This window comes from Ictalurus punctatus, chromosome 16 (assembly GCF_001660625.3).
Source record: "Ictalurus punctatus breed USDA103 chromosome 16, Coco_2.0, whole genome shotgun sequence".
Lineage (NCBI taxonomy): Eukaryota > Metazoa > Chordata > Actinopteri > Siluriformes > Ictaluridae > Ictalurus > Ictalurus punctatus.
This window is the reverse complement of record NC_030431.2, coordinates 14,453,083-14,962,386: the sequence shown is the minus strand read 5'-3', so window position 1 is coordinate 14,962,386 and position 509,304 is coordinate 14,453,083. Positions and strand designations below refer to the sequence as shown.

Sequence of the window (509,304 nt, the reverse complement as noted above, 5' to 3'; positions counted from 1 at the left end):
ACCTTAAATGGGGAAGAGAATACGACAACATTTTATACAGTCAGTGAAAAAAGTGTCAACCTTACAGATGCTACATTACATTTATAGATTGCACACTTGTACAACAAAGTTCTTGAATAAACACCAACAGTAATCAGTGAACAGCTGCAGTGTTGAAGGCTCTCTTACAATCTTCATTTGTATCCACCTGGACGGATTTATAATACTGTGCATCATGAATCAATAATGCTTATTTTTCAGTAAAAAAAAAAAAAAAAAAAAAGACATCAAATGATTGCATGCACAAAAAGAACATAAATAAATAATAAATAATAAGCATCCTTGAACTCTGGAAAGGTGCTATACAAATTAAACATATTATTCTTGTTGGTTTTATTATTATTATTATTATTATTATTATTATTATTATTATTATATTACTTGTGGGTTATACAGGACAAAGAGAATCACTGGTGAACATAACGTTTAGCATAGTAATTTATAGACACACCCATGTACTCAGCCATGGCCAGAAATGCAAATGCAAAGAAGCCTGGGGAAGAAAGCACAACAAAGTGAGTGCTTGTATTTATTATTATTATTATTATTATTATTATTATTATTATTATTATTATTATTTATTATTATTTATTATTATTATTATTATTATTATTATTATTATTATTATTATTATTATTATTATAAAGACCACATTAAATTTACACTAGTAAGAAAATTATGTGTGCAGATGTTACAGAAAGATTTTACAATTCACTAAAAGAGAAATGAGATTCAAAATTACAGCAAAGGTTTAATCAAACCCACTGAATGAGGACTGGTGAATTAAAACTATAATACACAGGAAGATGCCAGATGCTAAGAAGTAAGATAATAAATCCTTCTGTTGCACTGCAGTGTACTGAAGACACACAGAGGTCAGGATATGTCAGTGCCAATCACTCACAGCAGGTCAGTCTAAATTTTTAGTCCAGGTTTTCCAGTATTTTGTATCAGATATTGTTTAAATCTCTACACTGTTTTCTGAAGACATTATAAATACTATGACAACAAATATTCACACTCATGAATATTTTCTGTGCTGGAATTTAGAGGAAAATATGAAAATATTCTGAACGCATTTGTGTTATTCAGTTACAGCTTATACAATGATTATTCCTGTAATGAATCAATTAACATGTGAATATTGTTCTCAAATGAACAACCACTAGGAGTGGAACACAATTTGTTAATGGAGAAAAATTGTGAAATGCCGCTACAAGTATATGTGGGACTATCAGTCTAAAAAGTGAAGTGCAATAGAATGTTTGTTTGAGAAACATGCAACTACCGGTACTTCAGCTTTGATATTTCCAAAGAAAACTAAAATTTCATGTTAATTATGTTCTAGAGTAATTTGTTATACCTGCATCATTTTTTGGTATATTTTTCTAAATTGTTACTCTGTTGGGTAAATGAAGTTTTTAAGCGCACCGGTGTTGTCCACGTGTGTGTGTGTGTGTGTGTGTGTGTGTGTGTGTGTGTGTGTGTGTGTGTGTGTGTGTGTGTGTGTGTGTTTGAGGCATTTCCCAAGTGTGTAGTATCTCCACAGACCCTGGTGCATATAGTTGCTTGAGTGATGGTACTGCATCCAATAATCTGTTGCTGTGGAAACGATCAGGAGTATATTCCTCACTCTGGCACAGAAAAGCCCTCCCATATAACTCTACACACACACACACACACACACACACACACACACACACACACACACACACACACACACACACGGGTTATGTTAGCATCAAGGGCCAGCATTGGTTCCTCTCAGCAGCTCAGCTCTTTACTCTGAGGGGCCTAAGTGTCTGTAATTGCATTGTAATGAACACATTATTTCCACAGAGTGAACTGAGAGGTCACAATCATGAAATCTCATCTCATCACACCACCTCTTTCTGTCTCTGTGTCCATATTTTTGCCTCTCTTATAAAATTAGTCTGCACGGGATGGATAAACATAGAGCACATATAGCCTATTACCCATTAGCAGCCATCAGATTTATGAAAACATAGGGGAAAATTATATCAATTTTAAATATTTTACAAACCTATTTTACAGAGCACGAAGCAGATTCATTTTCACCTCCAAATTATGATGTGTTACTCTTCTTAAATCTAGACTTCTTACACTGTTACATGCAATCAGCACTGTCACACATTTCTCAAACATAAGGCAGAAGAAAGTCTGAACCTTGTAGTCAATTGCCAGGAGAGGGCATCCCAGCGTTCACCTGACACACTCAAGTAAGTGTCTGTGATGCTAATATACATGCTGCTATTAATATTAATTAATATTAATTTGGTTTAGAGGTACATTTCCACAAAAATGGATCCTCTCTAATCCAGTACATTTGATTAGACAAAAGCATAAACTAGTTTCTTAGTTATTAATTAAGCAATTCTGAATTTGTGTAGACAAACATCCAAACAGGTCTTGCTCAGCACTACAACATGATTTCATAATTAATCAGAGCATTTATATTAATCTGGGTATCACAGATTTGTAGCCTATAACAGTATATTTTGAATTGCGGTTTGAATTGCACTGCTTTTTCCTTAATAACAATTTTAAAATGTGGGCATATTATATTTTATATCTGTTCCACTCCTGATATATGTTGTTACTTAAATGCAAATCAATCCAAAACAGTTTTATGTATGTAACTGAATCCACACAGCAAGTTCACAACCAGTTTTCCCAACAACATATGCAAAGTAACTACAAATTATTTATTAATAATACACAATATTGCAGAAATGATCAGATTTACCTTTATTCATGACATTTTCCAACTCTGTGCTAAAAGAGAATGTGTGGTTCATTTGTCAAACACCATCAACGATTAGTAATGGTAGTGCCAGTGGTGATCCAGCATCTGTTTACCACAAGTGATTAGTCGCTCAATAGGGAAGAGCAGTAACAAGTACAAATACAGTGCAGCAACAAAGGCATAGCCTTTCATAGCCAATCAGCTCGGGCTAATTTTGTGATTTTGGAATCTTGCTGAAATAACATGGGCAGCCTGTACTGATCCTGATGAATGCATGCTTTCCACCAAGTGACCACAGCTCAACTACCTATAAACAAAAAATAAATCTGGACATCGATGACTGGCAGTTGTATTGGTAATAAATATTGAAATTCAGTATTATTGATGTTATTTCTAGTTCTGTGTCATTTGTGCATGAAATTGTGTAAAATGAAGTATTTGGATAATAAGTAAAAGTAAAAGTAATCCAAAAATCATTACAAAAAACAACAACAAGATTTAAAAGACAAATTCAGTGAAATGAGTGTATTGATCACACTTACATTTATAAACAAATGTGAAAAATGCTTTACAATAAATAAATATTCGCTATATACAGTAGGTGTGGCAAATTGAAGAAGATAGAAGGAACAAAAGACAAACAAGGGGAGTTAAGATTGAAAAATATAGAAATAGTACACACGTCAGTGTTGTCTCCTTTTATCTGGAAGCATTGTCAATATACTCAACCCTGAGCACACCACATCCAGCCTACAACAAACCACTGCATAACGAACCATTGTAGTAGATAATGCAGAGTACAGTAAAATGCCTCTCATTTATTAGACACTGGATAGTAAATCAGCTTCCATGAAAACTGGCCTCTTCAAGGGAGTTCAGCTATGCTTGGTTTAGCTCTTATGTGTGTTACAGACTGTGTGTTAGTGGGGTGGGGTGGGCTGGGGGAGTCTGTCCTCTCTTCTGCTCACAGGGTCTGAAGATGAAAGCACCTCAGTGGCTCCATTACCTGCATTAGAGCAAGTTTCTCGGACCAATTGACGACTACAAAATGCAACAGGAAAGGCTCTTTTTTCTCTTCCAGGGACGTGAGTGGCGTACTTGTGTCTAACTTCATTTTTATAGACCACCGCCTATTTTGTTCCATTTCCACTGAGCTGGCAGAGGGGCATTTGATATCATCCCGAACTATCAAAGTGGCCAATATGTCTTGACTAGAGAGAGGAGCAATTCTTCCCTCAATACAGCTGGCTTTTCAAAGATGAATTTGTTATGGTGCATGTGTATTAAAGCACGTTAATGGAAAAAAAGAGAACCACATGCACATGCTGAAAGATCACGTCCAGAGAGGTTTAGGGAAGGATTTTTACTTTCTTCATTATTGTTAACCATTACAAAATAATTGCACAGTGAGGTTATTTTCAGCATTTTTGCACTCTAATTCCCACAGTTAAGAATATTCACTGAAAAATCCTCAAGAGCAATACAACCTGCAGTTTTATATGAAAAATGCTTATTTTACACAGCAAAATCCCCAGGGCAGAATAAAAGTGCTGAATTCATTCCTACATTCTAAAAAACACTAGGTTAAAAACAACCCAAATTTGGTTATTTTTAACCCAATGACTGGGCACATATGACAAACACATTTTCAAGTTGGATTGTTCATTTTAACCCAACAAATGGGTTGGTTTTCAACCCAAAGGACAGTTTCATTTTTACAAAAAACACCGGGTTAATTTTATTTCATAAATGGGTTAATATTTTCAGGGTTATTTTTACCCTTTGAAAATCTCAAATATACCACATTATAAATAAATACGTGAACATGGTATCTCCTTTATTTATACACAAGAAGGTGTTCAGAAATGTATTGCTAGAGCTGAAAAGGTGGTGTTTATATGTAGACTCAAAAAAAGTAATATATTTAAGATGAAAACATCAGATTTTGATCAAAGGAGACATTTAAAACATCCAAAAACTGAGTAACCAACTTATGATCCTGTGGGCATTACAAACAAGTAAGCCAAAACTAACGAAGATAACTGTGTATTTAATGTCATGTAAACTGGACTGTTATTGCACATTTTTGCTTTTTCTAGTGTACAGTAATGGCTTTATGGATAAATATGTTGATATGAACCTTCACTCAATCATGTGTTAATTTTTAATACACCTCATTGTCTAGTTAAGGACAACACATTTTGTGTTGCTTTGAATCCAATCAGTGTATTAGTACATTTAACACGTGCTGTGCATTAAACATTTCCACACAAAGATGCGTTAAATATAACACACAAATAACACAGAGATGTGTTTATATTTTTCCCCTAAAATTATCCTAAAATGCAATTTGTTGGTATATCACAATTATACTAAAAGGCTCATAAAATAAACAAACAATTGCATGTAATTCCGGTGACATTCATTAAAATCATTGAAACATTTGACAGTTATAAGAATTGGAGTTGATGCATCTTCTTACTTCTCCTGTCATCTGGGAAGAGAGGAGTCCCACTCCCTTCCATTTGAAAACCTTTAAAAGAGCAAAAAGTGTGTTGGTTAGTTGTTAGCAACAAAATATGGACAAATGCCTTTGGGCTTTAACTGAGAAATTGTGTTACAGAATCCCAAATTGTGTAACCTCCAACCTCTCTTTTTGTCATGTGAACCTTGTGAACTTTGGCCTCAACATTACTGAACTAGCTAAGTTTCTTTAGCCACTGACTGTCTGCACCTGTTACCAGCATTAACATTCACAGAATACATGAAGAAACATGGACCTAACCGATCCTCATGCTAATTACTACAGCTTGCCTGGTCCAAAAACTTGCTAAATGTATGTAACGTTAACCCACTCTCTGTATTACATCATGGTGAACAGCTGTAATGCTAGGTTATCATTAACTTTCAAAAAGGTAATGGGAATGTCTAACATTACTGCAAACTGTAGGCTAAAGTCATGTTATTAACTCAGGGTTAGCATCACTTATCCCTACTGGTGACAGCATCCAGCTAGCTAACCCTAACTCGGAGCTTCAGATAAGATACAGACCCAGAGAATTATATAATAACCTCAGTCCATATTTCACAGCCAACATAAACATAACACTAGTAGCGTAATGCCAACACTCAGGAAGCAGTACATGATATTCACTTTTGAAGCCGTTGCGATAGGTAAAGTTAATTATCACTCGTGTTACTGTTTTACAATGTATACATTTTCGAGAGCTCCCTGCCTAAATATCACAAACTCAGCCAGGCATTTTCAGCAGTATTAACGCTAAATAGTGATGAATGCTAACTTACCTGTGTTCATTTCGTTTCCTCGCTTCTAAATCCATTACCTCCACCTGAGGCAAATACAAACAGTCCACGCTGAGTTGATTTGACCCAAGGAGTTGGGTTGATGCGTTGGGGTGGGAGAGCGGTACATTGATTCACCTGTCAGTGAAAATGACCAAGCAAATAATCCAATGGTTGGGTTACACAAAACTAACTAAAAACTGGGTAGAGACTGAGAAAATAACCCAATAAATTGACCCAAAAGGCTTAACCCAATATTTGGGTAGAATAAACAACCCAAAATATTTGGAATTATATTACAATATTGAATTAATTTGTAAATTCTTAATTTGTAAGTAAAATGTATTTATAAAGCACACTTAAAATAACATACTGACATGTTCAGAGTTTAGTACTACTCATCTGTACTGCAGATTGTGCACACTGTAGAATTGTCCTCACATATCTATCTATGCAAAAGTCCAAGACCATTAGTAAATATGCTTCTGTTTTGAAGCATACAATTTACAGCAACGGTTTGAATGAAAACTAGACTCTTCGAAATATTTATCCGAATATCAGAGTTTCTTAGTATTTGGTACATCTCCTTTGTGCTTGACAGCGACAGAAAGCACTCAAGCTGACACAGGCGTCACAAGTTTGTGTAAAACTTGATGATCCATGTTAGATCAAATCCATGTCATCAGAACATGTGGATCAATAGAAGAAAATTTGGTTAAATTTACATAGTGACTTTGACAAATAGTACAGAAAATATTGAACATTTCCGTTCGTAGTTGCTTTTTTTTTAGTTAATATTTTTTTCAAAATCCTTCAAAATTTAAATAAAAATCCCAAACTTCTAACGTGGTCTCAGACCTTTGGACCCCACTGTATACATTCATATCTTATATTCTTTTTAAACCTTTTTTTTTAAAATACTTTTTCCATTTATCTAATTTACAGCTTTCGGTTTAGTCTGTATTAATGGACCAATTGCCATATCCAATTCCTTATAAGTGAAACCTTACTTGGGCAATAATTTTCCTGACTCTGATTGTGCATAGAATGAAACAGAAAAAATTAAATGAGAGAAACATAACCTAAAACATTTATAACATCAAATGTAAAATGGAAACAAATACAATCTCCTATTGAGCCCATTTAAAAGTAAGTTGTAAGAACAGGTTTGGAAATGGAAATAGAGGGCACTTGGCTAATAGTAGTCAATATGGAGATGTAGCGCCAAAAGAATCATCATCCCTAAACTTCAACCATGATCTTGGCAAACAGGTTCTATGACTAATCAAACATGTAGGATTCTCAGCAATTTAAGAAGTGACCAATGTATTAAGACATTCAAATACAAATAAATGCACTGTAAAATTAACCCTAAAACAAACTGGGAGCCAGTGAAGTGACAAGAACTGATCTCTTGTTATCTTGTACTTTATCTTGGTAGACATTCTGTATATAAACACTGGGATTTGCTGAGAGTAGGATTGAAGACTGTAGAAGACATTGAAATGGCTAATAATTAAAACGCTCTACACTTTTGAAAACAATCTTTATTCATAGCTGCCAATGTCAAAACAAGACAAACTTTCCAACATTATTTGCCAAACATAATTAACTGAGGCTATTTTTTTTTTTTAGATAGAAATAATTATCATTTACTGACATCTAGTCTACCCCCCCCTTTTCAGATTGCCTTACTATCCTTAGCTAACATGTCTACAAGTTTCCCAAAAGGTCAGAATGGATATCAGACTGATTGTTGTGTTTTATTTTGTGTGCCCCTTTCAGTACCACTCTCATTAGTGCACACAATAAAAACCTGTTTCCAGGCCCTGACCTCTTAAACATAATGCATGCAGCCTCAAAAATGTATTTGAGGCCTTTAAGTTGCCAGCCGCATCCCTCCTAAATGCCTAAATCAACTCTTTAGAATTTCATTTCGCATCCATCGGTTGGCTAATTTGTACAGCAAGTGCTTTCAGCATTTTCCCAGCATTTAAGCAGCGGCCTTAATCAAAAGAGCATGCAGCCGATTCCCCCTCTCGTCGCTGCCAGACAGCGCTGTGGATGTGGAATAAAACCCTTCCACTTAACCACTTAGATGAATATATCAAGAAACTCATTTGTCATTTTAATTGCATGATTTGAGGAGGTGCTGCCTTCCTTTGCCTCTTCCATTTTGGTTCATTTCCAATGTGAGCACACATTAGATTGATCTATGAAAGACTGCAGAAATCACAACACTTAAGTCTTTTCATTTCACCGTAATTAGATAATTGAAATTCCTGTCACTGTCTCTACACTTTAGCAAAACACAAACATTAGCCACACCAGAGATGGACGGGATTGCCTTTTACTCTCTCTACTTTTTTTTTTTTTTTTTAAAGTTGCTTTTATGTCTTGTTTTATTTTATTTTTTTTAAATACAGTTGCCAAAGCTTTATTCCATCTTCCAAAGCCAGAAATAGTGCAGTGCCTGTCCATTTTGCTGAGATTTAGCAGGCCCATTAAGTGATTGCTAGCTGAAATGACAGGGCACATTTCTCCTGATACACTCTGAGAAATACGGCTGCGACGCATTAAGGGCGCATTACTGAGGCCCATTCTCCAGCAGCTGCAAGGATATCCATTAAGGTGCCTCACAGCCCTAAATTTGTCCATTTTCTCTCTCACTAAACTTGACTTTGTGCATTATTCCCTCCTCTGTTTTGTAATTTGCAGCAACAAATTATATCAGGGGGGAAGCTATCTCTCTCTATGTGTTCCCTCTCGCTGTAGCTATTTTCTGTGACTGATTCTGAAGTGTCAAAATGGACACATCATTAGGAGATAACTAGGTCTGATGGACAGATGCTTAGGAGTTCTCTACAGTTAGAGAACTTTTCTGCTGCAGTCTGCAGTCTGTCTGGAAAGCAAGGCAGTCTGAGACTGTGCGTCATCGGTTTACATTGTGTAGTTTTAGGTATGGTTTAGAAAAAGTGGCGTGACCTTCATTTCAACTGTTCAAACTCCTGTCTTGGTGAATAACAGTGTTGTACAGTTTAATCTTTTTAATCTTTTTTGCTTAATGAATACAATCAGGTGTATTTAACACAGGAATGCATTTAACCATGTGGAGCTGTTATGCTACAGGATAAAATGATTCATTTTAATAAATATAAATATGATCTATTTAATGAAGGGATATAACACAATATGAATACATGATTTGGAATGAACAGATAACGTATCTAAACAGACACAAATACAGATGTGAATAGGAGGTGCACTATTTATGTATGTATGTATGGTTGTATTTATTTATTTAGTTAGGGGGCATTGTGGCTTAGTGGTTAGCACACCTCCAGGGTTGGGGGCTCCATTCCCGCCTCCGTACTGTGTGTGTGGATTTTGCATGTTTTCCCGTGCTTCAGGGGTCGCCTCAGGGTACTCTGGTTTCCTCCCCCAGTCCAAAGACATGCCTTGTTGGTTGATTGGCATTTCCAAATTGTCCATAGTGTATGAATGGGTGTGTGTGTGATTGTGCCCTGTGATGGGCTGGCCCCCTGTCCAGGGTGTCCACCACCTCGTGCCTAGAGTTCTCTGGGATAGGCTCCAGGCTCCTCGTGACCCTGTGTAGGATAAGCAGTACAGAAAATGGATGGATGGTTTATTTGTTTGTTTGTTTGTTTGTTTTTCTGTGATATATTCACAAGGCATCTGGTTGAGGCTAGAGGTGTGTATCAAGATCCTGCAACAAAAAATAGTCATGTGAGCAGGAGGTTTTTACTTGTAGCCAATTAAGCAATCAGATATGAAGCTTGCAGGAAATTTGAAGACCATGTTCATTAACATATGGTACATTTATAGTGTAGCTTCATTCATGTGCCTGGTCAGGGTTGAGGGACTTTACATTAGTCTAGTCTACTAGAAATTATTGCAAGCAAGTACAAAAAACTAAAAATAAATAACTGTGTGAGCACATCTCAAATTGAGACCAATTATGAATTATGGATTAGAGTGATCTAGTTGAGGTTGAGGAACTGTCAGAGCCAGAATGCTCAAAGGACTGGCATTTCTGTTTTTTCGGTGTTGTTGTTTTCTTCAGTGTTTTACATAGTGGCAAATTTATATACAGATAATGTCATTGTGTTACACCCTTTTCACTCATATTTGAAACAATTCTCAGTGTTAATGACAATTTCATATTCTCATAATACAGTGAAAAGGCAGACATTGAATTAAAAAAGCAACCTGCAATTAGAAAAATAAAACAGACTCACTTCAAAGTACACATAAACAGACGAGACCTTGTTCGAGTGCTGAGAAACACAAACCACCTCAGCAACAGCACTCTGTTCAACATTTGCCCCCTGCCATGGTGACATTCTCAATGCGCTTTACCCATTAATGCTACCATTGTTGATCCTGGGGACTCATGGGGTCCTACAAGAGACTCAATAAGCACTGCTTAAGCAGACATAAGCATTTCATTCACCAGCAGCAGTCAGAGTTGGAGTACAGCCAGTAGACCATAGAAACACTGCCCTGGTCGCATCTCCCTTTAAAAGTCAGTGTCATACACAATTAAGTAAATCTGGGCTCTGTGCAGCTCCAGGTCACGCGTGAAGGCAAACTAATGCCTCAACATGGACTCCTAGCAGGGGGAGACATGTTGCTAATTCTCACTGGTCAAATTGATCCCTCTAAGTGAGCAAGATAAAAAAAAAAGAGGCAACATCTGTTGATGTGGAGTTTGAGAAAGGACTTTCTCAGCCTGGCCCAGAGGAGCAGGTAATCCAGCAGGAAGCGGTGGGGAAACAAGGTTTAGAATCGCACCGGTGGGCCTTTCAGCAGGCCCCATGCAAAGCTGCATGACCTTTCTTTCAGCTAACTCCCCACGCCACGTCGAGTTATTGCTCTAAAAGCACTTTGTCACCAAGCAGAGCAGAAACGCATGGCGCAGGTTCTCATGCAGGCGCTTGCCTCATAAAACATTCAAACATTTATGGGGAGAATTACAGCACAGCAGACATCAATATTTTCATTCAGTGCATTGATTTTTTATTTTGTCCGAATGAATTGCCGCTTGATGAGAAACACTCCCCTTCATGGTTCCATAACATATACCATAGATTGTGAGGTAAAAGACAAACCTTGTTATGAAACTCAGACTCAGAGATTATTTAACCCAAGATATGATTTTAATTACAGAACAGTTCTCAATCTCCAATTTAAAATAATAGCATTCTAGCGATTTCTATTTCATATATTTGGGTTTATCAGTATTGCACAACCTCAAAGTGAGCACTCTCTTGGTTTATTCAGATTTGTCCTCTGTTCCCACTTTTATCTTTGTAAAAAAAAAAAAGAAAGAAAGAAAGAAAGAAAGGTCTTCACGGGTCACTGACTGTATCCACCCAACAGACTGTGGTTTTGTGCGAGCCCACTGCAGCCCATGTAGCACTCGCTCTCACGCTGTGCAGCATGTTCTCGCAGCCAGACACGCTGCACCTTGTCCCTGCACACTGAACTCTGGTGCAGCCTCACATTCAGACCATTGTTGAACAGTGGAAACGTCTAGTCACTGTTGCTCTTGCTTTTTTCCTACCAGTGCTTTAGTGCAGTGTCTCAATTACTGACCACGCTCTCCCTTTGCTGTTGCATTATTCAGTTTTACCAAGCTGTTTAAATCTGGCACGCCAAATTCAACTGGCTGTTATGGGCATATTGCAGTTAGCTGGCAAAAAAAATCCATCTTGTGCAGTACAGGTGCATCTCAAAAAATGTGATTATCGTGGAATTTTTTTCTTTAATTTAATTCAAAAAGGGGAACTTTCATATATTCTAGATTCATTACACATAAATGAAATATTTCAAGCCTTTTTTGTTTTAATCTTGATGATTATGGCTTACAGCTCATGGAAATCAAAAATCAAGTATCTCAAAATATTAGCATAAAGAATTTATAATACAGAAATGTCGCAGTGTCGCATTCCTAGTGTCAATCCACGCCTGATCCAGAGACAACGTCAGAAACATCTTAACTGGGCTAATGAGAAAAAGAACTGGACTGTTGCTTAGTGGTCCTCTTTTCATTTGGAAATCAAGGTCCCAGAGTCTGGAGGAAGAGTGGAGATGCACAGAATTCCACCCAGAAAGGCACAGAAGGTCCAGTGTGAAGTTTCCACAGTCAGTGATGATTTGGGGTGCCATGTCATCTGCTGGTGTTTGTTCACTGTGTTTTCTCAAGTCAAGAGTCAATTCAGTGTCTGCCAGGAGATTTTAGAGCACTTCATGCTTCCATCTGCTGACAAGTTTTTGGAGATGTTGATTTTCTATTCCAGCAGGACTTGGTACCTGCCCACAGTGCCAAAACTACTAGTAACTGGTTTGCTGACCATGGTATTACTGTGCTTGATTGGCCAGCCAGCTTGCCTGACCTGAACCCCATAGAGAATTTATGAGAGACACCAGACCCATCAATACTGAAGGCCGCTATCAAAGTAACCTGGGCTTCCAGAACACCTCAGCAGTGCCACAGGCTGATTTCCTCCATGCCATGCCACATTGATGCAGTAATTCATGCAAAAGGATTAAAGCCCCGAACAAGTATTGAGTGCATAAATTAACATACTTTTCAGAAGGTCGACATTTCTGTATTATACATCCTTTATTCTAATATTTTGAAACACTGGATTTTTGAGTTCCATGAGCTGTAAACCATAATCATTAAGATTAAAACAAAAAAAGGCTTGAAATATTTTACTTTATGTGTAATGAATCTAAAATATATCAAAGTTCCACTTTTTTAAATTAAATTATGGGAAAAAATGAACTTTTCCATGATATTAAAATTGACATATAATGAGTTTGTGCTTAAACATGTAGCGTTTGGACAAGCGTAAGGATCTGAATGACTTTGAAACGTTTGGTCTGATCCCACAGAAGTGGCTAAAGTTAATGCCGGCTATGATAGAAAGGTGTCAGAACACAGTGCATCACAGCTTGCTGCATATGGGGCTGCGTAGCTGCAGATCAGTCAGAGTGCCCATGCTGATCTCTGTCCACCAACAAAAGCTCCTACAATAGCCACGTGAGCATCAGAACTGGACTATGGAGCAATGGAAGATGGTGGCCTGGTCTGATGAATCATGTGTTCTTACATCATGTGGACGGCCGGGTGCATGCACTATGGGTAGAAGGCAAGCCAGTAGAGGCAGTGTGATGCTCGGGGAAATGTTCTGCTGGGAAACCTTGGGTCCTGGCTTTCATGCGTATGTTACTTTGATACATACCACCTACCTAAATATTGTTGCAGACCAATACACCCCTTCATGGAAATGGTATTCACTAATGACAGTCACCTCTTTCAGAAGAATAATGTACCCTGCCACACTGTAAAAATTGTTCTGGAATTGTTTGAGGAACATGACAAAAAGTTGAGGTGTTGACTTGGTCTCCAAATTCCCCAGATCTCAATCTGATCAAGCATTCACATCACATGTTCAGAGGTCTTGTGGAGTCAGAACTGTTTTGGTGGCACAAGGGGGACCTACACGATGTCGGGCAGTTGGTTTTAATGTTATGGCTGATTTGTGTGTGTATATATATATATATATATATATATATATATATATATATATATATATATATATATATATATATATATGTGTGTGTGTGTGTGTATGGAGGTATGGTGGTAACTGTTCCAGACTTTTGAAACTGTTACAGTGGTAATAGTTGTACTTAACAGTATAACTAACTGTTTATGTAGCTTTATATAGCCATTATATTCGGGTCAATAACCATATATTTATTATTTGTTGAAATCTTCTTAGTGTTTTCCATTGTGTTGTGAAAAAAAGTATTTTTATGTGTACAACCTCATATTTGGTCAAAGCCTACAATAGATTTAATAATATTTCAAGGGTAATTTGTTGGCATGTATTGTATATATTCTTTCCAGGTACATATGGTTTTGAAATAAAATACTTTTATTTAAAACAAGTTTCTCCAACTGTTGTGTATGGGCCTGTTCACACTGGGACGTTTTCGCAGCGCTTTGAATGGTCCGTTTTTCGCCGTGGTTTTTTGTGTTCAAACCCAGGCTTTAAACGCGGGCAACGTGCTGAATGAAAGTGCAAATTCACTCCCTGATAGTAGATGACAGTTATTGAAAAGCAGAAATACCCCGGTAAACAAGGTGGGGCTGCACAACTTTAGGTTTCTGACACCCGCTTATCACTGAGAAGAAGAAGAGAAGCAGTATTTACATCTTTAAGCCGGTCACACACTTTTTGCAAACTGGTTAAAGCGTGTATGTACTTTTGTGAAATATAAGATATTTGGTGATTTGGTCACTGCAACAAATACTTCTTTAAAGCAAAATCCTTAAAGTTCTCAATTTAAACAATATATTCTTTTTTAAATAAGTAATGATTTTAATTATATCAAAGTCATGGGAAGACCCAGATTCTTAAATTTTTTTAATAGCATTTTTTTTGGGAGGGAGTAGGTATAAGGCAACTATTGTTGTGGCCAAAAATGTTCATGTTACTGCAAACTGATGAAGTGTTGAATATGAATAGTTGTTCTTGTGGTCAATATGATAATACAACGACTCAGTAATGGGGCACTTAGCTATTTGAATAAGAGGTCAAGAATACATATACACATTTTATATATATATATATATATATATATATATATATATATATATATATATATATATATATATATATATATATATATATATATATATATATACACACACACACACACACACATGTCCAAAAAAAAAAAAAAGCCACAACATAATAAATACACTTGTATAGTATTTAGTGTGTAATTTCGAATCTGGTGCTTTCAAAGGACACCTTGTTTATGGGTGTAGGCAGAAGGATTTATTAGCAGTGAGCATTTTATTTATATGTAAGTTATGCATTCTCTTCTTCATGTTCTTTTTCGGCTTCTTTTTTGTCGGCAAGACAGTATTGTACTTGAGCCCCATCAAGTCGTACTTTTATGTAGCTTCAGCGGCTCCAGGCACGTGAACAAAAGTGTGAATCTCATTGGTCGCCCAGTTTTTGACGTGGCGCATCAAAAAAAAAACAACGAACCCCTTGACGCTAAAAAATTTGCCGCTTTGATGCCACGTGTTTTATGCCTGGATGAACACTCCCATTGACAGCCTTTGGGCATTAAACAGAACATTTTTCGTGCTGTGAAAATCGTCCCAGTGGGACGATTGCTTGTTCTCTTGAAGGATGTCAGTAATTCAAGGATCTTACTGGCACAGTTATGTCAGTAGTACAACACAGTATAAATAAAATACTATGCAATCAATATATGGGTAGAATTCTGTTTGATAAACATGCCTCATCTTTCATCAGTGCAGTTTTTTCCCTTCTATGGCATCAAATGGGAGTTTAACTGTCACTAAGTGATGGCCAACTTGTTCCTCATTTGTAAGTGTTACCTGCAGTTAGCACCTACTTGAGAGTACATTTCCCTCTGATCTGCAGTGCGTTCCTCTGTCAATCCTGAAATGGCGGCTGCTGAAGCACAAAAGCACCACTTTAGAGCCTGTCAGGGCCAGCAGCAGTTAATTAGCCTGTTCGTAAAACAGTCTGGTCTATTAGTCACCCCTCGCTGTTCATTGCATGGACTGCACTTTCTTATCACATGCCTATTGATTCTCAGTTTGATAGAAAAAATAGAGAATGCATCGTGCTTGATTCCTTAATGCACTCTAAGAGAGGACTCATTTACCAACATGAACTGCATTATTAAATTGAAGTGCTTGCCTGCAGGGTTAAATGTAAGTGAAAGTGCATTTTAACCTGTCATTTTGGACTTTTATTCACACTGCTTGTAGAAAGGCCATGCTGACTTTTACACTAATAAACCTTTTGGCTTCAACGCCATCATTTTAAAGCATGGAGTGCATTAGTCTACATAGCTACAATGTGTGTTATTACGCTGTTACAATACAGGTATAACAAATTTGCAGCTGATGTAAGGATGGTTCATAGAATAGGTTTAGATAAAACAGAAGATGACATACATTTCCTAAGCAGCTCTGCTGTAATGTATGCTAGATTGTGAAACTGCCCTTTTGCAAACTTAATAAAACACAACTGACAGCTCACTGAGGGTGACTGTGTGTAGCAAGTGAGCAAGAAATAACACAGATTCAGCACCATTGTTTTGGTAATGAGGTTCGGCACAATGACGTTGTGTCCATTTGTACTCTGAGCAATTGATTTATTTGACAAGCAGCAATGCTAATTAACAGATTACTCCTAATTTCCCCACACATGACAAATGTCCTACCCTTTTCATTTGTTTTCAAAAGATGCTGTTCATTTTAAATGAACAACTACACGATAAAGTATGTCTTGTACACAGATTGAAATGGTAAAGTTTGTACAATGTTAATACACCCTGCAAACCATGTGCACAAATCAAGAAGCAAAAACATAGATGTGCTAATTATTCCAAAGGTCCTGTTTACCATCCACCTAAACCAAAGAATTAGTATTATCGTGTGAATAGAAATATACCCATTCCTGTTATTGTGTCTGGCTAATTGACTACCTTCATTAACATGTACATTCATTTCTCAAAGTCTTTCCTACATGATAAATCCCACCAACCCCACTTCACCATACCCATTTATACTAAATCATTATTTAACATGAAAATGTTTAATAATCTGCATCCAAACAGTGGTAGGCAGCAGTAAATGTGTGAGGGTTTAAGTTTATTGCAGCCCTATTGAGCTGCACAGCATGGCACTAAAGGCAGATAATGAAGAAATGGAAAATGGAGCACAAATTGACCCTTTCACAGCGTGCCATGGGCGTTTGTATAGGTACCTGCCGCGACCATCCCACTTCCCATCAATAAAATAATTTAAGAACACATTATACTCCTTTAAAAGGTCCCATTTGTCGGACCAGGTGATTTTTAAAAGAGCTCTCGGATTAAAGACACCCTGCCTCAGGTACTTTTAAATCAGCCCAATCAATAAGACTTTGCTGGCGATTGTTTAAGAGAATATTAAAAAGGAAATACAAGTGATTCTGTGGATTTTTTTTTTTACTCTTTTGAATCGCAAGTCAATAAAAGTGTGTGAATGGATTTTTCAAAATATATTTCAACAGTGGATTGGTGCAGGGGTGCCATCTTGCACAAGCTGTTTAACAAGCAATATCCATCTTTTCTGCGGCACAGATTTATTCAACAAGATAAGACAAGAGAGAAAGAGTGCATATTTTGTTTTTCAAAAAACACTAGCACCACTAATCAGGAATGTGTAAAGCCATTGTTGTTAATCCCATAGTATGTTAATGCCATCTGTAGTTAAATTAGCAGCTTTTACCCAATACGTCTACTCTGAGGCAAATTCATTAAATAAACCCTAAACAAATCATTGCTTAGATTCTACTGTTTAAGAATGTACACAAGTACTTTGTATATTTTCTGCATTCGGAGGTCTGACCATAAATTCTTGGAGGATAACATGTCTCATTGATATTTAAAATTGGTGCAATCAGTGTGTTCTGAAATCTTAGTCTTAGACCAAGCAATGATATATAAAATATTATTCATGGAACGATATCTCAGTACTACCTGCCATAACATTCTTTCCCATTTAAAACAAGGTATTTGTTTTCTAGAACCCTCGTGTTAATCTTGAATTTCTCTGTGCTTCTTTTGCAGGTTCACAAGTTTGCAGGATCAAAAGAGAGCCCTAAATCTCAATTCAAACATAAGTAAATGAAATGACTGGACAGTAATAGCTTGTTTTCTATTCAGGTTGGCATTTTAGGCTTGAGACATGATTTGGCAAGTTGTGTATGCGTGTGACTGTGTGTGTGCAGGCATGTGTGTGTGTGTGTACAGCCCAGGACTCTGAGGCAGTGATTTGGCATGTTAGTGAGTGTGTCATGCTTAATCAGAGAGAGGGGCCTTGGTAATGGAGAGAATGTGACCAGAATCACACGAAGGCAGCATGCAGCAGGGCTGGCATAATGTGGCTAATTCCTGCTCCACGCAGCCCAAACTGGGGTCAAGGAAAGGTGCAGGCAGCTCCAAATGAACAGCTGTTTCCTGCTAACAACATGTAGTGAGCAGACATACACATGCCAGAGCTCTCACAGCATTCCCCTCCCTCTGACATCAATGCAAAAGTATGCATGTTCAACTGGGGGCAAGACCTCTGTATCTTCCATTCTATACGCTATTATTTCGAAAGCTTGCCCAGTCACCAGCTATGTATTTAGAAGTACTCAATATAGGAAGACAATGAGGCATACACCCACTCTAGGCAAATAGCCTTTCTTGGCTGCTGTTGTTTGTTTACTTGGATTTATAAGCAATTGCCTATTACACAGGCGGTCCTTGTAGGTAAATAAGGAACCTGTGTGTGCATCAGGCATTCTTAGGACAGGGATATGCTATCTAAACTTTAGCAATCATAAGATAGACATAGTTTAATGTAGTAATGAAAGTGTATTTGTGAGATTCTTGAAATGTGCGTAGTTCATCTCCTAGCTTGATTGAAGCTCATCACCCAGAATCCTCAGCTAGGTATTCTATATCTGTATTTTTGTATTGTGGAGGCCAAAGCCTGCTGCACTTTCTTATTGATGCTTTATATTCATACTGTATTTATGGAATATTGAAGTAGTGTTTGAAGCTGGAACAGACTAAATTGGTGTCCCTTGTGAATGTAAATACGACAATACATTTGGATAAGGCATATTTTATGCTCTGTGTTTACAGGTGGCTTTGGCTTTACGTCAGTCTGTCCAAAAATGGGATTTTTACATTTAATATCTACACCAGATTGTTTGAAAATTACTATATTTGATATTTATTTATGGTATGCCTGGGCATATCGGGTATGGCTATGCATATTTGTACAAGTACAAATATTGTCTGTCGAAAAAAAAAATCTATAGTTCCAACATGCTATAGCCAACTTTGACCCTTTCACTGGCAAATCAATTAGGTGTAGTCAGTCACTTAATGCTGTGACTCTGTCGTGGACTTTAGTTCTACACAGAGACTGAGGGAGAGAAGTGGAGAGTGCGGCGTTACATGTAAATGCTGTGTAAGACAGGGATGCATTAAGCCCTCCCCATCAGGCTCAATAATGGATTAAAGTCCGCAGTCACTCCACAGTTTGCCAGTCAATGTTCTTTATTTTCAGCATCACTCCAATTTTATCTCCTTCTTCTGGCTCTGGAACCAGTCGATTTGCCGTCAATTGACATCTCAGGCAGCAGCATTAATGTGCGCCCACAAAAGGATGACACACCGCATTATCACCTCACTAGCTTTCAAATTAGAGTGGACCGCTGCCTCTGCTCAGCTTGTGACTGGTTAACACTATCAGCTATTTGTTGTGATTGGCCCTAATTCATGGTGTCTAAAGATTTCATCAGGCATTTGATGAGTGAAATAAACCACTGCCCACAGGGAAATTGCTCTGATTAATAGAATTAGGCATTGGAGGGGAATCAATACGAGAGAGTTGGTCACGTGGGGATTGGCTGTGCTGCCCATCATTGCGTCCTGCGGCCTGAGGAGCTACGGACCGCCGACACTAGGCACATTCCTGTTAATAGGGTCTGGACTCCATGTGAGACTCAAAAAGCAAGGGATTAGCATTCAGTCTGTGCTACAGAAAGCGCCAATCTGTTCGGTTAAATGGCCGAACCATATGGGTCCACCTGATGTGGATTATTTCAATACAATGCAATCCATCTCTGGAGAAAATAGGAATACTGTAAAGCTTTTAAAGTAGGAGACCACAAAAACTCATGCCTATTACTAGTCTTTGTACTTGTTGCCTTTCTTTGCTGGTGTACTCCCACCCTTTTCCTCTCCTGTGCATTCTTAGCCAGTTAAGTGCCCTCTCAGAAAGCAACCCTCCCTCTAATGCACCTTTGCCCTGACCTGAACGCCCACTGACTCCCCCTTTCCCTTTCCTTTGCCGTCTTTGTGTGTAGTTCCACTCCTTTGCATTAACCACCACTCTGGACTGGTGACTGATGTGGTGTAGAGACTGGCATCATCCCTTCACCGTGTCCATATGATTCAGTCATTAGCCAACAACTATCAGCAACATCTAGTGTCCTTGTGAGAGCAAGGCAGAAATGAACCCAGGCTCCGTCCCTTTGAACACTCATAATGTGGCTATTCACGCTTTAATTCTCGTCCCATCTGTTTTCCCCAGATGCCTGTTGCCGGAATGGAACAGCTCATAAAAATGTAAATGAATTCAATTAGACTTAAGTGGTTGTTTGTAAATATATGCCTATTTAGCGTCAAGCTTCATTGGTGTCAGTCAGGCTGTGTGGTACATTGTTCCGTAGCAGTTGTTTTAAAACCAACAACACAATGGATACAATGCCAATTGTTCATTCATGTATTTATAGCGGTCAGTAATAGAGACTTCACACACAACAGATGATCTACTGATCATCTACTGATCACCTTTGAATAAATGTTTGAAAAAGATGGAGATATCTGTAGTGTGAATAATCCTGATCGACTCTGACCACTATTGCTTGTCGCAAAACCCAAGGTAATCAACAGTTTCTGTTCTGACACAACACTAACATGAACTGTTCTTAAATAGAAATATGATTACATTTGCTTTAACTGGAACCCAGTGGCTGAAACTGATGAAAAAAAGGAAGTGCAACACTTTTAATGAAAATTTAATCTAAGAAAATTAAATACATTGCATGGCATGCTTTCCCAAATTATATATAAACCAGGCCTGTTTTATACCCGATTGTGCACAGTGTAAAATAATACACCACGTGCTTTCATTTGCTCTCATTTTTGTTTAGTTTCACTGTCCAAAGGAGCTAAAAGGCAGGATCATGCGTCTCTATATAATAAACATAATAAGACTGCCCTCTGGTGTCAAAACACGGAAGTGCATCAGGATGTCCAATCAACATGGTCCTCAGCATTTGCAAAGTCAAATGACAGGTTATATGACAAGTGAAGGTGGAGGTCTGGAGAGAGGGGGGTGGGTTAGAATTGTCACCTTATCCTAATACTTCATTTGTGTGAAATTGGACAAAATGCAACCATATCACGCTTACTTTAATTTTTCTTTCTCATCGGTGTCATGTAATATGGGAAAAGGGACTAAAACTACGTTTCCCATCAGCCACTGCACCATGTTACATGTCTCTTTCACCAGATTCAGTTTGATTCATTAGCACTTATGTATAAATAGTTCTGCACTGAATGGGTTGGCTCGCGTTGTTTTGGTTTATCCGTTGGTCTTACGTTATTCTAGTCTTGGGTCTGTAAGGCTTGTTTAATATTTTGTTTGCACTTCATTAAAACGTTTGAACTTGGATTCTGCATTTGCATCCGTACTTACCTCCGTGACGTGACAATCAGATCATCCTTAAGGGACTACTTTATATTCTCCTCCCCTGGCTTACTGTCAGAATAATATTAATCCATAAACTTAAAAAAATGAAATAAAAAAAATCCACCCTGACACATAGTTTAGGTAAGTTTACATACACCTTGCAGAATCTGATAAATGTTAAATATAAATTATTTTATCTTTTGGTAAACATGTAAATTTCTTATGTAGCTTCTGAAGCACAATATTGAATGAAAAGAATAAGATCTTGAAACAAAATAACAATTTACACAGATCATCCTGTTCAAAAGTTTACACCCCCCTGGCTCTTAATGTATCGTGTTACCTTCTTGAGCATCAGTGAATGTTTGCACCTTTTGTAGTAGTTTTGTACGAGTAGTTTGTCCCTCAGTTGTCCTCAGTGTGAAAAGATGGATCTCAAAATCATATAGTCACTGTTGGAAAGGGGTCAAATATGCAGAAGATGCTGGAAAAGCAAAGAATGTGCAGGACCTGGAGGATTTTTCTGAAGAACAGTGGGCAGTTTAACTGCTCAGGACAAACAAGGGACTCATGAACAACTCAAACAAAACATAATAACAGTCGTTGATCATCCAGGTAACAACAGACAGTATTAATGATCAAGGGTACTGGCTCATTTGTGTAAATTCATTTATTATTGTGTCTTGTGGACTATATGTAAACATCTGTTCTTTGAACTAGCTTATTAGGGGTAGTACTAAATAAAAAACAAAATGCAATTTGATCCCTCTTCTTATTTTTTAATTGGTAACATTTTGTGCATTCTGCAAGGTGTATGTAAACTTATGACCTCAACTGTACTTAGTGAGTGTGGTACTAATTTGTTAGTTGGTGCTATATTTTCGTTATTCCCATGAGATGCTCACAGCTGTATCCCATGCTGATGAAACAGGGAGACACTGTTAATGCAGGTAAAATAGCATTTATTAGGAGAGAAAAAAAAATCAGTGATCTCAAACATAAGGGATAATGGTCAGGTTTTGCTGTTATCTCCCAAAAACAAAAGCTTCTTTTTCTGACTTACCATTTTCTAGAGCTGTTTACTGTCATTTAATGAGAAATCCAAATGCACATATGTATTGATGGCGATATTAAGAAATATGTTTGAGCAAAGTTTACAGATGAGGAGGTGAAAGAGCTGGACAGTCTTCTAAGGACTAAAGGGCTGCTGCATCACTCTGTTTAGGTAGAAATGAAGTGAGAGATAAATTGGGACAGTCGACTGTTTACCACTGTGTAACATCATCTTTTCTTTTAATAACACTTGTTAAGCGTTTGGGTACTGAAGACAGTTGGTTAAATTTAGGAAGGGGAATTTTCTCCCATTCATCCATTATGCATTTGTTCAGCTGCGCAGCTGTACAGGGCCTACCTTGCCTTATTTTGCAAGAATAAGCCCAGAGAAGTCGGTGGCACTTCTGGACAGTGTTGATGTATGGCTTCTGCTTTGCATAGTAAAGCCTTAACTTGCATCTGTGGATGCAGCGGTGAATGGTGTTGAGTGCGAAAGGTTTACCAAAGTATTCCTGAGCCCATGTCAGGATATCCATTACAGACTCATGACAATTTTTAAGACAGTGAGGTCTGAGGGATTCGAGATCACATGCATTCAGAAATGGTTTTTGGCCTTGCCCTTTACGCACCGAGATTTGACTGGATTCCTTTTAATTATATTGTGCACTGTAGAAGGTGAAATTCCCAAAATCCTATCGATTTGTCTTTGGGGAATGTTGTTCTCAAAGTGTTGGATTATACGCTGACTCATCTGTTGGCAGATTGGCGAGCCTCAACCCATGCTTACTCTTGAAGGACTAGGCCTTTTTTGGAGGCTCCTTATATACTATGATTAGATGATTGCCTCACTTGTTTCACATCACCTTCTTATTTCAACTTGTCACATCGCTATTAGTCCTAAATTGCCCCGTCCCAACTTTTTCGGAACATGTTGCATGCATCAATTTCAAAATAGGCGTTTACCTTCAAAAACTTGCAGTTGATTAGTGAAAACATCAAATACCTTGTGTTTTTTAGTTTTTTGTTTCAATACAAGTCAAAGTACATTTACAAATTACTCCTCTTTGTTTTTATTTGCATTTTCCATATTGTCCCAACTTTTTTCAGAATTGGGGTTGTACTTACGATCTATGGTAGAAGACAAAAGAAAGAAAGAAAGTAAACCAAAGTGTATGATCCCACTGGTTCAAGTATTTCCACCTCCCATTTGCTTAGTATTTCACAGGTGGAATAAATGTGATAACTTTATTGTGCACATCAATGTGACTGAAACAGTTACTGAGAACACACAAATACTGAGTACCAGATAAAAAAGAAAAACCTGTCAAAAAGATCTTATCATTTTGCTTGTCAGCAGGCTAGCTCTCATTGTGACTGCCAGATGAAAGAGCAGTTTCATCCCCATGCACAGTTGACCTGCTGCATTGGAACTCTGATCATAAACTCGACATAAACTACAGAGTGAACTGGTCCTACTTGTGCTGCTGTGTCAATTTGAATTACCCCTATGGGGGACCAATAAAGGTACATCTTATCTTATCTTAGTCACTGAATGTTAGTTAGCTAGCTAAAATATTTTTGGCGCTGCCTACACATTTGGGGGCTGATGATGCTGCTAGCTCACTAACTCTAACTAACAAGCTAAAATATAGTGTACATATAACAAAACTATAATGTCTGGTCATTCCCAATGTTTTTTTTTCCCATCTGATTTATGTTGTCTGTGTAGTTTATATTCTAATATGTGTACTTTGTTCTCTGGCCTGTTTAAAAACCCACACTAGAGTATAAAAAGACATCAATCACTGATTTTGACCAATGATAACAAAGTTGAAAAAATGCATTTGATGCACAACATGGATATATCATCTGACTATTATACATCATTCACTACCTTCCCACCAAATTAGAGAACAAATAGATATTGTTCCATGTTTGGCAGGAAAACAGCTAAAACCCCCTCAACTCTGAATTTCTTTCCTTTAATAATCTACTTAAACTCTGTCACTCTTTCTCTCACCTGTTTGACTCCTGTCTGTCATGTAGTCAGACTTCTTTCAAGCCGGAAGCTGGCACATGACGATGTTTGACATATGTGCAAAAATTACCTGCCAATTATGACCTGACACAATTACTACAGGAGTGTCAATTTTCTTCCCTGATTTAATGTTATTTTTTTTTGTTTTTTTTGTTTTTTAATTCCTATACACTATTGTTTTAACGGTATGATGGTGTTGTTTGAGGCATGGGTGTCATAGGCATGCAGTTTTTCTCTATGATAAACTACACTATGGTTAGGCTTCTCGTATTTGTTAAGAACATTAGCCTCATGGCTAAAGTGCAGGGGTAAAGAGCAAGCATGTTGAAGGTGATAAACAACATTTGGTGTAAGAGAAGTTTGTGTAACTGTAATTTTTTTTTAAAACTATAATATCAAGTAAAGTAGTATACTGATGTGCTGATTTCATTTTGGAAAGTCACTGCCCTCTAGCGGGCCTACCGAAAATATCTTCATATGTACTGTATAATTAAAACCACAAATCTTCCAAAACGTGAAAGTTCATGTGTGTGTGTGTGTGTGTGTGTGTGTGTGTGTGTGTGTGTGTGTGTGGGTGGGTGGGTGTGTGTGTGAGAGAGAGAGAGAGAGAGAGAGAGAGAGAGAGAGAGAGAGAGAGATTTTTCTTTGATGTGAACAAGTTGGACTCTCACCTCTAGCCATTTTTGTCATCTTCTCCAACACTCATCCTCTCTAATTTAATTTCTTTCTAATTCCACACTGACCTCTCACCTTCTGTCCCCTTCCCTATATCTTTCAACATACCCCTTAATACTGCTTTGTTTTGATTGTATTTATAGTTGAATTCGCCCCCTTATTCAAACTAATTCTGCATTAGGTTAGGGACCGCTAATCTTCTATATTTCCTTCATCTCTCCTCCTCCCTTGCTTATTCTCTCTCTCTCTCTCTCTCTCACTCTCACTCACACACACACACACACACTCACTCTCTCTCACTCTGACTCTAATGCTAATTCGCTCTGCATCCAAATCTTCCTGTAGGCATTAAGGATGGGGCCAAGAGTGCTCACCCCGGTTGCTCCCACAGTTAATCTGGAATTAATGGGCAGAATCTGAAGGGAGACATGGAGATGATCATGGGGTGCAGTGGTAGGTGCTTTGAAACAACTGTTTGGGGAGAAAAGATGTATGAGGTAATCACAGCAGATTTGTTCCTCTTGCTTTCATCCTGCGGTGGACTGGAGCCATATGGTCTAATGGTCTGAGCTGGTAATATACACAGCGACAACACACACAAACACACACATTCAAACCCTGTACCTTGCCCTTGAGCAACACCATATTACTGGCACTTAAAATAAATTAATAAGTAAAGCTGCAGTTTTTCATAAAAAAGCAGTCAAATGTCCCCACAAGATCAAAACCACCAGATATTCCTATCCTTGCTGGAAAATTCAGTGCCCATCCAGTTATAAAAACATACCTCCACACACTGAAGAGTACAATAGAAGTTTAGCTTGTGGTCTGCTGGTTTCTGTGATGAATTAAGAAGAGGAATATTCTTCCAGCTGAAATATTCAGTTAGGTCAGTCAGACGCGCAACTATCTACTCAGACAGGAACTGTAAAATATTTGAGGCAGGAAATATTTGAGTTATTCTATCCTGATTTTGAGAAGACATCGTTCTACTTTAATTTCTCCCAATGAAATAAACGCTTGTTCAGGGTGCCAGGTGAAGTTTTATCCCACATCTACAATTTTATATAACTGACTCCATTGTTCCCTTAATAAAGGCTGATTTTAAAATTCAGCATAGCCATTGTGACAGGCCTTTTCTGCATTTTTTTTTTCAATTACCCTACTGTAATGCTCTTTTTCTCTTGCTCTGAAAGGCACCCCACTGCCACTGAACAATGGTCTCAGTAGGATGTCCCTCAAACACCTACTTTAAAGAGCCCATACAGCACTCTCTTCGGATTCAATTCCGATGTCCAGCACTCTGGGTGTTCATATTCAGTTCATCTTTCTCATCCTTATAACCTTACTGTGCAGAGCTGGAAAATAATTCATTGTCCAGCCCAGCATTTTTATGCAGAAGAAGAAAATAAAGAAAAACCTTTATTTGAAAATATATTCCTCTTCCCCCACCTTTTCTGAACTGCTGAAGCATCATTATAATGTTTTTTGAAGTTACTCCCAAATTGTACATTATTAGAAATATTATATAATAATATAATAATAAATAATAAAGGCTGTGTCTGAGTTTGAGTACTTACACCGATCAGCCATAACATTACAACCACTGACAGGTGAAGTTAATAACATTGATTATCTCATTACAATGGTACCTGTCAAGGGGTGGGATATATTAGGCAGAAAGTGAACAGTCAGTTCTTGAAGTCAATGTGTTGGAAGAAGGAAAAATGGGCAAGCGTAAGGATCTGAGAGACTTTGATAAGGGCCAAATTGTGATGGCTGGACAACTGGGTCAGAGCATCGCCAAAAACAGTAGGTCTTGTTCCTGGTATGCACTGGTTAGTACCTAACAAAAGTGGTCCAAGGAAGGACAACCGGTGAACCAGCAACAGTGTCGTGGGTGCCCAAGGCTCCTCAAGGGCGAAGGCTAGCCCGTCTGCTTTGATCCCATAGAAGAACTGCTGTAGCACAAATTGCTGAATAAGTTTCTGTTGGCTATGATAGAAAGGTATCAGAACACACAGCGCATCACAGCTTGCTGCGTATGGGGCTTATGTTAGTTTCTGGTGTGCTGCTAGCTATGAATAAGATGCTGTTTAAATAGTATCTTTAATAGAGAGCATGAGGTTGGCCGACCTGCAGAGCAGTTTCAGCAAATGTGGTCATGAAAAATTAATGCAAGGTGCTTTGATTTGCATCTTGATCGGTATAGAGCCTAGTGAGCATGGGGAAATGAAGCACTCCTATGTCAGTGTGCAGTGTTTGCAGAACTGAATTGCTCTCACATGCTTTCTCTGCTTGCTCGCTTTACTGTTTTACACTCAGGAATACCTTTTATGTGTGGCACTTCATAACACTTTGCGTTCAGTTTTAATGCGAATAATTCTCTGTTGCACTCAGGTTGGCTATCCTTGCACTCTCTTGGAAGATGCTAGAAGTAGTTAGAAGATGTTAGAAGTTCCTCCTCTTCATATTTTCAAATTTTTGCTGTCATTTTGTGTCATCTGTTGAATGTGACACTAGGCTCACATCATGTAGGATCATATCCTGATAAGCATTTGTATAAGTACATGGACAGGCAAAGAAAACTTAAATGATCTAAATTTTCACACACTAAACAGTGTACTTGTTCTTCTGAAAAGATCAATTACTCCAGTGAAATGCTGGACGAAATGAAGCCAGGACTGAAGGCAGTGCAATTAGCATAGTGTTTGCAGAACTGAGTGAAGAAACTGTGAGTGGTGATGCTTACATGTGCATTATTCATTTGACAGATCCACAGTGACATGGTGGCAAGTGAGACAGAATACAATCCAATCATATAATGGGGAAATTGAGGATTAAGGGATTTACTCAAGAGGGCAACTGGCAGCCCTGATATGTGAACTCGCTCACTCGCTAGCACCTAAAACTTAACAGCTGAGCTAGCGTTTCTCATTGCTTGCCCTGCATCTGCAAAAAAGACTTCACTAAATTCTACTTTTTTACATCAACCTATAAAACTTATACAGTATAAAAAAAAGTTATGAACAATAAAGATTAAAATGAGGGTTGGGGTTAGTGATCATCCCTTTTCCTTTTTTTTTTTTTTTTTTTGATTCATAATAAAAATCTGTGAAATTTATTTGTTATCATTTCTATGTCTTTTCCACACTTTATGTGATTTGATTAGATAACTACTGCTAACTACTGTAGTTAAGTAAAATTCAAATACAGTGTGAAAAGAACACAAGGTTTTATTTTCTCAGTTTGAACATTACATGATATGATATTTATCTTGTCTACATAGTAATTAGGGCATGATGGGAATAAAATTGCAATATGATAACCACGCAGTCTATTATCGTGATGTTCAGTGTAGCACAGTACCTGCACCACTTCACATTTTTAAAAGGACTACATTAAACAATATTTAACACTGCTGTAGGCATTATGGAAGCTGCTATTACATATATTTATATATTTTAAATGTGATGAACATTTTAGCCCTTAGCAGCTTATAAATTAAATGAAAGGGAAGTTCTTTTGTTTTAATGATACAAGAGACAGACCTCACATGGAAATGTCAGTTTTAGTGACATTATTTACACTGATATTAACAGTATTACTCTTTAAGATTGATTTATAAAGACATACCATAATAGAGCATGTGTATGCTGTATAATTGTACACATAGTGTTAATAATCCATGCTGTTCTCACTGGATTTCAGTAGCCTTTAATAAAACAATTATGATTATTGTGCATATACACTCACTGGCCACTTTATTAGGAATGTCTCTACTACATATATGTGTTCATGCAATTATGTCAATCATGTTGTAGAAACATCATGCAGATACAGGTCAAGAGCTTCCATTAATTATCCCATCAAACATCAACATGTGAAAAAAAATTATGTCAGTGATTTTGGCAGTGGCATGGTCGTCAGTACCAGAACTGAGCATTTCGGATCTCCTGGGACTTTCACACATAACAGCCTCCTGGGTTTATACAGAATGGTGCAAAAAAGCAAAAAACATCTCGACTGCAGCAGTTCTGCAGCCAAAAAATGGCATATTGATGAAAAAGGTCTGAGGAGAATGGCCAGAGTGGTTTGAGTTGACATAAAATCTACAGTATTTCAAATAACCACTCTTTTTAGAACAGTGAGGAGCAGAAAACCATCTCAGATAGCCTCAGATTCCTGTTCTTGGCTCACAGGAGTGGAACATGATGTGGTCTTCTGCTGTTCTAGCCCACCCACCTCAAGGTAGTCCATGCACCTCATAGTGTTTGTGGATTCTGAGATGGTTTTCTGCTCACCACAGTTGTAAAGAGAGTGAATTTCAATTACTGTAGCCTTCTTGTCAACTCGAACCCGTCTGGCCATTCTCTTCTGACCTCTCTCATCAACCAGGTGTTTCTATCCATAGAACTCCCACTTGTGGGTTTTTTTGGTTTTTGCACCATTCTGTGTAAATTGAAAATGAACTGTCTGCATGTTTGTATGCAATTTGCTGCTGCCACATTATTGGCTGATTGGATAATTGTATGAATGTGCAGGGTGTCCTTAATAGAGTGAACAGTGAGTGTATAACAATTATTTGCAAAGGTTTGACTAATTTATTGTCAGTGTAATCAACATATTTTACATTTAAACATCCACAGTTTACATCCACTACATATCGACTCCCAGTTTTGAACAGCAGATTTGTCTAATTTAGATAGTAATTGAAATATATAAAAGCAAAATAGGGATTTACCTAAAAGAATAGTTTGGATGTCCTTGGTCTATTATGCTCTCTCTATGTGATGCAAACTTGTGATATTTTTTGCTGTAGCTTCCTAATTTGGCTATCTGTTTCCTGTAGAGGGAGCTACAGGATTACAAAAAATATAAAATCTGTTCAGAAAGTTCTCTATTCAAAATAACAGGCAGTATTTTATATGTAATGGATGTAAATAATCCAAGCAGATGGATGGAGGGGTAATGACATGTGAATGCCATAAAATTACAAGTATAATAGCACAGATTGCACTGATTTAGATTTGCCCACTTGGTTTGAAATAATTAGCCTATAATATGGTTGGGATTCCTTACGTCCTTTGGATTTAACACCCATTTTATTGCCTTATAATGCAGCCAAAGGCATTAGCATTGCTCACTGTTGTAGTGCCAATGCACAGAAAGACATCACTGTATGAACTCATCATGGAAAATTACAAAGGCTTTGAACCAAATCTAACACAGACCCTTTTAGAATGAGTCTCTTAGTCAAAAAGGCTGGTGGGGGCACGGTGATTAGCACATTTGTCTCACATCTCCAGGGCTCGGGGTTAAATTCCCACCTTTACTCTGTATGTGTGGAGTTTGCATGTTCTCTCTGTGCTTCAGGGGTTTCCTCTGGGTTTTCCTCCCCAAGTCCAAAGACATGCATTGTAAGCTGACTGGCATTTCCAAATTGTCCGTAGTGTGTGAATGGGTGTGTGAGTTTGTGCGCTATTGTGCCTAGTGATGGGTTGGCACCCCATCCAGAATGTCCCCTTCCTTGTGCCTCGAGTCCCCTGGGATAGGCTCTAGGCTCCCCACTACACGGTGATAAGCTGTACAGAAAATGGATGGATGGTAAAAGGGTGGCTGTGTTTTTGAGCCCAAGTTGGCCATGTCCTTTTATTGAGAGAAAGTGTGTCATATATCACTGATGTCCAACATTCCAACAGATTTTTGGCAGTTCCTCTGAAAGCATTTCTGACTCATTCCCCCTCTTTTCCCAAACTAATTGTGGTAGATATTGTTATTTCTCATGCAGTTTTTTTTTGTAGCCACTTCTTCTGTATGTTGCAGATATATTGTGTGAAACCTTTTTAGTAAATTTAGAACAACACTTCTGTGATAAAATGACTAATAAAAAGGTGAGTGCATGAGGTTTTCACTTCCAACACCTTTCTTAATGACTATCTGAAGTACTGAGTCATCTAATAAACCAGTGAGAAATAAAACAAAAACAAACTGACAGGGACGTGAATTTCACTGATTGATTTGAATAACACTGTGGTAAATACACAAGTTTTACATGATCAATTAATTGTGCACATAAGTCTTGTTTGAGTGGTAAACTTATCAAATGCAAGGTAAATAACCCCTAGAAATATGTTATATATGTTATGTATTTGATGTCTAATCCAACCAAAAGCCACTGCACTGCCTTGTGTTGCCTTTTCACGCAGTGACTTGAATTTTAATCTGACCTCTCTCTTTAGTTTCTTGCAGTCTTATGAGGGTGTTGCTGTAATATCCAGCCTTAATATATAACTGCCAATTATCGCACCAAAGTCCAGCGAAGAGAAACGTCGGAAATGTCACCCAAGCCATTTCTTTTTCCTATTTCAGCATTGCAGATTCATTTACCATAAAAATATTAAATCATGTCTAAGTCTCTCTAGAGGGGATACACATCACTCATCAATTCCCCAAACAAGTATGAAAGATTCAGAGCGAATGAAAAACTCCTCAACCACCCCTTTTTTCTCATTGAAGATGTGTTAGAGAGGTGGCTTTTGACACTATTCGGTATCACTGCATGTGAAGGTCTCATAGCTAAGAGGATAGAATTGAGAGGAGTTTACTTTTTAGCACATAGCGCCTAAGATAAAAATGCACAAAAATCTGATAGTGCATCAGCTCACCTGCTCTTGGATTCCTTGTGAACTCAGGAGGAGGAAGTCTGGCTTTCATACAATATGGCAGAGCAGCTGTTCTGAACCAGTGTCAGTTCTTCTCTTATCTTAATGAAGTGATTCATAGTCTCAGCTTGGAGCTGATTCACAATCGGGACATTTTTTCTTTGAGAAGAATCTCACTGATCCGGGGCTGCGATTCATAAAGCATGATACCTGTGGGTAAAGGCTGCCATTCTCATAGCAGCAGAGATGTGTCTTCACATGTAACTGTTTCATCTCCTTCCTGGGAAGCTGATAGAAAAGGGATATGTGAAATGCAAAGGAACAATGCTTGAAAGAAATCCTGTTGCATGCAGAATCCTGGACTAGGTAAAATGATGCAATAGATTGACATGTGTGGTACAGCTTCCAAAAAAAAAAAAATGGCGGGGCGGGGGGGGGGATGCTAGGGAAGATAATTTAAAATGATTTTTTCCCAGGTGTGCCCCAGACCGGACGTAATATAGCAGTGAATCATCAGAAATGCTAGATGGCACAGTGATAGATGAATTTTATATTTCAAAGTTCTCTTGAAGGAACAGTGGTAATCCAGTGTCTGTGTTTGTGAGTACAGCAGCAGACAAATGAGAGCTTTACTCACTGTAACAAGAGAAGATTTCTTTCTGTCTTTCTGTTTGTCTGTCTCTCTCTCTCTCTCTCTCTCTCTCTCGTTTATTATTATTATTTTTCACATTTTAAAAATGTTTATGGACAGCAGTTGCATTCAACATCAAGTACTTCTTTGGAGTTTCACATGTCTGTAAAAGATTTATACCTCATGCAATATAATCATGCAATAAATATAATCTCCTTAGTCAATAGAAAATCTGATCCTACATTAGCACTGTGAGCTTAGGAAAAAGTGCACAAATCCTGTGTTCCACATCTCTCCGTAGGTTCTGAATTATACTTCTACTACTTCTCGAGTTCTCCAGACAGAGGTTTTAATAATTCCCATACAGACCAACCCAAGAAAACTGGCACACACATTTAGATGTGGATTAATAGGACTCCGGTGCTTTTGAATGGTGTCCTACTGAGTAATATTGAATGCATTTGGTGTTATTAAATAGTCTCTCTCTCTCTCTCTCTCTCTCTCTCTCTCTCTCTCTCTCTCTCTCTCTCTTTGTAGTAACCCACAATATTTCATGGTTTGAGATCTAGTGTAATTTCAGGTATGCTAATGAGAACATCTTCAGTCCTGTATTCCGTCCATGGCTCATGAATACAAAATTACCTTACATTCAGTAGTCAGTAAGTGTGCTAGAGGTCCACTATGAAATATTGATGCAAATAAACATAAAGCAAAAATAAATAAATTATGGGAAAAACAATGATTGCTTTTCTGGATCTATAGTTGAATTTTCTATGCATAAAATTACTAAATATTAACTTTACAGCCCACTTGCAATATTTGACAGAATCAAAGTGCATCTATGTGCTTGTCAGTGCAAGAGGTTCTTCACCTCAAAGGCCAATTATTGAACATCCTCCACTATCACGATTGGCAGATAAAAACATACAATTGGACTGGTTGAACTGTACTACCTCTGAAATAAAAAGTTGCTGAGTAATGTGGCCCTCAGCCCTGCAAATTCTCTCAAGAGTGTCGGAGGACTGTGCTCAGGTCAGCAGTGACAGAAGTGATTTAACAGATCACTGAATGAACAAGGTGACCTTCTGAACACCAAGTGTCCCAGAACTGAACTCAAACAGTACACTTTTTCACAGCCAGCATTTATTTTTGCTTAGACAGAATAATTAAGTGTGTGCTGAGCTTTGTTTTAGCAGTTATTTAAGTTTTGGGAGTTGAACAGGCCAAATGTCTGTTTTCAATTCAGTTCAATTCAATTCATTTTATTCATTCATTCATTTATGCATCCTTAGTAACCTCTTTTATCCTAGTCAAAATTGTGGTGGTCCAGAGTCTATCCTGGAAATACTGGGCACAAGCTAGGAATACACCCTTTTCCTACCTATGGGAAATTTAGAGTTACCAATCCACTTACTGGCATGTTGTAGGGAGATGGAAGCAAACTGGAGAACTTTGTGGAAACTCAAACATGTGAGACAACACACAGATGGTAAACCGCGCTTAGGACTGAACTGGAGCCTGGAGCTGTGCCGCCCCAATTCAATCAGTTCAATTCAGTTTTATTTGCATAGTGCTTTTTAACAATGAACATTTTCGCAAAGCAGCTTTACAGAAAACCAGAAGTATATTTAGAGCCATAATGAGCAAGCCAGAGGCGACAATGGCAAGGAAAGCTACCTGAGATGACATGAGGAAGAAACCTTGAGCGGAAACAGACACAAAAGGGAAATAATTCTGTTCTGGGTGACAGCAGAAAGTGTAATTATAAATGGTCACTCTTCTACAACTAAATGCTATGAAGTCAGAGAGTAGCACATGTGTTGAAAGTCTAATGTTCAATATAAGCATGGGGTGAGAGAGTCATGGAATGAGCACAGGACAGTGTTTATGATTACAGAAGGTACAGATGAGTTTCAAGAAATACTATACAAATCTTTAGGGGATCTATGTGCAGCAGTAGCAGACAGTGTGTCTCACACACACTTTCAATGCTGCTTTCAGGCCTGGCACTCTGTTAGCAGACATACACACTCCATTACCACATATGCAGTCTCATTTAAGCAGCAGGAGACAGAGTGTCTAAGCTCATCTGACTGTCACCAACTTGCTGCATACACACTACAGCAATTATGTTACTAAAGAAGTGGTTGCAGCTACTAGAAGTGTTATTTATGTCTACTAAATTTGGCTGTTTCAATTGTCTGACATAGTTTTAATCAAAATTGTACTTATTCTAAAGTATAGGAGATACATGCTGTGGGATTTAGCTGGTGATCAGGCTCTGACTCAGTGCTCGCCTTCACTAAAATGACACTATTTCTGACTGAGTTTGCTGCTTCCAAGATATTTCCCCCAGTGACAGGGCCTCTCTGCTGGAGTCTGCCAGCTAAAGTCACCACTCGTTTCTACGGCTTTAGGCAAAGTATTTCTGCCGACAAGTTGTCAATGAATATAATCATCTTTATGGCCTGCTTTGACGTGCGCTGTTAAGCAAGATTGTCAAATAATCAATGTTCTCTGCATGGTTCATTTTCTGCAAAATGATTGGAGGTTTCTGCTGGGGTTTGTCTCAAACTTAATACCTCCAGAATTTTCTATTGACATTTGAGCTTTAGTCTCACATCAGTAATCTGCTTAGATTATCGCTTTATTATTATTATTATTATTCTGATTTATCTCTTGTATTCCTAATGAAACGACAGGGTGGAATGATGGCTAACCTCATTTATATTATTCCGACACCGTTTGTGTTCTTCTACACATCTTCATCCTTTGATGTGCTCATTCTAGTTTTCTCTGCGAGCACAACAGAAATTAATCAAAGTGCATTTTGAAGGTGCTCATGTTATGTTTTTAACTGACTCAAAAGCAAGTCATTAGAGTGCATCACTAATGCAGCTGATTAGCTGCATCCTTCGTGCGGCACTGTGCTGACATGTTAAGTGAGCATTCTGAAAGCATTGTATCATTTAAATGTCTGGAGAGCTGTTTGTTTAGTCGAGTCTGTAATTGGCTTAATATTCTTTAGACCCTAAGTATTCACTCACCCACAGCTGCTTCTAATGAAGAACCTTTTAACACAATGAAGATGTGGAGTAACTGACTTGGCAATCAGTCATATAACAAAGCAAGTATTCATTTATGAGCATATAACATATTTGGAAGATAAGCTTAATTAACACTGTTTTTTTTTTAAACTTAATTTAATTTAGGGTCTGCTATGGTGACACACCAGGGTCCTTGGTTTAATCCTGAGCTGAACAAGTTTCACACTTTATCCCAGTGTATGTGTTGGTTTTCTCTGGTTTTCTTCCACCTACCAAAAATATTGGTGTATTAGCCAGTCCCTAACGGATTTAGTCATTTTGCGATCGTTGAAATGAACGCAAAATCTCCACAATATTAGGAGGAGCTTATAATTTTTCAAAATTTTCCTTATCCTTCACAAGGTCGCAGGTGAGCCTGGAGACTATCCCAGGGAACTCGAGGCACATAGTGGGGGACACCCTGGATGGGCTGCCAACCCATTGCAAGGCACAATCGCACACCCATTCACATGCTATGGACAATTTGGAAATGCCAATCAGCCTACATTGCCTGTCTTTGGACTGCAGAAGGAAACCATTGTACTCAGAGGAAACCCTCGAAGCACAGGAAGCACTGCATAAATTATATTAACATTAATAATCCATCCATCAATATTCTATACTGCTTAACTTTCAGGGTTGCGGAGAACCTGGAGCCTATCTCAGGGAGCATCTGGCACAAAGCGGGGTTCACCCTGCCCAGGGTGCCAATCCATCACAGGGCACAACCACATAGACATTCACACACCCATTCATACAATACGGACACTTTGGATATGCCAATCAGCCTACCATGCATGTCTTTGGACTGAGGGAGGAAACCGAAGCACTCGGAGGAAACCAAGCACTGCATAAATGATATTAACATGAATAATATTGTAACGTAAATGCATGAAGCTAATTTCTTTGCAATAATGACACAACAATATAGACAGCATTAGGCCCCTCCCCTCCCCAGTTTTCTAACAAAGTAGCTACGTTTTATTTTGGTGTGTTTGTGTGTGTGTGTTGGTTTTAAAGTCTAATCAGTTCTTTGTTAAATAAGGTCATTGGCACTTAGTGCGCAAGACCATCTCGAATGCAAGCAGGCTCGCGCGCGCTTTGCAGCCAATCACGGAGCGAGTTTGTCGGCGCGCGCGCCTCTCTGTCCTCTTTCACAGTCAAAGCGAGCTGGGATTTTGCGCTGCGCTCCGCTCCACTCTTAGCAGGATTTTTGTTCCAGTTTTCGCAGATTAAAAAAATAATAAATCAAATAGATAGTGCATTTTTATTCCTGCCCTAAAGATCCGGTCTAAATCACCATGAAGAGTCCTGCGTACTGGGCGGTCCTGTTCGGAATGGCCATCGCTTTAATACAACGAGGTAAGGAATGGGTCGCGTGTGGGGATGACCGTTACTTAAGATAACCGTCACGTCAGAGTCTTGGCTGAGAAACTGTTCCGACTAACACATCATGAAGAGTGAGTGTGAACATCTCCTGTTTGACGCACTTACTAACTAAAGAGGCTGTTCAGATCAGCAGAGTGTCACTTCAAGGTGATGCGGCTTCACATGTCGGAAATGTATCTGCTCTGTGTGTGTGTGTGCGTGCGTGTGTGCTTGTGCTTGTGTGTGTATGTGTGCGCGCGCACTCCATAATGCAAGAAAAGTTTCACAAATGCTCCCAGAAAGTATCTATCCATCTTAGGACAGGACATCATTTACTTGTTGCTTTTATTTTACGACTTTTCGATACATTGTAAATAATAATCTTCTCCTCCGGAAAAACAAAAAACAAAACAAAACAAAACAAAACAAAAAAAACAGCACTAGATAATATAATGATGATGATAATAATAACATCCTACATTTAGGAGATAATCGCTTGTCAAAAATGATGTGACCCATATAAGATGTAAGGCAGGATGTGTGGCTGCGTCCCAAACCGCATAGCCTACTACAACACTTGGTAGTATGTCAAAAGAAGATGGCATCAAAAGTTCTCCTGAGAATATTACACATTTAACGCGCATCGTATTTCAGTTAGTGGACACTACGGTTATAGCTCTTCTTCACTATTGCATTAAAACTGATTTTTGGTTGTATTGTAATACATGGCAGCCTGTGTTATGGCTTTGGTATGACATTGTCCAATATGTGTCTCAAAGTATTGATGGTGTCATGTTTTCTTTGTAATCTCTTATTAATTAGCTTGTGATGTTGAGAACAGTGAATGGAGATCAGACATGTGGGTTTCTGCTGTTCTGGTCTGTCAACCCTTCTAAACATGGATGTGTGTGTGGGGGGGTGTTTGTGTTACTATATGATGAACACAGTTTGTCAAGTGTTCAGGCGTTTCTTAGATTTCATGGACATTTCATAAACTGTGAGTGAGAGAATTTAAGAGGAAGAATGAGAGAGAGAGAGATAGAGCGAAACCATTTGTGTAGTGTATGGGGAGGATGGGGATGATGGGGGGTAATTATGTTTTTATAAATTGATGTTTCCTTGATAGATCCACGTGAGGATATTTGGCTGGCCCGTTCAAGGAAATCTGCCTTAAAAAAGAATCTAAATATTTTTAAAAACTAAAATGCCTTTATTTAAAATAACAAAATAGCCTTTTTTTTGTTTAGTAAGGTTAAGGGTAGAGTTAGATTTCTGTGTCAGCGTAGAATGAATTAGCTGCATTAATAATTATGTCAGTGGAAGGGCTTCACAAAGATAGCAAGACAAACGTATGTGTGTGTGTGTGTGTGTGTGTGTGTGTGTGTGTGGCTGTGTCTGCGTTGCCAGGCTGCGGCACATCCACCTGCAACGCTCAAGCCAACATCCCTCTGGTCAAACTATCGTACCCTAAGACTTCCCTGAGCTAATGCAGGAACGATATGGGACTCCATGTCAACTTTGAGCCACAGCTGGTTTTCAGCTTCATACAAAGACCAGAGGAGAGTGTTTAATAGAGATGAAGACTTCTAGATTGTTCAGAATGATTCTGTGGAGGAAACACCTCATTCCTTTATTTAGAATCCATGCATTTCATTTGTGTGTCTTTCTCCAACATAGTAGTACAGTGACCTGCATGAAAATACATGCGATTTCTTTGTTTTCATGAGAAGCAAAGATTTACACAATTTCATACACCTGTCCTCACACTCGAATTGATCTCTGCAGAATATTTTACTTGAAGGCGTCTGCTTCTATTTTTTTCTGATAGTTCGCTTCTCTTTTTTCTGATTCTCTATCCTAGAGTGACACAGCGTGCCATGTTATTACAGAAATTAGGCCCATTAGGAGTAGAGGATGACTGTGACTAATTGACATCGGTATAAGCCCAGATGTGAAATAGCTACTTTCTCAATTTCATCAAAAGGATGAGAGAGTTCACTCATTTTCTCGAGTGGCCCAGTGGTGCGTTAGAGCTTGTTATGATATGCGCTCTAGAAAAACAAATACTCAGTGTTACTTGTGAAAAAAATAACTACACTAGTACACTCGTTATGCTGTTCGTGTTGGTTCAGTTACAACAGGATGTTTATAATTACATTTTTCAAGCCATTATCGCCTCCCTGAGTTAAGTACTTGCACAAGCATAGATTATGCAAGCAGGACTGCATGCAAGCACCCTTTACAGCTTTCTAGCTTTTCCAAGCAAGTCTTTACCTTGGGATAATAATATTTTCAATCGCATGTGAAAGGAAAAGATTAATCATCCAGGATAAGTTAATAAACTGACAGACATTTAATATGTACAGGGTATGTACATTTAGTATCTCCTGGTAAGAATTTATTTCAAACCCTAACTGGTATAGGCCCATATGATAGTGGCAGCATAGGTGTTAAGGAGTGAAGTTCAGTGCTAACTAACGTGAAATTCAAATTTCAAGTTTGAGTTCAAGCACCAGTGCTGCCAGACTATTACTGTTTGGTGCTTACCCCTTAACTGCTCCAGGTTTACCATATGATTCCTTATATTATACCATGTGCCAATATGGAATGTGATAAAGCATTTTCATTTACTCTCCACAGGTGTATATCTAATGACAATAAAGTTTATACATAAGAAATAAAACACAATGGGGTGTGCTGTAATTGGAAAATAACTGGTGTGAAGTGGAGAGCCACAAACTTGATTATTATCTTATAACAGCATACCTGAAGTGTTTTTGATACCATGGCAATTTGCCAACAATTCCAGTTCTTAAATAAATAATGAACGTCATACTTCCATTTAGTCTAATGACATGTGATACACATGACACATCATACATACCATTTATAATGTCCCTGAGACAAGTTAGTTACTGTTAGTTGTTAGAGCAGTTATAAACAGTTGTTTCTTCACCAGCCTCTCCTGAGTAGACAGGAAAATGCAGCTTGTCATGTTACAGAGGATGCACAAACTCCTCTGTCCTGAAGACTCTCCTGTGATGGAAGACTGTTACAAAGCACTGACACTTGAGACTCCTTTCCTAAATGTTAAATAAAAGAAAGCATCCGACTATCAAATATTATAATTTTTTTGTTTGTTTAATAACACATTTTTCAACCTAGTTATTGGATTATGTAGTGTCTTCCATACAAATCACCGTGCATGAGTTGTTACTATAGAAATGATAACAAGTGCATTAATATATAAACTGTGATTTGAATTACAGCTGGCACTATTGTCAGAGCTGTGCTGTACTAGAAAAATGAATCAACAACTTCTGACCAATCAGATTTGAGAATTCAACAGCACCATGTATAAACAGGATTATTCCACATATGCACCTCCTTACTTTCATGTGATGTATGAGGGAAACAGCACTCTTTCCCACACTGAAATGCTCTGAGGGATTTGGACCATTAGCTAGTCCACGACTGTGTTTAGTTAGACTTTAGCCTTGAATTCCCCTCAGTGGTCTCCATTAGAGATCCACCATTTCATGGGAAACATTCTTTTTTTTTGCAGTCTGTATCGATGAAAACAATGTAATAATGAGCTCATGTTAGTCAGATTCCACACTCATGCCTTTCAACTGATATAGAGCTGAAATTGAAACGAGACAGCACTCTTAACCCCACTGAAGGTTGTTATGCACTGTTTTGTATCTTAAGCACAGCACAGCAGAATATATGTTAAGTTGTGTCATGTCGAGTGACAGATTTGGTGACATCCCTTGTTCTTGTTTTTGCATCACATTCCATGTATACACACTGTGACCTTTAATCTGGTATGTGACTGTCCATTGGAGGAACTCTGCCCTCTTTGAAGATTACTGTGCAATCCTCTGTATCTATAGAGCCTGGGCTTTAAGATTTTCCTCTCTGTGGTTTCCTATAGAGAATTACATTATCGTGAGAAACATGTTTTTCAATGTGCACTGATCATAATAGCATAATTATAAGCCGTTGTTTATGGGTCAGATTGATACATAATAGAAACTTGCACTCAAAATTGTAATTAGTTTTGATCACGAACATCTGCCAGTCCCATTAAATGAAACTATGCTGACATTTCTGTGAAGTTTCACCAGACACTTTGAAAGCCGTCTGTACCATTGTGTGGTCAGTTGACAACTGTGGGTTAATAACACAGGGTTACAGCAATTGGAAGTGCAGCACAGACTCACAGAGAGCCATTCTTGAGTTGTCATGTTGAAGGAATGCAGACCTCATATGAGGTATTTGAGACAAACGTCTCTGTGTAATCGGTAACATCAAACAAAAGCCTTTTGGAAAACTTCGGCATGGCAAACACCCATTCAAGAATTAGAAGAAATCATTAAGAGACATGCAAAGTCCATATGAGTCCTTCATAAGTTAGGGGTGTTTGAACAAATGGTTGCCACTATTATAGGGGTTGATTTTTTTTTACATTGACAAGCACAACGAGTTCACATTTTGATCTTCATTAAGCTACTCTTTTACAAAGAGTTATTCTTCTGTCTCCAGGCTTGCTCTCTCAAGGAGCTCTTTTCCAAAAGCCAGCCTCATTATAGCGCATACTGAAAGCGTCTCTGTGGGACTCTAGGATACACCTTTTGAAAAAAGACAAGCTGATGGTACTCTTAAAAAACATGGTCTCTTTAAAGGCATGTTGTATTTTCACATCACCTTTAACAGAAAGGAGAGAATGTAAAGCATCTGTTTATCAAATGTCAAATTGTGAGTAAAGTTTAAGTTCAAGGTAAAGTATATTTTGTTTGAATCAAACTCGGTTGTTTTGCTTTTTAATAATCAGTCAAAAAAATAGACATGTTTATAAATAATTGTCCCTTGTAAATATGAAACAAAATGTGATATAAATTCCTGTCACGGTCCCTCCATCTCCAATGTTCTTTTCCTTGCATTGATTTTGCTTGTGTGTCATTGGGTCATTTCAATTTTTCTGTCCAGAATTTTACAAGACGTTCCTTTATGTGCTTGTTCACAGTTTTTCTAATGACCACTAGAACTTTAAAAAAAATCAGAATAATTTACTGAGACTGTAAATTGAGCAGATTGCAAGAAGGCAAAATAGGCATGCTTACTAATTATTGCTCTTTGTAAATATGAGACAAAATGTGTCATTAGTTCCCGTCACATTCCCTCCAGCTCTAATTTGCGCTCACACCTGTTCACACACACACACACCTGCCAACAGGAAGATCCCCCATGAGAAAAGGCTTTTGTAAAAAGTGAGCTAAACATATGATCTATTGAGATATATGAGAAAGGAAATACATTGCACAGTTTTGTAGCTAATGAGATGGATGACCTGGTGAAAAGTGCATCCATTCTAGTGAGCAGAACAAGTGGGTTAATTAATGACTCTTATTAATATAACGGCATAACGACCATATTATGACCTTAACGTAGTAACGAGTATCATTTTTCTTCATCATATGCTCTTTATTGGTCACATGAAAGTCATTTTTCATATGTTGCAGCATTGAGGAGTTTTTCCAGATGCATCTATTTCTAAACTTGCAGCATTTTTTTCCCCAGGGAATCTGCATACATTAAGCAGATAAGTTCACGTAAAGTGCATTTTGATAGCTGTAAACTCTACACTTCGCTGCATCAAGACATTCCACTTACTTTACAACTTGTCTCAAATGATTCATGACAGTAATTTCCTCACTGCGTCAAATGTTGACTGATAAAGTAAGCATCAATTTAGACACTTTGGTCATTGATGAATTGAACAGGAAAGAGCACCGAGGCTGAGGACATTTTATGTGAAGCTATTAGGCAGAGCTAAATGGATAATTTTATCTGTACATTCAAAATCACATCCTCATTCAGCAGTAATTTGGATTGTGTCTAAACACATCCATATAAGTTTCTATTTCTTTTCTTTGGTATGCTATATGGCCAAATATTTGTGGACAAATGACCATCACACCCATCTGAGCTTTTTGAGCACCCCATTCCAGATGTAGTCCCCCCTAGTTCTACTAGATTTTGTAGCATGTCTGTGGGGATTTTTCCATTCAGCCACAAGTGCATTAGTGAGGTCAGGCGCTGATATTGTGTGAGGAGGCCTCAGGTGCAGACTGTGTTCCAGTTCAGCTGTTCCAGTATAGTTGGGTTGAGGTAAGGCTCTGTGCGACCCACTCTAGTTCTTCCCCTCCAGCTTTGGCAAACCATGTGTTCATGCACCACACTTTTTGCACAGGGGCCTTGTCATGCTTGAACATGTTTTATCCCCTTAGTTCTAGTAAAGGGAAATTGTTATGCTACAGTATACAAATACATCCTATTCAATTTTGTGCTTCCAACTGTGTAGCAAGGCACATATGGGTGTGATGGTCAGGTGTCCACAAACTTTTGGCTGCATAGTGTATGTGAATGCTGTAGAGACACTGGGAACATTTTATGCTTGTCTGCTTTTAGCCCAATGAAGGACATTGAAAGAAAGGGAATGAGTTCTTTGTCTCTGTGTGATCATTTTAAAGGTTAATTGCTTTCTCATTTTTGTCTAAAATTATTCTCATTTGTAAAATGAATTTCCTGAAGTGCTTCTTACTTGATGCCCAAATCTTTTTTTAATGTAGCTTACAGGATATGATGCAGCCCATCCTAATCAGTATTTTTTTTCTCTTGCAGTACTAATTGTTGCAGCAGATAGGTCATTACTATGTGTCAGATTAATAAACACCCCCCCCACGGATTTCTGGATTTTTAGATTGCAGCATTTTCCCAGTGCATAATATTACACTAAAACTCATTCAAGTCTGAACGTCATGGTTGTTTAGCATCCTTCATGTCACAGCCCTTTGCTTTTTAGGTTAATCCTCACAGTGTTCACTTTAGAAGACTGGCTCTGTGTTGTTTTTCATGTAGCAGATGGCACAGAGAGCAGTTAAGCAGCACATGGTCATCTACTAATCCCCATGCTAGTGATTAGTGTGTGTGTGTGTGCCTTTACTTGCATATTAAGAGCCCTGCAAGTGGACTGTCTATAGAATTAATTGTATTTTGCCTTGAAATGCAAAAGCCTGGAGATAGGAACCACTAAATCTCAGGTTATATATGAAATTAAAAAGAGGAAATTAGCAGAAACGAATGAGATGCGGCAGTTGACTCAGCATCCCTGCTGAATTGGCCTGCTTCATTTTACAGTTGAGAGTCTGCATTGGTCATTGAATTTCAAGGAAGCTTATAGGGGATTCTCATAATTAATGCTAAACGCTTCGTTGACAATCTTAATGGCCTTTTTTGGTCAATGTAGAAAAGAATGTTTCTCATTAATCACTGGCACTTTGCTATCTGCTCTCTGTTCAAACAGTTACTTTACCTAAGCGAGAGCATAGTCCACTATATTTTCCAAAAGCTGCCCTGCAAATAATTGAAAATGGTTAATCTAGGAAGTATTAAACATTCTTCATTTGAAATTTTTATGAATCCTAGAAACTATCTAGTCACTGTGTACATTTTCCAGTGCTTCAACTGTTCCCTATGGAAGGAGCTCACGAAGAAGCATTTCAGTAGAATATACAGTTTACAAACTTTTAAACTCCTCCACAACATTCTGGGATGAAAAATATTTGAACAAGCAAGGTGGAAGGCCAGTGAAATTGTGACTTATTGTGACCTGCTGTTTTGCACATGACAGGACATGGATCTTTAATGTTCGAATATTTTTTCGTGAAATAAATCTCTGAGTAACTGAACACTCAATTCGATTGCAGGTCTTCCAGCACTTCATCTTGATTTAATTCTGGCCGGGGGAACTAGTAAACTCAACTGTCAGTCAAACTAGAGTAGCCAGGAATACTTCAGCAAGTTATTGATGTGTGTGTGCATTCCCTAAAGCGTTTTTATTTGAAATCAGAGTTTAGGGTGATAACCACTGGCCATAGGTTGTAATCATTCCTACTCTAAAAAATCCTTTCGGCACCAGTGTCAAGCACTCAGAGCATATAAATATAAATGCATAATTTACTCTTTGTTTCCCTAATTACATTTGTTTGGGCTGATAATAGCTCATCTCATTAAATTTTGACACTTAATCAAGCTAAATTTGCAATAGGTCATACGCGTGCCCTAGCAGAATATTTATCAGTTGTTGCATATTTATCAGAACTCCTTAATGAGCATGGTATATTTCCAGGGTTAAAAATAAACTAGGTTTCCATAAGTGAAAAAGGACCACGATGAGACTGATGACTGCAAGTGACATGGTAGTGGTATGGAAGTGTTTAAGGCATAGCAGTGTTGCTGGGGTTTGTTAACATCTTAGTGCTTTAGTGAGAGTTCATCAACCAAAAATATCCAACTAACAGCAGTGCTGTGGTCAGAAACAATCTGCCAATCATGTGAGAGCAGTGCAGTCCATAAAGTCATGCAAATACAGAATGATCAGACTGGTTCAAACTGATATGAAGTCTGCAGTAACCGAAACTGGAGAGTTGAAAAATGGAAAAACATTGCCTGGTCTTTTTCCAATTTTCCCAGTTTCACTGAACCTTTGCCTGATATAGCCTCAGACTCCTGTTCTAGGGTGACAGGAGTGGAACCCGATGTGGTCTTCTGTTGTTGTAGCACATTCGCCTCAAGCTTAAATGCTTTGCGCATTCTGAGATGCTTTTGTGCTGCCCATGGTTGTAAAAAGTGGTTATTTGAGTTACCGTAGCTGTCCTTTCAGCTCAAACCAGTCTGGCCATTGTCCTCTGACGTCTGTCTTCAACAACAACTAACAACCAGGCCAAAGTAACTGAGATCAAAACTTTTTCCCCATTCTGCTTTTTCTGAACATTAACTGAAGCGCTTGACCTGTATTTGCTTGATCTTGCACAGCTGCCATATGATTGGCTGATTTTAAAATGGCATGAGTGAGCAGGGGTACATGTGTTCCTATTAAAGTGGCCAGCAAGTGTATACGCGGGAGAAATCTAACTAATTGTAAAGTTAAACACTCATGTGAGTGTTCTGTGTAATTGAAATCTATACATAGCAGTACTGCTGCTCTGAGGCTCCCTGAGCCACTGCAGGTCTAATATGATAATCTTTCTTATCAGGAATTCACCTTGGTCCCAGGTTTAATATGTCAGCACAAGTCACAGAGATCAGTGCAGAGCACGATACAGAAAGATAAAATAATGACCATGTCAAAGCAGCTATGATAGTGTAATTTCAATGAGTCAACTGAATCTTCATAGAAGTGCCACTTACGAAGCTCATAGGTTAGATGATATTATAGTGGAACTGGAATGTCAGCTGCTAAGGCTCATTCTCCCTGTGGCCATAACTGCATCATAAATTAAAATATATCACTGTAAATGCCGAAGTAAAATTCTGTAATGAATGTTGTATGATTCACTGCCACCACAAAATAATTATACAATATAATAGTACTGTAACAGCAGATATGATATTGAGATCATTTTAAAAGGTATTTCTTCTGTTTTGTTGTATTTTATGAATTTGGTTGAAAATCAGAAAGGCAGTAACCCACTGTAGTGCCCCATGTCTGGCCCAGTTAATAAACTTTATACTACTGCACACAAATAACAATAGTTCAAGCCATAATTCAAATCACAGTTTTATATTACAATATGTTATTGTTGCCATAGTAACAGTTAATTCACAAGGACTTGTGTGGCAGATGCTGCACATGTTTGCCTCACATGTGGGGGTTTGAATCCTGCCTTCGCTCTGTGTGCATGGAGTTTGCATGTTCTCCCCGTGCTTCGGGGCTTTCCTCCAGGCACTCCGGTTTCCTCCCCCAGTCCAAAGACATGTGTTCTAGGTAGATTGGCACTTCCAAATTTGTCCGTACTGTAATTGTATGTGCTGTTGTGCCCTCGATGGGCTGGCACCCCATCCAGGGAGTCCCCTGCCCTGTGCCCCCTGAGTTCCCTGGGATAGGCTCCAGACTCCCCCTTTGTAGGAAGTGGTATGGAAAATGGATGGATGGATGGAATAAATGTGTTGTTGGCTAGATTGCAAGTTCAAATATTTGTGGCCAGGAGAGTAAAATTTGCCTTGCTCTCTGCATGGCATTGCGCTCACTTCCCTGTCAATCAGAACTAGCCAATCTGGGCATCTCTGAACTCATGTATGGAATAGCTGGTGTGTGGTGGGTGTTCTGATGCACTATGGCTACCCTCGCATCATCCTGGTGAATGCTACACACTGGTTTTTGTTGAGGAGATAACCCCCTTACAATGCGCTTTGATTGAGTGTTACACTGCCTTGAAAATATGTAAGCATGAGGTGAAGCTTTCTATATTGAGATGGTCAGTATGTTTTCTGCCATGGGAAAGTCTCCAGGTGTTTTTTCATCTTATTAACTTCAGGAGAGAGGAAAAGGGAGCGGATGTTTATAGATGCTATAACGTAAATGATAACAGCACGTTTTATGCACTTGTTTTATGGATATATAAATGCTTAAAAACTATGATGTGCTGTCCATTAATAAATTAAAATATAGCAATTGTTGGCAGATTGCTGTGGTATAAGGTTATTTCCACATTAATCCAGATACATTTCAAAATGCATCTTTATGTCTAAGTTTTGGACTTCTGTCTACACTGAGATGGCATTTTTGTCCAGCGAAAACTGAGCTTTTCGAAAACGCTCTTCCAAGTGGATAAATTTGAAAATGCTGCTTTCACGTTGTAGTGTGGACTGAAAAAATGGAGATATTTTTAATATAAACAATGCAGTATTTTTAATAGGTCTGTTGATTAACGCATTAATTTAGTGTGATTAATTATTGAAAGATATAATGCGTTAAAACGATTAACGCATTTAAAACACCCTGCCCCTTCCCCAGACCTGTATGTCATCTTACATTGCATGCAGTTACTTAGTGACAAGCATGATGCAAGGGGACAACCAAACTTTGCTTGACCCTCTGAAGGGAAATTTTAAATTCAAAACGCATCCAGATGGAAGCACTGATAAAACCAAAAGTCATTTACACTATCTGCAATAATAAGGAATTTTCATACCATCAAAGCAGTTCTAGCCTGAAATACCACCTGGACTCAAAGGCATGTTTTAGCGAGCTCTACAGTTAGCACAGCCCTAGCTGCTACAGACAATACGCTCCGCCAACTACACTGACCCAGAGCAGGTAGCACACAATTAGTAAGTCTACATCGGAAAAATTAACAAATGCGATAGCTAAATGGATAACTACGGAAGCCCTAAGCAGCCATGCATATACATTTTTTTCTTTTGTGTTTTCTCGTTCTTTTGACATATCAAAAGTTGTTTTCTTGTGATAATGACTATTTTTCTATGTACTCGATATACCATCATGTTTTCATTGCTCTGAAGGCAGCAAAAGCCTAACGCAATCCCACAGCGCCATGGATGACCAGATTAATTTTTACTTTGATCAGGGACTCACTCAGGCTGAAATAGCTCTATGTTCGTCAGTGAATGACAACCTCCATATTAGTGTCCGACACTTAAGAAGAGGACACCCCTCTCTCTTAATGTGGATATAAAGTCCATCTCTACAGCAGGTCATTATTACATTTATGATGGCAGTGGTGAAGACACCAACCTGCATGCAACACCAGTCCCATTCACAAGGCGCGAGAGTGTCTCGCGGGAAAATGACATCGTGAGTAAACAGCTTTTTGTTAAGTCAAGATCACAAGAAAATGAAGTCGAGATCACGAGAAAAAAATTTTGTTATGTTTTTGCTATGATGTTATCTCGAGATCATAAGAAAATTAAGTCGTGATTATGAGAAAACAAGAAAGAAAATAATAATAATAATAATAATAATAATAATAATAATAATAATAGTGCATGGCCGCTTAGGGCTGTTAATATGGTGGAAGACAAGGGGTTGATGGAAGCATTTCAAATTGCGTCCTCTGATACAACCTAAAAATTTATATATAATAAGTTTTATGTTGAATCAAATAGATTTTTTTTTTTGTTCTTTCTAAAGCTACTTTATGTAATGTCTATTCAATGCTTTTCTAATCTAACACAATAATAACTTTAAATGATCTTTTGGGGGTAAATACTAGCCAAAATTTATGTGTGATTAATTGCGATTAATTTGATTAATTAATCAGCACATCATGTAATTGAATTTGATTAAAAAAAAAAAAAAATTGACAGCCCTAATTTTTAGTCATGTAATGCAGTCATGTGACCCATTCAACTCAAAACAAACAAGATGGTGGACGACGCTGTGCTGCAGTTGTTGTGCCTGCAATCCAGTTTGATAGCTTTGTTAAAGATTAATGTCACTTTGTACAACCTTCAGATTGCATTTTAAATCAACACCTGACGGAAATGGTGCAGGCTGAAACTTCTTACGTTTTTACACATGTGCAGTATAGAGATGTAAGGGTTTTCAGATGTTTCAGTGTGGACGAGCAATTTTTAGAAAACGTTTGAAAACACCAGTGTAGACAGAGAGTGTTTTAAAATGAAAATGCAGTTTTCAGATCTATCCGGATTAATGTGGACATGGCCTAAGAGGAATAAAACACTTTTCGACGTGCTGCTATTGGAAAATAATCACCATGCTCTTGTTGATTATTTTCCTAAACCACTACTTCCCATCATGTTTTATTCCTTACATACATTATAGTTGCTTCTGCAGTGCAGCTGCAGTGCAGCTCTTTATAGCAAAGCAGATAATCTAAAGTCTTTGAATGTAAAGACTTTGATTTTAAATCTAGCGTTTATTCTACATTCTTGTGGTTGTGATGGAGTGGAATAATACACCTGTGAGTTCAGGTCTGCCTGCTACTTTACATCAAAACACATTAGTAAAAACAAAATATAGTTTTCCTGTTTACAGAGATCAGCTATTTTTTTCTGTCAGTGTTCACAGGAGTCCTAAGGCCATGTTTTGATGAAATGAAAACAGAAACCAACAACATTTATTCCTGTATAGACTTCTGAAAATCCTGAAGTAGGAGTCAGAGAAAGCACTTGTGTGCTACTCATTAACTTTGGAGAGAGTGGGAAGATTGTAGCTGATTATGTTTCTGGGATGCATGGAGCATCGTAAGATGTGAGAAGAGATCTCAGAAACACCTCAGGACTGTTTTCAGTCATGAAATGTATTCATAACACTCCTGTACACAGCAACCTCATTTGCGTAGTCAGTATACAAATTCTCATTGCCTGCTCATCTCCTTCTATATTGTTGGGAAAATAGCTTGTTAGCTGTGAGGAGAACTGGCAAAGAGAATGATGCCAGAGGGAATTTATGGGATGTATATTCGAATTCAGTAAGTGGCTTTTTGGTGTCACTGTTTCTCTGCTTTGTATTGTCCCCCATAGCATTATCTCAGAATAAGCTTAGGCCTGTGGTCTTATTATAAATGATGAAATAGTTCCTCATGAGGGTTATGCTGTCTCATAAAGCAAATGTGGCTCAGCATAGCATGTTCCACAGGAGAGGAACGCACACGGTAACATTAATCTCCTGCCGTGGAGTGGCACAGATATTAAACTAATACCTAAATCAGGAAATCATGGTAGAGGGAATCACTGTCTAGCCTGTTAGCTTATTTTCTCTGGAGTTTTGAAGGTACCACCTGTCTCTCCCTACCGATAGAGAAGTGACTTGTTTTTTGTCAGCATGTATTAAAACAACATATGTACAGCTAATATGAATGTTTTTTTAAGTGCTGTGAAATTTTTTTTTACGTTTGTGAATTTTTGTTTTTGCTAAAGTGGCTATTGCAGAGCTGTTTCTTATCAGAAAGTGTCAGTCAAGTCAAACAGATTTTGCCTATAAAAATAATAGAAAGTAAGTTTGAGGTCCAGGCCCTGAGCTGCTTAATGAATATAATGTTCTCTTTGTGATACTGTACTATACACTCTGAAACCAATGCATAAATATTAGGGCCATGCCAGTTTAAACAGATTGATTTTAGAGAAGAGCTTGTATACATTGGAAGGGGTATTGAGAAAACCACATTTAAATGCATTGCTTTCCATACAAATGCATGTTTCCACTTTCCAAATTCAACTGTGATTAATATTTTTTTTTCTAATATGAAGATTCTATTTGCAACATGCCAAGTGAAAATAAGTGAAAATCAATGAAGATTTCCCCTTCTGTGTCCTCTTCCACACCAGTAATTATGAAGTGGCGTATAAAGCAATTTGTTCAATTGCTTCAAGAACCCCTGTGTCTCTCCACATAACCCTGATTGATTTTTCACAACCTGTCCTTGAGTAGAGGTGGGCGATTATAACACAAGGATGACATTGTTTTCTTGTTGTCAGTCCTGGATTTGAGACTGACATGCGGCTTGGGCAAATCAGACTGATTTAATTACGGAATGTTCCTGCGTGAAAGGCTTCACAGAGATTACCAAGGGAAAACTGGTGAGAAGAGAAATCAAACAAGACTGGCTGAAAAAAGGGATGCGCCTCCAGAAGGGCAAAACAATTCTGCATGTCTCACGTTGAAGGAAATCACAACCGGGTTGCACACGATCAGATTAAAGAAAGTTGCACTTGTTTGTTTTTTTAGTATTCATGAAAAAATGGAAGCTGAGCTAAGCTTGAGATCCAAAAATCAGAATGAACAATACGGCAATATCCGTGAGCCTGGTGTATGACACAGAAAATAAATCTTTAACATTATAATAACTTGATGGCTCTATTGTTATACTCTGCCATAAAATATATTAGCTCTTCTTACAGGCAGTAGGACATCTAACTATGTTCAGCAGCTGACAGTGATATTGAACGGATAATGAGATTTCATGTAAATGAATTCAAGCGCTTGGCCATCAACCTGATGTAAAATGAACTAAATATTTTGGGCCAGTATTGAGAAGACAAAGAAATTTTTTTTTGCTGTGTTCTATTATCCTGCATGGCTTTCAGCTATTTTCCCTTGTTAACTCACTGAGAAGTTCACCAGCTGACTATCTCTATTCGACTAATCACATTCTTCTTTGCTCTGTCCATCCCAATGAACTCCAGAGCAACCATGTGTGAAACAAAGCATGGTATTGGAAAAATGCAGCACCCTTTCAAGACCTTTTAAACTAATACGTTGTTCTGATAGTCCTTGGATCTAGGAGTAACATTTTGGGAGTCTGACTCATCATAAATGCCCAAATATTAAGTTATTGATGTAGCCAGTGATGAGGTGATGTCTGAGGAATGCTGGCCTGTGAGGGTGTGCAGTTTTTGCCAAGGCTTTTGCTGCACACATACCGATGGGTAACAAATTAAATGATAAACGAAAACAAAAAACAAATACGACAACAACCAAATACTGGTGTGCATGTTTATGCTGTAGGCGGCATTTTGCTGGCATGGTTTGTGTCCACATGCCCCTTTTGAGAGCCATTGCAAATTGATCCAATAAGGAAATATTTCTATCCTGATGGGAGTGGTCTCTTCCATCTCCTCATTCACAAGGGCTCACTGAATGGTTTTATCAGTCTGAAAGTGATGTAAGTCTTATGCTATGTCTTTTGCAATCACCAGATGTCAAACCAACTGAACATCTATGGGAGATTTTTGGAGCGATATGTAAGACAGCACTAGCCACTACTATAATCAAAACACCTACTGATGGAATATCTTTTGCAAGAATGGTGTTCATTGCTAATGGAGTGTATGCCATGGTGCACTAAAGCATTGCTAACAGTTCGTGATGGCCCAACAACTTAGGGTGTACTCACACTGGGCGATCTGTACCATGCCCGGGCACGTTTGACCCCCAAAGTCCAATTTGTTTGATTAGTGTGATCATGGGCACAGTTCAGCGATCACACTAGTCAGTGATCATGGTACCATGCCCAGGCCCATTTGAAGAGGTGGGTTCGGGCACGGTTCAGTTGGACTCAACTAGTGTGGTTGCTAACCGTGGGCAAGCACGAAACTCGAAACATGACGTCAATGATATGACTGTCAGCTGTCTCCGTAAAATCTTCTGATATGTGCAGCATGATTAAGTCAAAATCTCTGTACTGCATAAGTGATAAATCTATTAGGCAATCCATTAGGCATGTGAGAGTGCCATGTGTCACTGTTCCCCAAACGACACCAAATAAGCCATAATAATAATGAACTTTATTTTACATAGCACCTTTAAAAGTAGATTATCAAGGCGCTTTACATAAAAAAAAATACCACAATCATGTATAGATACAAATCATAAAAAAGCATACATACCAACAGTAAAAAAAAAAAGATAAGTAACATTTCGATGATGGACTCCATTGTTCTGTGCGAGAGCAATTTTCTTCCTGTTTTCTTCAAAACAGAAAGTCACATTGTAATGTCGTAAGCATGCTCAGGCCCGGAACGATAAGTGCAAATGTGAGTGCAGGCCAGACAATCGTGCTTGGGCATAATACAAGGCAACCGGGCCTAGGGTGAGTAAGCACTTACAAAGTACGCTATGTTTTTTTTTTCTCCATTTGAACACAAGGAACATTAATCCATTAAACTGACCTGAACAAATTAATTCTTGTGAGGATGGTGATCAGAGGTTAGCTAATTGCTGATGATTGCTAATGGCGTGTAAGGACATGATAAAATTTATTAGCCTGACGTCAGTTGCGGCATGTAATTTCAATGTGAGAGCTGGACAACAAAATGAATTCACAGGCGTGATCTGTTCCTTCCTTAACTGAAAATAACTTTCTAATAGTGTTTTTCTAATAGTCAGACATTGCCTGAAATTAGTGGGTCAGAATTGCTGTGTCTTTTTAAATTATTGCTCCTAATTTGCCACTGTTAATGTCTATTGCAAAAAGTAATGAGTTCTTCTGATGAAACCCCTTCCTCAGTAAAGTCATCAGTGACTTTATGGAAGACCCCAGAAAGAGTCACCTAATGGCCTGCCTTTTTATGATAATATTACAATACAGTAATCAGCATTGGTATTTAATAATAAAAATGTTACTGTGTAAGTGTGGCTGCTTAAAGACTACTATACAGTTGCAAAACCTAATGCAACTTGTAATTGGATCTTACTTAAACTTATTAAATGAAATTGATTTGTTGTTTTGCTATTGATTTTAGTAGTATATTATTGGATTGAATTTTGGCATTATGTCACTTACTTAAGCTGGCATCTTCATATTTTTTTTACCTTCAAGATCAAAAGGCCTTCTCATTTAAAGGGCAGGCACTTCATTTTGAGCCAAGGGATGCAGTTAGACTGTCAATAATCAATTAGCCTGCTGCCTATATATAGCCCAGGAACCTGAAGGAGTGAGGAGGAACTTGCATTCACCTTACCTCTTGTTCATGAGCTACTATTTTCAACCTACCTATGGCTGTCCTTATTAGATAAGCACAAGAACTGCAACTTGAAATCTCTATGTATTTTATTCCGAGGCCAAGGCGTAGTTGTTTCTTAGGCTTATAATCAGATTTAAAGGCACAATCCTGTTGTTTCAGTTGGGTATACTTTTTGAAATTACAAAGATCCAATCTGTCATAATGCATTGACATTGTTTTTTTCAGACCATGTATGAGTACTTTTTTTGGGACTCATCGATACTGATACCTACAGAAGCCCTAAGAAACCATGCATTATTATTTGGTTTTCTCGTGATCATAATTTAATTTTCTCGTGATCTCTAGCTGCTAGTAACAAACTCCTTGTGTAATAGACATTACTGGCACCCGTATTAAAGCATATGAGAAAAATATATTTGAAGAATATTCCCATCGATATTTTACATTTCTTAGTACACTTGGGTGACTAGGAACAGGAAAGATTGTGCAATAATGTTAGTAATGTTAGTGCAAATAATTCTTCAGGTTGTACTCCATTGTCTGCTCAGCTTTGGCTTTCCTCTGCTCATCCCCCAAACATCTCCCTCCCAGTGCAATCCCATGCTAAACCATGACCCCACTTGCTACAATACATTGGCCAGACATTTCTAAAAGCTTTACCAAACCAATTACTGTTGTCTATAGGGTGTCTGTGTATTTAAGAGACATAGGATGAGGCTTCAGTAGAGTAAATGCACTTATCTAATATTGAGCCTGTATCTTGTAAGTCAGCACGTGTGCCCTCCAGACCAACCTCACACGGATTTGGAGAAAGTGATTAGGAACAATAAAGCTTTAGATAGTGTATTCATATCTACTTGTCAGGACTACAAAAAGCATTCATTTTAGAGAGACTTTTCAAGCAGAATTAATGGAGCGCTGATAAGAGACGTTTGTAATCCTCTGTGTGGCTGACCTGCGGGATAGGAAAGCAACTAAAAATAGTCTGAGAATTAGCTTCTTTTTCGAAAGTGCCAGGAAAAACAGCACCCTGTCATCTTGCATAGGGCTCTTTTTTGCTACCCTGACAAAATTCAGAAATAGCAACAAACCTGTCGAGGAATGTATTGTTCAGTGTCCTAAGGGTTTGGTTGGAGTTGTTTGAAAGGTCATCTGAATAAAGAATCAGTTATACAGGAACCAGTAGCAAAAATAGGATGGAATATCTGTAGTCTAGCTTTTATAACTTGAGATATAACTTGAGAGTAGTATTTGAATCGTAGTCATGATGTAGACCCTTACATCAATGCTCATGTTGAACTGTGTTACACTGTAACAAATTTACCAGTAAGGCATCACAACCTTCTGTTGAACTTCATTTTAGGTGAAGCACTTGCACTTCCGACGGCCTCCATTTTTTGAATACAAATCACATCGAATGTAGAACCTAGTTTCATCAGGGTAAGGGGAAAAAAGACTAGCAAAAAGAAACAGGTCCCTTGAAAAGCATGATGATAAAAAGAGCTCAAAAGATAAGAAAAGTATGATAAGAACAAGGCAGAAGGGAAAATAAAGAGCAGAGAATGTAAAGAATATTCTGTGTCAACAGATGAGAAGCCAGTATTGGAGCAGGAAACTTATCTGATAGAATTGTAGCTGTGTGTAGGAGATGAAGAAAAGCTACTCAGTGGTGCGGTTTTTTGTTGTTGTTTTTTCCCCCTCATCTCTTGGCTGCATATCTGAGCTGTGTGCTCTGTGGCCTGATTTCAATGATTCAGTCTCTCCAGCTGGAGTCACACACCCATGAGAACATCAGGATCTGGATGTTTACAGATAAACTATTTCTGCTGCAGTTTTGATATACAGTAGACAGGGCAACATAGACATGTAAAATGATAACTGATACCTATCTAGGCATGATGTGCATGTTCAGTAAATACTGACATCCTTGGAATTGCCAGTTGAGGTGGCTGTGTGCTTTCAAGCATCCCAGGCTTCTGAATTTACTGAATGACTACAGACTTTGAAGCACTCTTACTAGAGCTCTGAGCTGGATTTGATGTTGTTGATCTCTGTGTAAATGTGTGTGTTGTATGTGTATGTGTGTGTGTGTGTGTGTGCGGCTTGATGTGTGTGCTTTCACTACTCTATACTATGCACAGGATTTAACACAAATTCTCAATGTATCTAGGACTGTTTGTTTTTAAATACTTAAGATAGCTTATCACTTGATTAACAGGAAGATATGATCAGATTTTTTGATATATATGACTATATATGTTGGAGTACTGTGTGCATCTTTGCACCAGCTATAGCAACTGCTCCGTAGTCAGCTTGGTGGCTGATCACTGCCTCTAAATGATCTGACTTGACTTGAAAGGTGTAAAGCATCTCCTCATTATAATTACTCCAGGGTCCGTGATCATGCATGCATTTTGGCAACAAATAACATGACAGATTTTGGATCTTGTGGCATCACAATCCTCAGGTCTCCAGCACAAACATTTCTAAATAAGGTTAAAGAAGGCTGGCTGGCATAACTGGTCTCTCACTCAATGGATTTCTCATATAGTTCTATTATCGAATTAGATTTTAGATCATGTATATTGCAATTTACCAGTTCAGTGGTATGAGTCCTGAGCACTTACTTCGTTACTGAGATTTGTTCTAGCTTTTATTTCTTGCTTTTTCCCCCAATGGGAAACTCATACAGTGAGGGAAAAAAGTATTTGATCCCCTGCTGATTTTGTACGTTTGCCCACTGACAAAGAAATGATCAGTCTATAATTTTAACGGTAGTTGTATTTGAACAGTGAGAGACAGAATAACAAAAAAAAAATCCAGAAAAACGCATGTCAAAAATTTTATAAATTAATTTGCATTTTAATGAGGGAAATAAGTATTTGACCCCCTCTCAATCAGAAAGATTTCTGGCTCCCAGGTGTCTTTTATACAGGTAACGAGCTGAGATTAGGAGCACACTCTTAAAGGGAGTGCTCCTAATATCAGTTTGTTACCTGTATAAAAGACACCTGTCCACAGAAGCAATCAATCAATCAGATTCCAAACTCTCCACCATGGCCAAGACCAAAGAGCTCTCCAAGGATGTCAGGGACAAGATTGTAGACCTACACAAGTCTGGAATGGGCTACAAGACCATTGCCAAGCAGCTTGGTGAGAAGGGGACAACAGTTGGTGCGATTATTCGCAAATGGAAGAAGCACAAAAGAACTGTCAGTCTCCCTCGGCCTGGGGCTCCATGCAAGATCTCACCTCGTGGAGTTGCATTGATCATGAGAACAGTGAGGAATCAGCCCAGAACTACACGGGAGGATCTTGTCAATGATCTCAAGGCAGCTGGGACCATAGTCACCAAGAAAACAATTGGTAACACACTACGCCGTGAAGGACTGAAATCCTGCAGCGCGCGCAAGGTCCGCTGCTCAAGAAAGCACATATACATGCCCGTCTGAAGTTTGCCAATGAACATCTGAATGATTCAGAGGACAACTGGGTGAAAGTGTTGAGGTCAGATGAGACCAAAATGGAGCTCTTTGGCATCAACTCAACTCGCCGTGTTTGGAGGAGGAGGAATGCTGCCTATGACCCCTGGAACACCATCCCCACCGTCAAACATGGAGGTGGAAACATTATGCTTTGGGGTTTTTTTTCTGCTAAGGGGACAGGACAACTTCACCGCATCAAAGGGACGATGGACGGGGCCATGTACCGTCAAATCTTGGGTGAAAACCTCCTTCCCTCAGACAGGGCATTGAAAATGGGTCGTGGATGGATATTCCAGCATGACAATGACCCAAAACACACGGCCAAGGCAACAAAGGAGTGGCTCAAGAAGAAGCACATTAAGGTCCTGGAGTGACCTAGGCAGTCTCCAGTCCTAAATCCCATAGAAAATCTGTGGAGAGAGCTGAAGGTTCGAGTTGCCAAACGTCAGCCTCGAAACCTTAATGATTTGGAGAAGATCTGCAAAGAGGAGTGGGACAAAATCCCTCCTGAGATGTGTGCAAACCTGGTGGCCAACTACAAGAAACATCTGACCTCTGTGATTGCCAACAAGGGTTTTTAAACCAAGTACTAAGTCATGTTTTGCAGAGGGGTCAAATACTTATTTCCCTCATTAAAATGCAAATCAATTTATAACATTTTTGACGTGCGTTTTTCTGGATTTTTTTGTTGTTATTCTGTCTCTCACTGTTCAAATAAATCTACCATTAAAATTATAGACTGATCATTTCTTTGTCAGTGGGCAAACGTACAAAATCAGCAGGGGATCAAATACTTTTTTCCCTCACTGTATGGTTGTAAGCATGACATGCTCATGTCGCTTGTTGATGGTTGTGTTTTTAGGGCGGGGGAATAATCACTTACATTTTAATCTTTATATGCTTAAAACAGATGCAAAGGAGCTCATTCCTGTTTTTAGAGAAGAGCAAGGTTACAAAGAAAAGATGGCTCTTCTCAGACAGTTCTTCTATCTTTATAACTTTATAATAATCACAAGTGCCAGGTTAAATACAGCTAGTTTTTGACTTTATGCTTTTTAAGCTTGTGAATTCTGTATCTACAGTGTTACCTGTACAACACTAACTATGTTGGAAGGTAAAGTAATTGGAAGCTTATTGGAAGGTAACGGTTTCTAGAAAGCATTTAAGTCTCCGGTTGATAAATGGACTAAACCTTGTCCTGTACTTTAATATCCAGTCAGTGCTGCAAAGTATTCATTATGCAAGTCTTAATTCATTATGAAAGTCCTAATGTAGCATTATGTTCATTGCACCTTTGTGCAACATTGATTTACCTTGCTATCATTTCATTAAGGGATCTGTTCGGTCCTAATGTGCCCAGTCAGCATTCGCATGGTGATCACTTCTTAATGAGTGCCTTCACACTGAATGAACTCAGCCTATATTCCTCACATTATTTGCACTATATAGCAGTAAGCAGACCAGCTGACACTGACGTGATGCACTGTTTATTCCTTCTGACGTGAATTGATTAGTTAAAATTCTACTGCATGCTCTGTTAAAGCTTTGCAAATGAGTTAGCGCAGTTTGCGTTGGTGGCTGTTTAATCTAGTTATTAGATGCATGCAGCAGCAGATGACTGTCACATTAATTTAATCTGGGCTGGCTCTGGGAGGAAGAACTTTCCCCTTTTTGTGTCCGGCGGATCAGGTGAGCATTTGGTTTGAGGTCTGAATTCTGAAAAATTACGACACTGGAGAGACACTGGAGCGAGGGATCTGGGATTGCATGAGCTTGCCTGATTTGTTCATTAGAAAGTTTAATAGCTTTATGGATGACCGCAGAAAGGTTCCTTCAGAAGAATATGAAACAATGTGTTATTTGATGCATGCTATTTTTGGTAATACTTGATTTCAAGAACCCTACAGAAGAAAATGTTTAGCTGCTTCCCATCGTGACCATGCAAGGCCAAGCTAGTTTACAAGCAGAAAGCAGCTTTAGACATTAAGGTTACTTACATATTAAGGTTAGGTATTGCTAGTTAGACCAGCATTAACCAGTAAATGAGTTAATGAGCTCTAAGTTCAGAGGGGAAGAGAGGAAAAAAAAGTTATTTGCATTCAGACCTGTAGTAAGCTGAGGTGCTAAACTTCAGACTATTGAAATTAAGTGTGTGCGATTCTTCGAAATTGCCTGGTTTATCTTCTATTATTTTGTCTGGAATGAGTTTTTTCAGTTGCATCCAAACCACCCCTAAAACAAACAACTTTTATTTAGGCCAAAAAGAAAACTAGGTGTTAGAAAATGAGGACTGATAAAGCAGACCAATTTTTGTGTAAACAAAAGAAAAGAAAAAAAAAGAAAAGAAAGAAAAAGAAAAAAAGAAATGATTTGCTTCCTTATTTTGGCCTGCTTCTCCATTCTTGTTAGGGTCTGCTGTATCTCATCCTGTTTCACATGTTAGCAGCCAAATAATGATTCCGTTGTAGATTGTAGGACACATTTGGAAAGATGGCAAATGAACCTGATTCTCATTTCTAGGACTATTCATGGACTTAGTCAATTAGATGTCAATTAGTCTGAGCTTTTTAGTTACATTTTTTTTAAAATTTTTTTTTTACATGTCTCTTACTTTTATGCTGCATCACATTGCAATTGATAACATTGCACTACAACAAGTGCAGTGGCAGTCTGTTTGCAGTTTCTAAGTTCTCGCTGTGTACAGTATGTGTCAGTGCTCCAACTTCCCAAAAACATACTGGTAGGTGGACTGGCTGCAGTAAAATGCCTCTAGGTGTGACTAAGTGCGATATTGTATACAGGGCCCTCAACTAATATTGGCACCTTTAGTAAATATGAGCAAAGAAGAAAAATTGTCTTTATTGTTTAACCTTTTGAGCTTTTGTTAATAAAATGCATAAAAATACTCTGCTCTCATGGATATCAAACAATTGCAAACAGAACACAGGTTTATCAAAAAATATACATATCTTTGTTAAGTCCATGCTTGTGGACTCTCCTTTTCAGTTCACCCCACAGGTTTTCCATGGTTTTGAAGTCAGGGGACTGGGATGGCCATGGCAGGACCTTGATTTTGTGGTCAGTAAACCATTTTTGTGTTGATTTTGATGTATGTTTTGGATCATTGTCCTGCTGGAAGATCCAACCATGGTCCATTTGAAGCTTTCTGGCAGAGGCAGTCAGGTTTTCATTTAATATCCATTGATATTTGATAGAGCCCATGCTGCCATGTATCCTAACAAAATGTCCAGGCCCTCTGGCAGAAAAACATCTTCAAAACATTGAAGAGCCACCAACATATTTAACCGTGGGCATGAGGTACTTTTCCATATGGCTGCCTCTCTGTGTGTGCCAAAACCACCTCTGGTGTTTATTGCCAAAAAGCTCTATTTTGGTTTCATCTGACCATAGAACCCAATCCCATTTGAGGTTCCAGTAGTGTCTGGCAAACTGAAGACGTTTGAGTTTGTTTTTTGGATGAGAGTAGAGGCTTTTTACTTGAAACCCTTCCAAAAAACTTGTGGTGATGTAGGTGACTTCAGATTGTAGTTTTGGAGAATTTCTGACCCCAAGATGCAACTAACTTCTGCAATTCTCCAGCTGTGATCTTTGGAGGTTTTTGGCCACTTGAACCATCTTTACAATGCGTTGAGACAATATAGACGCACGTCCTCTTCCAGGTTGATTCATAACATTTCCAGTTGACTGGAACTTCTTAATTATTGCCCTGATGGTGGAAATGGGCATTTTCAATGCTTGTGCTATTTTCTTATAGCCACGTCCCATTTTGTGTAGCTCAACAACCTTTTGCTGCACATCAAAGCTATATTTCTTAGTCTTACCCATTGTTATGAATGACTAAAGGAATTTGGCAAATGTTTTACTTCATATTTATACCCCTGTGAAACAGGAAGTCATGGTTGAACAATTTCCTGTTCAAAGTCACTCAGATGTACTAAGAAATGTAAAATATCAATGGGAATACAGTTCAAGTATATTTTTCTCATATGATTTCATATGGGTGCCAATAATTGTTGCACACGTATATTTAACAAAGCTATTTTTTTTTGTATAAATCTGTGTTGTGTTTGCAATTGTTTTATATCCACGAGAGCAGAATATTTTTATGAATTTTGTGAACAAAATATCAAAAGGTTAAACAATAAAGACAATTTTTCCCAGCCCTCTTTGCTCATATTTACCAAGGGTGCCAATATTAGTGGAGGGCACTGTGTGTGTGTGTGTGTGTGTGTGTGTGTGTGTGTGTGAGAGAGAGAGAGAGAGAGAGAGAGAGAGAGAGAGAGAGAGAGAGAGAGAATGTGTGTACATGTATGGTGCTTTGTGATGGTTTACCATCCCATCCAAGCATTGTTCCTGCCTCAAATAAAAATGTTCCATGGATAGGTGCTAGATCCACTGCAACCCTGACCAGCATAAAGCACTTACTGAAAGTGAGTAGGGCGGGAACTCTCTAGTGAGATCTCCAGTAAATGCATGGAACTGTTAACAAAAGCAGCAGAAAATGTGACTGCAAAACTGTGACAACAAAACTGCACTGAAGAGACCACAAACAGAATTTTTTTAAAAACTTGCCTCTACAATGTACTAGGGATGTCACAAGAGCTGATACTTCCGTACCAAGTCGGTACCAACATTCTTAAAACGTGACGGTACTTGTTTTTCTGCAGTAGCATTAGTATCGTTGGTTATGAAGGTACTGAGGTTGCAATTCTTCCGGAACTGAAGGGGGCAGCAAATACGCGCAGGTGTTTTAGTCGGTCCACAAGTGGTGAAGAAGAAGAAAACCGCCTACAAGCACACGGGAAAAGCTACAGAAAATGCGACGATTTTAGCTCCGCCCCGACTTGTTAAGAGGCAGAGAGAGGAAAGCTCGTTGAGAGGAAAGGTAGCATCGGTTGCCTGTGTGCAGCCGATGCTATCGTTCATTTCAAACAAAGCGAGGAAACGCCTGGAATTTGGCGAAGCACCTGAAAGACGGTCCTATATTATGTTTGTTTGAGGCAACTGGCATTGTGGCCGTGAAACCAGCTAACGTTATGCTCCATGTAATGTTTGTGATAGCCAGTTATTTGCTAACGGCGCTAAGGCATTGCAATGTTATAAACTACCTCCTAATGGGCCACCATGCATCGCCATTCAGCCCGTGTCCTGTCAGCTAAATGTAGCCTAATGTCACAAATAATTATTGAAATGTTAATGGTTTTAATAAATCTTTTTGGCCTGCCACCATATCAGTGAATTTAAACTAATGCTTGCATTCAGAGTATAAGGGGTGTGTGTGTGTGTGTGTGTGTGTGCGCGCGTTTAGGAGTGCACCTTAGCACTTATTAGCAAACCACCCCCCCCTTCTCTCTCTCTTTTTGCCAGTATTAGCCAGAGGAGGATGTCCTCCAGTGGTTTTTAAACTTTATTTGAATTTTTTAATTATTTTTTTTTATACCACACCGGTATCGGCTTTGGTATCGAGTATCATGTACTTTTGCTGGTATCGGTACCGACTACTAGATTTTTGGTATCGTGACATCCCTACAATGTACTAAATTATGTGCAAAAATGTATTTTAATGGCATCTTCAGGACTTCTTAGAAATGTGGGATTCAAATGATTTGTTGTCAGTTTAATATATTTAATATTGTTCTCAAAACATACAATATATCTAATATTACCATAGTTTTGTAGTATTTGCGTTGCCTAAAACATGAATTTAGAATTTCAAATAGTCAGACATTCTAAATTATGAAAAGACCAATAAAACCTCCCCTGAAAAGTGTGACCATATTAGATGCACTTTTTCTATTCCAAATTGTGGTTTAAATCCCACTACAGTTCACCTAAAATATTATTTTGACAAATCACAACAAATGCCATACTTTTTGAAGGTGAAATAGACCAGTTGCAGAAGATTCTTTATAATCTGCCTAGGGCTGTGACGATGGCCATGACAACCACACCTGCATAGTGGTAGTTTGCCATCGCGGTGGTGGAGTGCCACCTGTGGTGGTGTCACATTTCACACCATGTTAATGTTTCTGCTTTAGTGGGCACTATGACAAGTACAAAGTACAACGTTTTGTATACAAGTATAATAATAATAATAATAATAATAATAATAATAATAATAACAGTTGCTATATGAATACCATATAGCAGGAAATTTTATATTAATACCCACATTATGTAATCATAATCAAACGCCTTATATGATGTCTGTTAGTTTGGTGCGGGTTTGTTTGAGCGTGGCAAAATCTAGTCAGGCGAATTCTTCTATTTCTCTTCCGGTTCTGCCGCTGCGATTGATCTTGCTGGGAAACCAAATGTTACATCGGCGATCTGGGAACATTTTATATTCGTGCTTAACAAGATCGAAACGTACAACTGTCCACCTCACCACGTCCTCCTTCCACTTCTTCTCCTTCTCCCTGGGTCAATTACAATGCCATATTCCACAGTGCCCTCGGGCTGTTTCTCATTTCAACAACACGAAACAACAATGCATTATTGAGTTGTTTTACTGACGGAAGTGCTAAAATAAAGCCTCATTTAATTTTTTTTATATTTAAGTTTTTCTTTAATTAAAGCCTATATAATTATATATTATTATATTAAGTTATATTATATTATAGTATATAGTGATATAAAATTAAATATAAATTTCAGTACCCCGCCACCCCCCGTCGCCCCGACACCCCCCACCACTCACCACAGTGGTTTGGTCATTAACCACCACGGTCATAAAAATCTGCTACTGTCACAGTCCTAAATCTGTCAACATGGTCAAGGATGAAGCAAATTACCTGAGCTTTTTCCAAACACCGAACTGAGAGATTGTCAATAATCTTTCTGTCATCATAAGTACCAATTAAATTCTTTAGCAAAGAAACACAATACCAAGATGTCACATACATACATACATATATACATATATATTAGTAAATTATGGGTAATTTTTTTTTACTTGGATAAGTCAATATTCATTCAGCTGCTGAGTGTATTCAGGTGTGTCTTGTCTGGCTAAACAAAGCTCCCAAAAAGGTAAGCTATGCCAGTTAAGTTAGAGTTATCAGATATCTCCCTTTTTCCTTGAGGTCTTCTTTTTAGGGTCTAAAATATCTGCATTTTACACTTACATTTCGTCATTTAGCAAACAGTGCTCGAAACAACTAACTAAAAGCACTAAAAGCTGAAGGTGATACAATGTACTTAAAAAGAAGATTGTATAATCTTAAAAAGCAGAGACTAATGCTGCTTCATGCAAATGCTAGAGTGTAGTCTGTACTTGAGGAGATAAACGTAAATGAATTAATTAAACAATCGTTCAAAATAAACTTCCCAAAACAAGATCTTGTGGTTTTAAAATGCTCAGAATGCGCTGAAGGTATTGTCTTAGTATATAGTTAACCTTGGTGCATAGATATTGTGGTGCAGAGCTCTTTAAGGGCTGGAATGCAAGACAAGCATTTTGAATTTGATTTTTGCTATAACACAGAGCCAGTTGAGTGACCTCAATAGGGGAGTGATATGAGAAAATTTGTAGAGGTTATGAACCAGGTGAGCAGCAGCATTCTGAGTGCTCTGTTGAGGAGATATAGCTTATGAAGCGAGAACAGCAAGTAGAATTGCAGCAATCAAGTCTGGAAATAACTAGATTTTACAGCATATGAGAATTTGAATGAATTCTGGTTGTCAGGAAAGTTTGTATGATGTAAAGAAGAAATCAGGTGTAAACAATGATCCGGTAATGAGATTTTGTTCTGTGACTATTTTTATGTTTTACCATTCAAAGAGGCAGCCTAGTGCATACTGTGCATACAGGACCTGTGAGTGAAAAGTTTCAAAGACAGATTGCTATAGCGATTGATATGGTTTGTAGCTTATATTCCCTTTCAAAGGGAACTAGGACTTCAACTAATGATTATTTTCATAATCAATTAGTTGGCCAATTGTTTTTTCGATTAATCAATTAATCTGATGGGGGGGGGGCAATCTTTCAGTACTATTTTGTCATTTATTTAAAGTAAAATATGTGTTACAAATATAAACTTCAGACTAAACTTTTACACAACTGGTTGTCCAATTATATAAGACTGAAAAGAACCCAATACACACAAACACACAAGAATAAATATTATTAATTTAGTACTGTAGTTTAATTCAGTGCTTTTGTGCATCCATAAAAAATAATGCATAAATATTTATGTATTATATAAATGAGAATATATATATATATATATATATATATATATATATATATATATATATAATATATATATATAGTTTATATTATATAATAGTATTTATGCATTACTTTCTATGGATGCACAGAAAGCACTGAATTAAACTACAGTCCTAAATTAATAATAAAAACTCACTTTCACTGCACCTCGTGGTTTCTGTTACTCATTGGCTTTAGGCATATTGTTTTACTTGTGTTTACTTTTGATCATAGTGTTTTAATTAGACATTACAGATCTTACTTGCACTCCCACTGTTTATCACCGCTTCTACACCATGAGTAAGGAGCAACGCTGCCTCGTTACTAATAGATCACTTACATTATAATAAACGACATAAGTTACACTGCAAGCGTGCAAATACAGCATATAATGACAATAAACCTTTTAAGCAGCTTGCACCACTTTCCACAACCCCTTGCACACAGTGGAGCATTTTGGATGCAACCACAAGTTTGTGCTCATGCATCACTGCCGTGTGTCATTGCTACATAAGCTCTGCTTTGTAAAGTTTGATCTTATCTGCGGTGTTTAATATAAAATGCCCCCCTGCCTTAGAGGACCTGGAGGTCACACACTTTCTTCCTCAGTCACTTGATGATTACGCCTCCGTCTGATGGTGACTGAGGTCATGTGGGGCATAAAAGGTAACGTTGACCTAAACAGTAAAATGAAGAAAGTCATTGTCGTTGACTGGGTATCTGCTAAAGCAAGTGGCATCACATTATGTGCATATGACATCATGTGCCACTAACTGGGAAACCTACTTATACTTCTGGTTTGTAAAAAAACGCTAGTGTTCCATTTAAGACGATACTTTTCTAAAATCCATACAATAGACGATAGAGTATACAATGCATAGTGTAAGTGTATAGTACGTCATTTGGGACACAACTTTAGTATTTACTCCCCGAAGCATATTTTTGGAAAAGAAGTAACGTAGTGAGTAAATGTACCCCATGCAGGGCGCAGACCAACTAATCGATAATGAGATTCTTTGAGAACGATTTTCATAATCGATTATTATTGATTCGTTGTTGTAGCTCTAAAGGGTACTCAATGTTGCGTGAGCTTCATGCTGTGGGAAGTGCCCTCGCACGTGACCGGCATCTGAAGCTTGTGTAACATCACCTGCTGTGATCAGGTCACATGGCAATTAAGCACGTTGCATGATATATTACCTGTGAACTGTGCCATCAGCCTTATTATCTTCAGCGAGACTGCATGTTGGTCATTTGTGTAATGCTTGCAAAAAGACTCTTCATTTCTACTCTATCTTTTCAAAAAGAGAAAGAAAAATTGCTTTACTTTTCTGTCCCTTAAAAAAAGAGAAAAAAAGTATAGAAAAAAGAGAGAGAATTCAGGAAGTGTGTCACGCCTTGCTCCCGTTTCTTCACAGGGAATGGACACACATTCTGTGTGAAGTGTCTAGTGGTGGAGCATGACAGGGCAGCCCTGAAGGGGTGCATTGTGAATGCCTTACAATCAGGCAGCTCCGCTTGTTGCTTGCTCTCTTCTTGGTTAAAGGGAGTTGGGTCTCAGAGCCTCATGGATCTTGGGGATCCTGGGGATCTCATATGGACCTGGAAGAGGAGACGGAGATGAGCCCCAAGCTCCTCATGTGGGCAATAACAACATTTCAGTGTTGAAGCACCAGTTCCCTGGATCATGCTACAATTAACCAGTCATTTGAGCCTTAGAGTCAGCCTCAGAGAAGCTTCTGACATTAAAGGTAGCTCTTCTGCTGGCCCTGACATCTCTCATGTGAGCAGGAGATCTACAAGCTCTCTCTGTTGCCCTTTCCTGCCTTGACTTTGCCCCTGGATTAGCCAAGGCCTTCCTATATCCTAGGCCGGATTATATTCCTAAAGTGCCTATGTCTGCTGATGTTGTAGGCTTTCTGCCTTCCACACTGGAACAAGAGAAATTGCACCTATTGTGTCCAGTAAGGGCTCGCTGCACTTACATCCACCGCTTCGGCCAGTGGTGTAAGTCGGAGGAGATGCTGGTCTGATTTGGCGACAACAGTAGAGGTGAAGCTATGTCGAAGCAGCGCATCTCTAATTGGATAGTTTAAGCATTCTCTATTGTTTATGAGGTGCGCGGTCTCTCTATGCCTGTGGGCATAAGGGCTCATTCCACTAGGGAGGGTTGCTTCCTCAAAGGCTTTGTCTGAAGGTCTACCCTTACAGAATGTGTGCGTTGCAGCGGGTTGGTCTATGCTGCACACACTCATTTGATATTACAGCCTGGATATACATTCCACCCCAGGCTCGAGTGTCTTACGGTGACCCTTGGGCTCGGATCTTTTGAACAGGCTATACCCTCAGTATGAGGGAGTGGGTGTTCTTGTTCCCACAGAGTGAAGCTCATGCAATGTAGAGTTCCCTTTGAAAGGGTTATGCACATAACCCTGTTCAATTTCAATTCAATTCAATTTTATTTTTATAGCGCTTTTTACAATGGTTATTGTCTCAAAGCAGCTTTACAGAAACATATAAACGGGATACAGATTTTAAATGTGTGAATTTATCCCAATTGAGCAAGCCGGTGGCAAGGAAAAACTCCCTAAGATGTTAAGAGGAAGGAACCTTGACAGGAACCACACTCAGAAGGGAACCCATCCTCATCTGGGTAACAACGGATAGTGTAAAAGTAAAAAAAAATTCATTATGGTTTTATATGAAGTCTGTTTGTTTGAACTAGTCCACTGTTCAAAGGAGTGCAAAACTGCATGTTGTAATTGCAGTCCCGGGGCCTTAGAAGCAACCATAGTCCCAGCAACCACAGCAACCCTGTTTCCTGTTCCCGTAGCTTTGTCATACTGGGGCATGTCCCTGAATTGCGTCTTCACTTCAGATAATAGAGGCTGATGGCGCGGTTCACAGATGCTGTTTTTATATCAAGCGACGCGCTTAATTTCCACATCACCTGATCACAGCAGGCCTATAAATAGGCATGATGTTACACAAGCTTCAGATGCTGGTCACGCGCGAGGGCACGTCCCACAGCACGAAGCTCACGCAGCGTTGATTTCCCTTCTCAGGGAACAGGGTTATGTGTGTAACCCAGATGTTTTATAGAAAGAGATAATGTGTTTTCCTATGATTTACTCATTCACTGTTTATATTGGTTAGTTCAGTATGTTGTGATGAATCTGTTTTATGCCTCACAGCAAAGCCATCACCTTTCTGATTAGTCCACTTTGGCCTTTTAGCGATAATGCATCAGCTATTGAGAGTAATGGTTTTACATAAGCACCATCTCTCCACGCTCATATCTGACCTTTTGTGGGTTGACATTTTATTGTCAGTCCTTTCGCTCAAACCTGCTCTCAAATGCTGTCTGACGGTGGAACTGCTGTAATGTTCACTTTATCGAAATGAACACTTCCAAGACAATCTGCTTGAGTGACAAAATGATTAACAACACCACGTACGCTGCATCCTAATACCTTGTTTACCTGCATGCGTCAGTGTGGGTGTCTTACAGTGATTGTGTTTTTTTTGTTCACATGTTTATAGTGCATATGGATTCTGGTACAACACAGAGCTGGAAAACAGAGCAGTGAAGAGATAACTGACTCGCTGCGATAACACTGCTGGGAGAGCAGATCTGTGCCTAGAGCGATGTTGGAGGCTGTCTGTGTGTGGGGGTGAGAGGGGGCTTGGAAAACGAAATTCTTACTGCTTGTTTTCTACTTTCACATTGGTGCCATGCTTATGATACCATCTCGATGTAGCGCACTGTGAGGATACATACATATTAAGGTCACTCTGGACAGGTGTGATTTGTTAAATAAATACAGAGAGAGAGAGAGAGAGAGTGTTCTTGAAAGACTGACTCTAAAGTCCCTGGAGTCCATACCATTCTTTTCCCTTTCAGATGATTCAACATAAAGCAGATGACGTAAGGTGAAAACATCCTTAGTAATATAGGGGTTCTTGGGCTCAATAGTACCAATTCTCTGACTGTTTAAACTTAGTGATGGGTGAAAAACATTTTTTTGTTTGAAGCATCTGTTCTTTCATTTCAGTGTGAAAATCAGTGTGACTCAGAAGAGCCAAAAGATAATAAAAAAGTGGTACCAGGTGGATGTAATTGCAGGGTTCTTTATTAAGAAATGCAAATCTCATAAACACATGCAGGGCAAACAAACTCATAAACAGGAATTAAGGTGGTAGTCATTCATTCATTCATCTTAAGTAACCAACAGTGTATCCGGAGCCAATCCCGGGAACACTGGATGTTAGTGGGAGAATTCATCCTGGGTGGGATGCCAGTCCATTGGAGGTAACTGCACACACACACACACACACACACACACACACACACACACACACACACACACACACACACACACACACACACACATATTTGCAGACTCATTTACATCTAGGGGCAATTTAGCTTAGCCAACCCTTCTAGCTGAACAGTTTTGGACAGTGGCAGGACACTGAAGACCACTTAGGAGACCAATGCGAACATGGTTAGAACATGCAAAATTACACACAGACAGTAACCCGAGCTAAGGATTGAACTGGGAAACCTGGAACTGTGAGGTGGCAGCACTACCTTGTCCCACTAAGGTGGAAGACAAAGAACAGAAAATCCTATGCAGGGAAAGTGGCCAAACCTTGCACAGAGGTGAAGTGAGTTGATTCAGATATGACAGAGAGTCTGCATTACCAAGCTACCATTCATGATGTAAATGTAATTCTGGATGCGTAAGTCTATGTACTTCTGGATGCGTAAGTATTTTGAATCTTAGATAAAGCTTTAGAGTCCACTGAAAGCTTTCTGATATTCCCACACATATAATTCACTCTAATTATCATTATCGTGCACCCTTGTGATATGGTAATTATTATGTGATGATAACACTTGGGCTAATCAATTAGTGACGGTATTGTGGATACATTTGAGTAGCATTGCACAAATTCTATTGTCTGCTACAGATGGGTGACAAAGAAAAAAAACTCACATAAATTGTCTTACTAAGGTGTTGGGTCACCACAAGATGCCAGAACAGTGTACCTTGGCATTGTTTCCACAAGTCTCTGGAACTGTACAGGAGGGATGAACACCATTCTTCCAAAACTTATTCTTTCGATTGGTGTTTTGTTGATAGTGGTGGAGAGTGCTGTCTAACACACCACTCCAAGTGTTCATTTGGGTTGCGATCTGGTGACTGTGAAGGGCAGAGCATATGATTTACATTATTTTCATACTCATTAAACCATTCAGTGAGCCATTGTACCCTGTGGAAATTTTATTTTAATTTGTCCTCCATCTGTATATTCTTCTGTAGTCATGCCAAAACTGTTGAATCAAGTAAATATTGCATGGAGAGTACTCTGTGCACAAGTTGTTTTTAGTCTGAGGTATACATTTTAAGATTCCTTTGCCCTCAGACGTTAGAATGGTGTGCATTTGAACTAGAGATGCAGGGGTATGAAAAATTCATGGTATGATAACTATACAAGTTCAATATCAATAAATCATGCTTTTACTTTGCCCTTTGGAGCAGGATGGCATTAAATGATATAGCACACTATAGCAACAATGTGAGTATTAAATGATTTGGTTAGGGAAACTGCTAGAATATTGTTGAAGGCATATTTGTTGTGGATTGCTTGCTCCTTGTTGACTGTTATGGACACCTTGAAATCTCAAAGTGCTATATTGACAGTGTTTGCAGCTTTTGATATGGTAAATCAGATTCTCCTGACTACCCTTTTCAATATCACTAGTCATGTCTCTCCCCATTGCACCTCTCTTCACTTCCCTGGCTCCAAGTCATCTGGCTCCAAGTCTTGTTTCTTGCCTACAAGTTCAAGTATTTGATGCTTGCCTACAGAATAACCAGTGAAACTTCCCCTATTTGGAGTGTCATGAGCTAAAGGCTAGATGCACACAAAACACTCTGACTCAACCAACTGTGAACTCCTGGAGGGATATTTTTATAAACTGCAGGAAAAAAGGTCAGGAGATGAAGTTTCATCAAAATGTTGGTGAACTGACAAGGATAGTACTTCAGAGCATTGGACACTGAGGGCTGGCATCTGACTGCCGGGTTTCCTCTGGTAAATCTTTGCAGTAGAGAGAGAAGACTTCATTCACACTTCTTTTCTTTCTTTGATGGTAGTAGGAGTGTAATGCTACATTTTGTATCTGTCTCCAAATATCTATATCTGTATCTGTATTCAGATTTATAGCCAAAGTGGGCTTCGCCTAAAGCAGAAAGTTTGTTTTTCTTTCTTTTTTACAAAAAGTATAAATCATACTACGATGACCCCAGCAACACAGAGGTAGAAATGCCAGCGCTGCCAGCATGTTGTGTGAATTCTTACTCTGACAGTTCATCAACCTCTGCTATGCCACGTCATTCATGTTAATGAACGTAGTCTTTGTCCCACAAACTTCATATCTGAGCGTTCGCTCACTCTCACACGAAAGTATAAACCTGTTGCTTGCTTGATTTTTTTTCTTTGTGTCCGATGGGATCTGAGTGAATCTTTATGGCAAGTTTCTAAAACATAATCTGTTTAGAACACATAATCTGTTCCTTCCAAATATTGTATGTATATTCGGTTGCAGTTCGGCTGCATTCCTCTCTGGATGAGTTTCCAGCCCATGGGTTTACATCCAGTTGCGGGTGTTTCAGTCTAACCATGCTTTATGTTAAGTTGGGTTGCTGTCTGTGCTGTTGATTTGTTTTACCCGTGCTTTGGGAGTGGTAGATCCAGCATAACACATTGTAGAAATATTTAATTTTCTCCTGGTATGTTGGTCAGGGTTGCAGCGGATCCAGAGTCTATCCTCAGGACACCGGTGAGAAATGGGATTACACCTTGGAAGGGATGCCAGTCCATTGCAGGGAACAATGCATGCACACATTCACATACAATTTAGAGTAGCCAGTCCGCATATTTGCATGTTGCATATTTTGGGAGGTAGGAGGGAACCAGATAATCCAGATTTCTTCTTTAACATTATTTTGTAGTCATTATTGTACCTCATGCTCATTTTTAACGTGATCGACACTGGAGCCAACACAACCCTGACCAGAATAAAGTGGTTACTGAAAGTAAGGGAGCGAGTGAGACAGTGACTACGTTTGCATGGACAGCAGTAATCTAACTTATTGACCTTACTCTGAGTAAGACAATATTATGATTAAGGTGTTTACATGAGTTGCTTTTAGAATACTCCTCTCATGTACCCGTTTTACATGTTCTAGAACATAGTTCAATTAACAGAACACGTCATTACTTCACAGTGCCACGCCGTCTGACGTCCCTTCAGAATTTCACGTATCAACATACAGTTCGTCTTCGTTATGGTACCATATACAGTTTTGGGTGTTTTTTAAAAATTTTTTACGAACACTTCAAGTGTGGTTAATTATTTGTCATGCTGTACGTGCAAATAGACAACTGTTTGAAGCCGTGGGCTGCGTCAGAAACCGCATACTTACCGTCTATATAGTAGCCAAGATGTATTTCTCCTACTACAGGCCTATAATAGGCAAGTACGCGGTTTGGGACATAGCCGTGCTCTCTTTGTTGCCGTAAAACGGTTGAGCACTGCCGTGTGTGATCATGTCCTGTCGCAAAATGCGGTGAAAACTCTCACACGACGTTAATAGTGTGATTAAGGTGTTTACATGTATGTAATACAAGTCGATAATGCGACTAAAACAGGAGTACTCCACATGTTTTAATTCAGTTTATGTTTACTTCGAGTATGACCTTAATCAGATTAAGGTAATTAAAAATTGCTGTTTACATGGTAGTTTCTTAATCACAGTATTGTCTTAATCGGGTTAATAGTGGATTATTGTTGTCCATGTAAACGCACTGAATATTGCGATATTGACTTCTGCAGTAATTTTACAGAAGCCAGCAGTATTCAAATGAACATTCCAGATCACTGCATTTTTATGCTTAGCACCCTGATTAACACCAAATGTTTTAGAAGGGTTTTGATGAATCACATCATTTACATCATGAGCTAACAAACAGAAATTATTTTGGTCTAAACAGTACAGGCCAGTATTTTTGATGTAACACTGAGGCTTCACGTGTGTTTTGTAATTTGTTGCAAACTAAGTTCCAATTGCAATATGTATATAAAAAAAAGTGTTTTCCACAGATTTTGCAGTCCTGCACTTTATGAGAGAGATGAGAGTTTGTATTTTATTCAGTGAACTTCGCAGCATGAAGTAATGACAGAGTTTTGCCATTTGCAATATAAATATTGGCAAAATGCCCAGTGGCCAAGTTTTAATAACTTTATCAAAGCTTGCCCATCACATAAAAAAAATTATATTTTGTGCTTATTTGCTTAGTGTGATTTATGTCAGATGTGAAGTGTTCTTGCTTGTTTTTCTTTACTGATATGGTTTGAGTTCTTAATGGTGTGCATTATACAAACCCATTCATTTCACCATCCATCCACCCATGTCCCACTAAAGTCAAACAGTTCTTTTCATTGGGAGGCCTAACCTAGATTGTTATATTTACTGTAGCAGGACTGAACAAGTAAACCAGCCCAATCTCATAACATTTTTGCAAGGATTCCAACACTAGAATAGTCCATAGAAATTCTATTAAAACTCCAAATCCAACTCATGTAACCTTATATATCAATAAGTAAAGTTTTAGAAATATATATTAAAAACATATCAATTATGTTTAAATATTAATTAATATGTTTTTAACAAGTTGCCTCATGGTTTGCAGTTGTAAACTGAACTGAAAGTCAATTCCAAATTTGTCACCTTTTAAATAATTTGAATATATAATTCCAGAAAATTTGATCTGTACTCAGTGGGAGGATATATTCCTAAACTAATTTGGACTTCATGTTTTACCATATATATTGTGTATTATACACTATATTTCCAAAGGTTTGTGTACACCTGACCAATCACATCCATATGTGCTTATTGAACATCCCATTCCAGATTTAGTCCCCCTTTGCTGTTATAATAACCTCCACACTTCCGTGAAGTGTGGTTCCACTAGATTTTGGAGTGTGGCTTTGAGAATTTGTGCCCATTCAGACACAAAAGTGTTGGTGAGGTCAGGCACGGTTGATGGACAAGGAGGCCTGGGGTGCATTCACTGTTTCAGCGCATCCCAAAGGCCACAGTATTCCTCTCTGCATTCCACCATTGGACTGCTGTGATATGACACACATGGCTTGGAGTTGTGTTAATGTTTGAATGGAACTACTGGAAGTCTAGGTTTGTTCTTCTGGGTATATCGCTAGACCAGGGGTTATATAATGAAAGTACATACTCAGTTGTGATAGAATTTTTGTCAACACATTTGGAACCCACATAAGATACAGTGTGGCTTTCATTCTGTTGTGAAGATCTGCTGGGACTTTCATTATAGAATTTGATTGTGATACCTGGAAACATCATTGTTAATTGTGTTTGCGACAAGCTAGTGACTTGTTTCATGAATAAAAACCTGGTAGAGATACTGTTGACCAGCATTTATTTTATATCACAAACTTGTAAGTTAAAAAATACTGTAAAATTACGATGTGCCTAATTTCTTTAAAGCAAATTAAAGAAATAATTTTGTTTAATTAAAGTTAAAGTTAATTAAAGTTATCTTCAGTCAAATGATTTGAATAGAATGTTTTTCCCTTTCTGTTGCAGGGAATCAACTTTTTTTTTCCATGCTGCTAATTTTTTTTTTAATCTTTATTTTTTTTTTTTTACTGTGGTCATGCCCTCTGTTCTCAGGAGGACACCACTTTTCTGCTGGAAACTTATTTCTCTCCTGGTTACTATGACCCACAGTTTTCATCTCCATAAATAGAATGCAAAAACAATTATGATTCCTCCCATCAGTGTGCTTTCCCCCGTCACTCTTGGATCCTGCTGCCAGTCAATGGTCTTTGAAAAAGCATGGCATGTAGTACACAGCGCGTGCCATGCTGCTAAATGTGTGCTAAAGGACATGCCCGGGGTTTGGAGCCATGCCGTGGCCATGTCCCAGAGCTGTTGTTGGAGAGAAACACTCCATAATGCTCTTGTGCTGTGATGAGGTCTGCTGAGTATTAGGCATGTGCTGATATTCGATAATATAATGCACAACTTTTACTTTCACTGTATGGTTTACATGGATATTTCAAATTATTATTACTATACCTGTATATATACACTATACAGACAGTTAACAATTTATGCTTTTGGGAGCATCTAGCATGGTTTGATTCCACTTCTCTCCGTAGAGGGTCACTGCAAATCAATACTAATTTATTACGATGAAACATTTTTATCCTGTTGGGAATGGTCTGACCCTACCCTATCCACTGAATGGTTTGATGAGTGTTAAAATTATGTAAATCATATACTATGGCCACCAGATCTCAATCCTACTGAACACAGATCTTAGACCACCACTGTAATCAAAAACCCAGTTGAGAGAATATATTTTGACAGAAAGGTATAACTGTTTGTGTAATAGGAACACCTGTACACCTACACATCTATGCAGTGATCCAAATCAGCCAATCATGCGACATCAGCAAAATGCATAAAATCATGCAGATACAGGTCAAGAGGTTCATTTAATGTTTACATTAAACATCATAATGGGGAAAAAGTGTGATCTCTGTGACTTTAACCGTGGCATGGTTGTTGGTGCCAGATGGGATAGTTTGAGTATTTCAGAAACTACTGATCTCCTGAGATTTTCTTTTTACACACAACAGTCTCTAAAGTTTACACAGAATGGCATGAAAAACAAAAAACATTGAGTGAGCGACAGTATATACATAGCCATAACATTAAAACCACTGACAGCTGAAGTGAATAACATTGATTATCTCATTACAATGGCACTTGTCAAGGGGTGGGATATATTCAGTTCTTGAAGTTGATTGGTTGGAAGCAGGAAAAATGGCAAGCACAAGGATCTGAGAGACTTTGAAAAGGGCCAAATTGGGATTGTGACTGGGTCAGAGCATCTCCAAAATGGCAGGTCTTGTGGGGTGTTCCCAGTATGCAGTATTTAGTACCTATCAAAAGTGGTCTAATGAAGGACAGCTGGTGAACTGGTGACATGGTCATGGCCAACCAAGGCTCGCTAATGCATGTAGGGAGGGAAGGCTGTGTTATTCACTTGACCTGTCAGTGGTTTTAATGTTATGGCTTATAATTTTTTTAATGTTATATATTAAAAAAACAAAACAAAAAAATCTATGACAGACTTTTAATTGGATTTAGTTTATTTAAAGTCTACTGAAACGTAATTGCTAATGTATCTTATATATACATATATACAGTGGGGAAAATAAGTATTGAATGCGTCAGCATTTTGTTCAGTAAATATATTTCCAATGAGGCTATTTACATGAAATTTTCACCAGACTTTGGTATTAACCCAAGAAACCCACACATATAAAGAAATCCAAACATTAAAGTCCATAAATGAAGTTATGTACAATAAAGCAGAATATGACACAGGAAAAAAGTATTGAACACACTAACTGAAATTTATTTAATACTTAGTGGAGAAGCCTTTGTTTGTAATGACTGCTTCAACACGCTTCCTATATGAAGAAATTAATCGGCTGAAGTATTCAGGTGTGATTTTGGCCCATTCTTCTAAACATATTGTCTTTAAATCTTTTTCAATTGGATTCAAGTCAGGTGATTGACTGAGCCTTTCTAACTGCTTGATTTTTTTTCTGAAACCAATTGAGAGTTTCCTTTGCTGTATGCTTTGGATCATTGTCCTGCTGGAAGGTCCACCCACGTCTCATCTTCATCATCCCGGAGGATGGCAACAGATTCTGCTCAAGAATCTTCCGGTAAAGGGCTCCATTCATCTTTCCTTCAATTATATGAAGTCTGCCAGTACCATGCGATGAAAAACAGACCCACACCATGATGCTTCCACCTCCAAACTTTACTGTTGGTATAGTGTTTTAAGGGTGATGTGCAGGGCCATTTCTTCTCCAAACATGGTGTGCAACAATAAGGTTCCAAAGGTTTTGGGAGAGCTCTTTGCTTTTACCCATCATGAGATGTTTCTTTTGTGACACCTTGGTAACGAAAAGCCTTTTTATAGATCATCAATTTACTAACCCAGCTGATATTAATTTGCACAGATAGGAGGTACAATTACTTACAGATTTCAGTTGGTTCTTTGGCTTACCTTGACTTGGAGAAGTGCTTTGGCTTAGCATGTTCAATACTTTTTTCCTGTCATTCCACTTTGATTTATTACACATAACTTTATTTATGGACTGTAGTGTTGTGAATTCTTTATATTTTCAGATTTCTTGAGTTAATACTGTTTAATACTGAAAATTTCATGTGAATAGCCTCATTAGAAATATATTTACTGAAAAAATGTTGACGCGTTCAATACTTATTTCCCCCACTGTAGATGCATGGACGGATGAATAGATACATGGATGGATGCTTGGATTGATGTATAGATAGATAGGTTTCGCATAGTGTTGTTGCAGCCTTCAGTTCATTAGCACCCAGGGCTAAGAATCTCTTTTCAGTACATATCCACAATCAATACTTTGCATATGGTCCTGTACCCAGTATTAAATTTGACATTCTCTGCCGATTGCCTACAGTGCATGTAAAATTTGCCTGAATATGTGAGCTGTCAAGTTAGATTTTCCTGTCTCTATATCTCTGTCTTGCATTGTCTGTCTCTCTCTGTCTATAGCAGTCATCAGCAATGCTCCCCTCTATTCCCATGGTTTCGATTGCAGGAGTAGGGCTAATTTTCTCCCTTAGCTTTTCATTCTTTGAAAGGTGTTATTCTTAAAAATGGCTGGCCTGCCTCCTCTCCATGTGTCATTAACACAAAGGTCAGCACAGATTGGGAGGGCGAGCAGTTAGAGGGAAAAGCGGCATATTCGCCATAGTTCATACAGATAAAAGTCAGAGATGAAAGACTAACTGTCTCTCTAGATCCTCAGTAAGCACTACACAGTCTCACGTTTGTGAAAAGAAATGCAATCAAGAACAAGACTGTCCTATTTTTTTTAGACAGTCTATGGTCAGAGCAGATTCAGGTACATTTATTCTCATTTCTCAGCTCATATGTCTCTGAGCTAGATTTGACCCTAAACATAGATAGCATTGATATTACTCATTTGCTGAATAATACTGAGATCTCAGCTGGTGAAGAGCACATTTAATTTGTCTGAATTCCTTTTTCTTTGATGTCCATCTAAATTGAGGTCAATGAAAGATGCATAATTAATTACATTATTTAGCCAATACTCTGAGGCACTGAGGACAATGAAAGAATGAATAGAGCTTCAATCAATTGGATTTTCTAATGCTATTAGGAGCATAGTATTCCTATCCATCCCATTTACTTATTCCTGTTATCTAATCGTTACTCATCAGTTTTATTTCAAAATGCATTTAAAAGGTATAAACTTTCTAATTCAACAGAAGAATCAATTAAAACCCACAATTTATGCAGTTCATGTCTTATATTAGTATTTCTGTTGGATTGTACACCATCATTTCTAATCAGAAATGCTGCTGCATATTAAATGAGTCTTAGGAACTTTTATAGTTTAAACATTGACCAACCTTGCTCTGATATTAATTTGGGTGTTCTGTGGGTCAGATGCACAAGAATTCGCTTTGCATATAGTAAAAACAAAACAAAAAAACCCCCAGTAAAAACGAGTCTTATGAGTCAATGACTCATACTGTATGTTACCCATATAAATATTAGTAGGAAATCAGATAATGCAAAATACTGCGGATTTATTAATACTAGCACTGGAATGGAGTGGATGTCAGTATACCTAATGTGTATGGCAATATCTTTCGGAATTTTTTATAAAGTATATAGTATCAAGTTTTTTCAAGTATATAATGCTTAATTTATATAACCTGAGATACCGGAACACCAAGCAAGAGATCCAGAAAGTAGACAGGAAGGGAAAAGTTTCCAGAATATGTAGACACAGCAGTGCTCCACGCACTTCATGTAATACAGTAGTGTTGAGCTCTGTCATATACCTAGAGCTAATTGCGTAGGCATGATGACCACTGTACAACAAGGGATTGCAACCATTACATTTCAGTGATGCTGTGGGTGGAATGGAGGAGTCAAGTGCATATTTCCTATGTGCTCAACCTCACAACAAACAGAACATTGGGTCTTACAAAGGCACATCATGCCCTTTAAATGACAACACGGATATAACAACAGGAATGTTGATAACAATGAACAGAAAGACTTTCTTAGCTTGCCTAATTATCCAAATTACTCCACAATGCAGTACAGTCACCTCCTGATGTGATTTGATGTCATGATTTGCTCTGCTTGTGGGTGCCAGTTCGATTTAGATACCCAAAAATGCACATATGGCACAGTGTGAAATTTTGAAACAGAAACGTCATCTCTCTTGCTTTTTTTATCTTCTTGTTGTGGCCCATCAGTGTTAGTTACTTTTATAAGAAATGACAAGTCTGTCTTTTTTCACCATATGTATGATGCATGAGCACATGTGACTGATAACTTGAGTACTCTAGTTACCAATTGGTCATCATGGAAATTGTATTTCTGGAAGAGGGGTTACTTATAAAGAATGCTGAATTGTTAAAACGATATTTTTTAAATTTAATTAGATTTTTTATTTATATTTTATTTAACTACAGATCCTGTTCCGGCACAATCTCGTACAAATGAAGAGCTGGTTATATAGTGCAATGGTTCTCAAAGTGGGGTATGGGGAGTATGTGATCCATAACCAAGGTGTCCATGAGTTTTTTTTTTCCCGTTACAGTGGTGGAAACCACAACCCACCATTATCAAAGTTATTACATTTAATATCAGACATTCAATAATATCAAATTGGACCTAATGTGCCCTGGAAGTGGAAAGTTCATGAAATAAAAAGCTGTATTGATCTAATAAATAGCCATAATATTATTATGTAGATTTAAATAATGTTGATGATAAATCTTTACTGAGGGGGGTCTGTGGAATTTATTTGACAGTTAAAGGACTCCCTAGCTATGAAAAGTTTGGGAACTACATGTATAGTGCACACCGGTTACATTAGGGAGATAATTTTTAAACGTTTAATGTTGAAGATTGATTTTTAAAGCCTACATTTGTGTTTATGTAAAATGTGTAAAAGGTCTGACCCTGTCTTAATGTGGTACTTGGAACTCTGATGTGAGCATGTGACAAACCACAAATTGTGGGGAAGAGTTGAGAGCATTTTGGAACAGACAGTAGAGCTGGAGTGCAGAGATGCAGGATCAGTTTGGCTTTGATCAGTGGAGTTTATGCTAATGGATGTTGAAGGCCTGCTGACAGCATTGTGCTTACATCTACAGTATTAGTGTCAAGGTGCATGAATCATGCCTTGCTCCCTGAGTGCTTTGCTGGCTTGATTTTAATTTCAACCATGATGTCCCAAAATGCTGCAAATAGCTCTTAAGTCTAGAGTACTTTTGATGTTACCTTGATTTTGTTGCATTGCATGACCTGGGAATTCTTAAAACAAAAAGTCAATATCAATATCTGACTCATGCAGTGAGATATCCCTCAGTGGGCTGAATTAATAATCAGCTTAGTTATGCAGATTATCCCTCTTTACAGTAGGTGCATACTTTAAAGCATGACCTTTTAAGTGATTGCCCACCTCTGAAGCCTAAATGCTTAACAGTCTGGTCAAGTATAAAAGTCATAACTTTGCACCATATTGGAGACTATTCCTGATTAATCTCACTCTGTAGCAATGATGAAGAGCAAGTCATTTTGTCGTGGGACGTGTGATAAATGTCGCTCTAATCCACTGGCCAGAGAACACCACAGGGATCCTCAGTGTTATATTACATTGTAGGATGTGCTACCATTAACACTGATCTAATAACCCATGGGGTCCTGTAGTTATAGCCTTTACTGGGGGCGATTTATCTAGATATGCAGACATATCCACTGCAACACACACAAACACTTACCTTTAGGCAATTTATCTAAATAGGATGAGTATATGCCATAAAGGTATGTGGTGTAAAGATATATGTTTCCATTTTTATAAATTTTACACGATGGTACCATTGCATACACTGCGCAAGCATCAGATTGCTGCAATGAATTTGGAATCTAGATTAAGATCAGTGTTAGTAATTATACACAAGCATTTAACATTAATCTTGAACAGCCCTGCAAAGCTCCATGTTGTTTAAAAGAATTCGTACTGTGGGAATGCACAAATGAAGCCTGAAGTCGGAGGAAGTGAACTGTCCCGCTGTGTCTGTACATTAGCTTTCCGCGTTTTCACTCAGCATCCCGTCTGTTGGCAGACTCTGGAAGTTTTGGCTGCCAAGAAAACACATTAACAAAATAATTCTGGGTTAATTGTCATGCACGGTGGCTCTTAGGGCCATTTTCTGTGTGGGGGAGAGAGTCTCACACACACACAGTGCATTATCACACTGCAGTTCAGGAGAAACTTCTCTGCGAACCGAAACAAGAATTTTGTGAACTTTAAATAATATGACTTTAGAAGCAGAGGAGCAGCCTTTTCCCCCTGCAGTTTGATTAGATGTGCTTATTCAATATTTTGTAGATTTTTTTTTGTGAAAACTTTAAATTGGTAATATATCCATGGGTAATGTGGAAACGCTTCCCTTAATTGTCATCCATTGTGCCCTAGTTATGTGCGCAACATCATTTTTGTTGTTGGTTGATAAAATATATTTTAGCTTTTGGTCTAATTTTGCCAAACTCGAACTGTAATTGGGTCTGCCTACTCAGTGGAGGCTGGGGACTCCGGTAATTTGCAGTGGTTTAATACTGACAATATTACACATTTAAAATGTGAAATGGTTTTCATTTACTGAAATAATTCAACTTGATGTCCTAATGAGACTGTAATCACCTAAAATATTCTGCATGTTTCTGTTTGCCAGGTTTTGCAGGCTAGAACTATATGAGGGGAGAATGGGGTCAGTTGTAACAGGGGCCACTTGTAACACTCCAGTCAACAACAAGATTCAGTGATGACACTCACTCTGCACATGCACAGTAGCGTCCTCTTCCTGCCTGCAAAGAATTTATTCTCAAACGTCAGATTTTGAGATATGAAAGACAGTTTTCTTATCTGGAGCACATCTTAGTATGGTGACAGTGCTAAGCTGGTTAATTAGCATATCAGATTTCAACATGGCTGACAGTGTTACCAATAAAAGTAAGATATTTAATCAATCAAACCAAGCACATAAGAAATGGTTTCCTTCTTGGAAAACTTTGTGGCACATGGATGACGATATCAGCTGAACATATCAGCTGTTATTCATGTGATTGTTATATTTGTGTGCCATGTGCTGCCCAATATTTATGAACCCACTTTACAATATTCCTTAGCAAACTATACGAGTTCTTTACTGCTTGATAAAATAAATAACCTAAATATACTTTTATCACTCATGAACTTTATGAATTACGATGTAATGTTTTTTGGTGGTAAAAATAGTATTTGTTTATTATGAACAGTTAACAGACAAATGTACCTATCAGGTTTCAAAATTCGACTTTTAGAATTTTTTACTTATATGATTTACAAAAAAAGTGCTACAGCTTAACCACACTCTTTCTCCATATGAGCTTGGCTTTAATCAAGAGATGCCTCAGCAGGTGTGTGACATGTACAGTAGTCATTGAAAAAGGGAATAACCTCTATTATAACTATTGTGTAATAATCACAAAAACTGTTCAACTCATGCAACAATACATAAAAGTCGGCTTGTCCATTCTGTTGGCTGTGCGTGTTCAGATAAAGAGCGTGTGTTTTTGTGGGTCAAAGCACAACATCTTTTTTTTCTCCCGCTAGAGAAAAGGTTCATTGTTCACACTTGGTCTTTCACCTCTTTCAATGTATTTGCTCATTAATTATTCATACTCAAAGCTACTGTATGCCAAGCTAAAATATTCTGGCAACATTAACAGCATCTCTCTTTAAGCAACAAAGAAAAAGCTGTGAATGAGTTATAGGGGGAAGGAAACCAACATGATATTCTACATAAGTATACATTTCTTTATGAAAGAACATCAACATCAAAGGCAGAATGATAAATTATAAGCATTAGTGTGTTTTCAAACTTGTTTATCCCTAGGTCGATGATAAACCCTTCCTAAATCTATCTGCCCCTGTCCACAGCTCAAAGCACGAATAGGTTTTTTTTGGATGTTGCCAGGATGTCAGGAGACATCATAAAAAACTGAAGCAGTTATTTCTGCAACACTACCATCTAAAGTGAATCAAATCTAGCTGCTCAAAAATGATATTAGCTTATTAAGATGAGGTGCTGTTGCCCTGACAGTCTAAATGGCATCCGTTTCTCAGTTCTCTGCAGTGAAAGCTAACGTGTTTGTTCACAGACTTTGAGAGCGTTAGACATCAGGTGTCAGTCATGGCTCAGGCAAAGTAAGGGATGTGTCAAGGATGCTGCTGCTCTCTAATTCAGAGATACGGCTTCAGATCCCTCTCGATGAATCCCAATCATGAAATCCATCTCAGGATAAGAACCCTTAAGGGATCGACGTGGAAAAACTGACTGCTTTCCGTTGGCTGTAATTGATAATATGTTGGAGGATAGAGTTGATCTGTGTCAGATTCATCTGAAGGCTGTGAAACACCTGAGCGGAACCGTTCAGCAGATTTATGCTGCGTGTTGAATAATGCATGTATACGCCCCTCTAGCATTATATACACCCAGCTTGGTGGCATTGACATTATCAGACTGCGATGTCAGTGGAAAAGCAGATGCAGCACGTAACACAGCACTGAAGTGAGAAACACCTGCTGTTCAGGTATCCGTCAGCACTGCATGATTTAGAACACTAGTCATGGCTCCCTGGGAGGATTAGCCTTCCTTGCTCCACCACTGACCTTGTAGAAATTGGTGGCCAGCACCCTTGGGGACTTTGTACCTTCAGCTAGCTCTGTATAGTGCATTGTCTCTCTTTGCTTCTCATTCTTTTCTAGACTCTGTCATTTGCTGTCTGTCCTGTGTAGGCAATTTTGTACTCCACACCTCATCTTGTGTAAGTGAGTAGACAGCTCGAGCAGTCAGTTCAATTGCTCTTCATACGTACGTAGCAGCTTTCGCTGCGAAAACACTGTAACCTTGTGAGATGAGAGATTTGGGGCTGATATATATATGTGTGTAGAATGTGTTCTGTTTGGCACAGGTACATTGTGCCACTCTCTCTAAGTGTGTGTGTGTGTGTGTGTGTGTGTGTGTGTGTGTGTGTGTGTGTGTGTTCGTATATTAAGGAACAGTGAGATATTTCACAGTGTTGAATGGGAAGATGAGAATCTCGTTTATGAACTGGTGTGTTAAGCGTAAGCCTGTAATCCGTATAGAGTGACCTTGGAGCTCTGAATAAGCGACTGGTGGATATAAAGTTATTGACAGTGGCGGGCCACTTGCCTGTTCTTCATTCTCACACCATAATTAGTACAAAGAGGAGCACGCACCAAGACTCTGCTGAGGAGAGAAAGTCTGAATGCTCTTTTGTTCTCTGTTTGGGGTTATATCACTTTTGCCTCAATGCCCTTTAATTTGAAGTGGCATTAAAAGAAATTACAGAGACAATTGTAAAGCCTCTGCTTGTGACCTGTATAAATAAAAGGCTAGTTTTACATCAGGTGGTGAGTGAGAGGTTATTGTTACATTATTGTCGGAATTTGTATCAGAGATTAATGTTTTACAGGAAAAAGGTCAGCTATTAGTCATATGTTAGTTTAAAAAAAAAAAAAAAATGGCACATATGGCATTTCATTTAAAATTCCAATCAAAATTCCTCTAATTATTAGTTCCTGTCTTATTTCTCTGTCAGCCCCCTCTTGCAATTCAAACTGAAGATAATTTTTCATGTATCACAGTTGATAAGCATGTCTTGATTGTAGCTCAGATATTGTATTCAGCGGGGCATGCCAGCAGTCTATAGAGAATAAAACAAGAAAATAGCCGACTCAATACTGAAAAAAAATCTGACTTGATATATGAGCTCGATTATAAGTGATAGCTGCAACATCTGTTAAAAAAGATAACATCCTAAGTATTGTATTAATTAATTAGTATTAATCTTACTGTTATATACTGTATGTATCAGTAACTTAGATCAGTGCGTTAATTTATACCACAATGTGGTTGAGTGCTCGAATCTGATTAGTCAGAAAATTTCCCTCATTTTATGCAGATGTGATTTTAAGACCAGGCAAGACTATTTTGTCCAAAATTGTTTGCTGTCTTTAGGTATGATTGTTTCCTCACACAAGTCTGCAGATTATGTGCATAAAATACTTTTTTTGACATTCTAAAGCTACAGTCATTTCATCTGCCATGATTGCTCAGTTGTACAGTGTCAACCCACTGAAAGTATATATTCTGAGCACACCATTAACTACCACGTAATTAGGATATAAAGGACTTACAGTACACCGTAGAACCCGGCGTGTATGAGTGGAACACTTGGGAGGCGGCATTTCAACCAGAAATGGGTTCACTTTTATTTCTTAGCAGTGCTTTTCAACGCGCTTTCAATAACTGCAAAAAACAACACCTAAACTAACAGAAATGAAACGCTATCACTAGCTCGTGGGCTTTCGCCGTGTTCAAGCCCAAGATCACGCTTGTTATGCCAGTTATGCCACTCTCTCTCTGGCTCACAGCAATCTTTGAAAGCACAAAGAAACGCACATAAGTACTCTAGAACCATCACACGTTACCTGCCATTTCGACCTGCCTCCAGTCCTTCCGCAACTGACGCCTATTCATGTCCCCGCTGCCACATACAACTACACCACGCTATTGCCCTTTAAAAACTCTGCCACTTAATTATATAGGCCTGTTGATTTATGTGTCTCTAAGACTTTTGGAAGATTATGGAAATGCCAGAATAGATGAGTATGCAATAAAATATCTGTGGGTGTGGTATTTGAAGCATTTGGCTGTATTTGAAATATCTCGATGGTATATAGAAATATATATATGTATGTATATAGAAATATATATGTATATTCTTACGCACTCACCGGCAGATGGCACTGCGGCGCGGCTGTAGAGAGCGTGCGTGCACGAGACGGAACTGTTTCATATGGACACGTGCCTTTGTTTTGGTTTTGGTTCTCCTCCTGTTTAAGCATTGGTTGATGTTCGAGGGTGTGTCGTGATTTGCCCCAGCTGTCTGTGTTCTAGTTTGATTGTGTTTGCTATTTAAAGCCCTCATGTTATGTTGTACTTCACGCAGTATTATTTGAACCATTGAATGTAATGGTGAATGCGTTACGCATGCTAAGCGGTCTTATTTTCATGTCCTGCTCTCGTTCCATGCCTCAACTTTAGTTCTATGTTTAACCTCGTTGATCTTGTCCAGTGTTGACTGCGTTTCCTGTGATTGACTGCTGTTTGGAAATAAAGACGTTGATCTGCGCTTGCTTCTTCCTCACCTCCCGTTTCTTAACACACACATATATATATATATATATAGAAATATATAGAGATATATATGTGTATAGAAATATAACTATGGTATTTGCATGCATGCATTACATGAAATATTAGAAATACACTACAAGATTTCCTGAGAATAAAAAAATTTTCAGCATGCATTCCATTTGTTGACATTCTCTCTGTCTCTCTCTCTCTCTCTCTCTCTCTCTCTCACATACACATACACACACACACAAACACACGGCATAAAGTGTTATATAGTACACCAATCAAAAAGTTATTGTCACCTCACGTGGATCAGAGTATTCAATTGTGTTTTAGGTGCATTCTGTGGCTTTAGCTCAAACCACATATACCATACTAAATAATATGTCAACTTAGTACACCACCAATGGCAAGATTAATATTTTGAACATACTATTTAGAACAGTATTGGATTAGATACAGGTTGTGTGACATAGCAAAGTTAGGCTGCATCATGGCATCATGGAGTTCAGGATGAAACGGTAAGTGAACTGCTGGTTTCTTAATTATAGCTCCTTTCAAAAAGCAATTATTTATGCATCAGTTATCCGTCAGAAGACAGTGAATTAAGAATGGGTTGTTTTCTCATGGTTATATTTGCATTACACACTGCCAGATAGTAGGCAGGAACTTAGGCCATTTGTTTAACCTATAATGTTCATTATAGAAAATATTAAGAAACATATTTTCTATGTATTGAACTGCTAAAAAAACACATCAGAAAAGATAGCATGGGTCTGTGATGGGGCTGCAATGTTCCCGGCTTGTCTGGTCCATCCTGATCTATTGATTTTATCCATTATTATCTAGCTGTCTTTGTTTGGCCATGTTCTCTGACATTTGTACATTACAGTCTAGCTTTTGGGACTCTTTTCTAAAATTGGACACCTAATTTTGCTTGAGGATATATCATTCCATGATATATTGCTGTGGGATGTTGGGAATCTTTTAACTTTTCACAATAACGTTTCATGTTAAATCTAAAGCTTAAAGTTTGCCCAGTCAGAAAGTTACTACTGGTTTTCTTATTTTTATTTTTTATTAATTTTTTTTACTGCTAATAAAACAAATTTGCAAAACCATGTACGTGGAATTTGCAGGATAGCTTTTACAAGTTAGCAGAGAATGTAGTTTGTACATGTGCATTGGGAAAGGTCAAATAAAACATTAAGCATTTTTGACATGGAAAATACAGAGTAAATATAACACTAGATAATGCATTTATAAGAAGCTAACTACCAGGGATGCTAATTATTAATCGCAGATTGATTAACTGCCGTTAATAATTTAATAAATAAAACTTATCGATGATCAATTAAGCAAGGCCATCATTAGAGTGTGTACTTTTGAGTTGCGTGCCGGCTCATGTGCAAAACACGTGCAGTAGACACACAAGGAAAAGTGAATCAAGCGTGCCGTAGTTATGTTTGGGATCATTTAATTTAAATGGCGATAATGTTAATCGCAAACATTGTGATTATGTTTTAAAATACAATTCAAGAACGAGCACCATGATATACCATTTGAAAAGGTGCATCCAGGAGCCTCCGTGACAGGATATGAAACTACACAACTAACAATATCCTCCATTTTATCTGGGGTAAATAATTGGAGCTCAAAAGGCAGAAGGAACTGAATGACTGTGTGAAATGATAATGCAATATATAAATAATGAAATGTTGTCCATGTGAGGTATGTAAGTCTCATCTTCAAGCAGGACTGCCAAAGTAACAACTAGGCTGGTGTAGGCCTGGAACACGCTACGGACATTCAAGAGTAAAAGTACGCTTTTTCGTATTCTCCGATTTCTTTCATAATATGCACAGTAATATTATTATAATTTTATATATATATAGTTGCAATCAGAATTGTTCAACCCCTAGTGCAAATCAGGTTTATTGTCAAAATTGACAGACTTTCAGCTGTTTGCAATGAACAAGTAAAACAAAATCAATTGAAATAGTTAAACACAAACGATGCTTCAAGTGGTTTCCCCAAATTCAACTGAAAATGCAACTAATGATTTCTCCAGTTTCAAAATTATTCAACACCTTCATGGCAAGCATCTTTAGTACTTAGTAGAACACCCTTTTGCTGTTATGACCTGCTGCAAATGAGATGCATAGCCAGACACCAGCTTCTGGGAGCGTTCTTGAGGAATCTTAGCCCATTCCTCTTGAGCAATGGCCTCCAGTTCAGTAATGTTCCTGGGTTTGCGTGTTGCAACCGCCTTCTTCAAATCCCAGCAGAGATTTTCAATGGGGTTCAAGTCAGGTGACTGTGATGGCCCTGTATAATCTTCCAGGATTTGAGGTATGCTTGGGATCATTGTCCTGTTGGACGGTCCAATGACACCCAAGCTTCAGCTTCCTCACGGACGGCATGACGTTTTCTCCTAGAATTTCCTGATTCTTCAATTCTTCATTCTTCTTCCTCAATTTCGCTGATCCATTGTTGTTTCATTGCTCCACAGAGCAGGATCCCAAAATTTCTGTGGCTTATTTATATGATTTTGAGCCGACTGTTCTTGTTCTTGTAGGTCAGTAGTGGTGTACATCTTTTAGCTCTGGCATGGAAACCTGTGTTTAGTACGCGCCTCACTGTGCTCACTGAAACCTCAGTGCCTGTTGCAACTAAGTCTTGCTGCAGGTCTTTTGCAGTCACTCGAGGGTTTTTCACAACCTGCCTTCTCAGAAATCTGGTTGCAGCCATTGATAGTTTCCTTTTTCTGCCCCATCCAGGTATTTCATGTATTTTATGCCCCTAACCAGTTCAGGTATTTCATGTGTTCCAGCTCAAGCACACCTGGTGCAATTAATGAAGCCCTTGATTAGTTGCACACCCTCATCAGGTGTGAGGGATTCTATTAAGGGGGTTGAATAATTTTAAAAATAGAGAAATCATTATAAGTTGCATTTTCAGTTGAATTTGGGGAAACCACTTGAAGCATTCATTGTGTTGAACTATTGCTTTTGTTTGATTTGTTCATTGCAAACTGCTGAAAGTCTGTTAATTTTGACAAGAAACCTGATTTGCAATGGGGGTTGAATCATTTTGATTGCAACTGTATATAATAATAATAATAATAATAATAACAAACCAACCTATTTGCTCACATGGACACAAACAATATGAATAGGCTCATATGCACTCTGTTACCAGAGCCTATTATATAGAGTAAAAACATCTTTTCATTTGGTGAGGAAACTGGTGTTTTGAGTGGGATTTTCACACCCAGTCATGCTGGTGGCTATATGGCACTGCAGTAGACACATTTTGCGGTATTAAGGTTAAGGTAATCGATTAATTGATCATTAATTTAAATGATGATCGATCATGGGAATTTGTATAAATTGACATCGCTACTAGCTAGCCTATGTCATATAATGGGGTTGGAGGCTCGGATGGATTCAAGTGCAGTTTGACCTTTTATTAAAGAGGCAGACAAATCCAAATCGTAAGACAAGTTCAGGGTCAAAACAAGTGAGTGGTCAGGCGATCGGCAAACAGGGTAAACTACATAGAACAAGAATCAGAAATGTGAGGATGAAAACAGGATCAAAAACCATGGAACGAGAAGCATAATGATCAAAGGCTTAGTACGGGTATGGCGGAAAACAGAAACACATAATACTTCGCCCTTAACAAAGACTCATTAGGAGACAACCAATAACATAACAGGTGTGGAGACAGGACAGAAACCAAAACAAAACACACGTGTAACAGTAAACAAAGTCAGTGTCAACCCGGAAGCATGGACTCTCATGCTTCGGGAAGTTCATTAGCATTAATGCCATCACTGTTTGCACTGTTAATTGTTGCTACATGAGCAGTGAAGAGAGCAAACAGAAAGTAAGAGAGATCATTTACACTTTCAGAACTTCAGAATGAACATGTCTTGACAACAGCTTAAAATCATAACTGATTTCTTCTTTTACAGCCTCAGAAGCACTTTGCTTGCACAACTGATGAAGGACATTTGTCTGAAATGTCCTGTTTCTCTGCAAACTTTGTGTACTGTGCTTTTACTACATCTACCTTTAATTCAGTAACATGTAGAACCACCTTTAGCAACAATAACTTGAAGTAAACATTGACGTGTGAAGGCTTTCTTTTATGCAGTTCATTCAAGGTGCAACAATGGTTAGTGATGAATTTGCTTAATACTGTTTCAGCTTGTTAAAAATCATATAAAGAATCTCACATAAAGAACACGTGAGCTGTAATTGGCTCTTTACACAAACACTTCCATGTTCTTCTTAGTACTGCTCCTCTTTTGTGGTTCTTTCATTATACTCACAATTGCTGCATTTTACAGTCAGTGTATACAAGAGCTCCTGGAGGGGAGTGTTCATCCGGTATGTTAGAATACTAGCAAAACCCTTCTCAAGCTGGTGAAAGGCATTAAACTACATGCTTTGTCATACATACAGAACTACAAATGTACAAAAAGACCTATTTTATGTATTACTCATATAAATACGTTATATATACACCTTATAAATATAAATATAGGAATAACTGTTAGAGAACCCTGAAGGACAAGTTGCTGACTCAATGTACTGACGTATGTCAACAATGCTGCCAGAGAGCCACAGTTTTCTCACTTCAAACAGAAATGCGTCATAACACTAGTGCATTTACTTAGATGACTTTGACCTGATCTTTTTTTGCTGTGTGAGCTTGTTGGAAACATAATTGATTTATAAACCACTGTATATATTTAAAGAAATGTTGGTAGATATGTCAATAGTATATTCTATACAGCCTGCATTACTTTGACAAAGAAAATGTACGTGATATTGCTAAACGGCTTTTATGTCTCTGTCAGAGGCAGTTCACAGTCAAGCAGTTGATTAGGCTGATTCTGCTCGTGTTATGTTGTGATTGTGTTTTTCCCTATGATTTACAGTGTATTTATTTTATTGCACTCTGCTTTGCCTTTCTGACTTCTTGTGTATTTGCACTTTAGTTTGTTGCACCATGGTTCTCTGTATTTGTGTACATGGATGGTCTGATAATTGGGCTCAGAACTGACTTGTATTAAATTGACTCAGAAGCTTTTGTAGGTCATTGGATTATTTGAAACACACATGTGATTCCAGTCAAGCATAATGTATTTCACAAAAGCGAATTGTTTTTTTTGTTTAGTCTTAGCGTCTCTGTGAGCTTTTTCTGTCAAGAAAGCACTATGAACACTTTCGGAGACAAGAGTGATGAGTTTAAAAAACCAAACAAAACAACAAAAAAAAAAAACTATGACGAGCGGAATATTAGCATGGTTGTAAATTGCCTTTTACTTTTCTTTGAGCACTGTTACTCCTTTACTGTTGAACAAAATTACTGCATCCCTTAGTGACTGTATCTCATATCACCTCATGTAACATTTTATTAATGAGAATTAAAAAAAACACAATTTAGGAATTGTTGCTTGTTTCAGTGCTCTCTGACCTCATAGGCTGACAGTAGGGCTGCACAATAGATTATTTGTAAGGACTGTTAAAGTAACATCCTCTGTAAAATGACCACAGAAATGTCAATGGTGTCCAATGTTCCCCTGCTTGTACAAATGCCAGGGTAGTGTGGGACAGCCCAACACGAAGCCACCCCAGAGTTAATTATTTTCCAGTAACAGAATGTCCTGAAATATTGCATTTCTCTTATACTTCAGCAGTACCATTCAACTCAATTCAGTTTAATTTGTGTAGCGCTTTTAGCAGTGGACATTGTCACAAAGCAGTTTTACAGAAATATATAAATTCAGGATATAAATTTTAAGGTAGCACAGACATGAGGGCACTCTGGGATATAAAGCAGCCAGCCACTCTACCGTCAACAAACCTGAGTGAATGCATCAGTGTGTGTGTGTGTGTGTTTGTGTGTGTGTGTGTGTGTGTGTGTGGTTGGGGGTGGGGAGGGGGAGGGGGAGGGTGGTGGGTTGGAGGCAGGACGACAGCATCCAAACATCCCAGTTCACCGCAACACTCTATTCCCTCCAATCCTCTTTGATCTGCTCCTTTACCTAAAAAAACTGTTCACAAAAGGCTTGACTAAAGAAATATGTTTTCAACCTAGACTTAAACACTGGGAATGTGTACTGAGTCGAGAACACTAATTGGAAGGCTGTTCCATAATTGTGGGGCTTTTAAAGGGAAAGCTCTGTCACTTACTGTCTTCACTATTCGATGTACTGACAAATAGCTTGCACATTTTGGTGGAAGTAGGCCTGGTGGATCATAAAAGATCAAAAGTTCGCTCACGTACTATGGCGCGAGACTATTCAGTGCTTTATAGTAGGGACGCTCTGATCAGGATTCTTGCAGCCGATACCGATTACCGATTTCTTGTCATCCTGATCGGCCGATATCGATCCTGATCGTTCAAGCTTTATATAAGTGATACGTGAGCTTTCTGCAGACCGTCACTGTTAACCTTTTTTTACAGATAAAGTAATACCACAGATGTTGCCTTAGTTATATTATTTACTGCAATGTTGTAGATTGTTGTTTTAATTGAGAATCAAATAAATAAGTGCAACAAATATTAATTTAACAATGAACATTTTAATAGGCCTTTTAATAGGAATTTTTCATTGTTTCTTGAGACCTCGTAATAACTGGTGATGACATGACTGCAGCGCTAAAGTTTAACATCATCAAGCGTTTTATGTCCTCACATGTTTTACGTCATCAAATTGCGATCGGTTTGTGAGATTGGCCAAATTTAGAGACTACCGATTGAATCATAGAATGTGATTATCGGCCGATACCGATTGGCGGCCGATCGATCGGAGCATCCCTATTTTATAGGTCAATAGTAGTATTTTATAATCAATGCAAAATTTGATTGGGAGCCAATGCAGTGTGTATAAGATAGTGGTGATGTGATCATATCTTCTAATAATACTCTCGCTGCTGCATTCTGGACTAACTGGAGCTTGTTTATGCACCTACTGAAACATGCAGACAGTAAGGCATTACAATAATGCTAGAGGTTGCAACCAAGAGGTAAGAAAACTGTGAACTATTTTTTCTGCATGATGTAGGGACATTATATTTCTAATGTTAGCAATATTTCAGCGATAAAAGAAGGATATTCTTGTAATAGTATCTACATGAGCTTCAAATGAAAGACTGGAGACAATGATCACACCAAGGTCTTTTGTTGCTGCACATGATGAAACAGAAATGCCGTCCAGAGTTACTATGTAATCAAAAAGCTTACTTCTAGCTGCATGTGGTCCTAGTACAAGTACTTCTGTATTGTCAGAATTAAGTAGAAGGAATTTAATAAGCATCCAGTGTTTAATGTCCTTTATACAATCCTTACCTTTAGTAAGCTGGTGTCGCTCATCTGGCTTTGCTAAAACATACAACTGTGTGTCATCAGCATAACAGTAGTTTTACCAATGATTGCAATTTTCAATGTATTAATGAACGACACATTTTTACTAATTATATTTACACGTAATATTGAGGAACATCTGTGTAACAAGTTAGTTCAGTATCTCTTATGTTATAGCAGCTATAAACAGTCATTCCATCACCAGTCTCTCTTTGTTCTTTTTCTTTTTTAAGTTAATAAGGCAAGCAAAATCTCAGCTTGTCTTGAAGCTGCACCAGAAAGTGCAAAGTCTTGAAAAACTTACTGCCCACAGCAAAGTGCTGACACCCCAGACTCCTTCCAAAATGTGAAATAAGCGTCTTTGATAAATAACATGTTTTTAATCTATTTATTATTATGCTTAGATTATGTGGAGTATCCACTATACAAGTCCATGAATGAACTGTAACTCTAGGAATGATAATGTATTAAAATGAGTGCATTAAAAAATGAGTTCTGTTATAAAAATTAATAACGGGAAGTGGTAACTCAGTGGTTAGGCCATTGGACTTCTGCTCGGAATGTCGTTAGTTCAAATCCCTGCACTGCCAAGCTGCCACTGCTGGGCCCTTGAGCAAGGATCTTAACCCTTGACTGCACACTTGTATAAAAAATTTTATAATTGTAAGTCACTCTGGATAAAGGTGTCTGCCAAATGCCGTAAATGTAAATGTAATCAACACCTTCTGAGCAGTCAGTCTGGTATAAATGTCAGCATCTCATTTCATCTATAACATTCAGTCTTATACAGCAGATATTAAAAATGGTTAGTTTGAAAAATGCAGCTGCACAATTTCTTTCCCCTTTCATTCATTCTTGCTAGGGAAAAAGGAAACATCAGTGTCCTAGAAATAAATTATATCAGTGGGAGGAGAAGCCCTCTGAGGAAGAATGTCATCTTGCTGGCATCACAGGGCAGGAGGTTCAGTCACTACTCTGAAACAAGTGTAATAGCCTACCATACAGGGAAAACACAATAATCATACTCAAATACTGGCCTTGTGTAAAGACAACCCTGCTTGAGTGATCTGTACTGAAAGAGATGACTTCTGGTGATGGGCTTTCCAATATTTGCTTTGTGTGTCCATATGCTGTGTTTCATGTGTGATGACTTTGATGAACACTGTGCACCATAATTTTCTGCTTTCATAAACATGTGTTTAAAGGCCATGCTGATTACCATCTGTAACTACGCAGAGTGTTCTGTATGAGCACATTTTGATTTGGCTTGCAAAGGACTGTCGGGCCATCCCCTCCCTCTTCTTGCCAGCGGCATCTGTGGCAGCTCGGATTCTTTCATATTTGATGCAGCATATGCAAGAAAAGTGAAATTATGCTCAATTGCACCTTCAAAGGCATGCCTGTAAATCTGTCCGCAGGATGAGCTGCAAGCTACAATGTTTTGTTTTTTTCCCCCAGAAAATGCATAATTTTAATACATTTGTATGAAAATTTACCCCCCACACATATCTAGCCAATGTCAGCAAAACATGTGCAAATGATGTTTCAACGATGGCATATATAGCTTAAAAGACTGTTAATGGATGGGCTTAACATTCCTCTTATATACCTTTAGACAGTAGTTATAGTTATACAATTTATAGTTATAATTATTGTCAGTCGTGTATGGCACTGGCAGCCAAAATAAGTCGTTTATATAGATTGATGCTGTGTGAAGGGAACTTAAGCTAAATCACAATCCGAGAGTGTGGAGATTGAATGAACCATCACCAAGAAGGGGTGCTGTTTTACAACACTAATCGCTTTTAATTACATGCTATATTCAAGGATGACTGAAAAATGATTAAAAAATATTATATTATGCCAAAGTTCTTCTCCATTTAGCAAACAAGTTCACTGAGATGTTGTTGAGACATAAATTGCATGTCATGCAGATGCTATGTATGTGCTATCTGGTTACTAATGGTTCATTTTGAGCAAACAAGAGGGGTAGCAGCATTAGCTTTTCCATAACTCACAAGTGAGTTAAGTTGTGTAGTTTATTTGAATTGAACTCTGATGGGGTTTTACCCCTCACTGCTGTGTGTTTAGGTGAGAGTGCAACAATAGCACTTGGTTGAAGACCTGAAGAACCAGACCAGGAAAGCCTGAGCGAGGTAGTCTCAATCTGGTTCCAGTGTAACTCTAGTGTGCTTTGATTACAGTGATAAAATGATTTCACCTTTAATCTTAACCTTGAGCTGCCATCAGCCACATTCATAAAACTCTTCAACCACTAAAATTTCTACAAGTTTTGCATCAGTTGCATCATTCAGCGGTTTGCATGATGGATGTGTTCTCTGTTGAGGTTTATTGTGTCTGTGCTAATTGATCAAAAGTCCCATTGTGTGTGGCAATTTGGCCTTACTGCTCCAAAAAAGGGCTGTATATATAAATGAATCTCTGCTGAACATTCTGCTTTGTTTTCATATTTAAAGCATCAGCACTTTTTAAGCACAGATGTATTCGAAGTGTCCATAACCAGACCTGTTGATTAATGACTCTCTACAGTGTTAAAAGTCTGGCCTCAGTTTCATCAGTGATCCATTTGTGTAAAGTATCACATCATACGCACAGCTTCTGTAACTTATTGTTTACCCAGACAATGTATTTCATTAACATTCAGACACAGTCATGAGTGATGGCATGCAGCTGTACCTTCTCCATCTGCTTGGTATTCCAATCATACACTCAGCGCCATGCACATGTTCATCTCGACAACTACAGCGTTAAACATTTTTTCATATCCTCAGATTTATTAGCACCTGTTGACTGCTTAGAAGCCTTTGTGCTCAAGAGCATTGTTTGCATGAAGACAATGTTGCATATGTGGTATGTTTTTAGCTGGAGCACACAATGATTTCTTAGAACTCGACATGGTAGACTCTTTGGTGGATAACTGTGCACTGCAGTGAGTTTCTCCTGGTCAGCAACTCTGTGATAGATTTGATTACATTTCTCTACATTTGAAATATGCAATTTGTAAATTATGTATGTAAGGATAGCTATGTCATACTGTGACATGCTGTAGCTATAATGACTTTTAAGCTAGTCAGTTTGACAATCATTTTTGTTAAAAAAAAAAACCTTAATGTCTTGTACTTTTTCAGTAAATATATACAGCCAAATATGTCCTACAGTGTTAATTACTCAAACAGAGTCCAATTGCAGGATTGAACAGGAATGAGGAAATAAATCCTGCAGTGTTCATTTTAGTTTGTACTTTTTGTATGCCATAGTCTTTCTGAACTGGTCATGGTTAGTTGCCACTTTAGAAAAATAACAGTGAAAGAGCTCAATGTAATATGTAATCATATGTCTGGGAACGCTTACTGGCATATTAAATCCATGAATCTTCATTACAAGCTTGAGGGTTCAAAGCGTCATTAATATTCTGGTAGTCTACAGTGGTGGTGTATGTCCATGTGGCTTCTTCCTATTGTTCCGAGTGTAACAAATGATCTGAATCAGGATGTTAAAAGCTTTCGAAATTAATACAAATTTAATGATACTAATCAGCAGTTCAGCAATCATTTAAATAGATTTAAATCATTTAAATAGACCCAAAGGCTTAAATTCCTGACGTTTGTTTCAGTAACAGCGTTTGTGATAAAAATCGCAAGAGCAATTTTTATTTGTACTGCTAGTCAGTAGAAACTTCACGGTTCACCATGGAGTCATAGACATTTAGGAGTTTAACTTGTTATCACACCCCGCTTTGCTGACAGCTTATTGGACTGGGGGATGGTATGAAGAATGATCTTTTAGTTTGGTAACAAGCTCACGTATCAGGAGAGTACGTATACTAGTGGTATAACGTAATATGAAAACGTAGTTTAGAGTAGACAGATATGTTCTAAATAGATACAAACACAGATAAGAATAAAAGGTGCACTGTTTTTTTTTTCTCTTTTTTTTTTGCTCCAGTAGCCCAGACAAAAACATTGATGTACTGAGCTGCAAAATAAAATCATATACCACTCCACATTTTCCATTACTCTATGGTCCAGTTATGATGCTCATGCGCCCATTGTAGGTGCTTTTGGCTGTAGACAGGGGTCAGCATGGGCACTCTAACTGGTCTGTAACTATACAGCCCCATACACAGCAAGCTGTGATGCAGTGTGTGTTCTGACACCTTTCTATCATAGCCAACATTAACCTTTTCAGCAATTTGTGCTACACTAGCTCTTCTGTGGGATCAGAGCAGATATACTAGCCTTCACTCCCCATGCGCCTCATTGAGCCTTGGGCGCCCATGACCCTGTCGCCAGTTCACCGGTTGTCCTTCCCTGGACTACTTTTGGTAGGTACTAACCACTGCATACCAGGAACATGCCACAAGACCTGCCTTTTTGGAGATGCTCTGACCCAGTCGTCTAGCCATCACAATTTGTCAAAGTCGCTCAGATCCTTATGCTTGCTCATATTTCCTGCTTCTGTCGTGGAAAAATCCCTCCAACCAAAGTCAAAAACTTGCAGAGTCAGGGGCTATGGATGTCAAAAGGACAAGGATTTATCAGGACAAGGTTTTCACTATGTCCCCAAATTCACCTTAATGATTTTCTGGCTTTAGTCCCAGCCTGGTACTCTTCATTCTGGAAGTCTTATCTTCTATTTGGCACTGGTTTGCATGCTTCAAAGTGTCTTGGTTGGAAACACAGTTCCAGTGAATGTCTAATGACTAATTTATTGCCATAGAGTGAAGCTGTTGTAGACAAAATACAGGGTTGTGCAGTGAAAATACAGGGTTATTCTGTTCACTTGCTGCCTAATATATCCCACCCCTTGACACATGCCGTTGAAATGAGAAAATCAATGTTGTACACTTCACCTGTCATTGTTTCTAATGGTTTGGCTTACCGGTGTATCTATGGAGAACGTGTTTCTTAAATGATCATTCTCCATTGGCATTAGAAGAAGATCTTCCCAGAAAATTATACAGACATTAAATGAAATGTTGATTCATAAATCTAGCACCACAAAAATTATTTAGAAATTGTGTTTATAAAAGCCTTCTTATTTCAGTTTATATTAAACTTGTGTTGGACTTGCCTGTGAAGGTCAGCCACAACAGAAGAGGCAGTTCAACGCTGTGATAAAACTCATATTAGGCTGATACGTCGACCTCATTTTGCTACAACGGAGGCCACTTGAAGATCAAAAAGATCTGAAAAATTGATTAACTTTCTGTCGATTCGCAATTTTCCACCCTTGTTTGCGATCTTTTTTTTCCATCTGCAGAAAAAACACTAACAAAAACTCATACTTTTCTACAGCTGCACTGCTTGTTCTTGGGCTTGAATGTGCAGTACATGGGATTTTAGCTGCATTGTTTGAGTCCCTAACTTGAGGCTTCATGTTGAAGGCTTGCATTTAAAGACAAGACATGAATATAACACATATTGAATGGTGTTGCTTTACATTTCAGCATTAAGATGTTAGTTTAGTGAATACTTTATGAATAAAGTTTTTCATTGTATTCAGCAAAATAATGCAACAATGTCATGTGCTAGCTCTTGTCCACAAGGTGTTCCCGGATCCTTAAAAAGTCTTTACATATCTTAAATTCCTTAATGTAAAAATAAGGCCTTAATTAGCATTAAAAGGTCTTAAATCCATCATTCTAAGGTCTTAAAAATGGCAACTGAACTGACACCAAAAAGAACTGACACCGTTTAGATTTTATTTTCTTTTGTTGCCTTTTGAAATGACTGTGTGTGCGACTCATCAGTGTTTTAGAGCGGCTCACTTCACAGTAAATGCCGCTCCACACCAACTTCATCTCTGTCTGTGCTGTGAGTTTGAGTCGCTTATAACGTGCATTTAGAGACAACATTTGCCAGATTCACTTTGGTTTTAAAAGTCAGAAATATATTACTATTGTTATATTACTATATATTACTAGTACTAGTAAACACTATTACTAGTACATGCAAAAAAGTCAGAAATATATTACAATAGTTATATTACTATATATTATTAGTACTAGTAAATACTGCAGCAAGGGGGTTTCTAATACAGCTGCTGAAGGAGTGATGGTAAATTTGACATCTTTTTCTTTAATGACTGATGTAATCCATCTATCTCTATATTTTTCCTTTTTTGGAAAGTCATGGAAAGGAAATACTGGATTCTTTCTACTTTTTGAGCAAATGGTAATGCAAAAAGAATATTTGCTATATATCTCCCGTATACCTCTATAGAATTTACTTAAACCCAGAAATGGATGTATTGTATATGCATGAACACAATCCATTATTACTGATGTATAATGATAATGATAATGAATCTTTATTGGTCACATATACAGGCCTTCCGATCAGTAACTCAGAGCCTTAACCACTAAGCCACCACTGCCCCCTATAGTGTAGCATTATTGAAATGACGTGTAGGTCTTACTTTTTTTTTTTTGGATATGTCTTGAATATGGTATTAAAAAGTATTACATTTGAAGTGCTGATACCTGCAGATACCCTGCATCCAATAAAAAAAAAATCAGACTTGGTGTTATCCCTAGATGCTCACTAACTTTGGTCTTTTCTATTAATCTGCTGAAAGAGAGCATACATGTTTCTCAAAGAAACCGGCCTTGATAATGAGCTCCCTATAGACGCTTTTAGTATTTATTATTAGACAGTGAATTAAAGAAAGCAAGTGCTTTACAAGAACACCACTTTTTTACAGCTCTTCTTAGCCTCTCAAGAAACCCAAAAATCGCTTCTCTTGAAAAATTAGCGGAGAAATGGACCTTATAGCGCACACTTACACCTTATTATAGAGTCCATGGATACCTTTCCTCTCAGTCTTATTTAATACTTTTGGCTGAACTAAATTGTCCTGCAGTATCCCTTGCCTGTAGAATATGCTGTGTTGTTTGTATATTGGTTTGATTTACAGTGTTGTTTATCTGGAGGCCTGTCTTATAAGTCCAGATGCAGATCTACAGAGATAACAGACCAAAAGAGAGAAATGAAACTATCGACATGTGACGAGAACGTCCTTGGCATTTCACTTGGTTTAGAAGTTGGCCTAATAAATATGCATTGAATGTCCGTCTGTGTGGCAGAATTCCTATGAGTTAATCTTAGGAATTGTACACTTTTTAAATGAAAGCTCCTTCTGCACTCAGATGCAATCAAATATTAGGCTTTGTGGGCTGGGGCTCTCTTAGCGAGTAGTTTTAATGGCTGAGAGAGCACCAGCCTGCCTGATTACCACTGATTTTCCCTGTGAACATTCCCTGACTCTCTGTTTGCTTTGAGAGTTGCAGTGGCTGAAAGCGCACGGGGAGATTGAAATTACATCTCCCACTGCGGGAGGCTTTGTTGGGAAGAGACGCCAGGGTGATGATAGAGAGACTATGCTACTACTCAGACACTTTTTTTGTGAGAGTACACCCTAGAGGCATGCATTATCAGACAGTTGACAGACCGTCCACATGTAAACAGATCTACTTTTTCTATACTAAGCAAATTTTTTCTTCTGTTGAATATTGGTTTCTTTTTACAAGGTATTTTAAAACTAAATAACTAGTTTTATATCTCAGAGTTATGAAATTAAATGTTGTACTAATCAATTGTTATTGAATGACCATTTCTATGGACATAGATTAAACTTAGCTTCAGGTTGAATTACACTGTGAATGCATTGGATTTATAAATGTCAATATATATTAGAACACGCTTGTTAAATGATGATGTAGTGTTTGTGCTTATTTTCTACCGTATGTGTGGTTGGAAAACTAGATATAGTTGAAATATGAAATTGGTGTACTGCAATATCTGCACATATGTCAGTTATTATTTTAAAGTCCAGTAGCCCTAAATGTGAAAAAATAGAAAATTGCATTTCAAGATTTCAGTCGAAATTTCACTGAAAGACAACCGAGCTAAGTCTACATTTATATAAAAAAACATTACTGCCAAAGTTTACACTTCTTACTTTGAATATCAGCCTCATCCACATCAGTCTCTGTCTCATCACCTGAAGTAAAAGTCACTTGCGGCATTCAAGCGCAAGCCTCTATCATCGTCTCTTCACTTGACTGATCACTGAAAATAATTCCTGATTTATTCAGTCAGTTCCATTGTGTTGACTTTTGTCTTGTTAGGTAATTTAAATTTTTTAAAAACTTTATCAGCTCTAATCAATAAAGAGTGTGTAAGTGTTGTCCTCTGTTTTGCTGGTCATGCAGTGCTTGTTAAAATGGCCTCTTACCCAATTTGATCTTTGGCAGAAAAATTCTTTGTCATTTTGAGCTATTTTCCAGAATTTAGCCACAATGGCATCTGACAGTTTTTCCCAAACCACCACATACACTCATCAGCCACTTTAATAATAACTGTACACCTGCTCATTCATGCAATTATCCAATCAGCCAGTCATGTGGCAACAGCACAACGCATTAAATTATACAGGAGTTTTAGTTAATGTTCACATCAAACATCAGAACGGGGAACTAACGTGATCTCAGTGACTTTGACCGTGGCATGGTTGTTAAAGGGCTGGTTTGAGTATTTCAGATCTCATGGAAATCATCAGAGCAGTTTTCACAGAATCATACGAAAAACAAAAAACATCCAGTGAGCACTAGTTCTGCAGATGGAAATGCCTTGTTGATGAGATGGGACAGAGGAGAATGGTCAGACTGTTTCTAGCTGACAGGAAGGATATGTTAACTCAAATTCAAAATTTATTGGTCACATACATAACCATGCTCAGTACGACATGCAGTGAAATTCTATTTTTATGTCACAAATAGGCAAAAAAAGTATGTTCATGACCCAGAGTTTACTTCTATACAGGTAGAAAAGGAAAGCTATAGAAATATTTTTTTTTAAATTATGTGAGATACAAAGAAACAGTATGAGTGTATTTTGAATAAGGTGCAGATATGTTCAGTTCTCTGTGCAGGACATGCTGTGCAACATCAGGCTGAGTTAGTGGGTGTTGTGCAAATAAGTCCAAGCTCTAGTACTATGTGTTATCCTGGTTGATGGCCTGATTGGCCTGTGGGAAGAAATTACTCCTCATGCTCTCTGTGTTGGCAATCAGGGAGGGAAAGCACTTCTCTGACCGCAACAGAAAGGAGTCCATTTACCAAATGGATTCTTCTCCATTTGAAGAAGAGTCAGTTTGGTAACTCAAATAACCAACAACTGTGGTGAGCAGAAAAGCATCTCAGAATACACAACATGTTGAACCTTGAGACAGATTTGCTACAACAGCAGAACGCATCAGGTTCCATACCTCTCAGCCAAGAACAGGAATCTGAGGCTACAGTGAGTTTCACTGAAACTGAATAGTTGTGGATTGGAAAAAGACCAGGCAATGTTTTCCAAGCCAGTCCATTACAGGGCACCATGCACACACACATTCACACCCAGTGGCAATTTAACAATTTTAATCCACCTATTGATATGTTTTTGGGAGGTGGGAAGAAACCGGAGATCCTCGATCGTGGGAACCCACTCAGACAGCCGCCATGTCGTGCATACAAATAGTTGCTCTCCTAAAATTTATGTACATATGTTTTAATGCTTTGCCACAGTTACCTATTGGTTGGTCTATAAATTCATACCACACTTCCTAAAACTCTCTGGATCACTGCATTTTTCTTGAATAAAACTATTATGTTTAGATCATCCAGATTATTTACTTTATTAGCATTAGGATTCTTTCTGTAATAGCACTCACTCATAATGAGTTCCATTGCAGAAAATGATTAAATGTGTTTGTAAATATTTTCACTTCTCTTATGAAACAAGACCAATATTAGTCACAGGATTTGAGAAGTCTGGAGGTATAGAATTCGCATCCATCTGTATATGGGTAAAAGAATTGCGGTCTGTAACAGTAGGGAATCCACTCTTGAAGGTTATGAATAAATCAGAACTATAATATTTCATTTTATATGTGAAGGCATGTTGCGTTCAGCTTGCTCGCCTTAATAACAGAATGTTGAAATGGTGTCTTTTGAATCTAGACCTCCTCGTTGCCTGGTCCTGTTAGTTAGATTTCACTTGTATGGTAGGGTGCCTAAGATATTGCTCAGGTCAGTGTTTGAAATTTCACAGCTCAGCACCCAGAGGGCAGGGTCCTGTGTTCTCCATCTGGAGATGTAGCTGAAACCACACTCCCGCTATGGAGTGATACTGGAGCAATTTCCTCTCTTCTGTCTCCATGGTGGGGCTCTTTGATGGATGGGTTTCTCCAGGGCTCTGGATTTTGATGACTTTTAGAAGCTTGACTAAAAACTTTTTTTTGGGAAAGAACAGGTAAGAAAAAGAAAAAAAAATTAGCCCCACCAAACATGGATGATAAATGACAAAAGTGCAGCACTGCTGCAGGTCCCTTTGGGATGAAACTTGCCTGTCTCCAGTCTTGAATTGGATCAGCAGCTCATAAAAAGCTATTGGATTGTTACAGTAACCTTTTGCTGGGACCATGAAGCATGTGCTTTTATATGTGCAAATGTCTATGCTAATGCACATAAACATTGTGCTAGTGCCATCAGGTCTGGGTTTTGAGAGTATTTTTGCTGATCCCCACAGAATATTTTGCATCTGCTTTAAGCAGTGGACAGCTTTTTTATTTATTTATTTATTTATGTTACAATTTCAGGAATGTGTTTAGAGTGACAAATGGCTTATTACATTAAGATGCAAGCTTAGATAGCACGTCAGCGACTAACTTGATAAAAAAAGAATAAATGACAATAAATAATTGAGTATAATTAATTTCTTTGCTTTACAAAATGATGTATATATTATTATATGACATTTTGAAAGTATTTAACTATTTAAAACCTATTTTTTTATACATTACTGTGCACATTCAGGCATAACAGTCAAGAATAGAAATAAATATGAGTCAACTTGAAAATTATCAGCACCCTTCATGAAAATGATGAAAGTTAATATATGAAATGAATGAAACATTCAATGAGTAATAGTTTCATCATATGAGGACACAGTGTAGTTTTATATTAATTCAATATTTTGTCAAGCAATGAAAGCTTTCTTTAGTAGTACAGTTTGTCCAACTTCATATTTAATATTTTCACCTTCATATTTAATGTTTAGAGAAACCTGTAGAGAATAACATCACAAGTCTCTTCCTCTAATGTCTGATATACATACTTGTAGCCGGATCTTGGACTCTCCTGTATGTCTCCTCCATTTCTAGCTCCTTTATATTCTAAGGTTCATATTCTCTGCTCATAGTATCTGCCCATAATGTGATTAAAGTTTAACACCATGTACTGCTGATAAGCATGATTTTCTATCAGATTTTGTCTGACAAGCTGGGGAATTCTTAATCCCATTGGTCTGGAATTAAGTAACCTTAATTTACAGATATAATTTAGTTCTGATGTAATTTGGCCACAATTTGAGATGATCCATTGTCTGCTGGAAAATCGTGACCTGAATGGACACACTCATCAAGCTCGAAACTGTAGTTTCTGTATAACCAAGTAAATGAAACAACTCTCATTACATTCAAAAACATGTATAATTATCACACAGAAACATGCATTAAATGGTCAAATAACACACCGCATAACATTGATCCAACTGTCAGTTACAAAGGATTTTGCCATTTATTTAACCACTTAATCTTGTGTGTGTTCTAAAAGGTTGGAGAAACAATTTTGATGTCTTCTTGTAGTTTTATCACTTCAACAACCAGAAGTTCAGAGCAACTTCATCAATGTCAAGGGCTGACCAAAAGAAATTAAAGTAGCACAATTCTACAATTGCCTTTTTATTTCTCTTGTCACACTGCAACACAAGAAGCACCAAGCAACAACCGACAAGGAGACATCATGACATTTTTGTTGGACAGACCCCACATTATCAGAAGGACAAGGAAGCAAATAAATAAATGAAGAAAGAAAGAAAGAAAGAAAGAAAGAAAGAAAGAAAGAGAAAATTAATTAATACAAAAATCAGTGATTAAGGAAACAAATACATTAGCAATGGAAGAAGTAACATTTATTAAATATATACATTTATGTCAAATATTAATATAGCCTAATCATCTGCTTATTTTCCTTTACATAATTTATTTTATTTTTTTTTACATTTATGCAATATGTAATATTTAATGATATTTTAGCAATTAATTTATTTTAGTACCACAGCACTGTTAAATTCTTGAATCTGATTGGTCAGAAGGTTTGGAATAATTTTCTTTAATAGCATGGCTCAGACATTATTTAATTGCATTCTCGCCCTGCATACAATATCCTGTACTATGTAAGATAAGTCACGGTTTTGTACTTAGTATTTATGCTGCTTGTGTGTGACCACTCCATGTTCTTTTGCACTGCACAGATAATTAATATTCTTGTCAGCAGAGCAGAAAGCTGTGAATTTGCTCTGCCTTCTGTTCAGTCATTTGTGTGAAATGTCATTTATGCGTGCAAGCTTTTGGAAGTTATCTGTTTCAAATGTAATTACCTGACATTGATTATCTCTTTGAAATGTACATTTAAATGCCATTGTCTGTAATAAATTACACAAAAGAAATTGGCTCTACAATCATGAGGGCTACACTGCCCAACAGGCCTATCACAAATAAAATCTTTAGGTATTTAATATACCCTTATTGATTTATGTCCATGCTGAGAATTCAGTCATATCAGATTTCTCATTCCACAAAACTCCAATCTCTATCTCTTTTCAATATCACTCTGTCTTTACTTGACTGTTCCGTCACAGGTTTGGCAGGGGTTCTCACACCTGGTACCATTAACTTTCTTTTCAGGAATTTTTTTTATTGATTTCAGAATTTTTCACAGAATATGCCACTCTGACTGGAACCTAATATAAATAGCCTCTCGACCTGAAATTATCCTGGCCTTTTCATTTTCACAGACTCGCTTTGGCATTTATATTATAGTAGAGGAGTAATTTCATATTACTGTTCTTTCCTTAAGGGAGCAAGGCTTGTGGTGTGATTACAACGTCATTACATCATGCTGATTAATACATATTATCCTTGCACTGATGTTTTATCTGCTGTAGATATTAACACACTGGTTTTCCTTAGTTTTTTTTCATAAACAGAATATCATGTTAAGCATGGCATTTTAAAAGTGTATGCGATAATCATGAACGGAATAGAGTAAAAAGCACTCACACTGCATATTTCATGACCCATCACTCGTCAGACTGCTTGGCTCGAACAGGGAGGCATTTTCTAAACAATATTGAGCTAATCCTCCTGTTTTCGTTTCTCATATCCAATATTTGGTGCTTGTTTAATGAGCAAGGCCATCTGCTTGTGCAGTAGTGTTATTGATAGCATGGTGCAGTACTTTCTCCTGAGTTCTATGTGGATCTCCCCTGACACACACTTCCTCCACTGTCCTGTTTCCACCGTCAGGCAATGCTTCGAGAACCGTATGGTCTGTTGCATTTCACATTGCAACGCAAACCCTTAAACTCATCTTTTATGTCTGTGAAGTGTCAATAGGCAATCCTGACACTTGTGAACATGGGAAATCTAGAGAAGGCAGGGCTGGTAATTATGAATTTAAGAGCACATGGCAACCCAATCCTGGATGCAAATTACTTCCATCGACTGAATAAATTGCTCAAAATCTAGAACGATTCCCAAACAGTACATGTTACTATGATAATATACACTCACTGGTCACTTTACGGGAACACCTGTACTCCTGCTCATTTATGCAGTTATCCAATCAGCCAATCATGTGGCAGCACTGCAATGCATAAAATCATGCAGATACAGGTCAAGAGCTTCAGTTAATGTTCACATCAAACATTAGAATGGGGAAAAAGTGTGATCTCTGTGACTTTAACTGAGACATGGTTGTTGTTGAGAGACAGATCACCAGATTGGTTTGAGCTGACAGGAAGGCTATAGTAACTCAAATAAGCACTCTTCACAACTGTGGTGAGCAGAAAAGCATCTCAGCATGCACAAAACATTGAAACCTGTGGTGGATGGGCTACAACAGCAGTAGACCACATAAGGTTCCACTCCACTCAGCCAAGTACAGAAATCTGAAGTTATCATGAAAGACTGGAATCAAAAGTCACCCCAAGGTCTTTTACTGCTGCAGAAAGCTTACTTCTAGCTGCTTGTGGTCCTAATAGAAGTACTTCTGTCTGGTCAGAATTAAGTAAAAGGGAGTTAATAAGCATTCAGTGCCTAATGTCCTTTACACATTCCTCAACTTTATTAAGCTGGTGTCTGTCATCTGGCTTTGCTGAAACATACAACTGTGTGTCATTAGCATAATAGTGGAAACTAAAGCCATGTTTACGAATAATTTTACCCAGAGGTAGCATATATAAGGTAAAGAGAAGTGGGCCTAAAACAGAACCTTATGGAACACCAAATTTATGCACAGAGAAGTCACTACAAACTGATAATGATCAGTCAAATATGACCTGAGCCAGGAGAGGGCCGGTCCCTTAATGCCAAGAACATTTTCTAGTCTACCAAGGAGAATACTATGATCAGTGGTATCAAAACCTGCACTATAAGGTCAAGCAACACAAGCAAGGAGACACAACCCTGATCAGAGGCCATTAGTAGGTTATTTACCACTTCAGCCAGCGCTGTCTCTGTGCTATTATGAAGCCTAAATCCTGACTAATACATTTCATGAATGTTATTCCTATGTAGGTACGAGCATAGCTGCTGTGCTACAACCTTTTCTAAGATTGTGGAGATAAGTTAGGCCAAATATGCATGCACCGCTCTTCTTGACCCCATCTCTCCAAGAAGCTGCAGGGATGTGAAAGGAAAGTGGATTTGAACATTAATCACATATTAATGTATGTTGTTTGCGTCACTGCACATTCTTGATTAGCAGCATGTGTAATGTTTCCAGAGGACACAACATCACCGTATTGAAATCCAACCATCCATCCATTTTCTGTATCACTTACACATGTCTTTGGACTCAGAGGAAAACGGAGTACCTGGAGGAAACCCTGACGCATGGGGAGAACATGCACACTCTGTGCACACAGGACAGAGACGGGAATTGAACCCCCAACCCCCTGAGGTTCAAAGCAAAGGTGCTAACGAGTAAGCCACCATATTGAAATAAAGAAACGAAAGTATTGAAAGTTCTGAAATAGAATGCTTTTTTATGTTTAGAATAAAAAATATTGCTGAAGTTTCAACGCATTGTGCAACCCTAGCTACAGAAATGTATTAGAACCAGCACATAAATATAAATCACGTATGTTACAGCAGAAACTAATATCAGAGTGGTGCTGTTATAGAAAACTAATCCACAGCTTCTGAAACAAGAGTTCAACAGTGTTATGGAGGAAAAAAAAAAAAAAGGTATGCAAGTCTGGATGGCCGATGTTTCATAAGTCCATTACTGCTCTATCTTTTTGGCTACTATACAGTATAGTCTTATACAACCCAGTGAGCACTTGAGCTTGATGTTGAACGTAACGCTGGTCTGACTGATTAATAACAAATAATGGCTAGGTTTTATAGGGCATTTCTCGTTCAAATAAGAATGCAGGAAGGGCCTCAGTACAGCTGAACATCCCTCCTCCTACCTTACTGATAGACTGAGTGAGTGACACTGCCCTGACATTTTCTCTACCTCTGTTCAAACCTCTTCCATTTACTCCACATCCTGCTGCTAAATGCTGTGTGCCACTGAGTGCGACATACTCAGGGAGTATTGCCTGCTGTTTTCCCATTTAATGGCAGTGAATGGCACTCCAATTGACCCCAGTCTGTTCTTTGCCTTAGAGCAAGGCAGTAAGGCACTTCCTGGTTCAGAATAAACATCCTGTCCTAGAGGAGTACATGCAATTTTTACTCTCCTTTTAGAAACTTGAGTTATTTTTTACGTCAAATACACATGGTGTGGATTCTTTATCAGCATTTTAATATTAAGCTGCTCAATATTTTGATATTGGTTATATTTTATCATAGACTTTCTCTATAACAAGTGGAATTTTTAGATCTAGCTACAATTTTAAATAGACCTTAAATAGTTTCTGCATACTTTTTCTGTGTGGTAGGATACTTGAAAGAAAATTACACACTCATCACGAACAGCCTGGAGTAACCTTTCCATCATGAAAGGAAGGAGAGACTAAAAATACTCTGTAATTAATACTTACCACAGTCCACCGGGGATTATTGACCTATAACCATGACCAGATATCTTTGGAGAACTTGCAGAACTGACGGGCGTATATGAAGATGCTTGAGAGAAAGATGTGCTTTAAAAAAATCATCCTTTAGCTTTCATCATCCTCTTGCTTTATGTATTACTCACAGCTCCTATGATCTGAAGGTTAATTACTTTGATGTCCTACAGTGCAAGTCTCTCAGTAAGTTATGGTAGTTTGCTTCAGTTTATGTTAAAAGAGATGACAAACCAGGGTGACCTGCTATGTTACGGCTAAACTCGTGCAGGACTGATTCTAGTTAACATAAATGTCCCCCCACTTTTACTAATCAGCCTTCAGCAATTTTTAGAATATGTTTTCAGTTTGTTCAACAGCCACTCTTTACATGGAGTACAGGCTAAAACTTGCCTCAGATGTCCCATATGTGCATGTGAATCAGTATTGTGTTACTCTGATACAATATTGTGTGAAGCCTCCTGGGATGGCCACATGCCAGCTTTTCCCGCTGAGAGCCATGAATCATGGGATTGCAGCTATCAGCACAGCAATCCGTTAGCACGGTGGTGAGAAGGTGCACCTGGCAAAACGGAAGTTGTAAATTCGTCCTCGACTCCTCTGGCTGCAACAACTCTTCCCACTTCTGCATTAATGTGTGTATATAGCCACACTCCGCAGATTGTAACAGATGAAGCAGCTCATGAGCCACACGCCGCGCCAGATGCATGGCTCAGGTTCCTCCATAAGAGGCCCATTAGCCTATGATTTAAGCTCTACCGCCCAATCTGTCATAAGCACCGGAGGTGTGGAGTTCCGGTCCCTGAATCACACCAGTGGAAGAGAATTAACATGCTTGCAGCAGATTCATCAGTCTCTGTTCAGAGAGTTTCAACTGTTGTTTTGGGATTTGTTGGGGGAAAAAAATGAGTCCTTCAGTATCACATTGTGACTTTAAGAACAGCCTGTAATAATCCTTCAATCACAAGGAAGCAAGACCCAACAATTAACTATGGTGCCCTCCACTAATCTTGGCACCCTTGGTTATTATGAGCAAAGAAGGTTGTGAAAAATTGTCTTTATTGTTTAACCTTTTGTTCTTTTTTTAAAAAAATACACAAAAATATTCTGCTCTCATGGATATCAAATAATTGCAAACAGAACACAGGTTTATAAAAAAATATACATATCTTTGTTAAATATAGGTGTGCAACAATTATTGGCACCCTTTTAATCAGTACTTTGTGCTACTTCCCTTTGCCAAGATAACAGCTCTGAGTCTTTTCCTATAATGCCTGATGAGGTTGGAGAATACATGGCAATGTATCTGAGATCATTCCTCTATACAGAATCTCTCCAGATCCTTCACATTTTGAGGTCCATGCTCCTCTTCAGTTTACCCCACGTTTTCTATGTGTTTCAAGTCAGGGGACTGGGATGGCCATGGCAGGACCTTTATTTTGTGGTCAGTAAACCATTTTTGTGTTGATATTGATGTATGTTTTGGATCACTGTCCTGCTGGAAGATCCAACCACGGCCCATTTTGTTTTCTGGCAGAAGCAGCCAGGTTTTCATTTCATGATGCCATGTATCCTAACAAAATGTCCAGGACCTCTGGCAGAAAAACATCCCCAAAACATTAAAGAGCCACCACCATATTTAACCGTGGGTATGAGGTACTTTTCCATATGGCTACCTCTCTGTGTGCACCAAAACCACCTCTGGTGTTTATTGCCAGAAAGCTCTATTTTGGTTTCATCTGACCATAGCACCCGATCCCATTTGAGGTTCCAGTAGTGTCTGGCAAACTGAAGATGCGTGAGTTTGTTTTTGGATGAGAGTGGATGCTTTTTTCTTGAAACCCTTCTAAACAATTTGTGGTGATGTAGGTGACTTCAGATTGTAGTTTTGGAGACTTTCTGACCCAAGATGCAACAGTGCAGCTGTGATCCTTGGAGATTTTTTGGCCACTCGAACCATCCTCTTCACAGTGCGTTGAGACAATATAGGCAAACGTCCTCTTCCAGGTTGATTCATAACATTTACAGTTGACTGGAACTTCTTAATTATTGCCCTGATGTTCGAAATGGGCATTTTTCATATTTGTGCTATTTTCGTATAGCCACTTCCCATTTCGTGAAGCTCAACAACCTTTTGCTGCACATCACAGCTATATTCCTTGGTCTTACCCATTGTTATGCATGACTAAGGGAATTTGGCCTGTGTGTTACCTCATATTTATACCCCTGTGAAACAATAAGTCATATTTGAACAATTTCCTGTTCCTAGTCACGCATGTGTACTAAAAAAAATGTAAATATCAATGGGAATATACTTCAAATATATTTTTCGCATATGAATTAATAAGGGTGCAAATAATTGTTGCACACGTATATTTAACAAAGATATTTGGATAAACCTGTATTTTGTTTGCAATTGTTTGATATCCATGAGAGCAGAGAATTTTTGTGTATTTGTTGAACACAATATCAAAAGGATAAACAATAAAGACAATTTTTCATTTTTCATATATATATATATATTTTTTACAAACCTGTGTTGTGTTTGCAGTTGTTTGATATCCATGAGAGCAGAGTATTTTTGTGAATTTTTGTAAACAAAAGCACAATTTTTCACAGCTTTCTTTGTTCATATTTACCAAGGGTGCCAATATTAGTGGAGGGCACTGTACATACCTCAGTCCTAGAAATATTAAGCTGCCCTCATGGTCATCTTGCAGTGTGTGACATTGACATATGCTGCCCTTTATTCACACAGACCGGAAAATATCCATTCCTGACACTTCTAAATGCTTCACTGCAGATGCAAATCATAGGCGAGATTACACACACACACACACACATGCACACACTGATAATAGAAGGGTCTCTATCAACCAACAGGGGTTGTGACAGGCTAGGTTGCTCCAGCCTTAAACAAAGCAGAAGGAACCATGCTGTGAGCCTCCTCAGACTGAGTTGTCACCACGATGATTGATTAGATCATAATCAGAGAGTAAAACAGACCTGCAGTCCACACCTGAGCAACAGCTGTGCTGAGGTGAGAAAGTGAAGTCTACAGTTTTAATTAAGGGCTATTTTGTACTTGTTCATCATCTCCTTTTCATGGCATGGCATTAAAATAATAAAAAGAGACAATTTTTCAAAGGACTTTAATATGCATATTGACTGAGCAGCTATGGTTCACGGACGGTGCGCTTCCACAATTTTCAACCATCCATCCATTTTTAGGATGAAATGTAATCTAGCGGGTTTGATCTTCAAACACTTTAGTGCATTGTGCCAGCCTGTGGTCCCTGTGTGTTGTCGCTGGCATAAGAAATTAAGGTGATTTTTCCTCCTCCGCAGTGATTTATTAGAAAAAAGCCTTTGGCTGCACTGAATATGGGCCTGCATGGTATTGAAGGTTCTCTCCACCCTCTCTCTTTCTCCCTCCTACTGCATTTCATTTGTCATGGCCCAAACTTATCTATGAGCAGCTGTGAAATGCACAGGGCTGTATGCCGATAACACTGTCAACAGTGGAGCACTGTAGCCAGCTCCCTACGGAGGAGAACCATCTGATACTTATTCCAACCTGCTTCTGCCCTGCTCTGCCATTATTAATCATATGCAGTACATAAATAAAAAACTTTAGATAAATAGCTCTGTTATTGAAAGAATTTTGGTTTAGCCTTAGCTCTAAATCCTGCTGGCTTTATTGTAAATACTGTGGAGCAGGTGCAGATTCAAGCGTTTGCAGTGCTTTCAGTAGGTTCGCTTGTCATTTCCTGGCAAGATACAGAGATAATTGCAAAACAAACAACTTACAACGGCTCTTGAACGTGTTACACATCCACCTCCACAATCTTACCTGTTTAAATACATGCAGTGTTAGGCATTTAATTGTTCAAGGGCTGGTTCTTAAAGCGCTAATCCAGAAAATATTCCCACTGATCATACCGTCAGAGTCACACTGAAGAACACTGAAAAAAAAATCAGCCTACTGGCTGTTTCAGCAGTCTAATCAGACATCCAAGAAACAGTTGGCAATTTGCATTACCTATTTTTATGTTAAGTGTGATTACTTTGATTTTCATTTTGAAAAAATGAAGAATTTACAAGCATATACCATTTTTAACCAAAGACCGGCTCCGAAGGCAAAGGACAGATTTGTAACATTGCTAATGACCAACACAGTGCAGCTCTTTTAACTTGTTTGAAGTTGAGTGTTGTTAATGTGAAGCTGCTGCAGTGCAGTACAGTCTGGCAGTACTTTCATTCAGTTGAATAAATACACTGCGAGACTACAAGCACTGCAGCAGCAGCGGTCTAGTTTGGCATAATTGTAGTGAATCAAAATAAACTTCATCTATAATTTTTCCCTGCCTGCGTTTTACTAAATCTTACCTCCTTTTCCCCAGCATCATTAAAAAAAAGTATAATTGCAGATAGATAGATCGGCCTGCACTGCCTAACCCTCTGACAGAATTTACTGTACAGAATGCTTTTGCAGTGTGCGCCCCTCAAAATGAGCTATTGTGTCGTTTCAGTGGATTTCTACTCCAGGTAGGTGCAGAGTTCACTGAGCGACTGTGGAAATGATGTGCCTTGTGGCTCTGCCATCACTCTTGCTCACATAACTGAATTAGATAGATTGAGCAATCCATCACCACACTCTCATTCCCATAACCAAAGTAATAAAGACATTTTTTAGACTAATTCTGGGAGATGGCAAGGCCATAATGTATTTGTTTTGACACATACATGCAGATTTTTCAGATTAGTTAAAACATTTGAATTGTCTGTAAGCATATGATGCCAATTAAACTGAAGTAGATTTTTCTCAAAGGACAGAAATATATGTTTATTTCTGATGCCATTTTATTTGCATTTCTTCATAGATATTCTGGCCTCATATTTTCAGAGTAATGCTAGGGTCTCTGCACTTGATAATTAATCACCACACTCTGAGTCTCTCTTTCCCCTTGACTCTAAACTTACTCCACCTCACTGGAATTATTAATCTCTGACTGTTTTGAACCAGAAAGGCCTCTCTTTCCAAAGGCCACAATGACTTTAGATGGGAAAAATTGCTGAGAGATTTTCTTGTTGTTTCTCATTCCCTTAGCTTGGGCACTTTGTCAAGTGTTACTTTAGTCCTCCTCCTCTCTTGTCGTTCAAGGTAATAAACACTTCATCTTTTCATCTTCTGAATAGTGCAGTCTCAATGACTCCTTTATTGGACCAAAACTAAAGCGCTACTTTGACATGGTTATATGAGTCCTGTCAAAGTGGATCTGAAAAATGTCATAACAATCAATAGTTTGGTTACCATTTACAATGACATACATGACATACAACTACCAGACTTATGAAATTAATCACATTTTGATGGTGCAGGACAACATTAAATAATGACATTGCTTCAAGCGAAATTACGTGAAGTGGCATGTATGGAGTTGTGAATGAGGACTTTATGTAAATGAGCATTTGTTAAATGGGTGGGCTCCATCCCACCTGCCCCTGTAGGTGAGCTGCTACTTGTGCAAAATGGTTTTTAGTGAAGTTTGTGAAGAGCAGTTGCTGAAGCTTTCTTATCAGATCAGTATGGATCAGACATCACTGTCAATCTATAATGAATACAAAGTTCTTTTCAACGAATATGCATTCGATGAAGTACCATCTGTTACCATCTGAAATAACACAAAATAATAACAGCTTTAAAAACATTGTGCTGGATATTGAATACCAAGTACGAGCATATATTTTTTTTCAACCTTTTAATGAGATTAAAGTTAGGGATAAAAAATACCATTGAATTGTAAGTCCTTTCAAAGGGATAGCACTACATAAGCGTGAATAATAATAATAATAATAATAATAAAAAAAGGGAAATAAAATTGTCAACTTTTACTAATATTAAATGTAATTTTAGCAACTGATGTGATTTTACAATAATGGCTTCAGAATGTTATTTTTCTTGTATTGTACTAAACTACATGAGACATTCTATATCTTTAGGAAAAGCAGATTATAAAGCAGAATGATGTTACAAATAGAAGCTTATCTGCATTTTGTCATTGAATTGTTCTCACCATGAATATAAGCTCCGTTGTTAAACAGCTTCTGACTGTCTGTGCATGTGCATGAGGCAGTACCTTTGTGCCATCTGTGCCAGCTCAGGACAGAAAGTGGTTTTGATTGATGTGCCAATATCCAGCAGGGTTATGGCTTCTGGTGATAGGGGCTTCAGTTAAATAACCAGCTAGTTGTTGTATATTTGCTGTGTGCTTGTTAGTGTGTGCTAATATCGAACAGTTTTATCACTTTTGGGATTGGGGACATTACAGTCCCTTGAACCTTTCCATTTTGTGATGTTACAACCTGGCACTGTAATGGACTTACTTGGAAAATTGTGTTATGAATCTACATAAATTTATATAAACTGGCTCATAATACTGAAGTGATAGGAAATCAACATAGTTTGTAAAATTATTTACAAATAAAAATGGAAAAATGTAATTGCATAAGTATTCACCCATAGTGCTGTGAAAGTCCTAAATTACTTATGGAACAACCAGTTACCAGAATTTACATAATTATTTCAGTGGTGTCTATGTGTGTGCAGTGAAAGTTTTATGTGATCTGAGACAAACTAGGCCTGTTCCTGAAAAGCTCCAGAGTTTAATAGAGAATATACCTAAACAAACAGCATCATGAGAAAGGTATCAGTCAGAGTTTGTGTCACGTTTCAAAGATGGTTTAGGCGGAAGCAATAGCAGATTTTCAGATAGTTTGTTAAACAAACAAACAAACAACAAAACAAAAACACTAAGACAACTTGGCATAATACTGTGGCAAAAACTAAACATAAACTAACAAGATCAATAAACATGGTAACATGGAACACAGTGGTCTAAGACAAATGAAAGACAGAGAAGCAGTGCAAACAATGGCTATATATAAGTGTGCTCGTTAATAGAAATGTGATTCAGGTGGTCATGTGACATGTTGTAGTACAGTGCAGTGGCTGATAGGGACTGAATTCCAGAGTTACCTCCTTGATATATGACAGTTTGGTTATAAATATATCCAAAACTTTGAACATCTCGAAGAGTACTATTAAAAATTACTATTATTAAATTTAGATGCCACTCTGCTTATAGGAGGCTGTCTGTGATCAACAACTCAAATGGGAGAAGTTGTTCACAAGACAACTTCAGACCAGACACACTACAAAGCTGGGCTTTATGAGTACTCATTATTAGGAAAAAAAACCAAACAAACAATAAAACCAACATGTTTTTGGTCTTGGAAAAAAGCACAACATTTAATTTAAACACACCACTGCTAATTACCTTGAGAATACCACATGAAGTGTGGTGGTGGTGGTTGCAGCATATTGTAGAGATGCATGAACTGGGAAACTGGTCAGGGTAACTGGTCAGGGTTGAGGCCAAGACAAATACTGGACAATTGTAGATGAAACCCTGTTATAGTCTGATTGGGAAGGATGTTCATCTTCCAAGAAGACAGTGACATACTGCCAAAGCTACACTGGAGCGGTTAAAAAGGAAAACTCTGATGTTTTAGGATGTCTGTCATGCCCAGACTTTCATCTTATTGAAAAGATCTGAAAATTTTTGTTTACCAACAGTCTCCATTCAGTCTGACAGAGATTAAGCAATGTTGCCAAGCAGAATGGGCAAAGAAATCAGGATCCAGAAGACTTTCTACTGTAATTCCAGCCAAACATTGTTCTACTATGGGGACGAATAGTTATGCAACCAGCAAGTGTCTGCTTTTGTGTTTGACTAACCTTTGTGTCAAATGTTAGATATATTCTTTGGAAATAAAAATGTTCAAAGGGGGTGAATACCCAGGTGAATGCACTGTAGCAGCCTACTCTTTCATCTGGTGCAGGTGAATGTATTGTAGCTTTTCAACTAAGCTGAATTTATGCCTGGTTTTTGCCTGGAATCTGGCTTGTCATTTGGCTTGTTTACTAGGTAGATCCTGTTTTATTTCAAATCAAGGTGGCTATTACAAGCAGACATGTGAACTCCAGAAATTTGTAGTCAGTCTGACAAAAATGGTTTTAATTTCTAAATAGGTAACCATCTTCACTGTGCAGTTTCAGCCTGTTTGTTTAATAGATACTTTAGTGACATTAATAAGGAGAAAACGTCTGCATTAGATGCATCAGATGAGCTTACATGCTTTGTGAATTTTCAAAGGGGATGAGAAGAGAAAGTACATTTTTAATTAATTTCCATTGACAGGCACTGAATGTGGAAAGCAGATCATAAGCCTCTGTAAACACAGCTAGAACTTTCTATTGCTTATATAAGCTTTCCAGCATTTCCAGATCCTTTGATTTTTGATAACTATCATCCCATCTCAAAACTACCATTTTTATCCAAAGTATTGGAAAAGTTGTCTTCGGTCAATTGTCTGTATTTCTAAGTGAAATTAACTAAATATGTTTCCGTCTGGTTTTAGCCAAAATCACAGTACAGAGTCAGCTTTGCTGAAGGTGTTGAATGATCTTTTGTTAGCTGTGGATTCAGTTAACTGTGGAATTCTGGTTCTTCTGGACCTCAGTGTAGCTTTTGACACCATTGACCATGCTATCTTGCTTGGACATTTGAGTAAGTGTGTAGGAATTCAAGGTACCACATTGAATTGGTTTAATTCTTATCTCTCTGATAGAACATTGTCGGTGGAGGTTTGGAGTTTTTCTTCCTCTACCATACCTTTAACGTGTGGTGTACCTCAGGGATCGATTTTGGGCCCACTGTTGTTTTCATTGTATTTGCTCCCTTTAGGATTGATTTTTCAGAAGCACAACATTTCTTATAATTTTTATGTGGATGATACCCAGGTTTACCTCCTTTTGAAACATGGGGAAAATTTTGACATGTCCTCTTTGTTGAACTGTCTTACGGAGGTAAGATGCTGGCTGGCAGCCAGTTTTCTAACACTGAACAAATCTAAAACTGAAATTGTAGTTTTTGGACCACCAGCTTCTATTACACAGATAAATAACAATCTGGGTCCTTTATCTGTGTATTCTCATGCTCATATTTTATAACGGCCTTAAATTCGGTAAATAAATCAATTCATCCATTGCGAAATTGAAAGTGTTTTTATCAGTAAAGGACTTGGAGATAGTAATTCATACTTTTATTTCCTCTAGGCTGGATTATTGTAACTCACTGTACCTTGATGTGGCTCAGTCCTCTTTATCCTGCCTTCAATTGATACAACATGCTGCTGCCAGCCTTCTTACTGGAACTAGAATGAGGGAACATAGTTTGCCTGTTCTGGCTTCACTTCACTGGATGCCGGTTGAATACCATGTTAAGTTTAAGGATTTATTGTATGTGTATTAGGGTTAAATGGCCAGGCTCCGCAATACATAACAGATTTTCTTCTCCACTGGAAATGTTCTAGGCCCTTAAGGTCTTCAAATAGGTTGAATCTGACCGTGCCAAGGTTTCGTTTGAAGTTAAAAGGTCGTGCCTTTTCTGTTGCTGCTCCGCATCTTGGAATGATTTGCCAGTATACATTAGGTTGTCTTCCGATGCTGATCGTTTCAAAACCTCACTGAAACAAATCTTTTTTCTCTAGCGTTTGGTTCAGTGTAATCTTATTAATTTGTGTGTTTTGTCAGTTTCTGTATTTTATTATTTTATTTTATTGTTAACAAATGCATATTTGGCACCTTTCTGAATTTTGTGTAGGAGCTTTGCATTTTAACATAACAGTATGTTGCTAGTATGTGTTATTACTCAATGCACCAAAAAGCAGTATTCTTTTTTTTCCTTGACAGATGAGCTAATTAACATATGAATCTGGAATGACTGACAGTTGCTCAGGTGTTTTGAGCCCTGTCCCTCTCGATCATGTCACATTAGTAAACTTTTGGCAGTGCTCTCATCTCTAAAGATGGGGTCTCACTTTCTATCATGGAAAATGGAAACTGTTTTGTGTTCATTAATGTGAAATGAAAATCTATCAATGTGCACTCACCACTCAAAGACACAGAGATCACATTTTTTCCCCCATTCTTATTTTTGATGTGTTCTGTGTCTGAATGATTGTTTGCTCTGCACTACTGCCACATGATTGGCTGATCAGATAAATGCATGAATGTGCAGGTGCACATGTGTTCCTAATAAAGTGGATGGTGAGTATACATTTAACTTGACTAATTAGACAAGTATGTAGTTAACATCAGTTATTTGTAGGGTGTAGTGATACATAGTGGCACAGTGCATCGCAGTGCATAAATTTGATGATTGTTGATTGTGCGATTCACATTGTGTATATCAGCATTGTATTAATTATGCATCTAATACAACTGCACTGTTTGAACACCAGAGGTCCTAATCTGCGCTACCCATAAAATATGTAGAGAGCATGCTGGCCAATTTTTGGTTAAATTGATGCCTCAGGCACTGATACAGAGCTCATTATGTTTCAGTCAATCATTTTTCCTAGGTCTGAGACTTTGTTTATTCAGTCAAATTGTTGGGAGAATTTATATATATATTTATTTATTTTTAAGATATGGTAAACCTGTAGTACATTTTGTTTACAATTAAACCTCTGTGTAGAACCCGGTGTGTGAGGGTGTAGAGGAAGACTTGTGAGGCAGGCAGAATTTTACCAGAGCTCCAGGCTCGTTTATTCAGTTTGTGCTTTTCAGCACACTTCCAAAAACTCAACAAAAAAGGAGAAATAAACAGAAAAGGGGTTGTGCAGCTTTCGTTCAAGTACATGCTCCTTAGCATGTCTATGTGTGTGTGTGTGTGTGTGTGTGTGTGTGTGTGTGTGTGTGTGTGTGTGTGTCTTGCAAGCTCTGCCAGCTATATCACTCTCTCTCTCTCTCTCTCTCGCTCTTGATTACGGGGTCACTGAAAGCACAAAGAGACACAAATAAGTAGACTGGCAGTAATAAGACACAGGTAAGAATCATCACGCACTACCTGCCAGTCATGAATCGTGATGCCAGTATTATGAATCGTTAATTGTGATATTTAAACCCAATATGTGTCGTGCAGCATGTGGGATTACCAGTACTGCACATTATAGCAGTGAGTTGCTTCACACCATGTGAAGTGCATTTTGTTTAAATATAATTCTACATAGAAAATAACTTTTGTTTTGATAAAGTCAATAGTAAGTAGCATTTTACTTTCTTTGGTTGTTGAAAGAGAGAAGGAAGAAAACCCAACTGAGCCTACCTGTCCAACAGGCAAGACCAGGTGATATATTTCCAATCTGTCCAGTTTTGGTGCGTATTTGCCCACTCTAGCAACAGATTCCTGTTCGTGGTTGACAGCTTTGGTACACGATGTGGTCTTCTGCTGTCCACTGCAATGTTCAGCATGTTGTAGGTTCTGTTCAACACGGTTATAAGGAGTTGTCATTTGAGTTACAGTAGCCTTAATGTCAGATTGAACCAGTCTGGCCATTCTTTTCTGATCACTTCTCTTACGTTTCCGCCCGCAGAACTGCTGCCCATTCTGTGTAAACCCTAGAGACTGTTGTGCAGGAAAATCCCAGTTTCTGCAATACTATTATTCTACAGCCTGTCTGGCACCAAGAACAAAATCGCTGATGTCAGATCTGACCTCAGATCTGCTGATGTTGGATGCGAACATCAAGTTCTTGACCTGTATTTGCATGATTTTCTGCATTGTGTTGTTGTCACATAATTGACTGGTTGGATAATTGCATGAATGAGCCCCCTGCTCATTCATGCAACAGGTGTTCCTATTAAAGTGGTTGGTGAATGTAATGCTAAAACTGTATTATTACCAGAAAATATAAACCACAATTGCAGTGGCATTTGTGGAAAAAAAACAACAGCAATGCTGAACAAGCTGTTCATTTCAAAATAATTTTTTTAAGACCAACAAAAGAATTTTGCTGTTTATTACCATGAAAATATGCTCTTATAGTACTCTTTAATAAGGTGTAATTCTGGGAGAATTTAACTGGGTGAATTCTTAGCTTTGCGGATGCTGGGAAAATTCAAATGAACAACTGCAAAACAGCATTGTGGGCTAAAAAACTCCTTATCTTTTCTCTGCTCTCCTGTCCTGTCATGTCCTATCCTGTTTTTTAAGGTGCCAAAAGCTTGTTTACTGAAATAAACTGATGAGCATGACAGGATTCACAAACTTACTGTGATGAGAGTGACAGGATTCAGGGCTTTTCAATGCCTTGCAATCTGCTATGTGATTTTGGCAGAAGGTAGTAAGAGCCAGATAATCACTAAGAACAAACAGCTGAATCAGCCGATTCCACCCCATCTGTTTAGACACCACAGCTGAAATGCCAGTTTGGTTATATGCTTCCGTTTGAGCAAAATTACATGGAACAAAACAGGACTAAATGTGTTGAAAGGATGTTCAGTATCAGAGTCCTGGGATGAGCACAATACAGTCTTTATTATCACAGCAACAGTTCTTAGGCACAGGTATAATATGCAGGTGAGATTATCCACTGGAGATAGAGTTTTGGGCTTAAATCGTTTTTGGGAATATCCATATAGGCTATTCATATAGGACCATCTACAGCAGGAGAAAGTGAGTCACAAGTGCAGGGGTTCCAAGCAGAAGTAGAGCATCAGGATGAATGAGCTGGGCAGGAGTCGCAACAGCAATAGAAGTGTGTCAAGATCTAGCACTTGCATCACATCAAGCAGAAAGAGTACATGAGCTTCTAAGAGACAGAAAGAATGTATTTAGGTATTTACTCTGCATAAAATGGGAATATTTGGTTTAATTTTGATCGATTCACACAGTACAGGTACTGTAATTATAGTATTTAAATTAACACGGGTAAAATGTGTGTGGTAGAGTAACACAGTGGTAATGTGGCTGTTGTTAAACGTCAGCAGCCGGGGTTCAATCTTCAGCTCAGGTGGAGTTTAATTTCATTCACTGCATTGAAAATATATGATCAAATCATGGTTGATGTATGAAAACAAATTATGTTAATGTAACTCAATTCAATGACATGGAACCGATGTACACATTTGAATTAACTAAATTTAATGAGGTTGTTTTTCAGTGTATGTTCACTTTAAACCAGCTTTTTTTTAAATAGTGAAACTTTAAAACTAAGAAAAGAACAAAAGTTTTCATTGGCAAGAAAGGAGAAAATGGAATTCATTCAATGCTATTTTGAGGAAGCTACACACAGAAATTGACATTCTACAGTGAAAAAAAAGTTCATTAAATGAACACTCTCAACTGGACTGAGGCTCAAATGCCGGTTGCTAGTATTCTACACAAAGGACATTACTGCTGTGCTATTCTTATAGCTCATACTATAGTTATTGTACCTGTACTATGTGACTCGCTCATGCTTCCTTTGTATAATTGAATCTTGTTATTAGAAACTTGTTTACATTAGGTTTAGCATAAGTTTTGATGAGAAATGTAATATTTTTATGTGAACCATACATAATATTTTTTCTTAAATCTAACCACACATAAATGTTTTTAGTAGTGTACTATGTGTTCAGCTACAGTATATTGTTCCATGCACCGCCTGGTGGTTATTGTTTGAAGCACAACAAATTCTATTCTATTCTAAATTCACAAACAAATTCTAAGAAGCCTGCCTGCAGGGTGCCGCGTGATCACATGTGATGAATCGCATGACACTGGATGAAAAAACATGCATTCTTAAAGGCCACATCTGTACAAATGTATTGTGGGGATAACGAATTACACCAGATCTACCAATCAAAATTTGCAGTTTTCAGGTTCTTCAAAATTCTCAAGTTTCTGTAATGCTGAAAAGTCAATGATATTCACTGCTGTCTTCTGTCTTGCTCTGTGTCTGCCTCCATACATAATGGTTCCTGCACCCATGAACATTTGTGCTGTTAAACTCAGCCTAGCATTGGGGCTAAAGTGGTAAAACCGAGAATTCAGGAGCAATCTGTTTTTTTTTAATAGTAAAATTGCTGGTTTTAGTAATTCCATTCATTTTGGCATTTATTAATTTCAGCTTAGACTGTGGCCACAGGTGGAGGGTTGCTGGAAGGGTTGTTTTTTCCATTGCCATTGTTCTGTTGTTCTCTATATTTTGATTGCTACAAGGTCATGAGGTTTATGATAATTGTAGCTGAGTAGTTCTTCGACATTCTTTCCCCTCAATAAAACCAATCAGAGTGTAATTAATTATTGCTTGTGATAAGGAAAATATGAAACATTTCCTTCCTTCTGACAATGTTGAAAATCATTGCTATTCACTTTTACAGAACAAGAACAGGGTATAAAATATCTGGCACAGGAGAGCTATGAAAACATTGTTACATATTCTGTCAAAATGTTTGCTGTTTTCAGTGATTTGTTTGTCTACAGTGTGAAATATTTATTGGCTTTAACATCCCTGTAACATCCCTAACACACTCAATATGGAGCTTGTTCAGTCCTTGAGTACTGGAGTAACTTTGATTAAAATCATTATTCTTGCAAGTCTGTTGTTACCAAGTGGAATAATAAACTGAATTAACAAGTTGCTTTGGTGATGAACCAGACACAGTAAAAGTGTCTCCATAAGGAGTTCAATAGCAAGGGCTGCTTTTGTAAAACTGAAAAGCAACATTCTCTATGCCCTGACCTCTTACTCTCAAAAAGATACATGCTTCATACACCACTTCTGTGTGACCCCTACTCATTAGCAAGCACAAGGCTGAATATGTGGGGAAAAAAGTAATAACTCCAAACCTTTGCACATGCACAGTTAATGAAAATGTTTAGAGATAAATGTTTGTCTTTGTCCTCTTTACACTGGAGGTCTGTCAGTGTAGTATATATTTTTAAAATACTGTGCAGACAGCTGTATGTAGAAATTTCTACAACTGTCATGAAATGTACTGAGCAAATCGCTGACATTTGGGAGTCTGAAACAACTAATACAAAAATTTGCTGAATCTTGAATCTTGGTACACAGGACTGTGTATTATAAACCACCTCAACTATTCAGCTGTCAGTTGAACAGATTATTAATGACTTTCCTTTTAGCCAGCTGTGTAGACCTTATTGCAGAGATGTGTGCAATAGTGCTAAATCGCGCCCAAGGCTCTGAATCGCAGCAGATTAGGAGTGAAGGCACAATGTCCCAGCAGGGCCCTGAGGGGATGTGACACCTGAAATATGTGAGAATGTCTGCACTAAGGCTCTATTTGCTCCCTGTGTCTGTGGGAGTTCTTCTGGCCTGGATCTGTACACCTACTATGCTTTACTCTCCTTCAGCCTAGCCAAACAAGATACATTATTGAAATAAAGTTTAACTGGCTCAGTTCTGCTTTAAATAATATCTATGAACAAAATTTTAACAAATGAAAACTAATACTATGCTATATCTGCTTATAGCTTCACATTTTTTAAACAGGGTCAATTTAGGTGACATATAACAGTGTAGAAACAGTAACAAATTATTTCTTTTTTTTTTAAAACTGAGTGATTAGGAGGATTGTTTTCTACCATATTTTCTCTGACTTTCACCTTTGTCTAATGGTTTTTAAAATGAAGCCTATAATTTTTATATCTTGCATTGGTATTGAAGGTTGATAGATGGTATTTTAACTATAGTTATTTAGTTCTGTTTCAAAGGGAACTCCATGTTATGTTTATCATAACACTATGGGAGCGCCCTCACACGCGTGACCGGCATCTGAAGCTTGTGTAAAATCATACCTATTTATAGGCCTGCCACGATCAGGTGATGTGGCAATTAAGCGCGTCACATGATATATATATGGCACCTGTGAACTGCACCGTCAGCCTTATTATCTTCAGCAAGACTGCATGTCGGTCGTTTGTGTGACAAAACAAAAAGGCGCCTCATTTCTCCTCTATATTTTCTCAAAATCTCTGAATTTTTTTATGCCTTTTAAAAAAAAAGAAAAGAAAAGAGAAAGAAAGAATGAGCGAGAGAGAATTCAGAAAGTGTGTTACGCCTTGCTCCCTTTTTGGGGAGACGGATACGCTTTCTGTGTGAAGTGTTTAGGGGTGGAGCATGCCACAGCAGCCCTCGAGCGGTCTGACTGTGAGCATTGTGAGCATTTTACGATTAGGCAGCTCCGCTCGTGACTCGTTCTCTTCTCATCCGAAGGGAGATGGGTTTCAGAGCCTCGTGGATCTAGGCCAGCCGCTGCCAAGGCAGCCAGCCAGCTCAGGTCCTGGGGATCTCGTATGGATCTGGAAGAGGAGCCGGAGACGAGTGCAGCTCTATCTCTTGCTCTGTCTTCCAGGTCGGGCTCTCCGCCTGACTTTGGAATTCACGTCGCGACTCCTCCTTCCCCTATGGAAATCCAAAACACCCTCGTTGACCCTGAGGAGTCGGTAAGGGGTGCCATTGCACCAAAAACCAAGAGCAGCTCTCAAGCATATAAAGAGCTGTTTGAGCTGAATACTAGGGCAGTTGAAAAGCTGAATATAGACTGGCCCGGGGAAGAGGAAGTGGCTCGTAGCAGGCTGGATGAGCGCTTCCTCTCCAGTGAAAATGAATATAAATCTCCCTCACACTGCAGAAAACTCCCCTTTTTTCCAGGAGCGCATGATGAGATATCATGCTTCTGGGGAAAACCATACACTAGCTGTGTTTATAACCGTGTGACATCTGATTACTCAGCCGTCATGGGGAGTGAGCAGCACGGCTATCTAGTGATGCCAAAGGTGAAGGAGGTGCTAGCGAGCCACCTCTCTCCATCAACGGCAGGTAATTTAAGGGGGCCGACTTTGCCTTCCAAGCCATGTAAGGCCACCTTGGTGTTGGTGGGCAAAGCCTATGCGGCAGCAGGTCTTGCTTGTTGGTCACTGCATACAATGCCAGTGTTGCAGGCCTATCAAGCGGACCTGCTGAGTGAGCTCGATACCGGGGAGGGAATTGGGCCCGAGGCAGTGGCAGAGCTGCGCCGTGCAACAGATTTGTCTCTCTGGCAACCAAGCAAATGGCTCGTCATATCAGCCGTTCAATGGGTAGCTTGGTTGTGGCAGAGAGGCACCTATGGGTCAACCTCTCAGGGATGGGGGACAAAGATAAGGTCTCCTTGCTGGATGCCCCTGTTAAACCTCCTGGCCTGTTTGGCGGCGTGGTTAATGCCATCGCCGACAGGTTTCGCGATGCATAACAGCAAACGGTGCTGTTCAGCCAGTTCCTCCCCTATTGTGTTGAGTTCGCCCGGGCATCCATGAGTGGAGCCCAGGCCAGCGCTAGTGTGAGGGAGGCACAGAAGGCGAGTGTGGCAGCCTGCCTCCCCCCGCGGAGAGCCAGGGGGACCAGGCAGCCACAGCCGCAGCCTGCTAACACGCCTGAGCTAAGAATGATAATAAAAGCAAAGCAGGCAAGGAAGGAACAGTCCTGATGGGCCACGGAGGGACATATCATGGGCCATGAGGTTGTTAAGGCAGATAGCCCCCAGTGCTACTGTAGGGCCTCCCCTAGCCAAGACTGTCCCAAGTTTTCATCGTTCTTTGGTCAGCGAGCTGTCACAGGGCAACGAAAATATGATGCTTTCCCTTCAACAGAATGTGGAAAAGCTAACGTCACTGAAAGACCATCTGGCAGCATGGAAACTACTGGCAAATGTGTCTCCATGGGTTCTGTCTACCATAGAAAAGGGTTACCGGGTCCCCCCCCCCGGTTCAGAGGTGTGCTCACCACAGAGCAGAACCCCTCGTTAGCGCAGGAAGTAAGAACCCTTTTGGACAAAGGGGACATAGAACATGTACCCCGTTCCCTAAGGAAGGGAGGTTTTTACAGACATTATTTCCTGGTCCGCAAAAAAGATGGGAGTATGTGACCAATTTTAGATCTGCGTAATCTGAACCGTACACTTCGGACATACAGGTTCAAGATGCTGATGCCCAAACTTATTGTGCCACATATTCAGTTCGAGGACTGGTTTGTGACAATAGATCTGAAAGATGCATATTTCTACATAGGAATATCGCCCAGTCACAGGAAGTTCCTGAGGTTTGCGTTTGGAGACAATGCATACAAATATCAGGTTCTTCCCTTCAGGCTAGCTTTATCCCCTCGCACCTTGACAAAGTGCATGGATGCTGCTCTGGTTCCCTTGCAACTCCAGGGCATCTGTGTACTAAACTACCTGGATGACTGGTTCATTCTAGCACGATGCAGGGAACTGGCGCTTCAACATTGAAATGTTGTTCTCGCCCACATGAGGAGCTTGGGGCTCTGGTTGAACCTCAAGAAAAGTATGCTTTCTCCAGTGCAGAGGACAACTTTTCTAGGGGTTCTATGGGATTCTACTAGAATGAGAGCGTTTCTATCCCCAACCCAAGGATCGATCCTATCAATATTGAGGAAGATAAAACTGGGTCTGGGCATCCCCTCCAGTCTCTACGAGAGACTGTTGGGCCTTATGGCAGCAGTAGCCAATGTCTACGTTTGCTGCTAGTAGTACCTTAATGGCCAGCTCAAATATGGTTCTCGGAGATATTATCCCTGCCAGATAGCACTCCTTGGGAGATCCGCAGGGATCTAGTGTCTCAAGCCTGAGGGATGATTTATCACCCTCAGCCGGAACTATGGAAACTGTGGATCTGGCCCCAGAGGGGCACCAGCTCATAGATTCTGGTCTCACAACTGAGGTTGTAGAGACAATGTTGAACACTAGAGCACCATCCACGAGGAAATTGAATGCGCTCAAGTGGCGGCTTTTTGTCTTGTGGTGTGAGGAACATCAGCTGGACCCAGTGAACTGTGCAATAGCTACAGTCCTGGAGTTCTTACAAGCACGTTTCACAGCGGGGTTGGCTACTTCTACAATCAAGGTTTACATGGCCACCATTTCAGCCAGCCACGCCCCTGTTGATGGAGCCTCTGTGGGGCAACATCCTCTAACTTCGACGTTTATGTGTGGTGTCAGGCGGCTGGGGCCCATCTGCAGGCCGCCCATACCTTCCTGGGACCACAGAAAGATCTGTCAGGGGCCCCATTTGAGCCCTTAGAGTCAGCCTCTGATAAGCTTCTGACTCTAAAAGTAGCTCTTCTGCTGGCCCTGACATCTCTCAAGCGAGTAGGAGATCTACAAGCTCTCTGTTGCCCCTTCCTTCCTTGACGTTGCCCCTGCATTAGCCAAGGCCTTCCTGTATCCTAGGCCTGATTATATTCCTAAGGTGCCTACATCTGCTGTCCAGCCGGTGGTGTTGCAGGCTTTCTGCCCTCCTCCATTCCTCACACCGGAACAAGAGAGGATGCACCTGCTGTGTCCAGTAAGGGCTCTCTGTACTTACGTCCACCGCTCCGGCCAGTGGCGTAAATCGGATCACCTGCTGGTCTGCTTTGGCGGTGACAGTAGAGGTGATGCTGTGTCAAAGCAGCACATCTCTAATTGGATAGTGGAAGCAATCTCTATCGCTTTTGAGGTGCATGGTCTCACTACGCCTCTGGGCATAAAGGCTCATTCCACTAGGGCAGTCGCCTCCTAGGCTCGAAGGCTTTGTCCAAAGGGGTATCCTTACAAGGTGTGTGTGCTGCTGCAGGGTGGTATATGCCACAAACATTCATTCAATATTACAGCCTGGATATTCATTCCGCCCCGGGCTTGAGTGTCTTGCAGTGACCATCGGGCTTGGGTCTTTTTGAACAGGCCGTACCCTCGGTATGACGGAGTGGGTATTCTCGTTCCCATAGTGTTATGCTAAACACAACGTGGAGTTCCCTTTGAAAGGGAACGTCTGGGTTACGCATGTACCCCTGTTCCCTGAGAAGGGAACAAGACGTTGCGTAGCATTGTCATACCAGGGCAGGCCTGTGAATTGCGTCTTCGCTTCAGATAATGGAGGCTGACGGCGCGTTAGGCTTGATTTTACACAAGCTTCAGATGCCGGTCGCGCGCGAGGGTGCTCCCATAGTGTTATGCTAAACACAACATCTCCTTCCCTTCACAGGGAACAGGGTTACATGTGTAACTCAGACGTTTTCCTTATCCTTATCACAGCTCTAATGTAACAAATAATATTTTGGTGATATTGTATGTTGGTATATTCATACCAGATAAGCTGCTTTGAATCAAATAAAATTGAATTAAATCAAATTGAATTTGACTGAATTAAATTAACCTGTATTAAATATAATGGAATTAGTTAGGAAGGAAGCATATTTTTGGCAGTGGTTCTTCATCATCTGTGCACTCTGGGCTTAAAATTTATTCCACAACCACCTAGAGATTTTTCTCCTTAGGTTTCTTAACTTTAATGCTACCAAGGAAACAAACATCAATGCTAATATATTTTTTAATTACATTTTTTTAATTTTATAATTATCATTTTACCTGAACCCTCTTAGTTGTCAAAGATGTTAATATAGTTGGGTCTTCAACTAAGCAGCAAAGTTTTTGTTGTCTGAATTAATGCTCATTCACATACTTATGGATCCTGCTGATGTGTATGTGTGTGTGTGTATGTGTGTGTGTGTGTGTACAAGTGTGAATGCTAATATGAGATAAGAGAATACTTTAAATACTTTTTCATATTCTTTATAGCAACTAAGACATGTAGTTTCATGTTGAAAAATAATTTCTAACATTGTTCCATCATTGTTTGGACATGGGCCATGTTGAACAGAACCTGCTCTCTGTAACATTCTCCCTGCTGTTCTGTAATTCTCTGTGTGGTTTGACTGGGCCTGTTGTTTTGAGCAGCTAACATATTACTACTAGATGCTATCACCATGCATCCCTCACACAAATATAGAGACATGAATACATGCACAAGCATATGCTTCCATACAACTATTAGGGGTGTAACGCAATGCCACTCTCTCTTTTTGTGTCTGTTTCATGCTCTAAATATTTGTAAATGTATCAGAATTTAAACCCGAAGTGGGATGAGTGTGAACTAAACTAGAAAGGTATTTTTCTTTTTTTTCCCATGCAGTTATAATTTTTGTTTGAACCGGCCATCAGCATTTTGTAATGTCTTTACTTGGTTCTTTTTCACAAATATAGGCCTATACAAAACAGTAGCCTAATTTAAACATCTGTAACTCTGGCAGAATGAATGAATCCTGAAATGACTGTAAATGCATTGTTCATGTTAATGAATGTGTCTTTCTCTGTTCCATAAGCTTCATACTTGACTTGTGCCCTCGAGCTTCATATGGGACCACTTGTGTGCATCAAAGTAAAAACCAACCTCCAGCTCATGTGAATTTGTAATTGTGACCTGCAGGATCCCAATACAGATGCCATGTGAACCTTTCTGGCAAGCTTTCTAAGCAACAACAAAAAAATTGTATTCGTATTCCTGTTCATATCTGGATTGTGTTCGTGTAGAACACGTTATATCTGTAATAATGTACATTCTGAATAATGTAGTCATCTTCTGTTACAGCCTGTATACACATATTCACAAATACACATTCATAAACCTTACGTCAGTCAGGTACTGTAAATGGCCTTGCACATATTTGGACCTCTGCCCATCCAGGCACATATCTATACACATGCAAATACTTGATGAATTATGATGCATACACTTAAAATATTCAGCTGCCTATGACATGGCAAGACTGATGGCTTCATTTATACCCCCCATTGATCTTGGCTTTCTGTGCTCCAGGACATTTCCAGTGAGAAAAAGAGATAGAGCGAGAGAGAGAGAGGGGCCTGACTTTTGTCATTATGGTACATTAGAGAAGATAACGGAGGTTGAACTTTATTGACTGCTGTGCTTGCATGGTAAGGCTAACTTTATCGATCTGCTTTCATTCATAACTCTATTGAAATGTCAAATATTGTCATCATTGATTGTCATCCTTCCAGAGCAATCTGGCGTTTCCAAGGCTTGAAAATATTTGCTAATAAATGTTTACAGACATTCCAGTTAAACAAGAAAAATGACCCTATATGCTATTTAGTTTGAACTAGGCCCCTGATAAGTCCTGATATTTTGTGTCAGTCATTCGGATAAACCGAAATCATTACCATCATGATTGGCAGCTCTCTCTCACTTGGTATTAGTCTGGAACGTTTTTGGAAGAGATATGTACATCAGTAAACAATATTTGGTGTGTTGCCATGAATGCTAATGGCTTGGTACTCACTTGTTCTCTATCTGTCACTCAGAAATTTGGATTTGGATATATTTAACAGCATAGTGGGTCGCCTGTCACTTATGTCACACTTAAATTTGCAAAGACGGTGCCATGGCAGTGTTGTAATATCAACATCCACAATCTTCTCATGCCCGGAAGCTTTACTGTTATGAGTCATTTTTGATGGTGCAGGCTCAGTAGGCACTAGATTGCCTGAAGTGCAATTTACCAGTAAGGTATCTTTGAACTTACTTTATGTAGGTCTGAAAATGAAACCCCTAATGTGTGCTGTAATCGCATCCCTGCTGAGCTCATACACAAGCTCTAAAATGTATGTGTTCTGTCATACATGCCATCCAATGTCAGTTATCTATTGCACTGCAGGATTGCTCCATGAGTACTACACTGTCACAACAAAGATACTCTCATGGTTGGCAGATTTTGTGAAGACAACACTTCTAAATCATATGGCACTTGAGAAAAAAACAATTGGCACTGATGTTGGGTGAGTAGGCCTGGAGTAGGGTCGGCATACCAATTCATCCCAAAGGTGTTCAATGGGGTTGAGAGCAGGACTTTGTGCAGGCCACTTTAGTTCTTTCACTCCAGCACTGGCAAATGTCTATATGTCCATATCTTCATGGACCTCGGTTTGTGCCCAGTGGTGTTGTCATGCTGGAACAGGTTTGGGCTCCTTAATGTAGGGCCCCTTAATGCAGGGAAATCTTAAATCTACAGCATACAAACACATCCAATGCATTGTTGTGTTTTCAAGTCTGTGAGAACAATTTGGGGAAGGACCACATATGGGTGTAATGGTATTTAGGCTTTTTACTAATTTCGTTACATAATAGTTTTCTTCTAAACTTTCTTCTAGACTCATTTTATCTTTGTACTAATCAATCTGCTAAGAAATATAACATGATGAAACAGGATACAGAGTTTTCACATTTAATCAGTCTTTTTTTTTTTTTTTTTAAATTAAAAAAATATTACATTTATATACAGTACTGTGAAAAAGTTTTAGGCACCCTATTTTTTTAGTACAAACTTTGTTATAGATTTTTTATTTTATAACTCCTATATTATCAAGTCAGTACAAAAAACATTTTAGATTCCCAAACATTATTTTTCAAGCACAACATTAAATGTTACAGTTGTTACAATGTTACAAATATCTTTGTATGTCATTAAAGAAAGCAGCGTATTCTGCAAGAGGCTCTTTTCAGACAAAAAAAACAATGAAGGCTGCTTGGTTTTGCTGCAAAAATAAGAAGCAAATGCGAAAGTCAAAGTCTCCAGAGGAACTGTGGCTGGTTCTGTAAAATGCTCAATAAAACTTACAACTCATTTCCTTATAAAACTGCACAAATTGTACCAGAGACTACTATTTTAATTTTTTTTTCATCAAATATTGACTTTGTTTCATTTACTACTGTTTACTGCTCTTTACTGTATTTTTTTTATGTAGAAAGAGTTCATATCATTATTTTGAATGCATCTTTGCTCTACAGCATTTCTTTGCATGTGCCTAAAACTTTTGCGCAGTACTGTATGTATGTACGTATGTACAGTGCCCTCCACTAATATTGGCACTCTTGGTAAATATGAGCAAAGAAGGCTGTAGACAGTCCCCAAATACAGGAGTGTATAGCATCATACCCAAGAAGACTTAGGGTTGCAATCATTGTCAGAACTTTGTCACAATGGGTTTCTGTGCAAGCATTATATTTGGATTTGGGCCCTTTCCAGATAAAGTATTTGCATGTGCATAATCCACACACTTAATATTTCATAAACAGTCATAATCTTGTAACCCTCTTATGGCCAGTAGCACTGTCTACACCTGCTTACCACCCAACACTATCATGGACAAGTAGAAAACAAGACATTTAGAGATGAAAATAAAAGCATTTATATCCAGTGCACTATTTTGGCACAACTGCCTCATATCATATCTTCATAAATCACAACACTATGTGCAAACACTGGCACATGACAAATAACAGCAAAGCCAGTTAGGTTACTCATTTACTTGATGGTCATTCAACAGGCTTTCCTTTCAGCAAATAGTAGCATTTAAATATGCTACAACAAGACAGAGCAGTATATCACAAATTATTATGGTTTACTTACAAGGTTACAGTATACTCATAACGAAAGACATTCTATTCTGACACTTTAATGATACCTAAAACAAGCAGATTGATGTACTGTAATTGAATCACCTCTTATTGACTTTGAAATGGCCTGATAAAATTAGATATATTCTATAATTTATAATGCAGATATCCCATACCTTCCAGATGTCTCTATAAAAGAAAACCATGGACTGTCTTTCAAATCCTAGTTTAGCACAAAATAATACGATATTTCATGAGGAAAATACTTAATCTAAAGTTCATTGTGTACTTCTAAAAGGTGGAAGGAACAAGCTAGGGTGATTAAATGGCATCATTTAACTGTTGGACTATGTTGTTATCCACAGTTTGGAGTAAGTGCTTGGGCCCCGGTTTCCACTGCACTAATTCTGCCCCTGGCTGTAATCACCACCAAGGGGCTGTACTGGATGGAACCTATTTGTGTCTTTTTGATTATTAAAGTAATAAATAAAGTAAAGTAATAAATAAGTGTTTTAGTTATTATATTGTCTAAAGGTCAACATCTTCTAATGTTATATTATATTGTTAAAAGGTCATGCAGACCCAATCAGTTAGTTGACCAATTTACTAAAAAATTGTTCTTAAAATGTAATTGCTGTTGCTGGTGACAGGCTTTTTGTAAATATTCAGTTGAAATGTGGAATTTTTGTATGTATTGTACCTTTTCCATTTCCATTCATATCTATATATGTAAAACTAATTAGCAACAGCTTACAGCCAGCTTGCTCTGAACAGGTCCAGCTTTTTTTGTTGTTGCTACATTTCTTTAGAAAGCCTATGGCTTTAGCTAGTGCTCAATGTCCTAAACATTAAAACCAACAATTGTTTCTGAAAAAGTGGTCACTGTTAGCCAAGCTTAGATCTCAGGATTTCACATCAGATAGTCACTTATTTCGTAAAGCTTATAAACACACTATGGAGCAGAACTGCATAGAGACAACATCGGAGACAACTTCAGTCTGAGACATGTTTTAGAAACAACCAAAATGGAGGTGACTGCAGTTTGTCAAAGCAAAATCAGATAATTTCAGTTAACAATAGTTAATGTTAGAATTTTGAAGGAACATGCAATGCATTCACACAGAATACTCTTAAAACCCTGTGCAGTCTCTGTCAGGTCTTTTTTCAGTCGAAATACAAGAGCCTTTAGAAATTCAAAATCAATATCACCGTTTCTCTGAAAATAGTTACGCATTCCACTTTCATGCTTGAATAGGTAAGTGTGGTCACAGATGTTTGTTCCAGTGTGCAGTCTTTCTTTGGCTAGACCTCAAACAGTTGGTCATGTGATGTGGCAGCAGTCTTCAATCCACACCAGCCATTTCTGTTTATTTAAAAAAGATATTTATTTTACAATTCAGTGAAGTAAATGGATTATTCATCTGATATTACTCCCCACAGGTGATGGTTAGATTTAAAAAATATGTAATTTTTTTTTCATTTTATTTTAAAAAACAATCAGAAAGTCCATGGTTACCATGGCTACTGGAGTAAAGGGCATTTCCCTAGCTATTTTCTTAATTGACTACCATATGCTTTCTCTTTTTATTATAGTGTTATCATCTTTCTCATACCAGTAAATAAAAATTATTCTTGCCAATATCTAGTGCTAAACAACACACAGTATTTTCTTTCCTTCAGGTTCAATGCTGCTTCTTAATATACAGTATATGACCTACAATAGTCATTTGTAGAAGAAACATCAATAGTTTAAATAATTTGGAATGGTCATAGTGATGCAGCGCTCAATGTGCAAATGACTGGGTAGTTATACAGGGCAGAGTAAATTATACTTTACTGGTCAAATGATACATTTGCCAATATAGGACCAGTCACATCCATCACAGGAAACATTGTTTCCATGACAGCACAATAAATTTTAAGTGCCAATCTTCAGTTTTGTGAATACCAGTGTGATGTAAAACTGTCTTCAAAAGTGTATGGGCCTTACTTCACCTCTCTTGTTCTCTTTCTCACTCTTAGCCTTTCTCGCTTCTGCTCCATCTTGGCCATAAAAAGGCTTTCAGAGCACAGCACAAGAGCCGTGAGAGTGGCACACTGAAATGGAGCAGCTCTTCCTTCAATACAGCCTTGCTCTTACCAATTGACAAGTTGAATGTGTGCTGAATTGGTTGATTCATCCAGCCAAGGCCAAATGTACTCAGAGTTTCAGGATCCTTTGAGAACTGTTCAATGCATTTTTTTTAAGTGAGTCACTGCAGGATTTGGCAATAATGATTATATGGGAATCATGTGAGGGATTTCACACATACATGTACTGTATGTCTACAAGATTGATCAGATTATTTCCATGCAGGCTGTATATCACAGATGTGAAATATGACACAGATGTATTCTTTACTGTGCATCAAAATAGAACCTGAAGATTGTACTATTGTACTGTTTTATGAGGTTTATGGAACAAAAGTTTTAATAATCACAATATTACTCCTTAAAGCAGATAACAGAATTGCTACTGTGAAAATTAAAATAAAAAATTATTAAATATTGTTGAATATTATTATAGGGGGCACAGTGGCTTAGTGGTCAGCACATTTGCTTGATTGTGACCTGCAATAGGTTGGCACCCCATCCAGGGTGTCCCCTGCTTCCTGCCCTGGGTCCCCTGGGATAGGCTCCAGGCTCACCACAACATTGTGTAGGATAAGCAGTACAGGAGATGGATGGATGGATGGATGAAATATTATTATATTTTTACACTTCAATTTTGTAAAGCTGTGCTCGGGATAACATAAAAACAAATAACCATATAATTATCATAATTATTTCTATAACTTCTATTTAAATCTTAATTCCCAACTGTGTTTTCCTTATGTATTTTATAATGGCTATGTTCTTGTTTCTGACGCTATCTGTGTTTTCTTGTGAGTCTGTGAAAAGCTCGTTCTTTTCCCTAAGCAGCCAGTTCCGTGTTCTCAGAGTGCAATATGCACCATGTGTATCTGTCAGCCACTGCTTATCAGAGTGCTGCACAGCTTGGCCTTGCCCAGAGGGGGGAGACTTCTGTTGCCGTCTGCACGTGCATTCTGTTGCCCTTTTTCACACCGTATTTCTCTCTCTCTCCCTGCCTGCAGTGGTCTGTGACACATAAGCTTCATCTTCACTCTCACAGGATTCATACGTACATCGTTAGCAGCGACAGAAAGCAAGCTTTTTCATAGAGGTGCCGTGTTTTGAGTTGTGCCTCGCTTCAGCGCTTGTTAATCGTCATTTAAAAGACATCCATAGGGAAAAAATATCTGTGGTTTGTTGATGTTCAGCTGCTTTATAATTCATTTGTGGCAGGTTTTTATTTTAGCTTACAAGCGGGCAAGGACACCTTAGTGAGAAATGAAGGTCTTGTTCCTGTATAATGAGCTGATGTGCCATCACTGTCAGGTGTGCTGATTCTATCTGTGTGGAGAGCAGAGACTCTGGCAGCTGGGGGAGATCAGTATCATGCCCCATAAAATTCCCTCTCTTTTGCTCTCTCTGTCTTTCTCTCTCTCTCTCGCTCTCACTCTCTCTCTCTGTCTCTCTCTCTTTCTCTCTCAGTCTTTGTAGGCGGGGTTATGCCTGAATATTTCATAAAAGTAATTTGGGCTTCTGAAAAGTAAATGCAACTTGTTTGTGTGTGTGTGTGTGTGTGTGTGTGTGTGTGTGTGTGTGTGTGTGTGTGTGTGTTTTGAACAACATGAACAACTAAATGATTATGTTAAGGTGGTGTTAATAGGGCTAAATGACCATATAAGAACCTTAATTTTCCTTACAATTAACGTAAACATTGACAGTGCAGGCAAATAAGCATTCGGACACTTCTGTTTTTGTTATTTAATTTTAATTTTAATTTTAATTTAATTTTGTTATACGTCCAGTGCAGATATCCTCTTAACATTTACAGACATAATGTTTATTGACTAATATGTATGTGTATAAAAAGTATCTATTCATAAGCATATAAAATATATGTTTAAAAAAATTAATTGATGGGGAAAAGGTTTTTTTTTTTTACATATTCAAATTCTGTTTTATATTTTTATTGTACAGCATATTGGTCAACTTTTGTTGTTTAAAATGTTCTTTATAAATTAAAGGTACTTACTTAATTACAACAAATCTGACATTTGTACTTTGTTGCAAAGCTTACAAATTACAGCTTTGAGTTATCTAAGGCTTGCAAAATTATGTTAATTGGGAAATGGAACAAAAATGGCCACTTGGGATTGATAACTAGATTTTGACAGTAAAAATCACTACACTGTATAAACACAGTTATAATAGTATTATATGTACATTTTATCTGGCTGTTAGGTGAGTTTTCCAGAGTATTCCTGGAGGTTTGCTTTTGATCTTTGACAACATCGCCACCATAATGTGACTGCAAAGTTAGTTGTCATGAGATTCTAATGTACGTTGGCTCAAAGTGCCATAACGCAGCCTTATGTCAACAAAAATCTGTCACTTGATTTAGAGATTTTGTCAGCTTGACATAAAAAAAATGAGAAAAGCAGTCTTTATTCCTGTTTAAGTAAGCATTTATGTAAAAAAGCTTATTCCAATTGGCATCAACTGTCATAAACACTGCTTCTGTCAAGTTAAGGGCTTATGTAGCTGTCATAGCTATGAACACTAAAAATATGAAATTTTACTGTAACTTATAGGCAGCTGGTAGTTTATAGTTATATTTGTTAGGTATCTTAATTTAAAAAAAAAAAACTGCATTCTGTCTAGTTTTGGTGAGTCTATGCACACTGTAGCCTTAGATTCTTGTTTTTGGCTGACAGTAGTGAAACCTGATGTGGTCCTTCTGCCTCAAGGTTTGAGGGGTTTCTGCTCACGATGGCCATAAAGTGTGGCTATTTGAGTTACTGTAGCCTTCCTGTTAGCTCAAACCAATCTGGCCAGTGTCCTGTGACTTCTCTCATAAAAAAGGCATTTCTGCCCACAGAACTGCCATTCTTTTTTTTGTTGTGTATGAAAATCCTGAGATGTTCCCATCTGGCAGTAACAACGATGCCATGGTAAAACACACGGACATCACATTTTCCCTCTATACTAATGTTTGATGTCAACATTAACTGAAGGTCTTAACCTGTATCTGCATGAGTTTTTGTGTGGCACTGCTGCCACAAGATTGGACGATTGGATAATTGCATGAATGTGGGAGTGTACAGGTGTTTCTATTAAAGTGGCTGGCGAATGTATATATAGATATAGCTAGACCTGTGGCCTGTGAGTTAGTGGCATCCAAACCAAGTCCAATGTGTCATCACACAGCCCACATATCTGTTCTGGAAAAAGGAACGGAGAGCATTTCTTCTTAATCTGGTCTTCAGATTAATGTCTGTAAGCCTGCATGCAGTGTCATATTCGACACATTTACTATATGCTATCTCTGCATAAGAAAAGTGTCAAATATGACAATAGGTCTCTCTGTTTTAGCATGATTTACCAAAGCTGCAGTGGCTTTGGAGGGGGGGAAAACAGAGCCACTGTCAAAGATATCAGAATTTCAAATTTAGTAGGTTTGATTGTGGTTGACAATCATTCATTGTACAGTATAGTTCTACACAACTGGTACAAATTAGGGATTTGTAAAAGAATGTAAGATTATTTAAACTTTATGTTGGACAGAAATTAAAATTTAGAAATTAATTAAATGTATACTAATATCTTTTGACAGCACAGAAATTTCTGTGTCAAGTTTGTCAGTACTGTTGTACTGATGTGCTATTTAGCATCTTTAAAGTGTGTGCAGATTTAATTCCAGCTGTGGTGACACTGAAACATGTACTTCCATGTTTATTCTATCTCTCCTTCTTTCTGTCTGCTTTGTGTTCTTTATTTATACATCAATTTTTCCTTGCATTGGTCTGTCACTTTGTGTCTCATTTTCTTTACTTTTATTTTTTTCTCTTCCTGATCGGTACAGTGATGTGCATTATGGTTAAGGTATTAAGAAAACCAAAATGATCATTGAAAGTGAAAAATCTCATTGCTTTCAGCCATAAGAACCTAGCAAAAACCCCAAAACCCCGGCCAGTGAGTTATTATGTAAATCCTGTATAGACACATGGGAAAAAGTAGAGTTGCTGTCACGATCTCGCCGGCAGATGGCACTGTGGCGACAACGTGCACGAGCGGCTTCAGAGCGCGCATGTGCACGTGCTTGAAGTGCGCATGGACGCTAAAACTATGTCAAGTGTTGCCAGCTGTCGGCAATTAAGAGAATGCTGACTGGTTATTTAAACCCTTCCTGTTGCTGCGCACGTCGCGCTGCATTAAAGTAAAGTAGAGAAAGGACTGATGGAGAAAGGACGTACAGAGAAGAAGATGGAATGAATAATGGTGCCAGGTTGTGATGTTGCCATGCTCTGTCTATTTTCCTGTTCCTTAGCTTATGCCTTGTTATGAGTGTTTACAGTGAGGGAAAGAAGTATTTGATCCCCTGCTGATTTTGTACATTTGCCCACTGACAAAGAAATTATCATTCTATAATTTTAATGGTAGATTTATTTGAACAGTGAGAGACAGAATAACAACAAAATAACCCAGAAAAATGCATGTCAAAAATGTTATAAATTGATTTGCATTTTAATGAGGGAAATAAGTATTTGACCCCTCTGCAAAACATGACTTAGTACTTGGTGGCAAAACCCTTGTTGGCAATCACAGAGGTCAGACGTTTCTTGTAGTTGGCCACCAGGTTTGCACACATCTCAGGAGGGATTTTGTCCCACTCCTCTTTGCAGATCTTCTCCAAGTCATTAAGGTTTTGAGGCTGACGTTTGGCAACTCGAACCTTCAGCTCCCTCCACAGATTTTCTATGGGATTAAGGTCTGGAGTGGCCTAGCCAGTCTCCAGGACCTTATTGTGCTTCTTCTTGAGCCACTCCTTTGTTGCCTCGGCCGTGTTTTTTGGGTCATTGTCATGCTGGAATACCCATCCACGACCCATTTTCAATGCCCTGGCTGAGGGAAGGAGGTTCTCACCCAAGATTTGACGGTACATGGCCCCGTCCATCGTCCCTTTGATGCGGTGAAGTTGTCCTGTCCCATTAGCAGAAAAACACCCCCAAAGCATAATGTTTCCACCTCCATGTTTGACAGTGGGGATGGTGTTCTTGGGGTCATAGGCAGCATTCCTCCTCCTCCAAACACGGCGAGTGGAGTTGATGCCAAAGAGCTCCATTTTGGTCTCATCTGACCACAACACTTTCACCCAGTTGTCCTCTGAATCATTCAGATGTTCACTGGCAAACTTCAGACGGGCATGTATATGTGCTTTCTTGAGCAGGGGGACCTTGCGGGCACTGCAAGATTTCAGTCCTTCCCGGCGTAGTGTGTTACCAATTGTTTTCTTGGTGACTATGGTCCCAGCTGCCTTGAGATCATTGACAAGATCCTCCCGTGAAGTTCTGGGCTGATTCCTCACTGTGCTCATGATCATTGCAGCTCCACGAGGTGAGATATGCATGGAGCCCCAGGGCGAGGGAGATTGACAGTTCTTTTGTGTTTCTTCCATTTGTGAATAATCGCACCAACTGTTGTCACCTTCTCACCAAGCTGCTTGGCAATGGTCTTGTAGAGCATTCCAGACTTGTGTAGGTCTACAATCTTGTCCCTGCCATCCTTGGAGAGCTCTTTGGTCTTGGCCATGGTGGAAAGTTTGGAATCTGATTGATTGATTGCTTCTGTAGACAGGTGTCTTTTATACAGGTAACAAGCTGAGATTAGGAGCATTCCCTTTAAGAGTGTGCTCCTAATCTCAGCTCGTTACCTGTATAAAAGACACCTGGGAGCCAGAAATCTTTCTGATTGAGAGGGGGTCAAATACTTATTTCCCTCATTAAAATGCAAATCAATTTATAACATTTTTGACATGCGTTTTTCTGGATTTTCTTGTTGTTATTCTGTCTCTCACTGTTCAAATAAATCTACCATTAAAATTATAGACTGATCATTTCTTTGTCAGTGGGCAAACGTACAAAATCAGCAGGGGATCAAATACTTCTTTCCCTCACTGTATGCCATGCCAGAGTTTAGAGTGTTTATGCCATGCCATAGTAAAGAGTGTTCCTGTCTTTGTTTAAGTATTCATGCCTAAGTTAAAGGAGTGTTCATGCTCTAGTTAGATGTGTTCATGCCTGAGTTAATTGAGTGTTTCATGTCAAGGTCTTGTTCGAAGTTTGGTGCTTCCCGCCTTATTTCTAGTTAAAGGAGAAATGTTTAAGTTAGTTAAATGTGGTAGAGTTTCCACGCCCTGTTTAAGTTTCCTGTTCTTTGCTTGAGTTCGAGTTTTATGTTTAGTTTTATGTTTCTTGTTTCCTGCCTCCTCGTGTGTTGACTTAAGTTGCAAATAAAGACTGTACTCATGCGCTCACTTCCTGTCTTGAGTCCTGTGTGTTAAACAGTTGCAAGGGCTTTGTGAACATTAAAGACATGGTCAGAATCTCCATATAAGCAGATTTATTGATATTGAAAATACTGCATTCATTAAAATGTATTTGATCTTGGACAGACAGTGCAGATATTATGCATTTTAAATTACTTTCCATTATGAATATTTGTAATATGATGTAACATTATGAAACTAACCTTAATACAGTATTAATGTGACATCTGGTATCAAGGTCAAAATCATGGTATCTAGTATACATACTGTCTAAGCCATGGCAAGCTTTGTACAAGTGTGTACCATCTCTTGTATATGCTTGGTTGATCTGGAATGATTCTTTAGTTTTAGAAATAGGCCAGGTTGCTGACTTGGGCCTGCTTCCTCATGCCATATTGATTGAGTGAGATGTGTTTTGCTATTTCTGTTGGTCTATCTCTTGACAGAGAAGATATCCTTTACTTATCCAGCATTAAGGGAGCATGCTGTAAAAAAAAAAAAAAAGCAGATGTTAAGACAGGATTAAGCCGACTAGATCACAAAAGTGATGAGGGCTCAGAGTAAGACAAGAGTGTGTAATGTTTGACTCAATGAGGGGCCATGCTACAGACATCTTCTGGGTTCATTTGTAGACTATAACTCTGTTTACTCTTTCAGCATATTTTGAAGAACACAGTCTGTTGTCAGCTGAGAGGAGTTAGAGTTGGGTGTGAAATTTTTGTAAACTGATACTGACATGTACTCGGTACCTGTACCATAGTGAACCTTTTTGATACCTCGTTCACCTGAGAAGTCTTTTAAATGCAATACAACATACATATGTAATGTTTGATGTCTAGAATATGAATACTTTTTTTCCTATTTTAAAAGGGTTGAGAATAAAAATAAAGTTGAAATGAGTTTGATTTATTTCTTTTAAAATTTTTCAAGTTGTGCTATTAATAATTAGGAAACTAAATAGAGTAACAGCCAAAACTTTTTTTTTTTAAAGTCATCATGGTGCAATGCTTGGCTCTGATCAGAACATTTCAAACTGAGTTTGCCGTATTAGAGTAACAATAGGGAGTCAGGATGCATGTGTAGAGTGTCTTTATTTGGGATTATCTAGGAATTGGCATCACTACAGGAAATGGAAGTCAAAAATCCGCAGTCAAGGAAATCATAGGATAATCCCTAATCATTAAACAAAAACAGTTCCACATGATTATAGACCAGAAAGAAACTACAGGAATGCACATTTGCAGTGGGGACAACTAGGGGGGAAAAAAGCTTAGAGATGAGCTACATATTGGCAAGATTTTACAAAGGTATGTGGTAAACAATGTGTTTCCCAGTAGGGTGCTCTCTTTGAGTTCCATGCGCTTTAATGATATGTACTTTTATTTGAATTTTGGTCCTGTCTCCATACGTGTCATGACACCCTAATGTGTTCACTTGTTCTATGTCTCATCTTGATTAGTTTGATTATTTCTGCCCTGTTTATGTTCCTCCTTGCAAAGTTATGCTTTTGTCCTCTTATGTCCTGTGGACCCTCGTCTGTTTTCATGTTTTGATTATGGCTTATCCTCATGTTAAGCACTTATTTCGTACTAACCAATTCAAGTAATGTCTGACCTTACTTTTTAAACTCTTTAATGAAAAAAACTTGGCAGTAGCTTCACCACTTCTGATGTTTACAGTGAGTATTCAGGGCAAGTGAAAGCAATATTGATTTTCATGCAGCCAAAAGCTAGATTCCATGATGGAGATTAATTCACTCTGTCATTATGTATGTCTTTAGGGTTGCTGTATTAACAGGCTTGACAGTTACATGGGTAAGTCATTCCTATTTTAAAAAGTAGAGTCAGATGATGGATCTTTGTTTGTGCACCTATCTCTCCTTGCACTGCTGTTGACATTTAAATGACAAGAGGTTTGTTAAAGTATTGCATAGAGCACTGGATTTGTTTTGATATTTGTAAGGTACGTTTTCTGTAAGCTAAGTATTTATCCAAGTGACTGTGTACAAGGTGCAGAATATGGACACTGTTTTTTATGCTTCAGTGATTGTGTCTGTTAGTGTTTTAGAGAGTTAAATCCAAGTACTCAGGCCCAGTATCTGGACATGATTCACTTACAAATGTCCTTGTTTCTACACCGATACTGCTGGCTCCCAGTTCTGCAACAGACCTGCTATTCATCACCACCCATCTCTTTCAGTGGTCTGTTTAGTTGGCCACTGGGTGAATCCCAAATTTGATTTGGAACTCACAGGAACAACTTGGTGCAGATCACTGAGTGGAACTGATATTTTGCTCTGCCTCTGCTTGTATTGATGTGTTTATAATCTTGCTGAAATACTTGATGGGTTTGATAAGTGGTGTATAGTATTTTCAGATCATTAGCCCTCTGTGGGATTTTGTCATTTATAAATGACATAAGGAAAAGCTCTTGTAAAAAAGCAACCACCAATAAATATCCTATGAAGGGTTAAACTAATTATTCGGTAATCTGTCAGATGGTCTCAGTTGGAGATCATTTAAGACACAAGACTGTACAGGTTTTTCAATATGATAAATTTTTGTACTTGTACATGATTCTTTCTCAAGTTTTGCAGTTAAGATCTAGAAGTTTCTTTTTTTCTGCTGACTTGCCTTGAAATATCTCCTTGTAAACAAGGTTGATATCCTTAATGCTCAAGATCAATAAGGAACAAAGAAAACAGTTCTTAAATATGCATATGAAATTCTTTATTTGTAATTTGTGAAAATAACCATTTACAAGCCTATTGAAAATCTATATTCAGTAGAGATTTACAATAGAGCTTGTTCAGTCCTAAATCTTGGTCAGTCCTTAATGTGGATACCACAGAGATCTGCAAGTTTCAGAAATCAGTAAATTAGTAAAAAAAAAAAAAAAGTCTTTTATTTATTCCTCCATCAATATGAAACCTATTGTTAGTCATCTTCGTCGTCTTCTCCTCTCCCTAAAGTGCCCAATAGCTCAAGAGATGAATGGTAAATTGTTTTGAAATTTGGCACATTGATACTACAGTCCCCGAGTAACTCCCACACCACAAATGAGCCTATAGGTGGCACTACAGGCCATGCCCAAAGTCTGTGTGATTTTTCCCTCCGCCCCATTCGTCCAAAATGTCTGATAATTGGTATACCTGCCTTATTTCTCATGGGGAACAAAAAAGTGATTGGGACCCATAAAGTCTGCCATGATAGATTTTCCAGTACATTAACAATTTGTCCAAAACTACAAAAATCCTCTCCTCATGAACCGTAGGTCCGATTGACTTGAACTGTGGTACATATGTGTGGGATACATGTCTTTCTATATGGTGATAAGCAATAAGGAATCAAATAAAAATTGGCTGAACTTTTTAAATATTGGTGAATGGATAACTGTTGCACATATTTCTTGTGTCCATAAATCAATGGAACATTAACCTATGGACTTGATCTGTGCCACACACAAAGAATACACTACAGTATGTTACCATGTGCGATGGCAACCTCATATCATCAAAAACAATGACATTAAAAGGAATAAAAACTTCTCACTAATGACAAAATAATGCTAGTCGTAAAACCGATATTCAGATTCAATCACCAGTTTATATGAAGACTGTTGACAATGTTGGGTCTGAGAAATTGGTGCATGTAAGATGAAAAATAGATTTATTGTGAATATCTGAAATATGCATGCATGGGCATAAAAGTTGACACATTCAAAATGATGGCATTTCGACCACGCCAGGCCAAAATGCCTTGTTGCTCATGGGGAACAAAAAGGTCTCATCATGTCACTAGTATACATATTGACTAAACCATGGCAACCTCTGTACAAGCATGTGTGTATTATCTCTTGTGTATGCTTGGTTGATCTGGAATGACTCTTTAGTTATTTTATAAATAGACCAGGTTGCTGGCTCATGCTTGCTTCCTCATGGTGTCCGCATGGTGGATTTTTCTCTACAATGATCATTTGTGGAAAACTACAAATGAACTTAAAATCTGCCATTGATCCAAATGCGTTGAAATGTTGTATGTGTGGGATATATTTCTCTACCTTGTCAATTTTGAAGTGGTCTGCAATCTTGAAGAGGAATCCGCCATTGCTGCTTGCAGCTATATTTAATATTGTAATTATGGTAATTATAGTTATAGTTCAGAAAATGAAACAATCCTCACAAATGGGTCAGTCAACTAAATTAGTTGTACTGAAATTGAATAGGTCTTTATTTTGGTGTTATTCCAAGGTTAAGACATTCGAAGGTAATGTTACCTGTCTGGGTCAGTATTTATGTTGAAGGGGGTGACAACAAGCAATAACAATATTTTAGATCTATGTTTTAAATCTCTCTTAAGTGTGCCTGGAAGATGTTAATGTTTCCAGATGGACAATTAGCTGAATTAGCTTATCTAGCTAGCTACAATATGAAGATCTCTGAATGAATAGGGAAACAAATGAGGAATGTATCCACTACATGGTGCAGAGATAGCTAACATTATTTCCACAAAACAGTTTTAGGATCAGTCTGAAAACTTTTGATGTGGCTTGGGATGGGGAAAATAATTGTCTGAATGAGCAGCCTGCTCTCTATGGTAACCATTGCCTCTTCTCAGTAGACAGATGTGCTAGTTCTCCTGTGAATGCCATGGTCAAAGAGGTGGTTTTCTGAACAGTAGTCTAATATTAGCACTTGCAATGATGCATTAGATAATACTGACTACCCTGCTTTGTGTAGTTATTAGATTACGTGTATTTTAACTTTATTTATTTATTTTATCTGACATAAACCTGCTCTAATTAGACTATATGGCCAAACGTTTGGGGACACCTGACCATCACACCATATGTGCTTTTTGAACAGCCAATTCCAAATTTAGTCCCCACTTTACTGTTATAATAACCTCCATCCTTCAGGAAAGACTTTTCACTTTTGGCTGTGGGGATTTGTCTATTCAGCCATAAGTTAGGTCAGGCACTAGCATTAGTGTATAGAGCATTAGTGAGGTCAGGCACTAATGGCAGGTGAGAAGGCCCTGGGCATTCCTTTTTATTCCAAAGGTGTTCAGTAGGGTTGACGTCAGGGCTCTGTGCAGGCCACTCGAGTTCTTCTACTCCAACCTTGGAAAACCATGTCTTCATGGACCTTGATTTGTTTCAATGATGTGAAATTGTAGTGCATACTATACAATCATGTGCTTCTGGCTTTGTGGCAACAGTTAGGGTAAGGCTCATATATGGTTGTGACTGTCATGTGTCCACAAATGTTTGCCTTATAGCATACAATACGTTCTGTAGCAGTGATGTAGCAAAGATGTAGCAGTGTCATATTACAATTAGAGGTAACTGCCATGACAGCTGCTATAATTTATGATTACTTTTGTCATTTGCTAAGTGTACTTGAGTAAACATAACCAACATTACTAACAAGCAAGTAATAACAAATCCTTCTTTTAATTGGTTACATGTTAGTGGTTCAAACCATTTCAAAACTTGGAATTAAAAGAATTGCTTTGAAAATGTATTGATTTTAAGATACTGGGGCATTTTTTTAAGCAGACACAATTTTGATTTGATTTGTAAACTTTTTTCATGTAATGAGTTTAGACAGATGGATGCAAATTATGCAGATAATGCTTTTAATTAAGAGAAGAGCAGATATATCCAAATCGTGAATCAATAGCGTGGTCAAAAACAGGCAAATGGTCAGGTGAATGACAAACAGGATAAACAAGGCTAAGACTGGAATCAATAAACGAGAACGAGAACAGGAGCAAAACCATGAAACAAAAACAAAGAGCAAAGGCTTGGTACTGTGTAGACTCACATAATACTTCGCACTGAACATAGACTACATTTACATGGACAACAATAATCTAATTATTGACCTTATTCTGAATAAGACAATATTGTGATTAAGGTGTTTACATGAGTTGCTTTTAGAATATTCCTTTCATGTTCCTGTTTTACATGTTATAGAACATAGATTGATTAATGGCACACGTCATTACGTCCCCATGCCACGCCGTCCGACGTCCCTCCAGAATTTCATGTATCAACATACAGTTCCTCTTCATTATGGTACCATATACAGTTTTGGGTGTTTCATTTTTAACTTTACGAAAGCTTCAAGTGCAGTTAACTTTTTGTCATGCTATACGTGCAAATAGGCGACTGCTTGAAGCCATGGGCTGCGTCTGGAACCGCGTACTTACCTTCTATGTATTAGCTGAAATAAATGTATCGCGCCTACTATATAGTACGTAAGTACGTGGTTTCGGATGCAGCCGTTCTCTCTTATTTGCCGTCAAACGGTTGAGCACTGCCGTGTGTATGAGTCCTGTCTCAAAATGCGGTGAAAACACCCACACAACGTTAATAGGTGTTTTAAGGTGTGTACATATCTGTAATGAGACTAAAATAGAAATACTCCACATGTCTTAATTCGATTTGTGTTTACTTCGAGTATGGTTTTAGTCGGATTAAGGTAATCAATAATCACTGTTTACATGCTAGTTTATTAATCAATTATTAATTGAGTATTGTTTTAATCGGGTTAATATCGGATTATTGTTGTCCATATAAACTTACAGATACACACGAGGGGTTTAAATACCAAACGTAATCAATTGGATAACACACAACAGCTGATTACAATGATGACACGTAAGAAAACTGGAAACAACCAATGACAATACAGGAGTGGAGACAGGACATAAACCATAACAAAACACATGTGTCAAAAGTAAACAAAGTCACCGTCACTGAAAAACCTGAGATTTGCGTTCTGCATGCTTCTCGCTCAACGTCAAGGGAAATCCTAACACTTTTAAGCAATATATTAACATAAACTGCGCATTTAGCCTCATATATATAAGTAACATATTTAGAATATTAACATATAACATTTTCCCAAAAAACCCTCAAATAGAGCCTCATAATTCAGGTCTAAAATTACAAGCAAAATTAAAATAACAAAGATACAGACTGTTCACAATGAATGATCACTGACTCCACCTTTAATGTCGACATTACATTGGTTTCACAATTTGACAATGATACTTTTGCAACATTATTCATCATGCTTTCTATTTAAAGTCAAAGAAGGAGAAAATTGAACTAAAAAGTCACTGTTTGCCTTTAGTTGTCAGATCAGCTGTGTCTCATGTAGTTAGTATAAGTATTAACATGAACAATGGTATAACAATGAACAACTCGGATTGTAACATATTAATGTTGATATAATATCAAATATCTGTTTAACATCTGACTGTATCATTTGTATTAATAAAGGATCTGAAGGAGTCAGGAAAATGTCAAAGCAATCATACAGCCAAAGGTAATTCATTTTTTTGCAGTGACGTACATTCTTCTTGGAGAGAGATAAGGAACTGGAGATAGGGATGATAATGAGAGCTGATGATGATAATAAATAAATAAATAAATAAATAAATAAATAAATAAATAAATAAATAAATAAAATTCGAACATAGAATAAGAGCAATTATAATTTGTTGCATACACATGAGGATAGATTGAAGCTTTTGCTCCAGACTCCAGGCGATCGATAGAAAAATATCTAATCTCTATAACCTTCTCTCTTCTGAATTTCAATTACAAATTTGCCCTGGATACGGCACTGCCTTCAGGTACATTCAGGTGTTTTATAGCAAAGATAAAGCAGAATTGTGCAGTGCTTTTGATCATAAGAACTAGGATTCAGAAGTCTGCTTTAACATATTGCCACCACAGAAGCACACACTGGCTCGTTTTGACATTCACATAAAGAGATGGGTCAGAGCAATGGATGAGCAATATCGCTGTATTAATATTGCTATATTACGTGGAGTGCTTTACTCAGGGCCACAGTGGGAGCACAGCACACTATTGAGTAGACTGCCATCAGCACAGGATACATATCTAGAGCTTAGGACAACTTCCTGGTGACAGAGTCAGGGTCTATATCTCTATACTTAATTGCAGGCTGAGTATTCATATCTCCTTTTTTTAAAAAGTAATTTTTTAATAGTGTAGTGTTGAACATTCATAGTAAACAAGATTTGGGCCAAAGCACTCCTGAAGTTATAAATGTAAAAAAAAAAAAAAAAGGCTCTAAAATTAAAGATAAAACTTAGATTTCAGTGTTTGCTGAAGTTCAAAAAAACCACATTATTTTTCACACACTGTAAATTATTGCAGTATCTCTATTCCCAGTCTGTCTTAAACGCTCTGAGTTCCTATTTCCCCAAAGCCCCGCCTTTAGAAAAGCCCAGAGTGCTGATTGGCCAACTGACACACTGCATTGTGATTGGCCAAAAACCTTGTCTGTGTCGGAAATGTAACGCCCCTTACCATAATCACGAGCTTCAACTTCCAAGGCTTCTAAAGCAATTATATACATAGTTAATAATGGTGTCGGTTTTACCGTATCAGTTCGAGGCTGAGTCAGATTCTGAAAATGTGAATGATCAAGCAAGATCAGTCAGAACCAACTTTGCAAGCACACAGTGGTAAGTTTTTATTTAGTAACTTTCTTACTTTTCAGATATGATTTTATAATGGTTTAATTTGTCTTCTTCACTGTAACCACGTTATGTCCTGAAGTGACAACATAAAATTCAGTTTTAAAAAAAATTCATTAAAATTTCAAAAGTTATGGTGGCATTATGCTGGTATTTCAAATTGTGACGTAGACGTTTGTGGAAGTAATATCTGGACTTCCGTGGAGGCATTTTAGGCAGGTCTGGAGCAGTGTTCTCTGTTAGATAGAATAAATCCCTTTATGGGAGACTATGAGCTTTGTAACTTTGCAGATCTTACACATACACAAACAGATATATTACACACTAAAGGAAACGGAAAACATTAAAACGCATCATATGACCTTTAAATTAAATTTCCTTTAAGGAAATTGCAGAATTTGTGTGGTTGCTGACTTGAGATTTAGGAAATTGGAATTCACATAGAGTAGTAGGGTTGTGACATCAGGGGTGGACGAATCACTAGTCTGGGTACCTGGCACAAGCAGATTATGTGCTCTTGCTATTAGGTTTTTCATTGAGTTTACCTCGCCTCACTACCAGGATCAACTCGATACCTTTTTTGTTCATGACAAGACCTTATCTAAAAATATCACACAGGAGTATTTGATATAAATCTCTTGTCATAGAGCCATTGTTCCCTCTCATCTTCTCGCCTTGTACGTGTGTGCACCTTGGTGCTCTCTGCATCACAGTTTGTGACTATGGTTGGAGCAAAAGGTAACCTGTCCTCCAAATCTGGTGATAGACTCATACCATCTACTTTCATCTCTTCATGGAGTATATTTCAAACTACTTGGAGCCATTCAGACTCCATTCCATCAAGTCAAGTCAAATCAATAAGCTTTATTGCCATTTCAGCTATATAAGGCTGATACAGTACACAGTGAAATGAAACAACATTCTTCCAGGATCATCGTGCTACATAATGCTAACTACATGAGATGACATAGAACTAAATAAGACCTACACATTTCTACATAAAGTGCACATGCAAACAACACAAGACAGTACAGTAACTACTAAAACAGGAACAATAGGCAATTAGGCACAGTAAGTGACAGTGTAGCGCCGACCAGTACACAGTTGTAGTATGGAGTGTCTGATATAACAGGTAGTGCAAAAAATAGGTGCAAAAGAGTAACAATTTAATAAAAAAATGCTGTGAATGTAAACATAACATGCTATGACTTTGTATTCAGCAGATAAGCTTATACCAAATATGGACAGTTAATTATTGCAAAATATTGCATATTGCAATGTATAATAGTAAAAGAAATTAAATGATGTTTTTATAAATACAGTAGCAGCAAAAAAAAAAAAACTAATACAGTCAATGTGCAAATATTGCATTGGGAGTGGGATGGTGTTCAGTTCAGAGTATGTGTGTGTGTGTGTGTGTGTGCGCGCCCATGTGTGGGTTCACTGTCTGAGTATTGAGGAGTCTGATGGCTTGGGGGAAGAATCTGTTACACATACTGGCTGTGAGGGCTTGAACACTTCAGTACTTTTTTCCAGACGGCAGGAGGAGTGTTTGTGTGTGGGGGGTGTGGGGTCATCCACAATGCTGGTGGCTTTGCGGATATAGCGTGTGGTGTTAATGTCTATGATGGAGGAAAGAGAGACCCCAATGCTCATCTCAGCTGTCCTCACTATCTGCTGCAGGGTCTTTGGATCCGCTACTGTTCAATTTCCAAACCAGGCAGTGATGCAGTTGCTCAGGATGCTCTCAATGGTTCTACCTCTGTAGAACATGGTGAGGATTAGGGGTGGGAGATGGGCTTTTTTCAGCCTTCTCAAAATGTAGAGGCGCTGCTGGGCTTTCTTGGTTATGGCACTCATGATGAGGGACCAGGTGAGGTTCGTCAGCTGAACCTCATTGCCTTATTATATATTATTGCCGTCTGCGAGCTAGATAAGAACTGTTCTGTTGCTTAATTTGAAAGTCACCTCTCAGTTCCTTCTGCAACTTCCCTCAGCACTTTTAATATTTTCACATCAACCGTCATCTGGCGACCTGCGGGATTGTGAATATGCGATGCTGTCCACACTAAGCTTGTGAAGTTGCATATGTGGGCTGCAGTTAGCCTTCCCTCCATTTCCCCGTATCTCCACCGAGTGCGGGTTTCCTTTGGCTGTTCGGCTCAGTACTGTTGAGGGTGTATGTATTGCATCACATCACCATGAATAGTGTCTCGCTGGGAGCTTATAAACTTGTTACAGCTCTTCTGAAGGGAGCTAGGTGGCTTTGTGCCTTGGGAAATTACACAAGCTAAATTATATTTTCTGCAACCTTTTTTAAGCCTATTATATTACATTTCCGGGTATCCAAAACATGGGACTGGAAAAGTACATTAAAGCTTTCACTTGCCATTGGGTAATTGAACAACATAGATAAAAGAGCTGGTTGTAGTGCTAGCTTAAGCCTAACCTCTGTGTTTGCTATAAAGGAAATGGTAGTATTTGAAGTAGCATTTGACTATATAAGACTATGGTGATATAACAGGACTGTCCATGTGGGGTGTCAGAGTACAGGCGGTTACTCTAGTGTTACCACTGTGTCCTGGACACTATACCAGACAAGCCCACCAAATCCTGTCCACCCTGTATTCACCCTCATCTCAAATCCACTAATTCACTTCCTGAAGTGATGACGGCTGCGATCGCCCTTTACTAGTTTATATTCAGCTCTCTGTATGGGCTGTTTTAAATCCCTGTCTAAATTCATCTCGTTATCATTTATGGTGCAGCTCTCACTGTTCACAATATTTCTTTTGCATTATAATACTTGCACTACCGGCTCTTTCAACTCAAAAGGTGTTCCAGGCATGATGCCGTTATCTGCCTTGACAGCTTGCCTTAGCATTGCCCAAGCTTCTGATATACTGCAGATAGCCCCATATCAATGTGTAGAGACTAGCTCATCCATCAAGCCTGGGCTATGATACCTTAGAACACCAGGACAGAATCAGAGTAAGGTTGTTCGGTTGGCTAAGCGTACTAGGAGACATTTTCTTAGACACAGAAAGGAATAGATTTTTTGTTTTTTCTCCAGATCACAGGTATGCACTTCATGTATCATTTAGCGGTTATTCACCTTGTCATGTGTGATTTCTTTCTTTCTTTCTTTTTAAAATTTTTTCTCTGACAGTAGCCAGAATCAGTTAATGCACAAGCCCTCAACAGAAAAGATGAACTGTAACTATTTCCATTTGGGAGCAAGTGAAGCTAATAGTATCACTTCTGGGTGGGCCGCTTGTGCAATGGATCTCACATACAGAGTATATGATGCAAAAAATGCTGTACTTATTGTAGTAGCTTGGTCACAATAGTATTCAACAAAACGCAAAGCCATTGTACTGTAACATCTAATTAAATATCTAATATACCACTATCAGTGATCTTCATCAGCACTGTCTTTGTGTCATTACTTATGTGCTATTGGAATAATGCTCACTGTAAAGCTATCGGGTGATGATTTTCAAGCATGTGAAATAAATGATTGAATGTCCAGTTTCTCTAGATGGGTCAGATAATAAGATGGTAATGGTTCTTAACTATCTTAATCATAGATGACTCAAAACAAAGTGAAAGCTGCTCTCAACTGGAACTCTTGCACTGCTAGAATAATTACATTTGAATTTTTTCCCCAAAATAATTTCAGTTACAGCTGAGGCTATGGGCTGAACAAGAGCAATTACGATAGGCATTTTTCAGCATTTGAATATTTTTCGCTATTATACAGGCTTTTATTAGCAAAAATATCAGTTATACTAGAACTAGGTAGTCCTGTATTTATAATCTACATAACAAACTAAGCAGTGGTGAATGGTCTCAGACTGTTCATTGCTTCCTAACCACTTTATTAGGTGTAGATATATTAATCATTAATCCAAGTGCAAAAAATCTCATTTGAATAGCCGCAGCACTCCCTGGATGTTCATTTTAATCCATGCAAATCAAAAAGCCAGTGGCAATTGAATTAACATAATTATTCATTAATATGCAAATGAGTACAGATGTTCAATGAGCAACAGATGTGCTCTTCATGTTGAACAACAAAACAATATGATAAACTGCAGAACGAGAGAAAGAGAGACAGAGGCAGAGAGTGTGGTGAGAGAGCAGACATCATTTGTTACAGTACGTCCTTCCATATGTATCTCCAGCTAGCACTCGGTGAAAAGCACATTACAATCAGAGGCATCCCAAATCAGAGTGACAGCACAGCACAAGGGCAGAACCTAACATAGACATAATGTGCCTTTTAAGTGGGAGTGCAAGAAAAAAGGTCCAAAACAATTACTTGAGCCAGAACTGCTTAATGAATCATGGCCCTGAAGCGACGGCTGTAGGATTAAAGAGGGTGACTCATATCGCTGTGAAAAAGCCTTGACATTCAGTTCTGACTGAGCTCAAACACACCCCTAGTGATCAAATGCTTAACCAGAAATTAAACAAGCTCTTGTTCAAGTGTGCAAAAATATTCTCATCAAAGAATTTATGTGCATTATAAGTGGCAAAGAGAAGGTTTTTTTTATTAAATTTGCACAAAAGAAGTCATTGATTCAAGTGGGAGGTGAAAGGTTAGTTGTAGTCATATACCTCAAGTCAAAAGTATTGAACACACTGTGTTTTAACCTTTCTGTTTAAATGATCTCATTTTAGATACTCTAACATGATAGTCTAGGCAAAGAATAGATAGAATTGAGTTAAGAAATGTTAGGAATGACAATTTTATTGAAACTATTTTGATGTAATCTAGTTGGAAAAGGTCAAAATCTTTATCACTCAATTAGGCACCATGTTTGAGCTTCTTATCTCTAGGCTTAATACCTTTAGTCTTCAAGTGCACTTTCATTTATGAAAGCACTCATTAGAGTCACACTAGAATCTGAAAGTGAGCATTTAGTAAGTTACACAAAGATTTAGCTTTTCTTTTTTTATTTGCTATTCTGCATCATTTTGTTTGGTCCATGGCATTAAAAGTAACTGAACTGTAATAGGCTTAAAACATAAGAAACTCCAAGCGTTCAGAGACATTTGACTGCTAGTGTATGTTGAGCTACTTTAGTCCCCCTGTTCCTTTCTTTTTTTAATATTATAGGTCAGTATGCCAAGATTTCCAAAATTAGGCTGGTATTATACTTTGGGCCATATTCTGAGTTGATTTAAGTGACGATAGTGAGTTAATATGGAAATGATTCACATTGGTATTCAGGCCTCGGAATTAAAGTGCCAAAAATAGAGGAATGTCTTAGTTATTCTGATACTGACTGTAAGCAATGTCCGACAATTTGTAGTAACTACATTATTTCCCATTCATATTTGAGCTATGTAAGTTAAATATGTCAACAAGCTGTGAATTGAACTCAAATTGTTAAGTGTGAGTATGCAAGTACTGCAGGCTTACTTGAGATCTCAGTGGGGAGACCTCTAGTTCATCATGTGAAAATCTGAGATTTCTTCCTTTGACTTGCTTCAATTATAATTTGGATCTAATGTACGTATACTATACTGTGGTAATTAAGTGCTATTTTACAGGCAAGCAACCAATTCTGCGAAAGGTTGCTTAGTTTAGACACGTTTTTGGCAAGCTAACATAATTATCAATACCAGAACTATTCATGATGAACAAACTCAATATATACAACCATCGTTAGATGTTTATTTGAAAATTGACCTTGTTTATTGCAATAAATGTTGATTTTAGGCTTTTGGTCAGCCCTGTAACTGTGCCTGACTTTGACGCTTACTTCATTTAAGACATACCAAAATCCTGGTTTCATAACCTAACACTTTATTTACTTACTCCAGTAGTTACAGTGGCTGTACATTTCACACCAAATCAATTAATTTAATATAACACATTAATATAAATATACTTCTGATCTATATGAAGAACTACCTGCCCTCTCCCATCTGATTTCCTGCAGCTCTTCACTCTAGCTAGCAATGTCTGGTCCAACAGTGCGAACAGCATGCTGGTGATGCCTTAGATCAAACTAAGTCCACAGTGGGGTTTTAAGTTTTAGAAATGTTATATTAATGGAATATATTACAGAGTTTTATAGTCCTGGATATCCCCCAAAAAAAGTCATGGAAAATTTTGTTTCATTTCCAGATCTGGTTAATAATCTTCATTAATAGTTAAAATGTAACAACATTTTTCATTATCCCCAGTATTGTCATCACATGATTAAGTAAACAAACAAACAAACACACAAAAATTCTTATTAAATCTAGTTTAATCTAGTTTAGAGGACAAATAAGCAGGCCTGGTGTCAGTGGAATGAATCAAAACCCACTGCTTTAAATTGTGCAGATGTCTTACACTTGCAGCATAATCTTTCAACCCCCAACCCGCCCAAATACTTGGATGACTGCATGAATGAATAAACTTGGTAAAACCACGTCGGAAACTTGATATTATTATTATTATTATTATTATTAGTAGTAGTAGTAGTAGTAGTAGTAGTATTGTATGAATATTATTTAAAGTATTTTGTTTAAAAAAACATTTTTATAGTCTTGTGCTTTTATGCTGCTTTGTATTTTATTTGATGTCATATTTTGTCCACCAATTGCAATCCGCTTTATCAGCCGTTCTTTTTTTGTTAACTCATTTTTTTGTGGCTTGTAAAGGCAAGTTCTTGTTTTAAAGTGAGTTATCTAGATACATAAAAAACTAATTTTCCAGGAACCCTACTCAACAAAAATAGGCAACATTGAATGTATACACTATGCAGGTCATTTCAGCAAATTGATTGGGTTACACACACCCACACACAATCCAAGTTAAGCATCCATACAGCACACAAGCAAATGGAGGTAGGTAATTGTGAATGATCTCTATTTGCTTCTCTTCAAAGAGTTCCGTCATTGTCATTGTTATTAGTGGTTATCCAGTCTGAGCACATCCAATGACTTTAATGGCTGCAGAATACACAGGGTAACAATCTTGCATACAAATAGACACACGATTTAGTACAACATCACATTTGTTTTTAGTTGGCTCCTTGAGCTTGCAGTGTGTACTACAGCCTTTGAGATGTCTGTGTCACCCAGCAACATTCTTGTTCATCAGTGTCTTGCTGTGTCTAAGTGCAACAGCTCATCTCCTCCAAAAAAGAGCTCAGCGGTGGTGTTTATCCATCTAAAGTACCTTCACACACCTATGGCAAAGTGTGATTTTCATAATAGCGACTAGGCAATGAGAACGCTCACTGTTTGTGTGGGCGGCCACTCAGTGCCAGCTCCTTTGGCAGAGACTCGTGGTTCCTGACGTGCCGTAATCTGTTTGGAGAGCGAGGAAGCTCAGCGGCAGTGGTATGGCAATGCGGTATGGCAGAAATGGTATAGCTACGGGGAAGAAAGGTAATTCTAAAATGAGAGCACATGCTGTGGCGGGGGCGGGGGGGTGTTTTTTCAAGACAAACGACCCGTTTCACAGTCATCATTCAGCACGCCTGACTGGAAAAGAAATATCAGTCATTTAAATGCCAGCAGGTGCCACGCCAGCCATGTCGAATACAATTCCATCTTCATGTCCTTCCTGTCGCTTTAAATCACTCACTTTATACAGGACCGATATCTCTTTAGTTGCAATGGATTACACTTATGAGAACAGATGTTTCGTTTTTATTATGTTTTAATTAAGTGCTTCACATTGTAGCAGGAGATTAAACTTTAAAGTCATGCCTGTTTTGACAGCTCATGCATTATACACATGAAATACTCATTTACTTTGCCACATATATTTTGCTCAGATATGGTACAAATATGACAAGCTGAAGATGTTGATGGTTGTGTATGTATTGACACCATTCTGTCTTTGTGCATACTCAAAACTCTATGTGGTCCATTGTGTCTGACTGGAGAACAGTGACCATCATGGCATACAGGGGCTTTTTGTTTCTTCTACGCCTGTGTGACCTTGCTGTATTTTGAGACCTTTGTCGCTCGAGTTGCCTTTGTTTTGTTCTTTCTGTCTAGTGCTTTCTCAGTCTTGCCTTTTCTGTCTCTGTATGCCGGCCTTTCTCACTACTACTGCAGAATACATGAGGTAACACATGGTCTCGTTTTGTATTTGGTACTGGTGGAGTCATTTTGCAAAGATCTTTATGTTGGTGTCTGTGGGTCAGGGTCAGACAGAGGATTCATGAGTTTGCTGGCTCTTGGGCAGGCTGTCCTTTGTGTGTGCAACTGATTACATAGAGTTTTGCCCCAGCTTAACACACTTTGTTGTGGATGTGGGATTAGTGTTGAGCCAAGTCAGATGTTCTGCTCTGGAGAAGATTAAAGAGGTTTTTACACACCCTTCAAAAGACAGACCTGTAGATTAAAAATGAATGTTCTACCACTGCATTAAGACCCATTTTTTTAATTCTGTTGTACTCCTTTAGTGATACTAAAGAATTGACAGAATGAGGTTTTTGATGTATATCTCTTTGGGCTGTAGCCACCAAATTTATAGCCTCCAGCTCCAGTTTTAATCTTTCAGTTCAGCTGTGATGGTGTGGTGCATTGATTTAGAATCTAGCTGGTTGTGAATATGTTGTGAAAGTCTGAAAAAGTCCAGTCTCACTGATGTTGGGGGTGTTGATAAAAATAAATGATCATTATGAAATTCATTTTATGATAAAGATAAGGGGCCTCATTTATCAACTTTTTAGTCAAATTGTGTGGCTGTTTTTTGTAGGCCACGCTGAACTAAAAAATTTCAGATCTCCAAATAAAAAAGCTCAAGTTTCAGTAATTCAGATTCTCTTTGTACTAATGTGCGTATGCTGATTAATACTAGTCGCACTTAAAGTGCAAATGTTGTCATGCTACAGCTCATTTGCATTTAGTGACGCACACAAACTCAAAAATAAAATAAAACGTAAAGCTCACAGGGAGCTGAGCAAATTTATGACAGAAAATGAATTTCTCAGAGGCAGAAGTTGACGTTATTTTGATGCATTGGTGTGTAAGAAATATTACTTAGTAGTGTAACAGGACATGAAAAGGTCAAAACCTGGAGACAAATTACAGGAAATATGAATTAGGTGTGAATTAATTGAGGTGAAAAGAAAATAGTTTGACCTGAAAACAAAGAAAAAAAGACATCTGCACTAAACCCAAATGATCAAGAACACCAAGCACATCAAGATACAACTAACAGGATTTTCTTGAATGCCAACTTTCTTGTGTAAATGTTCCAACAAATTATTCATGGATATTTGTTCATAGCCAGGCTTGATAAATGAGGCCCAATGATTGTGTTGAGTATTGAGAGCATGAGCGTGTTGGCTAGTCACATCAGGCATGAAATACAGCAATGGCTTCATCTGTCCACTGTTCCACTCTGTACATGGATGTAATTACCAACATTATCTGGATTGTAATTACTGGTCTTGCGCTGGTCTGCTCCTTTGCCCCAGGGAATTTTATTACACGCCATTCCTAATCAATCATGACCATCTCGCCTTCTGTAGCTCTCTCTGCGGACCCAGGCCGAACTGTCTTCGGAAGTGGATGAGGTCAGTGCCTGCCCCTGCACCGGAAATTGATTCCATTACAACCATATATTTCAAATGACTCTGCTGGAGTGTTTTAATGAATGAGATTCTGTGGAATGCTGTATCAAAGACTTTGGCTACATTTGCTAGTCTGGAAAGTGAAGACAGAAGGGAGGTGCACTGTCAGTTAGAGCTGGACTGCTAAGGCAATTGGCTGGCCTTTCTGGGATAATATTCCTAAAGTCACAATTTAAAGTCTGTTTTGTGCTTGAAAGGCCATTAAAGGGAAGTAAGCTGAACTTTGATTACATATACTGTTCTTACTTTAAAAATAGAAAACTATGATAAACTGTGGATACATAAAGGACTTGACATGTATAGGGTTTCTTTGTTTAGCATTTCATAAAATATAAAGATAAGGATGCAGACAGGATATTTTTATTATGAGACAAGTTTAAAAGAAGCCAACATGTTACTCAGTGTGATTGTGGCTCAGAGAGCTGCCAGGTTAGTGTGAAAATAAATAATAGAGTTTTCCTCTGTATTAGCTAACATCAGTGCAAAGGTTCAGAAGAGTGGGAACAATCATCATGCTGCTAGCCTTCCTGTTCAACCCAGTCTCAAAGAGGAAATGTTTATATGTAGCTTATCTGCATCACCTTCTCATCAACATTCTCAAGCAAGCATACTTTGCATTGCCACTTATCAAACTTTCATATGATTAGACCATGATTAAGCTTCTCCTCTTCTCTGCAAACACAACCGGGCTTATAAGTGATATGGTGACATGATACAGTAATGTGGGTATTTTCAAAATGGCAATCCTGTGAGTTCTTTTGGCTACTGAGAATGCAGAGACTTTGTGTTTCGAATACACTTGTTACCGTACTGCATTACTTACAAGTGCATTTGTGTTTCCAGAGAAGAGGAGCAGCTTATTTCATGGGCTCTGTAACTCTAATAATACAGTGCCCTCCACTAATATTGGCACCCTTGGTAAATATGAGCAAAGAAGGCTGTGAAAATGTGTTTTTATTGTTTAACCTTTTGATCTTTTAAGTTATGTTTGGGATCTTCCAGCAGAACAATGATCCAAAACATACATCAAAATCAACACAAAAATGGTTTACTGACCACAAAGTCAAGGTCCTGCCATTGGCATCCCAGTCCCCTGACTTGAACCCCATAGAAAACCTGTGGGGTGAACTGAAGAGGAGAGTCCACCAGCATAGACCTCAAAATTTGAGGGATCTGGAGAGATTCTGTATGAAGGGATGGTCTCAGATCCCTTGCCATGTATTCTCCAACCTCATCAGGCATTATAGAAGTCTCAGAGCTGTTATCTTGGCAAAGGGAGGTAGCACAAAGTATTGACTAAAAGGGTACCCATAATTGTTGCACACCTATATTTAACAAATATCTATTTTTTGGATAAACCTGTGTTTTGTTTGAAATTGTTTGATATCCATGAGAGCAGAGTATTTTAGTGATTTTTTTAAACAAAAGATCAAAAGGTTAAATAATAAGGATGGTTTTTCACAGCCTTCTTTGCTTATATTTACCAAGGGTGCCAATATTAGTAGAGGGCACTATAGCTATAATTTTTGCTCAGATTCAGTCAAATTCTGCAGAACTGATTGAAGGCACTTCACAGTACAGATGGATAATGACCCAAAACATACCACAAAAGCAACACAAGAGCTTCTTAAGGAATGGAATGTTCTTAAATGGCCAAGTCAGTCACCTGACCTCAACCTAATTGAGCATGCTTCACTTTCTGAAGACATAACTGAAGGCAGAAAGAGCTACAAACATGCAGCAACCGAAGGCAGCTACTGTAAAGGTCTGGCAAAACATCTAAAAGGAGGAAACGTTTTGGCATCTGGTGATGTCCATGGGTTCCAAAATTTAGGCAGTCATTGACTGCAAAGGATTTGTAAGATGTATTAAAAATAATAATAAAGACTAATTTTCATAGCCTTCTTTGCTCATATTTACCATTGATGCCAATATTCATGGAGGGCACTGTATATTAGATAATATCCAGACAAAATTTCAAGAAATTATTAAAAGTCATTACTGTTGGTAATGGAATGAATTGATGATTATGGGGATGCAGCAGTCATTAACGGTGCAGTGAGGGCAGGGCATAAAGTGTTGTAGCAACTACCAGTGAGTACATCTCAAACTATAATCAATGCTTACATGATTCCTTGTTCCTTAATCCTTAAAATGCAGAGGTATCCAGGAACAAGTAGATAGGAGGCCTCTAGATCTTGAATAACCAGGTGCTTCCTAATCAGAAGTATTTTTTATTTTTATTTATGGTTCATTTTTCAAAACCCAATCCCAGTAAATCATACAGTAATACAAAATTAATATTCTTCATTTAATAAATAGACATACACAAATAAAAAGTCCTTGGATAAGAGTTAATTAAAAGATGCCTTACTTTATGAAATATCAGGTGATGAGTAGAATCTTGATGATCAACATTTAAGTGTGTGATGTACACATGCAAATGTATTTTAAAATTAAGATTAATACAGCGTGTAGGCCAAATCACTCTTCTGCATAGGCAGATCCGTTACATAATTAGTACACCTGAGCAACATGTGATCAGTAAGTCGCTTTAAAGTGACACTTTGTACATTGTCCTTGATTCCTCCTCTCCTCGTATGTTTTCCTAGCTTCCTCTGAAAGCGAAGATAAGAAGTGAGAAAGGGAAACAAGGAAAGGAAACAAGGAGCCTCATTTCAAGAAATGGGAAGCATCGTAGATGAGAACTCTAATCGTAATTTTTGGTTCTTATCAGATATTCATTCTTAGTCAGAGCTTTTGAACCAGTTAGGGACACCCGTTGTGCTGTTACAGGACTGAAATAAAATTGCTTATAGAAAAAAGATCATGAAGAGTCAGGCACAAATTTAACTGTCAAACCAAGCTATAGAGCTTTTTATTCTGAAAAATTCCACTCACGGAGCACATCTGTATTAAAGTTGCCATTATATTTAAATCTATATTATTTATAAGTCTACTTGTTTTTGAGTTATCAAGGTTGGGATTAAACCCATTTAATTCAAGTGAGGCGTCAAGCACACTAATAAGACCTCTATAATAAATGTAATAACTTTGGTAATATTGGTTTATGGTTTCCACCAGTGTAACAAAACAAAAAACAATAACAGCTGTAAACAGTTATTCCCTCACCAACCTTTCATGTTTCTATCTCTTGAAGTTAATAAGATGAAAGTGAACCTTGTCATATTACCAAGAAATAATAAGCGCTCTGTTCTGAAGACTTTCCCATATCTGAAAACATAAAGTTGCACCTTTATACAGTGTTGCAGCAGTGATGGAGACTCCTTCCATAAATGTCAAATCTCCAAATGCCCATAACAAATACACACAGTTTAAAAATCCCTTTATGTGGAGTGTTCTCCATACAAGTCCCTGGGAATTAATTATTTCTATACAAACAATAATATATTATAACAAGTAAATTAATACAAACCTGTGATATTGCTGTATTGCAGCCAAACTTTGTTAGAGCCATGCTGTTATAGAAACTTAATCAGCACCTTCTGATGAATCAGATTTGAGAATTCAAAATCACTATGGTATAATATCGAATAAAACCAACTATATATATTCAATAATTACTTCTCAGGTTTATTACAGACTTACAGTATATAGGCAGTTTGATATTTTGTGGCTTATACATGGTGCACATTAACTTTTATGATATGCATTGAACAAAGCGTGTGAATGTGTTTACCCCGCTGATCAGCGTGAGAGAGGGAAGAGGGGGCGAGATTGCTTTTATGTACTGCTATTTTAATTTTTACCTTCCCAGGCAACACACCCACTCTTTAAAAATAAATGACCCTTGTGGCCTATTGGTGAATTACGTATGGCAGTCTTACATAACAAAAGAGAAAAAGAACATTTCCTGCAATGTTGCTACAGACATAACACCCATTGGAGGACAAATGTCACTTGGTGTTCCTAGAAACTCTTGCTGACAGCATAAGTTTTCACTTGAATTGAAAAAAAGACATGCCTGAAATGTCAGAAAAAAAGAAAAGAAGTACTGACATGGTGAGATGCTGGTACGGTACAGTTTAGACTATTTTCTGTAAGCACTCTACTGTAAGATATATGAGATTTCCACATATATACATTTTCCTGAAGAAAAAATAACGTGTTTTATGAGCTACTGTAATACTGGAACATTCATTTACTCCTTTATATCTTAATTACATCAAATTTCACCAAATTGTAATTAATACAGCAGGCAGCTGAATTTAAAATAAAGCAACTCTCTTGTTGAACTTTATCTCTCTATGGTACCATGTTGCCTTTAGGCAACATAAATAAATTCACTGTTTGATGTAACAAAAAGCAACAACAATTTTCCATTCTTGTGGTTTTAAAGTAAGTAAAGATCTTTTCTACACCTCCTTTGGCATTTAGGTGAGTATATATTGAAAGTATTGCATTTGTAAACAACATAGTTAAAATGATCTGAATATGAACTTCAGGGAAGTATGAAGCAGAGGTAGCACACCCAGTGGATAGTGAGGATAAGACAGCATTTAGAGATGAGAGAGATGATGAGATGGTAGCAACCCTACATGGAGAAAGTTAGAATAAGGTTGATGACAAGGGTCTAGATGGAGGTACAGGGATGGTATCAAGTCTACACAGAGAAAATGGAGAATGGATGAGGAAGATGATATTGATGATGAAGAATAAGGCGATAGAGTGGCGGGCATGATTAGAGCAGGATGAATTTTCTATGCATTTGATGTATGTGTGTGTGTGTATATATATATATATATATATATATATATATATATATATATATATATATAATTATGTATAAGCAAAGATTGAGCAGTGCACATAGCCTTAAATGAGTTCTTAGTCCTATGTAGCTGTTATTGAGGGACCGTGAGCCAAACTAGTGGAAAATAGGGAACAGGTTCTCAGGGTATGAGCAGCTGCTGCCACTAATGTCCTTCGTGTTTAGGGAAAACTCTTTAACCACTGTAGGTGAACATTAGTAGCTCTCATTATATGCTATTTAGGGAGAGGGAGAAATAATTTGATAGTGATATGCCTGCCTAACCTGTACAGTGCATTCTGTGGCGTAGGCTGGTACACATTTCTAACATATAGAGGTAGATCAATTTTTAAATTAAAGTAGTCAGTCTGAAAAGATAGTCTGAAAAGTCTCCTGTTGGGAGGAAGTGTGTGTTTGAAAATCAATAATGGATTAAGTGATGATGATGCTTGTTCCCTTCTCTGTCCACTTTGTAGACAATGTAGAAAAATGGATAAACACTTCAACGTTATAACCAAAATGCCACTTCTGCTTCTGGATTGTCTATTATAATGACCATGGTGCTGTTTTAGACCCGGTGTCTGCAGGAACTTTGGGAAATGAATGTCAACAAAGTTCATCATATATACTATATAAGAACACTTGCAAAGCTCTAAGCTGGAGAAAGGTGTCAGACTGTATGCTTTGTCATACATAGACAAATATGCAGGTAAAAAAAATGCACGCCCAGGCTAACATTAGCCCAACAATATAACTTTATTGTAAGACTGAAAAACAAAACAACTGTTAGATGTTGCTGTCTTGTTATACTGCTGAATGTAAACAATGCTACCATCAAAACAGAAATGCATAATAGCCCCAAGTGCAAGTAGCCAATTGCTATTTGTTACACCCTCAATACATTCTCTACATACAGTATCTCACAAAAGTGAGTACACCCCTCACATTGTTGTAAATATTTGATTATATCTTTTCATGTGACAACACTGAAGATATGACACTTTGCTACAATGTAAAGTAGTGAGTGTACAGCTTGTGTAACAGTGTAAATTTGCTGTCCCCTCAAAATAACTCAACACACAGCCATTAAAGTCTATACCGCTGGCAACAAAAGTGAGTACAAACCTAAGTGAAAATGTCCAAATTGAGCCCAATTAGCCATTTTCCCTCCCCGGTGTCATCTGACTTGTTAGTGTTACAAGGTCTCGGGTGTGAATGGGGAGCAGGTGTGTTCAATTTGGTGTCATCGCTCTCACACTCCCTCATACTGGTCACTGGAAGTTCAACATGGCACCTCATGGCAAAGAACTCTCTGAGGATCCGAAAAAAAGAATTGTTGCTCTACATAAAGATGGCCAAGGCTATAAGAAGATTGCCAAGACCCTGACACTGAGCTGCAGCATGGTGGCCAAGACCATACAGCGGTTTAACAGGACAGGTTCCACTCAGAACAGGCCTCGCCATGGTCGACCGAAGAAGTTGAGTGAACGTGCTCAGCGTCATATCCAGAGGTTGTCTTTGGGAAATAGAAATTTATGAGTGCTGCCAGCATTGTTGCAGAGGTTGAAACGGTGGGGGGTCAGCCTGTCAGTGCTCAGACCATACGCCGCATACTGCATCAAATTGGTCTGCATCGCTGTCGTCCCAGAAGGAAGACCCTTCTAAAGATGATGCACAAGTAAGCCCACAAACAGTTTGCTGAAGACAAGCAGACTAAGGACATGGATTACTGGAACCATGTCCTGTGGTCTGATGAGACCAAGATAAAGTTATTTGTTTCCGATGGTGTCAAGCGTGTGTGGCGGCAACCAGGTGAGGATTACAAAGACAAGTGTGTCTTGCCTACAGTCAAGCACGGTGGTTGGAGTGTCATGGTCTGGGGCTGCATGAGTGCTACCGGCACTGGGGAGATACAGTTCATTGAGGGAACCATGAATGCCAACATGTACTGTGACATACTGAAGCAGTGCATGATCAGTATGCAGCTTTCCAGCAGGATAACGACTCCCAAATACACCTCCAAGATGACCACTGCCTTGCTAAAGAAGCTGAGGGTGAAGGTGATGGACTGGCCAAGCATGTCTCCAGACCTAAACCCTATTGAGCATCTGTGGGGCATCCTTCAGCGGAAGGTGGAGGAGCACAAAGTCTCTAACATCCACCAGCTCCATGATGTCGTCATGGAGGAGTGGAAGAGGACTCCAGTGGTAACCTGTGAAGCTCTGGTGAACTCCATGCCCAAGAGGGTTAAGGCAGTGCTGGAAAATAATGGTGACCACACAAAATATTGACACTTTGGGCCCAATTTGGACATTTTCACTTAGAGGTGTACTCACTTTTGTTGCCAGCGGTTTAGACATTAATGGCTGTGTGTTGAGTTATTTTGAGGGGACAGCAAATTTACACTGTTACACAAGCTGTACACTCACTACTTTACATTGTAGCAAAGTGTCATTTCTTCAGTGTTGTCATATAAAAAGACAATCAAATATTTACAAAAATGTGAGGGGTGTACTCACTGTTGTGAGATACTATATATGTTTTATACCCAACGTTTATATCTTGCCTGAAAAAGCAAAGAACTTTGCACAGGCACATGTAGTAAGAAGAAATGTAGGGAGCAGGGTGGATCCAATTGTAGAATTCTATCTAGAGTTTTATCAGATTCATTCTTGATATCCTTGTTAGGGGTCCAAACACAAGCAGGCATGGAGCATTGCTGCAAATACATACACAAACCAGGGAAATATATATATAGTGAGCTGGGGATGGGACAAGAGGTTTAAAAAGCAGAGCATACAGGATTTTGCTGAGTTTTTTTTGTGATTGTTGTGGCCAAAAATGCTTGATTTTGCTGTGGCTTTTTTTAAAAAATTTGCAATGCAACTTCCACAGTTTTTTTTTGTGCTTATTTGTGGAAAATTACATAAATTGGCAAAATTGCAATTGCACAAAATGTTTTTTATGTTTTTCGCAGTGATGTTTATTGGTAAAGGAGAACTTTTAACTGTACTCATGTTCAGCGCACACGAATGGTAGAGCTTTGGCTGAATATGCGTTGTGATTGGCCAAAATCTGTGGTAATTTAGAAAAATTGAACGCTCCTCTAAATATTGCGAAGTTTGCTTGATTGTGCGTTAATTTTTGTGATCGTAAAATCACAAAATCTTGGAGGGAATAAGCAATGCAACCTCTGAAAGATTGTTTTTTTTGCCTTTTAAGCTTACAGTATTTATACAATTTTATCTTTGAATGTTTCCTTGAAATTCTGTACATTGTGCAATTAAGACATTAATTTTCTGGGTTTTGCAAAACACACAAGATTTATTTATTTGGCAGATGCTTATACCCAAAATGCTGTAAAATTGACACAGTTGAGCTTGACAGTGCTTTGCACAGTGCATTCAGCAAGTGCAAATCTAAAAAGCAGTCAGTGTGCATCCAATTTCAGCAGAAACACCAAGGCAGTATAAAAATAATATTGTCAGAGAACATCCCGAGGCTACGGTTCACAGTTTCCATGTCTTTGTTCAATACAAAGGCAGCAGTCAAATGTACAGAATACTTATTCAGCTGTGTTTTTTGCAGTAGCTTCTTACTGACATTGCCAGTAAATAGGAGCAGAATCAATTGCATGATCCAGCTACTGACTCATTGAGCTGCCTGTGACTCATTGAGTTTCCTGCACCTCTGTGGGTAGGGCTGCAGGGAACTCGCTCGCTTTGTGAAATGGCCACTGCACAAATGGACTCCAAACTGTACCCGTTTTTTTAGATGTAGTCTGTCCCATTCATACTGTCGAATAAGTGAGCGAGCATTCAGTGGCTTTGGGCCCAAGGAGAGCCGAAACAGAGCCTTTGCCCTATATTGCCAAGCCAGGCTGCCAGATAGTCACTGTCAGCATCCCGCTGAGTGAGGGAAGGACATTGTGTGTGAGTGTGTGTATGTGTGCATGCAAGGGCGAGAGAGAGAGCGAGAGCGAGAGAGAGAGAGACTTGCTATCCACAGTACTCCGGAAGATTGATTCCCTCTTCCCTCCTCCCCTCCCTGCACTTGGCCTTCTTCTCCTTCGTTACCCTCCAGACTGGGGTTGTTGCCACTTCATTAACCCTTTTCCCCCTTCTTACACCCCACGGAAGCTGTTGTGTCACTCAGCAGTTGATGTGTTTTAAGTTAGCAATGACGGAAGTCAGAAGCCCTTTTTCTGAATCACTCATTAAAAAAAGGCAGCACAAAGCACTTTTGTCTCACAAGGCAATTGGCACAGAGAGACACTTAGCATGGGCAGCATCCACACATCTGGGAGACAGGGATGAGGGGAAAAAGAGCGAAACAGATTAAAAATTAAGATATATACAATACAAATAGTGCAAGGAAATACAGCTAGAGAAAGACTAACATAAAGACATATTTACTAAAAGGAACACTAATTATAGACTGTTGAGTACCTATTGGTGCACCAGCAGTGGTCGATATAGAACAAGTGTGTATGTGAACACAGGAGCATCTTGCCTAATTAAAATATGCCTGGCACAACGCATGTTCTACATGTCCCCCTAGCAAATTGCTTTAACTCAGAGTATTTTACAATAATGTTTTTATTAGTGATTTTAATTAACACAGCATGTTCAATGCATTTTGAAACATGATCGTTTTTGGCTGATAGGATTAACTTCATATGAGCAAAAATTAGAAACTGTGTAATCCTGAAAATAAAAGAAATCATGTGTAATGCATTGATCATTTGGGAACTGTATGTGGTTTTGAACTAGTCACTAATGTGACCTCACAGACAAGCTAGAATTAAAGGCTGTGAGAAGAATTTGAGTTTATGGTAACACAGGGATTTTGGTTTGGACATTTTCAGCTTTTATTTCCTTCCAAGACTTCATATTAAAGCTACAACACAGATTTTATATTTTTTATTTTATTAAAATGAATGAATAAATAAATAAATAAATAATGTTTGTGAGTCAAGGGAGAGAAAACAAACAAACAAAAAAAACCCCTCTACTATACTAAGATGTTCCTGAGGTGCTGGAAGTCACCCTTAAAATCCTGAAATATGTATTCACAGTAATTTTTACTCAGAGCTGTTTGGTTCAAATTTATGCAGATTTTCAAATGCATTCATCATACGCCAATTCTGATACAGTGGATAGAAAATGAATGCACACCCTTTAACTATTTTCAATTTTAATTGGCCTGGAATTAAAATTTAATAAAGCTATTTATTTTCTAGCTGATCTACAAAAAACACTTAACAATGTCAAGGTGAACAGCTAACAATAAAACATTTCTGCAAAATCTTGGTTTGATAAGTATATACCCCTTATGCTACTATAACTTCCCTTAAACAAGCTCAAGAATACCCAATTGCCTTCAAGTTCACATTGCCGCTTATTTGTTTCAGCAACTGTGTGGAATCACAGCAGTTGACTTGATAGGTTGAATTAAAACAGTTCTTTATGTCCCTTCAGTCTTCAGACCCTTCAGAGTTACACAAATGCAGCAACAAAGACCTCCCAAAATAACCCCATGACAAAGTTATTGGAAGGTACACGTCAGATGAGGGATATAAAAAGATTTCCAAGGATTTAAAGATACCCAGGAGAGCTGTTAAGTCCATCATTAAGAAATGGGAAGTGCATGGCACCACCCACAGTCTGTCAAAATCTGGGCATCCATCAAAACCAGATGACCGAGAAAGAAGACACTTGGTCAGAATACATAAAAGGATTTTATGGCCAACAGAGAAAAATAGGTGCTTTCCACAATATTATCAAAATGATCAAAATTACACACATCTGGCCTGTATCAGAGATTGCAAGAAGAAAAAGGTCCATTTGTAGTCATGTTTGAAATTCATGCAAAGACACCTGAAGGATCCTGCAACAAACTGGTAGAAGGTTTTGTGGTCAGATGAAACCATAGTCGAACTTTTTGGCATGAATGTCAATACAGTCCATCAACAAAACAACACCATCCCAACTGTGATGCATGATGGTGGAAGCATAATGTTGTGGGCAAGTTTCTCATTTGCAGGGATGGCAGAACTTGTCCAGTATGAGGGGAGGATGAATGGAGTAAAGTATAGTGAGATTCTGAGGAAGAACCTGAAGAAATCTGCAAAACATGTGAGAATGGGTCAGAAATTCATATTCCAACAGGACAATGACCACAAGCATGAGGGCAAATCTACTATGCAGTGGCTTGCTAAGAGCATAGGGGATGTTATGGAGTGGCCTAGTCAAAGGCCTGACCTAAATCCAAATAAAAATGTAAGGAATGACTTAAAGGTTACCTCTCAGCTTGAACATTTCTGCAAAGAGTAGTGCGAGATACGGGTGTAGCAACTTTTTGGAGCTCTACCCAAAAAGACTAGTAGCTGTGGTAGCTGCCAAATGTGCCAAGGTATTGACTGTGAGGAGTATATAATCAAGAAATGAGGAAATTTCATTTCTGTCAATTAAATTCTCTCATTTTATCATGGTATGCTATTTTGGTATGCTGTGTAGTTTTTTTCAGGGAAAACTACTCGCATTTAAATCCATGAAATTTACAGAACCTGACACAACAAAATGAAAAAAGAAAGAAAAGTTCTGGATTTATTTCCACTGTACAGCATACATCATTGTGTACTAATGAAGTGCACAATGATGTGCAAGAATCTGCCACATATCAAAGCAGGTACTAATAGTATTAATTCTGTTTGTCCAGAAGTGGTGTCATGGCTATTTTAGTGCTCTGTTTAGTGATTTGAGACACAGCCTTTAATTCTCATTGAATATTGCATTATTTGCATTTGAAGAAGCCTTGCATAGCTTAATTGATCATTAAAAATAAACAAACAAACTTTCAGAAGGCTCTCTTTTCGAACACCATGTTTCTGTAAACAGAGATGTGTTTTTTCAGCTCTAACAATTATTTTCTGTGTTAAAAAGTAAGATACACTTTTCACGGGTGTTAAATAATGTACACAATTGTAAAGTCAGTCATTAATATCAGCATCAGTAATAACTTTAAATCAGCTATGCTTGATTCGGTACAATAATCTTCCCCAATATTTTGTGCTTGGAGACAGAAGCTCCCAGAAATGTAATATGCAATGCATCAAACAGACCTGTCTGCTTATAGGTGCTAAAAACAACTTGCATCAGTTCAGTAAGTCATGGCAGTCACTTTTTAATGCCGGTAGGGGGTTTGCAGTGGTTCAGTACAGTAAATCTGCCTCCTGGAGCAGTACAGAAGGGATAGTAGAGGAAAGGATGGATAGATAGCGTGTAAAAAAGTCTGAAGAAGTATACAAAGGGCTGTGTTGGCTCGTATAGTGTGTGTGTGAAGCTTTATTGTAGCAATAACATCTGCTCCGTTTATTCATTGCTACTCCCAACTTTATATTAGATAACAAGTGCATTTACAGACTTTATAACAGTGGAGATTGTCTCTGTCACACGTCTGACTTTTAAAGATTTTCATTATCTCTGTTTTTTTTATGCCTCTCAAAAGTAATACGATTCACTGAGGCTAATTCACATAGGCCAAAAGTGGTTAAAGTGGACAATACAACATGTGTATTGTGTTTAGTTCTACATTTGCCACTTTATTTTACCATGTACTTCATTGCAGTTAATGAGAGGAATTAAGTGTTGTGCTATTTGCTTTTGCTTTTCTAATACTGTAGGGCACCACTGTAATTACTCTAGCATGAAAATCTTTTAACACAAATGGGATTATCTTTATTTTATATAATAATGTGTTCTTGTTTTTTACCCATCACTCTGAACTCATTGATGGCGCCCTCCTAATACTTTTTGAGACAAGATTTTTAGTTTTTCCCTCTTTAGCCCAAAATATTATTTTCAGTGAAAAGCAATAGTCTTTGTTATATAATATATTTTATTATATATTTGTGCATTACAACAGTTTTTTTCATCTCCAGGGTGATTAAAAATGTTAACACATATGATACAAAATATCATGCCACAAACTTTTTCTTCCTTTCTCCAAACTCAACCTGGAAGCCATTTTACCCAACCCCCCCAAATCACTGTCAAAAAATGTGGCCAGTAAAGTTTTACATTGTAACTCCAAGAGTCTTTTACAATTATTACTTGTCACAGTGAACAAGATGATCCCAAGAAGAACTACAGTATTTTCTGGCATACTGGTTACTCAACGACGCACAGATTTGTAGCTCTTCAGCTGGAAAGCATAAAAATAGTTTTACACCTGGAAGCTGTAATTGATCCGCTCTTTTTTTTTTTCCATCTCGACTCCCATTTTGCTCTGTCATGATATAACTGTTATAGAGACAATCTGTCTGCTGCCACAATTCAACAAACTGCTCTTCTTTTAAATCCTATGTTTTGTGTACGTTTCGCCATCATCACTACCATGTTTGTAGCTGTCTCATGAGTTTTGTGTAATCATATACCATCCTAATGTTGGTAGATTTTAGATGAGTGTTGTAGCAGTGGTTCCACTCTGAGAATGTAATGTAAATCTTCTAACACTGCCAGAACTTTTTTGTCGACTGTCTTTGGTTGCAGCGGCACTAAATCGACCGTTGGTGAGCATATCACATTATACGTTTTAAAACCACCAAACTCATGACCAAAGATTATCCTTTGCGATGTATGATTATGCCTGCAACAGCAAAATTGTACCGAATTTCATACAGTGTAAACCCTGTTTAAGTGTTAATATTTTGAAGTAACACTTTCTTTTGAAGGATACCTACATAGTGCTTTTATAACACATTCATAAACATTGCATATAATAGTTTATAAAGCAGTGCTGGAGAATTTGTGAAAGCCTTATATCAAAAAACGTAGGGTAGGGCTGCACAATTCTTGAGTACGATTTTGACTGCCCACGATTACATGAACGTAATCGACTGCGATATTGACGTTTAAAGTTTGTCCTCCGCTCATAGAAAACTGTGCTGCATATCAAATCACGCGCTTCCTAAACTTACAGCCAGCCATCATAGAGTGACGCAGGGATGACATCATTTTGTATGCCAAAACCCAGAAACGGTGTTAACATCATCACACATCATGACACCTACATGTTGCATAAATTGGACTACAAATGTTGTCGGGGACAGTAAACGTCATCACGCCGAACAGGAAAAAACTTTGCAGATAAACTGATTCAGGTATGCTGTGCACAATTCCCCCCAAAAAACGTGGATGAAGATTCATCCACAGAGTAAATTCGTATTGTGGAAAATGTTTTAAATCAAGTTTGGAAAAGTTGTCGGAAGCTTGGTGATGTTGAAGTCAAGCGATCGTGGTGTAGTTCGTTTATAGCATACGGTTAGCTTTTTATTTCTGGCAATTGTATTTAGGTTTCAAACTTCATAAAAGTTATGTTCATTTGTGAAAATTATCTTGATGGACAAAACATGTTAGTGTTGTAAACTTTGGTGATCACAGAGCATATTATTTGCGATAATCCACAAGCCTATGGGAAAATCCTATTGGGTTTTTGTCGAGGGAACCAGTGTGATGCTAACTTCTGGGTTCTGGTACAAAATGCCGTCATCCTTGCGCCGCTCTATTGGGTGATTTGGCCGCGTCTCTCCTCCTGTAAACACTGTTATTGCTTTTTCTGAATTGGCCTGAATTGTTTTCATTTGGTTGGATATTATTATATTTGATCACATTTTCATTTGGATGATGGTATTTTTATTTTTACTTATCATATATTTTGGGTACAATTTTATTTATATGTTGCATCTATGAGATGATGCACTTTAAGGACCAGTCTAATTTGATGCAAAGATTTGTACATTAGCAGGAATGTAGCACAACATGGAGGTGAAGGCAGTGGTCTATTTATTTAAATTTGAAAGTGCAATAAATATATGATGTCCCTAAAATCAATGAATAATCGTGATAAATAATCGTGACCTCAATATTGATCAAAATAATCATGATTATCATTTTGGTCATAATTGTGCAGCCCTAATGTGTGGTGATACTGGAGGTTTTACTTTCTTTACATTACAAGTGTCACATCTATCATATACAACCCCCCCCCCACCCCCCCACTCTCACATTTTTGAAATTCTTTTGTTGTCTGCTCCATTTCCTCACTTGATTGTGCACACCCATTTAGTTGCTGAGTCCGAAATCGTGTATTGTGACAGGACGTACTGCATTCGATGCAGTACCTACTGCACGGCCAATGAAACAGCACATACTAATCAGTGTGTGTGTAGTATGAATACTATCCCGGATATACTACAACCGCCATTTTGGCATTGTCATGTGACCTTTGACGTCATCATAAACACAAAAATCTTAAAGAGAAAGGATTAAAGCAACTGCACTAATGGCAAAATGCACATCAGGAAAGTTAACTGAATTCGCAAATTGATGTGGGCAGTGTTAACAGGCTGAGGTAAATATGTTACCATTAACTTGGCTGGCTAAGGCATGATGGAGATCACAAAAAGGTTTCAAACGCTGTGCCAACTGTTTTCTTGTTTAAAACTTCAACAAGTTAACAATTTAAGTCCTGTTTAACCAAGATTCAATACTTAAAAAGTAGCCGACACACTATCTTTCACAAGTTTTTTTCCCATTGCATTATGTGATTTTTGATTATCATAGTGTCGATCGGTTGCATACTACAAAATCTTGCCGGAAGCAGTACACCATCTGGGTATTTCTTGCCTACTGTTCTCGTCTACTGAGAATTCGGACATACTACCCCTCTGGCTTCGTGCTTTTCGCCTACAGTAGCATAGTACGCGATTTCAGACGGAGCTTATATTTCCCAATTAGTCACATTACTTAAGTTCTGTGTTTTGCCTCCTTAGTTGTGAAACATTGGGTGTTTCTCAAACCGAAGGCTATGTCCTAGTGAGGCTGCGTCCTTCCTAGAACAGTCCTTCTGAGGCTTCTAGGCTAGACTCAGCATTGAATGCTAGTAAATCCGCTTGGCTTCATCATGGCTATGTCATGAAGTTCCCTTTCAAAGGGAACTCAATGTTGCATGAGCTTTACGCTGTGGGAAGCACCCTTGGTACCTGAAGCTTTTGTAACATCATGTTTGCTGTAATCAGTTCAAGTGGCAATTAAGTGCGTTGTGGGATATAAAAATTGCACTTGTGAATCGCGCTGTCATTCTTATTATCTTCAGCAAGACTGCATGTTGGTTGTTTTGGTAAAGCTCGCAAAAAGACTCTTCATTTCCCCTCTATCTTTTAAAAAAAAGAAAGAAAAATCTTTTAAGAAAAGAGAGAAAAGTATGAATGAGAGAGAATTCAGGAAGCGTGTCGTGGGGGGCCGTGGGGGAGTGGGGTGTGGGTGACGACACACTCTCTTTGTGAAGGGTCTAGTGGTGGAACATGCCAGGGCAGTCCTCGAGAGGTCTGACTGTGCGCATTGTGAAGGCCTTAAAATTAGGCAGCTCTGCTCGTGCCTCGTTCTCTTCTCGGCCTAAGGGAGTTGGGTTTCAAATCTTCATGGATCCTGAGGCCCTGGGGATCTCGTATTTATCTGGAAGAGGAGCCGGAGACGAGCGCTGCTCAATCTCTTGCTCTCTCTTCCGGGTCCGGCTATCCACCGGATTTTGGAGCTTGCGTTGCAACTCTTCCTTCCACTATGGAAAGCCAAAAAAAAAAGGCTCTGACTCCGAGGAGCCATAAGTGTGTGCCAAAAATGGAGAGCAGCTCTCAAGCATATAAAGAGCTGCTTGAAGCGATTTCTAAGGGTGGATGAGCTTTATTCTCCCCAGTGAAAATAGATCTCCCTCGCACCTCAGAAAAATCACCTTTTTTCCAGAAGTGCATGATGAAATATCATACTACTGGGGAAAACCATATTTATAATATTCGGCCATCATGGGGAATGAACGGCACGGCTATTTAGTTATGCCAAAGGTGGAGGACGCGCTTGCGAGCTACCTCCATAAATGGCCGGTAATTTAGGGGGGCCGGCTTTGCCATCCAAGCCATGTAAGGCCACCTCGACGCTGGTGGGCAAGGCCTATGTGGCAGTGGGTCTTGCTTGTGGGTCACTGCTTCCAATGGCAGTGTTGCAGGCCTACCAAGCAGACCTGCTGAGTGTTATCAACATATGGCGTCATTCAACTCCGTCATATCAAATTCACCATGAGTGGAGCCCGGGCCAGTGCTAGTACAAGGGCGGCACAGAAGGCAAGTGTGGCAGCCCGTCTCCCCCCGTGGAGAGCCAGGGGAACTGGGTGGCCACAGTTGCAGCTTGCTAATAGGCCTGATCTGAGAATGGTCATAAAGGCCAAGCGGACAAAGGAGGAGCGGTCCTGAGGGGCTGTGGAGGGATGTATCAGGGGACATGTGGTGGTTAGGGCAATTACCCCCAGTACTACTGTAGGGCCTCCCCTAGCCAAAGCTGTCCCAAGTTTTCAGTGTTCTGTCTGGCTCTGTCTACCATAGAAAAGGGTTAGAGGGTCCAGTTCTGAGCTCGACCCCCTTGGTTCAGAGATGTGTTCACCACAATAGTCAGCACAGAACATAGCCCGATGTTAACACAGAAAGTAGGATCCCTCTTGGACAAAGAGGTCATAGAACATGTACCCTGTGCCCTGAGGGAGGGCGGTTTTTACAGCTGTTATTTCCTGGTCCGCAAAAAAGATGGGGGTATTTTAGATCTGCGTCATCTAAACTGTACTCTTCAGACATACAGGTTCAAGATGCTGACACTCAAACTTTCCATTCCACAGATTCAGTTCGAGGACTTGCCTATGACGATAGATCTAAAAGACATATTTACACATAGAAATATCACCCTGTCACGGGAAGTTCCTGAGGTTCACGTTTGAAGGCAACGTGTACTAATATTGGGTTCTTCCCATCAGGCAAACTTTATCCCCTTGCACCTTCACAAAGTGCATGGATGACATTCTGGCTCTCTTGCAACTCCAGGGCAATTGTGTACTAAACTCCTTGTACAACTGGTTAATTCTAGCACAATCCAGGGAACTGGCGATTCAACATTGATATGTTGTTCTCGCCCACATGAAGTGCTTGGGGCTCAGGTTGAACCTCAAGAAAAGTTTGCTTTCTCGAGTGCAGAGGACAGTTTTTCTAGGGGTTATATGGGATTCTAATATGATAAGGGCATTTCTAACCCCAAAATGTGTAGGGTCAATCCTATCAACATTGAGCAAGATAAAGCTGGATCTGGGCATCCCATTCAGTCTCTGTGAGAAACTGTTGCATCATACCGTTGGGCCTATTGCACGAGACCGTTTCAGTGGTGGTTGAAAAGTCGGGGGTTTCATCTGAGGACAAAACCTTTGAGAGTAATCACTGTCATGTGGTGATGCCTACGTAGTCTGAGAATTTGGAGGTGTCTCCGGTTTCTAAAATTGGAACACACTCTAGGGATGTCTCCTTATCGCAAAACGGTAATAACAGACGCCTCCCTCATGGGCTGTGGCACAGTCTTAGATGGCTGTCCAGCTCCAGTCTTTTGAGCGGCCCTCATCTAGAGTGGCATATAAATTGCCTAAGAATGCGGGAAATATTTCTAGCACTTAAATTCTTTCTTCCACAATTAAGAAGTCACCATGTGTTAGTTGTGACAACACAGCAGTGGTCTCGTATATCAACCACCAGGGATATTGTTCATACAGGCGCAACTAATTATTCTCTGGGCAGAGGGAAAGTGGGTGCAATGTACATTCTGGGCAACCTAAATGTGGGGGCAGACATCCTTTCCAGGCAGGGGCTGAGGCCCAGGGATTAGAGGCTCCATCCTCAAGTGGAGAAGTCTGTATGCCAGAGGTTCGGCTGAGTGAAAGTGGATGTGTTCGCCTCTGAGGTTCGCCCTCACTCATCCCGCACCATTGAGGCTGGATGCCATGGTGCACACATGGCCGAGGTCACATCTGTACCTCTCTTATCAAGGTGTTTCCACCCAAAGAACTCAATGAATTTTGCTCAGTCAGTGTTTTTTTTTGTTTGTTTGTTTGTTTTTGCACCATTCTGTAGAGATTTGTTGTGTGTGAAAAGCCCAGGAGATCAGCAGTTTCTGAAATACTCAAACCAGCCCTTCTGGTACCAACATCCATGCCACGATCTAAGTCACAGAGATCACACATTTTGTTCCTTCTGATGTTTGATGTGAACATTAACGGAAGCTCTTGACACCTGTATCTGCATGATTTTTTGCATTACAACTGCTGCCACGTGTCATCACTTCACACACAGGCTGGAGATGGTAAAAGAAATGAAAGATGCATGAAAATCTATGAAACTTCTTCCCTTTCTTAATGTCTTCTGCCCTGTAGCTAGTCTGTGGTCTGATGAGCTGCCTTTAGTTAAATACAATTCATCTAACAGTTGTCTTTACAACTTTGATACTAAATGAAAAAGTTACTTGCACACAGAATAACCAATCTAACGCCAAGTGCTAGTTCGACACTCATTTCTTAAAGAAACAAACTTACAAATCTTAAATATGAGCACCACTGGTGATGTGCAAAACGTCCTGGAGATAATCCAAATGCTGCAATGTTTTCTCCTGTGGATTCTCCTGTGGTGAAGAATCTGAGTAAAAATAGGAAAAAAAGATTAGAAAAGATAAAAACTTGGAATTCAGAAAAAAAAATCTGTGTTTCTCTGCAAAATGGGACAATCCCAGTATTACTACAGCTCCTGATTGACTTTTTATAAAAGTTTCAAAAAAGCTAAAAGTTGTAAAGATAATTTTCGGTCACCGTGTAATTTGCATGAATGCATGTGATTGGATAAACTGAAAATGAGGATCTGCTACAGAAGCTGAGGTGGTTCAAAGTGAACTCAGTGTTGTGTGAGTTGTGGGAGTGCCTTCGAGCATGACCGGTAACTCTGTGTTTAACTGGTAAGTCTGTGTAAAATCATGCCAATTTATAGGCTTGCCGTGGTCAGGTGACGTGGCATTTTGCATGTCGTGTGACTATAAACGGTGCCGGTAAACCATATCATCAATTCAATTAAGCTGCATGTCTGTTGTCTGTGTTATAAAACACTGCAAAAGTCTTCACTTTCTCTCTATTTTCCTGCTTTTCTCAAATATATACAGTATCTCACAAAAGTGAGTACACCCCTCAAATTTTTGTAAATATTTGATTATATCTTTTAATGTGACAACACTGAAGAAATGTCACTTTGATACAATGTAAAGTAGTGAGTGTACAGCTTGTATAACAGTGTAGATTTGCTGTCCCCTCAAAATAACTCAACACACAGCCATGAACGTCTAAACCGCTGGCAACATAAGTCAAAAGTAAGTACACCCCTAAGTGAAAATGTCCAAATTGGGCCCAAAGTGTCAATATTTTGTGTGGCCACCATTATTTTCCAGTACTGCCTTAACCCTCTTGGGCATGGAGTTCACCAGAGCTTCACAGGTTGCCACTGGAGTCCTCTTCCACTCCTCCATGACGACATCATGGAGCTGGTAGTTGTTAGAGAAATTGTGTTCCTCCACCTTCCATTTGAGGATGCCCCACAGATGCTCAATACGGTTTAGTCCATCACCTTCACCCTCAGCTTCTTTAGCAAGGCAGTGGTCATCTTGGAGGTGTGTTTGGGGTCGTTATCATGCTGGAATACTGCCCAATCAAAAAGAGAGGGGATCATGCTCTGCTTCAGTATGTCACAGTACATGTTGGCATTCATGGTTCCCTCAATGAACTGGAGCTCCCAAGTGCCGGCAGCACTCATGCAGCCCCAGACCATGACACTCCCACCACCATGCTTGACTGTAGGCAAGACACACTTGTCTTTGTACTCCTCACCTGGTTGCCGCCACACACGCTTGACACCATCTGAACCGAGTAAGTTTATCTTGGTCTCATCAGACCACAGGACCTGGTTCCAGTGATATATGTCCTTAGTCTGCTTGTCTTCAGCAAACTGTTTGTGGGCTTACTTGTGCATCATCTTTAGAAGAGGCTTCCTTCTGGGATGACGGCCATGCAGACCAATTTGATGCAGTGTGCGGCATATGGTCTGAGCACTGACAAGCTGACCCCCCACCCATTCAGCCTCTGCAGCAATGCTGGCAACTTCTTTGGCCAACCATGGTGAGGCCTGTTCTGAGTGGAACCTGTCCTGTTAAACCGCTGTATGGTCTTGGCCTCCGTGCTGCAGCTCAGTGTCAGGGTCTTGCCAATCTTCTTATAGCCTAGGCCATCTTTATGTAGAGAAACGATTCTTTTTTCAGATCCTCAGAGAGTTCTTTGCCATGAGGTGCCATGTTGAACTTCCAGTGACCAGTATGAGGGAGTGTGAGAGCGATGGCACCAAATTTAACACACCTGCTCCCCATTCACACCTGAGACCTTGTAACACTAACAAGCCACATGACACCGGGAGGGAAAATGGCTAATTGGGCCCAATTTGGACATTTTCACTTAGGGGTGTACTCACTTTTGTTGCCAGTGGATTAGACATTAATGGCTGTGTGTTGAGTATTTTGAGGGGACAGCAAATTTACACTGTTACACAAGCTGTACACTCACTACTTTACATTGTAGCAAAGTGTCATTTCTTCAGTGTTGTCACATGAAAAGATATAATCAAATATTTACAAAAATGTGAGGGGTGTACTCCCTTTTGTGAGATACTTTAGCTCAATACAACAAATACTTCAAGTGGTTTCCCCAAATTCAACTGAAAATGCAACTTATAATCATAGGCAGAGTTTAGCATTAATGCTAAGGGGAAAAAAAATTTCAACTGACTTCACACGAGTGTACACAACTGAAGCACACTGGCAGCAAGTTAAACTGTTAAAAGTGAAATATCAGTTTGTTATTATATTTAGACTTTCATTTCTATGTACCCTTTTAAAACCTTAAAAAAAAAATTAGTGTACACATCAAATAATTTTGTGTTAAATTCAAAACTATGACCTATGTGTACACATATGCATACATATTTTATGTAAATTGGTACTCTAACAGAATGTGTGTGCTGTGGCAGGGTGGTCTATGCCACACATTCATTCTGTATTACAGTTTGGATATGGATTCCACCCCGGGCTTGAGGGTCTTACAGTGACACTCAGGCACAGACCTTTTTGGACAGACCATATCCTCAGTATGATGGAGTGGGTGTACTTGTTCCCACAGCATAAAGCTCACGCAAAATTGAGTTCCATTTGAAAGGGAACGTCAGGGTTACGCATATAACCCTGTTCCCTGAGAAGGGACCGAGACATTGCATAGCTTTGTCATACTGGGGTATGCTTGTAAATTGCATCTTTGCTTCAGACAAAGAGAAGCTGATGACATGGTTTACAGGCACCATTTATAGTCACGCAACGCGAGAAATGCCACGTCACCTGACTATGTCAAGCCTATAAATTGGCATGATTTTACCCAGACTTCACTTTGTACACTTTTTCACTTTTACACTCTCCCACAGGTTCAGCATCCCACAATGCTGAACCTATGGTTAATTTCTTTCAAACATTGAACTCTGTTATACCATATTTTTTTCCAGTTAGTTCCACTAAAATATGTTTCTGGACCAAGATCCAGGCTACGGTCCACCAGTTTGTGATCCCTGAGCTACTGATATAACAGCCAGATAGTTTAACATTTTTGACGTGTACCATTAACCAGTTGTGATTTTTTTTTTCCGACTTTATTTACCTGGCTAACAATAGCTGGCTAGTTTGCTAATTGTTTATGTCTATTTGGCAAAAACATTGATTGTGTCTGCCAGATGCGAATTGATTACACTGCCACATTTATTTGAATGTGTTTTTTATGTTCTACCTTCTGTGTTTTGGATCGTCATTTTCTGTGTTCTTGTTGAGGGTGAGATGTTTCATTCTGCCCCCATCACACAGCTCTCTTTTCTTGCTGTGTTCATGCATGGCTGCTCAGACCCTTGGCACCACCATGTGCGTGTGTTTTTGTTATGTTTGTTTTGCATCATTACCTTGAGTGTGAGAAAGGCAGTATTTACAAAGAATTGTTACTATTTCTACTTATTCACCAACCTGTCTATCTAATTTCCTGGCACTTTCCTGGTTATTTTTTAACGTGCTGTTAGAATGCTTTTTGTTAACAGCTTAGATTAACTATTCTAAAGGTCCTAGGTTCAATTCCCATGTGGTGCAACTTCTTAAAATGTGGGGTTAGTGGTAGCTCAGTGGTTAAGATGGTGGACTACTGATCGGATGGTTGGCCTTTTAGGTCATTTAATTGGGTCATTTTATCAGTCTTGGGTAGTTTTGGGGTAGTTTTGTGTAACCCAACCATAGACTGTTAGATTTATTTGGAGAAACACACTCAGAAAGGATGTGTTAATATCCTAAGCACTTTTTGTGTTATTTCTATTTCAACACATGTTGTGTTAAATTATCTAATAAATGTGTTTAAAAAAGAAAAAAAAATTCACACGTGTGTCCAACACAGCATGTTAAATTATTGTCCAGTCATGTTGCGGACTATGGTACTGACGTCATCATTCAACTCTGAACTCGCCTCAAAGTTCGTTGATTTGACATTTTGATTGTGACAGCGGAGTCGGGGTCCTGAGGCGAGGAGACCAAGTGACCATAGGTAAGTTAGTGTTCATCACTATTTAGCGTTAATATTGCAGAAAATGCCTGGCCAAGGTAGTGATATTTAGGCAGGGAGCTGCTAAATGTACTGCTTCCTCAGTGTTGGCATTACACTACTAGTGTCATGTGTTTATGTTGGCTGTGAAATATGGACTGAGGTTATTCTATAATTCTCTGGGTCTGCAGCTTATCTGAGGCTCAGAATTAGGGTTAGTTAGGTGGATATTGTCACCGGTCGGGATGAGTGCTGCTAACCTAGACACTCACTTGAGGTAGTAACATTCCTTTAGTATACAGCTTGCAGTAATGTTAGACATTCCCATTACTTTTTTGAAAGTTAACGATAACATAGTATTACAGCTATTCACCATGATGTAATACAGAGAGTGGGTTAAAGGAGACCTATTTTTAACCTTTTTACAAGATGTATTAAAAGTCTCAGGTGTCCCCAGAATATGTCTGTGACGTTTCAGCCCAAAAGACCCCATGGATCATTTATTATACAATGCTGTAAATGCCTCTTTTTGGGTGGAAGCCAAAACATGCTGTTTTCGTGTGTGTCTCTTTAAATGCAAATGAGCTGCTGCTCCCTGCCCCCTTTCCGGAAGAGAACAGCTCGATACTACGTCAACAACATTAGCCGTGGAATATGCTAGCAAGCTCATTCACAAAGCAGTCTGGTGTAAAATGATTCGTACAGAATGTACACATTTTTCAAAAGACAGACAATCATCATACTGTATTGTGCATAGTAAAGGTGCAGTTATGTATTATATAGACAGTAAGTGTTTTTGGGTTAAAAATAAAAATGACGACATAGCTCTGGTCTCCTTGAATACAATCAGAGACCTTGGTAACTTTGGAATCTGATAACAACCACATTCTGAAAGGCGATTTGCAAATATTCACAAAATATGAAGTGCGATACTTACGTCTTCTGGATATAAAACTGGATATCGAACAGTTGGTACTGATCCATGCTTGAGAAAATTTTTAGCAAATCCTGCTTTGTACTGACCCTTGTTCACAAAACAGTCTGGTGTAAAATGATACACACAAACATACACGAATTTAGCTATTTTTCGGGGCACCTTGGCTTCAAAAATAAAACTATTCCTGTGTCTTCAGTGGCTCTGATGTGCATTAACTATTAACCATTTATGAAATAAAATTAACCCAGCATTTTTGTAAAAATAAAACTATCCTTTGTGTTGAAAAACAACCCATTTGCTGGGTTACAATTGACAACCCAACTTGATGGGATAGTTTAGCCCAAAATGTATTCTGTCCTATATTTACCCAGCCGTTGGGCTAAAAATAACCCAATTTGGGTTGTTTTTAGCCCAGTGTTTTTTTAGAGTGAATGTACACAAAACATGATGAAAAAATATATTCAGTATAACATTAAATAATAAAAAAAAAGTTTGGGAGTGAAAGGTTATTCTAATTGGGGAAACATTTCTATCCAGTCATCTCTTCTAGAATGACTCCGCCCTCATCCATAGAGCACAAGAACTCACTGAATGGTTTGATGAAAATGATATAAATTATATGCTATGGCCTTCAGTGTCACTAGATCTCAACCCATCTGAACACCTGTGGGCTTCATTTTGGATTGTCTTGTTAGACACCACTCTCTCCCACCATTATACTGTCTTGTGAAAAAGTATTTGCCTGAGTCCTACTATTTTTGTATATATCTCATAGTAAATAGTTTTAGATCAAACAAAATACAATATGAAACAAAGGCAACCTGAGTAAATACAGTTTAAAAAAAAAAAAATTATTTAAGTAAAAAAAAGTTATCCAACACATATCATCCAGTTGAAAAACTAATTGCCCCTTAAACGTAAAATCTGTTTGTGCTAACTTTAGCAGCAATAACTGCAAACAAATATAAACAGATATCAGTGTTTCACTTACTTCTAGGAATATGACTTACTCCCATGCTTTGGATCACTGTCTTGCATAATCCAGTTGCACTTGAGTTTCAATTTACGGACTGAAGACCGTACATTCTCCTTTAGGATTTTCTGGTAGAATGCAGAATTCATGTTTCCCTCAATTATTGCTAGTTCCCCAGGCCCTGAAGCAGCAAAACATCCTTACACCATCACACTTCCACCACCATGCTTTTTTTTGGTGGAATTCTGTGTTTACGCCAGATGTAATGGGACCCCTGTCTTCCAAACAGTTACACTTTCGACTCATCAATCCACAGAACATTCTCCCAAAAGGATCATCAAGGTGTGTTTTGGCAAAATTCAGACAAAACTTAATGTTCTTCTGGGTTAGCAGTGGTTTTCACCTCGTCACTTTTGACTCGCCATTTTTGCCCAGTGTCTTTCTGATAGTGGAGTCATGCACAGTGACCTTTATTGATGCAAGAAAGGCCTGTAGATCATTTGATGTCCTTGGCTCTTTTGGAAGTTACATCCAGTAAGTAGTTACTGTGTTCTTGGAAGGATTTTGGAAGGTCGGCCACTTCTGGGAAGGTTCACTGTCAAGTTTTTCCATTTGGAGATAATGGCTTTCACTGTGGTCCTTTGGCATCCCAGAGCCTTTGAAATAGCTTTGTAACCCTTCCCAGATTAATGTATTTCAATCACCTTCTTCCTCATCATTTCTGGAATTTCTTTCAATTTAGATATTGCGTTACTGGGTACGACCTTTTAACCAACTTCATGCTGTTGAAAAAGTTCTATTTAAGTGTTGATTTGATTGAAGAAGGTTTGCAGTAATCAGGCCTGGTTGCGTCTAGTCTAACTGAACCCCATTATGAATGTGCTTTCATAGATTTGGGGAATTAGTAACTATGGGGCAAATACATTTTCACACAGGCCCTGTTGGTATTTGATAATTTTTTTTCTTCAAGATATAACATTAAACATATTTTATGTTAGATTTGTCTTAATTTCTGAAACAATTTTGTATGAGATATACACAAAAACAGAAGAGATCATGAGGAAAATACTTTTTCACAGCACTGTACCAAAATACCAGTTGAGGGAATTTTATCTACACAATATATATATATATATATATATATATATATATATATATATATATATATATATATATATATATATATGTATATAAAACCGGCATATACCTATGGGATTAGATTCCTCTAGGTTCTCTGTCTTCCTCCCATGCTAGGAAGTTGATTAATTACAGTAAATTGCCCTAGGGGTGGATGTACATGCGAGTGTATGTGTACTCAAGAAAGAATCGAAAGATGGTATATGTTGAGTAGAGGTAAGAACTGATGTGTACATTCTAATATGCTCTGTTCAGTTAGCAAGTCCTCAAGAATGGTGAGTGACACAGACAAGTGTGAAACACAGGAAAGTGCTGAGCTCTTTCTTCGATCATTAGTGCTACTGCAGTTTTACTCTGTCTGTATTGTCAGGAGGTCAGACTGCTGTGGGTCAGACCTTTTGTCCTTTTATATAAGATTGGAAGTGTGTTTTTTGTGACTGTGCGCAGCTTTAGGGGACAGGAGACACGAGACACAGTGGGAGCTCTTCATGCACACACACACATGGAGATGGACACAGAATGACAAACAGGCCACTGTGTGTGCACGTGCGCGTGTGTGTATGTGTGTGTGTGTGTGTGTGTGTGTGTGTGTTTGTGTGTGTGTGCCACTGTTGCTATGTATGTGGCTAGTACAGTTGGGAGTCAAGTACCTTATATAGCAACACATTCCAGCAATATTCCCTTGGAACACACACACACACGTTATTATCCTTGTGAGGACCAATGCCTTACCCTAACCTTACCTTTAATAACCAAAGGAAACCTTGGCTGTTTTAGTTTTTCAAAATAAAGTTTTTTTAAAACAAAAAAAGGGGAAATCAACATTGAGTAAGCTTCACGCTGTGGGAAGCGCCCTTGCGTGTGACTGGTATCTGAAGTCTGTGTAAAATCACGTCTATTTATAGGCCTGCTGTGGCCAGGTGATGTGGCATGTTGTACAACGTGTGACTATAAAATGACACCTGTAAACCATGTCATCAGCTTTTCTTTGTCTGTTGTGCAGACACAATTTGCAGTCATACCCCAGTATGATACAGCTATGCAACTCTTTTGTCTTCAGTGCAAGCCGCATGTCAGTTGCCTGTGTGAGCATGTCTAAAACTGTTCACTGCTCTCTATTTTCAAAGGAATATATACCCTATCATTCTGTTTGCACAGGACAGCAAGAGAAACGATATATATATCGTGTATATATATCGTTTCTCTTGCTATCCTGCGCAAACAGAATGAGCTTTAGAAAAGGTGTTACTCACTGCTCTTGTGTTTACAGAGGAGGAGGGACACATTTTTTGTGTGAAGGGTATTGGAGTGGAGTGGCACTTTCAGTTTCTAGTGGTACTGTATGGATCTGGTGGAGGGATCGGAGACGAGCGCTGCTCTGTCTCTTGCTCTTTTCTCTGGATCCGGCTCTCCGCTTCCAGGTTTTGGAGTTTGCGAAGCAACTTCTCCCTCCAGTATGGAGAGTCAACCCACCCTCTCTGATTCAGAGGAGCCAGTGAGAAGGAGAGCACGCCCTCACACCACATAAAACTTCCCTTTTTCAAGGAAGTGCACCATGAAGTGTTATGCTTCTGGGGAAAGCTGTGTTTATAACCCCGTGACGTTGGATTATTCGCCCATCGTGGGGGATAGACATTATGGCTATTTTCCTATACCGAAGGTGGAGGAGGCGCTTGTGAGCTACCTCTCTCCATTGACGGCAGCAAAATGAGGGGGGGGGCAGTTTTGCCATTCAGGCTGTGTAAGAACACCTTGGCGCTGGTTGGCGAAGCCTATGCGGCAGCGGTCTTGCGGTCTTGCTTGTGGGTCTTGGCATACACTGGCAATGTTGCTGAAAAAGAAGCTGTCCTTAGGGGCCATGGAGGGAGGTATCAGGTGATGAGAGGTTGTTAGGGCATTTAGCCCCCAGTATTACTGTAAGGCTCCCCTAGTCAATGTCGTCCCGTTTTCAGTTTTCTCTGTTCAGCGAGCTGTCACAGGGCAACAAAAATCTGATGCTTTCCCTCCAACAAAATGTGGAAAGTTAACGTCACTAAAGACCATATGGCAGCATGGAAACTACTGCCAAATGTGTCTCCTTGGGTTCTGTCCTCCATAGAAAAGGGTTCCAGGTCCAGTTCATAGCTTGACCCCCCCAGACACCCCCCCAATTCAGAGTCATGCTCACCACAGTAGTCCGCACAATGCAGAGCCTGACGTTAGCCCAGGAAGTAGATCTCTCTTGGTCAACGGGGCTAAAGAACATGTACCTCGCGTATCAATATTAGCTCTTCCTTTCACTATCTTTATCCCCTCACACCTTCTCAAAGTGCAGGGATGCTGCGCTGGCTCCTTTGCAACTGCAGGGCATCCATGTGCTAAACTACCTGGACGACTGGTTAATTCTAGTGTGGTCCAGAAATTTGGCGATTCAACATCAAGATGTTATTCTCACCCACGTGAGGTGCTTGGGGCTCAGGTTGAACCTCAGGGACATTTGCTTCTCCAGTCGTGATCGACATTTCTAGGGGTTATATGGGATTCAAATACTATGTGGGTGTGTCTATCCCCAACACGTGTAGGGCAAACCTATTAACATTGAGCAAGGTAAAGTTAAGTCTGGACATCCCCTCCAGTCTATACGAAGACTGTTGGGGCTTATTGCAGCAGCACCCAACGTCATAACATTGGGCCCCTTGCACATGAGACTGTTCACTGGTGGCTGAAAGTCGGGAGAGTAATCAATGTCACGCGGCGATGCCTATATGCTCTGAGAAGTTGAAGGTGTCCCTGGTTTATAGACTTGGGTCACACTCTAGAGGCATCTCTTATTGCAAGACAGTAATGTCAAATGCCTCCCTCGCGGTCTCTGGAACGGCCCTCATCTAGTGTGGCATAAATAACCTAGAAGTGTGGGCCGTACTTTTAGCACTGAAATTCTACTTTTTCAGTTGAGAGGTCACTATGAGTTAGACAATACAGCGGTGGTCTCGTATATCAACCTCCAACAAGGATTACATTTACGCCCCCTGTTCAGGCAGGCTCAACTAATTTTTCTCTGGCAGAGTGTAAGTAATGTCAGTGAGTGCAATGGACTGTGGGCAACTGGAATGTGGTGGTAGACATCCTGTCGAGGCAGGGGCTGAGGCCCAGGGATTGGAGGCTCCATGCACAATTGGGTGAGTCCATAACTCTCTAGTGAGAGTTCACCAAGATCATGCTACATCTGCTGCTAATAGTACCGAGTTTTCCTGCTTGAATTTGCTTCTCTGCTGGATGGCACTCCCTGGGAGATTCCCGTTCGCATGTATCTATTGTCTCAAGCCAGAGGGTTGATTTATAACCCTTGGCCGGAACTATGGAAACTGTGAGTCTGGCCCCTGAGGGGCACCAGCTTATAGATTCCGGCCTCTCAAGCATGCACCATCCACAAAAAAATTGTATACCTTCAAGTGGCAACTTTTTTATCGTGGTGTCAGGAACACTGTAGCAATAGCTACAGTCCTACAGCTAGCTCTTTAGGCTGGCTCTGACATCTCTGTTGCCACTTCCTACCTTGTCTTTGCCCTGGCTTAGCCAAGGCCGCCCTATATGCTAGGCCGGATTACTCCTAAGTGCCTATGTCTACCTATAGGAACGTTTCTTAGCAAGGCTGGCTCCTTCTACAATTAGGGTCTACATGGCCACCATTTCGGCCAGCCCGATTGATGGAGCCTCTGTGACAGGCCATACCCTCAGTATGACGGAGTGGATATACTCGTTTCCACAGCATGCAGCTCATGGAATGTTCAATTCCCTTCGTAAGGGAACATCTGGGTTGTGCAAGTAGCCCTCTTCCCTGAGAACGAGATGTTGTGTAGCTTTGTCATACTGGGGTATGGCTGTAAATTGCATCTGCTCTTCAGACAAAAAAGCTGATGATGTGGTTTACAGGCGCCATTTTATAGTCACGTGATATGTCACGTCACCTGACCACAGCAGGCCTACGAACAGGTGTGATTTTACACAGACTTCAGATACCGGTTGCACGCAAGGGTGCTTCCCATATCATGAAGCTCTTGCAACGTCTCCCTTCTCAGGGAACAGGGTTACATGTGTAACCCAGACGTTTTCCTCATGGGAAATAGACAGATATCCTCAAAACTGTCCAATATTATTATCTTTATATTTGTTTCATGCTATAATATAAGCACCATCTCTACACACACACTTTTACACTTACTTGCATTATTAGAGCCTTTTCATGGACAGACATTAGCTTTGAAGTGAATTGCTTAATTTGACTGGAATAAGCCTTATGAATTATGAAAGATGTGAGTGAGGAAAAATGGGTCAAATATAATGGAGAAGTACTTGACTTTTTTTTTTTTTAAGTGTTCCAGGTTTCTGTTCTTTGAAAAGCTGAAAAAAAGGATTTTACCATGAGTTTGATTCATTATAAGCTAAAGCTAGACTTCATGTAATGGCATTACGTAATCAGGATACAAACAACTGGTAACTGTAATCCGTTAGAGTTATGTCAAAAATCAAAGTAATCAGATTACAGGTACATTTTGTAAAAAATGTGAATACTATCAGGATAATTTTTTTTTCATTTAAAACCAAAGAAATTAATCTTTTGACATAACACAATATATAGTCAGCTGCTTGATTATAGTTCTGGTTCTCTCTTGTTAGTCGAAACCTCCTTTATAAATTTATTTGGTAGAAATGAACACTAATTGTTCTCTGAACTACTTTTGTTAGAGTGATCATATGTCCTCTTTTTCGGACTGTAAAAAAGCATCCGGCCAGGATTTCTAAATTGGAGAAAATGTCCGGGATTCTAAAGCTTAGTTTCATTATGATGTGTTTATGATCTTAAATATGCGTGCGCATATTTGCGTTACTGTAACCCCTCTCTGTAATTCCTGCCCTCTCGCACCCCAATTGGTCGATTATATAAAAGGCTTGCAGCAATTATTGCCAAAATTCCTGCTTATCAACCATTAGCCTACTCTCAGCGAACGCGCAAAGGCGAAGCGCTGTTGTATACAGCATCAAACAGTTGCTTGACAGTAGCAGCAAATGACACCTGTCCTGAGTTGAAACAATGCTCATGGCCATATAAGGTCATTTTTAATTTCATGTTATCACATTGCTTTGTATTACATGGCCATTCAAATGTGTAAATGATGGCAGAATGTACACTTCTAATATTTAATTTTATTCCATGGATAAAATTTATGTATATACCCTATATAGCGGTAGAAGATGGATGGATGGATGGATGGATGGATATATATATATATATATATATATATATATATATATATATATATATATATATATATATATATATAAATTTTATGCAGTAGATATTGTGTTTTTTATTTACCTCTTTCTTTAATCTAAACTTCAGTGTTTTTCTTCTAGCTCTGTTAGGTTTTTATGTTTCTTGTTTTGCTATTAGTATTCTTGAGCTGTAATAACATGCATCCCTATCCTCTTCTCCAATCCATCCCTACACGTTCCTTCTTAATCAGACATACAGTTTTGAGACGCAAATCCTAATTACACTAATTGTTTCATTCTGTGAGAGACACCAAATTCTCTCTCTAGATGGCTGACTGGTAATGACTGCTGGAGATAGAACGAGGGCTTCATATTAGCCAAACATTTTCTCGTTACTCACAAAAATTTAAATGTCAAAGATACGTATGTCACAACCTGTTATAAAGAGAAAATCATCGGAAGCATTACCTTTAGTATGGCTCATGACCATGTACTGTAAGAAAGATTAATCTGTACCAGCATGATGGAAATGGGATGGAAAGAAACCTCATCATGGAGCAGCATGGTGGTGCAGCTTTACAGAAATATATAAATTCAGGATATAGATTTTAAATGTATGTATTTATCCCTAATGAGCAAGCCAGTGGCAAGGTAAAAAACTCCCTGAGACGTGTACTCCAATCTAAGTAGCTCCACATGTTCGCAGGATCCACTGTGTTCCAGATCATGTTCCAGATCCACTGTGACCTTGACCAGGATAAAATGATTACCAAAGATCAGTGACAAAATGCACAACAGCATATTTAATCATATGTGCTGGAGTACAAAACCAAAACATGACATAATATTATGCTATGTAATTATAATATAAATGATAATATGACATGCTTATGATAAAACAGATTATAAGTATATCCAAGTTAAAAAAAACAAACAAACAAAAAAAACCTTTTCTCCGGCACTTACACCTCTACTCTGCGCACTTTGCTTCTTCTAGAACTCAATTAAAGATCTTGTATAGTAACACTACTTGTATTGTTCTCTGCTTGATATATTGCTTTGTTTGTATTTCCTCATTTGTAAGTCGCTTTGGATAAAACTGTCTGCTAAATGAATAAATTTAATGTAAGTATATACAGTAATTGTAACTTATAATATATCAGGACATATGGCAGTTTTAATAGAATTGGCCCTTATTATAATGTCTTGCACTTACTGACTGCAAAATGCAGCTTGTCAAACTGTGTTTATGGATAATATCTGGACAAACCACTCACTGTTTGTAAAGTGTCAGACTGAATCCATGAAGAAAAGTAAACTGAAGAAAAAAAAAACCACACATACAGTTCCAGAAAAGTGTCCGCACGTAGAAAATAATAGACCAACAATGATGTGACTGGCAAATTTACAAAATTTAAAACTACACAAACAGCTAGCACACACCAAACACAGACATTTCAATATACTATCTGGCTTGTTCCTTGTGTTTCATTATACTCTCTGGCTTGTTCCTCGTGTTTCATTCTACTCTCTGGCTTGTTCCTTGTGGTTTTCCTTTCAGCTAGCTGATTGTCATATTTTACTATTAATAAAGTTGTTGACTCTGTCACAAAATTGGAAGTCCTTGCTTCTGTTTGAATACTGACAGGCTGACTGATATTACTGTTGGCCCACAACAGTGTAGGTTGAATTGGCATCAAAGTAAGGCAAGTGAAGCCAGTGTTAAATGAGAAACCACACCATATTTTTAGTAAATGCAGATTTGTTATGGAGCCATATTCCTACCATGTTTTGATAATGGTTTTAATGGTGCTCCATGGGATGCAGAAACTAATTATATAATGGCAACTGGTTGCACAATAACTAATTTAGGGGTTTCACAGCAACGGGGGTGAATACTTATGCAATTACTTTTATGGTTTTTATTAGTAAATGATTTTGCATAAAAATATTCAAGGTGATAAATATAGTGCAACACAATGCAATGAACAAAACAGCTGTATTGATCATTTTGCTCAGTATAAGCTGTGTGTCATTTGAAATTTACATTGAGAGATTTGTTATTATGTAAAACCACTACCCAGGAATAGGGAGGTTATTTCCAGGTTTTTAACACTTTGCCAAATAGATGTAAAATTTATACTGTTAAGAAGCTGAGATCAAGTTAAAAATAATTCTGAAATTAAACTAGAGTTTTTAATTTCCATGTATCTGCATAATCAGCTTTTTGCCCGAGGACACAAATATGCATTACAGTACAAAAGGTGGACACTCACTCCAAGCAGCAAAACATGTGCATGCACATGCACAGATATGAATATTTAACAGGTTGAACAGAGCTGAACTTTTCTTTTCACATCGATGTATAAGCACTCCTGGGTGTTTGTGTGTGTGTGTGATGTTCTGTGCCTTTGTAACCCACTGCCTTAAAGGATCCCCCGGTTCCCTTGCGACTGCAACAGCATGGGAAATAAAGTAAAATACTGTTTCCACTCATCCATATTCACCTTGTAGCTTCACACCAGGGGGTGGCACAATTCTGGCAATGCTGCTGTTTGTGTGTGCATGTGAGTGAATTACAGTAGGAGGTATACCTACTGCCATGTAATCTCTCTCTCTTTCTCTCTCTCGTGCCCCCATGCCAGGATGGTGTTCATTCATATTTGCGTGAAGTTTCCACTTTGAACTGTCCACTGTAATAACTTAATTACTGAATGTTTAGTTTTAATGCCTTTAAATCCCTACAGTACTGCTAAAAAGTAAATCTTACTAAAACGTTCTAATTTCCTAATGAAATAGGGCCAAACATCTTGTCTTTGCTGTTATAATAACCTGTAGTCTTCTGGGAAGTCTTTCCAATAGATTTTGGAAATTATTCGTGGACCTCACTTTGCGCACAGGTGCAGTGTCATGCTGGAACAGGTTTTAGACCCATAGTTCCAGTGAAGGAAAATTGTTGTGCTACAGCATACAAAGACATTCTAGACAATTGTGTGCTCCCAGCTTTGTGCTAACAGTTTGGGGAAGGCCCACTTATGGGTATGATGGTCAGGTTACCAGATATTATAGTGTTCATAAACTATACCTATGCTAAGAATGCAATAACTCACTGAAAACTTCCAGAAGCACTACTTTTCTGACAATTCCTTTTATATATAGTCTATATTTTATACTTCTGCATTTTACAATATTAGGTTTTCAGTTGGTTTTGAATTGGCAGGAGATTAAAGAAAATACTGCTTCCTGGAGTGTCTTTGTATGAAGAAAAAGCACAAAACCTCTTGTTATTTCTAACTGAATGTTGGGTGTTTATAGGCTGCTGTCTTTACATCAAAAGATTTTTTGATAAGATTTTAAATTGATCCTTGTATTAGGCCACTAAGTCTTCAGCTTTTTTGTTCATCAGTTACTGTACAGTTACATTAGCCATGTGACTAGGACTATTGTCATACTAAGTTATAAGCTATCTTTATGGCTGGAAGCTGCAGTGCTTCTTGATGAATTTACCTTGTAATATCCATTGTACCTCGTGCCTGACTTACAGCAGATAGATGCTTCTGTTGCACCAGGGTGTTATCAACATCACGTTTGCCTTAGCAATGATGTCCTTGGGATGGTGTTGTGTTTTCACATCAACAGATTTGGTATCATATGAGAACATAAGCAAATCTTTATGATACTTTGATACTAGCAAAGCAAGACAGCTCTGGAGTAGTACAATGATTGATGATTGTAGCCCCTTGTCAAGAGATCACTAGTTTGAATCCTGATGATGCTACAGTCATCCATATTTGGCCCTGATCTCTAATTTATTCATCAGAAATATCCTCACTAAATAGGAGACACTCAGCTCAGCAGTTAGTGCTTTCCACCAAATATGTTCAGCTGCCCTGTGATATTGCATGAGCAATAGTTTGAAAGAGTACATTTATGATTTCATGTGTCTCATATAGCAAGTACATGCATGCCTGTACCCTTGTTGGTGGCTGTTGTGACAGGAAGGAATTAGCTAATAAGTGGGAACTAGCAATCACTAAATTTGGAGAAAATTGGCTAAAAGAAAAACTTGATGGCTCTCTAAGGAGGGTCTTATAAGCTGGATTTGAGAAACACTTTTTATGTTCTTATCACATGCACCGAAGGGCCTGTAACGTCTTGAAAGTTGCTATCAGCCCACTTCTTGCTTATTGAGGACACCAGAACACCAGCTAGCACTTGTATTACACTATTAAACTACTTATCTAGCAGGGGATAAATGAAGTAAGGTAGCCTAATCAAAGTAGCTCTACATAATATGAATATGGACCTACAGATTTGTGTGTGGAATGTATGCAAATCAGTTAATAAAAAAGGTAGTTATAGTTGCATGACTCCACCTGGGTAGTGTGAATGGTGTCAAACATATATGATTTTTCTCTGCTTTGACAGCAGGTCCTTAGAAAGCAGCATCTTTGACTGTTCCAGTTAGCTCTTTTATAGTGATGCTTTTGATGAATTAATGAAATACTGCCTCTGCACCTGTGGTCACGAGAGCTTTCAAGTTTTTCCTGGGCCTTCCCAAGTGGACTGCACATTTCCATATCACTGAAAGTCAGTAACTTTTTCCTACACTGCCTCCCACTATGTGCTGACACTCAGTTATCCACTTAGGAGTAACGGTCTGATCTGAGTAACATCTGGCATCTACTTTTTAATGATGGTCTTTACTGTGCTCACTGGAATACTTAAACCCTTTGAAAAGCTTTTTAGATTTCCAGACATGTGCCTTTCCACAACACATCTCAAATAATTTTGAAAAGAGCTTTACACCATACTGGACTATATAAATACACTTCCAAACAATGGAATCTCTTAAGCTGGGCATGCACTGCAGAGTGTTTAGTCTGAATTTTAGCTCCAGTTTGCCCTTTCCAACAAATTTTCTAAATCAAAAGTGCATTTCCAGGTCAGGGCCTTGCACAGTTTATCCGGTGGTGTTTGAGTAAACTAACTCTATTTTAAGCCTTCCAATCCAGCTCCAGAGTTATTGGAATGCAGCCAATGTTTTGAAATGTGTGATTTTTTACAACTGAAAATGCACATGGGTCTTGTAGTGTGAAATGATCACACTACTGTTCAGCTGATACAGGCCACAGTCTATGAGAGAGCTAGACAAGAACAAGAAAATATTGAAGTGCCGTACAAACACACTGTACTATAGCAAACTCTCTCTCTCTCTCCCCCTCCCTCCCTCTCTCTCGCTCTCTCAAACACACACACACACACACACACACACACACACACACACACACACACACACACACACACACACACACACTCTGACACAAACAAGTATGACAAGATGCAGTATGCCCTGCTTTGTCTTGGTTTGTGTCACTTGATAACAGGATTATGCTTCTTACACTGAGGTTTGCTATTTGTTTTTATTTGCTATACACCCATAATGAACCACTTTAGTATGTAATAAACTGGCAACAGTGTAACAGTGTATACAGTGACAAAAGTCATTGTGGGCCTCACCCCAACTTTAACTAATTGCCTGGTCTGCACAGCCTTATGAGGAAAAAGCCAAGACATTCCATAAACAAACATTGACATTAAATGTGAAATGCTGTGCATTTATGCTTATTTTTTAGAGCTGCAAAAAATTATCTTTTTTATAATTGAAAAATCTGTCAACTAATTTAATATATTAAATCAATTAGTCTAGTGATTATTACCAAATAATCACTAGACTAATTGATTATCCAAAAATACCAAGCCGAGGACCCTGGAGCTGTGAGCTAATAATTAACGATTATTTATTTATTTATTTATACATTTCTTCGAAAAAGATTATTATATAAAGTAATGTACAGATATATTGATACCAGTAACAGTAAAAGAAGCACACTTTTGTATATGTGTCTAGATGTTTCTGACTATTCATGTGTTTGAATGTCAAGTTATAAAAGAGGCTTTGATTGGGAGTGTGTGTGTGTATGTGTGTGTGTGTGTGTTTGTGTGTCAGTGTGTCAGAGTGTGTGGTATTTGAGAGAGTGGAAGAGAGAGACTTTTTGGGAGGATACATTATGAGGTCCAGATGGCAGGAATGGGGAGGGCAGGTCATCACTGCTAGTCAGGACAAAAGCTCAGCAGAACAGATGGAGAATAAGGAGACCATAAAACCATATTGCAGTTGTTTTTATACCTCTAATAGCTTTTATACTGATGCTTATGAACCCTAAAGCTTATTAATACTGCCACAGTCTACTGATACCCTGCCACGCCAAGCTGCTTTTAGTTTAGTCTGGGATTATCTTGTAATTGCATTATGAATAAGCCAGGCTACTGTGGAAGTTATTGTATAATGTGTTAGTACACAGATGCATTTTAGTTGTGCTTGTAGCGTTCCTGCCTCACAACTCCAGGGTTTGGTGCCTGTGCTCTGGTTACTGTCTCCCCATGTCCACTTGGCTTTCCTTCTACCTCTCCAAAAACATGCCAGTATGTGGATTGATGACTCTAAATTGCTCTAGGTGTGAAAGGGGGTGGGTGTGTATGTGTGTGTGTTTGTGTCTGCGCGTGTGTGTGCGCACGCTTGTGCGTGGTGTCCTGCGATGAACTGGCGTCTCATCCGGGGTGAATATGCTCTCCCGCCTTATGCTCACTGTTCCTGGGATGCACTGAGACCCTGACCAGGATAGAGTAGTTACTGAAGATGAAAGAATAAATGATTAGTATGCTGGCATGGTGGCACAGGTAGCTCCAGGGTCCTGCATTTAATATTTGGGTACAGGGTTGAAGCTCAGGTTACTATCTCTGTGGAGTTTTGCATATAATCTTCATGTTTGTTATTTGTTTCCTCTGGGCTCCAGCTTTCAAAACATTATGACTCAATTGCAGTCTCTAAATTCACCCTGTAGTAAATGTTAATTTGGGTGGATGGTGCCCTGCTGGTGTCCTATTCAGTGTGTATTTCCACCTCGTGCCCATTGTACCCAGGATAGCCTCCAGAGCCACCACAATGCTGACCAGCAGCTGCCGAAGACGAATTAATAAGTTTTTTTAAACGTATGTGGGAATTTTTCAGGGATTGTGATGGGTGGTGTGACAGTATTCTGGCATTGTGATATATTGAGAGAAGGAGCTCTGAAATAATTATATTGCTTTAGGCTAGACAATAATGTCACCAAAATCATTATTCCAAGAGAAATATGAAATACTGCATGCACCAAGGTTTTCAAAACAAGGCTAGTGTAATGTTTACTGTTTATACTGATAATTTCCAACTCTAGTGCATACTAATGTATTTGGAAAATTAGGCCAGAAGAGAACAAATTGCTTTATCTTAGAATAATTCCCAATCCTCTAATACTCCAAGAATTTCTGCATTGCTCTGGGCAAAGCGTAAAAATTAGGAAAGCTGTTGTCCTCAGGTAATGTGTCTTTGACAACCTGCTAAACTGATGGACAGAGAATTGTTTCTTTGCTCTTTTGGCAATCTGTATTTATGTGAGTGTGTGTGTTTGTGTTTGTGTTTATGTATGCTGCAAGCACTTATTAGGTTGTAATCTAATCACTTTCTCCCGATGTAATTTTTGGTGGCTGGGCACAGGTACATTTTCCTCCTGCATTGATGAATAAAGCAAGAAATTCATATAAACTGCCCAATGAAAGCAGTAACACTAAATAATACCATCCATGTGGTATGGAAATCTGATGGAAATGATGCAGAATAAAGTGTCATGAATAATTGAAAAGGTTTTTGAAAAATTCATTATTACCCGAGTGATTTGAAGGTCACCACATGTCGAGCGCGTAGACCCTGTGAGAGGATTCATGTTAAAACCAGAAAAAAGATTGATACCAACTTTCTGTTTGTATTAAAGGCTTTTAGAAAAATACTGGCTTTTATTATAACTGTATTATGTTACACCATCAAACTGGACCAACTGCTTTTAAATATTAATTAAATATCAGGGGCATTTTACACAGACTAATCTAGTATCAACTGAAGTGGGTCCATAAATGCAAATACTTGACTAAATGTGGATAAATGGAAAAGTGTGCAGATCTGAATACATTTAATTACTTAAATATAATATTTTTTCAATGTTGTAGTCACTTTTAATTGTTATCTATAGACACATTTTTGCTTGTATTTTACATTCTAATCACAACCAGCAGCAGTAAGAGAAGAGAACATTGAAGTTGAGGTTTTTATTTTGTATTTATAATTTTTTTTATGTGATTAATAGTGAAATGTCAGTTCACTTATTTTGTTTGAAATTCACACAATATCTATCTGCTTTGCTGAGTTTCACAAAACAATATAAAATGAAACAGAGTATATATATCCTGAGATACCAGTGCTCTCCGGACCTGCCTGATCATCTTGATGCCCTACTTCAGGTTGGAGTTCTCATCACTTGGAAAACATTCGCTGTTGTTGAGGATGCCCCCACATGGATAGCCAAAGATAAATGAGATTACTGAGGATGGTAACACTTAAAAACTATGAAGATGGACTGAAATCGATATGATTTTTGCTACAATAGCTTAGGACTACAATTGCCAAGAATAGTTTTACACTCAAGTCTCCATCAGTGAATAGTTGATAGCTTCTATAAAATAGACTTTGATGAATTTCCTGGTTACACAATTGCACTATTTGACCATGTAGTGTACAGTTATAGAAGGGAATTATTTATAATTGCACTATTCTTTGTCACCCAGTTGAGGATGGGCTCCCCTTTGAGTCTGGTTCCCTCTCTAGGTTTCTTCCTCATATTATCTCAGGTTTTTCCTTGCCACCGTCGCCTCTGGCTTGCTTATTAGGGATACATTTATAAATGTATCAATTTAAAATTTATATGCTAAATTTATGTATTTCTGTAAAGCAATATAATATGTTCACCTACAAAGTAACAGCTTAGCGATACAGATAAATTCTTTGACAAAGGGTTACTTCAAATTCAGATTTTTAACAAATTTCAATAAACATTTGTGTGTAATGCACAGTGAGTAGAGACAGGTAAGTCCATAATCTCAGTTTATGCTTTATTATGGTAACTCAAAGTCCATATCAGCTGCACTTAAACAACAATAACCTACTGTATATAATCTGAAAGTAGTGAAACAGACAAGAATCAAAACCAAGAAGTACAATGACATGAAAAACTCACAAACATAACTCTGAAAGTAACTAATTGCATGATAAGACTTTTGAACAAACACACAGAGGATATAAACAGGCAGACTAATCGAGAACTAACACAGAACAGGAGACCACGGTAGGGCAACAAATCAGTAAAAGGACAGGAGTGAAGACTGTACCAGAACAGAGATCAAAACAACCACAATCGTTTGGTGTTTGTCACCATGGGAACCGCGGTCAGCTTACAAACCTTCACTGACTTAAGCAAATTTTCTTGGGAAGCACACATCCAATACTGAGTATCAGTATTAGGGCTGATACTGGCCTGAAACACTGGAGCCACATTTGATTTAACATATTCTCAGACTTTATCCACTGAATTATTTTATGCCATGATTAAGTGAAGAGTTGACGGATGCAACAGATTTTGCACATGAGCACAGCACACAACTTTCCTTAAAGAACACAACTTTTTTAGAATTACTAGCATCAACATTACATTTGAGCATATTAAATATAAATAAGTGTTATTTATTTGTCTTGACATACTATATTAAAGAGTTATTCATTCATATTTTTCATGGAAAACCCTTATTAATGTTTTTTTCTTTTTTTTGGTGTGCTCAAATAGCACTTAGCACTGGAGCTGGTTAGCCAAACACGGTTTGTCATAACTTAGGATATGATTTGCTCATTTAATGGGCCAGCCATGCAGACTATTGTCTATTTATTACATTTGGCCTTCCCTATGGATCATTACCATGAGTCTTCCCCAGATTTGTGGTGAGCCCAAATAATTCACTCTATCAAATCAATGAATATTCTCTATATGAGAGCTCAGAGTGAGCCTCTTTAAATCACCACTTGAAGGTAAAACTATGCATTTGGTACAGATAGTTCAATTAGGCCAATCTCTGATTTTGTGTTTTGTGCAGTTTATACATTTGTGAAATAAGAGTTGGGTTGGATTAGATTTGGTAGCAAATCAAATTTGCAAGTCATTCGCCTCTGCAAGAGAGCATTTCATCTCAACTTTTCTTTTATGGCAACATTCAGCTTAGGAGTGCAAAGTAGCCCATCTAGGACACTGCATTATTTTTCAGAGATGGTTCAGATGTATTCTCCCTAGTGCGTACACTGTGCTGAGTGCTTTGAAGTTACTCGCGGTTCTCTGCATACAGACAACCCAGGTTTGATGAGCTCAGTATGTGGCAGAATATGATTTTCCATTTCTAAAATCTTACTAGATGAATCGTTCATGTGAAAACATCAGCTCTATATGACTCAAGTATTCAGCATTCAGAATGCACCTGGTTATAACGCTCCTTATGGTCACTAAGATTTTATCATTGTTTTGTTTGTTCGCAGAGAATGCAGAACTTCTTTTATTACAGGGGACAAAGACTCAGGGAAACAAACACAAGAACAGAAAAAACATAATACCGAGACAACCAGAAACTAAGCAATACTAAATAAGCAAGGTTAGAAATACTTTAAATAAATAAGCCTAATGCAAACAATAGCAAATGGAAATAAAGAAACAAAGACAAAACATAGCATAACCTGAACATAACGCTCCAGCAACAAACGATAGAAAACGGGGAACTTAAATAGGGTAGCTAATCAAGACAAACAACAAACAGGTGAGCATGGCAAAACAGGAAATCAGTAAGACAACAGAAAAAGACGTTCTGCAAGGATAGTCAGGGTGCCCTCTAGTGGCTCAAGGTGGAATTGCCCCTTGGGGACCATGGCACCAATAAAGATATGTTTTGCCAAGCTAGGTGAGGAAGAACTTGTGTGTCCTGCACAGATCCCTGACCTCAACCTCACTGCACACCTTTGGGATGAACTGGAATACTGACTGTGCACCAGGCCTCCTTGCCTGACATCAGTGCCTGACCTCACTAATGCTCTTGTGGCTGAATTCCCACAGCTACACTCCAAAGTCTTCCTAGAAGAATGGAGGCTGTTATAGCAGCAAATGTGGGACCAACTTTGGAATAGGATGCTCAGCAAGCACATATGGGAATGATGGTGAAGTGTCCACATGCTTTTAGCCATACAGTGTATGTATACAGGCTCTCAGAATTGCTCTTAAAATTAGTTTTGGAAGCTTATACTTAATACCAAAAAACCAGTTATAGTCTGGGAGTGAAAATTTGTTCTCTGGGAAACTCTTAGTAAAGAGAAAAAGTTAATTCTAGGAGTAAACTTTAAGCATGAAGGATGACAGTTGCATCGCCATAAATCAGTTGCCAGATGTAGATCACTGCCTGTAAAAAAAAAATCTAAAGAAAAAAACAGACAAATGACATAGTCTATTATTAATGTATTTCAGTATTGGTTTTTGACAAGGTAGACTCATTGGCTGAAATTGTTCATTCTGTGATCGTCACTCCAACAGGACCAGTATAGATACAGAGGTGGCCCGGGATATAACAGCTAAAGCAAAGGATACTGCATATTATGTGCTTAGCACGTGAGCAAAAGCTGAGTAATTGCTAAAAAGGAAAGCACTTTATTAACAAATTTATGTTTATTCATATTTACAAACCACATTGTTTCATTGTGCAGTTTACACTTGAGCTCAAAGGAGCATGTCGTCAGATAATAACATGCAATATGTCCATAATCATCATTATTCAGTCAGCATTTATTGCATTGTTTCTTATAATGTTGCTGAATTTAGTATTTGATTACTGATTAATTACATGATTTTTAAAAAGATTACATCTTTACAAGCGCTTCGCCAATTGCAGTACATCCTTACGAGTACAGATGTTAGTGGGTAAAGAATTATTGTACATTACTCCCTTTCTTAGGACACAGTATAGCAGCAAATTCACAATAATTTTTTGTCACTTATGCAAGACCGAGATTTTATACATACCAGCCCAGATTTCATAATCTTCTAATTACTAGCTCAGAAATGTAACTGCAGAGGCACCACTGTTTGAGATATTTTCAGATGCTTTTGCTAGAACACTTTCAAAATGAGGGCAGGAAGTCCCAAAACCAACACTTAAAAAATAAATATAATAGTAATAATAATAATAATAATAATAATAATAATAATAATAATCCAATTTGCTAATGTGATTTTTGAAAATGTATAGACATGTGCAGAACAATGGCAATTATATTGTAAATATTTAACATAAATTGTGATCATATTTTTCCAAAAATTACTTTTTTAATTGCTGTCTTTTGACTATATTTGAATGGATACTGTAAAGGTATTCCAGTTGTTGTTCAGTCATACTTCCAAACTCTTTGGATTGCAGCTTAACAGTGATGGATAATTAGAGCAGAAAATATAGGTTTAATTGAAATGCCTCTTTAAAACCAAGAGTACTACTTTTTCCTGCATGCTCTCCAGATCATAATAAAACCCATCTGTCCAACAGTATACTCTTTATGAATATATATACAGTTTAGACATGTAAAAAAGGGCAGTATTATCATGTGCTTTGCTCCAACAGACACACTACACCTTGGTGTAGAATAAATCACAGAACCTATACTAGCTGACAGCATTTTTCCTGATCTCTCACTGAAGGAGACATAATCACTTTCTTTGTAACCTGTAAACCAGCTTCTCAACGATTGAAGATAAATTGCAGCAGCCTCAACAGCACAGACTGCTGTTGCTCCTGATGGTGCCAGTGTTACCTTTAGATGAAGGGCTTATAGTGTCCCTGAATTTAATTGGCTTTTTGTAGTAGGTTGTAAAACCCTCTCTCAATTCTAACGACTCACACTGAGCCTCTGGATTTCAGGGTAACTAACATAAACTAACACTGGATGGAGCACCCATTCAGCCTTGGAGGAATTAAGGAAAAGCTTTTGCTTCTCTCCTCTGGAGCTGTCTTTCTCAGATTCTTCTGTGTGAGTGATCAATACAAGGACTCATGAAGTGAAAGACCCATATAATATGCAACCTTGGACACTTAGGTGTGTAATGAAATGGATATAGTCTTGCACTGTGACAAAATGCTTATAGTCCTTGAGGATTATAATGATAGGGAAGGGTTTAACATGTTCTGGGTGTTCCAAGGTTGACAGCAATGTGGCTTTTATCATTAACTTATAATTAGTCTTCTATACAGTAACATAAAACTATTTATTAATTGCAGTTTTATAGAAGTTTGTAATACACCAACATAATCATCAAACACTACACTCACTGGACACCTGTACACCTGCTCAGTCATGTTGTTATCCAATCAGCTAATCATATGGAAACAGTGCAATGCAGAAAATCATACAGATCTCCAGTTCTTATAATGTTCTCATCATACATTATAATAGGAAAAAAAAATTATCTTTATGACTTTGTGACAGATGTGGCCATTGAGAATGTGTGTCAAAGGTCAAGGGGCAGTTTTTTGTGCCAGGGATGATTTGAATATTTCAGAAACTGTTGATGTACAGTACTGGGATCTTCACACATATATAGAGATTACACAGAATGGTGCAAGAAAACAAAAGACATCCAGTGAGTGGCAGCCCTGTGGTTAAAATCAAAGACAAATCAAGAAAGCTTGGGTCACATGGGTCACATGGGTTAGTTAAGCAAATAGAGATAGTTGTCTTCTTGCACAGAATTAAATGTTCTCTAAATTTGATTTTGACTGCTATATTTCATGTCATATTACCGGCACACTATAACATTTCATCAGCAGTGATGGAAAAGGCACATGAAGAAACTAAAATTATAGGAGAAACTAAAAATTGACATACTAAGCATCATTGTCTGAGCAAAGCACAACTTACTCAAAATGACAGAACCTTAAGTTTATTGTTATTTGGTTTAAACTAAAGGGTTACAACATTTCCGATTACCATGCCATGAAACACTTAAAGTCATGAAACCATGAATGCAGCTGTCTATCTGCCTTTGTGTGTGTGTGTGTGTGTGTGTGTGTGTGTGTGTGTGTGTGTGTGTGTGTGAGAGAGAGAGAGAGAGAGAGTGTGTTTAAATAACACAGGTGATCACTTTAAGACTACACAGGAAACCTGGCTTTCCCTAAAATTTCACCACAATGCAGCAATGTTTCCCAAATCGTCTATATTATTCATCAATCTTGGTGGAATTCAATATTTTAGCAAATCAATCACAGCTAATACACATTCAGTGAAGCCTGTGCGTCAGTTAGTGTGTGTTAGGTGGTTGTGTACTTGCTAATTTAATGGGACAAAAAATTAACGTTCATTAGACAACAGGGTTTTAATGCATAATTGAGTCCTGCCCGGAGGCATAGCTTCATTGGGAGTGAATGGAGTGTGGGTGGGTGTTTTTTGCACAGAACAAAAACCAGTCAACAATTATTGTATAGTGCCCTCTCTGTTTGTCTGAATTGGATGCATGGCTTGTCCTTATGATGATTGGTAGACCTCTCAAAGGGCTGGAATTGGTAAATTGGGACTGATCATAAGTCATGATTCATGGCTGACATATCAAACGCAACAAAATGCAGTTTAGAATCTACCAGATGTGCCAAATAGTAGCATTGGGCAAATTAACAAAGTGCAGGTTGAATATGTAATACAGGGTGTCTCAAAAGTCTCAATACACAAGGGACTATGTATGCTTGCACCACGTTGTGCCTTCATCAGTAGATGTTAGTGGGCATCCACTTCTCAGTGGTTCCACAACACTTCCAGTCATTTTTAAGTTGTTAATAAGTTTGACAACAGTGTCGTGTGTGATGTGGTCACCATGTTCCTGTTCACAAGTCATTCACAACCTTGCAACAGCTTCCTGATCCAGCCATGAGAATGATTTCAATACATTCTTCTTTTATCAAAGGCATTCTTAAAGGCTGTCTGAAAAAAATGATCTAAATTAAGTATGAAACATTTTGGAAGACATTTTGCTAAAAAGTGTTCATTTCCCCATGTATGGAAACTTTTGGGACACTGTATAAATAACAAGGCAGTGAATATGTGCAGTAGCTATTGAGTAGACAACAGTATGAATGGTCACTATGTATTACACAATGTTATAATAGAAAAACACAAATAGGTATAAAACAAAATAGTATATGCAAGTATTAGTATTAAAGTAATTTAACATATATCAGTTGGAATCGCTTGGAGCCTGCTGTAGGTGTTATTTGTAAATATTGTAAAAAATAAACTGTAAGTATAAAGTTCGATTTGATTAGTTGCGTTTCTGAAATTTGTTGTTTATAAGTCTGTCTCTCTAGCTAGCTATCACTTCCTTTTTTAAGCTCTAGCAGCTTAGCGGCCTTTTGGGACGAAATAGCAGGCACCGCTAATGTTGGCCTGATTTTAGGAAAGTCTTTTGATGCTCATGTTTATTAGGAGAGACCGAATGCCCAAAGTCAGTGAGGAAAAAAGGTCTTGGTACAGTAAAATCAATTGGCTGTGTTTATTATTGGTTTTTGATCCTAAATCCCTATGAACAAGTGATAATGTATTAGTGATAATGAGTACATTAATGTAAACCCATCGTTTATGCTACATATACTGTACATTCCCCTATTTTTAATAACCACCAGCTGCCATTGGTGTGTGTGTGTGTGTGTGTGTGTGTGTGTGTGTGTGTGTGTGTGTGTGGATGTGTGTGGATGTGTGTGTGTGTGCAATGCATTGCTCAGCGCTAATAGTATCTATTGATAGTTAATACATTTTAGCCCTCCCATCTAATATCACAACCAGTCATCACTGATTAGGACTCAAAACTAGACTAGGATACAAGAGCTAGGGAATCTTGATCCAAAGTCATAGTAGATTACTTAGTAGACTCATAAACATTAAAAAGAATGCCTGCTATAAATAATTTACTAAAGTTATGAGCAACTATTTGCTAAAAGCATCAACTTGGCTGTAAACATGTTTGAACAGATTTTCCAGGCATGACCAGCATACATTGCAGGCACCAAGTGCCCATGGGTGTGTACATATAATTTATATTCCTATAGTAATATCCTGAACTGGAGATTTGTTTTGCTCTGTTATTAAATGTGCAATAGCATGTCCTCTACAATATTCAATAACAGCATCACAATCATGCATTTCCGTTTTCAGAGACCAGATAGGTTGATTAAGCGGGCGAGGAGACTTTCCCCTTGGTGAATTGTATTGTCTTTTCCATCTTGCACTCTTCATCTTGAGTGTGCTTGCAGAGCAATACTTATTCATGCAAACCATGAAGCACGGCCAGCGGAGACAAAGCACTCTTTGAAACTCCTCTGCAATTCCTGTTGGACTACTCCAGGCCAATTACGTTGAGGAGATGTGGCAACACAGAGCAGGAGATCTAAATGTCTAATCTGTATGTTTGGAATTCATAAGCAGATCCCCATCTGTCTGTGTGATAATGAATAATTACTTGTGTGTTTGCTTAATAAATGCTGTTTGAACCTGATACTGAAAGCACTCCCCCTTCTGCCCAATTACACTGTCTGAGAGTACCACCTATTATTGAGGGCAAATAAACATTTAAATTGACTATGCAATAACTTTTTTTTAATGCAGGAAATTACCAAAGGTGCTGGGGAGATGTGTGAGAAGGGACTTGGGTATTGTCTCCAGAGTTTTAGGTTTAGGCAAATTATGGTTTTCTTTCTGAAATGGCATACCGCTGGCATGATAGAACTGATAATAAGTGGGATTGCCTGGTCACCGAAACAATAATTTTAGGGTGGGCTGTATTTCATTATCTTAAACGCACTACCATGGAAGTTTCTTATTATTGTGCTACAAATAGTGCTGCTTTTACATACCTAGACAAAGCTGTGATTGATGCTAACCAGTGGCTGCAGTGGAGTGTAATGCTCTGAGCCCAGCATTTAGAATTGATAGATTCATTTATGTTAACTGTCACCACTCCATTTGATTAGATGTTAAATCTGATGTTTACATCACAACTACACATCAAAATGAGGTCAAAACTTAGTAAAAAAAAATGGTTTGGATAATTGACAGTTTAACACAGTTTTTACCCTCTTAGTATGGGGAGTGTGTTAATAACTACAGACACTACCTCATGTTCTGACAAGAGCAGACTGAAGATGTAGGTACATAACTGAATACTAATTATGTTCATTTAAAAGTCCAGACGCACTGCCATGGCAGGTCAGCTCATTCAAATGCATAAATGTCAGTTTTTTCCTCTTCTGGTTTCATTTTATTTCCTTAAAGTTCCAGGCTTGGCTATTAATAGTTGACCTCTATAATGACTTCTGCTAAATTGGGGTTTTGAATGATGAATGATGTTTTCTATTTGTGTGTATGCCATGTTGTATGTATGTGTGTGTTTGTGTAGAGGGAAACACACTAAGGTAAATATATTCTAATTTTCCACATTTGGTCTTTGCATTGCTTTGTGTCAAATGTCAAATAATATTCTTAAAGCACATTTTCTAAATATGGGATTTGTGTTTCTTTATTGTCTCATTGTACCATTATAAATGTCAGTATATTTTCTTCCCTGTATCACAGGCACAGCACACAGTGGCCAACACACTAACTATCCTTTTGTGTTTTTATTTACACTTCCTGGTGTGTGCTAGCATTAATATACAAAATTTACAATCCAGACAGACAAAAACAGAAAGTACAGAACACTACAAATAGTGGTTTAGGACACACCTAAATCTGCCCGTTTGGGAAAATGACATTATTTAGTGGCTACTGCACATACTTGCCCTGGAGCGTGTGTACTTGGATGTGACTGGCTGGATTATAGAGTGTATTAAGAAGCAGAGCCTCGCTTGCCAATGGCCTCGCTTGGCACATCGTGGCACTTAAGCAGAACTGTAGTAGCAGTTCTCATTTAGTTCTATCGTAACAGGTTGGGCTGCCCTCAGGACAACCATCAGGACCTGATAACCGAGTAAATTTCTCAGTAATACGCACACACTGAGCTTTTTAAGTGGGGCTGAAGATGCTTATTCTGCTTGAGATGTTCTTTCTGATTAAATATTTTCATGGTGTAGTCATTTAACATAAGTGATGATTCTCTCTTTCACACTAAAATATAATGATATTTTAATAGATATAAGTGCTCTCAAATGCCATTTTGCAAAAGGTGATTGTGGATGTCACATTTGACATGGTCCTCAAGCTTATCTTAACTAAATAAAAATTCTGATTTATCAGTGAGTCAAATTATTTGTCTCAGCTCACCAATAAGAGATGTTTTTTTTTTTCAGCTCTCACACGACTCGTTGCTGTTTTTTGCAATACTGTGATTGCGATTATTCTTGTTTGCTTATCTATGAGTGATGTTTCATCCATCCATCCATTTTTCATGCTGCTTATCCACACTTGTGGGTAGCCTATACCAGGGAACTCAGAGCACAAGGCAGGGGACACTCTGGCTTGAGGTGCCAACCCATCACAGACACAATCACACATACAGTCACATCCTATAGACAATTTGGAAATGCCAGCATACAACGCATGTCTTTTGACTGGGGGAAGAAACTGGAGTACCCAGAGGAAGCCCTTGAAGCACAGGGAGAAAATGCAAACTCTGCACAGGCAGGATTCTAACCTCCAACCCCGGAGTTGCTAAACAAACGTGCTAACCACTAAACCACCATGCCTCACAAGACTGATATTGTTTCCTGAAATCGTACTCCACCTTCTAATTCAAAATTGCATTATACTGTATAAAAATCAATTTACATAATAGTTAAATCAGAAAGGCATATTATAAACATACATTGACATTACTCAACAGTATTCACATGTTAATATTATTGCAGACACTTTGTCTAGGCTTCATTAAGAAGATTCCTTCTCATTTTTGCAACTGACCGTCTGCCCTAATCCACAGACTACATACAATACATCTTCAGCAAGCATCAGTGCTCCATCACGCAGCTTCAATCACACTGCTGAAAGTCAAATTCATGCCTCACCATTCACACTAACGAAATGCTCAGATGTTGAAAAGCAATTTCTATGGAAGCATATTGATTAAATTACACTGCACGAGTAACAGCACTGACTCTCGCCCACTCTTTTTTTCTTCCCGTTCCTCTCTGTTTAGGTGTGTCGCTTATCTCTTTCATATTGTAATAATTGCTTCTCTTTTGAGTCTGCTCCCATCATTGTGTTCTGTGAATGCGTTTACTTGTATTATTTGTTCCCAACACTCACCTGCACTTTTCAGTTGAATTTAAATGAATATTTATGGATGTTTGTATTTTACATGCATGCTAAGTGCATTTAAAAAGCAAATGTGTCTGACAGTTGTCTTACTCTTGACTTTAAAGGAATCGCTTGACTAAACATCCTAACAAGTACAACAATAATTGGAAGCCAGTCACCACCACTTAGCATTAAGCACTTTTTTTGCATTGCGCTAACTAGTAGCTGTCCCCTTCATTTATCATCAACAACAGCATTTTGCAAATGAACAGTTTGTGATCCTGTTGGGTTTTGCACAGCAAGTGTAAATCTTGTTTTGACATGTACACTTAAAGATTTATCGGACCTTGACGAGGTTTTACACTGGCAGAAAAAGCTCATAAATTGAGTATTAAACAGATGAATTAGTAAACGCTTTGATTTTCTGCAAACGCTCCCAGTTGTTGCAGCCTTTGCAACCTTCTGTGTATATGTGATATAATAATTTCAGTAACCACATGCATAAAGACACAAAGCCGATATCGCAATGTTCCAGGCATGCTGGCTGCTTTTCTGAAAGAGTCTTTTAATTTGTAATGAAAAATCACATATTAAAGGCTAATAATCTCTAAATGAAGATAATTAAATTTTTGCCTGGGATATAGCAACCACTTAGCTCACCATAGCAGTGGGAGGTGAAAGAATTAAACAGATGAATCTAAACCACGAGGGAGGGAGGGATGGAGAGAGAGAGAGAGAGAGAGAGAGAGAGAGATGAGACCCGTTACACTAATGGAAGATCCCTATCTCACTACTGATGTCGATGAATTTTCTAAGAGCCCACCGGCAGATAAGGCTTTCTGGATTTCAGATCATCAGTCTTAGCAGTGTTGGGTTTGTGATCCTGCAAGCTGCTGCATAGAAATAATGAAGTCTTGCAGGCGAGAACTTTGCCTGAACTTTTTAAAAAATATATTATTGCTTAAGTACGAAGAACTTGTGCAGTAAATTAAAGGAGTGTGGTTCTCTTGGTTATGTCCAATCAAACTGTCTGTGCTCCCATTTGATGTGTACAATTAGAAGTCAACGAACATAAATTTGATTTAGTGTATTTCCATGAATTGGATTTTTATACATTTACATAAGGAATTATGAAGGTCAGAATGGTAAGATGTTACCATATTATTTTCCAGTTACAACACATCCTGAAGTGTTTTATTTCTCACATATCACAGCAATCTACCATCCATACATCTTCTGTACTGCTTATCCTGCACAGGGTCGCAGGGGACCCTATCCCACGGAGCTTGGCGCACAGGGAGGGGGACAACTTGGATGGGGTGCCAACCCATTACAGGGCACAATCACACACACATTCAAACAATACAGACAATATGGGAATGCCAATCAGTCTACAATGCATGTCTTTGGGGGAGGAAACCGTACTACCTGGAGGAAGCCCTCAAGGTGCAGAGCGAGCATGTGAATTCCATGCACTCAGGGTGGAGGCAGGATTTGAACCCCCAACTTCAGAGTTTCAAGGCAAGTGTGCTAACCACTAAGACACCGTGCCAATGGGTCTAATTTTTATTGTTCAAAGAATGACACATTGTACAGTTTGTACCATTTCTAGTTATGATGAATGTTGTGGAACATCCACAATACAAGCTACTGCGGTTATAAACAGTCATTTCCTCAACAGTCTCTGTTTTTCCCTCTTGAAGTTAACTTGGCAAAAGAAACGGCAGCTTGTCGTGTCAAAAGCTTAATGGAAGAGCTTTACCAATAACAAAATACTAACACTTGAGACTCCTTCCATAAATGCTAAATAAATATCTCACAGAAAGCTTCACCATATCAATGATTGCACATTGTTTATGAAGATGCAAGTCATACAAGTCTTTGTATAAATTGCTACTATAAATAACATATAAGAATATGCTACTGAAAAAAAAAACTATAGAAACCCGCATAGAATTTGTAATGCTTATAATGGGAATTGTATTGGTTTTAGTGGAAACTGTAATGGTTGCTGTAGGTCTCTACTGGTAATTTGTTGCCTTCTATTAGTGGCATGCTATGTCTAGTGGATACCTTTAAGGATCAGTAATGGTAATGGTTTTCATGTTTAGGTGATAGTTTGTAATGCTATTTGTAGTGGAAGCCATTAGAATTTCTGTGATGGTTTCTATTGGGGTTTTTTTTCCAGCAGGATGAACACATAGATATAAACCTTATAGTTGGAACTACTGTCCAAGCCATGCTGTTACAGAAAATGAACCAACACCGTCTGACCAATCAGAAACAAGCATTAAACATTGTTGTGATATAAAGCAAGTCAGGAATAATGTGCTGAGTGCCAAATTGAAGCTTGCTGCCTTAATCTGTTTGTGCAGCAGTTGTTTACTTCTTTCATCCTATGTGCACAACCTTGCATTAGACTTTAGCTTTTGTGACAGATAGTAAATCCATATTATAAGCAGGATTTATATAAAAATACAAAAAAGGCATGTCAATGAGAAATCATTAAAATGCCAGGGATGACATATGAAGTCTAATGGGAATGATGCCATTCATGTTGATTGACACACCAGTAAGCACAGGATGATGTATAGTATAGGTGCAGTTTCTTTTTGAACTGCTTCACTGCATCTAAAATGACCTGGGAATGAGATTTGTTACATAGCATACAAATCAATATATTATTTCTTTTAAACTAAAGTCCCTGTAGTGTCAGAAATGTAGCAGGGTGAAGGGAATAAGTTAAAATTGTGTAAGCCACAGAGCCTTTGTATCACTTTTTCCCCAGTATTGCTTGCAATGTCGACTTCCTTCAGAGCGTCAATATTTCTGGAGCACTATCTCTTCTGTCATCACTGTCTCATTCTTATTGTACTTCAGCTGCATTATGAATACCTACACTGTTGCTCTGATACTGTAGGTCCAGCATATATTAATAATAATAATAATAATAATAATAATAATAATGCAATCTTTTCCAGGGCTGGTGCACTGCAGTGGTTTAGAGCTTTAAACAGGTCACGTTTAGCCTTTGGCACCTGGAGGATGAGTATGACGCCTCTGGCGTGAGCTGACAAATCACTGAAAGAGAGGAACGCTCAACAGATTTAGCTTGCACAGTCCTCTCAACCAGACCCAGGACTTTTTGTCTACTTAGAAATTGTGATTCGGAGCCAGTTCTGGGCAAGATTAAGCCGTGGATGTTTATAATACCAGGCAGAGAGTTCACTCAAGCGTTGGGATGTTTTAAATCAGGCATGAAATTAATTTTTCAAACTCCTTTCAGCAGAGGTGCATCTAATAAGAGCAGCATGCATTGTATTTTAGATCTATCTGGCTCGGAGCAATGCCGCAGGTTCTTTGGAGACATAGCGCAGTATATCTCTGTCACGTAGCGACACTGTCCATGGAGTTGCTGAACCGTTCTGATGAAAAACACAAGATACCTTAACATGGGAAAAAAAAGAGACACACTATAAGTGCTGCAGGATGTGTAGGTTCCTTGGCTTTGCTTTCTTTATGGCACAGAAAGCACAAGATCACCTTTGCACGTAAAGATGTTCTAGCATTTCTTCTTCTTAATTTCTGTTTTATTTCTTCATTCATCTCCAGGCCAAAAGTGCTGCAGGCCTCTTACTTCTTTCAGAACTTACATCCAGAATATGCTGTACATTAGAAAACTGCTCTTGCGATTATCTGCAGTGTAATAACTGTGGGACAGCGATTTGCTATCACTCTCTTTGATATCATTCCCACTGAGGAGCTCTGTTTAACACCAAGTCACCTGCAGGTTTTGAGTTACTGTTTTAATAACTTTCGTATTTTGGTGGCCAACTGGATCATTTCTTTCTCTGAGTTCCTCTTTGAAGTGAGACATTTTATTTAGTTTCAAGCCATTGTGGTGTTTTAATGAGTCCGATCAATTGCATACACTGTGCAGTATGTAAACATCAAATGCTAATTATAGAGGTAGAAATGGATTTTCCTTTTTTTTTTTTCCTCTAGAAACAGAGTACTCTCTCATCAACATAAACGGCAAGGCCAATGAATAAAAAAGTTAATGCTGATGAGTAACTACTAGATTGCAAAAGGATAAAGAGTGGTAATTGGAAGCATACTGTAAAATGGGTTTGAAACCTCAGGCCTAACTCATCATGGCAACAAGAGATCCAGTGATGAAAACTGACACAGACAGCAGTTGAAATCGGAGCTGATTACTACCTTGTTACTAAACACTCAGTCCTTGAAACCACCAGTATGACCCAAGCTATTACAATCTGTGTAAGAAATACATACATGCTGTGTGTGCGTGTGTATGTGTAAGTGAGTGAGAGAGAGAGAGAGAGAGAGAGAAATAGCAAAAGATGCAAGACAGGGGGGGAGATAGACATGGGTGCTATATCAAGGGTACTGACTGTACAATATGTACCTATTTGTACCTGTTTCTTCTATAGTATGTACTGCACGTGCATGGGTAAAATGCACATTGGAGATATGAATAAAAAATATTCATATTATGGTTGCAGGAATGTTTTATGACTGTTTAAAATCAGATATACAGAAGGAAATATTTCCTTATAAAGAGAAGCTGTAAAATCCTGCTATATCTGTGTGTTCTGATGCTACTTTTCTTTATCTTTGAAAAAGATCATTGCTTTGTGATGTGTTACCTTGGTTAATGGCGTATTTAATTGCATACACATTTATTCATGCAGCGTATGCTTTTACCAAAAGCAGATTTAGAAAAGAGGAAATATATAAAACTATATAACTGATAGGGCTGTGACAGTGGCCACCTGTGGTAGTGTCACATCACAGGCCACGTTTTGTATAATAATGTAATAATAACAGTTGCAATATTAATTTGTATTTATAGCCTACCATAAAGTGTGAGATTTTTTGTTAAATACACAAATTATGTAATCATAATCAAACGCCTTATATGGTGTTGTCTGTTAGTTTGGCGCGGGTTCGTTTGAGCGCGGCAAAATCCAGTCAGGCGAATTCTTCAATTTCACTTAGGGTTTTGCCACTGCAATGGATCTTGTTGGGAAACCAACTGTTACATTGGCGATCTGGGAACATTTTGGATTTGTGCCTAACGATAGAGGAGAACCAATAAATTTGGATGAAGCCATATGTCGGCTTTGTGGGGAAATATAACTGTTAAATGGGCAAACACTACAAATCTCAAGAGCCATCTCCAGGTATGTCATCCACCGTGTTTTTTATTTTATTTAATATTTAGATTTTTAACATATTATTTAGGTTACCGTTCTACTGGTATTTCTTTCAAAGTTTGATAAACTTGTGGTATACTACACGTATAAAAACACGTTTAAAGTATTCGTCAGAAAAACATGCGACTGTGTTAAACTCCATGTCTTTATTGTCCACTAATTCTCCTTCTCCCCTTGCTTGCAATTGCAATATCGTATCCCACAGTGCCCTCAGGCTGTTTCTCATTGCAACAACACGACAGAACAAGTCTGCATTGATTTGTTTCTCTGACAGAAGTCCTAAAATAAAGCCGCATTTAATTTTAATTTGTTTATTTAGGTTTTTATTTAATTTAAGCCAATGAAATTATATTATATTATATTATACAGTGATATCAATTTAACTAGATTAAATCCTTCATTAAATCCTTTTTCCGATTTACATGGAAATCTAATAAATAATTTAATGTGAACATTGACCAATATTTCACCCCGGCAAAATTATATATTTGGTTGATTTTGAAGAGAAAAGAAATAAACCTCTGCAGCAAAACTATTTTAAAAAAAGCAAATATTAATGCACAGTTACTAGTTCTGAGATATTCTTAGGCTGTTGTGCATGTATAGCATATTTAATATTTACTTACAGATACATACAGTGTATTCAATAAGGGGATTGTGAGCACCATTCCAAAATTTTAGCTTGTGTTTCTTGATGTAGTTCATGGGGGATTTTGGGGTATGTTTTGGATCATTGTCCTGTTGTAGAAGTCTTGTTTCAGCTTTGGGTTTTTTTTGACTGACATATTTGCTTTCTGATATTTACTGGAATTCATTCTTCCATCTACGTGTACAATGTTTCCTGTGCCTCTGACTGCTACACAACCCCAAAGCATAATAGAGCTTTGTAGTAATAATACTTAATAGCTGGCATTATGCTTTAATCAAAAGCTATTCCTTTACCCTCCTAACATACCTATGGTCATTTGTGGCAAACGAGTTCCATTTTTACTTCAACAGTACACAGCACTTGTTACCAAAATGCCTCTGGCTGAGATATTGTTTTGCATAAATCAGATGCTCACTTTTGTAATGAGGTAAGGTTTCCTTCTGATGACTCTTCCATGACGATCATGTTTATGCAAGCAAAACTGCAGAGTAGAAAGATACACCATCAGTCCTGTGTCAGCTAAACCTTCCTGCAGGTTCTTACAGTTATATTGGGGTTTTGCTTTGGTTTTCTGGACAACATTTGGGCAGGTCTATCTGAGAGGTTTTCTGGTCTTGACTTACACAGTTCCTCTTAATGACATTTCAGACAGTGGAATTTGTGAACTGGGGCACAGTGATATCTTTATATAACTTTCCTCGACAGCGCATAGGTGTTTATTATCTTTATTTTCTAATCCTCAATCAGTTGCTTACAGGAGACCATGGTTGTTTAGTGCTAAGCACAGTTTTTGTGTCATGTGAGAGAAGGCTGAGATGGATGCAATTGCAGTTAAGCATTTTTAATTAATGAAATGCTAGCAGACAAATTGTGAAACAAGATCAGGGTTAAAAAAAAAAAAAAAAAAAAAAAAACAGGCTTAGGTCAAGTGATCAGCAAACAGTGTACACTAGGCAAAGGCAGGACACGGAAACCAGGAAACAAAGTCAGGGTCAAAACCAGAACAGCAATCACAGAAAAAATAGCAGGCTTGGTAAAGTCATATGCACAAACAAATGAGCATTTATTTCACAGTGATTGTGTGTGAGTGAGAGTCCAAAATATAGTGCCAGTGGTGATTGGTGACAGGTGTGCATGATCAGAAGTCTGGTGAGTTTGAGAGTGACAAGATGTATGTGCTCTGGGAAATGTAGTCTGGGGCAGCCATGTTTGTAGGCCTTGGTGTATTCTGGGAAACTGAGTTCACTGACTGAGTTGACCTGACAGTTTGAAAATTCAGAGAATTTGTTATGTTCAGGGATTGTTATTCCTAATAGAAATTCTTGACCTGCCTATGAGTCCTAATGTGTCAAATAAGGCCTAATGAGTGAATTAGTTTTGAGACTTTACAACTGGAAGGGTGTCTACTTTTTTTCACATGCCACAATTGCTATTATTTAGTATTTTTTAATAAGTCAATCAAATATAAAGTAACTGTGCATTAACATTAATATTATTTTTTTTTATAATTTGCTGCTGAAGTTGTATTTATCTCTTTTCAATAAAATAACATATAATTTGGCCAGGGTTGCCCAAACCTTTGCATACAACTATAAGTAGGCTTGAATATTTAGCATATGCAAATACAGACCTGCATGCCTTTTTTGCTCCAAACTCAATGTGGTAGCCATTTCACAAAAAAACCCCACCAAGGTTTAAATAAGAAATTGATATAAGAATGTTGTCAGTCAATTTTAACATTTTTTATTCCCCCATGTCCATATTACTAGTGTCCTGTTTGTGTATTCTCTATAGATATATTTACAAAAGCTAGCATGTACACTAGTGTACTACTCTCCAAGTACTTAGATTAGCATATCAAAATACACACATGTACTTCTCTTTACATATACTTGACTGTACACCAAATATACATTAGTATGCTTGTAGTAAACTTGGTAGTATATCTGAATTAACTTGACACATTAAGTTGCAGATCTTAGTGCAGTGTGTAACTTCATTGAAGCTTGGAACTTTCTGTACTTTCACAAGTTCTGCTGCTGTGGATGGTTCCACATGGATACCCTAAAGATTTGCACTTGCCAGAAACAATTTATGCCCAAGTATCTTTGCTTCAGTGGATAATCTCACCTGGATACTTGCAGCATTTAAGAACAGCTGCTGTAATCATAAACACTGGCCTGTGCTCATCCCAGGACTGTTATTCACAATATACTCATAATGAACATCCTTTCTGCACACTCTAATTTTTGACTTTATAGTATTCAGTTGTAGAGGAGAATAATTATTTGTAACTCAGAAGAGGATGGGTTCCCTTTTGAATCTGGTTCTTCTCAAGGTTTCTTCCTCGTATAATCTCAGGGAGTTTTTCCTAGCCTAACTGGCTTAACGGTTAGCCTTGCACCTCTGTGGTTGGGGGTTCGAATCCCATCCCTGCCATGTATGCACACAGTTTGCTTGGTCTCCCCATTATTCGGGGGTTTCCTCTGGGTACTCTGGCATCCTCCATCAGTCCAAAGACATGGGTTGTAGATTGATTGGCATTTCCAAACTGTCCATAGTGTGTGTGTGTGTTCCCTGTTCCCTGGGATAGGCTCCAGGGTACCCTGTGAAGTGGTATTCAAAAATGGATGGATCTACATCTACATCTGGATTTCAGATACACTGCTCTGTGACAAGTTTCCTCTCACTATCCAAAACCATGCATGGTGATGGATTGGTTAGGATAAGTTGCTCCTAGTATGTGTGCATGGTGCTCGGCAATAGATTGGTGTCCCAACCAGCATGCATTCCTTCTTGTGCCTTGTGCTCCTGGGATGGGCTCTGGATCTACTGCCACCCTGACCAGTAGAAAAATAGTTAGTGAAGATAAATGATGCGTTGATAACATGCACATAATGACATGTGACAGTGTCTATTGTTAAAAAGGCTATACAATCAAAATTTAATTTATTCTCTATTGAAACTCAGCAGGAAATATATATGAGATTATTCTGGACTTTTGTCTCAGGAGAAAAACTGAGACAGAAGACATAAGCATACATCTGCCTTTTCTTTGTTGTGTGTGAGAAACTACAGTGAGGGAAATAATTATTGAACGCATCAACATTTTCTTCAGTAAGTATATTTCCAATGAGGCTATTCACATGAAATTTCACCAAACCTCCGTATTAACTCAAGAAATCCAGAAATATAAAGAACTCACAACATTAAAGCCTATAAATAATGTTATGTGTAATAAAGTGGAATGACATGGTATTGAACACACTTAGACAAAGCAGTTCTCCAATGCAAGGTAAGGCAAGGAACCAGCTGAAATCTGTAAGTAATTAAATAAATACCCCCTATTTGTGCAAATTAATATCAGCTGGGTTAGTAAATTGATGGTCCATAAAAATGCTTTTTGTTACCAAGGTGTCACACAAGAAACATCTCATGATGGCTAAAAGCAAAGAGCTCTACCAAGACCTTCAGAACGTTATTGTTGCGAAACATTGATAGAATCGGATACAGACATATTTCAAAACTTCTGAATACTCCAGAAAGCACCATTGGGCCATTATCCGTAAGTGGAAGCAATATCACTCTGTCATCAACCGGCCATGCACAGGAGCTCCTTGCAAGATTTCTGACCAGGGAGTCAGAAGAATAGTCAGAAGAGTAGCCCAAGAGCCAAGGACCACTCGGAAAGAGCTCCAGAAACACTTGGAGGCAGCAGGTGCCATTGTCACAGAGAAAACAATGGGCAATGCACTCCTCTGCTCACGCTAACCCTGCAAGACTCCATTACTAAAGGAATGTCGAAGCTTGTTTAAATTTGGATACATTTGGAAAAAACCTCTTAAATAATGGGAGAGTGTAGTCTGGTCAGACGAGAGCAAATATGAACTTTTTGGATATCATACTACACATGATGATTGGAGAAGACTTGGCACTGCACATCATCCTTAAAACATTATACCAACAGTGATGTTTGGAGGTGGAAGCATCATGGTGACGGCTGTTTTTCATCACATGGTACTGGCAGACTTCATATAATTGAAGGAACGATAATGGCCTTTACCGGAAGATTCTTGAGAAGAATCTGCTGCCATCCACCAGGATGATGAAGATGAGACGTGGGTGGACCTTCCAGCAGGACAACGATCCAAAGCATACAGCAAAGGAAACTCTCAATTGGTTTCAGAGAAAAAAAATCAAGGTGTTAGAATGGCCCAGTCAATCACCTGACTTGAATCCAATTGAACAAGATTTAAAGACAATATGTTTAGAATAATGGGCCAAATCACACCTGAATACTGCGCCCGATTAATTTCTTCATCCAGGAAGTGTCTTGAAGCTGTCATTACAAACAAAGTCTTCTCCACAAAGTATTAAATAAATTTCAGTTAGCGTGTTCAGTACTTTTTTCCTGTGTCATTCCACTTTATTACACATAACTTCATTTATGAACTTTAATGTTTGGATTTCTTTATATGTGTTTCTTCAGTTAATACTGATGTCTGGTGAAAATTTCATGTGAATAGCCTTATTGGAAATATTTTTACTGAACAAAATGTTGACGTTGTTGAAATGTTGACAGTTATTTCCCTCACTGCATATAGATTTTTAAAAATCTAATTAACTCTTTTTCTTTTTCTTGTTTCAGGTAAGTGAACCACAAGTACATTCAGTGTGGACTTCAACATACACCTACAGCCTGAATTGGAGAGGAGTTGAATGGATATTTCTACTATTCCACTTATAAGATGGCTAAGTAACACCACTTTTGATTTGCAATTTGACTTAGGGCGCTAATTCAGAGGAATCCCAAAACGATTTTGATTCATTTATAACATGCCATTTGTGATGTACTGTATATATTGAGAAGGAGCAGACTTTGTGACCTGATGCTGTGAATGCATCCGATTAAAAGTAGTTTGTCTTCAGTCCCATGTGCTCGGGGCTTCAGCATTTCACAACGCTCTAGAGAAGCTGTACAAATTGCTTCATTAATTATTAGTAGATTGGGAATGTGTTCATCAAGAGGGATTTATGATCAGTTAACAGTCTCCTCTACTGGGAAGTCTGGCACGAGCGTCTGGCAACCCAGCAGCTCTGCGGAAAGAATACATCACCCAGACAAGTCGGCAATAAAGCACGTTATTAAGAAAGGGCCAACTGTTGAGGTAATGCCGGGCCACCATCTACCCATCCATCTTTTATTGTCTAATAGAGAGCAAATCGCCCATCAGCTTCCCATTGGGAAGAAACACACTGTTCATGTTACACTGATTACATCTCTGAGGCAGGAGTAGAGTGGACATGGCTATTATACCAACACTGACAAAATTAGCTCACTAAATACTAGAGTCCCATCATTGTGGATTATTGGAAAACATGATAAAAGAGATAACTTTAGCATTTTTGGAGTAATGTAATATATTGCTATGTTTCATGAAGTACCACTGCAAAAGGATTCCTTCTATAATGTTTTCTCAGTAATCTGTACTTACAGGACTGTGTAATTAACTTTTACAATTAGCAGCATTAATACAGTCACTCAAAATTTGAGTGCTCATAGTAGGCTACTTGTTTTGCTGTTTTGTTATAAACACACATTAGTCAAGTGCAGCTCTGATTACTTTGAGTAATTAGCATTACAGAATATGGCAGTTAAACAGATAATACATGACACAGTTAGAAGTAAAAACAATACTGTATGGCATTGTAGTTAAACAAACTAAAAGTCTATCATGAAACAGCTGTATGTACAGTATCTCACAAAAGTGAGTACACCCCTCACATTATTGTAAATATTTGATTATATCTTTTCATGAGACAACACTGAAGAAATTACACTTTGCTACAATGTAAAGTAGTGAGTGTACATCTTGTGTAACAGTGTAAATTTGCTGTCCGCTCACAATAACTCAACACACAGCCATGAATGTCTAAACGGCTGGCAACAAAAGTGAGTACACCCCTAAGTGAAAATGTCCAAATTGGGCCCAATTAGCCATTTTCCCTCCCCGGTGTCATGTGACTTATTAGTGTTACAAGGTCTCAGGTGTGAGTGTGGTGCAGGTTTGTTAAATTTGGTGTCATCGCTCTCACACTCCCTCATACTGGTCACTGGAAGTTCAACATGGCACCTCATGGCAAAGAACTCTCTGAGGATCCGAAAAAAAGAATTGTTGCTCTACATAAAGATGGCCTAGGCTATAAGAAGATTGCCAAGACCCTGACACTGAGCTGCAACACGGAGGCCAAGACCATACAGCGGTTTAACAGGACAGGTTCCACTCAGAACAGGCCTTGCCATGGTCGACCAAAGAAGTTGAGTGAACGTGCTCAGCGTCATATCCAGAGGTTGTCTTTGGGAAACAGACGTATGAGTGCTGCCAGCATTGCTGCAGAGGTTGAAGGGGTGGGGGGTCAGCCTGTCAGTGCTCAGACCATACGCCACACACTGCATCAAATTACTCTGCATGTCTGTCGTCCCAGAAGGAAGCCTCTTCTAAAGATGATGCACAAGAAAGCCCACAAACAGTTTGCTGAAGACAAGCAGACTAAGGACATGGATTACTGGAACCAGGTCCTGTGGTCTGATGAGACCAAGATAAACTTATTTGGTTCAGATGGTGTCAAGCGTGTGTGGTGGCAACCAGGTGAGGAGTACAAAGACAAGTTTGTCTTGCCTACAGTCAAGCATGGTAGTGGGAGTATCATGGTCTGGGGCTGCATGAGTGCTGCCGGCACTGGGGAGCTACAGGTCATTGAGGGAACCATGAATGCCAACATGTACTGTGACATTCTGAAGCAGAGCATGATCAGTATGCAGTATTCCAGCATGATAACAACCCCAAACACACCTCAAAGACGACCACTGCCTCGCTAAAGAAGCTGAGGGTGAAGGTGATGGACTGGCCAAGCATGTCTCCAGACCTAAACCCTATTGAGAATCTGTGGGTCATCCTCAAACGGGAGGTGGAGGAGCACAAGGTCTCTAACATCCACCAGCTCCGTGATGTCATGGAGGAGTGGAAGAGGACTCCAGTGGCAACCTGTGAAGCTCTGGTGAACTCGATGCCCAAGAGGGTTAAGGCAGTTCTGGAAAATAATGGTGGCCACACAAAATATTGACACTTTGGGCCCAATTTGGACATTTTCATTTAGGGGTGTACTCACTTTTGTTGCCAGTGGTTTAGACATTAATGGCTGTGGGTTGAGTTATTTTGAGGGGACAGCAAATTTACACTGTTACACAAGCTGTACACTCACTACTTTACATTGTAGCAAAGTGTCATTTCTTCAGTGTTGTCACATGAAAAGATATAATCAAATATTTACAATAATGTGAGGGGTGTACTCACTTTTGTGAGATACTGTATTTAACCCTAACACTGCTAACTGCTATGGACAGTGAAACTATGGTGGCACTGTGGTGCAGCAGGTAGTCTTGCTGCTTCCTGTCTGTGTGGAGTTTCGCATGTTCTCCCTGTTTTTGCGAGCACTTCCTCGGAGTAATCTGGTTTCTTCCAACCTCTCAAAAACATACTGTACAGGTAGGTAGATTAGCTATGCTAAATTGCCCCTAGTTGGGAATGAATGGGCATATGTATTTTTGCATGGTGAATTCCCACCCCTGCACTGCATCCCTAGTGTTTTAGGAGATTGGCTCTGGACCCACCATGACTCTGCCTGATCATGATAAAAATGGTTCCTGAAATGTGTGTGTAATTATGATATAGAGCAGGGATTCTCTCTGTTTTTTTTTGGAACCAGGGAGCCTATTACCTGTAAAATAAATTCCACAAATACTGTCAGCACATATTTATTTTATGAACATAATCCAATTATCGAATATGTACACTGTAACATATTTCAGGTTGGTTCAACTTAGAAACAAAAAATCACCTGCTGCCTTGAAAATGTGAGTAAACTCTCAACCTTTCTTGCAACTCAAAAAAGTTATGTTTTACAATTTTACAAGTCAAGACAATGGACTTAAGTTTTATTTTTGAAATCTTCTAAACTTGAGTTTAGTAACCAAAACCTGTCATGACAATTGGAGTTAAAGAGAATAAATAAGTTCTTAATGGGGGTTTCACATTTTACAGTGTACAAATACGTCCTTCAGACACAGGAACACAACAGGTGTGAGTTGTGTCCGAGGTGACGTTATTTGTAGTCTTACTTGTTTGGAGTTTGGCTTAAACTCCTTCAATCCAGGTTAAAGGTCAACATGGCTAAAAACTCTTGATGACTCAATAATAAATATAATAATTTTGCTAATGGTAGGCTGTGATTTCAACAAGCCCTTGGTTATTCTCCATGGACCCATGAACCCCCATAGACATAGGGGATTGTTTAAAGGATTAAAACTGATGGAGACAGACACCACATCATGAGCAAAGTATTAAATTTTTTTTTATTTTTTATTATTATTTTTTTTTTTAGAATTTATTCTTTATTGTGTGAGAGGTCATTAATATATTGTTGATATTATAAAAGCTACTAAGGCCACTTTAGACATTTCTAAGAATTAAATATAATATTTCAAGCCACAAATTACATTGTATGAAACCATAATAAATCTTAGCCTATAACTATGGACAGTTTAGATTTTTACCTTGTGAAATTTGGTCAAAACAATATTAAACATTTTAAGGAAAAATAAAATCAAGGGTAATATGTCACTGCATATTCAATATGAAAATATAATATTACCTCATTATTTGTTTTGTTAACACATTACTGATTGTTTAGTTATTGTTGAGTCCTTCCCTTGATTAGCTGGATTACTGTAAGTCGGCTAGGCAGTGGTGTGTGCAAGTTACTTTATGTAAAAGTATATAAAAAGTTGTGTGTAAATTTAGTTGAAGTCAACCAAACACATGGCTGGTTGTATGAAATATAGGATTATTTTTGTATTCATTTATGTACTCATCAGAAACATCGCACTTGCCTTTTGTTTAACACTGACACTGTACATTAAGAATGATAAAGGATCCCCATAAAGAAAGAACAGGAAGCAAGTCATTATAAAAGTACTTGCATAAACAAAAAAATCAGTGAACGATTACTCAGTTTCAGTCACCTTCTAAATAACTTCCCATATACTTGTTTTTATTGAAGATTCAAAATTTATACCTAAGACAACAAATAATAAAAATATAAAATTGGATATGTTTTCTTTCTGTTGAACATGGTAGAAAATATTATAGAAATTAAATATGTGAAAATTGGTTTGTTTTTTAATAAATAATTTATATATATATATATATATATATATATATATATATATATATATATATATATATATATATATATATATATAACTACAGTATAACCAAAACTACATACCACAATAATAAATAATATGGATGCACCAAGAATAAAGCAAATGGTAAAACTGCTAAAACTTTTAGTCCAGTACTTTTTTCACTACAGATTTGAACATCTGAAAGCAAAACATCCCAGACAAAATGCCGACCACGCAGGTTTTATTTATTCATAACTTGTAGAGTCCTTTCAAAGGGAACTTCGACGGTGCGTTTAGCATAACACTATGAGATACCGGTCACGTGCGAGAGGTGCTCCCTCCATAGTGTTATGCTCAATGTCTCGTTCCCTTCCCAGGGAACAGGGTTACATGCGTAACCTAGACGTTCCCTTTCAAAGGGAACTTTGACGTTGCGTTATGGTCAAAAACCAACAACTATCTGTTTTAATGCAAATTCAGTTTTTAATTTTTCCTCAAGTAACTATGGTAACCTTTGACAGAGTATATTTTCCTGTAGACATTATTACAGTAGAAAGAGGCTGAGGTGCTATACTCTAGTGACATTTTGTACAGTACAGTATGTGAATGTAAATTTTTAGATTGTGTTTAGTTTTCGATTTTTTTTTCGACTTTTATGAATATTGACAGCAGTTGAGGGGGGTAAAATCCTCAAACAAAACAAAAATAAAAACAGTATTAATATTCCTGTTTTCTTTTTTATACTAGAAATTCCTCTCAACAGAAAAATACACCTTAGTTGACTTGCATGTTGATCTTTATAATTAACTTTTCAGCTGTGTTCAAGATTTATTTTGTAATCTATTTTCACTTTGGTATAACTTGCTCCTTTGTGTTTAGTGAAACCTGACCATTATCCCTTATGTTTGACATTAGTGAACTAAATTCTCATGAAAGTAACGAAAATACAGCATCAAGCAACAAGTTAGCAACAGAATCACTGTGCATGTCACTAATCACTAAACATATTTTCAGAGTGGAATTCATCTTTAAGCCTTATATATGCCTAGAATAGGTATATAGTGCTGGTGCAATGATGCCAAAATATCCTATAATATATATGTAGAACCCTGGTGTGTGAGGGTGTGGAGGAAGGCTCGAGAGACAGGCAGAATTGTAAATGAGCTATGGGGTCACGTTTATTCAGACTTTGCTTTTCAGCACACTTTTAAAACTCAACAGAAAACACTCACAGCTTTCGCTCCATCAGGGTTAAGTTCATGCTTCTTGGTGTGTTTGTGTGTGTGTGTGTGTGTCACAAGCTCTGCCAAGCGGTCTCACACTCTGTCTCTCTCTTGCTCATGGGTTATGGGAGTCAACTGAAAGCACAAAGAGATACACATAAATCAACTCAAGGTAATAAAACACAGGTGAAAATCATCACACGTTACCTGCTGGTTCGACCTGCCTCCAGTCCTTTCACAGGTGATGCTCGACCTTGCCTCCACCACCACAATATCCAGTAGTTCATTTAGTTCAACTAGATGTGTGTTCAGGTCAGTTTGGCTTTTTCTCTTTAGTGAGTTACTGAGTTGTGCTGATGTATTATATCTAGTGCATGGGTCATGTATTTAAAATAAACAGGTGCATAGCATGCGAGCCTTTCATTCTGGTCCTTGGTGAAATCCATTTTATTAATCACGCTTATTTGCTTTACATTCTTCTGTTTATTTATAGATAGTAATCTTCTTTTTTGTCTATGTAACAGCAAGTCCTTTACAGAAAACTATGGTACACCAAAACCAAGACAGAATCAACGCAGGATCAGTTCCATTAATAAACCTTCAGCAAATCCTCACACATCACCACCACAAAGCCAATATCACACATTATGGGCATACAGAATGCTTGAAAATGTGAAATTGACATTCAGATCAATCAAGCTTTTAATGAAGCTCCTTCCTGTCCCTTCTGCTTGACTTCTGATTGATATCTGTAGCAGGCAAGGATTGTAGTGCTTGCCTTTTTCTTGCAGAATTGAGCGTCCTCAGGGCCTCCCTCATGCCTACAGCATCACTGCAGCAGCCGGCCTCCATAATTGACTTCAGTTTTCAAGGGCATGGAGAGGGCAAGTCATTAGCGAGGGCGCTCTCTCTCTCTCCTGTGGGCTTATCAGCCGATGGATTGAGCTCACAATACACAACTCAATCAGAGCACTGACAAGGTGTGGGGCTAAATCAGAGAGTCAGCATGGCACACACTACACACCTGGCACACACTTAACTATGCCTGCTAAACACACATCGACACACAATACCAAATGTTCTTTTATTCTCAAGCCTCTATAAATGCTCTCTATTATGATTTTATAGTGTTTCCTTCAACCTTTTTTAATACAAATTCATGCATAAAAAACATCTGGGTTACACATGTAACCCTGTTCCCTGAGGAGGGAATGAGACGTTACGTTAGCTGAACGCAGTGTGAAGCGCCCTCACGCATGACTGGTATCTGAAACTTGTGTAACATCATGCCTATTTATAAGCCTGCCGTGATCAGGTGACATGGCAATTAAGCGCGTTGCGTGATATATAACTGACACCTGTGAACTGTGCCGTCAGCCTCTATTATCTGAAGCAAAGGCGCAGTTCACAGGCATGCCCCAGTTTGACGAAGCTACACAACATCTCATTCCTTTCTCAGGGAAAAGGGTTACATGCGTAACCCAGACCTTCTCTTTAAAAGGGAACTTCACGTTGTGTTAGCTGAATGCAGTGGGAACGAGAATACCCACTCCATCATACTGAGGGTACGGCCTGCTCAAAAAGACCCGAGCCTGAGAGTCACTGCAAGACACTTGAGCCTGGGCCGGAATATATATCCAGGCTGTAAAATCGAATGAATGTGTGCAGCGTAGACCACCCCGCCACAGCACACACATCCTGTAAAGATGCCCCTTTGGGCAAAGCCTTCGAGTCCACCGAAAGTACCAAAAGTCTCCATCCATTGGGGGAATCGTCTGGGTTACTCATGGAACCCTGCATGAGCTACACGCTGCGGGAAGCACCCTCGTGTGTGACCAGTATCTGAAGCTTGTGTAAAATCATGCCTATTTATAGGCCTGCCATGATCAGGTGACGTGGCAATTAAGCGCGTCGAGTGATATAAAAACAGCACCAGTGAACTGTGCCGTCAGGCTCTATTATCTGAAGTGAAGACACAATTCACAGGCACGCCCCAGTATGACAAAGTTATGCAATGTCTCGTTCCCTTCTAAGGGAACAGAGTTACATTCCAAGACGTTCCCTTTCAAAGGGAATTCAATGTTGCTCGAGGTACTGCAACGAAAAACACACTGCCCGCTGTGGTTCGCCCTCACTTCTCCTGTACAATTAGGGCTGGACCCCATGGTGCACATGTGGCGGAGGTCACATCTGTATGCTTTTCCCCCAATCGCTCTGCTCCCACAAGTTCTGGCGAGAGTTCGGCAAGACAGTCTACGTCTGCTGCTAGTAGCACCTTATTGGCGCGAATATGGTTCTCAGAGATAATATCCCTGCTAGATGGCACTCCTTGGGAGATTCCCATCTGCAGGGATCAACTGTCTCAAGCTAGAGGGCTGATTTATCACCCTTGGCCAGAACTATGGAAACTGTGGGTCTGGCCCCTGAGGGGCACCAGCTCATAGATTCTGGTCTCACAACTGAGGTTGTAGCTCTCTCTGTTACCCCTTTCTGCCTTGACTTGACCCCTGGATTAGCCAAGGCCTTCCTGTATCCTAGGCCGGAGTATATTCCTAAAGTGCCTACATCTGCTGCCCAGCCAGTAGTGTTGCAGGCTTTCTGCCCTCCTCTGTTCCTCATACCGGAACAAGAGAAAATGCACCGACTGTGTCCAGTAAGGGCTCTCTGTAGTTATGTCCACGGCTCCAGCCAGTGGCGTAAATCGGAGCAGCTGCTGGCCGGCTTTGGCGGCGACAGCAGAGATGATGCTGTGTTGAAACAGTGCAACTCTTGATTGGATAGTGGAAGCTATCTCTATTGCTTATGAGGTGCACAGTCTCGCGACGCCTCTGGGCATAAAGGCTCATTCCACTAGGGGGGTTGCCTCCTCAAATACTTTGTCCAAAAGGGTACCCTTACAGGATGTGTAAGTGTAGACTCGGATCCCTCGGACTCAGATCTTTTTATACAGGCCATACCCTCAGTATGACGGAGTGGATTTTGTCGTTCCCAAAGTGTGTACCTCACACAACGTTGAATTCCCTTTGAAAGGGAACAGCTTCTTATGTAACCCTGTTCCCTTTGAAGGGAATTCAACCTTGTGTAATGGGCCCCTAAGGGGCCTGCAATCAGCAGGTCTGCTCGGTAGGCCTGCAACACTGTCATTGTCTGCAGTGACCCACAAGCAAGACTAGTACTGCATAGGCCTTGCCCACCATGGTGGCTTGGATGGCAAAGCCAGCCCCCCTAAATTACCTGCCGTCAATGGAGAGAGGTAGCTTGCAAGCGCCTCCTCCACCTTCAGCATTGCTAAATAGCCATGCCGTTCATTCCACACGATGGCCGAATAATCCGACATCGCGGGGTTATAAATAAGGCTTATGATATGGTTTCCCCCAGAAGACTGATATTTTGTCATGCTCTTCTGGAAAAAAAGGGGAGTTTTCTGCATTGTGAGGGATTTATTTCACCGGGGAGAAAAAAGGTAATCCAGCTCTTTGAATGCTGCTCTCAGTTTTTAGCACACCCTTCTGGCTCCTCGGAATCAGAGAGGAATTATTTTTTATTTTTGTGTGTGTTTTAAAATTTTTTTCAATTTTATAGCAGAAGGAGGAGTCGCGACGCGAGCTACAAAATCCAGCGGAGAGCCCAACCCAGAACACAGAGCAAGAGATAGAGCAGTGCTTGTCTCCGGCTCCTCTTCCAGATTCATACAAAATCCCCCAGACCTGATTTGGCTAGCTGACTCTTCGGCGGCCGCCCAGATCCGCAAGGCTCTGAATCCCGACTCGCTTTGCCTTCCGAGAAGAGAGTGAGTTGCGAGCGGAGCTGTCTAATTGTAAGGCATTCACAATGCGCATACTCAGACCTCTCGAGGGCTGCCATGGCATGCTCCTCCCCTAGACACTTCACCCAGAAAGTGTGCAGTCCTCCCCATGACGGGAGCAAGACACTTCCTGAATTCTCTCACTCATACTTTTCTCTGTTGCTCATTCTTTTTTTTCTTCTCTTTTTTAAAGGGATAGAAAAGTCCAGAGATTTTGAGAAAAGATATAGAGGAAATGAAGCGTCTTTTTGTTTTCATTACACAAATGACCAACATGCAGGCTTACTGAAGATAATAAGGCTGATAATAAGGTTCACAGGTGTCGTTTATATATCACGCGACGCACTTAATTGCCACATCACTTGATCACGGCAGGCCTATAAGTAGGCATGATGTTACACAAGCTTCAGCTAACGCAACGTGAAGTTCCTTTTGAATGTGAACCCTGTATAGATTAATACTAATAAAAAATATTGGTCGAAGTAGGAAAATTGGCATATTAAACAAAATATGCAATAAACTGTAATGGTAACGTCTCAAACATACATTTTAAGTGAGCCATTTCCTCTGTGGCTGTGCTCTTGTTTCTGTTTTAACAGTATTCCATGAGAAACACACACACACACACACACATATATATATATATATATATATATATATATATATATATATATATATATATTTTTTTTTTCATTTTGCAAATTATTTTCCAGTAACAGCATGTCACATACTTTTTTATGGCACTCATTTTAAACCACACAGTTTGCCAATGATTACAATTATTACTTTATTAATAAATGACATGTGCTTTTTAACTATTTGTTGTTATATTTCCTTGTTGTCTGAACAGTTCCTGTTATCACTTATTGTGTAGCAGCTAGCAGCTGGTATAACAGTAATTTTTCTTTGTTAAATAAATTTCTTTTTATTATGCTTAGATAATATAGAGCATCTTGCATACAAGTCCCTATGAATGAGCTATTACTATAGAAACAAAAATGTATTAGAACAAATGCATATAATCCTATGTTTTGAATTGTGTTTTGACAGATTTGAACAAGTAGCAGATCTGCTATTATAGAAAATTAATCAACACCAGCAGACCATTCAGAATTGAAAATTCAACAGCGCTGTGGTATAAATGCTGATAAGCAACATCAAATAACCCAGCAAAACTGCACTTCATGCCCTATTCAGCAGAAAAGGAATAAATATAAATGTGCAAAATAATAATCTGTGTATTATATTTTATTAAATAAGGATGTACAAATTTTTAAAATGAACTTGTATGGAGGCTTAGCTGAAATTATTGATTCTGGAATTGAAAGCATGCCGCATGGAATCTGATGCCCATTAACAGAGCCCCCCTTAGAGCTCAGTAAACGGCCTTCCTTGGATGGAGTGTCATTAAAGCACAAGAAATGGCTTTATCTTATCTGAAATATTTTCTGACTTAACAAAATATATTTAGCCTTGCTTTTCCCCACTGCTCCAACTAGTCAACAACTCCCACAGCAGCAACTAGTGAATGTATTTTATGCTTTCCACCAAGAATATTAACCTGACCAGCTTCATGTTTTTGGTGAAAGCATGTGCTAGAGGGAACCTACTATGACATAATTTGGGTGAAAATGGGGTTAAAATAAAATGTAAATAAAATATTTACTGCCAGTCTATTTAGCTATGCTGAAGGTGGAGGAGGTGCTTGCGAGCCACCGTGGCATTGGTGGGCAAGGCCTATGCAGTAGTAGTCTTGCTTGTGGGTCACTGCAGACAATGACAGTGTTGCAGGCCTACCGAGCAGACCTGCTGATTGAGCTTGACGTACAGCGGCATTCAGCCAGTTCCTTCCCTGTTGTGTCAAGTTCACCCGGGCATCCATGAGTGAAGCCCGGGCCAGCACTAGTGCGAGGGAGACACAGAAGGTGAGTACAGCCACAGTTGCAGCCTGCTACTAGGCCTGATCTGAGAATGGTCATAAAGGCAAAGCAAATTCATAAAGGCAAAGGAGCAGTTCTGAGGGGCCATGGAGGAATGTATCAGGGGACATGAGATTGTTAGAATAGTTAGCCCCCAGTGCTACTGTAGGGCCAAGGCTGTCCCAAGTTTTCACTGTTCTCTGGTCAGCGAGCTGTCACAGGGCAACAAAAATCAGATGCTTTCCCTCCAATAGAATGTGGAATAGTTAACGTCACTAAAAGACCATCTGGCAGCGTGGAAACTACTGCCAAATGTATCTCCATGGGTTCTGTCAACCGTAGAAAAGGGTTACCGGGTCCACTTTAGAGCTCGACCCCCCCGGTTCAGAAGTGTGCTCACCACAGTAGTCAGCACAGACCAGAGCCCGACGTTAGCGCAGGAAGTAAGATCCCTCTTGGACAAAGGGGTCATAGAACATGTACCCCGTTCCCTGAGGGAGAGAGATTTTTACAGCCATTATTTCCTGGTCTGCAAAAAATAGAGGAGTATGTGGCCAATTTTAGATCTGCATCATCTGAACCGTACTCTTTGGACATACAGGCTCAAGATGCTGATGCCCAAAGTTATCGTTCCACAGATTCAATTTGAGGACTGGTTTGTGACGATAGAGCTAAAAGGTGCATATTTTCACATAGAAAGATCCACAAGATCGGCTTCTTCCCTTCGGGCTAGCTTTATCCCCTCGCACTTTCACGAAGTGCATGGATGTCATTCTGGCTCCATTGTGACTCCAGGGCATCCGTGTACTAAACTACTTGGACGACTGGTTAATTCTAGCATGATCCAGGGAACTGGCGGTTCAACATCGAGATGTTGTTCTCGCCCACATGAAGAGCTTGGGGCTCAGGTTGAACCTCAGAAAAGTATGCTTTCTCCAGTGCAGTGGACAACTTTTCTAGGGCTTATAAGGATTCTACTATGATGGGGGAGTTTCTATCCCCAACATGTCAACATATCCCCAACATGTCAATACTATCATAGGGTCAATCCTATCAACATTGAGCAAGATAAAGCTGGATCTTGGCATCCCCTCCAGTCTCTATGGGAGATTATTGGAGCTTATGGAAGCAGCAGCTAACTTCAGTTGAGAGGTTGCCATGTATTTACAGACAACACAGCGGTGGTCTCATATATTCACCACCAGGGATGATTATGTCTGCGCCTCCTGCTCAGGCAGGCACAATTAATTCTTCTCTTGGCAGAGGGAAAGTGTTGTCAGTGAGTGCAACGTACATTCTGGGCAACTGGAATGTGGGGGCAGACATCCTGTTGAGGCAGGGGCTGGGGCCCAGGGATTGGTGGCTCCATCCATAAGTGGTGGACTCCATATGGCGAAGGTTTGGCCAAACGGGACTGCATGTGTTCGCCTCTGACGGGACAACACACTACCCGCTGTGGTTCACTTAATTGGGAGATTCCCATCTGCAGGGATCTACCGTCTCAAGCCGGGGGGGCTGATTTATCACACTCGGATGGAACTATGGAAACTGTGGGTCTGGCCCCATAGGGGCACCAGCTCATAGATTCTGGTCTCACAACTGAGGTTGTAGCTCTCTCTGTTGCCCCTTTCTGCCTTGACTTTACCCCTGGATTAGCCACCACCATGTTGAACCCTAGAGCACCATCCGCGAGGAAATTGTATGCGCTCAACTGGCGGCTTTTTGTCTTGTGGTGTGAGGAACGCCAGCTAGTCCCAGTGAATTCGCAATAGCAACAGTCCTGGAGTTCTTACAAGGACATTTCTCAGTGGGATGGGCTCCTTCTTCAATCAGGGTTTACGTGGCCGCCATTTCGGCCAGCCATGCCTCTGTTGATGGAGCCTCTGTGGGGCAACATCCTTTAACTTCAAGGTTTATGCGTGGTGTCAGGCGGCTGAGGCCCATCTGCAGGCTGCGCATACCTTCATGGGACCTTTCTGTGGTCCTGGAAGGTCTCTCAGGTGCCCCATTTGAGCCCTTAGAATGGATCTATTGTCTCAAGCTGGTGGGCTGATTTATCACCCTTGGCAAGAACTATGGAAACTGTGGGTCTGGCCCCTGAGGGGTACCAGCTAATAGATTCTGGTCTCACAACTGAGGTTGTAGCTCTCTCTGTTGCCCCTTTCTGCCTTGACTTGACCCCTGGATTAGCCAAGGCCTTCCTGTATCCTAGGCCGGAGTATATTCCTAAAGTGCCTACATCTGCTGTCCAGCCAGTAGTGTTGCAGGCTTTCTGCCCTCCTCTGTTCCTCACACCAGAACAAGAGAGAATGCACCTGCTGTTTCCAGTAAGGGCTCACTGTACTTACGTCCACCGCTCCGGCCAGTGGCGTAAGTCGGAGCAGCTGCTGGTCTGCTTGGCGATGACAGTAGAGGTGATGCTGGGTCAAAGCAGCACATCTCTAATTGGATCGTGGAAGCAATCTCTATCGCTTATGAGGCGCGCAGTCTCGCTATGCCTCTGGGCATAAAGGCTCATTCCACTAGGAGGGTCACCTCCTCAAAGGCTTTGTCCAACGTGGTATCCTTACAGGATGTGTGTGCTGCTGCAGTGTGGTCTAAGCCACACACATTCATTCGATATTACAGCCTGGATATTCATTCCGCCTGGGCTCCAGTGTCTTACAGTGACCCTCAGGCTTGGGTCTTTTTGAACAGGCCGTACCTTCGGTATGACGGAATGGGTATTCTCGTTCCCACAGTGTTATGCTAAATGCAACGTGGAGTTCCCCTTGAAAGGGAATGTCTGGGTTACGCATGTAACATTGTTCACTGAGAAGGGAACGAGACGTTGCGTAGCTTTATCATATCGGGATAGGCCTGTGAATTGCGTCTTCGCTTCAGATAATAGAGGCTGACGGCGCGGTTTACAGGTGCCATATATATATATCACGCAACGTGCTTAATTGCCACGTCAACTGATTATGGCAGGCCTATAAATAGATATGATTTTACACAAGTTTCAGATGCCGGTCACATGCAAGGGCGCTCCCCATAGTGTTATGCTAAACGCAACGTCTCGTTCCCTTCTCAGGGAACAAGGTTACATGCGTACCCCATACGTTTTTAGCTCTCTGAAGCTGTTTTCCAGTGATGGACATAGAAATGTCATATATACAATGGATAACAAGTCTACATGCCCCTGTTAAAATGGCAGGTTTTTGTGATGTAAAAAATTAAATCAAGATAAATCCATCCATCCATCCATCCATCCATCCATCTTCTACCGCTTAATCCTTTTCAGAGTCATAGGGAACCTGGAGCCTATCTCAGGGAGCGTCGGGCACAAGGTGGGGTACACCCTGGACAGGGTGCCAGTATCAAGATAAATCATGTCACTAATTTTCTCACCCTCAAGGTGAAATTAAAACATGTAAAGATGTGAAAAATGATCAGAAACATTTTAGGGAAAATGGGAAAAAATAAAGTTTTAATAATATAGTTGCATAAGTGTGCACACCCCTAAACTAATACTTAGTTGAAGCACCTTTTGATTTTATTACATCAGTCAGTCTGTTTGTATTGGATAAGAGTCTATCAGAGTGGCACATCTTGAATTGGCAATATTTTCCCACTCTTTCTTGCAAAAACATTCTAGATCCATTAAACTGTAATTGTCTCCTGTGTACAGCCTGCTTCACATCACCCCACAGATTTTAGTTGGAGTCGGGTCTGGGCTCTGGCTAGGTCTTTCAAAAACATTGTTCTTTTTTTGGTTAAGCCATTACTTTGTTAATTTTGGATGTATGCCTTGGGTCATTGTTGTGCTGAAAGTTGGGTTAGGGTTTAATTCCTTTTAATCTTTAGCTTGCTAGCAGACACCTAAAGGTTTTGCACTAAAATTGACTGGTATTTGTAGCTATTAATAATTCCCTCCACTTTGCTAAAAGTCCCAGTTCTTACTGAAGAAAAGGAGCCCTAAAGCATGATGCTGCCACCACCATGCTTCACTGTGGGTATGATGTTCTTTTGTTGATGTGCTTCTTTTTCTTTCTTTTTTTTTGCATCAATTATACTGTTTTGAATTCTGGAATTATTATACCATTTGGAATTGTTCTCATCAGAATATAACCCATTTTGCCACATGGTTCAGGGTGATTTAGTTGAGCTTGGATGTTTTTTGTGAGAAAAGGCTTCTGTCTAGCCACCCTAACCCACAGCCCAGTAATGTGAAGAATACAAGAGATTGTTGTCACATGCAGAGAGTAATCAGTACTTGTCAAATATTCCTGCAGCTCCTTTAATGTTCCTGTAGGTCTCTTGGCAGCCTCCTCTGTAAGTATTTGTCTTGTTTTTTTTACACATTTTGGAGGGACGTCCTGTTCTTGGTAATGTCACTGTAGTGTTCCATTTTCTCCAGTTGTTGCTGATGGCCTTTACGGTGTTCCATGGTATATATTTTGGAAATGTTTTATACCCCTATCCTGATCAATACCTTTCAACAAGTGAGATACCATGCATGCTATGTAAGCTCTTTGCGGACCAAGGCATCAGTAGTCGGATGAAAACAAGAAGATGCAGTGAAAGTCTTACAGAAAGAGCTGAACATGAGACTGAATGTGATTGGTTCATTCTATTTTTCCCCAAAAATTTCTGATTATTTTTTGCTTTTTTTGTTTTATATGGTGTAATTTCACATTGGGTGTGGAATGTGACATTATTTAGCTTGGTTATCTTGGTTTATTTATTATTTTTTTTACATCTCAAAAGTTTTAACAGGGCTGTGTACACTTTTTATATTCATTGCTTTGGCTGCAGTCGAAGAGACTCCTGTATCTCTATGAGACACTCAATCTTAGTCACAGTACATCTGAAACCTCTGAAAAGGCTGCTTACTCAATGTGTACATAATTAATCGGAGAGCTGTGTCTATTGAGAACAGAACAACAACAGCAAGACCTTGAGGTCTTTTCATCACTATTCACGACAACCGTAAACATATATTCAATTTATTCTGCTCATTCACCGAACTAATAATCATATACACTAACTGCCAGCTTAGTGTTACAGAAATGAACACTTCCTCAGTTACTTGCTTTCTAATTTGAAGGTAAATTTGGATGGATGACAGAAACAAAGGCGGCTTTCTGGGGGAATTATGAGCATTGCTGTTGAAGCAGTCTCCCATCCCGTACTCACTTTCAAAACAGCATGCTTCATTTACTGCCATATGCAATATGAAGTAATGCTGTGCATGATTGATAATAATTATGAGTTTAATTACCACCTAACCGAGTACATTCTCCCTTTACACTATCAGATAGAGCTGAGTATGAGGCCTTGTCCAGCTGATTGATTCCTTCGCAGAAATACAAAAAAAAAACCTCGACTTTTCAGGCTGCATTATCATTCACCTGAGTGCAGTGCTGACAGAAAGACATGGCTCTCTTATCATAATGGCCTCCCTCTACACCTAATCATTTTCCATTAAAGTGGAGTTCATATAGGCAAAAGAAGAAGTGCTGTATAAGACAGTGTGACAGGAATGTTGAGAGGTCCTCTGTTCTAGAGGTACAAAAATGTTGGTCAGTCAGCAGGTGAACCAAATCGCAATATGGCAGACTGTTTCATATATTAAGGTATCATCAAGCTATTTCCTTTTATTGCACCATTAGAAAACCCCTCCTCCTCCAATCACTACTTTATTAGGAACAGCATACTAATACTGATAGGTCCCTCTTTACTCTCAGAACAACCTCAGTTCTTCATGGCATGGATTCTACAAGATGTTGGAAGCACTCTTTTGAGAGTCTGGTCCATGATGACATGACATGATTTGTCAAGTGCACATTCATGCTGCAAATCTCCTGTTCTACCACATTGCCAAGACACTCTATTGGATTCAGATCTGGTGACTGGATGCCATTGAAGTACGCTGAACTCACTGACATCTTCCTGGAACCAGTTTTTGTCACATGGCACATTATCATGCTGGAAGAAGCCATTATACTGTAATATGGATAAATTGTGACCGTAAGAGATGTGGCAACAGCACAACATCATATATGCTGTAGCATACTATGAGACAATGCTTGATTGGTATTAAGTGGCACAATGTGTACCAAAAAACATTCCCCACCTCATTACACCGCCCCATGGTTGGGTCCATGGATTAATGCATTTGACACCAAATTCTGACCATACCATCCACGTGTCACAGTGATATTTCCCAATCTTCAGCTGTCCAGTTTCTTTGAGTCTGTGCTCACTGTAGCCTCAGATTCCTGTTCTCCTGTTGGCTGACAGGAATGGAACCTGAAGCGGTCTTCTGCTATTGTAGCCCATCTGCCTCAGATTTGGACATATTGTGCATGCTGAGACATATTTTCTGCTCACCATGGTTGTAAAGAGTAGTTTTGGAGTTACTGTAGCCAGTTTGAACCAGTCTGGTCTTTCTGCCCAATAGAACTGCCACTTAATGGATGATTATTTTTGTTTTTTATTCATTCTATGTAAACTCTAGAGATCGTTGTGTATGAGATCAGAAGTTTTTGAATATGCAAACCAGCTTTACCATGCCATGCCATCCTTTTTCAGGTTTTAATAGCATTGAAATGCCATTGCTTTGGCTGTGTGGAAATGCTTCCCTGTGTTTAATTGCTTCATCAATTTTGTTAAAAGTGTGTCCTGTGTGTGTGTGTGTGTGTATGTGTGTGTGTGTGTGTGTGTGTGTGTGTGTGTGTGTGTGTGTGTGTGTGTGTGCGTGTGCACGCACAAGTGTGTGTACGTGTAGAAATGTTCTGAAATGGCTTGTATTGGCACTTTCTGCAACTCTCTGTGTGAAAGTGTAGAAAGAGCTTAAAGGCCTGAGGGAGTTGCAGCTTAGGGAACAGTCAAGGACTTAATACCCTTCATTTCCGAGTCATAGCACATGTCTTTGTGTGGTCAAGGCTGTGCATGGTTATGTGGATGTGCTTCCAGTGTTTGAGTAGGAGTATGCAACAGTTGTGCAACTTGTTTCATGGCACATCTGATTATGTGGGTGATACCTAATCAATAACTTTCTGAAGTTTCTTTCTCTTAAATGTGTGTAAGCCATTCATTTGTTTGAAGTCTGGGGATACAAGTGAATTTCAGCATGTTTGCCATGCTAATATAAAACCCACCAGTGAGTGAAGCAGAATCTTTTCTTTCACTTGAGTCCACATGCTTATGAATATGGAAGCAATTTTTCCACACACAAAAGCCCTAAGAACTTTCACATGTTTATGGACTAATCCACTTTGCATCATGGACTAATCGTGTTCATCCACCATGAGTGCTGCACAATAAATGCTCTTGTATAGTACCGTTCTACATTTTGAAGTAGAAGTAAATTCTGTATGTAGATAAACATAGCTGAACTGTAGGAAGCTTGTTTGTCCAATGCCGACATATAATTTCTCATATGTTGATTGCAATATTTTGTGAAATCATGAATATGTTGACCAACAAATGCAACTAAGAGGCCCAAACCTATTCCGGAATGTCAATGCCCCTGCGCACAAAGTGAGATTCATGAAGAGATGGTTTGCCAAATTTGGAGTGGAAGAATTCAAGTAGCTTGCACAGAGCCACTAAATCTAGAACAGGATGTTCAAAAAGCACAAAAGGATGTGCTGGTTAGGTATCCACAAACTTTTGGAAAAATAATATAGTGAAAAATTAGGTAAAATTAGACATCTGGGATTCCCAAGGAAAAGTAAATGCTTTCAGAGCTGGATGAAGTCAAGCAATGCTGATCATATTTGACAAACATGGCAGTTGTGGGAACCTACTTTTTTCTCAGCCATGCTGTTAGAAAGGCTGTTTATGAAAGAACTTTCTGTTTGTCATGTGACATTGGTTTTTCTCTTCCATTAGACGGGTAAATGGATTTCAGTACCAGGGTTCCACTGAGTGAATTAGCTATTTGAGTAGAACATAAAAACTTTTTTATTTGTTTGATGCATCTATTTCCCTTGGTAATCCTGGATGCTTCACCTTTAGCCTGGAACACATCTGTAGAGACATTACCCTCCATTATCCTCCATCCATGGAAGGCCAGTCATTGAGTTATATTGAGGGCCTTGTTGATGGACATTAGCTTCTGTACTTTGTGTTCAGGTTGTCCATGCAAGTAAATTTTAAGAATTGGTATATCCTAAAATAGTGTAATATAACAGACAGTGGAAATGCCTTTTTTTTAGCCTGTGTATGAGTGTTAATTGACATGTGGTTTGACATTTATTGCTGCACAAAAAAAGTCCTGAATTAGATTTTGCTTTAATTAGTTGACAACCTTTTTACATAAAATTGTATTTTCCCAACTTCAAGCAAAGCCTTAAATATCTCATCCCATTTCCAAGTTTAGTGGATACTTCAACCAACTACTAAATAAAACCGAATTACAATATGTAATAAAAATATAGAGTATAATAAAATAAAATAATAAAAGAGAACTCCATTGAGGTTACTAAATGTGAATCTGACATTCAATACATTACAACACAGAATATCATATCAAACTAATTGAATCAATATATTATCTCACAAAACTAATAAAAGTGCCAATGTCTTAGAGGCTCAGACATGTGTTAGTGAACACCCACAAGAAGACAGAAACACATTTTATTCAACAAGACAAATATTCTACCACTAAAATAAAAATCTATAAGTGCAATGTAATTGTATTACATTACAAACATGTCACTGTGTTGTGCTGAGCTGTGGGTGTGCTTGGTTTTTAAAGGGAATGGGAGGATTGTATTTGATTGAATAGCATGTAACCATGCCTCTCAGATTTTTTATAAAAAAATGTTTTTGGAAAAATGTGGCACTTTTCAACAAGGTACCACCTGCCTGATGGAAAAGACAATATCAAGAGTATAAAAGCCAATGGTCTCATATTTTATTATTCTGTTTATAATGAAAATAGGATGCTTAAACTTAAACAGGATGCACAAATAACCTTTAAAGTGGTTGTTCATCCTGGGTGGGAATTAATCCCTAGCCTATGTTTTAGTGAACCATTACTGCTGCTCTTCCATGCAAAGATTACCCTTTGTATTTCAATTTACCATCAGACACGATGTAATTTTGTCCAAATACAAAAAAAAAAAAAAAAAAAAAAAAAAATAGAGTGTTTTTCAGCAGGGCTTGGCATGGCATTGAGAAGCTCATAGATAAATGTCAAGGAAACTATTAAGCATGCGTGTAAATCACATTTTAACAGGAGACCTTCCCTCCTGTGCACAAGGGCAGTGCAGGGGTGGCAGCCCATTCTAATGAAAGAGATTTAGAGTCAGCGGTGTTTATATTAGCTCTACATGGACCTAGGAAATGTGGTGAAAAAACAAAATAAATCACACCATAGCATCTTGGCTGAACGCCGCTTGAAGGCACAATTAATCTAAATGCATGCGTTTTTTCCCATCAATAGCTCCCGTGGACATGTGCTGAAATTACGAGCAGTGAAGACACATATAAAACGGGCGCAGTCACAGCAGATCAATGGCACTTAATTAAAAAGAGATAGATGCTAAACAATGAATCAGAGCAGCTTTAATAGTAGACGCTCCAGTCTCGCCCTGTCAAGAACAACAATGGTGAACAAGGACTTCCACATTGATTGTTTCTTTTCATTTATTGCTTTGGTTTAACCACAGTCCTTTATTGTGTGACCACTGGTTGGGTTGTTCACCTGGTACCCTAGGCCACTTATTCAGTGAGATTCACTCCATTGACTCCATGTGTGCTTCAGAGGCTGATTTGCTTGATGTAGCCAACCATGGATATCCAAATCTGATCTATTATATGGGTACCACAGGCAATCAAAGCACATTTTAATTGATCAATAACTGATTGTCCAATCAAAATCTAATCTACTTTAGTTTCGATTTCCTCATTGCCCTCTGTCACTGATTTTAGATAAACAGACATTATCAAATTGTGTCAGTGAGACAAGGGTGAAACAGTTAGTAGTTGCAAAGAGTTTAAAGAATAAAAGTTTGTAGATTAAAAGTTTGCTGTATGGAACTCTCTGAAATAGGACATTTAAAATAGTCACTTGTAATATCTGTTTATGCTAGTGTTTACAAGGCAGTCACATTAAAGCTACTTTCAACCATAACAATATTATAAGACACACTGAAAGCATATGAAGAATTTTAGTGGATTCATACAGATCACTCAGGTAAAGACATCACAAAAGGGCACACTGGAGGGTACTGTCAAAAGGCAATAAAAAAGTTCTTGAGAGATTGACGAAATAATAGAGGGAGAATTTATTGCTTGGGTAGCATAGCGGCGCAGCAGGTATTGTTGCCAACTCACAGCTCCAGGGTCCTCAGTCTGATCCTGATTTCAGTTTATTCACGTTATCCATGTCCATATGGGTTTCCTCTGAGTTGTCTGGTTTCCTCCCACTGTCCTAAAAACAAACATGCAAACATATATTGGTGACTTCAAATTTCCCCTAGGTGTGTGTGTGTGTGTGTGTGTGTGTGTGCATGGTGCCCTGTAATGGACTGGTGTCCCATTTAGGGTGCCCCATCCATCTCAGACATTTAAATATTAGAGTTGTACAGTAAGACCCATGACTAAATATGTAGAAAAGCTGCCTGACAGATGTTCCTGCAATTTGATTTACTGCTGATATCTGGAATTCATATATTTGTCATTAGTTTTACTGACCACTATATAAATACAGCATGCTAAACAATTGCATGAAAATCATACCGTTGAGTTTATAATGCAGGTAATGAGAATATGCTTGAGAAACACAGAAGCAGAGCAGCGCAAGTAGTGCAATTCCCATTAGATTGTTTTTGGGGAAAAAAGCAACAGATGATGTAGAACTACAATACGAAGCTTGGGCTTCATTGGCACATGATTCGGCTGGTTATGAGAGGTGGAGAAGGCACAGAGAAAGCCATATTATGCAAAACTATTAGGTATTATCTCACATTTTTCCTCAGTTAAAAGTAAAAAAGTGTCCGCACTTAAATGTACTCAGGAATTTATAAGTACACTGCAAAAAAGGATGTCTTAGAAAGTAATGTGAATATACTGTAGACCATTTTTGTCTGATATCACATTATGAGGTCAAGCATATTTCTAGATTTCTTTACTCATTTCAACCTTGAAATTCTGTTATTTTATTAACTAAATTGTCTCCTAGTTGAGTAAGATATTTTAGATTTTTTTCAATGGCCAAGATATTCTTTTTTCATTGCAAAATGTAAAACTTGAAATAAACCAAAAAAACTTAATTTTTCACCTTCCTATAGAAGCATCTACTCATATAAAAGTGAACATCCAACTCCTTACTGTCACGTCCCGAGACGTAAGGGAGATTAGGACGGATGCATGTGCAGTTAACAGTTTTATTGAGGGAGAGACAGGCAGATAAATCCAGATCGTAATCCAAAAACATGCAAAAGGTCAGGCGATCGGCAAACAGGCATAAACGGGGCAAAGCAGGAATCAAGGTCGCAGTCACGGAAAACAGGGTCGAGAAACAAACAAGAAACATAAACTATGACTAGGGACTGGGAAAACCAGCATGGACTAAATGCACTGACATGGACAAGGACATGGGCATGGACATGGACTATTTCTATCTACTATCTCTAACGTATCTAAACTAATACTCCGCCGTGTGCTGGGAGGTGCACGGTATATAAGCAGACATAATCAGCGCGTTAAGTGCTGACAGCTGACACCAATCTAGACACACGCTCAAACAACAGCCAATGACAGAACAGGGAGGAGACATAACAGAAACATAACAAATGCACGTGTCCATAGTAAACAATGTCACGGTTATCAACATTCGCAGAGCAGGCACTCGCGCACCTTGCTTGTGCACGCACGCCCTCATGCTTTCCAGCGCGCTGCCTAACGGGGAAACCGTGACACTTACCTTGTATATTTTGAATTCATATGATTCAAAAAAGCAAGTACATGAGATTAATAGGCAAAGTTATCCTGGTCCAAAAAGGATTTGTTGTGGCATCTATTATAAATTAAGGCTGTTGATTTGATTGGATGTTGTGAATAATGGAATTAGTAAGGGTAGTATTATTCATTTTCAAGTACCTATTTCAGGTAAAATACAAGTAAAATTACTCGTTCTTTCAATGTCTGCTGGTTTTATATGCCATGCTAATGATGCTCTCATATAAGGAGTGAAGAGAATGCAGGCCAGGAGCAGTAAAGTGTCAGAGTCTCTTGTAAATACAGCAAACAGTAGCTTTAGCAGTGTATTTATTTCCATCTTATACAAGAAAAATGGAGACAGGGCCTTTGAATACATCAGCACTTGTTTAAATGCAGACCTAACCTAGTATAATACTGAACTAAAAAATGCTACACAGTTTTCCTCACGTGCTGTTTCTCTGCATGTTATGTACCAGTAGGGTTGAAAGAACAGCCTGTAACACCACTGATGAAAAAAGGAAGCGTCTGTCAGCAGACTGATGCAGATTTTCCTCAAAAGGAATCTTCACTTTACTATGTAGCTATTCTCAAACTGAATAGTATAACGGGAACAACTTTTTCAGAAGCATCAATAAAAGAAGCCTTGAAATATGGACTTCGCTGCAACCAAAAGAGCATTGCAGCTTTATTATTTTACAATTCCTGATTTTATATATTTGACACATGATGCTGCTGCTGCATTATGTAGAAACTTTATGTAAAGTTGGGGGAAAGTTATTATTATTTTTAATTCTGTGTGTTGAATGTTTGGGCTTCTAAACCATTTTTAGTTGTTAACTAGTAATAATACATAAATAATAAATTACCCTGAAAGTAAACTATCATCACACTTTCAGGCTAATTTATTAAGTAAGTAAGTAGTTTTTTTTAAAGTGCTATAGATAAGCTGCTTCATTAGTTTCAATAAAAAAAGTCATAGTAATTTCCTGTAGAGATATTATATTTTGGTCTGTTTCTTTAGTTTAGAGTGTTGAAAAAGCTGAATTGCAGATCTGTTTGATTTTCAAGTAACATTAGTATGTTAAATATACAGTATAAATAGACAATTTCAAGAGCATGACATCTGGTTGTGATATTAGACAGGAGAGCTAAAATCTAATATCTTTTAAAAGCTCGACAATGAAACTAAGGCTGAACAATGCATTTTGTCAGAAGGTGATTTTATCGTACTAGCTATGTTTACACTCCGAATAAGTTCATCCTGATTGCAGATTCCAAATGAACCTGTGTAAATCCATCCTAAACTGGACAAGCTGTACACAATCATCATTTGTATGTGTGTTACTTGTATTTTAATGCCCCCCCCCCCGCCTCAAAATGTTACTTTGTTACCAATCTAACCAACCATGCAACCTGCAACAATTATTATACATAAATTAAAATCTATAAAACGAGCTATGTTTTCTTACAGGACCATTTGATTGTGCAAGGAACACAATGTGACTCAAGCTCACATGCACAGAAAGCACGCGCAAACTCCGATAGTCAGTATTATTATCTTATCCAGTCATCCATCCATTTTCTGTACTGCTTATCCTACATAGGGTCACAGGGAACCTGGGGCCTTTCGTAGGGAACTCAGGGCGCAAGGCGGGGGGACACTCTGGACAGGGTGCCAGCCCATCGCAGGGTATAATCACACACACACTCACACACCCATTCACATACTGCAGACAATTTAGAGATACCAATCATCCTACAATGCATGTTTTTGGACTGGGGGCACAGGCGTGAATCGAACCCCCAAGCCCGGAGAGGCGAGATAAAAGTATTATTATGATTATAATGATGTGATGATGATTTATTATTATTAGGCTGTAAGTAAACATAGCCATAGATGGCATAGTAAGAATGATGTGTGGCAAACTATTACACACCCATGCAGACAGTCAGACAGACAGACAGACAGACACACAGACACACACACACACACACACACACACACAGATAGATACACATACACAAAAGGGCAGGTGCGCAGCTGCATTTTTGTTTCTTGTTTTTTGAAAGTTTTTTTTTTAAGTGTTGCAGATCTGTAATACCTTACAAGCTTCATGCCGCATTTTCTCTGAATACCAAACACAATAAACGGAAAAGTTGTAACACTTTGACGTGAACTAAGAAACACTAAACTTGTGCTTTTGCCATCTGTCCACTTGTGTAATTTGTACTTTTATTAGACAATGTGTGCTTACATTTATGGCATTTGGCAGACACCCTTATCCAGAGTGACTTGCATTCATCTCATTTATACAGCTGAGCAGTTAAAGGTTAAGGTCTCAAGGGCCCAGCAGTGGTGCTGGGATTTGAACTCACAACCTTCGGATCAAAAATCCATCATCTGATCTACTGAGCTTCTTGAATACAACTGTATTTCACATGTGTGTTCTCAATCATTGCTGACATGTTACAGACATTTCAGTAATATGAGCTGAAAATACTAGCCTCAATGCATACAAAGTCAAAGTGCCATTTCAATCTGTGTAATCACCTGACACATCTGTCACAGGACAAGCTTGGTTTAGAAAGAAATCACTGCTTCTGAATAAGCTATTTCACAAAACAGATATTTACATCTAGTCCACAAACCAAGATAATATAAAATCCATCCATCCATCCTCTATACCGCTTATCCTTTTCAGGGTCACGGGGAACCTGGAGCCTATCCAAGGAAGCATCAGGCACAAGGTGGGGTACACCCTGTACAGGGTGCCAATCCATTGCAGGGCCCAAACTACACACACTCACACACCCATTCATACACTACGGACACTTTAGACATGCCAGTCAGCCTACCATGCATGTCTTTGGACTGGGGGAGGAAACCGGAGTACCTGGAGGAAACCCCCGCAGCACAGGGAGAACATGCAAACTCCGCACACACAAGGCCACGGTGGGAATCGAACCCCCAACCCTGGAGGTGTGATAATATAAAATACAATATAATAATAATTTAAACCGATCATCCTGTTCAAAACTTTACATCAAATATGCAGAAGATGCTGGAAAAGCAAAGAATGTGCAGGACCTGAAGGATTTTTCGGAAGAACAGTGGGCAGTTTAACTGCTCAGGGCAAACAAGGGAGACATGACCAACTATCACAAAACATAAACACAGTAGTGGATCATCCAGATAATGACACACAGTATTAAGAATCAAGGGTATGTAAATTTTTGAACGGGGTAATTTTTTATAAAATCAGCTATTATCTTGTCTTGTGGACTATATGTAAACATCTGTTATCTGAAATAGCTTATTCAGGACAGGACTAAAAAACAACATGGGATTTTTATGATCCCTCTTATTAAGATTATATATATATATATATATATATATATATATATATATATATATATATATATATATATATATATAATGTATGTTTTATCATTGAAAAACAGAGTGCTAATCACCAATAGCACATTTATACCATCCGCCCCTGATCAGGGCTCTTGAATGACTGAATAACATGGAACAGGAACATCAGTGTGTCCATTTGGATACTTGATGATTTCTGATTTACCAGATATTTGTGTCTGATTGAATAGAATAGCATTTGTTTTATAGAAATATTGTCTTTTCAAAGCCCAGAATAAAATGTCTTTTACATGATCATCATTTGAATAGTTATGTGGAATCTGGTGTTTCATCATAATGGCCAAACGGGCAGGTGATGTAATTATGATATAATTGTGGTACCCCATGAAGTCCTGCCCACTTCCCCAGTGCATCAGCAAGCACATAAATTGCAGTAATGATGATTTTGATTAGAGTTATTGTAGTGCTGATTACACAGCAATCTGGGAGTACACAATTAACGTAAGCTATTTGATAAATCTCCATGATATTATCACACTGTCCCAACAGCTGCCTCTTAATTAAGAAGCATAACAGTGACAGAACAGCTCTGCTCACTGGGGGTGGTCATGACACAGGAGATGCCGAGACACGGTGTAATAAATGCAGGAGTGGAGGCACATCTTTAAATAATGCTCCTTCACTTTTAGTGAATTCTCACTGATTTCCCCATTGCCAACGCCTGTGCATCATCCTTGGCACCTAGTCTTGAGCAGTGTGTAAATTTGGATGCAATAAACACTGTGCTTAGTGCCAGGCTAGCTTAATAAATTTCACTTTCTGACTCTCATTACTGAGAACAGCACTGCGACTTATGATTAATGACACTCCCCTAATTATACATGCAGCCTTGGAAGGCATTTGATGATCTCATCTCCAAGGATATTTATCATATTTTATTGCCAGCAGTATTCAGATAATGCCTCTCTCTCTACACACATATATAAGATTATGTTGCGCCGTAATGGGATTCTGTACTAAAGGAGAGGATAACGGAGCTCCGACTCTTAAAATGGAAGCTAAATATTGGGGCGAGATTGGATATTACATTTTAACAGCACCAGGACTGGGAGGGGCTTAGGGTAGATGAGTTCGATTAAAGGGCATCTTAATAAGGCACTGAAATACTAGACATAAAATGGAGGTTTTAATGAGGGCCCAAACACACACATGCCAGGTATCACAGAGAAAGAAGCTTTTCAAATAACTGCTGAGGTATATAGGTTTTTGTTGAACTCGTTTTCTTGAGAAAGATGAAGTAGCTGATTATTCCTAACAACAGAATCAATAGGGTAATTGATTGATTTAATCTATTCCATTTTGCATTGCTGGGTGGAAAAAAAAGCAATCACTCTAACAATTTCTCTTATTATGGGCAAAGTGTGCAGGCGGTTTAAATCCAAACACACTGCTCAATCTTTCTGACAGAAGAATAAATTATGACAGAGAGAAGTATGGGGAATTTTGACCACTGAGTAAAAATGGAAAATGTGTGTGTGTGTGTGTTCATACTGAAGAGGAAAGAAAAGAAAAGAGTGAACAGGTTTTTTCCCATTTATAACCCGTCCTGCATTCAGAGGACAGGTGTGTCACAGCTGTTAAACATCACTGCATCCAAAACCAAGTAAAGCACTTTGATGGAGAACCATATCTGGGCTGTCAGTACTGGAAATGAGTTTATATGATTTTCCTTTTTATCCTTTATGATCACATCCTGTTTAAAACTCTTTGCATAATTCATTTAGGACAATCCTTATTTAAACAGGACTGCAAGCTTGTAGTGAATTTATGTAGATTTTTACAGAACGCATAGTCAGTTTATACAGATACAACAGATTCATAAGACATGGATTATAATCAATTGAGAACAGGCAGGAAAGAACAAAACATGGCAATGTGGAATTATGAAAAACACATGCGCACAATAACAAAATATAAATTAATATTGTAATACTGTAATGTATTGTGTAAATTAAATCTGGCTTTACAATGTACAATTATCAGTATTATTTTACTTTCACCGACAAAAGTTGCACTTTTTATATTGTTAAAATAATGAGTTGAGATCAGCTGTCATAGAATGCATAATATGGCTGATTTGGTTGCTATTGCAACCAAAGACAGACGATGACATTGTTCTGGCAATGTCTGAAATATTGTATTAAAATCCACCATAGGAGCGTGGCATAGCATGATGCAAAACTCACAGAACAGCTACAAATATAGCAGTGGAAATGGTGAAATGTAAACAAAGCACACTTTGAAAATGTTTCTGATTATCCATCCATTTTCTGTACCATTTATTTCGTACCACATAGGCTTGCTGGGAGCCTGGAGCATATCCCAAGGGACTCAGGGCACGAGGTAGGGGGCACCATGGACAGGGTACAATCACACACTATGGATAACTTGGAATTCGGACTTGGGGAATAAACCAGAGTAACTGGAGGAAACCCCAGAAGCATGGGGAAAACATACAAACTCTGCACACACAGGGCAGTCTTGGGAATCGAACCCCCAACCCTGGAAGTGTGAGGAAAACGTGCTACCCACTAAGCCACTGCTCGATGTTGTATGAGGCATGTCGTAATTTTCTTTATACATCATAAACAATTCATGCTCTCAATTCATTAATGGATCTACATTGTGTAGTCTGACATGGAGAACAAATGTTATCGAATGTCAGAAGGAGTGGGCTGAGATGGATGCAGATGCAATTAGAGCTATTTATTAAAAGGCAGACAGACAAATCCAAAACTTTAAGCAAGGTCAAGGTTGAAAACTTGGCTTTGCTCAGGCAATCAGCAAACAGCATATATCGGAATACCAATATACAAAAACCAGGTAACGAGCACAGAAATAACAGCCTTGGTAAGTTCAGATGCACAAACAAACTGAGCATTACTTCACATTAAGTGTGGTGTCTCTTTTATGCTGTGGGGTGATAGGGAACAAGTGAGTGTGATTAGAAGTCTGGCGATTGGGAACGACTTAGTGGTAGTGGGTTCCGGAAAGTGTAGTCTGAGCCAGCCATGTTTATACGCTGTGGTGCATTCTGGAAAGTTGAGTTCGTTGATGGGGTTGACCTGACATCGAAAAGCCTGCTATAGAATTTGGACAAGATTTAATTGGGATCAGCTCAAAAGTGTGACAAGCAATATGCTGAAACTGCACAGTGTAAAGCCAGTTTACAGAGATGGGTGACAGATTACTGCAAAAGACAGTGGCTCTGTTTTGTTGTGGGGGGCATTTTTGCATTTAACTGACATGGTTTGTCTTCACTTGTTCTGTTAGAGAGAAAGGCCATTGCAAATCAATTAAAAGTTATTCAGAATGATCACCTTTATCCTATAATCAAACATTTCTATCCTGATGGGAGTGGTCTCTTCCGGGATCATCCCCCATCCACAGGGCATGATGGCTTATTGGATGGTTGGATGAGTCTTAAAATTATGTAAATCATAAGCAATGGAATTTACAGTCAACAAATCTCAACAATTGAACACCTTTTTGCACAAATGTATTAGACAGAGCTCTCATCATCATCATCATCATCATCATCATCATCATAAAAACAGTGAGGGAATATATTTTCATCCTTTCAGTACAATTATAGAGATTTGTAGAATCCATTCCAGGGTGTATTGAAGCTGTTCTGATAGCTCGTGGTGGCCAGAAACCTTACAAAAACACTTTATATTGTTTTTTCCTTTCATTTGTCCTAATTAGACCATGGATAAAGAACCTGTGGTTGTGTAATAAGAGTAAACCAAGCTAGTCTGTGCCAATCAGATGTACAGGTGAAGCTTCCATGATATATTTGCAGAAGCAATAATTGCTGTACATTTGTACATCTGTATATATTAATCTAATATATTAATGCTTACTGATCTAATTTTGCTAGAATGAAAACTGAAACATGCTCATTAATTGGTTGCCTTATAAAGTTATTATTTTGTCATTGTCTATCAAGGTTGTGCTGAACTTTTTCCCTATGACAACTGTCCTAGTCCCATTTGGTTTGCAGCGCATGTATCTGCAAATAGGAGACCAATTTGCTTTTCCATTTTCTCTCACCCCAATCCTGCCTTTTTATTTCCATTAGGTTTTTGCATCTCCTGAAAAATAATTGAAACTACAGCTGTGCCATTCTGTTCATGGTGCCTGCTGAACTTTGCTGTCTTTGTCCTCCACTGCCTGACGTCCATCAGGAACTAAAGTCATTTCTTTGTGTGCTTTTGAGTTATTTGTGAGTCGATACAGCTTGTTCATATATGGAGTTAGTTTCAAACTCAATACATTCCTCTTTGTCTTCTCATCTTTTCCCCCTGTGCTGTCAATGCTCATTCATTTGTATATATAGTTTTGTGCTTGCCTTTTATATGGTACAGGCCACCTTGACAGGAAAGTGATGTATTGGCCCCAGAATTAGATATTTAGTGGCTGTTTTTGGGCCTGAAGGCTGTTAGATGGAGAGTGCTGTACTTTCATGTCTGGTGCTAGTGGCTTTCATGCTAGAACAAGGCAGCAAGGACACCTGCAGGGTGGTGGTGGTGAGCTTCAACGTGTGCGTGTGCATGTGCGTGTGTGTGTGTGCGCGTGCGTGCGTGTGTGTGCGTGCATGTGCATGTGTGTTAGTGCGCACGCTTATGTGTGACAGGAAAAGAAATGGAAGCAAAAAGATAGAGCAGGGAAAAGAGGGCAGCATATTCGATGGAGAGATTGCACTTTAGGAGCAGTATCAATAGAAAAATGCTTTGACATGTCCAACACCTTCATGTGTTATTTCCATTTCTCAAACAAACACATTTTTACTAGACAATGACTCCTATACGTAGCGGAGAGGATTCTGACAACAGCATCCTACATTATTATCAGACATAATATGGATGGTAATTTTGCTAAGTGCAAACAAAATTATAGCAACTACAGCTGAGTGCAAAAATTTGCATCCCCTGGGTCCTGGTTGAAAAATCACAATTTTTGTACAAAACCTAAAATAAAATGTAGGTGTATCTTGCAACTCGAAACCCAACTCAAAAATCTAATAAAAATTGAGAGGTTGAAGTTTTGACATGACTCTGTCAGTCTCCAGACCTGATTTGAAAAAGGCAGTACATGACATCTTGAAGAGTTAGAACAAATAAGTCAAGAAGAATGAGTAAAGATTTCTGAGATGTCAGGAAGAATGGAGAGAATGTTAAGATTGAGCAAATGCAAACACTTTTGAGAGGATACTTTTAAGAGGTTGGAAGAGGTTATAAAGGGAAAAGGTGGGCATACACAGTATTTATTCCATGATTAGAATTTTTTTTTTGTAACAGCACGGCTCTGAAAATAGTCTGGGCTGTATTTCAAATGAAAGGTTTAAATTATATTAATGCGCTAATCATTGTATATTATGGTTTCTTTAGAAACAGCTTATTTGCAGGGACTTATATAAACAGATTTTTTAAAAATATTTTTGTTATTTCACAAAGAAAAGCATATAAGCATTCATATGGTGAAGCTTTCTGTACAAAGAAAGTGATTTAAAATCTGTGGAAAGAGTTTTCAGTATCAGCACTTTGTAATGGTCAGAAAGTATTCAGGACAGACCAATGTGCATTCCAATTTCTCTGTAACATGACAAGCTGAATTTTTTCTGGTTTTATTAACTTCAAGAGAGAGAACAAAGAAAGGCTGATGAGGGAATGATTGTTTGTAGCTGCTATATGTCAGGGATTCTCAGAGGTGATGGATGCAAGTGCAAACCATTATTGTGCAGTATGTATAAATAACAATTAACGTGGTGAGTGCACACAAAACAGTAAAACCTAAAGACGATGGGCAGGCAAAGAGACACAACATCAACAGAAGCATGACAATGAGATACACAGAAAGCAGAACTTTAATAGTGGTGTTTATTAGGGATAACACAGAACAGGTGTGAGTGATCAGTGAGACATGTGACATGGTCTTGTGACGTGCTGAGGTTGATGGTTAATGTAGTTCAATGCCGATTTCAGCATACCATCCCTGCGTTCCAATTGGCATACTATCCATACTAAGTAGTATCCGAGATTAGAATTAGTGTGCTCTAAATCATAGTATGTTGAAATGAGTATCCCAAAGGAACCCTGATGGTCTACTATTTCTGGTAGATTTACAAATTGTGGGGCCATGGACACTCTTTCAGACATAACTCCTGCAAGGGAGGAGGCGTTTTGTGACCGTTTGCGTCACGTAATTCAAGCACGCATTTTAGAGAGGTGTAAATGAAATTTAGAAAAATAAATAAAGGGAATGATGAATTAAATTATATTGTATAAATTATTTAAGGGATAATGAATGAAGAAAAGCTTAAATGCAACGATGAGTTTGTCTACAGTGACAGTGTGCTCTTCCAGGCAACAACGTTCTCTTCCGTTACATGACATGTTAGTATGTCCCAGTACTTGTATACTGGTTTCCTACACACTAAAAGTATGTACTTTTTCTTCACAAAAAGAGTACATACTTTTAATGCCTAGTATACAGTAAGTAGGCGAATTGGAACATAGAGTATGACACTATAACAAAAGCGATAACTGGAACTAAATTGAATGAAATGTAAATATATATGGTTACAAATCACAATATATTGTTCATTACCAAATACAATATTGGTGTACAAGCAGGAGAAAAGACTTCTTGATGTGTTAGGAAAATAGTGGTATGAAGCAGTTTTCACCCTGAAGTTATTCTCAAGTAGATTTTTTTTACTATCATCCCCTAACATACAATGTTAACATTTTGTTACTTGGGATTTAAAAAAATAACATCTGAGAAACCTAACACACATTTTGGTTTGGTTCACAGCTGTTTGAGTAACAACTTCATCCCCACAATAAACAAACCAAAACCTACAAACGGTCCCAGGTTCTAAAATCAGCTTATACTGTATTACACGGCTGGTCAGTGGTAATCCCAGATATTCATTTCTGCTTTAATCTAACACACCTGATACAATTAATCAAGGCATTCAGCATCATCCGGATGTTAGAGCCAGGTGTGTTGGAACTAATCACTGCAAAGGTTTAGCTGTCCAGGAATGGGGTTGGCATATCCTCCTATAGACCGTCCAGCCAACCTTCAATCTCAGGTTCTCAAACTTGCATGGCAGTGGCTCACTGTTGGTTACTAGAAGGTTCCTGGTTTGAAGCCCCGGATGCCTGCTAAAGGATTATGGCCAAGTAATGGAGAATTGATGTCCTAACCATCGGTCTCAAGTAGCTGGCTGCTTCAGGGTCTACTAATCGTGAAGGGATATTATATTGTCCTGGCAGGCAGTGTGTTTGAATAATATAGGACTCAGCACGGTTTGAATTTATGAGCGAATGGAAATTAATCAAAGTTTGCAAAAGTTCAGTCATTTCACAAAGGCTGCTATTGTTTTAGCTTCAGGTTCATCACAGATGTGCAGCAAAAATGCCAAGTAAGACAAATTCATTCAATTCTGCATACATAATATAGAGTCTCTTTGCTGCAAAACCAGGCAACCTAAATTAAATAAAAGCATTCCTGTAGCATCAGATGGCTTGAATCATTTAAAGGTATAGCTGTTGTGTCTGACTGTCACATCAGTTTGAAAAATTCACTCATTGAATTGTTGGAAAGCTTCAGTTTTCGGCTATCATGTCATCTATTTGTTGAGTCTGAGACTTTTAAAACACAGGAGACAGGTAGCACTGTGTAGTGATTCTGACACCTTTACTCAGATATATTTACCATATACGGTAGCAGGAAAGAGCGAGTGCCAGCACCACATAAATCTCCTGAGGGTTCTCGTAGATTGCATCCAAATGAGATTTTAAACATCGTCCCGTCTGGCACCGGAGCAGTGCTGCGCTGGCTGCATTTTAACATGCTCTTAAATTGGCAACAACAGCCCACAAGGTGCACAAGCCAAGTCAAATGGAGCCTTTTAAGCTTCATTTGGAGGAGAGAAAAAAAGACAGACTTTTTTTTTTATCTCAGGTAATGACTGCACCAACTTTAGGTGTATGGAAGCTTTTTTCTGGGTTATAGATTTGATGACTGTCCAACACAGTTTGGGACATTGTGGGAATGATGGTGCATGGACCATAAAATTATGATGAAATGGCTTTTAAATTAAACTGTCCTAGTTTCAGGGTTTTCACTGCAATGTTTACTCTCCTGTCCTTGGATTTCAAAGCTAACCCTATCAGACGATTAAAAATCACCCTTTCACTTTTCTGCTGAAAAGTCATTATTTTTCATTACTTATTCATTGAAGCCTGTTTGCTGAGTAAAATGGAAATGACTGTCCTGTTTATAAGAAAATAACACTGCAATTAAAAGCACACTAATTGAAAGGGATTCAGATCAGTCTAGGGAGAAATTTATAAATTAAATTTCTCTACTCATTTGTAATGAAGTAGGCAACCCAATAAACTGAGGTGAATTGAATTCTGGTTATGTGAATTAGTATGAAAGTCATGACAGTTTTTCACAGATCTAAAAAGACAGAAAGTAAACTTGAGATATTATGATGTTTGATCAACACTGTGTCCTCTGATAAACATGGTTCACAATTTAACAAATGAATAAATACTTTGCTATTAATAAGAATGCACACAATTTATGTTACTATTAAATGATTATTATTATCATACACTTATTGTTGGTTTTCTTTTTGCATGATTAAAAACACTAATGTACTGATACAACTGCATGGAATTTTACCTACAGTGACTCAAGTGCAGGCACTTCAGGCAAATAATTTTAATTATAGTAATGATTCCTCAAACCTAGCCTCTGGTGGGCAGTCCGTGAAGTGGAAACACATGTAACAACCAGCCTCTAATGCCTGCACATGGAATGCTTGTACTGTGTGTGTTGATAACTATGTAAATGTGTGAAGCTATTTTCCAATAAAGTATATTTAAAAAAAAAAAAGAATGCTTGGTTAGACACTCCACTAGTTTTCACCATTACAGAGTTTGGAGAAACATTAATTAATGATTCAGATGTTGCGTTAAGCCTGATGAATTGAAGCCAGTTACTCTTTGATAAAAAAACAAACAAAAAAAAACAACAACTACTAGACAATTTTCAAATTAAAGTCCTTATTGAAAAACTGGGTGAATTCTGACAGACTCATTAATATAAACAGACCATTGCTATGCCTTTAACTCATCTATCAGTGGAAAGGGACCACCTATGGCACAGCAGTGACAGTAACATGATAGTGTGTGATAAGTAGGTAAAAGTACACAAAGCACAGCATCATTTCTGGGCTAATAAACACACTGTCAAATGTTACTGGCAAACTTATTAGACTCTCTGTCCTTGCATAAGGAAAAAAACACTATAGGGCATGCTGTTATAGAAGAATACAAAACTGTGGGATGGGGTGATGTGGCCCTGAATATGATTATTTTCCTATTAGTGTTTTATTCTTCTTATACTGCAGCGATTTGACGATGATTACAATTTTTAAATGACATGTACTGTTTTTGATTCATTCACTTTTAATGTTTTAATGAACATCTACAAGACAAGTTAGTTCCTGTTATTGCATAATTTATAGTAACTACAGTCACGGGAAAAAGAAAGTACACCTCCCTTCAATTCTATGTTTTTATTTATCAGGGCCTAAATAAGTCCTTCTATAAACAAACAGATACTGATAAAATCAGAAAAGAAAACAAAAAACATTTACTTCAGGTTATTGTTGCTAAAGGTGGTTCTACATGTTACTGAATTATAGAGTGTACATTTTCATTCCACTTAGTTTCTGAATGTTGTTTTACGTTTTGGGGAATAAAATGATTAATATTGAAATCTGTTGTGTTTTATAAGTTACTTGTTTGTTAGAAGTTGGTGAGAACAACACAATTGTTATTTAGGCCCTGATAAATAAAAACGTAGAATTGAAAGAGGGTGTACTATCTTTTTAATAATCTAATAATCATAATTTTAATCATTATTAAATTTTAATAATTTAATAATCTAGTTATCTACATAATCAGAATTACAATTCATGTACATCTGAAATGTATATCTATAGGACCATATAGCTTTCACAGACCTATTCATAGACTTTAACTCCATTTCAAGGACCTTAAGAAAGTGTGTGTTGGTGTTTTCTAAAACTGGTGACAAAAATGGTGACAATACCACAGATGTAGTTATTGAGGCAATTGATCTGACAATCATGGATGCTCTATACTGCAAATTGTGGGCTTAGGTTGGATTTAAAATAATAATGCTGCAACCTAATAGTTTGTTTACCATATTTATCATAGCTAGATAGTTAAGTCTCTCATCTAACACACAGGCTGATAAATTTTTATGCCAATAGTTGTCAGTGTGATTCTGAAACTGTTAAGTTTCAGTGAAATTTTGAAGTAAGGGGAATGGTGCACTGCATGGGCAGGTAAACATAGCTCTGTCCCAAAGGCCCATTTTTTATTCATGCACCGTATGCACAAGATGTCTTTACTTCGCCAACATCACCAAAGTGAGGACACAGGGTTTAGGACACCATTTTGGTCAGCTCTCATCTCTTCCTGGCTTATTAAAACCTATAACTATAGTGACAGCTTTCTTTGCCATCCACAATATATATTCAAAATTTTATAAATCCTTCATAGTGCATCATGCTTTCATATAAAACAACTATTCTCTTCATTCACATAATCACATTCATTGGCTCCCATAAAGGGGAGACAAAGCTAATTGTCTTATAATACTGTATAAATGATTCTAAAACAGTAATGTTAATGTAACAGCACATATGTAGTAAATACACACATATATAAAGGGTAAAGTTAACAAAGTTAAATACAACAATTAACAGCACTGCCATGATTCTGAGTTATAATTGTAAATCAATCTATCTAACTTCCATCCATCCATCCATTCCTTCATCCACACAGCAATCCATCCAGTGTTTTGTTGTTTTGGATCTATACTCTAGGACTTTGCAGTTAAAATGGTGATTGTGAAATTATAAAAATCCATCCATCCATCCACCCATCCATCCAGTGTTTTGCTGTCTTAGATCTGTAATCTAGGATTTTGGAGCAATCTATCATTTTAGAGATAAAATGATTATAAAATGAAATCATTGTGAATACTGCATTTAAATATTGTATATAACTTTGAAATTATTTTTATATAGAAAATATATATGTAACCAAGTGGTAAATGGTCTGATTATTGCCTAAGTTAGAAAAGCTGTTATTGCCTAAGTTGTCCTAGAGGTGTCAGTAAGTAATGATGTTAGGTACAAGTGAAGAGGCTAGGCACGCGCACACACACTACGCATTGTTCTGTGAGAAGTACGGGAGAGAAGTCCGCTCTGGGGTTTGCTTGGTAGATTTCACACCATCCAGTGTGTTCATCTAAAATGTTGGGAGTTTCAACTCCTGGGAATTGAGGATATTGTGTGGTGCAGGAGCTCATAATTTTCCCCACTGCCGTATTGTCACATGTAAAACTTGTTAGCAACACTATAGTCAAATCACTTATCAGATCAATTACTGAATAAATGTAAATCTAAAGAACCCTTTAAATGTGTTCCTGGTGGTAAATCTAAATCTACGGTCACATATACATGCCAAGACAAGTGAGAGTTCTTTTTTTTTCACTGTCAGTTAGCTTTTGCTGTTTTCTCTAACTCTGAGGATCAAAATACTTAGACTATCAAATGGCCAGAGAAAAGAAAACACCAGTGTTACCACAGGAAGCAAACCATGGCTAAGCACTAAATGCAGAACAGCTTCCTGTTAGCTAAAAAGTTGATACAAAACTATCATGGAGAGATGAGATCATTTCATTCTGTCTGGTAAAGTGGCTGGAGGTAATGCCATGCCTTGCGCCTGCACTGTTGCTAGCGGAAATGAATCAATTGTCTTTATTGAGGATGTTTATTGCCATCAGCTCAATGCCTCAGAACACTTCACCTTTCAGTAGGAAAGCATACTAGTAAAGCAACTGTGGAGATTTTCTTTGCCAAAACGTTTATTGTATTTGAGTGCAGTGTTTATTCGCTTGACATGAACTCCATTGAAACTGATTTCACTTAACGCTAGAACAGTGAACACTGATGTCAGACAGCCCTGTAAAACCAGCAGGAACGGAGAACATACTCTATACCTGCTAATAGTTATGGTGGTAAAATATTCACAAGCAATTACTACATATGACAATTAATTTAAACTTTTGTTCATTGAATAATTTGTTGCTCACTGAAACTGGGGACACTCTGTATGAAAAGAGCTACGATTCCTCTCTAGTCCACTCAGTGTAGATGCAAATGGCTTCTGAATGTCATTGTACAGAGCCAAAACTGTTCAATTACCTACAGACTGCATAGAATCCATGTATCATAAATATCGATTTGTCTTTATCTATCTGTAATGTATTTACGTATTTTGTCTATTTGTCTTTATCTATTTCTCTGTGCCTCCCTCTACAGTATCTCTCCAACTCCCACTATTGCAATCTGTCTTATTTAAATAAATCATAGCCATTAGACTCCCCATTTCCACCTTGAGCATCAAAAATTCTATCGTTTGCAGAAATTAATTAGGTAAGAATTAATGCCTAATTTTTCAAGGCTACTCAAAAAAGTCAGTGCATTTATGGTCCTTATTGATGGATGAGCCAACCTACATCCTAATGAGGAGAGTTTCAATCATTCTTCACACTTCTCTCCCTATTTCTGTCCTCCAAAAGTTACTCTGTGATTAGCTGCCTGCAAGTGCTGATCATTTAATGTGTGTATGTACTGTATGTGAGTGTTTTATGTGTGTATGTGTGAGCATGTGTGCAGATTAATGAAATGAAAAACTGAGGCATTTGTCAAGGAAGTCCCAGACCTCTGTCATATTTTACAGCCTTGTAATGGTTTTGCACTGATGGCCAAACCGCATGTTTTTGTTGAAGCCAACAGGAGATAATGGGAGTCTATATAGCAGGGTCTTTACTAATCAAATAACCTCTCCTATCAATAAAGCAACGGGGAGATTTTGCAGCTTCTTAACCTCTGCCCTACTAATGCAATTACCAATTGCAATTATATTTATATAGCCTACACTTAACAATAATAACCTATACGATACTTTATATTCTATACTTATATATTTCATATATAATTTTACTGAATATATTTATTTTTATTACTTCTTGAATACTTCTTGCTTGCTCATGTAATTTTTTGCTTGCTGACATAATCTTACTTTTCATGTTATTTGGGGAATTAAATATAGGGTAAACTAGTGTTCATAAGGATGCATGACACCTTTATGATGGCTGGAACAAACCTACAAAACTTTTAGTTTTTTTAGTTTTTATTTGTCAATTTTGATGTCAGGTTCTTGTAACTCCTGAGTCAAGTGAAATGTATTTTTGGACATAAGGTTGTTATGATATATAGGACTGGTTGACATTAGATTATTAGTCATTGAGTTGTCATTTTTTTCTGATCCTTAAGTTAAATGAATTTAATATTTCTGTTTAAAATGTTTTCCCTAATAGTTGTATTTAGGTTACCTAATAGTTTATCTAATAGTGGGGTTAATTAGGCTTCATGGTATCTCGAAGCCCATTATGACAGCTGACATTCCTACATAAACAATTTTAAAGACTTTTTCCAAGAAACCTCAGCTGCTGTGAGTTATGTACTGTATTTTTTCTCTGGCTTATAAAGTAAAGGGAGACATATTTACCAGTTGTGGCGCTCATAAGCTTGCATGACACCTTTGTATGCCCTTTATGATGGTTGGCAATCTTACATACCTGTATGTATCTGTATTTATAAAGGTTTATTCCAATAGGCCTCAGCTGTCATAAATACTGCTTTTGTCCATTTTGATGTCAAGTTGTCGCTACACCTGACTCAAGTGGAAGATTGGTCGAAAGGTTGTTATTACACTTTCTCAGCTGACTGATGTTACATCATCACTGGTCTTGTACCTTATTGTATTCTGCTCTGAGTTATGTACCTTTTCTGTGGTTCCTAAGTAGAGTGAGATTCTCTTAACAGTTGTGGTGTTCATAAAACCGCATGACACCTTCATAAGTCTTTTATGATGGCTGACAATCCTGTATATATTTATAAATATTTGCTCCAGTAGGACTCAGCTGTCATAAAGATGGTTTTGGTAATTTTGATGTAACACCTGTGTCAAGTAAAAGATATTTGTTGACATATAGTTGTTATGACACTTTCTATGCTGACTTGCATCAATGTCATGACACCGTAATGACAGATTTTGTTATTGTCCAATTCATTTTGAAATTATTAATGTTTTATGAATATCTGTGGCTAAAGATAAAATATTTGTACAAAGAGATAAACAGTACATTTTGTACATTTTCACTGACACTAAGTGAGAGTACATCATCATTACGCGCCATTATGACATACTAAAAGGTCATGACAGCTGATCTACAACGTCAGCTGTCATGACCGACACGTGTTATAACTTTATGACAGCTGATGCCTGTTGGAGTAGATATTAATGTAGTCCCAGACCAATTGTTACCAATAAAAAACCCAACAAAACACAGAAATCTACAGAGATGGTGCTGACTTCAATAGAAGCCAAAGATCAGCCTTTCCAAATCATATGTGGAGCACACCTGTGCAATCTCACACACTGAAACTTCATCTCCTGGACCTGACCCGATGCTGTTTGCATGGGATTGAGAACAAAGGCTTGATATTAAAGTAATCCGTGCTCAGCCTGAGCTCTTGGAAGACAGATGGGTTGATCCAGAGGACTCTCAAACAAGAGCCAGAAATAGATGAAGAAGGAAATGTCACGCAAGTTTCTCGTCAAATGTCACATTCTTTCCTGCATACAGTGCTTTCTCTGTATTGATTTGGATTTCTGCTTCCTGTGGTCATGTTCATTTATGGACAGATAAAACTGTGGAAAACAGAAGCATGAGTAATTTCATTAGTGTATGGTATTCTCAAAGGGACAAGTTAAGGTTATTAACAAGTGTTTCTTGCTGGATGATAGAGTAGCTTTTTTAAAAATAAAAAAAAAAGCATGCTTGGGAAAAAAGGTGTTAGTGCTTGAAATTGTGAAGGGAGCTTTATAGGGAGTTTTGTAGAAATCCACTGAAGCAGCATCACAAAGCTCTCAGATAAAGACATGCAGAGAGATTGAGAACCATTGACCTATGAACCTAAAAGATCCATTTGCTCCTATGGGTAAAGGCACGTCATGCTCAGTAGGAGAATGAAGGATTTGTTGTTCTGTTTTTTTTTCTGTTCATTCCATTCTTTGCTGTTCATCATTGTATTTCTATACACAAACACCATGTCTTTTCTTCTTTTCCTTTCTCTTTCTCTCTACTTCACAACCTTCTCATTCACTCTGCTCTAAATATGTCCTTTCTCTACCCTCTCTTGTTCCGTCTCCTGTGATTTTCTTTCTGTTGCCTTTATTCCAAGGACAGCATCGGGGGCCTTGGGCTGTCTTTCTCTTCCGCTAGGGAACAAGACGATAGAGTGATCTACAGTTCCACGGGTCGCTCTGCATGTCAAGGGAGCTCTCATAGTCCATGTCATCAAGCTTTAAGCACCAATTCCAGGTCTTTCATTGTTTCTGGAGCACCTTGTTTTCTTTTTCACAAGTTGTGTGAGTTTCCCATTTAGCTGTGTTGTAGGGTTCTTCTTTTATGTCCCGCAGCACATAAGTTGAGCATCTCAGCAGGGAGCGTAGCTTTCATGGGCACTCTGGAACCTAATTAACATTCTGAGGAGAGTGGAAGCTAATGGATAGCAAAGTGCTGAAACTGAGCAAATTAGCGCAGGTCTAGTAATCAGGGTTCTTTTGTTGCTCTACTTGAGACGAGAAGGTGAGAAAATAAGTTGAGGTGAGAAAATGTGTTCCATCTTGCTTCATTACTTCATCGAACATATCATCAAGGTGACATCAAAAAGCCAAAACGCTAAATGCTAAAAATAGGCTTGAGAGCCTCACCTGTTATCCTAGCAGAATATTGGTACACATGTAGTCATTTTCCTCGCCTCCTCCATCAGCGTAGAAAAGGAGAAAGTATCAGATGAAGCCAGAGGTGAGAGAATGAAGAAATGGATTTTCCATTGCTCTCCTGTGGGGAAGGCGAAAACAAGAGCATCGCTTGACCAGATTCCCCGTTCACTGCACCATCCTTTTCGCTCTTCTCCCTGAGAGAAGGCCGCAACGCTTACTGAGATGGATGAGTAAAAAATGTGTGGATGAGTTTTGATTGTACGGTGTTTGCCATAGGCTTTCGTAACGGCTTCCAACACATTGGAATTTGTCGAATTGATTCTGTGATACAACATATTAGGAGTGGGCCATATACCATAGATCTTCCTTTACTGTGATGCGGAGGATAGAATTGATTTTTGCAAGGAGCTTATAAGACCATATTGCCATTAGATGAACAAATACCCTTCGAAAAAGTGGATTTATTCATTTTGGATTAGCATTTTTTTTCCGCAATTTGAGCCATTCTTAAATATTAGGAACCACCTCTGCAGGATTTAGTGAATTATACCAGAAATTTTTTTGCCAGCCTGAATGTTGAGAATATTTATACGGCTTTATAAATGGTAATATTTGCCATATTTTTGTTCATATCCCCTCAGCCTATATCTAATAAAAAAAATAAAAAAAAACATATTGCTCCTTGCCTGATGGTATCTATAGCAGCACAGAGGTGAATTGTAATTTTCTGTTTGGTTGATCTCCAGAAAAATCCCTAAAAGCTTCATGTCGGGGGAACACATAAGGCAAAGTCCTTGACTAAATTACCCTGTCAGGGGTGATTTGGCCATGCAGTGTCCTTGTAACCCAAAGGTGGACTTCCCTCTCCAGTGCTTGATCATTGAGCTGAACAGGATTCTGCATTGCTCAACACAGATTTAAGTCTTTTACCACTTTAAGGTCAGAACATTTTTGTCAGAAGGTCTTTTAGTGCCATCTGGTGCTATATATTGGTAGTGCTCCAAGGCAATCCTTATTGCCAACACAGAGAAGGTCATGGCTGGTAATCTACAACTGTGCTGTTTTGTTCCAGCCCTAATCCAACACATCTGATCCACTAATTAAGGCTTTCAGCAGCAGTATTTGAGCTATTTATGCTCAATAAAACCTCACTGTTTGTTTAGGGTTCCAGTGATATATGAAAATGAACATCACACCATGATTTATTTCATGTCTGCAGCTGCCAGTTTCATATAATTTCCAGCCAAGAAACGTGAATATGTGAATATGTGAAGGAGCCAATGCATTTCTAACCTCTATGGGAAATGTTTGAATTGTCTTTGAAGAAGTTTTTAGATTCAATTAATTAAAAAAAATTAAAATAACACCCTGGATAGTGTATCTCTGCCCCTGTCTCATACCTGGTTACAGGATATCCCAATTCATTATGTCCTCTCATCTTGGCCAGCGATTTAGCTATTAGCATAGATATAGCCCTCAAGGAGATGAGCCAGATCTGCTACTTTACTGGCATGCAAGCATTTGAGAGATGCTACAATAAAAGAAAAGAGCAAAGTCTGGTCTCAACCTCAACCTGAAGATTGAGTTAAAAAAGAATAACTCAGTTCACACTGTACACACTGTGTGTGTGTGTGTGTGTGTGTGTGTGTGTGTGTGTGTGTGTGTGTGTGTGCACATTTGTGTGTTTTAGTCAAAAGGATGCCATGACAGTATAGACTAGTGCATTACTCCCTGTAATAGTTCTCCTGAGACCTGAGGCAGAATGCTTGTCTCTCTTTCTTTTTCTCTCTCTCTTGCTGCCTCTAAATCTTTTAAAGAGCGATCCTGTGCAGATTCTGCAGATTTGTAGCAATCCCCCGGAGCAGCCGGAGCAGCCTGTAATTAAGAGGGTCTGATATATGACAGAATCGATTGCACAGGGATGCATCCTGTCCCTACATTACGCCCCCATTTCACCTTCACGTTTAACAAGCTCCATACTCAAACGCCTGTCACCACTTAGACTGGGTCTTCTTAAACCATGGCAAAGATGAGAAAGAAAAAAACTGCTCAAATATTTGGCTTTCCCCTATTTAGTCCAATTCTTTATTTGAATGCCATTTCTTATTGCACTACTATTTATCACCTTACTCATATTCTTGCTTAAAAAGTAACATGACTTCCAGTGCTATTATTGACAGTGTTAATTTATGAGCAATTTTCTTGTAATAGTCCTAATTGCTTGGGGTGAAACAGTGTGTAGGCAACACATTTTATTCAATAATTAGATCTGAGGAACTTGAACTCAATAATTTTCTGAACTGTTTGTGTAATGCTTGTTGTATATTTTTTGTACGGTCACTGTAAAAACAAATTACGTAATTAGCGAACTAAAACATGTTTCAAAGGCAACATTCTATCATGATAAAACAAAAGTCTATTTCTAGCCATTGTTCTGTTCTATTGATAATTGCATCATTTGTCCAATTATGAACTTTCATTTATTTATCTCTAAATGGAGGGGCAATTTACGAAATTCGGGGCAATTTAAAGCCACCAATTGACATGTATTTTGGAGTGAGGAAGAAACCTAGAAACTCCACTCAAACAGTAACTTGAGGTCAGGATCAAACTGGGGATGGCAACACTACCTAGTTCAACCTGTACCACATGTGCAAATGTGCATCCATCCATCCAACCATTTTCTACCAGTTTTATACCAGTTATCCTACACAGGGTTGCAGGGAGCCGGGAGCCTATCACAGGGAATTCAAGGAAAAAGGTGGGGGACACCTGAGATGGGGTGCCAACCCATCGCAGGGCACAATCTCACACAAACAATGGAGGAAACCGAAGTACCCAGAGGAACCCCCGAAGCACGGGGAGAGCATGCATCTCTGTGCACACAGGGCGGAGGAAGGATTCAAAATCCCAATCCCGATGGTGCGAGTCAAATGTGCTAACCACTAAGCCACCATGCACCCCCCACATGTGCAAATTTATCTACTAACAAAAAATTTGTAAATACTCTTAATAATTTACATTTTTTTACATAATAATCTTTTAATTAAAATATTTTTTTTAACTTATATTTGGAAAGGCATTATTTCATGCAGAATTTATGTATAACATCGGTTCTTAAGGTCCTTAATGTCTAGGTGAACAATATGTACTAAACGTACCCCAGTGATAAGAAAAGGTATAATTTAGTACCCTTTCTGCCAAGAGTGTGATAGTAGCTAGGCTGTTTTGTTAAAATCTGAGGATTATATTATAAAGTGACCCCTTTTTAACCCATGCACACAGCCCAGGCTTTAGTGAGAAGAATCTCTGTCTGCAGCCGCAGTATAATCTCTTCACCCGTCTATGATGCTTACTCATGGCTGAAGTTAAGCAGCTTAACTTTTCTGAAAATATGCTCAAAACATAGACCCTAATAATGTTAGCATGTTGTAAAGGAAAAGGTAAGGTAAACAGTCCAATATGTCTTTATATGATAAAGCAGTCAGCAAACTTGGTTTTGATTTTCAGTTCAAGGTCAGAAGAAGGTTAATAACATATGCAGCAGAACATTTTGCAGCAAAGTTGGCCCACTTTAACACAATCTCCGAGTCCATATGTTACAAGATGCCATATTGCTAATAAAGGATTTTTTTGTACATTCAAGGGGTTCACAGTAAGTCACAAAGCTTGCAAACATGCTGTTATGAGTTGATGAGTGGGGAGAGAAAAGATGGAGGGACAGAAGGAGGGAGGATGATTTATACTAGTTTAAGTCGTGTAATATTCCCCTTCCGGTTATGTATTTCAAATGTTACTTGCTAGAAGTTTTAAACACACCTCGGCGAAGTTCTCAGTGTACAGTAAAACGACACAGTGTTTTGCTATGCATTGGAGGGAAAATGACTGAATTGTTAATTAAGTAATAAAACACAATGAGGCATGCTGTTATTGGAAAATAATCAGTTTTGGGGCGGTGTGATGTGTGTGCTGTTACCAACTGGAGATGATTATTTTCCAATAACAACATGTCCCTAAGGGTTACATTCTTCTTATAACACAGCAATTTGTCAACAATTACATTTTAAAAATGTTTTTAAGAATGTAAAGAATGACGCCATACTTTTAACTGTTTATAGTTACATTGAATATTGCAGAATGTAGCAGGGCACAGTGGCTTAGAGGTTAGCATATTTGCCTCGCAGCTTCAGGGTTGGGGACTCGAATCTCCCCTGTGTGTGCAGAGCTTGCATGTTTTCCCCATGCTTTGGGGGTTTCCTCCAGGTACTCTGGTTTCCTCCCACAGTCCAAAGACATGCATTTTAGAGTGATTGGCATTTCCAAATTGTCCATAGTGTATGAATGTGTGAGATTGTGCCCTGTGATGGGTTGGCACCCCATCCAGAGTGCCCCCACCTTTTTGCCCAAGTTCCCTGGCATGGGCTCCAGGCTTCCCCATGACCTTGTGTAGGATAATCAGCATGGGAAATTGATGGATGGATGGTTATAAACAGTTGTTCTCTCATCATTTTAAAAAAATTTAATTTCTAAGACAAAGAAGCAAAAAAATACAGAAACAAAACAAACAACAACAGCAACAAAAAAACACAGCTTGTCATGTTGGAGAGAAACCAGAAAAAGCAAAGTCTTCTGTCCTGAAGACTTTCCTACATAGGAAAACATACTGACCATTTATGCTGACACTGGAGACTCCTTACATAGACATTAAATAAATGTCTCCCTACGAAACGTTTCCTCATATCAACAATTATACATATCTTAAATAGCAACACATTTTTAAAATCCGTTTATTAGTGGTATTATATCATATGGAGCGTCTGCCATAGAATTATCTGTCATTTTAGCACTGACCTTTTACTAACATTCTATTTTTCCTGTTGCCACAAATAAACATTTCTGCTATTGTTGCCTCAAAACTAAATAAAGTTTTTATGAACCATATGATCATATGGTAACCAGCTTAAATGCTTCATTAAGTCAAAAACAACTATGAACATTTCCCATCTCTGATTATGTTGCCAGTCTGTGAAGCTGATTTGCAAATCCTCTGCACACTGAGGTTTGCCAAGAATTAAAGAGCTTCATTTATTACATCTGCTTTTTATAAATATGCTTCAATCTCCTAGCCACAGTGTCATTATGCAGCACTCATTGAGGTCGAGGGCAAGGTTAATGATGCAATGTGGACTCTGCTCTGTCTTCCCAATTATCAGGCCAATGCTCTCCAAGTTTTAGTTAATGGAACTTCTCATGGCTGGTCCTCAATGGCACATGCATCATGCTGTCAGAGAATCAATTCAAATATGTACAGTATACAGTATTTGTGCTATTTCAGAGTGAGTTACAACATGACAAAATTGTGTCTCACAGAATACACACCCTGCAGGGAGGTTACACAAATAGAGGTTCATGTATTGGATTGTTATGTGAAGTGTGTGTAAATGTAAATGTCAAAGCATGTGATGAGCAATGAAGCTAAACAACACACTGCAGATACATGAGACATGGGGTTCCTCTAACAATAAAAACATTTATGTAGTGAGATATAGCAGAGTAGGTGAATAACAGTTCAGTTAACATTACAGTAGAGTTTTTTAGTGGCTAAAAGCACCCTGATTTTATCATAATGTGCAGTTTTATAATAATAAAAGTGGTTGAAGGTGGAATCAGCAATTTTGGTTAGGACATTTTATTTAATGTTTGCTGAGGTTCTCCTCACATTCCAACTGCTGTCAACTGTCAAAAAAAACATCTGCTCAGGGAAGATCCTCTGGTCTCTGTAGTGCCCCAGGCTCTATAAACTAGAGAAAAAAACAATCAGGACATAGAGTGGACTCTACTTGGCTATTAATTATTTTTGCTTGTCAGTTCAGAAAGTGCTCACTCATGCTTTGAGGTCAGACTACTCGTGAGCTAGCACTTTGGGGGGTTGAATTTGGAAAGAACACTGAAAGAAAGTGTAGTATTTCATTGAAGTTGGATTTTGAATCATAAAATGCAAATAAATTCCATTTTATTTGTATAGTGCTTTAACCAATAGACCCTGTCACCAAGCAGCTTTATAGAAATCTGTGTATAAATTTAGATCCTAATGAACAAGCAAAAGGAGATAGAGGCATGAAAAAACTCCCTTAGATGATTTGGCAGGAAGAACGTTTGAGAGGAACCAGATGCTAAAGTGAACTATCCTCTTCTGGGCAGTGTATGCAAAGACTGAAAACAATGCCTTGTCACTTCCAGTCTTTTTGAATTTGTTAATAACTTTGGCAACAGTGTCGGGTGTGATGTGCTTGCCATGTTTCCTGTCCATCACAACATTGCGACAGCTTCCTGATGCAGATATAAGAATGATTTCAATACATTCTTCTTTTGTCAAAAGTAAAAAAGGCATTTTTCTGATAGCAAAGGTTATCATAAAATATATATATATATATATATATATATATATATATATATATATATATATATATATATATATATATATATATATACATATATATATATATATATATATATATATATATATATATATATATATATATATACATTATATGAACTAAGTATGAACAATTTTGGAAGACATTTTGCTAAAAAGTGTTGCTCCCTTTCAAAGGGAGCTCAACGTTGTGTGAGCTACACGCTGTGGGAAGCACCCTCGCATGTGACCAGTATATGAAACTCGTGTAACATCATGATTGTTTATAGGCCTACCGTGATCAGGTGATGTGGCAATTAAGTGCGTCGCGTCATATAAAATCAGCACCTGTGAACCACACTGTCAGCCTTATTATCTTCAGCGAGACTGCATGTCGGTCGTTTGTGTAACGCTCGCACAAAGACACTTCATTTTTTTCAAAATCTCTTTACTTTCCTGTCCCTTAAAACAAAAAAAGAGAGAGGGAGGAAAGTATGAGTGTGAGAGAATTCAGGAAGTGTGTTGCGCTTCGCTCCTCTTTCATCATGGGGGGTACGGACACACTTTCTGTGTGAAGTGCCTAGAGGTGGCGCACGCCACGGCAGCCCCAAGAAGTCTGACTGTACACATTGTTAACACCTTACAATTAGAGAACTCCACTTGCGACTCATATTCTTCTCGGCCGAGGGGAGGTGGGTTTCAGAGCGTCGTGGATCTGGGCCGGCTGCTACCGAGGCAGCCTGCCGGGTCAGGTCCTGGGGATCTTGTATGGATCTGGATTTTGGAGCTCCTCCTTCTGCAATGGAAAGCCAAAAAATATATTTAAAATGTAAAATAAATAAATAAATAAATAAAATAAAAAGTTCCTCTCTGACGCCGAGGAGCCAGAAGGGTGTGCTAAAATCTGAGAGCAGCTCTCAAGCATATAAAGAGCTGCTTGAAGTGATTACTAAGGCTGGATGAGCTTTTTTTTCTCCCCAGTGAAAATAAATCTCCCTCACACTGCAGAAAACGCTCCTTTTTTTTTTGGGGTGAATGATAAAATCTTCTGGGGAAAACCTTACATAAGCCATATTTATAACACAGTGATGTCTGATTATTCGGCCATTGTGGGGAAAGGTCGGCACAGCTATTTAGCTATGCTGAAGGTAGAGGAGGCGCTTGCGAGCTACCTCTCTCCATCAACGGCAGATAATTCATGGGGTAATTTTGTGAACTCGATACAACTCTGTGAGGGAGGCACAGAAGGTGAGTGTGGGGGCCCACAGACAGCCAGGGGAACTGGGCAGCCATAGTCGCAGTCTGCTACTATGCCTGATCTGAAAATGGTCATAAAGGCCAAGTAGACAAAGGAGGAGCAGTCCTGAGGGGCCGTGGAGGGACATATCAGGGGACATAAGGCTGTTAGGGCAGTTAACCCCCAGTACTACTGTAGGACCTCCCCTGGCCAAAGCTGTCCCAAGTTTTCAGTGTTCTCTGGTCAGCAAGCTGTCACAGAGCAAAGAAAATCTAATGCTTGCCCTCCAGTAGAATGTGGAAAAGTTGACATCACTAAAAGGCCATCTTGCAGTGTGGAAACTACTGCCAAATGTGTCTCCATGGGTTCTGTCTACCATAGAAAAGGATTACCAGGTCCAGTTCAGAGCTCGAACCCCACCGGTTCAGAGGTGTGCTCACCATAGTAGTAAGCACAGAGCAGAGCCCAATGTTAGCACACAAAGTAAGATCCCTCTTGGACAAAGGGGCCATAGAACATGTACCCTGTTCCCTGAGGGAGGGAGGTTTTTACAGACTTTTTTTATGGTCTGTAAAAAAGATGGGAGTATGCAGCCAATTTTAGATCTGTGTCATCTGAACTGTACTCTTCGGACATAGAAGTTCAAGGTGCTGATGCTCAAACTTATTGTTCCACAGATTCAGTTTGAGGACTGGTTTGTGACGATAGATCTAAAAGATGCATCTAAAAGATGCATAGAAGTATCGCCCAGTCACAGGAAGTTCCTGAATTTTGCGTTTGAAGGCAACACATACCAAGATTGGGTTCTTCCCTTCGGGTTAGCTTTATCCCTTCGCACCTTCACAAAGTGCATTTATGTCATTCTGGCTCCATTGCAACTCCACGGCATCCATGTACTAAACTACCTGGACAACTGGTTAATTCTAGCACGATCCTGGGAACTGGTGATTCAACATCAAGATGTTGTTCTTGCCCACATGAAGAGCTTGGGGCTCAGGTTGAACCTCAAGAAAAGTATGCTTTCTCCATTGCAGAGGACAACTTTTCTAGAAGTTATAAGGATTCTACTACAATGAGGGCGTTTCTATCCCCAACATGTGTAGGGTCAGTCCTGTCAACAGTGAGCACGATAAAGCTGGATCTCAGCATCCCCTCCAGTTTCTACAAGAGAATGTTGGTGTTTCTGGCGGCAGCAGCAGCCAACGTCATACCGTTGGGCCTATTGCACATGAGACCATTTCAGTGGTGGCTGAAAAGTCGGGGGTTTTGTCCGAGGATGAAACCTCTGAGAGTAATCACTGTCACACGGCGGTGACTACTTGCTCTGGGAATTTGGAGGTATCCCCGGTTTCTAGCCTTGGGTCACACTCTAAGGGTGTCTCCTTATCGCAAAACGGTAATGACAGACACCTCCCTCACAGGCTGGAACCCGGGTTTAGATGGCTGTCCTTCACGGTCTCTGGAGCGGCCAACATCTGGAGTGGCATATATAAATCACCTAGAAATGCGGGCCGTATTTCTAGCACTGAAATTCTTTTTTCCTCAATTTAGCGGTCACCATGTGTTAGTTATACAACACAGCGGTGGTCTCACATATAAACCATCAGGGAGGATTATGTTTGCGCCCCTTGTTCAGGCAGGCATAACTAATTCTTCTCTGGGTGGAGGGAAAGTTTTTGTCAGTGAGTGCAATGTACATTCTGGACATCCTGTTAAGGCAGGTGCTGAGGCCCAGGGATTGGAGGCTCCCTCCACAAGTGGTGGAGTGTATATGGCGGAGATTCGGCCAAGTGGAAGTGGAACTGTTTGCCTCCGAGGAGACAACACACTGCCCACTGTCACCCTCACTCCTTCCACACCATTGGGGCTGAACGCCATGGTGCACATGTGGCCGTGGTCAAATCTGTACGTTTTTCCCCTGATCGCTCTGCTCCCACAAGTTCTAGTGAGAGTTCACCAAGACTGTCTATGTCTGCTGCTAGTAGCACCTTAATGGCCAGCTTGAATATGGTTCTCAGAGATAATATCTCTGCTGAACGGCACTCCTTGGGAGATTCCCATCCTCAGGGATCTACTATCTCAAGCCAGAGGGCTAATTTATCAGTTTCCCTAAGCGGGAAATGTGGAAACTGTGGGTCTGGCCCCTGAGGGGCACCAGCTCATTGATTCTGGTCTTACTACTGTGGTTGTAGAGACCATGTTGAATGCTAGAGCACCATCCAGGAGGAAATTGTATGTGCTCAAGTGGCGACTAGCGGTCAGCTAGACCCAGTGAACTGCGCAATAGCGACAGACTATTGGCCTGGCATCTCTCAAGTGATTAGGAGATCTTCAAGCTCTCTCTGTTGCCCCTTCCTGCCTTTACTTTGCCCCTGGTCAAGTAAATTGAAGATGCTTGAGTTTGTTTTTGAATGAGAGTAGAGGCTTTTTTCTTGAAACCCTTCCAAACAACTTTTGGTGACATAGGTGACTTCAGATTGTAGTTTTGCAGACTTTCTGACCCTAAGACATAACTTCTGCAATTCTCCAGCTGTGATCCTTGGAGATTTTTTGGCCACTCGAACCACCCTCTTCACAGTGTTTTGAGACAGTATAGACACATGTCCTCTTCCAAGTTCATTCATAACATTTCCATTTAACTGGAAGTCCTTAATTATTGTCCTCATGGTGGAAATGGGCATTTTTAGTGCTTTTGCTATATTCTTATAGCCACTTCCCATTTTGTGAAGCTCAACAACCTTTTGCTACACATCACAGCTATATTCCTTGGTCTTACCCATTGTTATGAATGTTCTAAGGGAATTTGGCCTATGCGTTACCTCATATTCATACACATATACAAATATATTTTTCTCATAAAAATTCACAGGGGTGCCAATAATAGTTACTATTTAAATTTAATAGCTATATTTAAAAAAGATCTTTTTTGGATACACCTGTGTTGTGTTGCGCAATTGTTTGATATCCATTAGAGCAGAGAATTTTTGTGAATCTTTTTAACAAAATATATGAGGTTTAAACAATAAAGACAAGTTATTGACAAAGACAAAAATGAAAGGATGCCAATATTAGTGGAGGGCACTGTGTATATACATACTCAGCAAAAAAAGAAACACACCTTTTTCAGGAGACATATTTTAAAGATAATTTTGTAAAATCCAAATAGGTTTTACAGATCTTTATTGGAAAGGGTATAATACAGGTTTTTCATGCTTATTCAATGAACCATAAACAATTATTGCACAGGCACCTGTGTAACAGTCCTTAAGACATGAACAGTTTATAGGCGGTACGTAATTAAGGTCACAGTTACAATAACTTAGGACACTAAGGAGACCTTTCTACTGACTCTTAAAAACACCAGAAGAAAGATGCCTAGGGAGCCTGCTCACCTGCGTTAACATGCCATAGGCCTGCTGCAGGGACGCATGAGGACTGCAGATGTGGCCAGAGCAATAAACGTTAAACATTAAAAGTTAGTCTAAACTAATGTTTAGACAATAAACATTAGTGTCCATAATGTAAGACGCCTGAGACAGTGCTACAAGGAGACAGGAAGGTCAGCTGATCATCCTTGCAATGGAAAATTATGTGTAACCATGTCTCCCCCCAGACGTGATCGAGAACGTGCAAATGCCTTGGTGAAAGATGGGTGGGGTCACATCTCACCGCAAGAACTGACAAATCTGGTGCAGTCATACTGTCTGTTACTTTTGATATTCTCATTATTCCATTTCTGTTCGTTAAATGTCTGTGAAACTTGCTCAGTTTATGTCTCAGTTGTTGAATGTTTTTATGTTAATACAAATATTTACACATGTTAAGAAATTTGCTGGAAATAAAAGCAGTTGAATGTGAGAGGACATTTCTTTTTTTTGCTGAGTATACATCAGAATGTGTTTATTAATTTTCTATAACAGCATTGCAGCAGGCAGTAGTTCCAGCTACATCATTTATTTTAATGAGCTCATTCTATAGTAATTTATAGTCTATAATAATCTATGGTAATTCCTATAGTATACAGAGACATGTATGGTAGATGGAATAAAAAAAAGTGCAATCATTAATTTGGTGACGCTTTCTGTGAGGACACATTTATTTCGAATTTTTGGAAGGCGTCTCCATTCACAGCATGTTGTAATCATCACTAACTTTAAGTTTTCTGACACAGGACATGACAAGCTGCATTTTATTTGTTTTATTAACTTCAAGCAAAAACATGAAAGGCTAGTGAAGGAAAAATGTTTATAATTGTTATAATGTAAGTGATAACAGGAACCAACTTGTAACTACAAGGATAAAACATATGATGCATCACTCTAATAATTAAAAATTGTCTAATTGTACTTACATACAGTATATGAGGAATAAAACACCTCAGGAAGAGCTGTTAAAGGAAAATAAACCTTGTGTCAGATCACTTAACACCAGCCTGTTGTTGATTATTTTTCTACAGCATGCCATGTTGTGTTTTACTGTTCGATGAACATATCTTGTCAGTGTATTCTTTACTTTTGTTTTTGTGTTTGAATGCAGTTTTATATTCATATTAAGAACAGCTAAGTTTGTCTTTTATCATTGAGGAGCATTTTGAGAAGTTTGTACTACCCCAAATGCATTTTGTACAATTCCAGTGGCATTCTGTACAAGGCCCACTACATATGGGCTAACCCTGACCTTGTCTAACACTGACCTAAGTTTGTTATAAAGGTAATATCTAACATCCTGTAGGGGTTGTCCCTCTGGGTGAACCTTTAAAGGTTATATGTTGAACCCTCAGTGTGGTTCCCTTTCAGAAAAGTACCTCATTAGAAATTAAGATGCGTTAACCATCCTTGAGGAACTTACAATTTTTCTACTTACTGTAGCTCTTACAAAAAATTATTTAGCTTTTTCCTGACCTCAGTTTGATAGGTTTCGTTTTTAAACTATTCTCATTTTATTATTGAACCAACACTATGCGTATACAGTAAACTTGCTGTTTTTTTTAAACGGTGCAGCTTTGTCTCAAATTAGCAGAGTGACCCTGAGGTTATGCGCATACTGGCGGTAGGCCGTGCAGGACTTATTCCCATCTCTGATATCCAGGCTGTGATTTAAGCCAGGTATCACTGCTCCTGCTCTCATTCATGTCACCCACTGATCCTTGGAAACCTTTGATAGTTCTGAATGACCACTGAGTCCTGGATGAGAGACAGTCTAGACCGAGCCAGTAGTCGTAAAAGCTGAACGATGGCAGCATTGAGGTTAGTGGAGGATAATGTCCACTGACAGTTATGTTGACACAATGACTCTGGCTCGCCTCTCATTCGCAGGTCAACAGAGAGCAAGAGAGCTCAGCTCTGCAATTACATTATGTTACATTACAGAGACACATGCACCGTTGCTGTTGTGAGGACAAGAGCAAGACACACTGTCTGAAAATAAAGAGCTGTAATAGCATAGTGTAGTGAGTCAGAGAGTGGGAGAATGTGTGTGTGTGTGTGTGTGTGTGTGTGTGTGTGTGTGTGTGTGTGTGTGTGTGTGTGTGTGAATGTGTGTTAGTGAGAAATAGATTCTGTGGTGTTTTTATATCTGTTGGGTCATTTTTTTTATCAGCTTTTGGATGCTGTAAGGGCAAAAGCAACAACTATGCTGTCTTAGAGAAGCAGTAATGACACAGGATAATGAGTGGAAGATTGTGTGGAAGTATGTGTGCATGTGTTACTGGTTTTTATAATTCTGTCGGATGATTTGTATTAGTTATTTGATCCTAGAGGACAATAGCACAAACCACATTGGGAAAAGGAGGTGGAAAATGTGGTGTAATGTGTGTGTGTTAGTTTGTACAGTGTCAGTGTTTTTTGTATTTCTGCTGGATGATTTGTGTCAGTTTCTGCATCTAGCAAGGTTGGTCTTGGTAATGGAGGGTGGACGGTGTGTGTGTGTGTGTGTGTGTGTGTGTGTGTGTGTGTATTTGTGTGTATGTGTGTGAGAGAGTGAGAAATCGGCTATATTAATGGAGCAGCGTTATGGGAGCCTCTGCCTGTTGAGATCAGTGGAGGGAAAACTATTAGCATTTATCAGCGCAGTGGCTAGCTGACACATGCAAGGACGTCACAGTCTAGTGTCTCCCCTCCAGTGTCTTTCTCCCTTTTTCTCTTTCTCTTTCCCCTCATCTTTCTCTCTCCTTCTTCTACCCCCCACTCCCATCACCTTCTGGATTAGCTTTTAATTCACACCTTTTTTATCAGCATTTAATTACCCTGAGAATCCATGCTGCTAAGGAAGTCAGCAAGTTGTCATATACCAAGAGGTCTAATTTTGCTCCCGTGATATTGTTGTCATTAAATTCACACTGCTTTTATTTGTCTGGGGTGTGTAGTATGAAAGAGTGTAGTATGTAGTTTGAAATAGTCAAGACTTGTTACTAATACTAATACTTATTACTAGCAATGGCACCGATCCAACACCCAGAATAGGGACAATGCCAGCAACAAATGGTAGATATTGTATATATTGTATTAAATTATAGAGAAAAAAAAATCTAATTCAGTCTGATCCTATTTGGTAGATTGGAATTGCATTTGGGGGAAAATGGAACTGGAAGTGTTTACATATACAGAGGACATGATTGTATTTTTGTTAGGATAGATTTTTAAAAATATTGTAGTTATTATATTTATTGTATTTGCCATGTTTAACTCAATAATATAAATTGTGGTTTTGTGTAAGTCATGTTTGTTTTTTCTTTGTTTTATTTTTAAGTGAAGTGTTTCCAATTTTTATTTTAAATATCACTTTAAATCTTAGTAGCTTTTAAAGAAAAAAAAATATCGGATAGGTGTCGATATCATCTCATACCCTGGTATCAGTATCGGTATGGTTATCAGAAAACAACAAGTGTATCGTGCCATCTCTAATTATTACATTACACCTTCATCTTACAGTTCCTTTAGAGCTTTGACAAGGAGTATAATTTAACAACTATTTGGAAACCTTAATGTTCATAATAATTGCAGATTTAGACATATTTGAATAGCCTGATTGAATGAATAAAGGTAAAAAAAAAAAAAAGATTAAATGAAATAAAATGTTGAATCTCAGATGTTGGGAAGGTTTACTGAAGGATTGGCATTTCAAATAAGTGTGAGCCAGTGTAATCAGTGGGGACTCATAATTTTGTGTCTGTGTGCGGGGGGGGGGGGGGGGGGGGGGGTATGTGTGTGAGGGCCGTTGTAGTGTATGACTTAATAAGAGCTCATTAAGGACCAGCACAGAACTGATAAAGGCCCCTCTGGGACACAGTAATTATAGTTGAGAATGTCTAGGGATGAATTAGAGCATTGCTGAGTGAAAGCCAAAGTTCAGACTGCAGACAAAAGATTCAATGTCTCATTATTTGCTGTCCTGCACTATACAACCCACTGCACCAAATTCAACTTTCAGACACCCAGTTATTGCTGAATACTCATAATACTCATAGTATCCGGAGTAGTTTTAAAATAATACACATTTAAAACATAAATACAAAGAATACAAAAAAATACAAAAAAAGTGAGCAGTGCTGTGTGTTGGCTATCCATTTGGTGGCAGTAGAGGTCTATTCAAGAAATGGACGTGCAAACGGACAGGATTTTATTTAAATTTATTTATTTTTTTTAGATCCATCTATAATAATATTTCCAGGCTATATTAGTATGGAGGACATGGTGTGTTTTTTTCCCCCCACACACATTTATTTGTATTAATCAAGCCAGTTAATCAGCTAGTCTAACGTAGCCAGACCTGTTATTTACATAAGCGGCATGTGAAATTATCCTCAGATAATATAAATATGGCTCAGATATGCATGCAGCATTGATTCACAGGTTGAGGTAGATGGTGAATTGCTTAAGCAGTGTAAGATTATCAGTAATAATAAAACGGCATTTTTATGCAGCAGAATAGATAATAATACTGATCATGTGAGATATTTCACCAGCAGGGGATTTGGTGTAATATATGTGCAGCTTATTTAAAGAGTTTGTCATGAAACCAGAGAACGGAGATGGTCAGTAGAGCACATTAAGTACAAGCAGAAATCATCAGGAACTCACCACACATCCCCTTAGATTTTCTATATTTGACATAAATACATTTAAAGAGACGGCGGATGTAAATAGCTCACCGGTTCAAAAAGTCTGCAGTTTTTCTGATCATACAGGGCTCATTAGTGTTTCATATAAAAAATGTGCATGTCAGAAATATCATAAGTCTTTCCACACATTACAGTAAACTGTCTGCAAATGTGCTTTGTTTATTGATTTTCATCGTCAGTGGCTTCACTGATGACGGAGGCAAGTAGCGTCAATACACAAACCATTTCTCTTCTCAGCATGATGGATTTAATGACGCTGTCCAGTGCCCACAATCGATGGCGCAAAAAGCAGTGCACATGAAAAGGAGAAGCCAGATAATGGAGGATCACTATGTCATTTCCACCCCACTGACACCATTCTTGAAATTAAACCTGTTATAACAGAGCCCTGCACACTACAGAGAAAGAGGGAGGGTGAATGAAAGAGAAGGAGGGAAGCCTGTTGGAAACAGAGAGGAAGCTTTCATTAGTTTGGTTTACGCTTCAGCTTTTTGAGCTGGATGAAATGGTACAGGAAGCTCAGAATTTGGTTAGAGATGCTCCTGAACCATGTCCAGTGCACATGTGGGAGTGATGTTAATGATCTGCTGCAAATTCCTGAAGTCGCATTTGAGCTTTCTCAAGCTACTGCATATGCATATATTACTAAATCATCTCACCATTGCGGAAATGCACAGAACCTAAGATAAAACATAATACTTTTACAGTATTCACCCCCTTGAACCTTTCCACATTTTGCTGTGGCTTTTTTCAAAATTTGCGATACAACTTGCAGAGTTTTTGTGTTGAGTTTTTTTTTGTGGAAAACGAATAGATTTGGTGAAATTGCATTTGATGAAATTGTTTGGCACGGCCTTTTGCAGTGATACTTGTTGGTAAATGAGACCTTTTAGCTGTACTCATGTTCGAGGCACATGAATCGAAGCAGGCTTTGGCTGAATGCGCTTTTTGTGATGATGTCACAAAAAATCTGTGGAAAATCTGCAGTAATTTTGAAAAATTGCAAGCTCCTCCAAATTTTACAGAGTTTGCTTAATTTTGTGTTCATTTCTGCCATCGCAAAATTCTGGAGGGACTGTTTTGTTTTTTCGCACCATCCTGTGTAAACTCTAGAGATTTTTTTTGCATGAAAATCCCAGGAGATCCCAACAGTTTCTAAAATATGAAAACTAGCCCTTCTGGTGCTAACAGCCATGTCATGGTCAAAGTCATCTAGACCACATTTTCCCCATTCTGATGTTTGATGTTAACACTAAACTCTTGACCTGTAACTGCAAGATTTTAGGCATTGTACTGCTGCCACTTGATTGGCTGATTGAATAATTGCATGTAGGGTTACAGGTGTTTCTATTAAAGAAATATGTTTATAGTTACACAAAGGTTGATTAAACAAACAAACAAACAAACAAAAAACCCCAGACATTTGTTGGTTGCATAAGTATTCAATGGATATAATGACCAGTGGCAGCAATTACAGCTGCAAGTATTCTGGGATATGTCTTTATCAGTTTTTCACATCTGGATACTGATAATTTTGTCCATTCTTCTTGGAAAAATTGCTCAATCGGTTTCAGATTGAATGGATACTGTTGGTGAATAGCAATTCACAAGACTTGCCACAGACAACTGAAATGAGAAACACTGAAATTGAAACCACTCCCGACTGAAAACACTCCAGTGTAAATTTTACGGTATGCTTAGGGTCGTTATTGGAAGGTAAACCTCCTCCCCATTCTCATGTCTCTTACTGACTGGAACAAGTATTCTTCTACGATTGCACATTATCTGGCTCCATCCTTCTTGCCTCCTTGCCTTTCATAGTCCATGTTGATGAAAAGCATCCATCCAACATGATTCTACCACCACCATGCTTTTCCAGAACTTTTTCTTGTGCTTCTTTTGATATCTCCTTGGTCTTTATGATTTGTTTATGCATGATGCATAGTTATGTTCTCTATCAAACTCAGGGGTCTTCCAGAAACAGGTGTATTTATATTGAGATCACGTGACACTTTAGTTGTACACAGGTGGACTGCATTCACCTAATTATATGACTTCTTATGGCAACTAGTAGCAATAGAGATAATTTAGGGCTTTCACTGCAAAATGGAAGAATACTTACACAAGACACTCACTTTAGATGCAGCTTCTTTGATGGATACATTTGTTTATGTGACACTGAGTAACTGAGTGGCAATGCAAGCAATTCAAGTGTCTTGTATACTGTCACTTATTCATTCATATTCCCTCAAAAATGTTATTGGTTAGTCATCATCACTAAAGCCATCATCTAAAGCATCCTCACTTCTGGTGTGATTACTGTGCATAATAGACCTAAAGAGATTTTTTGCTAACCTTAATTTGCTAACATTTGTAATTCTCAATGTGTTTAAAAAAAGGATTGTTTCTCGTATGATGAAGAGCGCACATGTTTCAAGAGAAATAATGCTATCCTATAGTGCAAAACTGTGCTGGGCCCATGTATCTCAGAACATATAGTCTGAGACTTCAGTATGGCCACAAAGAGGCCTGTTCCTCCTCTATGGTTTCGCCATGGGCTCAGCTTAACTGTTCTCTCTGAAGCTAGCAGCAATGTTCATTGCAACAGCTGGCTAATGTTTAATGAAGTGTCTTGGCAGAATTCTGCTTGAGAAAGTTTTTGCATGCTGTCAGCCAATCTCTGGCCCAGAGTGCCCACGCTGGCTGCTGTTCTACAGTGAGACCTGCTGAGGAGTTAATGCAGCCCTGTGATACAAAGAAGTGCAGGAATTTAATGTGATTATGCAGTTGGGGGTCATTAGAGCCGGATGGGCTCATTGCACTCAAGCAGACTGCGAGAGAGGCCTGTGTTGTCAGCCCATTCCAAAAAATTTATCAAAAATTGCAAGACCCACAAGGAGTCAGTGTACAAAAAATGTACTTGTGAGGACTCTACTGTCGATATTAATTCATTTATCAAATAAAATGATTCACATGCTTTCTATAGATGGTAAACCACTATATATTAGACAGTGGTAGAATTTAGTCAACCTGTGATGGGTTCAAATACAAGTTTTACCGTGGTTAGCAGAACTTCAGACACAAATATTGTATTAGCCATATAACCCTGCTGAAAAAGAAAACCCTGAACCAATAGAAATCCTCAGTGAATTTGTAATGGTTATAATGGGAATTTTATTGATTTTAATGGTAACTGTAATGGTCTCTACTGGAAATTTGTTGCCTTCTATTGGTGGCACCTTATGTCTAGTGGATACCATTAAGGACCAATAGTGGTAATGGTATATTTTTAATGGTTAGCTGGTGGTTTGTAATGGTATTTGTAGTGGACACCATTAGAATTTTTGTGATGGTTTATATTGTTTTTTTTCAACAGGGAAAACACATAGCAAGATAAGCAGGCAATTTGACCCAGAATTTAGTTATTACTCAGACCCATGAGTTACCCAGTTTTACACATTATTAGCTAGAATCTATAGTTACCTTGCCATGCTTGGCAACAGAAAATTTGTAACAAACTAGCACACTAGCTAGTTGATACCACTGATTGTTGGTTAAACCCTTTTGGCTTGGTAAACTACCTAATTAGCTTTCTTAGTGTTTTACAGTGTGTTTGAAACTATGAGCTAAGTATTCCAAAAGCCTCTTGAAGCTAAGATCATCTTAACTGGTAGAGTGGGTTTTTTTCACTGGAAGTCATGAGCAGCCTTGCAAAGTGTGTGATTTATGGATATAAAGGAGTGCTTCAGGGCTATACATTTATAACTTTCCTGGAAACATTTCCTAACAGCTAGCCACAAGATCATAACAGTCATTTACTATTTTCCACTAATTAGCTATTTCATTCTTTCATTTATCAATTAAAGCTGTTGGATGTGAGATTTTGGAATTTTGCCCATTCTTATGTAAAAATGCTATTACAAAATACTTGCTGCAAAACAGTTTGTAACATGGGTTGCCTTGCACCATTCTCAGACATGCTGGTTAATCTGTCAGGTGCCAGTGCCAAGTCAGAGCACATTTAGAGAGAATTCAAGACTGCACCACAAACCACATAATGCACACTAAGTAGGATGTCTAAATAGTAATGACACTTCTCACTCACTCACTTTCAGAAACCACTTATCCTGGACAGGGTTGTGGTGACTCCAGTGTCAACCCCAGGAACTCTGGACACAGACATTAGTGAGACTGTCAGATTTACTGTATTATTAGGTAAAAAAGCTAAACATGTCAACAAGAGCTGGTCTTTTACTGTAGCTCCCGTCATCTTGTTAGCTTTCACTGTAAATGCGTGATCAAATAGTTGTGTCCATGCATAGCCGAACTTCTGCATTAGAATTATTCTCATTCACAGCAGGAGCATAACAACACATAACCTACAAAAAGTTTTATAAGGATTAGAGTTATTTGAGTTTTTTCTTTGCTCCAGTATAGTAGTGTGTGAGAGGGGTTGTGTTTTGGGACATCTCTCTCTGGCTTCATTCTCAAGAGTGTACCAGATGTGCATGTGTGTGTGACAGTGTGCATGCGCTCATGCTGGTCAGATTCCACTGAAACTGCTGTGCGCTGTCAGCTGTTTGTTGTCCATATGCTCCAGGCCTCACCTCTTTACTGCCACGCTGAATCTGTGGCTCTATTAGCATGAGAAATCAGACAAGCATTGCGCCTCGAGCAGCCCAAGATGCTGGCACTGAATATTAAAGTGGATACGGATTTGGGTTGAATGTCGAAGTACAAACAGCCTTTTTTTTTTTTTTGCAGCTTACTATTATCAAGAACTAGTGCTGATGATGATTTATTTCACAAGTAATGAATATAATACAAACACACAGCTTGCACAACAGCTTGCTAGGATTACTATTTGTCATGAGGCAGCTCTGGATATTCACAGCGTATGAATCTTTAAATCTAAATTAAAACACAGGTGATGGAAAAAGTTTGTGTTGTTATACTGTATATGTCTTTATAACAACAGCAGGGTTGACGTCTTGTATCTGACAGGTCGGAAGGTGTTGATTAATTGGTTACACTCTACAATAACAGTACATGAATAATCATGCACTAGTACCTGAATTAATACTTACTTAAATATGAATTAATTATGAGTTAAGGCATGTACTAATCACAAACTAATGAAGAGCTAGTCTGAACTATGATGTGAGTCTTATGAATTCATGCATGAATAGCAACCACCTTAAGTACATTTTAGTACATGTTTTTTAGTTAATGTATTAATTAACACATAGGAGTAAACTAAATCAGTGCTCTATAAGAAAGAATATGAATTAAACGACGATAATTTCTAATTGTTTATATAATTTGCCTTATGCAGCTGTGTACACAAACATCACTGGATGGCACTGAATTACTTTCATAATTTATACTGATCCTCCCTATCGAATGTAGAAAGATATAAATAGTAAATAGTAAACACCAATAATTTCATCTCAACCCATTTTGCATCATTCTTCACTCATTTCTCTTCAAATCCCACTGTAGTACTAGTACATGCTCTGGGTGGCGAGGGTTAGGGATAATCTACCTAACCTAAAGCTAATTATAAACCGATAAAATGTGCTGTTATTTAGAAAAAATGTACAGTATAATCGTTGATATAATGCAGTGTTCTGCAAGGAGACATTTATTGAACATTTATGGAAGGAGTCCAGACAAGCTGTGTTTTTCTGTCTTATTAATTTCAAGAGAGAGAAAAAAGAGATGTTAGTGAGGGAAAGATTGTATATATCTGCTATAATTTAAAGGAACAGGACCTAACTTGTTGTGTGGACATTAAATTAAAACATTAAATATAAATATAAATGGTTAAAAATAGCATTTTGGTTTTTAAAACATTTTTTTTTGCAAAAGTTGGCAAATACAGTAGCTGTGGTTTAAGAGCAATAAATAATAATACTAAAAAAAACTGATTATATTTTTGATATAATCAGTGCCCTGCAACGGGCTGGACCCTTGTTTAGCGTGTCCCCACCTCATGCCCTGAGTCCTCTGGGGTAGGCTTCAGGCTCCTATGCAACCCAGTGTAGGATAAGAGGTAAAGAAAATGGATGGATGAATGATATGATCAACCATTATTATTATTATTATTATTATTATTATTATTATTATTATAACCGCAACAACAATATTATTATTATTATTATTATTATTATTATTATTATTATTATTATTAATAATAATAATAATAATAATAATAATAATAATAATAATAATAATAATAATTACTTCAGGATGTGTTGTTATTGGAAAATAACAAACTTCTGGGTGGTAATGCACCCCAGCACCCAGTCACCTGTTGTGCTTTTTATACTGTAAGTAATGTATGTGAATTTAAAAAGAAAAACTAAATAGAATGCTTAATTTTACAAGGATGGCAATAACATCAGTTATAAAGTATTTTCCCCAGTTTTTTGTTCTTGTTTCTTAATAATTAGCAGGCAGTTTTTGTGACTGTTCCGTATGCAGTACAGTTGACTGTTTCAGTAGTTTGCCTGAGCATCCGTAACGACTTGTGTATTTACTCATGAAATTCACTCAAGTTATTCTAATATTTCTTTTCCATTATTAGCATTACTGACATGAGGGAAGAGAGCATAAAGATTAAAATGCAGCAATGTTCCTCTTCAGTTGAAAAGCCATGATAAACAGAAGTAATTAGCTGATACACTTTACAGTGATTCATTTACACCCACACCCCACACACCCACACCCCCCCAGACACACACTCTACTGTAATGTTCTATTGTGTTTCTGCATCAGTAACAGCAGTTTTGTTTTTACTGATTGAAAGCACATTTATATTCAGAATATTTGCCCAAGGGAGGATGGGCTCCTTGTTGGAGTCTGGTTCCTTATGGCATGTCAGAGAGTTTTTTCTAGCAGCTGACGCCTTTGACTTGCTCATCAGGACTCTAGGCCCAGATTTCCATAAAACTGCTTAGTAACAATGTCTATTGTTAAAATTGCTATACAAATAACTTTAATTAAGCAGAATAGAAAATAGCAAACCCGGCTCCTTTTTCCTCTCGGAGAGATAAAAATATCTGCAGCTTTCAGAGACTCAGATCTGTGACCTTTTTCATTTGTCTGCTGCTGGTCAGGGCCAGCGCTGCAGGTTGGAGCCATCACATTAGAGCAATTAGTGAGGTGGACTTGCTTTTCTGCTTGGAGAAACACACACACTCACAGACAGACACACAAGGGATTATGTACGAAAAAGTTCTTAATGATCAGTGAGGCTGAAATCCTCTAGGAGAATACAATCATACCTAGGAGAGAGTAGAGTTAGGAATGACTCTCTCTGAGTCTTGCACACATTTCTCATAATTTGTGATGGATTCTTTAATAGGAAGTCTACAGAAATAGCTTTAATGTTGTTGGCGACTTGTCATTCTGTCACTGTTCATCAGAGTAATATATCACAGGCAGAACAGTTTCAGTGTGTTACATCATCAATAGGGCAGACGTCTGAAATCTCTCACATCAGTGTGCTTAAGTCAGCTGGTCTGCATTGATAACACACTGGCCAACACAGTTACACTAACAGAATCAAAAAAGCTGGGGTTTCACCAGGATAGACCCTGTGTGTTACCTTCTGTGGTTCAGTGCATCAAGGGCTGTTTTGAAGCTTGAAGCTTTGCTTTTTTTATATTGGTTTCTTGCCAGCTGCCTTCTTTTCAATGCCTAAAAATGTGGGAAAAAAATGCAAATACAGTCATTTATTAGGAGGCTTTTGGATCTGTTGTTTGCATCGTTGCTGCTTTCTTGTTTTTTTTTTTTTTTGGTTTGTTTTTTTGCTTTGCTGCTTTGCATTCTGATGGGGTACCAAGGTTCCATTGAGAGGGGGGACAGAAATCTTCTCCCTCTCTTTCTCTTTCTCTCGCTCTCATTCTCTACCTGCATGCACTCTTCTTTTCCTGAATATCCCAAGCTTGCATGTGTTTGCATGTGACAGATTATGCATCATGGCTTTTAATTGATCCCTTTGGGCTGGCAGAATCTGTGTTTTGTGTGCGATTCAGGAACAGCAGTGTTTTGAACTCGACATTCTCGCAGCAATCGCAGCACCTCTCGACTTGCACTCTTCTCGCCTTTGCACTCCTTCATTAGTTTTACAGTGCGTATACAGTTCGTGTTTTAAAATTTCCCCCAGGGGCTTTGTGTGTGAATGTGAATGCAAACTGTGGGATGGAGGCTTATATGTTAAGAGCTTAAGTAAAATCATGACATTGAGGGGCTTTTGGTGCTGTGTGTTGTTCTTAGGAAGACTTCTTACACTCTCAGTGTTCTAATCTGTAGCAAATGAAGCTCTTTGTACAGACACAGAGACTTAATCTGCTGATGATACTGAGCTGCATGCTAACGACCACATGGCACCAAGAGGGAAAAATGGTGCTTTCTGGGAGTTTGTGTGTTAACCCTCTTTGGGCTTGATGTCCTATGTACATTTTCAGACCCACTGTCAGGGTCACGTTAAGAAAGACTAGGATTAAGTAACACAAACATAAACTTGACTTGCATGAAATATACATGAGCATGTCATGGATATAACAAAATTTAATGACACTACTCACAACGGATGCTAGACAAAGAATGCTACACAGGCCAATATTAATTACAACATAGACTTAAGGGAAATGACTTAGAGAGGCTATCACAGCTTACTTATGCTACAAGCTACATTCTAGTGAACTTTAGAACAACCCCTTAATAAGGAACATTCGGTCACCCACATACATACATACATGGACACATCTGAGCGGTTTTATTCATACATGTTCATACCTGTTTACCTGTTTGAGGTAATAACTTTGTCTCAAAAACCACAAGCCTTTGCATGGGAAACAAGGTCACCATAGTGCACACACATTTCTGATTTCTGACTGATCCAGTCCATACTACCCCATTTCATCCGCCAATCTTTGAGATACACAATAGATATAATATAAATGTCTCTGTACATCGTTGACACACTGTCTGTATTTACACTTGGCCTTTGCTTGAATTCTATTAGATTTAATTCTGATTATTTGCTATAAAACAAGATTTTGCAGCCACAGAACATTTTTAAACTAGCCTACACTGGCAACCCTGTCATTGACTGTCCTGTCCTCTGCTCTTCCCCTGAATGTGGATCAGTGTGATTCCTGCCCCAATGGGCCTCTATTAGCATGTGTTGTAGTTCAAATGTTTGAACACTAGGTGTAATAATAACTCTATGGGACAGTAAGCACAATATTTAGAAAGCCAAGCAAATCAAGACAACACCTTTGTGTTGTCTATGACTTGAGTTACTATACACTGAATTAGTAGGTGTATTTGAAGATATGATGTCATACCCATGTAAGGTATGTATGGTGAATTTCATAAAAGGTTTTAGTACTGTCATGAAATAAATAAGGCTGGCCAATTTTTAAAAAAATAATACAGCAATAAGACATTTGTATCATTCCTAGGAGTACAATTATGACCCATAATTGTAAAGCTTACATTCAAGGTTCAAACTAGGTTTGGAGACTAAACTCGATGCCATTAAACCTAATGAGTTTATACTCAGTGCCTTCAGAGTGCTGAGTGCATCACTATTATGATAATGCAAAATCCTCTTGGTTGATGAGAGCTGTGGTTGTAAACATGGTACGTTTTTCTGAGAATATTCTCCTACTCCCACTTTCCTACATGCTCTATCAAATCATCACAAACACTCAGTTCAAAGGCCCAGAGAATGTTTAGTGTGAACCTGTTTTCTGATTGTAAGATAGCAGCCACATTCCTATGAAAGAGACTTGATGACTTAGACGTGTAGATGAAAAGAAGCGATCTTAACCTAATCAATGGCTTTGAGAGGCACTTTCTACCAAGGGCAAACATGTCACATTGTGCCGTCTGAATTTAGAGCACTGCTTGCATGTCGCCTGCAGCCAGCCCTGAGTAACAACCCTTCAAGGAAGTGTAATGGGATGAGATTTTATTTACGTGAGAGCATGCAGGAAAGTCCAAATGAAATGAAATATAAAGTTAGCTAGGCATAAATTGGACAACTTGACTATGACTAATAAAAAGCATATGTAAATTGCTATTTAGTAATTATGTGCTAATTACTGACACATAATAAATGGGGGGGGGGGGCACAGTGGCTTAGTGATTAGCATGTTTGCCTCACATCTCCACGGTTGAGTGTTCAATTCCTGCTACGGTCCTGTGTGTGCAGAGTTTGCATGTTCTCCCCGTGCTTCAGGGGTTTCCTCTGGGTACTCCGGTTCCTCCAATTCAGAATCCATTATCAAAATCATGAAACAGACAAAAGTCAAACACAGAGAATCGCAAAACCTCCAAACAACAAGGTAAATCCAAAATGTACTCAAACATGCTAAACAAACATGTTAACATGCTTTATTTAGTCTAAGTTTTTAGTCTAATGTTATTGTATGTAGACCTATTTGTGCCAGTGAATTTGTTTACTCCTTCTCAAATACACCTTTCAGGTAAAGGCAAGTGCACTGGGACTCAGCCAGTAAAATGCGTGTTTAGCCACAGCAATACGAATTGAATTAGATGCATGAAGCTGTTTTGTTTTTTTTTTTTTTTTTTTTTGTACTGTGTCTCCTCTTGTACGTGCATCTGTCCCTGAGTGTTTGAGACTGTTAGATCACTTTATGGCATTGTGACAATTATGAGTGCCTGTAAGTAGCTCTTCATTTAGAAAACAGTAACAATGACGTCAGATTAGACGTCAGTCTAATCAGCTTACTAGAGCAAAATACGATCCAGGATGCCAATAATTGCTGATGTAAAATATTTACATTATGTGTCCATGTTACTGTAAAAGTACTGTGCTAATACTACACTAGATTTCAATTCACCAGATGTCACAGAAAACAAGAATGAACCCAGCTTACATGTCCATTTTCTATACCACAGACAGAGAGACCCTAAATTACAACTGGCTTCAGCATGTATGTTTTCAGGGTCGTTGCACACAGTGAGTGAGTAATGGTATAGTAATGATGAACTTCTTGCACATGCACACAGAGCAAGTGTGGCACAGAATACAGCATTAATCCCTCATTATGCGATCCAGCACCAGTGTTGCACAGAGACGTTCCATTCCAGCTTGTTTTTACTAATCCTTCCTTCGTCTTCAACCTACCCAAGAGAGACAGGAAGAGGGACAGACAGAGAGCCAGAATGAAATACTCTTCACCACCTGCTTCCCGCAGCTAATAAAAGCAGCAGCATCTCCTTGTTGAATTAAGCTTTTTTTATGATTATGATTTGAGACCGCACACACAATCCCTAGCATGTTGGGTCATTTTTCAGCACTCATTACATTGAGCTGAAAAATCACAGATATTCTCACATTAGGGAGTACCGTTGCCATGAAGGGGTATACTTGGTCTACAGCAATGCTTAAGTAGGTGGTACTTGTCAAAGTAACAGTAGCACTGCCCAGAGCATCACACTTACTCTGCTGGCTTGCCTTCTTCTCACAGTGCATCCTGGTGCCATCTCTTCCCCAGGTATAAGACTTACTCTGACTGGTCTGTGGCTATGCAGCCCCACACGCAGCAAGCTGTGATGCACTGTTTGTTCTGACACCTTTCTATAATAGCCGGCATTGATTTTTTTTTCAGCAATTTGTGCTACAGTAGCTTTTCTGTGGGATCGGACCAGACGGACTAGCCTTCGCTCCCAATGCACATCGAGCCTTGGGCACACATGACCCTGTTGCTGGTTCACTGGTTGTCCTTGCTTGAACCACTTTTGGTAGATACTAACCACTGCATGCTGGGAACACCGCACAAGACCTGCCGTTTTGGAGATGCTCTGACCCAGTCGACAAGCCATAACAATTTGGCCCTTGTCAAGTTCACTCAGATCCTTATGCCTGCCCATTATTCCGGCTTCCAACACATCAACTTCGAGAACTGACTGTTCACTTTGTGCCTAATATATCCCACCCCTTGACAGGTGGCACTGTAATGAGATAATGAATGTTATTAAGGTCACATGTCAGTGGTTTTAAACTTATGGCTGATATATTTATATATATATCACATATATATGTGATCTGTGGGGTGGGGTGGGGGGTTCTACATGCTGTGCTACAGGACCTGTGAAAGGTTGGCTTGGTGCATCTTGCCCAAGGCCTGCCTTATTTGTATGTGTGTGTATGTATGTATGTATGTGTGTCTCATCTTACAGTACATCAACCAGGCATTGCACAGTGTGTGTGGTGCCAGTATCTCCTATCTGTCATGACCTGTCAGAATGCCATCAAACCCCTTAGATGAGCCTTCAGCACACCGATCCTATTAATCCCAGCTTCCAGCCAGCCAGCACCTTGTACCAGAGTGAGGGGAGATAATAAAATCATATCGGCAAATCACAGAACCTCTCTCAGGGCACTACCGCAGTATTAAAGTTGTATTGACTTTATTTATTTATTTATTTTCCAGTCCTTGGGGTTCACTTGTGAATTAAAAATGTGTGCGCTTTTCGCTTTCATCTTCACATCATCTGCCTTGACTTCCTTTCCCAGTCATTCATCTGTAAGAGTCACAGAAAGTGCTAGAAATTTTTCAGTCCCCACAGGCTGTATTGATTCGGCATGTTTTTTTTCCCCTTTTTTTGTGAGTGGATTTGGAATCCATATATCCAGTGTTTTTGAAACAATATGCAGTATATACTGTAGTTTGAATACATTGACAGGCTATGGAGTGTTTATGTAGGACTGCAGTGTTGAGTTCCTCTACATGAGAATTGTTATTTATGAATGTGTAGAATGGTGGATTGGCCTTCAACACTGACTACTTGTCACTAGTTTCTCTTCATATGTGTATTCATAAAGAATATCATAGCTATACTATATCTTAATGTAGCAATGGATTGCCATAGGAAATGGTTATTCAACTTTGTTGACAGAGGGATCACCATAAATAAACACATTTGGCTGGAGGGCTGATTTTTTTTTCTTTTCCTGTAATGTAAATGACCTTGTCATGTTGCCTATTCCTACTCGAGCTTAACAAAAAGCATGGAGCGTTCATTAAATCAAACTATTGCATTTTCCGAATTTCATGTTTCAACCAGGACGATCACAAAATCTCTTGCTAATCTTGTTTGTTTAGTAAATACAGTAAATACCCATTACACAACCTTGCAGCAATAAAATATCCAGCTGATTTTAGCTGTCTGTCTGAGGGAACAGCACAGGGTTAAATGATAATCACAATTCTTCCTTCCTTCTTTCCTTCCTTCCTTCCCTCCTTCCTTCTTTCCTTCCTTCCTTCCCTCTTTCCTTCTTTCCTTCTTTCCTTCCTTCATTCATCTTTTTTCTTTTCTGTGCCTATGTCTGAAACCAGCTCTTGAATTCAATCTTGCGCTAAAACATAAACACATTAACAATACACAGAATTGAATTTAGTTCTGCCCTAAAACATAAACACAAACAATATACAGGTACATGAGAACAAGTCTTTACAAGAAGGCTTGGCTTCTTCCCAAGAAAAAACACTAACAAAAAACACCACCATTATTAAATAGAACAAGTCTCACAAAATATGGTCTAAGAGAAACTGCAAAGTAGAATTGAGGCCTCAAGCCAAATGGATAGTAGCATGAATCCTGGGTTGCACTTTGATATTCCCCAGAAGCATCTGCGTCTCCTATTTCACACAGACAGAGAGCAAGTGGACGAGGGAGATGTTCTTTCCAGGGACATTGACCCAAATAAGTATCTCGCATCCACCGTCCTCTGCTGCCTCCGGTGAGGATATTATGGGCCGTGACAGGTCCTTTTCATTGGCTGCTGGAGAGCAGAAGGAAAAAACGGCTCCGTTCTGTGTTCCAGCATGCTGTTTTTTTTTAAGGGACTAGAGATGAACAGTGTTGTCGTATCTTCCGAAATGGCATTACTGCCTCCTCTTAATCCCTCAAATGGACCCGCGAGCAGTCGATTCTCAGCCGGTCGACCATGAAGACCAATAATGATGGCTTATTGACCTGTTTACTGTTTGGGCGATGGAGCCAGCAGCGAATGTGAGACTTCCTATTTCTCACATGTCAGGAGTATAATGTCAGCCCTCCTCAGCTTACATAAATTTCAATCAGGCTGATGTCTTTAGGCCTGTGTGGGCATGTGCTGGGCATTGAATTAGCTCAGATTTCTTGCACGATGCTCTCATATCTTTTGAGCATTAATGATCTGTAATTAATGGGAAATAGATGGATTCCTTTGTCATTCTTATGTGGTATTGATCATGTGATGTAGAAGTTGTTAACTACAGGGACATAGACTCTTCATCAGGTTCAAGAAATTGAATGGTCTAAGTCCATACTGTTGCCTGGCCCATTAAGGTGGTATTATCTTTAATTAAGGTTGTAGGAAGTAGCTTCTATGCAGTATTTTCTGTTCTTGTCTGTCATTACTTTGGATCAGGCAGAGAGATATGAGAATTTGTATAGTTTTTAGGAAATTGATTTTGTAGATGGTGAACAATGACAAAAATAAAATCTGACATTCTGTCATTTTCCAGCTGTTTTCTGAATGGCTTTTAATTGTCAGTTGCACTGTCATCACACTCTCTCAATTCTCTTTTGCGCTCTGTTTTCGCTGCTTATTCATCCGTGTGACTATTATTCTGTTGACTCTCTCTTCATTGCCTCAGAAGAGGATATGAGCAGTGAATGCAGTATGAACAGCACTGCGGCACTACCTAAAAGTGACTGGGTTATGGTCACAGAGTCAGATATTCATCCTCCTATATGGGGATGTGTGTGTGCGTGAGAGAGAGAGAGAGAGAGAGAGAGAGAGAGAGAGAGAGAAGTCACTATAGGATTACTAGTGACATTTTTTATTGGCAGAAGCTCTTTGTAGTCATCTTCAGTGTGCCCTTCCCTTCAGCCCTTTTCCAAATCAGAATTCCTCCTGCTCGAAGCTCATAAAAGGAGTCTTTTATATACTGCACATCAGCAGTGTTTACCCCAAGAGCAGGTGAAGTGGGACATCCAGCAAGTTATTTCCAAGACCTGGGTTTTTTTCTTGTCTTTTATTCTACCTAGTGAACTGAGGTCAGAGACTAAAGTCCAATGAAAGGATCAGCTTCCATACATTTTGCACATTTTTGAATGGTATTTCAGAATACCATGGCTAGTTTTGAAGTACAAAGATAGAGCAAATTGGGCAACTGGTAGACTTGTACAATATACATTTCCAGTGACATTTATTGCTAATTATATTACTTATAATATTATTATATTACCAGACATGTCAACCACTGGTAAGATTTCCATAAAAAGATCAGAGTATACTAGTAGGGGTTAAAACTATACACAAAACTACACCAAAAGAGCTGTCTTTTTCTCCCCAATACAATGAGATGAGCCAACTGACATGAATCTGGAATGAACTGCACAAATGTTTTGAACTATCCAGTATTAACAAATACATCCTGGGAGCCCCACCCCTTCTCCCATCTCATGCACTCTCTGTGTCTGTCATGGTAATTTGAGAATATATTTTTAAAAAAATTCATTAACATGAAATAAAATTTAGCAGTATATGTTCAACTAAGTTCAATGTATTGTTCATATATATGTTCAATATATTAGTTGGTCAAATCGGCTGTTTTGTTTTTGTTTGGCTTAAAGTCAAAACACGAATGAAAATGTTCACCCAAATAGATTAAATGGGCCTACAATAAAGTGTAAAATCTTACACTTTACAAGTAATGTTATGTATAAGTAAATGATAATTAGTAAGTTATTAAATATGCAGAGCGGCATCAACAGAGAAAATGGTGGTCATGTGAATATTAGACAACCACTGTTAAAGGGTTATATCAAAGGCTGCATTTACACAGCAGGTCTTGATGTCCAATTCCGATTTGTTGACTATATCCGATTTTTTTGCCGACCCGCTTACATCCTCTTTTAAGTGACTCATATCTGATATCTGCATTTACACTATACACTTCGTGAAACAACCCAAGGTAGACATCACCAGAAAAGGTTAGCCCGAAAAGGAAGCAAAAACACCGCAATTTGCCGCAGATGAATATAATACAAACTTTTGCTTTCTGCACCATATTTAAAGGTAAGCAAAACACCGTCCTCTTAAGGTGGAGAATAAAAGAGAGAGCACTTGTTGCAGCCTGGGCGAATGTACCAATGATCACTGCTACATCAGTTCAGAGGGGCGTGTGGATGCAGCAAAGGACTCAAGATTGGTGGGATCAAGTTGTTGAAACCTGGGGTCAGGAACAGTAGGTCAGCAACTTTCGTATGAGACGAGAAACTTTCTGTATGTTTTTGCGGTTGGTGTCCACCTGAGTTGATGTCATTTGCCACCGTCGCTTTTTCAATGACGTGCGACTCGCATTCACAGAGGAATATCCGATCTGTCCGCTTACATGGCAGACACAAATGCACATATCCGATTCATATCATATTTATTTCCACATATGAATGAGGCCTGAAACTGATCTGAGAATATCAGAATCCATTTGCTTTTTTCCTGCTTACATGTTCATGGGTCATATCCGATCTGTGCCATATGGGAGGGAAAAAAAAGGAATTGGGTCACTTGAACCATGTAGTGTAAATTGAACCATGTAGTGTGGCCAAAATGTGATGTGTTTTTAACTGTTTACTGTGCATTACTGCAGAATCATTAAAAAAATCCACCATTAAAACTTTGTCATGATTTACACATTTAAACTCAACTGCTGCTAATATTATTATGCCTTCTCTACTCTCCTTAAAATTGCTGGAAATTCTTGTTTTCCTGTCTTTTTTAGGCTAATGATTCTGTACAATTACATCATGTTATTATTATACCTTAACATAGAAAATTGGTTAGGGAAAAATCAATATTGCACAAGCCTAGTAACTGGTAATGTCTCAGTTGCACTGAGGGTAGAATAAAAAAGAGTGAGAAGGCAGAAAAGTACAGAACTTGTCTATACTATGGATGTAACTTAATATGAATACATTATTTGGAGTGAACTACTGACTAAATAAAATAACTAAACCTTGAACTAAATTTGTTAGAGAATATTGCTGGCAGGTACAAAAAATACCAAGAACAACAATAAAAATAATAATAATAATTAAAAAATAAAAACCACACAGTCCCATGCACAACACTACTTGAGACCAACTATGAATTATGTGATGTAGATGAGCTTAAGGAACTGTGGAGGAACTCATATAATTAGGATATTAACCAAATATAACTGAATTATAACTATTTGACATCATAATTTCACCCTGATTTACATACAAAATGTACTGTATTGTAAAGCTACGGTATGACTGAAAAGTTTTTCTGTACTCCTTTCAAGCCAACACCACAGTGCTAGATGTGTGTCCTGATATACTGTGTATTATGTGTCAGTTTTTGTGGCGTTCTATTAGCAAAATTTTCAGAGCTGTTTACCAGGATATGTGCTCTAAATTGAATCCATGTCCCAGTTTGGAGCAGTGTGTGTGTAATTGGGTGATTCGCTTGAATAAGATAACTGACAAGTATGTTAATTGCAGTCTCTCCTCCCTTTTGGCATCCACAGTCCTCAATCCCTCAGGAGTTTCTTAACAGCCTAGGCAAAACACTTATTGCCCAATTTCAATCAAGGACACTCGAACACAGCCTATACCCCACAGCTCCACTTAAGAGACAGTACACAGACACCAGAGTTGTCTTTCCAGAGTTTCTCAATTGGACAGCTGCTGATACTGAGAGAAGTTTATAGAATGCCATTCAAGTTCATTCTGGTTCTGTGAATTATTCCGGTCGAGTCCTTTACACATCTTGTGCTCGGAACTCTGAGTCTCTCCAAGCCTGAGGGTGCTAGAGGACAAGGTCTCTAATGGGCATTGATTAAGCACTTTGAGACGAAGTGGCCATGCCATTACTCACACTCTATAAGGGATAATAGAAGAGACCCTGTTGCTTTTACTTAAAGTCACAGTGTGAAACCGTCTGTGTATACTGTAACCCTTCATAAATGACTGCCTGCTTTCCAGTTCCATAATAACGTGGTTTACTCATATGCACTCACACACACCTGCTGCAAAGCGTGCTCTCAGAGGTTGAACACTTCAGTGGTTAGTTGTTAAATACATATCATGAGTATGAGTATATTAGTTCAAGAATATTTGTTATATTCATACAGTCCCCTCAAAAAGTAGTGGTACAGCAGTGGCAATCCTTTTTTTTTCTTTTACTATACACTGAAGACTTTTTGGTTTGAGATGAATATGAGATGATAGATCGTACTTTCAGCTTTCATTTGCTGATATTTACATCCATCCATCCATCCTTCTTCTACCGCTTACTCCTTCTTCAGGGTCACGGGGGAACCTGGAGCCTATCCCAGGAAGCATCGGGCACAAGGCGGGGTACACCCTGGACAGGGTGCCAGTCCATCACAGTTCACTGATATTTACATCTAGATGTGTTAAACAAGTTAGTACATGGCACCTTAGGTGGCAGACCACGCAAGTTAGGTGAGCAAAAGTATTGGAAACGATTGACTTAAAATGACTTAAAGGGAATTAAAGTGGCTTAGTGGTTAGCACATTTGCCTCACACCTTCAGTGTTTGCATGTTCTCCCCATGTTGTCATCAAATGCTGTGGGTACTCCGGTTTCTTCCCCCAGTCCAAAGACATGCATGGTAGGCTGACTGGCATGTCCAAAGTGTCCACAGTATATGAATGGGTGTGTGAATGCATTGGCACCCTGTCCAATGCCCGATGCTCCCTGTGATAGGCTCCAGGTTCCCTGCGACTCTGTAGGATAAGCAGTATAGAAAATGGATGGATAGAACACTTAATATTTGGTTTTATAACACTTGCTTACAATAACTGCATCAAGCTGGCAACCCACTGACATCGCCCAACTGTTGAATTTTTCTTTTGTGATGCTTTTCCAGGCTTTTACCACAGCTTTCAGTTGCTTTTTGTTTCCAGGAGTTTCTCCCTTCAGTCTCCTCTTCAGGAGGTGAAATGCATGCTCACTTGGGTTAAGGTCTGGTGATTGACTTGGCCAGTCTAAAACCTTCCACTTTTTTCCCTGATGAAATCCCTTGATAAGTCGGCAGTGTTTTGGGTCATTGTCTTGCTGCATGATGAAGTTCCTCCCAATTAGATTGGATGTATTTCTCTGTAAATTGGCAGACAGAATGTTTCTGTACACTTCTGAATTCATTCTGCTGCCACCATCATGAGTTACACCCTCAATAAAGATTAGTGAGTCCATTCCAGAAGCATCCATGCAACCTTAACCACAACACTACCTCTACCTGCTTGACCGAGGTGCTTGTATGTTTTGGATCATAAGCAGATCCTTTCTTTCTCCACACTTGGCATTTTCCCTCATTTTGGTTAATCTTAGTTCCAGAACTTTTGAGGCTCATCTCTGTAGTTCTTCCTATCTGGCCTTCTGATTCATACTGCTCATGAGTGGTTTGCATCTTGTAGTATGGCCTCTATATTTCTGAGTTGAGTCTTTGGAAAGTGGATTGTGATACCTTCACCTTTCTTTTTTCTTCAGGACATTCCAAATTGCTCTATTGGCTGTGTCCAATGCTTGTGCAAAGGCTCTGATTGATTTTCCTTCTTTTCTCAGCTTCAGAATGACTTGCTTTTCTCCACTAGACAGCTCTCATGTTGGTTTATCCTTTTTAACAACAAATGCAGTCTTTACCGGAAAAACTCAGGGTTCAAACCAAGAGTAGATATTCAGAGCTATTAATTGTTTAAACAATCTCACCTGGGCAACATATTAAAACACCTGTCAGTCACATGTTTTAATATGTTTTAATCACTTGACAAATAGGTGTGCTCAAACATGGTCTAGGTTGTTTAACACTTGTAATCTAGATGAAAAAATCAGGAAATGAAAATTTAAAATTTGTCATATATTCCTCTTTTGATCTGAAACCCAGATGTCTTCAGTGTATAGCAAAAACAAAAGAATTGAGCTTATCATTCCAATACATTCATAGAGGACTGTATATATTTTTTGTGTTCTGCTAGCTGATTAAGTACAGTGTTTACTGTTCTCTATCTAACTTACCACTGATGTAGGAATTTGTCATGGTCAAGGTTTGTTAAAGCTGGGTAAATGAATGACAGGAGTGGGTGATATGACAAATATATCATATGACAATTCTTTAAGACATCACAGTGTCACAACATATCACAATATATAGGTTTGCTCACAAACTAACAGCAAAACAGTGGTGTTGCATCCATCCATATTCTTCACATGCACAAGGTAGGGTACACCCTGGACGGGGTGCCAATCCATTGCAGGGCACAATCACATACACATTCACACCGTCCGGACACTTTGGACATGCCAATCAGTCTATGTCTTTGGACTGGGGGAGGAAACTGAAGTACCCAGAGGAAACCCCAGAAGCACGGGGAGAACATGTAAACTCTGCATACACAGGGCAGCGGTGGGAATTGAACCACAAACTCTGGGAGTGTGAGGCAAATGTGCTAACGGCTAAGCCACTGTGCACCAGTAGTGTTGCACCCAATCTTAAATAAAAAAGACTGCTTATGACCATTTTTTTAAGGTTACAACAAATTAATATAGCAATGTTAGTCCAGGATGCAATGAATAGGATGAAGATCTAATAGGAGCTTGTAGGGTTTTGTATAGTTGCTCAGGGATTGGGGTAGTGCTTGCAGAGCTGAGTGCAACATTATTAAGAGTTCTCCAAATATTCTTAACATTGCACCATCAGATTTAAACAGGAGAGCCCATAACATTTAAATTTCAAAGAAATCAGGTAATGTGCATGTAATAGAACAGATAATAGAAGTAAGCATGTGGATTTAATGGAGTAGATAAATAAAGTGAAACTATGGATGCAATAGAATACATAATAGAACTAAAACTGTGCTGTAATAGAATAAATAATAGAAGTAAAACTGTGGATGTAATAGAATAGAGAACAGAAATAAAAGTATGCATGTAATCAAATTAAAACTGTGCTGTAATAGAATGCAAAGTAGAACTTAAACTGTGCCTGTAATAGAATAAAGACAGCATCAACATCTTGGTCCACTAAAAACTCTCTTCACCCATTGTCCACCAGCTCTAACACCTTGGAAGAAAGTCAGCAGTGTGCTTGCCTGAACTGGTCTTTATTATAGACCAGTGGTTCTCAAACTGGGGGTCGCAACCCCTGGGGGAGTCGCGGAATGATTTCAAGGGTTTGCAAGATGATTTGAAAAATAAAGTTTCAGTATTTTCTGATTACAATAACAGTGTTTTAAAAAAATGTTAAATAATATTCCGTGACTCTAAGATATGACGTCACTGTGCGACGACTGCTCGCTAGTTATCACTACAGCTCGCAACTGCACGTGGAAACTGCAAGTGCAAAAATGGATACATTTGTAATTTGCAAGTTTAAAAATGTTGAGGAAATTGTGGATAGTCTGCCTGAGTCGCATGAACCGTGTACCGCTACTAAACACAAGAGCAAGACTCCATCTGACCAATGTAGGAAATGTCAGAAATATCAAGAATAATTCACAAATAATAATAAATACTGATCAGGTCTTGATGTTGAGGATGATCTGTGAGTAGCCGTATCCACCATCAGGCCACAGATTAAGCTTTTGTGCTCTGAGAAACAAGTGCACACATCCCATTGAAAGGTAAACCTAAATGAATTTTATATGCAGTAAATACAGTGGAAGCGGATGCAACATAGTTAAAATGTTGTGAAGGACTTAAAACAACTTTTTTTTGTTTATTGTCTGTGTATGCTGTGGTAGTGGGGTTTGCGAGTTCTCGTCGATGTTAGTTTAGGGGTCGCTGGCTTAAAAGTTTGAGAACCACTGTTCTAGACTGAGAGAATGTATCGAAATCCTGAACATTGGTAGGGAGGTGTTCCAAAGCCCACTGGGGATTTAGCTATTCTTGACATTAGATACATTTACATGGACAGCAATAATCTAATTATTGACCATATTCTGAATAAGACAATATTCTGATTAAGGTGTTTACATGAGTTGCTTTTAGAATACTCCTTTCATGTTCCCGTTTTACATGTTATAGAAGAAAGTTCGATTAATGGCTTACGTCATTACATCCCCACGCCATGCCGTCCGACGTTCCCACCAGAATTTCATGCATCAACATACAGTTCGTTTTCGTTCTGGTACCGTGTACAGTTTTGGGTGTTTCATTTTTAATTTTAAGAAAGCTTCAAGTGCAGTTAATTATTTGTCATGCTATATGTGCAAATAGATGACTGCTTTAAGCCGTGGGGTGTGTCTGAAACTGCGTATTTACCTACTATATAGTAGAAATACATGTATCTCACCTACTATATAGTAGATAAGTACGCGCTTCGGACGCAGCCGTGAGACGGTTTTTTGCCGTCAGACGGTTGAGCAATGCCGTGTGTGTATGTGTCCTGTTGCACAATGCGGTGAAAACTCCCACATGACGTTAATAGTGTGATTAAGATGTGTGCATGTCCACATGTTTTAATTCGATTTGTGTTTACTTTGAGTATGACTTTAGCCGGATTAAGATCATCAATAATCGATGTTTACATGCTAGTTTCTTAATCAGAGTATTGTCTTAATCAGGTTAATATCAGATTATTGTTGTCCTTGTAAATGTACTGATTGATAAGAGACCTGAATGTACCGGGCACAGGCGGCACAATGGATTATGTAATGCCAGGAGATTAGTTTGATACTAGGATACTAGGGTTTTGAACTTTGTATGTCAAAATCAAAACATGATTTTTAGATATTAGTGATTGGAGAGGCCACAATCAAAGATGAAAAAATATATATTTGTGATATATATTGAATAAATTTGAATATAGATACACTGTAAAAGTTGAATATTAACTGGAAAAGCTTAGTATGGCCAAATGCTACAGTTGAGTCATGTCTTTGATATTTAGCCATTATCTGCTGTAATCGCTGAAGTACTGAGAAATTCAATAGGGAATTTCCAAGAAGATTCATTTCAGTTTGTATGTTTTTACTGGCAAATGGATGAATGAGATTTGACTTCCATCCAGATGATAAACAGGATTTCATAATTCTGGGGTTTAATCCTGGAATGAGAATTTTGCTGAGAGTTTCTAGAGAAGGACTTTATTTCCTGCATTACCAGACTGTATTAGCAGTATATTTATAAGTTTGGTTCATGTGATGAATGCATGAAATGTTGCCACCTATCGGATGGTCTTATTCTGTATTTCTCTAATACACTTTAATCACTTTGATCATATCAATTTGTTCATATCAATTTAACTGTGTCACTTTGATCATATCAATTTAATTGTTTGTCTGTATGTGTATACATCTGTGTGTGGGGGGGGGGAAACCCTGAACAGCAGTTGCTGTCATATATTAGAAATGACGAAAACCTATGAATAATGAGAGACTCGTGGACCTCATCCAACTGAAATCAATTCTAGATAATTTTTTTGGAGATGTTCACAGGGAAATTAAATGAAAGAGAGAGAGAGAGAGAGAGAGAGAGAGAGAGAGAGAGAGAGAGAGAGAGAATACAGGCATACAGTCTGTGTATGTCTTACGGTGCATTTCCTTTCTAGATGGCATCAAGCCTATAGCAGCCCACAACCGAGGTGATGTATAATTTGACTCGGCTGTTCCTCACCTTGAATTGACTTTGTTTATTGTTCCAGTATAGGTTTGGCCTTTTTTTTTTTAAATTGAACATCATGTGGCCTCAGTCGCCCTTCTCTCGCTTCAAGAGGCTTCAAGCCAAAAGAAAGACATGAAATAGGTCAAGGTTGTAGAAAATGGTTCACTTTAACATACTGTAAGAGTTATTCTTTTATTTCCTACCTCCAACTTTTTAGTGCAAGGCTAAAGATGCAGAGAAGAGTAGGTGGAACATTACTTTAAGGATCCATGGTTAAGCTTGTAGAAAGGTGGCACACTATCCTATTAAACACCCGCCATCTGCCGGACCACAACAGCAAAAATCCTTCTGAAAATGTTCCAAATAAAATGTGTTCCCTAAAACCTTGACCTGAAATTTTTTTTTTTTTTTTTTTTTTTTTTTTTTTTTTGCTTTTCTGCATATATTTCAGCATGTGTTGTTTTGGCTAACTGTAGCCTTGGACAGAGTGGTATTTCAAAGCATATTGATAAATATTTTGTTTTCACCACAGATAAACCTAAAAATCAACACACTAATAAGTAGTCTTAGAAAAACAGTAGCTATGGTAGCAATTTGTTTTTTGAAAGTTTGAGTGCATTTGCAGTATTTAAATGTGAAAACGCCTACATAGTGCCCATTTAACCTTGTTTTGTTCAGAACTGAGCAATGAATGTCCCATTGATTCAGACCACCTCCTTTTACTGGAAGCAATACAACTAATCACACATTTATTTTAAAATAAATTAATTACAATTTACCTTTTATCTCCTCCATAGTGATATAAACAATATTGTTATCAGTAATGGTGGATGGATGAATGCAGATTTGGCGTTTATTAAAACTATCCAAAGTAGGCAAACCCAAGAGATTAGGCAATTATAAAGATGAGGGACAGGCGGAAAGACAGGCGATCAGTGAGCAGGCATAAACCAGGACAGGCAGTGCATTTAATCAGGAAACAAACAGGTCAAACCATCTGAACAGTAAATGCGGATGGCTCAGAAGCATCACTGGCAAATGCATGAATGAGATCAGAGCATACATTCCCAACAGTATTTAGTGTTATACAGCTGGTATGTTTTGGTGAACACTAGGTGGCTAGTAAATAGAGATACTGTATATGTTCCCAGTTGATGAGTGCATCACAGACATTGGAAGGAACAAAGGCTTTATCTGAAGGGCTCTCTGCTGGGTCTGGTTGTCTTCTATTGCCAAGTGGACACTGCAAGACTTTCATCACTGTTGTAGATGCAATGGTACAAAAAGTACATGAGCAAGCTCAGATGAGCCTACAGACTACATGATATTTCACCTGGAGGGATCCCCACACAGCTTGCCTGATCCCCAAATCACACTTTCTTACAAAAATAAATAAGAGCACTGTCTATCATGTGACCTGTCTGTGGTGGTTGTTTCTGCACTATTTTGGATGAAACAAGAAAAAAGAGAAATAAGATAAAACCCTGGAGGAAGGATTGGTTGGGGAGACACAGGCAACGAGGAATTGTCTGTTCTGCAAAGAGAACTGGAGCTGTAGTGCAAAGAATCATAGCAATTTTTTTTATCTAGGGCAAATCTTGAAAAGAGATGCTTGGCCTTTTTATTCAGGTATTCAAGGTTTTTATGGTTAGTATAGAGTGTAAAGCAATGGTTCCTCTCCTCTAAGACTAGTTTCATGGTTAATAATGATCTGTTACCAATTTCCCAATTTCTTTCCGTCTGTGAAAGCCTTTTGAAAAGGAATAAAATAGGGTTCATTTTGGCAGAAATGTTGATTTTTGATGAAAATAATTCCCATCTGTTCCTCTGAGTCATCATCCTCAACTCTGTCTGAAGTCTTGTTCTTGTTTCAGGCTGAAAGGATGTTCCCAAACATTTCTTCCATCAGGTAGATGATTAAACACATTGTAGGAGTTCAAGCAAGAGTTTATATTATGTGTGATGTCACATACAAACAGTAGTGGCACGCTCTATTGCTTTACACATGATGAGCTGTGCCACTTTTCTGTATAGTACTCAATGTGCTGCAATGAAAAGTACAGCAATCACTGGAGCAGGACACAGAAAGATCTCTTAGATGGATCTCTGTCATACTTGTGTTCTGCAATGAATAATCAGTTGCGAGTGGTTGGTATAATGGGAGCAGGACCAAGAACCATCAGCTGTTAGTTAGTTAGTGAGTTACAGTAGTTAGTGAGGATACTTAGTGTAGCATGAACGGCAGATATTTGCTACTGTTGTTCGCTCACTATGCGCTCTTGAGCAGTGAGGGCTTGACACAGCTCTTTGAAACCCAGTGTATCCATGAAAGTGTGGACAAATTCTACATTTATTTTCTAGCCTACCACGCAAGTATAATCTCCAACTTTCTTTCCCATTTCGATAATATGGTTGTCCAGAAAATGATAAGGCTTAAAAAGTGGTAGCTAACATAATATTGTAAATTATGGTGAGCTAGTTTGCTAATTAAGTGCATTGATCAAGACTAAGGGAAACAAAAGAATATATGATTATTATCCTCTTCTAACAAAGTTTCTAATATGGCACATCATGTTTTGCTCCCTTTTAGAACAAGTCAGCAAGTCATTTGCTGAAGTTTTGTGTATGAGATTTGGTTTTCTGTCCTCATATCACTTTTAAAATACTGTATATTCAAGTCTGGCTAGCTTTGCATGATCTGTCAAAATGCATAAATGCAAAGTGACACGGGAGAGTTATATTAGGGTTGTATTTTATTTTGATCAGTTTTGCCCATGCTAATACATACATGCAAGTTGCTTCTTCACAACAAATCATCATTTGCATCCATGCTTGCAAATTCATCCGGCTATGGAAAACCATTGTAGCATTAACCAGACTACACTTCAGACAAAATGTGTTGCAACATTGAGGTGGTTGGCACCTTGCGAGTTCCCTGGGATAGGCTCCAGGCTCCCCCCCGTGACCCTGTGTCGGATAAGCGGTATGGAAAATGGATGGACGGACAGATGGATGGATGGATGGAATTTTGAACAATTCATTTTAAACATATATACTAAAGGAAAGCTTTTGAAAAAATTCTCTGGTGATTAAACTGGGAACCTGGGAAATTATGATTAAAAAAATATATCCTGCATATGAAATCTGCAGCGCACCTAAGTAACTATCATGAATGGTGGACAGATGGATGCATTTGCATTTGCAGCAGAAAGTCAGGTGATCTGGAAACAAACAGAGGTCAACCCAGCCAGACTAAACAGGAATGCAAGCAGTTCATGACTGTCACAGGCAACAGTGAGATGCTGCATAAACTGAGTGAAAGGCAATTTAAACGGAGTGTCTCATTGGAAGTCTAGGGGTGTGTGTACTTGTGTGCAGAGATTGCACAACAAGGACTAACATTACCGTATCGTTTTTAAAGACTCTTATTACTCTCATTAAATTTCGATACCGCTTATCCTACACATTGTCAGAGCCTGGAGCCTATCCCAGGGAACTCGGGATGCAAGGCACAGGACACCCTGGATGGGGCACCAACCCATCGCAGTGCACAATTGTACACACATTCATACATTATGGACAATTTGTAAATACCAGTCAGCCTACAACGCAAGTATATGGACTGGGGGAGCAAACCAGAGTACCTGGTGGAGAGCATGCAATCTCTGTGCGAACAGGAGGGAGGCAGGATTCAAACCCCCAACCAGATTTTCCATACCGCTTATCCTATACATGTTCAGAACCTGGAGCCTATCCCAGGGAACTCGGGGCAGGAGGCAGGGGACACCCCGAACGTGGGGCCAGCCCATCACAGGGCACAATCACACATTTACACATTATGGGCAATTTGGAAATGGCAATCAGCCTACAGTGCATGTCTTTGGACTGGGGGAAGTAACCAGAGTACCTGGAGGAAACCCCCAACACACGGGGAGAACATGCAAACCACCATGCCCCTGTTACTCTCATCAAATGAACCTAAATATAATCTCTGCAAAATTATGTAAATTGGATGTCTAAAAATTAATAAATGGTTAGAGAAACCAAGCCAACATATTTTTTTGTTGCAGTTTGCTAAAGTGGAATACGTACAACTGTAGCAGGAGCTTATAGTGAATTTTAGCCACTGAATGTCTCTGTTCCATTTATTCTTGGACCAAGAGAAGGAAGTGGCTCATGTGTGAGTGCAGGATGTTTTATTCACTGTGGTGGGATATTTTTATTCCCTATTTGAAAGCAAGAAGGAATGCATGTGCTGTAACTTTTCAAGTGCTTTTTTTTATTGTAAAACATTGCATAATTGCTTGTCCGGTAATGGTGTAACACATTGTAAAATTGTCAGTTGTCATGATGTGTTTTCTTTCTAAAAGGCTGCGTTCTTTGATGTGAGCTGAGACAGTAATGTGTGTTTGGAATGAATGGCTGCCAAGGAGCTCAATAGCACGGCTGACAGCGCTGAGTGGTGATTGGACATGCAATGCAAATAGGAGTGCGGAAGAGCTTGTGGGCCTCCCTCTCTTTCTCGCTCTACCTTAACTCTCTTCTCTCTGTATCAGTTCTTGACAACTTGAGGTCTGTGCACTGAGGATTTTGCACGTGCATTTGTGTGCATGTGCATGCGTGTGTGTGTGTGTGTGTGTGTGTGTGTGTGTGTGTATGTGTGTATGTGTGTGTGTACCACTGGAATGGACCCCCATCTTGAATATTGGTCTGACATCAGAGAGAGGGCATCACTGCTGACTGTAGCCTCATGTGTAGGCGATTCAGTGCCGTTACAGATGTCAAATGACATCATGTGTGCCAGGCAGAGATACACAGACAGCGTTTTATAATATTTCAATGAAAAGCATACAATAATGTTGCTTTTGTGCTATTAAGTTTTCTGGATTTATACATTTTTAACCCACATTGAAAATGTATGAGACACCAACTATAATGAAAGATTTTACTGTTTTGTCTTTTCCTTTTTTTGTCCTAGATCGTCTTTCAATCGTCAAACCCTACACATTACAATATTTTCAAAGATTTTCTGATCATGCACACTAGTCAGTCTCGATGATCCTGACTTTTAAAACCTGGGATATTGCAGAATTTCTGTTAAGCGGATGTGACTTCAGATCAAAAAAACATGACAGATGACAGTTTAACTTTGGTTATCTGTCTTTCAGGCATGATGGCTAGATTGTGTCTTCACAAGTTGTAAAGTGTTGAGTTGTAAATATTGTGCATTTTTAATATTTATGATTTTCAATCACGGTGACCAGGACTGGATCTAGAGTAGACTGCAGAAATTAAGAATGATGTTTTATACAACCAACACCACAGGAAAGATTTTAAGACTAGCCTAAAATGCAATCATTGGTAAGGGGAAATCAGCCTCAAAATCCTGTGTGCTCAGACATTTGGATGTCTTTTATTTTTATTGATTACTTTTAATAAAATAAAACTGTAAAATAATCCCACTGTCCTTTTTTTGTCAACAATATCCATCCATCCATTAATTTCCCATACTGTTTATCCTACACAGGGTCTTGGGGAAGCCTTGAGCCTATCCCAGGGAACTTGGGGCGGACACCCTGGATGGGGTGCACACATATTTACACACTAGGCAAAATTTGGAAATGCCAATTAGCCTACAAGGCACATCTTTGGACTGGTGGAGGAAATTGGAGGACCCAGAAGAAACCCCTGAACCATGGGGAGAATATACAAACTCTGCATACACAGGGCGGAGGCGCGATTAAAGCCCCAAACCCCGGCGGTGCAAGGCAAATGTACTAACCACTAAGCCACTATTTTGTCATTTATTGATAATTATTCAATTATTTGTTCTATTATGTGCATGTGGATGTAACAGAGGCTTTTTTGCCACTGAGATTAAGCCCTGAATAGGACTAAATTCTGTGTACATCTGTTAGAGACTAGTTTATCTGTTGTGGAAACCGAACTACCTTTAATACGATTGACTATAGTTCTAAAGCATGTGTGAGATGGTAGAAGTAGATGTGATTTGCTGCTACCTCATTCCACTACGCCTTTTGAATTTGGGCCCTTGAAAAGAAAGTGTGTGCTTTTTACCAATTTGCCACATCCTCGTAAATAAAGAGGTTAGTCTGAAGCACCGCAGCCGCTTACAGTAATGTTGTGTGTAAAGGTGTGTATCTAATACTCTTTGCAGCAAGAACATCTCCTCTCACTTCCATTAGGAGCATCATTACAATCCTCTCCCTCTCCACATCACACTGAACAGCAGCTTAGCAGACTGTAAGTCCAAGCTGTAAAGCAGGAGAGCTGCTTTCAAAAGCCTTCTGATTCACTGCTATTTTTCTCTCACTTTTAGTTTAGATATGCAAGGCATGTGTAGCACGGCAGTAAGGACAGAATAACACGCATGTCCTTCAGTGGACTGACAGATAAGGTGATGGATGGGACTTCTACAGCAGATAAATCAAAGAGACACTAAAAACTGACTTATATGTAGCCGTGAAGGTTATTAGTATGAACAAACATCATATGATCTGTGTATGTGACACATATATAAGGCTGCAAGTAATTATTATTTTATATTTATAATTGATTCATCTGTGAGCAATTTCTTTGCCAGGAAAGCTAGAGCCCGTCTGGAAGTGCGCTTGTTGATATATGAACAGTAAATTACCTTTACTTCTTACTGACCAAACAGTAAAATTACTCTGAATATCAAAAGGAATCCAGGAGAAGAAGAATAACAATATATTTAATTTAATAACAATATCATTTATTTGATATGGGGGGTGGGGGTGAGGGGTGGCTGGCTTAGTGGATTAACATGCTTCTTTTGCACCTCCGGGGTTCCCACCACTGATCTGTGTGTGAGGCGCTTGCATGTTCTCCCTGTGCTTCGGGGGTTTCCTCCCCCTGTCCAAAGACATGCGTTGAAGGCTGATAGGCAACTCTAAATTGTCCATAGTGTGTGAATGGGTGTGTGAGATGAGGGTTAGTACCCCATCCAGGGTGTCCCCCGTCTTGTGCTCCGAGTTCCCTGGGTTAGGCTCCCCATGAGCCTGTATAGGATAAGCGGTACAGAAAATTGATGGATGGATATAAAAAGGACAAACACCACTTACAATATATGTTATTAGAAATTATTCTATTTACACATTAAAATATCTTAATAACTCACCTCTATTTTATAAATATGGTTACATGTATGTACCAGATGTAATGTATAATCACTTTTTGATGATCAACCACATCCACCTCAGTTATCTCAATTTATTTAAACACTCTCAACACATCTAAACACAAGCCTCGAAAGATCACTTTCTGGTCTTAAATAGGTGTAAAAGTAATCACTGATTAATTCAGTCAGGTCCGTTTTGTTCCCTAAAGTTCTCAGAGTTTTATTAAGTCGTTGGAATGTTTTAAAGCTTTGTCTGCTGTCGTCTTTTACAGTGAGTACAGTTTAAGTGCTCTTCACTGTTTTGATGATGGTGTGATGGAACTGGTGCATTGCAAACTTTTTAGACCCGGTATCTAATCTAAATTTACTATATTTCACTATGGTATGTAACTATCTGAAAGCTTGATCAAAGCATGGCTTTTCTTTTTAGACAAGGTTTTAGACATCTTTAGGCAGACTGTTTTTATCATCTCCTTTGTTGATCTGGTTTCTTACACAAGACTGAAAGTTATCCTTGGTTGAAAAGTAAATAAAATCATTTCCAGGTCATGCTGCGGAAAAATATATTATGGTTTCTAAAAGAAGATGGATCGAAGTATGTTATAAGCAGCAGGCTCTTTGCAAGAATTGATCCAAGCATATATAAATTGATTTTCATTATTCTTATTAGTGTAAGGGGATTAAATGCCATGATGAAATCCTACATTACAAGAAATAGGGGATTTTATTTTTTCTTTAAAAAAAATCTTTATCCTCAAAGTCCCAGCATGATCTAGGTGCATATGTGGAGAGAGTTTCTATTTCTTCTCTCCTTCCGTTTAAATGACTCATGCCTGATAGCTCTGCAGGATCTACTGCTCTTTCAGAAACAAAGGTGACACCCTCAGGAAGGCAGTGTTAACATCCAGTTTGACAGCCTCATCATGCCCGTGTGTGTCTGTGTATGTGTGTGTGTGGGAGTGTGTGTGTGACTCAGTGAGTATCTTCAAGCATGATGAGACTGTAGATCATGCCGTCTCCAGCTCGATCAATCCTCAACCTGATATTCTCTGGGCCAGACTTTTCCTTTTTCTTATCTAGAAAGGCACTGGAGCAAAACTGCTGGAGCTGACCCCCTAGCTCAACACAGACATTAAATTAGCCTCGAAATACTCTTCACTCTTCGGAACAGAGTGGATGTTTAGAGCAGCAGAATGTTCAGGTATTTCTTTTTGATTAAAGTGTAATATAGTATAGAATTCGTCTTAGTCATTTTTCAGTGGTCATCATTCTGCTTGCAACTAATGATGCCGCACTGATTGTTTTAGTTGTGTTGATTGAAGTATTGATTAATTCCTTTTCCTATTTGCATTTTAATCTGCTATTCAATCAGGCATATGCTGCATCACATATGTTGGTAATTTGCTAATCGATTTAAACCAGTTGTAATCAGGTAATACTTTCCTTATCACAATCTAATGCTCAGTTGTTGGAGTAACCCCGAATGAAAGGAGGTCTGCAGAATATATAAGCACACATGCAGACCTGGTTTGCTCTATCACCAATTCTGCACCGGGGTAAAAAAAAATCCTTGCACTGAAAGGATTTCTGAAAGATAATAATAATAATAATAATAATAATAATAATAATAATAATAATAATAATAATTAAAGCTGTAAGCAGGATTTTTAGGGGGCCAAGCACCCAGACTGAGCCACATATTCACAGACATGCTACAATTTTTGCCTAAGCAATCACAGAAAAGCAGAGCCATAACTTTAGGCAAATGGATTCCAGAGTGATTTGTAGTTTCACTCATGATGTGTATGTTTTGACCACGGACAGTACAGGAATTCTCTGACTGTAGGAGGAAAGGACTAGTTGAACAAGTGTGCAGCAGAGTGGCATTGCTGCTGCAGCTGCTGCTATTGCTGTGACCTGTGGTGCTGTCTGTTGCTACTTTGACCTGTGGTCGTGCTTGCTAGTGCTCTGACCTGAGCCATTTTTGACTATCAAAATGCCTTTGATAATGTTTGTTTAGGTAGGTCTCAAGATGGTGTGAACCAAATTTGGAGAAGGTAGGACAACATTTGGAGGAGGAGTAACAAAAATCGCAGTTAGATGTAAGCATTTTAATTATGTTCTTGTAACTTTTGACCAGTAAGTGCCACTGGCATCTGTTATCTGTATTAAGTGTCCCATGGAAAACATCGCTTTCATATTAAATATCATTGAAATTCGTAAGAGCTTTTCAAATCCCTAAGGTATTCACAGAATGATGTAGGCCTTGGAAGTTTTTTTTTTTATTTAGTTACTAGGGCTCACAGTATGTACCAAAACTGTATCTTCAGTTGGAGCCCATTAGAAGGAAAAAGAAAGTAAATAAAAGACAGCAATCCTGCAGGCTGATTAAATTGTCCATTATAACAACAGCCTCAGATGGTTGTTTCAATTCATATTCTAATATGCCACAAAATGATTGTAATTTTCTATAAATAAATCCAGGATAATGATCGCAGTAATGTGGTCAAATCATTGTGTGTGACACAAACACCCACAGGAATTATAGAAATCTGCTAGCCTTGCTTCAGCCTAGGTTGCACATACTTCATAAGCACAATATATTTCTTTCTTATATGTTTTTCTGTTATTGACGGCTGTCACACACAATTGCATAGAAGCTGAAACATCTGGCTGGAATAAAACAGAGCTCTCAATTCCCATAACGTAATTGCAAGCTGTTATTTGATGGTGTTCCAGGGAGCTGTTTATTTGCCGCACAGTGTGGTGGAGAGATGACAAGCGTTTCTCTTATAAATCACCTCCACTTCGGACTCCATCGAAGTCTAGCTGATTTATAACGACTGAGCAATTATGCATCTGTCAATTTATTTTGTTTAGAAAACCTGCTGCTTTAAAGCACAACCACTTCAAATTGCTTGGGGACATTTTAATTTGTATGGTCTGTCCAACACTTTGTAAGTGCTGTTATTTTTCAGCAAAAATGGACAGCGTGTGGTCTGCTGCATCCCGTGATGCACCTGTAGCACAGACTGTAATGCATGGTGAAGTGTTTAAGCACTATACACACGCTGTCCTTAAAGCAAGGTTACAACCTAATGGTAGTTCATCGCTGTAAAGCAGATTACGAGGGTCGAGTCATCTGATGAGGCCTGAAGCGAAGGTCATACACAGTTCTGGCCATGTAGAATTAGATATTCGTATCCTTCCTGTCAGGCACATAGCTATAAAGTATGTGGACAAAAGTCGCAAATACCTGTAACTGCACAATGCATAGTTTCCTTTTTTTGTAACAAATGTTGGCCCTGAGTTCTCAAGAGAAGATGAATGAGTTTGTAGATTAAGTAATGAGATTGTCTTTGTTGTGTGATGTTTTTTCCCCCTCATCACAGCAGAATTTTGAGTTGTTCAGCAAAAGTTTCAGTTATAAATCAAGGTTGTTATAAATCAACAAAATGCTGCTGCATGTTCACATGAATGTTATGAACCCTGTAGGCTCATAAGGCTACACAGTAGATGTGTTCATGGATTCACTTTAGGTTTTTAAGGGTACTCTGGTCAAAATTTAAACTTTTAATCTAAAAGTTTGTAAACTTCCTAATACCTTATAGAGAATATAATAGAAAATGTATGCAAATTTATGTATGTACCAAATTCTCATTATTCATACATTATTTAGTCATCCTAAAATGACATCAAACTCAGGACTACACACAAGGAATGTAGATGATGGTAATTCCCTTAACCACACTTGTTCACTTTTAATAAAAAAAATTTTGTCGCTGTGTCTGCACTTCCAGGAGCTGTCATGTCAAAAAAAAAAAAAAAAAATCATGTCAAAACACACGATGTGTCCCATAAGTGCAGACACAGCAGCAACAGATTTATTATTTATTTATCTATTTTTTTCGCAAAGGAAGATGGTCACAAGGATCTCAAGCATTTGTCTAAACCTCTCATTACTGGGTCTTATGTTGTTTTGAATCATGTGAAGGGAATCACATTAAAAGAATTAGCAAATTTATAAAATAACAAATTTATAGTAGTACTATTATAGTAGGTACCAGGGTTTATAGTCATACAAGTCAAATTTATAGTCATACCAGGGTTAACTTTACAGTTATAGAGTATTTCACTCCCCAAATTGCAAAGGACAGTAAATATCACCTTGACAGGTTCTTATACACATGGCCTTCAACAAAGCCACATAGTGACCATATAATTTAGTATTTGATATAAATAATGTTGTCACAGACCATCACTTCTCTTCCTTCTTCCTATATTTGCATTGAATCAAAGAAGGAACTCTGACTACAGTTCCCAGCAGCCACTGCTTCATTGTCACATGACCACCTGCACCTGATTTACGTTTCGGTTAATGAGTACTCTTGTATATAGCCACTGTTTGCACTGCTTTCCTTCTATTATGTTGTCTTACTTACCTTTGTCTCTGCTGCTGTGTTTTTGTCTTTGGTTTGTGGCCTTTGCCACAGTGTTTTGTTTTAGTGTCTTTGTGTTTTGCTTGTTTGTTTATTAAATCTTCAAAATTCTGCAATTGTATCTGTCTCAACTTCGTTTCGTGACAATATTGTACATATTTCAGACCTCGTATACACCCTGGTAACCTGTCATCTAAATCTGGTGACTTGCAGATCTCTTATCTCTTCATTTAATTATGGCTGTGATGTGTGCATTGTATACTGTGTGGAGCCATTTGCAACTTTGTGCCTACTAGCTTGAGTCAGGTTTCTTCATTTGCTTGCTAACCCTGCTATCTATCTCTGTCTATGAGATAGCTACATACTGTTCTGTTGCTCAGTATGAGTAACACCTCCTAGTCTTCCCTTGGTGCACATACAGTTATTCACGCCGCCTGCCCTTTGGCAACCCGCTTGCCTTTGAATATGTGCTGTTAGTATTCTGTTAGGTTCAGTAGTGCTACCTCAACATACTTCTGAAGATAACTGGACATAGTTACATAGTTGGGTTTCTGTCTATTTGGAACCAATTCTGATCGTGCAGATAACTCAGTGAGAAGGTTCATGGGAGTCCATGGTTTGAGAACAATATGTATATCAAATGTGACCAATCATATGGTGATCTTGTGACTTTATTGATGGTTGTGTCATGTATGTACACACTCAAGAAGTTTAACCACAGTTACATACACAACTAGCTTTAACTTAATTGATGCTTATTTGTGTTCAGAAATTTAAATGCAGGTTTGTCAGGGAAAATTAAGCAAGTGATTGGATCAGTATAGAAGTGGTTAGTGATTGGGGAGTCACTGAGATGAGTGGCATTTTGAGAGGTCGTGTTCACACAAGCTTCTTAACATTCTGCCGAAGAGAAAGACAAGACAGTCAATGGGGAAAAAATTATAAATAATTAGAATTATTTAATCAGAACAATAATGAATTTACTCAAAACATGTATTCAAAGAAATTATTCACGTTGGTCTTGGCTTACCATTCACACAAACAAAATTGTAGCATTTCAGTTGACAAGATTATTCAAATAACATCACAGACATAACACATGTAAAATGTTGGTTTACAAACCACATCATCCAGCCAATTTAAACTCCTGTGCTCTTCAGCATTTATGCCTCATGCTGGTATTTTAATAATAGAGCTCCATTCTGTTTGGCTTGTGCATCTTGCTATGCAGCAAAACAGCATGGCTTATTAGCCAGCAGCCAAGTGAAGGATATAAAAGAGTGTGCTTTCCAAAGCGAACAATTGCGTTTAGTCAGCACTTGCATTTCCACAGCTATACAGTCGGAGTGCTGCTATGCTCTAGCAATGGAAGCCCACACGCAGTAATAGCTGATGGTGTGCAGCCAAAAGCGGATGTAAGCCACTCATTCAGCTCAGCCACTCCATTCAGGCAGAAAATTATTTTGTTGAATGGGGAAAAAATAGCAAACAATACCACTGCTACGAAACAGCAAATTAATGGGCCAGACGGTAAAGATCTAAATTACAGTGCTGCAAGTAAAGGAAGATTGTGCAACACAAAATTGCATAAGGGGAAAAAAACATAGAATTTAATTTGGTAGCCATTTGAAAATCAACTAATTCTACTATTAAAAGCATTGTATGAGATGTATAGACTATGATTTTTGTAATCATGCACTTTTTGTGAATATTGACCTCACGAGTGGTTACATAATAAGGCTTGATTTGATTATTAACTATTATTAATTATTTTGTGGCACCAAGCGGTAAATTGAGATTTTTATCAGAAACATTTATTTGTCAAGTGGATTTGTTATGACATGTTTTTTTTCTCTCAAAGTGGCAAAATATTCTAATATTTAGAAGAGCTTAAGTTCAGACAGTATATTAACAAACATTGGGGGTTTTTCCTTGTGGATTACTGATTAAATGTTTTTCAATGTTTAGCCGCCCTTATTACAAGTCTGCTATGAGGAATCCCTACAACTTTCACATACTTTTGTGTGGCCATGCCAAATATTTAACTTTTTTTTTATTATTAGAGGTGGTTCAGCTGCAGTTCAATGTTAATTAATATTACAGTGAATGAAATATGATATTATTCATTGTCTTCATGATATAATAACCATATATGAGGCACAGAACAATGTCATAACAGATATGGAAGTCTGTATAAATGGCAAGTCTCTAATTATAGTACGTTTGGGTGATAGTTGTAGAATTAAAATCAGATATGCAATTTATAACTAAGATTAAAATTCAATTGAAATGCCATCATCGAGTGAAAAAAAAATCAAAAGCAATGTCACCTGAATGGGAAATGGGATTTTAATATATCTGATTGAATAACGCGCTGTTTGATATGAAGGTGATAGTAGAGGTCCCTGACCTGCTTTATTACTGGTCCCCCTCGTGCTGGCAGAGTGAAATAAACAGTGCTGACAGTTTTAGTACTGCAAAGCCTGACTGCTCCTGCATGACCTCAATGTGCTATTGCGCTGGGAATATGAGAAATGTTACAGTGGAGCTGGTGGCAACGACAATCCTACAATATTTAGATTTGCTGATGTCTGCACAGCAGAGGACGCCAGGCTGTGATGGATTTTCTGGGCCCTGCAGGAGTGTGCAGTGTTGTGCTGAACAAACCTGAGTCTACAGACACACAACATGCAAAACAAAGAGGAGTGAGAGAGTGGTGGATCCTGGTGGTGCGACGGTGACAAATACCCCTGGCTCTACTGCTGGCACATATATAGAGAAAAGGGGAATGGTGTGTGAAAGAGAGAGAGAGAGAGAGAGAAAGAGAGAGAGAGAGAGAGAGAGAGAGAGAGAGAGAGAGAATGGCCAAGGGAGAATAAGCAGTTAAATCAAATACGGTTGTGTGGGTTTTCTAAGCCAAACAGGTTATTCTAGCCTGTGTATAATTCACTGCACAGATGAAGGTTTTTACTGCCTGCTTTCTATATTCTGGCCAGCAAGGATCAGTAAATCTGTCAGAGAGAGGAAACCTCATTTAAGCCCTGTAATCTCATTTGCCTTCTTCCATGTGGTGACGACAGTCCGCTGCCGCTGCTGCCCCCAAAGCCACCAAGCCTCCATGAGCCACTGAATCATGCAAAAAAAAAAAGGTCGATCTACCATCCTGGAATGTTTTTCATATCTGCTATCGGGAAATGTTTTAAGTCGGTTATCTGGGAATGTTTTAAGAGCCTAATGGACTCCTTATCTCCATTTTACACTGGGAAAATGAAATTATATGTAGCAGTAAAAGCTATACAGTAGAGAGAGTACACATTTCCAGACTGTATCTGTGTTGTAAAGGGCTGAGGATATGTGGTTTTAGGACTGACCATACGTTTAGTGGAGCGATGGGCAGCTAGGCATGTTTTTCATCTGAGTCTGTTCAGCTGATGCTAAACAGAAGGCTCCAACCCTATCAATACATTTTCATATCAAAACTATTGCCTAATCTTTTAGCACAGTAATCATATTTTTTAAAAATAACATTCATTAAAAAAAAATATGAAATTGGTCAGAATGGACCAAGTGTCAATTCTGCATGATTTTCAGACATTTATGGAACTCTCATTAAATAAACAGAAATAATGGCTTGTGTACACCAAGCAGCATATATTAGTTATTTGCTAAAAATATGACATATTGATAGATATTTGGCTATTAACTACACTAATAGTTGTACCCTTGGTAAATATGAGCAAAGAAGGCTGTGAAAAAATGTCTTTATTATTTAACCTTTTGTGTTTTTGTTTAAAAAATGGATATCAAGCAATTGCAAACACAGGTTTAGCCAAAAAATATCTTTGTTAAATATTGGTGTGCAACAGTTTTTAGTACATCTGGGTTACTAGGAACAGGAAATTGTTCACTCATGACTTCCTGTTTCACAGGGGTATATATATAAGGTAACACATAGGACAAATTCCCTTAGTCATTCATAACAATGGATAAAACCAAGGAATATGGCTGTGATGTGTAGCAAAAGGTTGTACGTCGAAAGGTCACAGAATGGGAGTGGCTATACGAAAAATTGCACAAGCATTGAAAATGCCCAATACCACCATCAGTGCAATAATTCAGAAGTTCCAGTCAAATGGAAATGTTATGAATCAACCTGGAATTGGATGTGTGTCTATATGGATGGTTTGAGTGGCCAAAATATCTCCAAGGATCACAGCTGGAGAATTGCAGAAGTTGTGTTTTGGGTTCAGAAAGTCTCCAAAACTACAATCCGAAGTTACCTACATCACCACAAGTTGTTTGGAAGGGTTTCAAGAAGGGTTTCAAGTTTGTCAGACACTACTGGAACCTCAAATGGGATCGGGTTCTATGGCCAATTGAAACCAAAATAGAGCTTATTGGCAACAAACACGAGAGGTGGTTTTGGCGCACACAGAGAGGCAGTCATATGGAAAATTACCACATGCCCACGGTTAAATATGGTAGTGGCTCTTTAATGTTTTGGGGCTGTTTTTCTGCCAGAGGACTTGGACATTTTGTTAGGATACATGGCATCATGGACTATCAAATATCAACAGATATTAAATGAAAACCTGACTGCCTCTGCCAGCAAGCTTAAAATGGGCAGGACAATGATCCAAACATACATCAGAATCAACACAAACATGGTTTACTGACCACAAAATCAAGGTCCTGCCATGGCCATCCCAGTCACCTGACTTGAAAGCCATAGAAACCTGTGGGGTGAACTGAAGAAGAGAGTCCATCAGCATGGACCTCTGTATGGAGGAATGGTCTTAGATCCCTTGCCATGTATTCTCCAACCTTGTCAGGCATTATAGGAGAAGACTCATAGCTGTGAGGTAGCAAAAGTCTTGCCTAAAAGGGTGCCAATATTTTTTTCTTTATAAACCTGTATTTTGTTTGCAATTGTTTGATATCCATGAGAGTATTTTTGTTATTTTTTTTTTATTTTAACAAAAGATCAAAAAGTTAAACAATAAAGACAATTTTTCCCAGCCTTCTTTGCTCATATTTACCAAGGGTGCCAATATTAGTGGAGGGCACTGTATATATACTGAATGTAAGGCAGAAGTTGATGATACAATATTTTGCTTCCATAGTAAATAGTAAATATGAATTTCATATTTCTGTATGAAATATACGATTATTTTATTCTGTGGTGTATTCAATGAATTTACATTTTGTTTTGCTTTGTTTTAAACTTGCTAGGGGTAAGAGTTTCCTGAAACATATCATTTGAAAAAAAACAACAACAACAACAACAACAACACCAGAACCCTAATCTCAAAAAAAATGTAATATAGTTTTTATGTAAATTAGGCCAATGTTGAAGCATCCAGAATTCCTGGAGAAAGGTAGACGCTTTCAGAGTGGACAAACAAATGAAAATCAAAAGGCTGTTTTTCTACACAGTGATGTTAAACACTCAATGCTTAGTATATGCCCAGTGTAACTGTTTAGGCAACATTCTAGCAAGTTTGGCAATGCTAATGTTAGTCTGCTGGTAACTGATAGCAGCTAAGCAAAAGATAGCTGCTTAATTGGAATATAATAGCTTTTTACATAGAACAAAAACAGGTATATCTTCAGTTTTGCCTCCACTTACCTCTACTCCATGTCTCTCCAACAGCTTATGGGGTGAAATTTATTATTTTGAATCTTGACAAGCCCAACAATCAACTATCTTGTGCAATTCTGAAACTTTGGTTACTACTTTGCCTCCCTCATCATCCTCCTCACTATGTGTTAGGACACAGTAAGCTCATGTGTCCAATTCCTGGCAATTTTTCCACTGTCTCTTGCTGTTGAGTTGTTTTTTTCTATTGCACAGCTTGTGCTTAATGTTCTTTTTAACTGCCTATGCATTTTTGTAACCCTTGCCTGAACCATGCAGCTCCCTAATTGTGAACTCTAAATGTGAATCATTGTCTTTAATATTTATTTAAATGCAATCAAGGGTGCCAGTAATTTTGAACTGTTTGTACAAATAATTATCAGCAAATGCATTCTGAGCAGTATGTAATGAGTGCAGTCCATCAGCAAGCACCATGGGTGTAAAACATAAGCATCATGCTGAAATGTCAGTGTATGGGGTTTGCCAAGGGCAGGGCTGATTACACATCTATTACACATTGATTATGAGTAGTTTCACTGATATGCAGAAGGCAGTATTAACTTAAACGACTGGCTTTTTTCTTGATTTTCTCCTTGCAGTCTCACCCACCAGAAGTCCATCTGTTTAACAAGCTCTGACTTGATGGTCAGCAGTGACAATATCTTCAGTCTTCTTTTGCCCATTTTAGACCTTTTAATGCAGAACATTAGGAAAAATGAATGTATCTGACTTCTTGTGCTCTTGTGCATGTGGAATCTGGGTTTACAGTTATTCATGTTTTTTCATCCACTAATCTAGTTCCAGTTAAAAATAGTGAGGACCTAACTGACCACTGATTGGTCACAAATTCAGAACAACACACCAATAACATTTCTAAATTTTAATTCATGACAACTCCCTCAATGGCACCACTTTTTTAAAGAGTAGTATTTCCAATTTTTGAGTCCAATCTCAACATAGTGAGCATGCATTAGAGATGCACATGCAGGCATGCTACTTGCTTTATAAAATTTCCATAGTTATTGTTCCACAGTGATTTCACCCTAGAAGATTTGGAATGTGACTTTACCCTGGTAAAGCAATTGTAACCAGCCCTGACTTCTGTATTTTTGTTTATTCGTAGGAGTGACATGAGAGGTTTAATCTAAATAGTGTTCTACAGATAAAAAGATGAAAATAACAAGAGCTAATGATGCTGAAAAGCCCTATTTGTCTGATATCTCTTCCAGAATTACATCAGCAAAAGGTCACAGAACATTAAATGCTAGCTGAACATATTGTTTGTAACTAGTGATGGTACAAAGCCCTATTTGTTAGCATTATGATAAGCATTCCTATGAATCATGATTATTCATTTCACTGTAACTTCAACATAATAAAACAAGAAACATATTAAAAATGAATATCAAATTGTTGTTGGGTACAGATGTCTAAATTATGCATTGTTCTCCTTTAAAAGTTAGATCAATTATGTTTTGCGGGTGCCAGACACACCTCCGAGACTCCCGCCTCCGTCCTGTGTGCACAGAGTTTTCATGCTCTCGCTTGGGGGTTTCCTCTGAGTACTCCCGTTTCCTCTCCCTGTCCAAAAACATGTGTTGTAGGCTGATTGCCATTTAGGAAGGATAAGTTGTGTGTCTGCAGACTCAGGTTTGTTTGACATTAGGTAGGATAAGTGGCAGAGAAAATGGATGGATGAATAGACGTTTAACAGGGGACATTACAATATGTGGCTACATATTCGGCTCTTACACTAGCAAAAGGGACGTGGCAGGAGTACTTACAGGAAGTTTATGGGGCAGGACAGAAAAAAGGGTGCCACAGTAAGCTGGCATATGTAACAGCTCATCAGGCTCATGTTGACATATAACTCACTCACTTTCACTATGCGCTTTATTCAGCGAGGGATCCAAAGACAATCACGGGAACACTTGTCCCGAGCCCAGGAATACACCCTGGATGGGACACGAGTTCATCAAAAGGACACCATGCACACACAACTTCACATACTCATTCACACTGACATGTAACATTTTGTGTAATTATACAACTAACTGTTAAAACTAAAAGTATATTCGTAACTCTTTTAAATTGGGTTACTGATCAGAAGGTCAGGGGTTCAAGCCCCAGCACTGGCAAGCTGTCACTGTTGGGCCCTTGAGCAAGACCTTTAACCCTCTCTGCTCCAGAGGCACCATATCAAGGCTGACCCTGTGCCTTGACCCCAACTTCCTAACAAGCTGGAACATGTGAAGAAGATAATTTCATTGTATAATGTATATGTGAGAAATTAAGGCTTCTTCTTCTTCTTCTTCTTCTTCTTCTTCTTCTTCACCTTCTTCTTCTATTCGTGTGTGCTCATCTGTCACCTGAAAGGTTTCTTTCCCTGACATGGCTAACCTAGCTAGCTAGCATACTGCCACCACTTTCTCACCATACTAGCTCTGGATGACACAATCCATGTGATCAAGATAAAATCAGGAATGGACTGCTTACTTGGAATCTATATGAAAAATACCATTAGTGCTAGAATGAATGCACATTGTAGTAAAACCCCCATATCTGCTGTTTCAGTTAGCATGGTTTGACTTAACCGTGGTTGAACACAGTCTGAAAAAAATAAATAGAAAATTCCAGATATACAGTAAACGTTCATAATTTAAATTGTGCGGCATTCTGAGCAAAGTGATTAAATCTCAGGTGTCCTGCCAGGGATGTTAACCATCCCTTTGTCCAGCATATCCATTCGTCAAATTTGTACTATTATTATTATTATTATTATACTTTATCATAGGTATGTACTGAATATGGTGTTCACTACTATCCACGGTTTCAGGCATCCGCTGGGATGCTTGGAACCTGTCACCCGTGGTGACAGGGGGCCCTACTGTATTTATGTTGGCTTTTTGCGAGCTGTGAAAATTAGTATATCTGTGCATGTGCCCAACAAGCCTGGTTGGTAATCCGTCCCTGGTCAGCCATGTGTTTTTTCTGTAGATAATCATTTTATGCAGTCCTTATCTTAATCCATCTCAAGGAAAATATGTGAGTGTAGGTAAATCCTTATTAAGAAATCGTTATATAGCAATGCTTAATCTGTTGCTATATTAATGCTCATGTTCCAGTACATTTACAGCATTTGGCAGATGCCCTTATCCAGAGTGACTTACATTTATCTCATTAATACATCTGAGCAAATCAGGATTAAGGGCCTTGCTCAAGGGCCCAACAGTGGCAGCTTGGTGGTGCTGGGGTTTGAACTCAAGACCTTCTGAGCACCAGACCAACACCTTAATCACTGAGCTAACACTGCCAGTAACCTGGTTGTTATATGTAGGCACCAAGCTAACAGTGGCCCTTTCCATATTACTTCTGTAAGTTTCTGCTGGCTTGCCATGCCTATCGCCTGCTAGTTGGCAACATGTGTTTTATAGTTTGCCAAATGCGGCATGATATACATTTTTAAAAGGTTTTGTCCTGATGTTCTTTTCCCTAAACCCTTTCCTTGAAGCATGTTGTTGAAATTTGAGCAGAATAAATACTCCTAAAGCGAATGCTCGCAAGAGCGAATGGAGCTAATTACAGCTGGTATTTGTCAAGACAAAGCAGAAGTGTATTGGGCTTTTAATATGACTGCAGGCGTATCTAGCATGACAAGTCTATTTAAGTAGCTGCTGTGAATTCAACAGGAACAGCTCATTACGGCATAGCATTTGCGCCTCCACTATAGAGGATCTCCATGGCGATTAGAGCATGCAAGAGAGACCGGGAGAGAGCACGCTGGCGTGGGGGCGGTATTTTATGGCAAAATGTCGTATACTCGGTAATTTAGTCTATTTTACATTCCCCTTCAGGATCTGCGTCAGAAATGATTCATGTGCAACTATATTTAAATCTAACAATAAACAAAGTAAATCTTAAGGATTAAAAATATAAAAGGGCGTCACATCTTCTGATTTTTATGCCTGCATTCATTAGTTTTTCCAAATGGATACTGAACAGTGTAGCATAACAGATGAATCTCTTTATATTTAGCTAAGGTTTCATCTCCTTGAACATAAACTTTACCTATAGTTTGATCTCTTTGTCCTGGATTTTTAAAAGGGACTTTTTTTGTTTTGTTATCAGATGTAGTACCTTATCAATTCTCTATTATCTGTAATAGCCTGTGTGCTCGATTATGATCTGTAATAGAAATATTTAATATAATACTCTGTTCAGTTTGAGCAATGCTCTGTCTTTTTTCCAGGTAAATAGTCTGAGTAGACTTGCACTCAAGGTCAGAACATGTCTCTACTTTTACAAGACTTTAAAAATAATATTTTTAGCACAAACTTTGCTAAAGCAAACATATTGGCTATAGTTATGTTGTAGTGAGGTAGCTGCCCTTAAAAAATTTCTAAAGTCTCAGACTAATCAGAGTTTAGTAAAGGCCCTAATCTAAAGCAAACACTATAACTGTGTAATGCATATATATGCATCATACTGATAGCATTAGAGGTGGAGCAAAGCTGTGGATTATATTTCATCATTGGGATGTAAATTTTATCAAGAACTGAAAATCACTTGAATTGGTTTGTGGCAGTTAGGATATTGACATTGCACTGACAGGGCAGACTGATTCTTGAACTCTTGTTAAGATATTGGTTAATGTCATCAGTGTCTGTGTTGTTTAATTACGGCAGATCTGTTTTTCTTCAGTGGAACTTTGAGTATCTTGATCAGATGAAGAATAGTGAATAATTCCACAATGCTACTATTTGTATCTGTTTAATGCTCCAATTATCCATAATTTTATTTGTATTCAGATTTAAACCCAAAGCTGGCATGGCCTAAACTGGAAGAGGTTTTTTTTTTTTTTTTTTTTTTTTTGGCTCTGACAGTTGCTCAACTTCAGCTATATCAGTTGTGTTCATAATTGGTCTCAACCAGAGGTGTGCACAGGACTTTTTTTTCCATTAAGAAAAGATTAATATTATTTTCTACTGACTTTAGCCCAGTTAAGCCTTCTACTACATCAAAAATGTTTTATGGATTTTTATTACTTGAATTAGTTAAAGCAATAAAAAATATATTTAAAAAATTTAATGAAAACTTTGAGGGGGTAGTTGGCAAATTGTTGTTGTATAGCAACAATGTGCAATGGTGGATAGTATCATATAGTCAAAAATAACACAACATGTATGAGATTACAATTGCAGAGTTTTTTGCCACCAAGTAAGTATGTGAAAGTTATGTATTCCAAAAAGGATTTACAGTTGTAAAAAGTATGTGGATGAATTTACTCAATCAAAATATATACAGTAAGTATCTTTTTTTTTTATTCTTTCTCTTTAGTTATTAAATCTCTCTCTTGAAATATCAAATTTAGAAAATGAGGTGCAATTGCAAAATGTATTTTCTTTCTTTGAATGTGGAAAAAAAAAGTAAATATGCTATTAGTGAAGCCTTGTGCCATTTAGACCTGTTTTCATTCAGGAATGCACATACCACAATTCCATTAGTTAATGCAATTGCATTTTATAATTAAATTTTTCCATTTAATGGAATAATAAAAATATATTAACTTGTCTAGATGACAAAAAATAAATGTAAACTCATACTAGTGTTCTATTTTTTCTTTTAAGTAAATTTGCCTAAATATTGAAAGATTAATACAGTTTTGAGAGCCCTCCAATGATGGCCTTCACCATGCCATGCGATTGCAGAAGAGGAAGTGCAAACAGCCCTTCCTGGTCATGTGACATGGACCTTTTTTATATCAAAGTTAATGCCCCCTTTTTCCAATTACATAGGAAGATAGTAGTTTTGTATTTTTGCCTATCAAAAAGCTGGAGATAAATTTATTGTTGCCATATGGCAATACCATGTTGTAAAATGGTTAAACCATCAGTTGCTAAGGATGCAATGCATTGTGCAGTACCACATTGTTCATCTATGACCACTCGCTCACACCCGCATGAAAGTAAAAACCACCTACTCATGTGACCTTTTTGTTGTGTCCCATGAGATCCCAGTCCTTATAGGCATCTGTAGTCTCAACCCAATGCCCTCGAACCTTTCTGCCAAGTGCCTCCTATTCACATCTGTATTTCTGTCTGTTTAGAACACATTATCTTTTCAATTCAAATACAGTAATGCATCGGTATATGGTTATATCCCTATGTTATACACATATGAATTCTATGTGGTTGCAGTTCTTTCTTCCCTGTCTGTGTAGCTGCTCAGTAATATCATCATGTTGTTTTGCATGACTGAGACCTAATATCTTAAAATACGATCGCATGCACTTTACACAATTTTTATGCTCAACAAATGATTCACTGAGGATGGATGAGGGGATTGAAAGAGAGCAGTATTAAAAAAGCAAGCCAGACCTCTAGACAATTGCTAGAGTCTGGTAGATTTTGTTACTCATTGTGCAAAAGTGCTGCCTACCTTCAGAGGAAGACGCTATGTGACTGACACTGCGACCAGAAATTTGCTCAAAATTTAGTGTCATGAAATGGATGGCTAAATCAGTTATTTGCAGTTGTCTTTACTTGTCAGCTGTCCTGAGAGAAATGTGCTGGTCTGTGAGTATGATGATTTGAGGAAGAGCAGTTGGAGGATTTCTGAAAACCAACTTTACCCAAAGATTATGGTGTGATTTGTGTTTGGAGAAGAAATGAAAGAGTTTATTTGCTGCAAGAATGATTTATCTAAGATTTTTTTTTTCACTTGCCATGTTGAGTAACTGTTAGCGAACACCCTCCCTGTGTCTGGGTCTCAAAATGAATACTAGCATACTAAACAGTATGTGAAAATAATCTGTAGGTTTGTTACAGTGTAGTGTCATGACTTCATAGTTAATTGCACCATCAACATAAAAAAAACATGTTTGCATTTCTATCTATAATAATATTTTATTATTTTATTTTAAACTCCCCAAAATGGTCTGAATGTATTTTAGGTAAACATGGAATAATTGGTGCTACTGCTATCCATCTGTTTTCTATGAAGTTTGTTTCCCACACATAGGTGTTATTTTGCTGTTGTGTCCAGATATACTGACAACTGACAAAAGTGTATTTTGTCCAATTAAAAAAGAAGTGTTTTGTTTATTAATCTATTCAGAGACATTAACATGGCGTTCTGCAACTTGGCATGACATGAATGCAGTTCAGGGTCTGCAGGGTGAGAGAGGAGAAAGAGCACAGAGGTGGAGGGGCAGAGCAAACAAAATAATGAGAGAAAAAAGCTTAATATCTGCTGTCGCTTTTAAATAAAAAAGAATTCCTCTTCTATTTATAGCCATTTGGAGACGTTTTTACCTCTGTTTGGATAAACTCAAATTTTTAGTGGTTGAAGCTAACTTCTTCAAATTTTTGTTGCTTATGGAGAAGCACTTGGGGCATCAGAGAAAGTAGGGATGGGATTGAATCCACCATTTACTTTGCAGATATAAACATTTGTGTGGGGGGAAAAAACAACCATTTTTGCTTTTGAAATCAGAAATACTTCAGGAAAAAACCCTGCAAATTCTAAAAGGTTTGAGTATCTACTTTCATATGAGCCATTAACCACGACTGTGGAGTGTGAAATGACAAATAAATTCAATGCTGAACACGGGCACCCCCAAAACAGCCGGAAATTCCTTTTATTCCAAAATGTGGAATGTGTTCTTTTAACAGAAATGTTCTGCTTATTTCTACAGAGTACAAGCAGTCAATAATTAAGGATAAATTATTACATGCTGCCTTGCTATTTTTGGGCGGTAAACGCAACTTCAATGGGTTAATGGATTAACACAGAGCTTCGGTGCTCCAAGCAGGATGGTACATTATCACTATCCGATACTGAAAACCCGGCTAGTTGGGCTAGGCCATAGGTTACTTAGCAGTTGTGGATCTATGCTAGTGAATTGAAACCTAGAAAGGTGTGAGGTGAAATCTCAGGATTGGTGGATATCCATGTGCAAAGCTTCTTAACACTCAACTGCTTTATGCGTGCATTACATTTGGATGAATCTAAATTATATTGTTGTAGTGTTAATTACAGTTGTTGAGTTACAGTTATTTTATATGTCTTAATAATGAGTCCGGTATTAGCCAATCAGATGTGGCTACATCATTATACCAGAACTAGTTGACTGTGTTGTTATGTTTTCTAAGGCAGTATGCTCGTAGGCTCCGGTGCGGATGGTTGCTGACAAATCCATCAGCACTGGGCAAGAGCATAACTACGTTGTTGTAAGTTTGTGCTTAATAACTAAGTAAAGTTCCTGCAAAGGATTATCTTTGTTGTGTGTTTCTCTTCACGCCTCCACGGACACTTATAAGCCAAGATGAAAGCACAACAATATTCAAGCCACTTTGGATGAAAGTGTATTCATAAGCGCACCACTGTGAATGGGGCAAAGTTTTAAATTAGAAAAAGATCGCACTGCGGTTGTTTTGATCTGTTAGAGTTGGTATCACTTTTGAACTAATCAACACTTTATTCATAACGGTGCTCCCACTATATCACAAACATGCAACATGTTTTTATTAGCTACTGTATACTTGTATTTAGTTGAATGTACTGTTTTTTTTTTGTTTTGTTTTTGTTTTTTTTTAGTACTGAAATACAAATATAGTTTCTTGTACAGAGAAATAAAGGGCTGATTTCCAGAATTTCAGATTGTCAGGAATTTGGGATCTGAGATTATCACCTACTAGCTGAGGGACTACAACAGTAGGGAAGTGTCATATGAAACATCTGTTTTCACATGAAACTTCTGCTTGCGTATAATTTGCTTGAAAACAAAATAGCATTTCCCCAATTCCATGAGTGATTATATTATTTTAAATGTGTCTCACATGACGGAAGTTTCAGAATAGACCTGCAGCAGCTGTTTCCTGGCAGATCACACTTATATCAGGGGCTTTACTCAAAACCAGGCTTCTAATTGTGTAAGTTGGGACTTGGATTCATGTAGATATGAAATCTAATCAGTGTGATCCTCTGGTTAGAGGAAATTCATTTCCCAGGCAGCATCCTTATCAGACACAAGCATTATTACCGTGCATTACTATCTGAAGTTAACAGTTTAATCCTGTGATCTTAGAACAGACGACTGACTTCTTGTCAGTGTATCACTCTGTCAGTGGCTTTATCTTTTTCAGGGTACATTATCATGCAATCATTTCATTCTGTCTCATAATTTCCATTAATCTGCTCCTGTTCTAACAGATGCCAGGAAACCATCCTCCTGCCTTTCAGGCTTTATTAGTATAAAGATCCCTAGATACAGACAATTCTGCTTATCAGAGTTGTGCGGACGGAATGGAGTGTGACTCATTTCAAAAGCGACAACAGAAACACTGCGTATGTTAATTCAGCTAACTCTTCATTTAGAGATCCTAGTGTTACAGTAATCCACCTAATGGCTTATATGAAGTCATTATCTGAAGGTTTTGTAATTAAACTAATTATTCAAATCTCACATTAGATAGTGTGTAACAGTAAAAAAGCAATTCGTGTCTAATGACTCGTTTTATTCTAAATCAGATTTCAGAGCAGCTCACCTGTAATACATCAGCCTGAATATTGTGTGTGTGAGTGTGTGGTGCAAGCTTCCTAAAAAAGCTGTTCCTACAAACTTTCTACATTGAGCCTTCATAACACATTCATAAGCGTCACATGAATTTGAATCAAGCAATGTTGGAGGATTTAAGTAATGTCAAATGATTGTGACATTAATGTTTTTGTGATATATTTTGCATTATATATTTATATGAAAAAACTATTACCATTATAACTATTAGCACATAATTACCAATACTATGTGTTGGCTGTTCAAGCCTGCATTATTACTTGGTCTTTACTAAAGTTAAATTCATAAAACTTTGAGATATCTTCTAAATGTCCACCTGTCATCTTACCTTTTGGGATTTAGAGATATAACAATATGCTATGGTTACATACGAATAAAATTGAACAAATGTGTTCTAAACAAATAAAGGTACAAATAGGAGTCAAAGTATTTGTGTATGTTTTCATTTATGGAATTTGGCAGCCTCCCTTATCCAGATCAACTTACATTCACCTCATTTATACATTTGAGCAGTTGAGGGTTAGGGGCCTTGCTCAAGAGCCCAGCAGTGGGCAGCTTGGCAGTGCTGGGATTTCAAGTCACAACCTTCCAGTCAGAAGTCCAATACCCAGCACCACCAAGCTGCCACTTCTGGGCCTTTGAGCAAGGCCCTTAACCTTCAACTGTTCAAATGTATAAATGAGGTGAATGTAAATCGCTCTGTATAAGGGCGTCTGGTTTTTTTTTTTTTTTTGGTTTTGTTTTTGCTTGCTAGAACGGTTTACATGGCATCTGGTTGAGACTATCCAACCAAAAAGCGAGTTTTTTAAATGTTCATACTTTCATACTCACTTGAGCTTGAAGGGCGTGAGCATGGAGCTTGTGGACAAAGTCAATATGAATAGAGGGCACACACAATCCAGTTTCACAGAAAAAAAATGTTCACATGGAACTTATCTGCAGCACCCCTACAGTTGGGTCCATAAGTATTTGGATAGTGACATAATTTTGTATTCCTTCTTTTTAAGAATGTGCCAAATTGTTGATTTGGATACTCCTAAAGTTTCTGCAATCTCTCTGATAAGTCTGGGTTTTTTTTTTTTTTAGCCTAATGATGGCCTCATTCATTTGCATCAACACGTCTTTGCACTACATATTGAGAGTTTATATGAACAGCTACGAAATTCAAATTCAACACTTGGAACTCCAGACCTTTTATCTCCATAATTTGTCATGAAATAACGAGGAAACAGGCCACACCTGTCCATGAAACCACTTATCAATCAGTTGTACTAATACTTTTGAGCCTGTGAAGATGAAGAGATTCTGTAAAATAAAATGGCTGTAATTCCTAAACAGTTACAATATTTATTTGTTAAACCCCTTTAATTAAAGCTGAAAGTCTACACCTCAATCGCATCTTAATCACTTTATTTAAAATCCATCGTGATGATGTAAAGAGGCAAAATTATGAAAATTTTGTCACTGTCCAAATACTTATGGACCAGACTGTATGTTGAATTCAAGGTTCTGGCACAAGCATACATTGCATAGCAAATGTTCACTCGAATGCTCTATATGAGACGTTCTGAGTGTCAAATCACTGTGGTCAGTACCTTCTTAGAAAAAGTAGTGTCCTTAAGGGTTCTTTAGTTGTGCCTCTGGAACCCTCCAACAATAAAGTGTTTCCCTATCAGAAAGGATTCAAAGTTGAAGCTAAGAACCCTTATTTAACCAATGAACCATAACATAGAGGAATTTTTTTCAACTCCCATCTGTTCTTGAAGGAATTCTGACCACTCCCAGGCACTCCTGCACCGATCCCGTCTTTATACCTGCCCGTAATATTTTCTAATGAATGTTGGCTCTCTTTCCAAAAGAACAAATTAAACTTTTTATTTATTTATTTTATGTTCTTTATAGTTTAAACTTTAGAGTCTCTGATGAGGAAAGGTATTTACTGAAGATGAATGAATCAACATGCTAAACATGTCACACAGCATGAGCAACCCACTGCAACCTGAGTGTAGAAGACAGTAGAAAATAGTTTACAATAACCCTAATTACAAAGACCCTGATTTATTCAACCATAGTCTTGTATATCCGATAAATCACTTCAAACCTGTTTGACAAGCAGTAACGTAATAATGGGGACAGAGAGAAGTGTAGCGAAATCATTATCTAGAGAAAGTAACGGTCACTTATTTTCCAAAGTGCCTATCTGCTGTCAGCTCACAGCTTTTGTTGCACATCATTTAAATTCTTCTGTTGTGGCTGACAGATCTGTGAGATCACACATCCCTCTGTGTCTGTGTGAAGAGAAAGTGTGTGTGTGTTTGTGTGTGTGTGTTTCAGAGAGAGAGAGAGAGAGAGAATATGCTTATGCTAGCATGGATTCTACTGGCAGGTCTGCTGCTGATTTAGCATGGCCATGCAAGTTGACTAGGACAACTTTGCTGGTGCAACTAGCGTGTAATATGTTAGTCATACTGGTGTCCATCTTTGCAGGTGTAAGCTGGTTCTTTCAGCATGGCTGTGTATAAGTGAGTCTGGATTTGTGTGCATGTGTATGTTTGAGTGTGTGAGTGTAAGAGGAGCACCACTGCATTCCAATCTCATGCTACTTGGAGTCCCACATAAAATTACTATTGTTTCACAGACATTTGGAGACTGTTGCCTCTTTCTCTCAGGGCGGCTTGTTCTTAATTACTGTTTTCCCCCTGGTGTTGAAAACTATATAATTTTTGATTGACTGTTTTGAAAACAAACATTTAAACTTTACACCCCGAGGGTTAAAAGCATGCTCCAGAATTACCCGACTTCGGAATCACTAGTCCTTATCACATCTGCTGATTATTTAGTGATCATAGTCATCTGTTCAGGTTAAAATACGAAAAACAAACATTTGATACCACCTGGTGTGTGAACTCCAGTACAAAGTTGACTTGACCTGCTTTTTTTAAAAATTAAATTTGATATGCCACCTCATATTTTCCAGCTACTGCAAATACACATAAACGAGGAATGTTACCAATTTGCCAGTTTTAAATGACAAACACTCGGTGGATACGCTCCTCAAGTAGAAAATTGTGGGAAAATAGCATTTAAATTCTGTACTGCTCATTCCTGATGTTTGACAGAGGCATGCATTAATCTGTTGGTCACACACACAAACACACACACACACACACATACACACAGACACACACAGAGCACTGCAAAACAAATTAAGCCATAAAAACACTGCAGCCAATGCCAAGCAAAGTACAAAGAGAAGACTTCTGAATTCTTTCCTAGTGTGGTAATACGCCCGCTTTGAAAGAAGCACGGATCTGTTAAAACCCACAATGTGACTTGTGAAGTGTCCTATCCGATTAATAGTAAATAGAATTTAGTGGCTGCTGGGAATATTCAAACTATCAACTACAAAATACTGCCGTGGGCTACAGAACCTGCTCCTGGCACTAAATATAATTAATTTTGTATAACAGAACAGAGTATTGTTTTCTTTTTCCTCTGATTTCCGCTTCCCGCTTCCTAAAAAAGTAAAATAAATAAACAAATAAATAACTAAAAACCCAAACCTGCATGGCAGGTAAATATTTACTTTTAAATCTAAATAATTGCAATGCTGTTCAAATATCTTTGCTTTGGCTCATACACATTTCAAACTGTGTAAGTATGCAAAATGATACTGCATTTACATGAATTCATTTTTTTAAAGCCTTCAAGCTAAAATGATAATCAATTTTGGTGGTATTTATAGCACTGTTATGATGCACTTATGTATACCTTCTACACGTTTACTTATGTAAGAAGCCTGTGTGAGTAAGGCTAGGAGATATGTAATAGTAAAATATTCAGTAGTAAAATAAACAAACAAAAAATCTTTAAACTGAGTTTGACAATACTTGTCTTTAATGCCTACAAAAACAATGATTACGAAAAAAAACAAAAACAAAAAAGAAATTTCGTCAACTCAACGGCATCCATTCAACTCCATTTAATTTATTATTATTAAAAACATTTTTAAAAAATGCATCACCATACCAACGATATATCAGAAAAGTGTATTGCATAATCATTTATCATGATATCGCTAATTTATTGATATAACGCCCAGTTCTACATGTGTCAGCTGCATGAATAGGAATTAACACACTGTTACAAAGAATTACTTCCTAATAATAATAATAATAATAATAATAATAATAATAATAATAATACATCCCCAATTCCAAAAAAGTTGGAACAGTATGCAAAATACTAATAAAAACAAAGAGGAATGATTTGTAAATGTACTTTGACTTGTATTTAAACCACTAACATATAAAGACAAGGTATTTGATGTTTTACCTAATCAACTGCATAGTTTTTTGAAGATAAACATTTATTTTGAAATTGATGCATGCAACAGGTTCCAAAAAAGTTTAAACTGGGCCAATTTAAGACTAATAGCGATAAGACCAGTTGAAATAGGTGATTGACCAGGTGATTGAAGCAATCGTCTAATCATACTATATAAGGAGCCTCCAAAAAAAGCCTAGTCCTTCAAGAGCCAGGATGGGTCGAGGCTCGCCAATCTGTCAATGAATAAATGAATACTTTGAGAACAACATTCCCCAAAGACAAATTGGTAGGATTTTGGGCATTTCACCTTCTACAGTGCACAATATAATTAAGATTCAAGGAATCCGGTCAAATCTCTGTGCATTAAGTGCAAGGCCGAAAGCCACTTCTGAATGCACATGATCTCCGATCCCTCAGACGTCACTGTCTTAAAAACCGTCATGAGTCTGTAATGGATATCCTGACATGGGCTCGGGAATACTTTGGTAAACCATTGTCAGTCAACACCATTCGCTGCTGCATCCACAGATGCAAGCTAAGGCTTTACTATACAAAGCAGAAGCCATATATCAACACTGTCCAGAAGCACCGCCAACTTCTCTGGGCTTGGTCTCATCTGAGATGGACAGTAGCACAGTGGAATCGTGTTTTGTGGTCCTATTTTAAATAGTTTTTGGACAAAACAGCTGCTGCGTTCTCTGGACCAAAGAGCAAAAAGGACCATCCAAGCTGTTATCAGCATCAGGTCCAAAGGCAGCGTCTGTCATGGTATGGGTATGTGTCAGTGCCCATGGCATGGGTAACTCTGTGGGGGCACCATTAATGCATAAAGATATGTACACATTTTGGAGCAACATATGCTGCCATCCAGAGCAGGACAATTCCAAACAATATTCTGCCTGGATTACAAGCACATGGTTACATAAGCAGAGAGTGCAGGTGCTAGCATGGCCTGTCTTCAGTCCTGACCTGTCTCCACTTGAGAATGTGTGGCACATTATGAAGTGCAAAATAAGGCAATGAAGGCACTGTACAGTTTTGCAGCTGAAGAAATGCATAATGGATGAATGGGGGAAAATTCCACTTGCTAAACTTAACCAACTGGTGTCTTCAGCACCCAAATGCTTAATAAGTGTTATTAAGTGTTCATCTCAGAAATATTTCTAAAATAAGAAACATATTGTCACTACATGATGCGGAAATACTAGTTCATGCTTTCGTCACCTCTAGATTAGATTACTGTAATGCCATACTGTCTGGATGTTCCAGTAGGAATATAAATAAGCTCCAGTTAGTCCAGAATGCAGCTGCTAGAGTCCTAACTAGAACTAGAAGATACGACCATATCACACCGATATTATCAATACTGCATTGGCTCCCAGTAAAATCTCGCATTAATTATAAAATACTTTTATTAACCTATAAAGCACTAAATGGTCTCGCGCCACAATATCTAAGCGACCTTTTGGTTTTATATGATCCGCCACGCCTACTTAGGTCAAAAGATGCAGGCTATTTGACGGTACCTCGAATAGTGAAGGCTACAGCAGGGGGAAGAGCTTTCTCTTATAGAGCCCCACAGTTATGGAACAGTCTTCCTATTAGTGTTCGGGACTCAGACACAGTCTCAGTGTTTAAGTCTAAGCTTAAAACGTATATGTTTACTCAAGCCTACCCTGACTAGATTCTGTTCTACTACTTCGCAGTCATAATTATCTTTTTTCTCCCTCTCTCCTTTCGCCGAGCCCGACACGAATTTATGGAGATACTAGAGATCCAGATCCTTTCTGCCTCTGGATGGAGCTCAAATCTTCTTTAATTCCAGACTGCTGGAACTACGGCTGCTCCTAACGCCATACAGACTTCATATAAATCCATAATGAACTTTTTCACACTAACTGTTCTTACCCAGATGAGGATGGGTTCCTTCTGAGTCGGGTTCCTCTCAAGGTTTCTTCCTCTTAAAACATCTTAGGGAGTTTTTCCTTGCCACCGTCGCCACTCAGTGGCTTGCTCAGTTGGGATAAATTCGCACCTTTAATATCTGTATACCATGTTGATATTTCTGTAAAGCTGCTTTGAGACAATGTCTATTGTAAAAAGCGCTATACAAATAAAATTTAATTGAATTGAATTGAATTGAAAAGAAAAGGTGATGTTACACAGTGGTCAACAGTCGAGTGTGTTGCAGTCATCAGATTTGAAATGAGTGTATATTTTCAAAAATAAATTAAATTCACAAAGTAAAACATCAAATAATATGTTAATAATGTGTTTTCAATACAGTACATAGTATATTGTGAATATAGTGAATTGAATTTTCAAATGACACTTTGTGTTTTGTTTTTTTTCCATACTGTCCCAATTTTTTCGGAATTGGGGCTGTAATAATTTTTACTCCATGTTATTGGATTATGGGGATGTTTTTGATTAGACATTCCTGTAGCAGGCAGGAATCAGGAAAGATAACCAGCACAGTCATTTTGGCCCCTTATAAAACATGTGTGAGCATGTACTTTAGCTACACAGATACCATAAATACCACAATGCAAGCTTTAGTTAAGTTTTTTTTTAATGGCAGGCTACACCTGCTTTATTGTGCAAATAGTTGTCTGCTACATAAATTATACTCAAAATGACTGGGTTTGTATTTACAACCACTAGATTGTAGTGTCAGTTCGCACACTGTAGGATACAAAGATAAGTGTACTGCATCATTTAAATAACTAACTAATACCTATGATCCATCAGAATATTCACTACCTGTTGTCATGTTAAAGGTTAATTCCACATTTATTCCAATATGAGCAAAACAGCATGAACAAAAGCAGCATTCAAATGTAAGAGTTATTTTTTTCCTAACAGTTCCACCTTAATTATGAGACTGTTTTTATCTGTGGTTTCTGTGCCTTGGGTATGACACTATTTACATATTGCACTATACAATCATAAGAAATTCAAAAAGAGTTGCACTATGTTCACATTGCAGCCTGTCTCATGGAGGTGTATAGCAATTGCTAACATTGTTGCTTGTGGCTGCACCCTGTCAGATTTTTTAAATGTTCTGATATACGATGGTAGTAGACAAAATATATTAATATATAATTTTGACATTGTCATGGGTGTGCTGAAAGGGAGCAAAACACAGGTAGGAAGTTAAGTAGAGAGTAGAGGTTCCAGGGGACAGCAGACAACCTGTGCCATAGAATAATTGAAGCCAATTATTTGAATTTGTCACTTTACTGTGCCATATCCCATTTATAGAAGATCTCTATTCAAATTTCACTTTTTTCCTGTGTCCCTGTCCCTGAAATCACAGCTCAGAAATGTGCAAGTACATAGAAAATCATTGGTCTCCTGTTGCTTTGCCACTTGCTATGCCACTTGAATGCAGGGTTAATGCTATGCTGAAGTGGTATATGGAAGCTAATAATGTGGCAATAAGCATTAGTTTGGGTGTGTTCTATGATCCAAGAGAATGTAATAAGTCACATGTTTTATATTATCTTGGATTATATTGGCATACTACACTTAATTCCCATTTAAAACCTAGATTTAGCCACAGAATCTGCACACTAAGCTAGTCAGGTAACTAGCTTAGATACTTAATAACTTAATAGCTAATATTAACTTAATAGTAAATATTAAGTAAATATTACTCCATATACCGCTTATCCCACATGTTCACAGGGAACCTGGAACCTATCCCAGGGAGCATGGGGTACAAGGCGAGGCACACCCTGGACGAGGTGTCAATCCATCGCAGGGCACAACCACGCTGACATTCACACACCCTTTCATACACTACGGTCACTTTGGGCGACACTTTGTGCGCCCAAGCTAATATTAACAATGACTAAACTGCACTTGTTCCATCCATCTTCTATACCACTTTATCCTTTTCAGGGTCATGGGGAAACCTGGAGCCTATCCCAGGGAGCATCAGGCACAAGGCAGGGTACACCCTGGACAGGGTGCTAATCCATCGCAGGGTACACAATCACATTCACACACCCATTACACTGCATACACTGCGGACACTTTTAACATGCCAATCAGTCAACCATGCATGTCTTTGGAGGAAACCGCTGCAACAAAAGTGCGCCCACTGCACTTGTTATGATACAGTATATTTTGACATGTCTGGATAGTGAAAACTGTGGGATTTTTTATTAGCAGTTATCTAGCTGGCTAGCTTTATGCTGATGTTAAAGTTCAAAACAACTATACATTAGTACTGAGCATTGACCGAACATTTTGACGACCGGATGTGTGCTGTTTGGCTTTATATTTATAGTTGTAAATCCTCCTACAATGTTTACATAGATATGACATTTATATGATATAGGCCATTCCTAGTTTCTTGGACTTTCTTCCCTCTTTTTTGACATATTGAACAATTTATTGTATAGGCAAATATAAATCAGGACATCTGCTAGATAATGTTGTGTGGACGGCATGTTCAGTTGAGTCATTTCAAGGTACAAGATATCATAAATTGCTAATTGGAATATTTTTTTTTTCCTTTTCTTTATTTTCTGTTGTGCACATATGTCGTATGCACAAGTGTCTCTAATTTAGTGCCATTTATACCATTTAGTCTATAGTCAGCTGAAAGTAGTCGCTGACTGGTACAGGTTTCTCAGTTACAGTTATTTTCTATTTTCTTATCATCTCACATAATACTCAGAACAGGATTTGAACTACACTGACATTATTAACACAGTGTCTTACAAATATGCTAAAGATATCACTATATCTTTCAATAAATACAGTACACAGTGGCCGCCCACATATTCTCCTGTGTATGGCATATTTTGACATTCCCTTTGGAGTCTGCTGCTGCTACTGAAGCCTGATTATTACTGGTTCCCAGTGGACAAAGTGTCTTAATGGAGAGACAACATATGGTGTGCATCAGAAATGTCTCAGTGGACTATACAGCTACCAAGGGCCACTCTGAGGTCTTTACTAAATATGCTCCATTTCGTTCACATCTGCCACTACCCAAACGCACACAGGTAAATGTACAGTAATGCGGATGGAGAGCAGCCCAAATACTCTAGAGTTTTGCTGTGGCTGTTCTCTTACTTTCTAAAACTAAGTTTCTAAACAGCATCTAAAAGTTTCCCTTACTGTCAAATTTATTTTAGCAACCAAGCAGTCATTTCTCCATACTTCTCCTGTTGGGTCTTCCTAGATAATGTCTCTATGAATGCTTTACTGCAAAATGAAATTGCAGAACTTCTCTATTACCCATTTCCATTCCTGGAATCTGAATACCGAATGATACTGATTCTTTTATATGCAGCCCACACAAATGTTTCTAGCAGACTTTCTGATTTTCCACCTTGCTGTCCTGTTCATTGTACTTTAATGAGTACAAGCCACCTATGCCCTTCTGGTCCTCACTAGAAGTAAGCTCAGTAATATAGACTGAATCACGTAAATATTGTTTTAGTCAAGTCTTCCCATTTGACATATGCAGAAATATGGAACATAGCCATGTTAAGGGATAAATTGGTGAAATTAATTAGTGTCATCCCTTGAATTATTGCCTTTTCACTGTTTGCATTTTATTTTTATGGTAAATTACACAAATTCTTAATCTGTCTGAAAGTTGAAATTACTGGGTAAGCAGGGGTAATTCTTGAGTGACTCTAAAACAAGTCATGAGTTGACAATGGGGGACAATGGTACCTTTGCAAGGTACCTGAACCACCTCATTTGGCTCCTCTCAATTTGGAGGGACGGTGGTTCTACTCATCTTTGCTGCCTGTACTCATGGCCTTGTTCTTTCACAACCATAGCTTGGAACTGTAGGTGAGGATAGGTACATAGATTGACCAGTAACACAATCTTTGTCCACTGCGTCACCACTATAGACCAGTTCATGGACTTTAACACTGCTACCGCTGACCAAATTTGCTCTCTTTGACCATCACTTGTATATGAATTCTCAAGGTGTTTTCACTCCTTCACCAGGCGCAAGGTCTCTCCTCTCTCCTGAAGGAAGCATCCCACTCTTTTCTGGGAGAGAATCAAGGTCTTGGATTTGGAGGTGCTGCTTGACACTCAAACTTATGGATTACACATTGGAGGTCCCATTATAGATAGTGCCAAGAGAACATCATTTGCATGCAACAGGCATGTTACCTCTAGCCCTCCATACCGAATAACTCTCTATCCTTGAGTCTTGATATCCCAGCCATTAAACCACAAACAGGAATGATGCTATAAACACACCATCCTTTTTTTTCATTCTCAAATCACTGGTGCATGTCCACTAAAAACTTAAAGGTACTTCTTTTTACATTGCAACTTTTTTCACAATCTTGTATATACACTGGTAGTTTTAGTAATAATGTTTTTTAAGTTCAAATTGTAAATTATTCTGCATACTTACTGTATGTTTAAAGACTAAAAATGCATGCAATATCTCTTGTAATTATAGTGGAGTAAATATTCAAAGTCTTTAAAAGAGCTTGCAAACAAACAAATCTGAAAACCCCCCAAAATGACATCTTCCAATTAGTGACAAAACTATTCTGACATATTTCATCCATAAATATAGCTATTAGAGAAAGATACACTCTCACATCCATGCACTCTGATAAACACCTTTAACAGTTGATAAATGTACTGCAAGTGTGATTCAGACATATCTTAGTATAATGAAACACTAAACTACGCAGTAAAGAGAGATTCTGAGGCTATCCAGTTCAGGAGATTACACATTTCTAGCTTTGTTGAATAATAAATAATTTCCTGACTGGTTTGATCAACTTGCAATTATAAAACTAGTTGTCTCCCTTTTTTATTTTTATAGTAAGAGTTGGCGAAATCATATATTTTTTAACCTTCTACTGCATTAATTATTACATTTACATGACAAATGTTTTTATGGATTTGTATTACTTGAATTAGTTCAACTAATAAAAATATCTATAATAATAATAATAATAATAATAATAATAATAATAATAATAAAATCAGGGGGTAGTTGGTAAATTGTAGCCATATGGCAACAATATGCAATGGTGGAGAGTATTATATAGTCAAAAATAACAACATTTATGAGATTACAACTCCAATTACTGCATTTTCCAGCTGCAATTATAAACTGCAGAGGTTTTTGCCACCTAGTAAGCATGTAAAAGTTATATATTCTAGTTTTAAAATGTATGTTGATAGATTTACTCACTCAAAATACATTAAAAATTTAGATTTAAACATGTTTTGGTTGAGTTATCTTTTTAATTCTTTCTCTTGAATTATTGATTCTTTCTCTTTAGAAAATAAGGTGCAATTGCAAAATGTCTGAAAGTACAACAGTTTTTCTTACTTTGAATGTGTAAAATATGTAGAGAAACCTAGTGTCTTTTTTGCTATGGAGGCCTATTTCAGTTCATGAATGCACATACCAAAGTTCCATTATCGCACAAGGTGCAATTGCAAAATGTCTGAAAGTACAACAGTTTTTCTTACAACCCCAATTCCAAAAAAAGTGGGACACTGTGTGAAATGTAAATAAATGTAAATAAAAAAAGAATGCAATGATTTGCAAATCTCATAAACCAATGTTATTCACAATAGAACATAGAAAACATATCAAATGCTTAAACTGAGTAAATGTACCATTTTAAGAAAAAAAAAGGTCATTTTGAATTTGATGGCTTCAACACATCTGAAAAAAATTGGGACAGGGCAACAAAAGACTGGAAAAGTAAGTTTTACTAAAAAGAAACAGCTGGAGGTTAATTGGCAACAGGTCAGTAACAGGATTGGGTATAAAAAGAGTATCTTAGAGAGGCAGAGTATCTTAGAGAGGCAGAGTATCTTAGAGAGGCAGAGTCTCTCAGAGAGGCAGAGTCTCTCAGAAGTAAAGATGGGATGGACTAATTAACCTAATTAGTTGCAGCCTCCAGCTGTTTCCTTTTAGTAACACTTACTTTTCCAGTCTTTTGTTGCCCCTTCCCACCTTTTTTGTGGCATCAAATTCAAAATTAACATTTATTAAATGATTTATTGTGAATAACATATGGGTTTATGAGATTTGCAAATGATTGCATTCTGTTTTTATTTACTTTTATTTGCATGTTACACAGCATCCCAACTTTTTTGGAATTGGGGTTGTACTTTGAATGTGTAAAAAAAAAAAAAAAAAAAAAAAAAAAAAGAGAAAAAGAAGTAAATACTATTAGAGAAGCCTAGAGTCTTTTTTGCTATGTAGGCCTATTTTAATTCATGAATGCATATACCACAGTTCCATTATCACATGTTGCTGCCAAATACTAACAATTACAATTACCATTTAACACTCAAAATATATAAACTTGTTTAAAATGACAAAAAAAAAGTTAACTTATCTCGGATAGTGTTAATTTTTTTTCATTTAAGTAGTTTTGCCTTAATATAATTTTTTTATATAATTTTGAAAGCCCTCCGATGATGAACTTTACCATGCCACTGACTGCAGAAAAGGAAGTGCAAACAGCACTTCCTGTTCATGTGATATGGCATTTTTTTTTATGTCAAAGGTAAAGGCCACTTTTTCCAGTTACATTGGAAAATAGTTGTTTTGTAATATTGTCTGCCAAAAAATTGGAGATAAATTAATTGTTGACATATGGCAACACCATGCAGTAAAGGGTTAACTTTGTAATTGGTTCACTTCACATTCATTTATTTGTTTGTTTGCTTGCCTTTCTGTTGCCTACACGTCTATTGCGGACTGATTTTCATTACATTGACTTGAGTGAGATTAGTAGCACTGCAGTGTGATGAATCATCAAAAAGCAATCAATGCTTTTGTATGTGTAGGTGTACATCCATCAGGTGCAAAACATTTGCACTGAATTTGTGATGTGTCATTCACAAAAGATACTTGGCTCATATTTAAGTGAACTTTGAGTGTTGACTCATATACAGTATATACAGTATATAAGCCTCTTTTTGGATATATAGGCAATGCTGTTATACTTGGGTTGTGCGCAATGTTCCTGGGATCCACCACAGCACGTCGTGGTTACTGAAGACAAATGAATGAATGATTCACATTGATAATATCCAATCTCAGCCGCATGGTGGCTTAGTGGTTAGCATGTTCGCCTCACACCTCCAGGGTTGGAGGTTCAATTCCGCCAAGGTGGGAGTGTGTGGAGCTTGCGTGTACCTCCGGGTACTTCGGTTCCACCATTCCAAAAGACATGCATGGTAGGCTGATTGGCATGTCCAGAGTGTCCGTAGTGTGTGAATGTGAGTGTGCCCTGTGAAGGGTTGGCATCCCATCCAGGGTGTACCCCGCTTTGTGCCCCATGCTCCCTTGGATAGGCTCCAGGTTCCCTGCAACCCTATGTTGGATAAGTGGTATACAAAATGGAATGTCTGAATGTCCAATCTCCAATGCATAATAAATTAAATATAATTTTATAAGAATTGCTAGCTCCAAAACAGAAAACAGCCTAAAACAGAACCTTGTGGAACACCATAAGTGCACTTCTTCATTTTTTCTTCTTCTCAACAACTCTTAATGATGTGTAATGAGCTAGATGTAAACCAAGTTTAAGACTGGCTAGCTTGAACAAATTCACTCTGATCATGCTTTAAATGAAATGATGGGAAATCTGATAGGAGACATTCTTGGAATTACAATATAGAATATGTCTGTACCAAAAATGTGTTAGCTGAGGTGTTAAAAGAATGATGTATGCAATATTTCGATTTTAAAAGCACTTTACCCAGAGATGGAAGTTCTGATACATCAGAGGCCACTGAAAAAAATGTGCAGTTTGGTTGAACAGAGGGGGTGATTCAGACACTAATTTCTTCCTAGCTTAGAGCAGACTCACCATCCAATTACAACATCCTTGTGTCTAATTGGTTTATATTTCTTGGAATGACTGACTACGCCTCCCCATTCATATCACACTGAGTATCTATTAATCTTCTTCTCCCACGCGTCCATGCGAGCCTATGGGACGGATAAATCCTAAATGCCTCAGTGTTTGTACAATACATAATGTGTAGTGAGGACGCTATGTAGTGCATTTACACAATATATGTAGGAAGAATGAATCTGCTGTCTGAATTGCAGCTAGTGTTTAACAGAAGTAAGGTTTCCTCAACTTCACAAGCGTGAGAGTGTGTATGTGTGTGTGTGTCTGCGTGCGCGCGTGTGTGTGTGTGCGCGCGCGCGCGTGTGTGCATGTCTGTGCGTGTTGTGTGTGCGAGTCTGCGCGCGCATTCCGCATCTCAGTTTCAACCAAAAGTCGCTCTGCACGCACGCGCTCTCAACTTTAAAGTAGTCGACAGTGTAATCTGGCCATACAGGAGATTTCGATCGGAAGCCAGAAAAACAATCTAAACAATCCGTGCAAAGCGAGGACAGCCTATATTTGCCACATGACTACACAGGCTTTCTGTAAGATGCTAATCCTGTGAAGGCGCGAGCGGTTTGCGCGCTCCATCCGCTCCCAGTGCGCAGGGGATTTCCTTCTACCTGCAGAGGCATTCCGGATTAAGCAAGCAGCTCTAATGGCTCTATAACACACTTCAGCCGCGCGTGTGTGTCCAGTCAAGCGGCTTTGGGAAAGATGGTGGGAGAGTGTGTATGGCGGCGTGTTGTGTCTCTGAGTCTCAGGCTGATGCTTGTTATTCCCGCAGGTCTGCCGGTACGGAGTCAGGGAGACACACAATCCGATAATACCGTGATGGACAATATCACTGTCCGACAGGGAGAGACCGTCTTCCTCAGGTACGAACTGGGCCTTTATTCATCTCTCTCTCTCTCTCTCTCTCTCTCTCTCTCTCTCTCTCTCTCTCTATGTGTATATGTGTGTGTGTATATATATATATATATATATATATATATATATATATATATATATATATATATATATATATATATATATAAGAGAGAGAGAGAGAGAGTGTGCGCTTGTGTACTTGTGTTTGTCACTGGGATTAATACTGGAATGTTTTACTAAACATTGTCTTGGACCTATTTTCATCTGGGAGCATTTCTTAATCAGTCTGCTACTTCTTTTTAGAATGCATGTTTGGATGTCCTTTTAGTTGGCATTTGATGCCTGTGGGAGCTCAAGGAAATCTAAATTTATTGCAGTTAGTCTTGATGAGGTCCAGCAGTGAAGCTTTCCCCATCATTAAACGCTGTTGTCCTGGATGTAGCTGAGCAAATTTCGTTTATTTGTTTCACAATATTGTGCAAATCCTATAAATGTATAATGTTTCTTGCTTCTTCTTAAAAAAAAAAAAAAAAAAAATATATATATATATATATATATATATATATATATATATATATATATATATGTTATTTCTGGTCAAAATATGTGCTTCACACTGATCAGCATGAGCAAATTATCATTATAATTCATTATTGAGGTTTTTTAAATTATTTTTTAAATTTATTTATTTATTTTTACATCATTTCTCTACTCTATATGCAATTACAATGTATTCAGCATCAGCATACTATTTGCAAATGACCTTATTGTTATGTTGACACGTTCCTCAGTGTCACCCAGCCACCCCTTATCTCATTGTCAGGAAGGGGAATCGTACAGTATTAACCTACATCAACACCTTAGTGTGACATGCTGGATTAGAGGCAAGCACATTACATAGGGCTAGATGAAAGCATACCACAGGTTATAGCGGCTACTATTATGTTCAGCTGAACAGCAACAACTGAAAGGAGAAACTGATGAAGTGAGCTATCCCTCATTGTCCTGTCCTTTTATTAGAAGAACTTTTGCTTTTCATTCTTGTTGTCCCTCTTCTTTGTTTCTTAAACATGTTTTACAAGCTGTGTGTATGTTCATGTCAGGATCATAAATAATGAAATCCCAAATGATTATGCTTATGACTGAAGACATAGGTCATGCTTTAGCGCTCGCATCATGTGCTATTCATTAAAAATGCATCAACGTGCAGTTTCTTAATCATATGCAATTATTCAGAATGGACATATGTTAGCTTCTGACCTTTTAGTTAGGCACAGTTTCAGTTTAGATATTTTCCACTTAATCACATTTTCACAGCATCACAGTGAATCCCAGCCCATGTATCCCAGTGCTAACATAGTTCTCAGAGACATTTTTGTTTTACTGGACAAGGCCTTGGACTTAGTGTTGATTTTTATTTTCCAGCATCAAGCTTGATAAATGTCAGCTTAGTCATTTAAGTGTGCTCCATTGTGTATAGTAAATCACTCTGGAGTCCCACAACTCATAGTTTTCATGACAAGTCATAATTAAGGGTTGTTGCTGTCAGAACAGCTGCTTGCAGTGATGTAGTCTTTCATTTCATCATGTCAACAAAACTCTCTCTCTCTCTCTCTCTCTCTCTCTCTCTCTCTCTCTCTCTCTCTCTCTCTCTCTCTCTCTCTCTCTCTTTGAGTTGTGTAATTCCTCACGCAGTACCCATAGCCCTCTGGTTAACCTTCTTAACAATAATCAAAGAAATGTAATTACCTTTTTTTGTGTATGTTCTTTTTGGAAATTTATTAACTTCAGAATGGTTTTAAAGTACAATTAAGCACATAAAACTTTTGAAGAGAGGGCATGGTGACTTAGCACCCACCTTTGGCCTGTGTGTGTTTTTTTTGCATGTTCTCCCTGTGCTTTGGGGGTTTCCTTCTGGTACTCCAGTTTCCTCCCCAAGTCCGAAGACATGCGCTGTAGGCTGATTACCATTTCCAAATCGTGTGTAGTGTGTGTGTGTGGGTGTGTGATTGTGCCCTGGGTTGGGTTGTCACCCTGTCTAGGGTGTCCCCTGCCCCGAGTCTCCTAGGATAGGGCTCAAGGCTCCCCGTGACCCTTTGTATGATGAGTGGTTCAGAAAACGGATGGATAGATGGATGTAAACTTTTGAATAGTTTAAGGAAGATCCAAATCCTAGGACTGAACGAGTCCTAGAATGACTCTGCACATGTCAGTGAAAAAATAGCTGCTTTGTACCTACCATGATACTGAATTATTTAGTATGTTGTTTCTTCACTTTAGGACTGACTCTTGTTCACAGTGGAGTGCTAGAGCAAAGCTGAACATGGTGTACAGGACCATACATATTAAAACATTGCTCCTTCAGCATTAGAGACATGAACAAATTCCACATTGTTGTAAATGGTTAACTAAACACAGCACAGCACTCCAATACCATTCACTTATAGCTTAATTGTGTGCATCAGACAGCCTGCTAGAGCAAATTTGTTCTCGTTTTCCCGTTGCAGAATATGAAACGGGTGTGATTTATTTATGTATTTGCTGCATACCAGAGGTCTCAGGCTCCCCATGCAGACCCGCTACTGGCAATTTCCTTTTGAGGTCAGCCTCCTGGGTCTCCACATCAAAAACCAGGGGAAAAATGGTTTAGAATTGCTATGATGGCTTAGCAAATGCTTAAGCAAACAGCTTAAAAAGACACTGCATTCTTTGCCGTTGTTTCTAGAGAATACTGTTTGCAGTTTAGAAAAAGAGAACCCTTAAATGTCTTTGCCATCTTTTTGATTGCATCTCCCTACAGTCAATCATCCCTCCCATGTTGACACCTAATATATCTGCTGTCCTTATCAGTGAATTCCAAAGCCTGGGGACTAAATCAAATCCCTGCAATTTCCTCCCAGAGTTTACCTTCAGGCTGCTGCAGCCTCTGAACATCTGTGTGATATTGGATGTGCTGCATTCGATATTTAATAGGGGCTGTGGGTAGAGCTTGTCTGTTGAAAACAGTACAGTAGTTGAGTTTTATACTTTCTTCTGAAAGAAAGCAGGTTGCCTTTCTGACATTTATTTGTTTCTTTATTTGTTTCCCTAACTGACATTTAACACTTCACCTAACATGAACAAACCATGTACATCAGCATTAATACAGTAACTAACACTTGTATTAATTTATAAAAAATATATAATTAACCAGTTAAGTAGGGCTTCAACTAACGGTTATTTTCATAATCGATTGGTTGGCCAATTATTTTTCCGATTAATCGCTGGGGGGCAAACTTTCAGTACCATTATTTCTTGTTTATTTAAAATAAAATCCACAAAGTGAGTGTTATAAATATAAACTTCAGACTAAAACTTTACACACCTGTTTGTCCAATTATATAAGACTGAAAAGAACCCAATGCACACACAGACACACACCAGAATATATATTATTCATTTAGGACTGTAGTTTAATTCAGTGCTTTTTGTGCATCCATAAAAAATAATGCATAAACATGTATATATACTTATACATATATTAGTTTATATTATATAATAGTATTCATTCATTATGTTTTATGGATTCACAAAAAGCACTGAATTAAACTACAGTCCTAAATGAATAATAAAAACTCACTTTCACTGCACCTCGTGGTTTCTGTTACTCAGATATTGTTTTAATTGTGTTTACTTTTGATCATAGTGTCTTAATTAGACATTACAAATTTTACTTTCTCTCCCACTGTTTATCACCGCGTCTACACCGTGAGTGAGGAGCAACGCGGCCTCGTTACTAATAGATCACTTCCGTTATAATAAACAACTGAATTTACACTCCAAGCGTGCAAATACAGCATATAGTGACAATAAACTTAAATTAAACTAAACCTTTTAAGCAACTCGCACCAGTTTCCACAACCCCTTGCACACAGTGGAGCATTTTGGATATAAACATAAGATTGTGCTCGTGCGTCACTATCGTGCTTCCGTGCTACACAAGCTCCTCTTTGTAAAGTTTGATCCTCTCCGTGGTGTTTAATATAAAATGCTCCCCTGCCTTAGAGGACTTGGAGGTCACACACTTTCTTCCTCAGTCACTTGATGATTACGCCTCCATCGGATGGTGACTGTGGTCATGTTGGGAATAAAAGGTAACATTGACATAAACAGTAAACGGAAGAAAGTCATTGTCGGTGACTGGGTATCTACTAAAGCTAGCGGCATCACATTATGTGCGTATGACGTCATGTCCCACTGACTAAGAAGCGGCTTATACTTCCGGTTAGTAAAAAAAAAACACTAGTGTTCCATTGAGATGTTATTACCTTTCTAAAATTCATACACTAAACAGTAGAGTACATAATGCATAGTGTACGTGTATAGTAGGTCATATGGCACGCAAATTTAGTATTTACTCTCCGATGCGTGTTTTTGGAACAGAAGTAATGTAATGAGTAAACGAATCATAACCATTAACAAACGCTAATCAATTATTATCGATTTTATTGATTAGTTGTTGCAGCTGTACAATTAAGCCAGACGATCAATACTTGCATTGACTGATTGGAACCGACACACTAATGAACGTATCTGAACATTATTCACACTTTATTAATGCTGAAGTTTGTGTTTTGTTAATGTTGTTTGTAGGGATGCACCGAAATGAAAATTCTTGGCTGAAGCCGAAACCGAATATAATGAAAAACTTGGCCGAAGGCCGAATACTGAACACGTTTTTTCGTGTTTTTTCCATTTATTTTGCCATTTTTTTTCACCACTGCATTAATTAAATAGTCAAAATGTGCTTTTTACTATTTTATCTTGCTTTTCAAAGAAAAAATCAATTACAAAAACTACAATTTCAAAATATTTGTTTAACACTGAACATTTTTTTTCATTCCAGCAGGCATAAGCTACCAACAAGGCACCATATAACTTTCAATAAATAAATTAGTAAAATAAAAATATTTTTATGTGGTCATCTTTGAGCCCCCCCTGAATAGCCTACGTTAGGCCTATAACTGACTGCTGAAAGAATGTAACACTCTGTAGCCTACTACTAAAAAGTGCATTAAAAAGTGCACTGACAAGAGTGCAAAAAATGGTTCTATTCGGTTATATACAGCTGATTATATTGGGGATAAATACCGCTCGCGTCCCTGTACACCTCGCGGAGTATTATAGTAGATATAGGATTTGTCTGCCTGCCCTTAAATAAATATGTCTTTACCTGCTTCCGTACTGTACTCCCTTACGTCTCGTGACGTGACAGAAACATGCTCCGGAACAGAAACAAAACAAACGCACGTGTCCATGGCTCGTGCATTCGCGCCCCCTCATCGAGGTCGTGACATTCGCGCGTCTCACTCTGCTAGGCTATTTGGTCTCGTCATCAAACACGTCATTGTTCGGTCAAATTTATTTGGCCTTTTCACTTATTCGGCCGAAATGCTTTTTTTGCTATTTTCGGCCGAATAATTTCGGTTGCTGAACATTTGGTGCATCCCTAGTTGTTTGTTATTAATTAGGTAATTTTTTAATGATTTGTAATGCGTTTGGATTCTCAAATCAGAAGGGGGTTCTGATTTTCAATAACTGCACAACTTTATATAAATGCACACATTCTAATACATTATTGTTTCTATAGTAACAGATGATTGTATGGTGGATGCTCCACATAATCTAAGTGTCATGTAATGCGGGTGGAGGCGACTGCAATTGCAATAAAAGTGTTTTAATGAGAGCATAGCAGATTTATCCAAAACACAAGGCAAGATCAATGTAAAAACAAAACAAAAAAAGCAGATGTAGGTCAGGCTATGAACAAACAACAAACTAGGCATGGCAAAACACGTGAATCAAGAAACATGCAAAAGGTAAAAAAAAAAAAAAAAACATAATAAGAAACACATGATAAAGTCATACAGTAAAACACTGCACAATACTTGTGCTCATGACACATGAAGGCTTAACTATACCACCTAATCTAAGGTAAAACTCAAAACAGATGCGGGCAATAAGAACACATGAGAGAAACATCCATGCATCCATTTTCTGTACCGTTTATCCTACTCCAGGCATGAGGCAGGGGACAGCCTGGACAGAGTGCCAATCCATTGCAGAGCACATTCTCACACACATCCATTCACACACTAAGGACAATTTGGAAATGCCAATCAGCCTGCAGCGCATATCTTTGGACTGGGGGAGGAAACGAGAGAACCCAGAGAAAACCCCCAAAGCACGGGGAGAACATGCAAACTCCATGCACACAGGGCAGAGGCGGGAATAAAACCCCGATCTCTGGAGGTGCAAGGCAAGTGTACTAAACACTAAGCCACAGAAGCACCGAAGCACTGTGGGATGTTATGTGTGCTGAATGCCTCTGCATGCTACGTTTGGCATGGGAGGGAAAACCCTGACACAAAGACTAATAATAAAAAAGCATTGTTTAACAAAGAAAAATTGTGGATGTGGTGAATTGTGGATGTGCACAGAAGTGATTTCTTGTGCTTTCTGGTTTCACAGTCACAAGAGAGAGAATTTAGGATAGTCTGGTGAGCGAGGATAGTCTTGTATAGCTTCTATAACTCTTCTTATGGATGTACAACATTAAATGCTAAATATATAACAGTCAGCTTGATAGGTAGGCCAGAGAAAGATGCTTTATACTGTTTGATCACCCTGCTATTATAATTAGTGCCACCCAGTTAAGTATGATTGTATTTATTATTCTGCTATTTTAAGATCTATCTGGTAGGCAATAGAACTGTTCAAACCAGCAACTAGGGATTTTATCCATTTGCTTTAATCTGAATATTTACTGAGGTTATGTGTTAATGAGGGACTGTTTTTAACCAGGCTACTGAGAATCCACTTGCAGTAGACCCACTTAGTGCAGAATGCTGAGTGGATTTCGTTAGACCCTTACTGAATGATCCATGTGTCGGGTGGTGAGAGTGGTGAGAAGCATTTCTCAAAAGACTAACGCGTAAGAAATAAAAAAAAAATAGAAAAACACCCAGGTGATAAGATGATGCTAATTTGTTTTTTGTTTTTTTTTTCCACAGAAAGCTGTTCAACTTTATCTATTTAATTCCCCCTCCTTTCTATCGCTCTCTCTCACTGTCTCATCCTCTCTTTCTTACCATCATCACACGTTATCAGCTGAGTAGACTACTTGACAGGAAACTGATGAATACGCATCAGCTCTTTGTACTCACTAACATCTAATGACTTTATAGCCACCAGCACAGTTTCAGAGCCAGACAGCATGTTAGTGTGACGATAGTACAGCCATCCAGCTGATTCATGAACTCTGGCTTAATCTGGATCTGCACATTTCCAAATGAATCTCTATTACTTGAATATAAACTTGATTTATTTGTGCTCGTTTCCTGCCATAAGCAGAGGAAATGGTGATGGATTATGGGATCCGGTGAGTATTAGGGACAGCTGCTCATCATGGCATAGTGTCACCGGCTAATGACATACGCACAAACGGCACATCTCTCCGGATCTGTCCAGCTGGCCGTTCCAAACCATGCAATTGACACAGAGACTTATTAGTGAGAAAGACAGAGGGCTAGAGTGTGTGAAGGCACATAGAGACGTTAGCTTTTATTCTGCATGTTTACATCGCACCAAAACTGTGAAGTCATAACCTGAATTAGAATAAAATCATAGTTTTTTCCCCCCTTTATACTTCCAATTCCACTTTACTGGTGTGAGCATATTTCAATATCCATTATTTCTGTTTTAAGACGATTAAATGTCCATTTGGGCTTTTAAATAATTTTTATTTTATTTTTTTTTTAAACAGTGTCCTACATTGATTTTTGTCCGCGAAGAGACTTGACTGAATTGTGTTCAGCATATGCCCTATATTCACACCAGACTTTTAAGTAATCTTGCCCCTGTTGAGGATCAGCAGAGGAAAGAGGCTTCCATCGAGCGTCCACTCATCGAGTGTGGAATAATTCTCTTATAGCATGCATAATTGAAAAGTCTGGCAGAGCTTATTGTTAGGACAGGAAAATATTGACAAACCACTTGTCTGATGATGTGTGTTCGCATCAGGGGACTAGACAGTTTAAACAATAATGACAAACTACCATCTACACAGAGACCACTAGAAAAACACACCTCCTCCTTTTCATTATTAACCCCCATGTTTTACCAATCTCAGCCCAAGAAGCGTCTGATACTTTTGTGCACTTTTTCTGACAACAAGCTTCAGAATGTTGAAGGCTGCAATGTGTGTATGCATATATGTATGTATACATATTGTTTTATTTTCATATAGCTCTTTTAGAGTAAGATATAACAACAGGACTGAAGTAAATATTACATAGCAACAATACTACAGCTACACTAAAATAATAGCTTTTTGTGTAATAGTTTTGATTAAAGCAGATAGCAGTAGTCAGTTCCTCCAGGATTCTGCGATTGCAGAAATGAATGCAAAACCAAGCAAAGTCCACAATATTTTCAAAATTACCTCAGTTGTTCTGCAGATTTAGGCCAAGAAACGTCATGTGACGTCATCACGACGCGCATTCAGCCAAAACCCTCTTCAGGTATGTCAAACATTAGTACAGCCAAACAGTCTCATTTACCAACAAACGTCAACGTGAAAGACCGTGCAAAACAATTTCGTGCAGTTGGAGTTTTGCCAATTCAAGTAGTTTTCCACAAAAAACTCAGGATAACAGCATCAAAACATTTATTTACTTATACGTTTTTCAGATTTGCAAAAACCTGTCATTTGTAGCACTTGGTGCCATGAACCTAATGATCTTGATGTTTGTTAGAAGTGAAAAGTTTTATGGTGAAATAGAAATAATATTATTCCACTTTCAGTTAAAAAAAAAAAAAAAAAAAAAAAAAAAAGATTTGTCCTGGTATGCACACTGAGTAAACTCTGAATGAGTGTGAGTTGTGTTTTATCACCTGGCTGCGCTAAAGAGTACTCAAGCTGGTCTTAGGCACATTTAGTCACTCAGCATTTTTTGGCTAGGGTTCAGTGAGTGAGCAGTGTGTGTGTGTGTCTGTGTGTGTGAAAGCTCAGGCAGGTGTGCAGCTCATCAGTGTTGGCCTGTTTAGAGCTGCTGTACAGCAGCTGACTTTTTAAATGAGAAAGTAACTATGCATGAGCCACAAACTCACGTGCACACACACAAACACACATGTATTTACTCAGTCATGCTGAGCATTATGAGTACTTGAGTATTTTACTTAAAATGACCCATTTCACTTTTTTTAAGCCAAGTGGAAAAAAATAGCTGACAGAATAATCCAATGCATTTGAATAGTAATAAGCCTATAATTTTATACTGCCACAGACACAGCCAACCTTAGCAGTAGGTGTGATCGATCTGGCAAAAGAAATCATATACTATTGTCTTCTTTTTTAGGCTGATTCATGATCTGTGAACTTATCACAATTATTTTTCATGTTGGATTTTGCAACCTCAAAGAAAATGAATAAGAAAGACCACTTAAGTCAAGGTACCTTTTCAAACTAATAAAATGCGCTTCCCAATGTAAACAATTATTTTTAAAATTAAAACAATCATGCATAGATACTTCTTAAAACAGTCCCTCCAAGAACTTGCGATTTTGCGATAGCTGAAATGAACAGAGGAACTTGCCATTTTAAAAAATGAACACACATTTTCTGCAGATTTGGGCCAAGACGCATCATGTGACATCATCACAACGTGCATTCAGCCAAAGCCCTCTTTGATTCACGTGCATCGAACCTGAGTACAGCTCATTTTGATTTTTTTTTTTTTTAAAGCTGCACCAAAACCAAGCATTTTTGCCAACAATCACAAAAATACTCAATGAAATTCTGTATGGACTGTTACAAAATGTGACATAAAAATGTTTATCACTAAATACTATGTATTGTACTATATACTAAGCCTGTCTTCAGTCTTACATTTTTCTTAAAAGTGCCTTTTTAAATGCATTTCTTTACTTCAGTGCTATTTCTGTCTTTAGTGCTGGTACACTCAGGTGTGCTCCTCATGTTATCTGGGTTTCAGCAAACTCTTTGGGGTGATTTCTTGGAGGAGAAAATGAAAGCTAAGGAAGTGTCTACTCTTTGCTATTATTGTTTCTTCATGTGTAGTGTCTGTTTCATAAAACAAGGTCCCATGTCTGAGCATTTTCAGTGCAACTGACAATTGTGTTTAGTTTCACAGTACTCACAATTTCACATTTTAATAATTCACAACCTAAAATTATCATATCGCCCACCCCTAATTAGCATTACACTGTGTGTTCCTATTCTTGTTCTGTGTAATATTCTCTCTGATTCTGATGTTTGTGCCACCACACACATACTAATTACAATGTGGTATAACATGCTAATCGTTAGCATATTTATTTATTTATATTTAAACATATTTTATATATATATATGTACACATGTACTATGCATGTACTATATGTTACCATTCTGGTGAAAGCCAACAGCAAAAAAAAGGGTAGGGGAAAGGGATTACAGAGACTACAATACTACTACTATATGATGAATATGTTGCCATGACAACTGATATAAAAATGTCATGTTTATTTTATCATTAATTAATGACATGTATGCAATCACACTGCACCCTATAAATAACCTAGATTCTCAGTGTAACTTTGTAAAATCTGGCTCTGGCACTGTGTGTTTGACTTTCTTCTCTGCCTGTCTTAATTAATGTTAACTGTAGCCTGCTTTAGTTAAGTTTGATTTAGTTTTGTCCAATTTATGCCTGTTTGGCAACCACATGACCATTTGCCTGCTTCCTCTTTGAGTATTGTCTAGTCCTTTGTTTTGTTACATTGATTATAATATAGTGCCCTCCACTAATTTTGACACCCTTGGTAAATATGAGCAAAGAAGGCTAAATTGTTTAAAAAAATTCACAAAAATACCCTGCTCTCATAGATGTCAAATGGTTTATCCAAAAAAAAAAACACCTTTGTTAAATATAGGTGTGCGACAATTATTGGCACCCTTTTAGTCAATACTTTGTGCTATCTCCCATGCCTGATGAGGTTGGAGAATACATGGCAAGGGGTCTGAGACCATTCCTCCGTACAGAATCTCTCCAGATCCTTCAAATTTCGATGTCCACGCTGGTGGACTCTCCGCTTCAGTTCACCCCACAGGATTTCTATGGGTTTGAAATCAGGGGACTGGGATGTCCATAGCAGGACCTTGATTTTGTGGTCAGTAAACCATTTTTGTGTTAATTTTGACATATGCTTTGGATCATTTTAAGCTTTCTGGCAGAGGCAGTCAGGTTTTCATTTAATATCTGTTGATATTTGATAGAGTCAAATATCAGCCCAAAATATTAAAGAGCCACCACCATATTTAACCATGGGGGTGACAATAATTGTTGCACACCTATATTTCACAAAGATATTTTTGCAAAAACGTATGTTGCGTTTGCAATTGTTTGATATATATATATACACACATCTATATATAGGTTATTCACTCTGTGGCAGAATAAAATTGTAGCCTGATTTATATGAACATTCCTTAAAATACGGAATAACTGAATAGGCTAATGTTACCGATCTTAAAATTTTCACTGTATTGTGTTCAGTTTAAAACAGGTGCTTTCTCTGTTAAGCTTAATTGGGGAATTAAAGAAAACATGACATTGTTATAGAATGTTAATGTTAAGGATAATTCACTTTAAATCCTTTATTTATTTATTTTTTATTATCCATGAGCTGGTTTTCAAGAGAAAAACTAATTATACTTTGCATATGTCAGTGATATACTTCTTTTTCTATATTTCATAAATGAAATACACACTATTTGTGTGTGCAAACTTGATTCAATGAGAGGGTCTCTAAAGGATTGTGTCTGTCAAATTAGCAAAATAACATGTCCCTTTGGCATGTTGGTCTTAATAAATTTGAGACCTTTCAACCTAAAGGTGCAAAATAAAGGGCAGTCTCAATCCGAATAGATTAATTTAGCACCCACAGTGTGATTTATTAAAGTCACAAATTAGTATGACCAAAGGACATGTATTATATTGGTAAAAGCATGTTTCTTCTAGTTGAAGATAAAAAATGTACCATTTAATAGCTTTCTGTAATGCAGATGTCTACCAAGTTTATGCCATAGCATGTTGAAATGACGAATGTTAATTAAAATGCTGAATATTACCATGACACAGTTTATTAGACATTCACAGCTCTAATGCGAGCAGTATTTATATAGAGCCGGTAAAATGTTTTCATTGACACCTTATGAACAGAGCATGCACTCTTTTATTCTGTGTTCATATTGTATTGTTTTTCATCATTGTTTGACTGCCTATATCAGCATTAAACTGAAAGCACAATTATCTAGGACTGCAACAACCACTGACATAATCAAAACAAATTCTATATAAATATAACTGGCAATTTCATTGTTGATTAGATGCACTGTTATGAAGCATGCTGTGGCGCACTACATCATGTTACTGAAAACATTTGCTGGAAATGGTGGCGCATTTGGCAACAGAGAAAACCTCTAAAATGTGAGAACTCTTTACATTACATTACACAACATGCTGTTTGCATCATGACATACAATGTCAGGAATATTTTGGTTTGTAATCATTCATTTGTGGTCAATGAAAATAGTGAAAGCACATTGTCCCAAGTTGAACCATGATTATTAACCACCTAGTAAAGAGTTGGCTGATTTTAAAAGTTTTTCTAACTGTATTTCTAATTTATGGTCATTTTCCTCAATCTTTCCCGCCCTATTAAGAAACATTACCTCATGCTACTTTGTACAAAAGTAAAAAAAACCTGATGGGTTAAAATTGACGGAACATGGTCTCAGATGCATGAATAGTCTATGAGATAAATGTTTACTCACGTCAAAACACAGCTAATGGCATGAAGCATGTGCATTATGCCGTATTGGGCAGTAGTGTTGCGTTTCTTAGTATACACAGTAGTGTATCAGTTCACTGATTACAGGCATTGAAATCGAAATTTCAGTGTTACCACTGCATCACTGTGCTTCCCATTCATGCAATTATTCTTTAAAAATCACCTCTGACATGCACTAACTGCAATTTAGTAGCTTGTGCATACTAGGGATGTCACAAGAACCGATACTTCAGTACAAAGTCTGTACCAACATTCTTAAAATGTGACGGTACTTGTTTTTCTGCATATCCGTTGGTTACGATGGTAACGGAAGTACCGGGGTTGCGATTCTTCCGGACCTGATGGCGGCAGCAAATGTGCGCAAGTGTTTTAGTAGGTCCACAAGTGGTGCAGAAGAAGAAGAAGAAGAAGAAGAACGCCTACAAGCACACAGGAAAAACTACAAAAGATTAGCTTAGCTTTAAGTTTAGCTCCGCCCCGACTCGTTGAGAGGAAAGCTAGTATCGGTTTCCGGTGAGCATCCGATGCTATCGTTCATTTCAAACAAAGCGAGGAAACACCTGGAATTTGGTGAAGCACATGAAAGATGGTCCTATATTATGTTTGTTTGAGGCAGCTGGCCTTGTGGCAGTGAAACCAGCTTACGTTATGCTCCATGTAATATTTGTGATAGCCAGTTATTTGTTAACCACACTAACGCATTGCGACGTTATAAACTACCTCCGAATGGGCCACCATGCATCGTCATTCAGCCCGTGTCCTGTCAGCTACATGTAGCCTAATGTCTCTAATAATTATTCAAATGTTCATGCTTTTAACAAAACTTTTTGGTCTGCCACCATATCAGTGAATTTAAACTAATGCTTGCATTCAGAGTATAAGGTGTGTGTGTGCGTCTGTGTGTGTGCGCGTCTGTGTGTGTGCGCGTCTGTGTGTGTGCGCGTCTGTGTGTGCGCGTCTGTGTGTGTGTGGGTGTGTGTGTGTGTGTGTGTGTGCGAGCGCGTTTAGGAGTGCACGTGCACTCACGTCCCCCCCTCTCTTTTTGCCAGTATCAGCCAGAGGAGGATGTCTTCCAGAGTTTTTTTTATTTTGGGGAAACCACTTGAAGCATTCATTGTGTTGAACTATTTCAATTGCTTTTGTTTGATTTGTTCATTGCAAACAGCTGAAAGTCTGTAAATTTTGACAATGAACCTGATTTGCAATGGGGATTGAATAATTTTGATTGCAACTATAGATGTGGGCCATCAGCACAGGCTCATGGTCATTGCGTAGAATGAGCGGACTCCCTAGGCTTGGCTATTTATAGGTCTGCCTGATGCCACTAGTTACTGGATGAGAAGTAATTTACACAAGGAGTTGTTGATTTCTCTGGGGAGGACTTCTATTGTTAACACAGAGAAAATGCTGGTGATGTATCTGACATGAGGCAATCAGATAGTACTGTAGTTAGACCTTATTAGCTTGTACTAAATCACATTTAGCACTGTAGTAAGTTGTGGAGGAACATCAGGATTTGGGGATTCTAACAGGCACTGGACTGCAGTAGCACTGCTGCCCCAGAAGACTATTAATAGCCTATGACATTGAATTGAAACATTTTCCATAATGTCTAAAGGAAAGATACACAAAGCCTCTTGTTCACTATATACAGTAGTGCACCATATAGGCCCCAGCCATTTTGCAGTGATGTCTAAATTCTCAATAGACAATCTTGTTTCCTTGGTAATTCATAATATCATTGCCCATTAGGGGTGAAATGCAATGCCACTATCTGTATCTGTTTGGTGCTTGAAATATTTGTACAACCCCAATTCCCAAAAAGTTGGGATGCTGTGTAAAATGTAAATAAAAACAAAATGCAATGATTTGCAAATCTCATAAACCCATATGTTATTCATAATACAACATGGAAAACATATAAAATGTTTAAACTGAGGAAGTGTACCATTTTAAGGAAAAAATAAGGTATGTTTTGAATTTGATGGCTGCAACACGTCACAATAAAATTTTGGACGGGGGTAACAAAAGGCTGGAAAAGTAAGTGTTACTAAAAAGAAACAGCTGGAGGAACATTTTGCAACTAATTAGGTTAATTGGCAACAAGTCAGTAACATGATTGGGTATAAAAAGAGTATCTTAGAGAGGCAGGGTATCTCAGAAGTAAAGATGGGATAAAATCTGGATGGAAGGATATACTGCTCTCACCTGTATATACCTTTCAGCATTAATGGTGCCTTTCTAGATGTGCAAGCTGCCCATTCTGTAGGCACTAATGCACCCCCATACCATCAGAGATGCAGGCTTTTGAACTGAGTGCTGATAAAAAAGCTGGATGGTCCCTCTTCTCTTTAGTCCTCTTTAGTTTAGAGCAGGGGTGTCCAATCTTATCCGAGAAGGGCCGGTGTGGGTGCAGGTTTTCATTCCAACCAAGCAAGAGCCACACCTGATTCCACCTGTTTAATCAGTTGATCTTGGCTTTCAATAGACTCAGGTGTGGCTTCTGCTTGGTTGGAATGAAAACCTGCACCCACACCGGCCCTTTCTGGATAAGATTGGACACCCCTGGTTTAGAGGATGCGGCGTCCATGGTTTCCAAAAGGAATTTCAAATTTTGATTCGTCAGACCTCAGAACAGTTTTCCACTTTGCCTCAGTCCATTTTAAATGAGCTTTGTCCCAGAGAAGATGGTGGTGTTTCTGGATCATGTTCTCATATGGCTTCTTCTTTGCATGACAGAGCTTTAACCAGTATTTGTGGATAGCATGGTGAACTGTGTTCATAGACAACGAGTTCTTGAGGTGTTCCTGAACCCATGCAGTGATTTCCTTACAGAATCATGCCTGTTTTAAATGCAGTACCGCCTGAGATCATGGACATGCAATATTGATTTTTACCCTTGTCCCTTGTGCACAGTGATATCTCCAGATTCTCTGAATCTTTTGATAATATTATGTACTGTAGATGATGAGATATTCATATTCTTTTAAATTTTACGTTGAGGAACATTATTCTGAAATTGTTCCACAAATTGTAGACATGAACCTTCTAAAAGACTCTCTAAGATACTCTTTTTATACCCAGTCATGTTAGTGACCTGTTGCCAATTAACCTCCAGCTGTTTCTTTTTAGTAACACTTACATTTCCAGCCTTTTGTTGCCCCGTCCCAACTTCTTTGATGCTTGTTGCAGCCATCAAATTCAAAATTACCTTATTTTTTCTTAGAATGGTACATTTACTCAGTTTAAACACTTGATTTTAAACAATTGTTTTCTATGTTCTACTTTGAATAACATATGGGTTTATGATATTTGCAATCAGTGGATTCTGTTTTAATTTACATTTTAAACAGTGTCCCAACTTTTTTTGGAATTGGGATTGTATCTCTATATGAACTCTACCACTATGCCCCCAAAAAACAACAACCATGAGTTAGAAATGTCAGCACTTTCATGATGGGCTGTGAATTCTGACTCAACCTAAGCTATGTTACTTGAGTTCATAATTGGTCTTAACTAGAGATATGTATGGGCTGTTTATTTTTGTGTGTGTGTGTTTTTCTAAATCCAGCTAGTACAGTTCTTGTTTTTGTTTCTATCTGCCCGCAATATTTTCTAATGAATTGAGTTGGTTGTATTTCCCAAACTATAAACAAACTAGTACCCTACATTAAACCACTATGACTGACCATGCAGATACTAAGGATGAATGAATGAACACTGTTAACCAGGGCACACGCCAATGCATAGCATTTTTTTCACCTTGAAACATATTTGTGAGGAAGAATAGCAGAGCCATCAACTTACATAATAGTAAAAATGCTGTTTCATGACTACTAAATCAATAGGTAATTTATTTAACAGAAAATTCCTTTCAATATTTCTGTAGTTTTAGTTGATCTCCTTCCAGAATACTATTAGTCTGTCTGAATTCATTCCAGTGTCTTTCTCACTGCTGCCCTATATACTGCTCTATATCCGGCAGTCTATATAGTAAATAGTGAATGAGGGTGCATTTACAGACACAGCGATTCTCGTTGGTCTAATTTTGGTTGGCCCTGGTCTGTCCTGATTTGACCTTTAAATATTAATTATCCAGTATGTACTGGAATGAGTTGTATGTCTTACATATGATCACAATAGTGCACTGTTCATAATGTATTGGTTACAGCTTTGTGCTAATGATTGGAAGGTAGGGAGTTCAAATCTCAGAATTGCCAAGCTACCACTGTTGGTTCCTAGAGCAAGTTCCTTAACCTTCAATTGCTCAGTTGTGCCCTGTCTCAATCTGTATTTTGACATGGCAGTGGATGGAGGGATGGCTGGATGGATGGAGTGGATTGGGTGGATTGGGTGGGTGGGCCATCTGTGTGATCATTTTTGCCAATTGACTGAGGAAAAAAGGTTCTGAACCATGCCCTGGAAATGTTCCTACACTGAAAGCCCCAGTTATTTATTTCTTCTTTCTGCAGATTTTCTTTGCTCAACCCTGAGATATACATGTTGTGTCATGAACCCTGGCTCAGACATAACTTCTTTGGACGTGTCAGTTAATTCAGAAAGTTGTTTCTCATAGCTATTTATATATGCCTCTTCACATTCTCAAGCACCACAAACAATCCACTCCTTATTCATATGTACTGAGATGTAAATGCATTAGCTGTGAGAATGACAGCTTCCTTCAGAAAAAAAAAAGATATGTGAATATTTTTATATCTGTGAATTTCATAGGCATTGAGTGAAGACAGAGCTTATGTTCCCTTTATTAAGGGAAACATATGCACTGATGTATGAACAATGTACTTAAGTCAGAGAAGGTTCTTTATAGATTTCTCCCTTTTTTTTAGTAGAGAAACACTTCAAGAGCAATAATTTAACATTAATAACATCTCAGGGAGCATTGCTAGTTGTTGCCATGGCAGCACTGAAGTGAGTAAGCTTAAGGAGAAAGAAAGTCATTTACACTTTGGAAAGTTTAGAACCCCATGGAATAAATACATATCTGAAATATTAACTGATGTGAACTGATTTCACCCCTGTAATCATATAATCAGACAGGCAAGCAGCCAAATTATTTGCTTGTTTATGTACTTGTGTGTTTAACTACATACTTGCATACGTACATATAGTACTTGCTTAATTATTTACTTGCTTATGTACTTGCTTAGTTATGCACTTGCTTGCTAACTTTCTTACTTATGTATTTGGGAACTTACTTACTTGCCCACTTATTATCCTATTTGCATGCATACATACTTGCTTGCTTACTTACTTATGTACTCAGATATCTGCTTGCTTACATATTTGCATGTTTGCTTATTTACTTGCTTATTTATCTACATTTGCATTTGTGTACACGCTTGCTTATGACTATTTATGTACATGCACGATACGGCCAAAAGTATGTGGACCCCTGACCATCATGCCCATATGTAATTCTTCCCGAAACTGTTGCCACAATGTTGTAAACGCAATTGTATTGGATGTCTTTGTATGCTGTAACTTTATGACTTCCCTTTACTGGAACTGAGGAGACCAAACCCATTCCAGCAGGTCCATGAAGTGAGGTCCATGAAGACATGGTTTGCCATGGCTGGAGTGGAATAACTCGACGGGCCTGCACAAAAACCCTGACCTCAGCTCCACTGAACACCTTTGGAATGAAGTGGAACACCGGGGCTGCTTGCACAACATCAGAGCCCGACCTCATTAATCAGCATTAATGACCTCATGCGGCTGAATGAGCACAAATCCCAAAAGCCACGCTCCAAAATGTATTGGAAAGCCTTCCCAGAAGAGTGAAAAGTGGGAATTAACTATGGAATGGGATGACAAGCACATATGGGTGTGATAGGCAGGTGTGAACATACGTTTGGCCACATAGTGTACTTTATTGCTTGCCTGCTTACCTACATACTTATGCACCTGATGCACTGATACAGTGCCCCCCACTAATATTGGCACCCTTCATAAATATGAGCAAAGAAGGCTGTGAAAAATTTTCTTTATTGTTGAACCTTTTGATCTATGGTTAAAAAAAAAATCACAAAAATACTCAACATTTTGCCTCACATCACAGCTATATTTCTTGGTCTTACCCATTGTTATGAATGACTAAGGTAATTTGGCCTATGTGTTACCTCATATTTATACCCCTGTGAAACTAGAAGTCATGGTTGAACAATTTCCTGTTCCTAGTCACCCAGGTATACTAAAAAAATGTAAAATATGCGAATGGGAATATACTTCAAATTAGGGATGCACTGAATGTTCGGCAACCAAAATTATTCGTCCGAAAATAGCAAAAAAAGCACTTTTGGTGTACTGTGAAAAAGTAAGTGAAAAGGCCGAATAAATTTGACCGAACAGTGACGTGTTTGATGAAGCGCCGAGCCTAGCAACCAGAGAGAGATGCGCGAATTTCACGACCTCCACTTCCGGCAGCGCTCTCGGAGCTATGAGGGGGCGTGCACATGCACAAGCTACGTGCACGAGCGCATGCTCTTCGGATGTTGACAACCGTGACATTGTTTACTGTGGACACGTGCGTTTGTTTTGTTTCTGTCCTGGAGTATTCTGTCACATCGCGAGACGTAAGGGAGTAGAGTATGGAAGCAGGTAAAGACGTATTTATTTAAGGGGACATAACATTAACAACGTATCTAACTATACTATATCTACTATAATACTCCGCGAGGTGTACAGGGACGCGAGCGGTATATATCCCAAATATAATCAGCCGTATATAACCAAATATAACCATTTATCGCACTCTTGTCAATGCACTTTTTTGTTGTAGGCTGCCGAGTGTTACATTCTTTCAGCAGTCAGTTATAGGCCTAACATAGGCTATTCAAGGGGGGCTCAAAGATGACCACATGAAAATATTTTTATTTACTAATTTATTTATTGAAAGTTATATTGTGCCTTGTTGGTAGCCTATGCCTGCTGGAATGAAAAAAAAAAATGTTCAGTGTTAAATAAATATTTTGAAATTGTAGTTTTTGTAATTGATTTTTTCTTTGAAAAGCAAGACAAAATAGGAAAAAGCACATTTTGACTATTTAATTAATGCAGTGGTGAAAAAAATGCTAAAATAAATGGAAAAAACGCAAAAAAACGTGTTCAGTATTCGGCCTTCGGCCAAGTTTTTCATTATATTCGGCTTCAGCCAAGAATTTTCATTTCGGTGCATCCCCACTTCAAATATATTCATGCGGCTGAATGAGCACAAATCCCAAAAGCCACGCTCCAAAATGTATTGGAAAGCCTTCCCAGAAGAGTGAAAAGTGGGAATTAACTATGGAATGGGATGACAAGCACATATGGGTGTGATAGGCAGGTGTGAACATACGTTTGGCCACATAGTGTACTTTATTGCTTGCCTGCTTACCTACATACTTATGCACCTGATGCACTGATACAGTGCCCCCCACTAATATTGGCACCCTTCATAAATATGAGCAAAGAAGGCTGTGAAAAATTTTCTTTATTGTTGAACCTTTTGATCTATGGTTAAAAAAAAATCACAAAAATACTCAACAACATTTTGCCACACATCACAGCTATATTTCTTGGTCTTACCCATTGTTATGAATGACTAAGGTAATTTGGCCTATGTGTTACCTCATATTTATACCCCTGTGAAACAAGAAGTCATGGTTGAACAATTTCCTGTTCCTAGTCACCCAGGTATACTAAAAAAATGTAAAATATGCGAATGGGAATATACTTCAAATTAGGGATGCACTGAATGTTCGGCAACCAAAATTATTCGTCCGAAAATAGCAAAAAAAGCACTTTTGGTGTACTGTGAAAAAGTAAGTGAAAAGGCCGAATAAATTTGACCGAACAATGACGTGTTTGATGAAGCGCCGAGCCTTCATATTGTCAATGCATTGACAATTTTTCTCATATGAATTTATATGGGTGCCAATAATTGTTGCACACCTATATTTAACACAGATTTTTTTGTTTTGAGAACCCTGTGTTTCATATCCATGAAAACACACTGTTATACTGTTATTGTAAATAACAAAGTCATAGTCCAGGGTTACATTAGGTGAATTGAACAGTCTGATAGCAGTTAGCAACAATGACATCCTACAGCAGGGATCATCAAGTAGTGGATCAAGCAAAGTAAAATAATGGATAAAACTGAGCACTTAAAAAATACTTTAGCAGAACCGTTTAGCATATGAATAAAAATGGCCATAGTTCACCAACTGAAGTTTTTAAACATGAGCCATCAGAGATTCTATAGCGTGATCCTCAGTTGCTCCATGTCTCATGCATTCATGTAAATGATTTAACTAAGGAAAAAGGAACAGTTTTTCATAGATTTTTGTAAATTTAATTTTTTATTTTTATTTAAAAAAATCATTCACTGTTCTGATTAGTGAAGGGAAGACAAATAGCAAATGTTTAACAGAGAAAATGAAAGAGAGACGTATACATTTAGCCTTCTCTTAAAGTTTAAAGTCTGTGACATTAATACCGCAAAAGTGGTAACATGAAGTGCTTTTTTTTGTAAATTGTAAATGGTGTACACGTATATGGCACCTTTTTCTTTTTAACGTTAGCGATAATTTTCCTAAAGATGCAGAACTTTGTAGAAGGTGGGTGCAAGCAGGTAAATGCAAATTTTGTTATTAAACGAGGAAACACTTTAGTTTGTGGATCGCAGAGGACTTTCAGCAGTCGCTCACTGGTGGAATTGTGAAACGCACTGAAATCAGAGCCGTAGCTTCAAGGTTTAAGTGGAATGACTATATATCACAACCGAAAGGAGTGTGTGTGTTTGACAGAGTTAGACGTCAGATAGAGCAAGACATTGATCTCTCTACTGAGTGAACTGAACTTTTATACAACCTCAATCCTAGGCGGTTCCTAACTTTTTCTCATTGACCTGAAGCATGAGAATAAAAGCACAGCTTTTATTCTCATATTCACCACATTAGACACTATACCAAGAAAACCCAAAGAAGTTAGCTTATGGCTAGTCATTGCAACAATAATACATTTTATCGCCTTACATTCGTTTTCATGCAGATAACTCTTGAAAAAGAACTTGTAGCCTTTGTCGAGTTTTGTTTTAACAGTTGATGATTTCATTTGGACTAGGCGATCAACGTCTCCAATCGTAAAGGTCAGCAAATCTTTTAGGGACTGTGAAAACATATACACCTTAGTGGCTGCCATAGTTTCATTTACCAAGTGTGAAAAGGGTCTATTGTTTAGCACAGTCTTTTGCAGTGTTGTCTGTTGGTTAATGAGACCTTTACTCATGTGTGACACACTATAATTGAACACGGCTTTGGCTGAATGAGTGTTGTGATGACATCACATGATGCATCTTGGCCCAAATCTGCGGAAAATCTGTGGTAATTTTGAAAAATTGCAAACTCCTCCTAATATTGCGACGTTTGCTTAATTTTACTCTCATTTCTGCGATTGCAAAATCACAAAATCCTGGAGGGACTGATTAATTGTTTTCACCATTCAGTTATGAGTTTTGTTTTTTTACTTATCCAGACCTTCACAAGCAATATGCCTATTGTATTGCTTCTTATTACAGCCTTGTTTGAATCAGCCTGTTACTGAAGGTAATATTGACAAGAAGACAATAAAGGGGACGTCCCCTTGTGTGTGAATGGGTGAATGAGACACAGTATAAAGTGATTTGGAAAAAAGCGCTATATAAGTGTGGACCATTTACATGTAAGTAACTTTATTATATTATATGTATGCTTGGGCGTAGGATCCATTATACATGAGGGGGACACCCCCCCCCCCCCCCCCAACATTTCAAAATCTAGGTTTAGTCCCCCCACTTTTTCCTAATCTCAAATTTTATTTCACACATCCTGCCTGTCTTCAAGGATTTCTGAGTTGAAAAGTCTCCAAATGAACCCATTTAGAAACATAATTCAATAAAACATAAATGAACTTTCGCTATAATACAGCAGGGGTCAGACTCGAGTAGCTAGGGATCGCTGAACTCTTTGCCTGTTGCCAAGCTTGACGAGATCATAGTGTCTGTCACTGCAAGGTAACAAGCAAAACATGGTATGAATTTTCAGAGAGGTGGCTACTCTTACACAATGAAAGCAGAATGGATTAATTTGGAGATGATTCGAATATTTCGTGACCATCTGTGGAAAAAACCTGTCGTCCTGAGATGAGGGAGGTTATGACACAGCATTCAAACGCTCTTGAGCACACTAACGTATAGATGAAAAATTAACCAATTTTTATTTGAGGTGGGATATCGTAGCTATTTCAGCCCATGAAATTGCTGATTGTTTGCTGTTTTTGATTGACAGTTTTGTTATTTACAGTATGTATAGACAGTTATTTAGCCTATGAAACTGTCAAATATGTATAAGTTTGCAAGCTAGTGTGAGAGAAATTATCATATTTTAGTTTAATAACTCTACTGTCTCTGTTGTGTCTTACTTAGTGATAGATAATATGACCATATAAGGTCATGTTATTCAAGTCAGTACAGAATGTACTTGTGTGTTAATTCTTGTGTGCACTCGACACAAACATGTTTTCTTTGTCTGGGTATGCCTGCACGTTTACTGAAGATCTCAAAAACCACAAAGCCTGTCTGGGTTGACTTCTTTATTGAAACCAGCAGACTTGCATCGCACCCCGTGTGTGTGTGAGAGAGAGCAAGCCCTTCAGAGCACTCTCATTCTTCTTCCTGTATCTTCCTTCTATAATAAACTTCGTCATCTGAGAGGACGAGTGTAAAGGTGTTTGTCTAAATTTCCACGACACTAGCTAGCACGCAAAAATTGTATGTATGTGTCATCGCTATGTGTACATAAACAATTTAGTGTTAATGTTAGTCAAAATGTTCACACAGAGATAAGCTTCCTTCAATATTTTAAGAGGAAGAAGACAGAGGAGGATGAAGAGCAGGTCAAAGTAGTAGAAAAGACTGAGGAGGACAAATTTGTAAGTTGTATGGATAGCTATCAGTTAGCTATCTAGTTCATGTCACACTGTGTTGGATGTTTGGGACGGGGACACCATTGTGTGAGGATCGCTCCTATGGTGGTGAGTTGGAGTTATGAGTTGGAGACTGTGTGTTTTAATTTTCTGTCATGTTTCTGGAAAACATCGCCATGGTATGGCAGTACTGCTGCAGCAAGAACTGCCATAGTAGGCCACACTGTCATCCAGCAAGAAACTGGACAATGGAATGTTTTTTCTATAGCAAAAAAGCCTCCAACTCATAGCTTTAACTCACCAACAGAAACAGCAATCCTCACAAGATGGCACCCACGTCTCAGCATGTACTGTGGCTAGCTACATTAACTAGCAGCTGTTCTCAATGATTATATTAGCAATGTGTTTTAAATGAACAATTCTCTGTTTGGAGTAATATTAATGAATAAATTGAGCTTCATTCCATGACATACATCAGAGCTCGTATCTCCATTTTTATATTTTTTTCATAAATCAATGTTATTGGTCCCCCTGTCTCTCTCTGTGTTTTACAAATACTTAACTAATGAAAAGTCATTACAAATCAGCATTTAAGTGCTTTATTTAAAATAAATAAATAAATAAATACAAATTGTGGAGAGCATGCCCCCGAACCCCTTAGCATTTTGGTGATATAGGCTTTTTTTTGTTTTTGTTTTTGTTTTTTTTGTTTTTTTACATTTGAGCCCCTGCACCTGAGGAACTCTCTGCATGTCCCTGGTTCATTATTATTCTTAATGAATAACACAACAACAACAAAACAGTACAATGACAAACCGCTTATATTAAACCAAATCTTCCACCATCGTCTTGTCCAGCTCGCCTCACTCTCGTCACATACTAAATGAAATCTGACTCCTACTGATCTGTGCTGCGACTCTTACTCATTCGGCTCATACTGGATGGAGCAGAGGTGTTCCGTTTTTAATTGTAGCATCCGTTCTCTAACTGAACTAAAGGATTTTTATTACAATCAAAAAGCAAAACGACAGTGGGGGCGGTGCTGCGGTGGGCAAGTGATAGAATCGGTGTGTGGCCAGACACCATGTACAGACTATCGGAGCAAGCTTAATGACTCCATTCATCACTTTATAGTCAAATATAAAACCTGTTTAAATGATTTCAGTGTGTGTATCAGCACTTTTAGTACATTTTCAGCACATTTTAACAATACCATGATAATACAGATAATAACCGTGACATTTTTGGCCACAATAATCGTGATATGAAATTTCCCTACCGTTACATCTCTAAGATCCACGAGGATCATCAATTTGCACACCATTATTCTGTGCACCATCAGGTCTAGGGATCTAGATTTGTCCCAGTGAGCTCTCTCCTTTTTATTGCACCAGTTTGCACATTTTTGCATAATAAATGACTCGTATTGATTAGTATTAATGACTTGTATTGGTGTAAAGTATTGCATGTGTTATACTGTAGTTATGAACCACAATTTCCTTGCTTTCTGTGACTTGTACTCCTGGCATTTTGACCTTCTTTGTTCATGCTTTGGCTGTGATTATGGATTATTCCGTGATTTGCTCTGCCTACTTCTCTATTGATCCCTGCTGCCTATACAGTACATACACTGATTGTTGGATTAGCACAAATAAATCTCAGTGCATACATTTTACCTCCTCCTCCTCCCAAATGTCACGACGACTGAGCATATCATAAAATCCTGAATTGGTAGTGAGTTTCAGCTGTCAGGAGCTACAGACAGAAATAAGAGCTCTGACACAGATGTTGCTATCCCCTTGGGTTTAGAATGTGCAGTAGTAGGACAGTATTTGGAACATAAATCTCTTATGGATACACAACTTTTGCATCTCTGCTGTTTTTTTTTTTTTTTTTTTTTGCTATTTACTCTGAATGCATAATGTGATCTGAATTTCCAGATGAGCACATTTAACAGCATCTGGACACAAATTCATTTAGTTCCCAGTGTGGCATCTGCGTCACTCAGCTTAATATCTAACACAATATTTTTAAAATCAATTTAGGGATGATGGAAAGATGTAGCGCCTCAGCCCCTAAAGAGCACACCACTTAAATTTGGCTTGGAATCAGAATCTTCATGTTGTGGCTTCATGTCAGAGTTCATTGTCAGCCTCTTTCTCAAACACTGGCTTTTTAATGAGGATTTTGACAGATTATTGCGACCCCCTTTACCTGAGGCTATCACTGTTCTTTCTCTCTCACTTCTTAAAAGAGACAAGAAAATCATCATTTTGTCCTTCACTCTTTTCTCTCCTTTTCTTTCTCTTACTTTCTCTCTGATATGGAAGCAGCTGTGTCTACAAAAGCCCCCCCGTCAGGATTAAATGGACTCCTGTAGCTTTTCTGAACAAATTGGAACACACTTTAAGGTCTCTTGGAATGTGAGTTCAGACATCTTCGAATCAACCATGTATTTCCACATCACAGACACTCTTGAGGCCAAAAGAAAAGATAACCGGAAAAAGAACCTGCAGGAGAGAGGGGGTGAAAGTATGACATGCCTTTTTTAATTAACAGGAGCTCTGTGAAAGAGGTTTCACTGCTGCCATTGCTCACCTGTTGAACCCATAGAAGCTGATCAGTAAAGAGGAGGACATAGATTCAAACTTTGTTACCTACATTCATTATCTTCTGGCACAGTTGAGATTGTATGGATTGCTAATGCTGTAAACCAGAGGTAATCCAGTTGTGGGGTCAAAAGGAATTCTGGGGGGCACAGGTGAGGGCTGAGCTCAAGAATACAAAAAACAAATATTTAAAAGACTGTATGAAGCCTGCCAATCTTCATACAGTTTGTGAAGCATTCTGCATTTAACAGCAGGATACGCTGGAACACACTCCAAAATACATCAAAAGAGGAGCATTTTTCATCATAAATATAGCAGATGAGCCAATCGAAATTTGTTTCGAATTCTCTGATTTGTAATGGACACTCTATGGAAGGCCCGTCCCCTTTCCCTATTTCATGCTTGGAATATATTGGCCCATACTTGCGGTGGTTAAAAGATGCAAAATGTTTGGTTAATTTTGGTTTGTTTTCTCACATCAAGTAATTAAACAAAAACTAAATTAAATAAAAATGCTGATAGGCATACAGGGTTGAAAATTTATGCATAAAACTCCTTTATTCATTGGTCAGAAATAAAGTGATGGAAAAAATAAACAAACCTTTACCAAGTGGATTCATTCAAAGGATCCATTTGCATGAAAAATGACAAAAATCACCCATGCATGGGAAACACATAGTAGGTGCTCAATAAAGTACTAAATAATACAGTGGTGCTTGAAAGTTTCTATACTTCTGTGTGTGTATATATATATATATATATATATATATATATATATATATATATATATATATATATATATATATATATATATATATATATATATATATATATAACCTAAAACATCAGATTTTCACACAAGTCTTAAAAGTACATAAAGAGAACCCAATTAAACAAATGAGACAAAAAATATTGGTCGTTTATTTAATGAGGAAAATTGTTCAATATTACATAATTGTGAGTTGCAGTAGTACAGTATGTGAAGCTTTGCTTTCAGTATATGGTGTGACCCCCTTGTGGAGCAATAACTTGCAGTAATAAACTTGTGCAGTAATAAACTTTTTCTGTAACTGTTGATCAGTCTTGCACATCGGCTCGGTGGAATTTTATCCCATTTCTCAGTACAGACTAATAACTAAATTCAGTAGATGTGAGCTGCTTATTTTAGCAACTCACATCTACTGAAAAATGCTCCCCAAAATACACTGCATGTTTTGTCCACTTCCTGCAGGTACATCGATTCATAATTGAATCACTTTCTGTTTGTAATTGAACCATGCTAGAGTTTGATTGAAACTGGACAGAGACTTGTACTGTCTCTGTCTGTTTATTTTGTCCACACCCAATTCTTGTGTTGTCATCTACCCAAAGGAACCACACTGAAGATAAAGAAAATGCACTGAGTTGGATTCAAATGGACTAAACACTGCATTTGTGAATGTACCCTAAATTTGCTATGACACAGTGATAAAGTGGCTGCTCTTTATGTATCTCTGAGAAGGCACTCTCAACCTCCCAGATCAGTAGCCTTCATATAATAACTGTTAGAAATAGACTATTCCAAAGTAGCCTAAAGTGTTCTTTCAAGTCCGTCAGTGTAGTTCACCGTAGTTAATGAATCAGTGTAGTAGTTAATGATTAATGTGCAGTCCCCATTAAATCATGTTAATCTATTTCTGTGTGAATTCTCCTCTTAAGTGTAATTATCAGGATGGGAAGATATTTGGAGATTTTTTCATCCATCTGTTGTTTGGTTGTGTTTTAAATAGAGTTAAGATTGTTTCCGGGCCAAGTCCTAGGGCAGTCTGAGAAAAGCTGTTTGCGTGTCCAACTGGACTGTATTATTTCCCCAGTGGCTTTTTATTTTGCTTGATTACAGCTGGTTTCCCTCAATAAGCTCTCTTTCATTTAATCATTTGAGACACTATTTAAAAACAAAACATTTCAACATGTTCATATATCAACACAAAATTACTATTACTATTATTCCTTAGATTTATATAAAGCTCCTCAACCACCACCAGTGTGTAGCATCCACCTGGACAATGCGACGGTAGCCATATTGTGCCAGAGCACCCAACACACAACAGCTATTGGTGGAGTGGAGAGGATGTAGTGATGTAGCCAATTCAGGGATAGTGATTATTATGGGGCCATAATAGAGAAGGGTCAATTTTACCGGGACACCAGGGTTATACCCATACTCTTTTACAAGAAGTAAACCACAGCAAGTCAAGAACCACACAGACCACATGGTAAGCATCACCTGCTGGCCTCCCTAATACCTAATACAACTTTCAGCAACAACCTTTAGTTTTCTCCCAGGAGGTCTCCCATCCAGGTATTAGACAGGCTCAACCCTGCTTAGCTTCAGTAGGAAACCAGGCGAGAGCTGCATGGCTCTGGTATAAGGTATGATGCAAAAGGCATAATTAGCTCTGATATTCTGGGATTGTTGTGTAACAAAATGTTTTCAGTAAATTCATTTGGCATTATTTTAGCACTTCCAGCACATGGTGTAATGATTTATTTATTTACATATTTATTTTTGATGTCCATCTACCCTTAAATATCACATTTGCAGAGGTGCTTTCATATCCTTGCTGCCAGATATGGTATAAAAATGAAACGTTCTGTTATGATCCGTCTGGTTGGCATTATAACCATTAAATTGAATTCAGCAAACCCAAACGTGAGCACACGGTTATCCGCCTTATTGAAGCAGAAACCGTATCAGCTCTGTCTTGTGTTATTGCTACAAATGAAGGGCTTGTTGAGAAATAATGTTGCATTTATTGTGCTGAATAGCCTCTCCAGGTTTTAGCATTAATGAACATTAGTCTGAGTAGCAGCTCAAGCCACACACATTTTTTTAAACAGTACAATAAATCTCACTTTAGCTTCTACATGACTCGGTGGCAGAGAAACGAATGCTGTTTAATCTGCTATGATGCCACTTGTGCAACACTCAATGCAATACACCACACAAGACGAAAGACCAGTCTGTGTTACTGTACTGAAGTTCTGGTGCAAAGAGGCGTTTGTTATTTTGGGCCAGTTTCCCAGACACAGATTAAGCCCTGTCTTGCTCTATATTACACAGCCAGCAGGGATTCTGCATAGTGAATCTGTTTGTCATGGACTTTAATCTGACTCTATAAAACTGCAAAATGAAAATCAGTATGAGGAAGAGCACAAGGTGAAGAGTCAGGAAAGTGGACCAAACTGAGTCAGTATTCTTTAAAGGCACTCCCAAGGCCTTACATATTTCATGATTAAAATGTGATCCATTCTTCACCAAGTATTGCTTGTGTAATAAGAAATTCATGGGAAGCTTGTGCTGTAATTCATGGCAGTGCATATTTTTCACTTTTATGTGACTGATGGTTTTGAAATGGTCATTAGACTAGAACTGGGCACTAGTCATGATAAGAATAACAATGATTATGGAAATCAGGTATTTTTTATATTGATAATTGACATTTGAGATATTTCAGATAAAATGATTCCACCATATTGCCTTTTGCTTCGACTTGCTAGTGATGTGTATATTTACTCCACTAACAGAGAGGAAAAAGTCATGCACTCCTAGGCACATAGCACAATTCAGTGTTATGATACAAGTTCACTAGCCAGTTAGCTTACAGTTATGGGTCAAGTTAAGTAATCTATAGTGCATTTAAAGACAAAAGTGTCAGCCAGAGATTTAGATCGAACTTTAAAATTCTCTAACTCACCTGCTTCCGATTTCCTAATAATCACTCATACATAATCACAATAATCACATAATCACAGTAATCACAGTGTAATTAAAGATCACTTTCACTCAAATTTTTTTTGTCTTCCTGGTTTTGACCCTTTTGCTTCCTTTCTGTTTTTGCCTCGTTTTTGCTTTTCTTGTTCTGTTCGCCCGATCATTTGATTTGAAGACCTTCTGCTTGTTGATTTGGATTGTTAATAAAGATTTTTACTCACACTTACATCCACCTGCCTCCACTTTCATGGCAAACACCACTGAAATAAAACACAATAGACATGAAATAAATCAATGAAAGAATAAAACAGTAGAAAATATTGAAAGACAAAATCACTTAAGAGAAGACATGACATAACAGAAGATTTGGCAAAAAAAAAAACTTTAAAAAAGACTCAAACACCTCAAACACCAATTCACCTACTTATACTATGCACTAAACTTACTCTTTTTGTGAAGAAAAAGTACATACTTTTGAGTGTTTAGCAAAAGCGTATGTAAGTACTGGGACATAATAACACATCATGTAATGGAAGAGGTTGTTGTTGCCTAGATACGCACAGCATAAACTGATTCCTTGTTGCATTTCAGCATTTCTTCATTCATTATTCCTTATATAATATATACTACTGTATATAATTTAATTTACCGTTCCCGTGATTTATTTACGCGTCAAGCCCTGAAGGGGTGAAAACCCCTATTGTTTTTGTTAGTTTTCTACTTCTTCTTCTTCTTCTTCTTTTTTCTTCTTCTCTTCTTCTTCTTCTTCCTCTTATTATTATTATTATTATTATTACTATTATTATTATTATTATTATTATTATTATTATTATTATTCCACTCTTCAGTCTATGGCAGCCCATAGAACCACTTGCGAGAAAGTTATGGTACCTGTCATCAGCATTAGGCCCTGAGGTTACTTGTTGCATTTTGGCGCACTGCCCCCTACTGGTCAGGAGATAACCAAAATGGCTTTTTTGGCTTATAACTCTTGAACGATTTCCTGCATGATAATCATCATGCCGAGATGCTACCTGAGCAGTTACAGAACAGTGCCACATACTGGACAAAAATTCTAAGAAGTAGCTATTTTTAGTTATTTTTAAAATGAATGTTTTTTTTTTATGATTGAAAGTTTACTTTTTCTAACTCCTCATACATTGTTCATTGGACTCCAACCAAAAACATCTCACAAAGCTTCTTTTGCTGCTCATGGTGCCAATAATAGGCTTGACTACGGTATTGCTGCTTGCAGCTTTATTTTTATTTAGATTCATACTTACTGCTTAACATTTAAATTCTTACTCTTAAATACTGAAGACCACATCACCAACTTTACACTCATCCAACATGTTTTCAAGTTGAATTCTGTGAAGCAAACCATCACAAAACTATTCCTCTCTCGTGCCAGGACCTGTGGGTAATATTATTTGAAAAAGTGTTCACGGATCCACAACTCGAAAATCTACTGGAAATAGTAGACCATCTGGATACCTTTGGGATACTCATTTCAACATACTATGATTTGGGACACACTAATTCTAATCTCGGAAACTATTTAGGACGGATGGTATGCCAATTGGGACGGACCGAGAGTTTGTAGTTGTCGGGTCTTATAGTTTGCAGTGGCCATATTTGTGGGCACACTATGTTCTGGGAAGTGAAGTATGATGCCAATTCTGCCGTTAACGTGACACGGTGTGATAAAACCATTTTTAATACACGTATGAAGGTCATATACGCTGTTGGTTTGTGTGGTTGTGGAAGAGTGTGTGCATGTGTGCAGGACTGACAGTAGATCAGTGAGTCATGGTGTGTAAGGTGACCTATTTATAGAGGAATAATCCAATTAACATTTCCTAAGCCGCATTAAGAGCCAGATCTGTGGTATTAGTCATGTTTTGGCTAGGTCATAACTTGATGAGGATCCAATCTCAAATCTAATGTAGGAAGTGTTTTTTTTTCTTTCACCTTTCAAAAACTATGCGTGAGATAGATCACATTTATTGAATAGTACTGCAGTGTGGCCTCCATTAATCCATAAATCCAATTAATGTCCAGGCACGCTCTCATCGTAATGAACTTTTTCACTGTTTATTAATCACTGGAATTTTCTCATACATGATCAATAATTCTTTCAGCCATGTATATTATTCAGCTTGAGTTTTTCCAAATAACCATGCATCATCATGTGGCACTGGTGTTGGTGTCTCTGCTGTTGTTTGAGTAGCAGAAGCTCAGGACTGAAATTCAAAGCCATAGCTATATTTAATCTTCTAAACACTGTGTTCAGATTATATGACCTCTGAACACAGAGTACAGTCACCAGCACCCCCCATCCCCAACACACACACACACACACACACACACACACACACACACACACACACACACGTGAATTGATTGAATTGGTAGGAACCCTTGAGTGTTATCCAGGATGTTTGTGCACCCATGACTCTGATTTGGTATGCTACAGTGCACAGATTGGCTTAGGAGCTGTTGTGGCTGTCATTCCAAGACAAATACGAAGCACTTAAAAGGCACTGGCTGCGATTACAGTCTCTTGCTCACTCTGAATAGATGGCTGTGTGCTGCATGTTTCTGCTAGCTACAGCAGCACCCCCCCTCATCCCTCCCTACCCTCTCTTCCTCAACATCAGTGACGGGCTGCTTGACTTTTGTCCTTGATAAAGCGGCAGTTGAGCTGGAGGCGTGCATGTGGGCACAAGATCAAACCCTGTTGCCTCCATCGAACACTGGGAAGACATAAGATATTCAGTATTTGCAATATATTACATGCACTCACGTTCTGTAATCCTAATGTGAGCGTGTATGAAAAAATACAGTATCAGCTGCTGGAAAAGTCTCTTACTGATGTTACATGTAATCTAACCTGAAAATCCTTCCTGCTTACACATTATACAACACACTGAGGTTTGCTTCTTGCTGATACCATTGATCGAATGAAAAAGACCTTGAGCTCGTATTCCTACAACAGCAGCTGTGGCAGCCAGCAATGTAGGAATGCTGATGTACTGGAGTTTAATCATTTATAGTAAGTCCAGCCTTATTCAGTTATTTATCTTATTCATATTATTTAGAAACTATAATAAATGATTCAGCAAATATATTGACACTAATAGTAAAAAGGCTTGTAGATACAAGAGTGAAGAATGTAAATTTGGACCCACAGATGGATTCTGGGAGTATAACATGCTCTTTTTGGAGTACAATGAAATACGACAGGGAGTACAATGGGCCTGATTTAACAAGCTGGATATGAACAAATTTATTTATAAATTATTCACAGCAACATTTACACAAGAAATATGGTTGTCATGAAAATCATGTTAGTTCAGATAATTGCTTAAATCCAATGACAGCTCCTGGGTCAGTATAAATTTACATATAAGGAGACTCATTAATGTTAACCTTGATTGATAGGTCTCAAATTGTATATTTACTACAAATAGATATGAGTTTTACTGTCTAGTTTAAATAGCTTAGTTATTTCTACTGTACACACAAATGAAGATTTTTTGGAAACTCAGTTGGTTCAAATTAAAAGTTGATTTCATTGGTGTAGATTTAGTTGAGGGAGGGCTTTAGGGGGCTTTGCACAGGTATGCTACTCAATTTTTTTTAATTAAAAAATACCTTTCATTAAAAATAAAATGTAAAAAAAAATACATTAAACAATTATAAAATTAACAATTCAAAATTATGCAATTTCCATCTGCATTTGTTGTTTCATTAAAACAATTTACACAGGGTATAATAACAGTCCAAATTAATGTGCACTGTAACTGATTAAAACTTGTACACATAATTTATTGTAAGATTTTAACATGCCACTGTAATGCAGGCAAGGGAACATCTAAATAAATTTTTTCAGCTTGAATCTGATATAAGGATGACATGTGTAATGCATATCCATTAAAGAGGTTCACTTATGGCAGTACAAGTAGAAAAAAGTGGAAACTAAGATGTTCACACTGGATGTGTCGATTTCATCGAAGTTTCATGTCACTTCAGAACGTTCAGATATCCGACAACAGAGCAATCTAAATAGAACTGGTTATTCAGTCACCCCCACCCCCAACACCCACCCACCCACCGGAAACTACGGTGCTGTGTTTCATATTAAAAGAAAGTAGGAAGACTTTGTCTATGGTAGCTGATGCACTGCATTGGCTGAGCTGTATTATTGGAGAATGTTGTTAGGAGGCTCCCTTTCACTGTTAATTGTTATTTTGTAATTTTTATCTCTCTGTAAGGTTTACATTTTATTGGGTTCTGTGAACAGTCTATCTGTAAGTGCCTCTCAGGCAAATCTGCAGCCACCCATATGGGCCTTTATTAAAGACCAGGCACTGGTTGCTGGGCGACGCCCTTTTGCAGGTAGTCAGCCTAAATGTGCTGCACTTGACCACGCCTCTTTATAAGCCCTCCGAAAGCCTCAATTTGTGTGTGGAAATACTGTAGATCTGTGCCACGTAACAGAGCAACTCCACACTACTCTGATCTCTGAAAGTGCCCATATTTCTGACTACTCATCGTACCACACAAGAACCAGTACCCTCATGTGCCCTGCTCCCATAATCAACTCAGTGGTTTTGTGGCTAGCACTATGGAGCGGCATTCCAAATCTTCTCGGTTTGCTCTTGCAAAAGTGCTCATTTTTTGTTCTGAGCTGTTTAGCAGCGAGTGTGCACTTCCTCATCCGACACACACCCGCTCTTGGTTTCCTTAAAGATATGTCATCCTTTCAGGGACAAGCGGACCATAAACTGCACTACACCACGCCCTGAACGTGATCAGATCTGTATCACTGATTGATACAGTGCCTGTATCAATCACCATATAGTTCTGGAGTTCTTGGTATGTATAAATGTACATGTGAGCATAAAGAAAATCAGTACTACTTAAGCTTTTTATTTTTATTTTGTTTTGTTTGGCTTACAAAACATTTATGCACAACTTTACACAGTGGTTTTTAAATGAGGCCCATTGTTACCGACAATGGATTGTACTGACATTGGACAGTGATTGTCTATTTTCTTTAAGCATTTTACAACCACATCACCTAACTAGCTGGATAGAGTGCTAAATAGCTTGTTAAATACTGTTGCTAGTAGTTTAATGAAATTACATCACAATGAAGCATCTGACTCTTCCTTGCGATAATCAAAATAATAAGCACTGAAACACCAGAAATATTGACAGTAATAAAGACAAATGGATGTTTCAGAAATGCATAATTCTGCATAATTGCTATGTTGATTAAAATCACTGGCCATGTTCTTTAAGCACAAGTTGCTGTAATAAAGTCACAGTGGTGTTTGGTTACTTACTGTAATGAAGGGCTGATGTATTTTGGTAAATTTCCTGTCAGACTTGCAAGAGGTATACTTTTGCTTTTTGAATTTCAGGAAGAAAAAGGCATCCTTTATTCAGTGGCTGTATGTTTTATTAATATATATGTATTTTTAAGGATGAGTCACCTCAAAAGCAGTCAAAAGCACCTCAAAAGCAGTGTCAGGAAAACAACTAAGTCAGGGAAATTTGAGGGAGGTATGTGGCCTGACTATTGTGTTGAAGATAAAATCGCATCACATTACAATGCCTTATATTTAATACCTTACTTTGGGTACTTCACTAATTTTAACTTCTTCCTTTGTGACTGGTGATCTATTAAACTTCAATTGATCTAATAAAGATCAGGAACGGCTTTGTTTTTACTATTTTGCACAGTTACATGCAAAGAAACAAACAAAAAAAACATTTTTCTGCAGAGATTTCCTCCCCGTCCTTTTCTCCACTACTACTACTGACCTCATTGGCTGCCTCAGTGCAGGGTGAGGTAGACATTATGCAGAGGTGCGATAATTGCATGCATGATATTTGCAGAAGCATAATGAAATAATGTCTGCAGATGCTTGACATGGTTAGACTGCTCTAAATGTGATGTTAAAACGTTAAAATGGTAAGATATTTAAAGTACATACGCTACTTGTAAAATAATGCTCGTTTTATTAGCACATTAGCCAATAATATAGATTTAGTGAAAAGGGAAATCTCTGTTTTTCTTTTTGGTTGCTTGTTCACGTTTTAGTCTATTTGCCAAGTCAAAATCAGAGAAAAATAATACTTTTGATTGATGCTTTTATGTAGCTAGATGCCGTTTAGGCAGCCAGAATTCCTCTGAAAGGCATATTGTGTCACGGTGTTAAAATGGCCAAGCTTTTAGCCAGTTAAGAGCACAAAAGATATCAGATGCTCTGTAAACCATGTGGAGCATCTGAAGCTTAGACCTACTACATGTTGATTTGAGCTTTGAGGTGCATCGCACACTTTATGTTCTTATACCTATTTTTTTGTATGGCATGTATGGAAAATCATGTGAATTCAAGGTCATGCTAGTTGAATGGCTTTTTTGGTTTTAAGCTATCCCTACTTGGTTATTTGCCAATTTCCACCCACTACTTAGCACTCCTCTATCACACAATAGTTACCAAGTAAGGAGCATAAAGTTTAATGTGTGCTTCTTCTATATAGAGTCAGCACCTCATCTTTTCAAACCGCTGCTCATGCTATGCCACAAGGCAGCTAAGCAAGCTAGGAGGAAAGCACTCTTACATATACATACATGAGCTCACAGACGCACATGATTGTCTAATGTGACTCTAACTGAGGATGCTGGTAAATGTGTTTCTGTTGTGGCTTTTGGGAAGTGTGGAAGGACTTATTTATTTGGGATGAGAGCTTTACTTAGTGTTATGTTAAATTGAGCAGGAAATCGCATCAGCTTGTTATCTTTAAAAAAAAAAAAAAAAAGAAGAAGAAAAAAAAGGAAAATATACATTCCACAATTATTCACCTTGTTGATACAGTGATGAGTTGTGTATAGGTGTATTAGGACTGGCACTCACAGTTCCCAAGAGGAAGTGGATAGGAAAAGCTGACCAGAGCATCTTAAAAACAGGACTGACAGGATTGATCATTTCCAGACCTTTCTTCTGAGTGACACTAAACAAAGCTTGAACTCCTACACTTACAGTTCCAGCTCAGCACCAGACTTCACATTTCAAGTCCATTATCTACAGTTAATTGTTCAGATGTTGCATTTTGCATTAGCTTTGCTTCCATCTATTCTCTTTATTGACAGCAGGGTACCTTTATTATTCCAAATCCTATGCCAGTCTATATTGATGTTCTGTTTTGAGCAGGAAGAAAAAAGAAGTCCTTTTTTCTGATTTTAAATGCTTGTTTTGGACCTCTTGATTTTTAATGTTCAGAGATACAGAGTCACATCCTACTGTTCTGGATATACATGTACATCCCAGTGGGGTCCGACTTTTCATAATTTCAAGCTTATTAGCAGAGGATGAAGCTTTGTGGTGGAATTAGAGTAGCATTAGCGTTGGCTGACACGGTTCTCCTGTGTGAAATCAGTGAGAGGCAGCAGCTCGCGCTCACTCTTTCAGGCCGATTGGTTGTGCCGTTTGTTTACGTGTTTATCATTTGGGATCTGGCAGTCTCACAACGGGGACTCCAGGGACAAGCAAACTCAAACACAGCATAAACCTAGAGAGGGAAATATTTAGAAATGTAAGTCAGTTTAGTTCAGGACCTGATAAAATGACCAAAAAAAAAAACAGAGTCAACATGTTACTAATGACTAAGTCGCTAATGATGCTTTGGGAACAGTATTGGAACGACAGTTTCTTTTCTGATTGTACCATTGGTCCTGTTTGCAAGTCTCATTTAGGAATCTGATTACAATGTCAGTGGTCATAGAATTTGTGTGGTTCAGGTCTAAAATTTAATAAGAGTATGGGAAGTGCTTAAAATAGGCCCCTCTGAAGTGTCTAATGAACTGCAACAAATTACACTTATCCTGAAATCTACTGCTGTACACATAAGCCTCCTTCATTTCTTTTTAAGTGCACTATGTTGGGTATGAAATAATGGCATTTATTTTTATATATTACAGATGATACCAAATAGGGATACACCTTTGTTTAAAAAAGGGAGAAAAGCATAGTGTTCACATCTTTACATGTTACAGTATGTGCAAAAATCAGATTAGAGGCACTTTTTAGTTAAATAAACTTGAAGAAAAGTTTGCATCAGTTGCAAGTAAATATGCAAGTATATAAGAAAATAAAAAAGAAATGGTAATTGCTAGAGTGGAACAGGGCATAGTTGGTAATGTGGTTCACCAGAGCACGGTGGTGAGGGAACTGACCTTTAAAGTATAATTTCTCATTAAACACGCTTCAGCACAGATGTTTTGGGAATCATACAAGGTAGTCTGATCTTTGTTTTCCCTGCTGCTTTCCGTGGGTGTTTAAACATCACAATAGTCATGTCGTGTGCCCTCATCTGACAGATCCCTAAAGACGAGTTATGGAAATTATAAAGCTGATGGTCTAGTGCTATTAATTTTCATCTGTTGGACAGTTTTATGTTTTTATGTAATAGCATAAAACATCTGTTTAGAGCTTTGCATCTGGGAGTGTGTTATGAGTCAGCATTTATTAATCTCTCATCAATAAAGCAGTGTGCCCTTCTTAGTTGGATTTTCTTTTCATATTCCACTTTGTATTTTATCATTGCTGTTCTAGAAAATGACAGATTTGACAGCATTGAATAATCTATCAGTTTTGTTTCAGGCAACTAAAAACAAGACCATTTTTAAAATAATCAAATGTGTTTCATAAACTGATCAGCTTTGTCTATACAATCCAATACTTCAGTGTCGGTGTGACCAACTGGTAAAACACTTTGGCCTTTGGCTTCACACAAAGATCTGTGATATTCATTCGCATTGCTCTGGTTTTCTAAATCTTTTAGTAGTCAATAAAGTGCATAACTTTCTGCTGGTTTGGAAATCATAATACATGTAGGCATGCTAGTAAAACTAATTGCACCAATCTTTAGATGTATTTAATATTTTGCCAGAAGCCTTTGGAAATTATGCACAAAAATCTGCCAAACCACCAACAGAGGGCATACCAAGCACTATATTGACTTTGGGATGAAGTTTTGATCTTTACTGTAAAATATCAAAAAGAAATGATACCTTAAAAAATCATGTCATGTCATCACAGTATGTGCATGTGACTCTATCAACAATCTCCTTCCCTGAAGCAGGAAAATAGGTACTTGATATGATTTCAGGGCATGCACTCAAATAAAGTACAATATCATATAATACAGCTTCTGATTCATATATGTCTTCGATGAACATGGCTACCATGAGTCTTTGACAAAGAGTTAAATTGTAGACTAAAATTGTCTCTGAGGTGCTAAAATGAGCTTCTTTTCCCCTGCCCTTTATAGTCTTTATAGTCCACACACACACACACACACACACAGTCAAGAAACATATACTTCAAACACAGCTGTAAGAAGAGGCTTTTGTTGTGTAGTTTATTCTATAACAGGCTTTTATACACTATAATGTAGGGTTCTGAAAATGCAGCTGTGATTTTACAGGATATTGACATTCTCTGTAATGACAACATCCCTCTGTTGTCAAGGGTCACTCCAATTTACTGAGTTAAAGAACAAATATTTCCTTACTGTCCTTTGAACCTACATAGGCCCGATGTTGTCTTCTGCTGTTGCAGCCCAACTGCCTCAAAATTCTACACGTTGCATGTTGATGCTTTTCTAGTCACCATGATTGGAAAGAGTGCTAATTTGAGTTACCATAGCCTTCCTGTCAGCTCGAACTAGTCTGGCCATTCTCTTCCAAACTTTCCAAACAAACAGCCATTTCTGCCCACAGAACTGCTGCTCACTAGATGTTTCTATATAAACTGTAGATTACATCTAGACTGTTCTGTGTGAAAATTCAAGAAGATCAGCAGTTTCTGAAAATTCAGACTAGCCCATCAGGCATTAGTAACCTTTCCACAGTTAATGTCACTAAATCGCCCCCCAATTAGACAATTAATCAATTGGATAAATGAGTAGCATGCCCCAGTGGAAATGGGCATGGTCACCAAGGGCCACTGCAGAGCATGACAACTGCTGGAAAAGAGCAAACAATTTGTGATTTAAGCCGGACAGTTTGGGTTTTATAATTGCCATTTCCTGCGAGGGCTGTTCTGGCATGGGTTTATGACATGAGGTTACAGATGGAAATTTGTCATTTCTGTTTGGTGAAAAATGTCACTGTTTGATTTCTTTCTGTTGTTGTTGTTGTTGTTGTTGTTGTTGTTGTTTTGGGGGGTTTCTCCTTTAGTCTCCTCTCTAGGAGGTGAAATGCTGCTCAATTGGATTAAGGTCTAGTGATTGACTTGGCCAGTCTAAAACCTCCACTTTCTTCCCCTGATGAAGCCCTTTGTTCTTTTGGCAGTGTATTTTGGGCCATTGTTTTGCTGCATGATAAAGTTCCTCCCAATTAAATTAGATGCATTTCTATGTAAATAGCCAGACAACATATTCCTGTAAACTTCTGAATTAATTCTGCTGCTACCATAATAAGTTACATCATCAGTAAATATTTGTGGTCTATTCCAGAAGCAGCCATGCAAGCCCAAGCAATGATGCTACCTCCATCATGTTTCACAGATGAGTTTGTATGTTTTTGATCATGAACTTTGGCATTTCTATCACTTTGGCAGCGGTTCATCTTGCTTTCAGAACTTTTGTGTCTCATCTCGTTGCAAATTCCAATCTGACTTTTTAGTTCTTAACTGCTGATGAGTGATTTGCATCTTGTGGTCTGGTCTCTATATTTTTCTCTCAAAGTCTTCTTAAAATGGTAGATTATGAGTTATACCATCACCCCTGCCCTGTGGAGGTTGTTCTTAGTGTCACTGACTGTTGTTTTGGGGTTTTTCTTTACTGTGTTTCTCTTATCAGCTGTTGTTTTCATTGGCTTTTCATTTCTTTATTTTTTTCAGGACATTCAAACATATTGTATTGGCTATGTATGTGCAGTGCCTCTGATTGATTTTCCCTCCTTTTCAGCTTAAAAATGGCTTGCTTTTCTCCCATAGACAGCTCGCTGATCTTCATGTTGGTTTATCTTTTTCAACAACAAATGCAGTCTTCACATGGGAAATAGAAGGCTAAAACCAAGAGTAGATGTTCAGAGTATTTATTGTTTGAAAAATGAATCTAACAGGACACACCTGGGTACCAAGAAACACCTATAAGTCACATGTTCCAATATTTTGCTTGCCTACAAATTGGGTGGTCTGATACAAAATGTGCTACGTTTTATATTGTTTAACACATCTACATATAAATACCAGGAAATAAAAGCAGAAATTCTCATATTTATCCTCTGATCTCAAACCCAAATGTATGCAGTCTAAAGCAAAAACAAATGAATGGGCCTTGCTGTTCCAGTACTTTCAGAGGGGACTGTATCATAGAGGTAGTTTGTAACTATGCATTGAACCTTCAGATTGAATCTAAAAACTTCTGCTCTAAAGACTGAAGTTCAAGCATTTAAAAGCAATCATGTTCTCAAATAAACTGTAGGGGCACCCAGCTAACAGTTTAGATTGGCAGAATATTTTCTTACAGTACTGTGCAAACTTTTTAGGCACATGCAAAGAAATGCTGTAGAGCAAAGATGCTTTCAAAATAATGAAATGTTTCTACATTGAGCAATAAACAGTAGTAAATGAATAATAAAGAATAGTAGTCTCTGGTACAATTTGTGCAGTTTTATAAGGAAATGAGCTGTAAGTTTTATTGAGCATCTTGCAGAACCAGCCACAGTTCTGCTGGAGACTTTAACTGTCGCACTTGCTTCTTATTTTTACAGCAAAATCTAGCAGCCTTCATTGTGTTTTTTCTGAAAAGTGGTCTCTTACATAATATGTTGCTTTCTTTAATGACATAGAAACATTTTTCTGTAACATTTAATTCTGTGCTGGAAAACTAATGTTTGGGAATCTAAAAGGTTTTTGCACTGACTCGATAATGTAGAAGTCATAAAATAAAATAAATCTATAACAAAGTTTGTACAAACAAAATAGGGTGCCTAAAACTTTTGCACAGTATTGTATATACAGGAGGTTTTCTGACAGGTCTGTTCCTACAATATTTATAGCACTAACAGAGATGTTTCTAAAATGTTAGTTATGTTTTACTGGGAAGGTTGGGAAGATACATTCTAGGGGTATCAGGAGCAAACTATTATTACTTCCCTTTTTTTTAACCATTGCAATATTGTTGCTTTTGGAGCATTACAGCCTAAACTTTTTTGTCACCTTACTGGATATTCTGATAACATACCCATTTAGCTGAAAGCAGGGGAGCATATGTGCTGAGTGGGTGTCCACTTTCGATTCATCATAGGAAACATTGAAAACCGCAGCCAACAGATGGGCTAAATCACACCATCACTGTATTTGTAACGTGCAGACATCTAATAGTGCACACAAGCCATGTAATATCTGGTCATGTGTTCGGTGACAGCTGATAGCTCTTGCATTGTTTGTCTATTTAAGACAAGCATTGCATGCAGAGAAAATTATGTTTATATCAAATATTTAGACTGTTTTTATGCATGTTTTTTCGTGTCAGTGAAAGTTTATGTGCTGTATGGTGCTGATCTGCTTTTCAGTCTCAGTCATCAAAAAGAGTGAAAGGTCATGATGCATGACTGTCTCCCTGGATAGATGCTTGGCTGCTCTTTTTAGCTGTATTAGGTGCCCGGGCAGGTGAGAATCACCTGGATATGCTTGCCGAGACCTTCGTCAAGGTCACACAGGGATTGTGTGATGTAGTATTTGATATATATATATATTGTTGCTGAGTTTCTGCCCAGGTCTGTTCCGAATGACATGATATGGAATGTGCTGTTATCTGGTCTTTCTAGAACCACAGTAAGATGCTGTTAGGAGTGGTGAGAATCACTGAGGTAACTTGTACCAAAATGTCATGAGGAACAGACCCAGAAGATGAACAGAAATTTGATGATCTGAGCACTCATGAGACTGGGAGGGGCGATGTTGTAGAACCAAGTCAAGGCACACAGTAATGACCCGTTAGCAGCAACACAGACTTCACTGACTACATGCCTCTAATAATGCTCATAAAGAGGAAATGCTCCTTGTACAGTGTTATGTCACGGTATGTACCAGGCATGCTTGTAGGCGGAGAGGAGGCATCAAGGGAGCACAGCAGTGCGGCTAAGTTCAATAGTGGACAGTGGCGTTATATTGAAGCAGACTACTCAGCTGTGTTAAGTGCACTTGCAAGACAGGAGACACAGGGCTACAGGACTGTGAAAGCACTGAAAGAGACACTAATATGGATGAATGGGGGATGGAGGGGAACCCAGCTAGTCACGAGCTGTTTTACAAATAACTCCAAGGTGTACATAAGCTCCAACATGTGTATGTGGTGAAAAGAAATGTAAAGATGAGTGTATGACCAACCATCTGTCATATGGTCATTTTATTTGTGAGTATTTGTTGAAGGTCTCAACATATGTGCACATAAGAAGGTATCCAGATGATTCTGGGGGTGGAAAATAAAACCTTAGTTTCAAGAAAACAAGATATTGAAGTAATTATGCTAACAGCATATTGTTGACTTTCCCCGTTTCATTATATCAGTGTCTTCATTAATATTGCTGTTTAGTTATTGATTTCTTAAGCAGTCCTATATGAAGAGTCATGCTCAGGAAGCACAGGTTAAACCTTGACAGGTAGATATAAAAAAAAAAATAGACATAAATAGAGAGAGAAAGAGGGAACGAGCAGAGATCAATGTTGATAATGGAACAGAAGGACATGAAGCCTTGGCTGTGCATTTGTTGAGCCGTTTGTTTTCGCAGCCCACCTACACAATTTCAATCACAAACAGACGGTAATTGGGCTGTGGCTGCCAGCACAATCAGTTAGATTCCGAAAGTAATGATTTTACTTTATTGTTCAATTTAATATGCAGAAAGACCATATGGTAAAATTCAGCATCCAACTGTCCTTTGATTAAGACACCTCTCTCATTTCTTTGAAGCTGCAGTGTATGCTTGAAATAAACAACACTGTATGAAATGCAAATCTGTCAGATTATTTGATTAATTTCATCAGTGAGACTTTCTCGACAGAGATTTGTTGACTGAGTGACAACCATGAAAAACAGCCAAAGTGCGTTTTATTTTATAATTATTTTTATTTATTTATTTTTAAAGAAATCTTTGCTGCTAGTGTGGAAAAAGTTAGAGAACTATGTACAGTACTTACTGCATTATTAATACCACAATTTTGTATTTGTCTTAACAATGTACAAAAGTATGTGTGTTCGATCAGGATTTGTGTCTATGTTGTGGAACTACTTACTGCCTTGCTGGTGTGTTTATTGAAGGAAGATTGAGAACACACCATGCATGTTTGGGCTTTGGTGCCTGTATTATTTATCTATTCTTTATTATTATTATTATTATTATTATTATTATTATTATTATTAAGCACAGATGTAGTATTTTAGTATTCAGTATTTTAGTATTGGATGTTTTCCTCCTCTTCTTCTGCTCATTATTATTGTTATTATTATTATTATTATTATTATTATTATTATTATACTTCCACATGGATGTCAATGGCAGTTCATAGAACACTTTTTTTTTAGAACCTTGGCACATCAATCCATCCAAAAATCCATTCATCCATTTTCTGTACCATTTACCCTACACAGGGTCGCAGGGAACCTGGAGCCTATCGCAGGGCATTCAAGGCACAAGGCAGGGGACACCCTGGATGGGGTTCCAACCCTTCACAGGGCACAAAGTTGGACATATATTTACAATAATAACGCTGCAAAGCACTGTTGTAGAAGCACAATTTCACTTTCCCCTGATTCTTTGATCATCCAAGTTCAACAGAAAGCATTATATGAATTTCGACCGTATTGGATTTTCTTTTTATTGGATGGAATGGTTTATCACAAAACAGAAAGTGAGGGTATATCTCAGCAATGGTGTGACATTTTTCAGACCAAACTTTGTAGGTAAGTAAATGACAATTGTTTATTTGAGCAAGCAAGCAAGCAAGCTCTATGACAGGTCATGCCATCAGATATTTGGATTTGTCATTACCCCAGAGCATATAATATATTTACAGAAACTGCTCTGGTTTCATCTATAGGGCACTAACGACTTGCCAACCATTTAATTAGATGTCATGAATGGAGTGGTTTAGGCTGTATGATTGAGTTTGCAGCATCTAAACTGACACACATTAGGAACCCCCACCCCGGTGGTGCCATATGAGAATTAATGATGTGTATTATACACAGTTCAGCAAAGTAGCCTCTGCTCTGCTTAACTACCATGCATGGGTTGACAAAGAGCAGCCAAACAAGAGCTAAGGGATCATCAGCATTCCTAGTGTGCACTTGGTCTGTGACAAGTATTACATGATTTGTCTGAACACCAGTTTTTTTGCTGGCTGCATCGGTTTCTCACAGTCATTAAGACTCTACAGTCATTTTGCCATTATAACAAATGGAATGCAAAAGTGTTTTCATCAGTTGGATTGAAGTGTTAACCTGAACACAATTACACCATGAATGTGGATGGGAAAAAAGTAAAAGAGCTTAACCACACAACATTTTGTGCTACCATAATTTTATGTTTGCATAGTGTATGCCATACTTCTGGGGAAAGTAATTAGGGAGATCATTTCTGTATACAGAGTTGTCTTTTTCTGATGAAATTCAGTATGTTTAAGGCTTGTTCTTCAGCTGAACTCCATTTCTGTCCATTATCTGAAAAAAAAGTTTCTATTACTCAATTGTCACTGCATTTGTCAGTCCACACATCAATACCTCTGACTGAGAAATGTAATTAAATGATTTTATTATACTGACAAACTCCTTGACAATCAACCTCACGTTTACAGTAGAGATGTGCCCAGGTATTTAAATACAGTCTTAACTATTTGAGTATTTGTTATGCCATATGCTGACATGAAGTGGGGGGAAAATATGAAAATGGAAAGAACAGCACAGTGGTGATGTGCAAGTTAGAGGTGTGCATTGGGACTAAAAAAAAAAAAAAATCTCTGGAGCAGTTTCCACTTTCATGCAAGCAGGAATGGGCAGCAAGATTGCTCATGGGATCAAAGAGAAAAATACATTTCAATGATATCCAGTTTTTGTATTTCTGTTCATTATCTGTATTCCACGTGTCAAAGATAAATGTGTGCACTGCCACAGACAGGAAAATTATACTTAATTAAGGCATAATAATATTTAATATTTTTATCAGTTAATTTTTATTTAATTTAATATTTTCCTAGTAGTTAATTGAATATCCATTCATTAGCTCTTAGGTCTTTCCAAATAATAATATTCATCAGAAGGTTGCAAGCACTCTTAGACATAAGAAGTTAACATTACTTAACTGGAAAATAACTTTTTTTTTTTTTAAAGCAACAGATACAGACAGGGCTTGCTTCACTACTACTCCACTATGACTCATGTCAGATTCATATCTTTAACTCTTTCTAGCAGTACGTTGCCTTTCCATTCCGCCAGTGGAATGGAAATCAATTTATCTGATATTTTCAATCAGCATAAACAAATTAATTATTTTATTGCTGAAAAGTCTGTTATAAGATTAGTCAGGACACTGTTGGGTTTCTTTGTGTAGAGTATCGTGACACTGTGTTTAGCTGCTGGTGAGCAGGGCGATGGGAAAGGGGAGGGGTCTGAGCCCCCTGCTGGGTAAATAATTTACACCTCTCCACAATAACATTGGTGCAGAGATAAAAAGTACATTACAACTAAAGCTTTTTTGATAGTAAAACACCATATACTGCCACAATAAAATTGTAGAATATAAACCTAGAAGGCTAAGTAAAAATAATAAATACTTATGAAAAACACCTAATTCTTAAAGCCCTGAGTGTCTTTCATATGAGCCATTAAACATTACTTTGGAGTGTGACAAATAAATTCAGTGCTGAACACAGGCATCCCAAAACAAACAGAAATTCCATTTCTTTGGTCTCTGATAAAAAGAGTTAATGTGATATAGCAACGAATAAAAACTTAAGTGAAAAATTGGCTTGTTGCGACAGTCTGTGTCACCGGTGTTACACGGTGTTCGGCCGCACACCGATTACATCACTTGCCAACCGCGTTAGAGTAATAAAAATCATTTAGTAAATACAAGCAAGTTTGTCATTGTACTGTTCTGTTGTTGTTGTTGTGTTTTTCATTAAGAATAATAATGAACCCACCATTAAAGCCGCTAATTCGAACGCGAATGTGCAATGCGCACGGCCGCACGGGCATTCATAAGCGATTTTAAAAGTGAGGGGGAAAAGAGGGAAAAGTGCCAACGACATGTTTTCTTCTTGTCATTTTGTCAAATTTGGAGGGATGTCCTGCTCATTGGTAATGTCCCTGTGGTGCCCCATTATCTCCACTTGTTGATGATGATCTTCAATGTGTGTACCCCTGTACCCCTTTTCTGATCAATAACTTTTGACATTGAGATCCCATACATGCTTTGTAAGCTCTTTGAGGACTATAAGTGTCCATGTTTTTTAGATTGCTACTCTCAAACAGTGGAAATTAGCAACAAACATATTAGCAGCATTCCCCTCCACACAATCCTGTTTACATTCTGCACAAACAACTAATCTATAACCCACTGCTTTTTCTTAACACTGTTTCATCATCTTGTGTCGACCTTCCCATCATCAATGATTTAGAAGATAGAGGTTGAATATGCTTTTCTACCAGTAAGACAAACAAACAGTGTATTTTTGTGTTTCTGAAAACACATTTGTTTGTGTGTGTGTGTGTGTGTGTGTGTGTGTGTGTGTGTGTGTGTGTGTGAGAGTGTGTGTGAGTGTGTGTGAGTGTGTGTGAGTGTGTGTGAGTGTGTGTGAGTGTGTGTGAGTGTGTGTGAGTGTGTGTGAGTGTGTGTGAGTGTGTGTGTGTGTGCTGTTTACTTGACCCTTGCAAGGACATCCTTTCAAACAGATTGGGACTTGCATCTCACTGAGTGATTATAGTGTGTGTGTGTGTGTGTGTGTGTGTGTGTGTGTGTGTGTGTGTGTGTGTGTGCGTGATTAAACACTATAATTCTCTTTGTCTCTTAACTCCCTTGACCTTTGTCCCTATATAGAAACCAGTGCAGGATTATGTGGTTTCAGCTTTATGCCTGTAATGACGCAATTCTCACATTATATATGAAAATCGATTTAGTGGAATGTTTGCTTTATTTGATAGTACAAATTGAAAATGAGTTTCTGAAAATGTGAACATTACTTACGAGAAAGAGAGAACAGAGGAAGTACAGGACAAATATGGGGACAAAATAGTTCCTGTTTACATTACATTACATCATTTACATTACAGCAACAGTAAACAGTCATTCCCTCACTAGTCTATCTTTTTCTCTCTGTTAAAATTACTAAGACAAAAAAAAACCAACTAAAAAACACACAGCTTGTCATATTACTAGCAAACCGGAAACTGCAAAGTCCTCTGTTCTGAACACTTTCCTTTGGAAAATTTACTAACTGTTTAATGTTGACACTGTGTCAATGCTGACACTTCTATAAATGCTAAACAAGTGTCTCCTTCCAGAAAGAACTACATGTTTATTCATCTTTTGATTATTAGTCTTTGATTGTTTTGGTGTCGGCCTGCTGAATGAGCTATTACTATAGAAACAATAATTTATGAGAAGGAAGACATTTATATAAATCTGTGATGTGAATTACAGCCTGAACTGTTATCAGAGCTGTGTTATTTTAGGAAGTTAATCAACATATTTTGTCCAACCAGATTGAATTCTTAAATCTGGACAAAGAGGTGTTTTCTGTACAATATGCAGTACACAGCTGTTTTACATTGGGAAATCATATTTTTATTGTTATCATTATTATCATATTATTCCCATACACCATCTAACAGTGACTTATATACCCAATGTCTTATATATACATATTGCAGTTACAAGTTACAGGAAGCTATCAACGGGTGCAACCAGATTTCTGAAGTCAGGGTGTGTAAATCCCTTGAGTGACTGCAAAAGATCTGCAGCAAGACTTGGTGGCAACAGGCACTGAGGTTTCAGTGAGCACAGTAAGGTGTGTACTAAACACAGAAGGTTTCCATGCCAGAACTCCAAGATGTACACCACTACTGACCCAACAGCACAAGAAAAGTCGGCTCAAAATCATATAAATATGCCACAAAAGTTTTGGGATTATGTTCTGTGGAGCGTTCAACTTTTTGAACTTTTCGGCAAGATGGATCAGCGGTATGTCTGGAGAAAGAAGAATGAAGAAAGAACACTCTGTCCACAGTCAAGCATGGTGGTGGTTCAGTGATGCTCTGGGGATGCTTTGCATCCTCTGGCACTGGAAACCTGCAGCGTGTGGAAGGCAAGATGGATTCATTGAAGTATCAGGAAAGCCTAGGAGAAAATGTCTTTGAGGAAGCTGAAACTTGGATGTCATTAGACCTTGCAACAGGATAATGATCCCAAGCATACCTCAAATTCCATCAAGGCTTGGTTGCAGAAGAAGTTCTGAAAGATTCTCCAGGGCCATCACAGTCACCTGACTTGAACCCCAGAGAAAATCTCTGGTGGGATTTGAAGAAGGCGGCTGCAGCACGCAAACCCAAGAATAGTACCGAACTGGAGGCCACTGCTCATGAGGGATTGCCTAAGATTCCTCAGGATCGCTGCCAGAAGCTATGAATAAGTACTAAAGATGCTTGCCATGAAGGGGTTGAATAATTTTGAAACTGGATAAACCATTATGAGTTGCATTTTCAGTTGGATTTGGGGAAACCACTTGAAGCATTTATTTCAATTATTTGTTTTATTTGCTCATTGCAAACAGCTGAAAGTCTGTAAATTTTGACAATAAACGACGGGGTTGAATAATTTTAATTGCAACTGTGTGTGTGTATATATATATATATATATATATATATATATATATATATATATATATATATATATATATATATATATATATATATAAAATTTACTCAGCAAAAAAGAAATGTCCTCTCACATTCAGATGCTTTTATTTCCAGGAAATTTCTTAACATATGTAAATATTCAGCAGCTGATACATGAACTGAACAAGTTTCACAGACATTTGACGAACAGAAGTGGAATAATGAGTCCCTGAAAAAAGGGGGGGTCAATATCAAAAGTAACAGTCAGTATCTGGTGTGGCTGCTTTGAGTACTACAGTGAGTCTCATCTTCATGGACTTCACCAGATTTGTCAATTCCTGCTTTGATATGTTACCCCACACTTCCACCAAGGCATTTGCAAGTTCTCAATCACGTCTGGGGGAACACATGTTTACATGTGGTTTGCTACTGCAAGGACAATCAGCTGTCGTTCCTGTAGCACTGTCTTAGGCGTCTTACATTACAGACACTGCAGTTTATTGCTCTGGCCACATCTGCAGTCCTCATTTCTCCGTGCAGCAGGCCTATGGCATGTTCCCCCAGGTGAGCAGGAACCCTAGACATCTTTCTTCTGGTGTTTTTCAGAGTCAGTATAAAGGCCTCTTTGATGTCCTAAGTTTTTGTAACTGTGACCTTAATTGCCTACCACTTGTAACCTGTTAGTGTCTTAAGAACTGTTCCACAGGTGCAATAATTGTTTATGGTTCATTGAACAAGCATGAAAAACAATGTTTAAACCCTTTCTAATAAATATCTGTAAAGCTTATTTGGATTTTACAAAATTATCTTTAAAATATAGTCTCCTGAAAAAGAGACGTTTCTATTTTCGCTGAGTTTGTATGTCCAAAAGGAATGCGTGTGGGATTTGGCCTCTGTCTCCGATTATTTTATCAGAGGTTTGGTGAAGTGTGAACTGTCAGCCTGCAGCTGATGTTGGAAGTTTGGATTTGCATTCTGAAACCACAAACCGTTCTGTTTTTAAGCATGTGGTGCCTCGCCACTGTCAGTCTTCCCTCACGTCTGTTGAACACTGCTAGAACTCTCTACATCATGGTGGTACCTGACAGTCACCCTGACAAAAGGAGAGACAGAGAGAATGATTTATTCAAGGAGGGAGACGAAGGCACCATCTCGAGCCACCCCTTTCTATATTATCATTCTGCAGCTGGCTGCATTTACCCTTGCGGGATTGTCTTCATGCCTTTTGCTCTTGAATGCACCAATGTCTCTTTGCTCTCAAGTTTACCTCAGCACATGTCTGTTTCAGAGAAGGGACAGAAAGGAGGGATGTGTGAAATGAGAGAAAAATGATTCATCTGCCTGCACCTGATGCCAGCTGAATGTCAGCAAGTGCTTGTCATTGAGCTTTTGTTCTTTCTTGACTTTTCCTAGCTGAGAGTATCCCCCTGATGAGGATCGAAGTTTATTTTAACATTGCTTTGGTCACTCAGCTGAAGTAAATCATTCCTTTTATCAGCCGAACATAATTAAGAGCAGCATTAGACAGGAATATATTTAGGGGGCCTGTGGGACTGTATGCTGACAGATGGGAGGCATTGTGCGAATGCCACTGTGCGTAGGCTAGATAAAAATACTTCTTAAAGAAGCTCCACTCCAGTACCTGTGTGATCTTTTCCATTGTGCTCTACATGATGGGAATGGTAGAGCTCTATTTTTATTTAATGCCCAAATAAAACACTGCCAACATTTTTGGTGAAAAGTAGGTTCATTATTTGCTTGCTATTTAAAACAGAAAATGGCAAATGCCAACCGAACGAGTTCATTAAATGTGAACTTACCACTTTGTGCTGGAAACACTGAAAATATTTTAGAAATATCAACCATGTATGAATTCTGGCTTTGACAGTTCCACAACTTAAAGGCACCTTGAAGGGCCCTGAACCATATTTGAAGTGTTGATGTAATTTCAGCTGCAACAGGAAGTCAGGAATTGAGTGGCTCCTCCCCTTTTTAAATAGCCAATAGCATTTAGCTTACCTCACAGCCAGGAAACCTACAACTGTTGGGGCGGGACACTTCAGATTCTAGAGAGAATTTGATTAGACAGAAAATCTGATGACTACCCGAATTGCAGAATGATATCAAAATTGTTGATCCACATTGGGAGTAGAGAGAGACTGTAAATTTTGAATGCATATGTCTTCTAAATGAAAATTTTGTCATTGTTTTAGAACACACTAGCTTATAAATAACCTTAAGGCTAACATATTCAGACTAAAAGCTAGAAAACTTCAGTTCTGATTTCATGTAGACTTTAAGATACAGTATATTATTTTTGTTTGTATCTGACCACACTCCATCCATTTTCCATACCACTTATCCTACACAGGGTCGTGGTGGAGGTTTGAACCTATCCCAGGGAACTCGGAGCACAAGGCGGGGGACAGCCTGGACAGGTTGTCAACCCAATGCAGGCCACAATCTCACACCCAAACACACACCTATTCACACACTACGGACAGTTTGGAAATGCCAATCAGCCTATGCCTTTGGACTGGAGGAGGAAAGCAGAGTACCCGGAGGAAGCCCCTGAAGCACGGGGAAAGCATGCAAACTCCATGCACCTAGTTCGGATGTGGGATTTGAACCCCCGAACCAAAATAATGAAAAGTTTTAAAAATATAAATTCTAGCATCCCAAATTTGTGATAATAAATGTGGCCTTTGATTGTCTGTTTCATATCCAACCACTTACTCATGGCTACATGAAAGCTCGTGGCCACATGACTTTTTTGTTGCATCCTGTGCCATCCTAGTCCCAATGCACTGGTCTCAACCTCTAGTCTCAACCGTAAACCTTCCCAGTAAGCTTTCTTCCAAAAACTTTTCATAGTTGTATAACTATCTGTTTAGAGCACATTATCTTTTCATTTCAAATAACATATTCATATTCATTTGCTTTTCTACTGCAGAGACACAGATGATAATGCAGTCTTCAGAATGAAAGGGACAACACACTGTGACAGCACATTGACCTTGAGAGCAATGACACACAGGCAGCTTGAAATGCACATACAGAGGGCTGATGTGAGTTATAAACAGTACCAAGGGCTGTCTTGGTCAACCACATGTTAATAGGAAGGGTAGTGATAGTGGTTTCCGTGAATCCATCATTTAATAGCTGACCAGTATCTTAAAAATTCTCTATTTGTTAATTTAAAAAAAAAAATGTTCACTGATCTCTGTAGCAAACCAAATTAGTGTGAGACATGAGAGAGCAATCCAGAGTGTTATTTAATCTGACAGGCTCTACCAAACATGCATACTCATGTGACATTTCCAGCCAGAAAAATGTCACTGGGGATGTTGAGCTAAATAGTGAGTTATCAGTGAGCTAATAAAGTTGGTAAAATCATTTAAGCATGTGTTCAGCATGTTTACTGTCTTTGTATTGATTTCCAGTGACTCTTCTCTCTAAGGGGACAAGTTGTCCCAAACCATGGCAGTATTTAGCATTCAGGCCTGTACCGTTCACATGCACTCGCCCACTTCTCAAGAATATGATGAAGGACGTCTCATCTAACCATATCACATTTTTTCACACATCTCTGTACTGTAGATGTAGAACTCTCAAATGTGCATGCATCTTTGTAATTAGAAGTTTATGCACTTGGACGCTGCTCATGGAGTTGTCCATGCTCTGCTCTTTCTGCCTTCGTATTTGTTATTTAACATGTATGCTGCCTGGAGAGCTGATGACTAAAGTTGTTTATACACCTCGGACATTTGGAAAAGCCACGGGTCGCTTGAGGATGATATTTCACACATTCTGTACCCCCATTTGCAGTAACAGCAGATATCTAGCATTTGCGCATCAGATTACACCTACGTACCCAACGTGTAAAAAAGCCCAAGTAATAACTGTGCTATCAAACCCTTTGAGCTTCACTAAATTGCACAAGACATGCAAATAAATGTGTTTCCATTATATCCACCCACTGTTTTAGCATCCATTGTTTCATGCCTCCTACAGGAAGCCCAAAATTGCATATTAATTTAAGTCCTCATGCAAAAAAATCTGTGAGTAAACCAGCTTCCATGTTTTTTATTTTAATATATTTTTTTATATCCATGCACTAACACCACTACACAAATTAAAACACCAGCAAGCCATTAGTAGAGTCTGTTAATGGTCCTCAGCCCTGTGACCATGACATACCATTGTAATGTAAGAACCAGGTTGCTTTTACTACACATGATGGATTGACTTGTGTGGTGGAGAGAGATTGGATAGATTGCTCGATGAATCACAAAGTGTATAGGAGAGATATTTTCTGACATCCCACCCCCTCTCCTTACAATTCTCAGGTATGGATGCTGTTGCTGGTGCCAAGTGGTGGGTTTAAGGTGGACCCACTTGAGCTACAGTTATGTAAAAGAAGGATTTAGGCTCTCACTAACCAAGTGATAATGATATTGAGTCTTTATTTATCACATATACATATGTGCAGGGAAATTCTTTTCTTCGTGTACCCAAGCATGTCAGGAAACTGGGGTCAGAGCGCAGGGTCAGCCATGATACGGTGCCCCTGGAGCAGAAAAGCTTAAGGGCCTTCTTAAAGGGCCCAACAGTGGCAGCTTGGCAGTACTGGGGCTTGAACCCCCAACTTTCTGATCAGTAACCCAGAGCCTTAACCATCAAGCTAGCACTACCCCCTGTCAAGACACCACTGAGCCATAACTGATGCAGCTCATCCTCTCCTCTGGCTTAGTTTTCCTTCTCTCCCTGATGGAGATCAATTGCCCGAGATATGCTTTTTTTTGTGTGTGGTTTGCTCTCTTAGCCTCTCACCCTTAACATTATTCTCATTCCAACTTGCAGAAATAAATGTTCTAAATGTTGTGATTTATTGAGATTTTAAATGCTCTATGTGACCCTGATCATGTCAGCCTGTCAGGCCCTGAGGCAGAGTCAGTATGCCAAGATCTGTAAAATAAATAAATAAGTAATGTAGGCAGAATGTAAAGTTTGCAGGTGGAGTTAAATAAGAACATTTAATGGTTAGCGCTACAACAGTAATACACTGGAAACTCTGTGTTTATTTGTTCTCTATGAAATGTATTGACCTTTACGGGTTTTAGTTTAGAGTTTAAGATCTGTTGTTCAGTCTTAAAAAAACTATTAATTCAATTTACTTTGCATTGCTCTTTTTTAGTTAAACCCAAGTACTTTTGTCAGATTAACACAGTTAGATTATGTACTGCCAACATTTTTTTCTTCAGCCTAAAGAAAGATGAATTTAAATCAGGTTTAAATCAAGCTAAATCAGAGTTCAAACCTTGATTTCACTCAAGAGTTATTGCTAATGCTCTTTGCTTATATCTGCAAAAACAGAAGCAAATGTGACAGTCAGAGACACCAGAACAGCTGTGGCAGGTTCTATAGGATGCTTAGTAAAACATTCCAGCTAATTTCCATATAAATCTGCCCGAAATGTACCTGAGCCTCCTGATACATTTTTTATGAAAGCAAAGAGTTGTCACACCAAATATTGACTTTGTATAGTGTATTACTCTTTAATGATATTTACAGTAGATTTTTTTAATGTAGAAACATTTAATTTAATCATTTTACATGCTTTACAGCATTTCTTTTTATGTGTTTGTACTATATTTATGAATATGTTGTTGTAAAATCATGTTTTATGTAATCAGGTTATTGCTCGTATTCATATTCAAAAGTGAATGTTCTTGGGAGATCGCAAACTTGAATCCCGACAATGTTACAGCCCTCAGTTGGCTGGAGACCAAGAGGGCAAAAATTGGCCAATCAGTGACACAAGGCAATTATGGATATCTGTGATCTCATGCATTTGGGAGAGGGCGAATAGCTCACCCCTTTCCTCAGATTGTGTGACACACAGTACATGAGCAACAGTCTGAAAAGTTGCTGTTGCTTGGCTTCATGTGTCTTGGAGGACGCATGAGTTAGCATAACCTCCATGGCAGTAGCTTCAGTATGATAGGGGAGAGCTGGTTGGTGGGTTGGCATTGGCCAAGACCAAATTTAAGGGGAAAATGGGGGAGAAACAAAAGAAAACAGACAAAAATAGTTGCCTCTGTCGTTGGTATAAACTGTATATAAATCTGTACAGTTTAAATTTAAATGTAGGTTAAATGTACAGTTTTAAAAAATATATGCAAGAGGAATTAAGATCTAAGTGTTTCAGTACTAATTGATTCAGTATCAAATGCTGGTCATTAAAATGCAAACCAGCTACCACTGTGGGTGGAAGCATCCAATGTGCTGCTTTTGAATTAAATATGTGTCAAATAAACCCACTTAAACAACCAAGCACATTGTGTGTGAACGTAATATTCATAAGGACTTATAATCAAATTTAATGTGACGATTTCTTAAACAGCTCAAACATGAATATCTCAGATCTAAATGATCCATTCTTAGTTAATACATAAGGCTGGCACAGTGGTTCAATGGGTAGCATTGCTGCCTCACAGCTTCAGGACTTCTGGTTCAATCCTATGCTCAGGTTGCATGTTATCCCCCTTGTCTATGTGGTTTCCTCCAACCTCACCAAAACATGTCAGTAGGTGGATTTGCTACACTGTGTGAATGTATGAGTGAATGGTTCCCTGCGATGGGCTGACATCATGTTCAAGGTGTGTTCCCGCCTGGTGTTGTTGAGGTATAGTCTGATTCCACCATGACTATGACAGGATAAAGTAGTTACTGAAATCAAATTAATGAATAATTGAATGCATAACAGATGAGCTTTTCTATTAGTTTGTCTTTAGACCTTATGTTGGAATGTCAGAGAGCATAAAGTATATTGAATATTCAAGATTCAATATTCTTTTTTTTTTGTCACACATCAGTGGTGGTAATTAAGCAGCTCAGATAGCGCTCAACAATAAAGTGCAGGACAAGACAAGAAGACAACAAATGTACTGTAAGAAATGTGCATTAATACTGAGTCAATGAGTGTAAATTTAGCAGTGTATAAATGCTGCAGATGTACAGGAACCAGTGTCAGCGTAGTGATTGATGTAGGTGTGTAACATTTAATGAATATACATTTATACCATCAGAAATACGAGTACAGATTTAAAGGAGTGCTCATTTGCACTGCTGATTCTGATTTTAGACCTTATATTATGTTAGAATGTCAACGAGCATATAAAGTATATTATAATGTACTGTATATAAAATGGGTAAGATAAAAAAGAATGGATCTGGCTGAGAATCGCCTGCTTTGTTTCACCTCTAACTGCAGCCATGGTTAACCTTGGCCACCGTGAACTTGGGCTAATCGCTTCTATGAGCATGGACCTCTCACTGCAGCCAATTCAAGTGTGTCATCTCTGAGAGGTGCTGGAAAAGAGTGCTCATAGATCATTCATTTTACACAGGAATGCAGTTGTGCTGTAATTGGGTGAGACCACAGCCTGGCATCTTCCATCACTCGCCCATGCACACACACACACACACACACACACACACACACACACACACACACACACACACACACACACACACACACACACACAGATGCATTAAAGCTGTGATCTGGGAGATTTCTATGCCTGTTATATGTAGTACTACTCAGCTTTTAGACCCTACCTAGCCATGATATTTTGTTCACTGAACCTAATGCAGGCAGTTTTTTTTTGTGTGTATGGATTTTTCACTGTGCAGCACAGAGTGCATTTGTAAGTAAATTTATTTAAGCTTTTAGTAAACCAACATGCATGTAAACCAGCATTGCTTATACAATCCAGATGCTGACTATACAGTATATATAGTATATAGTCAGAGTCATAATTATTGTACATTTAGAAAGTCATTGTTACTTTAGCTGTCTACCACGGTATGTTGGAGTTGAATTTAAGTATGACCACAAAGTCCAGATTTTCAGCTTTAATTTAAGGGTATTTACATCCAAATTAAGTGAATGGTATAGGAATTACAACACTTTTAATATGCTTATAAGTTGTTTGATTTGGATCAAATTAAAAGCTGAAATTGTGAACATATTCATTATCATATTCATATACCTATATACTGTGGTAGACAGTTTATATAACAATAACTTTGTCAATGTCCAAATAAAGGGTGTCCCAAAAGTCTCCATATATAGAGGAAATTAACACTTCATAGCAAAATGTAACTTTATTAGCAAAACATTATATACATGATTGCAATTTCTTTGTAAACACAAGGAGTCGTCTCTCCCACTCATTATGAACTTGTGTTAATACTTCTGGTGTTATGCATGTAATTGAATGTCCATCGCAAGTCTTTTGTAAAAGGCATTCTTAGAGGCTATCTGAAAATAAATATATAAAATACGTTAATTTTGGAAGATATTTTGCTTTAAAAAAAAAGGTGATAATTTCCCCTATATATGGAGACATTTTGGAGACCCTGTTTTTATTAACCTGGATGTATATATAAAAAAAATTTTAAAAAACCTGGCAGATCTCCTAATGAGCTACAGGATGCACAATTATGAGAGACTTCACCTCACCCAAAGATTCCTCGATGACTTTGAATTCTAATGGGTTTTATTTGCAAGGGCACCTTCATCTGTGTGACAGACCTCTAAAAAAGACGAGGTAATTCTGAGTAAAGCTGTAATCCTCTCGGCGTTCGGCTGCGTTAGGAGGCCAGACTGACCCCAGATCAGGGTGAACCCACCGCCGATGATCACTGTCACACTTCATATCTGGCTGAGTGAATCCAAACGATTACCTAATTGTTCATTAATTGCATGATAGTATTTTCTCACTGTTTCAAATTTTTTCCCTCCCTCCCTTCCTAGTTAAGTGCATGCCAAGGTGACTGTCATGCTTTTTGTAGATGCAATTACAACACAATTACAAGTTTGGCGGGGTAAAACATGTGTCCAGACATGTCACAGAGGAGCGTGGAATGGAAGAGACTTGGTCGTGGATAATATAATAACATGTCCAATATGAGTTTTGTGTCATAGATTTATTTCTTAAATTGATTGGATTAATATTTGCTGAAGGCTGTGTTTCAGTTAGTTTTTATTTTTTTTCTCCCATAGAAACAGTTGCAGAAAAGCATATGAAATGTATCTGCTATTATAAAAAAAAAAAAAAGGGTGAAAAAAGATTTAGTATTATCACTCTCACTCTTGCCTGAAGATCTTTCTAATAATAATAGGTGCATGTTCGTTATTGTTACAGTAGTAGTCGTGCATACAGATCAGCACACACAGGTGGATCTCTATGGTGTGGGATGCCTAGGGCTGATGTACACAGAGGTATGTTTTGATTGGGTGTCTAAGGTGCACACAGCTAAATGCTAAGAGCTAAGTGCTGGAGATTTTACTGCTGTAGTATAAAAAAATGGTTTCTTGTTAAAGAAATTATTTTCTACAAATTGATGGTTGTAGAGAAAAATAGCTATTATATGTGGGTTTTTTTTTTCTTTCATACCTGTGAATGGATGTGTTTTGTTCAGTATGAGGAGCAAGTGCATGTATGTTTAATAGGCAAACACCAGCGCTGGTGTCGGGTTTATTTCCACAGATGTGTTTACTTGTTCCACACTGTCAAATTCATCACGCTATACCTGTGTGTGTGTGTGTGTGTGTGTGTGTGTGTGTGTGTGTGTGTGTGTATGAAACATTTATATTGGCAGGCCAGGAGTGATGGCTGTGGTGGCTTGCCATTGTGTTGGAGAGGCTGCCTAAAGGATAACATGGTTCATTCGCGTCAGCTCAGGCTTCCACTCTATACACACACACACACACACACACACACACACACACACACACACACACACACACACACACACACACACACACACACGCACATGCACAAAGTAATTTTAAAACTCATATTAGAGATTCTAGGCTTTCATCTTCCTTTCATCAGAATGAGTGTGGTGGGAGAGACAAAGTGAGCAAAGTGAGCAGCGTATGTGTATGTGTGTGTGTGTGTGCACGCTTGTGGAGAAGATAGCGGTGACTCCTGACAATGTCAATTGTTTTTGTCCAATGGAGACAACTGTAGAGAAGACTCCAATTCCCTTAACAAGTGTTCCATCCTGTCTCCGAGAGCCTGGGGATGAAAAACCAAACAAACACAACCACACGACTTCTCTGAGACCCAGATTAGCCAACAGGTACCCTGAGCTACATCTCCAAGATAAGCAATGGGGGAAAAAGAGATACTGTATTGGGATGTGCTGTTATTGGAAAATAATTCACTTCCGGGGTTGATGTGATGCAGCCCAAATAATTTTAGCTTGTCATGTCATTGATTAATTTCTTTATAACTATAACAACTGTTGCACACCCTGTCTTGTGTTCTTCCTTACAGGTTGCATTTCATATAAAAAATAATAATACTAATAATAATTAACAGGATAACTTTTTTGCTTAAAATATTGATTTTGTCTGATATTGTGTTTCAGTGTAAAGCTGGACATAAAGAAACACTCAGCAAGGAGATCTAACTCAGACTTTTCACACAGTCAGATATTTAACACCAGCAGCCACTCATTCCACTCATATTCACGGCATTGTGATTAGCTCTAATGGTGAGCCCTGGCTTTTATACTTTTCAGCTTAATGTTAGAATTTGCATTGCTTTAACAATAGGGTAGTATGGGTAAAGTCTCAAAATGAAGTAGTGGTCATGGCACCTCCTGTGCCATGGATACGTTTTTATTAATAGGTAATAACTAGATCACTCACATGGAATTTTTCAAGAGACCAAAAATTAATGCTAATAAAATGTCCTCAAGTGGCTTAGGCAGTAAAAGCACTGCTTCCAATGAAGAAATGAGGCATCCTGCTGAGAATTAGCTTCAGAATTATAATCAAAAGCCATAAAGAAATTTTATCTATCATGTAAATGTACATAATTAGACATTGCACTTTTAAAAACTTGTTTCAGTTTCATGGATGTTGAAAGTGTATTATATAGTCAGTAAATGTCAGTCTGAGATTTTTATGCCAGTCTTAGAATGTGGGCTTCTTCCTTGTATGACAGCCTTTCAAGTCATGGCAGTAGAACTCTATAAATGGTGGATGTACATATTTAGTACCTGATGCCTCAGGGTTCTTTACCAGTTCCTTTGTCATTGACTTGGGGTTCAGCTGAAGCTTTTAAACCAAAGTTCATTCATTCCTGGGACTTGCCTCTTTCCTGAACAGTGTGTTTTATGGTCACAAGATTAAAAAAAAATATTTGCATACAATTGTTTGAACAGATGCTTGTGGTACCTTCATTTGTTTGGGAATCCTCCAGACTCATGAAGGTCCACAATTTTTTTCTGAGGTCTTGGCTGAGTTGCTTGAATTTTCCCTTGGTATCAAGGGCAAAAGGCATTGTCTCAAAAGGTAGGACATTTTAAAGCCACAGGTGCATGTCCATTAACTCCTAGCTATGACAATTGTCTAATCAGAAGCTTCTAAAAGTGATTACATATCTTTCTGAAATCTTCCAGAATATTTAAAAAGACTGTCATCTTGGTGTATGTTTTGACCAACTGGAATTCTGATATAGCAAATTAAAGCTGAAATAACTATGAAATTACTCTTTTAAAATTACCTCTGATGTGAACAAAATAGATGCCCCAATTGACTTGTGAAAAGAAATGTATGGTAGCATAAAATGTATGGAGCTGTGAAAAACTAAAGATTGAGTATCTTTAGCCTAGGTGTATGTAAACTGTTGGCCTCAACAATATGTTGCAGTGGGATTTGTTGCATTTTGGATCGTAGGGAAAATACTTTCTACGCATATTTTCCTGCAGTCTCCCCATCTTCAAAAACCTGGTTATAGCAGACATCTAAAGTCATATCTTCTTGTATTCTGGACATGTATTTAGGCCTATTGGGAAAATATTTAGGTTTAGGCTATGATGAAATCACACTGGAACAGAAAAAATAACATTAAATCCAGTCTTTTTTTGTGGTGACTTTTTTGTGGTGGTTGCGACCAACAATGCTTAATTTTGCTGCAACTGTTTTCAAAATTTACAATGCAACTTGTCGAGTTTATTATGCTTTTTTGCCGAATAAGTATTTGAATTGGAGAAATTACAGTTGAACAAAATTGTTTTGAGTGGTCTTTCACAGTGCTGTTTGTTGGTAAATTATACTTTTACTCATGTTTGACGCTTGTGAATTGAAGTGGGCATATTCAGAAGAGCTTGCAATTTTTAAAAATTACTGCAGATTTTCATGGGTTGGAAAGGTTATTGGGAACTAAAAAAAATAAAATAAAATAAAATAATTGATAAATAAATAAATAAATAATGTTGTGATGATGTCACATGATGTGTGTTGGCCCAAATCTGCTGAAAATCTGCAGTAATTTTTAAAAATTGCAAGCTCGCAAGCTGAATATTGTGGAATTTGCTTGATTTTGTGTTAATTTCTGCGATCGCAAAATCCTGGAGGGGCTGATTAAGCACTTTTGAAAATACTGCTTTCATTCTGGACCAATTTGGCATGTTTGTTTTTGCATTATATTATTATTATTTTGTTTGTTTGTTTTGTTTTAGTTCCCAATAACATTCCAAACCCCTGTTAGATTAAATCTAATTTACTGTCAAATCTGAAAATTTATTTATTTATTTATTTATTTTACTGATTTTTATGCATGTCAATACTAACAGGGTTACGAAATTCAGCATTTTTCTTTCCATTCCATAGTATGCTCTCCTGGTCACATCTGACAGTCATACTGTGTGGAGGTTATGTTGGGAGTTATATATTACATCTATTTATTTCTCAGCGGCTCTTTGATGCCAAATCAATTCTCCCATCCAGGACGGATTAATAATGAATGGTGTCTCTTGGTCATGTCACAACCAAGGCAAGGATTGTGTTCATAGTTATTTATTTATTTATTAAAGCATACTTTGATGCATTTATATTTCCAAAGGATTTGTTAGATATTTTTAGGTCTACTGACTCATTGTAGTGGTTTAAATCTTTTTGAACACAAGCTCTGTGCGACAGTAAGACATTCATAAAGGCATCACAGATGTTTCCTAGCTCTTTAAAAGAAGCCAGCAGTCTGCAGTGTAAAATATTCCATGTTTATCTTATTATAAACCCATTTAAAAATATCCCCAGTTTTCTAATAGCATGCATTGTGTTTGAAGAGAGCGCTTTCTTCATCATTCATACACATGCAAATTTAATCTCAATCTGTCACAGAACCGACCCTCCCTCCTTCAAAAAAGAAATTGTTAAACCTTCTTTGAACCAGCCACTGATGACACTGCATTAAAAATTAACTCCCCTAGCCCATGCCAGGATGAGAGCAGTAGCACATCCCATGATGAGAAACGCTGCAATATATTTTCATAATGCATGAACGTTACAGTGTCATGGCAGAAAATGGGCTGAGGCTGTTTATTCGGGATGCTTAGTTTCTCCGCTCCGTGCCTTTTAGATGCTTCCCAACATGATGAAAAGGGAGACACTTCATTTGGATTAAATTGGCTTGCTGTCTGGTCTGCTCTGATAAGGGACTATAAGGCAGAATTATTTAATTATATATGTATTTATTGGGTTATGCTGATTTGCTGCATCTGTCCAAATGTACAGCGCTGGAATGCTTTCCACACTCACTGAGGTAATGCTGTGAGTTCACATCAGTTCAGCAGACAATGACTTCATATTATTATGATTATCATGTAAAGCAATGTGCACACATTCAAATCCCACTTTGGGGAGTTTCCAAAAAGAAGAGATCCCCAATCTTAAAAACCATAAGGGCCACTGTGGGTCTTTTAGTTCATCCTACGACAGAATAATATCCACATTAGCAAACGATATGAGACCAGTCATTTCCTATGAGAGCCCATAAGCTATGATTCTAACATCAGTAGCATTAAAGGAAAATTTAAAAAAAAAAAAGATGGAACAGACACTTGCAATGACTGTTATAACTACTGTGTTGGTCTGGTTCTATAAAAGCTTCATGACATGTATTGATGAGGACATTTTATATCAGCTTTTAAGGCAGGAAAGTGTAGGATTAGATAGCTGTGTTTAATGTTCTCATCAAAATGCAGTTTACAGCCACATAATTAGAAACAGCATAGATACAAAATGTATTAAAGGAGAAAAAAGTGACATAGTAAGCAATACATTTTGGCTGCTACTCTCAAAGGGGGCGTTTAAGGGTTCTTTGTGTATAGTCTTGGTGCATCGTCGACTCACAGCTTCAGGGTCCCCAGTTAGATCCTGAGCTTGGGTTACTGTGGGTTTCTTCAGGGTTCTCCAGTGTCCTTCTACCACCCAAGGTGCCCTGTGATAGACTAGCATGCTGTCCAGGGATAAACTGAACATTCTCCTCTGACCTCTCTCATCAACAAGGTGTTTCTGTCCACAGAACTGACACTCGCTGGATGTTTTTTTTTGTTTTTCACGCCGTTCTAGAGACTGTTATGTGCGAAAATCAACAGTTTCTAAAATAAAATTTCTTCTATCGGCATATCTTATAATTAATTACATCCGAGAATAAACATGATATGATTGCATATGAGATACTACTACAGTACAATTATTTTAACACTACAGAGTGTTCATAAAAACTCACTGTATACTGTTATAATGTTCAGCAGTGTATTATTTATAAAGGCTTGTTGGCAGTGAGCATAAATCTCGTTGTACACACACACGCACACACACACCGTGCTGTACCTATATTATCCATGTTTTGCTGGACATTAAACAAAGCCCAAAGAGCAGAACAGGCTGATCTATTATTTACATATTATCTGTGTCTACATGAAAAATGAGCTCACGCATTGCCCTTTGATTCTTGCAAGTGCATTTCATCCTGTGTTTTATCAAATTACAGACGCAGTTGTTCTCCCTTTGCATTTTTCATTATTTTAGTCAACTATCATTGCCTTTGAGTGCTCATTGTCCCTCACCGCAACCTTGCAGCAGCTCATGCGCCTTTGTTTAGTTATTATGAGGAGCAAATCCTTGTGCTGACAATGTCTCGCTGCTTACATCTACCAAGGGATGTGTTATATTGTACCAAGGGTTGTTATATTGTACGAGGAGACATGATGAATGCTCGATTTGCCAATGCATTTCTAAGCAGGAGAGGAAATAGCCTGATGTCCAAATAGCAGAATAAGAGGGGGAGAATGTGTTTAATATTTCCAGGGAGCATGAACTGCAGTGTATTAAGAAAAAAGCATGGTGGGAAAACATCTGATCATTCAGATGATCTCAATTCTGCTTTCTTTTTTATCCCTTGTGTGAGTGCTGCTGCAATCTCGTCTCCCGTGATAACAAACGCCCTTGACTATCGCTGAGCACCTCTGCGTGCCAAGCACAGCCACAATGAGACACACTTCTCTCATCCATGTCCCTGTGGAAACTAAAGGATTTCAGCACTCTGCTTATCATTGAACCACCATGAAGTACGATGATTTATGGTTTGTCCTAGAAATAATGTACCTTAATGAGAATAAAGTGTGTGTTATAAGAATTTGGACGGCATCGCCAAATACTAGGCTATGATCCTTAGCAAGATAAACACATGCTCACACACACACACAAACACAATTGAAAGTGGTCCCTGCCTTCTATTGAATGGCTAATCAGGCAAGTAATCAATTAAATGCATGATTGCTTTTGATTTTAATAGCTCTATCATTTAGCAGGAGGATCTGCTTTGGGCTGTGCTGTTAACTGTTAGGAATAGCTGTAATTAGACACAGCCTATTCTCATTTAGCATGAGCCTGTAAGTAATTAGCATCTCATTCTCAGAGATATCACCTAACTGCTGTATCCATAATATGCACTGAGTGCATTGTCTGTAATAAAATATAGCTGCAGGAGGATGTTGAATATTATTCCAAGTTTTGCTATAACTGTTTTCTTGAGGTCATTGCTTTTAATAAACATAGAGGAGCTCGAGCTTCGATCGCTGTACACTTGACTGTCTACTTGTTAAATAGTTCAAATAAACAGTCTTGTTTTATATCATTCGAATTGATTCTTGTCTCTATGCTCGAACAAGTAGGAGCGAGCTCTGGTGGTATGAGACCAATGGGGAAAGACTATGAAAGAACTTTTATTAAATGCCTAATTTAATCTTTATTGATATCACTGCTTTTGCCATAAAAATAATAGCTTAATAAAAAAAAAGAGAGAGAGACCCAGGGACTACAGAGTATAAGGCTGGATTCATGGCCTAATGAGCTAACTTGTTCAGTTTGAAGTAGCATTGCTCTGAACATATGCTTAACTTAATATCACTGAATATTAGAAACTGTCTGGTGAATACTAGTGTCATGAATGCACGGCGGAGACAGATGCACGTGCAGAGATAGCGTTTAATAAAGAACAAAACAACACATAAACCAGAATCTACGAGGCGAGTGCGCATAACGTGACAACAAACGGGAACAAACAAAGCCAGACACTGAGTGCTGTACAAATTGTGACATAAATACACACAGGAGCTTGTAAACAGAATGAGTGTCAGGTGCGGGTGGTTATGTGACCATGAGGCAGGGGTGCAGAGACTGCTGGGAATTGGAGTCCCGAATTCCTTCTGAAGATTCATAACAACTAGAAGGACTACAGGCTTTCCCAGTAATGCACATATTCAGATACACATACAAATACACATAGGTGTACTTCCTGCATAATGAAGAGACTCACAAAATCATCGAGCAAATAAATCATGCTGTTGTTGATTCTCTGGTCCATCTGCTCTCTGGGCGATTTTCCCTCATATGGAACAGCGGCTTGCATAAGTATTCAAACGCCTAGAATTTTCCCGATCGTATATTAGAACTGAGATGGACAAAATTGGGATTATATAGGAAGAGTGTACACAAAATAGCCCATAAGGTGAAGGGGGAAATCAATATAGTAAAAGTATTTACAATTAAAAAGCATAAAAGTTATTTTAGAGGACAGTGTCACAGTTTTGGTTTCATTTTCTCCCCCTCTGTTAGTTCATTGGTTTTCCGTTGGTTCCATCTATTGTCTACAGTATGGTGTGTCACTTGTGTCTTGTTATTAGTTTATGACATTGTGTATAGGGGGCACAGTCGCTTAGTCTTCGGGCCTCGCACCTCCAGGGTTGGGAGTTTTGCTTCTTTTGATTCTTGCCTCTGCCTTGTATGTGTGGAGTTTGCATGTTCTCCCCATGCTTCGGGGTTTCCTCAGGATACTCCGGTTTCCTCCCGCAGTACAAAGACATGCGCTGTAGGCTGATTGGCATCTCTAAATTGTCTGCAGTGTGTGTGCAATTGTGCCCTTCGCTCATCATGAACCTCAACCAGGGTGTCTCCCACCTTGTGCCCCGAGTTCCCTGAGATAAGCTCCAGGCTCCCCCGCAACCTTGTGTAGGATAAGTGGTATGGAAAATGGATGGATGGACACAGTGTATATATTTGTGGTATATGCTGTAATTCTCTCGTGTTGTGAGCTTTTCACCATGCTAGTTAAATGGTGCACTTTATCCAAAGCACTTTACACTGTGTCTCATTCACCCATTCACACACACAACAATGGTAGCAGAGCTGCCACTCAAGGCGCTAACTTGCCATCAGGAGCAACTTGGGGTTCAGTGTCTTGCCCAAGGACACTTCGGCATATGGAGTCACGCAGGCCGGGAACCGAACCGCCAACCCTCCGATTAGTGGACAACCCACTCTACCAACTGAGCCACAGCCGCCCCATACATGCATAGTGTATTTGTTTTCTTAGTATTTCTTAGTATGTTTGTTATCCTTTGTGCACTTCTATCTAGTTTCTGCTTAATTCAGTGGAGTGAGTTATCACAGACGGTCTTCTCTAAGCAGAGTCGTGGTGTGCCAAATTCTTTCTACTTTTTTAATAATGGATTTAATGATGCTCTGTGAGATGTTCAAAATTTGGTATTTATTTTATCACCAAACCCTGATTGATACTTTTCCAGAACTTTGACCTTACTCGTGACTAGTTTTGATAGCAACATGGTCTTCATGCTGCAGTTTGTTTACATTGCAGTTTCTGTACATTTGTGCTCATAAATTTACTTACCCCCTTGCAGAAACTGCAAAATGTTAATATTTAAACAGGATCATTAATGTTGCATTTTGTTTTTTATTTAGTACTACTCAGAATACGCTATTTCACATAACAGATGTTTACATATAGTCCACAAAACACAATAATAATAGAATTTACACAAATTAACCAGTTCAAAAGTCTACATACCTTGGTTCTTAATACTGTATGTTGTTATCTGGATGATCAATAACTGTTTTTATGTGACAGTTTTTCATGAGTCCCTTGTTTGTCCTGAGCAGTTAAACTGCCCACAATTCTTCAGAAAAATCCTCCAGGTCCTGCACATTCTTTGCTTTTCCAACATCTCCTGCATATTTGACCCCTTACCAACAATGGTTATATGATGTTGAGATCCATCTTTTCACACTTAGGACAATTGAGGAACTTGTACACAACTATTACAAAAGGTGCAAACATTCACTGATGTTCAAGAAAGCAACACACAGATGTAAACTTTTGAACAGGATGATCGGTGTAAATTGTTATTATTTCATCTTCTGGGAAATATTTAAATTTACATTTATGGAATTTTGCCAGACACCCTTATCCAGAGCAACTTACATTTTACTCATTTATACACCTAAGCATTTGAGGGGTAAGGACCTTGCTCAAAGGCCCAGCAGTGGCAGCTTTGCAGTCTCACAACCTTCCAATGAGTAGTCCAACTTCTTATGGTGCATTCACACATACAGCAACTCGCAGCGACAATGCGACCGGAGACCATTCATTTTCAGTGAGAGCTGGCGACTTCTGGGGACATGAGAGACAGCGCCCATTGGCGACAAGATCTACTTCTTCTTCTGTATCGAAGTATTATTGAGCCGTTACTTTTGTATGGTGCCATTTGTTTCTTTGATATGCTAACAGTTACCAATAAGAAGAAACTCTTAAAGATAACTAATTTAGTTAGAAAAATTATTGGTATTCCCACCCCTAATTTAACATACTGTGTCATTTCATGTATGCTCCTGAAGGCACATAAAATTTTAAATGATCCAGACCACCAAATTTTATGAGTATTTAAACCCCCTTCCTTCTGGCCGCAGGTATAAACTACCCATGTGCCGAAAGGCCAACTTTGGTTGGAGATTTGTTCCTATAGCTATATGAGCATTAAACACATGGGTAATCAGCCATTGTGATGCCATCTTATGCTCTGGCATTTGTTTTATGATCCTGATGTTTTTTTTTGTTGTTGTTGTTTTTTTTTGTCTCCTTCTCCCCTCTATGCCTGTGATTGTTTTGATGGTTAATATGTATGGTGTTGTCGTGTTTATGTTTTCTATGCACCCACGGTGGAAACAAATTTTCTCTTTGAGGACAAATAAAATTATCTATTGATCTATCTAGATGTGGGCATGTCATGCGACTTTGAATGTTGAGAAAAGTTTAACTTTATACAAATTTGGAGTGACTTGGTGCAGCGACTCCCAATAGGAGTGAAGACAGTAGAGCGTTCGTTATCCGAAGCCACCCCTGCTCACTAGCAGAAGCCGCACCATTGTGGCAATAGGCACTTAGCTTAGCTTAGCTTAGGATATTAGATGGTTTAAAGCAAAAAAAAATAAAAATAATGAAACACACTCACTTTTTCTTGCAATCGAGCAAAATCCCAGTTTAGCTCCTATCTTGGGTGAAGTATCCGGCTTGTCGCTGTTTCGGCGCCCTGGAACGAGCAGCACCAAGCTGGACACTTCACCCAAGAAACATAGAGGCCAATGCCGAACAGCTGCGGTCCAGTTCTCAGTCATCATCGAACATATAGTGAATGACAACCAGATGGTGACGCTCACTTACTAAGATAGGAGCTACACCAGGATTTTGCTCGATTGCAACAAAATTGTGCGTTTCATTATTATTATTTTGCTTTAAACGCACTTAGGCCATAAGCTAAGCTAAGCTAATTGGTCCTTGCACTTTTGCCACAGATAGACGGCTGCAATGGCAAAGAGCACTGCTTCGCCTTCATCTCGTAGGATATGATGCATATGTACACTAGTGAATTTTATATAAGATCTCTCTCCCTCCAGAATGGTTCATTTTAGCAGGCAAAAAAATGGTTTGTTGTCAAAAGTGAAATTTTAGTTGCGCCACTCATGTTACTATGGCAACCAGTACTAGGAACGCCTACTGCCAACTTCATAGAATGGCAATTGGCAACTTGCAGTGATAAAATCGCTATATGTGTGAATGCACCTTTAACCACTGAGCTACCATTGACCATGTAAATGGAAACATGTAAATATCTTATGTAGCTTCTGAAGGGCAGTACTAAAAAAAAAAAAAGATCTTAACAAAGTAAGTTTGAATATATATATATATATATATATATATATATATATATATATATATATATATTGTTTTGTATAAATTCTTGACATATAGGCCATTTCAGTTCCAGGTTGCAACACTTACAAGTTAAAAGGGATGTCAATACTTATGCAAGGCACTATATTTAAGGAGTTTTGCCTTTATATTCAAGTATATCTATTTTTGATAAGCAAAATGGTAACACTGTCATTTCCCCTCTCTCTCTCTCTCTCTCTCTCATGCAGTTGTTCTCAAGGCGATGTCGTGACGCACACGGCCTGGCTGAACAGGTCCAGTATACTATACGCCGGCGAGGATAAGTGGTCTGTGGATCCCAGAGTCAGCCTCGTCACCCTGAACCGTGACGAATTCACCATTAAGATTGAGAACATAGACCTGAGTGACGAAGGACTATACGTGTGTGCCGTTCAGACCAGCAGCAAGCCCAGAACCACATCCGTCCATATCATCGTGCAAGGTGAGCTGGAGTTCCACCAGCATGTGTACTCTTCTTTACTGTAGAGTTCCTGTGTCTGGAGTTTGTGCAGAGTAATGCAGTGTTATTACATTATAGCCTTTTGTTAACAGCTTTCTCTAATATCTGGTACAAACACCTTGAACTCTAGGTATGATATTACATTTTTAATGAAGTGGATAATTATGCAATTAATGCTGATGGGCACAAAACCTTGGAGATTTAATTTTTTTCTCCACTCAATGGTTCTTATGTTAATGTGATTGATGGCAGTGTCATTGCAGTAGGCTGGTGCACTGAGTCGTGACAGCACAGCATTCAGGTACAGTGGAAATTTAGGAATCTGAACCACAGCAACCGAAAATGCTTCACAATATGGCACTTTTATTCAGGTTGATTCTATCAGTTGAACTGAATATTGCCTTTATTTTCTGGTGTGTGTTGCAGGCAATTGCAACATTTCTTATGTAAGTAAATTATCCATAATGGGGCATGCTATTATATAAAATAAGTCATGTGAAAGAAAGTAAGTAGTGTGTGAATAGTGTGACAACACTGACTCAAAGTCAAGTGATGTTACCACCCAAATGTTTTATTTCTATCACAGCAATTTCCCAATTATTATTATTTATTATTATTATTATTATTATTATTATTGTTATTATTATTATTATTATAACCGTCTAAAGTGGAACAAAACATGTTACAGTATTTCTGGTTATCACTTACCAGCAGCAATAAACAGTCATTCGCCTCTCTTTTTTCTCTCTTGAATTTAATAACACACAAAAAACTGCAGATTTGCAAAACTGCAAAGCCCTCTGTCTCAAAACCTTTGGGAGAACATAAGCAAAACACCTTCACCTCCAACTGTTAGAAAGCAGTGACACTGGAGACTCCTTCCATAAATGTTAAGTAAATGTCAACTTCCAGAAAGCTGCATCATATCAATAATTATATATTTTGATTTGCCTAATAAATATATATATATATTTATATTTCTTTATTATTAGGCATAGATTTGGGGGCATGGTGACTTAGTGGTTATCACGCTTTCCTCGCACCTACAGGGTTGCGGGTTTGAATACCCCCTCTCCCCTGTGTATATGGAGTTTACAATTTCTCTCCACACTTTGGGGGTTTCCTCCAGGTACTCCGGTTTCCTCCCCAGTCCCCAAGACATGTTTTGCAGACTGATTGGATATTGTCCGTAGTGTGTGATGGGTTTTCACATCATCCAGGGTGTCCCCCGCCTTGTGCCCCGGGTTCCCTGGGATAAGCTCAAGGCTCCTATGTGAGGATCCCTGTTAGGATAAGTGGTACAGAAAATTGTTGGATGGATCAATAGGCATAGATTGTGTGGAGCATCCACCAAATACGTGCTGTTGCCATGGAAACATTGAAAGATGCATTAATATACTGTAATACTTTCATTTGAATTACAGCTGGAAGTATTGTCAGGTATGAGAATACAATAGTAAACTAATAATAGTAAACTATTATTATGTTGTTGTTTTTCCTACCTGATGACACATAATGTGGGGTTTTCGTGTTCCACTTCCAAGTGAGCCATACCATACCCATGGCGAAACTGGTTACTGTTCTTCCTACCATCCAAGCTGACCTGGAGCATATAGGTTGAGCTAGAAGTAATGCAGAGCACTGATTGGTCAAACACAATAGTCACAGAATAACCCTAATGTCTTTGAATGTAGTATCCTTTGTTAGCTCCTATTGCAAATTTTGTCATACAATTTAATGTTTCAGATTGCTTTTTATTTATTTACCCACAGTTTTATTGTTACTGATATGTAGTTTGATTTCTTACACATCAAGTAAATGCTGCTAATGTTAAGTTAGGTGTTTGTTTACTAAAGCATTATGATATGATTTAATAAAATTGTTCACCCTACCTAGTGCCCTATATGCAACTATTTGTATTTTTGATGTATTTTAACATTGTCATATGAACACCTTTCAAAATATTAAAGTACTGGCTGGGTCACATGCTAGCATTAAAGCATGCTTGTCTCATGCTCAACTGTGTAAAACCCTGATGGATAAATTCAACTGGTTTCACTTCAAAAACATTTTATTTACATTTTGAATGGTATTTTAATTATTATGTCTGTCACTGGTCACCACCTGACAAACTCCTCCTTCTTTCACAGGAAGCGTTCTTTGCTAAGAACATTTATTTGCATATAAGTCTTCACTCCAACTGATGGGTTCTTGAAATATTCTCTATAAGTGCGAATGATCCTGGGCAGGGGTGTGTACCGGATTGGTTGCGCTCTGAAGATTCGATTAGCTCTGTTTCTCTCTCTCTCACATGAGCGGAACAGAGCCCTTTAGACTGCAGCAATTAGACCAGAACCAGATCAAAGACCGAAGAGCGGCACATATGAGCGGATGTAAGCTCTTTGTAGGGAGTCTTAAAGCAAAAGTTAAGTATTTCTCCCCTCCTGACCTTCTTAAATCCATTCCTGTCCTGAAGTTGCTCTGTATGTATAAAACTGTTAAAAGCTTAGGATGTAGAAATATATTGAGCAGAGATTTGGATTAAAACATTACGATGACAGATATCGGCTTGCTGACATTCAGGAGACAAAGAGCTGTAATTATGTTGCTTCTTCACTTCACTTGGAGTAAAGTTTTATTAGTGTAATTCTGGCCAAACAATAATTTCTACTTAACAGTAAAATTAGTCATTGGGAGGAAGGGGACCAAGGAGGTTGCACTTTGTAATGATTGCTCCTATGAACAATCCATCTAAACCGATCTCCCCAGTTACCTTGGTAACGTGGTGCCAGAATAGTGGCATGATTGAGAGAGCTGAGGGACGTGTGAGTGTTAAGGTCAGCTGATGCACAACTCCTGAACACAAACACACAGCACACATTCTCTAAAAGACTACTCACACTGCTATGGAAGTGCTTTAGCTGTCATTTGACAGATTGGGACATGAGAAGCTGGTGAGAGATTGTGCAAGAGAGATGAGAGAGAGTGAGGGAGAGAGACTTTCCAGCGTTTGCAAAATAAACAACACATTTCAATAGAAATCCAATTTGCTCTCCATATGTAAAGAGCCCCAAATGTGTACTTCTCATTTAGAGTGAGAAACGAGTTAGTAATGGCCCATATGAGGACAGATTATGCAAACACCGAGACGTCTTTGTGAATGACAGTTTATGCTGAAGACCGTGCATCCAAGCCGCGGCCAACACTGCAACTTCAGAAAGCAATTTTATATTATTTATATCGATTTGTTTTTCATGCATACAGCCCTAGGCAAATAAATCTAGAAAGCGTTTAGCCCACGTGCCTGGCCGATACAGACGGGCAGATGAAGCTAAGTTCATTAAGGTTTTAGACAGCATGAGAGTGAAGCTGTCAACTCTAGTATTTCTCTTCCTCATCCTCCCCCTCTTCATCGCCCCAGGGTGATTACCGTGTGTGCGCCGCTGTGTCTTTACTGCCTCTGGGCTCAGCATGCCTTACAGAGCATTTTCTCCAGCTTCCTCTTCTCAAAGCTGTTAAATACACTTTCTGTAGCATCACATCGTCAGTAAGTTGTTAAAGGTTGCACTAATAAGCTTGGGCAACATAGGTTTATTTATTATGGGCACAGTGTGAGGATAATACTGAAAATTTGAGTAATGTACTCAGTTCTATCTGAGCTCAAGATATCTGTGATGATAATGCCAGAAAAGTGAAGTGTCTCAAATGACATACTGTGCACTATGCACTATAGACTATACACTATGTACTTGAGTACGTAGTGCCTAATGTTCGTCTTCAATCAAACATAATTGATATGACCCCTTGCTGTGCAGTGCAACCACTGATACACCCCAAAAGTGTCTGTTTTCAACATTTTTGCTTTTAATTCATATCCACAATGTAGCAGTATCCTTGTTCTGTATGTCGACTTACATTCGTTCATTCATCTTCAGTAATAGTTTTATCAGGATCAGGGTCACAGTCGATCCAGAGCTTATCCTTGGAACATTGGGTGCAGTCCATCACAGGGCATCATGCACATGCGCACACACTCACACACACACACACACACACACACACACACACTCATGCAAAGCTAGGGGCAATGTATTGTAGCCATTCAAGCTATATGCCTGTCTTTGAGAGGTAGGAGGAAACCAGAAAGTTCATGTAGATATGGGAAAAACATGAAAAATAGAAACACTAGAAACACCAAGCTCAGGATTGAACCTTGGACCCTGCACCATCTGTGCATCTGCTTTTTAGCAACATGCCATTTGGTGGCACTGCCACATCCACTATGTAAGGCAGGCTGCAACCACCAAGTGCCAAAATGTCCAATATTATACAGTTCCTTTTCTGGTTGGTTTAGCACATTATCCTAGTATTAGCAGTACTCTTCATCTCACTGTGATTCCAAGTGTGAACACAGTGCTTGCACTATAAGTATGTGAAGTACGCCATTTGAGACACAACTTCTGTTTTTTGATGTTTACAAGCATGAAAGTCTGTAAATTTATATTACGAAGATGCATTATTCTCTAAAACAACTTACAAATGCATACAAATGACTACAATTTTTATGAGGATTCATTACTCGTTTTTCAGAGTGCATATTGAGCCTCTGTATTTCCTCATTCTTAACGTAACATATAAAGAATAACGGCTGACAACAGTTTTATGCATGATTTGAAGCGATATCTTCAGTTTCTGACAGAGGTGAGTTATTTAGCCTAACATGCAGCTCTGTCTCTGTCACTGCCTCTGTGTCTCTGTGCTGTAAAGGCTTCTTGACTGTGATAGATCTGAACTGAGTAGGTGACATAAATGGCAAGTGATGTACTATAGAAGGTGTATTTTAATTCAAGTTGAAGATCCTCACATTGTTGTGTGCCTCTGCGTATAAACGTGGGAGTGAACAGAGCTAAGATCATCTCTGTAGAAGCAGGTTGTATTTATGCCAAAACTAATCCACAGCAGTCCAAACAGCCGAGCGATGGAAGTGAAGGAACACCCCACAGGTCATGCAGCAGCCATATTCTGCACTCGGCACTTGATGATGCAGAGCAAGGTCAAAGCCGAACATATCCAGCGTGTCCTAATCTTCATGCAGGTTTTTAACAATTATTTTCAGCTTTGGTTATCATCTGCATGCCTGAGTGAAAAGCTGGAATTGCCTCAAGCCTCCTGACTTCTATGGCACCCTCAGCCAGACGTTTTATACGTGTACACTTTGCAATAATTTCAAACTGACGATTTTAAGGCCTCATGTATGTGTGGAAACTTCATTAACTTCCATCATAACCTTGTGAGGAGCCGAGCCATTGCGCTTAATTGCGCAGACTGCGGGTTGATCAGGAACATGGTGTAAATGCGACAAAAAATGTGATTTGGATTAAAATGATTCAGAATCTGAGGTTAATGAGCGTCAGTATAATCACTGCCTACAGAGCCTGCCTGCTGCTCCATGTGCTGTGTGGTTAGTGCCTGCATACATGCGCAGTGCTCCAAGACTCTAATGTTACTTAGATTGTAATGAAATATATTGTAACCATAGCAACAACTTTAGCATTGAAGTCTGCACCACACACATCACATGTGTAGAAAAAAGATCACCTGCTGTTCCAGGCTCACCCATGTGGGTGGTAAAGCAGTTCCTAGTCAGGAATAGAAGAAGACTTTATTTGTCACATATTACAGCATAGAATTCTTTTCTTCACATATCGCAGCTTGTTTGGAAATTGTGGTCAGAGCACAGGGTCAGTGATGATATAGCACCCTGGAAGCAGAGAGGGTTAAGGGCCTTGCTCAAGTTCTGGCTCAGGGTCGGCGCCAGGGCAGTCGGAACGAGGGGGCCTCGATGTGTCACTGGGGGGGCCTACCTCTCCTATCTCACTAAAATAATCATAATAAATTTAACGACTTAAGTGTTAATAAAGTACCATATATTTTCCTTATAATTGTGGATGCAGTGTGTTTGATCAGACTCCTGTCCTGGACCTTCCAGGGTAATTAAAGGTGGTGTCAGCTGGTTAATTTTGGGTTGTGAGTAGTGTAAAGAGAGGCTCACATTTCATATTACCTTAGCCAAGAATTATTACAACAATAATAATAATAATAATAATAATAATAATAATAATAATAATAATAATAACAATAAATACCACTTTACTAAACCTATTTTTAAGCAAAGATTAAGCGTGGCACACTATAAAAACCGTCACGTTATCGCTCGACGACGCTAAAGAGCAAGGCCCCTGCCCCCTCGTGGTACCAACACTGCTGGGGCTTTAACCCCCAAGCTTCTGATCAGTAGCCTAGGGCTTTAACCATTAAGCCACCACCACCCACAATATAGGTGAATAATATATCAGCATATGGATCAATAACTGAACATATGTGGCTGGAGTGGGGAAAAAGTCAATGTCTAAGTCTAAGATCTAAGTTAGTAGTTTCTTTATATACTGTTGTTGTTCTAGCTCAAAAATCTAAAGATAGAGCAGCCAGTGTGTATACAGTAAAATGCTGAAATGGAGTGTAAAATATTCAGATATTTAAGACAGTTAATATTAACTTGGATGGCCTTAAACCATAAAGTAGTTGGTGTAGCTTGGCGTTTCTAGTTTATGGCTTCTCAGACTTTTTGCAGTCAGAGAACCCTATGAAGAAGAATAAAAGAATCCACAGACCACCTCAGCCCAGACTTATTTATGAACTCCTTAAATATTAGGCTCATTATTCAAATATGCACGATAATATTCTTGTTCATTGGAGCTTTTTATTCTTGAATGTTCCACCAACAGACCAGGTTCAACTTGACAGCCATTCAATTCAAGTGACCAGCATGATAATTATAATAGCTCAGTAATAAATAAATATACTAGCTTTGATAGTGTTAGGTTGTAATTTCCACCAGTATATATATATATATTCTAGTTGGTAGGGAGAAAAAATCAAGACTGGAAGCTGTAATGATGTTTTAAATTTATTTAATATTTGACCTTTTCAAATATTTATTTATTAATGTCATTATTTATATCAGGTCATAGCTCTGATTTATAGAAGCTCTTGATGAGAAACTCTCTTGAGGCATATTAGAGCATGGTTTTGCTTGAATTTTTAACTAAGGCAAGGTAAAAAAAAATGTATTGGCATTAAAAGAGACATATTTTCATATAGTAAAGTATGTATGGTTTAGAGACATGTTCAGTTTCTAGTTAAATTGCTTTTTAGTACACCATTTTAATACAGTATAAAAAGTAATGGACCTGGAATGACTTTATACTAGCTATAACTCTGCTTGCTTTGTTTTTAAATATCACTGCCTAAAAGCCTCAAATCAGTTATTCTGAACTCGCCCCTTAGGAGGCTGTTAGGGACGGCAGCTATTTTTGTCTTTAACTTTTGAATATAAGTCACCTACAGGGCAGGATTACAGTCCAAACTATGGCAGGGAGAGTTTTTATCCTCCCTTACCACGGATTATGAGATATCTGCCATAAAACCTTCAGCCCCCTACCCCTTGTGCAGCTGCTGCAGGATGTTTTCTATAATGTCTTTCTCTATTTATTTTCTCTCCTTTTTTATTTCTTCTTAGAAGAAGATAGAAAAGAGAGAGTGTGACAGAATGTAGATGAAGTAAATACTCATGCCCTGATTAAAGCTTGTGTATGATAATCAACTCATGAAATAGGTCATCATTTGCATGTAAAATCATCTGACATTTCCTGGATGAAAACAATATTGCTGCAGCTGCATTAAATATTATAACTTTGTTTGTGGATGTTTTAATTGGGTTATGGATCACAGCAACACACAAACTGGATAAAGCCGTGAAGTGACTTTTGTAATACTGTGAATGGATGCCTCATGCAAAGTCAGTTCTGTATCATTTCCTGCTTTTAAGTGACACTGATTATTTGAAAGTGCAATTACCAAGCAAGCTGTTGAAACCAATGAATTATTGATTAATGTATAAATCTTGAAAAGTCTTTCATCAATGAAGCTAACAGCGTACCAGTCTCCTGTTTAGTGCCTATGTGATGAATTCAACAACAGTTTCATTTTTGCAAACTCATTCTTTAAGCTACCCTGCAGTGATTGGATAGAGGTATTAAACACTCTTTTTAATTTAGAGGTTGTCTCTTTAAGGACAAAATGGCTTTCATACAACTGACATTTAGGTGGGAGCTGTGCCAAGCTGAAAGGACAGAGAAGGTAGGATAAATATTCCACACAGAAATTTATGTCTGTACCAGATTCTGGTTTTGTTATGGTATTCAGGTGTAGTGCAAGACATATAAAGTGGAACATATTATTCATTAAGTGTGAGCGCAATCTTATAAGTTAAGCTTGTGCCTTTTTACTAGCCATAGACCTTCAGCTGTAAAAGAAGTCAGAATTTTTTGTGCAGTCCAGTTTGAATAAACTGGCAAGTAATTACACTTTCCATGAGGTATCTATTCATGAAAGTCAATATTAAATTTTACCAATAAAATATTTACAGATTTCATAGTGTTTTTTACAGTTGTAAGACCTTTGTGTGATTTAACAATGATCAGTGATGACTAGTAATAACACACACACACACACACACACACACACACACATACACACACACAATTACCGATCAACCACAACATGACCACTGACAGGTCAAGTGAATGACATTGATTATCTCACAATGGCACCTGTCATGGGGTGGGATGTAGGCAGCAAGTGAACAGTCAGTTCTTGAAGTCAGTATGTTGGAAGAAGAAAAAATGGGCAAGTTTAAGGATCTGAGTGACTTTGACAAGGGCCAAATTGTCATGGCTAGATAACTGGGTCAGAACATCTCCAAAACGGCAGGTCTTGTGGGCTGTTCCCGGCTTGGAATGGTTAGTACCTACCAAAAGTGGTCAAACAGCGGTATAACAGTGACAGGGTCAAGGCTCATTGATGTGCAAAGGGAGTGAAGGCTAGCCAGTCCAATTTGATCCCACAGAAGAGCTGATCTGCTGGACAAACAAGTGCGATCCATGGAGGCCCCACCTTGCAACTTTCAGGATTTAAAGTATCTTCTGCCAACGTCTTGGAGCCAGATACCACAACATACCTTCAGAGGTCTTGTGGAATTCATGCCTCGACAGGTCAGAGCTGTTTTGGTGGCACAAGGGAAACATACACAATATCAGGCAAATGGATTTAATATTATGGTCGATAGAGAGAGGGGGAGAGAGAGAGAGAGAGAGAGAGAGAGAGAGAGAGAGAGAGAGAGAGAGTGCAGTAAACAGTATATAGTATACTTTTTTGTTGTTGTTATGAAAGCTACTACTACTACTGCTACTACTATGACCTGTGGATTCTGGCTCTGACATTTCTTCCACCTCAGCTACATCACTCAAGTTCATAATATTTCTCAACTTGAGATGTGATTTTATTTTTCCCCACTCGTGACTTCCCCATGCACATGTCTAGGCTCAACCAAATTTTCTCTTATTCATAGATGTATTTGTGTTTTTCAGAACACATCTTTTCATACTGAATTATGTATTCATATTTGGTTAAATCCCTATACTATATTCTATACTATATAGTAGTATACTGTATAAATGTTCAGTACACTAAGATGTTTAATGCAAATACTAAATTATACTATATTTCCATAAGGGCATAATCACCTTTCAGATTTACTTATCACAATGTACCGTTTCAATCCTTCTGGAGTTTAATACATGCCATGTTGGATCTCAGACGGAAGGAACTGTTTGAGTGACAGCTGTGTTCCTCGATGTGACACCTGTCACAGTTAGAGAATGTGAAGCGCACACTTGTTTTTGGAACGGTTTCACTCTTTCCTTGCTGTCACCAGTTTGGAGTCCAGGAGATAGTATCACCTCAAATCTGAGACTAATGGCCTCCTGAGGAGAGAGTAACTGGGAAAGGTGCAGCTTTGTTGAACAAGGTTGTTCGTTACCGTCTCTGTTTGGTAATTGTGATTCATAGAACCACCTATAATCTGGTGTTTGCATTAGCAGCATCTCTACTCAAATCACAAAGAACTTAACTAATTCCTCATGGGCTACAGCTCTGTGAAGTGATTTTCCTGCTTTTACACTCCTAATTCAACAGATGGAAAATATGATCAGTATCAGAGAATGGAGTGAGACTTGATAAAGCAGGAAGTAGACTAAACTGTAAATCTCACCGGCAGTTTTGTAATCTAACACCTTGTGTATCTGCAGCACCCACTTAAATTTAGCCAAATTTAGCATTTGTAGGAAATTGTCCTTTGCGTAATTTAACTGTTTTTTTCATACCATAAACTTCAAGTCTTTTTAAACCAAAACACTGCACCGGAGCCCAATGGAGAAACGTTACCCATGTATGACAGTATGAAGTATCTGTCTATATCTCTGACTTTTCTATTTCCCTTCTCTCAAGTTATTTTTTCCCCTCATTTACCAAAGCCTAGGCAGTATTGTTCATTGGAGAGGCCTGTTTGAGAGATTGAGCTCACAGGTGTAGATTTTAAAGTCTGCTGCCTTTCACAGCTCTAACAGAAATCAATCACTCTGCCAAAGAGAACTCAGAGCTCCTCAGTCCTTACTTTAAAGATATGTATAGCAGCAAAGGGACTGTATGGGGATGTATATGCGAGAAAGCAAATGTGTGTGTGTATGCCAACAACAAAGGTGTGAAGGCATGAACGAAGAACTGGTGTTTCCTGGGGAAACCACAGAGGTGGGAGTGGGTTGGGCCAGATATGATTAGGTTATTACTATTAAGTCACATATGGTATTATTATGTTATTAAACCTTAGCATTTAGTCTCAAGTATTTGAGTTTAATACCATTGATTGTGTTCTTGAAGTAGTCTAATAAGTGCAAGAAATCCAATTTTGGCAATTATCTGGTTGTGTTTTCAAGTAATAACCTGATATCGGGAAAATTCTACGTCGGACAGTAATCAAATATCTCAAGTGATATTTGGATGGGATAAGATTTCCGAACATATGTTTTAAGTAATGTTGCTGGAGATGGGGATGAGAGTGTCTTCATGATGTACTCATGATACCTACAGGCACCTCATTTTAATACAAACTAATTGGTTTGACCTGTTGAACTTTTGGCTGCAAAAGTTGCGATTGATCAATAGTAGGTCACATGACCATAGCATGTATGTAGGCTAGACTGTATACAGTGGTGCTTGAAAGTTTATGTATAAGTTGGGTTTCCACAAGCAGTCGAATAGAATAGAACACTTCCTGGTGAATCTTTGTAAGGAAGAAGAATTACAAACTTTTTACCAACAGAATATAATTGAATCATGTATGTGCATTCTGTAAAAAAGGCAGGACTAAAATCCCAGAGATACTCAGGTGATATTTACATTATACCACCTCATATAAACCTAGTCCAATCCATATAAGGTGTAAAATATAAAAGTGCATTAGTTCCATTTTCAGTCAAACAGCTATGCAGTATTTATGCAGGTAAATATTAAAGTTGAATACTACAAATATATTACACTGTTTTTTACTGTCAAATATAAAATAATATAACACTATAACAATAATGATCTAAAAATATATTTAACAGAAAATCACACAAAGGTCTTCAACAGTAAAAATAGTATGAAATCTGTAAATATTCTTTGTAATGTGGTGTAACTGGTGTATTTAAAAGTAGCTTCTGGGACTACTTTAAGTATGCAGTACTAAGAATGAAGCAACTATAGAACCAGTATACAACTAGTAAATTAGATGTTTAACACGCTTTCTGTTTCTGTTTAGTGCTCCGAAATCCATATCTGTGTCTGCATTTGGATTTAAACTCAAAGTGGACATTTCCTAAACTGGAGAAAGTTATTTATTTTTATTTTTTTGAATGAATCCTACCACAATAAAAGCCTCAAGAGGTAGAAATGCCAGCAGCAACACCATGATCTGTGAATTCTGGCTCTGACAGTTCCTCAACCTAAGCTACATGACCCAAATTCATATTTGGTCTCAACTTTTACAATTCAAGACATGTTTAATGCAAGTATGCAGTTTAAATTTTTGGTTTTGTTTATACCACCTCCTCATATAAAACTATTCTATTCCATGTAGGACTTTAGTAATATTGCTGCTACGGCACAGTGGTAATCAGTCATACCAAATAAAATAGCCTTTAAGCAATTACAGTGACCAGAAAAAAAAATACGCTGTGCATGAATGAAGTTGACTCACTACTTCCTGTTGCCATGGCCCACAATTCTACTATGGCAAAAACACCAGTTTGAGATACTTGCCAAAATGTGAGATAAGTTAATTTCATGTTGCATTTAAATTATATTTACACTAGTTAAAAAGACTATTCCTTTAGTGAATTCAGAGCAGTTTGATAAAGGCACTAATAATTTAACACATTTTCCTGAAGAAACTGTATGTCAGACTCTCATAACGACACTAGACACCCAAAGTGATCACAATAAGTCATCTTTGATATCATAATGATAAAAGTTTATGGACCTTTTGGCATCTTCCAACAGTACAGACTCAGATTAGTTTGTTTTATAATGCAAAAAATAATTTTTGGATTTCTTCAACAAAGAATGTCAAAGAATTCATTCCACTGTAAAGTTTGAATTATTGATTTGGTTCACCGTAGCTGTACTACCTATAGACATCCCTACAAGTGCCTAATGAGTCAGGTTAAAGGAAATTAGTCATCCAAACTACTCAAGAAAGAGTAAAAATAAAAATAAAAAATAGTATCTCGAGAAAATATATTCTGTGAAAAAAAATTATATCTTAGCAACTGAAAATATCTTAAATATGTGCAAATATATAAAATATTTCTTATTATGATATTATTGTAAATCAAGTATAAGATTATTCAAGATTATTTTATTTACTCATAACAAGCTTAACATTTTCTTATACTATTGGCAGACAGATTTTCCTTCTTTCAAGAGATAAATGCTTAAAATTAGGAAAAAAATCTTGAATAATCTTATATTTGTTTTACTGTAATCTCATAATAAGAAATATTAGATAAATTTGCCAGTATTTAAGATATTTTCATTTAATAAGATGGGAAATTTTGCACTGTATATACTGTAGCTTCGCTATACTGTATGCTAATATTTGGTTTAGTGTGTGTTTATAATAGGAAATACAATGTATTCAAGATATTTAAAATTTCCAGAATTGAAATTCACTTGACTCATATGTGCAGATGTAGAAACAAATGTTTGTAATGATCAGATTATTAGTGTGCAATTAATTTAATTATTTTAAAAGATAGATAGTATGTCCATGGCTGGGAGCCAAAAGAGCTTTCCTCTCAGTGTGGTACGCTGACCTGTGATGCAACATGAGTGGCAGTTAGAAAATATACAATTGGCTGGATTTCAGAGGACACACATGTTAGTCTTCACCCTGGTTATTGGGGGAAATTGGCAGATGTCCAAATTGATTATAAATGGCAGGAAATGCACACACACACACACACACACACACACACACACACACACACACATATATATATATATATATATATATATATATATATATATATATATATATATATATATATACAGTGAGGGGAAAAAAGTATTTGATCCCCTGCTGATTTTGTACGTTTGCCCACTGACAAAGAAATGATCATTCTATAATTTTAATGGTACATTTATTTGAACAGTGAGAGACAGAATAACAACAAAAAAAATCCAGAAAAACGCATGTCAAAAATGTTATAAATTGATTTGCATTTTAATGAGGGAAATATGTATTTGATCCCTCTGCAAAACATGACTTAGTACTTGGTGGCAAAACCCTTGTTGGCAATCACAGAGGTCAGACGTTTCTTGTAGTTGGCCACCAGGTTTGCACACATCTCAGGAGGGATTTTGTCCCACTCCTCTTTGCAGATCTTCTCCAAGTCATTAAGGTTTCGAGGCTGACGTTTAGCAACTCGAACCTTCAGCTGCCTCCACAGATTTTCTATGGGATTAAGGTCTGGAGACTGGCTAGGCCACTGCAGGACCTTAATGTGCTTCTACTTGAGCCACTCCTTTGTTGCCTTGGCCGTGTGTTTTGGGTCATTGTCATGCTGGAATACCCATCCACGACCCATTTTCAATGCCCTGGCTGAGGGAAGGAGGTTCTCACCCAAGATTTGACGGTACATGGCCACGTCCATCGTCCCTTTGATGCGGTGAAGTTGTCCTATCCCCTTAGCAGAAAAACACCCCCAAAGCATAATGTTTCCACCTCCATGTTTGACAGTGGGGATGGTGTTCTTGGCGTCATAGGCAGCATTCCTACTCCTCCAAACACGGCGAGTTGAGTTGATGCCACAGAGCTCCATTTTGGTCTCATCTGACCACAACACTTTCACCCAGTTGTCCTCTGAATCATTCAGATGTTCATTGGCAAACTTCAGATAGGCATGTATATGTGCTTTCTTGAGCAGGGGGAATTTGCGGGCGCTGCAGGATTTCAGTCCTTCACGGCGTAGTGTGTTACCAATTGTTTTCTTGGTGACTATGGTCCCAGCTGCCTTGAGATCATTGACAAGATCCTCCCGTGTAGTTCTGGGCTGATTCCTCACTGTTCTCATGATCATTGCAACTCCACGAGGTAAGATCTTGCATGGAGCCCCAGGCTGAGGGAGATTGACAGTTCTTTTGTGTTTCTTCCATTTGAGAATAATCGCACCAACTGTTGTCACCTTCTCACCAAGCTGCTTGGCAATGGTCTTGTAGCCCATTCCAGACTTGTGTAGGTCTACAATCTTGTCCCTGACATCCTTGGAGAGCTCTTTGGTCTTGGCCATGGTGGAGAGTTTGGAATCTGATTGATTGATTGCTTCTGTGGACAGGTGTCTTTTATTCAGGTAACAAGCTGAGATTAGGAGCACTCCCTTTAAGAGTGTGCTCATAATCTCAGCTCGTTACCTGTATAAAAGACACCTGGGAGCCAGAAATCTTTCTGATTGAGAGGGGGTCAAATACTTATTTCCCTCATTAAAATGCAAATCAATTTATAACATTTTTGACATGCGTTTTTCTGGATTTTCTTGTTGTTATTCTGTCTCTCACTGTTCAAATAAATCTACCATTAGAATTATTGACTGATCATTTCTTTGTCAGTGGGCAAACGTACAAAATCAGCAGGGGATCAAATACTTTTTTCCCTCATTGTATAGTATCGCACAAAAGTATATATTTTCATGAGACAACACTGAAGAAATGACACTTTGCTACAATGTAAAGTAGTGAGTGTACAGCTTGTGTAACAGTGTAAATTTGCTGTCCCCTCAAAATAACTCAACACACAGCCATTAATGTCTAAACCGCTGGCAACAAAAGTGAATATACTCCTAAGTGAAAATGTCCAAATTGGGCCCAATTAGCCATTTTCCCTTCCTGGTGACACGTGACTTGTTAGTGTTACAAGGTCTCAGGTGTGAATGAGGAGCAGGTGTGTTAAATTTGGTGTCATCGCTCTCACACTCTCTCATACTGATCACTGGAAGTTCAACATGGCACCTCAGGGCAAAGAACTCTCTGAGGATCTGAAAAAAATAATTGTTGCTCTACATAAAGATGGCCTAGGCTATAAGAAGATTGCCAAGACCCTAACACTGAGCTGCAGCATGGTGGCCAAGACCATACAGTGGTTTAACAGGACAGGTTCCACTCAGAACAGGCCTTGCCATGGTCGACCAAAGAAGTTGAGTGAATGTGCTCAGCGTCATATCCAGCGGTTGTCTTTGGGAAATAGATGTATGAGTGCTGCCAGCATTGCTGCAGAGGTTGAAGGGGTGGGGGGTCAGCCTGTCAGTGCTCAGACCATACGCCGCACACTGCATCAAATTGGTCTGCATGGCTAACGTCCCAGAAGGAAGCCTCTTCTAAAGATGATGCACAAGAAAGCCCACAAACATTTTGCTGAAGACAAGCAGACTAAGGACATGTATTACTGGAACCATGTACTGTGGTTTGATCAGACCAAGATAAACTTATTTGGTTCAGATGGTGTCAAGCATGTGTGGCAGCAACCAGGTGAGGAGTACAAAGACAAGTGTGTCTTACCTGCAGTCAAGCATGGTGGTGGGAGTGTCATGGTCTGGGGCTGCATGAGTGCTGCCGGCACTGGGGAGCTACAGTTCATTGAGGGAACAATGAATGCCAACATGTACTGTGATATACTGAAGCAGAGCATGATCAGTATGCAGTATTCCAGCATGATAACGACCCCAAACACACCTCCAAGACAACCACTGCCTTGCTAAAGAAGCTGAGGGTGAAGGTGATGACTGGCCAAGCATGCCTCCAGACCTAAACCCTATTGAGCATCTGTGGGGAATCCTTAAACGGAAGGTGGAGGAGCACAAGGTCTCTAACATCCACCAGCTCCGTGATGTCATCATGGTGGACTGGAAGAGGACTCCAGTGGTAACCTGTGAAGCTCTAGTGAATTCCATGCCCAAGAGTGTTAAGGCAGTGCTGGAAAATAATGGTGGCCACACAAAATATTGACACTTTGGGCCCAATTTGGACATTTTCACTTAGGGGTGTATTCACTTTTGTTGCCAGCGGTTTAGACATTAATGGCTGTGTGTTGAGTTATTTCGAGGGGACAGCAAATTTACACTGTTATACAAGCTGTACACTCATTACTTTACGTTGTAGAAAAGTGTCATTTCTTCAGTGTTGTCATGAAAAGATTTAATCAAAAATTTACAAAAATGTGAGGGTGTACTCACTTTTGTGAGATGCTCTCTCTCTCTCTCTCTCTCTCTCTCTCTCTCTCTATATATATATATATATATATATATATATATATATATATATATATATATATATATATATATATATAGGCTATAATGTGCAGAAAACATTACTGGAGAAAATGACTATAAAGTATACAGAATATGGGAAGCCAATTGAGCTTAGAAATGTAGGCATCCACGAGTGTCAAGACTTGGGTGGATGTGACAAGGACAGTTTCATGTGATGAAACTAAACAGAAAAAGTCAGTTAAAAGAACAATTTAGTGTTCTAATTGAGATTTGACAAGTGAGCATCTGAGAAAATAAATATATAAATGGAGAAATTAAAAATTGGCCTGAAACCTTTTCTAGTTAATATCCCCTCCAATAAACTTTGTAGCAATACATTGTTTCTTATTAATTTGCAATGTAGTTGTCTATTTTTAAACATATTTCTCATAGAACATCTCATTTTCACACTTTAGAGAAATTACGCCTAAGTGTTAAAACAGTATACAATTTTTTTAAATTATTGCTATTAGGAGAAAATGAGACTTAATTTTTTTTTTTTTGCAAATAATGATAAACATGCGTAAATTATTCATCCCCTATCCTCTATTCCCATAACAAGATTTTTCTTAACATCACGGTGCTGCATCTCAGGTCCCAACTTAATAACTTGGAAAAATCATGGCTCATTCATAATTCTGTGTTTTTTAATATTTAAAGAAATATTCGAAAAGTGATTTCTTATTATTTCCCAGCAACAGCAATGGGAAATTATTTCAGTTTAGCAAGACCTCCTATTGGTTTATGTTTAGTTTGAAGAGATCAAATCTGTCATTAGAAGTGAATGGATGGCACTGCACTGTTAAAATTCCAATTTTAGCACGGTTTACACACACATACCCCTCTGTTGACTCTATGACTGACTGTGTAATAAAAAAGAGAGTAGCTTACAATAAGCACTTTATTGGCTCTGGTTGTTTTGGGTTGCTACCTGTGTCTGAAAAATACCTCACAATGATATATCAAGATTTCTTTGCCACAGAACTAATAAAGTCTGAGGTCAAAACTCTTACTATACTCTTATAGCTGCCATACATATAAGCAAAAGTACAGTTCACTTATCAGATGTCATGTTGTAGCATCTATGACTGCTGCCTTATTACTGATACGGTCGTTTCTCAACCACATTTGGATCCTGTTTTTCTAAAGCTGTGCTGCAGAAAATGTTTTTTGTAAAGTCTTGTTGTAGAAAGTCAATGTGATTTACAAGGTGATTTTGTGTTTTATAATCACAAAGGCATTTTGCCCACCATATGGTAGAGGATATATCACTTAGCACTTAGTGCATTAGATGAAATCTTAATAGTGCATTGCTTTAGGGCAGTGGTTCCCAAACTTTTCCAGGGCAAGGCCCCCCCAATGGCATTAACATTTGACCGAGGCCCCCCCTTTGCAAGATGTCTTTAAAACACATTAAAAATACAGACTTCTGAATATATCCCCCTTTTTATTAATAATTACATATTTACATTACATTAGGAATTGATTCTCTGGTGTGATTGTCTGAGAGTAAGAAAGAGAAAACATACTAGTAGGAGGGATGGGCTTGGTGGCTGTAACACAGTTTGTCAAGCCTGGGCATTATTTCTGTCAGTGCCATACGCATGTCATTTTCCACATGTAGACGTGCTCTGTGTTTTGTTTTAAGTATTTTTAAAGTGGAAAAGTCAGACTCACACAAGTAAGTTGTTGCAAAAGGGAGAAGGCATTTCAGATCCCTCTCAGCCAGGGCAGGATAGTCTTTTCTTACATGCAGCCAGTAGTTAGAAAGGGAAATGGACTCAAATTTCATTTTTAAAACACATGACTTTGTCATGTCAATCAGTTCCTCCTGTGCCTTTAAATCGAGACTTGCACCTACACCAGAAGCAAAGGGGTTCCTAACCTAGTTTAGATGTGTGTTTTCAAGGTCAGGGAAATAGTCTCTGAAATATCCCTGTAGGTGCTTTATGTGGGACTGGATCAGTGGAGAGATGGTGCCCAACTCACCAGATGATAGGAGATCTTAGTGAAGTAATGGAAACATTTCTGTAATTCCCTCTTGAGCTTGTTTGACCATAGCACTATCTTCTTCGAAAAAGCACGCACTTTGTCTTGCACATGCAATATGTAGGTGTCACTCCCTTGCATGCTTTGATTCAGTACATTTAGATGGTGGAAAATATCTGACATGTATGCAAGTTTATGAGTCCAGCCTGCATTTGTAAAATGCTCTGCCAGCTGATGCTTTTCACATGAGAGGAACTCCGCAATCTCCCCACTAAGTTCATATACGCAGTTCAAAACTGCCCCCCGTGATAACCAGCACATGTTGAAATGAGGCAGCAATAGGGAATTATCAGAAAGTGGTACTGCATCGATTTTCTGAGCAGCCTTATCACCAAGCAGTTCTCTTACAATGTCTTTGGTAGCTGGTAAAATCAGATCATCTCCAATTGTGTGTGGCTTCTTGGCACGAGCTATATGGTATGACGCCAAAAACTATGCCTTCAATGCCCTTTCGGGGACAGTAGCTTGCTGCATGAATATGGTCGACTGTCTAGCCAAATTCTCTTCTTTTCGTTTGAAAAAGTCTACTGTCTTTTTGGCCTCTGTTGGGTGCTTTTGTTTCAAATGACGCTGAAGTTTAGAAGGCTTTAAACATTCGTTGGAGAGAATCTCCAGGCAGAAAATGTATTTTGAGCGCTCATTGCCATTCTTATGTGCTACAGTAAATCCATACTTTGTGTATGCAGCCTCATACTTGCGAGTTTTATTTGACCATGAGGTCTTCCTTTTTTGTGCAGCTGAGCTTGGGTCAGCTAGGCTGTTGGTCTTGTCATCAGGGCTTTTTCTTTTGTCCATTTCTTTTGAGGCATCTGGTAGCAGTTGCTGGTAGTGTATATATATATATATATATATATATATATATATATATATATATATATATATATATATATATATATATATATATATATAATTTATTTGTTTATTTATTTATTTATTTTTCACAACAAATTGTTGAAGCCCCCCGGGCGCCCCCTGGTGGCCCCCACTTTGAAAACCACTGCTTTAGGGTAAGTGGGCATTGAAGAATGTTTCAGAAAGATTGAGTAGCTACTCTTAAACCTTAGAGTCAAAACGTCTGGGTTACACATGTAACCCTGTTCCCTGAGAAGGGAATTAGACATTACGTGAGCTTCACACTGTGGGAAGCGCCCTTGCCCACAACTGGTATCTGAAGTATGTGTAAAATCATGCCTATTTATAGGCCTGCTGTGCTCAGGTGACATAGCATTTTGCATGTTGCGTGACTATAAAACAGCACCTGTAAACATCATCATCATCAGCTTCTTTTTATCTGAAGCGAAGGCATACCCCAGTATGACAAAGCTACACAATGTCTTGTTCCCTTCTCAAGGAACAGGGTTACATGCTCAACGAAGATGTTCCCTTTCAAAGGGAACTCAGTGTTGCATGAGCTTCATTCTGTGGGAACGAGTATACCCACTCCGTCATGCTGAGGGTATGGCCTGTCACAGGAGCTCCATCAATAGGGGCGTGGCTGGCCAAAATGGCAACAATGTAGACCCAAACTGTAGAAGAAGCTAACCTTGCTGAGAAATGTTCCTGTAAGAATTGCAGGACTGTAGCCATTATGCAGTTTACTAGTTCTCACTGATATTCCTAGCATTTAACATGGTGTCTGCAACCTCAGTTGAGAGACCGGAATCTAGGAGCTGGTGTCCCTCAGAGGCCAGACTCTGGTCGAGGGTGATAAATCAACCCTTGAGACATTAAATCCCTGGGAATAGGAATCTCCCAGGGAGTGCTGTCCAGCAGAGATATTATCTTCAAGAACCATATACAAGCTGACCAGTAAGGCCAAATGGTAATACCGAATGAATGTGTGTGGTGTAGACGACCCAGCTGCAGCACTCACATCCTGCGAATGAGCCCCTATGCCCAGAAGCATAGTGAGACCGTGTGCCTCATAAGCAATAGAGCTTGCTTCCATTGTCCAAATAGAGATGTGCTGCTTTGCCACAATATCAGCCCAACTGTCACTGCCAAGCGGACCATCAACTACTCTGACTTACGCCACTGACGGGGGAGTGGACATAAGTACAAAGAGCCCTCGCTGGACACAGGAGGTGTAGTCTTCCTCATTCTGGTGTAAGGAACAGAGGAAGGTGGAAAGCCTGCAACACTACCGACTGGACAGCAGATGTTGGCACTTAGAAATAATCTGGCCTAGGATATAGGGAGGCCTTGGCTAATCCAGGGGAAAAGTAAAGGCAGGAAAGGGCAACAGAGATGTGAGGGCCAGCCAGAAGAGCTACCTTTAGGGTCAGAAGCTTCTCTGAAGCTGACTCTAAGGGCTTAAATGGGGCACCTGACAGAACTTCCCGGGCCAGAGAAAGTCACAGGAAGGTATGCATGGTCTACAGATGAACCTTATCAATCTGGCACGATGCATAAACCTCGAAGTTAGAGGATGTAGGATCTCAATGCACAAGCAGCATGTATGACCCACAAAAAAAGTAGAAACATAAAACCACGGATCCTCTCAGCCAGAAAACTCACCAGATAGCTCTGTGGGAAATGTTACAAACTGACTGCACTCAGTTAGCCATAGGAAACATAAAGCAATGAATCCTCACTCAACAGACACTGAGGAGCCACTTAATTACTGCCTGTTTGCAGCTTATTACTGCCTGTATCTCAGCTATCTTACAACAATAGGACAAGTGTTCAAGACATCCCTGACACAGGGCTGAACCATCTCAACCACAGAAACTGCTCTCAAATCCCATGATTTAGGCCTTTGGGCCAGACCAGATGGCTTACCCAACAAATAAAATCCAAGGTCCTACACCAGTAAATCTGATGACCAAAGCAGCAGAAGGGGGGAGAACCCCCTTCTGTAATTGTGAAATTAAACAGGCCTCCTTTGTCTCCACACTAAACCACAGAACAGAGGACAGAGACAGTTAATTTCTGTTGCATGAAGACTATTTAATGTATCGTGCTTTCATACACTGTTTATAAATCAAAATTTGTAATCATCATGCTGTATTGCATCTGTATTCATGCCACATACCCTGCAAATTCTTTAGTATTATAACTGACATTCCATACTGTCTATAATCCTAAACTGTAATCATTATGATTTATTAATGTATATATCTACTATCAAGGTAACTGTTAGGCTCTGTAAACCACATTACCCATATATGTAATCCAAAATGTTGCTATTATGCTTTTATTATTGTGTATTAGGCCAATATATCTGGCAAGTTAGTCATTATAGCCAAGATATGTCTTGTCTGGTATGCTTGTGTTCGGTGAATGATTTCCTGAAGGATAATAGTTAGGAAATTTGGGTAGAATGTCATTATATGTATATGTTAATATTTCAAACAAAGTTTGATCTACACATCTTGGTATGGAACCACCCAATCAGTAGAGACAATTAACTGATTAACACCATAGGCAGAGAATTTGGCTTACAGCCTGCTCTAAGACAATGTTTGGAGGAAACATTCTGGAGCTGGGCTTGCCAGAAAGCGTTTAAATCCTAGGACACCAAACAAGCATTATCTCGTTCTTGGTTTTCGCACTCTCATCTCATCTCATCAGAAGAAGAGATAGTGAAAAGTCTCCAGCCATCACATCTGCTTGGCGACCCAGCCGAGAGCCGCTGCCAGCTCTTCAAACCTCCTGCCTAGCAGACACCATCCCATTCATCATTCCGAAATGGTCTTCCAAGATGCCACTCAAAGGCCGACCAGACCACTGATGAATAACCATCGCAGGAATCCCCTCAACACCATGAGATAACAAGGAAATACCTTAAGAACCTAGCTAGTGGTGCATATAATTTTAACTGTAAAGCCCTTCTAAAGAAGTTAAAGTAGATTAATAAATTGATGGTTTGTTCAGTTCATGGTCTGTGAAATAACATACAGTGCTATAAACTCGGAACTTCATTCACTCTGTCAAAAGCCCTTATCACCTGTTTGTGTGTTTGTGTGTGTGTGTTTGCGTGTTTGTGTTAGATTAGTTTCTGTGTAGTGGAATAGTTTAATAAAGTCTTGTCTGTACTTAAAGATATGTGTTTTATTGTTTACAAAGTCTACTGAATTGCTGATCTTGCTAGAATGCTCTTAAAATAATGTTTCACTATATCTAGGATATTATTGCCGGTGGCCACAGAGGTAATAGCTAGTGCGTAATTAATAAATATACTAATTTCAACTTATTGCGGGATGAATAGTTGATCAGAAATACTAAATTAGCCAAATTTCCCCTTCCAAGCTGATCTGCTACTCTCTCCTACATATTTGGTGGAGAATACAGGTAACTTAATATAAATATCTAAACTTTCCTTACATGTAATGGTGGAGGACGCAATGGCTCAATCGAAACGGCTAATTTTCCTTACATATAATGGTGGAGAATGCAACAACTTAATCTAAACAGATAATTTTCCCTACAAGGATGTTGCCCCACAGAGGCTCCATCAATAGGGACATGGCTGGCCGAAATGGCAGTTACGTAGACTCTAATTGTAAAAGGAACCAACCCTGCTGAGAAACATTCCTGTAAGAGCTCCAGGGCTGTAGCTATTGTACTTTTTACTGAGTTTCACTGGCATTCCTCACACCACAATAAAAAAGTTACCACTTGAATGCATACAATTTTCTTGTGGATGGTGCTCTAGCGTTTAACATGGTCTCTACAACCTCGGTTGAAAGGCTGGAATCTATGAGCTGGTGTCCCTTAGGGGCTAGACTCATAGGACAGTTTCCATAGTTCCAGCCAAGGGTGTTAAATCAACCCTTAGGCTTGAGGCAATAGATCCCTGCGAATGAGAATCTCCCAGGAAGTGCCATCCAGCAGAGATATTATCTCTGAGAACCAAATTCGATCTGGCCAGTCAGGTGCTACTAGCAGCAGGCATAGCACAATCTTTGCGATCTCTCTCTAGAGCCTATGGGAGCAGAGCGACTGGGGGAAAGGCGTACAGACGTGACCTCAGTCACATGTGTACCATGGCATTCAGCCCTGACCTTTTTTTGGTGCAGGGGGAGTGAGGGTGAACCATAGCAGGCAGTGTGTTGTCTCATCAAAGGAGAACATGTCCACTTCAAACCTACAACATATGGACTCACCTACTTTTCAATCCCTTAGCCTCAGCCACTGTCCCAGCAGGATGTTTTCCCCCACATTCTAGTTGCCCAGAATGTAAATTGCACTCACTGATAAAGCTTCCCCTCTGCCAGAGAAGAATTACTTGAGCCTGCCTGAATAGGGGACACAAACATAATCGTCCCTGGTGGTTGATATATAAGACCACCGCTGTATTCTCTAACACATGGTAACCTCTCAACTGAAGAGAAGAATTTCAGTGCTAGGAGTACAGCCCACACTTCTAGGTGATTTACCGATGTGTCCATTGAAAATGCGTCTCAAAGAAAAAGGGATCCTGTGATTTCATGCAGTATCACATGCATGCTGGGGCACAGGAAAGACAAGACCAGTAGAGGGCAGTCATGTTTCATTTGAATAAACACGGCTTGCTAGTAGATACAGCAGTTCTGCCAGGACATGTACTGTATACAGCATATATTCTTTTACCAATGAAACGGTGCTGTTTCTTGTACTGAAGCCCATGATCTGCTTGTGCTTGGCCTGTGGAACTATGAACCTCTCTCAGAACCATTTTCAAAAAGCAGCAGAGCACATTAAATGTTGTCGAGCCTGAAAAAAATGGAATGTGTGGTCAGTTAGATATAAGAAACAATATTGCATATGGTATACATAAAATATTACATCTCTCATCAAAACTTATGATAAACCTAATTTAAACAAGTTTCTAATTACAATATTGAATTGCAGCATGTGGGTTAGAATAATGTAGTGGTAACATGCAGGGTGTAATATGCCAGCAACTGTGGTTTGAGCCTTGGCACAGTTGAGTGTTCATTTAATGAGCTTTTTTTTTCACTGTAGAAAAAAAGTAGTGTTGAATAAATACCATCTTCTGGTACCATAATTACCTCCTTTTCTTTCCAATGAAAACTTTTGTTCTTTTCTTAAATTAAAAGTTTTACTGTTTAAAAAACTGGATTAAAGAGAACACAGAAGTCCACACACTGAAAAAAGTGAATTTACTTTGTTCAAATTTGTACATCGGTTCCATGTTATTGAATTGAGTTACATTAAGATAATGCCTTCTGTGCACACTTGCACACTCGCCTTCTGTGCCTCCCTCACAAATCAGCAGGTCTGCCTGCTAGGCCTGCAACACTGCCATTGTATGCCAAGACCCACAAGCAAGACCCGCTGCCACATAGGCTTCACCAACCAACGTTGAGGTGGTCTTATATGGCCTGGATGGCAAAGCTTCCCACCTCATTTTGCTACCATTGATGGAGAGAGGTAGCTCACAAGTGATTCCTCCACCTTTGGCATACCAAAATAGCCATACTGTTTATCCCCCATGATGGCCGAATAATCTGATCTTGCGGGGTTATAAACACGGCTTTCCCCAGGAGCACGATACTTCATGGTTCACTCCTGGGAAAAAGGAAGTTTTCTGCTGTGTGAAAGAGCGCTCCTTCTCACTGGCTCCCCCCTCTGGCTCCTCAGAGTCAAAGAGGGTGGGTTTACTCTCCATACCGGAGGGAGAAGTCGCTTCATGAGCTTCAAAACTGGGTACCGGAGAGTCGGATCCGGAGGAAAGAGAGAGAGATAGAACAGCAATCATTTCCGGTTTCTCCTCTAGATCCATACGGGACCTCGACAGCAGCTTGCCCTTTGTCTTGAGGTCCCAAAACCCATCGCCATTCGGCTGAGAGATGAGAGAGCGTCATTGTGCTTATATATATATATATATATATATATATATATATATATATATATATGTGTGTGTGTACAGTATCTCACAAAAGTGAGTACACCCTTCACATTTTTGTAAATATTTGATTATAACTTTTAATTTGACAACATTGAAGAAATGACATTTTGCTACAATGTAAAGTAGTGAGTGTACAGCTTGTGTAACAGTGTAAATTTGCTGTCCCCTCAAAATAACTTAACACACAGCCATTATTGTCTAAACCTCTGGCAACAAAAGTGAGTACATCCCTAAGTGAAAATGTCCAAATTAAGCCCAATTAGCCATTTTCCCTCCCCCATCTGACTTGTTAGTATTACACGGTCTCAGGTGTGAATGGGGAGCAGGTGTGTTAAATTTGGTGTCATCGCTGGAAGTTCAACATGGCACCAAATCGCTGGAAGTTCAACATGGCACCTCAGGGCAAAGAACTCTCTGAGGATCTGAAAAAAAAGAATTGTTGCTCTACATAAAGATGGCCTAGGCTATAAGAAGATTGCCAAAACCCTGACACTGAGCTGCAGCACGGTGGCCTAGACCATACAGTGGTTTAACAGGACAGGTTCCACTCATAACAGGCCTTGCCATGGTCAACCAAAGAAGTTGAGTGAATGTGCTCAGCGTCATATCCAGAGGTTGTCTTTGGGAAATAGATGTATGAGTGCTGCCAGCATTGCTGCAGAGGTTGAAGAGGTGGGGGGTCAGCCTGTCAGTGCTCAGACCATATGCCGCACACTGCATCAAATTGGTCTGCATTACTGTCAACCCAGAAGGAAGCCTCTTCTAAAGATGATGCACAAGAAAGCCCACAAACAGTTTGCTGAAGACAAGCAAACTACGGACATGGATTACTGGAACCATATCCTGTGGTCTGATGAGACCAAGATAAACTTATTTGGTTCAGATGGTGTCAAGCGTGTGTGGCGGCAACCAGGTGAGGAGTACAAAGACAAGTGTGTCTTGCCTACAGTCAAGCATGGTGGTGGGAGTGTCATGGTCTGGGGCTGCATGAGTGCTGCCAGCACTGGGGAGATACAGTTCATTGAGGGAACCATGAATGCTAACATGTACTGTGACATACTGAAGCAGAGCATGATCTCCAGCATGATAATGACCCCAAACACACCTCCAAGACGACCACTGCCCTGCTAAAGAAGCTGAGGGTGAAGGGGATGGACTGGCCAAGCATGTCTCCAGACCTAAACCCTATTGAGCTTCTGTGGGGCATCCTCAAACGGAAGGTGGAGGAGCACAAGGTCTCTAACATCCACTAGCTCTGTGATGTCGTCATGGAGGACTGGAAGAGGACTCCAGTGGTAACCTGTGAAGCTCTGGTGAACTCCATGCCCAAGAGGGTTAAGGCAGTGCTGGAAAATAATGGTGGCCACACAAAATATTGACACTTTGGGCCCAGTTTGGATTTTTTCACTTAGGGTATATATATATATATATATATATATATATATATATATATATATATATATATATATGTGTGTTTTTTTAAATAAAAAAAAGAGTTGTTGGAAGCTTAGTGGTGGTGATGTTGAAGCCATGTGACCATGGTGTAGTTCATTTATAGCCTAATTTTAGTTTTTTACTTCTGGAGATTGTATTTATTCTTCAAAAGTCATAAAAGTTGTGTTCATTTGTAAATATTATTTTGTTGAACAATACATGTAAGAAACAGAACTTCTGTGAAACTGTGAAAAGTCACAGAACTTTTCAGAGATTTTCTGCAATAATCCAAAAGCCAATGGAAAAATCTTATTGAATTTTTGTTGAGGGAGCCAGGGTAATGCTAACTTCGGGTTGGCCTACAAAAATACCTCATCCCTGCAGCATTCTATGGGCATCTATTACCGTTTGTTGCATTTCCTCCTTCTGACCACTAGGTCCAATAATAACTAATAATCAGAAAGACAAATATAGAAACTGAACACTGGCTTATATCTGACAAATAGCAGCATTTAAAAAAAAATTTGGTCACTCAAGATGTAGTTACTATTTGAACAAAATTTAAAGGGCGCCTATTAAGCTTTTTCAGATATTACCTTTCATGTATTGTGTAATATTGCTGTTTGTGAATGTAAAAAGTGTGAAAAGTTTTAAAAAATCAACATGCACAAAAAATGGAGTTCTGAACAGCTGAAATGAAATAATTCCAGACTTACCTCCTGTACAAACCTACATAGGTTTGTAACAAAAAAATATCCCACCTCTGGTCTTCATTGGCTGCTCATGAACAACATGTACTTTGACCCTCACTCAAACATTATAGTTGAGGTTGCATCCTGAAAGAGTTAGGTTCATGACTAGAAGATGTTTTCTGCGCTGCAAAAGCAAAACCACTTTGCGTGGACTCCCAAAGTATGAGGATGTAAACCGGCAGTGGTTACAATGCGTTTTAAAACAAGAACACAGAAGTTCAACTCTGACTTATGTTTGCGTCCCTGTCATTTCACCAACGACCGCTTCTAAAAACTAGCTGTGGTCAACATGGGATTTGTTAAATGATTATTCATTAAAGATGGCTCTGTAACCACTTTATTTGGACCATCTTGCACCTCTGGATCACAACCTGTAGATTAATTATTTATGTATATATTTTCTACCAAGTGTTCCAAATGCATAGTTTTGTTGTATATATGTACAGCCAGTGCACAGCTGTTAGCTGTTAGCCTCTGCTAAGTGCTAAAGTTATTGTCAAAGTACATATAAACTTACAACTGAGAAAAGAGCTATTCTTGCCGTGCTTGCGATGGTGGTTCAGGTTGTATCACTATTGGACTTGGGCTCAAATTGATAAGGTAAAATCGACGACATTTTTACTGAGCTGAAATTTCGATGTGGTAATGGCCGTTCCCTTTCTCACAAGCACTGTAAGCGGTAGACCAGTCACAACAGACTACAACATATGACCAATCAGCGCAGAGTAGGCTCTCTAAAAGGAGGTGTTTAGAGTGAACAGATCCTTGAGCAAGTCGTTTGTGACCCTGAGAATAAGAGGTGATGCTGCAATGTTAGTTATGAGGAAACTAAAGTGTTTTTTGACCGAGGAGGCATGTAAACTGTATTATTGTAAGAGACCTCTAAAACAAAATTAGGCACATTTATATAGCATAATAGGTGCACTTTAAAATGTGTGAAGTTTTGATTGTGAACAAGGAGTTTAAATTTTGTCGAATGTTTTATATATAAGATGTTGCAATGCCCCATCTACCCGTATTGATGAGCTATTTCTGATATTCTGAATGAAGAATATTGCCATTTGCAGCTGTAGAAATAACTACTTTATGTGTTGAAACCTATATTTCACATAAAGTATTACATACATTTACACCATTTGGTAGATCTCCCATTTACACCATTTGTAAGATTCCCTTATTCAGAGTGATTTTACAAGTGTGATACAAATAAATAGAACTCCGTAATCAAAACCACATTCTCATGCTAGTACAAATATGTCTAAAGCTAAAACTGCATTATTACAACTGTTTAATACAGTGACTTTTAAAAAGATGTGGGGCTTCAGTCTTTGTTTGAAGACAGCAAATGACTCAGCTGTTCAGACAGGAAGGGGACATTTATTCTAGCTCATCAAAGATTTTTGTTACAAAGCACACCGTATATAAATTTTCCAATTTAAGATCTTGAGCTGAAATGAGGAAAGATTTCATTTTGGCTGTCCTTGCACTGTATGAATAAGTATGTAGAAGACAGCAACAACTAAAACAGTAGCAAAGTGCTGCTGTCGTGCACTCTCTTTACAAGTACTTTGTCATTTCAGGTGGGGAGGTAGAATTAAGTTGGCGTTAGATGAATTATTAATAGTTGCCCATCTCTATAAAGCCTGAAACAGGATAAAACTGTTGCACTATGCTGTGTGAATACACACCCAGACAGCGATGGCAACCTTTGTTAAGATTCAAGCTTTGAAATGCAAATCAACCCCCTCGACATTATACATATGTCATAATAACATCTGTACTCAATAGCAGCAAGTAGTGTTTGTGACATTTTCATTACTCTTTATGTTTATTGCTTCCAAAAAAGGTCTTCTCCCTGTCACATTTACCAGCTGAGTTACTTTGATAATTACGTCAACATGGAACAGCATCTGGTTTGCTTATGAGGATGTAACTTACAATTCAAAGAACGTGTTTTCCCCCAAAGAAAACAAACTGAAGATAAATATTCACAGCCTAAAGCACTCCAACAATTAATCTGAAACAAAAGTGAATCCTTCTCAACTCTTCACATCTACTTTTCTACTATGGGAGTTGGTTAATAGCCTCTGAAGGATCTTCATTCCTTTATCCAGCATACTTGCAGTCATCGATGGACTATAAAAGCTCAGTTGTCTCTGAAGACATTGGTCTAAAGTGAACTGTCCTTTAACATGTTGTTTCTTAATAATTTTAATGGTAAAATGGAAAAAATGGGTGATGAAATGTTTTGACCTCAAACACCATCTTTCTTCTGGCAAAGACACCATCAAACTTATAAGGCCCCTTGTGAAAGTTGTCATCTTGTATCATGTATATACTGTATCGTGCAAATGAAAAGCCATATAGATTTTTTTTAAATCAAAAGCAACAGTAGAGTTCCTTGAGGCTGAGAACATAAAAATATATATTTTCCATGGATGATATTCCATTCATCCATTTGCTGTTCCACTTATCCTACACAGGGTCAGAGGGAGCCTATCCCAGGGGACTCGGGGCACAAGGCAGGGGCCAATCCATTGCAGGGCACAATCACGCATACCTCTCTGGACAATTTGGAAATGCTAATCAGCCTCCAATGCATGTCTTTGGACTACGGGAGGCATACCTGGCTCCAGGCATACCAGTTGCATACGGGAGGCAACTGGCATACCTGGAGGAAACCCCCAAAGCACAGTGCGAACATGCAAACTCCACACACACAGTGTGGAGGCAGGAAACAAACATCACACCCTGGAGGTGCAAGGCAAACATGCTAAGCACTAAGCCACTGTGCCACCACGCAGTCTCACAGCTCCAGGGTCCTGGTTTTGATCCTGAGCTTGGATTACTACTGTCTGTAGGAAGTTTCACATGTTCCTGCTTTGTTTGCGCCCACTGTCCAAAATATATGCAGGTAGGCAGATTGGACATGATAAATTTCTCATGGCTGTGAATGAGTGTATGGATATACAGTATGTGTGCATGGTCTATTGTGATTTACATTTACATTTATTCATTTAGCAGACGCTTTTATCCAAAGCGACTTACAAATGAGAAAATACAAGCAAAGATATATCAAGCAGAAAACAATACAAGTAGTGCTACCATACAAAATCCATTAATTGAGTTCCAGAAGAAGCAAAGTGAGCAGAGTAGAGGTGTAAGTGCCAGAGTATTTATTTATTTATTTATTTATTTATTTTTAAGGAGTTGGTTAGGTGTTCACGGAAGATGTGGGTCTTTAGCTGTTTCTTGAAGATGGTGACAGATTCTGCAATCCGGATTGAGGTTGGAAGTTTATTCCACCACTGAGGAACAGTTAGTTTGAAGGTTCTTGAAAGGGACCTTGAGCCGTGCTCAGTAGGTGCTGATAAGCGTCAGTCGTTGATTGATCGCAGATTGTGTGAGGGAACGTAAGCCTTCAGGAAAGAGTTTAGGTAGGAGGGTGCTGTTTCAGACAAGGTCTTGTAGGTGAGCATCAAGGCCTTGAATTTGATGTGGGTGGCTACAGGAAGCCAGTGGAGGGAGATGAAGAGGGGTGTGACATAGGTTCTCTTGGGCTGGTTGAAGACGAGGTGTGCTGCTGCATTCTGAATCATTTGAAGGGGTTTGATGGAGCTCGCTGGGAGGCCCGAGAGTAGTGAGTTGCAGTAGTCCAGTTTTGAGATAACAAGACTAGTAGTTGTGTAGTCTGTTCGGTGAGGTAGGGTCTGATTTTCTTGATGTTGTACAGGATGAACCTACAGGACCGTGCACTTGTTGAGATGTGGTCTGTAAAGGCCAAGCTGTCATCAAGAATCACCCCAAGGTTCCTGGCCGTCCTGGTTGGCTTGAGTGTGGTGGAGCCGAGCTGTACAGTGAGGTTGTGGTTGATTGAGGGACAGGCTGGGATGACGAGAAGCTCAGATTTTGCCAGGTTGAGCTTAAGGTGGTGTTCTCTCATCCAGACCGAGATGTCCGACAGGAAAGCAGATATTCGTGCAGAGACGGATGGATCGTCAGGCTGGAAGAACAAATAGAGCTGGGTGTCATCGTCATAGCAATGGTATGAGATTCCATTCATGGTAAATTGACATCTCATCGGGGTGAATTTTCCTACCTTGCATGCAGTACTACCAGGAAAGGCTTCAGATTCGCTGCCACCCTGACCAGGATGAAGTGGTTAGTGAAGATGTATGAGTGAATCTTGACACTTGTTTTTTTTTTAAAGAAAATTCAGAAGCTGTTTTTTTTTCCTCATTCCATTGATTGGTTCCAAAAATTCTATAGACCATATTTACATTTTACATTTATGGCATTTGCCAGCCGGACACCGTTTTTTTTTTTTTTTTTTTTTTTTTGGTGGTTGGGAGGGGTTTCTAATAGTATTCAAAACAGTCTTAGCGTGAATGCAGTCTTTAATACTTTGGAATAAATTTAAGACACAGGAAAACACGAGGGTAACAGAGTGTAGTTTATTGAGAATCACCATCATACACATATTCTGGGGAGGGAATAGGTCTTGTAGGAGAATAATTTGTAGGTGAAAGTTCATATGATGTGTTTGTAGCAAAGCTACTATCATCATCAGAGGAAAGAATAAACGGGCCCTCCACAGAAGTTATGGGAAGAAGTTGAGCTTCAGTTTGAGTGGAAGCATGAACATAGGTCACAGATGGAATGATACAATAAGCGGGAGGATAAGGAAACCCTGTGGGTACAGGTGAAGAGCAGAGACATTCCAGCAGAGCTGTAACATCGACGTCCAAATAATCCAGTTGATGGCATATATATTCACCCAGGCCTGTGAGATTGAGCAGCCGAGAGAGAGAAAGTCCAGCTGCAGGTGGGCGTTGATCAGCTGGACGGAGATCAGAGAGAAAGGACAAAAAATTTGATAACACAGTAGTGGTAACACTTAAAATATATTCACATAAATACATGTACAAGCACATGCAAAGAATGTAGGAAACAGGTATCAATACATGACATGGAAAAAGCATAAAATTGGAAAACACACTCATACTATGGTTTGAGAAAAACACACACACCCACACACTCACAAAGATGTTCAAGAGAAACACACACACACACACACACACACACACACACACACACACACACACACACACACACACACACACATATACTCACAGAATGTCTAAGAAGCACCAAAAAACATATAAACATACTTAGAATTAGAGAAGAAATATGTGTAACATTAAGCAATAATAAAAATATATCTCACCCATAATGAAGAAGTGATGAAAATATCCAAATTGTTTAGGACAACAGGCGATGAGATGCGCACAGCTCGATTACCGGAAGTGGGAATGGCAGTAAGGGCCTTGGAAAATGTTTAAAATACCCAAAAGAAAAACATGAAGATAAGGGGATATCCAATGGCTGAAAATGTGTTTTAAGGGGCTTTCAGAACGAGAAAAGTTAATTCTACTGGTATTTTAAAATCTAAGAAGTAGTTTTTAAGGGGAATCAAAAAAAGACGTTAATAAAGCATATTGGGATACCAAAAGAATGAGATAATTGGGCATAACCTAAAGATAACACTGTATAAATAGGGCATTGAATCTGTTCTTAGATTCAGATCACTTTTGGGACATCTCACGAGGGGATCTCATGTTGTTTTTTGAACAATAAACTGAATTTTTGCTTCTCTCATCTATCTTGTTCGTGGCTTCATTTTGATCAGTAAATTGAGGATTATTGTATTGACTAACTAGAGGAAATTCAGCAACCTAGTCGTTTTAGATACGACAATACACACAAAAAGACACACTATTAGGACCACATGAATATATATAAATTCCTACATTCTTTTGAATAGCCATGGAATAAAATAAAATCTTAGATTCCACAAGTGTACCTTCTGCCATCATTTGCATATTTGAATGGCCATGTAATACAAAGCAATGTGATAACATGAAATTAAAAATGACCTTATATGGCCATGGGCATTGTTTCGAATCAGGACAGCTGCCATTAGCTGCTATTGTCAAGCAACTGTTTGATGCCGTACACAACAATGCTTCACCTTTCATGTTCGCTGAGAGTAGGCTAATGGTTGAGAGGCAGGAATTTGGCCAATAATTGCTGGCCAAATTCTAGTTGCAATGATGCAGTATTAGACGATAAGCACATCATAATGAATCTAAAGCCGAATCCCGGACATTTTCTCAAATTTAGAAATCCCAGCTGGACACTTTTTTAATGTCCGAAAAAGAGGACGTGTCCAGGAAAAAGAGGCCGTGTCCAGGAAAAAGAGGCCATATGGTCACCCTAACAAAAGTATTTCAGAGAACAACTTGTGTTCATTTCTACGGGGTGGCTGTTGTTCAAGTGGTAGAGCTGGTTGTCCACTAATCGTAGGGTTGGCGGTTCGATTCCTGGCCTACTTGAGTCGTCATACTGAAGTGTCCTTGGGCAAGACACTGAACACCAAGTTGCTCCCAATGGCAAGTTAGCGCCTTGCATGGTAGCTCTGCTACCTTTGGTGTGTGTGTGTGTGTGTGTGTATGGGTGAATGAGACGCAGTGTATCTCTGGATATAGCGCTTTGGATAAAAGCGCTATATAAGTGCGCCATTTACCAAATTTATTTTGCACAAAATTTATTTGCACATGCACCAGGAGGTTGCTCATGTGAGCCACACCTGGCAAGAGAGATCCAAACTTTAATCAAGCGGCTGTCTACATAGTGTTGTGTCAAAAGATTAATTCCTTTGGTTTTAAATGAAATTTATTTAATCCTGATTAATATTTTTTACTAAATTTATCAGTAATATGATTACTTTGTTTTTTTGACGTAACTCGGATTACAGTTACCAGTTTTTTGTATACTGATTACGTAACGCTGTTACATGTATTGCATTACTCCCCAAGCCTGGTTGTAGTACATGCATCCTGCAGGATCCGGTACATCTAAAATATAGCACACCTGTGTTCCGAAACCTTTTTAATCCACTACCACTACCTCTGCAGCTGGATGTTTCACGCAGTCTCATGAAGTCTCACTCAACAACATTATCAAAATAAATAGGTTTAGTTTTTAATTTACCAAAAGTAAAATAGAACACCAAAGACAACCTGAAAAAGGAAGCAGTTATCGTTAATATCATTTGAAAGAACCCAAACATGACAGTCAGAAAACAGAGAAACATATTAAAAAGGCAGGAGTCCAAGAGAGTGAACGGCAGCAGGTCACTGATGAAGCAGTTTGGCGACCGTTCCCATGACTAGCGGTGATAATGTAGCCTGATTGTGGAAGGTTTTTAGAAGTGCTCACAAGGATAAACACTGTCAACCTGCACAAGGCTTTGAAAGTGAGTTTGACTCCTACGAAGAAAATGCACAGTTCAGCCATGAAACTCTGTCTGAACGCTGATTGGCTCCTTTGATGCCGCGGAACAGCCTATCAGCCACACTTCTCCACCCACATAACCCTATATAATCCCAACCAACTCGCCGCCTATAGCCTGTGCGCAGTACTAAATTTCGTATCCTACTGCCCTGCTCCCCAGCACCACTGTCTAGATCTGCTACATGGGGGCTCCTCCTTCTGTACCCTTTGCAGCAGCAGCATGCTTCTCTTCTTCCATGTCTGTACATGACTATCAGAGCAAGTATCTTTACTCACTCAGCAGCAGCAGCAGCATGCTTCTCTTCTTTCTATGTCTGTCCATGACTATCGAGCAAGTATTCATACTTGCTCAGCAGCAGCAGTGTAGCAGATCTAGCCCGCCAGATCAAACCTATTTTCACTCCATCCCCATATTAAAAGCTCACAATTTCCCAGAGAGTTGTCATGGCTGAAATGGCGTTACATTACAGCTTACAGTACATACAGTCATTCTGGCTTTTAGGGAGTACAGGGACTCAAATACGCTGCTTGGTTACTGTGAATACCATACCAACCTCGAGTGGAGTGCAAGCGGGGGTTTTCCAAAAATGAATCTTATTTGTAGCTTGCAGCATGAATCTCTTCTCATCCCCACGATCTCATCTCTGATGTTTTTGAACATTGTGGGTCCACCGTTTACAAAGTTCAATCCCAAGCCATTTGTGGTCTCATGAATACGTAAGGGAATATTTTGTGTTAGATAAGACACTTTTTTTCTTGATTATGTTGTGCAGGTAATGTTAGTTTATTGTGAATAGGCCTACTGTATGATACGTAACTTTGTTTTTGAAGTGCTTTGGAAAAATGTGTTTTGTAGCTAACTGAGGTGACAGTAAGTTTGGGGACTGGGACCTTTCGCCTGCCTCCTGACCTGCCAGATCACTACCCTCTTAGTGTCCCGGAACCTGCAGATTTACAAATTAAGTACTGAATACGTGTATACATGTACAGAAACATTTTAAGATGTAAAGTTAAAACAAGATTCTTAAAAAGAAAAATAACTGAAATGAAATGAAAACAAAATATATAAATACACATATAATGAAACCACTACAAAATGGAAAAAAGTAATACAACATATTTTATACTGAAACATGCTGTATAAACTAATGTAAATTAAGCTTCTTATGTATCACATCTCTGTCTGCTGCCATATCAAACATCCAGAATCTTCAGCAAGCTATATTACTGTACATCCAGCACAACCACAAACTTCATATCCCAAAATTCTCAGTTGGCCTGTGCACATTCCACTGGACCAGTCACATGACCCCTATCTCCCCTGATCACACACAACTGTTTCTATGCACAAACTCCTGAAATAATCCAGATTTTATACATACTTCAGAAAATCTTGCCTGTGTGAGTCCAAGTGTTTGTGTTGTGGTACTGTTATTCATGTTCTTTGACTCATAGCATGTTCAAGTTGTGTTTGAAGATCTCCTGGTTTTGATGAAGATTTTGGATTTGTCCTTGTCTGCTTGTGTTTGTCGAGCACTTGATAAACACTTTGCACTTGCATCCAGCTTTCAGCCTTATGCTTGACATTATGAGAGGTAATCATTTCATGGATTTTTGACATATTTGAAGGGCCACTAATGACATAGATGGTAACAGACAGAAATTAATTTTAACTGGCATTCTAAAAACGCCAGTTGTGCTTTAGCCATCAGCTGATACATAGTGGCTAACTGTGAATGTTTATCCCAATGAGATCAATTATGCAGTTCTGTCACATGATGATATGCTTTTAATTATTGTCTCATTAACCCATAAGTGCCTTATGAAAGTTGTAAAACCACTTAAAATCACCACATCAATTGGTTTTACATGCATGTGCCAGAACTGTGCTATACAGTGAATAGAGAGCACATGTTTCATGTTACTATTCTTAAGTGGGGGTTTAAATAAAACAATTAAAGCAGGTGTTACACATTTCATAGTACTATACCACCAATCATGAATGCCTTATTATTATTATTATTATTATTATTATTATTATTATTATTATTATTATTATTATTATTATTGCATAGCAGCATTTTTTAAATCATGTTCTAGGTGCAAAGGCAATAAATCAGCCAGTTGAAAGTTATCTTGTTTGCATTTAACTGTTGCTGACTAAAATAACTATTACAAATTGATTGATTTTTATGAATAACTACTTTCTACTTGAGTGTTGTGTTGAGCTTTTAAAAACAAAAAGGTCCTTGAAAGCTCACCTCTTACTTATTGTCTAAATCACCCCAATAGGTGAAATTTCATGATTTTCGGTATAACTCCTACTAGCCTGAAAAGACTGTGTTGATCTCTGGCCTTTTAAATATTTCCACCTACGCATACCTGTGAGTGCTTGCAAGTATGTGTGAGAGCCTGGAACAGCTTTATTTCCATTTCAGCCCCACACCTTTATTAGCTGCTCACTCAGTATAGCAATATTTCCTCATAGTTAAAACACAGAGATGGTGTAGTTTGTAATGGCATTAGCAGAAATGTACCTTATGTCTCCGGGGTGTAAAGACAGTAAAATAAGTCAGCAATATTATCATTTTTAAAGGGAAAAAGCCTCAAATATTTATCAATATTTAATTCATAAATGGCACCTTGAGGCAGGCTGAAAGAATATTGCACCATCTCAGAACGTTGCTCACAGTCCTGCCTGTGCTTTTTTATGCTTGTTTTTAAGCCAATGACTTAAAAGGGTGTATGAAGGAGCACTTTCTGGCTGCCATATCTCTGTTTTGGTTTCCAGTATCTGGGTTATTCAACCAGGCATTTCTGAGATATACTTTGGCAAACAAAACAGGATTTGAAACAAGGGTCTTGGTCGCAGTCAGGTGTGGAATTGTATTGAAGAAGCACAAGAAATGTAGAGTTTTTTTAATTATTATTATTATTTAGGTTTGTCTACAGATTATGTAATTTTAGCCCTGATTTTACTGTCTCAGATTAATTTCGGGACTCTGCAAGACCCCAACCACCCCAACCCAACCCCCCGTATATACATTTGGCGCAAGCTGTTATGCATCTACCTTGTGCTCGTGTAGTGTGAGTGATTCATCAATGCAATTGTATGAGTCTTTGTGCTGTCTTAGACGCCCCAGTATTTTTAAGCATGTCTGCTATTCTCAGCAATTAATTTTGTAGTGCGCACCTCTACAAAAAGTAACAAGAACATTGAAGAGACTCACAGAGGAAATATTTAATCCAGTGTAATCATCTGTTCATGTCAGGGCACATCGTAAGCACAATAATGTTGCTTCTATAATAAAAATTTGGCATGTCATGTCCAAATGGTTCTTAAGAACAGCAAAAATAAAAAAACAAAAACAACAAAGTTCCTGGCATGACAAAGTATAAAATATGGTGTTTTTTTTTTGCACTACAGCTCCACTTCTCTTTGCAAAACAAACAACCTTGCTGTCTGCATCTCCCCAACCAATACTTCATTCAAATTTTTTTCTTATTTTTCTTTTACCATGTTTCCGTACAAAATAGTGCAAAATAACCACAGCCAATTGCTCAAGACAGTCACACCATAGACAGTTCTCATTATTATTGTCTTGAGAACGTGGGATTTGAGAGTCAGGCACAATTCATCTGTGATTTCTCCAGGTGAAAGGTCATGGAAACAGTCTGTGATTGCTCTGGGTAATGTGTACACTACTACATCCACAAAACGTCTGGGTTACGTATGTAAACTTGTTTCCTGAGAAGGGAACGAGACGTTGAATCACACTTGACGCTTTGGGAATGCACTTGGCAGAAATGGTATCTGAATACATGTGAAATCATGCCAATCAGATTGGCCTGCCTCAGTCAGGTGATGAAGTAGAAAAACGTCACAAAGACTATATAAGGCAGCCACAAACTATGTCATTCAGCATCTATTTGTTTGAAGGAGAGGAACTCTACGTTGTATCATGCTTGACGCTTTGGGTACCAGAATACCCACTATTCCATACTGAACCATGTCTGTCAAAAAATGTGTGTGATGTATATAAGCACAAAAGCATTTCTTGAACAAACATAGAATGTCTTGTCTTACAGCATTCCCTCAGATAATGCCTTAGAGGAAGCCAAACCCTTGCTTGAATGTGCCCCTGTAGAATTCCTGCACCTCAGGTACTGGTTCTACTGGCAATCTTTATACCCCAAAAGAATAGACAGGTATTAGAGCATACACTTCCTTGTGGATAAACTCTAGTATTGAAAACGTTCTCACAACTTCAGTTGAGAGATACCTAGGAGTTGGTACCCATTCAGGGGCCTACACTGCTTCGACAGGGCTATGATGTCTGAAAACCATACTCAGAGTTGGTTAAAGCGGCGCTACCAGGAGCACACTCTACTGGTTTTGACGAACCATAGCCTCCGCACCTCAGTGATAGGGACTAACTGACAATATCTGCACCACGAAGTGTAGCGACACATATTAAGAGCATACACTTCCCTGTGGGCGAATTTGAAGTGTTTGTAGAATCCACAGCACTATCCTGGTAGTCACTGGGTCCCACTAGCCTACTTGAATAGAGCGTAATAGAGCATACAACTTCCCCATGATAATAAATACCCCCTTTTAAATATGAAAAGAAACGTTTCCTCAGAAATATTCTCTGTTCATAACAGCCCACCAGACCCGACTGAAGGGAGGTCAATATGGATGTGCGATTTTCAGATCTTATCATGAAAAATCAATACTTGAAGTGAATGTGCATACGATAAACTGAGTGTAACACACTGAAACTGAGTATATGTCTCAGGTAACGCAGACCCAAACTCAGCTGCATCCCCACACCCCGGAAGATTGAAGGGAGAGATAGCCTTTTTTAAGTGAAAGTATCATAGGTTCGTTACCCTGCCGAGCTAACTGAACAGGGGCATAACAACATGGGAGATCATCGAATACATAATGTCCTACAGAAATACTGGTGGCAAGCACAACCTCAAAGTCCCCGATACCCCACTTTATCAGCCCTTCTGGACTACTTCTTCCTTCTAGTGCTTAGAATGGTCCTCAGATCCATTCTCGTGCTTCTGGAGTACTGGGATTGCGGCTGCCCAAACCCCCTGCCTCTGCGTGGCTTTCTGTTCCTCTCTATCATTGCTAGTCCAAGGCTAAGGACTACTCGAAGCTCTGGGAGCTCGAAGCAGGGAGGGAGGAGTATATCAAATGCCTCTGACTATTTTTCACTTCTTGAAACCTGTCCACAACAGTATTTATTGCATCAATGAACAAGCCCGCAGGAGAAACAGGGGCATTCACTTTTTCTCTCTCTTTTATTCACAACAAATTAAGTCACAAATGCCTCTCCACAATCACCAAAGCAGTCACAGAACAGCCAATGGCACTGGCCATCTGCTTCGTGGCATGGAGAGACAAATCTGTGGCTTGGCAGAGCTTCGCACCCGCCTTGGGACCAATATCCTATAGCTCTGTTAGCAGGTCATCTTGATAAGCTTGAAGCACAGCCATAGTATGCAAAGCCCCACAAGCCTGACCTGCTGCTGCATAAGCCTTGCACACTAACTGTGAAGACACCCAGAATGGCTTCATAGGCAAGGCCCCTCTAAGTTTGCTACTGTACCAGGAGAGAGATAGCCCGCAAGCATCTCTTCTACACCATCGTGGGGTTAAAAACCATGCTGGAGGGGAGCTTCTTGCGGGGGCAGGATTTTTTAAGACAGGTGAGGAAGCGCTCGTCCAGTCTACCACAAGGTGCCTCCTCAGCTGGCCATTCACACAACCTATAACAGCTCTTTATAGGATTCAGAGAGCTGCACGGGTTGTGCTGCCTACTCCATCTCCTCAGAGGTGGAGGCGGCGGGCTGATTTATCAGTCCCGTGGGAAAAATCGCACTGCGAGCTCCCTCTGGGACTGGAGACTCGGAACCAGAAGAGAGAGCAAGCGAAAGGGACTCACCCATGTTGCTCTTCCTCCAGATCCATCTGAGACTCTGATTTGAGCTGGCAGACTGCTTCAACAGCGGCTGGTCCCGAACCACGAGGCGTAAATGCCCAGCTCCCTTCACTCAAGAAGAGAGCCAGCTGAGCCTGGAGGTTTTTTTAGGGAGAAAAAAATTTTTTTTTTTAATTTCACAGTGCATGCAGACAGCCCCCTCAAGGACTTACCTAGCATGCTCTGCTCCCTAAACATTTAACACAGAAAGTGTGCTCATCATTCTCCATGAGAAAACCGGAGTATGGCGGGACACAACCTCCGAAACCCCTATTGCTCATAGTTTCTCCTTTTTTTATGGACAAACAATATGACAGACAATAGAACAGACAATCACATATAGTACACAGACATGCGGTTCCAGAAAACAAAGATGCTGAATGACGCAGATTGTGGGTGCGTTATACAGTCTTTGTGATGCGTTTCTACTTTGTCACCTGACTGATGCAAGCCAATCTGAATGGCATGATTTCACACATATTCAAACACCATTTCCGCCAAGCGGCATTCCCAAAGTGTCAAGCGTGACACAATGTAGAGTTCCCTTGGAAAGGGAACAACAGATTGCAATTGATAAACATCATGTAGTATATGCAGTACAGCAATTCTGAGATTTTGAAAGTCATGTAGCGTCCACTTGGCTTAAGCACCACTGGCTCTGGAGCAGAAGAGATTCATGAAAGAAACAGTATGAGTGTTTGGTTTTTAATATGCTGCTCTGCAGTTTCATCCTGGTCTCTGATTGAAATATAAAATAAAATATCTGTTTCTATTCCTTTCTTTTCAGTCCCTCCAAAAATTGTGAGCTTCTCAAACAGTTTGGTGGTGAACGAAGGCTCCAACGTTACTCTCATGTGTCTGGCTAACGGCAAACCAGAGCCTGCAATCAGCTGGAAAATGTTGTCCCTAACAGGTAAGTGACTCCACTTTGCTTTTTTATGTCATGCAATACATATTTATATTCTCTCAAAATCACAGCTCAGGTCCAGCTCAGGTCCCGGTGCACAATAGGTCACACTGGTGTGTGAGAATGAAGAAAGCTGTTTATGACTTATTTTGTATTTACACAATATAATATTTCAGTTCAGTTTTACAAGAATAAGTTTTGTTCCGTCATCTCACGTCTGAATGAGTATCTGTATTATTGCATCCCTTAATGAGGTTTATGAATATTCCAAATTACACATCATACTCAAATACGGTAACACAGTGGGTACCGTTTCAGCAAGATAAGTTGTATGTGTGGGTGTGTGTAGACATTTAAAATAAACCTGGTGGTACGTTTGCATGTCAGCGTGCACCACAGAGAAATCAGCTCTGTTTGAGCCTGTCTGTTCCTCTGCTGCACCCTGTGTGGCTTCACGTTATCATGGAAAAAAATATGTTTTTAATGTTTAATGATTCATGCGCTTCTATTGTGCCGTAGCCCACATCTCTCTGCCTTTGTGTCAGTACAAGAATCTGGTAATTGAAATGTTAATATGACATCGATGTGACTGCCTTTTTTAAAAATTATTATTAAGAGCTTTGATAGGCTCTATTGTAATACAGTACAGGTGTCTGGCAGAGCTTTTTACAGCTTTTATTAATAAAGATCAACTGCCACAATTAAAGCAGAGAAAGAACACATCATGTTCATTGTCATTATATATGTACATGGTTATAGGTGAGAAATATACAAATGAAAGTATAAATTAACCTGCACACAATTATTCAGCAGGATCAGTACTATACACAGTAATATTGTCTTTTACATTATACATGTTAATTCTAAATCAGTATCACAGTTGACATAGTGTGTGTTAATTTAATGCAGATTCATTAGTTGGGCACTTCACTGCCTTGTAGATATAATTTACTCTAATACACATTCTTGAAATGTAAGACCAGAAGCAAGTACAGGCGAGTGCACATGAAATGAGGTGTGCTACACTTAGCCTTTCTGCAGTCTCAAATCTGGATGACAAGCTTCCCAATTTCAATAGTAACCATTTTATAGCATTTGCAGACTTACAGTGCATTTATTTCCAGTATATTCAATTTAGCCTTAAACATATTTTTTAAACATAAGTATTTGAAAATGTAAAGGATGCTGTAGCTGCTGTTGTTGATATTATCCGGTGTGTAAGTAGTCAACCCCCTTAAACTTTAAGTGTGACATGAATGAAATGAATCAATGGAAAATACACCATAATAATGAAGTCTAGTGAAAAATCAATAGAGTTTGTACAATTATTTACAAATAAAAATGGACAAATTGTGAAAGTATTCACCCCCATTGCTGTGAAACCACTAAATTACCATTTGCCATCTGAAGTCATATAATTAATTGAATGGAGTTGACCTGTGTGCAGTTAAAGCAGCATGCAATCACAAAATAAACACACCATTTCCAGAAATAAATCCAGAGAACAGACCTCAACCAACAGCTTTATGAATGCCAATTAGCTATCAAATCCAAAGTTTTGGATATTAGCGTTAGGGTTTTTGTGTTTGGTCATAACAACTTTATTGTCCCATGCAGCATCATTAAATCCATTATTTAAAAATGGAAAGAATATGGGGACATGGTGGCATGATGACTTAGTAGTTAGCACATTTGCCTCGCACCTCCAGGGTTGGGGGTTTGATTCCTACCCCCACCCTATGTGCACAGAGATTGTATGTTCTCTCCGTGCTTTTGGGGGTTTCCTCCTGGTACTCCAGTTTCCTCCCCAGTCCAAAGACATGTGTTGTAATTGGCATTTCCATAGTGTGGGTGTGTGCAATGGTGCCCTGCAATGGGTTAGCACCCCGTACAGGGTGTCATCTGCCTTGTGCCCTGAGCCCCCTTGGATATGCTCCAGGCTCCCTGCAGCCCTGTGTAGGATAAGTGGTACAGAAAATTTATGGATGGAAAGAAAGAATATGGCACAGATTCTGCTTAGAGGAAGTCATCCACCAAAGGTCAGTGTCCAGTTCAAGAGAACATTAGTCAGAGAAGCAACCATGACGTCAAGTGTGACTCTGAAGGAGCAGGAGAAATCCATAGTTCAAGGGGGTGAATACTTATGAAAGGGACTATATCATTAATGATGTGAACTATTCCTGCCAGTCACACCTGGCTTTGTGGGAAGACTACAGCTTAAAGATCTGAATCATCACACCTACAAACACCACAGCTACAGTGACAGATACTTTTCTTAATAATCCCAGATGTCTAGCGTTAACTCCCACACTGCATCTGCAGCTAGGCATTGCCACTGACATGCTCAGGATTTCCATTTGCAGTCCTTGTTGAGCACTAGACGCTTATCTAAATCTGAATCTAGGGAGCAAAGTGAGCCAATGCATTCCCATTGCTGAAAGAAACTGATGAGATTTTGTTTCTGAGTAGCAGTGATTGAATGGCCTACACCTTTTGTATATCACCTTTACATTAAGATAATTCCCTACAGGAACACCAGATATAATTGGGTGTCACTGTGTCAAAGACTGCACTGAAAGTTAACAGCAAAACAAATAGTTTAATTTAGGAGGAAATTAGAACAACAATAGCTTAGTGTAATAGCCTACCTTTTTTGTAATATTACAGCAACTCTTTGGTAAATGAAAGAATAAATGCCTATGATCTTTGGAGAAACCTCCTGTGCTTTTCAAAGGCAGTGATTTATGTTACAGTTCAAAAGATATGAAAGACAATATTCCTCCTTGTTCTAAAACTGGTTTCTCTCACATATTGCAATCCAATAAGTATTCTGAAAGAACACAGGTGTAATAAGACTTTGCACGATAAGCAGTATCAGTCTTATTGTGTTCTGGGTAAGGGTGTCCATTTATCTGATCCAGTTTACTTACTTTCTAGTAAATTACACAAACCTACTTTTTTGTCACCCATGACTTTTTTTTTCTTTTTTAAGTAAAGAAACAAGTAGAGGTGTTAGATTTATTCTTCTGAACGTAGTAGTAGAAGCATTTTTCTTGGTTGTAACCAGCGTCCATCAATGTGTTAAATTGGGCATGGATCTTTCATTCGAAGCTTCATTTGACAGGTACAGGTTGTGAGGTTTTTATATGAGATTTTAACATTAATATTCATAATAGAAGAGGGCTGCAGAGTTGAATTGGTCTTCGTATAGTGCTGCAAAACAGGCATGGCATCGAATGCTAATTCACTATTCAATAACAACAAATGAGTTATAATTCTATGAAGTGCCATTCTTATGCAAAGTGTGAATGCACTTAAAGCTAAGGGTTTTTGTGCTTACTGTGCATCATGTTATCAAAGCAAATAATCATAACTATTTACAGCTTTAATAAATACTGGCAGTTTCTCGTTTTAACCTACAAAATTTATTTAGTATTTTTTCCTGTAATACAAACCGACAAATGGCGCATGAAGGCATTTTAGATTTGTGCAAGGAGAGAAGAGGATTATACATGATATTTTACAGCTTCATAATATTGCTTTGCTGCTGGATATAGAACAAGGTCAATACCAATAATACTAATTGAGTAACTGTTAGTAATTTATCATTGCCCGTGTTTAATTGGTTTGCATAAGACACTGTTTTTTAATGATGCCATTTGTGTCTGCAAGGCTTGGCTGCTAAAGCACTATTACATTCGTTAGTATTAGAGTTTTGGGTTCATTTAGATGAAGGCAAAACACTGCAGTTTTTTTTTTTTTTATGAAGTCCTGATTGTGTTAATCTAGTCTATAGCTGTTTGGGTATAATGAGACTTCAGCGCAGTTGCCTTGTTTGTGAGTTTAGCAGCTCATTTCAGGGGCCAAATGATCCCTGTAGCAGGAATGCTATAATCTACTAGTACAGCTCTGCTCTACTGAGCTCTCTCTCTCTCTCACACACTCTCTGCTGCCCTCGGCTTTCTGTACCGACTTCCACTTTCATTATTTATCTCTTTTTCCCTGTTTTTTGGGATGACAAATATAATAAACTTCTAAATAAATATATATCCAGAGGGTGGAGGCGATTGATGATACAATGGCCTTGTCTGCGTGTTGGACAGTCGTGACTCATTGCAACAACACACTGGCTCTTGATAGATCCACAGCTTAAGGGAGTTTAACTGTCTCAGAGGATCACAGTAGTGTATGCTATTATATACATACAGAATAAAACAGGACAAGACTGGGCTGTTATAGGAGCACAAGCAAAGACAATGTGGTGTGATGCGCAGGGAAGCAGTGTGTGCTATTCTTCTTATACCAGATTAATTTGTCAACACAAAACGGTTTATATTTATTAAAAAATGGCATGTTGTATTTTTATCTGTTTATAGTTACATTTAATGGTGGATTGCAGGCTTGAGAGATATTGATTTTTCCCTGCTTTTGATTGACCAGTAAAAAAAAAGAAGAGATTACTGATTTAATCGTACAGGAACTGGAAAAAATTCAGAACCTAAAATATACTGGAAAACAAGAATTTCCACCATGTGAGGTTTAAGGATAGTATGGGAGGGCATAATAATATTATCAGCTGTGCACTAAGGAAATGCTTGCTGGCAGCAGCAATAGTTTAAACTCAGTTGCATGATGGATTTTTTTATGAGATTCTGCAGTAATGTGCAGTAAACAGTGCAGTGATTACAGCACATTTTCAATTTAATCCTTTGCGAAATCGGTTGCCCAATGTCCACATGGTCAGCATTTTCAATCTTGATCTGCTGTTCCTCAGTGCTTAAATGCATCTGAGCTCTGATCTGTACAGGAGAGCCAAAAATCTTAATTGCTATGTCCATATATTTATCACTAATAAATATAGGTAACCAATGTTAAATATATTAAATATTGCTACGATGAATATTGATAGATTTTAATTTGCATGAATGAACTCAGAGCGTATCCAAAGTCAGGATGCCACAGGAGTGTATTCAAGAGCATGCGAAATAGAAGAAATGGGGAAGAGCTTCCAGTAGGTGTCACTTAATATCGGATTAATCCAGATTACTATGCTGATTGGATTATCTCTCATTTTTAATTGGGGAGGATTTAATTGGTGGATTTGCTTCGCGGATTTTTGAGTGAAAACTTGCACTAGCATACGCCGATGTAAGGCTTGGGGAGTAACAGAATGCGTGTAATGCTGTTATTTAACCAGGATACAAAAAATGGTAACTGTAATCCGTTACAGTTGCATCAAAAAACACATAATCTGATTACAGGTACATTTTGTAAAAAATGGGAATACTATCAGGATTGCAATTTTTAAAAATTTAAAACCAAGGAATTTAATCTTTTTACATAACGCCATATAGACAGCCACTTGATTATAGTTCTGGTTCTCTCTTGCCAGTCGTGGCTCACCTGAGCAACCTCCTGGTGCAAAAGTTAATTTGGTAGAGATTAACACAAATTGTTCTCTGAAGATTTTGTTAGGGTGACCATACGTGCTCTTTTTCCCGGACATGTCCTCTTTTTCGGACCTTAAAAAAAGCATCTACATTTGAGAACATATCCGTAATTCAGCTTCAGTGTCATTTTGATGTGCATGGTTTAATACTGCAACATGTGTGCGCATGTTTGCATTGCTTTAACCCCTCTCTGTAATTCCCTCCTTCTGACACACCAATTGGTTGATTATAAAAGGCTTGCAACAACTATTGGCCAAATTCCTGCCTCTCAACCAGGCAGGAACTCTCAGAGAACATGCGAAGGTGAAGCACTTTTATGTATGGCATCAACATAGCAGCAAATGACAGCTGTCCTGAGTCGAAACAATGTCCATGGCCATTTAAGGTCATTTTTAATTTCATCTTATCACATTGCTTGTATTACATGACCATTCAAATCTGTGACTGCTGGCAGAATGTACACTCATGGCATCTGATATTTTATTTTATTCTATGGACATTCAAAAGAATGTAGGAAAAATGTCAAATGTAGGCAGAGTGAAACCGTTCACTTCATTCATTTCTATATTTTATATATATATATATATATATATATATATATATATATATATATATATATATATATATATATATATATATATATATATATATATAAATGAATTGAACGGTTTCACTGATTACTATATATATATATATGTGTGTGTGTGTGTGTGTGTGTGTGTGTGTGTGTGATGCTAATAGTGTCTTTTTCAGTGTATTAAAGGTTAAAGTCTGCATTCATAGTAATAGTATTCATTTTATTTGTTTGTTTTATTAAAACGAATCCACATGTTTTTAATCCCTAAAGTAATAGATAAATAAAAGAATAATATAAATAAAAGATAAATAGCTTTTATCTTGACTTTATTTACATATATGGCCTTGAAGTAATCTAAAAGTAATCAGATTATTTTCATATTGTGATACTTATTATGTTTGTGATTATGTTACTGATTACATTTTTTATGAACTAATTTGTAACTGAAACGGAATAAATTTTTTAAGTAACCCTCCCAAGCCTTTCCAATGTTAAATTGGGAGCTCCTAAGTAAAATGTGTGATGGCTGCAGGTCTACTGATGTAAAATATTCATAGGAAACATCACTAGATAATGTGGCAGTAAAAAAATCATATAGGGACAAATAAATTGTTGTATTTCACAAGCCTAGTGGAAGGTCAGGGAGACAAGTTAGTTCCTGTTGCTTCTTTTTTCTCTCACTTGAAAAAATTAAGAAAATACAACATTTATCTCTGACTGTAACATAGCATATACATGTTCCAATGTGTTATTTAGGTTTTTTTCCTTAAAGAAGGCTTCACCATAGCAATGGTTATGTTCTCTTAAATTATTCGGCTTAAATTACTTTACCAACTTCCATACAAGTCCCTGTGGATTAGTTGTTAATAGAATCAATAATATATTGGAATGAGCACATTATTATAAACCTTTGCTTATAGCTGGCATTATTGTCAGAGCGGCTGTTACAGTAAATCAATCAACATCTTTTAACTGGCTTCAGAATCAAGAAGTTAGCAGTGCTGTGTTATTAATGCATGTAGTTGTTAGTCAATGCCTCAAGCAAAGAAACATAGGTATAGTACAAGAGAATGTGAGAATGTTGTCTAACTAGCAAGCTAATTTTCCGAAAGTATACAAAGTGTATTCTGTACGTACTTGAAAAGACCTTAAACCTCAGCACACTGGGGTTTAAGGGGTTTACACATTCATAAGTAATTATGGCTAATGAGGTGGAAGTATGTAATGCTAGCCTTAATTTGATGAGGTATAAACATGGGCATTTGTATCTGTTCTGAGTTGCCAGTTTATTAGGTGCGCTATTCTGGTAGTGTGATCCTGAAGTCCTATGGTTTTCAAGCTTGGTGCATTGTGCTGGAATGCTGTACCAAGCGGAAATTGCGCAGTGGACAGCAAAAAGCTCCTTCTACCTCATCCCAGGGATACTTAATTGGGTTGAGAACAAGAGACTGTGCAGGTCACTGAAGCAAACACGTTGTCATGTTCCTGGAACCATTGGATAACCAAATTTATCTTGTGATATGATGTACTATCATACTGAAAATTTCTTCATGTAATGGGAAAGAACACTTGTTTCAGATGTTCTCAGAAGGATTCATGTTCCTTGCACCAAATTCTAAAGTGTTTATCTTTGTTTATCTATCCTAACTTTTTTTCCACCTTCAGTGCTCTAGTGTTGCCGGCTAGAATCCTTACACAATCCAGTTTTCAGGTTTAGGTTGGTGCATTTTTAATAGAAACAAAAATAAAGGATGTCCCAAAAGTCTCCATACATAGGGGAAATTAACACTTTTTTTGTAGTAAATTGTCTTCCAAAATGTTTGACTTAGTTAAAAAAAAAAAAAAAGGTGTTAACACGAGTTCAACATGAGTGTGTATTTACAAAGAAATGGCAATCATTTAGAAGATGTTTTGTAAATAAAGTTATATTTTGCTAAAAAGTGTTACTCCCTATGTAGGGAAACTTTTGGGGCACCCTGTATATTCATCTATAGGATCCCTCTTCTTTAGGATCAGTGATAGTTTTATTTCTATTTGCATAATTAAGGGAAACCCTCAAAATGGTTGTCAGCTATTTGCAAAATGCTAGAGACAGCATGTCTGGCATTAGCTACACTTTTTATTTTCAAGTTCTTTACTTAATTATACATTAACTAGAAACATTGGTCTGCCTGATTTGTCACAAGACATATGTACAATTTATTTGAGCATATGGCTGAATCTAATACACTGGCAAATCAGTTTATTAGGTGAACCATATACAAATCACAGCCCTATATTGACTGATTTTCATGAATCCTCTGTATGCATTCACATACATCCAAACAGAAATGCAAACACACAGTATCATCTTACACTGCACTGATTTCAACATAAGCAACAGGTGTAGTGTTTAAATTTAACTTTTTGTCAAAAGTCATTTTGAGGATTTGTATATTTTTTTTGTTTGTTTTTGAATCAAATTGCGCTTGTCAGAAGAAGTGATCTACTCTGACAAACATCTCCACACAACAAAGCCAGCATTATATTCAAAGTAGCAGATACTTATTGAACATATGTTTGCCTCATTTTGTGTACAATTATTACTTTTTAGGTGGATAATACATCAAACCTTTTTATTGTCTATGTAAAGTGTTTTTTAAAATCTTGTCACATTGTCATGTCTATTATCAAGCTAGATATGAATTTATCCATATGCAAATAATTTGCAGGAGAATTTACACTAGAAATGTATTCATGAAAATCCAACAGACAATTCCTATGAGAGCTGCTGAGTTTGTGTAAATGTATGCAATTTTTCAAAAATACTGTCGATTTTCAACAGATTTGGGCCAAGACGCGTCATGTGACATCATCACAACTAAACACATTCATCTAAAGCCCTCTTCAAGTCGTTGAATCATGCGTTGAACATAAGTATAGCTAAAAGGTCTCATTTACCAACAAACATTAATGTGAAAGACCAATACAAGTAGTTTTCCACAAAAAAAAGCACAAAAAACTCCACGAGTTGCACTGCAAATTTTGGAAAAAGCCACAGCAAAATCAAGCATTTTTGGCCACAACAATAAAATAAAAAAAAACTCTGTACAGATTGGCATAACGAAACTCTCTAATGTGAACCTTGATTGATCGGCTTCAAACCATATAATTAACAATGAGTTACTGCAATTTCATTCATTATTATGCTGTCAGGTTTAAGTCACTTATTTATTTTAATTGCACACAAATTAATTTTCAGAAATTTAGACTTTTAGTATAATTAACTTTAAATGAAATCAGGCAATTCAAAACAGTTTGTAATAAAAGTCCTATAAAGGGAGAAAGAGTAAGTATGTGTCTGTTATAGCCAACATACTGCAGTGGTAGAGCTTCATTACTGGAAGATTTAGTGCAGGCTGCGATTTTCGACTGCTTAGTCATCATTTTATCATTTTCAGCTCTGACATTTGTCATTTATGGAGTTTGTTGTTTTGTAAATGTAACTCAGCTGCACTGTGAATGTGCTTGGTAATCTATTATTAAAATATGCATGTGAATATGAAGAAATTCAGTATTATGGAAATGTTTGTAAATCTGGCTGAAATGTGTAGTTCACTTTGTCCTGTGAAAAAATTCACTCACCTTTACTAAATGATTGACAAAAGAAAGGCTGCTTGTTTGTTTTGAGGTAATTTATTATTAATGGATATTATGAGAGGTGACAGAATTTGTAACAGTAGGTATTCAAATATTCTGATGTTTCAAGCTTTATATTATTTTAACTGTGTCAACCAATATTAGTTCTGTTATTATATCTAATGTCTATTGATGTTCAAGTGTCTCACCACTTGAAATGAAAAGTCCTTGTTTCTGCTGCTTGTTTATATTGTGTGAGAACTGAATGTCCAGTACTGTATTTCCTCATCAAGTATTCCTCTCAATACGTTGATGAATGATAATAACCTGCAAATTACCAGGCATGTGCAAGGCAGAGCTGATTTGCAGTTGATTGACGGTGTTGGTGACAGCCACAAAACTCCATAAAAAGCAAAGCTCACAGTGCTGAAATAACAAGTAAATGAAAAAAGACTTTGTAAGAGGTAGAAGGGAACGTTATTTAAACTCATGTCTATGGAAATAAAAACATATAATATTTAATAGAGTAACAGCACCTGAAAAGGTTAATCTAGAGACAAATTACAGAAAAGGGTAAGGGTAAATTAAGTGATGTTTAAAGAAAATTGTGGGACACAAAAAAAGAGGAGAAAAATAAGACCCTACACTGTACCCAGATTTTCATGCACACCAGGCACATTACACAGGGAAACGGTCGACTTTAAAATATATATATATAATTAAATGATTAGTTTTATTGGTCCTAATTTGTGGGTTTGTGTAGACTCACTTTCTTAATTTTTATATGCTGTGTTTCACCAAATGTTTTCAGTGGTTCCTAACCTAGTGAACTAGCATGAAGATGTGTTATTGATAGAGATTACAAAGCACTTCTATTAGTCGTCCTGGATAAGTTCATCTGCAAAATGTAAATAAATAAACAATTTAAACTTGACAGTATAATACATATATGAAAGTGCAGTAATCCATGCAAATGATATGATTGAAGTCAGTCAGGTTTACATTTTGAGGTTTCCATTAGTTAGTTGTCTTATTTTTACATTTATACACACTTAGGAGCATGAGTAGTAGACAATGTTTTTTTTCTAAAATTGCAGGATTTTCATGAATAAATCCATTCATTTCCAGCTTCATAAATGAGGACCAATGAAATTAGTAAGCTGAGTACATACATATCCATTCTCTCCTCCATATACCCTGTGTGATCAGAGTTGTTGGGGTCCCCTGTTCCCCTGTAACATGACAATCCTCAGCTGCAGATTCAATTATACTCGTTCTCTCACATCACTCTGGAGCATCTTGGTATGTGTTAGTGTGTGTATATGTGTGGGTCTGTATGCATGAAAGAGAAGTTGAGAGATCTGCTGGAAATCTTACTTTCTAAACTGGCAGTTCTAAAACTACACAGCAAGGAAGCCTCAGATCAAAGCAGTAGCTTTTCTTGAAAAAAAAAAAAATTGTTTTCCTGATTAGGGGAAGAAAAAGCAGGAATTAGATTTTTTTTCTCCAATTTTTTATGACTTCCTGGCAGTCATGAATGCCTTAATAATAATAATAATAATAATAATAATAATAATAATAATAAAATTAACCTGAAATTACATACACTGCTGAAATTTGTATGTATTTGTATGTATGATTGACAAGTGTGGAATGCCACTACGCTATTGACTGACACTCCGTGTCACTATCTAATGGTCCATGCTAATTTTGCTGACAAAATGGTGATGAAAAATCACTATTTTTGATATAGGCATGCTTGAGAGTATCTACAAGAATGTTAAGTCGTTGTGTGTGGATGCACATATAAATCGCGAACTTTGCATGTAATGTGAGATTGTACACTAGGGGGCAGTGTGGCATGGACCAAACCATAATTTACGACAAATGCTATGTGAAAGAGAAATCTCATTCCAAAAGACAGCACCATATAAAAGAATGGAATAGAAAACACCATGGGTGTAACTGTCTTGAAAATTGCTGGGGACGAGAAGTTTTTCTGAACCATTTTCATTTATCTGTGTCAAGCATTTCCTATATTGAAGCACTTCAATTTAACTACTGATTAAACCCACAATTCTAGCAGTTACATTGTGATGAGTGCTTCAGATTTTTTTTTTAATTGAGTGTGTTTTTACTTGGAATGTTAGAGGAGAAAATAAAAGAAGTGAATAAATTGGCCATTATAATGACAGCTACACAGAGTATAAAGCCTCACATTTTATATTTGCAAATTCTCCAAGTTCAGAATTGTAATTTTGTAAATGAATTAATGATTCAATATCATGGTGTTATCATATTGCCATGTGTAATGCAAACATGAAATAGAGGAAGAGACTAGATGCAAGAGTTTTATCATAGAGGAGATGTTACAGACAAACACCACCCTTAATAATTAATGAGCATTAATAAAGCTATTGACATATATTTTCAGAAAACATTTTTTAACTGTTACTTTCACAAGGTTTGCCAGAAAGCTTCACATTGAGACAATTTGTGTGCATTGGGACTGAAAAAAGTAGTCACACCAGTGCAAGGTTTTTACTTTCATGCTGAGCTTGAAAGGCACTGAGTATGATGCTTGCAGGCAGATTTGCCAGGTTTCAGCAAGATTCCCACCCGAATGACATTTCAAAAACTGCATAAAAAGACTTAAAATTAGCCCCAAAAGTTTGTCATTGGACACGGGATATTTTACATATTTTTCTCAGTCTTTTCATCTAGGTAAGTTAAGAATCAAGTTAAGAGTAATGCAGAGCATGCACAGTATCTCTGCTGAGGTCTCCAAAAATTATTTAATAATTAAACAAAAAAATTAACATTCTTAAAATTAACATTCTCCATAATTATTCAAAGAAAAGTTTATATTATACAGGTATTATAATGAAATGCAGCTTAAAGGACCTCATATTGACTAGCAGCACCACACAGTGAGCTTAATTACTCAATCAAATTAGATATACGATAGAAAAATTCTCAGAAAGTTCCAAAGAACCTCTGGTTCAGAAGTTGAATAAGGTTGTATTTTGCACATTTTATTTGTTGTTATAATTTGTGAATGAAAAATTACTTTTCCCAGCTGCCCAGGTTTTGTGTCAGTGTTTTCCAGTGTTTTTAATGGCATAGTGGTATGGTTCACATTAATAGTAATGAAAAAAATTAAATTAATACAAACTTTCAGTATAGACCAAACCCACTTCTGGTATAAATCCAAATATAGTTACCGATGCAAATATTTGGGTCAATAAACAAATACACATACAGATAGAGATAATGACATTGCATTACATCCCTAATATAAAGTGCTGTGAAAATGTATTTTCTGATTTCTTCTATTTATGTGTATATATCATATTAAATTGTTTCAGAAATGAAAACAAAATCTAATATTAAAAAAGGCAACCTGAGTAAACACAAAATACAGATTTTAAATGATAATGTTATTTATTGAAGCAAGATAGGTATCCAATACCAGCTGGGCCTGTGTCAAAATGTATTTGCCCCTATAGTTACTAATCTATGAAACTGCATTCAGCTGCACCCTCAGCTGGACTAGGCACAACCAGGCCTGATTACTGCAGACCCTGTTCAATCAAATCAATGTTACAGGCCTCAAGCATGAGTAACCTGTGAAGAGATAATGTGTCCTGTTTTGTACAGGAAAATCAGGCACAGGAGATGTTACTTGTGATCGCTCAGCAGGCTGTCCTCTGTCTTTATTAAACAGAATATATCTTTTTTTCTTCTTCTTCATTTAAACCACTTCAACAATAATATTCCTTGTAACAAATTACACATTTAGCACCACATCACAGGATGGAGGTTAATATATCAAACCGTTGGAATAACATATTTTACAAATTATATAAATGTATAATTTGTTGTTAAGTTCATCAGAAATACTTCAACTATCCCAGTCTTAACTGGTGCTATGACTCATAGTTACTGCCATTACCAGCTCCAAATTCATATACATCCAGTAGCTTTAATACTGTTAAGCCTACTTGTTTCACACTTTTACTACATTTTCAAATACGAAATATAAAAACAATACAGAGGCCTACATTATACAAAATACTTCTGTCTCCTTAACCTTACTAACACATTATAACTATATATACACAACTATTGAAATAACCGTACTTTATATACTCTAACTTTAACAAATACAGAGAAAGGTGCACATGTCCAGGAGCAATGACCATAAACAAAATAAATGTCAACGTCGGAAGGCATGGGAGCTAGCTACACTTCAATTCACGGTCTCTCAACTGAATAAACCACTGTTTTACACATAAAACGTGGTCAGAACAACATAATTAAGGCTTTAAAAGTCCTTAGAAATGTATTGCAGCAAAATATCACACACTACTAACCTGTTTTGTACAGGAAAATATGACACAGGAGATGTTACTTGTGATTGCTCAGCAGGCTGTCCTCTGTCTGAGGAGCAGAAGCATCGCAGCCCTACTAGCGCTCACATAAGTGAACACTCCCCCTTGTGACACAATCAAGCAATTGCACCCTCAAAAATACTACTCAAATCCATTTTTCAAAATTGTTCCTTTTATACAGGCCAATACACAAAACAACTTAACAGCTGTGACAATACATTTGTAGGCGTCACATCAACACTTAAATAGATCTTTTTCAACAGCATGAAGTTGGTTAAAAGGTCTTATCCAGTAACACACTATTATATTCATGAAATTCCAGAAATTATGAGGAAGGTGATTGAAATAAATCAGTCTGGGAAGGGTTACAGAGCTATTTCAAAGGCTCTGGGACTCCAAAGAACCACAGTGAGAGCCATTATCTCCAAATGGAAAAATCCGGCACAGTAATGAACCTTCCCAGAAGTGGCTGACCTTCCAAAATTTCTCCAAGAGCACAGCAATTACTCATCCAAGAAGTCACAAAAGAGCCAAGGACAACATCAAAGGACGTACAGGACTCTCTTGCATCAATAAAGGTCTCTGTTCATGACCACTATCAGAAAGACATTGGGCAAAAATGGCATCATGGAAGAGTGGCGAGGTGAAAACCACAGCTAACCCAGAAGAACATTAAGGCCCGTGTGAATATTTCCAAAACACACCTTGATGATCCTCAAACCTTTTGGGAGAATGTTCTGTCGACTGATGAGTCGAAAGTGGAATTGTTTGGAAGACAGGTGTCCCATTACATCTGTTGTTTAGCAGTGCTCATAATGCTTAAAATGGCTATAATACAGGGTGTCCCAAATGGCTTCATAGGGGACTATGTATGCCAGCATCACGTTGGTTGTGCCTTTGTCAAGTGGATGGATGAATTTATTAATAAGTTTAACTGTCGTGTGTGATGTGCTTGCCATGTTTCCTGTTGAAGTCGATCTCAGCCTTACAACAACATCCTCATTCAGCCACTAAAATGATTTCAATGCATACTTTTTTTTAAAGGCATTCTTAAAGGCTATCTGAAAAATATATAATATAAACTAAGTAAGAAATATTTTGGAACACATTTTGCTAATAAAAATGTTCATTTCTACGGTGTACGGAGAATTTTGGGACATCGTGTAGTAAAAGCTACACTGTGTTTGATTCTTCTTGACTTGTGGTTTACAATCTTTTCTTTGTGTGAAGGAGCATGAAATCAGTATTGATCTGAACTTGATCCAATCATACACAGACTGTAGACATCACATCAGTGTGAGCCTGGTTTTATACACACTGACGTTTGGTTGAGTACACTCAGAATGTAACCTGGGCTTTCCTTTTCAGCTTTTGCTTTCTGATTTTTTGCAATGCAGTGTTATGATGTATTCCAAGACATACTTAAAAACACTGGTCTGGCAGAAACAGAGAATATAAAGCATTTGAATACTGCATTGTAGTGCTTTGCTAAATCCAAATCATGAATTGTCACACCTGTAAGTCCCGCTCTTTGATATGATCCTGGATGGCAACCATGAAGTATTTAGAATGGAAATAAATAGTCTCGTTTCAACAATCACTCCTGTGTGATTGAAGAGACTCTCTGATGCACCTGCTGCCAATGCTCCATATTTATCTTGTGTTTGACAGCATATTGGATGTCTGTGATACATTCTCCATGAAAGCTCCCTTAATTTATTGTGCCACAACAGCGATATGTGCTTTGCTAAAATAGATAGATAGATAGATAGATAGATAGATAGATAGATAACTAATGTCAAAATATAAGCCGCTGTTGTAAATACTTAACTGTAAAAAAAATTGTCTTTATCATTTTAAATTAAAAGAAAATAAACATTTAATTCAGTCAAAAATAAATTATATTCAAATGTATAAATCAAGCTACACTATGACTAGTTCAATATGTAACTTGTTTAATGTAAATAGAAAACATGAATAAAATAACAATACAACAGAAAATAAAAATAAGACACATGACCTAATAATAAAACTTATGTTTGGGGTCAATAGAAACTGAATATAAAGCTAGCCAGTTAGATCACTGTAGCTAAGCTCACCAATAATGCAGTTAATTGTGTTTAAGTAATTAAGGAATCCAAAAATTATGACTGCAATTAAAATCTGTTTATAGCCCTATCTGAAACTAAGCTATCTCTTTTCCTTCAATTAGCTGTCCATGGTACCTTTGACAGTTTTGAGATGTTGCAGTGAATAATGAATAATATATCTGTCTGAGTTCCTAAAAGGCTTGATTCTGCGCCCCTTATATGTATTAAAATATGTTCTTCGATTACAGAACAGGGGGGGGTTAAGATACACAAAGATTTAATATTTAAGCATCTAGTCTCTGAAGGGCAAGACTTGTATCAGAAATATGAGGAGTCAGCTTTGACAGTGATCTTAGTTTTAAGAACCAAGCCTGTAAAGTCTGCAACATAGCATACTGTCACCTCACTGAGGCTCTTGACATTTTTCCTCTGCTGACAGTAAGGAACGTTTACATGCTTTTTGTGTCACCTAGACTGGATTACTATAACACTCTCTTATCAGGCCAGAATGCTACTGCCAAAATCCTGACATGTACCAGAATGAAAGATCATATTTCACAGGCTCTTAATCTTTTTATGGGGTACCTGTATTGATTTAAAGATTTGTTGTATTACATTTTACACACTTTAATGGTCTTGTCCCTCACTTATGAAAAGAATGTTTGATATTTTCCTACTATATCATTTGAATTATTAAACAGTACGATCCTAGATATAAATGGAAACCTGACTGAAGTCCCATCATTCAGTAATGGTGGCCTGATATCACAAGTTTATATTAATCATAAGTTTATATTAATGCATTTGTTCTAATACATCTCTCAACAGAATCTTAGTGTGATTATAAATGGATTTGCTATTTAACATATTATTACTTAACTAAGAAACTGGATAACTAATATGCCGAAGCATTCTGTAAGGCGATATTTTATTTTTTATTAAAGGAATCTCCAGTGTCAGCACTTAAATTTTTCATCCATGGGAAAGTCTTGAGTGGTAAAGCCTGGTGGGTTAGCAGCACGCACATAACATTGGCATAGATCACGCTAAAGATGATCATGATTCCGAAGATTACTCAAAAGCAGTCGAGATATATTCAGAGCCACTTGAAACCCTGTTATGATTTGTCAGACCCTCTAAAACTAGCAATTTTTGTCTGAGTTGGCTCTGCCACCACTCAACTGCCAGGAATACGATGGGGACAAGAGCCATCATCAATGACCTCTTCCCACAGCTAGGAACCAGCATGCTGGTCTAAAATTGATGAACAGATGTGGGCATGCTGGGCTAAAATGTGCTTGGAATTGTGTAGGAACAAAGATGTGAACATTGAAGCATTGGAAAGATAACACCAGAAGTGATTGTGTGGGTTGCATTACACATGTCACTCCTCCCTGTGTGTAACTCAACCCCAAGCTCCAGGATGTGACAATGGGTAATTTATTATGCCTGGCAGTTATAATGGAAGCATAATGCAAGCGTGCAATAAAGAGGTTAACACTTTGGTGCAGTGGGCTGCACACACCCTCAGTTTTGTATGTGTGGGGAGTCACTGAAAACAGCCTAATGTAAGGTTGATGCTAAATTACTAGGGATGCACCGTAATGAAAATTCTTGGCCGAAGCGGAAAGTGAATATAATGAAAAGCTTGGCCGAAAGCCGAAGGCTGAAACCGAACACGTTTTTTTTTGCGTTTTTTCCATTTATTTTGCCTTTTTTTTCACCATTGCATAAATTAAATAGTCAAAATGTGCTTTTCACTATTTTGTCTTGCTTTTCAAAGAAAAAAATCAATTAAAAAACTACAATTTCAAAATATTTATTTAACACTGAACATTTTATTCATTCCAACAGGAATAGGCTACCAAGAAGACACAATATAACTTTAAATAAATAAATGAGTAAAATAAAAATATTTTGATGTGGTCATCTTTGAACCCCCCTTGAATAGCCTATGTTAGGCCTATAACTGACTGCTGAAAGAATGTAACACTCTGTAGCCTACAACAAAAATTGCATTAAAAAGTGCATTGACAAGAGTGCAAAAAATGGTTCTATTCGGTTATATACATCTGATTATATTGGGGATATATACCGCTCGCGTCCCAGTACACCTCGCGGAGTATTATAGTAGATATAGTATAGTTAGATACGTTGTTAATGTTATGTTCCCTTAAATAAATACGTCTTTACCTGCTTCCGTACTCTACTCCCTTATGTCTCGCGACATGACAGAATACACCGTAACAGAAACAATACAAACGCACGTGTCCACAGTAAACAATGTCATGGTTGTCAACATCCGAAGAGCATGCGCTCGTGCACGTAGCACGTTCATGCACGCACCCGCTCGTCGCTCCAAGCGCGCTGCCGGAAGTGGAGGTCGTGAAATTCACGTGTCTCACCCTGGTTGCTAGGCTATTTGGCGCATCATCAAACACGTCATTGTTCGGTCAAATTTATTCGGCCTTTTCACTTATTCGGCCGAACACCGAAAGTGCTTTTTTTTTTGCTATTTTCGGCCGAATAATTTCGGTTGCCGAACATTCTGTGCATCCCTATAAATTACAGTAGGATGCTGGAATCACTGTGAGCCTAACCAGAATATACCTACTCGTGATGAAGCCAGGGTGCTCAACCAAAAATTGGTGAGCTAGAAAACACATTACTGTGTAACTTGTGGAATAACATGCTGTAGCAATTTCAGAAAACAAATGCTGCTCTTCAGGCAGTTGATTTAGACTTATGCACTGTTGCAGATTTGGTTGGCTCATTGAGGGCTTATGTGGCAGGATAACTCAGAATTCTTGGTGAAAAACATGTCTCAAACAGAGCCTCATCAGAACAATGTGGATACACAGCAGCAAAAGTAAAGGGGAAAAATCAGCACTTGAACATACAAGCCAAAAGTAGTTCAGGACATATGTTTTGACTGCTGTCATAGACAGACACTGAGAAAATGTATCAGACGTATTTCTTTGGTCATACAAAGAGATTAAGCAGATGTGAGTTTTAAACAATAATCATATGATCTGTACATTTCAGTAAATAAGATAGTAAATAAATATGCAGTCAGGTTGGTGAAATTATTTTTGGATGAAATAGCCTAATTTTGAGGAAAAATGAACAAAGCAACGATAGCACTTATGCAACTTATTTAAAAAAAGAAAATGGCAGGCAATATTTCCAGATGTTGATATTGTGCTTCCTAACATTACCAGTAACAAACACAAGTGGGGACTAATTTTTTTTATAATGGCACAGTTAAAAAATAAATCCATATTTACAACAGATCAGAGCAGATTGGATCATCTGGCTCTGTTGTCAATAAATTGATGTTCTTTGCGGATTGGATTCTAGTAGTCTAGTGAATGGCTTGAAGGTAAGAAGTTGTCATTTTTTTCTTGTTGTTTATTAGGTTTTTTTTTGTTGTTGTTGTTGTTGTTGTTGCATGTATCTTTTATGGCAATATCTACTCTCAGCCTCAGTGATGTTACATTCATGCCCTACAACAATGTCAAAAATGGCTCTGCAGTTGGTCACTGGGTGGTAATAAGAAACTCAATTTATAATTTTAAGAGGTCATATGAATCTTGGACTTTTATGAGGGTTGTCTCAGACTCAGGTCCCTTGTGGATACCCGGACATGGCCATAGTTGTGAATGGGATCTGCACTGTACATTGTAGCCAGACATGTGCTGCTTCCCATGTTTGTTCTTAGTGTGGGGAATAGTGAGGGATTGATAACCTAACACATACTGAAATGGATCAAGGCCCATGGAGGAGGGAGTGATTTCCCATGTGAACATGGAAGGTAACAACTCCATGCCTGTTGGTTGTTCTTACAGAAGGAATGGAGAAGGGTCCAGTCTCTTGGTTCAGGCATCCCACATGGCCCCCATCCTATATTGCCATAAAAAGGAAGCATGTTGCTGCAGGGAAAATAGAGGGGCAAATTTAATCCAATGCTAATGCCTCCTTTATGTATTCTTCCATGGCACAAGTTTCTGGGATCAACAGTGGGTCAGTAGCACAGAGCCATGTGGGGGTTGTTCAGATGCCTTGGCTTTACCATTGAGATTTATGTAAGAATCAGGGATCTGCATCTTTTTTCAGTCTCAGGGGTGTCAGTCTGACTGGCAAGAAATGGTAGGGATCTGCAAAAGCTTTTACAAGTTCCAAGAAGTATGTTTTCCACATCTCCAGAATATGGCTGGATTATTATAAGATTTCCAGGATATATACAGCACAATGCTGATAAGGGTGCACTTGGTGATGTGAAATGAGATTCCACTATGTATGATCAGGGATATGGTGATCTTATTTATTTCTCCAGAGGACTTTGCTCCAATATGTGAATACTTAAAAGGTTCTTTACAGGAACCAATGAGATTTTTAACTGCCATGTTATTTCTTCATCTAAGAAGTTGCCAGCTGCCCAGCAGTCAACATATTCATATTGGTAACACATATCCATATTGGTAACCCTTGGATAAGCATGTTAGAGTGCACCTTTTGTTTTCTAGTAAGTGTGTGATGGGAGAGCTCATCTGGGTAGTGGATATTGCTCTATTAATAGTACATGCAGGCCCTCCCTCCTTTAGTACCAAATTTCCCCATGGACAACTTAGCATTGCCCTACATTGCATCACTGTCTGATTTGCATTCATCATGGATAGTCGTAATTTGATACTGGGCAGGAGACACTTGGCTCTCAACAGATTATTGGTATGAATGGTGAGAAGAATGAACTACTGAAAGGTGAGCTGTTTGCTCTTGCAGGTGATCTCAGTTTGGAGAGGATCGTTCAGGTCTCAACAAAATACACTTTTCAAAGCAAGTTTGCTCCAGCTGCTCTCAGCTATATGTTATGAGGGTTCAGAAACTGAGTGCATAGTCAGCTGCTGAAACTGGATGATCAAATACTTCCCAGAATGCCTGAGCCAAAGAGTTTGCTGTAGGGCTGTTGTAGGACTGTACAGCACAAAGGGTGATAAAGGGCAGTAGTCCAGTGTAGTCCGGTGCTCTTCTGGAAAACAGAAATATAGTCAGGGGTATTTTGTTGATATCTTTGGAATGGCTAGTGAAAAGCAGAAAGCATTGTGTGTTGAAGTCCTTACATTTTGTACTAAATCTGCTGAACATCTCAGGCAGGGCTATACAGGGTTCATGCATACTTCTATGGCTATAGGGGCAGTGGCATGACAATGTCTTCCTATATGGCCTCGGAGATTTGCTGGAATTGCTGACCATTTTCCAAGAAGATGGCCCAAGAGAATGATAGACAATTGCAAATCCCCAAATTCCATTAGTCTTATGTAATGTTCCAGATTCAAGAGAGTTAGGATCCATATGCAGAAATTTTGTTTAGGCGCAAAGCAGACAATAAATTAATTGCAATCCAATACTCAGTATGATAAGGCAGAGAATGGCTGGTAGACAATTAGGCATGCATAGCAATCTAGGAAAAAGGGTCATGCAAAACAGTTTGAGGTACACAGGAGCTGCACACACATACTATACAAAAATTTATTTGGAACATCTGTATACCTGCTCATTTATTTAATCTCAGTCACTTTGTAATCTTAGGTTACAGTGGGCACAAGCATACCAAAACTGAACAGTTAAAGATTGTAAAAAGACCAGGTGACATTTTTCCAATATTCAACTGTCCAGTTTCAGTGAGCTTGTGCCCAGTGTAGGCTCAAATTCCTGTTCTTGGTTGACTGTAGTGGAAACCAATGTGGTGTTCTGTTGTTATCAAGAATAGACATGATATGAGTTCTGAGATGCTTTTCTTCTCAGCATGGTTGTAAAGAGTAATTATTTGAATTACTGTAACCAGTCTTACCATTCTCCTCTGTCCTCTCTCATCAACAAGCCATTTCCACATGCAATGGAACTGCCACTCAGTGAATGTTTTTTTGTTTTGTATTAATTAGAATTTCTCACCACTCTGTGTGAACTGTAGAGACTGTTGTGTATGAAAATCCCAGGAGATCAACTGTATCTGAGATACTCAAACCAGCCCGTCTGACAATATCAACCATGCAGCAGACAAAGTCACGGAGAACACATTTTTTGTTTGATGTGAAAATGTCCTGAATCTCTTCATCTGTATATGCCCTTTTATGCACTGCTGCATGCTTTTCTAATTGGATAATTGCATGAATGGGCAGGTATACAGGAGTTCTGAATAAAATGGAGATGGTCCTTTGCAGGTGCCATCTCAATATACAGTATCATAGCAGTGTAAAGATTGTTGTATACAAACAGTACTTGTTGTGTGGGTTCTGTGACTGTTCTTTTTGAGATGCTGCTCTTCTGACACTTGTCATCAGTTGAGTCTCTCCCAGGTGTGAGACACTGTCTTTCACATTGCCGAACATTGAATCTAGCAGGCTGCATTACTGTCACACACAGCACTAGGGATTTTGTGATGTTTTTGTTTAAGTCATTGTTGCACTGCTTCTTAGCGTTTGACAAAGATAGAAATGTGTGCTATATTGAGTCCATATCTTCATTTGAGTGTGTGTGTGTGTGTGTGTGTGTGTGTGTGTGTGTGTGTGTGTGTGTGTGTTTAAATACACTATGATCAAGAATAGTCAAGCCATCACAAGCATTTGAGTTTAAGATAACCTACCTCTGCTCTGTAAAAACATGCAATAATAATGAGTTATGGCACAAAGAAAACAAAATTTCAGCTGACATTACTCAACAGTCTACTCAAGTACTGTATCATCTATTGTTAGACTCAGTGCAGCATACATGAGAGTATGGTGAAATTTAATGCGCACATAAAATGCTTTTATGCATTTACTTATTGATTGATTTTTAGGTTTTTTAAATTAATGCATATGCTTAGGGCCTCTGCATTTTTAACCTCACATCGTTTTAGAGGTAAAGCCTGATCATTCTGTTTATCTGTCATGTCTTTTAAAGCAAACGAAGACATTGATTCAGAAGATGAATATTTTGAGATCCCCTCCATCAGCAGACACAGGGCCGGAGTGTATGAGTGCACAGCAGCCAACGACATCGCCATAGACACAAAGACGGTGACGCTGGTGGTCTACTGTGAGTTCTTTCTCTCTGTTCACACAGGTTGACCTTTTTCAAATATTTGGTAAAAGTGGAACAATACTAACAATTATGGGAAATTATTATCTGAAATTATGTGCTTGCCTCGAGTACTATAATGAACTTTTATTCAAAGAAGTATTTTGATCTGAGAGGAACCAAGTGAAAAATAACCATGTTAAAAATAAATCTATAAAATGTTCTATATAGTCATGAAGCAAAAAAATGAAAAGGTGTTATATGACTGTCATATTTTATTCCCACACACTTCTGCCATTTGGAGGCTCCTCAAGTATGAGAGAGAGGATTTATGAGTCGATTTCCTTAAATATTGTTTATAGTGTTAATAATTAAGATACAGTAGTAAAAATTGCACAGAGGGCCTGACATGATGGCATATCCACTAATAAATAATTCATAAACGATGACATGGATTAAAATAAACATTATAATATATCTGAGTTCCCTTACTAAACTCATAAATGCCATGTCTCACAAACTATTGTGTGTACGTGTGTGTGCGTGTATGTGTGCGTGTATGTGTGCGTGTATGTGTGCATGTGTGTGTGCATGGGTGTGTGTGTGTGTGTGTGTGTGTGTGTGTGTGTGTGTAGATCCTCCCACTGTGTCTGAAGGAAGAGATGTGGGCGTGACTCTGGGTCACACTGGGGTCTTGAGGTGCGAGGCAGATGCTGTCCCAGAGGCAGACTTTGAGTGGTACCGAGATGACAGAAGGTAAATGAAAAAAATATTTTGCTTCATCTTCTCAGTGCTGTTGAGATCATTTGAGATCCACATGCAGTCAGAGGATAAATATGCACTCACTCAGCAATTGCAATTGTGGTCAGTGTGTAATGTCCATGTAAGAAACTCATTATTCTTTGAATACATAGCTTACGTACATATTGTAGGGCCTTGATGTATTTTATTATTTAGATATCCATAAGAGGTAATAAATGAGTATTCCATTAACTGGTTGGGGAGGGGGTGAAAAGCATGTTTACCATGGTATAATCAAGTATTGTTTTCCACTGCAATAATTAATCCTCCTGTCATTGGTGGTGTACGTGTTTATATGTTTGACAGATGTAATACAGAGAAAGAACAAACAGAAAGACATGCACAGGAAAAGCTTTCCTGAATGTCAGCATTATTGAAAATCAGCTTAATATTTCAGCCTGTGCTGTACATTGGTTAAAAACTTTTTAGAGAGAGTTTTAACTGCCACAGAGTTTAAAAGGCTATAATCACATTAATATTTGTAGGTAGGATGTTTGGATTAATGAACCTTCTATTATATCCTACAGTATATCCAAATAGTGGGTATACTGGCAATTCAGTTTTAAAAACATATTTTCCATGAATAAATTTTATGTAGATTCACTTTCCATTAATTCATTCATTCATCTTCAGTAGCCACTTTATCCTGGTCAGAGTCGCAGGGGAGCTGGAGTCTATCCTGGGAACACTGATCCTGATGAGGGACTACACCCTGGAGAGGATGCTAGTCCATCATATGGAACTACACAAACACCCAACTACATGCCCATTCATGCCTACAGCCAGTTTAGCATTAGCCAGTCCACCTACATGCATGTTTTTGGGAGGTTAGGGGAAACACTCATGGTCATAGGAAGAACATCTGAAACTTTGAACAGACAGTAACTTGAGCTCAGAATTGAACCCTGGAGCTGTTTTTTTTCCCATCCAAACTGTATTCATACAAGCTTTATTGCTGTGAAAGAATCTGGTTAAGATTGGTGTAATACATGTACACATGTACACAATATCTCCAGAGGAGGTATTTATGTATAAATCAGGTTTGCCAAATTGGATTAACTGTTTTCAATTCAGTTTAGAATCTTCCCAATTAACTGCAAACCCTGTCAAACTGTGGCCAAATATCAAAATAAATTATATCAATTAGCATAAGGTTATTTGTTTTCATACCAATGGGCTTGATATAATCTTAATTTGTGAGACACAGTCATAGACACACTGGAGGAAATGCATGCTTTTCATCACATTCAGTCATCTTTAGTAACCGCTTTATCCTGGTTAGGTTTGCTGATGGACGCCAGTCCATCTCAGACATGTAGATACAGTACGTCCTGTGTTTGTCAATGAAAAGAATATGTAAGAAGCTTTAATTACAAAAACATATAATTATATTTATGCAGTAATGAATGGGGTTATTACGTACAGGAAGATTATACAACATCACAATTTATTCAACTTTTGATTTGAGTAATATTGATAACATACTGCAACACAGTCCTTTTTTTAAATATGGGAAAATAGAGATCGCAAAATGTGTGCTTTAAAAAGGAAATAAATCCATAGGATCCTTCAGTTGGCCCTTTCAGCTCTGATTGAGGTGGTACGGAGTACGCAGAGGTTTGCACCTCAGTATATTTGACAGCTATTTCTATAGACACCTCATTTTGTGGTGCCATTTTGAGTGCTTTGGATATTACAGGTTAAAAGCTTCATATTTTGACTGATGCATCTTCTTTATTTTATATTCATCAAAATAATAAAAGGCTTTGCATTCCGTCTAAAGCACATTTGGATGCAATGTATTTCAATATGTACACTCAAACCCATCTATGTTGTCAGCAATGTGAAAAATCAAAGCTGTGTGTGATTAGTGGATGCTGCTGATGTTAATATCTTCTGGCTTCTGCACATTTTTTTTTTTTAAATGTACAACGGGCCAGCTACCATCTGTGGCCATGGAATTCGGGTGCTGTCACAAATGTCACCCTGCTCTTCAAAAGCAGCTCTGATGTGGTGCAAATCATGCTGAGCTGATCCAGCTCCCTCAGTTTGCTGCCTTGTCTTTCAGGATCTTCAATGGCTTTGATGGCATTGAGATTGAGGACATCGGCCTCACGTCAATGCTGACTCTTCACAATGTGTCTGAGGCAGACTATGGAAATTACACGTGTGTCGCCATCAACAAACTCGGGAGTGCAAACACAAGCATCATTTTATATGGTGAGTCAAGTTATACATGTGGGTTTTACATAAAGTAAACATTAAGCAAAAAAGTATATTTTTTCTTTATGCACAAGAAATATATTCAATAGCATTAATAGATCTAAAAAATACTATTGCTCCCATTCTTTTATAATGTTATAGCAAGTTTTGATGAATGTAGACAAATTATACAACTCAGCTCATTTGCTGAAAATCAGTTGGGAATCATAGGGATACATCATCCCTGCATGACAAAAACCTACATAAACATTTATGAAGGCTTATTCTTAAAAACATCAGTTGACATAAAGCCTGCCTTCAATTTTGATATCAAGTTGACATAACACTTCAGTCAAATGACATCTTTTTGTTGACTTACATTTTTATTATAAAAGTTTACACTATAACAACTAGCTCAGTGTAATTCTGTTGCACTATATGGCCAAAAGTTTGTGGATATCTAACCATCACACCCGGTTGTGATTTTTCAACAGCCCATTTCAGATTTAGTCTCCCTTAGCTGTTATAATAACCTCCACTCCTCTGGGAAAGCTTTCCACTAGATTTTGGATTGTGGCTGTGAGGATTTGTCCTTTCAGCCGCAAGAGCATTAGTGAGGTCAGGCGCTGATGTTGGACAAGAAGGCCTAGGGTGTAGTCTACATTTTATTTCATACCAAAGTTGTTCAGTGGGGCTGAGGTCATGGCTCTGTGCAGACCACTTGAGGTCTTCCTCACATTGCAAACTATGTTTTCATGGAGCTCACTTTGTGCACAGGAGCATTGTCATGCTGGAACAGGATTGGGCCTATTAATTTCACTGAAAGGAAATTGTTATGCTACAGAATACAAAGACATCCCATGCAATTGTGTGCTTCCAACTTTATGGCAGCAGTTTGGGGAAGATCCACATATGGGTGTGATGGGCAGGTGTATGGTCATAGTGTATGGCACATGGTGGCGTAATGACATACATTTTCAAGTGAGGTTTAAATTGGAAAATTTAAAGGTAAAAGTATCTCTGGACCTCAGCATATAATAATAATAATAATAATAATAATAATAATAATTATTATTATTATTATTATTATTATTATTATTATCATTATTATTATTATTATTATTATTATGCAGTAAGTACTAGCAGTGAGAGAAAGTATAAAATAATAACAATGTAAAATATAAAAACTACACTCACTGGCCACTTTATTTACTCTAATACCCTGCACATTCATGCAATTATCTAATTGGCCAATCATGTGATGGCAGCGTAATGCATGAAATGCAGGTCAAGAGCTTCAGTTAATCTACACATCAAACATAAGAAAAACCCAGTTACGTTGAACATGGTATGCTTTTTACTGCCAGACAGGATGGTTTGAGTATTTTCAGAAACTGCTGATCTCAGCATCTCAAAAGCAGATGTTGACAGTTTGGAAAACAAAAACAAACAAACAAACAAACAAAAAAACATTTTTCCAGTCTTCAGCTGTCCGGTTTTGACAAGCATCTGCCCACTGTAACCTCAGATACCTATTCTTGGCTGACAGTAGTAGATTCGGTCTTTTGTTGTTGTATAGCCCATCCTCCTCAAGGTTTAACCTGTTTTGAGATGCTTTTATTCTCATCATTGTTGTAAATTATTTGATTTACCATAGCCTTCCTGTCAGTTTGAACCAGTCTGACCATATTCCTCTGACCTCTCTCATCAACAAGGCGTTTCCACCTGCAGAACTGACACTCACTGGGTGTCTTTTTGTTTTTATGCCCCATTTCTGTTACACAGAAAGGCTGTTGTTTATGTAAATCCTAGGAGATCAACAGCTTCTGAAATACTCAAACCAGCCCATCTGGCACTGCGAACCATGCCAGAGTCAACGTCACTGAGATCACATTTTCCCCATTCCCACGTTTGATGGGTACATTAACTAAAATTTTTTCGTTTGTATCTGCATGATTTTATGCACTGCACTGCTGCTACATGATTGTGTGATTGAATAATTACAAGAATGAGCAGGGGTACAGGTGTTCATAGTAAAGTTAGTCTTAACAGTCAAAAAGACAGAAAACATTACACAAACTGCAAGTATGTATATTTCCTTGTAAAGAATGTATAGTTTTTGCATATTTCTGGCTCAGGTAATTTTACTTATAAGTAAAATTGTTATGCATATATATGGCAGTGCAATGACACTGTATTGATAGAGTTGTTCATATTTTCTCTGTTCCTAAATTAGTTTGGAAGTTTGACAATTTCATATTATCACCATTGTATGACTTACCATCATATTATAATGTAAACAGCCATAAAAAAATTACAGAACAACCACAACAAAAATCTGTGTCAGTTGACTTGGGTGAAATGTCAACATCAGAATGGACAAAAGCAATCTTTGTCAGGCAACACCTAGTGGACTAAGATGTGTTACCAATGATTGCAAATTTTCTGTGATATCCTGATGTTTGATATGGCTTGATCTATAGCCTTTGCCTCTTATATTGCCATTTTCGTTTGTTTGTTTTTGCTGATGTAGAAGTAATTGAACCCACTAGCTCGACGCTCTTGCAAGGTTAGTACACCGCATAAGCATGTCCTTTTAGCCCCTGCTTCCGTTGGGCCTATTCCTGCTTGCTTTCCAAACAAATAAGCAAATAAATGAATGCTTTAATTTCCCTGTGAACCACATTGTGATGAAGAGACGATGTAGCTGAGGTGACACTCAAGTTGATCTGCAAGATTGCTACACCAAATTTCCCAAACAAGAATACGCTAATGTGATTGTCAGGTTATAAAGTGGTAGCAATTCCTATTAAATGGTATGCTATCTTAGAAATCCAATTCGTAATGTCAATAATAAATGCGACATTTTGAATGACATACAAAATTGCTGCTGGGGGAATAGCATGGTGCTGTCATGCCTCAGTCCGTCTTCAGTGGACCACAGTGGTGTGTTGAATTCTTCTCCATTCTTTGTTGCTTAAATGTGTTTTCTTTCTTCTTTATGTCTTTGTTTTCCTGTCTAACCTTCATGCACCATGCCATGGCTTCATTGTGGCTATGCATGCCTCCGTCTGCTGTGTGTAAGTACTCATCTGCAAAGTACAAATCATTTTGTTCTGTCTTATTCCCTGTTGGTGCGCTAAAATTTTCTGAAATTCTTATTGTGCTTTCCAGCCTAAATGCTCCATATGAAGACAATGCGCAGAATGTCTGACCTAAATTGAAAACACTTTGAGTGGGAATGATGACATTGTCTTCTCAAGAGAGTCATTAATTACTTTGAATTTGATTTTGAGAAACTGGTATTATTCTAATTATCAAACTGCAAGATTGAGTATAATCTGCTGTGGCACTATAATTGGATCGCTGTCTCTAAAATAAGACGCTAGTGAGCTCCAGCAAATTCACAGGAAATTAGAAGACATTCTCAGAAAACCATCAAAGCACAAAGTTTAATAGACACTCCATATGATACTACAATATAACATTTGTTCAGACAGAAAATAGACACATGACTGAGCTCTCATTTCCCCCCTCTATTTGGAAGGGATTAGTTTCTCAGGATGACGTCTGTAATAAAGTCTTTGCACACACGCTTTGTGATTACACTCTTGCGTCCAGGCAGTTATAAATGATCGTGAGACAAGAACATGTCAGCTTTTTTCTATGTAGTCAGAAATTTGTGTGACACCAGGTGGTGTTCATATTTTTGCCATTTAAATGAAATGTATTTATTGAATGTATTTATTCCTAGTAAAGACAAATTGATAACATCCATAGCAACGACATATTTGAGAGGCTCTTTAAATGCATCCATCATTTAATGATTTCCAGAAATATTTTCTCCTAATCCATGGAACAGGCCAATTAAAAAAATAAAAAAATAAACAGACAAATACACAAGCAAGCAAACAAATAAATAGCTAGATAGCCAGATAGATAAAATCTGAGCAAATCAGGCCAAACCTGTCCAAATAGGGCACAGCTGTATTTAGTACATAATAATAATAATAATAATAATAATAATAATAAGTTAAAAACTATACCCCAAACACAGAATTGCGTAATTTGGTTAACTTCATGATAATATTCAAGTCAGGTAGGTATAGTATACATAAATTAAATTACAGTGACACCGAACAAATGGCACGTTATTAAGTGGTCCATTTAAAGAAGCATCATCTTAATTATAGAGTCAGACCTCTGTCATTTGCCATCTGCTATTGTTTCTCACTTCGCTACTAATAAAATGCTAATCACTATATTCCATATTTATTTCTCCTTGTCAAATCAAAAGTACAATTCATACACACTTCTGGTACAAAATGTAATTTTAAGCCACATCTTTTGATAACACTCAGCACACATACAGAGGTTTGCTGTTTATTCCATACTGAGTCTTTTCCCTTTTTTAACAGTCATTACTTTCCCATAATCAGCAGTAAACACTGGTTCACAGAAGGCTGATTGAAAAGTGAACAGATTAATGGCTGCCCCGGTTTTTCCTGCCATTTGCATGACCATACTCAGACAGTCTCTGTTTTCTTCAGCCAACAGCACTGTCTTGTTAAGCCTTTCTGTAATTATGAACCCAAAGCAGCTTGTACAGTAAAGCCTCCATCCTCAGCCTCGTCAGCAATCTCACCACCAAACCTGCTCCTTGATTAGTGTGTTTATCGCAAACTGCAATTACAGTTGACCCACACTGTGCATGGGTAAAGGGTATGAGCTTCACATCATGTTAATGAAAGTGCAAGCCAGGAGGACAGGAGCAGCCAAGCAGCTCTAGCCAGAGGAAAGCAGATGCACTAATGATTCTTATATGAGCTCTAAACACTGTAGTTCTTTACCACATCTGAGTTGTTTCTGGGTTTGTTTTTTTTGCCATTTCACAATTAGGGCCCGGTTCCACATCAGTTCTGCAACCCTTGCAAAAACACTTTGACCTCTAAGTGGGCTTACTAGGCAAATAGTGCGGTAAAAGCAACAATTAATCTAGGCTGAACTGGATGCTTTAAGCGATGTTTCACTTTGGTATAACATTTTTTGTCCCCATTCACTCATAGTTGTTTTCAGGACTTTTTCTTGGTTCCAAGTGACTCTGCAGCAAATAATAAATAAGGAATCCATATTTACTACAGTGAACTTGTTTTGCTACAGTATCTCACAAAAGTGAGTACCCCCCTCACATTTTTGTAAATATTTGATTATATCTTTTCATGTGAAAAGATACTGAACACTGAAGAAATGACAGTTTGCTACAATGTAAAGTAGTGAGTGTACAGCTTGTATAACAGTGTAAATTTGCTGTCCCCTCAAAATAACTCAACACACAACCATTAATCTCCAAACCTCTGGCAACAAAAGTGAATACAGCCCTAAGTGAAAATGTCCAAATTGGGCCCAATTAGCCATTTTCCCTCCCCGGTGTCATGAGACTTGTTAGTGTTACAAGGTCTCAGGTGTATGGGGTGCAGGTGTGTTAAATTTGGTGTCATCGCTCTCACACTCCCTCATACTGGTCACTGGAAGTTCAACATGGCACCTCATGACAAAGAACTCTCTGAGGATCTGAAAAAAAGAATTGCTCTACATAAACATGGCCTAGGTTATAAGACCCTGATGCTGAGCTGCAGCACGGTGGCCAAAACCATACAGCGGTTTAACAGGACAGGTTCCACTCAGAACAGGCCTCGCCATGGTCGACCAAAGAAGTTGAGTGAACGTGCTCAGCGTCATATCCAGAGGTTGTCTTTGGGAAATAGACGTATGAGTGCTGCCAGCATTGCTGCAAAAGTTGAAGGGGTGGAAAAGGTTGAAACAGTTTGCTGAAGACAAGCAGACTAAGGACATGGATTACTGGAACCATGTCCTGTGGTCTGATGAGACCAAGATAAATTTATCTGGTTCAGATGGTGTCAAGTGTGTGGCGGCAACCAGGTGAGGAGTACAAAGACAAGTGTGTCTTACTTACAGTCAAGCATGGTGGTGGGCGTGTCACGGCACTGGGGAGCTACAGTTCATTGAGGGAACCACGAATGCCAACATGAACTGTGACATACTGAAGCAGAGCATGATCCCAGCATGTATTCCAGCATGATAACGACCCCAAACACACCTCCAAGACGACCACTGCCTTGCTAAAGAAGCTGAGGGTGAAGGTGATGGACTGGCCAATCATGTCTACAGACCTAAACCTTATTGAGCATATTGAGCATATGTGGGGCATCCTCAAACGGAAGGTGGAGGAGCACAAGGTCTCTAACATCCACGAGCTCTGTGATATCGTCATGGACGTCATATACACTGTTATACAAGCTGTACACTCGCTACTTTACATTGTAGCAAAGTGTCATTTCTTCAGTGTTGTCACATGAAAAGATATAATCAAATATTTACAAAAATGCGAGGGGTGTACTCACTTTTGTGAGATACTCTATATACAAAGAAATGTAATTAAACACTTAATATTTATTCATGCTTGTGAATAAATCTTTGGCAATAAAAATATAGTTTTTGTGCTGGTTTGGTTTTTGAGATTTAAGAGCCCTATATATCAGCGTCAGTCAGTTGCCAAGTGATCTCAAATTGCATTAAATGTGTAACATCAAGCAAGGACAAATTAGTCCTGTACTACACAAATACGCACAAATTATTCTAATTATGTAAATTTTCTGCCTTGGGTTCATACTGTTTTATTGGATGCAGCTCATAACCATTGGTGGGGAACAATGGCATTAATAACAAAATAGCCACAAACAAAATTCAGAGGCTAACATACTTGACTTATACTATAGGCTACTATCTAGTGATTTTTTAAACTAACCTCGTAATAGGCAGTTGAATCTTGACAATATACAGTGATCCAGCGTACAGTCTAGCAGGTCATTGTGAGCAGTTTTAGGCATATCTTTGTTCAACTGTGTTTGATATATCCTATTGCACACACAGAAGAGCTAATATCATTAACAAGGGTTGCCAGTTTTCAGCAAAATTTCCAGTCCAACTACATCTCAAAAACTACACAGACCTGAAACTAGCCCAAACAATTCAGATGTTGGAAAAACGAGACCCATTTTTCCCCATTTCTGATGTTGGAACAGTATCCACTCCATAATCCCAATTTCCTTTTCCCAATCTTTGCAGTATATTTTAGAGTAGAAATGGTTCTGTCCATCATAAATACAATGTCTGCACTTACATTATGTCTTTGTTTAAAGAAATGTATTAGATTTTATTTTGATGATTTGTTATAAAGATCTTGGCAACCACAGAATAGTTTAAACTAGCCCAATTTAACTTAAAAAACACTATCCTTGCATCCCTGTTATTAACTATACTGTCTGGTGCTCCAAAATCAAGCAATTTTGGCCACAGTAGTCACAAAAAACTCCTGCGAAATCCTGTACAGATTGGTATACAGTATATACAGTAAGTGATTGTTGCAGTCCCATTTCTAAGTACTAGGTGCAAATAACTCTATGGAGCTAAATTGGGCTTCATGGATGATGCATGTAGTGGAATTGTTGTTAGATTGACATTAACATGAGAAAAAACAATAGATATAGCATGTCAGTCCAATGTTAGTGAGGGAAAATGTCTGGGTTACACATGTAACCCTGTTCCCTGAGAAGGGAACGAGACGTTGCGTTTAGCATAACACTATGGGAGCGCCCTCATGCTTGACTGGAATATGAAGCTTGTGTAAAATCATGCCTATTTATAGGCATGCCGTGATCAGGTGACGTGGCAATTAAGCACGTCACGTGATATATATATGGCACCTGTGAACCGTGCCGTCAGCCTCTATTATCTGAAGCAAAGACACAATTCACAGGCCTAACCCAGTATGACAAAGCTACACAATGTCTCGTTCCCTTCTCAGAGAACAGGGCTACATGCATAACCCAGATGTTCCCTTTCAAAGGGAACTCCACGTTGCGTTTAGCATAACACTATGAGAACAAGAATACCCACGCCGTCATACCAAGGGTACGGCCTGTTCAAAAAGACCCAAGCCCGATGGTCACTGCAAGAAACTCAGGCCCGGAGCAGAATGAATATCCAGGCTATAATATCGAATGAATGTGTGTGGCATAGACCACCCTGCAGCAGCACACACATCCTGTAAGGATACCCCTTTGGACAAAGCCTTCGAGTAGGCAACCCCCTAGTGGAATGAGCCCTTATGCCCAGAGGCATTGAGAGACAACGCGCCTCATAAGCGATAGAGATTGCTTCCACTATCCAATTAGAGATGCGCTGCTTTGACACAGCATCACCTCTACTGTCACCGCCAAGAAGACCAGCAGCTGCTCCGACTTACGCCACTGGCCAGAGTGGTGGACGTAAGTACAGAGAGCCCTTACTTTCTCACTTGTTCCGGTGTGAGGAACAGAGGAGGGCAGAAAGCCTGCAACACCACAGGCTGGGCAGCAGATGTAGGCTGGGCAGCAGATGTAGGCAAGGCAGAAAGGGGCAACAGAGAGAGCTTGTAGACCTCCTACTTGCTTGAGAGATGTCAGGGCCAGCAGAAGAGCTACCTTTAGTGTCAGAAGTTTCTCAGAGGCTGACTGTAAGGGGTCAAATGGGTCACCTGACAGACCTTCCAGGACCACAGAAAGGTCCCTGGAAGGTATGCGCGGCCTGCAAATTGGCATCAGCCGCCTGACACCACACATAAACCTCGAAGTTAGAGGATGTTGCCCCACAGAGGCTCCATCAACAGGGGCGTGGCTGGCCGAAATGGCGGCCACGTAAACCCCGATTGTAGAAGGAGCCCACCCTGCTGAGAAACATCCTTGTAAGAACTACAAGACTGTAGCTATTGCGCAGTTCACTGGGTCTAGCTGACGTTCCTCACACCACAAGACAAAAAGCCGCCACTTGAGTGCATACAATTTCCTCGTGGATGGTGCTCTAGGGTTCAACATGGTCTCTACAACCTCAGTTGTGAGACCAGAATGTATGAGCTGGTGCCCCTCAGGGGCCAGACTCACAGTTTCCATAGTTCTGGCCGAGGGTGATAAATCAGCCCTCCGGCTTGCGCCAGTAGATCCACTCTAAGGGCTCAAATGGGGCACCTGACAGACCTTCCAGGACCACAGAACGGTCCCAGGAAGCCTGCAGATGGGCCTCAGCCACCTGACACCACGCATAAACCTTGAAGTTAGAGCATGTTGCCCCACAGAGGCTCCATCAACAGGGGCGTGGCTGGCCGAAATGGTGGCCACGTAAACCCTGATTGTAGAAGGAGGGGGCGCAGACATAATTCTCCCTGGTGGTCAATATATGAGATTACCGCTGTGTTGTCTGTAAACACATGGTGACCTCTCAATTGAGGAAGAAGGAATTTCAGTACTAGAAATATGGCCCACATTTCTAGGCAATATATATGCCACTCCAGATGAGGGCCGCTCCAGAGACCGTTAGCTGGACAGCTGTCTAAGACCACGCTCCAGCCCGTGAGGGAAGTGTCTGTCATTACTGTCTTGCGCTAAGGAGACACACCTAGAGTGTGACCCAAGGCTAGAAACTGGGGACGCTCAAATTGTCAGAGCATGTAGGCATTGCCGTGTGACACTGATTACTCTCAGAGGTTTCATCCTTGGACGAAACCCCCAATTTCTCAGCCACCACTGAAACAGTCTCCTGTGCAATAGGCCAATGGTATGACGTTGGCTGCTGCTGCCATAAGCTCCAATAGTCTCCCATAGAGACTGGAGGGGATCCCAAGATCCAGCTTTATCTTGGTCAGTATTGATAGGATTGACCCTACTCATGTTGGGGATAGAAACACCCTCATCATAGTAGAATCCTTATAACCCCTAGAAAAGTTGTCCACTGCACTGGAGAAAGCATACTTCTCTGAGGTTCAACCTGAGCCCCAAGCTCTTCATGTGGGCAAGAACAACATCTCGATGTTGAACCGCTAGTTCCCTGGATCATGCTAGAATTAACCAGTTGTCCAGGTAGTTTAGCACACGGATGCCCTGGAGTCACAATGGAGCCAGAATGACATCCATGCACTTTGTGAAGGTGCAAAAGGATAAAACTAGTGATACTTCTATGTGGAAATATGCACCTTTTAGATCTATCGTCACAAACCAGTCCTCAAACTGAATCCGTGGAACAATAAGTTTGGGCATCAGCATCTTGAACCTGTATGTCCAAAGAGTACAGTTCAGATGATGCAGGTCTAAAATTGGCCGCATACTCCTCTATTTCTTGCGGACCAGGGAATAACGGCTGTAAAAACCTCCCTCCCTCAAGGAACGGGGTACATGTTCTATGGCCCCTTTGTCCAAGAGGGATCTTACTTCCTGCGCTAATGTCTGGCTTTGTTCGTGCTGACTACTGTGGTGAGCACACCTCTGAACCGCGGGGGTCGACCTCTAAACTGGACCTGAGGTAACCCTTTTCTATGGTAGACAGAACCCATGGAGACACATCTGGCAGTAGTTTCCACACTGCCAGATGGTCTTTTAGTGACATTAACGATTCCACATTCTATTGGAGGGAATGCATCAGATTTTCGTTGCCCTGTGACAGCTCGCTGACCAGAGAACACTGAAAACTTGGGACAGCCTTGACTAGGGGAGGCCCTACAGTAGTACTGGGGTCTAACTGCCCTAACAACCTCATGTCCCCTCATACGTCCCTCCACGGCCCCTCTGGACCGTTCCTCTTTGTCTGCTTGGCCGTTATGACCATTCTGAGATCAGGCCTAGTAGCAGGCCGCGATTGCTTCTGCCAAGTTCCCCTGGCTGTCTGCAGGGGTTGGCGGCTGCCATACTCGCCTTCTGTGTCTCCCTCACACTAGCACTGGCCCGGGCTCCACTCGTGGACTCGACACAACAGGAAGGAACTGTCTGAATGCCGCCATATGTCGATCTCACTCAGCAGGTCTGCTTGGTAGGCCTACAACACTGTCATTGTCTGCAGTGACCCACAAGCAAGACCACTACTGCATAGGCCTTTCCCACCAATGCCACAGTGGCCTTACACGGTGGCTTGGAAGGCAAAGCCGGCCCCCCTAAATTGCCTGCCGTCGATGGAGAGAGGTAGCTTGCATGCGCCTCCTCCACCTTCAGCATAGCTAAATAGCCATGCCGTTCATTCCCCACAATGGCCAAATAATCCGAAATCATGGGGTTATAAATACAGCTTATGCATGATTTTCCCCCAGAAGCATGATATTTTGTCAAGCACTTCTGGAAGAAAGGGGAGTTTTCTGCAGTGTGAGGGATTTACTTTCACTGGGGGACAAAAGCTCATCCAGCCTTAGTAATCACTTAAAGCAGTTCTTTATATGCTGCTCTCAGTTTTTAGCACATCCTCCTGGCTCCTCTGAGTCAGAGAGGAATTATTACTATCATTTTTGTGTGTGCGCGTTTTTTGTTTTTTTGTTTGGTTTTCCATAGCGGAAGGAGGAGTCGTGACACAAGCTCCAAAATCCAGCGGAGAGCAAGAGACAGAGCAAGAGATAGAGCAGCGCTTGTCTCCGGCTCCTCTTCCACATCCGTAAGAGATCTCCCGGACCTGAGACGGCTAGCTGCCCAGATCCGCGAGGCTCTGAAACCCAACTTGCTTTGGCTTCCGAGAAGAGAGGGAGTCACTAGCGGACCTGTCTAATGTAGGTGTTACAATGCGCAGTCAGACCTCTCAAGGGCTGCCGTCGCATGCTCCAGCAGTAGATACTTCACACAGAAAGTGTGCACTACTCCCTGTGATGAAACAGGAGCAAGGCGTAACACACTTCCTGAATTCTGTCACTCATATTTTTCTCTCTCGCGCTTTCTTTTTTTTCTTCTCTTTATTAAAGGGATAGAAAAGTCCAGAGATTTTGAGAAAAGTTAGAGAGGAAATGAAGCATCTTTTTGTTTCTTTACACAAATAACCGACATGCAGTCTCGCTGAAGATAATAAGGTTGACGGCGCGATTCACTGGTGCCATATATATATCACGCGAAGCGCTTAATTGCCATGTCACCTGATCACGGCAGGCCTATAAATAGGCATGATTTTATACAAGCTTCAGATGCTGGTCGCGCGCAAGGGCCCTCCCATAATATTGTGCTAAATGCAATGTGGAGTTCCCTTTGAAAGGGAAAACTCAAAGGACATTGCAAAAGATTGTTTAGTTGAACTAGACAGCAAATTTTCATTAAAAAGTGCTTTTGGATGCTGTTTTTCAGAATTATAGTTGTCTCTGTAACCAGGAATTTTTCAGTGTATGCCATCAGATGTACACTCACTGCACTGACCTTACAGTTCCTGAGTTTACTTTTGTGTCATTCATATTCAAACAGAGACTTTCCTTGTGAACATTTCTGCACACTGTTACATAACCACTTATTATTATTCTCAAACTTTATGTCCAAAATTTTATTTATATAACCTTGCTTGAATGTGCCTTACAAAGGTGAATATAAGTGAATGAGTAATGCTGAAGAAATACTGATTTTGCTACTGTTCACATTGATGCAGTAAGAAGAAGTGGACTCCAGGAAAAAAAAAGTAAATAATGATGACAATAATAACGGCTCTGGTAATAGCACTAGTGCTATATCTTTCCCTACAAGTTGCCCACACTGAATGAGCTGCCTCCTGGTTTTCTTGCTTTTTAATTGCTGCTGCCCAGATGTGTTTCTTTTTTTGAAACAACTGCCTTGTGTCATATAATTTCTCTTTTTAGAAATGACTTCATCTGTTTTAGAGCAAACAACCACTGAATGCAATCAGTTGTGTGAAGGTTTGTAATAGCAGACCTAAAACTACCAGACCTAATCCCTAATCTACTGACTGACTGACATCAATCATTAACAATTTACTAACCCTTGAAACTACCATAACTAACAAAGTTAGAGGAAAATCTGAATTAGTGAATTAAAGCAAAACTTACAAATGCTTAGGTGACCAATAACTAAACCAGTGTTTTAATGTCAGAGCTTTTCTGAGAATTTTATTAAAAGTATAATGTGCAGTGGCATGTCCAGACCAGTTGTAGACATAAGGATATATCAATAAATGATCAAATTTGACTATCAAACTGGAAATATGACAAATGTTACATAACATTTACTACTACCCAAGGTACAGAATTCTAATAATGTGTGCTGTAAAATTGTGCCTGATTAATAAATTCTGCTTATAATTATTCATTTTGCACAATCATATGTATATACAGTGCTTGCATAAGTATTCATCCTTGAACGCTTCCACATTTTGCTGCAAACTGAAACTGAAATTGACTTAATTCTAAGTGCATGCTCTAAATGTGCAGAAAATAGCACAAAATATTGAAGTGGGACGGAAATTTATATATATAGTTTTAAGGGCTTGGAAGTGCATACATTATGAGGGGATGTAAGGGCTTGGAAATTAATGGCGATGGCTGTATTGAAACAGCCAGAATGATGGCTCTACTTTGCTTAGAGATAAAAGTGTGTTGTTTCTGGTGTAATGCTAAATAACACTGAGGTTATGCTACAGTCTATGAACACACAAATTTTTAAGAAATGTAAGAAACTGAATGACGTTAAGCTGACTAATGTGGCTAGCTAACCAATTCTTAGCATTAGTTCAGCAGCTGTTTAATCTAGCTGAATATATGTAAAAAATAACATTAGCAAACAAATTAGGGCATTCTTATCTGGTGTTATTTTTAATGTACATTACATATTCAGAGTAAAAATAAATATTCAGAAATTCATACATATAACAAGATTAATTAACATCCCTTTGAAATCCACAAATGTTTTTTGGAGGTCATCGTGAGGACACAATGCTTACCTCAAGGAGCAAATTGTTTTGTGGATAAAATTCTGAACAGCTCTTAAAGTGAGCCGTAACCATAGCCGTAACATTTTCTTTACAGAAGAGTGCATGGAATGAACAAAATCATTGCGGAATTAATTCAACAACTCAAAATAGGTGAATTAAATGTGATAAAGTATATCATATCCCATTCCCGGGTTACAATTTCATGACCTCAATTTAGTATTCATTGGCTTTATTAATTTGTTTGCATAAGTAAAATACTAAAAAAATAATGAAAAATAATAGGATTTGCTGGATCAAGTGCTATTTTATAAGCTGCTGAATAATGTGAGTGAACACCAAATAGTTAAACAAAATTTGCAGTGATTGTCATAATTACAACTAGGACTATTCATGAGCAATATAATTGCGATTTATAAGAGTACTGGATTAGACGTTTATTTGAATGGGTGCCTTCTTGGTTATATATCATCATTTAATCTTCTTCATTTACAAGTTGTCTCTTGGTTTTATGTTACATTGTATTATATTTGGCAGCAAAGAATTATATATATATATATATATATATATATATATATATATATATATATATATATATATACACACATGTACCTTTCTTTCTATTATGCAGTTTAATGTTTAATCATAATTCATACAATCTGGATATTCTTTAGGACCCGGTGCAGTTCAAGATGGTAACAGCGGTACAACAGGGACATACACACCCATCTGCCTCCTCCTCATCGTTCCCCTGCAGCTGCTGCTCAAGTTTTGATGGTGAAGAGGTTTTCGGCTGGAATTGGTCCCATCTCTCTCGTCACTCATATCAACCCCTGCAGCCACCGATGAGAGCAGAGGGTGGGCATGTAATTCCCCACTACTCCTTTTTAATAAAGTAATCATTCCATTTTACTTTATATTAGTGTTATATAAATATCTCCTATATTTTTCCTTTTCTTTTTTTTCTTTTGCCCCAGTGAAAATATCATTATTTATATATAGGAAACAGGCCTGTTGAGGTGAGGCTTGTCCAATATATATTTGCATATGAAATTTTTTCTGTAAGTGTAGTTTCATTTAATCAATTGTAACCTCTTCTAAAACTTTAATATAACACTTAACAGGAGAATAATATTATTCCAAGAAGAATGCACATATGTCTCCCTTTTTCCTGTTTGTCATCATAGTGACCTCAAGAAGTAAGACTCACTGTACAATTATTTGTAACATTTTTTTTGTAATATAGCTTTCCAGAAATTTGGGGGAGATGGGGCACATCCGCTACTCCCCATTGTATTTTTTTTTTTTTTTTTTTTTTTTTTTTTTGTGGTAATATTTATAAGGTTTATTTTACATATGATACAAAATAAACACAGAATTGGGTTTAAATTTTAAAGGCAAAGTGGGGATTCTGCAGAACCATTAAGAAACTCACTACTAATGCTTAATTTAGTCTGCAGGAAGATAAATTAATGTTTGGGATAATTTAATGTAATTTAATGTAATATGATGTACACCAATTCAAAATCATTGTTTCCTTAGCTTTCTTAATATTATCAAGCAACAATAGATTTAAACTCCAATCCCTCTTTGCATTTTGACTGAGTAGGGCTGCATCCTATGTTTTGGGTTAAAACCATTCCAAGCAGCAGACATTTCCATTACAGTGACCAAGAGAGCCCAAAGACCTATCAGCTAACACGTCTACATTTCAGATCTCATAATTTTTAAATTGGTTTGGAGTTGTGGTGACACAAAAGCATTGGTATTACCATTACTATTGCTGTATCTCGAACAATTATTTTATTTTTTATGTCAACCCATCCCTATGTATTTCGTGTAATAATGCACCACCTTCAATTTTTCAATAATTCTATAAAAGTTCCCATACCAACATAGTTCATCATCAATAAGTTCTCTTCTCTATATGCATATTATTTGTACAAAGGGAAAATATGCACCTGTTTTTACTAAAGTTGTGAACCAGTTTAATACAATGCAACAGACTTTTCTATTTTAAGTTGCTGCTCTGGTTGTGAGTCATGTAATTTATTTCTGAAATTTGCATTGCATTTTGCATTACAGTAACTTCTAAAAAAATGTTTATTGTAAAATCTAATATTAAGTAGTATGCTTTCCACATGTTGTACAGGGCAGGATGAAGTAAACTTGTCTATCATCATCTTACCTTCAATATCTGAATTTCACAATGGTATCATTGCAGAGAAGGTGTGTGGTCTGCTTAAGCATCTATACATTTTTATCATTTTTGTCTCACTGTTTTTGCCTGAATATTTGCTGAATATATATATATATATATATATATATATATATATATATATATCTATATATATATATATCCCCAGACAAAGTACCTCAAAGACAAAACTCACTTTGTTATTATTTATTTCTAAGCACTACAGTCCACGTGCATGTCCAGATTTAAATTACAGGAAGACTTCAGTAACTGTGACTGGTGACTAAAAATAAATAAAAATAAAAAATAAATAAATCACATGTATTGAAATATGCCCAGCAAATAAGACAGTCCTGGGCACATGGTTTGAAACAGAAGTGTAAGAAAAACATTATCCATCCTTATAATGGTGGATTTCAAGCACAAGTTATAATTAAATTTGAAGCCGTGTGGCATTTGTGCACTGACTTATGGCAGAATTTTGTATGTGGTTACTTATGAAGATATACTCTAAATCACTACAGTTTTGTCCTTTCCCTGTTTTTTATTTTTATTTCCTTTTTTATCAGGTTTTGGCCCAAATAAAAAGTAGGTGCAATAGAGTTTTCTTTCAAACGAATAGCATTATGAAAGCACAGAAATCACTTGTCACATTTTTCCACACATGAAACGTCCAACTTAAATTGCACCAACTCTTTAGGACCATTTGTGATGTGTGTATAGAAAGTGAACTTTGTAATCTGGGTTTATGAACTGAGGCATTTGGATGAAGTGAACCTATTACTGCACCATGTTATCTTCTAAAGGGGAGTTGTGCTCATCTGTGCATGGCCAGAGTCCACACCTTTACCATGGATGAGTGAATTGGTGCAAATTTGTTTTAAAAAATGGCACCCAAACAAGTCTTTAAAAAAATAATGTATTGTTCCTCTCCTACATGATTCCTTGTGGAGGACCAAATCAAATTAAACTCCATGTAATGTAAAGTAATTGTTGCTTCATGTTTTTCTTTATGGATATTGTGTGTTCATATTTAAGACTTACAACAATAAAATGTTGTAGCTAAACAGAACATGCTTTAGTGGTTTAATTGTATTGTTTTTTTGTTTTGTTGTTTTTTTTGTTGTTGTTTTTTCCAGAGTGGAATGTTAGATTAGTATTAATGCACCAAAATGCAAATTTAAGTCCAATTTCAGTAAACATGCAATTTCAGTAAACAAATGAAACTGAACTGCAAAATTCCAAGTTAAAATCAAAGTTGAAAAAAAAAAAAAATAAAAAATTAAACCTGCCTCTTTCTAACAGGCTTGTTTTATTTAAATGATCATTTTAAAAACTCATTCTTACTAAAACTCATTCTTATTACCAACATGCTATACATGTTTTACTGTATGCTATCACTTTACTTAGCTGAGAAAAAGATGAAAAATGACAGATTATTCTCACAGATTAACACTTTAAGCATTCACAGTCAGTACATACTTAAAGTCACTTTTCATTGTTTCACTTTTTTCACATTTAATTTGAATGTTTTTCATTAAAAAATCCATTATTAGGCATACAGTACATATTTGGTAGCTGAAGATTCAGTGCAGCCTTGAGATGATTGGTTAAGTGTTCAATATTGAAACTAGAAAAAAAGGTTCTTAGGAGTTGAATTCTTTTTTTTATTATTCATTGTAACATTGTAATTTTAAAATCTCAAAATAAATTTAAGCTGCAAGCAGCGATGAACAGGCCCTCGCAGCTGGGTGCACGTTGGGGCTGCTCTGCTAGGGGAATGCCATAAAAAATTTTTTAGCACTTTTTAGCATATCGTTATTAGGTGTGTATCAAGATGTAAACTGTATCATTTCCTGTTGCCAGCAGTGGCGCTATGACTAATACTGAATCTTGGCATGTAGATGTCTTCAGGCCTGGACTTGATGTTGCCTTGTGTACTGGATTTGTCTGCCTGCCTCTCTTAATATATAAAGCTTATACTGCGACTGCATTCATCTGCCCGCCCCTTATCTGACACCAGCTAATCAGCTACTTACTCATTTGTACCAGACAGCACTAGATTTATATGAACACTCTGAGAGTGCAGGAATGCTAAACACACATGACCTGGAGAGATATGTTACACACAACATGGCTGAGGTTATGCTTTATTTTTTTACATAACCATTTAAATCTTGTGTTAACTCTGCCATATTCTAATGGTGCATTATGTGTATTAAAAGGATCCCTCATGAGAAAATATAGATGGTCATGTCTTGTTATTGGTGATTTTGTATTTCCAATTTCATTTTTATTGAACATTTCTGCTGAAAATTTCTGCTGTACATTTCTGCTGAACATTTCTGCTGAACATTTCTGTTGAACATTTCTGCTGAACATTTCTGTTGAACATTTCTGCTAAACTAAACATTTCTGCTGAACATTTCTTCTGAACATTTCTGCTGAACATTTCTGCTGAACTAAACATTTCTGCTGAACATTTCTGCTGAACTAAACATTTCTGCTGAATATTTCTGCTGCACTAAAAATTTCTGCTGAAAATTTCTGTTGAACATTTCTGCTGAACATTTCTGCTGAACTAAAAATTTCTGCTGAACATTTCTGTTGAACATTTCTGTTGAACATTTCTGCTGAACATTTCTGCTGAACTAAAAATTTCTGCTGAACATTTCTGTTGAACATTTCTGTTGAACATTTCTGCTGAACATTTCTGCTGAACTAAAAATTTCTGCTGAACATTTCTGTTGAACATTTCTGTTGAACATTTCTGCTGAACATTTCTGCTGAACTAAAAATTTCTGCTGAACATTTCTGTTGAACATTTCTGCTGAACATTTCTGTTGAACTAAACATTTCTGCTGAACATTTCTGCTAAACATTTCTGCTGAACATTTCTGTTGAACATTTCTGCTGAACTAAACATTTCTGCTGAACTATACATTTCTGCTGAACAATTCTGCTGGACATTTCTGCTGAACATTGTTGATTTTGTAAGGTTTTGTAAGGATTTATTGTTCTGAGATGTTATAGTGTGTGTCTCTTAATAATGTGATTTTTCACATCTGATGTATAAAAAAGGTCATATTGATTCACTCAAGATTAGGGTTTATTTTTCAAAAATTTGGTGCATTGTAATAGGTGGTCTGCATTTGTCAGTCTTTACACCCATGGATTATATGCATTAAATACTGATGTTCTAAATAAATGAAATCGACTGCACAGGTATTTTGTGAAGCTATTTCTAGGTTGCTTAGAGCTGAAAGCTATGGATTAAACAAAGATAAAACTTCCTAATTAGTGTCTATAACACTGAAAAGTCACAGCGCTCTTCACTACAATGCACACATGAACAGCCTTAACAGACATGACTTATGGGAAGAAATAGTACATGTGTTAAGTAGTGAGGCTCAACCAAGATGTGATTTCTGATCAGAAACAAACGAAAAGCCATCTGGGAGTGAGAAAAGGAAGGAGGCAGCTGTCTTACTAATTAAAGACCTCAGTTTCACTCGGATAAAGTGGCTTTAAACACAGCCTTCTTTCTGGCTTGGCTGATTGTTCGACACAGACAAACGTCTGGAGCAGTTTTAGAGGAGACATGCGAATTACATTCACGGTGTGTTCTCTTGTTCAGCTACGTAAAAGGCACACATCAAAATATTTCTGAGTTGGAGCCCAGTGAGGGTGGAAGAAAGGAATTTCTTCTGAAAGAAAAAGCTAGGTATAGGTGTATTTTTACTTACTGCTTTGCATATTAGAGAATAAAAGTGAACACACCACACACATATGCTTTTCATACTGATAAATCCAAGGTTTGTGACTAAACAACCTGGCAGGGAGAAGTAGAAGTTGCTCAGGAGGAAAATATCACTGAAAAGCAGCTGGTAAATATTCAAATGCTTAAAGAGACACCAGGGGGAAACTATAAATCTAATAAATCATATCATAATAAATTATGTGACAGCCATGTGTCTTCAGTCTCCACCCTGAGTGATTATTACAAACACAAAAGGGAGAAACGAGGGAGCCCACAGTCTTTTGTCTTGGAAATTTGCTCGGAAATGGAAAGAAAAACAACAAACTGAACAATTGGTGGTGATTTTTGCTCATCTCCATGCTCCTGGTGGAGTTCTTTATCGGAGTTCACAGGATCTCCCCTCTGGAACTCCCGCTGAGCTGTCACTCCTTCAGAAAGCAAAACAACATGAATGAATAAGCATATTGACAGAGCAAATTAACCTGACTTGACATTTCTTGGCTGTGGCACCTTTGGAGTGTTAGCCAGACTGCCAGTCTAAAGAACATATAAAAGAAAATGTTCTGCGTGTCTGCCTACTGTGGAAAATATTTTAAAAATAATATAATGGATCATATTTTCTGCTTGCTTGCTATTGTTTAACCTCTCAGAAGCTTCTTTACAGTTTTTCTCAATAGTGTTTCATGTTGGCAACAAGAGGGTTCAATAAAATTTTCAGCAGTGCTATTCATAAAACAAATCTCTTGATGTAATAAAACCAAAAGTAGAAGAAAATATTCGGAACTTTATTACACAGGACAGATACAATTTTCATTCTCCAATGAAAAAAGAAGACAACTATATTTGCACATGCACACATATGTTCTGTGAGAATCTTTTAATTTCCCCCATTGCACTAAAGTTTCAACAGTCAGTGATGAGCCTGGAAAAGAAATATACAATACATTTTTAAAAGACACTGAGATACTGAAGTTTGAGTGCATTGCAGTTAAGGGTTAGAATGTTAGAACAGCTTGTTATTTATTATTATTTAATTTACTTGCTGAAATGTTGCTTCAGATTGTTCAGAAGGTTGTTGGTTAATTTTCAGCACAGCACAGACAGTAGTTTGGCAGAAAGGCAAATCATTGGTTGAATATGTTATCACTTCGACAGTAACAACTTACAGAAGGATTTGTATAGTGCACGCTCCACATAAACAGATTGAAAAATGTGTAACTTTAGACATTTAGTTTTTTTTTTTGTTTGTTTTTTGTTTTTTTTGCAACAGTCAGAGGTAAAGCTGTAACTTTAAGTTTTCCACCATGGGAGTGTCTTCAGGATGGAAGGCCTTCTCAGTAACATTTTTGTCTTATTAACTTCAAGAGAAAAAGGAGAGCTGATGAGGGAATGTCATTTTATAGATGATCACCTGATTTGTGGAACTTTATATTTCTCTACAAATGGATAAAAAGTATGATGTTTTGTTCTGTACTAAATAAAAAATATGGAAATGGCAAATTATTGTTTTAGAGGAATAAAAATGATATTTGAAAATAATAAACTTCAGGGTGGCCACAGCAGACAACTCTGTTGTTGATTATTTTCTGATATAATCAGCACAGCACATCATGTTTTTTTATGTAAAAAAAAAAGTTTATTTTATTTACCATAGACAAATATGTTTAGACTGGGTAATAAATGTGGCAACATAGACTTAAAATCTGCAAAGGGATTGAATTTTCCTTTCATAAAGATGCCAAAAACATCCATTCTTTTATAATTAAGGTTACTTAGTGTCCATCCGTCCATCCATCCATTCATTTTCTGTACCATTTATAGTGGGTCATGAGGAGCCTGTAGCCTATCCCATGGGACTCAGGGCACGAGAGAGGGGACACCCTGGACACGGTGCCAACCCATCGCAAGGCACAACTGCACACACTATGGACTATTTAGAGATATCAGCCTACAATGAACGAGGAAACTCCCGAAGCACAGGGAGAACATGCAAGCTCTGCACATACAGGGCTGAAGCAGGAATCAAACCCCTATCCTGGGAGGTGTGAGGCAAACATGCTAACCATGCTAACCACCGTGCCCCCAGGTGCAGAGTGTGTTAGAGATAAATTAGAATGAATATATCTACTATCAGCATATCAAGTGTGGTTATAAATTCCTTAATAAATTGTGCTAAATGGTGATGTGTAGCTTCCTAAAGAAAGCCTCCATGGAACCCTCACTGAAAGAAAAAGCTTTTATTGCAGGGTTATAGTTAAACTGTTTCAGTGTTCTCCTAGAGGGACAAAGTGAAAGAAGGTAGCTTTTTTAAAATAAAATAAAAAGAAAGAAAAAAAAAGAACATAAAAATCTGAAAGGCCCCTGAAACAATATTTATGAAGAAGCTACATTTACATTACATTAATTCATTTGGCAGTACTTACAGCTGACATCCAGTTCAATCTGAGCACATCGCTGAACAGTTCATACTCTTTGGCAGCTCTTCTGTACTCTGGCACAGAGCTTCCACTGGCTTAACATTATAATATACAGTGATTATTATGCTTTTGTGCAGCTTCTGTACCAAGTAACAATAATTCCATTTGATAAATGACAT

General features: G+C 38.4%; 1 protein-coding gene across 5 annotated transcripts; it reads left to right on the top strand.

Annotated features, from left to right (window-relative positions):
• Nucleotides 1-36,784: 36,784 nt before the first annotated feature.
• On the top strand, nucleotides 36,785-506,102 carry ntm (neurotrimin). Of its 5 annotated transcripts, XM_017489927.3 has the most exons (10): nucleotides 36,785-37,013; nucleotides 347,507-347,597; nucleotides 418,376-418,608; nucleotides 460,659-460,784; nucleotides 483,850-483,984; nucleotides 484,602-484,722; nucleotides 486,836-486,987; nucleotides 489,503-489,538; nucleotides 499,667-499,723; nucleotides 501,426-506,102. In XM_017489927.3, exons 1-10 carry the CDS (start codon nucleotides 36,953-36,955, stop codon nucleotides 501,524-501,526), a joined length of 1,113 nt encoding a protein of 370 aa, XP_017345416.1. In that variant the 5' UTR covers nucleotides 36,785-36,952; the 3' UTR covers nucleotides 501,527-506,102. The 5 variants fall into 5 exon arrangements, with proteins under 5 accessions (XP_017345416.1, XP_017345415.1, XP_017345417.1 ...); XM_017489926.3 differs by lacking the exon at nucleotides 36,785-37,013 and having other exon boundaries at nucleotides 347,037-347,597; XM_017489928.3 differs by lacking the exon at nucleotides 36,785-37,013 and having other exon boundaries at nucleotides 347,038-347,597; nucleotides 499,688-499,723.
• The last annotated feature ends 3,202 nt before the right edge of the window (nucleotides 506,103-509,304 follow it).

Bases quoted from the DNA above. Each gene is read 5' to 3' on its own strand.
- ntm (XM_017489926.3), top strand. From the start codon at position 347,437: ATGGTGGGAGAGTGTGTATGGCGGCGTGTTGTGTCTCTGAGTCTCAGG. The intron at 484,723-486,835 runs GTAAATGAAAAA...CTTGTCTTTCAG, and splicing joins TGGTACCGAGATGACAGAAG to GATCTTCAATGGCTTTGATG. The intron at 486,988-489,502 runs GTGAGTCAAGTT...TTGCTGATGTAG, and splicing joins CACAAGCATCATTTTATATG to AAGTAATTGAACCCACTAGC.